Source organism: Pseudophryne corroboree, chromosome 1 (genome assembly GCF_028390025.1).
Source record: "Pseudophryne corroboree isolate aPseCor3 chromosome 1, aPseCor3.hap2, whole genome shotgun sequence".
In the NCBI taxonomy this organism is placed as follows: Eukaryota; Metazoa; Chordata; class Amphibia; order Anura; family Myobatrachidae; genus Pseudophryne; species Pseudophryne corroboree.
This window is the reverse complement of record NC_086444.1, coordinates 804209697-804678293: the sequence shown is the minus strand read 5'-3', so window position 1 is coordinate 804678293 and position 468597 is coordinate 804209697. Positions and strand designations below refer to the sequence as shown.

Sequence of the window (468597 nt, the reverse complement as noted above, 5' to 3'; positions counted from 1 at the left end):
TTGACTGCAATTTCTTGAAATTTTAAAACATATGCCGATGCATTGGTATTTTAGGACCAAATGGTAATAAATGTTTCCTTTGCATATAATTGATGTGCTGGCTACCCGTGTTTTCCTGTACCTACAGTGGCTCAAGCTGACATGGACTATACTATTAATCATTTATAACTGGCACCCTTGCTGAACTTTGGAAACGTGTTTAATTCAAGCAAGTTTTCTTTTATATATTTTGGATTTTTCTGTACTTTTGGACATTTTCATATGGATCTATTTAAGGTACATATCATTTATGAGGCTCCAGACACCGAAGAAGGCTTGTGGGCGCCGGATCTGCCACCCGCAGCACACTGGGGGTCCGTGTCGGGGTGGAGGAGAGTCTTGGAGACCTCACCCAGCAGCTGTAGGGATCCAAGATGGCAGTGAGTGCCGAGTGAAAACTGCAGAGGGACAAATTCCTGTACACTGGTATGGCACGAGATGAGCAGCGGACAGGTCATGAAAGGGAGCACAGCGGGGTCTGCAGGCAGTTAATATGTGAGGGTCTGTCTTGTGAACACTTGTGAGTACATCACATTACAGCAGTATCATGTCAAAGATTGTCATTGAAATATTTGGGTTTTGGAATATTTTGTTTCCCTTTTTTTTTTTAGAAGAATAAATAAATAAATATATATATATATATATATATATAGTTTTTTTAAGTACAGCAAACATGTTTGTGTTTACAGTAGTATTGCTGTTAAGGTATAAACAACTACATTGCCCATGAATGTGGCTTCCCCGGGCCAAATTATTATTAAAGTATTTTGCATGTTGGAGAGCGTAAGGTAAAAATGCATATATAATACACATTTAATAGTCATTGTATATTTGTTCAGAAGCCTTTGCAAACATACTTGTTCTGCATTTTTTAAACATGTATCTGTAATAACAGAAGTGATTATTTTGGTAAAGCCAAACACACATTGAAAATACACATACTGTAAAAACATTGAAAATAATGTAAGTGCCTAACTATACTGACACACTGAAAAAAGTCCCCAATAAACAGCTGGTTTTCACATAGTCGGCAGCGGAAACACATAGGTCCATGAACTTAATATGAATTCTATGTGTTTTCACCTAAAATATAATTTTATTTGGGCGGGAAAAAAATGGGGGCTAATTGAATAGCACGAAAAAATTTGTGAAAAGTGAAAAAAATCATGAAAAACTCCCATTTTCCACGCCCGAAAAAGTTGTGATACAGTACATGAATGCAGTGCTGAATTTATGACTCATTAAACTTTTCCACAATAACGAACAAATTTTTTGCTAAACCACTGTATACTGTAGTGTATATACCCAGGCCTTGCACAGTAGTGATAGCCTCACTCTGTGTCTTATACAATTCTAGCTTATTTCTTAGCCTTCACCAGCTTCCTCAAATCTTTAAAATCATTCTTTCATTACCTGCTTCCCTAAGAAAGCAATAAGAGGCTAGCTATTAAAATGTCTCACACTTTGATATAATATCTTCATCTAGCTCTAATTAGCTTGGTCTGCAGGCTTGCAGATATCATACATTAAATGAAATAATAAGTTTGCAAATCTAACCCAATGTTTTTGCCTTATTACATCAAGCGACTTCAGGTTCCCAATCAATGTTTTAAATTAGCTTCTCTGCGATACAAGCAGGGTGCTAGGGCTGCACAAAAAGCGCCAACAGATGTAGCTTTAATTCACTTTTGATATTGAATTTCTTTATTGTAAAGTTAATTCAGACTGCAGTAAATACGTTTCCTTTGTGGGGGGAAGAAAATCACCTTGCGCCACAAAATCACTTTTATGAGAGCTGGTGGACACATTTCCTTTTCTTTATAATAGTGTTACATATCAATACCACATTATTTAGCAGATGGGTTTATAAAAACATTTTATTCCCTACAATTGGCAGGTGCAGACCACAGCAGAACAAGTCCACATTAAATGTATAAGTAAAGGGTACTCATGTAGACATTATAAAAGAACATTGCAAGGTGAAGTCGCATGGAAAACAATTACCCTCCTGCCGGCTCCTGAAATATTGTCAGTCCCTAATTGTTTCCATAAGACTTCACCTTACAATGTCTTTTAATAAAATCTACGGACGTACCCTTTACTTACCGGCTAGACAGCACTCCCCAATTCAAATATATATACAGTAATTGTGTCAGCAAATCAATAAAACAGGAAGCTAGGGTCAATAGCACATTTAGGGGGATATTTATCAAAGCTCGGCAAGAGATAACCGCCTGCAAAATGCAAATTAGAAACATATTGGTTAGTACTTTATCTCTCACAATTGTATATCTCTCCAAGTTTTGATAAATACCCCCCTAAAAATGTAACTTTTCCATACTTATGTGGATAAAAAAGATAATAGTATCACATTTTGTTGCATTTTAGAACAGCAACAAAAGATAGAATAGGTAGCCCAAGGCTCTGCCCTTTTCCTAGAATGAAGATAAATGTACTGGATTGTGGTGATTAAAATGTATTAAAATGAAACACTAGATATTTTCTGGCTGTATTCAAACTCCAGGAATCTCTGGTTCTCTGGGGACTAGGGACTAACTGAAAGTAGCATTAATCCCCTTCTATATTTCAAGCCTGGAACTAGCATCAGGAGCCCAACAGAAGCTGAGCTAGAAGCCTACAACTGGAGCGTGAGCCCCGTTCTGACCCTGTTATAGTGCCCCAGAACCAAGCTGGTAGTGCTGTCCCGTAGGGCACGATCCAGGTTTTCAAACAAGTACCCCCTACGTCTTTCATTAGGGTTACGGGTCCGGCTGCAAAGTCATCCCAGAGATATGCTTTGTGTTACATGAATGATTAATGGATCTGTAACTTAATTTCTACAAAAGTAAGTGAAATGTTAAGTTTCAATTACCTTTGTAAAAATTAAAGGATGATGGACAGATTTCCATGTGCATTAAAATAGGAGTAGTTCTGAAGGAAAGGGAGGGGTGGGTCTAATGCAGAAATTAAGTATTAACGAGATAGTGGGCACCCTGGTGAGTTCTCCTGTTATATCGATTTTGTCTGATCTAACACCATTTACAAAATCGGTAGTAGTAGTGGAGGAATTCTAAAAGTATCTTCAAGTAGATCCCCTTATTATTATTATTATTATTATTATTATTATCTGTTTAATTGTCATTCTCTATATTTCCCCTATTTATTTATTTGTTTGTTTGATTATTTATTCATTATTCTACCAAATTCCATTTGCGATTATCTATGATTGTATAATCTGTATGTACTCTTCATACACTTGACCTGTTTTTGTACTGTATTGTGCTTCAATAAAATATTGTTTTACAAAAATGACCTTTAAAAGGCCAACTTTTTTTCTAAGTTCTGAAACTTTCACATCTGCAAGACATTGATATTCGTGGACTTCTATATCTGATTTCCTGAAAAGTCAAATACTGATTTACAATTTGACACCTAAACTATGTATAAGTGTGGAAAAATGTGCCCTCAAGGTCATTGGGAAAATACAGCTAAACAGGAGCAAGTTGGCTCTGATATACTGGAATTCACTAGAAGGTACTCTATATGCTGGAGACGTTTAACATGTAGTACTTGTTAGGGTCTCCTGCCCTGTGCTGCCACGTCGTCATGGCAACCGGGAGACAAGTGCTAGTGGAGTAACCTGAGCGCAGCTGATACTCCGGTTCGGGTCTTTTGCTGTGCAGTGGTTATAGGCTCTGTGCACGGCAGGGGATCCGGTGCTGGTTTTTGTGCTCACAGTCTGTGAGGTCTGAGTGGGGCGTGGACAGCACCTGCTTTATAAGGCCTCTTTTCAGGGTAAGCAGATGCTGCTGAATCTCTGTTGGTTAGTCAGTTCATGAAAGTTAGCCAGTACTGTGTAGCTTTGTATTTGTTTGTTGCTTACTGCAAATAGGCCTGGGGATTTGGTATTACACTCTGCCAATCCTGACCTAGCAGTAAGACTGGAGTCAGTCGTTTAGCTTGCTGGGGTTCTGTTATTACTCTGTGAACTTAGCAAGTTTGCGGCTGTATTCTAACACTTGCCTGTCTAATCCTGTCTCACTGTGCTAGGTGTCAGGGGTCAGTTTAGTGGCAGTAAGCTTAAACCTGTGCACTGCAAGTGAGAATCAGGATTGTGGAGGCTCTCCTTGTGTCTATCATTCCATCTCTGACCAAGGAGTTTACTGCCACACCCGTTGGTAACCCTTTAGGGTTTTGCTGTTGCCCTTAGCAACAGCATTTCGGGTTCTCTACGTATTAAAACACAACATCTTGCTTTTTACATCTGAGCAGTTCTAATACAAGGGAGATACCCAGTTCCTTAGCCTCTGGGCTTCTCTGTTCACTGTGTGTGTATTTTGTTACCCTATCACCTTCTGTGTACGTTATGTCATATTCCCCAGTTTGTCTGTGAGTCCATTTGTTTTGCATAACAGTTCAAACACCAGTACATTCCTGCAGACACTGGAGTGCATAACAGTTCTGACACTAGTACTTTCCTGCAGGCACTGGTGTGCATAACATATTCAGCAGCCAAATACTCCTGTTGAAATTTTGTGGGAATATGGAGCATACCCCTCAAAATACGTTGCAACAGGTGGTCGATCAGGTGCAGGTCCTGACTCGACAATTTAATGATTTGTCCATTAAGATGCACACCTCCCAGGCTGCTGGCGGAGCTCCCGCAGCAGCAGCACCTGCAGGGGTTAAGGAGCCGAAAGTAAATCTCCCGGATCGTTTTTCTGGAGATCGCTCGCAGTTCTTTTGTTTCAAGGAGAGCTGCAAGCTATACTTCCGGCTTAGGCCTCAGTCTTCTGGGTCGGAGATTCAGCGGGTGGGCATAGTGATTTCCTTGCTACAAGGAGACCCACAGGTCTGGGCATATGGGTTGCAGCCTGACTGTCCGTCGCTTAAAAGTGTTGATGCTTTTTTTACGGCACTGGGCATGTTGTATGATGACCCTGACAAGACGGCCTCAGCCGAGGCTCAGATTTCGATCCTTAAGCAAGGGCGAAGGCCAGTTGAGGTTTACTGTACGGAGTTTCGGAGGTTGGCCCATGATACCCAGTGGAATGACCCAGCCCTGAGACACCAGTACCGAAGAGGTCTTTCTAACCAGATAAAGGACCAACTGGTACAATATCCCTTACCTGATAGCTTGGATCAGCTCATGCAGTTATCCATCCGGGTGGATAGACGGCTGAGAGAGCGTAGGCTTGAAAGGGAGACTGAGATTTCCTTCCTTCCCAAGGGAACCTCAGACTCAGGGGAATTTTCTGAGGAGCCTATGCAGATTGGGGCTACCCGCCTCTCCTCGCGTGAGAAGACGCGGAGGAGACAGCAGGGGTTGTGTTTGTACTGTGGGAATAAAGGTCATGTGGTAGTATCATGCCCAGAAAAGCCGGAAAACTTCAGGGCCTGAGGGTGATGGGAAATATCCTGTCAGGCCAGAAGTCAGAATTTCCCAAGAAGACTTTTATCATTCCGGTGACCTTGAAGATCCTCGGTCAAACTGTCAAGACTGAGGCCTTTGTGGACAGTGGGGCCGACGGGGTTTTTATGGACCGCCAATTCGCCCTAAAACACTCTGTTCCCTTAGTACCCTTGGCATCGGAAATTGAGATTTGTGGGTTAAACGGGGAACCATTATCCCAAGGTAAAATTACCTCTTGCACTAGCCAGATTTCTTTGTTTATTGGAGCCACACACTCTGAAAAATTGTCCTTTTATGTGACTGTCTGTACTTTTGCCCCATTGGTGTTGGGGTTACCCTGGTTAAGGGCCCACAATCCTCAATTTGACTGGGTCTCTGGGGAGATTCTTAGTTGGGGTACTGATTGTTTCAGGAGTTGCTTGAGCCTTCCAGTCAGGCTCTCGCAGCTAAGTTTGCCAGGATTGCCAGGGTGTTATGCAGATTTTGCGGACGTGTTCTCCAAAAAAGTTGCAGAGGTACTACCTCCCCATCGCCCCTATGACTGTGCCATTGATTTGTTGCCAAATGCTAAGCTTCCCAAGAGCAGGTTGTACTCCCTGTCACGTCCTGAGACTCAGGCTATGGCAGAGTACATTCAGGAGAACTTGGCTAAGGGATTTATCAGACCTTCACAGTCTCCAGTTGGGTCGGGGTTCTTCTTCGTGGGTAAAAAGGACGGTTCGTTGCGACCCTGCATCGACTTCAGGGAATTGAACCGTATCACGATTAAAAACTCATACCCACTGCCTCTCATTTCGGTCTTGTTTGACCAGCTTCGTACTGCCACCATTTTTTCTAAGATTGACCTACGCGGTGCGTACAATCTAATCCGAATAAGAGAGGGGGATGAATGGAAGACTGCCTTTAATACCCACTCAGGGCATTATGAATATTTGGTGATGCCTTTTGGGCTCTGTAATGCCCCGGCAGTCTTCCAGGATTTCATGAATGATGTGCTCAGGGAATATTTGGATAGATTCTTAGTTGTATACTTAGATGACATCCTAATCTTCTCCCATTCCCTGGAGGAACATCGGAAGCATGTACGCTTAGTCCTCCAGAAACTCAGAGACCACCGGCTTGGGGCGAAGCTGGAGAAGTGCGAATTTGAAGTTCAGCAAATCGCATTTCTAGGATATATTATCTCCCCAGAAGGTTTCCAAATGGAGGGTTCCAAGGTACAGGCAGTCCTGGATTGGGTGCAGCCCACTAGTTTGAAGGCGCTTCAGCGTTTCCTGGGCTTTGCGAATTTTTATAGACGATTTATCGCTGGATTTTCGTCTATAGTGGCGCCCTTGGTGGCACTCACTAAGAAAGGGGCGGATGTTGCTCACTGGTCTTGTGAGGCTAAAGCGGCTTTTGCCCGTCTCAAAAGGGCATTTGTTTCGGCCAAGGTGCTGCGACACCCAGATCCAGAGCGTCCTTTTGTGGTGGAGGTGGATGCCTCTGAGATGGGTATTGGGGCAGTGCTTTCTCAGATGGGAGTGTCTGATAATCGCCTTCATCCCTGTGCTTACTTTTCCCGTAAATTTTCGCCTGCCGAGATGAATTATGACGTGGGTAACCGGGAATTGTTGGCTATTAAGGATGCACTCGAGGAGTGGAGACACTGGCTTGAGGGGGCTAAGTTTGTGGTCTCAATTCTCACTGACCATAAGAATCTGGCATATTTAGAGTCAGCGAAGCGTCTCAATGCCAGGCAGGCACGATGGGCTTTGTTTTTTGCTCGCTTTAATTTTTTGATAACATATCGCCCTGGGTCAAAAAACATCAAGGCTGATGCGCTCTCGCGGAGTTTTGCTCCAATCCAGGAGACCACCGAGGAGCCGTTGCCCATTGTTTCCCCATCATGTATTAAAGTGGGCATTACCCAGGACCTCTTATCATTAGTCCTTAGAGCACAGGAGCAGGCTCCTCCAGACCTTCCGGTAGGTCTTTTGTTTGTGCCTCCTAGGTTAAGACAGCGAGTGTTCCTGGAATTCCATGCCAAGAAGTCGGCAGGTCACCCGGGTATTGCCAGAACTCGGGAGTTGCTATCTAGGGCGGTGTGGTGGCCCTCGGTGGCTAAGGATGTGGATCAGTGGGTTCGGGCATGTGACATCTGTGCCCGAAATAAGACTCCTAGAGGGGTTCCTGTTGGCCCATTACATCCACTCTCTATCCCATCTAAGCCATGGACCCACATTTCAATGGATTTTGTGGTGGATTTGCCCAAATCCTCGGGGATGACAGCCATCTGGGTTGTCGTTGACAGGTTTTCGAAGATGGCGCACTTCGTTCCACTGGTTGGGCTGCCATCAGCCAGACGCCTGTCTGAATTATTTATGCTGCATGTTGTGCGTCTCCACGGGTTGCCACTTGATGTGGTCTCTGACCGCGGATCCCAGTTTGTGGCCAAATTCTGGAGGGCATTTTGTTCCGATCTCCAGATTTCTGTCAGCTTGTCGTCAGGCTACCATCCGCAGTCTAATGGGCAGACTGAAAGGGTGAACCAGTCCTTGGAGCAGTTCCTCAGGTGTTATGTCTCCTAGTGTCAGACTGACTGGGTTGCTCATCTGTCCATGGCGGAGTTTGCCTATAACAACGCGGCTCACTCTGCTACAGGGATCTCTCCCTTCCTTTGTGTGTATGGGCATCATCCTAAGGCCAATTCTTTTGACCCCCTGGACTCCACGCCTGGTGGTTCCTCTGTGGTTTCGGTCCTTAGAGGTATTTGGCGGAAAGTGAAGAAAGCCCTTGTGTCTGTGTCATTAGTGACCAAAAGGGTTTTTGATAAGCGGAAAAGACCCTGCAGCTTCAAATTAGGAGACTTCGTCTGGTTGTCTACCAAGAATTTGAAGTTGAGACAGCCATCTCATAAGTTAGGGCCCCGGTTCATCGGCCCTTATAAGATCACCAGGGTTATCAATCCGGTGGCATTTCAGTTAGATCTGCCCCGTTCTTTGGGTATCAATAAAACATTTCATTGTTCCCTTTTAAAACGGGCGATTAGTAATCCTTCTTCCAGTGGAAGACCTTCCCCTCTTCTGATACGTGGCCAGAGGGAGTTTGTTGTTGAAAGGATTCTTGACTCCAAGGTGGTTCGGGGTCGGCTGTCATTTTTGGTGCACTGGAAGGGGTATGGCCCGGAGGAGCGGTCGTGGGTGCGCAGTTGTGATCTTCATGCCCCCAGACTGATACGCTCTTTCTTCTCGCAGTTCCCCGATAAACCCGGTGGTAGGGGTTCTTTGACCCCTCGTCAGAGGGGGGGTACTGTTAGGGTCTCCTGCCCTGTGCTGCCACGTCGTCATGGCAACCGGGAGACAAGTGCTAGTGGAGTAACCTGAGCGCAGCTGATACTCCGGTTCGGGTCTTTTGCTGTGCAGTGGTTATAGGCTCTGTGCACGGCAGGGGATCCGGTGCTGGTTTTTGTGCTCACAGTCTGTGAGGTCTGAGTGGGGCGTGGACAGCACCTGCTTTATAAGGCCTCTTTTCAGGGTAAGCAGATGCTGCTGAATCTCTGTTGGTTAGTCAGTTCATGAAAGTTAGCCAGTACTGTGTAGCTTTGTATTTGTTTGTTGCTTACTGCAAATAGGCCTGGGGATTTGGTATTACACTCTGCCAATCCAGACCTAGCAGTAAGACTGGAGTCAGTCGTTTAGCTTGCTGGGGTTCTGTTATTACTCTGTGAACTTAGCAAGTTTGCGGCTGTATTCTAACACTTGCCTGTCTAATCCTGTCTCACTGTGCTAGGTGTCAGGGGTCAGTTTAGTGGCAGTAAGCTTAAACCTGTGCACTGCAAGTTAGAATCAGGATTGTGGAGGCTCTCCTTGTGTCTATCATTCCATCTCTGACCAAGGAGTTTACTGCCACACCCGTTGGTAACCCTTTAGGGTTTTGCTGTTGCCCTTAGCAACAGCATTTCGGGTTCTCTACGTATTAAAACACAACATCTTGCTTTTTACATCTGAGCAGTTCTAATACAAGGGAGATACCCAGTTCCTTAGCCTCTGGGCTTCTCTGTTCACTGTGTGTGTATTTTGTTACCCTATCACCTTCTGTGTACGTTATGTCATATTCCCCAGTTTGTCTGTGAGTCCATTTGTTTTGCATAACAGTTCAAACACCAGTACATTCCTGCAGACACTGGAGTGCATAACAGTTCTGACACTAGTACTTTCCTGCAGGCACTGGTGTGCATAACAGTACTCTGCCACTGTGCAGTGCTTAGAGTAGTTTTAAACTTCGGCGTCATTGTGCTCTAATATGTGCACCATTATCTATAAATCCCTCAAATAAAGAAAAAAATGTATTAGCATACTTATCTCTACTGGTGAAGTCTGAGCAAGGGTACAGTATCATAACTTTCACAAAACGTGTCTAACATTGGGGGTAATTCAGAGTTGATCGCAGCAGCAAATTTGTTAGCAGTTGGGCAAAACCATGTGCACTGCAGGGGGGGGGGAGATATAACATGTGCAGCGAGAGTTAGATTTAAGTGGGGTGTGTTCAAACTGAAATCTAAATTGCAGTCTAAAAATAAAGCACGTACATATTATATCTGCCCCACCTGCAGTGCACCTGGTTTTGCCCATCTGCTAACAAATTTGCAGCTACGATCAGGTCTGATTTAGGCACATTGTCTCTTGTCTTCTAATAGTAATATTTATCTTTCCTTACCAGCACACTTTAATGATAAAGCCCATGCCAGAGCTATCACATCAGCATGGGGGTACTGAATGCTTCAGCATCTTTCTAATGGTTCAGTCTCCTACAGGAGCTTGTAAAGTGTCCAGAGCAATGGCTAATCAGTATGCTTGACACACATCAAACTTGTTAATTGTGAGGAGTGCTGTACAGACAGTATGATACAATTTTGGAATATATATCATTTTATGGCAATATGAGAATCAACTATTACTATTTTTAGGCAAAACTGTTTTTAAGGTATACAAGCGAAAGGAGAAAAACAACAGGCAAATAATAAGACTAAAGACAGACGGTGGGAGTCTTGTTGAGTGGAACAACGTAATAGTAGAGATGAGCGGGTTCGGTTTCTCTGAAACCGAACCCGCACGAACTTCATGTTTTTTTCACGGGTCCGAGCAGACTCGGATCCTCCCGCCTTGCTCGGTTAACCCGAGCGCGCCCGAACGTCATCATGACGCTGTCGGATTCTCGCGAGACTCGGATTCTATATAAGGAGCCGCGCGTCGCCGCCATTTTCACACGTGCATTGAGATTGATAGGGAGAGGACGTGGCTGGCGTCCTCTCCATTAGAAATTAGATTAGAAGAGAGAGAGAGATTGTGCAGAGTCAGACAGAGTTTACCACAGTGACCAGTGCAGTTGTTGTTAGTTAACTTTTATTTATTTTAATATAATATATCCGTTCTCTGCTATATCCGTTCTCTGCCTGAAAAAAAACGATACACAGCAGCAGCCAGTCACACAGTGTGACTCAGTCTGTGTGCACTCAGCTCAGCCCAGTGTGCTGCACATCAATGTATAAAAGGCAAAGCTTATAATAATTGTGGGGGAGACTGGGGAGCACTGCAGGTTGTTATAGCAGGAGCCCCCAGGAGTACATAATATTATATTAATTTAAAATTAAACAGTGCACACTTTTGCTGCAGGAGTGCCACTGCCAGTGTGACTAGTGGTGACCAGTGCCTGACCACCAGTATAGTAGTATATTGTTGTATGTATTGTATACTATCTCTTTATCAACCAGTCTATATTAGCAGCAGACACAGTACAGTGCGGTAGTTCACGGCTGTGGCTACCTCTGTGTCGGCAGTCGGAACTCGGCAGGCAGTCCGTCCATCCATAATTGTATTACAATATATACCACCTAACCGTGGTATTTTTTTTTCTTTCTTTATACCGTCGTCATAGTGTCATACTAGTTGTTACGAGTATACTACTATCTCTTTATCAACCAGTGTACAGTGCGGTAGTTCACGGCTGTGGCTACCTCTGTGTCGGCAGTCGGCAGGCAGTCCGTCCATCCATAATTGTATTATTATTATAATATATACCACCTAACCGTGGTTTTTTTTTCATTCTTTATACCGTCATAGTGTCATACTAGTTGTTACGAGTATACTACTATCTCTTTATCAACCAGTGTACAGTGCGGTAGTTCACGGCTGTGGCTACCTCTGTGTCGGCAGTCGGCAGGCAGTCCGTCCATCCATAATTGTATTATTATTATAATATATACCACCTAACCGTGGTTTTTTTTTCATTCTTTATACCGTCGTCATAGTGTCATACTAGTTGTTACGAGTATACTACTATCTCTTTATCAACCAGTGTACAGTGCGGTAGTTCACGGCTGTGGCTACCTCTGTGTCGGCAGTCGGCAGGCAGTCCGTCCATCCATAATTGTATTATTATTATAATATATACCACCTAACCGTGGTTTTTTTTTCATTCTTTATACCGTCGTCATAGTGTCATACTAGTTGTTACGAGTATACTACTATCTCTTTATCAACCAGTGTACAGTGCGGTAGTTCACGGCTGTGGCTACCTCTGTGTCGGCAGTCGGCAGGCAGTCCGTCCATCCATAATTGTATTATTATTATAATATATACCACCTAACCGTGGTTTTTTTTTCATTCTTTATACCGTCGTCATAGTGTCATACTAGTTGTTACGAGTATACTACTATCTCTTTATCAACCAGTGTACAGTGCGGTAGTTCACGGCTGTGGCTACCTCTGTGTCGGCAGTCGGCAGGCAGTCCGTCCATCCATAATTGTATTATTATTATAATATATACCACCTAACTGTGGTATTTTTTTTTCTTTCTTTATACCGTCGTCATAGTGTCATACTAGTTGTTACGAGTATACTACTATCTCTTTATCAACCAGTGTACAGTGCGGTAGTTCACGGCTGTGGCTACCTCTGTGTCGGCAGTCGGCAGGCAGTCCGTCCATCCATAATTGTATTATTATTATAATATATACCACCTAACCGTGGTTTTTTTTTCATTCTTTATACCGTCGTCATAGTGTCATACTAGTTGTTACGAGTATACTACTATCTCTTTATCAACCAGTGTACAGTGCGGTAGTTCACGGCTGTGGCTACCTCTGTGTCGGCAGTCGGCAGGCAGTCCGTCCATCCATAATTGTATTATTATTATAATATATACCACCTAACTGTGGTATTTTTTTTTCTTTCTTTATACCGTCGTCATAGTGTCATACTAGTTGTTACGAGTATACTACTATCTCTTTATCAACCAGTGTACAGTGCGGTAGTTCACGGCTGTGGCTACCTCTGTGTCGGCAGTCGGCAGGCAGTCCGTCCATCCATAATTGTATTATTATTATAATATATACCACCTAACCGTGGTTTTTTTTTCATTCTTTATACCGTCGTCATAGTGTCATACTAGTTGTTACGAGTATACTACTATCTCTTTATCAACCAGTGTACAGTGCGGTAGTTCACGGCTGTGGCTACCTCTGTGTCGGCAGTCGGCAGGCAGTCCGTCCATCCATAATTGTATTATTATTATAATATATACCACCTAACCGTGGTTTTTTTTTCATTCTTTATACCGTCGTCATAGTGTCATACTAGTTGTTACGAGTATACTACTATCTCTTTATCAACCAGTGTACAGTGCGGTAGTTCACGGCTGTGGCTACCTCTGTGTCGGCAGTCGGCAGGCAGTCCGTCCATCCATAATTGTATTATTATTATAATATATACCACCTAACCGTGGTTTTTTTTTCATTCTTTATACCGTCGTCATAGTGTCATACTAGTTGTTACGAGTATACTACTATCTCTTTATCAACCAGTGTACAGTGCGGTAGTTCACGGCTGTGGCTACCTCTGTGTCGGCAGTCGGCAGGCAGTCCGTCCATCCATAATTGTATTATTATTATAATATATACCACCTAACCGTGGTTTTTTTATACCACCTAACCGTGGCAGTCCGTCCATAATTGTATACTAGTATCCAATCCATCCATCTCCATTGTTTACCTGAGGTGCCTTTTAGTTCTGCCTATAAAATATGGAGAACAAAAAAGTTGAGGTTCCAAAATTAGGGAAAGATCAAGATCCACTTCCACCTCGTGCTGAAGCTGCTGCCACTAGTCATGGCCGAGACGATGAAATGCCAGCAACGTCGTCTGCCAAGGCCGATGCCCAATGTCATAGTACAGAGCATGTCAAATCCAAAACACCAAATATCAGAAAAAAAAGGACTCCAAAACCTAAAATAAAATTGTCGGAGGAGAAGCGTAAACTTGCCAATATGCCATTTACCACACGGAGTGGCAAGGAACGGCTGAGGCCCTGGCCTATGTTCATGGCTAGTGGTTCAGCTTCACATGAGGATGGAAGCACTCAGCCTCTCGCTAGAAAACTGAAAAGACTCAAGCTGGCAAAAGCACCGCAAAGAACTGTGCGTTCTTTGAAATCCCAAATCCACAAGGAGAGTCCAATTGTGTCGTTTGCGATGCCTGACCTTCCCAACACTGGACGTGAAGAGCATGCGCCTTCCACTATTTGCATGCCCCCTGCAAGTGCTGGAAGGAGCACCCGCAGTCCAGTTCCTGATAGTCAGATTGAAGATGTCAGTGTTGAAGTACACCAGGATGAGGAGGATATGGGTGTTGCTGGCGCTGGGGAGGAAATTGACCAGGAGGATTCTGATGGTGAGGTGGTTTGTTTAAGTCAGGCACCCGGGGAGACACCTGTTGTCCGTGGGAGGAATATGGCCGTTGACATGCCAGGTGAAAATACCAAAAAAATCAGCTCTTCGGTGTGGAGGTATTTCACCAGAAATGCGGACAACAGGTGTCAAGCCGTGTGTTCCCTTTGTCAAGCTGTAATAAGTAGGGGTAAGGACGTTAACCACCTCGGAACATCCTCCCTTATACGTCACCTGCAGCGCATTCATAATAAGTCAGTGACAAGTTCAAAAACTTTGGGTGACAGCGGAAGCAGTCCACTGACCAGTAAATCCCTTCCTCTTGTAACCAAGCTCACGCAAACCACCCCACCAACTCCCTCAGTGTCAATTTCCTCCTTCCCCAGGAATGCCAATAGTCCTGCAGGCCATGTCACTGGCAAGTCTGACGAGTCCTCTCCTGCCTGGGATTCCTCCGATGCATCCTTGCGTGTAACGCCTACTGCTGCTGGCGCTGCTGTTGTTGCCGCTGGGAGTCGATGGTCATCCCAGAGGGGAAGTCGTAAGCCCACTTGTACTACTTCCAGTAAGCAATTGACTGTTCAACAGTCCTTTGCGAGGAAGATGAAATATCACAGCAGTCATCCTACTGCAAAGCGGATAACTGAGTCCTTGACAACTATGTTGGTGTTAGACGTGCGTCCGGTATCCGCCGTTAGTTCACAGGGAACTAGACAATTTATTGAGGCAGTGTGCCCCCGTTACCAAATACCATCTAGGTTCCACTTCTCTAGGCAGGCGATACCGAGAATGTACACGGACGTCAGAAAAAGACTCACCAGTGTCCTAAAAAATGCAGTTGTACCCAATGTCCACTTAACCACGGACATGTGGACAAGTGGAGCAGGGCAGGGTCAGGACTATATGACTGTGACAGCCCACTGGGTAGATGTATGGACTCCCGCCGCAAGAACAGCAGCGGCGGCACCAGTAGCAGCATCTCGCAAACGCCAACTCTTTCCTAGGCAGGCTACGCTTTGTATCACCGCTTTCCAGAATACGCACACAGCTGAAAACCTCTTACGGCAACTGAGGAAGATCATCGCGGAATGGCTTACCCCAATTGGACTCTCCTGTGGATTTGTGGCATCGGACAACGCCAGCAATATTGTGTGTGCATTAAATATGGGCAAATTCCAGCACGTCCCATGTTTTGCACATACCTTGAATTTGGTGGTGCAGAATTTTTTAAAAAACGACAGGGGCGTGCAAGAGATGCTGTCGGTGGCCAGAAAAATTGCGGGACACTTTCGGCGTACAGGCACCACGTACAGAAGACTGGAGCACCACCAAAAACTACTGAACCTGCCCTGCCATCATCTGAAGCAAGAAGTGGTAACGAGGTGGAATTCAACCCTCTATATGCTTCAGAGGTTGGAGGAGCAGCAAAAGGCCATTCAAGCCTATACAATTGAGCACGATATAGGAGATGGAATGCACCTGTCTCAAGTGCAGTGGAGAATGATTTCAACATTGTGCAAGGTTCTGATGCCCTTTGAACTTGCCACACGTGAAGTCAGTTCAGACACTGCCAGCCTGAGTCAGGTCATTCCCCTCATCAGGCTTTTGCAGAAGAAGCTGGAGGCATTGAAGAAGGAGCTAACACGGAGCGATTCCGCTAGGCATGTGGGACTTGTGGATGCAGCCCTTAATTCGCTTAACAAGGATTCACGGGTGGTCAATCTGTTGAAATCAGAGCACTACATTTTGGCCACCGTGCTCGATCCTAGATTTAAAGCCTACCTTGGATCTCTCTTTCCGGCAGACACAGGTCTGCTGGGGTTGAAAGACCTGCTGGTGACAAAATTGTAAAGTCAAGCGGAACGCGACCTGTCAACATCTCCTCCTTCACATTCTCCCGCAACTGGGGGTGCGAGGAAAAGGCTCAGAATTCCGAGCCCACCCGCTGGCGGTGATGCAGGGCAGTCTGGAGCGACTGCTGATGCTGACATCTGGTCCGGACTGAAGGACCTGACAACGATTACGGACATGTCGTCTACTGTCACTGCATATGATTCTCTCAACATTGATAGAATGGTGGAGGATTATATGAGTGACCGCATCCAAGTAGGCACGTCACACAGTCCGTACTTATACTGGCAGGAAAAAGAGGCAATTTGGAGGCCCTTGCACAAACTGGCTTTATTCTACCTAAGTTGCCCTCCCACAAGTGTGTACTCCGAAAGAGTGTTTAGTGCCGCCGCTCACCTTGTCAGCAATCGGCGTACGAGGTTACATCCAGAAAATGTGGAGAAGATGATGTTCATTAAAATGAATTATAATCAATTCCTCCGCGGAGACATTGACCAGCAGCAATTGCCTCCACAAAGTACACAGGGAGCTGAGATGGTGGATTCCAGTGGGGACGAATTGATAATCTGTGAGGAGGGGGATGTACACGGTGATATATCGGAGGGTGAAGATGAGGTGGACATCTTGCCTCTGTAGAGCCAGTTTGTGCAAGGAGAGATTAATTGCTTCTTTTTTGGGGGGGGTCCAAACCAACCCGTCATATCAGTCACAGTCGTGTGGCAGACCCTGTCACTGAAATGATGGGTTGGTTAAAGTGTGCATGTCCTGTTTTGTTTATACAACATAAGGGTGGGTGGGAGGGCCCAAGGATAATTACATCTTGCACCTCTTTTTTCTTTTCTTTTTCTTTGCATCATGTGCTGATTGGGGAGGGTTTTTTGGAAGGGACATCCTGCGTGACACTGCAGTGCCACTCCTAGATGGGCCCGGTGTTTGTGTCGGCCACTAGGGTCGCTAATCTTACTCACACAGCTACCTCATTGCGCCTCTTTTTTTCTTTGCGTCATGTGCTGTTTGGGGAGGGTTTTTTGGAAGGGACATCCTGCGTGACACTGCAGTGCCACTCCTAGATGTGCCCGGTGTTTGTGTCGGCCACTAGGGTCGCTAATCTTACTCACACAGTCAGCTACCTCATTGCGCCTCTTTTTTTCTTTGCGTCATGTGCTGTTTGGGGAGGGTTTTTTGGAAGGGCCATCCTGCGTGACACTGCAGTGCCACTCCTAGATGGGCCCAGTGTTTGTGTCGGCCACTAGGGTCGCTAATCTTACTCACACAGCTACCTCATTGCGCCTCTTTTTTTCTTTGCGTCATGTGCTGTTTGGGGAGGGTTTTTTGGAAGGGACATCCTGCGTGACACTGCAGTGCCACTCCTAGATGGGCCCGGTGTTTGTGTCGGCCACTAGGGTCGCTTATCTTTCTCACACAGCTACCTCATTGCGCCTCTTTTTTTCTTTGCGTCATGTGCTGTTTGGGGAGGGTTTTTTGGAAGGGACATCCTGCGTGACACTGCAGTGCCACTCCTAGATGGGCCCGGTGTTTGTGTCGGCCACTAGGGTCGCTTATCTTTCTCACACAGTCAGCTACCTCATTGCGCCTCTTTTTTTCTTTGCGTCATGTGCTGTTTGGGGAGGGTTTTTTGGAAGGGACATCCTGCGTGACACTGCAGTGCCACTCCTAGATGGGCCCGGTGTTTGTGTCGGCCACTAGGGTCGCTTATCTTTCTCACACAGTCAGCTACCTCATTGCGCCTCTTTTTTTCTTTGCGTCATGTGCTGTTTGGGGAGGGTTTTTTGGAAGGGACATCCTGCGTGACACTGCAGTGCCACTCCTAGATGGGCCCGGTGTTTGTGTCGGCCACTAGGGTCGCTTATCTTTCTCACACAGTCAGCTACCTCATTGCGCCTCTTTTTTTCTTTGCGTCATGTGCTGTTTGGGGAGGGTTTTTTGGAAGGGACATCCTGCGTGACACTGCAGTGCCACTCCTAGATGGGCCCGGTGTTTGTGTCGGCCACTAGGGTCGCTAATCTTACTCACACAGCTACCTCACTGCGCCTCTTTTTTTCTTTGCGTCATGTGCTGTTTGGGGAGGGTTTTTTGGAAGGGACATCCTGCGTGACACTGCAGTGCCACTCCTAGATGGGCCCGGTGTTTGTGTCGGCCACTAGGGTCGCTTATCTTACTCACACAGCGACCTCGGTGCAAATTTTAGGACTAAAAATAATATTGTGAGGTGTGATGTGTTCAGAATAGGCTGAAAATGAGTGTAAATTATGTTTTTTGAGGTTAATAATACTTTGGGATCAAAATTACCCCCAAATTCTATGATTTAAGCTGTTTTTTAGGGTTTTTTGAAAAAAACACCCGAATCCAAAACACACCCGAATCCGACAAAAAAAATTCGGTGAGGTTTTGCCAAAACGCGGTCGAACCCAAAACACGGCCGCGGAACCGAACCCAAAACCAAAACACAAAACCCGAAAAATTTCCGGCGCTCATCTCTACGTAATAGCAGATCATCTTAATACTGTAATTATTTTTGCACAGTATTCACTACTGAAAGTGAGGGGAAGGGGCCACTGCCAGGGCCGGATTAAGCCTTGGGGGTGCCTGGGGCACTTAAGACAGGGGGACCCCAATGGAAGGTGGGGGATGTATATTAAATAGTGTATACCTCCCATTCAAGGAGGGACAAAATGCTCTCTACCAGGACTTCACACTTAATATATGATTGGCGTCACCTGTGTTGAATTATTTAATTGATAAGAAAGATACTTCAACACAGGTGATTGCAATCATAAATTAAGAAGGAAGTCCAGGTAGAGAGCATTTTGTCCCTCCTGGAATGGGTGATGGTGGGAGGTATAAATTGTGTATATTAAATTAAAAGCAATGGTGTATATTAGTTTTAAATAATAGTTTAATAATGCCTGGGTACTGTTTATAGCTCCACCTAATTGAATGATAACTATTTTATAAACTTTTCTTGTAGTGGACAACTTAACCTTAAAATACACATAAAAAAATAAAATAATTTATCTTGTCACATGCAAGAATAGCAGCAGCCTCTGTTCTACTTACACACTGGGACAGGACTCAGGAGGACTCTCTGTGTGTCTCCGTCACTAGACCCAAATGGTTTAGTTGTATAACAGTTTACACAGGACTCAGACACCCAGGCGGGGAGGAGGATAAGCTGGGATTCCTGTTTCACTTACAGCTCTCTCCGCCCTCCTATCTCTCCTCTGGTCAGAATGCTCTGTCGGTAGCTCATGAAACATTATATTCCTGTGTCTATGCCTGCACTGCATACTGTCCTGCTCGCATTCTGGCTGCTGGTTCTGTTGCTGCTTAGGAGGGATAGCTAGTGATGCCAGTGTGCTCTGGCCGGGGGGCCCCCTGACAAAGGGGGGCCCGGGGTACAGTGTGCCCTGAATCCCCCCTTAATCTGGCTATGACCACAGCTAAGCTGCAGTTATATTCAGTCCTCACAGAACTCTCAAAACTGAATGTGGATTAACCAATGGGGCCAGATGGGATAAGCTAACCACCAGAGGCCACATCCCCTTTACAAAAGCGCATGAAGGTACCGCTTCCCAGTTCTTATCAATTGGGAACTATGCTAACCCTTGCACTATGCAGCCATTTCCCATGCTGTGTACTTCTTTATACTATACCGAGATGTCATGTAATGTTTCTCATGCTAATAAAGACTTTAGTGTGTCACAACATAAGCCTGCTTTGATGAACAACATTAGCATTTTCAGAGAAATACAGTGCATGTACAAATATATTTTATGATTCTGAGTTGGGAGCAAAGCAAAAACAGCAAGTAACTTTGCTCCTGGACAAATGCATGGGGTGCAAATACATTTATTTAATTATTTATTTATTGTTTTTACATGCATGGTAAATACCGGCAGCTTTTGCATGTACACCACAATGCTGGACAGCTTTATTTTTACACTGTAAATGACATTTGAGGTTGGACACTCCACTCTCAGTGCAGCATGGTTTTACCAAGATGCATATGTATTATGTACTTGCACTCAAAATCAACCCCTGTGTGTGCAACTGAATTAAATATTTCTGTTTTATTATACAGTATATAAAGGAAAACATCTCACCAGGTTCACCTCTTCTTCCTCTTTTGCCTCGTTGCCCTGGAGGGCCTGAAATGAAAACAGAAATACTTAATTAGAGTTGGCAATTATGTAAAAAAGAAAAAAAATCTAAACACTGTAACTGAGCATGTAGGATTGTTTGTTTGTTTTTTCAATTCAAAAACTTTACATGGAAGTTCTACATTAGCACAACTGATTTGTGGTCTTTTGTATATGTTGATCTGACCTTGTCAGTGCTTGAACCTCCGACCTCTCAGTCACAGCTATAGCAAGGACTGGAGCCTAAGAAATTCTATCTGAAGTAATTTCAGAACTTTCTTATTAGTGTTCACGACAAGCAATTATTCACTGGATTATTCATTATGAATGAAATTCAGATTGAAATACCAAGGGCAAACTATAAGAACCGTGAGGCTATGGATCCATGGCAAGCCTAAACTATCCTATCCGAAAACACACAATGCGTGTCAAGGTAACCACCAAACTGTGAAGGACATTTGTATGTAAATCTTTAAAAATAGAACATTGAATATTTACTGTTAATATAATACACACTAGTAAAGACCTTTACATTTCTGTGCAGATCATTTTAGAAACAGTGAGTTTTTATACCAGAAATTAACAACAATGACATGATTTTACATGTTCTGAATCCTCTCTACATAACGTATGGGGTGGTCTTTATAAATTGTGTTTTGCCATCGCTGACATTTTTACGTTTGGAATTGTACTTATGCAAAGGAAGGGATCAGTAGAATGTATGAAAAACTTTTCTTTACAAATTTAAAATACGACCATATCTTACACAAGACACTGCAAAAACTCTAATCTATGTTCCCATTATCTCCCGCATTGATTATTGCAATAGCCTCCTTACTGGTCTTATCAACAATAGACTCGCACCACTACAATCCAATTTAAATGCAGCTGCAAGGCTGATCTTTGCAATCTAATCTAGGTAGCACCTATTCCTTGTGTATCAATGCCTATTTTCCTATAGATTGTAAGCTTGCGAGCAGGGCCTCCCAACCTCTATGTCTGTCTGTTATTACCCTGTTTTGTTCTATTACTGTTGATCCAATTGTAAAACGCAAGGGAATAAGCTGTGCTATTTAAGAAACTGATAATAAATGTGCTTTTTGTGAGGGTAACAGTGTTGGTGGTGGCATAGAAATAGTGTTTGCAGATGAAGGGAGACGGTGTTGGGGGAAAGAGGGAGATGGTGTGGCAGATAGTGGTGGATAAAGGGAGATGTTGGTAGAGGAAGGGAGATGGTTTTGCGAAGGCAGGGAGACAGAGTTGGTAGCAGATGGGATATTGCATTGGTGGAAGCAAGGAGATTGTATTGGTGGAGGCAAGGCAATAGTATTGATAGAAGCCAATATATGGCTTTGGTGGGAGCAGGGAGATGGTGTTGGTAGAAGCAGGAAGTTTGTGTTAGAGGAAGGAACGGAGATAGTATTGGGGGAGACACAAAGATGGTGTTGGTAGCAGAAAGGAGATGGTGCTGGTGAAGACAGGGAGATGGTGTTTGCAAGGCAAAGCAATAGTATTGGTGGAAGCAAAGAAATGGTGTTGGTGGAAGTAGAGCAATGGCATTAGTAGAAGCAGGGAGATGGTGTTGGTGGAGGCAGGGAGATGGTGTTGGTAGAAGCAAAGTAATGGTATTGGTGGTGGCCAATAGGTGGTGTAGGTGGAAGTAGGGCAGTGGTGTTGGTGGAAGAAGGAAAATAGTGTTGGGGGATGAAGAAAGATAGTGTTGGGGTAGATAGGGAGATGGTGATAGTGAAGGCAGGGGGATAGAGTTGGTAGAAGATGAGAGATAACGTTGATGGAGGCAAGGCAATGGTGTTAGTGGAAGCTGGAAGATGGTGGTGCTGGTGCCAGGGAGATGGTGCTGGGGAAAGAAGGAAGATAGTGTTGGTAGACGATGGGAAGTGATGTTGGTGAGGGTAAGGTGATGGTACTAACAGAAGTGGAGATATACTGCTGGTGGAAGCAGGGAGATGGTATTGGGGAAGAAGGGAGATGGTGTTGGGGGAAGAATGGACATAGTATTGGGGAAAGCAAGGAGTTGGGGGAGGCAAGGTAATGGAGTTGGTGGATGCAAGGAGATATTTATAGTGAAAGCATGGAGATTTTGTTGGGGATAATGGAAAATAGTGTTGGTGGAGGCAGGTAGATAGTTTTGGTAGCAGAAGGGAGATAGTGTTATAGTGTTGACGGAGGCAAGGGGATGGTGTTGGTTTAAGCATTGAGATGGCATTGGCATTGGTGGAGGCAGGGAGATGGTGTTGGGGAGGAAAGCAGACAGTGCTGGTAGCAGATGGCAGCTATAAAAGGATATTTGTGTGTTCAGAAACTAAGGAAAAGTGGTAAGTGGCCTAGCTGTCCTCTGATTAAAGTGGTTTAACAAAATGAAGTAGTGAGATAGGGAAGCTAGGTGCTGTAATAGTTAGATAATAGTTACTGGCATCTAGGTAATAGTTACTCATACAGTATATTCAACATGTAATTTGTACCTACACACTGGAAAGTGACAAAAGGTTGCTGTATTTGAGCATAAACCGTTACGGGTGTGTATCGTGTTGCCGGTGCACGGGATGCCAGCGGTCAGCATCCCGATGCTGGGATCCCGGCTGCAGAATGCCGGCTGGGGGGATCATGCATAGCAAGCCCCTTGCGGGCTCCCACACGAGCTTTCCTAGTAATTAGAATTTCCCAGTAATGAGAAATTAATTGACAGGGCAAAGTATCAAAAAACATATGTAGAGACACAATAAGAGCCCGTCTTTGTGATATATAAATGTAAAGTGAAGGTTTATGCGATTACTTTACCTCCTGCTTCGGGCCCTCTATTCTTACCAGGCATGTTCAGTCAGCAGGCTGCGCATATGCAAGTGACAGTTAATGTATTGCCATAGTGGTAGGGCAGCACAGTTGGCATAATGGTAAGCATTAGTACATAAGTTGTGAGTTCAATACCTGTCCAAGTCACTATATATATATGCAGTAAGTGTGTTTTCCACTTATTTGTGTGGGTTTTCTCTGGGTGCTCCAAAACATACTGATAGGTTAATTGACTACTAACTAAAAAGTTAACCGTAGTGTGTTTATGTGGCTTTGTGGAATATAGATTGTAAGCTCCATTAGCAGTGACTGATGTGAATTAAATATTCTCTGTAAAGAACGGCATAATATGTGCACATTGTATAAATAACTGCTGTTAATAAAGAAGTCGAGCCACGTGGGGGAGTGTTTGATGGGTATATAAACTGCATGTGGACATTTGGAGAGAGTCTGATGGGCATCTTAATGAACATGCAAGCGAGTCTTGGAGCATGAGGGGTTCCGATGGATATATAAATGGCATGTGGCCATAGGATTGGTGTGAAAAAAAAATGGAGATACTCTAGGGTGCCGATATCCAGGTGCATTTTTAGAGAGGAGGGGGCCCGTGTGCTGACTCCGGGAGGGCCCCCTCCTCTCCACGGCGCCGTAGGCTCTGGCATTGTGCCGGAGTCTGCTACGCATGCGCAGGTCTTCAGGAAACATGGCACCCGCCATGGTCTGGAGACAAATTTCATACTGCGCATGAGCGGCAGCCATTTTGCGTGAGATTATTGCCATGGCTCCAGTGGCTACAGCGCCCATCGTGGGACCCCAGGAAGGTAAGTATTAAAACAACATGGGTGCAATGTGTTTCAAAATCACAACAATATGTAACCAGTTACATGAAACAGAAAAGCGGACTGTACTCAGGGTACAAATGAACATACTGTACAGAAGGACTTCATTGTGACAATACATTAGTGCACTGAGGTGTCCAAAATTGTACATATTCCTGCTGCAGAACTTGAAGACAATTACAGAGTTAGATGCACTGGTGAGATAAGTATCCGAGAAATGGTAGGGGTCCTGTAAACCAGATGTTCCCATTCCTACTAGTTAGCGGATGGTGGATTTCACCATGTTGCTTATTCTCAGGGTGAGGTTTGCAGGAAATAGTAAATGACTGTATGTGCTTGCTTTCATTCTTTCAGATTGTTATATAATATACTTGCACAGTATATTCTGCTGAACCAAAAATCTATATTTCTTTTGTACACTATACTGTATTTACAATTATTATTATGAACTATTCTCTGCAGTGCCGTTTTTGCAATCGCACAGGGCACCGGCCCGCGACTACGTTGTATAGTATTCTATGCGGTCTGGCTGGCCACATAGAATACTGTGAAAAGTCCCTCCCAAAAAGGTCCCCGCCTGAGAGAGGACAGTTTTGATGGATTTTTTTATTTTGAAGCCCGAGGTGCGTGGCTTCATCACCCAGTGTCTGTGACCAAACGTGCTGGGGGCGTGGGCTCTTGGACCCTCTCCGAACGGAGAAGGGCCCCGTTACTCCCCTACCCCTCAGAGCCAAAAGGCCTACTGAGGGGAAAAAGGGACTGTGGGTCCCCCCTTGCCGAAGCGCAGAGGGACCCTCGTGTATCCACAAGGTTGGCCAAAGCTTCCCCCTGGGGATCGGAAACAGCCTCTGGCCCTCCCCAAAAGGAGAGGGCCTCGGCAACTAGGGGAGAGGGTGGCCCATAAGGGTCTCACCTAAACCCCGAACAAAAAACCGTGACGTGACACACTACAAAACATTAATAAGTGCTGGTGTTGTGCAAAAGTGCAAAACAAGTGCGTGAATAAATAAATAAGTAAGCCCTAGCCAGAAGGCCGGGGGAGGGGGGGGGTTGTATAAAAAATTATCTTTGCCCTAGCCAAAAGGCCAGGGCAAGGGAAAGTGGGTGCAGACAGGAAGGGTTGAAGTGTTAAGTGCTAAAGTGCCTACGTGCATACTAGAGTAGAAGGCAGCCATTTTGGGAGGGACATTTAGACGGTGCACATGGGAGGAGGCAGGCAACGGCACAGCAGTTCCTATGAGAATAATGGAGATTACGGTCTGAATTGCTAATCAGCCTTTTGCAGGAAATTGCCGTGAAATCTCCTGCATTAGGCTATTGGTACATAGGTGGTCATTCCGAGTTGATCGCTAGCTGCATGAGGCAAAAAAAGGCACTTCTGCACATGCGTATGTGGCGCAATGCGCACGCGCGATGTACTATTACGACGAACGATGTAGTTTCACACAGGGTCTAGCTAAGCTTTTCAGTCGCACTGCTGGCCGCAGAGTGATTGACATGAAGTGGGTGTTTCCGGGTGTCAACTGACCGTGTTCAGGAAGTGTTCGGAAAAACGCAGGCGTGCCAGCAAAAACGCAGGCGTGGCTGGGCGAACAAAGGGCGTGTTTGTGACGTCAAAACAGGAACTGAACAGTCTGAAGTGATCGCAAGCGCTGAGTAGGTCTGAAGCTACTCTGAAACTGCACAAAATTATTTTGTAGCCGCTCTGCGATCCTTTCGTTTGCACTTCTGCTAAGCTATAATACACTCCCAGTGGGCGGCGGCATAGCGTTTGCACAACTGCTAAAAACTGCTAGCGAGCGAACAACTTGGAATGGCCACCATAGTGCTCCATGCATATATATATACATACATATATATATATATATATATATTTATTGATTTCCCCCCAGTATTTAATACATCAGAGGTATATACAGAACTGTAAAAGATGCCTGGAAAAGATGTAAATGTATTCTAGGTTATGACATCCGGTATGTAACCAACAAAAATGTCTTTTGATCATATTATATAGTCCTGTTAGGTTGCACTACAAGATACAGCAGTGTCAGGGCCGGCTCCAGGCATGTTCGACTGGAGCGGCCGCGCGGGGCGCCACTCTTTTAGGGCGCCGCACGCTGCGGCCGCCATATTCCTGCCTGGAGCCAGCCTTCAAACTGTGTGTGTGTGCGCGCAGCGCGCTGTGCGGCGCCGGCGTCTGACGTTAGACGCCGGCGCCGCGCAGCGCAGACGGAATCGTTCATCCGTCCAGCCGCCCGCCCGCCTGCCTGCCTGCCTGGGCCCACAGCAGTACTCCCCCTCCCGGCTCCCAGCACCGCAGTCCGCAGTGACAATGCCATGTAAGTTAAAATCTGCACTGTGGGGGCATTATATATCTGGCACTGTGGGGGCATTATGTTTATTCATGTGGGGGCATATCTGCACTGTGGGGGCATTATATATCTGGCACTGTGGGGGCATATCTGCACTGTGGGGGCATTATATATCTGGCACTGTGGGGGCATATCTGCACTGTGGGGGCATTATATATCTGGCACTGTGGGGGCATAGCTGCACTGTGGGGGCATTGATTCTTGCACTGTGGGGGCATATCTGCACTGTGGGGGCATTATATATCTGGCACTGTGGGGGCATATCTGCACTGTGGGGGCATTATATATCTGGCACTGTGGGGGCATAGCTGCACTGTGCGGGCATTGTTTCTTGCACTGTGGGGGCATATCTGCACTGTGGGGGCATTATATATCTGGCACTGTGGGGGCATATCTGCACTGTGGGGGCATTATATATCTGGCACTGTGGGGGCATATCTGCACTGTGGGGGCATTATATATCTGGCACTGTGGGGGCATAGCTGCACTGTGGGGGCATTATGTTTCTTGCACTGTGGGGGCATATCTGCACTGTGGGGGCATTATGTATCTGGCACTGTGGGGGCATATCTGCACTGTGGGGGCATTATATATCTGGCACTGTGGGGGCATAGCTGCACTGTGGGGGCATTATGTTTCTGGCACTGTGGGGGCATATCTGCACTGTGGGGGCATTATGTATCTGGCACTGTGGGGGCATATCTGCACTGTGGGGGCATTATATATCTGGCACTGTGGGGGCATATCTGCACTGTGGGGGCATTATATATCTGGCACTGTGGGGGCATAGCTGCACTGTGGGGGCATTATGTTTCTGGCACTGTGGGGGCATATCTGCACTGTGGGGGCATTATGTATATGGCACTGTGGGGGCATATCTGGCACTGGGGGCATTAATGTATCTGACACTGTGGGGGGCAATAATGCATCTGGCACTGTGTGGGCACTTATGCATCTGGCAATATGTGGGCATTTATGTATCTGGCACTGGGGGGATTTATGTATCTGGCCCTGTGGTGGCATATCTGGCACTGTGCGGGCATTTTTATATATGGCACAGTGGGGACATATCTGGCACTGTGTGGGCATTTTTATATCTGGCACTGTGTGGGCACTTATGTATCTGGCACTGCGGGGGCATCATGTATCTGGCACTGTGGGGGGCATATCTGCACTGTGGAGGCACTTATGTATCTGGCACTTTGGGGGCATTTATGTATCTGAACTGTGGGTGCATATCTGGCACTGTGTGGCCATTTATGTAGCTGGCACTGCTGGGGGGCATGTCACGTGTAGCTGGCACTGCTGGGGGGCATGTCATGTAGTGTTCCCGCTAGGCGTCTGTGGCTAGGCAATGTGTCTCAGTGCTGTGCCTGGCGCAAAGTGTATAGGAGGTTCTACCTGGTGCAGTGTGTATTAGCTGCACTACTGTGTGGTGTAATGCAAATTGCCACTATTATGTGGCCACGTACCTTCCCCACGAAGTAACTCCCATTAATTTTTGCTGCGCGCCTTCGGCGCGCACTGTCCATGCTTTGACATATAGGTGTGGGAACAACAAGCAGTATGTACATCATTTTGCCCTCCTAACTTAAAAATGTGCCCTCCCTGTGATCAGCACCATGCCCTAAAAAGTGAACACTATCCTGTGTAGCTGGCACTACTGGGGGGCATGTCATGTGTAGCTGGCACTGCTGCGGGGCATGTCATGTGTAACTGGCACTGCTGCGGGGCATGTCATGTGTAGCTGGCACTGCTGGGAGGCATGTCATGTCTATCTGGCACTGCTGGGAGGCATGTCATGTCTATCTGGCACTGCACATTATGTGTATCTGGCACTATACTGGAGACATTGTGTGTAAGGAACACTACTGTGGCTATGTGTAAGGCTGCTAATTGTGTGAAAATATTTTTACAGTTTGATGATATGAAGTTACGAGTCCACGCCCACTTTTCCAGAGGCCACACCCACTTTTCCGGGAGCGCGCACGCCTTCGGCGCGCGCATGGGGGGGGGGGGGGGGGGGGCGCTTTTACATTTTCTCGCTCAGGGTGCTAGTAGGCCTGGAGCCGGCCCTGAGCAGTGGTTCTCAATCTTTTTTGAATCAGCACCCTAGAGTATCAGAATTTTTTTAATGACCAAAAGTTTCTTATTGAGAAATTTTAGAAAGAAATATTAAATGAAGTAAACTGTGTTTATATATCATTCTTAGGATGAATTGTGTGGTGAGGGCCAAGATTTGCTTTTGTTCGTCAACATATTTTATGATTGACAGCTATCGGCACTGATTTTGCCTATTACATTGACCATAAATAATCTGAATTGGTCCTGGACCACCAATCCAAGGTACCCCTGAAAGTGCCCTGAGGCTCCCCAGGGTGCTACGGCACACAGTTTGAGTACCACTGAGATACAGTATCAGGTTTAAAAATAAAATAAAAATCAACCTAAAATGAATATACGCGATAATACAGACTGGGGATGTTTCCATGAAAATCACATCCCTTTATTTATATAAAAAGTGAAATACCTATTAAAAACTAATTTTCCCTACTTAGCTCCCAGTTGGCCCTTCCTAAATCCTCTTTCATTGTGACATTCATTTTATTTCGTCTGCAGGAAGCAATGTGTTGAAAGGAACAACGGGGCACCTCGCTGAAGGTGAAAACATGGAGTTTTGGCATTCGCTGCTGAAAAGATTAGACTACTTCTGTTTGCATCTGAGAACTGTGCAGATATTGCCATGCGCTCAGAAATATCCTGTCAAAGGTCCTAAAATGTCACTAAAGGGAAAAAAAAATCCTGCGGTTGTGTGTGGGCTAATGAAGTCTGTCTCTGGCAATCAAAGGATTAGTTCTCGAAGAAACGCAGCAACAAGCTGAAGAAAGGACAGCTGAATTGAGAATCTCTCTCATCAATGTTGACACTGTTTGGTAACGACCACATGCACCACTGTTTTTGAAAATGTCATATTTCTTGCAGAAACAGAACTGAAAGAAATGAAGTAGCTGGATACGCTGGCCTGGCATATTGCATTTTGCTCACAGGCAATTTCACTGCCCAGACAGTATATGTGAGTATATCACACGCAATTATTGCAAAGAGTTTGAAGATGCCATTCATTTCCTATTGTGGAAGAAGTGTAGATTCCATCAGCCCACAGAAGAAGCATGGAAAATAGAAGTTTAAGTGGCAGCATATTTGTAAAATAGACTAGCTTTGACAATGACTTATTGTAACATTGCCTTTGCTTGACAGAGTGCCAAGATTGTAAGTCACAGTGTCACTATGTCATCTGCACAGTGACATATTAGTCTCATGGGATTGTAAAACAAGTACTGTGCTACAAAATGTTCCCATATAATTAATGCAGTTGAAGGATAGGAGTTTTAATTACATGTATGGGTGGTAATAACGTTTTATCATTTTAAATGTTGGCAAACATAAAATATGTTTGTTTTATAACAATGTAAATATATTTCGTAGAAAGCAATAGATTCATTTAACAGATCATTTTGTGACTTTGGGTTTGAACTTTTATTAATCTAGAGACCCAGGCTAACTAAGAAGGTCCCTGGAAATGTCTAATCTTTTAATACTAGTCAACTGCGCAGCAATATAACTTATATCTGTTTCTTTGTGTTAATTAATTAAAAATACATGAGAAATTGATGCCAATTTATTAACTTTTCTGCTGAATCGGTAGCAAAGCAAGCATATATAAAAGCAGTTTGTAACATATTTATTTGTGAGCTAAAGAGTTAAACTGTCACATAAATATAGTAGATACAGCTCTCACATTCCCATTACTCCTTACGGGGGGGAGTAAGCAATGGTAAGAGTGGAGAAGTGAGCCAGTGGAGAAGTTGCCCATGGCAACCAATCAGCACTGATATAACATTTATAATTTGCATACTATAAAATTGCACAGAGCAGCTGATTGGTTGCCATGGGCAACTTCTCCGCTCTTTTCACTGCTTAGTACATCTCCCCCCAAATCACTAAACTGGAACTTGACAGACCCCTATTTTTCACACTGTAACAGCAACTGTACACATCTATTCAAATCATACCTGCCTACCTTATGGATCTCTTCTCAGGGAGATCCCAGAGAGGAGGTCCAAGCTATACATATGGTGGCCATGGCAACGTGATTCACATCATCGTGATCAGGCTGTGCAATGCCATACTTTGTGGCACTGCGCAGATCATAATGATGTAATATGTAGCAATTTACATCATCAATCGCAGCTTTATCCACTTCCTGTTATGAACCACAAGCAGTGGTTCATTCCTGTTCATGTATTTTATGTTATAGTTCTCTTGCAGGCCAGGATTTCCCTTTGCTCTGGTTTAGAAGACTCTTGTTTGCCGCCGGTGGTGAGTCTGTGTAATTGCAGCCTGTTTCCATGTGTTTAGCCTCACCTGTCTGTTAATTGCACCTGTCAGTTTGGAGTCGTGCAGCAGGGCAGCTGTACGACATAATTAATTAGGGTCCCTGCTGTGATTGGAAGAAATCCTTGTTATATTCTTTCTCAGTGCATTACACAGACGCCGGTGATAGTTTCTGTCTAGCTGCTTCCGATCTTGAAGCATTCCTGTCCAGGAGGCCTGTGTCTGATCCAGTATCTGATCCAGTGTCTGATCCAGTATCCTGCCTTGAAGCGTTCTTGTCCAGAAGTCCAGTGGCTTTGTCTGTTCCTGATCCTGATCCCGTATACTGTTCCTTGGTGTCCACTAGTCTGTCATTGGAACTCTGCCTGTCCTCCGGTCCTGAGAGCCTGTGTCAGCTACTTTGGGGGTTCCTGTCCGTTTGCCAGTATTTGTACCGGTTTCGTGAGTAGCGGCTTTGCCGCGTCCATTGGCTTAGGCCGTAGCTACTTGTTATTTTACTTTGGATTTATCTGCAGAGGGTTCTGCGTATGCTGTCACCGCCGGTACACAACAGTATTGTGTCGGCGTGTGGACAGCATTTCCTTTGTTGTTGTTTATCCTGGCGGCTGTGCCGCACATACTTTATTTAAGTTCTGTAGCACCCCTAACTGGGTACTTCCTTCTCTAGTTAGAGGTTTCTCTTGTCACTCAGTCTACGCCTTGTCTATAACTAAGACCGGGGGGCATCGGAGTTGGGCAGACATAATCCGTCCTTCAAACGCGGCTGCCGTGGGCCCAAGAAACCATAGTCACGCAGGCGTAGGCTGACAACGAGGGTGAGACAACGGAGTTAGGGATCCTTGGGGGTGCTGCCGAGCTCCGTATCTAATGCAGCTTTACGTTCCTGTACTTGGGGCTCATCCGCCCAGTTCCAGGAGTACCAAGTACAGTGAACGTAACACTTCCATGTGTAAATGATGGGATGGCGGACAACAAACTAGAAAGTCTGCGAGTACTCCCTGAAATTTGTGAGTCTCCCAGATATTCCGGATGAATATGTAATATAATATAACAAATAACATAACCAGCTTGTATTTACCTACAGTATATTGGCTCCTTTCTTTAGGTGCTGAAATGCTAATTAAAAGAACTTAATTGTTTGTTAAGAGTGGGATAGGATAGGTTAGGTTACAGATGTGTGAATCATACTTGCCTACTCTCCTGGAAGTTGCAAGAGACTCGAGTAGTCCCCCACACCACTGTAAGAGTAGGCAGATCTCCCGCATCCCACCGGCTTCCATGTAAAGTGGGCATGTCAGGTAGATAATCACTGGAATTGTAGCACCGTATGGAAGGAGCATAACTTAATGGTGCAAATTGCATCATTTTAGCCCTGCCAGTGGACCCTTGAATTGTGGCATTTTCCGATTACGGGGAGGTGGGATCTAATGACTTGAGAGGTCGGCCCTGCCCCCAAAGTGGTCAGCAGCGTCTGCTCTCTGGGCTTCTCCCGGAGAGGAGACACAAAAAGTCAGATACTGTAGGTCCCCTCACTTACATTATTTTTTAACTACATGTGTAAAACTGCACTTAACAGTCTTTAGATATCTGCATTAAACACTTAAACATAGGGCCAGATTAATAATGGAACAGATGGAGTTACAGCTCCAGGCCTTCACATAAAAACATTCTTATCATCATGGTAGCATGATGATAACCAGCTGCCAAACTGGTAACACAGTCGGCCATAATTGTTAAAATTGCTTTTCTAGTTTTCTCAGAAAATGGTGCAATTTTTTCTTTTCATACATAAAGGGATATATTCAATAAGAGTCGAAAACTGCCGTCTTGTCAGAAAGACGGCAGTTTCCGAGTGATTTAGGTCAGAAGGGGTTCCAATTTAAAAAAAGTCGGATTGAGGAGATTAGACGGGGGAGCGGGGCGAGGGAGGGAGAGAGAGTACTTACCAGTGGGGGCAGCTAGAGCCGCGGTTGGTGGAAGAGACTCTCTGATGGCCAGGCTCCTCTCTCCCGGGAGCGCTCCGCGGCTGGCAGGTGGCTCTCCCGGCAGTGCGCCCTCCAGCAGCTCCCTGTGATCTCATATACACGGGGAGCTGCTGACAGCAGCAGCAGGACAGGAGACCGGGAACGGGCAAACCCGACAACAGTCAGATTGGCTGCTCATTGAATAGGGCTGGTCGGATCCATTCCGACAAATGCATGTCGGAATGGATCCGACTCTTATTGATTAGACCCCTTAGAGAGACATTGGTGCTGATAGTGCAGCGATGTGCACACCCACGTGACTCTGGTCACACGCACGTGGCACTGGCCACACCCACACTGCTCTGGTTACAGCTCCTCGTTTTCTCATTATAGGCCCATTTTCAGCCCCATGTCCATGTGCTTCTTAATCTGTCCCTGCTTAAACAATAATATTTACCAATGATCTTACTTTTAATTTGAGGAAAATTGATGGACCTATTTTTAAGATTCCATAAAGGCGTTTTGAAATATGCTAAATAGGGACAAATCTTAGGTTTTATAAGCATAGTATGTGGATTCTGGCTATGCTAAGGTATGCCTTCAAGGTGGAGGAGCCAAATTTAACTGGCAGCAATAATTGTTTGCGATGATGTGCGCACCTGACCACTTAATACGGTAGCTCAGCATTGCAGATTCTACTGAGCACGTCTTTGTTGCACGAGTAAAAATCAGCTAAGTTGGTAGTTGCGATTTTCTGGAGAACTGTTTGAAATGCCGGCATCTCCCAGCCATTGAATAACCCAATAGAAATGCACATCTAAAATGCATGAATCTAAACTCAGAAAACCCTCATTTCTTATCCAGCATAAACATTAATCACAAAAGAACTCATAAATAATCTCAGGGCTTGTTTGTATGCAATGCTGATGTTCACACAACGGAGCGATTGTCGGCAGACTGCGCATGCTCTGTGATCACACTGCACATGTGCCAAGGTATCTTTGCAATGCTGCTCACAGTGAGATTTTTAATGCTGAACGAAGGACAGGAAGGACCGGTTGGGGTAGGTAATGGAGTGGCGGCAAAAACGCAGGCGTGTCACAGCCCTTTTTGGTGTGTGTGTATCTGCATTCAGCTGCAATCATGTTATTTATTATTATTTATTTAGTTATTACCAGTTATTTACATAGCACACATACATTCCGCAGCGCTTTACAGAGAATATTTGCCCGTTCACATCAGTCCCTGCCCCAGTGGAGCTCACAATCCAGATTCACATGTACACCACATATACACGTTAGGGTTAATCTTTGCTTGGGAGCCAATTAACCTACCAGTCTATTTTGTGGTATACAATCAGTATAGATTGTGGGAGGAAACCGGAGTACCTGGGGGAAACCCACACAAGCACCGGGAGAATATACAAACTCCACACAGTTAGGGCCACGGTGGGAATCTAACCCATGACCTCAGTGCTGTGAGGTAGTAATGCTAACCATTACATTACACCATCCATACTGTATATAGAGAAACATGGCACCAGTGTCGGTACTGCCTCGACCAGTCTGCGTGACCATAGACTCACTCGGGGAGTAAATGTTCCTCGGTATGTGTAGGCAATTGCAGAGAACTTTGCAATGACTCAGGTGGGCATCTATAGTATATTCTTTTTTGTGTGGCAGCTTCACTTTTGATGATTAACAATTCTGTAGCCTGGGAAATCTCAGCTGCATAGGCATATGTGTACAATCATGAATTATGGACTTAGGACCTCATTCAGTAAGTATTGCAAATTCTGTTTTATCGCAGCGGCTGCGTGTGACATAATGCAGCCGCCCCACACGCGCCCACACCACGCCCCCCATTGTGCCACAACGCCTCTGTTTCCCTGCCGTCGCCTCCACAATGCTCCGTCTCTGCCTTGGAAATGGAGTGTTGCTGCCCCCCTCGCTGATTGACAGGCAGAGGCATTCGCATTTACTGTGGGGCGCCCGCAGTAAATGCGGACACATGCGTAGGACTGGCCCGTGCCCGCACGGCCTTAGTCATTTTTTGCGGTTGGATCGCTCTCTGCGGGGGGGGGCCTTAGTATGCAATCATTGTTTCTGTACATTTAATAGCTGTGTCTTGGATCCACAGATGTTTGGATGGGACATTCAGCAGAGGCTGCAATTGTACAGTACAGTAACTTGTTCAGTACGGATATTTTGACAAAACAAAAGCGGAAACATTCATGTAGTTCTCCTTTAAAGGTATATTTGTTGAAAATATGTGTATACAGGTGCAATGGTATGGCAGAGTTATGTACACACCAGTGGAACACCGTATCACTACAGACAGCCCAGTTGCTTAACCAGTGGGATGGTTTATTGAAGATAGGCGTTGTACAGCTGTACTCACTGTGATACTATGGTTAGTAATGGAAAGGACCTTGAGAAGAATGGAGTCACCGCCAGCCAGTGACTGTACATCACAAGTGGGTAGCGGTTCAGGATGCTGGAACAGTGGTAATACAGGTAAGGAGTAAGGTCTCTATGGTACTAAGTAGGAGACATCCATCCCCCACAGTGGAAAGATGGTGCCGCACATGCACAGTATTAACCTTGGTGGCCATCTTGGTAATGGAATGAAACCTAAGCTCAGGAACCAACATGGAGTCTGCAGAGTTGCACACTTACCATTCCCAGTAGTAATATTTTAGTGACAGTCTCTTCCCACTCACTTAAAATTCTTCATTACTTTTTATTACCTTCAGTCATTACCTTCTCTTCATATCAAAGACATTCATATAATTCGCTTAGAAAACAGCAATTGTAATAGTATTTTTTCCACTCAGACACTTGCTGTTCTCAATAAGCATAGCCCATGAAGTCAGAATAAGCATACTATACAGTACAGAACTGAAACAGAATTATGTGATTTAGCACAAAGCAAATAAGTTCTGTATGGCATGTCATCTCTACTTTATTGTTAAACTTGCTATTTAAGGGAAGGATACAGGCTTTGGCGCCTTGTATTGTAATCTTAGTTTTCAGTATGAAATATTTTCTTCTTCAGGTGTCCACACCAATTTCCATGCTCTTGCGTCAAAGAAAAATTGTGTTCCAACGGGAATAAACCACTTCAATAAAGATTAATGGACACAAGTTATACTAGGGACATTGGGGGAATTACCTTATACTTTAGCCTCATATCTCAGTTGTGTGCCTAAAGAGATTGGCTAGCAGTGCTAAAATATGATAGAAACAATTTACAAATCTAACAAAAAATAAATGTTCTCTTAGGTGACCAATTCAAAAGTAAACCGGCAACTCTATTTAATAAAAACAAACTAGAAAAATGCACTTTATATTCTTGCAGGTATTTCAATTTCATCAAATAAATTTACAGGCCTCAAACCTCTGTAAGATCTGGTATTGTTTCCAGATGGCAAATGTAAGTATGTCAGGGTTTGAAATAAAATCCGACACATAGCTGTTGAACATATTCCTACAACTTGCTATCAGTCTACTGTTCCAGTAAAACTCTTGTAGATGCCTAACGATTGTTGTATCAATGGGGGTAATTCAGAGTTGATCGCAGCAAGAAATTTGTTAATAGTTGGGCAAAACCATGGCCCTCATTCCGAGTTGTTCGCTCGCTAGCTGCATTTAGCTGCCGTGCAAACGCTAAGCCGCCGCCCTCTGGGAGTGTATCTTAGCTTAGCAGAAGTGTGAACGAAAGGTTCGCAGTTCTGCTGTAAAATATTTTCATGCAGTTTCTGAGTAGCTGCAGACCTTCTCCTACCTTGCGATCACTTCAGACAGTTTAGTTCCTGTTTTGACGTCACAAACATGCCATGCGTTCGGCCAGCCACTCCCCCGTTTCTCCAGGCACGCCTGCGTTTGTATCTGACACGCCTGCGTTTTTTAGCACACTCCCGGAAAACGGTCAGTTACCTCTCAGAAACGCCCCATTCATGTTAATCACTCACCGATCAGCAGAGCGACTGAAAAGAGTCGGTCGACCTTGTGTGAAACTGCATAGTTTTTTGTGAATGTACGTCGCGCGTGCGCACTGCGGGCCATACACATGCGCAGAAATGCTGATTTTTAGCATGATCGCTGCGCAGCGAACAACGGCAGCTAGCGATCAACTCGGAATGACCCCCCATGTGCACTGCAGATGTAACATGTGCAGAGAGAGTTAGATTTGGGTGGGGTGTGTTCAAACTGAAATCTAAAGTGCAGTGTAAAAATAAAGCAGCCAGTATTTACCCTGCACAGAAACAAAATAACCCGCCCAAATGTAACTCTCTCTGCACATGTTATTTCGGGATCAGGACGAGATCCCGCAAGTCGGAATACCGACACCGGGATCCCGACCGGCACAATCCCGACAGGGGGGGGCGAGCGCAACGCAGCCCCTTGCAGGCTCGCTGCGTTCGCCACGCCGCAAGCCCGGTGCCCCACTACGCTCGGCACACTAATTTATTCTCCCTCTATGGGTGTCGTGGACATTCACAGAGGGAGAATATGTTGGGATTGTGCCGGTCGAGAACCTGGTGTCGGGATTCCTACCGCCGGGATCCCGTCCGGCGGGATCTTGACCGCATCCCGTTATATCTGCCCCCCCTGCAGTGCACATGGTTTTGCCCAACTGCTAACAAATTTGCTGCTACGATCAACTGAATTACCCCCCATTGTATAATGTTGTTTTATGAATTGTTTGTATTGTTTTGACTTTATTTTTCATCCTGGAGTAATTACCTGATTTAAACCAATTATATCATAATATACTGTATGCAGTAAACAATAATAAAGCAAGGCTGCAAAGGATTAGTCTTTATTTAGCTCCCGTGTCTGTTTGACTCACTATATTGCAATGTTGCTTAGGAAACCTCCCTCCTTTATTATACCAATATCCAATATCTAGAAGAAGAGCAATTTGGCCCCTAAGGTGCCTAGTGCTTCTTATATTCAGCAGTAGTACCCACCATGGCCGGACTGGCCATCTGGCACTTCTGGCACATGCCTTAGGGCCGATGGGCAGGAGGGCTGAACCGGTCACTCATAGAGCCGAGAAGGCCGCGGGATGCGTAGCCTCCGGCATTCTGGTTCCATGGTCTCCATGGAAATGGGGGGGTGCCATGAGTCCACGCCCCCGGACTCGTGGCGCGACCACGCCCCCTAGCAACCATCGCCATGGTAATGGGGGCATACCACGAGTCCACGCCCCCATGACTCACAGCACGCCCCCATATGTCGTGACGCACGCGCCCCTCCAGTGACACACACACACGCCTTTAGCGCACGCGCGCATTCACGAATGCCAGGGCTGAATTGAAGCCCCAGTCCATCGCTGGTACCCACTGTGACAGAAGAGAGCTCTCAGCATTTAAGCTCAGAAGTAGATGGGATACAGGGTTGTAGTAATCTGATGTACGTGATGGAACAAGTAATAGCTCAATAAATATTGGGGGCGGGACACTGAAAGCCCTCCTCTGTGACAGTGGAGAATCCTACTAAGGGTCTGATTCTGATTTGGGAATAAAGTAAGAGCAAGTAACTGTGCACCTTGATAAAACCATGTTGCACTGCAGATGGGGCAGACTTAAAATGTGCAGAGGGTTAGATTTGGAAAGGGCATGTACAAACAGAAATCTACATTGCAGTGTAAAATAAAGCTGTTCAGCATTTGTGGGCTACATGGTAAAGCAGCCAGTATTCATCCTGCATGCAATAAAATAATAATGTATGTTTCTGCAACCTTGCATTGCAACATGGTTTGTCCAGATGCACAGTTACTTGCTCTTTCTTACTTTGGGGGTCATTCCGAGTTGATCGCTAGCTGCCGTTGTTCACAGCGCAGTGATCAGGCTAAAAATTGGCACTTCTGCGCATGAGTATGGGCTGCAATGCGCACGCGCGGCATACTTTCACAACAAACGATGTTGTTTTACACAAGGTCTAGCGACGCTTTTCAGTCGCACTGCTGGTCGCTGAGTGATTGACAGGAAAGGGATGTTTCTGGGAGGTAACTGACCGTTTTCAGGGAGTGTGCTGAAAAACGCAGGCGTGTCAGATACAAACGTAGGCGTGCCTAGGAAAACGCGGGCGTGGCTGGGGAAACGGGGGGTGGCTGGCCGAACGCAGGGCATGTTTGTGACGTCAAAACAGGAACTAAATAGTCTGAAGTGATCGCAAGCTAGGAGTAGGTCTGAAGCTACTCAAAAACTGCTTGAAAATTTTTTTCGGTCGCACTTCTGCTAAGCTAAGATACACTCCCAGAGGGCGGTGGCTTAGCGTTTGCACAGCTGCTAAAACCAGCTAGCGAGCGATCAACTCGGAATGGGGGCCTTTATTCCTAAATCAGAATCAGGCTCAGAGAACATTAATGTACCATCGGGTAGGGAAAAAAAAAAAAAAAAACTCCCAAAACATGCAATAACATAGTGGTAAAAACAATATTTTTTCCTAAATAATGAGATAATGCAATATTATAATAGCAGAAGAATAGTGTTGCTGATTTGTACTAACTGTATGCTGCAATATTTGATACATTTAACCAACGAATAACCTTATGTCATTTTTTTTTTTGTGGGATGTGAGTGGTCAAAGATCAATTCCATGTTCTTTTCGCTTAGGGAAAAATGTAAATTCCAGGCATCTGACAGAAAACACCTTACTTTAATGTTAAAGCAATCCATTCCAGAAGCCGGTATAGTTTACTTAGATTGTCAGATCTCAGTGGGATTGTCAGTATCTGTCAATTGAACTAAGTCAATGTTTGTTACATGATAAAAGCACTGCCAACTAAAAGATAAATGCATATGTTAATTAACGGAAGGTATGTTAACGCTTAACGGTCATAGGGGGTAATTCCAAGTTGATCGCAGCAGGAATTTTTTTAGCAGTTGGCCAAAACCATGTGCACTGCAGGGGGGTGGGTGGGGGGGGGGGGGGCAGATATAACATGTGCAGAGCGTTAGATTTGGGTGGGTTATATTGTTTCTGTGCAGGGTAAATACTGGCTGCTTTATTTTTACACTGCAAATTAGATTGCAGATTGAACTCACCACACCCAAATCTAACTCTCTCTGCACATGTTATATCTGTCCCCCCTGCAGTGCACATGGTTTTGCCCAACTGCTAAAAAAATTCCTGCTGCGATCAACTTGGAATTACCCCCTATATAGGGCAGTTATTCTGCAATGTAAAAGCTATTCTTTTGTTACTTTGGGCTGCTCTCTACAAGATGCTTACAGTAAGTCTCTGTGTTTAGCCTCACTGAGTGAGTTGTATATAGGCCCTCATTCCGAGTTGTTCGCTCGGTAAAAATCTTCGCATCGCAGCGATTTTCCGCTTAATGCGCATGCGCAATGTCCGCACTGCGACTGCGCCAAGTAAATTTGCTATGCATTTAGGATTTTTACTCACGGCTTTTTCATCGTTCTGGCGATCGTAATGTGATTGACAGGAAATGGGTGTTACTGGGCGGAAACAGGCCGTTTTATGGGCGTGTGGGAAAAAACGCTACCGTTTCCGGAAAAAACGCAGGAGTGGCTGGAGGAACGGAGGAGTGTCTGGGCGAACGCTGGGTGTGTTTGTGACGTCAAACCAGGAACGACAAGCACTGAACTGATCGCAGATGCCGAGTAAGTCTGAAGCTACTCAGAAACTGCTACGAGGTGTGTAATCGCAATATTACGATTACTTCGTTCGCAATTTTAAGAGGCTAAGATTCACTCCCAGTAGGGGGCGGCTTAGCGTGAGCAACTCTGCTAAAATCGCCTTGCGAGCGAACAACTCGGAATGACCTCCTTAGTTCCCATATCATTTCCCAGTCAAAACCTCAGAGGTGTGTCCAGGTACCATTAATATGTGCCTACAAGCAATGTGAGAAGTAAGGTCTAAGTTAAACCAGTAAATTAATATGGTCTTGCTGAATTTCCTAATAGAATAAAGATGCTATTGAGTTACTATAACTGGATGAAGTCGTCAGAAGGGTGCCAATACTATGGACCTCGTATAGGAATGGCCATTGTAGCGGCAGTGCATGTAGTCATCACAAGGTAACCATTGATGCACAAAAGATGCTCTATTGTGGACACTGCTTTCAGATGTTAGCAACTGAACTAAAGATATGCACCCTCAGATGGAAAGAGGCTTGTGATGGATGTCATCCATTGGTTCAGATGTTCATCCTTAACTTCATGCTAAAGTCCAACATATTCATGGCACCTGTCAGCACATATTAGATGCTCAGAAATAATGTTTGAAGTATTCATGTCTAAGGTGGTGGAACATAAAACCTGATGGAGCCTCAGTTCATACACTGATATTTTAAGACTTCCCAACATTTTATAACTGCGAAACGAGACAAGGGAGGCAAGACCACGCTCACTGGTGGAATGTCTGCCCTCAACGCTCTCCACCCAGACTATGATTGGCAACCTGGGCCTCTGAACTTTGTGCACTTTCAGCCGCGCCTCTCCCCAGGCACTCCCCCTCTCCCAGGCAGAGCCTAATGATCAAATTATTTAAATAATAGCATCATAACCTTGATTCTATATAATTTGATGATTCAGTATAATTTTATCACCAAACCTGAATATTGATGGTAAAACTTTTCACTTTTGAGAACAATTTTGGCAAAAATAGTAGCCAGTTTAGTGGTAATAGTCTTCAACTAAACAAGCCCATTTATTAACAACCAGCGATACAGATTATTAATTTCAACTCTTCCTCAGCCCTATTATGTTTTATATACAGTACTTTGTTTAACATTATAATTTTATTCTGGGACAGACAGAAACTGTACTTGACTACTCTCCTAGAATTCAGAGTCCTGAACATGAGGGGCAACCCTCCTGTATCCCGCACATTTCACCAGTCAGGTGGGCAGAGTGGTGGGGAAAAAAACTGCCAGAACCTTAATTCACACACGTATACTTTATTCCATTATATCGCAATTCAATGTGAATAAAGTCCTCATGGCATTATATCATCAGAACAGGGCCATCATAACATCATTTCTAGAACCCTACATGCGCTGTAGCTTTCATCTAAACCCTCCCCTCCCAGAGGGCACCATTATAACATAGGGTATCCGGACTCCAGGTCGACACCAAAAATTGTCAACACACCTTAGGTCGACACACCTTATGTCGACACCTGCAATATGTCGACATGGACAAAAGGTCGACATGGAAAAAGGTCGACATGAGTTTTTCACAATTTTTTTCTTCATTTTTTTAACTTTTTCATACTTTACGATCCACGTGGACTACAATTGGGAACGGTTACCTGTGCCGAGCGCAGCGGTAGCGGTGTGAGGGGACACGGTGCACTAATTGGGGTTCCCGGTCACTCTACGAAGAAAACAACACAAAAAAAACATAAAAAAACTTATGGCGACCTTTTTCCATGTCGACCTTGTCCATGTCGACCTTTTGTCCATGTCGACCTATTTCAGGTGCCGACCTAAGGCGTGTCGACATTTTTGGTGTCGACCTGAAGTTCCAGACCCATAACATAGGTACAAGATATAAAAAGGAAAGCGCAACAGAATTTGCTGAGCTATATAAGAAACTGTTAAGAAATAAATGACGCACAAACACGCCCTTTAAAATGTATATACGGGCATTCATAACCAATTCATGCTTTATTGTTGTTAATATTTCCTTTGCAAATGATATGCAGAATATCAGCCCACAAAATAACTACATCTGCTATATGATGGTAATATGTATGTTTTACTATGTAACATACTTCCCAACATTCTATGGCTGAGAATAGGGACACCATCACGTCTTATAGAAACATAGAAAAATAGAATTTGACGGCAGATAAGAACCACTTGGCACATCTAGTCTGCCCCTTTTTTATCTTCTGGTAACCTAAAGTCTTGTACAACAACATTACGTTGTGTTCATGCTACTACCCCCAGAGGGGTACCCTGAGCTTCTGAAGCATTATGCAACTATTGGAGAGAAGCGCCCTCCAGTGCTGTGTCCTATCTCCTGTACTTGAGTGACGCTTGCCAGGCATCTTCTCTCAGGTGTCGGCTGGAGAGTCACTGCACATGTGTGACCCTATGCATGTCACTCTGTTTGAGTCTTACAGTCCAAGTAGCACCTAGCTCTTTACTTGTGGGAATGCCTACTACTGCTGTTACTACTGTTAGATGGTCATACCACCATTACCTGCATTACATAGGCATTTCTATAATAGGTGCAGTGTGTGCAGTGCACACGGGCCCCTGGGTCCAGGGGGGCCCCACACTGCACATACTACACCCATATATTATACTTAATACTCCGGAGTACCACAGCGGCAATTTCTGAGTGATTTGTGCATGCACACTAGAGGTGTCCCCGGGAACATGGAGCGGGCGACGCGTTCCCGGGTACCTGTGCATGCGCAGTAGACCCTGGCATTATGCTGCCGGAGAGGAGGGGGCCCATCATGGAGGCTGTACGCTCGGGTCCCCTCCTCTCTTAAAACGGCCCTGCTCCATTACCACTTTTACTGCTGCTTCCGCTCTTACTACTGTTATTGCTGTTTCAACAATAAGCCTGTGTGTGTGGCATATGCTACATTTCACAATTCCACTGGTGCGTATTGTTCTCCTCCTAGGCTTCATAACAATAGGACAAGTCACCACCAACCTCCCTTCCATCCTCTCATTGTTTCTGCTGTGCAGCTGTGTTGGAGTTGGGACTACCCCACATAAAATCAGGACTGTATGGAGGTATGATTTGTTATTGAAGATCAAATAAACTTTTACATTCTTTCACTTACAACATTTTTAGATATTATTGCAAGAAAAATAATCTCATATCATTCTTTCAGACAGTCTCTATATTTCCTCCTGACAGAGGACCATATCACTTGGCATTTATTTACAATACAAACTTTAGATTTGGAAATTGCTCAAAATGTGTGTGGGAGAGATGATTCTTGGCACAGTACCCGATATATATGCAAACAATGTCTACAAACATTGAGTCTGTTCCAGACTGTGCTTTACTGCATCCAAGATTTATTGGGTCGGATGCTGTGTATAACTGAAATATAAATGCCATTTGCATACAATTGTAAATCGAATGGATAAGTGGTGCCATACTGTATATCAGTCAGTGTCAGGAAAGTGTCAGCTGTACATAGGTGACTAGCGTTGTGCGTTGTGTGTACTAAATAGATCATAGGGCCTGACTCACAGGTGGACACAGTCCAGGATGCTATTGCGCCTTCAGTAGCAGCGGATTTAAGAATTTATGCAAATGCCACAGGAGCAAAAAAAAAAAAAAGATGCCCACCACTGCCTGTGTTCAAATATGCAGCACTGGATCAACACTGTGTCCAACGTGCCAGCCATCGGACATGTGAGCAACCCTATGGTTGCGTAGATTGTCCACCAAAACTAAGCTGCTGAGGGCAGTGGCTATGCATCAGAGAATGCAGTTGTTGGTATTAACATGCCCAAAAATGACGCAGACATGCCTCTGTTTCTAGAAATGCATACCATTACCACCCCTAAAGACCTGCAGCATGTCAACCATGCTGCGGCTAAACTCCACACTCCGGCTCTGCCGTATGGGCACAGAAGAAAACACTGGTCATTTGTGATAGAATTGGGACAGCATTCACTATGAATCAGGCCCACTGAATGCTTAGCCATTTGTTTGTTACTATTCTTGAGCAAGGCACAATAAAGCCTGACTGTGAAATATATGTGTACATTTTAATACAGGTTGAGTATCCCATATCCAAATATTCCGAAATACAGAATTTTTTGAGTGAGAGTGAGATAGTGAAACCTTTGTTTTCTGATGGCTAAATGTACACACACTTTGTTTAATACACAAAGTTATTAAAAATTGTATTAAAAGACCTTCAGGCTGTGTGTATAAGGTGTATATGAAACACAAATGAATTGTGTGAATGTACACAAACTTCATTTAATGTACAATGTTACTAAAAATATTGGCTAAAATTACCTCCAGGCTGTGTGTATAAGGTGTATATGTAACATAAATGCCTTCTGTGCTTAGACTTGGGTCCCATCACCATGATATCTCATTATGGTATGCAATTATTCCAAAATACGGAAAAATCCCATATCCAAAATACTTCCGGTCCCAAGCATTTTTGATATGGGATACTCAACCTGTATTACAATTTACCGAAGAGTTCTGTTAACATAAAGGACAGAGTCCAATGCCGGCATTACGGAATTGCATGAATGGGCCAGACAGTATTATCGCATTATCCAATTATAGCCCGTTTTTACCGTGAGGTAAATGATCCATTTACGGCCGATAACACATAGGATCCAGGATAAATTTGTGTAACCACCGGCTGCTTATCGCAGATTATGCTTGACACCCGAAGCTAAATCCCAGATTAATGCTGTGTATCAGGGCTAATTGGATAGCCCTGTCCGAATCCATTAGATGTGGTAAATTACTGCAGCTAATTGGATACCGGCCAAAAGGTGTATTTTACTCGCAAAATTTAAGCATCCTCAGGATGTACAATATAAAGGGGGTTTTGTAGCAGATATTGGATTACGATAGAAAACTGAAGCATTTCAAAACTTGGCCCCAGAAGCTAATGCAATCTTAAAATGGCGTTAGCCCATGGTAACCTACTGGCTACTACTCTGCATTTGTTTCCAAGGAGGGGTTCTGAAGGAGCCCTCTCTGGTGACCCATAGTGTCCATGTGCAGCTGCACATTTGTCTTGCTGGATCAGAGCCCATGTCTTGCTAAATTCAAATAAATATATTTATTTTCACTTTGAGAATTTAGACAAAATTATCTCATCACAACCACATTAAAAATGTAGATTGTGATAAATAGCTACCAATAGACAACAGGAGACAAATCAGTCACTAAAATCTATGGTGATATCTAAGATTCATAATTGTTTTGCAATAGTAGGTTCAAAATTCTTTTACTACAAAAGTTTTCCAAATGAACACAAAGCTAATGACATCAGAAGTCTCTGTATATAAGAGGCAACAAGCAAAACTCATCAGTTATACAGATATTATTTGTAGGCGTTGATTGACATATTAGCATTACATGCATACACACTTGCTGCTCTTTTAATGGGTGGTCTTCAGTATGCCGCCGGGTGGGATCTCGGCAACAAGCATACCGGCGCCGGGAACCTGACCGCCGGCATGCCGACACATATTTTCCCTCTTGGGGGTCCACGACCCCCCTGGAGGGAGAATAAATAGCGTGGCGCATGTAGCGCGCTACCTTGCCCGCAGCATGGTGACCGCAACGAGCCCGCAGGGGTTCATTAGCACTCGCCCAGCTGTCGGTATGCCGGCAGTCAGGATCCTGGCGCCGGTATGCTGGCCCCTGGGATCCCGGCCGCCGGACACTCATACCACACCCCTTTTAATGGCTCCCACTGGAGGTCCAAATAGGTGGTGTGGGAGTGTGGTAATTTAAATCATTTCAGTGTAGCCCTGCCACTCACGGTACAATGCCACAGTTCATGGTATTGTGTGGTGAGAGCATGGCCACGATGATGCAATTTGCCTCAAATTGCGTCATCAAGCCCCTAGGCTCCCCACTACATTGGCAAAATGGACAGGATCCAGTAACCTAACTCCTGGGAGTGCGGAAGAACTGCATACAAATGTGGGACATTCATGTATAACAGGTAAGCATGCATCTATGTTATATTGGGCATAAGGTGCCCCCTTTTGTAAATTTTAAGGATATTAAAAATTACAAAGGTGTGACCATACTATACCTCCGAACTTTCATGAATTGCAGAGAGGGATCTTTACTCTTCAAAAATGGGGCGTGGCCTTGAGACAAGGGGTGTGGCCTAGTGGGAAATGCCATTCCAGTGTTCTAAACTCCCCATTTTCGTTACACTAGGAGCATTCCCAGTGCTTCCAGAACTGCTGGGCATGCCAACTGCCCCTCTCCCCAGTGAATAGATGCCCTAAGCATGCGCACAGCATCTATTCACCACTTGGCAGCGGGCGCGAGCCTGCCTTCTAACCCAATCCCCAGTGTGGCCTGCAAGTGTGACGAAGGGACAGTGCTTGAAAAGCGGAACTGTCCCACCACAATCGAACGTACTTTGCGCTATGTGCTGCACCACCAACCACATCTGAATCAGTCCCCTTGTGCATGCAGACAAGGGGTCTAACTGTGCAGAGCAATAGGAAGCACTGTGCACATTCCCTTGCCTACTAACTGATTCAGAGGGAGTCGTATATGGGTTCCTTTCATATCTGCTACCACCAGGTCCACTACAAAATGTCAATTTTATAATAGTTCAAGAATCAAACATCAAGAAGACAAAAGAAGACAGTCTCCTTCACTAATTAATAACGGCAATTCAAAGTATGTTAAATTGCTTGATCGATTATTTAGAAATTAAGTCTCTGATTTGCCAGTGTTACATCTCAGAGAGGCTCTTTCAACATTAGCTTCCGATATCAGATTAAAATAACAATTTTTTCTTCAAGCCTAAAATGAATTTACAAAAATGTTGAGTGAGTTATGTGAAAAAAGAAGTAAAAGGGGGAAAGAAATCTGTTTCCCCAAAAGGATTGCTGTAGTCTCTGTTTTATACATTAGGCTGAGCACATCCTGAAAGATATGAAACAGTAGTTGGCTCTTTTCAAACTGTTCTATGTAAAAGTAGTAGCACCAACCCGGATATAAATCATCTATATTATAATTAAAGACAGCAGGAGAGTGTACTTCGTTTTCCTCTATTTTAAAGACACAGGCAAGCATATAAATGTACAGGTCTATTAGAGGGACACACATATTTTACTTTAACAATACTGTACCATACTGTATTAAAAACAAAAAAATATTTCAGTAAAGTGGATTATAAGGGCTGGCTGATCAAGCCTACTTCGCTATCAGCTTGCATTTACTCAAGCTCAATCCTTAATGCAAGAGATCTGTCTGATCTCAGAAGGGTCTCTGCATAGGCTTATACCTACCTCTAAATAGATTAAACCTGTAACACACTAGACTAGAACATGTGGGTCTGCAATGGCAGCTGTAGAACAGGTGACAGTCAATGGTAGCAGCTCTGTACACATATATTAGCAGGCAGTGTAGGAAGGCTATAGAATGCCACACTGTGGTTAGAGCACAGATAATACTGCAGGTAGCAGATAGAACTCTACTGTAAGATGAGAGCTGATTACAACAGGGAGAACGGATGATGATTCCTTGCTGCAGAATGTAGAGCGCTGGTCATAGAGCTGAATCGACAGCAGAAGTTGGGAGAATGCTAAATAAATCTGGAAAGGAAATGGAACAGATGCTGGAGCTCTGGAACTGAGAACAGCTTCTGACACAAAAGACCAGGATTGCCTAAACTAGTTGTACTAGCAATGAGCAGATGACAGAAAGCAGTTTAAATAGGGATCTCTTACATAGGATTGCACATTGAAGTCATGTGTTGCGTAGAGACTCTGTGAATGGCTGTGACAGTTGACCTCAGGCAATATGGTGGGAGTACTGAGACAACTGGTCAGCAGCAGCAGTGGCTCCTACTTACTTTTAGTGGATGGCTGATGCTTTCCCCGTGCCCGGAGAGGAGGGTCCCAGCACCTGCGCTATGGATCTAGCAGGTGCCCGGACTGGCACATGCGTAGATGCTGCGTCGTGACTGCATATGCGCAAACCCCCAGCTTTTACGGACTGCATCGGCTGCAGTTCATAGAAGCCGGATTAGGATGTGCAAAAGGCAGGGAGTGGCTTCCTACAGGAAGCTAGCTCTCTGCTTATCGTAGCCTGGTCTGGCTGTTCCAGAGGGAGGAAACAACTCCCAATAGAACTGCCTTGTGTGTCTGTGACTGACAGGTAAGACTTTCAATAGAAAGTCACTGCCAGTCACGGTGAAGCCAGTTCAGTCACGGACTGCATCTGGCTCACTGACACTGATTCACATGGCAGCCGCAGCCACACACCAATAAGCTTGTTGTGTATTGGAGACTTAGGATTTGCACCTTGCAATCATGGCAGTATAAATTCACACGATGCTGCATATCGGGATGCATGGCATGGTTCATATTGGTACACGGTTTCATGGTTTGTTTTTTAAATGACCAGATTTTTCACATTGCTATATGAATCTAATCTACTAGTGGTAGACAGGGTATACTACCTTGTGCTTTGTTAGCAATGCAAAAAAGATGCAAATTCCTTAAATTATTGGAAAACAAAATGCATGTTGCACCTATTCCGCATTTTCATGGCGCACTAAAAGGGATTAGTTGGCTATTAATACTAAAAATAATGTATGCCATTAAGCTGTCCTATCACTATGGCATACTTCCCAAAATTTGGGAGTGTAAATTCAGGACACCTCATGCACCTAAGGTGTGCACATTCATAAAGAGGTGTGGCCGCATGGCACCTCCCCCCATCCACCCCATTTTCATCACTCTGGGGACAATTTCGGAATTGCTGGGCTGCCCCCATGCCCTCTCCCACACTGTGAAGATGACATGGGTTGGATGGCTGAACAGTGCCTGATAAATGGGACTGTTCCGCTCTAAGTGAGACAGTTGGGGGGTACGCTATAGCATACAGTGGCATATGGTACCATCACACTGTACATAGTCTACAATATTTTACCAATCTTTTATTGCCTTTTAGACATACAGTACCATAATACAAACTGCTAAAACATCCCTGTCAGTTGCTTTAAATTGTATACATATTCTCTATTATATGTGTAAAATCATGAAGTCTGCTGTCCTATTGTCATCTCAAGATGGTGACAGTGGGCAGTGGGGAATTAAATATTACTTTCAAAGTTAAATACAAATAAAAAAAATCCTTCAGTAAAATAACTTAGATGTGTTTTTTTCCTACTGTTTAAATGTTTCTTTTCTATCTTTTTTTATTATTTAGACCAAGACCTACTAGACACAAATACAAAAAGTCTGTCTTCACTGGATAAAAATCAATGTATATTTCTCCCAACATGACATGCACACTGACATGATTCCTACATTTCCCCTGCATCATTATCTACTGGAATTATACCAAACCCCTCTCAACCTTTTGATCTCTTGTCTTACAGTAGTATGGGTTCAGTATGATTTACCGATGGACCCAATACCGACGGCCATAATCCCAACAGCCATTGACCTACAGTCAAAATAGCAACACGGTCAAAATACTGACATTCATTATGACGACATGTTCACAATGTCGATATAGTCAGAAAACTAATATTTGAAATGCCGACCTGTCAAAATACTGACATGAGTTTTTCTGTTTTTGTTTTTTTTTCAATATTGACATAGGTCGACATGGACACCGTCTAAGTGTACTGCGTCCACTCGCATTTTCAGCCACGGTGCCTTGCTGCGCTCGGCACACTATTATATTCCCCCTCCAGGTCCACTGGGATGGTGAAGTATGTCGGCATTTTATATGTCGGTAATCTGACTATGTTGGCATTTTAACATGTCAGCATAATGGATGTCGGTATTTTGACTGTCAGTATTTTGACTGTCGGTCAATGGCTGTCGGTATTATGACCATCAGTACTGTGTCCGTCGGTAAATCAACTGATACCCGTACACACAATACAATTATCTGTTCAATCTGGCTGGTTAGAATTAAAATCTGGTTTAACAAAAAAATCTGGTAATGTACATTATGTGATTAAATTACAATCTATCATTTGCTCCCAAACACTGGAAAATAAACAAAAATGGTTGTTCAGATAAATGGGTTACATCATTTGGATTTTACCAATTTGCCTGAAAGACTCTTTTTGTCCATTTTCCAGTGTTTGGGAACAATTTGTCGATAGTAATTTTACCAGATTTTCATTCCAACCAGCCAGATTGAACAGATAATTGTATGGTGTGTACCTATTTACTCCCTCAAACCTGGATTTCTCTTGAACTGTGCTTATTTTAATGAAGGAGAATGGAATAGTGGGCCTGAATGGTTGTAATCCCAAAGTTATCTTTTACAATTGCATAGACTTGGTCTATATATTTCTTACAGATAGGAAGATATCTGGTATTTGTTGTACTGTTAGAATTTATTGATTGTATTTATTGCACATTAATCATGAAAGGGAAATTCTACTAGAGGGTACACCTTTTACTTCCACCACAAGAGCTGCACACTTAGCTCATTCAACATGCCTTCATGAGAATGGTGACAGATGTATCTAAGAATTAAGCCTACGTCAAAGTTTTGCATTTCAGTGGTGACGACATTGAGTGAGCGACAAAGAAATACTATACTGAAGGATTAATAGTGGCACATTACAAGTGAGGACCGCTACTACCATGAATAATCTGCCTCTGAAACACATGCTGCTTGTCTCTTTATGCATAAAGCCCTTTCTTAGAACACTATACAGTAAATGCTTCAAAGTCTTGTCAGATGTCTCACTAAACAGCAAATATATCTTTTCAAGAGCACCCGTGTGACAGGTGCCTGCAGGATTTCAGCACAACATATGAACAATAGTAGGATGCTGAAATCATACTGTATTATAGTATACTGTATATGAGGCACATATTCAGCTGCTATAAATGCAATTCCTATCAGCAAACAGATAGATGAAGACGAAAGGCCTATATGTGGCTGTAATAGCTTTCTGATTTAGTATTATCCCATTAAAGTTGTTGTACCTGTGACAGAAATAAGGTAGATAAATGGTCTCATTGCAGAGACGTATGCAGATTCACTTTATACACGCTGCCATAACCGCCTGCTTTTCTCCCGGCTGTTGGTGTACTCTGTTATTTAAGAATATAAACAGTACAGTATAATGGAACATTCCCTACCACAGCCAATAGTCATGCCAACATACAGTAGAGTAATGATGTGCCAGAACTGAAAACGGTGCCTTATTTTCAACTATGTCATCATTTCAACAAAATTTTTATAAGGAGTACAAGCAGGAAGTTTGACTATCAGTTTCAAAGTGCCATGTAAATGTAGACGAGAAAGCATAACATCCTCTTCAGTCTTTTCTTGCTACAGCCCTGGCACTAGACTGCTAAGTGGATCTTCACCTTCACATGTTCCAAATTGTTGCTGCACAGATAAGTCTCCATAGATATTAGTTTACTGCCTGCACTGTGCATGGATTTAGGGAAATAAATTCAGGTGCTTACACCAGACTTGCCATCTCTCCTGGAATGTCCGGGAGGCTCCCTAATCTCGGGTGGCGGTCCCAGCCACCCCGGAAGACTATTTAAGTCAACCTGAGCTGTCCATGTCCGCCCAGTGCCACCCACTTCACCTGGGAATTTAGCAGACAAGATTTAGTTTACATATGGGAAAATGGAGTGCAAGAGAATTATAAATGCATAATGCAGAGGTTCTCAAACACGGTCCTCAAGGCATTCCAATGGTCCATAGTTATAAGTATATCCGTGCTTGGCCACAGGTGACTTAATCATCACCTCAGTTAATTTGATTTAACCATCTGTGCTGAGCCATGGATAAACCCAGAGGTGTAGCAAGGTGTCATGGTGCCTGGAGCAAGGTATGTTTCGGCAACCCCCTCCCCTGTACTGAATTGGTGGTGTGACCACTTGGGCCAGTTCTAGACTTTGTGGCACTCAGAGCGAAAGTTTCCTTTGGCGCCCCCTCCCCACACACACACACCCGCAGGCGAAACATAGTGAGCGCCGAAGGCGCGCGTCAAAAGGAGCATGGCTACATAGGAAAGGGGCATCACCACAGTTATGCCGCCTGTAGTTATGGACCCAGTAGTTGTGCCCCCTGTAGCTGTGCCTGGAGTAGTTGTGCCTGGAGTAGTTGTGCCCCCTGTAGCTGTGCCAGCTGTAGATTTGCCCCCTGTAGTTGTGCCCTCAGTAGATTTGCCACCTGTAGTTGTGCCACCTGTAGCTGTGCTCCTGTAGATTTGCAACCAGTAGTTGTGCCCCTGTAGCTGAGACCCCTGTAGATTTGCTCCCCGTAGATTTGCCCCCAGTAGTTGTGCCCCTTGTAGCTTTGCCCCCCATACTTGTGCCCCCTGTAGATTTGCCCCAGTAGTTGTACCCCTGTAGCTGTGCCCTCAGTAGTTGTGCCCTCAGTAGCTGTGCCTCCTGTAGATTTGCCCCAGTAGTTGTGCCCCTGTAGATTTGCCCCCAGTAGTTGTGCCCCCTGTAGTTGTGCCCCCCATACTTGTGCCCCCAGTAGCTATGCCCCCTGTAGATTTGCCCCAGTAGTTGTGCCCCTGTAGATTTGCCCTTTGTAGCTGTGCCCCCTGTAGATTTGCCCCAGTAGTTGTGCTCCCTGTAGCTGTGCCCCCTGTAAATTTGCCCCCAGTAGTTGTGCCCCCTGTAGATTTGCCCCCAGTAGTTGTGCCCCCTGTAGATTTGCCCACAGTAGTAGTGCCCCCTGTATATTTGCCCCCAGTAGTTGTGCCCCCTGTAGATTTGCCCACAGTAGTTGTGCCCCCTGTAGATTTGCCCACAGTAGTAGTGCCCCCTGTATATTTGCCCCCAGTAGTTGTGCCCCCTGGTAGCGCCGCTTATACACACAAAGAAAAACAACAACAAAAACAATACTCACCTGCCCCGCTCCTGCTGCTCCGTCTCTGCAGTCCTGTCCAGTCTGACTGCGGCGCGTCTCCACCCGTCTGGCGTCTGACGTCATGACGTCAGCCGCCCGTGCATCACGAAGCAAGGAGCAGGGGGGGGGGAGGTAGAGAGCTGAAGCTGCTCAGGCTCGCAGCTGTCAGTGACTGACAGCTGCGAGCTCCGTGCGGCCAGACTGAGGTCCCGGTGGAGTCGAGATGCGGCGCCCTGTACTGTTTTGCGCGCCTGGAGCTCGAGTTCCACCGAAACCACCCTCCCTACGCCCCTGGATATACCTAAAACCTAGACCGTTTGGGTCCCTTGAGGACCAAGTTTGAGAACCTTTGGCATAGTATAGTGTATGAATCTGTGTGATACCTGGTGACAAAGGATGCAGAGCAATTCTCATGTTTTTGTGAGTCAGTATAGGGATTGGCCAGAAGAGAAGACTCTGACTTGCCAGCAGAGTAGTATGACTCAGCAGCTCATGCGATAAATTATTATTAAATTGGGTTAAATTGGGCAATAAGAGATTTTCTACAGCTGCAGGAAATCTTCATTATTGCCACATAATAATAAATAGATGCCTTTGCCTCAACACAATGAGATACAATAAGGTGTAATAAGAAACTCAATAACACTTACTGTTATTTAGTGAAATAACAACCCTGGGAAACTCTACAGTTTTATCAGATCTTATTGACCTCTGCTTTCACCTACACTGATCAGATGAGACTGGAATGTGTTTCTATTTGCATTAAATTCTAGCCTGAACTAGACAGGTGATATTTGCTGAAATAATACAATTTTGTTTTAAATGTATTCATATTCTGCAAGTTATAGCTAAGAGGGGCTGGGGAATCTCAAGTTCACTTCCCAGACATCTAGACAAACAGTTATCCTTTATCACATCAAGAGTCCTTATCACAGCGTTTGAAAATTTAACTCCTATCAAATAATTCACTATTAACAGGAAGAAAAGAAAAAAACATTATGATAATTAAACATGAAAAATAAGATTTTAAACCTACCGGTAAATCTTTTTCTCCTAGTCCGTAGAGGATGCTGGGGACTCCGTAAGGGCCATGGGGAATAGACGGGCTCCGCAGGAGACATGGGCACTAAAAAGAACTTTAGATATGGGTGTGCACTCACTCCTCCCTTTATGCCCCTCCTCCAGACCTCAGTTAGAGAAACTGTGCCCAGAGGAGACGGACAGTACGAGGAAAGGATTTTTGGTAATCTAAGGGCAAGATTCATACCAGCCCACACCATCCACACCGTATAACATGGATATACGAACCAGTCAACAGTATGAAACAAAACAGCATCAGCCCAACACTGATCAAAACTGTAACATAACCCTTATGTAAGCAGAAGCTATATACAAGTCTTGTAGATTTAGTCCGCACAGGGACGGGCGCCCAGCATCCTCTACGGACTAGGAGAAAAAGATTTACCGGTAGGTTTAAAATCTTATTTTCTCTTACGTCCTAGAGGATGCTGGGGACTCCGTAAGGACCATGGGGATTATACCAAAGCTCCAAAACGGGTGGGAGAGTGCGGATGACTCTGCAGCACCGATTGAGCAAATAAGAGGTCCTCATCAGCCAGGCTATCAAACTTGTAGAACTTTGCAAAAGTGTTTGAACCCGACCAAGTCGCTGCTCGGCAAAGTTGTAATGCCGAGACACCTCGGGCAGCCGCCCAAGAAGAGCCCACCTTCCTAGTGGAATAGGCCTTTACAGAATTTGGTAACGGCAATCCTGCCGTAGAATGAGTCCGCTGAATCGTGTTACAGATCCAGCGAGCAATAGTCTGCTTAGAAGCAGGAGCGCCAACCTTGTTGGCTGCATACAGGACAAACAGTGCCTCTGTTTTCCTCACCCGAGCCGTTCTGGCCACATAAATTTTCAATGCCCTGACCACATCAAGGGACTCGGAATCCTAAAAGTCCCGCTTAGCCACAGGCACAACAATAGGTTGGTTCATATGAAAAGATGAAACCACCTTAGGCAAAAATTGAGGACAAGTCAGCAACTCTGCTCTATCCACATGGAAAACCAGATAGGGGCTTTTGTGAGATAAAGCCGCCTATTCCAACACTCGCCTTGCCGATGCCAAGGCCAACAACATGACCACTTTCCAAGTGAGATACTTTAATTCCACCATTTTAAGAGGTTCAAACCAGTGAGACTTAAGGAACCGCAACACCACGTTAAGGTCCCAGGGTGCCACTGGAGGTACAAAAGGAGGCTGGATATGCAGCATTCCCTTCACAAAAGTCTGTACTTCCAGAAGAGAAGCCAATTCCTTCTGAAAGAAAATGGATAGGGCCGAAATCTGAACCTTAATGGAGCCTAATTTTAGGCCCAAATTCACTCCAGTCTGTAGGAAGTGAAGGAAACGGCCCAGATGGAATTCTTCCGGAGGAGCATTCCTGGACTCACACCAAGAGACATACTTCCTCCAAATACGGTGATAATGTTTTTCTGTCACGTCCTTCCTAGCCTTTATCAGGGTAGGAATGACCTCATACGGAATGCCCTTTTCCGCTAGGATCCGGCGTTCAACCGCCATGCCGTCAAACGCAGCCGCGGTAAGTCTTGGAATAGACAGGGCCACTGTCGTAACAGGTCCTCTCTGAGAGGAAGAGGCCACGGATCTTGTGTGAGCATTTCCTGCAGATCCGGATACCAGGCTCTTCGAGGCCAATCTGGAACAATAAGAATTGTCTGTACTCCTCTTCGTCTTATGATTCTCAATATCTTGGAGATGAGAGGAAGAGGAGGAAACACATAGACCGACTGGAACATCCACGGTGTCACCAGGGCGTCCACTGCTACCGCCTGAGGGTCCCTTGACCTGACGCAATACCTTGGTAGCTTTTGTTGAGGCGTGACGCCATCATGTCTATCTGAGGCAGTCCCCACTGACTTGCAATCTCTGCGAAGACTTCCTGATGTAGTCCCCACTCTCCTGGATGTAGCTCGTGTCTGCTGAGGAAGTCTGCTTCCCAGTTGTCCACTCCCGGAATGAAGACTGCTGCCAGAGCGCTTACATGATTTTCCGCCTAGCAAAGAATCCTGGTGGCTTCTGCCATTGCCACTCTGTTCTTTGTTCCGCCTTGGTGGTTTACATGAGCCACTGCGGTGATGTTGTCTGACTGAATCAGAACCGGTAGGTCGCGAAGCAAAGTCTCCGCTTGACGAAGGTCGTTGTATATGGCCCTTAATTCCAGTACGTTGATGTGAAGACAAGCCTCCTGGATTGACCAGAGACCTTGGAAGTTTCTTCCCTGTGTGACTGCTCCCCAACCTCGGAGGCTCGCGTCCGTGGTTATCAGAACCCAGTCCTGAATGCCGAACCTGCGACCCTCTAGAAGGTGAGCACTTTTCAGCCACCACAGGAGAGATACCCTGGCCCTGAGGGACAGGCTGATCATCTGATGGATCTGTAGATGTGACCCGGACCACTTGTCCAGAAGGTCCCACTGAAAAGTCCTTGCATGGAACCTGCCGAACGGAATGGCCTCGTAAGACGCCACCATCTTTCCCAGAACTGGAGTGCAGTGATGCACCGACACCCTGTTTGGCTTCAAGAGGTCCCTGACCAAACTCGTGAGTTCTTGGGCCTTTTCCATCGGGAGATAAACCCTTTTCTGGTCCGTATCCAGAATCATGTCTAAGAAAGGCAAACGGGTCGTCGGAACCAACTGTGACTTCGGGATAGAGAATCCAGCCGTGCTGCTGCATCACGCTCAGGGAAAGCGATACGCTGTTCAGCAACTGCTCTCTTGATCTCGCTTTTATGAGGAGATCGTCCAAGTACGGGATAATTGTGACACCCTGCTTGCGCAGGAGCACCATCATTTCCGCCATTACCTTGGTGAAAATCCTCGGGGCCGTGGAAAGCCCAAACGCCAACGTCTGAAATTGGTAATGACAATCCTGTACAGCAAATCTCAGGAACGCCTGATGAGGCGGATATATGGGGACATGAAGGTATGTATCCTTTATGTCCAGGGACACCATATAATCCCCCCCTTTCAGGCTGGCTATGACCACCCTGAGCGATTCCATCTTGAACTTGAACCTTTTTAAGTATAGGTTTAAGGATTTTAAATTTAAAATGGGTCTGACCGAACCGTCCGGTTTCAGGACCACAAACAGGGTTGAGTAATACCCCATCCCCTGCTGAAGCAAGGGAACCTTGACCACCACTTGTTGAAGACACAATTTTTGAATTGCATTTAAAACTATCTCCCTCTCTGGGGAAGAAGCCGGTAGGGCCGATTTGAAAAACCGGCGAGGAGGCACCTCTTCGAATTCCAGCTTGTAACCCTGGGAAACAATTTCTATTGCCCAGGGATCTACCTGTGAGTGGACCCAGACGTGGCTGAAAAGTCGAAGACGTGCCCCCACTGGGGCGGTCTCCCTCAGCGGAGCCCCAGCGTCATGCGGTGGATTTTGTAGAGGCCGGGGAGGACTTCTGCTCCTGGAAACTAGCTGTAGTTGGCAGTTTTTTCCCCCCTGCCCTTACCTCTGGCAAGAAAGGAAGATCCCTGTACTCTCTTGGGTTTATGCGATCGAAAGGACTGCATCTGATAATGTGGCGTTTTCTTAGGTTGTGACGAAACATAAGGCAGAAAAGTTGATTTACCTGCAGTAGCTGTGGAAACCAGGTCCGTGAGACCTTCCCCAAACTATTCCTCACCTTTGTAAGGCAAAACCTCCATATGCCTCTTCGAGTCGGCATCACCCGTCCATTGTCGGGTCCATAGGGCTCGTCTAGCAGAAATCGCCATAGCGTTGGCTCTGGACCCTAGTAGGCCAACGTCTCTCTGAGCATCTCTCATATATAGGACAGCATCCTTAATATGACCCAGGGTCAATAAAATGGTTTCCTTATCCAGCATATCTATATCAGCAGATAAGGTATCTGTCCACGCTGTTACAGCGCTACAAACCCAAGCCGACGCTATCGCCGGTCTGAGTAATGTACCAGTATGTGTGCAAATTGACTTCAAGGTAGTCTCCTGCCTGCGATCAGCAGGATCCTTGAGGGTTGCGGTATCTTGAGATGGCAGCGCTACCTTTTTGGATAAACGTGTCAACGCTTTGTCCACCTTTGGGGAGGATTCCCACCGTATCCTGTCCTTAGCCGGGAAAGGATACGCCATAAGAATCCTTTTGGGAATCTGCAGTTTTTTGTTCGGAGATTCCTAAGCCTTTTCAAATAACTCGTTCAGCTCATGAGAAGGGGGAAAGGTTACCCCAGGTTTCTTTTCCTTATACATGCGCACCCTCGTGTCAGGGACAGAGGGGTCATCTGTGATATGCAACACCTCTTTTATTGCAATAATCATATAATGAATACTTTTAGCCAATTTTGGCTGTAACTTCGCATCATCATAGTCGACAATGGAGTCAGAATCCGTTTTGGTATCCGTGTCTACAACCTGGGATAGTGGGCGCTTTTGAGACCCAGAAGGCCCCTGCGACATAGTAAAAGTACATTCCCTGGACTCTGCTTTGTCCAACCTCTTGTGTAATAAATTCACATTTGCATTTAAAACATTCCACATATCCACCCAGTCAGGTGTTGGCGTTGCCGACGGAGACACCACACTCATTTGCTCTACCTCCTCCATAGAAGAGCCTTCCGCTTCAGACATGCCGACACACGCGTACCGACACCCCACACACACAGGGAATCTCTAATCTGGAGACAGCTCCCCCACAAGGCCCTTAGGAGAGACAGAGAGAGAGTATGCCAGCACACACCCAGCGCTAATAACTTTGGAAACCAAAATTCCCAGATAGCGCCTTTTATATATATATATCTTGATTGTGTCAAATTATTTGCCCCCCCTTCTTTAAACCCTTCTGTCACCGTGTTCAGCAGGGGAGAGTCCGGGGAGCCAGCTTCTCAGCGTGTGCTGTGGAGAAAAATGGTGCTGGTGAGTGCTGAGGATCAAGCTCCGCCCCCTCAGCAGCGGGCTTCGGTCCCGCTCGAATCCATTCAAAAACTGGCGGGGGATACCCATATACAGCCCACAGAGCTAATATATCTAGTTTTACCAGTACTAGAGGTGTAAATTGCTGCCCAGGGCAGCCCCCCTGCGCCCTGCAACCAGGGCTGGTTCTTGCCCTTGTGGCGCCCCGGGCAAAAGTTAGGGGCGTGGCTTAATGTGGGGGCGTGGTCAGTCACGCCCCCATTTGTAGCGCCGCTGAAAGGAAATTAAAAACAAACAAACAAAGTATACTTACTACACCCCGCTCCTGATTCCAGACCTGCAGACCTCCCCCCGGCGCCGCTCTTCTCCTCGGATCTATGGGAGAGACGTCAGTCATGACGTCTCCCCCATAGCACAGCATAGGCACTAGAGGTCAATTATGACCCCTAGCGTCTGTGCTACAATGCTGTGCGATGCGCGATGACGTCATCGCGCACCGCACAGCAATGGTCCTCGCCATGAAGGGAAACTAGATGCTTAGCGTCTGATTCCCTTCACAGCGGGGGGGGGCAGCGCCACGAAAGGGAAACTAGACGCGTAGCGTCTGGTTCCCTTCTCACAGCGGGGGGAGGCACAGCGCGGGGGCACTGCTGGGGGGCACTCTGCACAGTGGCGGATCTTGCCATAGTGCGGCGCCCTCCGGATGGCACCGGTGCCCTCCGGAAGGCGGCGCCCCGGGCAAAAGTACTGCTTGCCCGTGGCAAGATCCGCCACTGCCTGCACCCTTACGTTGCCTGCCGTGTGTGTGTTGTGTGGGAGCAATGGCACGCAGCGTTACCGCTGCGCGTTACCTCAGTGAAGATCTGAAGTTTTCTGCCGCCTCTGAAGTCTTCTATCTTCTTATACTCACCCGGCTTCTATCTTCCGGCTCTGTGAGTAGGACGGCGGCGCGGCTCCGGGACGAACAGCTAGGAGAGACCTGCGTTCTGACTCCCTCTGGAGCTAATGGTGTCCAGTAGCCTAAGAAGCAAAACCTAGCATTTAAGTAGGTTTGCTGCTCTCTCCTCAGTCCCTCGATGCAGGGAGCCTGTTGCCAGCAAGCTCCCTGAAAATAAAAAACCTAACAAAAATTCTTTCATGAAACTCAGGAGAGCTCCCTGTAATGCACCCAGTCTCCTCTGGGCACAGTATCAAACTGAGGTCTGGAGGAGGGGCATAGAGGGAGGAGCCAGTGCACACCCATATCTAAAGTTCTTTTTAGTGCCCATGTCTCCTGCGGAGCCCGTCTATTCCCCATGGTCCTTACGGAGTCCCCAGCATCCTCTAGGACGTAAGAGAAACATTATTATTACTACCAGTTTTTTATATAGCGCACACATATTACGCAGCGCTTTACAGTGGAGCTTACAATCTATATTCCCTACCACATGTACACGCATACATATTCACGCTAGGGTAAAAAAATAAATTGGGAGCCAATTAACATACCAGTACATTTTTGTATTGTGGTAGGGAACCAGAGTACCCAGCGCAAACCCATGTAAGTACGGGGAGAATATACAAACTCCACATCGTTAGGGCCATGGTTGGAATTGAACCCATGACCTTAGAGTTGCGAGGCAGTAATGCTAACCATTACACCATCCATACTGCACAAAACATGAGCTTAAACTATTCTCTGTTATTGGTCTATTTTACTCATTGGTTTGGTACAGGCAATGCTATTACAGGTGGTGATTCGGGAGCCGCTCTTATTGTGCCACGATTATGCATGTCTCAGTGTTGGGTTGTACATTCCAATGCAATAGGTTAAGCAGCCAGAGGATGTAGATAAAGACCTTTTCAGATTACATAAACCCTCTTAATAAGTGTAGCTTTTCCTTAATTAAACTGAATATGAGAACATCACTGCATTTTCTAGCTTGACAGTTAATCCATGAATTTAAAGGCAGAACTGCAAAATTACCACATTTCATCTATAGGTCAAGAATGGACAAAGATTATAAGTTCTATGTAGACATGAAGGTTACTAGGGCAATGAAGTGCTTCCAAATGAGCTCCCTGTGCTGTGGAAATTTATGTGGCAAAGAATGTGAAAAGTCTCTAGAGTTTAAATAGAGTCTCTCTTCAACTAATAAAGAGATTATTAAGTTTAAGATAGTGCTGTAATTGTCATTGTGGTCTGTACTTATCCGCAATGACAATTCCCACTGACATTACTAGCAGTTATACTTGTCATTCCATAACCAACTGAAATAGGAACTGAGTTTAAGTGTCTCGCCAGTGAGTCATAAAATAAAAACTGAATTTCTCAGCACAATAACCATGAATAAAAGTCTCCTGGTTTTAGATCAGAAATAAGCATTCATAGATTTCTCTCTCTCTCTCTCTGCATTTGTTATATCAGCATTGTAAGGTTGTTCTAATCTCTGAATAGGTCTGTAGAAGAAACACAAAGTAGTTCTTATGGCTCTCTACATACAGTATCTCTCAGCAATACAGCTTTTGAGGGACAATCCTAGGTACAGGTTGAGTATCCCTTATCCAAAATGCTTGGGACCAGAGGTATTTTGGATATCGGATTTTTCCGTATTTTGGAATAATTGCATACCATAATGAGATATCATGGTGATGGGACCTAAGTCTAAGCACAGAATGCATTTATGTTACATATACACCTTATACACACAGCCTGAAGGTCATTTAATACAATATTTTTTATAACTTTGTGCATTAAACAAAGTGTGTGTACATTCACACAATTCATTTATGTTTCATATACACCTTATATACACAGCCTGAAGGTCATTTAATACAGTATTTTTAATAACTTTGAGTATTAAACAAAGTTTGTGTACATTGAGCCATCAAAAAACAAAAGTTTTACTATCTCACTCTCACTCAAAAAAGTCCGTATTTCGGAATATTCCGTATTTTGGAATATTTGGATATGGGATACTCAACCTGTATCACATAAATAACACTGTCCTCTCTCCTAGGAAAACATTCGATAAAAGGTGTAACCAAAGTGCCATGTATTTACTAAGCAGCAATCTGTCTCTTGACTACAACCATGCTGTCTTTTGTGAGAGCTCTCACTGGTCTAGGGAGCTGATTAACAGCAGTAATAAACAACAGAAGTTAGAGCTCTGCCAAGCAAGACATCAGCATGCTGGCCACTAATTAGAATATTAGAATGCCCACAGGTGTCAAGAGGGAGCCAGTCTGTGGGCACAGGCCTACCAAAGAGAAGTAGTCATGCCCCCTCCAGTGGCGTAGCATCTACATATTCACAATGAGGAGTAACTACGCCAACCCACTCACACATTGTAGCTATGCCACCCCTAATATCGGGGCCAATATTATTCTTGGTGCTCCTGTGCATGCCAAGAACTATTTTTCTTATCATTAGACTGTTAAGAAGAATATCAACCTAACTAACAAACTTTTATCCCAATGTCCTGTGTTTGGCTAATGTTCTTAAGGGACATTAGCCAAACACATTACAGGCACAATTCTCTAGCAGTCCTGCCATATTAAGAAACCATTTATAGGATGTACCATAGGTGTAGGTGCAATATCTCCATCTGAGTATAACCTCCTGTGTGTGAGCGGTACACCTTCAATGGACACCCCAGTGACACACCCGCATTGGCTTCACCACCTCCATGTTACCTCCCAGGAACGGCAACAAAAAATACCATATCCTGCGCCTCTGACCGCTGATAATCGGTCACATGTTCTGTGGGACTCAGATGCACGCGCATCTTGAAACATTGGCCAACTGCGAGCATCATCAATGTTGCATCCAACTTAGAATCAGGCCCTGTACATTTTATTCTGTAGTGCCTTGGGGTTATATACTGTATAACAACTTATTGGACTAGTTGTTTACCTCACTTTTGCTATTGTTGTGTTTGATTATATAGATTATTGTCTTTGATTGTATGTTATATGTGACCCTGTACTTTATACTAAAAAATCATCACATCACAAAAAGTGGAGGGGGGGGGGAGGGGTGTCTCTCAATTTGGTCTGGTCTATATGCCACAATTTAATCATAGCTGACTCAACGAAGGAAAGTTACTTTGTTTCATCATTTAAATGTAAGAACAAGGGAGAAATATGTATAAATAATTGTTCACAGAAAGATCAAACAGTTCTTCATGTACTGCTAGAAGACTCACACTCAGAACTCTGTCAGAGATTTCTCAATATGAGATGGAAATTGGACACAAATTAATGGCCAAGTCCGTATCTGTTGCCCAGATGTATCTTTGATATATATATCCAAAACTTACTGTATGTTTTAACTCTCTAAAACAGTAGGGGAGCAGAGAACTTTTAGCTTAGACTCTAGATGAATTTCTTCTTATGTCTTGTTTGCCAGCGTCTTACACTAAATTCAAGGCTGAACACCAAGCCGCACACCAGGACTTTTATCGTAAAGTTGGCAGGATGCCCGGCGTGGTACACACACTGTGCATGTCAGTTTAAATCTCCTGGCACAAGCTGATGTTTTCTTCTATCTGACTGATTTATCTTTTTGGAGACAAAAGTGTTTGTTTCTGCAGAGCAAGTAAAACTGGAAACGGATGAAGAGCTCACCAATTTCACGTTGCAGTGCTGTATACAGATGTATAATAGAACAGGCCTAGACCAGGCACAATGTACGTTTGCTAAGAAGGCATTATTATTTTATACACTTAAGAGTAACAATGAACCTTTTTAGAACCCAAAGAGCTACTTATCTTCAAGACTTAACATAAGTTTCTTCCAATTCTGGAAGATGTGATGTCAAGCTTGCAAGATATGTTACTGTGTAAAGCTAGGTACACACCAGACAGATAAGAGGAACAATCCATCATTATTTTTCTCTGACAGCTGAAGCAATCCTCTAGACCTCTGAATTCTTGTATTATTATACCTTAAATGTCATTAAGCTGATGTTTTTAAATGTGCTTTGTAAGGCTGTATTTGTGGCACAATATTGGCTCATCAGGTATGATGCACATCGCACAGCACTCCTGATGTCAGGAGTAGATCCAAAAGACCCTGGGTGTTGTGTACACACAGTGCAATAATCTGACCGACCAGTCAGGTATTGGAGTGTGTAATGTGTATGCAGCACCAAGGTCCTAAGGTCAGTCAAAAACCAGTTGGATCAGCTCCAGATACAGTGTGCGCTGCACACACTACTGTATGTCGGTCCAGTCATTTTGGTATCATTTAGAAAGTGTAGTGTGTATAGACCTCAGCCCAATGTCTAGTGTATACTGTACAGAGACACGATATCAGTGAAATGATTTGGAATCGAAAGGATCATTTGGAACTAAATGATTATTGGGTAGTGTGTACGGGGTACATTGCCCATTTTCAGGATCATTTTGGTTTGTTTGAATCAGTTTAGTCACTAGCATCATTAAGCAAAATCTTATAGTGTGTACCTATAAGTCATAGTAGTACCACATTTAACTGACATGGGTCTTTTGAGACTCACAATTGATACATCGTTACCATATAAGACTGTTATCATAACTCAGAGACATTGTATGAGGTGTGTGCAATAAGTTTCTATGTGCACTGCATAGGCACGGTAGACACAATCTGTCTGGTTGTGAACTATAATTTCTGACAAGTTCTTGTGAAATGTCAAGGCACAGACCCATATATTGGGGGGTATTCAGGTTTGTTAGGAAACCCAAAAAGTTAGCAATTTGAAAAAACTATGTGCACTGCAGGTGCGGCAGATGTAACATGTGCAGAGAGAGTTTGAGTTGGGTGGGTTATATTGTTTCTGTGCAGGGTAAATACTGGCTGCTTAATGTTTACACTGCAATTTAGATTTCAGTTTGAACACACCCCACCCAAATCTAACTCTCTGCACATGTTACATCTGCCTCCCCTGCAGTGCACATGGTTTTGCCCAATTGCTAACTTTATTGGTTTGCTAACAAACCTGAATAAGGCCTATGAGCATCACCATTTGAAAAAAAATTATGTTTACTTTTGTTTGTAAATAAAATACTTTTTGTGCTTCTGGATACTTATTGCATACCCCTCGTATATTGGCTGTACTTGAAGAGTGTCACAACTTCCAAGACCGACACCAACATGAAATAATGCATAAGGCATGTTTGGCACAAGAAAGAGTGGCACAGCTTATTATCTAATTGGTCTTGAGAAAGATGTTAGTTATTGTACATTACATGCAGTATATACGTCTTAGATTGTTCAAATAGTATCATTCAATTCTAAAACTGTGTATCTGGAAGTCTGATGATGTGCATGCATGTGATGCCTATGATCACATAATAAAATGCATCTTTTAGTTTAGTTTTGAGTCCGTCTTGGGTCATTTATATTATTCAAAAGCATGTTGCACTGAAAAACACCACTGCTAAATGAACCGGGGTAACACATTTAAATAAACAGTATACATTTATGTGTTATTATCTGTAATTATACATAAGATATATCAGCTATTATGTAACCTTCTACAATCTCCTAGGAATTGACCAGGTTGCCCACCAATGACGTGGGTGCTAACAGTATTGTCCATTTGCAAGTACTTGATAAACTTTTGCCAAATGACATGTCCTCTTATAGTAACAGAGAAATCACATGCAATAACACATGTGATGAACAAAGCGGGGAATACTAAGGTAATACACATTCCTGTGGTGTCTATGTCCTGAGCGCTGGTAGATGGAGATGTGAGCAGGAAATGTAATAATGACTCCATCTGACAAAATCCCTCCAGGGACAACTGGGAATAGAGCATTGTGTCTCTTCAGCTGTTTCACTCCACTGCATTAAAGTAATGCAGCCAGCACAACTTCATCCAGAGCCAGTCTATACCCTCTCAGATGCAAGGGTTGGAAGTCTATAGTAGACATGGGGGGTTGTGTCTAACAGTGACAGCGGATCCTGATGCAGACTTCCATCTATCTCTATTGCTCGTTTGTGTGGGAAATACTGTACACACATAAGGCCACGTTATTATAGAGAACATTTTAGGGGTCCATGCTTTGAGATTGTATATGTATATATATATATATATATATAGTATTATTTGGTAATGGCGGCATTCAGCAGACTCATTCAAAGATACAAAAAGCCTTTTATTTTCGGTCCGAAAATAAAAGGCTTTTTGTATCTTTGAATGAGTCTGCTGAGTGCCGCCATTACCAAATACTGCTACAGGAGTGTTTATTCCCTGGATGGCACCGCAGCAAGTATCTGCTACCCACAAGTGAGTGCCGAGCCTTTCCAAATGCTATATATATATATATATATATATATGTTACATTCTCTAACCCTTTCACTAGATCTCATATCCTGGAAGATGTAAATACCTGATTGCAGTATCGTCATTCATTGGGTTCTAAGCTGCACTAGCCTACTTGCTGGTTAGTCCAGAACCAGATGTATAAGCTACCTATAGAATAACGACTGTGTAACCAGATGTGGATCATTAGGTTGACAGAAATTAGGTCAACAGTCACTAGGTCGACCCCATATGGTCGACACACACGTGGTCGACAGGGTCAAAAGGTCGACAGGGTCAGTTGGTCTACATGTAAAAGGTAGGCACCTGAAAAGGTCGATAGGTACAAAAGGTCGACACAGTGAAAAGGTTGACATGGAAATGGTTGTCACAAAAATATCTGACACAGGGTTTTCTTTATTTTTGGGTGTCGTTTTGTATGTTGAACCATGTGAAAGCCAAATGAGTGGAAACGTGTACCCTCGTAGGGCTCACTTTGCTCGCCGCATTTCATGCAAGGTTACTATCGAAGTCCACGTGGATGGTAAAGTATGAAAAAGTTGAAATAAATGCAAAAAATAAACATAAACATGTGCTGCCCATTGTCATGTTGGCCATTTGATCTTGTCAGCCGTAAGCACAGTCAAACTTTTACATGTCGACCTATTGATCATGTCGACCTTTCGTGCCTTTCAAACATATGGGCTCGACCTATTGACTGTTGACCTATTGACAGTCGACCTATCATCCGGATACCGTGTAGCCACAGGTGTACTTACAGCAACACAGCTTCTTAGCAATCTTCACCATATCTCACCTGCATAGAAGTAACAGCTGTAGATTATAGTTCTCTTTTATGCTGAAGCAGTAAGCCAGTCACTCTGATATTTTGCCATTTTCGCCCAAGATCTTTTTTACCTTTTCTTAAACTCAGTCCTGAATTAGAGATGTGCACTTGAAATTTTTCGGGTTTTGGGTTTTGGTTTTGGGTTCGGTTCCGCGGCCGTGTTTTGGGTTCGACCGCGTTTTGGCAAAACCTCACCGAATTTTTTTTGTCGGATTCGGGTGTGTTTTGGATTCGGGTGTTTTTTTCAAAAAACACTAAAAAACAGCTTAAATCATAGAATTTGGGGGTCATTTTGATCCCAAAGTATTATTAACCTCAAAAACCATAATTTCCACTCATTTTCAGTCTATTCTGAATACCTCACAATATTATTTTTAGTCCTAAAATTTGCACCGAGGTCGCTGGATGACTAAGCTAAGCGACCCTAGTGGCCGACACAAACACCTGGCCCATCTAGGAGTGGCACTGCAGTGTCACGCAGGATGGCCCTTCCAAAAAACACTCCCCAAACAGCACATGACGCAAAGAAAAATGAAAGAAAAAAGAGGTGCAAGATGGAATTGTCCTTGGGCCCTCCCACCCACCCTTATGTTGTATAAACAGGACATGCACACTTTAACCAACCCATCATTTCAGTGACAGGGTCTGCCACACGACTGTGACTGAAATGACGGGTTGGTTTGGACCCCCACCGAAAAAGAAGCAATTAATCTCTCCTTGCACAAACTGGCTCTACAGAGGCAAGATGTCCACCTCATCATCATCCTCCGATATATCACCGTGTACATCCCGCTCCTCACAGATTATCAATTCGTCCCCACTGGAATCCACCATCTCAGCTCCCTGTGTACTTTGTGGAGGCAATTTCTGCTGGTCAATGTCTCCACGGAGGAATTGATTATAATTCATTTTAATGAACATCATCTTCTCCACATTTTCTGGAAGTAACCTCGTACGCCGATTGCTGACAAGGTGAGCGGCGGCACTAAACACTCTTTCGGAGTACACACTTGTGGGAGGGCAACTTAGGTAGAATAAAGCCAGTTTGTGCAAGGGCCTCCAAATTGCCTCTTTTTCCTGCCAGTATAAGTACGGACTGTCTGACGTGCCTACTTGGATGCGGTCACTCATATAATCCTCCACCATTCTTTCAATGGTGACAGAATCATATGCAGTGACAGTAGACGACATGTCCGTAATCGTTGTCAGGTCCTTCAGTCCGGACCAGATGTCAGCATCAGCAGTCGCTCCAGACTGCCCTGCATCACCGCCAGCGGGTGGGCTCGGAATTCTGAGCCTTTTCCTCGCACCCCCAGTTGCGGGAGAATGTGAAGGAGGAGATGTTGACAGGTCGCGTTCCGCTTGACTTGACAATTTTGTCACCAGCAGGTCTTTGAACCCCAGTAGACTTGTGTCTGCCGGAAAGAGAGATCCAAGGTAGGTTTTAAATCTAGGATCGAGCACGGTGGCCATAATGTAGTGCTCTGATTTCAACAGATTGACCACCCGTGAATCCTTGTTAAGCGAATTAAGGGCTGCATCCACAAGTCCCACATGCCTAGCGAAATCGCTCCCTTTTAGCTCCTCCTTCAATGCCTCCAGCTTCTTCTGCAAAAGCCTGATGAGGGGAATGACCTGACTCAGGCTGGCAGTGTCTGAACTGACTTCACGTGTGGCAAGTTCAAAAGGTTGCAGAACCTTGCACAACGTTGAAATCATTCTCCACTGCGCTTGAGACAGGTACATTCCACCTCCTATATCGTGCTCAATTGTATAGGCTTGAATGGCCTTTTGCTGCTCCTCCAACCTCTGAAGCATATAGAGGGTTGAATTCCACCTCGTTACCACTTCTTGCTTCAGATGATGGCAGGGCAGGTTCAGGCGTTTTTGGTGGTGCTCCAGTCTTCTGTACGTGGTGCCTGTACGCCGAAAGTGTCCCGCAATTCTTCTGGCCACCGACAGCATCTCTTGCACGCCCCTCTCGTTTTTTAAAAAATTCTGCACCACCAAATTCAAGGTATGTGCAAAACATGGGACGTGCTGGAATTTGCCCATATTTAATGCACACACAATATTGCTGGCGTTGTCCGATGCCACAAATCCACAGGAGAGTCCAATTGGGGTAAGCCATTCTGCGATGATCTTCCTCAGTTGCCGTAAGAGGTTTTCAGCTGTGTGCGTATTCTGGAAACCGGTGATACAAAGCGTAGCCTGCCTAGGAAAGAGTTGGCGTTTGCGAGATGCTGCTACTGGTGCCGCCGCTGCTGTTCTTGCGGCGGGAGTCCATACATCTACCCAGTGGGCTGTCACAGTCATATAGTCCTGACCCTGCCCTGCTCCACTTGTCCACATGTCCGTGGTTAAGTGGACATTGGGTACAGCTGCATTTTTTAGGACACTGGTGACTCTTTTTCTGAGGTCTGTGTACATTTTCGGTATCGCCTGCCTAGAGAAATGGAACCTAGATGGTATTTGGTACCGGGGACACAGTACCTCCAACAAGTCTCTAGTTGGCTCTGCAGTAATGATGGATACCGGAACCACGTTTCTCACCACCCAGGATGCCAAGGCCTCAGTTATCCACTTTGCAGCAGGATGACTGCTGTGATATTTCACCTTCCTCGCAAAGGACTGTTGGACAGTCAATTGCTTGGTGGAAGTAGTAAAAGTGGGCTTACGACTTCCCCTCTGGGATGACCATCAACTCCCAGCAGCAACAACAGCAGCGCCAGCAGCAGTAGGCGTTACACGCAAGGATGCATCGGAGGAATCCCAGGCAGGAGAGGACTCGTCAGAATTGCCAGTGACATGGCCTGCAGGACTATTGGCATTCCTGGGGAAGGAGGAAATTGACACTGAGGGAGTTGGTGGGGTGGTTTGCGTGAGCTTGGTTACAAGAGGAAGGGATTTACTGGTCAGTGGACTGCTTCCGCTGTCGCCCAAAGTTTTTGAACTTGTCACTGACTTATTATGAATGCGCTGCAGGTGACGTATAAGGGAGGATGTTCCGAGGTGGTTAACGTCCTTACCCCTACTTATTACAGCTTGACAAAGGCAACACACGGCTTGACAAATGTTGTCCGCATTTCTGTTGAAATACTTCCACACCGAAGAGCTGATTTTTTTGGTATTTTCACCAGGCATGTCAACGGCCCTATTCCTCCCACGGACAACAGGTGTCTCCCCGGGTGCCTGACTTAAACAAACCACCTCACCATCAGAATCCTCCTTGTCAATTTCCTCCCCAGCGCCAGCAACACCCATATCCTCCTCATCCTGGTGTACTTCAACACTGACATCTTCAATCTGACTATCAGGAACTGGACTGCGGGTGCTCCTTCCAGCACTTGCAGGGGGCGTGCAAATGGTGGAAGGCGCATGCTCTTCACGTCCAGTGTTGGGAAGGTCAGGCATCGCAACCGACACAATTGGACTCTCCTTGTGGATTTGGGATTTCGAAGAACGCACAGTTCTTTGCGGTGCTTTTGCCAGCTTGAGTCTTTTCAGTTTTCTAGCGAGAGGCTGAGTGCTTCCATCCTCATGTGAAGCTGAACCACTAGCCATGAACATAGGCCAGGGCCTCAGCCATTCCTTGCCACTCCGTGTGGTAAATGGCATATTGGCAAGTTTACGCTTCTCCTCCGACAATTTTATTTTAGATTTTGGAGTCCTTTTTTTACTGATATTTGGTGTTTTGGATTTTACATGCTCTGTACTATGACATTGGGCATCGGCCTTGGCAGACGACGTTGCTGGCATTTCATCGTCTCGGCCATGACTAGTGGCAGCAGCTTCAGCACGAGGTGGAAGTGGATCTTGATCTTTCCCTAATTTTGGAACCTCAACATTTTTGTTCTCCATATTTTAATAGGCACAACTAAAAGACACAGAGGTAGCTACAGCCGTGGACTACCGTACTGTGTCTGCTGCTAATATAGACTGGATGATAATGAGATGAAATCAATATATATATATATAATATCACACTAGTACTGCAGCCGGACAGGTATATAATATATATTTATTATGTACTAATGACTGATGACGGACCTGCTGGACACTGTCAGCTCAGCAGCACCGCAGACTGCTACAGTAAGCTACTATAGTAGTATGTATAAAGAAGAAAGAAAAAAAAAAACCACGGGTAGGTGGTATACAATTATGGATGGACCAGCGACTGCCGACACAGAGGTAGCTACAGCCGTGGACTACCGTACTGTGTCTGCTGCTAATATAGACTGGATGATAATGAGATGAAATCAATATATATATATATATAATATCACACTAGTACTGCAGCCGGACAGGTATATAATATATATTTATTATGTACTAATGACTGATGACGGACCTGCTGGACACTGTCAGCTCAGCAGCACCGCAGACTGCTACAGTAAGCTACTATAGTAGTATTTATAAAGAAGAAAGAAAAAAAAAAAACCACGGGTAGGTGGTATACAATTATGGATGGACCAGCGACTGCCGACACAGAGGTAGCTACAGCCGTGGACTACCGTACTGTGTCTGCTGCTAATATAGACTGGATGATAATGAGATGAAATCAATATATATATATATAATATCACTAGTACTGCAGCCGGACAGGTATATAATATATATTTATTATGTAATGACTGATGACGGACCAGCTGGACACTGTCAGCTCAGCAGCACCGCAGACTGCTACAGTAAGCTACTATAGTAGTATGTATCAAGAAGAAAGAAAAAAAAAACCACGGGTAGGTGGTATACAATATTATATATATATTATATACAATTATATATATATATTATATATATTAAACTGGTGGTGATTATTAAACTGGTGGTCAGGTCACTGGTCACACTATCAGCAACTTGCAAGTAGTACTCCTAAGCAGACAATCACAATATATATTATACTGGTGGTCAGTGTGGTCACAATGGCAGTGTGGCACTCTGGCAGCAAAAGTGTGCACTGTACGTTATATGTACTCCTGAGTCCTGCTCTCAGACTCTAACTGCTCCCCACTGTCAGTGTCTCCCCCACAAGTCAGATATACATTATACAATCACACTATCTATCTATCTATCTATCTATCTATCACTTCAGCAAGTAGTAGTACTCCTCCTAAAGTACTCCTCCTAATGCTCCCCAAAATTACTACTGTGTCTCTCTCTACTCTAGTCTCACTCTCTATAAACGGAGAGGACGCCAGCCACGTCCTCTCCCTATCAATCTCAATGCACGTGTGAAAATGGCGGCGACGCGCGGCTCCTTATATAGAATCCGAGTCTCGCGATAGAATCCGAGCCTCGCGAGAATCCGACAGCGGGATGATGACGTTCGGGCGCGCTCGGGTTAACCGAGCAAGGCGGGAAGATCCGAGTCGCTCGGACCCGTGTAAAAAAACATGAAGTTCGGGCGGGTTCGGTTTCCGAGGAACCGAACCCGCTCATCTCTATCCTGAATATGACTAAAAATGGCAATTCCATGTGCACTGTCATGGCAGCATCTGGCTAGCATGCAGCAGAGAACTAGGAGCTGTGCATTGGATGCACTGTGTGATGTGTCACACCACAGGGGCTCACTACGTATAAAAACTAGTGATGTCTCTCAAGTCATGATCATTCTATTATTCCCTAATGTTACATAGGCGGATCTTGCCACGGGCAAGCAGGACTTTTGCCCGGGGCGGCACCTTGCGCAGGGCGCCGGCGCCATCCGGAGGGCGCCGCACCATGGCAAGATCCACTACTGCTGTGCCCTCCGCTGCCAGCTGTGTCCCCCGGCTGTGACCCCCTGTGAAGGGAACTAGACGCGTAGCGTCTAGTTTCCCTTCATGGAGAGGACCCTTGCTGTGCGGTGCGCGATGACGTCATCGCGCACTGCTCAGCATTTCAGCGGTGCTACTACTGTACAGGGGGCGTAACTGGCCACGCCCCCTGTACGAAGCCATGCCCTATACACTGCCCGGGGCACAAAAAGGGCTCGAAGCGGCCCTGAGTTTAAGTGATTAAATTCTAATTAGAGATGAGCGCCTGAAATTTTTCGGGTTTTGTGTTTTGGTTTTGGGTTCGGTTCCGCGGCCGTGTTTTGGGTTCGAACGCGTTTTGGCAAAACCTCACCGAATTTTTTTTGTCGGATTCGGGTGTGTTTTGGATTCGGGTGTTTTTTTCAAAAAACACTAAAAAACAGCTTAAATCATAGAATTTGGGGGTCATTTTGATCCCAAAGTATTATTAACCTCAAAAACCATAATTTACACTCATTTTCAGTCTATTCTGAATACCTCACACCTCACAATATTATTTTTAGTCCTAAAATTTGCACCGAGGTCGCTGTGTGAGTAAGATAAGCGACCCTAGTGGCCGACACAAACACCGGGCCCATCTAGGAGTGGCACTGCAGTGTCACGCAGGATGTCCCTTCCAAAAAACCCTCCCCAAACAGCACATGACGCAAAGAAAAAAAGAGGCGCAATGAGGTAGCTGTGTGAGTAAGATTAGCGACCCTAGTGGCCGACACAAACACCGGGCCCATCTAGGAGTGGCACTGCAGTGTCACGCAGGATGGCCCTTCCAAAAAACCCTCCCCAAACAGCACATGACGCAAAGAAAAAAAGAGGCGCAATGAGGTAGCTGTGTGAGTAAGATTAGCGACCCTAGTGGCCGACACAAACACCGGGCCCATCTAGAAGTGGCACTGCAGTGTCACGCAGGATGTCCCTTCCAAAAAACCCTCCCCAAACAGCACATGACGCAAAGAAAAAAAGAGGCGCAATGAGGTAGCTGTGTGAGTAAGATTAGCGACCCTAGTGGCCGACACAAACACCGGGCCCATCTAGGAGTGGCACTGCAGTGTCACGCAGGATGTCCCTTCCAAAAAACCCTCCCCAAACAGCACATGACGCAAAGAAAAAAAGAGGCGCAATGAGGTAGCTGACTGTGTGAGTAAGATTAGCGACCCTAGTGGCCGACACAAACACCGGGCCCATTTAGGAGTGGCACTGCAGTGTCACGCAGGATGTCCCTTCCAAAAAACCCTCCCCAATCAGCACATGATGCAAAGTAAAAGAAAAGAAAAAAGAGGTGCAAGATGGAATTGTCCTTGGGCCCTCCCACCCACCCTTATGTTGTATAAACAAAACAGGACATGCACACTTTAACCAACCCATCATTTCAGTGACAGGGTCTGCCACACGACTGTGACTGATATGACGGGTTGGTTTGGACCCCCCCCAAAAAAGAAGCAATTAATCTCTCCTTGCACAAACTGGCTCTACAGAGGCAAGATGTCCACCTCATCATCACCCTCCGATATATCACCGTGTACATCCCCCTCCTCACAGATTATCAATTCGTCCCCACTGGAATCCACCATCTCAGCTCCCTGTGTACTTTGTGGAGGCAATTGCTGCTGGTCAATGTCTCCGCGGAGGAATTGATTATAATTCATTTTAATGAACATCATCTTCTCCACATTTTCTGGATGTAACCTCGTACGCCGATTGCTGACAAGGTGAGCGGCGGCACTAAACACTCTTTCGGAGTACACACTTGTGGGAGGGCAACTTAGGTAGAATAAAGCCAGTTTGTGCAAGGGCCTCCAAATTGCCTCTTTTTCCTGCCAGTATAAGTACGGACTGTGTGACGTGCCTACTTGGATGCGGTCACTCATATAATCCTCCACCATTCTATCAATGTTGAGAGAATCATATGCAGTGACAGTAGACGACATGTCCGTAATCGTTGTCAGGTCCTTCAGTCCGGACCAGATGTCAGCATCAGCAGTCGCTCCAGACTGCCCTGCATCACCGCCAGCGGGTGGGCTCGGAATTCTGAGCCTTTTCCTCGCACCCCCAGTTGCGGGAGAATGTGAAGGAGGAGATGTTGACAGGTCGCGTTCCGCTTGACTTGACAATTTTGTCACCAGCAGGTCTTTCAACCCCAGCAGACTTGTGTCTGCCGGAAAGAGAGATCCAAGGTAGGCTTTAAATCTAGGATCGAGCACGGTGGCCAAAATGTAGTGCTCTGATTTCAACAGATTGACCACCCGTGAATCCTTGTTAAGCGAATTAAGGGCTCCATCCACAAGTCCCACATGCCTAGCGGAATCGCTCCGTGTTAGCTCCTCCTTCAATGTCTCCAGCTTCTTCTGCAAAAGCCTGATGAGGGGATTGACCTGACTCAGGCTGGCAGTGTCTGAACTGACTTCACGTGTGGCAAGTTCAAAGGGCATCAGAACCTTGCACAACGTTGAAATCATTCTCCACTGCGCTTGAGACAGGTGCATTCCACCTACTATATCGTGCTCAATTGTATAGGCTTGAATGGCCTTTTGCTGCTCCTCCAACCTCTGAAGCATATAGAGGGTTGAATTCCACCTCGTTACCACTTCTTGCTTCAGATGATGGCAGGGCAGGTTCAGTAGTTTTTGGTGGTGCTCCAGTCTTCTGTACGTGGTGCCTGTACGCCGAAAGTGTCCCGCAATTCTTCTGGCCACCGACAGCATCTCTTGCACGCCCCTGTCGTTTTTAAAAAAATTCTGCACCACCAAATTCAAGGTATGTGCAAAACATGGGACGTGCTGGAATTTGCCCATATTTAATGCACACACAATATTGCTGGCGTTGTCCGATGCCACAAATCCACAGGAGAGTCCAATTGGGGTAAGCCATTCCGCGATGATCTTCCTCAGTTGCCGTAAGAGGTTTTCAGCTGTGTGCGTATTCTGGAAAGCGGTGATACAAAGCGTAGCCTGCCTAGGAAAGAGTTGGCGTTTGCGAGATGCTGCTACTGGTGCCGCCGCTGCTGTTCTTGCGGCGGGAGTCCATACATCTACCCAGTGGGCTGTCACAGTCATATAGTCCTGACCCTGCCCTGCTCCACTTGTCCACATGTCCGTGGTTAAGTGGACATTGGGTACAACTGCATTTTTTAGGACACTGGTGAGTCTTTTTCTGACGTCCGTGTACATTCTCGGTATCGCCTGCCTAGAGAAGTGGAACCTAGATGGTATTTGGTAACGGGGGCACACTGCCTCAATAAATTGTCTAGTTCCCTGTGAACTAACGGCGGATACCGGACGCACGTCTAACACCAACATAGTTGTCAAGGCCTCAGTTATCCGCTTTGCAGCAGGATGACTGCTGTGATATTTCATCTTCCTCGCAAAGGACTGTTGAACAGTCAATTGCTTACTGGAAGTAGTACAAGTGGGCTTACGACTTCCCCTCTGGGATGACCATCGACTCCCAGCAGCAACAACAGCAGCGCCAGCAGCAGTAGGCGTTACACGCAAGGATGCATCGGAGGAATCCCAGGCAGGAGAGGAATCGTCAGAATTGCCAGTGACATGGCCTGCAGGACTATTGGCATTCCTGGGGAAGGAGGAAATTGACACTGAGGGAGTTGGTGGGGTGGTTTGCGTGAGCTTGGTTACAAGAGGAAGGGATTTACTGGTCAGTGGACTGCTTCCGCTGTCACCCAAAGTTTTTGAACTTGTCACTGACTTATTATGAATGCGCTGCAGGTGACGTATAAGGGAGGATGTTCCGAGGTGGTTAACGTCCTTACCCCTACTTATTACAGCTTGACAAAGGGAACACACGGCTTGACACCTGTTGTCCGCATTTCTGTTGAAATACCTCCACACCGAAGAGCTGATTTTTTTGGTATTTTCACCTGGCATGTCAACGGCCATATTCCTCCCACGGACAACAGGTGTCTCCCCGGGTGCCTGACTTAAACAAACCACCTCACCATCAGAATCCTCCTGGTCAATTTCCTCCCCAGCGCCAGCAACACCCATATCCTCCTCATCCTGGTGTACTTCAACACTGACATCTTCAATCTGACTATCAGGAACTGGACTGCGGGTGCTCCTTCCAGCACTTGCAGGGGGCGTGCAAATGGTGGAAGGCGCATGCTCTTCACGTCCAGTGTTGGGAAGGTCAGGCATCGCAACCGACACAATTGGACTCTCCTTGTGGATTTGGGATTTCGAAGAATGCACAGTTCTTTGCTGTGCTGCTTTTGCCAGCTTGAGTCTTTTCATTTTTCTAGCGAGAGGCTGAGTGCTTCCATCCTCATGTGAAGCTGAACCACTAGCCATGAACATAGGCCAGGGCCTCAGCCGTTCCTTGCCACTCCGTGTCGTAAATGGCATATTGGCAAGTTTACGCTTCTCCTCCGACAATTTTATTTTAGGTTTTGGAGTCCTTTTTTTTCTGATATTTGGTGTTTTGGATTTGACATGCTCTGTACTATGACATTGGGCATCGGCCTTGGCAGACGACGTTGCTGGCATTTCATCGTCTCGGCCATGACTAGTGGCAGCAGCTTCAGCACGAGGTGGAAGTGGATCTTGATCTTTCCCTAATTTTGGAACCTCAACATTTTTGTTCTCCATATTTTAATAGGCACAACTAAAAGGCACCTCAGGTAAACAATGGAGATGGATACTAGTATACAATTATGGACTGCCTGCCGAGTGCAGACACAGAGGTAGCCACAGCCGTGAACTACCGTACTGTACTGTGTCTGCTGCTAATATAGACTGGTTGATAAAGAGATGTCTATGTAACTATGTATGTATAAAGAAGAAAGAAAAAAAAACCACGGTTAGGTGGTATACAATTATGGACGGACTGCCTGCCGAGTGCAGACACAGAGGTAGCCACAGCCGTGAACTACCGTACTGTACTGTGTCTGCTGCTAATAATATAGACTGGTTGATAAAGAGATGTCGTAGTAGTATGTATGTATAAAGAAGAAAGAAAAAAAAACCACGGTTAGGTGGTATACAATTATGGACGGACTGCCTGCCGAGTGCAGACACAGAGGTAGCCACAGCCGTGAACTACCGTACTGTACTGTGTCTGCTGCTAATATAGACTGGTTGATAAAGAGATGTCTATGTAACTATGTATGTATAAAGAAGAAAGAAAAAAAAACCACGGTTAGGTGGTATACAATTATGGACGGACTGCCTGCCGAGTGCAGACACAGAGGTAGCCACAGCCGTGAACTACCGTACTGTACTGTGTCTGCTGCTAATATAGACTGGTTGATAAAGAGATGTCTATGTAACTATGTATGTATAAAGAAGAAAGAAAAAAAAACCACGGTTAGGTGGTATACAATTATGGACGGACTGCCTGCCGAGTGCAGACACAGAGGTAGCCACAGCCGTGAACTACCGTACTGTACTGTGTCTGCTGCTAATATAGACTGGTTGATAAAGAGATGTCTATGTAACTATGTATGTATAAAGAAGAAAGAAAAAAAAACCACGGTTAGGTGGTATACAATTATGGACGGACTGCCTGCCGAGTGCAGACACAGAGGTAGCCACAGCCGTGAACTACCGTACTGTACTGTGTCTGCTGCTAATATAGACTGGTTGATAAAGAGATGTCTATGTAACTATGTATGTATAAAGAAGAAAGAAAAAAAAACCACGGTTAGGTGGTATACAATTATGGATGGACTGCCTGCCGAGTGCAGACACAGAGGTAGCCACAGCCGTGAACTACCGTACTGTACTGTGTCTGCTGCTAATATAGACTGGTTGATAAAGAGATGTCTATGTAACTATGTATGTATAAAGAAGAAAGAAAAAAAAACCACGGTTAGGTGGTATACAATTATGGACGGACTGCCTGCCGAGTGCAGACACAGAGGTAGCCACAGCCGTGAACTACCGTACTGTGTCTGCTGCGACTGGATGATAAATGATATAAAAAATATATATATATCACTACTGCAGCCGGACAGGTATATATTATATATTATATAATGACGGACCTGCTGGACACTGTCTGTCAGCAGAATGAGTTTTATTTTTATAGAATAAAAAAAACAACAACACACAAGTGAAGTCACACGACGAGTGTTTAACTTTTTCAGGCAATCACAATATAAGTATACTACTAACTATACTGGTGGTCAGTGTGGTCAGGTCACTGGTCAGTCACACTGGCAGTGGCACTCCTGCAGCAAAAGTGTGCACTGTTTAATTTTAATATAATATTATGTACTCCTGGCTCCTGCTATAACCTATAACTGGCACTGCAGTGCTCCCCAGTCTCCCCCACAATTATAAGCTGTGTGAGCTGAGCAGTCAGACAGATATATAATATATATAGATGATGCAGCACACTGGGCTGAGCCTGAGCAGTGCACACAGATATGGTATGTGACTGAGTCACTGTGTGTATCGCTTTTTTCAGGCAGAGAACGGATATATTAAATAAACTGCACTGTCTGGTGTGGTGGTCACTCACTATATAATATTATGTACTCCTGGCTCCTGCTATAACCTATAACTGGCACTGCAGTGCTCCCCAGTCTCCCCCACAATTATAAGCTGTGTGAGCTGAGCAGTCAGACAGATATATAATATATATAGATGATGCAGCACACTGGGGTGAGCCTGAGCAGTGCACACAGATATGGTATGTGACTGAGTCACTGTGTGTATCGCTTTTTTCAGGCAGAGAACGGATATATTAAATAAACTGCACTGTCTGGTGGTCACTCACTAGTAAACTCTCTGCACTCTCTACACTTCTACAGTACTCCTCCTAGTCCTAAGCTCCAGTAAATCTCTCTCTCTCTTATAATCTAAATGGAGAGGACGCCAGCCACGTCCTCTCCCTATCAATCTCAATGCACGTGTGAAAATGGCGGCGACGCGCGGCTCCTTATATAGAATCCGAGTCTCGCGAGAATCCGACAGCGTCATGATGACGTTCGGGCGCGCTCGGGTTAACCGAGCAAGGCGGGAGGATCCGAGTCTGCTCGGACCCGTGAAAAAAACCATGAAGTTCGGGCGGGTTCGGATTCAGAGAAACCGAACCCGCTCATCTCTAATTCTAATATGCATCTATTTTAAAAAAACAATAGCTTTACTGTTAGGATGTGTCCAACAATATGTTATACACAAAACCTGTTATGGTATATTCTGTTTATAACTACAGTACACCCCAGTTCTAATAGGCATGGCACTGCTATCCTCACATTCTGAGAAAAGTCCCCAACATTAAAGGATCAGTAGACCCAATCTGCAAAGTGCTTTGTAACACATAAATCTGTAAATGTCTCAGGGCAATACGATATGTTAATTTGTAATAAGGTCATCATCCAACTCTTCATATCTGAGAATATGACAAAGCCACTGTCATTTGCATAAGACTGCCCATGGCATGCATAGGTTTATGTCACAACTCAGGAGTAGATTACAGAATGCTGGTGGGGGCACAGAGTGCAAACATAAATTCAGAATAAGCACTGCAGAATATGTATGTGATATATATATATATATATTGTTGATAAATATCTGTCTTTGGCCAATTTATAACTGTTATGCTTCTATATTCAGCCTATGACACACAGGCAGGTAATAGTAGTTCACTTTTCTCTCTGTCACATAAAATGCCTGGGATATTTTCCCTGGTATCCACACTGTCAGAATAAATAACTTGCAATGATAAAGTAGTGTGTTGACGAGGTTGGCATTGTTCAGGAATGAAACAAAGCAGAAAAATGTGTCATTTGCAGATGAGTAATGGGGTGACAGGATGCTAGCTATCACCTGCAGGCAGTTGGAAAACCATGCTGTGCCGTTTCACATTATTGACAGTGCCAGCATGTGGCTAATACTGGTGGACAAATATAGACATGTCTATCATCTGAAATCTACTTTTCCAACAGCAGGCAGTTAATGCTGAGTGGGGGCATTTTGGAGTTGCTCTTACATTTGTGGTGAACAGCATTTTCCTGCAATTGATTTTACTTGATGGAAAAACATGACATCCTGAAAGTCTTCAGAGAGCTTCCCAGTGATAACACACAATCCTAATAATTCACCTTACCAATGTACCTCACTGGTCCTCTCTTCTAGTAGCTTTAAGCATGCCCGAGTTTACAAGGAATTCTACAAAACAACTTAAATAGTATGAGATTTCTACCTATGGACATATTCCCTCAGGTAACGCATGCTTCTTATCCCCAAGGTAGGAGAATTGTGAAGAGCTCTAAACTTGGACCCCTGCTATGGCATTAATGTTAGAGCTGTAATTGCTGGCATAGCAGAGTCACTCAGCCAGATGCAGGACACTAGCTGTACCTTTCTGCTACCTGAAGGTGGCACTGCTGAAGAGGCAACTTTCCATTTCCATTCAAGATAGTGGAGTATATTTATCCACAGGTCAGGTTACTAGAGAAAATTAGAGTTTTGGGCAGAAATAGGGTTCATAATTATATCACCCCATAATATGAAAAGGGCCACTTTTGGTGATAGCAGTGGTAGTATGAACCCCATCTGTGTCACCCCTTTTTCTTACTTTAATAATCTTCAACTGCACCAAATCCATCAGTCTTCTGCCACCTGATACTTATTCCAGTGTCATCTGCTGATGTAGCTATGTGTATTTACCCTGTACTTGTCCTATATTGTCTTCAACTGTAAGTTGCTGTTTTCCTGTTTTGATTATTTGTTTATGTACTCTGTAATTGGGCACTGCGGAACCCTTGTGGGGCCATATAAATAAAGGATAATAATAATAATAATAATAATAATAATAGTACGATTTGCCAGCTTTCACTAGCAAACATTCCCCATTATAATGAGGCACACATCATACTGTAGACTGGTCTGGTGAAACAGTAAGTTAGCCCTTACCACTGTGTACCAGTATTGCTGTGGAAGATATAACCTCATCAATATCTGATTGTTTGCAATCAAATAATTAAATTTAGCTCTGCAATGAGTGCTTAAATTATAAAAAGAGTCCAACACTAGCAAATCAAGATGGCTCACTAAAACAATGGCATGACCAGTGGTGCTTTGCTCTGGAACACCACTGGGGGTCCCTTAACCACAGGCTGTGCATCTCTGGCCTAGACATCCAGTACAAGCACTAATTGCCACAGGGATACATATAAAATATTAACCATAGGGATTGTAAAAGAATCCTGTGTTTTTACTAGGAAAAAAACTCTGGAATTAGTAAATTTGAGAAATTCCTCTGATTCTTTTCATAAAGAATGTAGTTCATGGTCCAATTTAACAGTGTCCCTTGCTTTACTTTTGACCTAAGATTGTTTCCATTGTCACCTAACATTTGCTCTATGCTGATGCCGTTGCATCTCACTGCGGAGACTGCATATGGCCTTCAGTATGCGAACGCAACGTAGATGCGTTCAATACTGAATTAGGCCCTAAGACCCATCTATCTCCTATACTGTAGCTAACATCTGGCAGCAGAGGTCTTCTACTTATTGTAGGTTATTATTCTGTGTATTGTGGTCCTCTGTGTAGGAGTTCCTCATGTTTACATTGCTGCTTGCATTTACCCAAAGCTTTTAATAAACTGTTAAGAAAAAAAAATATGAATGTATTAAATCTTTAAACAGATAAAATCTAATAATAAAATATATAAAAATCCCATTTTCATATTACAGCAATAGAAAAGCTTAACACACTGCAGTCCCCAATAAGAATTATGGCGACTGAGGTATTTCGTATTACATAGTTTAACGTCAGAGATATCTCTGAAGTTGACCTTTTTTGTGAACAGTACCTTTACCTAAACTGTACTGTAATCGTGTGCTTCCAGATGATAAATAAGACCCTTCGTCAGGGGTGTAGACTCTGTCTCTGCAGCTGTTGTTAATTTTATGAACCATAGTAGTGCCTTAGTTCACACACAGTGACCCCATTTCACATTATGTGACACAGTGCCCCCAGTTTACATTATGTGACACAGTGCCCCCAGTTCACATTATGCCACACAGTGCCCACAGTACACATTATGCCAGTGACCTAATTTCACATTATGCCAGACACTGACCCAATTTCACATTATGCAACACTATGCCCCCAGTTCACATTATACCACACAGTGCCCCCAGTTCACAATGCACCTAGTACAGATGTAGCCAAGCTCATCTATGGGACACATCACAGCATGGCTGGTGCAGCTAGTGTGCCTGTTAATGAATGCGCAAGTGCGAATGCATGTGTCCCCACTCATTCCTACGTGCAAATACTGACTGTGACTAGTCTCAGCATGTCATATAATGCAGCTTGCCGTGATGCGTATGCCCGTGTGTACGCATCTGTACGTATGAGGCCACACAGTAGTGCCCCAGTTCATACTAGTAGACAATTTGGTAGATATCTATGGGCCTGATTCAGAGATGGACGCTTCTGCACAGCAGCTGTGTCTTTGTACACAGCTGCTGTAGGAAAATATGCCAATGCCTGCGGGAGGCTTCTGAAGAAAAAAAGACGCCTCCTGCCAGCATCTCAGATCTAAGTTCTGCATCCGAATAAGCAGCTTCAGATCACAATCATGAGCCTCAGTCACAATGGTGGCAACATTGACCATCTAAGTAAGCCTAAACTCACTCACAATGGCCACCTCCTTCCCACTTGCAAGGCCAGTAAATTTTCATTGAAAGACACAGGCAGTGGCGCCAAAAGGGGGTACACATGAAACGTCACACCATCCCTGCCCCCAAATGAGCTTGGAGGCACTGTGAGTGATCTCGTAGAATGAGACCTGCACATGTGCAGTGCAGCATCGTGCATGCACAGATCTCTAAACATCGGAAATGTAAACCTGATGGTTTATGTACATCTCTCAATAAGGCGCTATATGACTTGGATGCAAGTGAAACGGGCAGAGCCGGATTAAGTCTTGGAGGCCCGGGGCACTTATGACAGGGGGGGCGAGGGAAGGCGGGTGTATATTAGATTGTGTTTATCTCCTAACATGACCTATTCCAGGAGGGACAAAATGCTCTTTACCCGGTCTTCCCTCTTAATATATGATTAGCACCACCTGTGTTGAACTAACTAATTGATAAGAAGGTGTTTCAACAGAGGTGATTGCAATCATATATTAAGAGGGAAGTCCAGGTAGAAAGTATTTTGTCCCTCCTGGAATGGGTCATGTTGGGATGTATGGATTGTGTTATTAAATTGAAACCAATAGATTAATAATGCCGGAGTATTGTTTATAGCTCCACCTAATTGAGAGACAACCATTTTATCTATTTTATAAAGTTTTCTTGTAGTGGAACAAAGACAATTTAAACAACATTAAAATACACATAGAAAGATAAAAATCTATAATTTATCTTGCAAAATGCATTAGCAGCAACCTCTGTACTACGTACACACTGGGACAGGACTCAGGAGGACTCTGTGTGTGTCTCTCTCCCTAGACCCAAATGCTTTTATTAAATAACAGGTTACACAGGACCCAGACAGCAGACACCCAGTCAGGAAGGAGGAGAAGCTGGGAACCCTGGGTCACTTGCAGCTCTCTTCCTCTCCAGTCTCTCCACTGGTCGGGATGCTCCATTGGTATCTCATGGAACCTGAAATGCCTTTTGTCTCTGCCTCCACTGCATAATGTGCTGCTCATATTCTGGCTGCCTCGTTCTGCTGCTGCACAAGAGGGATAGCTAGTGATGTCAGTGTGCTGCAGCCAGGGGAAGTCCTAACAGAGGCTGGCTCTGGGTACAATATCCCCTGGACCCCCACCTTAACCACTTAACTGATGATTTATTTCGCCGAAAAACGCTCCAAAATTGTTGTTTTTTTATTATAAATGAATTAGGTGAAGAACATGAATTTAACGCTATCCCAAATGATTGTAGTTAAAAAAAAGGGATTTTTTGTTTCAAAAAATTTTCCCCGAAACATCGATTGCCAACATCGCGACGATCGGAACATTGTAAACATTGCGACCATTGCGGCTTTCATTTTTAAATCCGGGACAGCCTGCAGGTTCATTTACACTCCCCAGCAGCTGCCATTGTCTGTAGCCGCTGGAGGGAGGGGGGATCCTGCCTTGCTCACCAATCAGCAGTGATCGGCAGCACGGCAGGCACAGGGGGAGAGTGCAGGGAGGCAGAGGGACATTCCAGTCCCTCTGACAGCAGCAGCGGAGGGAAGTTTCTCTTCCTTGCCGCTGCTAACACTCTCTGACTGGTCGCATCCTGTGTGACCAGGTCAGATAGAGCACTTGCAGGCATGGTCGCATCTGTTGCGACCATGCCAGGCAAGTGGTTAATCTGGCTATGGAACCGGGCCCCCTAATCCTCTGGGCCCCATAGCAATGGCAGCCCTGCACCCACTATAGCTGTGATCATGCCCTTAGTTGTGCTTGCATTTTGTACAGTTAAAAGGGGTATGGTTCATTAGGTCAACAGTAATAATGTCGACGGTGTGTAGGTCAACCACAAAAGGTTGACTTGCACAAGGTCAACATGATAAAAAAAGGTCAACACAAGCAAAATGTTGACATCAAAATGGTTGAACACATGAAAAGGTCAACATGAGTTTTTTAGGTGTCAATCTTTAACTTTTAGCACATTGACTCCCAATTAGTGTACCACGTCCCCTTTGCGCGCCATGCTCTGGGCAAGGTGCCTCGCTCCTCTACTGCTGCACTTGCCACAGGTTACCATTTCCAATCATAGGCCACATGGATGGTAAAGTATGATGAATTTATAAAAAATAAAAAGACTGTGAAAAACTCATGTCAACCATATGATGTGTCGACTATTGTCATGTCGACTTTTTGACCACATCGAACTAATGCATGTCAACCAATAGTTGTCGCCCTATTGACTGTTTACCTTTTTACTGTCGACCTAAAGACCGGAAACTGTTAAAAGTTACTTTGGCAAATTTATCTGAAAAGTCTGAGATTAATTCTGAGAAAGAGAACTATATATATAAATTTGTTTTACTAAAAAATCATTGAAGGGTCTACAGTATGTACTTAGCCTTGAAGAGAGATAAAGTGGAGAGAGATATAGTACCAACCGATCTGCTACTGTTCGTTTACAGCCTTTTGTTTGAAAAGTAACAGGAACTGAATGGTTGGTACTTTGGGGTCTACGTACTAAACCTTGGAGAGAGATAGAGTGGACGGAGATAAAGTACCATCCAATCAGCACCGAACTGTCATGTTACAAGTTGAATTTGAAAAATGACAGTTACAGTAGCAGTTGCTTGGTACTTTAGCTCTGTACACTTTATCACTCTCCAAAGCTTAGTACCAGGGCCGGATTAAGGGCCACATGGGCCTGGAGCTGAACATTTTCAAGGAGCCTATACTGAGAACAGAAGGAGTTGTGACCAGTGCCCTGTTGGTGTGGCCAGACCCATGTGGGTGTGTACACCCTATACACTATGAGCCCCAATGTCTCCCTAAATACATAAACATAAACAAATTGCATAATTTTGTAAGAAAACTGCAAAAACAATTTTAATACTTATGATTTATGATTGATTGTTTGGCCAAAAGTGTATCTGCTGCCATCATGATGGGCCTATTTTTATTTTGAGGCCTGGAGCTGTAGCTCCATCCGCCCCATTGTTAATCTGGCACTGCTTAGTACATAGGCTCCTTAAGTCTTTTTAGCTATTGGAAATGTTGGGAGTTACATAGTAGTAGTAGTAGTAGTAGTAGTAGTAGTAGTAGTAGTAGTAGTAATAGTAATAGTAGTAGTACAGTGGTAGTAGTGGCAGCAGTAGTACTAGTACAGTTAGGTAACATTATTTCTCATAAATTCTACTACTGTTAGCTTATTAAAAGTCATTATAATGCAACTTTTGGTTACCATTAGTAAGATGAAACTAATGTACTATTAAAAAGCATTTTTCAATCCACTTGCAATAATATAATTTAATAGGACTGTACAGTAAAACAAACTTTGGACTTCTCTCGATATTCTGATTTAAATAAATTTGATTCACTGTCCAGTTAAAAAAAACCTCATTAAAATGTCATGACAATGGATAACTTTGTTATAATCGAATCTTATAATATGAAACACATGTAATGTTCTGTTAGAAACTGGTCATTATAAATACAGCAAAATAATGTATATATCTTATGTGCCAGGTATAGCATGAGAGATTGTGAAACAAGAAGAAAGTGATAGAATAGCTGTTTTCCCTTTTACATTCTTAGTTCTCCCTGCTTTTGGTTAGTCCCAAAATATAAAATCTTAGGCAACTTTTTTAGTTATGGCTGAAATGTATGAAACGGGGAAGTTAAAAAAAATCAATGATATGCCCAGCACACACTTTTATAAATCTACCTTCATAATGTAGTTAAGAGTTAAGGTGGGTAAACACTAGGAGATATATCTGCAGATCAATTGATCTGCAGATATATCTATGGACGGATCGGGCAGTGTGTTGAGCGTACACACTGCCCGATCCGTGGGGGACTGACGTCATGAACTGGGCGGACGTGTACCCACGCCCGCCCAGTTCAGCTGTCTATCACCGCCGGCCGCCGCAGCATGTGTACGGGGGTCGGCCGACCGCCGTAACACACACAGCGACGCGCCAATATATCGGTAGATGTATTGGCCGACGGCTGTGCTGTGGGGCCGACGCGATACGTCTGTGAGTGACGGAGTTCACAGACGTATCGGCCGTACACACTGGCCGAAGGACCCGCGATATATCGGTCGTTCAAGGGAACGGCCGATAAATCGGCCAGTGTGTACGGGCCTTTAGTGCTTAAAAACTTCCTCTTTTTTATGCTAATATCTCTACTCTTTGATATCTTCTACTCGGCTGTGTGGGTTTTAGTGCCATGCCCAGGTTGGAAATATGAATAATATGTTTTTGTCTTATGCTGATATCTCATGGATAGACTGATGACAAGCTTAAGCATTATATCATATGTGATATGTCAACAATTCATATGAGCAGTAGACAAAGCGGCATAGTGTCTTATTTGATTTAAGCACAAAGGTGTTTAAATAAAAAAAAAAAATAGGAATAGATATAGAATAATGCAATAAGACTCCAATGAGCTTCTAAAACCTTATGCGCTTGTAATCATTGCATTCCATAATCTAAGTCTAGTTATTATTTTTTATTAAAAAATAATAATAAAGTTGGAAGCAATTCCTTGAATTTGATCTTGCACAGATAGATCATTCTCTTTCTAATCAGATGTGGCATTTGTGCAAGTCTACCTAAGCTGCTATATAAAATGAGCAGTCTAAACTTCCTGCATATCATCTATGTATATAATTAATTTTGTCGTTCTAGGTTCACAATAAATCCATACATATTTTTGGAATAAAACTATTGTACAAAAGTAAAATATAAACATATGTGAGGATAAAAAAGGTATATATTTAGAGACCGCTGATAATAATACTGGTTTTCAGGGAAATATTTGACAAATGTAGGAAATATTACTGCCAGAAGGAAGCTGTTACTTTCCAGACTCTAGTGAATCATGTAAAGCAGAGTGAATCCTTTTATGATCCACACAATAATGTGGCTTCTTCTTCGGCAGTGAGTATGTTAGACTAGGAACGCTGAGCTAGGCAAAACGCCAGCAATGGTGAGGAACTTGAACATCACACAAACTTTGTATATAACAACACTAATAGGTTAGCAAGAAATGTAGTTAGTCAGCCGAGTTGAAGTTGAATCATTTCTGTAGTCTAAAAGATCATACTCATTATTTACCATACAGATAGTTTGTTCATGGACAAAATATTTTCCGCAAAAAAAATATTCCGCAGATGTCCTGACTGGTGGTACAATGAGTACAAGGTGGTACAATGAGTACGAGTTAATATGAGTGGAAAGGGGAAGTCAAGGAAATGCCTACCGGAACGTGACTTCCTCAGACCACAAGCTGTATAGTATTTAGGTAATAATTATGTAATGACAGAAGAAATGCAGGCAGGCTGCATAAATAGGTTTCAGGTATTAGGTAAAGAAATATCACAGCAAATCAGTTGGCACATTCATAATTTCTATGTGAATTTGCAACTGTGAAGATGATGTAAAGAGCATACTGTCCAATAACATCATAACATTATAAAAGCCTTTTCATTGTGTCCGTCAAAACAAAACAAAGATGCAGAATTGCTCTCCACTCCCCCCAAAAACTGTACAGAGTTCAACAGCCTTCTGTACATACAAGAGATTTCAACAAAAAGCATGAGCCATAGCACAGTATAGAGAACAAGTGACCTATATCCTGTGCAGGGCAATTGTAAGAGCCATGGCCAGGGCAAAGCTCATTTAATTGTCCCCATTTCCATTTGCAAAACACATGGAGTAACCTGGGACTATGCGCCTAATTCAGTAAGGATTTCAAATTCTGATAATTATCAGAATTTTCAATCCTTTGGATCGCATGCTGGGGGCCACCCATCGCTGGGCACGGCTACCCAGCCTGCTGACCGCCGCCTCCCACAGTTCAACAAGCAGAAATTGCAAACGCATCGCAATTTCTGCTAACAACTGAGGAAGCCTCCTGCCGGCGGAAGCTTAGCTGCGCCGGCAGGAGGTCTGCCGCCATGTTCTTGATCGCGGCAGCTGTGCGTGAAGTCACGCAGCCGCCATTATCATGCCCCCTTCACACCCCCGTTTTGCCACCTCGGCCCCCCCGTTCGCGCCACACCGCCCCCTGCAACGCTCCGTCTCCTCCCTGGAAATGGAGCTTTGCCCGCCCCGCAACCGCCTCTGCCTGATTGACAGGCAAAGGCGTTCGCATTTTCTGCATACCCTCGCAGAAAATGTGGGTAGATGCACATTATGGGCGCTGCGCACGCGCCTGCATCTTTTTCGGGAATTGTGCGGTTGGATTACACACTGCCATCCAACCTGAATTAGGCCCTTTATCCCATAAACTGTGTCCTAAAGTTTTACTTGTTAGGGCTGCGTTAGGGCTTCTTACATTTTGAGTACTTGGGTTGCCAGAATAGTTTTATAGCTTGAACAAATATCACAATATCCAGGAGAAAGGATTAAATTATAGTCAGCATTATGTGAGTTCTCACTGAGATAGAGCTGAATACTGAATATTATAACATCTTAAAGAGCTGGCAAGCAATATATATATATATATATATATATATTAGACACTAAATAAAGGGAACTCATATTATGAATTGTGTATACTGTGACATACGGTTTTACTGTTTTACTGACTGTATCTTGTGGTAGACGTTTAAATCTTCAGAAGAGCAGAGTTCTTGTAAGGGTGTACGGGAATAATTCGACCATCACAGGTGCCATATTCCATCCTGCTGGTACGGTATCCACATGTTACCACCACAGCTATGCATAGGTAACATAGACTTAGCAGTTGGGCTAATTTTGATCTAATACTGAAGCTCGGATAGGTTTAGCTTTATAACTTAAGGATAAGATTGGACTGATATTTTTGGTTTATACTTTACAGATTTTTGATCTCATGTGTAAATGTGCTTGAAAGATTATACTCACTTTTATTAAATATAGCGTTTCCAGTTCCAGTCAAGTTGGGCACTAGATGGCTGAGAGGGAGAAAGAACTGCCTTTATGGCTTCTAGGAATATTACTAGGAAGCCTACTGGCAGGCAGCATTGTGAATCTTATGCAGATGATTATAGCTCCCCTTTATTAAAATAGTCCTGATGCTATGTTGCTTATGCCCTGTGCCGTGACTATAGACAGTGCAGGGGTTGCAGCTGCTATCTGACCCGGCAGCTTGGAGAGGCCCAAAAGGCAATATCACTGCACCTTCTAAAAAATATTTTTATAATTTTTTTTATTTGTAATCATTGTTGCCCAGCAGTGTACTTACAGGGAGGGAGGTGGAGCCGCTTGTTCTGCAGCTTCCGGAAGCATGGCTGCGCCTGCTGAAGCGGCGCCGGCGGTGCGCAAACAGTGTGCAATCAGTGAGCATCCATCAGCTTCTGCAGGTGCAGCCGTGCTTCAGTATACTATAGAACAAGCGGCTTTGCCTCCTGCCTTTCTGTAAGTACACTATCGGGCTCCGAATTCGGCGCGGCAGCGGTAATTACAGATTAAAAAATGAAAAAAATAAACATATAATTAATACATTTTAGATGGTGCAGTGGGATTACCTTCGGGGCCCCCACAAGCCACCAAGCCCTATAACAGCTGCATCCCCTGCACCATGTATAGTTAGTGGGGTCGGCCATGTCTGTCCGTCTATGCCCCCTCTCATCTGTCCGTCTATGCCCCCTTCCGTTTGTCCGTCTATGCCCCTTCTTGTCAGCCTGCCTATCTGTTTATGACCCCATACGGTGCTTGGTCTGTCCACACATGCCCCTGTCCGCCCGTCCATATTGTGGGCAGTAAGGACGGTGTAATGGTTAGCATTATTGCCTCACAGCACTGAGGTCATGGGTTCGATTCCCACCATGGCCCTTAGTGTGTGGAGTTTGTATATTCTCTCCATGCTCACGCACTTCGGTTTCCCCCCACAATCCAAAAATATACTGGTATGGTAATTGGCCCCCAACAAAATGAACCCTAACGTGAATGTGTGTGTGTACATGTGGTAGAGAATATAGATTGTAAGCTCCACTGGGGCAGGGACTGATTTGAGTGACCAAATATTCTCTGTAAAGCGCTGCGGAATATGTGTGCACTATATAAATAACTGGTAATAAATAATAATAATAAAATATGGTGATATATCCATCCATTAGCCTGTCTATGCCCCATCCCGTCAATCCATCTATAACCCCATGTGGTACTCTGTCCGTGTGTCCGCCAATCCCGTCCCCGATCCCCCTCTGTCCATCTATGCCTCGACAACCCATCCTGTGCTGTAGTCAAGTAGTGTCTCTCCTGCTTGCTCCTTCTCCCTCTCGTTCCCCACTATCTCCTGCTCCTAAGGGACACTATAGTGACAAAGCCTGTGGGGTCAGGGGAGGGGGGGGGGGGACTTTCAAGATTTTGCCATGGGGCCCACAAAGTTCTAGTTACGCCCCTGCTTATGCCATACGGAGACTGGAGTGCACCCTATGGAAGGAATTCAGCATATGTACAAATAGATCCCAACATTTCAATAAGCCAAAGTGGAAACTTTTAAATGAGCATAAACAAATACATGTTTCCTGTTGTTTCAAGCTTAGTCAAAGAAACACAAGTAAAATAGATATCTAAACTGATATTGACAGCATAATAGACAAATTTTCCTATTATGAAAAGAAACAACATAAATCAAGTAATCATAAATTACAGCACATGTAAAGGAGGGATACGCAACCCATTTAGTTGACTGCCGTTGAACTGCTATCCGTCTCTGCTGTCTTTTCTCTAGGATTCCAGCCCCCAAGAGGCACAGCTCAGTGTCCTGCTGAGTATGACACTGCTGAGCGGCTCTTACCATAATGTTCAGCCACAGGCTAAGCATTATATGACAGATTTGAGAGATAAAGTGAAGGTCATTTGAAACATTTGAAAATATATCCATGCATTCAATAGACACTTATTACAGTTAAAATAAAAATAAAATATCCATCACTGTTGGGAGGCTCATAAAATTACATTCCTAACTCTGTAGTAATGTTTTGCTTAGTGAAATATATTTTGCAACTTTGTTTCTTAGAATAAAAAAGTACCTTTATATGAGATGCCAAGAGCATTTCAGATTTCAATAAGTTGACGTGAACTGGCTCCATAGCTCTGACTAATGATAAGCACACAAACGCCTGAAAGAAAGCTACCTATGTGTGTGGATGTTGGTCAGCCAGCCAGTTAAAATAAGTGGAAATGTAATCAGTTTTTCCTGTCTAGTATGCAACATTTTAAATCAATGTTGCTGAAATAAATACATGTTCCACTGCACACCTGTAATAGTCATTTTCGCACAAAGACAGGTTATCACAATATACAGTTAATATAGGTTGTGCTGAACGACATAGTTTTCACTGAATTACTGATGTAGGGATTAAAAACATTGAAAACATCTAGGGCTCTATTTCTTACAGCCAAAAAAAAAAAAAAAAAAACTGTCCTGATTTTGCAGGATTTATGGCTTCATACTATTTACTAAATCGCTCCTTTTGGTGATGGCTCTAACTAGTTATCGCAAGAGGTAGCTTCCAAAAGTGGACTCCTGCAACCTATTTATCATGGTTGGTGCTAGCCAAGGGTTACTCCAAGAAAAAAAAAGGTTTTATTATTATTATTATTATTATTATTATTATTATTATAGTAAAGCACTATATAGAAAAAAACAAACTAAAACTTGGAATCCCGATTTGGGCTTCCAGAGTCGGTAAGTGAACTTACTCACCTAGCAAGCTGCCAATAAGAGCTTTTGAAGCACTGCGGTGCATTAACCTGTATTATCTATGACCTGAGAGGAGTACGTCCTGGGATGTTTCACCCCCCACCCCCATCCTTGCATGTCATGTCATGTCACCAAAATGAGGCCTGGCACCAGGATGTTGAGCACTGGGTGCGTCATATAGACATGCATGGTCATTTTTCAAGTTAGTGTGCCTTTCAAGGCCCCAAAGGAGTAGCCCTGGCAAATGCACCACTTGTGCACCCCTAGTGGTAACTGAAATGGTTGTTCAGACAAATTGGTCATATCAGACTGATTTAACAAATGACTGTTTCATACTTACCGACAGTCTGGCTGCCCCCTCCGGGAGGAGGCAGCCAGGTCGGAGCAGCAAGGGCGTGGCGATGCGGCTGGATGACGTTTAAGGGCGGGGTTGGAAGCATGGCTGCATGATCACTTCATCGTGGCCCTACCCCCTGTCTAGCAATGCCGTTAATATTGGCATTGCAATGCAGGGGGCAGGGCCAGGATGCCGCAAATCGCACACTTTAAAATGCGCCGCCGGGGGTTTTGTAAGGGGTGCCGGGGGGCTTGCGGGTGGTGGGCGCTCGGCCGGGAGACTTGCCTACTCTTCCGGGGGGCCGGGAGTGCCACCCGATTTTCAGGAGCCTCCCGGCCATTCCAGGAGAGTAGGAAAGTATGCTGTTTTTGTATGTTTTCCAGTGTTTGGGCCCATACATTTTACCAGATTTTCATTCCAACCAACTAATTGGTTGGTTGGTTGGTTTGACAGATAATCTTAAGAAGTATGGCCAGTTTAAGGTAAGGAATAGTTTACTAGCAAACACATACAGTTAGGCAGTGATGTCTTCCCGACCAATGCACCTAGTATTATCCACTGCACATAAAATCTGCTGCTAATCGGTTCACAAACCTTGCATAGTAGATCACATTTTGATGCACACCCCCGTCCCCCATATCCAACCCAGTAATTTGAACTTTATTCTTCCCTAGCACAGGGAATTTGTCCTTCAACACAGAAAATGAAAGGAACATTGGAGTTTTTACATTGCATACTGTATTTTATGTACATTATACACAGGTTTTAAATGTATGTGCACCTAGTTATGTATACAAATTATATTTATTTCTACTAAACGTCTGTCCCTGACATGCTCAGTAGATGAACTCTCTGCAACTGACATAACTGACACTGGTGGGAAGGGTCATATTTCAAGCAAAATGTAATTAGGAGAGGTATCAGTGCATATTATGTGCATTGATTCTGCTCCCTCCTCCTATGTATTACTGTGCCGGTGTGTGCAAAGTAACAGGGGCACTAAGAGATAGCATGCCGATATGCAGAGCAATGTATGAATGGTCAGTAGCATTGACCGTTCCCACACCTGCAGCTATCAATTTCAACAGCTGCAGGTGTCATTGCCCATACACCACAGCAGGGACAGTTCTGTCCCTGGCTACCGGCTGCAGGCATGTGAGATCATGCAATAATAATGAGATCTCGCCAGCGCCACCATTAGGCATCTTTAGGCAACTGCCTATGGGCACCGGCCACTGAAGGACGGCACCGCATGCTGCCGATTACAGAATGCTTTCTTTATTACTCCCTAAGCTCAGCCGAGGCTAGCTCCTCCTCTTCCTTAAGAGAGTGAGAGGATCAGCCAGGGATGCCGTGGCCACCCAACTAATCAGCCGGCACTGTGACTGTGTTTAACGTACGTGTAACCCATGTGTTCTAAACACTGACTGTTCCTCTCTCTGCAATCCTGCCGCCCACCCCATCTTCCCGATACTATACCCCTTCCCGATGACCCTTGAATAGTCAGACAACCGCATGTCAACTGCCCTCATCCCCCACCCCCTGCGATTAGGCTCCCGCATGTTACCCGCTAGCACCCCCCCCACGATTAGACTCCTGCATGTTAACCCGCCCCCTACCCTCGCAATTGAGCTACCGCATGTTAACCGGCCCCTGTGTGTTTGTGCTCCCGCATGTTAATCGCCCCCCTTCCACGCGATTGAGCTCCTGCATGTTAGCGCCCCCCCGCAATTAGGCTCCCGCATGTTGCCCGCTAGAACACCCCCCACGATAAGAATACCGCATGTTAACCCACCCCTTACCCGTGCAATTGAGCTACAGCATGTTAACTGCCCCCCCATGTGTTTGTGCTCCTGCATGTTACCCGCCCCCCTCCTGCGTGATTGAGCTCCTGCGTGTTAGCCGCCCCCGCCCCCTGCGCACGTGATTGAGCTCACGCAAAACTGGCATAGCTAAGGAGTGTTACCATAAAATAAGAAAGTTAAGACCTGCAATAAGCACTTGATGATATCTTTCTACTAAGCTATAATTAGACAGTGAAAACCTATACACACCACTTGTTAGAATGCAATGTCTGTTTAGTATTCTGCAACAGCGGTTGAGCTGCATGCAAACTGGCTGTCAGAGCCAGATAAGGGAGGCACTGCACTCTGTGCTGTCTGTGCCTCATGAACCACTCTGTGTCATCTGCGCCTCATGAACACATGACATCATGATGTTACGCTGTGAGGGCAGGGGACCACCAGCACCAAGAAGTACAGCACTGCACAGGCGTTGGGGCTGGGAGACTGGCGCTCGGGATCCTGGTGGTAAGAATACCGACCCCGGGATCCCATTGGGGGGGGGGGGCACGAGAACGCAACAAAGCTCCTTACGGGCTCGCTGCGCTCGCCACATGTTCTATTACCACTCTATGGGTGTCGTGGTCGGAATTCTGTCTGTCGGTATTTCGTTTGCTCGGGATCTCTGCATCGGCATTGCATCCTCTGCCCAGAGTGTCCTCAGGACGCGTGGGATAGCTGTACAACAGCAGTGTGCATGCCTAAAGTGCATCCTGCTCCTTGGGTGACACCACCACTTGCACAGCCCTAGTTAAGACCCTGGCCTAATTTACTACCTTAAGCTAATGCAAGAATCAGGAGGTCTATTGCATGGGTTTGTATAACACTCAAAACATTGGCCCTCATTCCGAGTCGTTCGCTCGGTATTTTTCATCGCATCGCAGTGAAATTCCGCTTAGTGCGCATGCGCAATATTCGCACTGCGACTGCGCCAAGTATCTTTGCTATGAAGAAAGTATTTTTACTCACGGCTTTCTCATCGCTCCGGCGAACGTAATGTGATTGACAGGAAATGGGTGTTACTGGGCGGAAACACAGCGTTTTATGGGCGTGTGGCTGAAAACGCTACCGTTTCCGGAAAAAACGCAGGAGTGGCCGGAGAAACGGGGGAGTGGTTGGGCGAACGCTGGGTGTGTTTGTGACGTCAAACCAGGAACGACAAGCACTGAACTGATCGCACAGGCAGAGTAAGTCTGGAGCTACTCTAAAACTGCTAAGTAGTTTGTGATCGCAATATTGCGAATACATCGGTCGCAATTTTAAGATGCTAAGATACACTCCCAGTAGGCGGCGGCTTAGCGTGTGTAACTCTGCTAAATTCGCCTTGCGACCGATCAACTCGGAATGAGGGCCATTATACACACACAGTGGCAGATTTCCCACTAGACACGTGAGACATGTGCATCATACAGAACAAAGTTGTAACAGGACCAGGGCTGGCTCTGCCATTTGGCACAATCCTTGAGAAAGGGCATTCCTGCCTGAATCACATTGGGGAGCGCTGAGACACTGAGATGGAGTCCAGAGACCTTGAAGCGGGGACATCATCTGCCTAGCGCCGACGGGCACATGAGCAGACAGACGCCACAAGGGAACCAGTCGGAGGAAGACGGACAGCGGAGGAAATCATGGCAGGTAGGCAGAAGTAGGGATAGCTAGTTAGCATACGGAACTACCTCTTGCATTGTGCGGCTGTCACGGACGTCTATTATAGGATCCCATGCACTACTGTCACAGACTCCTTTGACATTATTCAAAATGGGCTGTAATCATTATTACTAACCCCCTCCCCCCTTTTACCCCACAGGTATTAGCGTTAATATTTTACTCATAAACACTTTTTCAAGTGCTCCCGTATACTTCTTCACATTATCTGATTTTAAACAGAGCTGATTTATACCATTAGCGCAGTGATTGTATTCATATTCTACCATTAGGCAGCTTTAGGCAGCTGCCTCAGGCACCAGCTTGTGTGGGATGAGCCCTGAGTCTGCTTATAACAAAATTAAGAATAACTCTGAGAGATACATCCTTGTTAAATTCAATGCAGACAGTGGCTGCTGAACTTATAAGATGCTACCTCCACACTTTCACCTGAGGGTCTGGAAAGTGGGTACTGGTGTGTGGTTTGGGGGCAGCAGGCTCAAATTTAGCCTAGGGTGTCAAGAAACCGGTATCCGGTTGATAGATAGACAGTGTCTAGTTAGACAGTCAATAGATAAACACCATATGTTAGACAGATATTAGGTCGACAGGGTCAAAAGGTAGACAGGATCAAAAGGTCGACATGAAAAAGGTAGACAGTACAAAAGGTCGACAGGGTCAAATGTCGACAGGGTCAAAAGGTCGACATGAAAATGTTCAACATAAAAAAGATAGACAAATGTTTTTTTTAAATTTAACATGTTTTTGGACTATTTCATACCTTATCTATCCATGTCGGCATAGAGTTGGTTATAAACCTTGTGGCGGGCGCAGCAAGCCACCGAGCCCGAAGCGTCTACAATTGGGGGTCCCAGATGACAAAACTATCCACACAAACCACAAAAATGTAAAAAGCATGGTGTCTACCTTTTAAATGTCGACGATTGTCATGTCGACCTTTTGACCCTATCGACCTTTTGTACTGTCTACCTTTTTCATGTCGATCTTTTGACCCTGTCGACCTAATGTCTGTCTAACATACGGTGTCTATCTATTGACTGTCTAACTAGATACTTATCTATCTTTTATACCACACCCCGAGAAACCTTGCACCAGCCCTGGATCTCATGCATACCCAGAAGAGCCGGCCAAGGGAGAGGCACAGTGCATCAGCACTAGGCTGATGTGCTGTGTGATGAGGCGGGGATTGCCAGCGGAAGGTATTTTCACTCCCCGGCTCCGGCAGACAAACATACATCTTGTAGATGTACAGGTAACTTCCTGCTTTGCCTCAGTATATACATCTACTCCCAAGCCCTGTAGTTGCATGACTTAACAGTAGGAGTATTAACTTTTGATTCTTTTATATTATAAACAAATGTCAAAAACTTTCTAGAACATAATAACAAATATACCATGTAAATGTAAGATTATACCTCGGCTTCATAAAACTATCCTGAATTATAATACAAAATTAACAATTAGAATGTTTTTATATGTCAGTACTTTGTTAATCATAAAAGGCATGCAAAACAAAAAAAGAGCAGATTACATGGGAAAAGAGGGGTACAAAAATGGCGTACAGGGAATGCCATAAATATTTTGATTTTTTTATGTCATAATGTTACTTTCAAAAATTAGGCAAGGCTGTTGCTTTAGAAACAAGTCTGTATAGTTGTCCAGCTCCAACTGCTGGTTTCAATTATAACCTACAGTATATATTAAATTCTACGTTTATTTAAAAAAGATATATATGTCATAGAGAAACCAGTACATTACAATAAAATATTATGGATTTCACAGAGAAAACATTGAACTCTTAGTTTAACAAAAATAATTTTCAGATTCCTTATCAATTTACAGTAACCTGAAGATAACATTTAATCCATCACCGTGGCGTGCCAAATTATATTTCTCTAGCAAATGAGTTCAGACAGATTTCTAGAAACTAGACTTGGAAATATGCAAATAATGTTAAGGTGAGTAAACACTTCATGACGGTAATGCAGACTGATGTTTAGAGCATTCCATGTGAAAGATATAACGTAAAAAAAAAGTATAAAAAAACCTTTCATACACTCTGATGACTGAACACTTCATGTCATAGACACATTTTTCTGAAAAACAGCTTGATTTAAATGTATCTTGATGTTTCTTGATAACATGGCTTCTGGTAACATTAAACCTTGAAAATCACTTATTTATTTAATATATAGCTAAGTCCTTCCTATAAAACATCACCACCCAGACAAGTTTAAGTGTTGCAGTTTAACATTAATGGTGATCAAAAGGAAATTCTACTGATAGTCCCATTAATATTAAACAAGGGAAGCCATCACACTGACATACATGGCAGAGACGATACATTATAAAACAAAGTCTGCATTGAGAACATGCCAGGGAAGGCCCAATCTACGAGATCAGCCCTTGAATTTAATTTTCATTACTTTTACATCAATCCCTCAATGTTACTTGGCAAACTATTGCAGCAGGAAAATATGTAACGGAATCATTATTTCTAACAAGACCGTGAGTTGAATTTTTGTGTGTTTTACTATTTTAACTTCCACCATAATATTATTCATTGGTGCCTGTAAATCCTTAATGTTGTTTATAATGTCTTCATATTTCTTTAACTCCTGTGACCCAAACCACAGGCTAATCAATTTTCCCGCCAGCATGCCTAATGTTTTATCACTTGATGTAAAATTGCCTCATCTAAATATGTGCATGTACCTAATGCAATTTACAAGACATAAAAATGGTCTCTACAGTATTTTACAGTTATAGTGCCAGCAATTGGAGAGTTTAACAAATCCTCTTGTAAATTATCATGTATGCTGCATACTGTAGTTTGGGATTAATCAATTGTAATAATTATTATATAATTGAATTATATATGAGATATCAACATTAGTGATAACATCTGAGCTTATTGAAATTTTGGTGAAACAAATATATTTTAGTCACTTTATTTTATATTAATACCACATCCAGCGACGGACTGGGGCCTCGATTCAGCCCTGGCATTTCGCGGCACAGGGGGCACGCCGCACAATGTATGGGGGCGTGCCGTAAGTCATGGGGACGTATGCCAGAAGTGCCAGTGGCCAGTCCTCTATACAACTGTCATATCCAAATATTCACACCTCCAGTCACAAAGCAGTGCAATCAGATCTCATCCCCTTTGTTATATGCAGATGACTCCTCCTGTATTTTATGCCTAACTTCTGCCTGCCAACTGGCATCTTAACTTTCTCAGACACCCACTATCACTGCTCAGTAATTAAATAGTCCTGTTGGGTCACAGAGTTGCTACCAACCTATTGGTTGACATAAGCTCCATTTCTTCTGTCCCATTTAACTCTGACAACTAAATTCAGTAAGGATTGTTAAAAGCCCACAATCTACTAATCCCCAGGGAATGGGCCCTGTATTGTATGCAAGGCTGCCAGACTATCATACCAGATATTGGGATCTATAGGGCATACAATAGGGAATATGACCACCAGGCATTGGGCAATATACTGTACACTGGGCCACCAAGGACAGGGAAAATTATTGTGCACTGGGCCACCAAAGCAATGGATATATAATGTATCATTTTCCTGTGCGGGGAGCTGGTAATTGTTAAATAAATCAACTGTGGTAAACACCTGATACAGTATTATCTATTTTCCTCTGTCCTCAAAAACCATGCCACACTTTTAAATGGACAGTCGCAAATATATGATGGAAGAAAAACAAATTAAAATATGTCCATGTACTGTAACAAAAAATAAATAAATCAACAAAACAATCCATCGTAGCCGAGTCCCTGTCAGATTTCCCAATGATTTATCTGCAACAAACCTTGTTACTGAATAAGCAACATTTAAACATAAGTTTCTCTAGTGCACTGGTTCTAAACTCCAATCCTCTAGTCTTGATACAGGTAATTTTTTTTCAAGATTACTGTCTCTGGAAACAGATGGGATAATTACTGACCTGGCAAAATAGGTAACATCACCTGTGCTATAGTAAAGAAATCAGTAAAACTTCACCAGTTGGGGTGGTGTGGGTTGGGGGATGGGGGGTAGTTAAGTTAAGTTGGCGTTGAGAACCACGGCTCAATAGCCCCAGTGAAGCTTCTTAATATAATATGCACTCTTTTTATGCATACTTGCATACTTACTTATTTATATTAATTGAAACCTGAAAGATAAATTTGGCACACAATGAGGAATATTCATTTCTCTGCAATTTGCAGTCACAATGTTAGATGTGATGCAGTCAGGATCCCAGCGGTTGAAATTCCAACAGTTAGAATGCCAACAGCGCCATCCCGACGTGTTCAGCTACATACCGACAATCAGAAACCTGACCTGACGGATCCCGTAAGTACTGGAGTTTGGGTTAGTTCAAGGGTTAGGCACTAAGAGGGTTAGGGTTAGGCTGCAGTGGGGGGTAGGTGTAGTGTTAGGCTGAGAGAAGGAATGGTTAGGATTAGGCTGCAGGAGGGGTAGGTTAGAGTTAGGGATAGGGTCAAAATACTCATCGGGATCCATCTGGATCCTGAACGTTGGGATACCATCCCTGTTAGACTGCTTACATAATTATGTATCACGGTAGTGATTTAGTGAAATTAGCGATTTTGGGAGGCACTTTGCAGGTATTGAATCTCTATGATCCCTTAGATAAGTTGTTTTTCTGTGGTTACACAGAAACTACATGAGTGACAGGAACATTTAGCTTTCTGGAACACTTAATAGTTTACATAGTTGTAAATTCATGATGATACACTGCTTAAAATATTGAATTGTGCTTTATGTAGCTCATCTAGCTTGTAAACATGTTACTGTGTGCTGGGCTGCTGCTGTGTACAGCAGTCTCCCCTGGCTTGATGGGGTCACAATCAGTGTGATTGCTCCCCCCCATCAAGCCAGGGGAGACTGCTGTACACAGCAGCAGCAACCTTCCTGGACCTACAGCAGCCCAGCACACAGTAACATGTGCTGGGCATGAGAAAGAGGCTGCGGCTGCCAAGTAAGGGAAAAGGAATGTGGGGGGGGGGGGGGGGGGGCATGGACATGGGCCCCCGCTGGGCCCCTTCAAGAAGCCTGGGCCTGGTTAATTAGTACCCACTTCTCCCCCTAGGAACCATTGTTCCTATGCTAATAATTAACTGATGTGTTATTTGGATATATTATTTAAATGTTTAGTGTTGTTGGTATTCTATACAATAAACATAAATCAATGTGATACAGAAAGTGTAATGTGATACAGGAAGTGTAATGTGATACAGGAAGTGTAATGTGATACAGGAAGTGTAATGTGATACAGGAAGTGTAATGTGATACAGAAAGTGTAATGTGATACAGGAAGTGTAATGTGATACAGGAAGTGTAATGTGATACAGAAAGTGTAATGTGATACAGGAAGTGTAATGTTTAGCATAATCTGGCACTAATTGCATAAGGAGTTGCATGTGGCACAAATGCGTAATATATGCTAAATTCACATAAACAATTTATGTGAGCAGGCCATGCCAATTTGAGCAGATAGATATAACCATACTGGCATGTGTCAGGTCACACTAGTGTTTAGATGAACAAAACATCTATATGCATGGTCTGAATAGGACTAATAAACGGTATATGCTTGTTCTCACAGTCTGTGTAGTGCCAATCCAGCTCCTATGATTTAACATGGATAACAATTAAACATGTTAATCAGCATGTTTATATCCATTTACTTCTGAAAAATAATGAAACAGATCAGAGTGTCTCATATACGAGTATATACAGGTCTAATGAAAATCCCGGATTTATCAATTCGTCTGAAATGTAATCCTGTGTGGTTGTACAATCCATGATAGCAACCCAAATGAATGTGTTGAAATATTCAAGGGATAACTTGAAAGATTATATTCCCAGCTCCTGCCAAAACCACAGTGCTACTCCAGCGTAGCCTTCTAGTGCAAGTACAGCATATTCCAAATGAGACAAAAAGCTCCCATTTCTGTTTCAGGAATAGGATCTGAAATGTAAGCTGGGCTAATTGTTCTAAATAAATAAGCCAGGGAATTTCTTAAAACAGAGAATGACGTTTATTTAAAATCATGAGGCACCAGCATCCGTTGCAAAGACAGATGTTCTTTCAATATCACTAAGACCCCATCTATACACAAGCAGTTCATCACCACCCAAAAGAATGCATGTGAGGTTCTCTAAGTCCAGACAATGCTCTGTGATGTCATGAGCTTCCTGAGGACCTCTCGATTTATGGCTCACTGCTTTATTCAACCAGGCAAGCTCATTTCACATGACTAAAGCTGATATTTGGAGTGTAGATTTTAAGCCACTGTACATGTTAGAACAGGGAAACTTATGTACCGCAAACTAGACTTCATTTAAAGAGTTAGATCAAGTACAATTTGCTGCAATATGCAAAGACAAATTGAAACACTCACAAATATCTATTCTGTTCCGGCAATGAGTATACTTGCCACTTGCTGATTGAATCTGTAAAATAATGAACTTCCAGGTTCTGAAATGGTGTTTTACTGTATGTGCTCTTATTAGGGAGGACATGCACCCACGGTCACACATAACACGTTAGTCAGAGAAAGGAGAGTGAACAGCACCCAGCCTCCACTCTGCAGTCCCATTCAAAATTATGTGGACTGCAGATTTCTGTATTAGTTTGCATAATGCAAGAGATATCTTAGGCCATTGTGCAATAGCCCAGTAACTTTGATTTGCATAAATCATGCAAATCAGTAATTTCACATGATTTAAGACTGAATACGCACAGAGACTTGCAAATATTTGAGAAAACAAAACTGTATGTCAATGACTTAACCCCTGAACTTTGGCCCTCATTCCGAGTTGATCGCTCGGTAATTTTCTTCGCATCGCAGTGAAATTCCGCTTAGTACGCATGCGCAATATTCGCACTGCGACTGCGCCAAGTAATTTTACAATGAAGATAGTATTTTTACTCACGGCTTTTTCTTCGCTCTGGCGAACGTAGTGTGATTGACAGGAAATGGGTGTTACTGGGCGGAAACACAGCGTTTTCGGGGCGTGTGGATAAAAACGCTACCGTTTCCGGAAAAAACGCAGGAGTGGCCGGAGAAACGGGGGAGTGTCTGGGCGAACACTGGGTGTGTTTATGACGTCAAACCAGGAACGACAAGCACTGAACTGAACGCAGATGCCGAGTAAGTCTGAAGCTACTCTGAAACTGCTAAGTAGTTTGTAATCGCAATATTGCGAATACATCGGTCGCAATTTTAAGAAGCTAAGATACACTCCCAGTAGGCGTAGGCTTAGCGTGAGCAACTCTGCTAAATTCGCCTTGCGAGCGATCAACTCGGAATGAGGGCCTTTGTATCACTTCTTATTACATGATATTTAGAAAGTGGTTTTACACTGACGGGACTGGGATTGAGGCCCCTGCTCTGAGCTTTGGCACAAGGCCCAACAATGGAATATTGCACCCCTGTACCACATGGTCTAGCAGCGTTCACTGTAATTCTTTATACTATGCTAAATGCAGACTTTCTCCTCACTACACTTGTACTGACATCTGCTGGTAGCATCTTTCCTTGGGTATCAATGCCCATTTCCCTATAAATTGTATGCTTGCGAGCAGGGCCTTCCTACCTCTATGTCTGTCTCTTTTTGCCCAGTTTTGTTCTATTACTGTTGTTCTAATTGTAAAGCAACGGAATATGCTGCGCTATATAAGAAACTGTTAATAAATAAAATAATTAATGTGCTACTACACAGATCTCTTTCAAATAATCAATAGCTATATCATGCCCTCAGTGGCAAGTTATGCTCTCCATGACCTAGACAGACCCTGAATGCGATTGGTTCTGTTTTTGGTCCATCCAGCGGCTATAGATGAAGCATTCCTTTTCAGTTCCAGTAATTACAGTGCAGGGCAATGCACCATGGTGGGCTGATGTATAACTGCCCGTGAGTACAATGCCTAACACTGACTGACTTTAAAGTATAGTTAAAAATACAGTAGTTACCGGCTTCCTTGGTGGTTCTCGAAGAATAGAGTAATTTTGATCCAGAAACGTAATTCCTTTTCTGTTCATTTTAATGCAGATACAAAGACCATTAAGTATATTTAGTGTTGTACTCATTCAGTAACTGACATACCTCATTGTAAGACCCTGTTTAAGTACTGTAGCAGATTGATGGAGTGTACCATTAGTCTGATATACTGAATGACACAAGGGATATATTGTGTACAGCCTTTCCTACTGTATTGTTGTGCAGAAAAAACCTTCCACAGCTTTAGTGATCTGGGAAACAATGGAATTTTAGAGCTTGGGAGAGAATTCTACAGATGTGCCTCATGTTTACAAAGACTGCCTTTCATTGTGAGCGTAACTCTAATCACAACCAGAGACCTCAGAAGCTGACATTGCTGGATGTGGAGAGGGTACAAAGGTTAAGGCAAATGCCTCAGAGTCAACACATTTTAATCTATTAGGCAATAGTTATGTTCAATTTCAGCAGTTACTGGAGTCAAATGCAGGTACTTCATCAATAGATACATCATTTGTATGTGCTAAAAAACACAGTTGGGTTAAAAGGTGAAAGTTGCTTTGTTTCTGGTCAATGTTCTTGTACTCCAATGGAATTCATAAGACAAGCTCCAAAAATTTTGAAATCAATTCAATTTTAAAAATATTTGTTTAACAAACACTGGATACGATTACAACTTGAATCTATTAAATGGTAATACCTTCCTTATTGATTTCCCTTAATATAAACTGCATAATATGCATATGCTTAGGTTTCATCACTTTAGATGTGAAATACATCACAATGATTAGAATCTATATTGGGTTAGTGCTCAGGCTAATGTTATGATTGATGCTTAGGAGATTAGCAGAGCGATTAGTTGAGGTTCTTGTTCCTTATTTTTTTTCATACATTCGATGGGATTTTAGGATAATCTGCCTCAATAAACTCCTATAACAGCTTGTTTTAAAGAGGAGACAATTATGTTTTAGGCAACAGGTCTCTTGTTTTCCTAGTCTATTGAGACTATTGGTGAGTTAATATAAATGCTCTATAGGAGACGTTCACATCTACATCTAAAATTCTAGTATCCTTCACCTAATGGGGATCAGCAAATGGCCCTTTCACTTATTTATTAAAAGAGCCCATATAAGGTTTCATTATACTGATGCTGTGTCCAGTTGATTGATAGCACGGAACTACCTTACTTGGACATTTCATAAACCATCCATCTCACCAACAAATGCTTGTATCTGTATTATTGTAATTTTGTTTTTAATGTACAGCTGCACCAATGCAATCTTACCTACAAACACTTAAAATCGTACAGAATTACCATTGCTTCTCAAACCTCACAATTCTTTTCATTTCTTACGGTCCAAATACATTTCAACACCCACTTTATCTACGCTTCTGATTCATTTCATACTAAATTAACACCCACTGAGCCAATACTGCTTTTCTCACCTGCATTTCTGAAATTCTTCGGCTCTGAATCCCTTACAGTCTCCTCTCCTACTTCCACTTTCCCACAACCTATTTACCTACTTAACACTATGTCAAGGCTTTCTTATACTCCCCACGTCACTCAGTGTCTACCTAATCATGTGTCTTTATCCTTCCCCCCTAGTCTCCTACACCTCCTCCTCCTCCCTCCCCTCCTCTGTCTCCCCTCCATCTCTTTGTATTCTTTCCCCTCCTTTCCTGTTACCCCACTTTCACTCACATCTACCCCATGGTCCTGCTACCCCACAACTCAGGCCTGCTCCATCCCTCCCTTCCCTGTCACCTCCCCACACCCCCATCCACATCACACTGACCTCCCTCCCTGCCCACCTCCTGCAGTTTCCCCTCCTAGCTCAGGCACCCGCACCATCACTACTCTCTCATCATCCCAGCCCTCAAAGTTAATCTCTCATCGCTACAGCAACCCTGATAATCTCATTCACATCTCTCCCACAAACTCATACCCCCTATCCTGTGCCCTCTGGAATGCCAGATCTGTTTGTAACAAACTGGTCCCAACTCATGACCTTTTCATTTCCAACTCCCTACACCTACTAGCCATTACTGAAACTTGGATTACGCCCTCTGACACTACCTCTCCTGCTGCTCTCTCTGCTGGAGGCCTCGCATTCACACACACACCCCGACCTGGGAGTCGCCATGGGGGTGGTATTGGGGTCCTTTTACCTTCTAGTTACTCCTACCAACTCATACCACCAGAACCATCCCTTACATTCTCTACATTTGAGGTCAATACTATACGCCTCTTCCAACCAGTCCATCTTAGAGTAGCTGTCATTTACCGCCCCCCTGGCGCTGCTTCCAAATTCATCGACAACTTTGCTTCCTGGCTTCCTCACTTCCTCTCTTCTGACATTCCCTCCATTATCCTAGGCGATTTTAACATCCCTAATGACATCCACACACAATCCCCTGCCTCTAAACTCCTTAACCTCACCTTTTCACTTGGTCTCTCCCAGTGGACCTCCTCACCCTCCCATGTGAATGGGAGCTCACTGGATCTGGTCTTCACTCACCGCTGTGATATTTCTGATTTTTCCAACTCCCCATTTCCCCTCTCTGACCACCACCTGCTTTCCTTTAACCTATCTCTCTCGACTTCCCCATCTCTACCTCCCAAGGCTACCATCACTAAGCGTAACATTGAGGCTATTGACACCACATTCCTTTCCTCCCTGTTTGACTCACTTCTCTCTCCTATTCTCTCTCGCTCATGCCCTGAACAAGCCACTTCAATATACAATGCATCCCTCACTTCTGCTCTTGACTCTGTTGCTCCACCAACCACTATTCAACCTCGCAAATTAACACCTCAACCCTGGCACACCAAATGCACCAGATATCTGCAAAAATGCTCACGTACTGCTGAGCGTCACTGGATGAAATCACGCTCTAAGGCAGACTTCCTCCATTACAAACTTATGCTTTCATCCTTCAGTGCTGTCCTTTCTCTTGATAAACAGTCATACTTCAAGAATCTCCTCCCAGTCTTCCAACCCCCGGCGCCTCTTTGCCACTCTCAACTCACTCCTCTGCTCACCCGCACCTCGTCTCCCTTCCTCACTCTCTGCTCTTGACTTTGCCACTTACTTCACATCCAAAATTGACTCCATACGTAAGGACATCACATCACACCAGACCATCAGTAACCAGCTTTCTCCCATCCCTTACCACCCCTCCCCATCCCTCCCACCAACTCTGACATCTTTCTCCCATGCATCTGGAGAGGAAGTCATGGCCCTCATTCATTCCTGTCCCCTCCCCACCTCCCCACTTGACCCTATCCCCTCCCGCCTCCTCCGCTACCTCTCTCCTTCTGCTTGTTCCCATCTTTCCCACCTTCTCAATCTCTCCCTCTCATCAGGCACTGTCCCCTATGCCTTCAAGCATGCACTCATCTCTCCTATTCTTAAAAAACCTACCCTTGATCCAAACACTCTCTCCAACTACCGACCCATCTTTCTCCTCCCTTTTGCCTCCAAACTCCTTGAGCGTATTGTCTACAACCGCCTTATTTCCTTTCTTTCCTCACACTCACTACTTGACCCATTCCAGTCTGGCTTCCGTCCTCTCCACTCCACTGAAACTGCCCTTACAAAAGTATGCAATGACCTCCATGCTGCTAAATCTAAGGGACACTACTCTATACTTATTCTACTTGATCTCTCTGCTGCTTCTGACACTGTGGACCATCCTCTCCTACTGCAAATCCTTCACTCCATTGGTCTGCGTGACACTGCCCTCTCTTGGCTGTCTTCCTACCTCTCTGACCGTTCATTCTCTGTCTCCTCTCATGACTCCACCTCACGTGCTGCACCACTTCTCTGGAATTCCCTCCCCCTCCCCCTCAGACTCTCCACCTCTCTACAAAACTTCAAACGGGCTCTCAAGACCCACTTCTTCACCAAACCCAGCCAAATCCCAAATCTCATCCTAAGCCTCTGTTCCACATTCTCTATGTACCCCATCTGTGTCACCCCTGTCTGTCTACCCCTCCCCTTTAGATTGTAAGCTCTCACGAGCAGGGCCCTCTTCCCTCATGTGCTTATCCTTTGTCTTACTTCAATAATCTTCAACTGTACCACATCCAGCAGTCTTCTGCCATCTGATACTTATTCCAGTGTCATCTGCTGATGTAACTTTGTTTATTTACCCTGTACTTGTCCTATACTGTCATCAACTGTAAGTTGCTGTTTTCCTGTTTGATTATTTATGCACTCTGCAATTGGGCGCTGCTGAACCCTTGTGGCGCCATATAAATAAAGGATAATAAATAAATAAAAAATGTACTTAAGTGATGATTTGCTATTGTGTTTTGTAGTATGTTACTTGCTTTTCTGTGTACACTATGTACAGAGCTGCATACATTTTGTAGCAAATAATAATTAAACTATAATATAAAATAATAATAATAGTATAATGAATGGAATATGTTTCAAGTGTGAAACCCAGATGTTCTTGTGAAGGAAATGATCCTTAGTGACACACTGTCATATGAGGCAGATAGCTGGGGCCTCAACCTATAGGCAGGTCATGTTCAGAGCATTACCCTTGGTGTTCGGGTTTTTGCTGTTTATTGAAAACATTTTTGGCCAAGGATATTGCTTTGTATTCTATTATAAAATTGAAATAACAAAGTGGGACTCGGGAAAATAATAAAAAATTAACATAAAATTGTGGATTTTTCCTTTAAGTACTACACCAGATCAAAGTATTTAAGTAGTTTCATATTCAACAAGGTGTTTGCTATTTTTCCCATTTATGTCTACTCTTCATAACAAGATTATATTATATGGGTTGAACAAAATAACAATTTATATATATATATATATATATATATATATATATATATATATATCCAATATGTGGACCGGCACTCCACTAAATAATGAACTTGCTGCTCCGGTACCCCCAATATCAGGTAGCTTGTAGACAATCAAGAAAAAACTGCGGCACTCGGAGACTTAAAGCAAAAAACGGTATTTAAATATAACACATGAACTCCCTTGGAGTTCATGTGTTAATTTTAAAACACCGTTTTTTGCTTTAAGTCTCCGAGTGCCGCAGTTTTTTCTTGATTGTCTATATATATATATATATATATATATATATAATTTAAAAATAGAGTGGTAAGTGAATCTGGTTCACCTATCATACACCTTTTGCTCTGGGGAAAAAACAGAGCCTTCATTTTTTCACTCCAGCCCATAGGCCTTAAACACTAGAGCCCATTCTTTGTATATCTGACAATCTGTCACCACTTACCCATGCATCACACAAACATAGCATAATAACAATGATTAAACTACAGAAACATGGAGACAGCTAAATGGTTCTCAGATACCTGACTCCTAGAAGCTGTGGAGTAAAACAGCAATACTATGGAAGTTTAATTAAAGTGGCAAATCACTCTCTAATTATACTCGTCTATAAAGTGGTTTAGATTTGACAAATTGAGGAGAAAATTGCAGACTGTATTGTAAAAGATAAACAACATATTTAATCTTTGATTCTCGAAACCAGGACTTTAAACTATAAACAGGAAACCAATGACTGAAATGTCATATCTCATACTTTGCTCATCAGTTCTAGAAGTTCACAAAATACAGTGCCTCTTAAAAATAGTTGTAAATATTGCTTCATGTGTAATATTATAGACTATGCTGTTAGACCAGTTTACAGTCTTTGGACCGTGTGAAGTGCTGTGAAGCATTTATCTTTCGTTTCATAGAACTGTGTTGGGTGGTAAGTGGTAACACGTATCACAAGTCATACTTTCCTTCTCTCCAAGAGAGTCTCCTGGATGACCAGGTGAGCAGGTCATCGTCCTACATCCCACTTATATCCTAGTGAAATGGGTGGAATGGCAGCCGTGATGATGTGAACTAGTTATTACGATCCCGGTTTCTCTGCGTGAGTCTGCGATAAACAGCATAGCACAGGGAAAGGTGAGGCCAGAATGTAACAATTCACCCCAATACCTGCAGTGGCCACTTGAATCCTCTCTTCAAAACTCAGAGACAAAGTGAAGAAAGATGAAGTATCAACCAATCAGCTCCTACAGTAACTATTTTACAGGCAGTGTTGGACTGGGGCACTACGGGCCCACCAGGGGTTAGGAGTCAAAGCTAAAGGGATGTTTTACCATGGGTTGAGGCCACCCCCCCACAGAGGCTTGGACAGCCATTATAGACCATTTAACTGACTCTCTAATTGAGTAACAATGTATAATTTTAGTGCACTGTTTGAAACCTGACATTAGAGAGAGAGGTGGAGGCCTCAGGGAGTATGGCTCCACCAGGGATTTCTCCTGTACCCCTGTGGGCGAGTCCAGCCCTGTTTACAGGCTGTGTTTGACACAACAATTAGAATTTGATTGGTTGGTACTGTACCTTATCTCTCTCCACTTTATTAATCTCCAGGGTGTTATACCTCTCCCCCCATACCAAATTTTCATAAAACTGAATGCTTGTCTTACTGTAAGTAAAACTTATGTGGATGTAAGTGAAATTGGACACGTTCAGTTGGATATATTTTTACTTGCCTTTTTAGGAGTTTTTACACTTGAAAAGATCATGAACAGTACACATGAAGTTTAATAAGGACATGATTGAAGCTATGTTATTGTTTTTCTACATCATACTTGCTTATATTCTAAAGAAACTCAGAAATGTATTATTAGCTCTTAATGGAATTGTTCTCTTCCTCCTCTAAAGAAATAAACATTATTAAATATGTTATAATAATGGTTTCAGGAAACAGCAACAGTAAGTTTTGTTTTTAGTTATTCTGTATCTGAAAATAATTGAAAGGCAAATACTAATTAGATGCTAGTGTGACCTTAGCTAACTAACAGCTTGAAATTTATGCAGCTTTATCACAATTAAATGAAACAATATAATCTCCCTGAGCACATACTAATTTGAAGAATAACAATTTGGAAAAGTGGAAATTTAGAGAATTGTCAACAACCTCTGGGCAACTGTTTAGCCTACGGTACAATATATTTTTGGGAATGGTTACAGATGTCATTTTAAGTGTTTTATTTCTACTTGATTACATTCTTAAACAATTTGATGCTATATGGGCAGGACAACAGCACCCCATCATTCATTACTAAAAGTGCATTTTTTATTATTTATTTTTATTAGTTTAAACTGAGTTATTATCATGTTGATAATATTGCCTATAGCCTGCACTTCATATATAGAACATGAACTACTTATGTGTCCTCATACATCTAGCCTTAATACAATATGCAGCGCAAAATGCCTAGTGTGAGTGAGCCTCCGTGAGTGAGCCTCCAAGTCCAGCGAGACTCTGCTAACATCGGATGTCTTTTTTCTTCTGATGAAAATACATCTTAGTCGCAACCAGGGCCGGATTAAGGGCCACATGGGCCTGGTGGGGGTGCCTTGGATTGGTGGTCCAGGGCAAATTCAAATTATGTTTGGTCAATGTAACAGGGAAACCGGTGCTGGTGGCTGCCAATCATAAAATATGTGGACAAACAGAAGCAAATCTTGTCCCTCACCACACAATTGACCCTAAGGATGACATATAAATACAATTTACTTAATTTAATATTTCTTTGTAAATTTCTCAGTAAGAGACTTTTGGCCTAGGGGTGCCATGAAAAAAATTCTGATACTCTAGGGCGCCGAGATTCAAAAAAGTTTGGGAACCACTGCCCTACACTACAGGGATGTGCGGTGAGGTCAATTTCTCAGGAGGCACTGGCTAACACCAGAGCCAGATTTACACACAATTTATGAGCCAAAGGGTTCATGTTGGCATTATACACAGGTGCAGCAGTATAAACTCCTGGAAATTTGGTGGGTTTTGATCTGAGATACGTGGAAAAGATAGACAGGGGCGTCACTGCCTCACCTGCCATAGACTTTTTACTCCAGAGTTTTGGCTATAAAATTATTTTAGATTCTTTGTATTTTTCATTTACTTTATACAGTCAAAACTCTGGCTCAAATGTTAGTACGACAGGAAAAGCTCTGCCTCACCTGCCTCACCCCACCGCATGTCACTGTTTCACTATTAGATCTCTCTCACCGAATACATATAAATTACATAACTTTGTACATACAATTTTAATACTTATGATTTACTGCTGACTCTGGTGAACTAGGCAGTTGGTCATTAACATGCTGATGATGAGCCTATTTTTATTTGGAGGCCTGGAGCTGCTGCTCCATCCGCCCAATTTTTAATCTGGCCCTGGGCGAAACGGATGAGACTGTGCTGATTAATTTGATATATGACACTTGTATGTTGTGTGAATGAGTCTATATACGGAGCAGAACAAAATGAGTATACATTGTAGCACTTTGTATTCAGAGACTCAGTTGCACACACATTCTTGTCACATTGCGTTGTGACTAAGATGCATTTTCAGTAAAAATTACAATTGTCACTACAAGATTCTGACACGACCTGGCTTGCCAAGAGGGGCTGTTTGTCGTGACTGCAGCAAAGATGTATGAGGACATATCTGTAAAAGCAAGAAATGTCTTGTAAACCCAGTCCACACATGCTTGAATAACCCGGTAATTTCACAGCACTGTGCAAACGACCCAGGTCTAATGGTAGTGTGGAATCTACCGAACTGGGTCGGGAGTCCCGGGTCTGCAACCCTACAATTTACCTGGGTTATTACCAGGTCTGCGCAGGGTAGACCTGAGTTTTCTGCAGTGTGTCCACACTGGACCTTCTTCTGTGTGAAAGTATCAAAGCGAGTTGCAATTCCCGGGTCTAAGTCCCGGGATTTTCAACCCAGGTTGACCCTTTCACACAGAAAAGGACCTGGGTTGACCCGGCAAATTGACGGGTCAAAAACTGCTTCAAGGGGTATTAGTAATACTTTGGTTATCACTAAGACCAGAGACCCTTTGCAGTTGTTGACCTGGGGAAGATAATGGAGGTCCCTGTATTGACCTCAATGGGCTTGTTTTACAGTTGGGAGCAAATTTGCACCTTGGCGAAACCATGTTGCAATGCAGAGGTGGCAGATTTAAAATAGGCAGAGATTAAAGTTAGGAAGGATGGGACCTAGCAGAACTCTCAATTGCAGTGTAAATATAAAATTGTTCAGCATTTGTATTTATCTTCCATGTAAAAAAATAAAGTTAAATAAATGTATTTGAAACCCTTGCACTGTAACATGGTTTGTCCAAGAGCAAGGTTGCTCCTTTTTATGCTTTCCCAACTCCAAACATCCACCAATCCATCCCTATTTTTCCTCCTGCCCACTTTCTATCACCCTCCTACACTCTCTCCCATCCCTAAAACCCTCCCTCCCACACTTCTTTCCTCCAATCTTAACTCTTCCTCCTACACTCCCACCCCTCCATCCAACCCACCCACCCTTCTTCCAACATTTTCTCACTCACACCCACTTTCCATCCCTAAACCCATCCTGTCCACTTTCCCACCCTTCCACCGTCCTTCCTTCTCTAAATCCCTCCAACCCTACCTACCACGGCACGCACCCTCCCCCCTCCCTCTCAACTGAAAGTTTTTTTTGTCATACAGCAACAGTTATATCAAAGATGACATCACAGTGGCTGTTTATGATGCAAGCCTGTCACATGATCAGCCTACTAGTCACTTACACAACACAGCTGTGACATCGCAATCGCAATGGTGGGAGGGCATGGCCCTGGATAGAGAGGGTGTGGCTTTATGCTTTGGCCGTGTATTCTACATTTTGGGGGCCTGCTGCTGGGCAGACCCTGGGGCTCATCTCCCAACTTTGTAAAGATTCTGCGCGCATGTGCATGGCATCTATTGCAGAGCAGAGTGTCAGCAAAGGCTCTCCCAAAATCCGCCCCCGTCCGTCCGTCCGTGGGACACTGTAGCCGTTGGGTGGAACAGCGGGACAGTGCCTGAATGGCGAGACTGCCCCACTGGAATCGGGAGAGTTTGTAAGTATGCTATGATGTAATGCTGATCGCAAATGGTTTCACATTTACTAAAGAATATTTAGGTTACTAACAGTGTACCTCTATCTACTCCCAAGAAGTTACTCAGATCTAAGAACTTATAGAATTGTGTATTATATGGCATGATGTATTGAATTAGGGATGGTGCAAAGAGCATATTTTACTAATAGGTTAATATTTATGAGTGCACAGTGTAATTCTCCCTCCAATTATTATCACATTCTACATTGATGGATTATACAGAAATTAAGCTGCTTTAACATGTTGGAGTCCAGTAAAGATTAGCGACTGTACTGTAATTAGAATGTTGTTTAGCTCAGGAATTCTAAACCTTGGCTTGGGCAAAAGCTGTAGTTTAAAACAGTGGTTCTCAAACTGTGTGCCATGGCACCCTGGGATGCCTCGGGGTACTTGCAAGGTGCCCTGGGTTGGTGGTCCAGGACCAATTCAATTTATTTACAGTCAATATAAAAGACAAAACCAGTGCTGGTGGCTGCCAATCATAAAATACTGTGAGCAGTTCAGTGTGCTGGGGCTATATATTTGTTATGTGCAGACTCTGCAATGAAGGATCCTGCCGCCACAGATGACGGATGTCATTAGCAGGTTAGCTGCCTTGTCTGGTCTTGAATGACAGGCTAATAATATATATATAATATGAGCAGCACTGTGGGGCAGAATGTGTAACTGGCACAGAGGGGGCATATGTGTATCTGTCACTGCACTACTCGGGGGTATGTGTATCTGTCACTGCACTACTGGGGGCATATCTGTATCTGGCACTGCACTACTGGGGGTTATGTGCATCTGGCACTGCTGGGGGCCCTAAGGATGACATATAAACAGTGGTGCAAGTAGAAAAAATGTCTTAGTGGTACTGTGTGCGCGTGCCAAAAAATGGGCGTGGCCACATGCCAAATGGGGTGTGGCCAATTAAAATGGGGGGGTGATACATATACGGGAAGCCAGATACACATATGACCCCAATAGTGCAGTGCCAGATACACATATGCCACCAATAGTGCAGTGCCAGATACACATATGCCACCAATAGTGCCAGAAACACATATGCCCCCAGTAGTGCAGTGCCAGATACGCATATACCCCCACAGTGCCAGATATATCCCCACAGTGCCAGATACAAATATACCCAGACAGTACTGCGCTCTCCTCCCCTGATACACAAACGTGCGCACTGCGCTCTCCTCCCCTGATACACAAACAGCAGCAGCTGCAAGTAAGGTGGACGGCCAGCGGTACTGCGTACCGGCTGTCAATTTCTTACCGGTACGAAGTACCACCACGTACAGTACCACCATACTTGCAGCACTGCATATAAAACACAATTTTGTTTATTTTTTTTTAAGAACTTCTCAATAAGAAACTTTTTGGACTAGGGGTGTCGGCAAAAAGGGTTCACTACGGCTGGCCGGCGGTCGGGCTCCCGGCGACCAGCATCCCGGCGCCGGGAGCCCGACCGCCGGCTTACCGACAGCTTGGCGAGCGCAAATGAGCCCCTTGCGGGCTCGCTGCGCTCGCCACGCTACGGGCACGGTGGCGCGCTACGCGCGCCACACTATTTTATTCTCCCTCTATGGGGGTCGTGGACCCCCACGAGGGAAAATAATTGTCGGTATGCCGGCTGTCGGGCTCCCGGCGCCGGTATACTGAGCGCCGGGAGCCCGACCGCCGGCAAACAGAAGACCACCCGGCAAAAATATTCTGATACTCTAGGGCGCCGTGACTCGTTAGGGAACCGCTGGTCTAAAACATCCTTTTCACCCAGTGAATGTTTTAAAGACCTGAAAGTGAAGCGATTCCTCTAAGCAGTGATATCACATGCTGAAAGCAGGAAGACTTCCAGCATGTGTAATACTGAAGCCCCTGGCCCACCATGACTGAGCCTTTACTTTCAGCATAGCACAGTGAAAGGATTACTGCACAGGATATGTCAGACCACTGATTTCTCTGCTTTCCTGTTTCCATGCAAACAGCCCAGTGTTTGTGAAAGAAGATCCCCTTCACTTACAAGAAAATGTTTATGTAGCTTGAATTTGTTAATCTTTTTTATGATTCACATGGTAACAGGTTTAAATAAAAAAAAAGGTTGGCTGGGTTTTGGGTTATTACAATTATATTAAAAAAGGAATTGAGGGGGGAAAAATATGATTTTTTGCTAATGTGATTAGTTTAAGGATATCAGTATTATGGTAGGAATTCAGGCAATTAGAAAATATTTAGGAACAATTGTGCTAATTAGCAGAGATCTTACTCAGTAGAGCATGGTGAGCACAAAGGTCACAGCAGCTTGGGTGCCGCAATATAGCATTATTATTATTACATACCTCCCAACATTTACACCCAGCACTTTGGGACTTCTGCGTGGCCAAAAAGGGGGCATGACCTCTGTAAAGGGGGCGTGACTTCATGGGATAAGCGCAATCACGAGCCACACCTCTAATTTTTTGTCATTGATGTGCATGTGCGCAGCGTCTATTCACCGCTGCTTTGCTAAGCAGAGCAGCGAGTTAGAGAGTGTCTCCCAACTGCCCGCCCCACCGCGGGACACTGTGACCCACGGGTGTGACAGCAGGACAGTCCCTGAAAAACAGAACTGTCCCGCCAAAATCGGGACAGTTGGGAGGTATGTAATATGAAGCCAAAACCTGAATCCCTTTTCTACCACGACATAATTACCCTGCTCATTCACATAACACTGCCCTAACAGTGCAAGAGATGCAAACAGTGTAAATATTAATATATCACATTGCCTGTATTGATTGTAAATTGGACCAAGATCGATCCCAAAATATCAAAATTCCCAATATATTTATATTCAGTGTCCATATTCAATTAATGTAAAAAAAAATAAAAAAAAATCTTAGCCTAGCTTTTGTAGGGCAAGCTACGCATTATACAGCATTGCAGCACGGTAAACAAAAGCAAAACATTTCATAGAACTGCATAAGTATCTTGGAGCTGCAAATAGTATATACAAGTTAGACTGGTAGCACTAACCAGACACCTGATTCATTTTCCTGAACTCCTAGGAATCAGTTATTCCCATAAACTGTAGAATAAAAATGCGGCTTCTACAACCATTAAATGACAGGAAAATTGAATTATATTCCAAGAGCTGAGACAATGTGCAAAACAGATTTTACGTTCTTGATATAACACAGACTTGTAAGCAAACGGTCCTTTTAGAAGAAATCTCAGGGCATCTGCTGATATGTGGTAGACAGCTTTCAATATCTTGTACTCCTATAAAGGAGACACACTGGAGGTACTATATGTTGTTACATTCTTCAAGAAATATGTAACTGATTGTTCTGCCAGATTTTGTTTCTAAAAGCACAATCCCACTGACTTGTTTCTCATCTCAGTAATATTGAAAATAAATGTTGAAAACTGCACCTATAGCGTTTTATATTTCCTGTGTCTGGTGATTCTCTACCAACTATGGAGATCAGGGGTGTAGTCATTAGGTCATTTTGGCAGAATGTTTACATTAGGGGTTAGGCTGTGGGACGGGAGGGTTAGGGTTAAGCACTAGCGCCACACCGCCAGTAGTGACGGTCATATAACCACTGGGACAAGGAAGCCACGCAGGAGCAGCTGCAGCCATCACCGCTGGGTCACCAGGGACGATATGTTGCCATTCTAACATATCAACATTTTATCAGTGTCTACATAATGAATGTTGACACGGTCCATGCTGACATTATGACCATTTAGACAATCTCATATCGTCATTATGAATGTCATCATTATGACTGTCAACATATTATACCACACCCAGTCAAATCAGTTACTTTTTTATGGATTTCTTTTAATATAGTAATTATTTTTAATTAGACGATCACTTCAAATTATGCATTATAGGAAACACTTTATAGAGAAAATGTCCCCTCCTTCTTCCTGTCACTTTTTTTCATTGATTATACAGTCAGCGGCATCAAGCCATAACTACAGTAGACTTGTAGTGCCCCATACCAAAATAATAATAATAATAATAATAATAAATCGGTATTGGCTATAATGAGCACTTGTATACCTAATTTATGACACTGACTTCACTATAGCAATACACTACTATATATCACTATTAAGCTTATTTTATGCTAAAGCAATACATGCTATTACTACACTAAAGCAATACATACCACTATTACACTACAGCAATGAATAATCTTACTGCATACTGCATTATAACAACATGTCATTACTACTGCAAAACAGCAATACACACTAGCAGTATAAACCATTAATACATCTATAAATACTACTACTACTACTACTACTACTACTACTACTACTACTACTACTACTACTACTACTACTTCATGTCATTAATATACTACAGCAATTCATAACATTACTACACTATAGCAATATATACCACTACTGCACTATAACTGTATAGCACCAGGGAGCAGGAGGCAGTAAGGCAGTTAGTAAAATAAAGTTAAAGGTCTTGAATGGAATGGACTGGATAACCCACTAAAGAATGCTCCATAAGATAGAGCCAGTACCTCTTTAAAAGCAATGGAAAGATGCCCATGTTGCACCACCATAAACTGTTCACCCTTCATCTCAACGAAATGCTGGAAGTAGGGAATGCCGTAGTCCCTTGTGTTTGGCTAGTTACATTATGCCCTTTTCTGTCATCACTAGATTAATTATGAATTTGAAGAAACAAGATTATTATGTGTTGAAGTACAAGTGCATTCCCCCAAACAGATGTAGGTTGAACATTACTGCCATCCATCTATGATTGTAAGGACCGTTATCCACTCCCAACCTCAGTGAATTCTGGAATGTATGTCTTGCTCACCATGGTAAGCACGTGTAATACATACCTACAACAGGTGCATGCAGCATGATTTGGGGTGATGTGATACCCATGGGTGATTTGGAATTAAGGTCACATGACCTAAAAATAGAGCTCATATGACCCATTAGCTCCCCAGTTAAGCCAAAACTTCCCTCAGACCCATCACAATCACCACTCACCCAAAATACTTCCATATGCCTTTTACAACCCTATTTTAGTCAAAATGCTTCTCCTGTCTCCACTTGTCAAGAATCACCACTGGGCTTGAAATTGCATAATGCAGAAAAAGGGTCCAAGGAGATATAATGCAGCTAAGACCATAGGTGAACATTCGGTGGAACCTTCATGAGTTCTAAGATTTTAAATAGGCCCCTCTGTCTCTATAGGACTGAGCCTCTCTTCCATTATGTTAGGTGAATCCTGAAAATTATATTGGTAATATTGTATTGCATCTCAGGGTTTTCACCTTTAGTGACAATTAATCTTGTATTGATTTCAAAGTTGCAGCTGCTTCACCAAAAAATAAATAATCTAGAATAAAACAGTTCAAATCAGGTTCAACGCTACCCAATAAATAACGTTGATAGCCCCTAAACACACCTCTTATATAACAACTAAAATGGATCTTTCTCAGATAGTTACTTTATGCCATGTTAACCTTCAGCACAAATCAAAAATTATTTTGGTGGTGAGTTAGTTAAAAGTCTATATGGAACTGACCGTTGGCTGCTAGCTAGTTCTCCCATATGTTTTACTTTATAAATAATCCTCCACAGGATATAGAGATTAATCATCTTTACATTATGGATAAAATGCCTATATAACCTCTGTACCTATTCCCTTCTTCAATCCAATAATATAATGTGACAACATTTTCCGTATGGGATGTAACAAAACAGGCCCTGAGGCAGAGGGTAAATTGCATTGTTTGTGTCTGGTTCACAAACAGTTCTAGTCATGTTTGAAATGGCAAATGTGTGGCTGATGTTTGCATAATGCTTCACTACTATAAAATGTCAGATGTGGATGAATCTTTGTACCGTAAATGCCTTTCTCTGTATATCTTCTACAAACAAAATCACAATTTATAGAACTGAATTGTTTGTACTGTGTATTATTCTGTTTGCATACTTATAGGTCTGTGTATTAAACCTTGGACAGAGATAAAGTGAACAGCTATAAAGCACCAGCTAACTCCCATGTTACAGGCTGTGTTTGAGAAATGACAGGAGCTGGTTGGCTGGTACTTTATCTCCATCCAATTTCTCTCTCTCACCAAGGCTTAGGGGCCGATTCAGACCTGATCGCTGCAGTGCGTTTTCTCACAGTCTGCGATCAGGTCTACAATGCGCAGGCACGATGGACTGCAGCAACGGGGATCGCCAGTCAGTGACAGGATGGTGCGAAAACTCAGAACGCACCGGTGATCGTAAGGAGATTGACAGGAAGAGGGCGTTTGTAGAGGGCGTTTCTAGGGAGTGTCCGGAAAAACGCAGGAGGGACCCGGCGTTTTGTGGGAGGATTTCTGATGTCAGCTCCGGCCCCGATCATCACAGCGGCAGAGTGAGTCCTGGGCTGTGTAGAGACTGCACAAACTGCTGTTTGTGAAGCTCTCCAGCACACGCGATCGCACAACTGCACACACACAATACCCTCCCCCTGTAGGCGGCGACTACCTGATAACAGGGATGCAAAAAACACACCCTAGCAATCAGGTATGAATTAGGTTCTTAGTACATAGGGGTCTAAAAGAGAAAGAGACATTAAACAAAAGATTCAACAAAAATGTCTTGAGCACCAATATCTGTTAAATAAGTTTGATATAGCCAAGAATCTTCATGACAATCTGGTGATTAGGTGCCACTGCTCTATTTAAATCAAGAGAAAAAAAGAAAACACACGACTAATTTTAATGTTTATTGTGAAAATAGCTATAACCCAAAGTGTTTAGACAAAAAAAAGTATCTTTTATGTCACATAAACATTTATTAAATTGCCATTTTTAGTAATGATTGATTTATTTATGTGAAAGAGTGGCTATTCCATTGGACTTTATTTTAGACTGGAACAAATTTACTGATCCAAAATGTGCTAAGAAAGATGAATTCTTTATACACAGGTCCCTTCCATACCATGCTTTCAGTGTGAATCCACTTGTTTCCGCACCTAGTGAAAGGCATCTGGTACAGTCGGGTTCGGTATGGGTGACCGGCGGTTGGAATACCATACCGACGGGGCGAGCGCAACGAGGCCCCTTGCAGGCTCGCTGCCTTTTCCACGCAGCAGGCTCGGTGGCACGCTGTGCTCACCACAGATTCTATTCCCACTCTATGGGTGTCGTGGACACCCATGAGTGGGAATAGTCCCTGTCAGTGGGCATGCCGGCTGTCGAGGTTTCCGCTGGGTGGGATTCCGGCGTCGGTATAGTGACCATCGGACTCCCGACCACCGGTCACATAACCACATCCCGGTACAGTCATATACTCTCTGACAAATACTTCTATTAGACACTAGTATCTGTGTAAATGACAAGTGCAGATTTACAGTTTACTTGTAAAGATCAATTACATAGTGATATATATTTTAAGAACACATACTGTAAGGCTCATTCAAATTACATTTCTTCCTATTTTTGTCAATTCCATATTGTGATTTTGTGGATGTGGATAAATGTATTTACCAAACCATTAAAGGTAAAATGCAAGTTATTCTAATTTATAAAATGGAGAGAAATTTGCACTAAAAGAGAAGAAATATACAGTACTAGATGTTGATATCAAGCAACGTTCTTCCCTTATCGTTCAAAAGTGGCAATGAATGGTTCCCTGATATTTTCAGCAACAGATAAGAAGTCTTGTGTGCACTGAATAATAGACCTCCCTTATAGAATAACACCGTATTACAGATGGGATAGGAGCAGGGCCGGTTCTAGCCCTTTTTGCGCCCCGGGCGAGAAATAGGGGCATAGCTTCATACAGGCGGCGTGGTCAGTTACGCCCCCTGTACAGTAGAGTAGCGTCGCTGAAATGCTGTGCGGTGCGCGATGACGTCATCGCGCACCGCACAGTAAAGGTCCTCTCCACGAAGGGAAACTAGACACTACGCGTCTAGTACCCGACACAGCGGGCAGCGGCAGCGGGACACAGCGTGAAGCGGGGGGCACAGCAGTAGCGGCTCTTGCCATGGTGCAGCGCCCCGGGCAAAAGTCCTGCTTGCCTGTGGCAAGATCCGCTACTGGATAGGAGCTAGACTTAGAAGTGGAAGCAGAAATATAGAGCCATAAACTGCAAATGCAGTGTGCTTGCATGAAACAATCCTTGTTTGGCAACCGACAAGTCTGTGCATCTCTGTACACAAAACTGCTCAAACAGAAATTCTTTGTACAACTGAGTTTAGAATACAGTGATATGGCTGGAAGACAAAGGGGGTCATTCCGAGTTGTTCGCTCGTTGCCGATTTTCGCAACGGAGCAATTAAGGCAAAAATGCGCATGCGCATGGTACGCAGTGCGCATGCGCTAAGTATTTTAGCACAAAACTTAGTAGATTTACTCACGTCCGAACAAAGAATTTTCATCGTTGAAGTGATCGGTGTGTGATTGACAGGAAGTGGGTGTTTCTAGGCGGAAACTGACCGTTTTCAGGGAGTGTGCGGAAAAACGCAGGTGTGCCAGGATAAAACGCGGGAGTGTCTGGAGAAACGGGGGAGTGGATGGCCGAACGCAGGTCGTGTTTGTGACGTCAAACCAGGAATGAAACGGGCTGAGCTGATCGCAGTGCAGGAGTAAGTCTCGAGCTACTCAGAAACTGCTAAGAATTTTCTATTCGCAATTCTGCTAATCTTTCGTTCACAATTCTGCTAAGCGAAGATACACTCCCAGAGGGCAGCGGCCTAGCATGTGCAATGCTGCTAAAATCTGCTAGCGAGCGAACAACTCGGAATGACCCCAAAAGTGACACAATCACTTCACTCACTGATACGTCTCCTTTTAAATATAGCAAGTGATGTTATGGTACTTGGTAGAAGGTAATACCTTGGAGAATGACCAAAAACAGGATTGACACATCCCAGTATATATGATGCATTCATTTTTTATTTTGTTTTGTGCAATATGCTCTTGGATTGCTCCATATATTTTTATTGCAAGCTATTTTTCATGCAAATTAAACAAAACACAATCAAATTTGATGTCATCCTCAAAATAAGATGCTCATCTAATAAACATTCACAAATATAACTAAATGGCATTTTAATACAAACAACTTTACAAATCTTTATTGTAATCACATTTATTTCAAAACTTGAATCAATTGAAATGAATTTGTTTCCTTTACAGACATGTGTTCTATCTGCAGAAAGATGTTTTGAATTGCAACAATCATCTGGAACTGTTTCAAGACTGTTCTGCATCAGTTCCTGGTACTTAATGTGCCAGCCTCAGTCATAGCAAACTTCTCCAAAGCACTTAATATTATATGCCCCATTCACATTCAGCTAAATATGGCTTTGTGGTCATTCTGTGCATCATGTTACGACAGAAAGATCAGTTTTTCACAATCTTGGTCTCAAGTCACAGCTTTATACGCCTTATATATCGCCTCTAGCCATAAGTTCAGTATGCATTACTAGACAAAAAGTCCTTTATGGATGAAATAAACCTTTAGTGCGCACAATAATTTTCACATTTTATAGTGCTTAACAAATGCACATTTTAAAATCCATCTCCATTTTTCAGTAGTTTAATGCTATTTATAAAGCACCCACACATTCCATTGTGGCATATGTAATTGGATATCCACCCACAGCAAAGTTAATTGTTTTATTCTTCTTGAATAAGACAAAAGTATTAATTAGCATACTCTAGTAATAGACGACTCATTTTAAACAGTGGATACCAGACGTGGCTGACCAAAATCAGGACAACCTCAAATAAAAGGAACATGTGATCTCCTTCCAAAGACAGTCATCTACCTCTTACTGCCTTTACTTCTCACCCATTACATTATTTATTCAATATTTAATTCAGCCTATTAATATATAACTTAAATTCATTTTTAGTGGAGATTGCCACTCCCCCAAACTAGCAGAACTGTCCGGTGCTAGTGACCCCCACATTTGGGAGAACACACCCACACATGTGCTACAAACATCTGTTAGAAATGAACATCGCATACTTTAAATGGATAGTGATTTTTATACTGATAACATGATTGTTGTGAACACTAATATGAGGAACGGTCCTACTAGTTTGACCTCTGTGTCAATTAATTTGGGCTTTCGTTTATTTCTGCTGATCTTCCTTTATGTCATAAATAATAAATGGCATTATGTGAACATTATAGTTTTTCATTTAAAAAGTGTCAACATATTATTCAGCACTGCACATTGGGGATCTTGATGCAAATAAATGGCATTAAATAGAAGGTAAAGATGACCCAATAAGCTTACAATCTAAAAAGAGTGGAAATCAAGATACTACATAGAGTTATAACATTTGTTATTACTAGGTGTGGCTACTTTAAGGCAAAAGAATTATCTGTCTTTAATATTAAAGCAGCCATATTTGTGCAGCTAACAAGTGAGACATGATGAAGTAGTTATTGTAGAAATGTTATCACTGCTACCTGCTAGTAAATATTACTGGTCATCATGTATCCTAACTGAATGTCATTCCTCTTTGTAGAAATTTGCCATGCTTTTGTGTTGAATGGGCAATTTTGCAGCTAATTACCCTTTTTAACCCCCCTTACAGTGGGACGCCAGTTAGGAATTAAACTGGTTTAACAATTGGCAACAGGGTGCCAGGGAAGTAACTAGAGCTTTGTGGACCCTACAGTAACATTCTGAAGGCACTGTCCAAATGCTTCTAGAGAGACAAATTTCTCCACAGAGGTTGTACATTTTATGCTTCATAGTAGCTCACCGGTTCCATTTATGTACCTTAGTAATGTCCTAATTAATGTTATAGTAGTGCACTAGTTGCCACTAGTATGTCTCTTTGTAGTGCCCCTCAATTCACATTATGCTACACAGTGTTCCTAGTTCAATTATACCACAATGTACCCAGTTCACAATCTGAAAGTGCCCCCAGTTCACATTATGCCACATTGTAGTACCCAAAGTTCATATTATGTTATACTGTATTGCTCCTGGGTCACATTAGGCCATGTAGTATCCCCAGTTTACATTATGCCACACAATGTCCCTATTTCATAGTAAGCCATGGATTTCACACCTAGAATGATCATGATCCATATTCAGAACACCTGCACAGAAATCGAGAATCAGTGATGGAGGACACAATGTGCAGTACACATTGGCAGCACTACCTCTCACTGACCGTTCTCTCCAGGGACCCCTCTCTGGTACACAAAATTGTGACGAGACATAGGTAGTGGCCTGGTTTACTGCAGTGAGTGGACAGTGAGTCAACCCAGTGTTATATCACAGAGGTGGGGCCATTGCAGGAGTCTAATGTTACTGAACTGGCATTGTATGGTCCCCCAATGAGAGGGAGTCCTTCAGTCCTGCTGATGTGAGTAGGGAGCAGAGGAGGCTCTGGTGGACCCATGGGATGGCCCCTTATGCCTCTGAGCTTCCTAACAATGGCACACCTGGAACCCACTATAATTACACCCCTGTACAGTACCCATCATTGTAAATTTGCAAATACGTGTAGCAGGCTTGCCACAGGTTATCTTCTTATAACATTACTAAAATATCTTGTCAGTTAACCAATCACCCCTACTATGTCCACATACTACTAGATAGATAGATAGATAGATAGATAGATAGATAGATAGATAGATAGATAGATAGATAGATAGATAGACCTGGGGTGGCGGAGGAACTCACACAGCACACCATTGGTGGACCTCACATATGCATTTAAGGATTTTTTATGTGTTTTAGTTGTTTTTTTACAGACACCTTTGAGCACCTATCGGTGAATTACCATCTGGGATTTCTTTATCACTATTTGGACTCCAATAAGTCATACATAAATATTGGAGTATCGATACATATCCGGAATAGAATCCATTAATTTCCATTTTGAACATAATTTTCTAATCCCATTATATGGAATTTTTGGTGATTGTTTACCTTTAAAACAAATTAACATCTGTTTATACAGATGGAGCCGGGCTAATCGTGGCTCCATCTGTGCTGCAGCATGCCCGCGAGGCGTGCCAATCACAGGCTCTGGGACGCGCGTGCGTGTGAGACGCACATGCGCCCCATTCACTACAATGGAAGCGTCTCCATGCACTCCTGTAGCATGGCTAGGCACCGGATCACCTAGTCGCGTTTGCAATGGAGTTGCATTAGATGAGCGCGGCTCCATCTGTAGTGATAACACTTACCCCTGAAAACGTCATATGGAAACTGGGAAAAGAGAGGAGTTCAGCCTTTTAAGAACTGTTAGAGGACTACATCCCTCTACAATTGAAAGCTAATTTATACCTAGTGCCCTCTGCTTGCGGGCATGTTTGAGACTTAGACTGTGCGGGCACCTGGTGAAAATGCCTCTATTCTACAGGGAGAGCTGAACCCTTTGGTATGATATATATATATATATATATATATATATTGTTGTCACTACTATAGTAGTACTGCAAATTTATCTAACAAATAACAGCATGGTGATTTTGTTCATATTGTGATCAATACATTTAGGGCATAATTCTGAGTTGCATGCAATGTCGATGTACAGATGTGTCCTCATACATTTAGCCTCAATACACCATGCAGCATTAGATGGTCCTGTGCAACAGGGCGTGCTGGGCGTCTTATTTTGCTGAAAATGTGTCTTAGCTGCAGCGCAGTGCAATTAGGATGCACCAGGAGACTGTGCTGATTAGTTTGATATTTGACACTTGTATATCTGTGTGTAACTGCTTACATCTTAGCTGTATTGTGTATTGAGAATTGTGGTGCTCTTTGTTACCTGTACTCCCTTTTTGTTATTTTTACTGTAACGTTAAGTTCTGTCTCCCTGTACTGTTCTATTGTATGCCCTTTGTCAGTGCTGCAAAACACTTGTGGCGCCTTATAAATAAAATGTAATAATAATAATAATAACAACTGAGTCTGTATAGGAAACACAACAGAACTTGGTGTGAAAAAAGCTGCGGTCACTGCATCGTAGCACTTTGTAAGTAGATTCAGAGACTTAGTCGCACACAGATATACAAGTGTCACATATCAAATTAATCACCATAGTCTCATGGTGCTTTTTAGCAGCATTACGTTGCGTCTAAGACATTTTCAGCAACAAAAGATGCCAGACGCTAGCAGACTCACTCACTGGGACCTGGAGAGGGGCTGTTTGGTGTGACTGCAGCAAAGATGTTTGAGTACACATCTATAGAACGCAGTGGAGCAATTACTTTCTACTGTGCATGCAGTTGCGTCTAGTGTCCTTGTATCAGAGACACAGTTGCAATTGACTCACACCATCTCAGAATTGCCTTCAAAATGTTTATAAAGGCCCATATAGATGGGCCGATGCAGGAGAGATGTGTGCTGAGCGAACCGCTCAGCACACATCTCTCTTGCCGCTCAGCACAGTGCGATCTGTGCTGAGCGTGCGGGGGGAGACGGGGGGGTCGCTCACTTCACCCAGTTGGTGAAGTGAGCGACCCGCTAGATTGGCCTGCACGGCAGGCCAATCTAGCAGCAGCGATAGCGATGCGCGGGGCTGCGCATCGCTATCGCTGTAAGGGGTACACACGGAGCGATCAGCCTTATATTCTAAGCAGTCTAGTCAGACTGCTTAGAATATCGCTCCGTGAGTACCCCCCCCCCCCCCCCCCCTTTAGACCAACTGTGCCTTATACAGCCTTGATTGAAAGCATCTACAACAACATTAGGCAAAAACAAGTAGCACTGACAACAAACGTCTTTCTGTTTTGTATAAATATGCTGTTATCTCCAGAGATGGCTTATCTTGCAGTTGTCATGTTAGAGTAGTAATCAAGATAGATACACATGGATACATTAGCTGGGGGTAAAATTGCTATGTGCCTTCAAACATTCCGTGTTTGATTAATGATACATATTGTAACTACACAAATTAGGTGTGACTGGTAAAAGTTACAATGATTTTACAATACAAATGCAGGTGAATTTCAGTCCTGACCCGATTTGAAGGGATCAGCCATTAGATGACAAAACATGGAAGTGTTGCTGACATAAGAATGTATAATAGCCCTGGCAAATAACTGTCATGTCCTACAATGCTTCCTATGCATGCTGTAGCATGCATGTTATTTAGCTCCTAATTTTGTTTTGCACATAAAACTCTTCTTTTTTTGTAAATCTGCAGTAAAATGTATTTACACATTTTCAAGTTTTGTAATGTCTGAAAATTTCCTTTAACTACAATTTAACAGTTAATAGCATAATAGCTAATATTTATATGTTGTATAAATGAATACTTGTACTGCTACTAATAAGAATACACATATACACTTACAAGTAGAATATATCACATATGGGTAAGTATAATCAAAAGCTAACTCATTCTACTGCATCATCCAGGGCTTAAAGTGGTCCTGGAGAGGTGGTGGAACTCATTTACCCGAACACATACCACCCACCCTGGAGGCGTAGGCAAGTTTGCCAGATCCTGCATCCACCATTCGCAACTCCCAGCAACCCCCTCCAGCCTCCACAAATGCGGTTGGTCAGGAGAAGCAGATGACACAATTTGCGCTGAGTCACATCATTTTAGTACACCTCACCCCCCCCCCCTCCCACACACACACACACACAGTCGATTACAATGCCGGTAATCTTGGCACTGTATAGCAGGGGGTGCGACTACGATGATGCAATCCCACAGCCATGCCCCCTGCACAACCCCCTTAACAGTGTCACATTCCTGCACTGCCCCTTTTATTAAGCCACACCTCACCAAACCGCTGCCCGATGTTCAGTCCTGGCTGCCCCATCCTGGAGGGGACAGCCTGAAAGTAGGTAAGTATGCACCTTTCCACGTACTCTGCTGGCAACGATGGACAAAACTGTGATATGACACCTCTGTACCTGAGAGGTGAGTCCATTTAACTGCAGTTTAATGGTGTGTTAGGTATATATATATATATATATATATATATATGCTAGTGCAGTGGCCTCCTCACTCTCTGCTCTTGACTTTGCCACTTATGTCACATTTAAAATTGACTCCATATGTCAGGAAATCACATCACACCAGAGCACCAGCAACCAGCCACCTTCTATCCCTTACCAACCCTCCTCATCCCTCTCACCAACTCTGACATTTTTCTCCCATGTATCTGGTTTGGAAGTCATTGCCCTCATCTTTTACCCCCAAGCACCACCTCCCCACTTGACCCTAACCCCTCCCGCCTCCATCGCTACCTCTCTCTACCTGTTCCCATCTTGACCACCTTTTCAATTTCTCCCTCTCATCAGGCACTGTCCCCTCTACCTTCAAGCATGCACTCATCTCTCCTATTTTTAAAAAAAAACTACCCTTGACCCAAACACTCTCGCCAACTACCGACCCATCTCTCTCCTCCCTTTTGCCTTCAAACTCCTTGAGTGTATTGTGTACAACCACCTAATACCCACCTTCCTTTCCTCATACTCACTGCTCGACCCATTCCAGTCTGGCTGCTGTCCTCTCCACTCCACTGAAACCAGGGCTGTAATGGGGGGGGGGGGGGGGGGGCGGGGGCTAAGAGGGCTTGCGTCTCAGGTGCAGGATTTGAGGGGGCATTGAGGAGCAGGGTTTTTTTTTTACTGGCAGTGCTGTGTTGCCCCAGTGAGGCAGCAGACGGCTCCTGGGGCAGTGTCTCTGACCCACCTGTCTGCCCGCAGCTGGCTCCGATGCTGTGCAGGTGAGCTTCAGTACCTAGGATCTCTCCTATGCCGGCTACTGTCTTAAACTCTCTCCTTTGCCACACAGTGCTGCGACTAGTATACGGTGCACCATACAAGCTACAGAAGTGAGCTGTTGGTGCAGTGTTTTTTAGCAGGCTATGATCCTGGCTGTCTGCCCAGCACCAACCAATAACAAGCTGCAGGCTACACCACATTGAGAGGACACACTGCCCCAGGCTTTTACTTGTTAACAGCTGCAGTAACCGATGTTACAGAAATCAAAGTTTCACGTTGCTAGCTAATTGCTGCCTTGCCCCTGATGACAAAAATCCTAGTTTCGGCCCTGCTGAAACTACCCTGACAAAAGTCTGCTATGACCTCCATACTGCCAAATCTAAGGGCCACTACTCTCTGCTTGTTCTTCTTGACCTTCCTGCTGTTTTTGACATTGTGCACCACCCTCTCCTTCTGCAAATCCTTAACTCCATTGTTCTGATACTGCCCTCTCTTGGCTGTCTTCCTACCTCTCTGACTGTTTCTTCTCTGTCTCCTCTCATGACTCCTCCCCACTTCCACTTACTGTAGGTGTTCCCCAAGTTTCTGTTCTTAGTTCTCTCTTTTTCTCTCTCTATACGTCATCTTTAGGTGAACTCATTAGCTCTTTTGACTTCCAATATCATCTCTATGCTGATGATACTCAAATCTACCTTTCCTCCCCAGACCTGTCCCCTGCTCTCCTCACTTGTATCTCCACCTGTCTCTCTGCTATCTCTTCTTGGATGTCTCAGTGCTTTCTTAAACTTAACATGTCTAAGACTGAGCTGATCATCTTCCCACCGCACCCACCTCCCCGCACAACCTCACCTCCCACAATTTAATTATCTATTCATGGCATAACTATCCCTTCTAGCCCCCAACTGCACTTTCTTGGAGTAATTCTTGACTCCCTCTCCTTTAAACCACACATTCAGCACCTCTCACAAACCTGACATTTTCATCTAAAAAATATTTCCAGGAACAGACCTTTTCTGACCCAGAATGCTAATAAGACTCTTATCCACTCATTGGTCATCTCCAGACTAGACTACTGTAATCTCCTCCTGACTGGCATCCCTGACAAATGCCTCTCTCCACTCCAATCAATCCTCAGTGGTGCATCCAGGCTCACCATCCACACCAACGCACTACATTCACCTCTCCTCTCCTACAAGCCCTTCACTGGCTTCCCTTCCCTTTCAGATTCCAATTCAAGCTTCTCACACTCGACTACAAAGCCCTCACCCACTCCTCTCCCATTTACATCTCTGACCTTATCTGCCTTTACACTCCCACCCGTCCTCTTCACTCTGCTAATGCACGCCGACTCTCCTGTCTACTGATGACTTGCTCCCACTCCCAATTTGTCTGTGCACAATAGGCCTGAAAAAGCATTAAGTTTTAGGGCTACTAAGCTTTAAATGGAAGAGGACACTAACTGTATGTACATAAATGCTCAAATCATAGAGAACACAAGAGCATTGCATTGCTGTTCTAAACAAGAGGGGAACTACAGGCACCACTGTGTTTGGGGGGAAAGCCCCTACATATAAGTACCTAAGTAACACATTCTTACACTCATAGCTATAGGAAAAATAAGGCATTGCATAACAAGCTTGCCAGTTTCTCAGAGCAATTCAGAATAATGTTATAAGTTAGAAATTATGCTCTAAATAACTAGAATCAGACAATTGGAAAAAAAAAATATTTTCTCAAAAACAAAAAAAAAGGTTGGGCAAGTAATAAATAAATAACATGAATTGTGAGTCTATCTTAAAGGCATATTTATCATTCAAAATTAGCATGAATTTTTTGCTGTTTTATGGGGTACCTGAAAATATTAATGATCCCCCAGATGTACCATGGGGGTATCGCAGTAGATATCTCCAATATCTGCCACAGTCCCTCCATTCCATTTCCAAGCTCCAGAAAGAAGTTAGCCTATAGGTTACTTTTTCACAAATTCTTCATCAACATCTGATGGTGCATGCGCTGGCCGATAGTCAAGCACTGGCTACGGGGAACCCGAACCAGGAAGCAGTTGGAGTAAATTTGTGTGAAAATATTCGTTTTCACATTGCAAATTTATGTGAAAAATATTTATCACATGCACAGTAAAAATACGGATTGTGAAAAATATGCCACTTAGAACCCTTTCACAAGCATGCTTTCTTAATGCAATACACAGAGAGGAAAACCAAATGTCTAGCGGTTGCCAATTGCTATGGAACGATACATATGTACATATTATACTTGTCTACTCAGAATATCGGCAAGTATGGTACATATACAGCAATAGAAACTGTGATATGTATTTGCTTATTTTCACTTGTACTAATAAAACTGCCATGGCCATACTACTCCAATGCCATACACTGTCTAAGTTGTTATTAATAGAGATTCTATTTTCTTTGATTCCGGATGAGCACACAAAGAATTTGTCTAAAGGTTCAATAAGAACAAACAGTGAAACAAAAGTGCATAAATATATTGTTGATTTAGTAGCAAATCAAAACAACTAAGACAGAAAGTGAAGCATTATGGGAAGATGGCAGCATATATCCACTATAACCTTTTTGTTGTTTTTGTTTTATCATCCTCCTGTATAGGCAGGCAAAAAAAAAACAAGGTTGCTTGTAAGAGTTCAGGACACTCATTTTAACAAAAATTAAAATATTTGCATTAAAAGGATTAATACAGGTCAGAAAACAAATGTGGAATGCTAGAACAAGCAGACAGGACTAACCGGAATAAGGTTGGCAAATGAGTGGTAACATTTAGTAATGTACATAGTACAGACTCATTATAAATGATACAAGATAAGATAATATTTTATTTCTAAAGCCAGGTACACACTAGGCGATTTCAGCCTAAAAAAAAAGAAATGGTAATGCCATACAGTAAATGTCGTTATAGTTTATTTTTAGGCTTATATTGTCCAGTGTGTATGGGGGTATTATTGGTGAACTATGAACGATGCGCACTCCCGCACTTCGTTCAGCGATCACCAATATTGAGCTGACATGCAGCTCAACCCATCAATGTCGGGCTGAGCTACATGTTTGGGAATGCCGGCGGTGACGTCACTGATCGTTATCATTGAACAATAATGTTCAGTGGGTACGCGTTATAGCGTTGAACGCTGTATCATTCAACTATATAGTCGTTCATCGCCGCCATTTCAGTATCGCCTGGTGTGTATCCGGCTTAACAAGTCATTCCAAACCATGTGCCCAAAATACATCCTATGGATGAGAAAGGAATATGCATGAAAAAAATTATTGACTATACGTGCTGCAACGCACAACAACAAAACACTTGTTTTCAGTAGTCTGTGCTTATTTATTAGTCACTACAGGACCTTATTGTGCATCTGGGGTTTTTTTTTTTTTTTGGGGGGGGGGAGGGGAGGTTCTACTGTGAATATAAGTTTGCACTGGGGCACAGAAAGCTGTAGTTACCTATAAATGCATTGCCATGTTTCATACATCTCTGAGAAATATTGAGTACCTTGATCTTATATAGGTGATGAAATGAATACACTGAGGAAGCGTATGAGACTAGTTAAGTCTACAGACATGCTATGTAAACAGCTCTGATTATTTATGCTGTCTGCGGGTCTTTCTTAAAATAAAAAACATCATGCTGTTCATTGCGCAAGCTTGTCCACATTACTAAAACATGCCTTTTTATTCTATGGGGTAAATTTACTATGTGTCGGTTTTTCAAGGATTGTGAAACCCCTGCAGATTGCCGGGAAATTGAAGTACCAAACCACTGTATTTACTACCCAGTGGTTTTCATGTGGTTTTGTAAACCACTATCCTTGTGCAACTTTTTATGTGTGGTTTGTGCGGGGTTTCTAATGGATTTTGACTAAACCATCATACAACTATGATAAAACCAATGTAAAACCTATGTACAGATGTGTTCTCATAGACCTAGCCTCAATACGCCCTGCGGTGCAAGAAACTTTTTGCGAGTGAGCTGCCATTTCTTCTGCAATTCAACTTGCGCAGAGCGATTTTTTGCTTCACAGTCACCTCTTCACTTCTCTTATAAGGGAAATAATATTTTAGTTATAAATTAGTGGGAAAATGTTTGTCCCATTTTATTGACTGCAATATTATTCATTCATTATATTAAATACACCGGATATACTCACACAGACAGAATTCGCTAGTGCTTACAGATTGGTCCGTCCATTCATGGAGCACACTATCTGTGACATGGCTGTTTCTGGGTGGTAACCAGGCAGTGACTATGCGAGCGTACAGAAATCTTCCGTTCATGGTAATGGCTCAATCATAGAGTGCGGACGGAAATTGGACTCCTGCTTCAGACGGATATTGTGCATCCAGTATACGGTGCCTGCAAGTCCAGATACTAATAATGATGACTTCGGCTGCTGATGTATAAATTTGTAGTAAGACAGAGACAGTTGTGCATTTCCACTTCCACTACTAGTGTCATGGATGTATATTTAGTGGCACAGTATTAATAATTAAGGAAGTTGAACTGTTAGTAACATTACATTGCGGCAATTGTACAACTTATAAGCACAAACACTAATTCTGTTCCCGAATGACCATTACCAAATGCATATATATAATACTCTAGCCATGTCTTCTCAATGGACAATTCAATGGAAGAAACGTCTCTCACTGCTTGAGTCAAACAGTAGGAAAATCAGAGAACAAGAGGATCCTTTCAGCTCCGTCTGGCAGCATATCGCTCACTAAGACATTTCTAAATATATAAGCATCCGAGGGGTGAGATTTAAACACCATTAAATTAAAATATTTGTGCAATAAAATATGATGGCTTAAATGCTACAATGTGTTCCTTGAATATCTTCACATTAAATAGTAATTTAACAAAAAGGCTCCCTCTTCCCTCAAGGGCATGTCCCACAAAGATCCTCATTATCATCATTTTCAACTTGGAAGCCAAACTAAATAACAAGGAGTAATTTGCCAATTAGGACTTCCTTTTCTTTTCCCTTTATTCCTTAAATGCCATTCAGAGGCTTTACCAGTCAAATGCATTTAGCTTCAAAGGAGCAAGAGAAAGAATGTGATTGGTGCCCCAGCATGATCAGGCTGACAAGTAGCTGTGTGGATGCACACTTCAGTCAGACACAGAAAGACGGTTGCATTCAATGGTGGCACCAGCCTCCGCTTTCATTTTCTCTTATTTGACTCCAAATAACTAGCTTTTTATACATAATTAGTCAATATACAATCACCCTAAGTGACATATTTGGAAGCAGGAAACCATAACGCATCTTCTGTAACCATGACACATCCTGTGATATTCTAATCAGCGTTCTCTTGTTTTGTATATATTGTAGAAATGATTATAGCTGTAACATAAGGGTTTACAGCATATACAAAACAGCAGTGCGCATATTGGAAGAATAGATCATTGGTGTGGAGGTGAACAGCTATTATATTGTGTTTATAAACAACTGCTCTTTGTAAAGCAGAATATAGTTTAGGAACCCTGCAATGCTTAAGATTCCAAAATTATTATTAACAGATAGCACCTGGCACCCAAGCGTGAACTCACCAGATTTACCAGAGTGAATATTTAAATGTAAGTGCTCTAGGCAACATGACCTGGCTTCCCATTTCTTTGCAGTCCTGTGAACTTTTCTTTCCTATTACCCCCAGCTGAAGAGAATTCAATCTGCAGTAAAGGCCTGCAAATAATTATCCAGATGGCTGGTAGATGATAGATTTCTCATTAATAAAGTGGATGGTGTAGGACTGGAGGGAGGTGCAGACACACAAGGCATTCATTGAAGGGCAGGCAAAGTAAAACTTTTCTTTTGATGAGTAATTAATACTAAATAATATTTTTGCAATTAACAATTTATGAGTATAACTTTCTGTATGAACTATGGTAGAATTTTTTACAAACTTTTTTATTTTTACCTTTTATTCATTATGAGGTTAGGCAACCAAAAATAGATCATTTCAAATAGCGCAAGTCATAAAAAAGATAAGAAAAGAATATGACAACAATGTAATAAAATAAAGCACTAAAGCAGCACAATGGGCCTGATTCAGGTTGGATTGCAATAGGCGATCCAACAGCAAAAATCCCCTAAAAGGATGCTGGCGCAGGCAGAGGCGTTCGTGGGGCCGGGGGGGCTCGGCAACACTCTGTTTCGGAGCATTGCGGGGGCAGAGACGGGAAAACAGAGGCGGCATCATTCAAACGGGGGGCGTGGCCTGGGCATAATCGCGGCAGCTGCGTAACATCACATGCAGCCGCCGCGATCAGAAAGATGTCGGTGGGCCTCCTGCAAGTGCAGCCAAGCTGCACTGGCAGGAGGCAATCCTAATTTCTGCAATCAAACAGAAATCGCAGTGCAATCGCAATTTCTGCTTGATCAAGGAAGGGGGGGGGAATGCTGTGTGGACTTGACCTACGATGAGAGGCCCCAGCATGCGATCACAAATCTTACTGAATCGGGCCCTATATCCTGATAAAAAAATCTGTCCTTCAATGAATTAAGATTTTTTTTTTTTTAAACAGATGGATGGGCAGAAAAATGAGAAAGGGAAGGACAGAGGATAAGGATGAGAGCCATACCCAGGGAGGAACTATAAGGAATTACAGGAGTGGGTAGCTACTGTACATAATAAGCTATAGGCAAGCATACAGTATGTCAGTGGTTCCCAAACTTTTTTCAATTATGGAACCGAACAGTATCAGGATTTTTTTCAGCACCCCTAGGCCAAAAGAATCTTATTGAGAAATTCAGGGAAAAAAAATATAGAATTAGGTAAATTGTGTTTATTTGTCAACCGTAGGTTGAGTTATATTGTGAGGGAGAGGATTCACATCTGTTTGTCCACATATTTATGACTGGAAGCCACAAGCATTGGTATTGCCTATAACATTGACCATAAGTAATTTGAATTGGCCCTGGACCACCAGCCCACACCATCCCATAATTGCCCCAATGCACCCCATAGTGCCACGGTTTCCAGTTTCTCCCATGGCTCACAAACATCAAATTAATTTAAACGTGTGCAATATCTGTTCTAGAATATGTTATGCGAAAATACTGTAGGTGACTATGTAGTGAAGCTACTGACAGCAACAAAAAAGATCATCTTACTTCTGTTACGATCATGAAAATGCTTCACTCGTATAGAACTAAGGGGACCCCCAGGATATTTTGTGTTACCTGAATTGGAGAGCAAGCTCTTGAACAGAACAATTATAGTGCTTCAATAGAACTCTGTGGATGCTCATCCATCTATCTATATGAAGTGCTATGGACAGCTTGTAGTGTGCTACAGTAGTTTTTGCTGCACGGAAATAGCTGACACTCTGGTATGGTTAAAGGAGATAATGCCTGAAGATTTCTCCTATTTGCCAATTAATTTAAAAAAAACCCAGACGATGTATTATCAGATGTGGTTTAAGAGAGGAGAGTTCCTGAGGGGAGGCTCCGTAAGGACCCTCTCCTCTCTGGCAGTGCATAGACTTTGGCTTTGCACAGGTCTCCAGGAAAATGGTGCATGTGCAATGTTACTGGAGAAAATGGCCACTGTAACATATTCCCAATGGATTCTGCTGTTCTGCACCACCGGCTAATGAAGGACTCCAGAGAGCTATGAATAATTATGGCTGCAGAGTGTGCTGTGCGGGGTCCCCTGGACCCAGGAGTCCATGTGCAACACACACTCTGCACCGATTATAGATACGCCAATGTGTATTATTCAACTGCCTTAAATTTACTGGAAATTATTATCAGTGCCGTAGCAATTGCTGGAGGAGCAGGAAATCTGCACCTTGCAACGTACTATTTAGTGGAGTGCCTCCCAATGCATGATGCAATCTAAAAACACATGTCGCGCCGGAGCAGCAAGTCACACAGCTCTCATTAGGGGTGGTATTCATGTGACCGGCGGTCTGCTGACCGACAGTCACATGACCTCCTCCACCATCCCGCCGGCTCAGTATCCCGATGGTCGGCATGCCGACCAACAGGGACTATTTCCACTCGTGGGTGTCCACGACACCCATAGAGTGGAAATAGAACCCGTGGCGACCGCAGGTCGCCACAAAGCCCGCAGCGTGGCGAGCGCAGCGAACCCGCAAGGAGCTTGCTGCACTCGCCCCTCCCCGCCGGGATCCCGGCGTCGGTATGCTGCCGGGATCCCGGCGTCGGTAAGCTGACCGGCGGTCAGGAGACCGCCGGTCAGCCATTCTACACCCCTCATTAGCGATGCACTCCTTTACTACTACCTCCGCTAACAAACTCTCAATATTCCCACTTATCTTCTTTTCCATCATGACACTGCCCTAGTCGGGTGGTCTTCTGTTTGCCGGTGGCCTGGCTCCCGACGACCAGCATACCGGTGCAGGAATCCCGACCGCCAGCATACCGACATCTTTTCTCCCTCTTGGGGGTCCACGACCCCCCTGGAGGGAGAATAGATAGCGTGCCACCATGCCCGCAGCGTAGCGAGCCCAGCTGTCGGTATGCCGGTGATCGGGATTCCGGCACTGGTATGTTGGTCGCCGGGAGCCCGGCCGCTGGCATACCCTTCTACACCTGCCCTTGTCACTTGCAGCTCAATCATACCAAAGACAATCACCTGAGTAGTTCCAATCAGAATGCTATTTGGAGGCAAGCACACTATATTGCATATGTAATCCTGTCTTGGCCTCACGCAAGTAAGGGAGAGATTCAGTTCCATCTGAACTTCAGTGGCTGGTACTATATAGGATATTGTGGCAGGTAAACCTCATGCGCATAGAGCTGCTATAAAAGAAAAAAAACAAGCAAGTTTTTCCAACCATTTAAAAAAACTGAAAATGTACTCAGGTACATATTGCATGAGGTTCCGATGGAAGACTATTCCACTGTAACTATTCGCCTTTTCTTTTCCTTCCACCCTCGCCCCTCTGACATCTCAGCAACACGCGTTTTAGAGTTGTGTGAGCCTGGATACAAGGAAATCACCATGACTCATGGTTGGCTTGGCCTTGTGCGTAAGCTATTATCTTTCTGAAATGAACCATTAGACGTGTAAGCTGTTTCCCTAATAAAAACAGTCTTATTTCAGTGATCTATAAATCTAACAAGTTCCTAAACTTTTGTATACATATTTCCAAATGATACCATATAACTAGAATATTAAGTAAAAAACACAAGTGCTTCCACAGTAGCACACATTAAACTTGTGCAAGTAAATATTGTGTCATTAAACACAACGCTGAGTGTAATGGAACCAAGAAAGAAAGAAATAATTATGGCAACATTTTTAATTAAAAAAATAAAATCAAGAAATTCATAATACAATAAATCTACTAGTAGTAGGAGTGCTGGGGTTACTCATGATCTACATATAGTAATGGTTGCAGGAACCAAGCAAGCAAGATGACTCTTGAGACTGTAGTTACATTATCAAGCATGTAATTTAAATATATATATATATATATATATATATATATATATATAATCTCCAAGCTCCGGCACTCACTGGAAATAATGGAGTGCTGTACCCGGTGCCTTTCTCAACAACAGTCCACAGACTGTGTGCAATATACTCTCCAATGGCGGCACTCGGTATAAATTAAGGAAATATACAGAAATACAGACAAACATACATAATCAATAAAAACAATCAATGAACAAGTTGCTATTGGATAGTCTGTCAACATTCAATAATCACTTATATCTACATTTTAGTCAATGCTAATAATCAAAAAAGGTAATATTTGTTAGAAATAACCTGCTGGTTCTATAAAGGATTTTCTAAATAGTCACAATAAGAGCATAATAATGAAACCTCATTTATTGATTATGTATGTTTGCCTGTATACTGTTTTTAACACTTTGTATATGTTGTATCTATGGTTACCGTTTGCCCTTCCTGCCTAGTCTTTTGATTGAACAGGAAATGGAGGTGTGACCTACACTGCTAATTAGGGTTGAGGGTATATAAAGTTTTTGTCTGTTTGTATTGTATTCATTTGGCTTGATAGAAGCGCTGAGAGGCGCTGAAACGTTGCCCACTAGCTGGAGTCTGAGTCTTTCTTTAATTTATACCCAGTGTCGCCATTGGAGAATATATATATATTGTACCATTGTCTCTTTTTGTTTACTCCCTATTGTCCAAAAGTGAGCTGACCAGACAGAGTGGCTCTCTGGCTGACGTAATCACCTTGATTAGAATATGTATTGTATTCCAATGCTGTAAGATCCTAAGACACAGAGGTCACACACAACCCTGCAATATGAAGCTTCTGGAGGTATAAGTAGAGCTACCCAGAGAGCTGAAGGGAGATTCTTTTTCCCTAGGCTAAGAAGTAATGTTCTGCCAGGGATCTGCTGTGGAATCCACTACATTGGATTTATCTGGGACTCTGTGTTGCTGGAAGAGATTCTATGTTCCCTGACTAAGAAGTAATGTTCTGTCAGGAGTTTGTGGTGGGAATTGTCGTGTGGAATTGGATTACAGAAGTGTGCTGATTTGTTTATTATAACCCATTCTGTTCAATAAACCATTGTTGGTTTTTCATCTACTACCGTGCCTGAGTGATTTAGAACCCGGTATCTTCACAGTCGACTTAGTGACTGCATACCTGACTCCTCCAGGGGGTGGGACCCACTCAAATACTTGCACATGGGCTCCCTCATTTGTTAAAAGACCAATGTATATACAGTATGCTCCTGATTAGTAGAGTCCCATAACTTTAACCGTTGTTGGAAACAGTCATGACACTTTACAATGTCCACATTATCGGCATTGTAAAGCTGGAGGCGGGGCTATGATGATGCAATTTAGCGTGAATTGCGTCATCCCCTCGGGGGTGAGTGGACGAAAGGTGGGGGGTGCGACCAGTGGGGAGGGGGATGTGGGAGACTTGCCCACTTCCCCGGGGGAGGCCGGGTGTGCCACACGATTTTCATGAGCCTCCCGGCCGTTCTGGGAGAGTAGGCAAGTATGAGTTAAGAAGCCTTGATACAGAAAATCATTTCATCCAATGTCATCAAGATAAGCTATTTACTGTTCAGAGTATACCTCATCACATCATCAGTATAACAGCCATTTTAGCGCTCAGATTAGTAAAGGTAAAGATTAACCAATGTTTCTGCAGTCTTCTATTAAGACATCAATTTGTAATTGTTCCTTTAAAATATTTCATTATTCCATACATGTATCCTGTACAATATTAAGCAATATGTTATCCACCTCAATTTAGCGTTGTACTATATTTTCATCATTAACAATCCGTAACCACTGCAGCAATCATCTAAATTTGTAAAATAGCATGTCAGTCTAATTGACCAGGGAAAACATTAATCCACACTTGTGTTTAGAATTCCTTTTCAAGCAGCCCTATCTAGTTATGTGGCAATGACCTTTAATTGAGAAGTAATCACAATAATGAACTAGAGGGAAGAATTCATGAGACTTGCTGTTTATTCAGAGTTCTTCCCACGCAAAATGTTCCATAGGGGTAATCATAATGGTAAACTTGCAGTCATTTCAGTAGTTATCAGAGCAATGAAAAGTACTGTACATCCAATATGGAAGATAATTAAAACAAGCAAATAAGTATCAAAAACGCTGCAATTTTTTTTTTACCTTTGTACAAACATAATTATATTTTTATGTGTTAAAGCACAAATGTAGCATAATTTAACACAGTTTATGAACAACATAAAATTAAGGAATATCTATCTATCTATCTATCTATCTATCTATCTATCTATCTATCTATCTATCTATCTATCTATTACACTCACTCACTCACTCACTTACTAAGGGATATATTTACTAAAGTGCAGGTTTTTAGAAGTGGGGTTATTGCCCATAGCAACCAATCAGATTTTACTGCTTAGGGGTATATTCAATAACTGTCGGAAGCTGCCGTCTTGTCGGAAAGACGGCAGTTTCCGACAGTTTTAGGTCGGAAGGGGTTCCAACCTATTCATTACGTCCCCATTTATTCCGACAAATCGGGAAACCTGACTTGTCGGAATTCTGTCGGAATGCACGTTGATCGGCGGCTTCAGCCACCGATCAGCGTGCATTGTCGGAAGCGGGGCCAAACCCGACAGGTTTTAGCCCCTTTTCCGACAATCTCAATCCGACTTTAAAAAAAGTCGGATTGAGATGAGTAAACTGAGAGCAGGAGACGGGGGAGCAGCGGGGAGAGCAGGAACTCAGTGGCGGTGTCCACCCGGCTCCATCAAGCGAGGTCCCGCTTGCTGGAGCCGGGTGGATGCTGCAGTGAGCCTCCTGTTGTTATGCTGCTGCAGCCGCTGCTCCCCCGTCTCCTCCTCTCCTCCCCCGTCCGCTCCGTCTCCTCCGCTGCTCCCCCCCCCCCCCCCCCGGCGCCGCAGACATCACCTCCTCCCGGCGCCACTGGCAGCTCCCTTCCCACGGCGCCGCTGATAGCTCCCCCCGCTGCTGACAGCAGCAGTAGGACAGGACACCGGGAGCGGCCAAATCCGACAGTCGGATTTGCCCGCTCTTTTGAATAGGGGTTGTTGAGTTCATTCCGACAACTGCATGTCGGAATGGAACCGACTCTTATTGAATATACCCCTTAGTCATCGAGCACCTTCTAGAGCAGGCATTCCCAACCTCGGTCCTTAAGGCACACTAACAGTCCTGGTTTTAGTGATCTCCAGGCTTGAAGACAGGTGACTGAATTAGTACCTCAGTTATTTTGATTTAACCATCTGTGCTGAAGCCTGGATATCACTAAAACCTGCACTGTTGGTGTGCCTTGAGGACCACGGTTGGGAATGCCTGTTCTAGAGGATAATAAATACAATCTGATTGGTTGTTATGGGCAACATCTCTACTTCTAAAAATCCACAATTTAGTAACTATACCCCTCAGTGACCAGGAATGTTATTGCCCCCAGAACAGCTAGAAACTGATAATCAGATGTATTAACCTGGATAAGGCAAAAGGAAGTGATAAACCAGTGATAAGTGCAAGGTGATAAACGCACCAGCCAATCAGCTCCAATATGTTAATTAACAGGAGCTGATTGGCTGGTCTCCAGACTTAATACAACGGCCCCTTTGTTTCATAAATGAATCATGGTACTCAGAATAGTCCTTAGTGATTCTGGCCCATGCTAACAGGATAGCATCACACAGCTGCTACTGCCAAATGACTTTGGAGGCACTGGCTAGCACCAGAGCCAGATTTGCATGCAATATATGATCCAAAGGCTGCATGTGGGCATTATACACAGGTGCAGTAGCAGGGCTGCCATCCAAAACTGTGGGGCCCGGTACAGAGGAATACGACAGCAGCACACTGTACATACACAAACTCTCATACAGCAGTACACTGTACACACTTTCATACAGCAGCACACTGTACACACACACTCTCCAACAGCAGAACACTGTACACACACACTCACACAGCAGCACACTGTACACTTTCACACAGCGGCACACTGTACACACACTCTCACACAGCACACAGATGTAGGAGAACATACAGTAGTGCCATTACCACAGTAGAGTACTGGCCTTCTGTTGGGGCAGTCAGTGAGTGGGGGCAAGGTGTCTCTGCACTCCGGACTCCTCCGTCTTTGCTAACCTGACCATGCTGTCTGTGCTGGCTGGAGCAGGGGGTGGATCGTGCTGCTGGAAGGACATAGCCGCTGGCTGCTCTCCTCACCTAGATGCAAGTACTCTACTGTCCAGGAGGGGGCCGCGGTGCTGTTCTCACCGGCCTGCTTTCAAACTATTGGCAATATCCCTCCCAAAATGGCCGCCGCCTCAGAGTAAACAGTTATTATAGATACTAGAGGCCTCCTCTAGTATCTGTAATAACTGACTCCTCTGAGGTGACGGCCATCTTGGGAGGGACATTTTCAATAGATCACTGCGGGTGGACAGTGCATGGCGGAGGACGGACGGTGCATGACGGTGGATGGGCGGGCAGAGGCGGTGGGCAGACAGCGGCATGAGCTGCCCGGGCCCTCCCGTCTCTGTTAGGGAGGCTGGGCCCGGGACAGCTGGGCTCCAAGTACCCCAGTGATGGCAGCCCTGTGCAGCAGTATAAACTCTTGGAAATTTAGTGGGTTTTGATCAGAGATGTGTGGAAAAGATAGATAGGGGAGGCACTGTCTCACCTGCCATAGACTTTTTACTCCAGAGTTTTGACTATAGCAATGATTAGAATAATGTAAAGAAGATATTTCAAACATTTTTTTTGTATTTTTCATATACTTTATACAGTCAAAACTCTGGCACAAACCTTAGTATGACAGGAAAGGCTCTGCCTCACCCCACCGCACGTCACTGTTTGATCCTCACAGTTAGTGTACACTTTACATAAAGGTACTATTTATTTATTTATTTATTTATTTATTTATACATAACCATAAGAAAACAGAATTTCATAGTGGTTTGCTTTAAACATTATATTTTTTATTTTATTTTGAAAATCTGTGTTTTCTAGACAAGATTTTTAGTTAAAATAATATTAGGACTCATATACAAACATCAATAAGTACTGAGGGTGCTATTAATGCGCTTTAACCTCTCAGAAAATGAAGGCTCATAGACCCTTTTAGTGAGCGCTCACTCTGTGGGCACTTCCTGTGAATACAGGACAATATTAAGGTCCATACACACTTAACGATATAATGAGCGACGTCGCTCATTTTCCCCCTCCTTGAGCGACGTCGCTCATTTTATCGTTAAGTGTGTATGCCGCCAGCGACGACCGATGCGCGGTCCCGCGGGTCGGCAACGAACGTCGCTGTCGGTAGGGCATGCATGAAGGATGTGGACTGTCGTCCACGACCTTCATGCAGGGCTGGCGGGGGCGTGATGTCACTGAGCGATATGAGCTGTCATATCGCTCAGTGCGTACAGGCGGCCCGGGAGGGGGAAACGTTAGACGATGTCGCTCACAGAGCGACATCGTCTAATGTGTATGGGCCTTTAAGCTACAAGTTTACATACCCCAGGATCACCAGTGAACGGTGTATAGGACGGCAGCCTGCTCAATTGGGACCAATATAATGTCCAGAGAAGGTATCTTTATACCGGGGATCTTACTACTGCACCTTTATACTATAAACATACAGTAAGGGAAAGAAAATAGGGGCAGATGAATTATTCTAATACATACATTTAAAGTAAATCCCCCCAAGTAAACATTTACATATAACAATCAAGACAAAGAAAAGAATTCTTCACAAAACACAATTTTCAGCCCACATTGAGGAGCAGGTGATCTATTTGCAGTATATGCAAGTTTATCAGTTGTTTTAACACAGTTTCAACACTCACATTTACTATTTGGTTAGATGTAAATATAATGCAGACAGGTGAATGCATACCTCCCAACTGTCCTGATTTTTGTGGGACAGTCCCATTATTCGGGAACTGTCCCGCTGTCCCACCCACAGGCCACAGTCGTGAGCAGGGTCGAACTGGCCCACAGGGGTACCAGGGAAACCACCGGTAGGCCCCACTGCCTGAGGGCCCTCGCCTTCCTCTAGGGATTAGGTTCCAGACTGTGCACTTGTATTATACATGGTAGATATGTTGCATTACACTGCACTGAACTATTATATATTTCAAGCCTCTGTGGAGCTGGCCACACCCTTTGTGTAGGCTGGACACACCCCTAAGTATGGTCCCCTATAACTGCATTCCCCCGGTGGGCCCTTCATGCCCCAGTCTGACACTGGTCGTGAGGCCCCCTGTCACTTACTGCTCTGCTTAGCAGAGCAGCAGTGAATAGATGTATTCACAGGAGAGAGGGACAGAAGGCATGGCAGCAGCTCCCGGAGAGCTGGGCGTGCCCCACAGTGACGGGAAACAGAGGTGTGGCTCGTGGCCCCATTTGCTGAGGCCACACCTCATTTTCAGACATGCATGCCTCAGGAGTCCTGAATTGAGCCATCACAATGTTGGAAGGTATGTGAATGTGCGATTCCTTGCGGATCAGCATCTGTTCACAGTTATGTAAAAATGTCCTTACTGTACATTGCATATGTAAAACTGTCTTTCTTTCCCCAAACCCGCCACTCCAGTCATCCACAAATTACAGATGCAAGCAGATTTGATATAAGAAATGCTCTTTGATGAACAGTCCAACTTTGTGGATTTAATGTTACACAAATGCAAGTATGTATGTTCAACACAACAATAGGCAACTAGTGTATAATACACATACTTTGAGGCTTTAATTAACCAAACAAACCCATATACAGTAACAGAGACATTGGGCTGCCCAATCAAGCAGGTCCCCTGGTGTCTATTGCAGTCTGGAGATGATGTAGTCTACAGGCTGTATGTTGTTTATCAGAAACACACTGGCCACCATGGCAGGAGTACGGACACAATCACAGCCCACATACATCGAGATACAGATAAGTAACACTGGGGCAGATGTATTAAGCTTGAAGAAGGCATAAAGAAGTGATAAAGCGGTGATAAGTGCAAGGTGATAACACACGAGTCAATCAGCTCCAATATGTAAATTTACAGTTATAAGCTGATTGGCTGGTGCGTTATCACCTTGCACTTATCACCGCTTTAACACTTCTTTATGCCTTCTCCAGGCTTAATACATCTTCCCCAATAGTCTGTGATAATATAAAACTAATGTAATGCTAGATAAAACTATATTTTCTATTTTGTCTGGAATTAGCCTTTAACCAAGTGGTTCTCAAACTGTGTGCCATAGCACCCTGGGGTGCCACAGGACACTTGCAGGGGTGCCTCAGGTTGGTGGTCCAGGACCAATTCAAACTATTTATGGTCAATGTAATAGGCAAACCCAGTGCTGGTGGCTTCCCATCATAAACATGTGGACAAACAGAAGCAAATCTTGCTCCTTACCATATAACTGAGCCTAAGGATTTCTAAATTTCTCAAAAAAAACTTTTGGTCTAGGGGCTGATACTCTAGGGCGCCGTGATTCTATACAGTTTGGGAACCACTGCTTAACCATTGTCAAATAGAAACACAAGAGTGCTGGAGCAATGAAAAATGGCAGCCGCACATTGGAAAACATGCTGGAATGCACTTAGAGGACACAAATTATATCTTACTTATAATGTCATCCCATAACAGTCATATGAAGCATTGAGAAAGTACCGGTACCTATCTAATATTGTTAAGCCAATAAATCTGCTTATGTGTTACAAAAAAAAAACACACACAGACAATAAGTGCTCAGTCTCGGCAAAGTATTTAATGTACCTCTCAATGATGAAAAGTGTCTGCTATCACTAAACACTCCTGGAAGATACATACAAGTAAAGATACGGGCCCTCATTCCGAGTTGATCGCTCGCAAGGCGAATGTAGCAGAGTTACACACGCTAAGCCGCCGCCTACTGGGAGTGAATCTTAGCTTCTTAAATGTGCGACCGATGTATGCGCAATATTGCGATTACAAACGAGTTAGCAGTTTTTGAGTAGCTTCAGACTTACTCTGCCTGTGCGATCAGTTCAGTGCTTTTCGGTCCTGGCTGACGTCATAAACACACCCAGCGTTCGCCCAGGCACACCCACCGTTTCCCCGGCCACTCCTGCGTTTTCTCCGGAAACGGTAGCGTTTCCAGCCACACGCCCCTAAAACGCCGTGCATCCGCCCAGTAACACCCATTTCCTGTCAATCACAATGCGAACGTCGGAGCGATGAAAAAGCCGTGAGTAAACTTACTTTCTTCATAGTAAAGTTACTTGGCGCAGTCGCAGTGCGAACATTGCGCATGCGCACTAAGAGAATTCTCACTGCGATGCGATGAAAATCTCCGAGCGAACAACTCGGAATGAGGGCCACGGAGTAGCCCTGTCTTCTCTACAGCCTGTAAGATTTTATTTGGATTAACATTGACAATGAAAACACATTAATAACACGGAATGTCAATTGAAATTCAGGGTAAACTTGTTACTGATCCCAAAATAAATGGCACACTTGGAGCATCAACACTGCATATTTGTCAGCTTACTACATTATGATTTATGTGTGTATTCAATTTGAGCTCTAGATTGTAAATCTGCACAGAAATAGGACAGCACTCCTGAATGCAGTAATATATTAGTTACACTCTGTAATTGTGTTATGAAGCTGATCCTGTGTTGACTTTTCTGATTACTGTATCTAACAGTACCTAAGTTTGTGGGTTTTGATAATATGCATTACTTGTGATCAAGCCACTGTTCTTTTAGTTAGCAATGACATTCATGTAATGGTTGATTTTACCTGGGATAGCCTCAATCATTTTGTCCATATAATTAAGCATAAATCTATCATTGGTTTACTAATTTATTTTGTAACATAAAAATGACACTAGATGACTTTTGCTTTTATAGAATCAATTTTCTGCACTCAAAATTTTTTTTTTTTGCAGCACAAAATAAATTCTGACATAAAATATTTTTTTGTACCAACATAAATAAAAAATAAATGTGATTTTTACAAAACTGTTGCAGAAATCATTTTCTATAACACCATAAAAAAACAACAACATTGTATTACTCATATGACAGAAAATAAAATCAGAATACATTGGGCAAGATTCAAATGTTATCGCCCCCGATCTCCCGTTTAAAGTGACGGGAGATCGCAGGGGAAAATATACAAATGTCCCCCGTTTTTGTGTTGATTGCACCCCTAGCAGCAGGGTTTAGCCTAAACTTTAGATTGTTTTGGGGTTTTTTTTCTTTTTTTTTTTCTTCAGAAAACACACATTGGAAATAATTTGGAAAAGAGAACTATGAAATATGAAATGAACTAGGCAAGTCAATATGTGCTAGCCACAAGTTAGCAGTATCACCTGAAATTTTAAATAATTTGTTATACCAAATATACATTTAATTTCGTAGAAGAAAACAAAATATTTAAAATATTTTGTTGGAAACTGGACTGAATTTGTAGAAAGGCCACATAGAGTATCCTAATTACATTGTTACTACATAGTCAAAGTGGGGGATGTGCTACTGTTTAAGTGGGGGTAGTTAAATGTGATGCAGGTGAAGGGGGGGGGGGGGGAATGCCAATACATGAGATGGTCACACCCGCACTAAGGATGCAATGCAACTTTATGTACACTTCTGTCCAGGGCCGGCTCCAGGCATGTTCGACTGGAGCGGCCGCGCGGGGCGCCACTCTTTTAGGGCGCCGCACGCTGCGGCCGCCATATTCCTGCCTGGAGCCAGCCTTCAAACTGTGTGTGTGTGCGCGCAGCGCGCTGTGCGGCGCCGGCGTCTGACGTTAGACGCCGGCGCCGCGCAGCGCAGACGGAATCGTTCATCCGTCCAGCCGCCCGCCCGCCTGCCTGCCTGCCTGGGCCCACAGCAGTACTCCCCCTCCCGGCTCCCAGCACCGCAGTCCGCAGTGACAATGCCATGTAAGTTAAAATCTGCACTGTGGGGGCATTATATATCTGGCACTGTGGGGGCATTATGTTTATTCATGTGGGGGCATATCTGCACTGTGGGGGCATTATATATCTGGCACTGTGGGGGCATATCTGCACTGTGGGGGCATTATATATCTGGCACTGTGGGGGCATATCTGCACTGTGGGGGCATTATATATCTGGCACTGTGGGGGCATAGCTGCACTGTGGGGGCATTGATTCTTGCACTGTGGGGGCATATCTGCACTGTGGGGGCATTATATATCTGGCACTGTGGGGGCATATCTGCACTGTGGGGGCATTATATATCTGGCACTGTGGGGGCATAGCTGCACTGTGGGGGCATTGTTTCTTGCACTGTGGGGGCATATCTGCACTGTGGGGGCATTATATATCTGGCACTGTGGGGGCATATCTGCACTGTGGGGGCATTATATATCTGGCACTGTGGGGGCATATCTGCACTGTGGGGGCATTATATATCTGGCACTGTGGGGGCATAGCTGCACTGTGGGGGCATTATGTTTCTTGCACTGTGGGGGCATATCTGCACTGTGGGGGCATTATGTATCTGGCACTGTGGGGGCATATCTGCACTGTGGGGCATTATATATCTGGCACTGTGGGGGCATAGCTGCACTGTGGGGGCATTATGTTTCTGGCACTGTGGGGGCATATCTGCACTGTGGGGGCATTATGTATCTGGCACTGTGGGGGCATATCTGCACTGTGGGGGCATTATATATCTGGCACTGTGGGGGCATATCTGCACTGTGGGGGCATTATATATCTGGCACTGTGGGGGCATAGCTGCACTGTGGGGGCATTATGTTTCTGGCACTGTGGGGGCATATCTGCACTGTGGGGGCATTATGTATATGGCACTGTGGGGGCATATCTGGCACTGGGGGCATTAATGTATCTGACACTGTGGGGGGCAATAATGCATCTGGCACTGTGTGGGCACTTATGCATCTGGCAATATGTGGGCATTTATGTATCTGGCACTGGGGGGATTTATGTATCTGGCCCTGTGGTGGCATATCTGGCACTGTGCGGGCATTTCTATATATGGCACAGTGGGGACATATCTGGCACTGTGTGGGCATTTTTATATCTGGCACTGTGTGGGCACTTATGTATCTGGCACTGCGGGGGCATCATGTATCTGGCACTGTGGGGGGCATATCTGCACTGTGGAGGCACTTATGTATCTGGCACTTTGGGGGCATTTATGTATCTGAACTGTGGGTGCATATCTGGCACTGTGTGGCCATTTATGTAGCTGGCACTGCTGGGGGGCATGTCACGTGTAGCTGGCACTGCTGGGGGGCATGTCATGTAGTGTTCCCGCTAGGCGTCTGTGGCTAGGCAATGTGTCTCAGTGCTGTGCCTGGCGCAAAGTGTATAGGAGGTTCTACCTGGTGCAGTGTGTATTAGCTGCACTACTGTGTGGTGTAATGCAAATTGCCACTATTATGTGGCCACGTACCTTCCCCACGAAGTAACTCCCATTAATTTTTGCTGCGCGCCTTCGGCGCGCACTGTCCATGCTTTGACATATAGGTGTGGGAACAACAAGCAGTATGTACATCATTTTGCCCTCCTAACTTAAAAATGTGCCCTCCCTGTGATCAGCACCATGCCCTAAAAAGTGAACACTATCCTGTGTAGCTGGCACTACTGGGGGGCATGTCATGTGTAGCTGGCACTGCTGCGGGGCATGTCATGTGTAGCTGGCACTGCTGCGGGGCATGTCATGTGTAGCTGGCACTGCTGGGAGGCATGTCATGTCTATCTGGCACTGCTGGGAGGCATGTCATGTCTATCTGGCACTGCACATTATGTGTATCTGGCACTATACTGGAGACATTGTGTGTAAGGAACACTACTGTGGCTATGTGTAAGGCTGCTAATTGTGTGAAAATATTTTTACAGTTTGATGATATGAAGTTACGAGTCCACGCCCACTTTTCCAGAGGCCACACCCACTTTTCCGGGAGCGCGCGCGCCTTCGGCGCGCGCATGGGGGGGGGGGCGCTTTTACATTTTCTCGCTCAGGGTGCTAGTAGGCCTGGAGCCGGCCCTGCTTCTGTCCTTATGGAGACATGTTAATATGAGTATGAATAAATGCACAGAGGTTCCTCTAGTGCAGTGGTTCTCAAACTTTGTTGAATCACGGTGCCCTATAGTATCAGAATTTTTTTCATGGCACCCCTAGGATAAGTTTCTTATTGAGAAATTTAGAAAAAAATATTAAATAAAGTAAATTGTGTTTATATGTCATCCTTAGATTCAATTATGTTCTGAGGGACAATATTTGCTTCTGTTTGTCCACATACTTTAGGATTGGCAGCCACCAGCACTGGTTTTGTCTATTACTTTTACCATAAATAATTTGAATTAGTCATGGATCATCAATGCAAGGTACCCTTGCAAGTGTTCTGAGGCACCTCAGGAAGCCTAGGCACACGGTTTTAGAACCACTGCTCTAGTGTATTATATTATATATTATAATATTATAATTTAATGGGGGGTACTTCTCAAAACTTGGATAAAGTTAACATTGTGAGCGATAAAGTACTGTACCAACCAATCAGCTTCTGTCATTTTTCAAACACAGCCTATGAAATGTAAGGTAGAAGCTGATTAGCTAGTACTTTATCTCTCACAATTTTAACTATTTCCGAGCTTTGATAAATACCCCCTAATGTATCATTACAAAAAATATAATATTGTACTGAACCTACTAGGTTTGTTCATAGTCCATGAAGTGTGAGTTCAGATAAGCCACATGGTGAAACTATTTTTTACCTTACTTGGAATAATGTTTATTAATTTCTATGGAAAAGTATGCAGTTTGTACATGTTACTGTATACTGAATGGAAAACGAATACAAGAAAATAGATAATACACAATTATGATCTGTCCTAAATGCAATGTCAAAAATGTATGTGTAAATCTCAAGGAGGAATTGATGGTTCCTTCACCAGGTGATGTTAAAGTTCTATTCACTAATCAGCCAAGTGCATATCAGGTTGGATAAACAACAGTTGCAAGGAGAGATAGTTAAGTTACGATGAAATTATATTTAAATTTAGGTTTGTGCCAGTACAGGTCATTTTGCAAAGTGCAACTGTGATACAATGATCAAGTTGCGCTCTTATTTTGACATTCTGTGGAATGCCACTCTGTGTTGGATTTGTAAATTAAAATTGTGCAGAATTGCTAAATTATGAATAGTGCAGGAATGAGGAAGGTCAATTGTCCTTCGTGATGTGATTCGGGAGGACTGGGGAGACTAAAGGACAAAACAAGCTGGTTAAAGTGCACAATTTTGCAGCCAATATCTGCAAAAAGATGTTTTCAAAATGTTGCTCCTCTCTAGATGTAATAAACCACTTGTGTGTACACACAGAACAATCTTTATTACACAGTATTGCATTGTCAGAGTACCAAATTGCATTCAAGACAACAATGTTGCCTCATTCACATTACGGTATGAATAATCTGCTTACAGAAAATGGATCCAAACAAGTATATGTCAAATATTCTCTATTTGGTATAGAAATTATTCATTTTCTGTTAAGAATTCATAAACAGAATCATTTTTAAAATTCCTGCCGAGAAAGTTATTGCCACATACGCACAATATAAAAACAAAACAAAGTAGTTTGCTTTGCTAAAAAAAAACACATACTACTTTATATCACTATAATGAAAAGCAGGACAAATGTGAGAATTACTGTCATATGTTTGTCTTAGGTTTTCAATGTTACAGTTAATCATCTGTATCACTTTTAAAGAATTCTGGATGATAAAAATGTTTTCTTTCAGTGGGGAGTATGTGATTTCTGTAACAAGCGTGTATACTTGTTCCACTTCATATGCATTCTATTATGTGTTTGTCTTCTGCCTTCACACTGTCCCTCGAGGTCTCACTCAGCAACCTCAAACAAAATTCACCTTCCGTGCAAAATGACTTGATAAACAGCATGAGACATGCATATATTTACTAATGGTTGGTTTCCATCAGGCCTGTAGATTGCCAGCTTAGCTGGAAGAACTGGGGCTCAATTCCAATGCTGTTATAATGCCAACAATATAAGAGAGATAGAAATGCTGTCATTTTTGTTCTTTCTAAAAAAAAATTAGGCAACCTTTAACCCTTTACTGCTGACTCTGGGTCTGTGAGATCCAGCCGTTCGGGTTGTTGTTCTATCTGGTCGCAATTAGGAGAAAGAGTGATATAAACTTTTCAGTACCTTCATATCGTGTCGTTTACTGTCCGTTGACTGATAGAGCATAAAGATGTGCTATTCGCAATTGCTGCAACAGCCCTTCTCTTGTCTGCTGAGTCTGAGAGACCCAGAGTCAGTACTGAAGTAACTTTTCCTGTAGTCACTGCTATACGGAAAAATTGCCACCCCCAGGAAAATGCCGCAAATGCATCAACAAGGATAGAAAAACACAATATTACTGGGAAAAATGTAATAATTTTCTTTGTATGTCGCATGAAAAACTTATGTGTGAGGAATGCTTAAAAAATACTGGACAGGAAATATAATAAATAACAATAATGTTTTCTGGGGGAATTAATAAATCAATGAATAGTTGGAGATTAACAAGGGGTTTCTATTTCCATTACTGATGTCATTCCTGATCAATATCCATAGAGTTCCTAAAACAACGCAGAAATTCAAATGAGTCTCACAGATCCAGCGTCAGTGTCACTACTAGAGCCTTAATACAATAATCATGGCTGCGCTTCCTGATTTTCAATGCTGCAAATACCTGATTGTATCATTAGAGAGAGAGAGAGAGAGAGAGATACGTAAAAATGGTGCGATTCACTGCCCCCGACTCATTCACTTCTATAGGTCTTCTCTATGAGGAGCCCTTGAGAGCTCCCTCAATTTAGGAGGCTTCCCGACACTCTAGGATTGTAAGCAAGTATGCTTTAATACATTGGCTACAATGATCACATGAAGTCAGTGTCACAAGAACTTCTGCCCATGTTAAAAGCTAATTTAAACATTATTTAAGGCACTTTCGACACGGAGATGGAATGACACTATTTTATAGCTGATTTCTTTCTCACTATGACATATAGCCCCAGAGTTACTTACTTGGGTTGTTATGGAGAACTGTGATAGGCTGGTATACTCATTTATGACGTGTCTGCTTCAGCCAGTCAGTTGTGAAGTTTACAAGCTAGTTTTATTAAAAATGCTGCTGTTTAGCATAACAAAACAGTGGGTAAGGATTATAAAGTAAGCCAAATAGACTAACTGGTACAGTCATATAGACATACCTCCCAACTTTGAATTTTAGAGATGTGGGACAGTTGTGCGCGGCAAAGCCTCGGTAAAAGGGGACATGGCTTCGCGGCAATGCTACAGCCGCCTTCTATGCCTCCCATTATCATCACAGTGGGGCAGAGCTAGCCTTAGGCATAGGCATTATAGGCAAATGCCTAGGACATCTAGATTGCCTAGGGGCATCCCAGATTCCCTGCCTAGTAAGGCCAGCCCGCCTCTCACCTATTAGCGCTTGTTGCTTGAAGTCCGTGTCTGATGCGCGAATGGGGAGCGCTGGGGGAAGGAGGGAGAGAGGAGGAGTAGAGTAGACGAGGGGAGAGATAGTGCAGCAGCAGCAGGGTGCACCATGCAGGGATGTGGGAGCATGGAGTGGGCAGAGCGGGACGGGAGCTGAGGGGGCAGGACCCTTGCCGGGAGAGCGCGCGCCTTCGGCGCACGCATGCTTTTCCTCTTTATTTCTATGGGGGGGACGCATTTTTTCTTATGTGAATTGGGGTGGGGGGGGCGCGCATTTTTAAATCTCGCACTGGGAGCCAAATTGGCTAGAAACAGCCCTGGTGTAGTGTAATAGGAATAAGGAGCATTATGGTGTAGTGTAATGGGAATAAGGAGCATTATGGTGTAGTGTAATAGGAATAAGGAGCATTATGGTGTAGTGTAATGGGAATAAGGAGCATTATGGTGTAGTGTAATAGGAATAAGGAGCATTATGGTGTAGTGTAATGGGAATAAGGAGCATTATGGTGTAGTGTAATAGGAATAAGGAGCATTATGGTGTAATGTAATGGGAATAAGGAGCATTATGGTGTAGTGTAATAGGAATAAGGAGCATTATGGTGTAGTGTAATGGGAATAAGGAGCATTATGGTGTAGTGTAATAGGAATAAGGAGCATTATGGTGTAGTGTAATGGGAATAAGGAGCATTATGGTGTAGTATAATAGGAATAAGGAGCATTATGGTGTAGTGTAATGGGAATAAGGAGCATTATGGTGTAGTATAATAGGAATAAGGAGCATTATGGTGTAGTGTAATGGGAATAAGGAGCATTATGGTGTGGTGTAATGGGAATAGGGAGCATTATGGCGTGGTGCGTGTACTGTGAACAAGGAGCAATGCGGGGTGGTATAAAGTGAATAAGAAACAATATGGGGTGGTGTAATGTGTGACATACTGTGTGACATAATGGGGAGGGGTACTGAGTCAGAGGCAGAACTCACACTGTTGCTAGGGGGCACCAGCCAAAATCTTGCCATGGGCATCAAATTGGTTAGGGCCGGCTCTGAAGTGGGAGCATGGCCAGTGCTCTGTGAGCTGCTAGCCATGACCCCAGTCCCTCTGTCTCCGGTGAATAGATGATGTGCGCATGTGCACAGCGTCTATTCACTGCTCCCAACTGCCCTCCCACCGCCACGGGACACTGCAGCCCGCTGGTGGGACAGCCGGCCAGTCCCAAAAAATGGGACAGTTGGGAGGTATGATATAATCTTTCAAAATAAGGGGAAAAGAGAACACTATATAAATATTATATCAATTAGCTGTGTTCCCTCCAACAAGCCTGGGCCAGAGTGATCAAACACGCTCCGCTCCCTCTCAGCGCCACTGGTGTTTATGAACATTTACATAAGGTTTCCAATACAAAATATTCCATATTGTTGCATACTGCGGTGGTTTGCAATGTGTTTTACAACCAGGGATGGACTGGAGCTTTCAAACAGCCCTGGCATATTATTGTGAAAAGGGGAGTGGCCAAGGCTCACAGCGGCATGCCACAAGTCACGGGGGGGCCTGGCCTCGCAGCACACCTCCGTAACACTTTATGCTGGGTATCCAAGCAAAGTGCCAGGAGGCAGAGCTGCTCGGCAAGCCATGATTGCTCTGTGTACCAGCTCATCAGGACATTGGCTCTTCTAGCATTTGCCAGAAGTGCCACATTACCAGTCAGGATCCTGTTTACAACTATTTATGAATCCACTACTATGAATCCTACTTAGTGCCGGTTTCCTTCTCCTTGGTTGCAGCCTAACACTGGTAAGGAGTTCAATAAATATGCATATGTGAGGACAGTGGCCATAACAGGTGCATTAAGACATGACCATGATGGGACCCTGAAAGCCCATGAAAGGTAAAAGACATTGCCATCTCAATGTAAACTGCAAATACATTGCAGTCTCAATAGAGCAAAGGGGGATGTGGAACGCCACAAAAAAAGAGGTAGTGCAGGTGATTTCTCTGCGGTGTGCCTCTAGATAAATAGGAGGAAGCAGCAATAACTCCTTTTTCTAGCCAAAGAAAGGAAAAAATAGCAGGGCAGAGTTATCAGCTTCATAAATAGACTCCTTAATAAAGATCTATGACTAATGTTAGATTTTTCAAAACTGCGTGACAGGTACAGTTTACGTAGAAAATATACCCTTGACTTAATTTTCCAATAATGTTTGATGAACTATAAGGGATTATACTACTCAGCATAAATACAGTATATTCATTAATATGTATTAATATGCATTACAGTTGCATATGCTGGCTCTGCGGAGTTAATAAATGGAAGAGTGCCTCCACTTATCATATTAATATTGGAAACAGATGAATGCTTGCAAAGTGCTACTAAGCAATAACAACAAACCTGTGCTGTGCCTTGTGTGAAAGAAGACGTATACAAGGCAAACAGGCTATTGCTCTGAAAAAGAAGTGAATGTTCAGTTATTGGGTTTCTTACATAATAGGTACATAATTGCTGAGCCCAGTGCACATAATGGCACAACATGCATCATAACACCCTGCCGACATCAGCAAGCAGGTGGCACAAGCGGGCAAAGCATGATGACAAAAATGCAATTAAGTCATGCTGGGTAGAACACGATGACTCCAGTAGACTCACTCCCAGACTCTCGGGGGCATACGTGTCTAATCCCCCACAATATCTTGTAGAGTGTGTTTCTAATCACATATTTTCCAAATAATATCGCATTTTTATTTGTAGATTGTTTTTTGTAATTGTAAAGTTCTATTCTTTATGTTCTTTTTCCCATGATTACTTTATTTTGTACTGAAAATAGCACATCACATGGATGGCAAAGAGGGCTCTCCATTACAGCTTAGCAAGAATTACTCTGACACTATGGGGGTAATTCCGAGTTGATCGCAGCATCAGTTTTGTTAGCAGTTGGGCAAAACCATGTGCACTGCAGGGAGGGCAGATATAATATGTGCAGAGAGAGTTAGATTTGGGTGGAATGTGTTCAAACTGAAATCTTAATTGCAGTGTAAAAATAAAGCAGCCAGTATTTACCCTGCACAGAAACAAAATAACCCACCCAAATCTAACTCTCTCTGCAAATGTTATATCTGCCCCCCCTGCAGTGCACATGGTTTTGCCCAATTGCTAACAAACTTGCTGCTGCGATCAACTCAGAATTACCCCCTATATTATCAATTTCGCTGAAGACACGCGATTGTCGCCTCGTAGTGTGAATATGCAAAATGAGGTTAGTACTTTTGTTGCATTGTGCGGCGCAATGTTGCAGAATCAGAGTAAAAAAAGGAATTTAGATTTAATAAAATTATGGGGAACTAATGCATGCAAATCATAGCTCATTCATCCATTATGCAACCTAGTTTCCACCTAGGGCCCAGTGAGCACCTGGATAATGGATTACCCCAACCGATTTCTAGATTTTGTTTTAGAATAAAAAGAGTTGGAAAAAGGGGGTCCAAATCAGTATTCATCCGACTCTTACAGGTTTAGTAAAATATGAATTGAAACTTAAGTTCTACTCTATAACAATATTTGTTTATACAATCATCTCATAATACTAATTTAGACATACAGATGGGTCCACGTTTATCTTGACCTTTAATAGGATTAACTGAAACTGGCCAGTCGGATTTAATCCGCTGCTGTATTGTTCTCTGTATTGTATTGCAGTTGAGAACAATAGATGAAGGGTTTATGCTAATAATTTATGTTGTGCCTACTAGGCGCAGAAAACTACTAAAGATAACCGTGGACCCATCTGTATACTCAGTGTAATACTTCCTTTAGTGTTTTTGCAGAAATGATCAACTTTGTTTTACATTTGTTTATCACTATATTGCAGGTGAAGAAGCAGCGACGTATCTAGAGAGGAGGGGACCCATGTGCAATCTCCGTGTGTGGGCCCCCTCCTCTCCCATAGCAGCTGTTAGCGCTCTGGGCACTGAGACTTTGGCACAGTGCCAAAGCCTACAGCGCATGCGCATGTCTCAGAAAAAATGTCCTCTCGGACACTGATGGATGCCAGAAAGGTAAGTATAGAAGAAATGGGCGCAGTCTGTGCGGTGTGGGCCCCCTCTGGACCTAGGGGCCCGTGTGCACCGCACACACTGCACTCATTATACATACGCCACTGTGAAGAAGATAATGAAGATCTAATCACAGTAGTAATAAAACAGCACATGGCTGTTAAAATCTGCTATATTCCAAAGACTTGTTTCAGACATTTAGAAATGTTACGTACGTATTGTGTGCACATCCATAGCCTCTCCATCTTCAGTAAAAGCTGTTATTTATTACATTGTGGGCTTTCAGTAATAAAGAGATTTTAGTTAAGCAATTGCAATGCATTAGAATCAATGATTACCACAACCCATACTTTCGCAAATGGATTTATTTTGCCACTGTTTTTTAGTTGTCTCTACAAACTTGTAAAAAATGAGTACCATAATCGATCTTCAATTTTAAGACCTGGGACTGCTTTCATACAAGATACAGTGCTAGTAACTTTATAATGGCAATTGTGTAAGCATTAGATGGTAATATAAATAACAAGTCATACATTTATAGTCAGTACAGAGTGCAGCAGTGGGTAATGTAATGAAATTTCACTATAACTAGATTACTATTACAGCAATCAAAATCCTGATTGCCACAAATCACATACTGCACATCTGGGACTGATTGCTGTAATTTCCCAATCCCTCAATAGATCAGCGATCATTGATAGCCGCTGATTGTTGGATCTGATCTTCGGATTGGGGAATCAGAGAAATGCAGCACTGCTCTGTTATAAGGTATGCTGTAAGAGCTAAAGCTATGTGCGGCAACTTTAATTTTGTAAAAGTCTTCATTATATCTGCCACTGTCTTTCCTCCATGGTAATTTAAGATGCACAGTTGTAAAACGGAAAGGATGCCACAAAATGTCTGTTATGGGCACCCACTTTGCTACTAGTGATTGTTCAAGCTAACCTGGAACACTGAGTTTAATGGCGAGAGTAAGGGGTAAATTGACTAAAGTGCTGGTTTTTAGAAGTTGAGTTGTTTCCCATAGCATCCAATCAGATTCTAGCTATTATCTTCTAGAACAGGGGTTCTCAAACTCGGTCCTCAGGACCCCACACAGTGCATGTTTTGCAGGTAACCCAGCAGGTGCACAGGTGTATTAATTACTCACTGACACATTTTAAAAGGTCCACAGGTGAAGCTCATTATTTCAATTGTGATTCTGTGAGGAGACCTGCAAAACATGCACTGTGTGGGGTCCTGAGGACCGAGTTTGAGAACCTGTGTTCTAGAAGGTGCTAGATAAACGATAAGTGGAATCTGATTGGTTGCTATGGGCAACATCTCCACTTCTAAAACACCCACACTTTAGTAAATATACGCCTAAAGCTGGGCACACACTAGACAATGTGTGTACCCAGTGACATTAGCAGTGACAGGACCCGGCATCAGCAAGTGCATACACACTTGCTGATGCCGGCAGCGATGGCGGCGGCCATGCTCCATTCGGCAGCATGGTCCTCTCCTGCATGTAGGACCAACAGAGGATGTCACTGACAACGTGCATGAATGCACACAGGGGATCATTCCGAGTTGATCGCTCGCTAGCTACTTTTAGCAGCAGTGCAAACGCATAGTCGCCGCTCACGGGGGAGTGTATTTTCGCGGGACGACAACGTTTTTTGCAGTTTCAGAGTAGCTCTGGACTTACTCAGCCCTTGCGATCACTTCAGTCTTTTTGGTCCAGGAATTGACGTCAGACACCCGTCCTGCAAACGCTTTTTCCAAACAATCCCAGAAAACGGTCAGTTGACACCCACAAACGCCCTCTTACGATCAATCTCCTTGCGAACGGCTGTGCGAAAGGATTCTTCGTTAAATCCATCGCCCAGCAGTTATCTGCTTTGTACCCGTATGACGTGCCTGCGCATTGCGGTGCATATACATGCGCAGTAGTGACCTGATCTCTGCGCTACAAAAACGGCAGCGAGCGATCAACTCGGAATGACCCCCACTGTCAGCAACATAGTGGGTACACACTAGACAATGTGCCCGATATGTCGGTCCAATCCATCGGATCGGACGACTTATTGTCTAGTGTACAGTATAACCAGCATAAGAGTCTTTGCTGCAGCTGTTGACAGACTATAGTATAGTCAGAGGCAGGCGGAGGTCAGGACAGTCAGCTCAAGTTCAAAGTTAGAATACTAGCCAAAGGTCAGCAGCAAGCAACAAAGATTCATAAAACGTATACCTAAGCCTTGGTCAGCGTAGCAACCAAACAAACATGGTTATACTTATAACAAGCATGTCCAATACAAAATCTTAATGTCATAAAAAATAAATGTTTTTTAGGTGCAAGTAAAGGTGCTGAGTGGATTAAATGGAGGAAAAACTGACCCTGTGGGCTTGCACAAAATTGGGAGTACAAAGGAAACAAGGTGAACAGGAGCAGTCACATTTTTTTCATACAATTATGATAAACTGCTTTGAATTCCCTGCTATGCAATAATAGCCAAATGCAGAATATTTCCCAGAAATCTCCTGCAAAAGGCTAATTATCGCTGCAGACTGCTGTACCCATTTTTATCAATGGGGACAACGGTCTGACCCCTATGACCCTTATGTCACTGCCACTATTAGTACATAGGCCCGTATTACTGCGTTCAACATTGACTTTTTATTTGCTTATTACATAGTATCTTGGAAATTATTTAATAAGAAAAAAATAATAATAATAATAGTTCAGTTATTTGGAAATAGCACAATAAAGTGCAATGTGAAACTAATGGCTCAACCTGATAACTAAGCTGGCTTGTAAACTTATGCTATGCTCTCCCGGCCAAGTGAGTTGCAGCTATACCTCCCTGCTCTCCTGCCGTGTGCACAAGGCACTCTGTAATAAGCAACAGAATAGCTTGTGTTGCTATCGAATGCTTGCATTGTTATATGGCAACCATAAAAATAAGATTTTACTCACCGGTAAATCTATTTCTCGTAGTCCGTAGTGGATGCTGGGAACTCCGAAAGGACCATGGGGAATAGCGGGCTCCGAAGGAGGCTGGGCACTCTAGAAAGATTTATGACAACCTGGTGTGCACTGGCTCCTCCCACTATGACCCTCCTCCAAGCCTCAGTTAGGACACTGTGCCCGGACGAGCTGACATAATAAGGAAGGATTTTGAATCCCGGGTAAGACTCATACCAGCCACACCAATCACACCGTACAACTCGTGATACTATATCCAGTTTGACAGTATGAAAACAACTGAGCCTCTCAACAGATGGCTCAACAATAACCCTTTAGTTAGCAATAACTATTTACAAGTATTGCAGACAATCCGCACTTGGGATGGGCGCCCAGCATCCACTACGGACTACGAGAAATAGATTTACCGGTGAGTAAAATCTTATTTTCTCTGACGTCCTAGTGGATGCTGGGAACTCCGAAAGGACCATGGGGATTATACCAAAGCTCCCAAACGGGCGGGAGAGTGCGGATGACTCTGCAGCACCGAATGAGAGAACTCAAGGTCCTCCTCAGCCAGGGTATCAAATTTGTAGAATTTTGCAAACGTGTTTGCCCCTGACCAAGTAACAGCTCGGCAAAGTTGTAAAGCCGAGACCTCTCGGCAGCCGCCCAAGATGAGCCCACCTTCCCTGTGGAATGGGCTTTCACTGATTTAGGATGCGGCAGTCCAGCCGCAGAATGCGCCTGCTGAATCGTGTCACAGATCCAGCGAGCGATAGTCTGCTTAGAAGCAGGAGCACCCAGCCTGTTGGGTGCATACAGGATAAATAGCGAGTCAATTTTCTTGACTCTAGCCGTCCTGGAAACATAATTTTTCAAGGCCCTGACTACGTCCAGTAACTTGGAATCCTCCAAGTCCCTAGTAGCCGCAGGCACCACAATAGGTTGGTTCAAGTGAAAAACTGATACCACCTTAGGGAGAAACTGGGGACGAGTCCTCAATTCTGCCCTATCCATATGGAAAATCAGATAAGGACTTTTATATGACAAAGCCGCCAATTCTGATACACGCCTGGCCGAAACCAAGGCCAATAACATGACCACTTTCCGCGTGAGATATTTCAGATCCACGGTTTTTAGTGGTTCAAACCAATGTGATTTTAAGAAACTCAACACCACGTTGAGATCCCAAGGTGCCACTGGAGGCACAACCGGGGGCTGAATATGCAGCACTCCTTTTACAATGTCTGAACTTCAGGTACTGAAGCTAATTCTTTCTGGAAGAAAATCGACAGAGCCGAGATCTGTATCTTAATGGAGCCTAATTTTTGGCCCATAGACACTCCTGCTTGTAGGAAATGCAGAAATCGACCTAGTTGAAATTCCTCTGTTGGGGCCTTTTGTGGCCTCACACCAAGCAACATATTTCCGCCATATGCGGTGATAATGTTTTGCAGTTACATCTTTCCTGGCTTGAATCAGCGTAGGAATGACTTCCTCCGGAAAGCCCTTTTCCTTTAGGATCCGGCGTTCAACCGCCATGCCATCAAAACGTAGCCGCGGTAAGTCTTGGAACAGACAGGGCCCCTGCTGCAGCAGGTCCTGTCTGAGCGGCAGAGGCCATGGGTCCTCTGATATAATTTCTTGAAGTTCTGGGTACCAGGCTCTTCTTGGCCAATCCGGAACCACGAGTATCGTTCTTACTCCTCGCCTTCTTATTATTCTCAGTACCTTTGGTATGAGAGGCAGAGGGGGGAACACATAAACCGACTGGTACACCCACGGTGTTACCAGAGCGTCCACAGCTATCGCCTGAAGGTCCCTTGACCTGGCGCAATATCTTTTATAGCTTTTTGTTGAGGCGGGACGCCTTCATGTCCACCTGTGGCCTTTCCCAATGGTGTACAATCCTTTGGAAGACTTCTGGATGAAGTCCCCACTCTCTCGGGTGGAAGTCGTGTCTGCTGAGAAGATCTGCTTCCCAGTTGTCCACTCCGGGAATGCACACTGCTGACAGTGCTAACACATGATTTTCCACCCATCGGAGAATCCTTGTGGCTTCTGCCATCGCCATCCTGCTTCTTGTGCCGCCCTGTTGGTTTACATGGGCGACTGCCGTAATGTTGTCTGATTGGATCAGGACCGGCCGGTTTTGAAGCAGAGGCCTTGGCTGACTCAGGGCATTGTAAATGGCCCTCAGTTCCAGAATATTTATGTAGGGAAGTCACCTGACTTGACCAAAGTCCCTGGAAGCTTCTTCCCTGTGTGACTGCCCCCCAGCCTCAAGGCTGGCATCCATGGTCACTAGGACCTAGTCCTGTATGTCGAACCTGCGGCCCTCTTGAAGATGGGCACTCTGCAGCCACTACAGTAGAGATACCCTGGTCCTTGGAGACAGGGTTATCAGCCGATGCATCTGAAGATGTGATCCGTACCAATTGTCTAACAGGTCCCCCTGAAAAGTTCTTGCATGGAACCTGCCGAATGGGATTGCTTCGTAGGAAGCTATCATTTTTCCCAGGACTCGCGTGCAATGATGCACCGATAACTGTTTTGGCTTCAGGAGGTCTCTGACTAGAGATGACAGCTCCTTGGCTTTCTCCTCCGGGAGAAACACTTATTTCTGGTCTGTGTCCAGAACCATCCCCAGGAACAGTAGACGTGTCGTAGGAAACAGCTGTGTCTTTGGACTGTTTAGAATCCAACCGTGCTGTTGTAGCACTTTCCAAAATAGTGCTACCCCGACTAGCAACTACTCCTTGGACCTCGCCCTTATAAGGAGATTGTCCAAGTACGGGATCATTAAAAACTCCCCTTTTTCGAAGGAGTATCATCATTCCGGCCATTACCTTGGTAACACCCTCGGTGCCATGTACAGTCCAAACGGCAGAGTCTGGACTTGGTAATGGTAATCCTGTACCACAAATCTGAGGTACTCCTGGCGAGGATAGTAAATGGGGACATGCAGGTAAGCATCCTTGATGTCCCGGGATACCATGTAATCCCCCTCGTCCAGGCTTGCAATAACCGCCCTGAGCGATTCCATCTTGAACTTGAATTTTTTTTTTTTTTTTATGTATGTGTTCAAGGATTTTAAATATAAAAAAGGGTCACACCGAACCATGCGGTTTCGGTACCCCAAACCGTGTGGAATAGTAACCCCGTCCTTGTTAAAGTAGGGGCACCTTAAGTATTACCTGATGGGAATACAGCTTATTAATTGCCTCTAGCACAGCCTCCCTGCCTGAGGGAGTTGTCGGCAAGGCATATTTGAGGAAACGGCGGGGGGAACATCTCGAATTCCAGCTTGTACCCCTGAAATACTACTTGAATGAAACAGGGATCCACCTGTGAGCGAGCCCACTGATCGCTGACATTTTTGAGACGGCCCCCCCCCGTACCTGGCTACATCTGTGGAGCCCCCGCGTCATGCTGTGGACTCAGAGGAAGCGAGAGAAGAATTATGATTCTGGGAACAGGCTGACTGGTGCAGCTTTTTCCCTCTTCCCTTGTCTCTGTACAGAAAGGAAGCGCCTTTGACCCGCTTGCTTTTCTGAAGCCGAAAGGACTGTACCTGATAATACAGTGCTTTCTTAGTCTGTGAGGAAAACTGAGGTAAAAATATTTCTTCCCAGCTGTTGCTGCGGATACGAGGTCCCAGAGACCATCCCCAAAAAATTCCTCACCCTTATAAGGCAGAATCTCTATGCGCCTTTTAAAGTCAGCATCACCTGTCCAGTGACAGGTCTCTAATACCCTCCTGACAGAATGGACATTTCATTCATTTTGGATGCCAGCCGGCAAAATATCCCTCTGCGCATCCCTCATATATAAGACGACGTCTTTAATATGTTCTCATGTTAGCAAACTAGTATGTTTGACAGGGTCACCGACCACGCTGCAGCAGCACGCTCTGCAGGTTTCAGTCTAGTACCTGAGTGTGTAAATACAGACTTCAGGATAGCCTCCTGCTTTTTATCAACAGGTACCTTCAAAGTGGCTGTTCCTAAAACGGCAGTGCCACCTATTTTGACAACCGTGTGAGCGCCTTATCCACCCTAGGGGATATCTCCCAGCGTAACTTATCCTCTGGCGGGAAAAGGTACGCCATCAGTAACTTTTTAGAAATTACCAGTTTCTTATCAGGGGGAACCCACGCTTTTCACACACTTCATTCATTCAGCTGATGGGGGAACAAAACACTGCCTGCTTTTTCTCCCCAAACATAAAAACCCATTTTTAGAGGTTAATGTCAGAAATGTGTAACACATTTTTTTATTGCCGGGATCAAGTCACGGATGTTCCTAGTGGATTGTGTATATGTCTCAACCTTGTCGACACTGGAGTCAGACTCCGTGTCGACATCTGTGTCTGCCATCTGAATGAGCGGGCGTTTTTGAGCCCCTGATGGCCTTTGAGACGCCTGGGCAGGCGCGGCTGAGAAGCCGGCTGTCCCACAGCTGTTACGTCATCCACCCTTTTATGTAAGGAGTTGACACTGTCAGTTAATACCTTTTACCTAACCATCCACTCTGGTGTCGGCCCCACAGGGGGCGACATCACATTTATCGGCATCTGCTCCGTCACTATATAAGCCTCCTCCTCAAACATGTATACACAGCCGTGCCGACACACCGCACACACACAGGGAATGCTCTGACTGAGGACAGGACCCCACAAAGCCCTTTGGGGAGACAGAGAGAGAGTATGCCAGCACACACCAGAGCGCTATATAATGTGGGCATTAACACTATAACTGAGTGAATTTTCCCCCATAGCTGCTTGTATATACAATATTGCGCCTAAATTTAGTGCCCCCCCTCTCTTTTTAACCCTTTGAGCCTGAAAACTACAGGGGAGAGCCTGGGGAGCTTTCTTCCAGCTGCACTGTGAAGAGAAAATGGCGCCAGTGTGTCTGAGGGAGATAGCTCCGCCCCTTTTCCGCGGCCTATTCTCCCGCTTTTTTCTGGATTCTGGCAGGGGTATTTACCACATATATAGCCTCTGGGGCTATATATTGTGGTATTTTTGCCAGCCAAGGTGTTTTTATTGCTGCTCAGGGCGCCCCCCCCAAGCGCCCTGCACCCTCAGTGACCTGAGTGTGAAGTGTGTATGAGGAGCAATGGCGCACAGCTGCAGTGCTGTGCGCTACCTTGGTGAAGACTGATGTCTTCTGCCGCCGATTTTCCGGACCTCTGGCTCTGTAAGGGGGACGGCGGCGCGGCTCCGGGACCGAACACCAAGGACTGGGCCTGCGGTCGATCCCTCTGGAGCTAATGGTGTCCAGTAGCCTAAGAAGCCCAATCCGGCTGCAAGCAGGCGAGTTCGCTTCTTCTCCCCTTAGTCCCTCGCTGCAGTGAGCCTGTTGCCAGCAGGTCTCACTGAAAATAAAAAACCTAATTCTATACTTTCTTTCTAGAGGCTCAGGAGAGCCCCTAGTGTGCATCCAACCTCGGCCGGGCACAAGATCTAACTGAGGCTTGGAGGAGGGTCATAGTGGGAGGAGCCAGTGCACACCAGGTAGTCATAAATCTTTCTAGAGTGCCCAGCCTCCTTCGGAGCCCGCTATTCCCCATGGTCCTTTCGGAGTTCCCAGCATCCACTAGGACGTTAGAGAAAAGTGGGATATAACTGAGCATTTTGTTTTTCAGCATGACAAAGAATATAAAACACATTTGGCTTTAAGATTCATACCATCTCTAGTCCTGTAGCAAGTATCAAAGGCAGGAGAATAGCTGGCATACCAATGCCTATGTCACTGAGGCTTTGAAATACTTCCATATGATGTTACGGATATGCTGACAAACCACCTGTTGAGCTAGAGTAAAACTCTATGACGATGTGTCCTTGTCTGTACATCTTTATACTTTAAGCTGTTACACTCATTGCTTGTCATACACAGTAGAAAAACACTTGCACTAGCGAAACACATTACAATAAACACAGAATTTCTACAGATGTATGGTTATGGTATATTTTGTTGACATTCATAATGCTTGGCATATCGACATTTATCACACCAACACTGATTAAATGTTGACATTAGGGAGGCCAATCCCGGGCCATTTTTTCAATCCTGGTTATCTGGATTGAAAAAACCTCAATCCCGTGAGTCTCGGGATTGAACTGTCCTCCTTCAATTTATGTATGTGGGGGAAGGGGTCTGGGGGGTTTCAAGTTTAAAATATTTAAAAAAAGAAATAAATAACCTACTCACTAATAGAGATGAGCGGGTTCGGTTTCTCTGAATCCGAACCCGCACGAACTTCATGTTTTTTTTCACGGGTCCGAGCGACTCGGATCTTCCCGCCTTGCTCGGTTAACCCGAGCGCGCCCGAACGTCATCATGACGCTGTCGGATTCTCGCGAGACTCGGATTCTATATAAGGAGCCGCGCGTCGCCGCCATTTTCACACGTGCATTGAGATTGATAGGGAGAGGACGTGGCTGGCGTCCTCTCCATTTAGATTAGGAGAGAGAGAGAGAGATTGACCTGAGGCTGATACTGTAGAAGAGAGTGCAGAGTTTAGTGACTGACCACAGTGACCACCAGCAGTGCAGTTGTTTTATTTAATATATCCGTTCTCTGCCTGAAAAAAACGGTACACACAGTGACTCAGTCACATACCATATCTGTGTGCACTGCTCAGCCCAGTGTGCTGCATGCCTGCATCATCTATGTATATATTATATATCTGACTGTGCTCAGCTCACACAGCTTATAATTGTGGGGGAGACTGGGGAGCACTGCAGTGCCAGTTATAGGTTATAGCAGGAGCCAGGAGTACAAGACAGTCACATACCATATCTGTGTGCACTGCTCAGCCCAGTGTGCTGCATCATCTATGTATATATTATATATCTGACTGTGCTCAGCTCACACAGCTTATAATTGTGGGGGAGACTGGGGAGCACTGCAGTGCCAGTTATAGGTTATAGCAGGAGCCAGGAGTACATATTATATTAAAATTAAACAGTGCACACTTTTGCTGCAGGAGTGCCACTGCCAGTGTGACTGACCAGTGACCTGACCACACTGACCACCAGTATAGTTAGTAGTATACTATATTGTGATTGCCTGAAAAAGTTAAACACTCGTCGTGTGACTTCACTTGTGTGGTGTTTTTTTTTTTATTCTATAAAAAACTCATTCTGCTGACAGACAGTGTCCAGCAGGTCCGTCATTATATAATATATATACCTGTCCGGCTGCAGTAGTGATATATATATATATTTTTTATATCATTATTTATCATCCAGTCGCAGCAGATACAGTACGGTAGTTCACGGCTGTAGCTACCTCTGTGTCGGCACTCGGCAGTCCATCCATAATTGTATACCACCTACCCGTGGTTTTTTTTTCTTTCTTCTTTATACATACATACTACTACATCTCTTTATCAACCAGTCTATATTAGCAGCAGACACAGTACAGTACGGTAGTTCACGGCTGTGGCTACCTCTGTGTCGGCACTCGGCAGTCCGTCCATAATTGTATACCACCTAACCGTGGTTTTTTTTTCTTTCTTCTTTATACATACATACTACGACATCTCTTTATCAACCAGTCTATATTAGCAGCAGACACAGTACAGTACGGTAGTTCACGGCTGTGGCTACCTCTGTGTCGGCACTCGGCAGTCCGTCCATAATTGTATACCACCTAACCGTGGTTTTTTTTTCTTTCTTCTTCATACATACATACTACGACATCTCTTTATCAACCAGTCTATATTAGCAGCAGACACAGTACAGTACGGTAGTTCACGGCTGTGGCTACCTCTGTGTCGGCACTCGGCAGTCCGTCCATAATTGTATACCACCTAACCGTGGTTTTTTTTTCTTTCTTCTTCATACATACATACTACGACATCTCTTTATCAACCAGTCTATATTAGCAGCAGACACAGTACAGTACGGTAGTTCACGGCTGTGGCTACCTCTGTGTCGGCACTCGGCAGTCCGTCCATAATTGTATACCACCTAACCGTGGTTTTTTTTTCTTTCTTTATACATACATACTACGACATCTCTTTATCAACCAGTCTATATTAGCAGCAGACACAGTACAGTACGGTAGTTCACGGCTGTGGCTACCTCTGTGTCGGCACTCGGCAGTCCGTCCATAATTGTATACCACCTAACCGTGGTTTTTTTTTCTTTCTTCTTCATACATACATACTACGACATCTCTTTATCAACCAGTCTATATTAGCAGCAGACACAGTACAGTACGGTAGTTCACGACTGTGGCTACCTCTGTGTCGGCACTCGGCAGTCCGTCCATAATTGTATACCACCTACCCGTGGTTTTTTTTTCTTTCTTCTTTATACATACATACTACTAGATCTCTTTATCAACCAGTCTATATTAGCAGCAGACACAGTACAGTACGGTAGTTCACGGCTGTGGCTACCTCTGTGTCGGCACTCGGCAGTCCGTCCATAATTGGATACCACCTACCCGTGTTTTTTTTTTCTTTCTTCTTCATACATACATACTACGACATCTCTTTATCAACCAGTCTATATTAGCAGCAGACACAGTACAGTACGGTAGTTCACGGTTGTGGCTACCTCTGTGTCGGCACTCGGCAGTCCGTCCATAATTGTATACCACCTAACCGTGGTTTTTTTTTCATTCTTCTTCATACATACATACTACGACATCTCTTTATCAACCAGTCTATATTAGCAGCAGACACAGTACGGTAGTTCACGGCTGTAGCTACCTCTGTGTCGGCACTCGGCAGTCCGTCCATAATTGTATACTAGTATCCATCTATCTCCATTGTTTACCTGAGGTGCCTTTTAGTTGTGCCTATTAAAATATGGAGAACAAAAATGTTGAGGTTCCAAAATTAGGGAAAGATCAAGATCCACTTCCACCTCGTGCTGAAGCTGCTGCCACTAGTCATGGCCGAGACGATGAAATGCCAGCAACGTCGTCTGCCAAGGCCGATGCCCAATGTCATAGTACAGAGCATGTCAAATCCAAAACACCAAATATCAGTAAAAAAAGGACTCCAAAACCTAAAATAAAATTGTCGGAGGAGAAGCGTAAACTTGCCAATATGCCATTTACCACACGGAGTGGCAAGGAACGGCTGAGGCCCTGGCCTATGTTCATGGCTAGTGGTTCAGCTTCACATGAGGATGGAGGCACTCAGCCTCTCGCTAGAAAAATGAAAAGACTCAAGCTGGCAAAAGCAGTAGCACCGCAAAGAACTGTGCGTTCTTCGAAATCCCAAATCCACAAGGAGAGTCCAATTGTGTCGGTTGCGATGCCTGACCTTCCCAACACTGGACGTGAAGAGCATGCGCCTTCCACCATTTGCACGCCCCCTGCAAGTGCTGGAAGGAGCACCCGCAGTCCAGTTCCTGATAGTCAGATTGAAGATGTCAGTGTTGAAGTACACCAGGATGAGGAGGATATGGGTGTTGCTGGCGCTGGGGAGGAAATTGACCAGGAGGATTCTGATGGTGAGGTGGTTTGTTTAAGTCAGGCACCCGGGGAGACACCTGTTGTCCGTGGGAGGAATATGGCCGTTGACATGCCTGGTGAAAATACCAAAAAAATCAGCTCTTCGGTGTGGAACTATTTCAACAGAAATGCGGACAACAGGTGTCAAGCCGTGTGTTCCCTTTGTCAAGCTGTAATAAGTAGGGGTAAGGACGTTAACCACCTCGGAACATCCTCCCTTATACGTCACCTGCAGCGCATTCATAATAAGTCAGTGACAAGTTCAAAAACTTTGGGTGACAGCGGAAGCAGTCCACTGACCAGTAAATCCCTTCCTCTTGTAACCAAGCTCACGCAAACCACCCCACCAACTCCCTCAGTGTCAATTTCCTCCTTCCCCAGGAATGCCAATAGTCCTGCAGGCAATGTCACTGGCAATTCTGACGAGTCCTCTCCTGCCTGGGATTCCTCCGATGCATCCTTGCGTGTAACGCCTACTGCTGCTGGCGCTGCTGTTGTTGCTGCTGGGAGTCGATGGTCATCCCAGAGGGGAAGTCGTAAGCCCACTTGTACTACTTCCAGTAAGCAATTGACTGTTCAACAGTCCTTTGCGAAGAAGATGAAATATCACAGCAGTCATCCTGCTGCAAAGCGGATAACTGAGGCCTTGACAACTATGTTGGTGTTAGACGTGCGTCCGGTATCCGCCGTTAGTTCACAGGGAACTAGACAATTTATTGAGGCAGTGTGCCCCCGTTACCAAATACCATCTAGGTTCCACTTCTCTAGGCAGGCGATACCGAGAATGTACACGGACGTCAGAAAAAGACTCACCAGTGTCCTAAAAAATGCAGTTGTACCCAATGTCCACTTAACCACGGACATGTGGACAAGTGGAGCAGGGCAGGGTCAGGACTATATGACTGTGACAGCCCACTGGGTAGATGTATGGACTCCCGCCGCAAGAACAGCAGCGGCGGCACCAGTAGCAGCATCTCGCAAACGCCAACTCTTTCCTAGGCAGGCTACGCTTTGTATCACCGGTTTCCAGAATACGCACACAGCTGAAAACCTCTTACGGCAACTGAGGAAGATCATCGCGGAATGGCTTACCCCAATTGGACTCTCCTGTGGATTTGTGGCATCGGACAACGCCAGCAATATTGTGTGTGCATTAAATATGGGCAAATTCCAGCACGTCCCATGTTTTGCACATACCTTGAATTTGGTGGTGCAGAATTATTTAAAAAACGACAGGGGCGTGCAAGAGATGCTGTCGGTGGCCAGAAAAATTGCGGGACACTTTCGGCGTACAGGCACCACGTACAGAAGACTGGAGCACCACCAAAAACTACTGAACCTGCCCTGCCATCATCTGAAGCAAGAAGTGGTAACGAGGTGGAATTCAACCCTCTATATGCTTCAGAGGTTGGAGGAGCAGCAAAAGGCTATTCAAGCCTATACAATTGAGCACGATATAGGAGGTGGAATGCACCTGTCTCAAGCGCAGTGGAGAATGATTTCAACGTTGTGCAAGGTTCTGATGCCCTTTGAACTTGCCACACGTGAAGTCAGTTCAGACACTGCCAGCCTGAGTCAGGTCATTCCCCTCATCAGGATTTTGCAGAAGAAGCTGGAGACATTGAAGGAGGAGCTAACACGGAGCGATTCCGCTAGGCATGTGGGACTTGTGGATGGAGCCCTTAATTCGCTTAACAAGGATTCACGGGTGGTCAATCTGTTGAAATCAGAGCACTACATTTTGGCCACCGTGCTCGATCCTAGATTTAAAGCCTACCTTGGATCTCTCTTTCCGGCAGACACAAGTCTGCTGGGGTTGAAAGACCTGCTGGTGAGAAAATTGTCAAGTCAAGCGGAACGCGACCTGTCAACATCTCCTCCTTCACATTCTCCCGCAACTGGGGGTGCGAGGAAAAGGCTCAGAATTCCGAGCCCACCCGCTGGCGGTGATGCAGGGCAGTCTGGAGCGACTGCTGATGCTGACATCTGGTCCGGACTGAAGGACCTGACAACGATTACGGACATGTCGTCTACTGTCACTGCATATGATTCTCTCACCATTGAAAGAATGGTGGAGGATTATATGAGTGACCGCATCCAAGTAGGCACGTCACACAGTCCATACTTATACTGGCAGGAAAAAGAGGCAATTTGGAGGCCATTGCACAAACTGGCTTTATTCTACCTAAGTTGCCCTCCCACAAGTGTGTACTCCGAAAGAGTGTTTAGTGCCGCCGCTCACCTTGTCAGCAATCGGCGTACGAGGTTACATCCAGAAAATGTGGAGAAGATGATGTTCATTAAAATGAACTATAATCAATTCCTCCGCGGAGACATTGACCAGCAGCAATTGCCTCAACAAAGTACACAGGGAGCTGAGATGGTGGATTCCAGTGGGGACGAATTGATAATCTGTGAGGAGGGGGATGTACACGGTGATATATCGGAGGGTGATGATGAGGTGGACATCTTGCCTCTGTAGAGCCAGTTTGTGCAAGGAGAGATTAATTGCTTCTTTTTTGGGGGGGGTCCAAACCAACCCGTCATATCAGTCACAGTCGTGTGGCAGACCCTGTCACTGAAATGATGGGTTGGTTAAAGTGTGCATGTCCTGTTTTGTTTATACAACATAAGGGTGGGTGGGAGGGCCCAAGGACAATTCCATCTTGCACCTCTTTTTTCTTTTCTTTTTCTTTGCGTCATGTGCTGTTTGGGGAGGGTTTTTTGGAAGGGACATCCTGCGTGACACTGCAGTGCCACTCCTAAATGGGCCCGGTGTTTGTGTCGGCCACTAGGGTCGCTAATCTTACTCACACAGTCAGCTACCTCATTGCGCCTCTTTTTTTCTTTGCGTCATGTGCTGATTGGGGAGGGTTTTTTGGAAGGGACATCCTGCGTGACACTGCAGTGCCACTCCTAAATGGGCCCGGTGTTTGTGTCGGCCACTAGGGTCGCTAATATTACTCACACAGTCAGCTACCTCATTGCGCCTCTTTTTTTCTTTGCGTCATGTGCTGATTGGGGAGGGTTTTTTGGAAGGGACATCCTGCGTGACACTGCAGTGCCACTCCTAAATGGGCCCGGTGTTTGTGTCGGCCACTAGGGTCGCTAATCTTACTCACACAGTCAGCTACCTCATTGCGCCTCTTTTTTTCTTTGCGTCATGTGCTGATTGGGGAGGGTTTTTTGGAAGGGACATCCTGCGTGACACTGCAGTGCCACTCCTAAATGGGCCCGGTGTTTGTGTCGGCCACTAGGGTCGCTAATCTTACTCACACAGTCAGCTACCTCATTGCGCCTCTTTTTTTCTTTGCGTCATGTGCTGATTGGGGAGGGTTTTTTGGAAGGGACATCCTGCGTGACACTGCAGTGCCACTCCTAAATGGGCCCGGTGTTTGTGTCGGCCACTAGGGTCGCTAATCTTACTCACACAGTCAGCTACCTCATTGCGCCTCTTTTTTTCTTTGCGTCATGTGCTGATTGGGGAGGGTTTTTTGGAAGGGACATCCTGCGTGACACTGCAGTGCCACTCCTAAATGGGCCCGGTGTTTGTGTCGGCCACTAGGGTCGCTAATCTTACTCACACAGTCAGCTACCTCATTGCGCCTCTTTTTTTCTTTGCGTCATGTGCTGATTGGGGAGGGTTTTTTGGAAGGGACATCCTGCGTGACACTGCAGTGCCACTCCTAAATGGGCCCGGTGTTTGTGTCGGCCACTAGGGTCGCTAATCTTACTCACACAGTCAGCTACCTCATTGCGCCTCTTTTTTTCTTTGCGTCATGTGCTGATTGGGGAGGGTTTTTTGGAAGGGACATCCTGCGTGACACTGCAGTGCCACTCCTAAATGGGCCCGGTGTTTGTGTCGGCCACTAGGGTCGCTAATCTTACTCACACAGTCAGCTACCTCATTGCGCCTCTTTTTTTCTTTGCGTCATGTGCTGATTGGGGAGGGTTTTTTGGAAGGGACATCCTGCGTGACACTGCAGTGCCACTCCTAAATGGGCCCGGTGTTTGTGTCGGCCACTAGGGTCGCTAATCTTACTCACACAGTCAGCTACCTCATTGCGCCTCTTTTTTTCTTTGCGTCATGTGCTGATTGGGGAGGGTTTTTTGGAAGGGACATCCTGCGTGACACTGCAGTGCCACTCCTAAATGGGCCCGGTGTTTGTGTCGGCCACTAGGGTCGCTAATCTTACTCACACAGTCAGCTACCTCATTGCGCCTCTTTTTTTCTTTGCGTCATGTGCTGATTGGGGAGGGTTTTTTGGAAGGGACATCCTGCGTGACACTGCAGTGCCACTCCTAAATGGGCCCGGTGTTTGTGTCGGCCACTAGGGTCGCTAATCTTACTCACACAGTCAGCTACCTCATTGCGCCTCTTTTTTTCTTTGCGTCATGTGCTGATTGGGGAGGGTTTTTTGGAAGGGACATCCTGCGTGACACTGCAGTGCCACTCCTAGATGGGCCAGGTGTTTGTGTCGGCCACTAGTGTCGCTTAGCTTAGTCATCCAGCGACCTTGGTGCAAATTTTAGGACTAAAAATAATATTGTGAGGTGTGAGGTATTCAGAATAGACTGAAAATGAGTGGAAATTATGGTTTTTGAGGTTAATAATAATATGGGATCAAAATGACCCCCACATTCTATGATTTAAGCTGTTTTTTAGTGTTTTTTTAAAAAAACACCCGAATCCAAAACACACCCGAATCCGACAAAAAAAATTCGGTGAGGTTTTGCCAAAACGCGGTCGAACCCAAAACACGGCCGCGGAACCGAACCCAAAACCAAAACACAAAACCCGAAAAATTTCAGGCGCTCATCTCTACTCACTAATGAATAGAGGGGTCCCCAAGGTCCAGAGGTAGCGTCAGGCAGTGAGAGTCTCTTATTGCCCGGCTTCAGAAGGCATCCTCTGAGCTGGGTGCTCAGCGCTGCCCGAGAAGAGAGGCTGCCGGTGAAAGAGAGTAAATTCCAGTGTTTTTGGGCCCGAATCCAGGGATCCCACCAATCCTGATCCCGGGGATTGGCCTCCCTAGTTGACATAATTAGAATGTGAACGAAACATTCCTGGTGGTCCTGTAGAGGCTCCAGCTGTGTCTGGGTCCAGCTGACAGTTAACAGTGACTTCTGGCTGATCATGCGGTGCTTTCAGCAGTGAGTATTGCCAACCCATGACCTTAATCCTGCCGCTATTGCCTAACTTCACCTCACTCAGCATAACCATAACCGTCCCTTAGTACCTAACCTACCCCTACTGTACCCTAAAGGTGGCCACATATGGTACGATGTGTTCTGATGATGCATCCGGGGTCGAAATATTGGGCGGTCCTTACACATAGGGTGATCCGGTGCCCGCCCGCTATGCTGACCCCCCTTTCCTCCCCGCATAATGCCGCATGGGATCATCAGCTGCATCACTGATCATTTGAACATGCAGAAAGATGAGGCAAAGCAATGGAAACCCCACAGGAGTGCGCAATGAACGATATCATGCAGACACGGAACAATATAGCTGTTTTATTGTTCCAGTCGTCAGCTATATTGTACCGTGTGTGGGCATCTTAACCCTCCAGTGCCGCACACTAGCTCTAAGGGGTACATTTACTAAGCAGTGATAAGAGCGGAGAAGTGAGCCAGTGGAGAAGTGGCCCCATCAACCAATCAGCAGCTCTGTATCATTTTATAGTATGCAAATTATAGATGTTACTTCAGTGCTGATTGGTTGCCATGAACCTCTGGTCCCGCATCTTAACCCTCCAGTGCCGCAGACTAGCTCTAAACCTCTGGTCCTGTGTCCTCAAGCTCAGCACTCAAATCTCGCAGATGCTGGCAGGAGGCATCTTTTTCCTACAGACTCCTCCACCAGCATTCGCAGTTTAGTTGTACGGAGGGAAGCGGCTGTGAAATACCGTGCAAAACGGAATCAGGCCCATGGATCATAGCTGATCACAGCTGGACAGGCAGTCCCAGAGAGATGCTGCAATTAGCAGAGAGAGCAATGGGGAGCCACTGCCCTGCTCTAATGTCAGACCTATCTGACCTGGGCCGCTTGTAAATTTGTGCAGAGGATTGTGATCCTATGCATACGCACATATCAGACCGACTCCACTGCCATGCCACCCTGAAGATAAAGGTAAGAGCCACCGCTGGTCCTAATAGTCAACTAAATCAATAAAGTAAGATGTGAGTCTACAGCAGGATATTTAGGAACAACATTTTTTTATTACATGTAGTGGTGGCACTTCACAGCATCCGACAAACTGAGACGAATGTGATGATCACTAGACATTCTCTGTATAGCAGAATTATCTGGCCAAAATCGAGAGAAGTTAGGAGATAATTTAGAGCTGATAATACATATTCAATTGGGTCGATAGAATCAAGTGGGAGGAGGGCGAACTGCCATTGCAATGGCACAAAAACACCAGTAATGGCACTTCATCTTGCCCCCATCCTACTTAGGGCTCACAGACATTAGTATATAGCCCTATGGAGGTGGGAACAAAAATTTGTGAGATAGGAGCTACCATAAGGCATCTGGTCACACTTATACCCCTTTTCCACTTACGAGCACGGGTCGCAGCCGGGAGCCTGACACGGGAGCTGCCCCCTGCTGCGACCCGTGCTCGGCCCCTTTCGCATCAGCAGTCACAACCCGGCATATGCCGGGTTGGTGACGCTTCTAGTGACGCGGCAGGGGCGGCGCAGGGAGATCACATGATCTCCCAGCGCCGCCCTTCCATACAGTGTAAATGGGAGCCGTGTCGCATCGACACGGCTCCCGTTTACACTACAACCCTACCCGGTTCAGTCCCGTGTCCTACCCAGGTAAATAGCCGGGTAGGATTCACGGGTCACTTGATCCGGGTTTACCCTTTTCCACTTGCAAAAAACACGGGTAAATGCGCGCCCCCGTGCATTTACCCGTGTTTTTTGAGCTAGTGGAAAAGGGGTATAACTCGAAGGGTGAGCTGCCTTGCACCTACAGTAATTAAATTGATTGCAATATGTTAAAAATGCTAGAGCTGGTGAAAGGACGTCAGTATACAGATAAGTACCAGCAAAAAGGTCCAGGTTCAAATTCATTTTTACAATACTCAATGATGAATGCAAAAGCTCACATGTTGTCCATCCAGAAGCCTAAAACACCATAAAGGACAATTAAAATGTGCAAAACAAATAGTATGGTGTTGCCCATAGCAACTAAGATCCATATTTGTATTTTTACTGTCTAAGAAAACAAAATCAAACATCAGTCCACACTTTTTCCTTTGTAGTTGTAATTAATGTCCCTTGTTACCTCAAGCTTAAATGCATGATGTTATTTGAATAATGGAAATATAACATAAAGAATAAAAGAATACATAGAATAAATTGCAGAATAGCTGGACCTTTTAGCATGCTGTGGCATGTCTAATATTACTACCCTCTTCCACAATCCAATGTTACAATGTTATGTACAGAAAAATCTAAGTGATCGGTAAGTGAAATTTCCATCTATCTAACCACCACTATGCCTATAATTTAAATGCTTTTTTCAGTAGTTGCAGATCATTTTACAGTATAAGATGTTAATATGTAGGCAGTTACAACTGAAACAGCATACTGAAATATGGTGTAAGGAGAATAAGTCAGAGCTTTCAGAAAAAAAGAAACTGTCTTGTTTCAAACATATTTCTAAAGATTTATGGCTGCTCATCTGACACTAAAATTTCAATGGTATTCACGTGTAATTGCCACTTCTATGTTGTTATCAGGCATAAACGGAGAAACTGTTCAATAGACTGGTGAATTTGGCCACATCTGCTTGCATAGCTCAGTGCACACAAATTTCCCCTATTTACAGCTCACTTTAAAGGACAAGGTCAGATAATTTTACTGCAGAACAGCTCCTGCTCAAACAACAGCATCACCAAGTGTCTAATCAAATAGAAAATTATTGTCTAGTACTGTATGTTTACACAGGCTGGGCACAGTTTTCAAGACACAGGCTTTCTTGTTAATAACTGCTTCATTTCTTGATGTCTTTGCTCATATTTACTTCAGTGATATTTTTCACAAGAAGCCAAATGACTTTCAAGTGAATCATTTTATATCCTGGCTGCAAATACTGGCTATGGGCATTAGAGCTGGGCACTGCTGCTATAATCCAAACATCAGCTAAACGGGTCCTAATACAATATCCTAATAACCTAATACAGGCCAAGATGGAAGAAGTTAAGTGTGGGGTTGAGGAAGGGCTCTTAATACGGGTGGTCTTCAGTATGCCGACTGACGGGATCCCGGCGCACAGTATACCGGCGCCGGCATCCCGACAGCCAGCATACCGACACTTATTCACCCTCGTGGGGGTCCACGACCCCCCTGGAGGGAGAATAAAATAGCGTGGCCACCGTGCCCGTAGCATGGCGAGCGCAGCGAGCCCGCAAGGGGCTCATTTGCGCTCGCCACACTGTCGGCAAGCCGGCGGTCGGGCTCCCGGCGCCGGTATGCTGGTCGCCGAAGCCCGACCGCCGGCATATCGTAGTGAACCCCTTAATACAATGTATGAGGATCCGTGGGCTACTCACAGAGCGCTGGCATGCCCCATAGTGAAGAAAACGGGGACATGGCTGGTGATTGCAACACTTCCCATGAGGCCAAACCCCCTAGTCCTAATTCCGGGCAGCTGTCCCTTCTAATGCCCAGAAAATATTCACAGGGCCTCTTGGAGCAATACACAAGGTATATTATCAACAGATCATGAATTGAAAAAAATATTGCAAGCTATATAACCTAGGGGGTAATTCAGACTGCATCGCTGCCGCAGTCTGAATTTGTTTGCAGAGTGCGCTCGCGCAGCGGGAGCCCAGTTAGATGCTAAAAGTATCTCTAGGCTGCGATCGCCTCTGCCTGAGGAGGGGACGTGCCAACGGCGTTAGAACGTTGTTGGAGGGGCGCGGTCTGGACAACGGAGGCATGTCCGGACCATTGGGGGGGCGAGCCGTGGCGGCTGCATGACATCACACACAGCAGCTGCGACTCGAGCCGCGGTGGGTAGCTCCTTGCCAGAGCACAGGAGCTGCACAGGCAGGGAGCTACTCGCCGGGTGCAAAAGCATTGCCACCGTACAATGCTTTTGCACAGTGAGGGGGGAGGGGGACAGAGCCAGACATGCGGGGCGGACTAGCCCTGTGCTTGGCGTCCCCCCGTATGTCTGAGAAAATTATCGGAGATGTGCTAAATTTAGCACATTTACGATTTGATCTGATTAGGCCCCAAGAACTGTCATTATATAGGTCTCTTGTAATGATTTTGGACCATTTGAGAGCTATGTCTCAGTGACAGGTACCCCTTCCGTGCTGCACTTTGGAGGCAAGTCAGCCAAAGTATTACTAATACACTGCCTGCTTAGCTAGAGAATCATCTTCTTCTGAACAGGGCAACATGAAATATTGGCATTACTTTCTCTTTGACATACTGTTTAGCAAGGAGGAGGGGGGGCAGACGTGCACCTTAATGTTAGGCATGCACCTTCCCCAGCACTGGGTGTAGTATGGTATGCCGGCGGCCGGGCTCCCGGCGGCCAGCATACCGGCCCCGGAATCCCGACCGCCGGAATACCGACAGCTGGGCAAGCGCAAATGAGCCCCTTGCAGGCTCGCTGCGAGCACGGTGGTGCGCTATGTGCACCACGCTATCTATTCTCCCTCCAGGGGGGGTCGTGGACCCCCAAGAGGGAGAAAAGATGGCGGTATGCCGGGTGTCTGGATTCCGGCGCCGGTAAACTGTACGCCAGGATCCCAACAGCCGGCAACCTACCACCCCCCAGCACTAGCCTACACACATCCATGGCTGTTTCATGTTGTTTCACATTGTCTTTGTATATTATCTGTAATATGGTTATCTAGGTATCTGTTTTTTTTTTATATCTCGAATTTTGTATCGGGTGTATGAAAGGAAGGAAGGAAGGAAAGAAAGAAAGAAAGAAAGAAAGAAAGAAAGAAAGAAAGAAAGAAAGAAAGAAAGAAAGAAAGAAAGAAAGAAAGAAAGAAAGAAAGAAAGAAAGAAAGAGAAAAATGTATATTTTCATTAGGTTATCTATACAGCTATGGCCTCTTTTGGTAGCATTTTAAAATCACTTATATTTTACATGTCAGGATTAGAATAATACAAATATTAAAAAGAGATAAGATGATAAAATGATGTAAAACATAAAATAACTCTCCACACTGAACATAAAATCTAATTAGTTGCTAGTTTTCTGTCTACAAACAAAAAGAGAAAAAAGACAAAAATTTTCTTTCAGCATGATTGATTCCCTAAAAAAACTAATTAAACTGATTCAATTCTTTTCAAAATTATTAAGTTTTTTTTTTGTGTGTGTGTGTCTGGTTATATAGGCAAGCAAATCTATTGATGTAGTTCTCAGAAATATCAATTAGTAAGGACAAAAGAACAAAAGGGTAGGAAAACACACAAAACAGAGGATATAGCAAAACAAAACTGCATCCGTACTTCAAACTTTCATGCAGGCAATTTGTTTTTAGATTGTTAGGGAGCACTTTAAAATACACTGACAACTGCAAAAAAGAAAAGCTTCCATTTAGTGTTTTGTTAAAGTGAATTACAGATAAAAATATGGCATTCACAGCTCTTGTATCTACAGGGGGTCAGTTTTGTGCATAACATTTCAAACTCTGATACAATGAGTGAAAACAGGTCTGAAAATGGACACCATTATTTCCAATGACATGAGGCACAGGGCTAGACCGCCCCGCATATCAGCCCCCCCCCCCCCCCCCGCACAAATACAAAAGCATCGCACAGCGGCAATGATTTTGTATTTGTGGAGTAACTCCCGGCCAGCGCAGCTCCTGCGGCTGGCCGGGAGTTGATCGACACTGCCACTGGCCGTAGCGGTTGCGTGAGACGTCACGCAGCCGCGTGGCCCGCCCCCCCCCCCCCAACGGTCCAGCCAGGCCTGCGTTTGCCGGACCGCGCCCCTTAAACTGTGGCTTAACGCCGCCGTCAAGCCCCCTCCCGCCCTGCGACCGCCTCTGCCTGTCAATCAGGCAGAGGCGATTGCTACTGAACAACAGCCATGTTCAATTCCGACCCGATCGCTGCGCTGCGATAAACTGCAATGAGCGATCGGGTCGGAATGACCCCCATTATACTCACTGATAATAATATCACTCTTGCAGCAGCGCTGCGGCTTTCCAAAACACTGAAATGCTCCATACACTCCAATAACCTGCAAGTCCTCCAATAACCTACAACACACATCTGACAAACACATGACATATTTGATATTTAGTTTCACTGACATAAGCACGCGTTAATTTTTTTTTAACACATAACTAATGTCATTGGGCATAATGTACAGTATTACAGGGATGCGGTTATGCGACCAGTGGTTGGGAGACAGCCAGTCACATTACCGATGCAGGGATCCCGAACGCTGAATAGCTCGCCGGTTGGCATGACGACTAACAGGGACTATTCCAAATCCTGGGTGTCCAAGACACCCACAGAGTTGGAATAGAACCTGGGTGGAAGCGCAACGAGCCCACATGGGGCTTCATTGTGCTTGCCCCCCCCCCCAGCTGGCCATCTAAAAGCCGAGATCCCAGCGCCGGAATAATGACCGGCGGTTGGGAGACCGAACCCAACCCGTATTACATATGTATACATTTTATTTATTGAGCAAAAGTGCTCTCAACCCCTGGGCTGCATTGCCAGACGTTACCCCATGTTTATTAAACATAACCATATTTTCAAAACGATATACTGTACAGTATACTTTCAAACAGTAATTCATTATTAATAATTTAATCGTTTTATTTTGTGTACAAAATAATAGTTATCTTGCACAGTAATATAAAACACACTTTTTCAACAAATGCTTTTCAAAAGTGTAAATTTAAAGTAAGGAGTGAGTATTTGAGCAAATAGGTATAAGGTGGGCAGATCTAAGCATGGATGGGTGTGGTTCATTAGGTTGACATGAATTAGGTTGACATACATTGGGTCGACCACATTTGGTTGACATGCATTAGGTCGACATGATCACTAGGTCGGCATGGTCATTAGGTCGACATGTGCTAGCTCGACATGGAAAAAGGTCGACATGAGGTTGTTGAAGTTGTTTTTTTGGTGTTGTTTTCTTCAAAAAGTGACGGGGAACCCCAATTAGTGCACCGTGTCCCCTTGCATGGCTCGCTTCTCACGGTTACCGTTCCCAATCATAGTCCACGTGGATTGTTAAGTATGAAAAAGGTCAAAAAATTAAAAAAATTGTGAAAAACTCATGTCGACCTTTTTCCATGTTGACCTATTACATGTTGACCTAATGACCATGTCGACCTAGTGATCATGTCGACCCAATGCATGTTGACGAAACGTGGTTGACCCAATGTATGTCGACCTAAGTCATGTCGACCTAAGTCATGTCGACCTAATGACCGCCATCCGCATGGATTATATCCAGGGTTGGGCTAGCCCACAGGAGAACAGGGGAAACCCCTGCTGGGTCCCACACCTTTGTCTAGGGATCAGATTCCAGATTGTGCACTTGAATTATACATGTGTATTCTCTACTAGCAGTATTTACTGTAGATATTTATTAAGGGGTTCAGACCATGCACTTGCTAATGGTTAGCCAAGCCTCTAAGTATGGGCCCCTACCGCTGCATGACCTCGGTGGGCCCTTCATGCCCCAGTCCGACACTGGTTATATCAGCAAAATATTAATGTTAGGTATACAACAGTGGTAATTCTTAGTAATAAACATATGTATTAACCACTTGCCTGGTCTGGTTGCATCACATGTAACCATGCCAAGCTGGGCTGGCCTTTCCCTGACATGGTTGCATTTGATGTGACCAGTCAGAAACACCCACTAGGCAGCTGCAGCAATATAACCTTCCAGCAGCTGCCAATCTCAGAGGGTCCTCCCGGCCCTTCTCCATCCTTGTTCCCTTCCCCCGTACCTGCCATGCAGCGAATTACTGCTAATCAGGCAGCCAGGCACAACTTCTACCTGGGGGCTGCAGAGAGGAGCAGCTGCCAAGAAAATGTAAAGCCGCAATGTCAGAACGGTCTCATCATCAATGTCCTGATATATGAAAAATCGATTTAAAAAAAATCTGTTTAAAAAAATGCATTTTATTTTAAAATAAAGCCATATTGGATAGTATTGTAATGGATAGAAGAAAAAAAATGGAAGCAAAAACCCCCACAATTTCTGAACGTTTTTTAGAAAAACATTAGCCATTACAGTGGTTAAGGAGAATTCATATTTGTGCTCTTCAGATATGTCTGAAATAATGTTTTCAAAAAGGCAAGATAAAGAATGTTCTTTTTCCTACACCGGATAAATAAGCCTGTTTGGCTATCATAAGTGTAAATCAATTTGCTTTCCAGTACAATACAGCTACACTGCTGGATTTGTCCATGTGCTAACACATTTCACACTACAGGACATCTCAGTTGGGAATTATTATATCGAGCACACTCCATGAGGAAAGTTACAGGCGGGTGATGTCGGTAATGAAGTGCATTTTAGAATTCTTCAGGCACTGCATTTTGTGTGCTATAGCCTTACATGCTACACGGTAGAAGAGAGAGGCTGAGGTAAGATGAGATTGCACTGACATTTTAAAATTGTCACATTGATGAATGCATTACCGAGTTCAAAGCGAGCTAGCACATACCTGCCCTGACCAAAATAAGGAACATAGAACGCCCCAATTTAGTCACCCAGGATTTAAAGGATTAATCTATGTTGACAACAATTATTTTTTTTATAAATAAAAGTGAAGTATCCTACCTGTAAATAGACTTAGTTTGGAGGCCAAACAAAATGTATTCCATATCACTCACCGAGACAGGCAACCAGCTCAGGGACATGTACTGTCTGACAGATTGGTGGATCCAAGTAAGACTCCATGCTGTTTGGCCAACCAGGTGTGGAAGAAAGACAATACATATATATTTTTTTAGTCACATTCAATTGGACATGGAGGTAAACTTGGCTTCACCGAGCTGCCAACAGTTACATGCTTTATTAAATTTAATTGTGAATTATTTATACTGAAACTGAAAACAGCATCAATAAATGTACTTATTTTAATCATTGTTCTTTCTTTTTCTTTCTTTCTATAATGCATTAAATGCTCTACTTTTTTAAACAAATCATCCAGAAAGTATTTAGTTTAAAAGAAAATGTCACTGATACACAGTATTCTGAAAGGTTTCCTCTTACCTTTAAAAATTAGACAGGTTTGTAGCAATTATAATTTTATACTTAAATGCAATGTTGTTTATAAGACCTAGATAATTAGACATTTTGATCTCCCCCTGCGGGTTTGTTGTTTTTTGTTCTTTGCTCATATACCTGAAACCTTCAGCTTTATGTTCACAATACATCACTTAAGGCATTGTACTTGCACAGTCACAAAGTTTAAGAACTGTACAACGGAATCCTGCCGCCAGGTTGCAAGTACAGGTACATTACAGCATGGAGTCATATGGCTGACTAGCTGTCCTACTGCAAGGGATTGTACTCTAAAGGGGGAGACTCCAAACTTTGGGGAAAGCAGGCATACTACTGCACTCCACCACTTCTCTAGCGAAGGGGAAGGGGGTGATCAGGCATGGTGACATAACATGTTAAGATTGCAGCCACGTCACAAGTGGCATCCTGCAGAAAATCACAGCAATCCATTGCAGTGGTCAGGCCATCAGTAGTTGTGAGACGTGGTCAGACGGACTCAGACCATCAGTAGTTGTGACACTGTGCCACCCTGCCTACTTGGGCCTCAATTTCCCTGGGCTATCCAGAGATCATCCTCACAAAAGTTAAGTACAATCTGACATATAAAACGTATGTAATTGAAATCTGTTAAAGCTTATCTAAAAGTCTGCATTTCATAATACTAGCAGAACCTTTTTCATTTTGGTGCCCAGCCAATCATTTAGTTAATGTAAACAGTACTGTAATATTGCAATTAATGGCACAGACCTTCCCAAGACTGTACAGAAAAGGTCTATTGTTTCTCTACATTCTTTAGTACCAATCAGGCTGCAGAGAAAAGAAAAGTCTCTGAGGGAAATATTTGTGAGTCTGAGAGGCTGAAAAAAGTTTGTGACCAGAGGAAGGGTCGAGATCTCCCATGTGTCAGGAAGCATAACAGATCAAACTTGGATATTGCGCTATAGCGGTCATTGCAAAGGAATCTGGAAAGAAGACGCCTAGCAGAAACTATAGAACCACACAGTGTTTTCCTTTATCCTTTTAAGTAAATGCTTGAGTGATATCAAGATCTTTCTGGAGTAGAGTAAAGAACATGCTGCAACCTCCAGCGATTCTACCATTACTTTAATGATAGAAATGCATCTAGCCACAGCAAGCAGGATGAAAAACAGGAAAGCCAGCAATAAGTGGAACACAATGTGGATGATCTCTGATTCTATATACAGGCAACATACTGTACATCCACATACATATTATCCCATCTTTTCTGTGGGGTTTTTTTATTTGGTGGCGGCATGATTCACAGTTTTATGTAGAGACAGTTCTAAATCTTGCATGTCGTAATGGATGTTGGCCTTAGGTATTCTCAGCCGATCGCATCAGAATGCATATACCCAACTCTGGGGCAGATTTATTAAGCCTGGTGAAGTGATAAAGTGGAAGGTGATAAAGGACCAGCCAATCAGATTCTAACTGCTATGTCACAGATTGGGTTTAAAAAATGATAGTTAGCAGATGACTGGCTGGTCCTTTATCACCTTCCACTTTATCACTTCTCCAGGTTTAATAAATCTGCCCCTCTATTCCTAAACTATAAATTCTGCACAATGTAAATTAACAAATACAGTGCGAGAAAGTTAAATCACAACAGGAAGCTTGCATCACATAACCACTGGAGTCAGCCTGTACCACTGCAATACTCAATGTGCACAACATTTGTAAATCACACTTATCTATTGCTCATTTTTAGTTCTATACATAGGACATGAACAATTGTCTTATTATGCAGATTAGGTATCTAAAGTGAAAAAGTTCTATACAATTATATATGACTAAAACTTTAAATTGATGTAGTCATTACATGTGTCATCAAAGAGTCAAAATCAAATAATTCTTACATCATACTGTAGTTGAATCTTACTGTACTTACTGTTTGCAGGTGACCATTGAAGGGGCTGGATGAATAATACCATTAGAGTCCCGCTATTTATTCAGTGCAAATCCAGAAAGTTATGGCATCGCCTGGAGTAGATAGTAGTCAAATTGCTGAGAATCACATAATTTCCCCTTCCCATCCCTGTCCTATCACCCCACCCCCAATACCACCAATTGCATTATGGAGTCTAGGGGGTATATTTACTAAGATGGGAGTTCTTTTTAAGATGGGCAGTTGCCTATAGCAACCAATCAGATTCCAGGTATTATCTTCTAGAGGGTGCTAGATAAATGAGAAGTAAAATCTGATTGGTTGCTATGGGCAACATCCCTTCTTAAATAGAACTCCCATCTTAGTAAATTTACCCCCTGGAGTGCCTCATAGAAATGTGTACGGAGGCAAATGTGAGTTGAATAGTTGAATAGTGTGTTCAGAACTAAACTGCTGCAATTTGCAATTTACAATTGTACAATTTTTTGTAACATGTTTGATATATTTTTTCCTGTCATTGAAATTTTACTAATTATCATTTTAATTTAAGATTAATCAGTCTTGCTAGGGGGTTTATTTATCAGGATGTAGTTAACTTTATCATGTCACATATCTTAAATTTAATAAGGTTGTTTTTATCTTTTACTGTTTTCATCTAAGAGTAACAATATTATTATTATTATTTATTACCAGTTATTTATATAGCGCACACATATTCCGCAGCGCTTTACAGATAATATTTACCCATTCACATCAGTCCCTGCCCCAGTGGAGCTTACAATCTATATTCCCTACCACACGTACACGCACACACATTCATGCTACGGTTAATTTTGGGAGCGAATTAACCTAGCAGTATATTTTTGGATTGTGGGAGGAAACCGGAGTACCCGGAGGAAACCCATGCAAGTTCAGGGAGAATATACAAACTCCACACAGTTATAGGCACAGTAGGGTCGAACCCATGACCTCAGTGCTGTGAGGCAGTAATGCTAACCATTACACCATCCGTACTGCCCATACACCATCTGTACTGCCCATAGTAACATTAGTGATTGCATCTAAAAGCAACATGGTCTTGAATAGCAGTAGAAAAATGGACTTATAATATGTGCCTATAAAAGCATTACAGGGATGACATTATTTCCATGCAACCTAGACTGGCTGCAGGACCTAATCCACACAGATTACAGGTTCAAACCACTACTGTGCTCTGAGTCAGGTCAGATAAGGGCAATGAAATGGTGCCCAAGGATTGCAGCATTAAAGATTAAATGGGGATAGCAGTAAAAGGCAAGTGTTGCACACAATTCCCACTGTGTACTCTGTAAACGCAATAACCAATGAAAGCAACTACAGTACACAATGTTATTTTAGACCTCTGCCTCGACAAGAAAAGCAGGAACCATCCATCATGGAGAGTGGAACAATTTGCTACAGTGAACAAACAAGTGCTTGGTTAAAGATACCATTATTCACATGCTGATGGTTTTGGCCCAAGCGGCCTTGATATTTCTTATAAAAAACACTCGCCGGCCAACAGGGAATGTTCAATTACAGGGCTCGTGCTCAAGTACTAAGTCAGATCCATAGATTTATTATATCTCTGATTTAATATAAAAAAAAATTTGCTGCTTAAATAACACAATAAACAGTTGATTAAAACAATGATTGGATGTATTGTCTAAGGCTGGGTACACATTAGAAATATATATTGTTTGAATGAAAGAAGAGAGATATATTGGTAGCTGGACACCAGGTGTGTACACCCAATATGTCTGTGAACATCATAGCCCCCAGAGCTGCGATAACACATTGGTCCAGGAGCTGATCTGATGTGATATAAACCAAAAATGGGAAAATATTTGGACCGATAAACACAGGCTATAATTGAATAGCCCCAAAAATTATCACCGGGCTAAAATAGCGATAATAGCACATTGAATTAGAAACCCCCCGTATTGTTTATATTATACGAAATTCATTAAAGTTGTTTACAAAGAGTCAGCTGGGTACACACCTACTGTATACAACTGTGTTGCTGATCATAAGATTCACAAGCTCTTTGTGAGATACAGTATTGTAAGAGTGTGTACACACAGTTTTAGCTCAAGTTTTACCTGCTGCTCTGGTTTTATGGAAGTCATACAATTTCAGAGACCGGATGGTACAAAAGGCGGGATGTACTAAAGGGAAAATGTGGTAAAACCCCCGCATTTTCATATGTACTAATCCCCAGCCGCCACGTTTTCCCCGCTGAGGGTATCGCCATCTTTTGATGGCGATACCCTATAGAAGCCTATGGGCTTCTTACCGCTGTCGCCGTATATCCTGCCGCCGCCCCGCACCGCTCACGGCAATCTCCTCACCCCGGCATACCTCCGTCCTGTAAGCTGGTGCGGCCCCCCTCCTCCTTCTCCCCCGCAGCACAGCCATTTGTCCTTCCGGCTGCAGGGGGGAGGAGGAGGATTCCGGGTCTGGGAGGTAACGTCCCCTGCAGACATCGCGGGGACCTCGTATACCGCATTGCGATGTTAATCGCATATGTTAGTACATATGCGATTAGAATCGCTGTGGTAGGTGGCGAGGGGTGGCTATGTATTTTAATACATCCCGCCCAAAATCTAGCAAACCCTGGAAGTGTGTATGTACTACCAGACATTCTGTCTAAAACTTCTGCTGATGATCCTCCAATCACAATCTTCTCAGCAGATGGTTTTGGGTAGGATGCACTAAGGGAAAAATGAAGTTAAAACCCAATTTTCAAAGTTGTTACTGCATTTTCATATATACTAACCTTGGGACCCCAGGTTTCCGATGCGGAGGGTAAAACCAATTTTTGCTGGCATTACCCTATAGAGGCCTATGGGCTACTTTTTGTAATGTTATCCCTCCTAGTACCCCCATGTAGGTGCCGTGTCCCGCCTCCTGTCCTTTGCGATACTAATCGCATATGTTAGTACATATGCAATTAGTATCATATCATTGCGATGTTTGGCGGAATATAGTCCACAGCCTTAATACATCCCGCCCCTTAAGAGATGAAGATCACTGATTACAAGGTTATTTGCTTCTCAAGTATGATTGTAAAAGTATGAAGCTAGGCACTGATGAGATGAAAGTTACCTCAGGACTGCAAGCAGCCCTCCAAGTTTTCACTTGCAGGCCCTAGGTCTTTCCTTCTTTATGTCACATTGTCCTTTCTCAACTTCATTCTCCATCATACTGAATTGACAGATTTGTTTGTAAAGGTTTATAGCACCCCACCCCCCACCCCCCACCCCGCATCCTTGTAAATTATTACAGAGTAGTATCAATTTTGTGGATTAATGTGCTGTTTCAACTTAATACTCAGGGGGTAATTCAATTGTTTGCTCACACCCTATCTCCCGTCTAAAGTGATGTGTGATCGCGTGGCGATATTCAATAGTCCCCCATTATCGCGCTGATCACATCCATATCAGTCAGATTTAGACGCGTAAAGCAGCAAAACCTGACTAAACAAATGGGCGCGACACGAAAAGTCCTATTTGGGCAGCCAAATGGGTCACTTTTTGGTCATTTCAACTCACCACCCCTGGGGTAACAAGCTGAAATGAAGTTCTCGTACCCGCCGGCAGAAACATTTGAATAGCTGCTGGCTGATTCCCCACTCAAAGTGTTGTCTCTTTCCTTCTTTAATGTATTGTTTTAAATTGTTACTGACATTAAGGGTAATTTGTGACCCAGTTTGCTCTGAATTTTGTTGAAGTGAGTCAATTAGCAGATCAGCATCGCGTAGAAGTACAGCTCTGGAACGCTACAATAGCAACATTACCAGCAACATCAAGTTGGGTCATGGTGAACTCACACTGAAAATTACATTTGCAACACAATTCCAAACTTGCATTTATTTATTAGACAAAATTTGCTGGTTTTTGTGCACACCTTCCTGAGCAGGTGGAAGGGTAGATAAAACCTTTATTTCATTATTCCAAGGTCGGTCTGGACACGTCTGCAGAACGTCTGGTGCACACCTCCTAGTGATTAATCATGCGCTTATAGGGGTCTAAATATCATATTTTGGGCAATAAAGACGTCAGTTTTCAGGTGAATTTCTCTAAAAAGCTCAGTAATGTGTTAAATGATGTGGGACAGGTATGGATGGGAGAGGGGTTTCTGAACTTGTAGATAAGAGGTAAAAGTGTTTATTCCATCTTTTTATAAAAACACTGAAAATTGACTTACAGTAAATGTTTAATCATTAATAAAAAGTGCAAATATCATCCATGTGACACCTATTATAACCACTTAACTGGCATGGTCAGATTTCATGCAACTGCGCCATCCCGCCCTGTCCCCCCATTTTTGACGAGGAGATCCGTTCTGCAGATGTGCATAATATAATGTTTAAATATTTTAAAAAATACTTTTTCAACTTTATTAAATAAAATAAATTTTAAAAAACAATGTTGTTAACGCTTTTGAAGGGAAAAATCGTCAGTTAAGTGGTTTTAAAAACCTCTAGAACTTTCCTGTTGGCCACTAACAGCCCTTTAGATGGTCCTGTTTTAGGGTCCAGAATGGTTCCCCCATTTGTTCAAGCAATTATCTCCGTCCGCATTTTGTAGAAAGGTTGTGCAACTACGCCACGACTACTGTGAACTGGCATATCTCATTGGATCTCGCATTTCTCAGGTGCGCAAGAGAGCTTCATAAAACAAACTCACTTTCACAAACTCTCACCTAACTGTACTGACCCCTAAATGTTTTAGGAATCTACTTACTGTAAATGACCCAATGTTTATTATTTGAGGTGAACATAACAGCACTGCAGCAATTTTGGACTTAATTTAGATTTAATTGCTTCTCAGAATGGAATACGTATATTTAGCTGTACTATTCGTTTGACAGGTTTGCTGCTAGATAGATCATATTATCAGAGATCCTCTGCTTTAGAATACATGCAATTTTTGTTTTTAATAGAATACTGCAGAATATGATATTATTTATAGAATGTAGCACAGGTGTAAATGTTAAAAGTAACTATGGGGTCTATTTACTAAGCCTTGGATGGAGCTAAAGACGCTGGAGATAAAATACCAGCCAATCAGCTCCTAACTGCTATGCCACATGCTGTGTTTCAAATTTGACAGTTAGGAGCCGATTGGCTGGTATTTTATCTCCAGTGACTTTATCTCCATCCAAGGCTTAGTAAATAGACCCCTAAGTCTCCCTAAATGGAAAGTAGTTATAATGTCAACACTACAAAGTCATAAGTCATGATTTCAAATTGTTGAAATGTCATCATTGAACATGTGAAATACAACATTCAGCATGGACTGACGGCGGAGGGGTAGGGTTAGGCTACTGGAGGGGAGGGTTAAGGTAGGCAATAGGTGGATGGTTAGGGGATTAGTCTTAGTCATACGTACCTCCAGAAGCAACACAGGATCCACCAGAAGTCATCCTGTTGTCACTGTCATACCCGATGTACCCGGTCGCCAGGGATGATTTGTTGACATTGTAATCATGTGTTGACATGATGACTGTTTATGTGGTCAATATACATATGCCAAATACATCGACATGTTGCATGCCAACATTCTCATGTCAACATTCTCCCGTCAACATGATGAATAGTGACAAAATGTACCACCCCTTCTTAATAGAAACACCCAATCTTTCTCAGCTGAGGTAATCTCTCTTCCTTTCCTTTACACTGTAATCTGACTCAGCCCTCAAACCCATCACATAATGAGAAATCATTTGCTATTCAGTGCTATAATCATATCCTGACACAATTGTAAATGAGAGATTTACGGGTCTTGATTAAGAGAATATTTTAACATATATAAGGATGCTTGTCACAGCTCTATGGAAAAGGATTACATAATCTTTAACTAAACTGAGGACTACTCATGTGAATACAATATTAGAAAAAGCCATAAAATACTATACACAAATGTCGCGTTCCACATTTTTTAGCGCTTTTTTTAATTCCATTTAGCAGATTTTATTAGCATTTTAGAAATTATATTTAAAATGTCAACAACAAAAAAAAGTATTTCTCTTACGTCCTAGAGGATGCTGGGGACTCCAAAAGGACCATGGGGTATAGACGGATCCACAGGAGCCTGGGCACATATAAAGACTTAAACTGGGTGTGAACTGGCTCCTCCCTCTATGCCCCTCCCCCAGACCCCAGTTAGACTTTGTGCCCAGGAGTGAAGGGACACACACTAGGGGAGCTCTACTGAGTTTCTCTAAAAGACTTTATGTTAGGTTTTTTATTTTCAGGGAGACCTGCTGGCTACAAGCTCCCTGCAGCGGGGGAGTGAGGAGAGAGAAGTCAGACCTACTTCTTCTTAGTTAAGGGCTCTGCTTCTTAGGCTACTGGACACCATTAGCTCCAGAGGGTTCAATCACTTGGTGCGCCTAGCTGCTTGTTCCCGGAGCCGCGCTGTCACCCCCCTCACAGAAGCCAGAAGAAAGAAGCCAGGTGAGTATGAGAAGAACAGAAGACATCAGACGGCAGAAGACTTCAGTAATGCTGCGCTCCATGCTCCCACACACCAACGGCACTCACAGGGTGCAGGGCGCTGCGGGGGGAGCGCCCTGGGCAGCAGGTTACTGTTTTCTTTAAAGGGCTGGCATTAAAAGTATTTTCGGTGCCTGGACACTGCATATCATACCCCCGCCAGCATGTTTCAGCGCGCTGTGCGCCATTGGTTCCCCGCTGCTGGCTTTCACGGGTGCGGGGCGCTGGGGGGGGAGCGCCCTGGGCAGCAAGTTATGGTTTGTGCAAAATGGGCTGTCATGTATTACATTGCGGTGCCGGGGGCTCCGTGTCCCAGACCCCCGCCTGCATGTATAGCGCGCTGTGCGCCATTTCTCCCGCGCCGGCTTCCATGGGTGCAGGGCGCGGGGCGCCCTGGGCAGTATATATATATATATATATATATATATATACAGTTAAGTGAGCCTTAATGTTATACAATAAATAGGCACTGTGAGGAACCCTACTGTCATTGTTTTCTGCCAGGCTTGAGCGCGCCGGGAAGGGGCGGAGCTTAAGCCCCGCAACTGATTCAGTGCCATTTTACACATGTCCCCGCCAAGGCTATGTATGAAACAGAAAACGAGGGGGGGCACAGTATTTAGTGCTATATGGAGAACAATATAGCACTAGTTTCCATAAAGGGCATATAATCATGTTGTGGTGCATGTATATCTGAGTTTTCCTGTCAGTTTACCCGCTATTGGTTTTAGTCGACATATGTCGACATGGGTGAGGGCTCTGTCACAAGCAGCTGTGGGGAAAACTATCGGCATCACCGACGCCTGTTGGTACGTGTCTCAGAAGATACAGTGTCAGCAGGTCGGTAGTTGTATACTTGTACATAGTAAACACGAGATGGGAGACACAGTCGTATGTGGGTGTCCTGTCGGCATCAACTGTGATTACTGGGTAAATATTAACATAACGGCCTTATACCTGTATATGTATTTATAGGTATATGTGGGGGGGGGTGTTATTGAATTTATATCTGTATGCTTCCCTCAGACCCCTCGGGGTTCCGAGACTGTTAATTTTTGCCTGCTTATTATTCCCTGCTGTCGACGGCTACTACATTTTCGGTCGACCTTAACTTTCCTGGTAGATCCACTATTGGGGCTTGTCGGTACATGGTCATACGCATTCAGAACACGTTACTGTCCCTAGGGACCTGGCGGGTCTGGACATCCCATGTATGTATATGTTATATATATATCTATATCTATATATACACATAGTTACGATATATCTATTATATTGTGTATAACATGAGGGGTATTCATGAATGCTGAAGTAATAGTATTTCTTCTCATGTGTTGGTCGCTCTGTTGATTAAGCTCCAGATCGGCAGTGACGAGTTGGTCTTCAATCCTCTCAAGGGGTCTGAATGTTTATTCTCTTTCCGACGCAGAGAGCGTACTGTGGCAGTCTACTCCTGGTCGATGCCAAGTGTTAATTTAATTTTATACTTTGGACTTATTTGCTTTGCATGCATATGAGGGAGTGTTATATTTGGATAGGTATCCGACAGATTTACCCTACAGAGAAGGGGTGAGGCTGTTTATGTTATTTCTATTTTATGACATTGCAGCAGGCTGCCGCGTGGTGGCAGGAGGTGTGGCCGGGGAAATGCTGAGGATGTCTCCGAGATATACGGTATACAGCTGTTTGGGGATGCCTCGGTTCAGTCACTCTCGGCGGATGCCACTGGTAAGTCTGACTTTGTGAGTTAAACTCCTTTATAGTGGTTGGTGACGCATTCTTTTGTGGGATGCAGTCGTTTTAACCGATTCGATGCCTCGCTTTGATGTTTCCTTTTCTGTGCAGCCAGTGGACGGTGAAAAGGTAAGTGTTCTGCAACCTTGTTAGGTTTGCAGAAGCGGATGTGGGTTTATGTTCTACCACATCCACCACTGGTCACTGAATCTATATGGCGGGACCCCGCGACGGTGAGGACTCAGTTACTAAGTTCAGTTAGTCCGGGACTGGACTAGGTCCGGTGAGTTGCTTATAGAATCCAAACGGGGACATTCTGGAGTTACATATGTTTCCCCTCACTGATATTCTAATGGATATTGCCGTTTCCCCTCTGGAAGGGGAGGTAATAAGTGACGCCATATAGAGGTGCACCAGGTTCAGGGCTTTGTCCTCCTGTCCCAAATAAAAAATGTAAAAAAAGTAGTTTACATACGTGTTCTGCGCATTCAGATTACCTGGAGGGATAGCCAGGATTGGCTTTACCATTTCACTGGAGTGATGGTAGTATGATGGGTTTCTGTCAATAGTAAGAGCCATTGGTAGTCTGTACTGAGATGTTCGCCTGATTGAGCCGAGGTCGGGACCAAGTGGTGCAAATCGTTGTTTGTTTCTGACTGTTCTTCAACACAGGGAAGGGCTGTTGTTCTCAATGACACAGATGTCGAAGGTTCTGTGTTTTCCTGTGGAAAGAGGTCTGAGGATCCTGGGTCGGATCAAATTTGCAGTGCCAATCCATCAATATGTTCCGTTGATGAAAAAGTTGGGTGCGGCCTACGAGGCCTTTTCGGTGAGCAGGTCAAATGCCAGAGTAGTTTTCACGGGACCTGTTGGGAATGTGGTCCGAGTCTCACTGGCGTATGCACCGGAATATAATTCTAATGGCCAGGATATCGCTCCTGTGGTGTCTGCTCAGTTCTCACCTACTAGAGGGACGAAGGTTCGGGATCCAGGATTAGATCCTGGTGTCCATGTATGCAGATCTCCGAGGCTGGGGAGCAGTCCTGGTATGGGAAGTATTTCCAGAGGAAAAGATCAAGCTGCGAAGCTGGTCTACAATAAGCTTTCTTGAAGTTAGAGCTATTTTCAACTACCATATTTTTGGGGATCTGCCAGTGTTAATTCTGTCGGACGACGTGACAGCAGTGGCGTAAGTAAGCCGCTAGGACGGAACAAGGAGCAAAGCGACAATGGCAGAAGCTGAAATGGTTTTCCGCTGGGTGGAAAGACTGGTAAACGTTATATTAGCAGTCTTAGTTCCGGACGTAAATGACGGAGAAATACATTTCCTCTGCAGACGCGCTCTCAATCTGGGTGAAATACTATTGTCATCGAAAAATTTTACAGAAGTGACAAGTCTTTGAGGAGTGCCTCAATTGGGCATGTTGGCGTCTCGCCTCAACGAGAGACCTCAGGAATATGGTTCCAGGTCAAGGGACACTCAAGCTATAGCAGTGGACGCACTCGTGACACCATGGGTGTTTTCGGTCGGTCTAGGTGTCCCCTCCGCTTTCACTCTGCTGAAGGTGATAAACGTAAGATGAACAGAGGTTCTGGCGATTCTCATTGTTCCGGTCTAGCCAAGGAGAGCTTGGTATCCAGTTCTTCTAGATTTATTCATAAGAAGATCCCTGGCCTCTTCCTCTACGGGAGGTACTGTTACAGCAAGTTCCGGGCGTGTATCAGGACTCACCGCGGCTGTGTTTGACGGTGTGGCGGTTGTACGCCATATCCTAGTCCGATTGGGTATTCCCAGTGAGGTCATTTCCACACTTCTTCCGGCTAAAAAAAGAAGTAACGGCGAAGCCTTAACACCGTATTTGGCGTACATATGTGTCTTGGTGTAAAGCTAAGAAGCTTCCTACGGAAGACTTTCAGTTGAGTCGTTCTTCTCCATTCTTTGCAAGCAGGTGTGGATGCAGGCCTACAGTTAGGCTCCGTTTCAGGACAGTTTTGGCCTTGTAAATTTTCTTTAAAATAAAAAAAAAAAGAATTGGCCATCTTTCCGGAACTTCAGACTTTCGTGTAAGAAGTACTGCACATCCAACCTCCGTTTGTGCCTATTGGCACAGGGGGCTCTTGACGTGGTGTTGCGTTTCTTGTGTCTCACTGATTGGAACCTTTATTAAAGGTTGTGTTAAAATTTCTCTCTTGGAGAGTGGTCATGCTTTTGCTTTTTGGGCGACCGCAAGGCGGTTGTCGGAAGTAGCGGCTTTGGCTCACAAGAGCCCCTGTTTGTTCTTCCAGGTGGATAGAATTGAGAATTCGGATAGTAGTTCTACCGAAAAGGATTTTCGGGGTTTATCAAAAACCTGCCTAGTTTGATGCCTGTGGTAACTTCAACATTGGCTGATTCAATGTTTCTCGATGCAGTCAGGGCTTTGAAGATTTTTGTCGCCAATTGGGCTCAGTTTGGGGAAACAGAGGCTCTGTTTCTCCGGTATGCTCCCAGCGTGCTTGGGGCACCTGCGTCTCTGCAGTCTGTTGCACGATGGATCTGTGATACGATTCGGGGTGCTAGTTCTACGGCTGGATTGCAGTTACTGAAGTCGGGGGAGACCCATTCTACTATTCTACTAGGAAGATGGGCTCTTCTTGGGCGGATGTCCGAGGTGTCTCGGCGGGTTAACTTTGCCGTGCGGCTAATTGGTCGGGTTTCAAACACCTTTGCTAAGAACTACAAGTTTGATACCCTGGATGATGGGGACCTCATGGTTGCTCAATCGGTGCTGCAGAGTCGTCCGCACTCTCCCGCCCGTTCTGGAGCTTTGGTATAGACCCCATGGTCCTTACGGAGTCCCCAGCATCCTCTAGGACGTAAGAGAAAATATGATTTTAGTACCTACCGGTAAATCCTTTTCTCCTAGTCCGTAGAGGATGCTGGGCGCCAGTCCCAGTGCGTACTGTGTCTGCAGTTGTTGATTTTCATTGCACCTTGTGGTGTTTCTTCTCTGTCAGACTATCGCTGACGTTGTTCATGCCATGGCATGTGGTTTCTTATGATTGGTTGAGTTGACACACGGGTTGTGTTACATATTCTATCAGCATATGGCTGTATGGTTTTCATACCGTACGCTAGTATTCTGTTGAAGGCCATGTCTTGCTTGCGGTATGTTCATGGTGTGAGCTGGTATAACACTCACTGTGTTTAACTTGTAAATTCTTTCCTCAAAATGTCCGTCTCTCCTGGGCACAGTTTTCTGGCTGGGGTCTGGGGGAGGGGCATAGAGGGAGGAGCCAGTTCACACCCAGTTTAAGTCTTTATAGTGTGCCCAGGCTCCTGCGGATCCGTCTATACCCCATGGTCTTTTTGGAGTCCCCAGCATCCTCTACGGACTAGGAGAAAAGGGTTTACCGGTAGGTACTAAAATCCTATTTTCTGTGTCAGATCCTTGTGACCTGGCCTGCAACCAGCTGCACTTATAGTCACACCTTCTGCTGTCACAGGCCGCAAGAGCCATGAGATGCAGGAGTTCTATAAGTGACAAAAACATAGAATTTGACGGCAGATAAGAACCACTTGGCCCACAAGAGCAGCTCCCATAGCTTTCCTATAGGCTATATATTTCCATTTCTGATCCAAAGATCAATTCATGGCAGCCTCTTGGAACACAAGAGGCTCAATGGGTTGGGTATGCGTGACCGGTGATCAGGAGACCGGCGGTTACCATACCGATGCCGGCTTGCAGATGGCTGGCAGGGGGGAGGGGGAGAGAAGCCCTTTTGCTCACCACAGGTTATATTCCCACTCTATGGGTGCTGTGGACACCCATGAGTGGGAATATTCCGTTAGTCGGCATGCCGACTGTCGGGACTGTAAGGGGGGTCTGGGACTCAGGGTCGACAACAAAAATGTCGACACACCTTAGTTCGACACCAATTGGTCGACACACCTTAGGTCGACATGGACAATAGGTTGACATGGACAAAAGGTCGACAGGAACAAGGTCGACATGGAAAAAGATCGACATGCGTTTTTTATGTTTTTTTGGTGTTGTTTTCTTCGTAGAGTGACCGGGAACCCCAATTAGTGCACCGCGTCCCCTCGCATGGTGCCTTCGCTTCGCTCGGCACAGATTACCGTTCCAATCGTAGTCCACGTGGATCGTTAAGTATGAAAAGGTTCAAAAAAAGAAAAAAAACATAAAAAACTCATGTCGAACTTTTTCCATGTCGACCTTGTTCCTGTCGACCTTTTGTCCATGTCGACCTTTTGACCATGTCGACCTAAGGTGTGTCGATCAATTGGTGTCGACCTAAGGTGTGTCGACCTTTTTGTTGTCGACCTGGAGTCCGGATACCGTAAGGGGGAGGGACTCCAGCATTGGTATTGTGACCGGCAGTCACGTAACTGTCTCCCGGCTCAATGACCATGCATGTGTGGAAGGCAAATCAAGTCTGAACTCGGCAGCACATTGATAGCATAAGTCATCACTTCATTATTTACTCTTTACTGGGATGGGCTCTTATAGGAGCCTGTGTCCCGGCAAGAGAATTTTAAATCTTGTCAAACAAACCGTTCTTATTGCCTTAATACACAGCGAAAGGAAATTACAATTTACAGTAAAAAATTTCAAGGCGTGATAAATAATATGCTCCTTTGTTAACTGTGTTCTCAGTAATCTTGCACTGCTCCCTGTGTCATACCTCCCAACATGACCCTCTCCAGGAGGGACACAATGCTCTGCACCTGGACTTCCCTCTTAATTTATAATTGCCATCACCTGTGCTGAAACACCTTTCTTATCCAGTAACCTGTACAACACAGGTGTCTGCAATCATAAAGAAAGAGAAAAGTCCAGAAGCAGAGCATTGTGTCCCTCCTGGAGAGGGTCATGTTGGGAGGTATGCTGTGTGCAATTAAAACTTTCAGGGTGGGGAACTTACTTAGAGAACTGACCATTAGTTGGCAGAGATTACAGTGGGAACTGTGGGGTCCTGGAAACAGGAACCTCTCAGTTACGCTAGATTGTGGAAGAGGATTGTTCTATTAAGGGAAACATATAAGTAATTTGACATTAGAGCCCATTAAGTAATATTTATAGGATCTCACCATTGATGCCACTAAAACCCTTATCCATGCTATTATAATTTCTAACCTTGATTACTGTAATCAACTCCCACCATGCCCCACTTTTCTTAATTCTGCTGCACACCTCTTTTTCCTCTCATGATGCTCCACCTCTGCTGCCTACCTGTCAATTGCTCCACTTGCCCCATGTCCATCTCAGAATTAAATTAAAGCTACTCTCGCTCACTGTTAACTCCCTCAACCATTCCTCCCCTCCATACCTGTGCATCAATGCCTATTTCCTTATAGACTGTAAGCTTGCGAGCAGGGCCTTCCTACTTTCCTACCAAGCCTAACATCTCTCTCCCTAACTCTCCAGCTTCTACAATAACTAACTGTGCTCCTAACTTTCCCTTTGTTAATACATTTAACTATGTATATTTGTAAGTTGTACTCTTGTATGTAACAACTCTGTTTGTAGACCCTTACACTTTTTAGAGCTATATTAATAAACTAATCCTATATAATAAAAGCCACGCATGCTCCTCACCTTTGTTATGTGTGCTGGCACCCACCAGAGGCCGCCACACACACCAAATGACTCATTTGTGTGCTGGAAGCTGACACAGCTCAAAGTGAAAGTGATACTACAGGGAGATGTTAGTCTCCTACCCTGCTGCTGCTGCTGCTGTTATTAATAATATTGATCTGTTTCACACTTGCTGCATACTGAGAGAAGGGACTGGGGAGAGAGAGAGTGGAGGTAGGGGAGATAGGAACTGGGAAAGAAAAAAGAGGGCGGGAGGGTTGGGGCAGATAGGGACTGGGGAGAGAGAGGGGGTGGGAGCAGATAGGGCGTGGAGGGGGAGGGATTGCGGTAGATAGGGATTGGGGAGAGAATGGAGTGGTAGGGGCAGATAGGGACAGTGGAGAAAGAGTGGGGAGGGGTAGAGGCAGATAAGGACTGGGGAGAGAGTGGAGTGGTAGGGGCAGATAGGGACAGTGGAGACAGAAATGCAGATTTTTTCAGTATAGTCACCTCTGTGGTGCCGGTGCAGGAGGGCGACCGACGGAATTTTGTTCGGTACATGGACACACACACACTCTCCCTATGTACACTGTACCCCCCCATATACTGCCCTATATACACTGCACCCCCATCCTCTTCCATATTCTGCAACCCTCACCCCTCACCATATACCGTATATATATATATATATATATACTGCACCCCCATACCCCTCCATATAGTGCCCTGTATATACAAGGCACCCCCTCCTCCATATACTGCTCCCACCATATACCCCTACTCCATATACTATGCTGCAATCCCAGTTTACATGCCATGCCGGGACTTGGCAACAAGTAGCAGCAGTAATCAGGAAACGGAAGCAGTAACCACCATACGGTCCCGCATCATTCAGAGTGGAGGCACCGGGCACACGTGTAGCCGCTTACCAGTAGTGGGAGGGGAATCAGTCTGACAGGTAGGGGTGAGACCCTGTGTGGGTTGAGCAGTATGGTGACCGGGAAGAAGAGGGGTCGGTACTGGGGCTGCAGATGATGCGGGTAAGGAGGAGGGAGATAACCATTTCAGCTGCTTTATATATTCTGTGCACTGACAGGGGGGCAGGGTCCTGTGCTCGCTCCTTTCACACCCTGCACTGGCCATGCCCAGACCCCCTATGGCCAGCTGGTGGTGGTTACTGGTGTCCTCTACCTCCAGACTGGCCAGGAGCTGTGCCAGGACTGGTGAGCTTACATATGCCGGTACTGGTGTATACAGTGCGGCATCATTATAGCCTGCCCATTACAGATATGCAGCATCTATATCTATAAAAGGCTAACGCTACACACAGATACTCACACATCCTCAGCATGACAGAGCCCTGGCTCCCAGCAGCAGGACTTCCAGAAACCCGACAGCTGCTGTGTAAGCAGCGATCGCCCCCATATAATCTGGCCCTGCTGTCCGTCATTTTGATGGGTTTATAACTAGTAATAATATAAACTCTAAACTATATTAATAAAATAATAATAGTAATAAAGAATACAAACAAAAGTGTAAGAAATATATATACAGAGGGAGAGCAGTGGTGCAGAGAGAGGGGGGAGAGGGTACAAATGACCTGGGCCCAGGTCTGATGGAGGGGCCCAGGTCCACACCCCCCTCTTACCTGGAAGTAGTAGCTGCAGCTCTTGTTCTCAGCCTAGCACACACTGCTGTATGCTGGGCTGCACTGTGGCCAGGGAAGTGCTTAAAATACAATTTTTGTTCTCTATTTTTTTTTTAACTAAGGGTGCATGGCCACGCCTTCTGTGATTAGTGGTCACACCACCTCCAGCGGTGGCGGGGGGCCCCAGGAAATTGTTGTACCGGGGCCCAGGATTTCTCTTGGCAGCCCTTAGGGAGAGAGAGAGAGAGAGAGAGGTGCAGTCACAGCCACAAATACTGTGAACATAGGGGGTCATTACGAGTTGTTCGCTTGTTGCCGATTTTCGCTATGCTGCGATTTGTTGCAAAATGCGCATGCGCAAGACACGCAAGGCGCATGCGCTTAGTTATTTAACTAAAAACGTAGTAGATTTGCTGTGGATCCTGCGGCGCTTTTCAGTCACTCTGCTGATCGGTGAGTGATTGACAGGAAAGGGGCGTTTCTGGGAGGTAACTGAGCGTTTTCCGGGAGTGTGCGAAAAAACGCAGGCGTGTCAGGGAAAAACGCGGGAGTGTCTGGAGAAACGGGGGAGTGTCTGGCCGAACGTAGGGCGTGTTTGTGGCATCAAAACAGTAACTAAACGGACTGAGCTGATCGCAATCTAGGAGTAGGTCTGGAGCTACTCAGAAACTGCAAAGAATTATTTGTTAGCAATTCTGCTAATCTTTCGTTCGCTATTCTGCTAAACTAAGATACACTCCCAGAGGGCGGCGGCCTAGTGTGTGCAATGCTGCTAAAAGCAGCTAGCGAGCGAACAACTCGGAATGAGGGCCATTATGTTGTCCATGTTTCATTGAGTTTTTAGGTTCGGAAGAAAAAAATGCAATCTGATATCTTTTCATTTAAAGTAATCTTTTTTACATGTCTTGTGAAATGCTGAATGAAAGCCAATCCAAAATGGTACTGCTCCTAGAAAAATGCTAACATGCTTAGTTTAGATTTAAATCTAACACTGCTGTGCTGTGGTTTATTTTACTAGGCTAAAGCTAATTGTTTATGTGGATTCTATTCCCATGCCAGCTGTGTGTAAATTTAGAAAAGTCCAACTCAAAGCCCCAGGACTCAGAAACGGAGTTATAATATCATTCTACATATGTGTATAATATACAGAAAGTTTGCTCTTATGACATACAGCATTTTTCAAGGTCAAAATAACCACCCTTCTAGAAAACAAATCACAGGTCAACAGCTGCTAATCAGCTAATAGGTGTATTGCAAAAAGATGACAGGTAGTGCTTAACTACCAATACCATACCTCCCAACATGCCCCTCTCCAGGAGGGACACAATGCTCTGCTTCTGGACTTTCCTCTTAAATAATATTGCTGGCACCTGTTTTGAACACATTACTAGACAAGGAAGGTGTTTCAGCACAGGTGCTGGCAATCATAAATTAAGAGGGAGGTTCAGGAGTAGAGCATTCTGTCCCTCCTGGAGAGGGTAATGTTGGGAGGTATGCAATACTAACCAGTTGGTGCCCTCTTGCAAAGTGGTTTATGCATCTTTTGCACATTGGTGAGCAACATTCTCCTGAAGGAACAATTTAGGGATAAAGCTAGGTTTTCTCTCACCTGGGGCAACAACTCATGCTGAGGAGGGCATTCGTAGGGACAGAGCTTTCTCGCAAGCTCTGTCCCTGCGTGCGATAATTGATACATCCATACAATGTACTCAATTATCGCATTGCGAGTTTGCCCAATATTCTAACAGCACATTCGCATCTGAGGATGCAGATGGTGATAAATTGACCCCTGAATCCCTGTAATGGACATGAGGAAGGTGTGGTATACCATCTTTATTGAACAAACATAAATAAAAAAAATTTTTATTAAAGAGTGTTTAGCTCCTGAAAGCTGATAAGGTCTTATGGTTATACTACATGGTGACTAGCTATAACTATTATTCATGTTATATTGTTTTCCTACTGTGCCAGCCCACCTGTCTCATAGGATTACTGCACTACATAGTGATTTTGTTATGTTGTTATTTTATGCAAGTAGGAAAGGTAACAGAAATTATCCTTTTCTCTAGAGCACCTCAGGACATGAGTGCGGATTTTCTAATTTGGAGCATTAAAGAGAACAATTGAATCTTTGAAGAGAAAATTATATAATTCCAAGTAGATGGGAACTATGGGCCTACTTCAGCATGGATCATAGAGGTGCAAAAAATCGTACACTTACAATCCATTACACTGACAAGTCCACCCCGCATGCCGGGCCCTGTTCCCCCGCCCTCGCAAACATGCAAAAGTATTGCACGACAGCGATGCGTTCACATGTTTAGGGCTGCCCTCTGCCTACGCAGCCTTGCTGCTAAAATGGATACCAACCGACATCTTTTGTGTCACAGTGGCTGCGTGTGACATCACGCAGCCGCCACGGCCTGCCTCGCAAATGGACTGGACAAGTCTGCGTTGTCCGTACTGCGCCCCTTAAACAGAACATCAACGCCCCCTTACTACATCCTTCCAGGTTTTAGACTGCAATCGCCTGCGATCGCAGTTTAGGGCCTTGTACATGTGTGCAACGACATGCGCAGAAGTGCTGAAATTGCCAAATAGCGATTTCAGCACTTTTGCGTCTGAAGCTGAATCGGGCCCATATCTGTTAATTAATTATACTAATTACTTTCAATTTACTCATTTAACCAGACATTTGAATATTTATACTTTTATATATTACTCATTTACCAAGACATTTAGGGAGGGATTCAAATCTTCTGTCCACCCCCCCCTCCCGCCCCCATCGCGTCTGCTGGCAGTATTCAAATGTTGCTGCCGATGGGTGCGATATCAGCGTTTCAGCTCAGCACCCCCAGGGGTGGTGAGCTGAAATGCACGAAAAGTGACACGTTTGGATGCCCAAACGGGAGTTTTCACGATCGCACCCATGTCTTTAGTTGGGTTTAGCTGCTCTGCGCGGCTAAACCCGTCTCTTATGGGCGCGATCAGTGCGATAACGGGGGGTCATTAGAATATAGCCCCGCGATCTCCCGTCACTTTAAACGGGAGATCGGGGGCAATAAAACATTTGAATCCCGCCCTTAGAATATATATTCTATTTAGTTTTCTTTTCATCCCAAAAATTGCTGTGCAAATTTCTCACCATAGAAAAATGTCTAGCTATGTGTTTTTTGTTTGCTGTTTATGATAGAATAAGTCTAAATAATTTCAGAAAACATCTTTAGCAATACTAAATGGATTCAGTAGCATGCCCTCCGGAGCTTGTATAAGTCTGTATTTTACTTGGCACCAGAATGTTATTAATTATCACAATCTTCAATTATGTATGTTGAAAAAAATATGTTCTGCGGAGTTTTAAATCACAAAATACTTAATGCTAACATGTCTGTGGTTTTTTGGTTTGTTTTTTTCTAATACATTTTTTATTTTCAGTTTTCGCAAACAAATAGAACGATACAAACAATACAGTATATATATATATATATATATATATATATATACACAGTATAAACAATATAAAACGTGTATGATATACTAGTACAAAAGAGCTTATCACAGAACAAATTCGAAAGCACAACGAAAGCATTTCCAGACATGGTCATGTTCAAGGGTCAATGAAAGCTTATTTAATCTAAAGAATATAAAATAGACATCGAGATAGGGAACATCTGTTGTGCTGATGTATCAATTGAAAATAAAGGATAGAAACAAGTGAGAGAATAGAAGAAGAGAAAGAAAGAAGAAGAGAGGAGAAGAGTAAGTATCCGTCTGACAAAAGTTCAACAGTATCAGATAGAACTTTTCAATGAAAGAAGGAAGGAAGTTTCTGTACTTGGACTAGGTATTCTAACATAGACCATATCCATATCCAAATCGAATAATATAAATAAAATAAGTTCGTTCAAGAATGTAGCTCAGGTGCCAAGGCTTTATAGGGGGAGATAGCTTAAACTCCATCCAGCTATGCCATTGTCATATAAAAGTCTGTTCTGAGGTTTTTAACCTATAAATATTGCAATGTGTTCCAATGTAGTAGAATCCCCTTTTTAACAAACATGGAAGCAAAGTATTGACTTAAAATATAATTAGTATTGGCTTGGGTATCTAAAATAATAGAACAAATGAATGTACTGACATAATTGAGTGTATATGTATTTAGGTTAAGCATACCACAACTTTCACATTAATACCAACATATATTATATGTATTGCCTTGTAAATGCTGGACGTGCATTTTCTGTGCAGGATCTTCTAACTTCAATCCCATTAACATGTATACATGCCATGAAGATAGGTTGATGAAATATATAGATTGATAAATAAATTGTGAAAAACATTTCATCTTCCATCAGAACAACACACCAGCCTACACAGCTCTTTGTGAGGCAATTTTTGGCTGAGAAACAGATTGCAGTGCTAGAACACCCTCCATACTCGCCAGACCTAGCACCATGTGACTTTTCTTTTCCGTAAGGTCAAATCTGTACTTAAGGGAACCCATTTTGCATCAGTTACGAAGAAAACAACAGATCTGCTGAGACAGCTGACCGATAATGAGCTACAGCATGCCTTGACCAATGGAAAATAAGAATGCAGTAGTGCGTGAATACATAAGGGGAATACATAGAAGAGGAATGGAGTTAAAATGTACTTAATATAAATAAATATAGATGATAGTATCAGTCTAGTTATTTAATAGCCACATCTCATACATACTGTAGCCTCTACAGAGAGGCCTCAATCTTGTTAACTGCCCAGTTCTCAACAAGCCCAGAGGTGCTATGATGAGGCATAGTCACCAGTGCAGCTAATCTCTGGAAATTATTTTGTTCTCCATGTGAAGGGATAAACTCTACACTGAACAGTTTAGGACTAGTTATCACAATTTAGGGGGAACCACACGCTCATGGTCCCCCATTGTAGAAGAAACTAACTTAGGCAATCTAGCTCTTGGGCTGCTTGAGGACTTGGGTTCAGAGGCTAGCTGCCCATTCTAATAACTTATAGAATTTTATAGAAGACTCTCTGCCTGTTCTGGGTTAGACCCAGATTGGGGTAATGGAGGTGTGAGGTGTGGTGCCTCTGGACTGGCTGAGCTGGATGGCTTTAGTATGGCATACCTTTACATTCTATTAACACTTTTCACTTATTAATTTTCTAACACTATTTCTCTATTTTAATTACATTTCATGTTTGTATCACCCTCTCTATAGCTTCGGCTTCCTAAATACTAATTTATTAACACTATAGTTTTTTACACTGGTATGCCATGCTGGGCTTTCTGGCTCATTCTGGTGTTTTGGGGTGCCACACCCTGCACCTAGATATAGCGCTAGGGACCCCAAATATACAGAGAGGCCTTGATGCGGCTTTGGGGCTTAACCACACATTTGCGCAAATATGTGTAACGAAGATCTCTGAATTCTATTATCATGTGGGATTTATATCTGGTTACTGTTATCATTCAGGGTGCTGGGGAAACCAATTGCTTTTTTTCTTGCTCAGAAATACCCCTTCCTTTCGAGCACCTGAATGATATCACTAAGCTAATTGAGCATCTACCATTATATATGTCTGTTCTGGGTTGGTCATGGATTCACTTTCTTATGTGGAGGCAGAATGGCCATGCTGCATGGAATGCCCATGAGAATGGGCCCTCTACACCGCTGTATCTCGCACAATAATCTTACTTTGTAAAATGAAATCTAGTTTATGTATTGCTTTGCAAATGAGGTGCAGTGATACAGCTATACCGAACGGAAGACCATCACCTCCACTCTGTTGCTCCTTACAAATGCCGCCATCTTAAACTGCAAACCTATGTGCCCCAAGAGTCCAATGCTGAATTTGCACTGGGGATCAGCTGTTTGTGATTTAATGACACATTACAACCAAAAGTCAGGAACAGCGAATCAGGCAAAAGTAATCAAGAATCATGAAGACAGTGAAAAAAAACAAACAGATAACAGCATTGCTAAGCATTACATTGCTAAACAAAAGTATGGAAGTCAGATACTGTAGGTATAAAAGCAAAGTTTAAAGATGTATACAATTCTGGATATTGGTTGTTGCTTATAAAATCACAGATGCCCTTGATTCCCACCTTTTTAGATAGAGCATGGCAGCCTTTCAGTATTGTACTATTAACACTTAATATTAATGCAGTGGCTCCAATAGTGAGGTGTTAGGTGATGTCTGAGTCTGAACTCTAGGATGATCCCTCACTGGATTTTTTTATTCATTTGTTTCTGGAAGTATACAAAGTGTGCAAATGTGTCCAAAAACTAAAAAGCAGACAGTGAAACAATAAACTGCTTTAATAATAAAGTGTTTAACGAATGCACTTTTTTTTGTGGAATGATTGCGATAACGTTTATATATAACAATATCCATATGCCTAATATGTCCAAATCTCATTCACCTAGAAGAAATTCCTTTAACACTTAATACTTGTATTTCATAAAAAGATAGGTGTGTGAGATTAGCTTTTCACATAAAATGTGAACTGTGTATGTTCCAAGCCTAACACCTCTATAAACACTTCCAGCTAAGGCACAGGGGTTACAAAATGATAGCCAGTCTATCTTATTTTAATTACTTGTACATTTATTTCAGGCCTTACAACTGTAAATTAAATGCATATGTTAAATGTGTTAAATCTAGCAAATGAGGAAACGTGGTTAGTTTACACAAGCGTACCTTTTGGTTTGTAAGGAAACGTAGAATGTCAACAATTAAACTTCAGGAGCATAACTTTGTTCCAGAGGACCCACAGAGACAACACTTCATAATTTTTCAGAGGAGGAATGCAGGTGAGGAGGAAATTAAACAAGTATTCTATATACATTTTCCTTATGTTTTATTCATTACAGAAAAACAAAATTACATTTGCTCCCCTGCTAGTAAGGAACTGAATTAAACTGACAGACAAAATTTAGATGGAGTTTTAAAATCATACACTGCTGCGTAGGAACCACGGTTCACAGCCAGCACATTCAGCTCCTCATTCTCCCCGCCTGGGCTAAGATAACAGAACACAGACACTCCAAGTCAAAGGATCATCGTACTTGAAGGTTGAACACAACTTGATGCATTGCTATTAATTTAATTAAAACACGTCTATCTCCTTAGAATCTCAAACATACGAATATAAAGATAAAATAATTTCGGCCCACAGACAAGTGGATATGCGGACAGTCTTGTGGATATCTGCAAATTGTGCATATGTGAAGAATGTAATCTGTTCATTGAAGGGCCACTCTTTTCATGAATTAGGTGTATCTGGGCAGCAGCCCTGCAGAACTGATCCTTCTCATGGGAGTGCTATGGGTATGTCCAGTAAGCTGACGTCCGCGCTCATTCATGGGGTGCAGATGGAGACTGGACACCTGTTTCAGATGGATATTTTGCATCCAGTTTGGAGTAGGTCCTGTTACTGATGATGATGTCTGTGGCAGCAGTCAGAACAGAGAGGTGTGGACTGGTCTTCCACATACAGAAGTATGGAAGCTTGGCATACACGTGTGGATACATGCATTAGCATAACGTAATAAGCAGGTTGCTGTGGCCAGGTTGAACAGCAGCGGCATATGAATTGCCACTACAGTATGTCTCTAAGACTCTTAGGTTGAAAAGCCAAATCTGACTGGTGCGTCATTGGTTTGATTGGACAATGACGATCAGATGTGGTCATCATCCAATCAGATGTACTGTTTGTTCTAACAAACATCTGATATTTCCTCACTAGATGTTCATAGAAACTGACAGCCTTTTTGCACCCATAGGTTCTGCGGCTTGCAGACAATTAGGTCTAATGTAGCTTTTAGGCTTTGAAATGATAATCATAAGAAAAGAAAATCATATACAAAGAAAACGTCAAGATGAAAGTCCCAATTGTCATTTTTTTTTTCCATTACATTTTAATACAGAAGAGGAAAAAATCCTAGAAATGATAGATTTGTCTTCCAAGGTTCATACTTTCAATTAGAAAGAACACTACGGTGTCTTAATATTTGCATAAGGCTTAGATTAAAGCACATTCGCTATTGTTAAAACCTGAGCTGGACACAGAAAGTAGAATTAAGGAGTCCAAATTGGTATTTGGTCAAAATGTCGACATTTATAATGTAGACATCAGAATGTCAGGCTATGATGTCAACATTGTTAAATTGTGGAAAGATTAAGGTTAGGCACTGGGGGGAGGCTTAGGGATACTCACTACCGGAAGCACCACTGGAAGTACTCATCAGCTGACTGACGGGCAAAAAAGACATTGCTGGAGACACCAAACCCGCTGTACCATGTAAGTCACCATTATATCATCAGGGATATTTTGATGACATTCAAACACATTGACATTGCATCACTGATGTTGATGTGGCCAATGTCAACATTGTCAACATGCCAACATTATGATCATGTCAACATGACAAATGTCAACAAGATATATTAAATATACCACACCTGTCCAAACTAGGGAACGGTGGTGTGTATGTGTGTAGGGGTGGGGGTCCTGATGCAAACATACATTTTAGGACCCTCCTGCTCACATTTTCCTCCCACCCCAAACAATTATTTACTGGATCTGGTGTATAATTACTCACTCTTTTCTATGTCAATGGACCACGTCTCCTTAGATCTTTTAATAGACTGGCTCAAGCTTCCATATGCTTACAAGGGGCTTCAGAGAGTTACTGGCGCTGCAAGCGCCTCCCCTTCTGTGAATTCCAGCAACCAATTTTGTTAATTTGACTTTCACACTATGTATATCATTGAGCTCTGAAGCCCCTTATAGGCAGATTTGTACTCGGTCTATTGTAACTGTATTGGCTGTAGCAAGGGGGAGGCCTGCACAAGAAAAATAGAATGTCGGACAGCTCAGCAACTGAGTCATCAAGGGCCCTGATGCTTTATCTGCTGCACAGTTTGTAGTCCGCCATGATAACTAGTCCGCATAAGATAGAATTTTTATTTCAATGAGTACTGTGTATTCCATCATGGCATACTTTAAAAATTAATCATGAACCACAATTGGTTAGGTTTTATGAACATAAATATATAAATAAAAGACAGATGTAAAAGCAAGAGTAATAGTGAACAGCAGACACAGCGTCTGATGTAGGCATGGGTACTGTAGTGGTGAAGTGGTTCCCTGTAAAAACTCCTAAAACTGTAAGTACCTCTGATCATCTGACATTATGGATTTGGCTAAAAGGCTTTCACACTTCAGCTGTTGAATTAAAATTTTTATGGCCCCTATAACTGAACAATTGCAAAAACAAGCAGTTCACAGATTCTATGATTTAACCCCCCCCCCCCCCTCCCAAATTTAAAGATTCCCAATCCACCAATGCGTGCCCATACATTACAGACATTTTCCAGTGGTTTGCAGAACATTTTCCTCAAATACAGGTCTGTCAATCTTGAAAGACTCATCAGTTTACTAGAAATGGTCTGCAAATCTGCTGTTTGTTCCCATACACTAGCAATCTACAGCCATAAATTGATCTGTAAAATTAAACATGTTGAAAACCCTGATTTAACAATCACAATCAATTTTTGGTCGGAACCTGCGATCTGTGAACCCATACATTGCAGATTTATTTACACAATCATCTACAAAATGCCAAATTGCCCCAATTGATTGCTGATGTATGGGGTTCTTAAGTCTTCCTAGTTCCCCAATCACACTACATGGAATGGATTGGCCATTGTCTCATGCATATTAATAGACTATACTTTTTCTTTTTTTTTTTATGCGATTTTGCAAATATAATGCGGAATCCTGTGGGATGACTAAGCAAAAGCAGTACTAAGAAATGGGCAATAAATTTCACTAATCTCTGCTGCAAAGGAGTAGCAGAAATTGAGAGAGCGAGAATGTAAAAACACTTCTGATTGTATCCCACATATATTATAGAGAACATTTTTCTACAATATTTCTTCGAAACGCATGTACAAATTAAATCCAGGTTAACGAAGATTAAGTTAATGTCTATATAATAAAAGGGCATGACAAAAATGCATTATGCTAACTTGACATAAAGCTTTACCTAAAGGCAAAAACTGAACAGTTATCACCTTATAGGCGCTATTATTGCGCTACAGTATTGTGTGTTGCTGGACAGGTACATGCGAAGGGACATAGGTAAAAATATATCAACAATTACTTTTAAAAGCTAGAAACGCATTAATATTATATGATTTTATTGCAATGCTAGTGTTAAAGACATCTGTATGCAGTTGATCCTTTTCACAAATGTTTTAATACAGATGATCTCCCAGGAGACCTCAGTACAGAAAGGACATATCATACATAAAGTTCCTTCTGAGAAATTTGCCTCTGTCTGGGTATGCTGCAGGCCAAACCTAGCGGGCACCATCTGCTTTCAATACTATCCACACGCTTCACAGTCAAGAAACGTTTGAGGCCAGGTTTTTATCTGGTGAGCTAACAGAAGATGACAAGTCTAGCAGTTCATGATTTTTCCTCACATGATCGATTCATTGTGGCTGACCAGATCCATGCTAATGAGATGGTGCCACAACTCACAACAAAAACATTTTCTGAATACTTTCAAACTTCAGAGTCTAATGCTCCAAATAAACTCCTTGTTTAGTAATGATACCAGCAGATTATGCTTTCTCATGAGTTTGTATGACAAATTATTTTCAATATCTGCCTACCATGAGATGAGAATTATCATAAAATATCTCATTATCATAGGGGGTAATTCAGACCTGATTGCTAGGGTGCATTTTTTGCCTAGTCGCTGCCTACAGGGGGAGTGGGGATTCGCTGTGCAGGTGTGCGATCAGGTGTGCAGGAGAGTTGCACAAATAGTAGTTTGTGCAGTCTCTGTACAGCCCAGGACTTTCTCAGCCGCTGCGAAGATCAGTGCCGGAGCTGACTTCACGAATCCTCCCACAAAATGCCGGGTCCCTCCTGCGTTTTTCCGGATACTCCCTACAAACGGTCAGTTGCCATCCACAAACGCCCCCCTTCCTGTCAATCTTCTTGCGATCGCCGATGCGATCGTATTTTTCACACCATTCCATCGCTGCCAGCGCTGCGGACTGTCGTGCCTGCGAATTGCGGTGCATACGCATTCGCAGTTCAGACCTGATCACCTGCTGTGTGAAAACACAGCAGCGATCAGGTCTGAATTAGTCCCATAGTATCTTGTAGGATAAAAAATTCTGAGTTATTAGAAAATATACAAGTCTTAGTTTTACGCTCATTCTAAGAAATGTGTAATTCCAGAGTTATTAGGAATTATTATTGGGGCCTAATTCATGTGTGCATGCATATGCAATTTCAATTGTGATTTTCTAGGCTATGGAGCTGCTAATGGGCCTAATTCAGACCTGATCGCAGCAGCAAAATCTTACTCTAATGGGCAAAACCATGTGCACTGCAGGTGGGGCAGATATAACATGTGCAGAGAGAGTTAGATTTCAGTGGATTATATTGTTTCTGTGCAGGGTAAATACTGTCTGCTTTATTTTTACACTGCAATTTAGATTTCAGTTTGAACACACCCCACCCAAATCTAACTGTCACTGCACGTTACATCTGCCCCACCTGCAGTGCACATGGTTTTGTCCATTAGAGAAAAATGTTGCTGTTGTGAACAGGTCTGAATTAGGCCCAATGCTAGCAAGTGAAGCTGCTGCCCAAAAATGGAAAGAGTCGCCTACCGAAGCCATCACAAACTCATTCGCAGCTGCGTTCACATTTGCAGCCTAAATGTAAAAATGAGGAACATCAGGGTTGGCCTGTGGCTACGCAGACTGGACACAGCAGCAGTGATACAGGTGCCATGTTTTTGCTCATGCGGGCTCACATCTGACGGCAGATACATACCCCAAAAATGGGCATGACACACCTGTGTTTTCCCTATAACACCTCCAAATGTTAACATCCTCTCAATCACGTCTCCATTAAATCCTCATTGCGAGCGAGATCGCAGCAGTACCTTGATGCAAGCGCATTGTCTAGTGTGTACCCAGCTTTAGTATGGACTTTAAAATGTAAACATATTATATTTGTATCTTGTTTGATTTTCTTTCAACAAACTCCATGCAAATTTACATGTATGAACCGTGTACTGTGTTTTTGTTCATGTCCTTTGCAGGGGGATCAATCCGCATTTTATACCTACTGTATGCATGTCACAATCCTGACTGTAGGTTTTATATTTGGTGACTTACCCCTGCCATCTGTCCTGGATCCTGTGTCTTTTCACTCACGGAGTTAAACAGCTTGTCAGTTTTCCTGAGTTCTCTGCCTGAGAGGTAATAGTTAATTAGCTCCACCTGTGGTGATCTCCTGTGTGAGGCTGAATTCAGTAATCTGAAGTTCAGGCTTCAGTGTTCTCTCGGCCTGCTAGGCCTCGCTGCACTTCACAGCCTCCTCTAGAGTAGTCACATGACAGTGACTTCACCTGACCCAGAGTTGTCCAATCCTCTGCCAGCCTGAGACTCTCTACATCACCTAATCCTGCCCACCAATCATCAGGGACCAGGAAGTATAAATCAGGAGGCTGAGTTGGAATCTGGGCCAGTTCCTCATGTCACATACAGCCTTGTGTGAGTCTTATGCTGAGCTCCCTTAAGGTAACCTTTGTACCTAAGTTCCTGTGGGAACTCTGTTCCCTTGTTACCGTTTGGTTTACTTGTGTGTTGCCATTTGATTTCATCATTTTCCCTGAGTCTCAAAGTAAAGGCACAGCTGCAATGTTTCGTCTTAAAGGCACAGTACTGAATTCCGTGTTCTCCACTGAAAACCACAGAAGTCGTGTTTCAGTTTTACTACTGTTGTAGTTGGGATCTCCAGAGCTCAGTACCTCGTGCCTCAGTACCTCCGTGCTTCCAGCACCTCCGTGCCTCAGTACCTCCGTGCCTCAGTACCTCCGTGCCTCAGTACCTCCATGCTTCCAGCACCTCCGTGCCTCAGTACCTCCGTGCCTCAGTACCTCCGTGCCTCAGTACCTCCATGCTTCCAGCACCTCCGTGCCTCAGCATCTCCGTGCCTCAGTACCTCCGTTCTTCCAGCACCTCCGTGCCTCAGTACCTCCGTGCTTCCAGCACCTCCGTGCCTCAGTACCTCCGTGCTTCCAGCACCTCCGTGCCTCAGTACCTCCGTGCTTCCAGCACCTCCGTGCCTTAGTACCTCCGTGCTTCCAGCACCTCCGTGCCTCAGTACCTCCGTGCCTCAGCACCTCCGTGCCTTAGTACCTCCGTGCCTCCACGCATCCCAGTGCCTCTACGCACCTCAGTGTCCCCAAGCACCTCAGTGTCCCCAAGCACCTCAGTGTCCCCAAGCACCTCGGTGTCCCCAAGCACCTCGGTGTCCTCAAGCACCTCGGTGTCCTCAAGCACCTCAGTGTCCTCAAGCACCTCAGTGTCCTCAAGCACCTCAGTGTCCTCAAGCACCTCAGTGTCTCCAAGCACCTCAGTGTCTCCAAGTACCCCGTGCCCTTTAGCACAGTTGAACCTGGTATTCTTCACTGATTCATCAGCGCCTTTCCAGTTCTGTCTTTCAGGAGACCTTCAGCGCCCCCACGTGCTTCCTGTCTGCCGACCTAATCCTGTATGAGGAGAGCCTAGATTCGGCCATCTCTGCCGCGGTTCCTCTTCCCAGTCATCGGAAGAATACTCGAGTCCACAACATTTCCAAACCAGGTCAGTGGTAGTATTCACATAATCCTCCAGTCGCCCGCACAGACTTCACTACACCGGGTTCACAAAAACCTCAGCCATGACAGTAGGAACAGGCCACATGGACCCGGCCGAAAGTGTTTGTCTGACGCATGACCTCCTAAGCAATATTGCAGGACGCTTGGGAGGTCTGGAGTCGACTCAGCATCGATTGGCACAGTGTCTGCAGCGGAATTCGTCCTCCAGAGATTCTATGACCTTCTGCTCTAAGACTCCTGACCAACTGCAGATTTTCTACCAGATGTTACTACAGTTACAAGAACTTTTGCCTAGTATTCTCTCTGTGATGCCTGATCTCCTCAGGAATACTACCAACGTTGTTGATCCTGTTTTGTCCCATTCAGTTAATAGAGTCTCTTCCTCTGCGCAAGGGAAAGTTTTTCATCAGAGCTATCCACGGCCCAAGCTCTCTGAAGCTGAACGTCAGCGGCGTAAGGAGCTACATCTCTGTCTTTACTGTGGAAATTCTGGTCATTTTGTTAAAGACTGTATTCTTCGCAAGCCAGGTAATAGTGACAAATCTCAGTATCATAGTGCTCATGTCTACAAGTCATCCACAGTATCCGATCCATCTGCTGCTGACGGGGGTATCAAGAAGGCTACTCTTCTGGGAGAGACTCAAATTTATGACTGGGGTCCGGTGGTTAAAAGACCTTATCCCAAGTTGGGTGTCCAGAGAAGAATGTTCAAGCCATTTACAGTCACAGAGGAGTCCGTGTCCACAGCCCCAGGAGGGGCATCTTCAGAGCGTCCAGCCCCAGGAGGGGCGTCTTCAGAGCATCCAGCCCCAGGAGGGGCGTCTTCAGAGCGTCCAGCCCCAGGAGGGGCGTCTTCAGAGCGTCCAGCCCCAGTGAGGGGTTCAGAGCGCCCAGCCCCAGAGAGTCTACAGGGTGCTGCCCAGCCAGAGATTCTACAGAGTGCTGCCCAGCCAGAGATTCTACAGAGTGCTGCCCAGCCAGAGATTCTACAGAGTGCTGCCCAGCCAGAGATTCTACAGAGTGCTGCCCAGCCAGAGATTCTACAGAGTGCTGCCCAGCCAGAGATTCTACAGAGTGCTGCCCAGCCAGAGATTCTACAGAGTGCTGCCCAGCCAGAGAGTCTACAGAGTGCTGCCCAGCCAGAGAGTCTACAGAGTGCTGCCCAGCCAGAGAGTCTACAGAGTGCTGCCCAGCCAGAGAGTCTACAGAGTGCTGCCCAGCCAGAGAGTCTACAGAGTGCTGCCCAGCCAGAGAGTCTACAGAGTGCTGCCCAGCCAGAGAGTCTACAGAGTGCTGCCCAGCCCCGTGAAGAGGGGGCTCTTGCCTCAGCCCAGCCCCGTGAAGAGGGGGCTCTTGCCTCAGCCCAGCCCCGTGAAGAGGGGGCTCTTGCCTCAGCCCAGCCCCGTGAAGTGGGGGCTCTTGCCTCAGCCCAGCCCTGTGAAGAAAGGGCTCAGCCCGTCCCGGTTCCAGCCGGTCCAGCAATACTCCAGGCCCTGCCTTGTCAGTCCGTCCCGGTTCCAGCCGGTCCAGCAATACTCCAGGCCCAGCCTGGTCAGTCCGTCCCGGTTCCAGCCGGTCCAGCAATACTCCAGGCTCCGCCTGGTCAGTCCGTCCCGGTTCCAGCCGGTCCAGCAATACTCCAGGCCCAGCTTGGCCAGTCCGTTCCGGTTCCAGCCGGTCCATCAATACTCCAGGCTCCGCCTGGTCAGTCCGTCCCGGTTCCAGCCGGTCCAGCAATACTCCAGGACCAGCCTGGTCCGTCTCCTTTGGCTCCAGCCAATCCAAGTATCCTCGGATCCAATCCAGTCCTACTCGTCCAGCCAAAGCTTTCTTCAGTTTCATCCTCTAAGCTTTCGTCTGATGGTTTTCCACCTATTTACTTTGATGGAGATTTATTGCAATATGCCGCTCTGGTTGAACAATTTCTCTCTCGGATGGAGTCTGATCCTTCAGGTGCAGTAACTCTTTCCAACGTTACTCGATATCTGTTCCTGGCATTCAGAGGAAGAGCTTTGGAGTGGGCCAACATGCTCTTTGAGAGTAATGATCCTGTGTTCCATGACTTACAGACTTTCAGTAACGCTGTAGTTAAAGAATTTAGTCCTAAACCTTTGGAATCTGCATCAACGAAGGTCCTAAATTCTTCTGTATGAATTTCTCAAGTTCCTCTAAGATTCAAGATGGGTGTCCGGAGTCCACCCTTGAAGAGCGGGATACTGTCACAATCCTGACTGTAGGTTTTATATTTGGTGACTTACCCCTGCCATCTGTCCTGGATCCTGTGTCTTTTCACTCACGGAGTTAAACAGCTTGTCAGTTTTCCTGAGTTCTCTGCCTGAGAGGTAATAGTTAATTAGCTCCACCTGTGGTGATCTCCTGTGTGAGGCTGAATTCAGTAATCTGAAGTTCAGGCTTCAGTGTTCTCTCGGCCTGCTAGGCCTCGCTGCACTTCACAGCCTCCTCTAGAGTAGTCACATGACAGTGACTTCACCTGACCCCGAGTTGTCCAATCCTCTGCCAGCCTGAGACTCTCTACATCACCTAATCCTGCCCACCAATCATCAGGGACCAGGAAGTATAAATCAGGAGGCTGAGTTGGAATCTGGGCCAGTTCCTCATGTCACATACAGCCTTGTGTGAGTCTTATGCTGAGCTCCCTTAAGGTAACCTTTGTACCTAAGTTCCTGTGGGAACTCTGTTCCCTTGTTACCGTTTGGTTTACTTGTGTGTTGCCATTTGATTTCATCATTTTCCCTGAGTCTCAAAGTAAAGGCACAGCTGCAATGTTTCGTCTTAAAGGCACAGTACTGAATTCCGTGTTCTCCACTGAAAACCACAGAAGTCGTGTTTCAGTTTTACTACTGTTGTAGTTGGGATCTCCAGAGCTCAGTACCTCGTGCCTCAGTACCTCCGTGCTTCCAGCACCTCCGTGCCTCAGTACCTCCGTGCCTCAGTACCTCCATGCTTCCAGCACCTCCGTGCCTCAGTACCTCCGTGCCTCAGTACCTCCATGCTTCCAGCACCTCCGTGCCTCAGTACCTCCGTGCCTCAGCATCTCCGTGCCTCAGTACCTCCATTCTTCCAGCACCTCCGTGCCTCAGTACCTCCGTGCTTCCAGCACCTCCGTGCCTCAGTACCTCCGTGCTTCCAGCACCTCCGTGCCTCAGTACCTCCGTGCTTCCAGCACCTCCGTGCCTTAGTACCTCCGTGCTTCCAGCACCTCCGTGCCTCAGTACCTCCGTGCCTCAGCACCTCCGTGCCTTAGTACCTCCGTGCCTCCACGCATCCCAGTGCCTCTACGCACCTCAGTGTCCCCAAGCACCTCAGTGTCCCCAAGCACCTCAGTGTCCCCAAGCACCTCGGTGTCCTCAAGCACCTCGGTGTCCTCAAGCACCTCGGTGTCCTCAAGCACCTCAGTGTCCTCAAGCACCTCAGTGTCCTCAAGCACCTCAGTGTCCTCAAGCACCTCAGTGTCCTCAAGCACCTCAGTGTCTCCAAGCACCTCAGTGTCTCCAAGTACCCCGTGCCCTTTAGCACAGTTGAACCTGGTATTCTTCACTGATTCATCAGCGCCTTTCCAGTTCTGTCTTTCAGGAGACCTTCAGCGCCCCCACGTGCTTCCTGTCTGCCGACCTAATCCTGTATGAGGAGAGCCTAGATTCGGCCATCTCTGCCGCGGTTCCTCTTCCCAGTCATCGGAAGAATACTCGAGTCCACAACATTTCCAAACCAGGTCAGTGGTAGTATTCACATAATCCTCCAGTCGCCCGCACAGACTTCACTACACCGGGTTCACAAAAACCTCAGCCATGACAATGCAGAGTTGATGACAAATTGCATCTTACTCTGAATGAGGTCTACAACATGTAGCAACCATTTTAGAAGACATTTATGAAGGACAATTTAAATATGAGAGGGTGAAACAGTAGTATAAATATTCTAATGTTATAATCATTGTGGTCAATTTCTGATTATTCTACTGCATCTAATTTCCTCTGTTGATAACATAATTATTCATTTTAAAAGTGAAAGCAATGCTTGGCATCTTCAGGAGGTTTTCTGTCACACACGTAGAAGAATGCAACATGTCACAGCCTTGTTAGCATATATTAGTTGATAAGTTTTCCATCCCATGGAGTAAAACCACTAAAAGGTGACCGTCTACATCTGTGCCTTGCTAAACTAATGTGCTGGGTTGATGATTTTGGCGTTCTTCCAAGCCAGCAGGAATGACGTCCTCCAGAATGTTAGTAGATGGCCTTCCAAACAACCTGTCTTCTATGGCCCCAACTGCACCTGACACGACAACTGTTTGGACAGCGACGATCACTGGTGATACTGTCAAAGCCCTCTACGGGTAAACTATGTAGCTTAGTCTCATCCTCATTCTACCATGGTCATTCGAGACCTCTGATATGCTATTACGATCCTAAACATTTGCTTCAACTCATTGGGACTTCAGATACTGAATCCATCATCAAACTCATGCATAAATGTATTTTCAAATCAGGATAAAATACTTCTACCCTCTCGGTTTCATATGAACCATTCAAGACTTAAACACATCTCTGACTAAATAGGAAGTTATTTCTACCCAACCGATTTAAATTGTATTCTACTAATGGTTCAGTGGTAAACACTTTTTTTCCAGCTCATTTTTAAATATGGATAATTTGACAAAAAATGGGTTTTTAATCCTTTCACTTATGTTATAAAAAAGATATGCTTTTTTTGTTCCACATATTTTACTCCTGCACAAATGGAGCTTTTAAAACCATCTAATATGATACAACAATTATAAATCACTTTATTTTTGTTAATGTTAGCTTTTTTATTATATTATTCCTATTATTTTTTTATGTTTAAGTTACTTTTTTTCTTTCTCATGTTTTTTTTTTTAGGGCAAACAACTATCTGAGTTGCTCTCATATGTATGACAGGGAATTAGTGAGAATTTATTTCTTGTTGCCACTACATACTGAAGCAATAAGAAATTATTTACCCAAGATATTTATGAAGATTTTCTTGCAGGGACACAGGTTTCATCCTGGTGAAGTCTAATAAGTGATAACTTTACTTCCGAGTTCAGACCTGGCAGAGCTTAAGCACATGGCAGTGAATATTCAAGTAGTAATTGCCAGAGTGAGATCCAAAGGATCAAAAGATGGCGTTAGCTACCGGAAGCCACATTCCAAAAATCTAATATTTTCGGGGAGTGATACATTTGTCCATATCACAGTCCCCATTGAAACCTATGGGGATTGCATTTGTGAATGACAATAGAGGGACCATAGAAGATATTACTGACACCTGCTACGATATCGTCTTAGTACAATAAAGGGTCTTTGAATGCACAAAAAAGTACATCATTCACTTAAAGAGAAAGATAATCTATTGCAGACAGCATATATTATCAGTGTTGCACAATTTAAATCAAATGATTAAATCAACGATTTTAATCAAATGATTAAATCATGATTAAAATCAAAACGTTAAAAAACGACAACTTTTGCTTAGAAAGAGATAGATGTGTAGGTGGGGGCAGTCCTTTTTTTAAGCTCAGTTGGGGAGAATAATGGATGGTGTATAGGAGATTCTGTCAAGTATATACTACCAAGTGACGTACGCTGGAATACTATGGCAGACTGTTTGGAGTCCTTACTGAAAAACTGTCCCATTCTTGTTAGAGTATGTGATGAAAACAAAGATGATATCCCACAAGACATTATTAATAAAGTTAATAACTTTGGTATTAAGCAGAGTGCTGAAGATTATTTGGCTCGACTGAATCCTGAAGCTTGTAGCCCTGGATGGTGAACAAAGAAGCAACTGCACAATCAGTGAGGTCGTACAAGTATGGCAGAAGCTGTTAGATGATCTTGAAGAGACTGGACACCACATCATTGTAATAAAGATGGCAAGAGCTAAAATTGCACTCACAGATGCCCACTTCCTGGCTAACCTACGTGATCCTAGGTATAGGGGGGAAAAAGCTTAGTCCTTCTGAAATTGAGACTGCTACAGAGTTTGCTCATGTCAATAATCATCAAATTAGGCTGGTCATCATCAACTTTCATGCATCCATGAAACCATTTGCACCATACATGTTTGAAGTGGACACTTTATGCCAAGTATCTCCTCTAGCCTGGTGGATGTCCTATGCAGCTCAACTTCAGTTAGACACTTCTGTAGTAAATCTTCTGAAGCAGATGTTCACAGCAGTTTCATCAAGTGCAGGAATTGAAAGGATTTTTTCAACGTACAGTTTTGTACAATCCAAAACACGGAACAGATTGGGAAATGAAAAAGCAGCTAAGCTGGTTGCATGCTACAGAGCCTTTTCTGTTGAGGACAAATGTGAGGACATGGACAAAGACATGTATATGTTTGACTCAGACTCAAACAACTGATTGAGTGAAAATCAGAGCCTAATTATACATCTTGATACAACTGTTTAGTGTGTATTTATTTTATTACTGTGTTCATTTTGTTACTGTTCTCACTTCAAAAATTGTTCATGTATTACTAAAACAAGGTGTAAACATCTAAAATTAAACAGTTTACTATGCAACCCTGTATATTATAGGGCAATTATGTTGTGCAAGAGACCCACATCATGAAATAGGTTCCTGGATGATAGATCGACAATGTCAAGACAGACAGTCGTTAGATTGACACCATATGGTCAAAATTCATTAGGTCAATAGGTACAAAAGGTCTACAGGTAAAAAAGTCCATCAGATTGAAAAGGTTGACATGAAAATAGTCAATACAAATGGTCGACACATTTTTATTTTAGTTTTTTTAGATTTTGTACCAAATGTAGGATTTGCTTCATTACTATTCACGTGAAAATCTATTGTGAATAATAACCTTTGGTGAGCAAGCGTAGCGAGCGAAGCATGGCTAGCAAAATGAAATGCAAGGGTACAAGTTTCTACTGATAGTGATCAGATAACAGGTAAGATACTACATTTGGGATAAATTAACCTCCAAAAATGTGTCAACCATTTGTGTGTCGACCATTTCCATGACGACTTTTTTAACCTGTCGACCTTAAGCACTGTTGGCCTGTTTCTACCTGTAGACCTTTTGTACTTGTCTACCAAATGCATGTTCATCATATGGTGTCAACCTAATGACTGTTGATCTATTAATCCACACCCATGGAATAAACCAGTATGCGATAGATCCATATTATTTAGATTTAGTAGATCTTCACATAAAATGAAAACCAATAAAAAGAATAATAAAACATATATCTTTATTAGAATTGCATCCAGTGCTCATATATATATATTACTGATGATAAACTCTTATTCATTTACAAGGCAGCTATTAATCTCACACAAATCTGAACTCTCAGCTTCTTTAAGGAAAATTTATGTAAAACAACCAAATCTGCATCACAGCTATCCTGAAAACCAGTAGGGTGTTATAGATGTGAAAGGAGAACCCATCTGACATACAAATTAATCTCACATGCAATGAATTTAGATCAAATGTCACCGAGAACACATTTATCAACTGCTCGACAGGCAATACAGTATATTTTCTTTAATATAAGTGCAATTTCCAAACTGTAGGAGATTACACATCCTTTTTAGAACAAGCTACCATGAACAAAGGAGGAATAATTGTAACCGAATTCAATCACACAGTAGTTGTAGAAATTTTCACCAGTGTCATCAAACAAGGGGGCCTATTTGCGGCTGTGTTTGGGGGGGTTTCCCGCAAATATTAAGTATTCCCCAGATGTACTATGGAGGAATCACAGCAAAATAAATACCTCCTATATTTGCATCGGTCCCTTCATTCCCGTGCACAAATGCAGCCCTCATATGTTTCAATGGGGGCTGCAGTGCATCTCCAGATGGTGTTACCCTATAGTAACTTACAGTATATACTACTTTTTCATAAAAGCTACCGGGTGAGGCTGCCGCACATGCATAATCAATAGACTGCACATGTGCAGAACACGATATATAAGTGGAACGATTGGTTTTGCGATAATTTCACTTCTTTTCACATCACAATGACAAGATCCTTTAGGAGCCCCTGTTTCTGCATGTGACTGTTAATACATTCCCGTGAATGTTAATTTCTTTAAACCACCCATGACTTTATTCCGACGAACTTAACATTTATAACTAGCTAGCTTATCACTAAGAAATAAAGACACGGACACCAACTGCTAGATTTAAAAGGTCAAACAGATATTTATTGTTTGGTGACCTGTCGTTTAAACTAAGAATATTGGAGGATGGCAAGAAAAAGGCGCTACCAACTCACCAGCACCAGTCAACTATAATAAACCATAAAATAGGAGGGGCCTCACAACCGCCTCCTTAACATAACCCGCACTGCGCAGGCTCACCCCCCTTACTTTAGCAGAGCCGTGGACGAACCCGCACGGGAACATCCGTAGTCCACCCGCAAGGGGAGGGCATACTCGCTGTTCAATCAAAAGGGGGTGCCCCACAGTGACCACTTATGTAACTATTTGACCGCTGGCTGGTAGCGACTTTCCGCCACAACAAGGATTTTAACAAAAAACCGCAGACCGCCATCCAACCAACAACAGGAGAAGAGATTCAACCAGATAGCACTCTAAAAATACTTTCCAAGAATACACCAATACCCGCAGGGGAAAGGTGAACACCGTCTTCCCTATAAAACTGCACATTGTGCAGCACCAAAAGCGGATGCCTAACCACTAAACCTCCTATCGCCCGCACGTATACTGACACCGCGGAATTAACTTTCTTCCTCGCTTTCTCGATAGCAGAAAAGCGAACGGCACCCCGCCAATGGAAACGGGGCACCATGTCAGACCACACAACTATCACCCGGGGCCAGGATGCCCGCAAGGCCACTAAATCCGCTTTGATACTCAAGATGAGATCAATGCCTTTGACCCGCCCCATATCATTCCCCCCGAGGTGAATGACAACCCAGCCGGGCCGCCCCCACCTCCGTTCATGGCGAAACAGCAAGCGAAGTAAACCCATCCAACGCAAACCTCTAACTCCTAACCATCTAACTACCTTGTCCCCAAATAATTCGCCCGTTCGTCCTGCCATTGGATGCCTCTCCGCCCAAAAAATAAAGGAATGGCCAATGAGCCAAATCTGATCCGAGATGTCCAAAGTAGCTGCAAAAGAAAATTCCTTACCGTCAGACACTATACAAATAGAAACAAATAACTTAAACATGCAATTAAGAACCCGAGTGAAGGAGAAAACTAAAAAAACCTCCCGTGAACCGTGTGTGATGCCAATTGTAATTCGGTCCCCATCGGAGGAAAATTTAAAAATTCACTTCACACCCTCCATTTCTGAATGCTAGCCGTTCAAAAACCGACGAGTAAAACACGTTTCCGGGTTCGCGCAACAGGCGCAATAACAACAATACTTAACATATTCCTTAGACAAGGCGCAAGCCTAGCCAACTGATACCGGGTCGCCATACCCCAAACGGTATCCTGCCCGCAGAGGCAAGTCCCACTCACCGGGGAGGGCCTTAGTCAACGATTCTCCACAGGAAGGGCGGCACCAATAGACCCCCCATCGCCGCATCAGGCACCAGCTCCCTAAACTTATCAAACTCAAAACGCGACAGTGCGTCAGCAATTCTATTGTCAACCCCTGGGACATGCGCAGCCGTGAAATGAATGTTATGCCTCAAGCACTTGAGCACAAGATAACGCAACAAGCGCAGAGCCTCAGGAGAGGACGAGCGCTGGTTATTAACGGCGTGCACGACGCCCAGATTGTCGCAGCGAAATACAATACTCCGATCCGACAAGCTGGGTGCCCATAGCTCGACCGCCACTATCAAGGGGAATAACTCTAGAAGGAGCAAGTTCCTTGTAAAACCTCGGGTCACCCATGCTGCGGGCCAAGGCGCAGCGCACCACTCTGTTCTGAAAAAAGCCCCAAAGCCCGAACCCCCAGCGGCATCGGTAAAAAGTTGTAACGCGGCGTTGGAACAGCGCTTCGCTGGCCACAACACCTCCCGGTTAAAAGAAACCAAAAAAGTGGACCAGGTTCTCAAGTCCTCCCTGACCTCGCGCGAAATGTAAACAGTATGGTGAGGTTTTCGCACCCCCGCCATGGATCTCTCAAGCTTACGGCAGAAAACCCGGCCCATGGGTATGATCCTGCACACAAAATTAAAAGACCCGAGCAATGACTGAACCCGTTGTAGTCTGACCCTGCGCGTGAGGAGGCACTGCTCTATGAGACCCAGCAACTTGAGCACCTTATCGGCCGGAAGCCGGCAGCAACCGGCTTCCGAATCGATTTCAATGCCCAAATAACTGAGGCACGTCGTGGGCCCCTTGGTCTTATCCGAGGCCACGGGCACGCCCAGGCGACCGAACAAACTCTGGGCTAAACCCAGTACATCCCCGCAAACAGACCCCTCCCTTGGACCCACAAAGAGTAAATCGTCTAGGTAGTGGGCAACCCCCGGGTGGCCGGAGGCTGACACTACGCACCAATGTAAAAACGAACTGAATTTCTCAAAGTAGGCACAAGAAATGGAACACCCCATAGGCAAGCACCTGTCTACATAATACCCACCCCCTAACCTGAAACCAAGGAAACGCAGGGAGTCGGGGTGGATGGGCAGGAGGCGGAAAGCGGACTCAATGTTCAGCTTGGCCATGAGGGCGCCGGGACCCGCCCTTTGGACTAACCGCAGAGCCTCATCAAACGATTGATATCGCACGCTGCAAGCTTCCTCCGGGATGGCGTCGTTGACCGAGCCGCCACGGGGGTGTGACAAATGCTGAATGAGGCGGAATTGACCCTGGGTTTTCTTGGGGACCACCCCTAACGGTGAAACGCACAGCCGGGGCAGTGGTGGGGACGGGAAAGGGCCGCACATGCGCCCCAAATCGATTTCCGCCTGGACCTTACGGGCGACCACGGAGGGGAAATCGCGTGCAGATTTTAAATTGCGCCTGGAGACCACGAGGACCGAATCCGGGATGGGAAGCCTGAAACCGCTACGAAAACCTTCCAACAAAAACAATCCCGAAGTGACGTCGGGGTAACTGCCCAACCATTCGGGGATGTTGATGGGGGAAAACGCCTTACTTTCCACTTCCGGGCACCTCGGCAGCATCAGAAGGCCTGGACCCGGAAGAGGACTGGCAATCTTTGGACGGGTGACCCCCGCCGCACACCTTGCAGGAGTGGCGAAAACGGCAGTTAGCCCCCCGGGAACACTTGCCCTCGTTGAAAGCAAAGCATTTCCCTTTATTCCCCATAGGCGGGCTCGGCCGGACACTTAAACCCGGCTTGCCGCCCTGGGCTTCATAAAGGGGCTTATTCTGATGAGTGACCTCTAACCAAACTTCCACGTCCTTGAACCCCAAGGGTAGTGTCGGGTTACCGTCTTGGTTACGACGGAATTTCTCATCGTAATCCTGCCACGCGTAACCCTTGGAGGTCAAGTACATTTCGTGTACCAGGTACAAATACTTGACCGTGTTGTGATATTCCGTAGGCCTCGTCTCAGCGTAGCACGCTGTGAACACTAAAAACCCCCGGAGCCACTGGTGGAAATTGCGAAATGCATTCTCGCCAATGCCCCCGACCTTCTTGGCCTTATCGAACGCCTTGCGCATGTCATCCGTAAGGGTGAACATGTCGACGTATTTACCCTTCTTGATCTTTTCCCTCATCCGTTTACGTAACCCCCTGGTGACCGCAGTGTTTGCGCAGTGTACCATTTCCGTAAAACGCGGAGGGTCCTGTGTGACTGTCGTAACTGCGCCTTTGGTCTTCCTATCTTTCTTGTGCAAACGATGCGCAATGAGCCTGGCTAATTTACGCGGGCGCCTGGGGGACCCGGAAGACCTAGTATCTGAAGAGGAGCTGGAAGAAGAACTATCAGAAGAAGGATTAACCGTCTCACCCGTTCCAGAAGGACCGCCCGCTTCTTCTGCCGCGGTGGCGGGGCCGGATGGAACCTCTTCAGGGACCCGAGGTCCCCCCGCTCCCACTTGCTCCGCCTGCTTCTCGGCTCCTGGCTGTGCTTCGCCGGATGTTGCTGCTGCTGTGGCTCCCGACGATCCACCCGGGGGAGAGACCCCCCTCAACACACCTGCACCTGATGGGGAAACAGAAGGGGGGGGGGAGGGGAGGCACAAAAGCGGCCGCCTCCGGCGGGGGAACCGGAGGTAGCGGAGGGGGGGAAACAGCAAGAGGGGGCCGTGAACCGAGGGCGGGCATGCCCACTGACGAAGCGCCAGCCAGTTCGACGGCCGCGCCGGAAGCTGGAGGCCATGTGGCCGGGGAGGTAAAACCGGCGTGCCAATTGGGCGGAGCCTGAGAAAATGGCGCCGCCCAGTAAGGCATCTGCGCGAGGGCCCCGGGGGTAAAGCCGCCGGCGTAGGAACCCCCCCATGGAGCAAACCCCGGACCAATCGGCGTGGGCCATGAGGTCACTGATCCCTGCGCTTGCGTTAATGCTGCTGGCAAATAAGGGGACGAAAAGGGGGCCTGACCCCCTCCCAAATCGGGTGCCGCCCCGGAAGTCATGACCGGGATTTGCAGTGCCCCCGACCAGGCCACCGACACGGAAGCCGCCGGTAGGAAACCCGCGGGCGGACCTTGATATGTGCCGCCTTGGTACGCTAATGACGCGGCCACGGAAGTGTGTCCCGGCCCCATCCGCTGCACCAGGAGCTGGCCAGCAGACGGCGTCGGTCCACTTGGCCACGGGCCACTCACCGGCGGCAGAAGGATCTGGGATACCGGGAGCGCCCCCGGGTAAATCCCAGATGCCTGCCCGCCGACACCCGACACCCCACCGCCCCTAACCGGATTGGACACTTTGGGAACCGCGGGGGCAAACATGGATTGCGACTGTGCCACTGAAGGCCCCGCCCCCCGAACTGTCCCTGCGAGAGATGGCAGGGATACTATGTCCTGCACAAGCCAGGCACCCGCAGGGGAGCTGGCTGGTGATAGACCCATCACCCCATTCCCCTGTGCGCCGCCGCAGGACCCGTCCGATGGGTCACCTGACCCGCCAACTGGGGCCGTGGGGAAGAGAACGCGACTTCCCATGGAGGCCGGGGCCCGGGCGCACGCGGCTCTACCGCTGCGCCGGGCTCCCAGAGCGGCCGTCACGGGAGAGACACCGCCGCCCGAGGAGAGCAGGACACTGTCTCCGACGGGCGGCGAAGCGGAGAGGGGGACCGCGCGCACCCGCGGCCGGCGATAGCACGCTGCTGCGAGCGGTCGGGAGGCCTCAGCCAGGCGGCGGGGGGGGGGGGGGCGCTGATCTCTTGGGACGGGGCATGCTGCTGCAGAAAAATGCAATGACACCTAAAGCGCACACTGACAGTAGTATAAAGAGAGGGAGCAGTAATATATGCAGTATCCAAAGGAGGGGGAATAACTTGACAAAATGCTGACAGTATGTCCTTACCCTGATCCAAGAAAAAACTGGCAAGAGGAAGATGGCTGCCAAAACCCAGTACTATATACCCCTGTGTATACTCCTCCTACATATCCCTAATAGGCACCCATCTGTCACCTGACCACAACTGTCAATCACTAAGGCTAGCCCTGCCTATCCTCAACACATGTCAGAAAAATTCAGGGTGTTTATGTGGCTTCGAGCCTATGCGGATCTCTGCCTGCTAAAACATTTATACATTTTCTTAAGAAGTTGTAATTATCGGGTCTAAAACTTGTTAATTAGTAAATATACCCCTAATCCACAGTATGTTAAGGGTACTGGCAAGTTTCTGGAGAACTGGTAAAAATGCTGACAACTTACGGCCATCTTTATCAATTGAATACCCCCTTTTGTACATACACAGTTAAATCAGAAAAAGAAACCTTTGTCTAGATCAAAAAAACTATTCCCCTATTGTATCTGCAGCTCACAATTTCTTTTGCTAGAGCAGTTACGTTGCATTTCAGTCAATCTGGGAGACACCGTAGCACAAGATCAAACTGCAAATAGAAATGTCCTCCATTCAGAACAACATAAGAAAAATGTCATTTCTTAACTAAAAAGGAGCATAATTTATTGTACTATAATACACTGAATTATTATTGTTTATTTTATATAGTATCACCCATTAAACAGGGATGCACAGAGAATATTCATCATTCACATCAGTCCTTGACCTTGGTGCTTACAATCTAAATTCCCTACACACACCCACTAGGGTACATTTAGTCTGCAACCAATGAACCTGCCAGAAAGACTCCATATAATAAAGATCCACAGTAGGAGAAACATGCACAAATCACTCGGAAATGGCGGCCATATTCCGAGTGATTTGTACCCGCACAGCAGGGCTACCGTTGAGAGACTCTGGAGGGGTAAGTCTATTATATGGGCATGGTGTGAGGCCCCCTGGACCCAGGGGCCCATGTGCAACGCACACACTGCACCCATTATAGCAACGGATATGGGTACATTGTATTTAAGCATCCAACCACTATCACATTTATTAAATGCTAAATTATTTAGTTATTTAAACCAGAAACAAAAAAATTGCTTATGGCAGAATGTATCATGCATCACATTTTATACCGCCACTTACCGCATGCATATTGGTGTTCAGTGATGCCGTATGCATGTAGATTTACAAATATAGATGCAAAGGACAGCTCTTTCATAAGAGCTGTCTTTTTTTGGTGTGAGGACTTTCGGGTTTATGATCCAGGAGTTATTCTGAAGATGTGCGGCCATTGGCCATCAAATGTGCGAGCCGCGAGGGACACTGGGAGGAATCGTAATAGAATAATGTCATGGAATTATGTGAAAAAAAGCTCATAGGCTTCTATAGACAACGCAATCTATACCCAATGTTACCTTTCGGGTATAGCTCCAAAAGTTTGGACCATATTTTGCCATTAGTACATCCAGCCCTTCAGCATAATCTAAACTCAAACGGCTGAGAAAGCGCCACTGTCAGTGTAATGACAGGCAGTCATATAGGGAAAATGACGTAAAACTGCATGGCCACATATATGTACAAAATGTATTCTACTGTATGTATGAGTAGTACAAATGTATGAAAGATGTGCCACACCAACTCATGCAGAATTCACTCTCCATCACCCCCTATATTGAAGAAGTTATGGGAACTATGAAAGGCTCTTCATGTTAAATCAATATTTTAGTTGTAGTTGTCCTTTAGTTTTACCAAACCAAATATTTCTGTCATACATTGTGTACATGAGAGAGCACAGTGTTATACAACAGCATAACATTGCAGTATTAATTGTATTCATAGGTACTATAACTAGGTCAGAGTAACAGGTACCATCTCCCGGGCTAGATGGCAGAGCGCAGCAGCTCAGAGATCACACAAGTCCGTTGCTTTGGTGCAACTTGCTTTTACCAATTTAATTGTGTAGCAAAACATCAAAAACAAAATACATTGCCGACTGGTTTTCAATAGCACGTTTCTCTCTCAAAGAGATTCCAGTCTCTCCTCTTTCCTCCTTCTCCAGGCAATAAGAGAGAGCAATGATCAGGCCAGAGGTTCCCAAACGCGGTCCTCAAGGCACCCCAACAGTCCAGGATTTCGGTATATCCATGGCTCAGCACAGATATTAATTAAAATTGACTAAGGTGCTAATTAAGTCACCTGTGGCCAAGCATGGATACATTTAAAACCTGGAACGTTGGGGTGCCTTGAGGACTGCGTTTGGGAACCTTTGGATCAGGCTGACAGCCATTTTGGCACACCCATACAGCTGAAAACCCCAATTAGCCTTCTGTGAGGCTAAAAGCTCAAAGACCTGAACTGGGCCTAAATGAATGGAGACTCACCTTCACTTCTCACATCCAATCCCAGGAACCCTTATCCGGTTCTAACCAAAAGCTCTCAGCAAAACCAACACAATATTCCTAGGGTTTTAAAACAGATAGGCAAGAAACATGGGGCAAATATACCTGCCTTCCACCACTACCAGTGATCTTGTCACAGTACCGTACGTAGAAAATTTTACTGAATATCTGTCAAGCATTCCTCCAATGCTACATTATACAGTATAGTATACTGCATCAAATGCATTTTGTTATGCTACTTTGCTCAATAGAGAAAAATCATTTCACTTTTTATCTTGCTAAAAGGTTTGTAGTCTAAAAAAGCCTTTTATCCACTCATGTGCGATTTACAAATGAATGATAATGCAGATAAAGCTGCATGTTTTCCTCAGTCTAGCTTGTCATGTACCTTCCATTTATTCATTCTGACAATGAGGTGTAGAGCAATCTACTCATTAAAGGCAATGTTCTAATGGTTTTCTTTCAGTGCTGTATGTGTCTTTGGATTGCTGAAAGCAGCCTCTTATGGTGTCTGTTACGAAATATGTTATATTTGTTTTCAATTACCTTCATTTGTTCCATATTAGTTATAATAAAGTAGATTTAAAGAAGCAAGCATTGATCAACTATGAACAAACGAGCAAAGAAGCCAAAAGCCCACTTAGATAAAATACTGTCCATTAGTCCATTATTTCAATATTTTAAAATAAATACATTAAAGGTATATTATAATATTAGTATTTTAGACCTGTCATTTGCTGGGTTGCAGGGACGTGCGGTGAGGTAAATGGCCCAGGAGGCACTGGCTAGTATCAGTGCCAGATTTACACACTATATATGAGCCAAAGGGAACATCTGGGCATTATACACAGGTGCAGCAGTATCTCATGCTGGAAATTTGGTGAGTATTGATTAGTGATGTGCGGGAAAGGTAGGCAGGGGAGGCACTGCATCACCTGTCACAGACTTTTACTCCAGAGTTTTGACTATAAAAATTATTTGAATAATACAAAGAAGATATTTCTAATATATTATTTGTATTTTTCATATACTTTATATAATTAAACCTCTGGCATATATATTAGTATGATAGGAAAGGCTCTGCCTCAGCACACCGCACGTCACTGGTTGCTAGCTATTGTGACTGGTCTTTCAGGAGCCTCTCCCCTCCACAGTCCTCCCTCTCTCTCTCTCTCTGGGAGGAGCACTTTAGCATATGCAGCAATGGTTTCTTTTTGATAGGCACAGTATTTTGATACAATAATTGAAGATGGCTGTGTGATGGTGTGCATCCACAATTATTACTGTATATAGATAATGGAAAACACTGATATTCTTAAAGGGTTTGAAATTTATTTTAACTGTGGAAGACTTGTAAGAGTCACTGGACTAGTCCTGTGTTGAACTGGATCAGCCCTGGTGGATTCTAATGTGTAAGGATGCACTTCCCACCCATTCTAGTACAGGACCATACCGTGCACTGCAAATACTGAGATGCCTGGTTCACTACTCTCTGTAGTGCTCTCTTTTATTTTATTTATTATTAACAGTTTCTTATATAGCGCAGCAAATTCCATTGTGCTTTACAATTGGAAATAACAATGATATAACAAAACTGGGTAATAATAAACAGTCATAGAGGTAGGAAGGCCCTGCTTGCAAGCTTACAATCTATAGGGAAATAGACATAGGTTGCATAAGGATAGGTGCTATCTATTGCATAGTTGTCCACCAGATTGCAAAGGTTCTTGATGGGCTGTATGATATGGTCACACAGCAATGATGAACCGGGGTCAGGAGAAAGGGAAAGTGCGGAATGAGAAGACATGTGAGGATATGTGTGGAATGTGCAGAGTGGGTGAAATTTGATAGGAAAGTTTATGATAGTTATGTGGGTGGTTCTGAAATTTGATACGCTTGCCTGAAGAGGTGAGTTTTCAGGGAACGCTTGAAGGTTTGGAGACTAGAGGAGAGTCTTATTGTGCATGGTAGGGCATTCCACAGATTGGGTGCAGCCCGAAGAAAGTCCTGCAAACATGAGTGGAAGCAAGTAATGAGTGTGGATAACAAACGCAGATCTTGTGAAGAGCGGAGAGGTCGGGTTGGGAGATATTTTGAGATAAGCGAAGTGATGTATGTTGGTGTAATTTGGTTAATGGCCTTGTGTGTGAGTAAAAGTATTTTATATTGAATACGGTAGAATACAGGTAACCAAAGGAGGGACTGACAGAGTCTGACAGAGTGGATCTGCAGACGATGAATGTCTAACAGGGAAGACTAGCCTTGCAACTGCATTCAGAATGGATTGTAGTGGTGAGAGTCTCGTTTTGGGAAGACCAGTTAGGAGACTATTGCAATAATCAATGCGGGAGATAATGAGAGTATGGATTAGAGTTTTAGCAGTGTCTTGCGTAAGGTATGGTCTCTTAATCCTTGTGCATGCCAACTAATGATATTACGCTGTGAATGGTAAGGATCCAGTAGGAGCCATGCAAAAGAAGAAAAAGCTGAGCGCAGAAGACGAACAGAGGCAGGAGGGAAGTCAAATAAAACAGGGGGTGTAGTCAGGTGTTGAAAGCATGAGGCAACCAATGGTGTTATCAACAATGATCCTCCTTAGAAGGTGCCAGTTCATAATAAACTCAAGTCTTAATGAAAATATCAGTATTATTAATATTCACGGCAGCTGTCAAATAGAGTTTATTATTTTCAAAATCATATTTTACATTCCCCACACCAATGTCTATTTTGTACAATAAGCAGGTGGGGAAAAAGCTAAATATATAAAAAGAAACTGTTTGATATATGTTTACTTTGTCATATCCCTGACAGTGTACAGAGAAATAATCCTGCCATGTACTTTCTCACTCAGCAGACAATATACCTTATTTCAAACATTTAGAACTGTGCATGTTTTATGAAGGATTTACAGGGTAAATACACGTTTTTTATGGTGGGAGCTATACTGTACATTCAGTTTTCTACAAAGCGTTTACATTCTTTCTATATGTATAGTCTACAATTTTGCATTTGGAGGAGTGAAATGAACATTTTCGCAGAATGCCACATGCACTATATTTGACCAACTGAGGTGCTTATAGTGTTATTGTGGGTAAGAAAGAATGAGCAATATAAAGTGAAAGCAAGGAAGGAAGTATGAATAAATGTTTTATGGAACATCACGCGCAAGGCTATTAAAATGTATGTCTTTACATTTGTATTTGACTAAACAGATTTTAGGATTTAATAAGGAGATTCCTTTTTTGCAGAGGGATCACTAGGGCGGTGCAGACCGCACCCGGGTGTCACCCTTGGAGGTGGTGACACTGATATGCTCTGATATGCCGGCTCCTCAGTTTAGTAAAAGCCGCGTGCTGTACGGTGACATTATAATGCAGTGCCCTTCCCCAGTCATTGAGGAGGAACCAATAGTGCAGGCAAAGTCTCCGGGGCAGCCCAGCATCTGCAGGAATGCTGGACATGCCCCCCCTAGGGGGGAAGGGGGGGAGGGGGGAGGGGGGAATGCTGTGAGGCCACGTCCCTTCCCACGAGGTCACAATCCATTATGCATACCTCCCAACTGTCCCAATTTTTGCGGGACAATCTCATTTTTGGGACTGTCCCACCTGTGGGCTGCAGTCTCCCGTGGAGGGGGGGGGGGGTTGGGAGGCTCCTGTCACTGCTGCTCTGAGAGAGCTGGGCATGCCCCGTCAGTGACAAAAACGGGGGCGTGGTTCGCAATCGCGGGATCTCCGCACAGCTATGCCCCCTTTCCATAGGCCACGTCCCCTTTTTGGGCATGCGCGCGCACAGATTTCCCGCTCCATGGATCTGTAATGTTGGGAGGTATGCATTATGGTCATGCAAATTTGCACCATCAAGATGTATTTAAAACTGACTCATTAGTGCATATGCCACTTTAAGAATAAATTAAATCATTTTTCAAATTATTACACAGAAAGCATACAGCTGTGATGAATATATAAACCTATGCCAAATATATGGTCTTGAGAGGTAGCAAAGGTGTATCTATAATGGGTGCATGGTGTGTGGGTGCACATGGGCCCCTGGGTCCAAGGGGGCCCACACTACACTCCTTGCACCCATATTATACCCCTCTGGAGCCCCAATGCAGCAGATAGCGCTGCAGACATAACTAAGAAAATGTCCGGTACGATTTTGCGCATACACAACAGAGATGTCCCCGGGAAGAAGGCCCGGGCACCATGTTTCCAGAGACCTGCGCATGCACAGTAGACACTAGCTTTATTCCAGAGTGTACTGCACATGTGCAGGTCTTTGGAAACTCGCTGCTAAAGGGGAGGGGGACCGCACGGAACCTGCACATGAGCCCTCTCCATTCTTAAATAGGCCCTTACTAAAGGGATGTATCCAGGAATAACTGTTGTGTTGTCATGACTTACTATAAAATAACTAACAAATATTAATGCTAATTGTAAGGAAATGTATGTGATATGAATGTGTAATACTAGTTTTTTGGGAAAAAGTGCTGTCATTTTGCTCCATCAAGGCTTTGAATCTTACTAGAAACACCACACGCTGTTGAGAGATTGTCCACACAGACCTTACTAAAAGAAAACTTTCATTATGTAACTTAAAACTCCTCTGCTGAATGTCTGTCTCCACACAGCTTTTTGCTGTCAGTCATCGTATCAGTTTAATTCGTGCTCCTTCTATTATGTCACTGGTATTAAAAGTGCAAACAGCAGTTGCAATACTGATACTTGTACCACTTGACTGTTAACTTCCCTTCTGTTCCCATCTGATTTCCCTTCACAAGTGTCTTGTGTGGTACACTTGATACCTCAGCCAGTTGTTTGTTCAGTCATGTAGTTTATGCCTCCTGTCCATATTTACTATTGCGGCACTGACACAAGTTATAGTAAGCCCTGCCTTCTTTGATGCTGCCGATACCATAAATACCATGGAAGCTTTCAAGGCCACCCAATTTGTCCTGTTTGTTTACTTATTTGTGAAAGTCACATTTCTCTGGAAATTCTTCGCCGTTATATTCTCACGCTTGTTATATAGCTTCCTCTTCTCAAATTTCATTTAAATATAAACATTAACATTAGGAAACGCCCTTAGTAAATGGAGGTGTTTTATGAGACCTAAGCTATTTTATAAATTTTCAGAAATATAAGAAAACAGTTTTGTTTATGCCTTTCTTGTGTGGAATTATAAATTTGGATGTCATGTGCATCTGCTAAAGACACACCAAATCAAAATTAAATTGTTGGAAAACAACTTTTTTTTTAAATAAGCCAAATATATGTACTTTACACAATCTTGAATGTGGGCTGGAATACAGAAATAATAGCATAGATTTTACCTTTTCTTTAGTTTTCCTTTAGTTGGGGATCACAATTAGGCAAAGAAGACTTGGTTGGTCCTCTCCTAGTTGTCAGTCCTAATAGAAACATACTGTAATTTAGAAGCAGCTGTAATGCCAGCTACCATTGTAGATACATCTGAGAGATGAAGTGATCCTGAGAACATCTGGTTTCCAGTGTACACACTGCTCAATAATCTCTCTAATAGGAAGGAATATCTGTCCCAAGATCTTCAAAACGGATGTTTTTAATGAAGTATCAGGCGGAAATGTCAGACCTATCATGCACACACTATATACATGTTAACTGTTCATCACTGTTGACAAATGCATAAGACCAGATCAGGTGAGCAGATCAGACAGGTATTTAATATAACTGGCCCTGGGTGCTGTGTACACAATGTGATTATTGGGCCAAGTTTGCTGAAAATCAGTGTGTGCCTATCTTAAGTGCAGGGAAAACCTGGTCCAGGTGATTCCTGCACTGTCACAGGGTTCCCTTTACCTTAGGGTAAACATCATAGCCCAAGGTCCCGCAATTCAAGGGGCTTCCAAGCAGGGGCGGATGGTGGTCTCTCCATCAGAGCGGCCAGGCAGTTTTTTCATCTACCTTCAAGCCTGCAGCCGACAGTGAATGGCTGTCAGCATACTGATTGGTGGATGACTGAAGCTATCCACCAATCAGAGTGCTGACAGCCATTGACTGTATGGGAGCATGTGAAGAGATGGCACAGAACTGCCGTAGGGTAATGTTATGACTTTTTTTTCATTGGTTCCTGTGAATGGGTGTAGGCCCCCCAGCGCATTGCTTTGCCCAGTGTCTACAATGCTGTTAAGATGGCCCTAACCATAGTGCATTTTAGTCATATGACAAAAAGCCTGGGGTCAATGGTCCTGATTCAGACTTGGACGCAGGAGCGATGTCGGACACAGTGGAGGTATTTTGTTCTTCTGCAAATGTGCTTGTCGCACTGTGCATGTATCCAGATAGACTTAGAGTTGTGATTAAGGTGCACGGTCTTATGAATATGATTAAATAATTAAAATGGAATGGGTGTGCCAGTGCGGTGAAGGAGAGGTAACTTATTGTGTGGCGTGTTATGGGAGGACTGTGGGCGTGTCACAAATAGTGGGTGAGTATAGAGATGCAGAATTGTTCACATAGGAGACCATTTGCAGATGGGGAATCTGCACCTGCCATAGCATAGGTGGAGGATTCGATAGTGCAAACAATGGTATGTCTTTAAATGCAGGAAGCTACTGTATATTTTACGCTGAAACTATGTATCTCAGTCTTTGCACATTCGGACACCAGTGAAGGGAATTGTAGCTTACGTGTGACAGCCAAAAAACGTAGACACGGGTGTGGCTGCCTCTGTCTCAGACCCAATGTCTGATGCCAACCACATGAACCACAACAAAATAGTGCAAAGTACCATCTGCTAAGTATTCCCAATAGGCTGGTGTCAGGGTGCTAAGAACAGTACTCACAACCATTTCTATTCTTTAGGCACACAGCTGCTCTTAGATGTTCAGTGAATATTATAAGTAATAGCCTACCCTCCTTTTCATGTACCTGAATTGTATTTCCTAATTGATTTGAGCAACTTACATTTTGTTTTGTTAGCTATTTAATGCTGTTTTGTTTTTATAGCAGAATTTAAATTAATTATCTTCATATGCACCAAATGTATTTCTGGAATGTAAAACTATAATAAAGTAATATTATATTCAATGGAATGGAATTAAATATATTTCAGAGGACAAAACACACAATTTTGGCTCTAATAATCAAGTGATCTTCTCCCCTTTAGTAACAAAGGTGTAAATACATGCCGCCTGCCGACTTCTCTCACCCACTGTTGTGTCCGAGGACCCAGCATCGGCTCATCTGCCAGAACATCAGTCATCTGAGTAACCTTCAGGTTACTTTGGATGCTTGGGGAATTCCACTGCTGAAGCTGCGTCCAAAGGATGCAACCACTGGTCTCAGCATGCCCAGGAAACAGGGAAGAGGCACCCCAATTTTCAGGGATACTGCCTGTGACTGGCTCCTTTCTGCCTTTCAGTTATGCTGTGGTGTCCAGGGCACTGCACGCAATCTGGCAGAACAAGAGCTGCACAGACGTTGTGCGGTAACCACACAGGTGCTGATTTTACACCATGGAGATGTATGTAAGCCATCGGGTTTGCATACATTTCAGAATTAGTCCCTCAATAAACAGCAAAAGTATCATAGGAAACAATGTCACCACCCTAAAATCAGTGGCATCACTAGGGGGATAAAGAGGGTGCGGGCCACTCCACAGCGCCAGGGGCTGGGTGCTGCACTATGACATTACGTGTAGCACTCGACTCCTGTCACAGTTTCGGAGCCGGCATTACAGTCCGACAAGTCTCTAGGTCAGCACAGCGTCTCCGGGGATACTGGGCATGCCCCCGAAGTGAAGAAATGAGGGTCGGGTTGTGAGGCCATGCCCCTTCCCGCGAGTCCATGGCCCAGTTTTTTGACAGCGCAGCCATATTTTCACCACACTAGGTGTCATACACTTCAGTGATATTACTTTGGGGGTAATTCGGACCTGATCAATAGGCTGCGTTTTCTCACAGCCTGCGATCAGGTCTGAACTGCGCATGCACATGCACCGCAATGCGCAGGCGCAACGGACCGCAGCAACGGGGATCGATGCATAGCGACGGGATGGTGCGAAAAAAGCGATCACACGGGCGATCGCAAGGTGACTGACAGGAAGAGGGCATTTGTGGGTGGCAACTGACCGTTTTCAGGGAGTGTCTGGAAAAATGCAGGCGTGTCCAAGCGTTGGAAGGGAGGGTGTCTGATGTCAATTCCGGTCCTGGACAGGCTGATGTGATCGCAGCGGCTGAGTAAGTCCTGGGCTGCACAGAGACTGCACAATATCAGTTTGTGCAGCTCTGCTACACATGCATTCGCACAGCTAAAATACCCTCCCCCAGTGGGCAGCGGCTATCTGATCGCAGGGCTGCAATAATCGCTGCCCAGTGATCAGGTCTGAATTACCCCCTTTGTTCTCACCCATTATCCAGCTTTTCAGTCTATCATACAGATGTCAATGAATATACATTATCGCAAACTATTGAAAGACATTCTTGGTTTCTCTACTTTTCCATAATCAGAATCACTCAGTGTGTGTGCGTTTATGTATTTTGGTACTTTGTGGCATGAATTGCTTTGCATATGGAGCTAGTTTTAATTTTCATTTACAAACAGTGACTGTACATGGTCTGTAGGCACATCTGTGTATATTCCTGGAACACAAGAAAAGTAAACTTGTGTGTGTTTACAGTAATGTTGTGTCCTTCTTTGTCCAATCTAAGCGGAATGCAGAGCAGACTGCGCCAACTTCTGACATCACAAAATGGCCTCTAATATAATATTATAAAAGCAGTAAATACTAAATACACGCTGTAACATTGATGAAATATCGCTTGTTCGCACTTGTGCACCTATTAGTCCGTAGCGAATGTCTGTATAAGGTTATTACTCTATGGAAGAAGTAAAACAGACTCCATCTGGCTGTTTTCACCTGGTAACTCCCAACGCTGTCAGTAGAATCTATCTGAGGAAAGAATCCAGACCTGCTTTACTGCTCACATAGAATAAGAGCTTAAGTCCATTACACAGGGATGTGTCACATGCTTCTCTGGACAGCACTTTATGAGTACACATTGCTTTTACAGGCACTTGCATTTGGAATTTTGGATGAAAATATACTTCATCTTGTTAAGTGACCTTGTAATTAAAGAACGTAGTTTAAAATAACTTGACACTGCATTAATCAGTGACCCTTATATCATGTCCAAACAGCTATTAGAAATTAGAAATTTATTCCTAGGACTCAAAAATAACAATTAAGAAACATATAGTGGTAGATTTAATAAGATTATGAACTTGCAATTTAAAATGGCAATAATATTAAAGGCAAAATAGTTCTGGTTTTGCATTTAATATTATTGCCGTTTTAAATTTCAGGTTCCAAAGAGCTGAGTATAGCGGTTTGCAGAGCCAAAACTTAGTAAAACTGCCCCATAAGTTATGAAGGTGCTAAACAACGTAAGCACCTTGATAACAATGTGTATTTTAATTTCCACTTTAGTGTTCTTATTAGGCTTATTAGGGCTGCAGCTGGCAGTGGCCATTATTATGAAAGCAATATTGCGATTATGAAGACATAGGTCCCGTAGCATAAATTCACAAAAATCACAACAACAATTCAAGGTGTCTGACATTAGACTGGCGTGCATTCTTTTTAGTTTAAAAACGAAACTCACTTCTTTTAGTTCTGCAGCTGCAAAGCTGTATAGTGCATACAGACGCAGTGCAGGGTGAGCCAGAACAGCACACGACTTGCTTGGCTGTGCTAGGCTCAGAGCTGGTCAGGGCAGAGTTGGAATCAGGATGGCTACTCTCATCTGGCTATTTAGGCAGAAAACGGTTACCAGATCGTGATATCAGATGCCTGGCAAACAGCAGTGCTCTGAGACTCAGATGAGGTGAGAGGAGGGATGTGGTGGGAAGGATGGGGCAGGTGAGATGGGCCCCCTCCTCTCCTCTGGCTGGACCACCTCCTCCTCCTTAGCTACAGCCCACAGCCACTGCCACGTACTATAATGAGTTATTCTGACTTATTACAGTACTGCTGATAATGCAGCGTCTGCAGGGCCTTCATTTCGGCGGGCACCAGCTGTGCCGATGGTAGTTCTGCCCCTGTCTGTATATGATACATGTGTTTGGTCCTCAAATGACTACATTGGGCACCATGCTATTCACCTTTAGGACCAAAGTGCCTAGGGACTGGATAGTTTCCCATAATGACAATCAAGCCCAGCCACAGTCATTCAGTGGTCAAACCGAATGTTTGGATCTTAATGTGTATGGTTATCTTTAATCTTCGGTAAATATCATGCAGATCTCCTCTTTCCTCAGTTAATGATTGAGCCCCACTAGGTGAAGTATTGTATAAACATGATTTTTGCTTTTTAATTTTATGTCAGAAGAATGAAACTGCATTTTCTTAAACATTTGCCCAACAGCTGCATCTTGTATAACTTATTCAGTTTTATTTACATTGTATCAACATTGTGATTCAGATCTGGACTGCCCATCTGCGCCAGTGACATTAAGGGGCAGGTCCAGTCTAAATACAAATACTGACATTTATCCCTGAAGAAGCCCAGTACCAATAGCCGGGTGAAACGCGTTGGCCCATCCCTCTCAGTTCCCAGAAGCATTGCTGGGCAACACATGGAAGACCAGGCACCCGTTAGCTACCTGCATCGCTGCAATATCAAGAGGTCTGCCAATTCAGCTGGAGGAGTGACGCAGCTACAGCCAAACCAGCAGCAGAGGTTCCGAAGCACCCTAAAGGAGAGTGAGCTGAGGGCACACACACCTTTAAGAGGCATATTTATATCCCGGCTCACACAGCAACAACCCCATAGGGATTCCCAATGATATCCCAATGGATGGGATGCCGGCGGTCAGAATCCCGACAGCGTCATTTTCGACCATCAGAATCCCGACAGCCCCTCCAAAAGTACCCTAACCCTCCCCTGCCCCTACCCTAACCCGCCTTTATGGGTGCCTAACCCTAGCCCTCCCCGGTGGTGCCTAACCCTAACTCTGCCTGGTGGTGCCTATCCCTAAGCCTCCCTTCCCTGCTGCCTAAATCTAACCCTCCCCGCTTGATGCCTAACCCTAATCTCCCTCCCAAGTACCTAACCATAACCTTTCTGTCCCATAACCACCCTAACCCTAATCCCCCTTCTAATGCCTAAACCAACCCGACACCCCCTTCCTCCCGGGGCAGGACATGAGCGCATCCCACTTCAAGAACGATCGGAATTCCAGGTGTTGGTATTTTGATGCAGAGACCCTGAGCTCCGTCAGGCTTTTGACCCCGGTCTAATACTGTCATTCTGGATTATGGCGTCTGTATTTCAACTGCCGGGATCCCGTCCAGCGGCATTTTAACTACATCTACCCCATAGGATTTGCCATCTGCAAGCACAGTGTAAGGGGCGAATAGATGGACACAATCAAATAAGCCCCTCAACCCCAAAGGATTTGGTGTGTGCACTGGGCCTTCCTAACACCGCCACTGCTATAGGTACCACTTACACCTTTGCATTAGAGGCACGCCCCTCATGGGATGCCCCATCATTTCCTTCTTGCAAGTGCCAGAGCTGATTTAGATCTCCAGTGCATCCCTGTTGTGACTGAAATGTATGTTTTACTGCACCAAAACACTATAGTCAAAAAAAGGTCGAAGCAAGCCTAATGTGTTTGTCGCTGAAATGTGGATAGTTACTACCAAGGTCAGATTATGGACGGTACTGTGTTTAGGTCACCGATCCATTACCAGATACTGCCATGCTTGGAGTATGAAGTAAGTAGCTACAATTTCAACCTGGATTATTTTATTTGGAAAGTATGCATACATTTTCCACCTTACGTGTTCCATTATGGCCTCTCCCTCTATATAGCACCCCAACAGCGTTCTAAAAAGAACATGTAGAATGCCACACATTTGAAATGAGACAGAATAACTAATATCCTTATCATTACAATGATAACTGTACTGATATTAAGCTATAAATCTACTCTTAGTTTTTGATGTGCAGGATAAGTAAACTATTGCTTATAGACTTGACCTTGCTCTTCAGTCAGAAGGGCACCACTGTGGGAATCTCCAGAGCCTTGAGAGAATGAAGGCAAAAAATCTAAGGTATCTGACCTGGGTGACAATTGTGAACAGCTGAGTTGATTACTCTGTGGTATCTCTCCTATGAACTCTCTCTCCTTCCTTACATCTAGCAACAGATACAAAGCTCTGAAAGATGAGACCATGTTTAAAGAGAATGCATTCAAGTAACAATTACAAAGGAAAAGCCTTGGAACATCTTTAAATGACATATACAGTATAATACAGAATCTCAAGGACAGTAATCAACAATTAGAGAAGCTCCTAGCTATTGCACAAGCAGTAAAGGTTGATTTGCAGAGAGGACATGGTACACAAACAGATAAACACAAGGCTAAGCATAAAAAGAAGCATACACATAAAGTAAACATAAATAAATTCTGTATACATTATGTAAGTAAATGGCTGCTTTTGTATGTAGCCCACAAACGTTCAACAGCTTTATTTTTACTCAGCAATGTAGATTTCGGTTTGAACACACCCCACCCAAACTCAATCTCTCTGCACATGTTACATCTGTCCCACCTACAGTGCAGCATGGTTTTGCCCCATTGCTTGCTATTTTGCTTTGCTAACAAACATGAATCAGCCCTGTATCACATGATAAACTAAACAATTCAGTTACCGTGCAGACCGTACATGCACAGAATATTGCTTCACTTCTAATAAGCTATAGAGACACATTCCTTTCATGAAAATAGAAATTATGATTATTAAGTCTAGAACCTGATATTTGCTAAATGGGTCCCTAAATGACAAGAAATTGGGTGATCTTGGATCATTTTCAGTAATTAATTCACAAACCAAACTATACTAAGAAACATATCTGAGACTGAGGAAAATCAAAATCGAGGGGCAGATTTATCATAAAGTGAAGAGAATTTACATACAATAAAATGTATAGATTTTCAACAGAAATAGTAATTATTAACAAACATCCATAATACTTATATTGCTATAGTCATAGATAGAGATAAGAAGGAAATTAATGAAACTGCGGAACATCATCATCCGATCAAACATCATATTTTTTTAATATTAAGGTGGGGGGTTTATATATTTTACATCACTGTAATTGATACGATCCGTAAATCTGAAACATCAGTTGGACTTTTGATTAGTATATTATACTTTAATAGACTCTGTCTATAGACTTTTATTATAATTTCATTTTGTAATTGTAATATAGAGAAGACACCGTTATTTAGATTTTTCTGTGAGTAAAGTCAGTACAATATAAAATGTAAAATTAATATATTTTATCTAATAACTAGTATTATAAAACATATGATTCATTCCATTTTTTAAAAATTGCATTTACTTTTGTTCCCCCGTATGTTGGCCACAACTCCCACCCTTTACCTTTCCAAATAAAATTAAACCATTCAGACTTGTTTTCTTTCCACAGTAAGATGAACAAGTCATGCTGTGAGGGGAACCCATTTTTATTTACATTTTCCCACAAGCTGTCATCTTGAAAACATCATAGCCTACAGAAGCCAAAGGAAACAAACAGAAAGAAAGCATGTTTTACTGGGTCCCACATGCGGTGATGTTCCATCTCTAGAAAACAACCACATCGGAACATTCTAAAAACTCAGTTTCAGAAACAAATCTGCATTCAGTGCATGCAGGAACTCGGCGCAACAAGTGAGTCCACATGTTTCCAATATACATAAACCCTTTTAATAAGTTATATGAAGCACACAATTTCCACCGTAGCTATTCACATTCCATGTCCCAAACTCCAGGATCTTCCACCCAAGTAATTGGTTGAACAGAGATGCTGGAAATAGTAATGTATGGGAGCTGCAGACTGCAACCTCTCATAAACATGGTCAACCGCTTTTTCGGTTTGTTTCTTCTCAGTGATCAAGTGTGTGCACCAAACAGACCCACATGCTTATTCATAAATTACTTTTATGTCATTTTGCTGCACACTTAATCATATGTACGCTCAATGCTGAGCATTTACATGTGAAATAAATACCCCTTAAAGAATTGGGACCTGGATGAAAGGGTTCCTGAGGAACTTCCACATACTAAATAAGGACTTCATTTTTGGTATGGGTCTCACTGGCACAGTATCCTGTTATGAAATAGTAGTCTACATCTAGATTAATTTAACTTTCAGGCAGCTGAGAAGGGCGCAACTTCAAAGAAATTGATGCTTTGAAGACCAGCTGAAGAGAAAGCATACTATTATATATTTCTCACAGGATTAAAGGAAGAACATATCTTATATGCCTTTTGAACTGATCTTTGATAAGGACTGAAATCGTTTAACAATATCTTTATCTGAGAAATACTGAAGCATGCTTAATAGAAGAACTAGGCACATTTTGATTATTTGAATGTACATATAACATACTTCTGATAGATTGCTCTAAATTAATAGGATCTGTGTTGTAAAAAATTTTTTACAAAAATAAAGGACTTTTTAGATTCGCAATCAGACTAAATAAAAGAAACTTGGATGACTCCATTGTCCACTCTTTAACGGAAGAATTTCAGAGATTTAAACAGTAACAAATAGAATTTCAGAAGTACTCCTCATACCGTAAAGATGCGGAATGCAATATCTGAGCTGAAAATTCTATCCATTATGCATACTTGCCTACTATCTCAGATTGACCAGGAGGCTCCCGAAAACCAGCCCCTCGGAAGGGTAGGCAAGTCTCACGGAGCCGGCATCACCCCCCTCAGCATCCTGCACCCGCTGCAGCCTACCCGTAGCTGTTCTTTAAAGTAGGCGAGTTGGGTAGGCCAATGACACGATTCGTGCGGAATCACATCATCATAGCCCCCTTTGCTTTTCAATGCTAGTAATATGGGCACTGAATAGTGGGGGCAGGGCCATTATGACGAGACTGCGTGTCCACGCCACCGCTCTGCCCACTGATGCTGAGGCCATGCCCCCTGCTGTACCGACCTGTCTTCCCCCTACCACATGAGGCAGCCAGAAATTTGCTAAGTATGCATAACTATGTGTTAAAAAAGGGCAATTCAGTTAAAATGCAGTCAAAGGTATAATCCAACTGACAAGTCCTAATTAGCAGAATGCACTCTATTTGTGTCTCAACACAATTGTGTACAGTTGTGGACAGTTCTAATGTGAACAGGCCTTACTTTCAAAAGCAAGGGTGACAATGTGTCAGAGGCGTAACTCTGGGAGGCAACAGAGTCATCTGCCGCCGGGCTCCTGCTCTGAAGGGGGCACCTCTCCTCCCATTCTGTGACACCATTGAATTAAGTTAATTGATAGCTGCCACTATCTTTTCTGTGGCCGACTTCCTCACTGGTCTCTGTACCTTACAAATCACACCCTTCTTATTATACTGTAGATACACATTTTACAAGTGTCATACCCAGGATTAGAACCCACGACCTAGTACACTGGAAGCAGACACCTTACTGATGAAGCTGTTTACTCCTGTATAGGAAATATGAGAATTCTAACTATATGAAGTTACCGTATATACTCGAGTATAAGTCGACCCGAATATAAGCCGAGGCACCTAATTCTACCACAAAAACCTGGGAAAACTTATTGACTCGAGTATAAGCCTAGGGTGGGAAATGCAGCTCTAGCCGTACACAGCCCTCAGTGCCAGATATGCCCTCATAGTGCCAGATATGCCCCCACAGTGCTGCCAGATATGCCCCCACAGTGCTGCCAGATATGCCCCCACAGTGCTGCCAGATATGCCCCCACAGTGCTGCCAGATATGCCCCCACAGTGCTGCCAGTTATGCCCCCACAGTGCTGCCAGATATGCCCCCACAGTGCTGCCAGTGCTGCCAGATATGCCCCCACAGTGCTGCCAGATATGCCCCCACAGTGCTGCCAGATATGCCCCCACAGTGCTGCCAGTTATGCCCCCACAGTGCTGCCAGATATGCCCCCACAGTGCTGCCAGATATGCCCCCACAGTGCTGCCAGATATGCCCCCACAGTGCTGCCAGTTATGCCCCCACAGTGCTGCCAGATATGCCCCCACAGTGCTGCCAGATATGCCCCCACAGTGCTGCCAGATATGCCCCCACAGTGCTGCCAGATACGCCCCCTCATGATGCCAGATACGTTCCCTCCCCAAGTGCCAGGTATGCCCCACAGTGTTGTTACTTACCCCTCCGTCGATCCCGCGCTGTCTTCTGGAGGGACACGAAGCGCACAGCACGCGCCTCTCCTGTGTCCCTCCTGCATCTTCGGCGGCCGCGGCGGGTCTATTAAAGAAAGTGCCGGTTCGTGATCAGAGGTCACGAACGGGTACTTCCTGTAATAGAACCGCCGCTGCTGCCGCCGGAGATGCAGGAGGGACACAGGAGAGCCGCGCGCTGTGCGCTCCGTGTCCCTCCTTCACACTGCTCTGCCTCTGCCTGTCACTGACTCGAGTATAAGCCGAGGTGGCTTTTTCAGCACAAAAAAAAGTGCTGAAAAAGTCGGCTTATACTCGAGTATATACGGTACTTCTCTGACAATTACACGTACCTTCATATAGTTATAATTCTCATGTTTCCTGTACAGGAGCAACTAGCTCCATCAGTAAAGTGTTTGCTGTCAGTGTAACAGGTCATGGCTTCTAATCCTGGGTATGACTGCTAAGAAATGTGTGATTTAAAATAAAAGACAATGAAATGTATACAGTTTATAAATTTATTTTCCAGGACACTCCACACACACACACACACACACACACACACACACACACACACTTATCTAAATATGGGGGGGCAGAAATATTTATCTTGCCTCTGGGCAACTGGGACGAACTTACGCCACTGCAATGTGTTATTACTGAAGATCAGGTTTCCCAAGAGGTTATTTATTTAAACATGAAATGGATTTTTTTGTGATTGTTCAAGCTAAGTTAATTGTCTGCAATGAATTGTTAGCATGAAACATACTGTATACTATACTTGCCTACTTTTGAAAAAGCATTTCAGGGACATTGTGACAGTAAAGGTACATACACACGGAGAGATTTTAACTATGAGAGATTTTGACTGAGTGATTTCCCTTGAACTGGCAGTAGGAGATTTTGACTAACTTTTACAGCGATTTTGGCTATGGGCGATTTTGGCTAACTCATTCAAGCAAAGAAATGCTTTTTCTTTTCCAGCGACATAGCCAAAATTGACTTGCCTGCACAGTCTATTTTTAGCAGTGATAGCGACCTGGAGGGGACGCGCATCGCTATCGCTGGCTGTGTACACATGGAGAGATATGCACTAACTTTCTTGAGCGATTTTGACTATATAGTCAAAATCGCTCAGTTATATCTCTCCGTGTGTATGCACCTTAACACCTATCAGTGCTTTCGTGTACTGCTACATCTGAGAGGCTTGTCAAAAAAATGACTTACATCCAAATGTAAATGAGCCCCAAAGTTAGTAAGATCTACTTGTTGAAGAAAAGACACTGATATTTAGCAGGATCTGATTGTGTATTGTGTTTTACAAGAGGTTCCATATACTGTAAGTGGCCACGAGAAGCTTTATTTAAAATGCATGTAGCCATAGGGATCATTGTGACTTATAACCAATGCAGGGAAATGGTACTTATGTTCCCACTTGAATGTATGTATCTGTGATTATTTCCACTATCCCCCTCCCTCCCCCCCAAGAATGTAACAGCTACATAATGGGGGTAAGGTGTAATCAGGGAGATTGCTGGACTATTCAGGAAGTCAGCGAGATTGCTGCTATGTCAGGGAGTCTCCTGCAGAATGAGGGAGGGTAGGCAAGTATGCTGTATACTAAGGTTGCCAACCGGAACTCTCCTTCAAATAGGTGTTCATATACTGTAGTTGCTCTGCATACGGACAGAAATACGCTATTTTGTGTGCACTTCCTTTTTGGGTAATTTACGACCATTTGGTGACAAACTCTATTTCAGCCCCTGTCAACCTGTGGCTCTCCAGCTGCTGTGAAACTACACATAACAGCATGCCTTGCCACAGTTTTGCTATTAGGGAATGCTAAAACTGTAGCATGTTGGGATGTGCAGTTTTACAACAGCTGGAGGGCCACAGGTTGGCCAGATCTGCCCCAGATATTTCACACATATTCAAGGTGAGGTAAACACATGCAAATGAATAAAAGAGAATAACTTTTTTGTGTGAATAAGGTTTCTTTTCACTAAATATTTCTGTTCATGTTAAGAAAACTATACAAACATTATTTATTTCTGTTTGAATTAATAGGCATGTTATATAAAATATGAACATTAAATGTAATTTTCCTGCTAGCACAACAAAAAAACTGGTTTTATTTACTAAAGCGTTTTATAGAACTACTACAGAATATATTTAGGGGGGTATTCAATTATCTTCGGCATTTCCGGAGCTATCGAATTTACCCCCCCCCCCCCCCCCCCCCCCGCTTATTCAATTGCAGGCCGTTTTCGCAAATTTTTAAGGATTTTCGCCAATGCCTTTTCACTTCTTTTTTATAGTGAAAAGGGTTTTGTGAAAAATGCCAAAATCGGTTTATGTTCCGTCAATGCTGGAAAGTACTGTAAGTGGGCACTCAACCAAGTTTTCCTTAAAAAAAAAAACCTATGAATAATAAATATCATATTTAGAGTTCTTTATACTCTGGGACATTTCTCAAGCATTTATTAATAAATATGAGGTAGCACATGTTTTAAACTTTTATTATTTTATTATACTTTACTTTTATTAATAAATTACCAACCAGCAGCGGCTGCTGCTCCTGGGTATGCATGGGGGGAGCTATCCAGGACATATGTACATACATGTGACATTGTATGTAACATGTTCTGGCTTCCATTCCCGGGAATCAGCAGCAGCTGTCGCAGCATGGAAAAACACTGCTCAGCCTGTCAAGCGACGGCGCTGGTGTCAACACAGTACTCAGCACTGTACTTTGGGCATAATTCATGTTTGTATGCAGGGCCGGCTCCAGGCATGTTCGACTGGAGCGGCCGCGCGGGGCGCCACTCTTTTAGGGCGCCGCACGCTGCGGCCGCCATATTCCTGCCTGGAGCCAGCCTTCAAACTGTGTGTGTGTGCGCGCAGCGCGCTGTGCGGCGCCTGTGTCTGACGTTAGACGCCGGCGCCGCGCAGCGCAGACGGAATCGTTCATCCGTCCAGCCGCCCGCCCGCCTGCCTGCCTGCCTGGGCCCACAGCAGTACTCCCCCTCCCGGCTCCCAGCACCGCAGTCCGCAGTGACAATGCCATGTAAGTTAAAATCTGCACTGTGGGGGCATTATATATCTGGCACTGTGGGGGCATTATGTTTATTCATGTGGGGGCATATCTGCACTGTGGGGGCATTATATATCTGGCACTGTGGGGGCATATCTGCACTGTGGGGGCATTATATATCTGGCACTGTGGGGGCATATCTGCACTGTGGGGGCATTATATATCTGGCACTGTGGGGGCATAGCTGCACTGTGGGGGCATTGATTCTTGCACTGTGGGGGCATATCTGCACTGTGGGGGCATTATATATCTGGCACTGTGGGGGCATATCTGCACTGTGGGGGCATTATATATCTGGCACTGTGGGGGCATAGCTGCACTGTGGGGGCATTGTTTCTTGCACTGTGGGGGCATATCTGCACTGTGGGGGCATTATATATCTGGCACTGTGGGGGCATATCTGCACTGTGGGGGCATTATATATCTGGCACTGTGGGGGCATATCTGCACTGTGGGGGCATTATATATCTGGCACTGTGGGGGCATAGCTGCACTGTGGGGGCATTATGTTTCTTGCACTGTGGGGGCATATCTGCACTGTGGGGGCATTATGTATCTGGCACTGTGGGGGCATATCTGCACTGTGGGGGCATTATATATCTGGCACTGTGGGGGCATAGCTGCACTGTGGGGGCATTATGTTTCTGGCACTGTGGGGGCATATCTGCACTGTGGGGGCATTATGTATCTGGCACTGTGGGGGCATATCTGCACTGTGGGGGCATTATATATCTGGCACTGTGGGGGCATATCTGCACTGTGGGGGCATTATATATCTGGCACTGTGGGGGCATAGCTGCACTGTGGGGGCATTATGTATATGGCACTGTGGGGGCATATCTGGCACTGGGGGCATTAATGTATCTGACACTGTGGGGGGCAATAATGCATCTGGCACTGTGTGGGCACTTATGCATCTGGCAATATGTGGGCATTTATGTATCTGGCACTGGGGGGATTTATGTATCTGGCCCTGTGGTGGCATATCTGGCACTGTGCGGGCATTTTTATATATGGCACAGTGGGGACATATCTGGCACTGTGTGGGCATTTTTATATCTGGCACTGTGTGGGCACTTATGTATCTGGCACTGCGGGGGCATCATGTATCTGGCACTGTGGGGGGCATATCTGCACTGTGGAGGCACTTATGTATCTGGCACTTTGGGGGCATTTATGTATCTGAACTGTGGGTGCATATCTGGCACTGTGTGGCCATTTATGTAGCTGGCACTGCTGGGGGGCATGTCACGTGTAGCTGGCACTGCTGGGGGGCATGTCATGTAGTGTTCCCGCTAGGCGTCTGTGGCTAGGCAATGTGTCTCAGTGCTGTGCCTGGCGCAAAGTGTATAGGAGGTTCTACCTGGTGCAGTGTGTATTAGCTGCACTACTGTGTGGTGTAATGCAAATTGCCACTATTATGTGGCCACGTACCTTCCCCACGAAGTAACTCCCATTAATTTTTGCTGCGCGCCTTCGGCGCGCACTGTCCATGCTTTGACATATAGGTGTGGGAACAACAAGCAGTATGTACATCATTTTGCCCTCCTAACTTAAAAATGTGCCCTCCCTGTGATCAGCACCATGCCCTAAAAAGTGAACACTATCCTGTGTAGCTGGCACTACTGGGGGGCATGTCATGTGTAGCTGGCACTGCTGCGGGGCATGTCATGTGTAGCTGGCACTGCTGCGGGGCATGTCATGTGTAGCTGGCACTGCTGGGAGGCATGTCATGTCTATCTGGCACTGCTGGGAGGCATGTCATGTCTATCTGGCACTGCACATTATGTGTATCTGGCACTATACTGGAGACATTGTGTGTAAGGAACACTACTGTGGCTATGTGTAAGGCTGCTAATTGTGTGAAAATATTTTTACAGTTTGATGATATGAAGTTACGAGTCCACGCCCACTTTTCCAGAGGCCACACCCACTTTTCCGGGAGCGCGCGCCTTCGGCGCGCGCATGGGGGGGGGGGGGGGCGCTTTTACATTTTCTCGCTCAGGGTGCTAGTAGGCCTGGAGCCGGCCCTGTTTGTATGCAACATCCGATTGTCACACAATGGGACGATTATCGGCAGACTGCGCGTGTGCTGCGTTCACAATGCGCATGTGTGAAGGTGCCACTGCAATCTCTCTCGCAATGTTGATTTAATGGATCAGTAATTGACAAGAAGTGACGGTGTGGAGTGGTTGGGAAAACACAGGAGTGTCATGGCTATTTTGAAACATGTATCTGCTGATGGCTGAGAGCTTGTACGTGCGAAAACTTGATGCCTGCATCTCAACTGCTGTGTCCAGTCTGTGTAGCCATAGGCCTATCCTTAGCCTTGATGTTCCCCATATTTGCGTATAGGCTGCAAATGTGTACGCAGATGAGTATGAGTTTGTGATGGCTCCGGTGGGCGTCTCTTTTCATTTCTGGGGGCGGCAGCTTCACTTGCTAACGTTAGCATTTCCATAGCCTAGAAAATTGCAATTGCGTTTGCATACAAACATGAATTAGGCCCTTTGAGGGGATTGTAATAGAAGCAAATAATATATAATGACAGAGCCAGTACAGGAAGTAAAGATGGCCATACCTAAATGAGTTCACAATCTAAGAGGTGGGGAAACACTAAACAGTAATTGCTTTATTGGTTGTTCTGGTAGCTTGTGAAAGGGCACATAGCTGTATGAAACCGTGCTGTCTGTACCCTGATGCTTGAATAAACACTTTGGTGCTTGAGTTTACCATGAAGTCCATTCTCAGTTGTATATTTACACTGAAGTTCCAAAAGTCACGGGATAGTTGCTTAGTTTTGATTAGGATCCCCTCAATCCCAGCAATGTACAGTAACTCAATGTGGCACCTCTGGAGAGATGTTGACTCATGCCATCTGGATAGCTTCCCACAGCTCCCTGATATTTGCAGGTATAGGATCTTGTATGCAAATAGATCTCTTCCCAACATCCTATAAATGCTCTATTGTGTTCATGTCGGGCAAATGTGGTGGCCACACCATTTGACGGAACTCTCCAGAATGCTCCTCGAAAGAATTGTGGACAGCTTGGACTGATGACACAATGCATTATCCTGCTGGAATATTCCATCATTGTGGGGGTACAAGAAGTCCATGAATAGCTTTAAATGGTCACCAAGCAATGCAATGAATTGGTTACCGGTCAATGATGTATTCAGGTGGACCAGCGGACCCAACCCATGCCACATGAACACACCCTGCACGATTATGGAACCACCATCAGCCTGCACGGTACCTTGTTCATAACTTGGGTACATGGCGTCTGCACCACATCTGAACTCCAGCCTGAAACAACTGGACTCATCACTCATTGGACCACGCCACATGTTGCCAGTCCTCCAGGGTCCAATTAGCGAATGCCACATGCCCAAGTCAGATGCTGTGTCCGATGTTGTAGTGTTAATAGGGGCACTCTGGTGCATTTTCTGGTCAAACATCCCATGGAACCTAAAGAATGCTGCACTCACTGACCTGCTGGATATGCATCTGGTACCTCCTGCATTGAATGTAGATGTGATTTGAGCCAGTATCGCTTGTCTGCCACCATGGACAATTCTGGCCAGACGCCGATGGTCACAATCAGTAAGCACCTGTGGTCAGACATTGCGCTGGCCACAGTGGGTGGTAATGACTTCCATGAGGTATTCCCAGTACACATGCGACACCGTAGATTCAGGAATGTTGAATATTTGCACAATTTAGAAGCCCTATTTTAATTGCTATAATTCATGTTGCCTTGCCATGGGCAGCCTAGCCAGTGTTCAAAGTTGCTCAAAAGACGTCAGATTACATATGATGCAGGTCAGGGTATTTACAAGACATTACAGAACAGTGCTGTCACCTACCACTACCTTTACATACTGCTATCCTGTGACTTTTGGCACTTCAGTGTATGTATGTAGATGGGCACCTCCAAACACACAGCAGCCAGGAAAACAGCACACCAGTCCAGGGCTTTTGTGCAATCTAGCCATTAATGTGCAGTACAGATAAAAACAATAAAACAAAAATAGTACAAGGTGTACTGGGTGCACAATGATAGCATACCCATTTGAGGTTAGGAACATATAGCATGCAATTGACAGCCTTTTTGTCCCACTTGTTGTCACATACAGTAATTGGCCACCTGTTATTGCCTCTTGTTGCTAATAAATATGCATGCCTCTCACTGCCTTTCCACAGCTCACTTACCTCTTGAGGTATTAACTGCCAGTGCCAGATTAACAATGGGGCGGATGGAGCTCCAGCTCCAGGCCTCCACATACAAATAGGCCCATGATGGCAGCAGATACACATTTGTCCAAACAATCAATCATAAATCATAAGTATTAAAATTGTTTTTATAGTTTTCTCACAACATTATGCAATTTGTTTATGTTTATGTATTTAGGGAGACATTGCGGCTCATAGTGTATAGGGTGTACACACCCAAATGGCTCTGGCCACATCAACAGGGCACTGGTCACAACTCCTTCCGTTCTCAGTATAGGCTCCTTGAAAATGTTCAGCTCCAGGCCCATGTGGCCCTTAATCCGTCCCTGTTAACTGCCAACACTTAGATATACATAATCAGGACAAAATAAGCAAACCCCCGATCTTACCCAAAACCACAGAGATCCTCTAGAAACTCTGACCATCTTCACCTAAGCCCCATCCCTTTTGTCAAAAGTCAGACAACTGCAAGGTACTGTATGGTGAAGATTTGTATGTGTTCCACACATATGGGTTGGGTTCTGTAAAACTGGAACGCCTTCTTAATTGATCACCTAGTTGGTGGTGGGTATACATTTTTGTAAATATACAATAGTTTTTGTGGTAACTCTTGGATATGGCAGATGGTGGATATAGATTTTGTGCTAGTTCCTGACCCTCGTCAATTCATAGCCATAGGTACAGTATAGTGACAAATTCCCAACAATTGGTAATTACAGGTATAGTGCTGGTTTTTGGTTCCTTGCAATTGGTAGTCCTTTCAATTTAAATACTTCACAAGCTTCGGAGATGATTTAGATACGACCAGAACTAAACGAGAACACCATAAAAACTTTATTTTTTTGAGTACTGACACTCTTTTCTTAATTTTCTTAAACTTAATCCCTAATCTTACAGTAATTAGCATCACTACCATTGTTGGATGGTGTTTAGTGAATGAGCCTTGAATCAGTTATAACATTCTAACATTTGCTGAATTTTGCAAATTTTAGATTAAAAAAAGTATCTAAATTTGAGAAAACTGATCATAACCATGTTCAAGCCTGCACTAATTTTGAACTGGTTTGAAATTTCAGCAATATCACTAATTATCAACCTGGTCTGAATTTTACATTACAATTATAACACAAGCCCTCGTGTAAGTATGCAAATATATAAACTCACAAGTATTGTATATTGCTATAAAAATAAAAGCACTTGACCAATGAAAAGTATATATTGAAATAAAAAAAACTTTCTATACCTATCAGTTATACCTGCTGTTTTCTTCCTAACAGATAACAGATATTGTGACTTCTGAAAGCTTTTGCAATATAAATGTCTATTAGAAAAAGTTGTATTGTATTTATTGTAGCTAATAAATACCACTAACAGATTAGTAAGCAGATAAGTAAGAGCTCAACTTGGTATGGGCTATAAAGACAAATAAATACCAGAACCATTTGTGTTTGTGTAGATGTGAATGGTGTCCTTCCTGGCCAGTCGGCATAGTGCTCCCCCTAAAAAGGCCTTGATGGTTTGAGATGTAAAGCTGTATGGCAGTGATGTGAAGTCTGAGAGCTGGGAGCAAGAAGTTTGCCAAGGGAACATACCGCATCGAGGACCACATACTACTGTAATTTGGAAATTATGCTCCCAGCTCTCAGCCTAAACAGTGCTATCATAACAATTGGCAGCTCACATCTGGTTGATGTTTATTTCTGACTCTAGTGAGCCAATCGTGACATACTACATCATGCCCTCTAGTGCTGACTCATATTAATGAGTCCAAGCAGCGCATACACAGTTCAACGGTGGAACCGAGAAGAGTCTTGTCGGGTTTTGGAAAATACTGTAAGATACAGAGATCAACTTGGTAAATGCCAAAGTCCAGAAGAAGCTAAAATATGTCAGTCAAGGCAAAGATGGTGAAATCAATACGCCAGTACTGGTAAGAGTCATGGTACGAACAGGGACCAACTAGCAGAGAGGAACAGCAGCATTGTGAGGCAAAATAACTTACTGAAGCCTCCTACTGCTGCATCTCACTTCCCAAGAACGGGCCCTGCCCTTATTACTTATTAGCAAATTCCACTACACCACCAATGAAAAGCTTTAGGCCCTAGGCCTCTCAGTAAGCACCCCACTAATAGACACCACTGACCACTGCATTAATACTGGTACTAAACACTGTAGCACCTGGTAGACTCCAAGTGTTGACCACACATTTTGGTACTAGGACCAGAGGACCACGTTCGGTCGTTGCCGTAGTGAGGGCAAGCTTTAGGCCTAATTTCACTTTGCTGTGTCTCCACTAACTTTAGGCCTTACACCAACCTTGCCCTGAGGGAAGCCTGCAATAATACTACCTGTGAGGTACACACAGGGGCGGATCCAGAAGAAAATGATAGAGGGGGCACCATGGAAGGGGCAAGTACATTTGCGTGCGGCTTCGGTGCATGTGAGGTGGCGCTTCTTATACAATGCCCACAGCTCATTATGCAATGTCCACTGTACTGGTAGTGCCCCTTATATAGACCCCATAGTAGTGGTGCCCCTTATGCAATGCTCGTATTGCCCCCAGTAGTAATTTTGCCTGTAGTAATGCCCCCAGTCATTTAGCGCCCTAGTAGTTAAGCCCCCAGTGGTAATGCCCCTGCAGTTAAGACCCCAGTAGTTTACCCCCGCCACCTTTAGTTTAGCCTCCCAGTGGTAATGCCCCCCGTAGTTTGCCTGCTTGTAGTTTAGCCACCAGTAGGAATGCCCCCCTGTAGTTTGCCCCATTGTAGTTTAGCCCCTGTAGTTATGCCCCCCTTGTAGTTTAGCCCCCAGTAGTAATGCCCCCAGTAGTTTGGCCCCTGTAGTTATCCCCCAGTAGTTTGGCCCCTGTAGTTATGCCCCCAGTAGTTTGGCCCCCCTGTAGTTTAGCCCCCAAGTAGTAATGCCCCTGTAGTTAAGCTGCCATTAGTAATGCCCCTGTAGTTACGCCGCCAGTAGTAATGCCCTCCTGTAGTATGCCCCCAGTAGTCAGCCCCTTTGTAGTTGACCCTCGGTAATAATGTCCCCCAGTAGTTTGCCCCCAGTAGATGCCCCCCAGTATAATGTACCCCAGTAGTTTGCCCCCAGTAGATGCCCCCCAGTAATAATGTCGTCCAGTAGTTTGTTCCCAGTAGTAATGCCCCCTAGGAATTTGCCCCCAATAGATGAACCCCCAGTAGTAATGCCCCCAGTAGATGCCCCCCAGTAATAATGCCCCCAGTAGATGGCCCCCAGTAAAAATGTCCCCCAGTAGCTGCCCCCAGTAGTAATGCCCCCAATAGATGACCCCCCAGTAGTAATGCCCCCAGTAGATGCCCCCCAGTAATAATGCCCCTCAGTAGTTTGCCCCCAGTAGTAATGCCCCCCCAGTAGTAATGCCCCTTGTTGATGCCCCCCAGTAGTAATGTGCCCCCATAGTTTGCCCCCAGTAAATGCCCCCGCTGCATTAAGGAAGAAAAAACCATCATACTTACCGAGCTCCGTTCCCGCTTCCAGACCACTGCAGTCCTCCTCTTGGCGTCCGCTCCTCAGCACTATGAGAGAGATGTCATGACTGACGTCTCTCCCATAGCGCACACCGCACAGTGACAGCGCCGGAAGCCAGAGCTCAGTACTGAGCTCCTGCCTCCGGCTGCCGCTGTGCAGGGAGACGGGCGCCCGCTGGTAACACAATCTCAGCGGGCGCCCGTCATCTCCCTGTGCCGGGGGGGGGGGGGGGGGACGGAGGCCACAAATGACAGGGGGGGCACGGGCCCGAGTGCCCCCCTCCTGGATCTTCCACTGGGTACACACAGGAAATAGGCAGGACCCACCACTGTACATCTCTAAGGAATTTAGGCCAAGGCACAGAGACGGGAGATGTGTAGTAAAAGTTTATGTGGACTGGGCTCTAGACCCTACACCAAGCCTCAGCATTAATGAGCGCACTTCTTGTACATACTATGCCCATACTTTCTGTCCCTCCAAAAAGGCAGTCGTTTTCCCACCCAAAAACACAGTTCCCAAACAATTATTTTTTTATTCACAAAAATGGGACTTTTGGGCACAAACACTACTCCCTGTGACTTTGCAGTCAGGGATCACTGTTTAGGCATCAGTAGACATATGCTATAGTGACCGTTTCCTCACCTGTGCTATGTATTGCTGCCTGCTTTGAGTTGTGCTGTTCTTTCAGTATACTGTGTCTGCAGTACTGTTTGTTTTCTTGTAGGGGTGTTACAGCAACTTGCAGACTTTACAGAAGTCCCTTCTAACAGAGTCCCAGAGGGGGTAACTCACTCCAATAGGGGTTGCCGCATTTTCATCATTGTGTTCCCGCCCCTTACTTATTAAAGCCACAATTCACAGTATTTTACAGGGATCAAGGCTAAGATGCTGGCAAGCAATTTACATACCTCAGCGTCAGCTAGTGTCTGCAGCCGATGGGTGGGGGGTCCTGCCATACTGACTGATCAGCAGCATGGCAGACACTGGAGGGGAGGTTGCAGGAAAGCAGGACTGGGTGGTCCCTCTGAGAGCCACCCACAATGTGTATCTGACTGGTCGCATTGTTTGCAACCAGATCAGATATCACACTGCATGGTGTGGAAGCAAATGATGCTACGATGCCAGGCAAGTAGTTAAAGGTGAAGACAGCAAGCCAATCACTGCACCAGTGTACTTCTCCATTAAAAACCTGGCAGTAAAAGTTCCTCTCTACAAGTGTGACAGTGAAACAAACAATTGCAGAGTGGGAGCCGTCATAGGTGAAACAGGTTTTCTGAGGCTCCTATCATCACAAGGGTGCAACAACCCCGTGGTTCCCCACTATAGTGCTCCCAAAGCGGCCTGCACTTCAGGACTGACAGCAACAGGCTATCGGTTATGAAAGTAAGTACACCATTTAACTTTACATCATTATATGTTATATTATAAGTAGCAGATAGTTATACTTTGATGACTATGGGCCAGATTCAAAGGTGAGTGCTAATACAGTACGGCTGCGAATTTATGCTAATGCCACAGCCTATGGGCTGTCTATTGAGGCACCCATTGGCTATTGCTGTAATCTGCTGCGGTGCACAAATAGGGCTTGATTCAGAAATGGACGCTAATGCATTTACACCTGCGAATTTGTACACCATGTGAATATGCTGATGCTGCAGTCACCTGGAAACAGGGCCGGTTCTTGCCCTTGTGGCGCCCCGGGCAAAAAAAACACAACAAAAAACCCTGTTAGGGGCGTGGCTTAAAACGGGGGTGTGGTCAGATACGCCCCCATTTGTAGCGCCGCTGAAAGAAGAAGAAAAAAAGTATACTTACATCCCCGCTCCTGATTCCAGACCGCTGCAGACCTCCTCCGGCGCCGCTCCTCTCCTCTCCTCGGATGCATAGACACTAGAGGTCATTATGACCCCTAGCGTCTGTGCCACAATGCTGTGCGGTGCGCGATGACGTCATTGTGCACCGCACAGCAAAGGTCCTCTCCACGAAGGGAAACCAGACGCGTAGCGTCTGGTTCCCTTCACAGCGGGGGACCAGCGGGGGGCACTGCGGCGCCCTCCGGAAAGGCTGCGCCCCGGGCAAAAGTCCTGCTTGCCAGTGGCAAGATCCGCTTCTGCCTGGAAATGTAGTGAGACACCCAGCGGAATCTTCGCAGATCCAAGCAACTGCTACAAACATGCACTGGTGGTTGCAGATCTTTTAATAAGCAGCCATCTGAGTACCCTATAGTCGCATAGAATGGGCGTGGGTTCTGAGATGCTAGTGCCATGTTACTGTATCTGCATACCAGATCACAGATGTAGGCTGAGAAACACCCCAAAAACGGTTGCAATGCGCCTGAGTTTTGCCACCACCTCGTTACCTCTCCAAAATGATCCCTTACTGTCAATCACTTTGAGTAGAAATCCTCACTGCAAGCGCCATCACTAAGGTGCATGCACAGTTGGCCGATAATCGTTCAACTCCGGAAATATCGGCATTGCGTACATCTCTGAATCAGGTCCATAGCTGCACATCAGCCACACCATCAGACATTAGAGCAACCCTATGGCTGCTCAGAATGTCCTGTGGTAAATGGGCACCGGTGCCAATAGAACTGTGTCTTTCAACGCAGTCCGTGACTCAGAGAGGCCCACCAACACGTCAGCAGATGAAAGCCACCCCTCAGTCACAGCGCAGGACTGCCTATCAGAATAGCATGTAACCCTCGGGACGCATGCGCAGTGATGATCTCAAACACATGTGCAGTTTAAAAAAACTCGAACATCCACCTCTGAATCAGGCCACATGTTTTGATGTTCTTACCATTTCCACAGCACCCACTGACCAGCAAAAATCGTCATATGGTCTGGGAGTGGACAGTGTGGCTTCTGAACTGCCAGAGGTATACAATATACTACAAATTAAAGTGCAGTATAAAAAGATGAGATATGACATATTGGCAGCTTCAATTTCACTTACTTTCTCTAACGTCCTAGTGGATGCTGGGGACTCCGTAAGGACCATGGGGAATAGACGGGCTCCGCAGGAGACAGGGCACTTTTAGAAAGAATTTGGATACTGGTGTGCTCTGGCTCCTCCCTCTATGTCCCTCCTCCAGACCTCAGTTTGAATCTGTGCCCGGACGAGCTGGGTGCTACTTAGTGAGCTCTCCTGAGCTTGCTATAAGAAAGTATTTTGTTAGTTTTTTTTTATTTTCAGAGAGATCTGCTGGCAACAGACTCTCTGCTACGTGGGACTGAGGGGAGAGAAGCAGCCCTACTCACTGAAGATAGGTCCTGCTTCTTAGGCTACTGGACACCATTAGCTCCAGAGGGATCGTACACAGGATCGCACCCTTGGTCGTCCGATCCCGGAGCCGCGCCGCCGTCCCCCTCGCAGAGCCGGAAGACAGAAGCCGGTGACAGAAGCAAGAAGACTTCGAAATAGGCGGCAGAAGACTCCAGTCTTCATATGAGGTAGCGCACAGCACTGCAGCTGTGCGCCATTGCTCCCACACTAAACCCACATACTCCGGTCACTGTAGGGTGCAGAGCGCAGGGGGGGGTGGGCGCCCTGGACAGCAATTAGAGAACCTCTTGGCAAAAGTTTGCATAATATACAGTTGGGCATGAAAGCGGGACAGAAGCCCGCCGTCGAGGGAGCGGGGCTTCTTCCTCAGCACTCACCAGCGCCATGTTTTTTCTCCACAGCACCGCTGAGAGGAAGCTCCCCAGTCTCTCCCCTGCAGTTACACGGTAGAAGAGGGTAAAAAGAGAGGGGGGGCACATAATTAGGCGCAAAAATCAATATAAACAGCAGCTACTGGGTTAACATTAAGTTACTGTGTTATTCCTGGGTTAATAGCGCTGGGGTGTGTGCTGGCATACTCTCTCTCTGTCTCTCCAAAGGGCCTTATGGGGGAATTGTCTTCAGATGAGCATTCCCTGAGTGTGTGGTGTGTCTCGGTACGTGTGTGTCGACATGTCTGAGGTAAAAGGCTCCCCTAAGGAGGAGATAGAGCAAATATGTGTGTGTGAGGGTGTCCCCGTCGACAACGCCGACACCTGTTTGGATATGTGTAATTAAGTGCTAAGGTGAATTTATTGCACAAAAGAGTAGAAAACAGACAGGAAATCTACCCATGTCTGTCCCTATGTCGCAGAGACCTTCAGAGTCTCTCAATGCTCACTATCCAAAATAATAGACACTGATATCGACACGGAGTTTGACTCCAGTGTCGACTACGATAATGCAAAGTTACAGCCAAATGGCAGAAAAGTATGCAATATATGATTATTGTAATAAAAGATGATTTGCATATCACTGATGACTCATCTGTCCCTGACACAAGGGTACACATGTTTAAGGGGAAGAAAGCTGAGGTAAATTTCCCTCCTCTCATGATGAAAAAGAGCGGGAATCTCCAGACAAGAGACTGCAGTTTCCCACAAAGAATTCTCAGGCAGTATCCTTTCCCCACTAGGGCCAGGATAGGATGGGAATCTTCCCCTAGGGTGTCACGTTTGCCCAAAAGGTAGCCCTGACGTAACAGCTATTCTCAGGGATCCTGCAGATAGCGTGCACATTCTGGTACACTACTCAGACCGGCGATTGTGTCGGCATGGGTTTATAGCGCTGTGGCAGCGTGGACAGGTACCTTATCAGCAGAGATTGAGACCCTAGTATGTAGATATATATATATATATATATATGTATATATAGAGATATATATATTTTAAAGATGCTGTCTTAAGAGATATATATATATATATATATATATATATATATATATATATATATATATATATAAACATGCCCAAAGAGACATGAGTCTACTGGGTCCTAGAGTCAAAGCTATGTCGATTTCTGCTTGACGTGTCCTGTAGAATATACAATGGACAGATGATGCCGACTTAAGAGGCATATGGAAGGCTGAGGATTGTGTGGAGAAGGGATCTCGTACCTGGTCTCCACAGCTATAGCTGGTAATTCTGATATTTTGCCTTATATTCCTGCACAGCCTAGGAAATCACGACATTATCAAATGCAGCCTTTCGAACAAAGAAACAAGAAAGTCCGAGGCGAGGCCAGAGGCGAGGGCAGAGGAAAGAAGCTGCACAACACAGCTAGTTCCCAGGAACAGAAGTCCTCCCCGGCCTCTACAAAAATCCACCGCATGTCGCTGGGGCTCCACAGGCGGAGCTAGGCCCGGTGGGGGCACGCCTTCGTAAGTTCAGCCACAAGTGGGTTCACTCCCTGTTAGATCCCTGGGCAATAGATATTGTGTCTCAGGGATACAAGCTGGACTTTGGGAAGATGCCCCCTCACCGACGGCCCTGCCGGCTTCCCCCCACAGAGAGGGAAACAGTGTTAACTGCAATTCACAAATTGTATCTTCAACAGGTGGTGGTCAAGGTTCCCCTCCTTCAACAAGGAGGGGGTTATTATTCGACCATGTGGTAGTCCCGAAACCGGACGGTTCGGTCAGACCCATATTGAATTTAAAATCCCTGAACATATACCTGAAAAGGTTCAAGTTCAAGATGGAATCGCTAAGAGCGGTCATTGCAAGCCTGAAAATGGGAGATTTTATGGTGACTCGGGATATAAAGGATGCATACCTTCATGTCCCCATTTATCCACCTCATCAGGCGTACCTCAGGATTGCGGTACGGGATTGTCATTACCAATTTCAGACGTTGCCGTTTGGTCTCTCCACGGCCCCGAGAATGTTCACCAAGGTAATGGCGGAAATGATGGTGCTGCTGCGGAAGCAAGGTGTCACTATTATCACGTACTTGGACGATCTCCTCATAAAAGCGAGATCAAGAGAGCAGTGGCTGAACAGCGTATCACTTTCTCTGGAAGTGTAACGGCAACAAGGCTGGATTCTATATATTCCAAAGTCGCAGTTGGATCCTACAGCTCATCTGCCTCTCCTAGGCATGATCCTAGACACAGACCAGAAAAGGGTTTATCTCCCGATAGAGAGAGCTCAGGAGCTCGTGACACTGGTCACGAATCTATTAAAAACAAAACAGGTATCAGTGCATCACTGCACTCGAGTCCTGGGAAGGATGGTGGCATCATACAAGGCCATTCCCTTCAGCAGGTTCCATGCGAGCACCTTCCAATGGGACTTACTGGACAAGTGGTCCGGATCACAACTTCAGATGCATCGGTTAATCACCCTATCCCCCAGGGCCAGGGTGTCTCTCCTGTGGTGGCTGCAGAGTGTTCACCTTCTTGAAGGTCGCAGATTCGGCATTCAGGACTGGGTCCTGGTGACCACGGATGCAAGCCTCCGAGGGTGGGGGGCAGTCACAGAGGGAAGAAATTTCCAAGGGCTGTGGTCAAGTCAGGAGACTTGCCTTCACATCAACATCCTGGAACTAAGGGCCATATACAACGCCCTACGTCAAGCGGAGTCCCTGCTTCACGACCAACCGGTTCTGATTCAGTCAGACAATATCACCGCAGTGGCTCATGTAAACCGCCAAGGTGGCACAAGGAGCAGGGTGGCGATGGTAGAAGCCACCAGAATTCTTCGCTGGGCGGAGAATCACGTAAGAGCACTGTCAGCAGTGTTCATTCCGGGAGTGGACAACTGGGAAACAGACTTCCTCAGCAGGCACGACCTCCACCCGGGAGAGTGGGGACTTCATCAAGAAGTCTTCACGCAGATTGCAAGGCGGTGGGAACTGCCACAGGTGGACATGATGGCATCCCGCCTCAACAAAAAGCTACAGAGATATTGCGCCAGGTCAAGAGACCCTCAGGCGATAGCTGTAGACGCACTAGTGACACCGTGGGTGTTCCAGTCGGTTTATGTATTTCCTCCTCTTCCTCTCATACCAAAGGTGCTGAGAATCATAAGAAAAAGAATAGTGAGAACAATACTCATTGTTCCGGATTGGCCAAGAAGAACTTGGTATCCGGATCTGCAAGAAATGCTCACAGAGGACCCATGGCCTCTGCCTCTAAGACAGGACTTGTTGCAACAGGGGCCCTGTCTGTTCCAAGACTTACTGTGGCTGCGTTTGACGGCATGGAGGTTGAACGCTGGATCCTAGCAGAAAAAGGCATTCCGGATGAGGTTATTCCTATGCTAATAAAGGCTAGGAAGGACGTGACGGCTAAACATTATCACCGTATATGGCGAAAATATGTTGCTTGGTGTGAGGCCAGGAATGCCCCTACGGAGGAATTCCAGCTGGGCCGTTTCCTTCACTTCCTACAGTCGGGAGTGACTTTGGGACTGAAATTGGGTTCCATTAAGGTCCAGATTTCGGCTCTATCCATTTTCTTTCAAAAAGAACTGGCTTCTCTTCCTGAAGTCCAGATGTTTGTAAAGGGAGTGCTGCATATTCAGCCCCCTTTTGTGCCCCCAGTGGCACCTTGGGATCTTAACGTGGTGTTGAGTTTCCTGAAGTAAAACAGGTTTGAGCCACTCAAAACCGTGGAGTTAAAATTTCTCACGTGGAAGGTGGTCATGCTATTAGCCTTGGCTTCAGCTAGGCGTGTGTCAGAATTGGCGGCTTTGTCACATAAAAGCCCCTATCTGGTTTTCCATATGGACAAGGCAGAATTGCGGACCGGTCCACAATTTCTGAAAAAAGTGGTGTCATCCTTTCATATGAACCAACCTATTGCGGTGCCTGTGGCTACTCGTGACTTGGAGGATTCCGAGTTACTAGATGTGGTCAGGGCTTTGAAGGTTTATGTAGCCAGAACGGCTAGGGTCAGGAAAACAGAATCTTTGTTTATCCTGTATGCTTCCAACAAGCTTGGGGCGCCTGCTTCAAAGCAAACTATTGCTCGCTGGATCTGTAACACAATTCAGCAGGCTCATTCTGCGGCTGGGTTGCCGCTGTCTAAATAAGTTAAGGCCCATTCCATAGGGAAGGTGGGCTCTTCTTGGGCGGCTGCCCGAGGGGTCTCGGCATTACAGCTTTACCGAGCGGCTACTTGGTCAGGTTCAAACACCTTTGCAAAGTTCTACAGGTTTGATACCCTGGCTGAGGAGGACCTTGTGTTTGCTCATTCGGTGCTGCAGAGTCATCCGCACTCTCCCGCCCGTTTGGGAGCTTTGGTATAATCTCCATGGTCCTTACGGAGTCCCCAGCATCCACTAGGACGTTACAGAAAATAAGATTTTATTTACCGGTAAATCTATTTCTCGTAGTCCGTAGTGGATGCTGGGCGCCCGTCCCAAGTGCGGACTTCTTCTGCAATACTTGTATATAGTTATTGCTTAAATAAGGGTTATGTTGGTTGCATCAGGGTTGATCTGATGCTCCGTTGTTATTCATACTGTTAACTGGGTAAGTTGATCACGAGTTATACGGTGTGATTGGTGTGACTGGTATGAGTCTTGCCCTGGATTCCAAAATCCTTTCCTTGTACTGTCAGCTCTTCCGGGCACATTTTCTCTAACTGAGGTCTGGAGGAGGGACATAGAGGGAGGAGCCAGAGCACACCAGTATCCAAATTCTTTCTTAAAGTGCTGTATTGGATGATACAAGCAGTTCATAGATAATTAGAAAAGGTATAATTACTGAGGTACTAAAATGAGGTTAGACTGGACTTTTGTACCTTTGCGTTGTGAACCTGGGAAATTAAGGAAGCAATGGTGGGTTTAAATATGTCAGCCACAAAGAACATTAAGGGTTAAATTAAATTAAACTTCTAAAATTAAGGTGTCGCCCAAAGCAGTCAATCAGATTCTACAGTAGCTATCATTGATCTAGTAAATGACAGCTAGATTCTGTTATTGTTTGCTATGGACAACATCTTCCGTTTTCCATTTTAGAAGTTTTAGTAAATCTACCCCTAAACTGTAACGTACAGTACTATACCAATGAAACTTATCTCCACAATGTTGACAGCCCTAGGAAATGATTATTCATTTACATTGCAAAACTAAAATATACATGATCTTATGAAATTATAAAAAAAAAGAGACAGTAATGTGAATTAACTTGAAGGACACTTGGCCAGTATGTCCTCTGTATAGTGTCATTTTGACATTAAGACACTTTTATTGTTTGCACAAATAACACAGTTGAGTAGTGTAACCATCTTTTCTTTAGACATTATTGTGCGGTCACTACTGTTTTTGGTCAACATAATATGCACCTGGCAGTACATGGTTAGACACACAGATAAGTGTGCCCGCTTGTAAACTCACTGAAACCTTATAGCTCTATTTTATGTTTGCTTGTTTTGTGAGCAAGAGATATGAGCCTGGTAACGGACACTGGAAGATTAAAGTGGATTCCTGTACCATGTGAGAATAATCTCATGCCATCCTCTCTCGGAATTGCTTGAATCTACTCAAAATAAAGCTGACAACACCTAGTTATCATGCCATAAATATACAGGAAATCAGTGTTCACAAAATCTTGTCCTTGTAAATATATATATATAATATACTAGAAAGTTTGCAAAGTGAATGTCCGTTGTTAGAGGCAGACTGCAGTGAATGTCCATTGTTAGTGCAGACTGCAAATGTTTGCTGGCATTTGTGGGTCTGCATGTAAACTGTCATTCTATGTATATCTATACACACACACACACACACACACACACACGTATTTAATATACAGGGAAACACATGTATTCACTGGCACTGTACCAGAGTCTTTGCTCTCTAGTGCACATGTGCCATCTTCCCAAATATCACCGGGAAGATGGCGCCGGCCGAGGAGGAGGGACCTTTCTTCCCGCAAGCAGGGTAGGAATAGGGTTGCCACCTCATGCATTATTGATTCCCGGAGATCCACCACCCCAATCCCAACTGCCCCCCCAACCCCCCCCCCCCCCCCCTCCCCCGCGGCACCAAGCAACGTTCACATAAATAAAATGATGTACCATATTTATTAAATATTTTACGTACAATCTAAATGAAACAGTGTATCTATTATAAATAGGAATATAACAGTCACCACTCGGATAAATTACAGGCATTTGGTGCCTTAAAACTAGATTGAAGGGAAGAACCATGGAAGTGTATGCTTCAACTGGTTAAACAAACAAATGCACTACTAAAAGGTGTCTGTTGATATACATATATCTGTATATAACTTGAGCCTCTATTTGTTTCATGCATACTCATTATATTATAAATATATGTGTGACATGCCTGTCAGCTCTAATTGCTCTTCTCACATGAGCCGGGTAGCATTACTCACTACCGCAGCCCAGGGAAATGCTGAAGAAAAGCTGCCGATGGCAGCGTCACGTCAGCTTTGGCTCAGTCTGGGCGGAACACAGTCTTGCGAGATTTGATGCCATCATCTCGTGAGACAGTCACTGTAGTTCACTGGAGTTCCTCGGCTGCCAAGGAGCACTGCTCCCAGGGTCCCCTTATTACTGGAGAATCCAGGAATCCTGGAGAAGGAAAAAGCCTCCTGGAGGGCTGCCACCAAATCCTGGAGAATCCAGGAAATCAGGGAGAGGTGGCAACCCTAGGTAGGAACCAGGTGCCCCCCCCCCCCCCCCCGTGCACCCCTCCTCACATGCATTAGATTGGCAGCCCCCTTTCCTGTTCCAAGAGATCATTGATTTCTCCCTTTTCTGAGCTATCTCCATCAATATAGCCTGGTACGGGAACTGCAAAGAGCTTGTGGCAGTTTTTGGTAAAAAAAAAACAAAACAAAACATAAACCATCCCAGGATGGCATTATACATAATTACATTCCCTGTAGTTCTGCGCTGGGCATGCATGACCTTTTTGTATCACGAATGTGCACTATGTCAGTGAATAATTGCCCACTGTTTCTGTTGAACATTGCTCAAACTTTTTGACTTGCACAATCACAATATGGAACAACCTTAGAAAGCTGCAATCTGGATTTTACATTCAGAGTTAGACATCCTCAGGTAAATCTGCACTGTTGGAAAGGTTGTTTTTCACACCATCGCTCCCAGTGGCACAACATTCTTTTTCACTGTGTTAACCAGCAACACAGAATGTTAAGTGTCACAATCGTCATCAAGGTATGAATAATAAAGGGCATCTTAACCAGCCAAACTACATGTTTACATAACAGAAATACATATGCAAAACTCAAAATATCCAGGCTATTGAACAGACTTCTCTGGGAAAAAAAAGTTTATCTGCTATTGGATGAAATTGTTTACCATAAAACCAGGGATGAACGAACGTCCTTCCCATGTTTTTTTGTGTGAATTAATTAAAGCCACTGGCACAGTCATTCTATTTTTGTCGAATCTCTTGCTCACATCAAACATTGATTTCTGACTAATCTTTTGACATTATTTTCTTTTTCAAGCTATGTTCAGACACACTTCACCCTGTGTTTGACAAAAAAGAAGCTACATAAACAGCAATGGTTATCACTGCAACCCTTTCAAAAACATTGATGATTGATCTAAGCCAACCCTTGTTGTTTAACTACGGTAATTCAAATGATATCACCATGATTCATATAATCAAATGTCAAGCAGTAGGTGTCCTGTTGTTCTGAGCTGGGACACCTATTTTTTGTCAGGACCAGCCAGAAGGCTAGAATGTATTATGCCATTCACTGCCACACGGCATAGCACTAGCCAGGGTGTGCTCAGCATGCAAAATGGTGGATTTAGTGGAGGGAAAAAGGTAACAAGCAGTGAGAACGCCACATGATGGGCAATCACACCCTCCTTATGTGCATTCCACTGCGAAGCACGCTTCATCCTGATTCCCAAAACTTGTGAGGTATGCTTATACTCAGATGGTATAAAATGTGTTACAAAAACTTGCTTATCTGAAACAACAAACCAAAAAATATATACTGATTACTGCAATTATGTCATAGGATATGGGATAACACACAGCACCTTTAGTGTGAAACTGAGACCCAAACGACGCCAGCTAACATCCTGTTCACCTCCTACTACCCACTCACTGGCTACATCTCCTGGGTGGCGTGCAAAGCTTTTGAATATACCCTGTGCAGGTTTCGGAAGTTGCCAGACAGAACATTTAGAAACCAGCTTGCCAGCTGCCCTTGTATCTCACAGTATGCACATTTGATATCGTCAAGTCAAAGATCCCATCTCAGATATTCAATTAGCCTGAGAAAAAAAACAAGAGCTTGGAAATCTTGGCAGGACCTTTACAGCGTACTAGTGATATGAATGTAAATAATACTATACACTGCATTATGAGAGCGGCTTTCAGGAGCACTCAGGATCTTAGTACAGTCACGAGGTCAGGTCAGAGGTCATTCTTAAATACTATGCCAGTATTCATCAGGGTCAGTACTGTTCAGTTATTTTGTCAGACATCCCCCCCCCCTTCCTATTATAAATACAGCACTGCTTATTTCTAGAAAGCATGTTCAAGTTAATTTTAAATAGTCAGTAAAATATGCAAAAGTTACGTAAAACAAATTATATTATTAACTACATATGTGGTAGGTACAAAACTCAGCATTATCTGGTGGGAGGAGTTGTGCAGATTGGGGCATTCCTATTGTTCTAACTTGTAAGGCCGGGTACACATCAGAGTGTTGTGCTCCCAGCCGATGCCGAATCATACACACTGCACAATGTAGTACTACGGCTATGCTGCATTCGGCATGGTTGTTAGGCCCTCTGTCACTTGTTGCTCTGTGCAGCGCCCAGGGTCTATTCCATGGAGAGAGGGATTGAGGCATGGGCATCAGCTCCCAGATCGCTGGGCATTCCCCCATATTGTCGGAAAATGGGGGCGTGACTTGTAGGTGGCATTTCACATGAGGCCATGCCCCCTAGCCATGAGTCCAGGCCTCCTCTTTACCTCAACGGGAAGTTGGGACGTATGTGTAATTTGGGACTGAGGGCCTTATTCAGAGATGGGCGCAGATCGCTGTATACGCAGCCAGATCTGCGTCCATCTCCTCACATGCTGGGGGCCACCCTGCACAGGGCAAAGTCGACCAACATGTGTGAGGCCGCCTCCCGATGCGTCTGCAATTAGATTGCGGACACATCGGAACTAAGGTTAACCCCTGGCTGCACTGTTAGGCGGTCGGGCACCATTTTTTTTAATCAGTGGGGTTCATGTCACGTGACGTCCTGTAGCTGCCCCGAAAACGGTCCCGGCCTGCCCCTATTCAGCCTACCCCGCCCCTCCCCCCAATGCCGCGTCACTGCCCGACAAACAACCACATTGTGGTCGCATGCATCGGCATGGATGCGCAGTTTGACTCCATCGCCAAAAGACGCTGCGGGCAGCATCAGAGGCCGAGTCTGAATGACCCGCTGAGTATGGAATGTATGGGGTGTTCCCGGGTGGTGGCAAGAGCTAGCTATGCAATCACACAAAGATGTATGACTAACAGAGGTCAAAGCCACGGAATACTGTATATTATTATTATTAATTTTATTAATACTACTACTATTGTATCTCTCCCATTCCCATATAATAGAAAATCCAGTATGTTTTATAAATAAACGCACCATCACAGAGATGTGGAGATTATGATGGAAAACACCCCACGTGTATTAATGGGTTAAGGATATTGCACCACTTTCAAGACATACCAGTGCTGTCAATGACAGTTTCCTTTTCAGGCTCAGACTGCACAGTTTTCATGTGTTTTGGATTTCACATCCACACAAGCCATGATCTGAAAAGCAGACAGGGCAGGTGAAAACTGCTAAAAAAAACACTGAAGTGGAAAGCTGAGCCCATTTCTTAAGCTCACTGAGTAACCTTGAAAAACATGTTGGTAAGACTGTGTTATTCAGCAATGTCAGGTTTGGTTCAATAGAGTTAAAAATGGAAAGAAGGTGTGATCTTATTTATTCTTAGTTCCACTTTACAATAGTGTAACACTGTAGGGGTGCAAGGTGCCTTTTCCTGGGGAATATGGCAGCACGCAGCAGCTGAGGAACAACACAAGTCCAGTTTCTGGTACAACTGACCCCGGCCAGTTTTATTGAAACAGAAAATAAAACAAACCCCAAAATAAAAATACCTTGCCTGTCCGGCACTAACTAAACATAAGATGTTCCTAACTGTCACTAAACAAAACACAGAGTTCTTCAGTACATACTGTATAGCTTACTTGCATCAGAAAGCGTGTCTCTCACACACAGATCCTGCAGCCTTCCCAGGCAGTCTGCCCATACTAATCAGGTTAGAAGCACTATATCACTCTTACACAGCTGAAACCCTGATTAGCCCTCTGTGAGGCCAAAGACCCGAACTGGGCCCAATGTCTAGAACTCGCCTTATCTCTCTCTCAGAGCCTTTACCCAGCTTTTACAGCAAACTGAAAAGGTTCAGACAAAACAAAAAGCATTTTTCCTAGAAGTTAACATTTTCTAAAACATGTAAGACAAGAACCTGGGACAAATATACCTGCCCTCAAACACTATCCCAGTGTTCTTGTCACATATCCCCCTCCCCTGTTTCGACCTAGGGGCCGGAACACTTGTAGCCCCCAAACAGAAGATGCGAGACAATGCATCTGCGTTGGCCAATTGTGTTCCCGGTCTATGTTCGACAGTAAACTTAAAGTCCTGCAACGCTAGAAACCATCTAGTTACACGAGCATTCTTGCCTCTATTTACATACATCCATTTTAAAGGGGCATGGTCTGTCACTAGTCTGAATTGTCTACCCAAGAGGTAATATCTCAAGGTATCTAGTGCCCACTTAATGGCCAAAGCCTCCTTTTCCACAATGGCATACCTTTTTTCATGCTCATTGAGTTTCCTACTCAAATAAATGATAGGGTGTTCGTCCCCATCTCTGGTTTGGGACAGCACAGCACCTATCCCTACCTCTGAGGCATCTGTCTGTACCACAAATTCTTTTGAAAAATCTGGTGTTATCAACACCGGTTGTGAACACAAAGCCACTTTTAACGCTTGGAACGCCTTTTCTGCATCAGGGTTCCATTTCACCACATTTGACTGCTTCCCTTTGGTAAGGTCTGACAACGGCACCGCTGTGGTCGCAAAATTAGGAATAAACCGTCTATAGTACCCAGTAATTCCCAAAAAAGCCCTTACCTGTTTTTTATTCACTGGACGAGGCCAGTTTTGAATAGCATCAACTTTATTCAATTGGGGCCTAATCAGACCTCTGCCTATGGTGAAGCCCAAGTATTTGACCTCCTCCATTGCGAGGCAGCACTTCTTTGGGTTAGCAGTTAACCCTGCCTCTCTGATTGAGTCCAGTACTGCTTGTACTTTAACCAAATGTGACCCCCAGTCTGTACTGTGAATTACCACATCATCCAAATAGGCAGCTGCATATTTTCTATGGGGCCTCAAAATTTTATCCATCGCCCGTTGAAAGGTTGCTGGAGCCCCATGCAACCCAAAGGGTAACATCTTATACTGGTACAGCCCCTCCGGAAACCGAAAAGGCTGTTTTTTCTTTGGCGCTATCAGATAAAGGTATTTGCCAGTAACCTTTGGTCAGGTCCAATGTGGTGAGAAACCTGGCTGTTCCCAGCCTTTCTACAAGCTCATCCACACGGGGCATGGGGTATGCGTCAAACTTGGACACCTCATTTAACTTACGAAAGTCATTACAGAAGCGTATGCTACCGTCGGGCTTCGGGATGAGCACTATGGGACTGGACCACTCACTGTTAGACTCCTCTATGACTCCAAGTTCTAACATGGTTTTAACTTCCTTAGAAATAGCTTCTCGCTGAGCTTCAGGAATCCTATATGGCTTTAAATGAACCCTGACCCCTGGTTCTGTGACAATGTCATGTTTTATTATGGTCGTTCGGCCAGGCAGCTCTGAAAATACCTCCCTATTTTGGATGAGAAATTCTTTAACCTGATTGTTCTGATCAGCTGATAATGTCTCTGACACCTTCACTGCGGGAAGCAACCGGGGTGAAGACACCGAAGGGCAAGGCTCCGCTGACAGAGACAACCTATCTTTCCAGGGTTTGATTAAGTTAACATGGTAGATCTGTTCGGGTTTTCTCTTTCCCGGCTGGTATACTTTGTAATTAACCTCATTCACTTTTTCCCTAATCTCAAATGGACCCTGCCATTTAGCTAGGAATTTGCTTTCCACAGTGGGTACCAAAACAAGAACTCTATCTCCAGGAGCAAATTCCCGTATCTTGGCACTCCGGTTATAGACCCTCTGTTGAGCACTTTGGGCCTGTTCCATGTGCTCTCTGACAACAGGTACCACGGCTGCAATCCTATCCTGCATTTGTGTTACATGCTCAATAACGCTTCTATAAGGAGTGGGCTGTCCTTCCCACGTCTCTTTGGCAACATCCAACAGCCCTCTGGGGTGTCTACCATACAACAAATCAAATGGAGAAAACCCCGTAGAGGACTGAGGAACTTCTCTGATGGCCATTAACAAGTAGGGCAACAAACAATCCCAGTTTTTCCCATCTCTCTCAACAACCTTTTTTAACATACTTTTTAATGTTTTATTAAACCTTTCCACCAACCCGTCAGTTTGGGGATGGTAGATGGACGTCCTGAGGTGAGTGACCTTAAATAACTTGCACAATTCTTTCATGATCCTTGACATAAATGGAGTACCTTGGTCAGTCAAAATTTCTTTTGGTATTCCCACTCTACTAAATACCTGCACCAGCTCCCTAGCTATCGCCTTGGTTGTGATAGTGCGTAAAGGGACAGCCTCAGGATATCGAGTGGCATAGTCCATAATTACCAGGATATACTGATGGCCCCGAGCAGACTTTAACAAGGGCCCCACGAGATCCATGGCTATTCTGTCAAACGGGACCTCTATAATAGGCATGGGAACTAGTGGGCTCCTGAAATGGGGTCTAGGGGCATGATACTGGCATTCAGGACAGGAAGAACAATATTCAGACACTTCTTTATAAACCCCTGGCCAAAAGAACCTTTGTAAAACTCTTTCAGTGGTTTTTTCTGCCCCTAAATGTCCTGCGGTAACGTGACTATGAGCTAAATCTAGTACCGTTCTCCGATAAGGCTGGGGAACTACCAGCTGTTCCACCACATCCTCACCCCTTTTGACAATGTGGTACAAGAGCTCATTACAGATGGCCATGTGGGGATACGTAACCCTGTCACCTGGTACCACAGGTTCCCCATTAACAATCTTAACATTCTCTCTAGCCTTTATTAAGGTAGGATCCTTTAACTGTTCAGACGCAAACAGATCCTTCTTTACCTCCAGGTCAGGCACGCTTTCAGTTCTAACTACTATGTCTCTGTTCCCGGCAAGAGGGTCCTCACTGGACTCCCCATCTGTCACTTCCCCAGCCAAACTAGCAAAAGGCAAAGGGCCAGAAAGTTCCGAAGACCCACGTACATCCAAAAAATCACCGGTATTATCAACTGGCTTTTTACTTCTCACATCTGTTGATAACCGTGATTCCCACAGTTTCCAAAAATGAGGAAAATCCCTCCCTATTATGGCCTCATGCACCAAGGTAGGGACCAGTCCCACTTTAACCATTGCTGACCCACAACAAGTTTCTATATTCACCTCAGCAGTGGCATAATATTGGGTATCCCCATGTATGTAAGTTACCCCAATAGGTATTTGCTGGACCTTTAAGGGGTTCACTAACCCAGCTTTCACGAGGGTAACTAAACTTCCTGAATCTAGCAAGGCCTCTACCCGGTTACCTTCTAAGAACACATCACACATTTGTTTTTCCAGCTCAGGTGAAGGTACCACAGTACAGGCTAACCTAGCAAAGAAAGACATTCTGCGACATTCAAAGGCAGCATCACATTGCATGGGTTCTTGCGTGACTGGGCAATTGGCAATAACATGACCTGGCATACCACACCTAAAACATTTAACCACACGATTATCAACCCATTTGGGCAGCATAGACCGTTCTAGCCCCATTGGCCTGTTTCCAGGGCCAGTGTTTACAGTCTCTCCAGCCTTGCGTTCTCTTAACCGCCCAGCAACGTTTTCCCACGGAACAGTCTTACCAGTCTTTACTGAAGGGCGCTGTCGAGGATCTATGGGTTGCTGGGTGGTCATCAGTAGTTCCTCTGCTGCCAAATACCTCTCTACCATGTCCACTAATTGGTCAGCAGTACCCGGGTTTCCATGGCTCACCCACTTGCGCAGGACCAGGGGCAAATATCTCAAGTAGCGGTCCATGACGACTCTTTCCACCATCTGGGGACCAGTTAATGTCTCTGGCTGCAGCCATTTTTTTGTTAGCTGAATAAGGTCGTGCATCTGGGAGCGCGGAGGCTTCTCCATGGCGTACAGCCAACGGTGCACCCGTTGTGCTCGTACTGACAGCGTGACTCCCAGGCGGGTCAGGATCTCAGTCTTTAGTTTATCATAGTCCCGAGCCTCAGCAGGGCTTAAATCAAAGTAAGCTTTTTGGGGCTCACCTGACAGGAAAGGTGCCAGCAGACTGGCCCACTGTGCTTTCGGCCAGTTCTCACGCTCGGCAGTCCTTTCAAACGTGGTCAGATAGGCCTCCACATCATCAGCCTCTGTCATTTTCTGCAGGAAGTGACTGGCTCGTATAGAACTAGAGCTGGTTGGAGCACTGACGGCCACATCTCCAAACCGAGCTGCAAGTCTCTGCACCACTTCTGCTAAGGCCTCTCTATCCTGACGCTGTAGTCTCCAATTTTCCTCCATTGCCACCTGCTGCTGTCGGTTGGCCTCCTGCTGAGCCGCTGTAGCTTGCAGCAAGGCTTTAAGCAGATCCTCCATGTCAACAGATTTTTCAGGCGGCTTTGCAGCTGCTTTCACCCAGGACATATATCAAACCCTCAGGGGTGAGTCTCAGTAACTTCACACTGGGCTGTATCTGCATAAACCACCGTTTTCTGCAGGCCTCACAAAGCTGCTGCTTTCACTTATGCGCAGAACGGCCTGCTCGCATTCTCCACCAAGTTGTAACACTGTAGGGGTGCAAGGTGCCTTTTCCTGGGGAATATGGCAGCACGCAGCAGCTGAGGAACAACACAAGTCCAGTTTCTGGTACAACTGACCCCGGCCAGTTTTATTGAAACAGAAAATAAAACAAACCCCAAAATAAAAATACCTTGCCTGTCCGGCACTAACTAAACATAAGATGTTCCTAACTGTCACTAAACAAAACACAGAGTTCTTCAGTACATACTGTATAGCTTACTTGCATCAGAAAGCGTGTCTCTCACACACAGATCCTGCAGCCTTCCCAGGCAGTCTGCCCATACTAATCAGGTTAGAAGCACTATATCACTCTTACACAGCTGAAACCCTGATTAGCCCTCTGTGAGGCCAAAGACCCGAACTGGGCCCAATGTCTAGAACTCGCCTTATCTCTCTCTCAGAGCCTTTACCCAGCTTTTACAGCAAACTGAAAAGGTTCAGACAAAACAAAAAGCATTTTTCCTAGAAGTTAACATTTTCTAAAACATGTAAGACAAGAACCTGGGACAAATATACCTGCCCTCAAACACTATCCCAGTGTTCTTGTCACAATAGGTATGAAAAGTGTATGGGAAATTAGAGGTCAGTTCAATTTGCATGCATATCCGTTTAGCACTGCGTATGCGTTGAAGCTGAGCGCATGCAACTACTATTGATTCAGAGTAGGCATCTCAGTTGCAACTATACTTGCATTTGAATGGGTGCAACTGGGTGATAATAGGGGGTTCATATAAAGGCTAAGAGCCTGATTCAGAGATGGTTTGTATACATCTCCAATGGTGGGTGGACTGCGCATGAGCAGGACCCCTTCTGCGAATGTGCGGGACAGGTACTGCGTAGTCATACACAGTGCCATCTAAGAAACAGCCTGTCCGTTCCGGGCGAAAAGGGATGGGCATGTAGGTACATGACTCCCATTTTCTTGGAGTGCTAAGGTCAAAGTCTGCATCTTCCAATGCATATTTCCTGGCCCCGGCTGAGCAGTTCCAGCAGTCATTCTGAGTAAGCGTCGGCTGCGGTGATCCGATGCTGATCTCGAATCACAAATGCTGGCAGGAGGCGTTTTTTCCTAGAAGTGCACTCTGATAATGATGACAGTGGATTTATATGGGCTGTACTGTCGAACCAGGTGGAACCAGATTATTTGGATACACAGAGGTTAATAAGAAACACAAGGAGAAACAATCTTAAATCAATCAGATATAAATGGAAAAGACTGATACTCAGCTACAATGATGTAATGGGACCTACACATTGGCCGATCCGCCGCCGAGCTGCCCGGCCCGGCGGCGGGGGGGAGATGACGGGGGAGTGAAGTTACTTCACTCCCCCCGTTACACGGCTCCATAGAACTGCAGGCAAATATGGACGAGATCGTCCATATTGGCCTGCATGCACAGCCGACGGGGCACCAGCGATGAAAGAGCGCGGGGCCGCGCATCGTTCATCGCTGGTGCCTCCACACTGCACGATATGAACGTTATCTCGTTCATTAATGAACGAGATCGTTCATATCGTGCAGTGATGCCGACTAGTGTGTAGGGCCTATTAGTGTGAATGTTCAAGTGAAATGCTCCAGGACCCCATTGTCACTGTATTAGTGACTGGAAAGTTTGGATATGGACACTATTGGAATCAGTCCCACGACGATGCCAAGGCTGTGTTGCAATTTTTAGAAACTCTTATACTAAATACAGGACATTGTCACCCCGATGCATTGTACATAAATGGTATAAACATTAATAGCTATATATAATTGGATATACAGTATCTGCATTAAACTGCGTACATATATTACAAGCTTAGAAAGTCCTCACTTCCTCACAGACATCCTGCCATGTCTGATACTTTCCACTATGATGTACCAAAAACTAATATAAGCCTAATTGGTCTTTAACCCGTCATGTACCATAAAAGACCCTTTTCTTGCATCCCTATGTCAGGCGGATATCCACATTTAGTTCTGTACGTGCTGTGATCACATGTGTGCAACTCTGAACAGGACCCTTGGTCATCTATTGATGAAACAGCAAAAAGCCCTCTCTCTGGTGAAAACATTGCTGGGGGTGTTGCTGGAGATAGTGTGAATTACTGATCTGGCATGTTTTGAACCTAGAACCTCCTTCTACCTCCTTCAACAAGTCTCCAACATTTTTCGCCATTCTTCTTCTGCCCTAGCAGAGAGCTTATGCAGCCCTGTACAAATATAACCCTAACGCATACACGGTAGGGAAGCCTATCATGTATAAGTGCAGGCACTAATGATACTAATGATGACAGTTGCAGCGGCTGACATAAAATCAATGTATGGCACAGGATTCTGCTTACACATGCATGAAGCCCTTGTAGGTTGAACAGATTCTCTAATTACCATAGGTAGTAAATCAGGCTTCCACGCAGTGACATTTTTATAATGGGTGCAGTGTATGTGGTCCCCGGGTTGAGGGGGGCCCACACCGCACCCATTTTTTAAATACTCATCTCTCCGGAGGCCCCAGCCGGCGGCAGCATCTCTCAACAAATCTCCGGTAAATGGCGCGGCGGCCATTTTTCAAGAGATTTGTGCATGTGTAGTAAGGAAATCTCTGGGAAAATGGCCACCGCATCATTTCCCTGGAGATTTACACATGCGCAATAGAGTCTGTGCCCCTCTAGTTCTCAGACTCTATTGCATTGATGGGCGCAGGTTGCAGAGGAGGAGGAAGATGGACACTGCTCATCTCGTATATGAAAGAAATAGTCTCATAGTGAAACATGTACGATAAATGAATTCGGTGTTGCATGCTGGTGCCAACCTCAGCATCATAGTGTCAGTCATTAATCACACTATCAAGAAAATAATACTGAGGCACAGTTGTGCATGCTGTGTGCTTAATAACAATAAAGGTTGCAAGGAGAGTATTGCCGGATAATTAACATAAATATTATTATTTCTCTTCACTGTCTAAACACCTTTAATCTATGCTGGTGGTCCCTGGGCAAGGACCTATTTTGCCATTGTAATGAGACGGTTATTCTAGCTGTAAGAAACCCTACTGAGAAGTACTAAAATATGTAAAAGTTATAACATATCTATGTGTATATATATATATGTTATATAGCACCTGGAATTATTATCTAACAATTATGAGTTACATCTGTTAAAGTATGTGCTCAGGACAGAGTTACAGAACACACTTGTAAAACTCCTGAGAAACCCTGTCTAGGTAGTAATGGTAACATGAGTCTTGGACCCTTACAGCAAAGATTCCCAGTACAGGAAACAGAGAGAAATATGCATGTTGTCCTTTTCCTGGAATTTCAGATTTGGTATCGGACCGCTTCTTATTTCTAACAAAGCAGTGCAGAACATCACTTTATATTACTTACATGGTCAGCCGAAATCTACGCTCTGTGCACCAAAAGTATCAGGTTCACAAGCCACAATACCAAAATCCCACTAGAAAATAAACTGAAATGTGAATTAAATGCCAAGAAATGAAAACACTTTGTGGGTAATTCAGAGCTGATCGTAGATGTGCTAAAATTATCACATCTATGATCAGATTCTCTGACATGCGGTGGGACGCCCAGCACAGGGCTAGTCCGCCCCGCATGTCAAGCCCTGCTCCCCCCCCCCCCCCGCACTTTCGCACCTGCCAAGTAGCTCCTTGCCTTTGCAGCCTAGCTGCATGTTTTGGGTCACAGCGGCTGTATGTGACGTCACGCAGCTGCCATGGCCCACCCCAGCAACAGTCCTGACACGCCTACGTTGTCCAGACCGCGCCCACCCAACAGCGCTCTAATGCTGTTGGCACACCCCCTCCCACCCCGCGACCACCTCTGCCTGTCAATCAGGCAGAGGCAATCGCATCCCTGAGATGCGATCACAGGACCCGTGCTGCGATCCTAAAGGTGGGTACACACTAGGCAAAGTTCTCGATGAGCGACATCGCCTAGATTTTCCCCTCCTGGCGGCTGCCAAACACACTGTGCGATATCACTAGTGATATCGCACAGTGACGTCATTCCGCGGCTGGCTGGAGCATGCAGTTTTGTACGATGAATCCAAATTGAGCTGCATGCATGGCCAATACGAGGGTCATTAACGACCCGCGGGGCTGCTCATCGCTTATCAGTGGTGGCATACACACTTAACGATAAAAAAACAACATCACTCAGGAAGGGTCAAAATGAGAGATGTTGGGGGTCATTCCGAGTTGTTCGCTCGTTGCCGATTTTCGCAACGGAGCGATTAATGCAAAAATGTGCATGCGCATGGTTCGCAGTGCACATGCGGTTAGTATTTTAACACAAAACTTAGTAGATTTACTCACGCCCGAACGAAGATTTTTCATCGTTGAAGTGATCGTAGTGTGATTGACAGGAAGTGGGTGTTTCTGGGAGTGTGCGGAAAAACGCAGGCGTGTCAGGGAAAAACGCGGGAGTGTCTGGAGAAACGGGGGAGTGGCTGGCCGAACGCTGGGTGTGTTTGTGACGTCAAACCAGGAACGAAACTGACTGAACTGATCGCTATTTGTGAGTAAGTCTCGAGCTACTCAGAAACTGCTAAGAAATTTCTATTCGCAATTCTTCTAATCTTTTGTTCGCAATTCTGCTAAGCTAAGATACACTCCCAGAGGGCGGCCGCTTAGCGTGTGCAATGCTGCTAAAAGCAGCTAGCGAGCGAACAACTTGGAATCACCCCCGTTGTTTACTTTATCACTAAGTGTGTACCTACCTTTACTGAATCACTCCCAGAGTCACTAACTCAGAGTTTGGGGTGGTTTTTCACAAAACTATGGCAACAATTCTTAAATAAATGTCTGATTTACCAAAGCTGTTCAGACAAGAAGACACTAAACAATATTGTTTATCCTTTTCTACACCATATCAAAATATTTTCTTTTCAGATTTATATCAACAATTTTGCTGGAATCCCATAATTTGCTATTTACTTTGAAATTAAAAAGAAAAAGTGTAAGAATGCATACATTTTAAATAAAAAGCTGACTTTACTTTCTATCCGTTTTAGTAGCAGCTTCACTACAACAAACTGTCTCATATCGTTTTACCTTTCCTGATCACACCCTTTTCACATTATTTTAGTATCACCTGAATGTATTAAAGGGCATTTGGAGCAGTTTTAATGAAAAACTGCTCCAAACCCTTTTTTCACTTTTTTTTTAGTAACCCACATCATATTCCCTATACTTATAATGGGAAATGTGATGTGGCCAAATTTACTAAAAAACAAATGTGAAAAAATACCGCAGTGTGCTTTGTGATAATCTCGCCAGCTCAGGCTGGCGAGTTCACAGGGCAGCACTGCGATAATGTGGCATTTGCCCAGCATTCTCTGCCCCTGGGGCACCCGGCAGAGTGATCAGCTATGTGTGTCCGATGGACACACAAGCTGATCACAGTGTAAAAAGTAAAAAAAAAAAAAGTAAAAAACCCCCCAAAACCATAATCATCTGTCCAGGGAGCAGATGTCCGCTGCTCCGGTAAGCACTGCCGGGCGCCGGGTCCCACATGTGCTGCAATGTGACCCCGGTGCAGGCAGCGCACTTTACAGCAACGGGGGTCACCGCAGCGCACAGGATCCGGCGCCGGGCAGCCCAGCTGAAGCAGCGTGGACCGGCTCCATGAACTGGTGAGTATATTGATCGTCTTGGGGGGGTTCACGGCACGCGTGGGTAGTCGCGATGGGGGGTTCAACCGGGCGGCGGCGGTAGCGGCAATGTCGGAGGGGGCGTCACATGCGCAGCAGGACATCGGGGTATTTTTTCCAAAAAATACCCTGATGATGCTGCGGAGTGTCATCGCAGGGACAGAGCTTGACCGCAAGCTCTATCCCTGCACTCGATAATTGATACATCCCTGCGATGTAATCAATTATCGCAGTTTGAGTTTGGGAGAATTTATCACCTGTCATCCGCATCCTGGATGCGGATGGTGATAAATAGGCCCCTAAGTAATTTATAAATTCAAGTTATTATGTTTTTACCCCACATTGCAGTAAAAAGTCCTTATCCAGAAAACCCAAATATCCAGGCATTCAAGAGGTCCCAAAGCTGTATTATTACTAGTGATGTGATATACAGTATGTGCAAACACGCATACTAAGACACTTAAAAAACAGGGATGCGCTAGCCCTGGGTGGGGGTGTCCAGGGGAGTTCTGCCCCCCGGGCACTACAATTTATGTATTTTGGGTCCGCAAACATATGGCAACCACCTGAGAATCAGGCAGAGGATGCGTAAGTGCCTCTCCGACTGTGATCAGATCAGTCAGACAGTATCTCCTTCAATATTCTTGGCGGCCTCTCACAAGTCACACTGTTAGTGTCACCTCACTGGTACTGCAGCAGTGTCTGATCTTTCTGTTAGCGCTATTTTATAGACAACGGATTTGGCCATCCAGCAAAATTCCAGAACTTTTTTTTCCATTGTTTAACTTCAGTAGAAGCGATAAATACATTAGGGCTTTCACATGGCACGAATATGGCACGGTCGCCGTGTTACAGCCGTGATAACTGACTTTGTTTGCATGAAGCATCTTAAGTAAAAAGATGTTCACTGCCGGGCTTCTCTGATCCACTGCTGCGTCTGAATACGCAGCATGAGATCACCATCAAACATGGCATTGAACATCTGAGTAACCTTAACGTTATTCAGAATGGCCACCATAACTACAGTGCAGACACGCCGCTGTTTTCTGAAACACACCCCTACTGGTCGTAGCCTGTCAATCAGGCGGTGGTAACTAGGGCACTGTGACCGGAGCCTTAGTACCATCTCAACATACGCACACTACTGCACTGGCACATACCCACATCCCGTAACATCGGCAAAACTGCAGAAACACTGAAATACCGCCCACCTCTGAATCATCCCCTAAACACATATTTTTGTAACACCCATATTTTTGTTGCAGTTTTCTGGCAGAAAAGACAGGGTCATTTGCTTGTTTTTGCTCCCTTACTGAAAGGTGCCAGCCCCTGCTTACAAACAGTCTTGACGTAGGTTAATGATATTGGTAGTATGGATATTTCTCTGTATTCAGCATCTCTGGGAATACAGGTAGCTCAAGACTAATGTAAATGGTTATTGCTAGAAGGCGATGAAGCATTCCTGGCTTTGTAACTGCTTCTGGGACAGAACATGTCTCAAGAGCAATCAAGCTCTTTTACTAGAACACTGGTCCAAGTCTTTATTTGCTAACAATGATTTGTCGCTTCAGTTGATTTTAGAAGTCATCCCATAAAATACAGTGCAGAAGCATATGATGGGTCAGGATCCGGCTTGTTTATTTAGGTGTTCCTGAACTAGAGAGAAAATCGTTTGATAGATGCTTTTCCGCGCTCCCTGGAGAAGGTAAAAATCTTTTATTTTCTATCCTTGATGCTTCTTTTGTCTCATGAAGCCATTATACATTTGACAAAATGAAATAACTCATTTAAACATTAACTAGAAAACTCAGGAGTGGATGTTCTCAATTTCCTAATATAAAAAAACCCAAAACAAACATGTTTATCTCTTTTTACTAATTTAAAAACAAATCCAATGTGAAACAAACAAAAAGATATGTTATATTATTTATAGGCGGCATTTTTAGAATGAGTCCTTTGACCTGAAAATTATGTTTAATATTAATCTACACTATTGTAAACCCTAAAATAATTATCATGGGGCCTGATTTGGATTTGTCGCAAATCTGATGGTTTACATACAAATCTGATGTTTGAGGAAGTGCGCATGTGAAGAACAGGCCCTGTGTGATTGGTCGCAGACTGACTGACATACTGCTGAGTTTACGAGGTGGAGAGCCCCATTTTGGAGATGTGACGAGCCTAGGGTCTTTGTCGTTGTATGAAGATGTCCTGGACCCAGCAGAGGAGTTCCAACAGACAGCCAATCTTAGTAAGCTTGGTGATCAGATGCTGCGTCTTCGGACACAGTACTCAGGTCGCAGATGCTGGCAGGAGGCGTCTATTTCCTACAGATGCCTCTTGCAGCATTAGAATATTTGTTGCACAGTATTGGACATCCGTTTCCTTGCAACTATGCAATACTAGCCATATCAGAATCAGGCCCAGTGTTAGATATAATGGGCCTTAGGCCTATGTATAGTTGCACATGAGTAAATTTAAAAAATAAATAAAGCACTCATTACCATGCTGCTCATGCGCATTAAAAATGCAACATTGTCAGTCCCTACGTAAGGTGAGAAGTTCTGTTTCAGGTACTGATGCACCATATCATCCAGATCATTTGGCGCACATCAAGCGCTCCCAGCAGTAACGCTCATAGCCTAGGCTGGTGGCAGCAACTGCGGATTGAACAATGTCAGGTTTTCCCCAAAATGCTAATCAAGTTGAAGATGATACAAAATGATAAAGAAGCCACTGCGCACTCTGAAGCAGCAACAATAGGAATGATAAAAAAAGTGTCACCCAACAAAATAACATCAACCATCAATAAAAAAGAGAAAACCTTTGTTGCACTTACTTCTTAGAGGGTCCTCGTTGAATGGGATAAAAACAGAGAAACTAATGTTTCATTAAAAGATGCTTACAAAAAAACAGTCCACTTTGTGTGACTTCAAGAACCATGCATCAGAACAACATTTCTGTGGACAAACAGTGCTATTTTATAGGTGCAACACCACCAAAAAGAATGGTTCTATTTAAATATATAAATATAATAAAAACACATAGCATAATACTATACAGAATAAAGAGTTGTTATTTATATATATATATATATATATATATATATATATATATATATATTACACTCACCCTTTAGAAGGGATAAACAGACCCTAATGTGTCTTTTTCCTTTTGGACATCCCATCTGGCTGGAATATGTTTTCCAATTTTATGGACCACTTAAGACATCAGATGTAGGAACATTGAATATTTATTGATACACACACAATGACCAATAATACTGGGCAAATATGTAGAATGGCAATTTCTCCGATTTTGGAAAGCTCCAATCTCAAAAGTCTCAATAGCATAAAGTCCAGGAAAGCAATGGTCCCTGCCCTATTCACCAACTCATTTCAACGTTTATAGTTTTTATCAAGGTGTGGGGATGAGGCTAGCCCTCTGCCCTTATATACTCATTGTCCAATTACCCATCCTGTTCTGGAGGCTGGGTATGCAATTATGGAAAATAAATGTTTTAGACCTGTAATAAATGGCTTATCCTTTCATAGTGCAATATACTGGCATTCATTAATACCCATGCCACAAAAAAAACTAATAAAATCAATATAAAGGCTATAAAATAGTGAAAAAAGCATCTTGCATTCCACCACCGAAATGCAAGGTGCTTCCACCGGAAATGACATTTGGTGTATGCTTCTTTCAGGACATCTCTTCTCGCCGGTACATTATTGTTTTCCACTGGGTGATAACCCTGACTGCATGCACACTGCTACCTAAAATGGTGGCGTGTTCCATTGCCACTATAACATTGCATTCCACCCCCGCTGTGATGCACCCCATTGGGCATCTCTCCTTTTTGCATGTGCAGTCCAATCCAATGTGGCGGTGCATCCTACCTCTGTGGAAACTAACATTGGGGTGCGTTCCACTGTGAAAATCTGCGCAAAGATGCATACACTAACTGTGTTAATCAAAAATAGCAGCACCATTGTGCATTAAAAACATGATAATAAACTATATATGTCTGCACAAAAATATATATAAAGTACACTGCTCAAAAAAATAAAGGGAACACTAAATAACACATCCTAGATCTGAATGAATGAAATATTCTTATTAAATACTTTGTTCTTTGCATAGTTGAATGTGCTGACAACAAAATCACATAAAAATTATCAATGGAAATCAAATTTATTAACCCATGGAGGTCTGGATTTGGAGTCACACTCAAAATGAAAGTGGAAAAACACACTACAGGCTGATCCAACTTTGATGTAATGTCCTTAAAACAAGTCAAAATGAGGCTCAGTAGTGTGTGTGGCCTCCACGTGCCTGTATGACCTCCCTACAATGCCTGGGCATGCTCCTGATGAGGTGGCGGATGGTCTCCTGAGGGATCTCCTCCCAGACCTGGACTAAAGCATCCGCCAACTCCTGGACAGTCTGTGGTGCAACGTGGCGTTGGTGGATGGAGCGAGACATGGTGTCCCAGATGTGCTCAATTGGATTCAGGTCTGGGGAATGGGCGGGCCAGTCTAAAGCATCAATGCCTTCGTCTTGCAGGAACTCCAGCCACATGAGGTCTAGCATTGTCTTGCATTATGAGGAACCCAGGGCCAACCACACCAGCATATGGTCTCACAAGGGGTCTGAAGATCTCATCTCGGTACCTAATGGCAGTCAGGCTACCTCTGGCGAGCACATGGAGGGCTGTGCGGCCCCCCAAAGAAATGCCACCCCACACCATTACTGACCCACTGCCAAACCGGTCATGCTGGAGGATGCTGCAGGCAGCAGAACATTCTCCTTGGCGTCTCCAGACTCTGTCACGTCTGTCACATGTGCTCAGTGAGAACCTGCTTTCATTTGTGAAGAGCACAGGGCGCCAGTGACAAATTTGCCAATCTTGGTGTTCTCTGGCAAATGACAAATGTCCTGCACGGTGTTGGGCTGTAAGTACAACCCCCACCTGTGGATGTCGGGCCCTCATACCACCCTCATAGAGTCTGTTTCTGATCGTTTCAGTAGACACATGCACATTTGTGGCTTGCTGGAGGTCATTTTGCAGGGCTCTGGCAGTGCTCCTCCTGTTCCTCCTTGCACAAAGGCGGAGGTAGCGGTCCTGCTGCTGGGTTGTTGCCCTCCTACGGCCTCCTCCACGTCTCCTGATGTACTGGCCTGTCTCCTGGTAGCGCCTCCATGCTCTGGACACTACGCTGACAGACACAGTAAACCTTCTTGCCACAGCTCGCATTGATGTGCCATCCTGGATGAGCTGCACTACCTGAGCCACTTGTGTGGGTTGTAGACTCCGTCTCATGCTACCACTAGAGTGAATGCACCGCCAGCTTTCAAAAGTGACCAAAACATTAGCCAGAAAGCATAGGAGCTGAGAAGTGGTCTGTGGTCACCACCTGCAGAACAACTCTCTTGCTAATTGCCTATAATTTCCACCTGTTGTCTATTCCATTTGCACAACAGCATGTGAAATTGATTGTCAGTCAGCGTTGCTTCCTAAGTGGACAGTTTGATTTCACAGAAGTGTGATTGACTTGGAGTTACATTGTGTTGTTTAAGTGTTCCCTTTATTTTTTTGAGCAGTGTATATAGAAAATTCCCGCATTGAATTTTATTGTATATGATGACTGGTGACTCTCTCCTAAATAATACACTTAAGCATATGATAAGCTTAAAGCATACGGGCTCTTCCTTGACTTACGTATTTTATACAATATGCAGCGTTGCACATACCTTAAGATACGTGGAACTCAGCATATTAAGTAACGCGTGTCTTTTTTTAAAATTAAATTTACGACACAAACTGTGTCCAGCTCTAAATGAGGCCCAATGTGTATAGTGCGTGTATACCCTACTCCTCTGTGTGTTTATGGTAAAGTAAAACTCTACCTGCTGCTTGTATTAAAAATTCATTTGTCTAGTATGCTTGCATCTTGACTGTCAAATGCATCGCTGAAACACATTACTAACATGGGGGCTACTTCAGACGTGGTTGGAGTGGCTATGGCTGCAGTCATAGCGATGTATGGTAATGCAGAAGGGGGTGTCTGTTACATGCAGATGCCTCCTGCTGCAGTAGTGATCCGACCTGTGTTCTAGGATGCAGGATCGGATCACTCACTTGTGATATGTGGGGCGGGGGTGGCTATAAGGTATGTTAACTTTTGTACTGTTATTTACCTGATGATAATGGAATAAAGTACATTGAAATGTTGTAATACACCTGCTGTGTGTCAGCTACATTTCCTGAGTTCTGCATTACCTGCAGTTGTGTTGGACTCCATGCTACAGTCGGAGTGCCTATTGAGGGCACCAGGGACTGAGGAACTGGTAAAGGGAGGGCCGCCTGACTTCAATACTTTGGAAGTAAAACTCTTCATTTGAACCTAATCCTCTAGTGATGTGCCGTGATTCACTATGAGTGGGATATCACATTTGCTGATTCCAGCGAGGGCACATCATATATATATATATATATATATATATAAAATGCTGTTCTGAGGGCGCTAGTCTCATTTGTCTAGACAATACAGTCTTGACATTTACAACATGGTAACCATTGTAGAAATAATAAGATGTAAATCGATTAAAATTTATTCACAGTTCCATTAAAAAAGTAGGAAAGTACAAACATATACAGATTGTCGTAAAAATAGAAGGCAAATCCTCCCAGTTAGATATAGCAATTTTCTTGGCTGGAATATTGCTCAGATCGTAGCACTGAAATCAAAAGAACATTGAACCCAAAGGACTTCATCAGGGGTACATTATCAGTAAATTTGAAAAACACATGATAAACAAAGATGTATCATTAGAAGTGTCGGCTTGAAGTGATCTGGAAACAAATCACAGGCTGAGTATCCCTTATCCATAATGCTCGGGACCAGGGGTATTTTGGATATCGGATTTTTCCGTAATTTGGCATAATTGCATACCATAATGAGATATCATGGTGATGGGACCCAAGTCAGAGCACAGAATGCATTTATGTTTCATATACACCTTATACACACAGCCTGAAGGTAATTTTAGCCAATATTTTTTATAACTTTGTGCATTAAACAAAGTGTGTCTACATTCACACAATTAATTTATGTTTCATATACACTTTATACACACAGCCTGAGGGTCATTTAATACAATATTTTTAATAACTTTGTGTATTAAACAAAGTTTGTGTACATTGAGCCGTCAAAAAACAAAGGTTTCACTATCTCACTCTCACTCAAAAAAGTCCGTATTTCGGAATATTCCGTATTTCGGAATATTTGGATATGGGATACTCAACCTGTAGTATATTGCACATATACAATCAATATGGATTACAAATAGGATTCTTCAACTGAAAATAATCCTCAAAGGGAACTGTAGTATAAAAAGGCCAACACTATCGTTGGACCAACGGTGCATAGGTGTAGAGAATACTACTAAACTGTTATTGGTTCCAGGCTGGTAGACTGACTTCACCGAACCAGCAATAGAGGATAATAATAGCCTGATGTGTATCTGTCAGAGTTCTGTACTCATGTCATGAGCACCCTACCAAAGCCTACCAATTGCCAAAGTATTGGTTGTACAGCTTATTAATATAGAATGGCTTGGGTTATATAACTACATTGAAGTCTATTTACTAAGCCTTCAAGAGAGATAAAGTGGAAAGAGATAAAATACCAGCCAACCAGTTCCTGACAATTTTCAAACAAAGCCTGCAGGGTGGAATGGCCCACCAAGAAGCCAGGATGGTTTGCAGCTGGGCCGGGCCCCCTTGCACTCCTTAGCGGCCGTGCTCCCCCCAAAGCTGGGCCGATTTAAATACAGTAACTACCACTGCTGCAACTCAAGCTAGAGCCAAGGCGATGTAGATGCTGTGTGCCACCCACTATGCAAATTATCCAGTGGCAGCCAGGGCAGTAAGAGTCCGGGCATCACACATATTCGGGCCGGCCTCCCTGAGATTACTATACAGTTGCAGGTCCCTCCACAGGGACCAGCCCACCTACCACAGAGCTGATATGGAGCTTTCTGTGTGTGCATCATTGCAGGGGAATCTGTGACTTGCAACTGTCGCCAGGCAGAGGCATATTTAGACCTCATGAGGCCCCAAGCAAGATACCGATTTGGGACCCCCTTCCTCAAACAATCAGTATATCCTGCCATCACCACCCCTGGCTGTGACTGCTGTGTTTGTTCCTCCTTCCCCGCAGGTCCATGAGTTGGCAGTAGTAGTGCAAACCCTACATGCACTTCTGCAGTGCGGGCAGATTCCACAGCCTACTCTCGGGCAGCGTGGAGACCGATTCTGCTCCTCTCCAGCCTCCGCCACCACCACCATCTCCAAGTAGCCATGTTGCTGGGAGACATGGAGATGAGCAAAATCGTCCATCTGAATACACCTGTATCGCCCAGACATTACTAACTTAGAGGCTTTTTTAATATCATTATACAGCTAGCACAGATGTACTGCCAGCCATGGCGTCCAGTCAGATAAGAGCTGCAGTATGCTTAGTGGAAAATGGCATGATGAGACGTAATATCTGATAAGCTGCTACAGATGGCAGCATGTCATGATGTTATAAAATAACCATTTTTAGCTTGTGATTATCTTAATTTGCACAACTCAAGTTTCTTACAAATAAAAATCAATAAATAAAATGGAACAAAAAGACGAGAATAATGTCTTCATAATTACAATGTACAAAAATGTTACATGTTACACTACAGATATAAAAAATACCAAACTAGTCTTGAGAATATCTTATTTTTACTTAAATATTACTATGTGACATTATAGTACTACATAACATTACTACACTGTGTCAATACATGCTCCTTACTATACCTCTACTACACTACAATGATACATATCACTATAACATGCCAATACTACACCACAGCAACACATACCACTACTACATATCATGAAACACTATAGTAATACATACCTCTACTACATGCAATAATACCCTCCAACATTTTACACATAAAAATCGGTACAAATGAGGAAAGGGGGCGTGGTCATGGGTAAAGGGGCGTGGTCACACCCCTTTTCCTATACTTTCAATGGATGTTTGGAGAGCCAAAAATTGGTACAGACCATAAAAAAAGGGTACTGTACCTATTAAAAAGGTACAGTTGGAGGGTATGCGCTATTACTACACTACAGCAATATATACTACCACACCATACCATTACTACACTACAGCAATACATATCACAACTACTGTAGATATACTTAAAACACTATAGTAATAAATACCTCTACTCCAATGTCTGCCATTTAAACTGAATATCATCTATAACTGAGTATCCTTTATTCTCTGGAACTTTCCATCATTGTGTGTGAAACTTGATTAAGCGCCAAGACTTGTTTATATTTCTTTTCAGTACTGTATTTGTAGAGGATTTGGTGGTCCTCAACACACAGGTAGCTGTTAAGTGACAGCTGGGCCTTGGGTCTCATATATTGTTTTTGATATACACTATGCTATGCAAGATAATTAGCGAGCAAGCTGCTCTCTTTGTTAGAGTCTCTCCAAGCTTAATGAAGGGAGGTGAATAAGTCCTCTAGGACTATCCAATTAATTTAGCAATAATAAAAGATAAAAGGTCTTTTTTATTCTGAATTATTTTCTACAGATAATATAGAGATAAACCCAATATATACCATAAGTTCAGAATCATTGAAATACAGCATTTTGCTCTATTTCTATATTAGCAATTCATTGCACATTTTTCTATGCAAATTAAGTTGATTTTTTTCAAATACACAGTTCATAATTGTCTTTGTTTGGGGACTGTAACAGACAATCCTATGAGAGATGCAGAAAATCACAATTCAATTATGAAGAGATATGAATTCCTCAGCAGATGTACTCAATACGTTTTGAAAGCATTAAATGTTTTACATTTCCCTTAATAGGATGCAATGAGTTAGAACATCAGCTTTAGCAGATTTCTAATATTTGTAGCGAAACCCATCTCACAGAACTCTCATTTGAATGATGCTAGTTTTGCCAAGTGGATGAGTGAAATGTTTACTATTTTCCCTAAAAATAGATTATAATACTGTAGTACCATAGTATATATAGTAAAACAAATATAATGATACAAAATGGCAGGTTAGATAGAGAGGGAAGCGGTTAAAATACTACCAGCTGGGATCCCGCCGGTCACAATACCAATGTCGGAATCCCGACGGGGTGAAATGCCGCCGCCGGAATACCGGCGACACAGGCTATTCTACCTGCAAAACAAGCTATACTTTGGGTTTCCATGACACCCATAGAGGAAGAATATAACCTGTAACAAGCGCAGCGAGCCACCGTGCCCGCAGCGTGGCGAGCGCATTGAGCACGCAAGGGGCTTTCTAGCGCTCGCCCCACTGCTGGCATTCTGGCGGATTGGATCCCGCTGTTGGGATCATGACTGCTGACATCCCATCCTCTGGGGAATCGTATGTATTCTTCTCTGACATACAGTTAGGACCATATATATTTGAACGCTGACACAATTTTCCTAAGTTTGGCTCTGTACGCCACCACCATTGATTTGAAAGTAAACAATGGAGATGCATTTTCCAGAGCAGGGGTTCAACAAAAATATTGTATGAAACATTTAGGAATTGTAACCATTTTTATACATAATACCCTGTTTTCAGGGGCTCAAATGTAATTGGAGAAATGAACATAATCATAAATAAAATGTTCATTTTTTAATACTTTGTCGAGAATCCTTTGCAGGTAATAACTGTCTAAAGTCTGGAATCCATGGACATCCCCAAATACTGGGTTTCCTCCTCTTTTATGCTTTTCCGGGCCTTTACTGCCGTTATCTTCAGTTGTTGATGGGTATTTCTGACTTTAGTATTACAGGTTGAGTATCCCTTATCCAAAATTCAAAATGACAAAAAAATGTATCTCCTACTGTGATAATGACATATGTATTATATATATTTTCTATAAATATATATATTTATAAATAATATTTATAATATATATAATATTTATGTCATTATCTCAGTAGGGGACCCACAAATTTGGGATTTTGAATTTTGGATAAGGGATACTCATCCTGTATCTTCAGCAAGTGAAATGCATGTTCAATCGGATTGAGGTCAGGTGACTGACTTGGCCGATTCAACTGCTTAGGTTAACCTAATAGTGATGACAATGAGTATAGGAGCAAGGCAAGCTACTGTAAGTACATGAGTAATTGGTATAATACATGTGTTTCCACCACAATTATTGTTCCCCTTTACCACTAGTAGCAGTGCAGAAAGTGTTCTTATTCTCAGCTATCTAACATCATCCGACGATGACTTACCTCAAGATAGGTCACCAGCTACTTGATAAATTAATATCTTTAATAAACTACAGTAGGTGTAACTCTGGAAAATCCTTACCTATGCATATTTGTTACGTATACATATACAGGTTGAGTATCCCTTATCCAAAATGCTTGGGACCAGAGGTATTTTGGATATGGGATTTTTCCGTATTTTGGAATAATTGCATACCATAATGAGATATCATGGTGTTGGGACCTAAATCTAAGCACAGAATGTATTTATGTTACATATACACCTTATACACACAGCCTGAAGGTCATTGTAGCCAATATTTTTTGTAACTTTGTGCATTAAACAAAGTGTGTGTACATTCACACAATTCATTTATGTTACATATACACCTTATACACACAGCCTGAAGGTCATTGTAGCCAATATTTTTTGTAACTTTGTGCATTAAACAAAGTGTGTGTACATTCACACAATTCATTTATGTTTCTTATACACACAGCCTGAAGGTCATTGTAGCCAATATTTTTTGTAACTTTGTGCATTAAACAAAGTGTGTGTACATTCACACAATTCATTTATGTTACATATACACCTTATACACACAGCCTGAAGGTCATTGTAGCCAATATTTTTTGTAACTTTGTGCATTAAACAAAGTGTGTGTACATACACACAATTCATGTATGTTTCAAATACACCTTATACACACAGCCTGAAGGTCATTTAATACAATATTTTTAATAACTTTGTGTATTAAACAAAGTTTGTATACATTGAGCCATCAAAAAACAAAGGTTTCACTGTCTCACTCTCACTAAAAAATGTCCGTATTTCGGAATATTCCGTATTTCGGAATATTTGGATATGGGATACTCAACCTGTATATGGATAATAGGCCAGCACTCCACTGAATGACTTTCGGCACTCCAGTGCCTTCCAAGGTGGGTGTGTGTAGAGGAACAAACGGGAAGTGGCACTCAGAGTCTGATGAAAAACACTTCAAGTGTATTAGACACACATAGTAATGACACCAACATTTGAGGTCCTACCTTGCCCCATTACTCACCTTGACAAAGGGGCACGGTTGAGGCGTTTTTCATCAGATCCTGAGTTCCGCCTCCTTTTGTTCCTCTCTTTCTCTCTCTCTCTCTCTCTCTCTCTCTCTATGCATATATATCTTATCCAATCATTCCAGGATGGGGGCTCTTTCCCTAATTAGTACCATAGAAAGGTATATTGGTATTCTAATTCAAGAAATACAACATACCAGATCTACCATGTCACCAAAGAGTATAGTGTAATTGGTCAAACCATCTTAACCAGAAATTACTAGATACATGATATACTGTACACGGTCCTAGCGGTGGCTTGGGGCTCTGGGCTTGGGGGTGCCAGTACTGTTTATGCAGATTCCCATGTGGACTAGCCATCTGCATGTACCTCTACTTAAGATGTCCCTCCAAAAATGCTCAAATGCCTCAGAGGAGACAGATGTTAGATCACCTCAAGTGTCTGACAGGGAGCACAGCGCTTTGCAGAGAGCTGCATCTTCTCCCATGACACCCCTAACAATGAGCATGACACCCCTGGAAAACGAGCATGAAACCCCTGGCAACAAACATGGAGCCCAGAGCATGAAACCCCTGGCAACGAGAATGGAATCCCGAGCATGAAACCCCTGGCAACAAGCAAAGAACCCAGAGCATGAAACTCACTGCAACGAGCATGGCATCCAGAGCATGAAATACCTGACTAAGAACATGGAGCCCAGAGCATGAAACCCCTGGCAATAAGCAGATAATTTAAAAGTAATTAGAAGCATTACTGTGGGGCATAATGTGTAATGGGCATTATGGTGTGTGGCATAATGTATCACGGGCATTGCAGTGTGTGGCATAATGTGTCACAGGCATTATGGTGTGTGGAATAATGTGTCAGAGGCATTTCAGTTGTGGCATAATGTGTAAGGGGTATTTTGTTGTGTAGTATAATGTGTCACGGGCATTATGGTGCAAGGCCGGTTCCAGGCCTACTAGCAAACTGAGCGAGAATTTTTGAAGCGCCGAAGGGGAAAGTGGACATGGCTTCGCAGTCCTGGGAAAGTGGGTATGGCCTCGCAATTTTATATTATGTTATCAAACTATAAATATATCAAACACCCCTCTACACACACACACACACACACACACACACACACACACACACACACACACACACACACACACACAATTAGCAGTCTTACCCATAATGACCACAGTAGTGCCAAATATACATAATGTCCACAGTATAGTGCCAGTTACACATACTGCCACAGTATAGTGCCAGATGTACATAATGACCCCAGTATAGTGCCAGTTGCACATACTGCCCCATTATAGTGCCAGATACACAATGCCCATAGTATAGTACCAGATTTACATAATGCCCCAGTATAGTGCCAGACACATAATGCCCCCAGTATAGTGCCAGATACCCATAACGCCCCCGTTATAGTGCCAGCTACACATAATGCACCCAGTATTGTGAGTTACACATAATGCACCCTGTAGTGCCAGGTACACATAATGCCCCCAGTATAGTGCCAGATACACATACTGCTTCCAATAGTGCCAGATACATATAATACCCCCAGTAATGCATTAATTCATGAAGATAGAGCGAATCAGCGGGAGGATCAACTTTCAGAACAAACTGGGATTTCAAGTTTTTTATCAAAAGATCTTTAAGAAATGCGTTTAGGACAAAAGCAACTAACATTCTGTTCCAAAATGCTAAGATTACATGAATTGCTTAACAGTCCAGTAAACATATGTACCAGAACAGTACATTGCCATGGGCACACTAATCACCACAAACTACCTGTGATCATTAGCAATGGAAGGTAGGATGACCACAGTCATATCTGTACTTACTGTATGTCTGGGCTTTTGGACCTCATTATTATGCGTAGGACCTGACTCTTGAGGGACCCTAAAACTACTTGTGCATACCCCCCCCCCAGCATTGGGAGAAGTGCAGGAAAGGGGGTGTGGCCTGTAGAAAAGGGGTGTGTTCTATAGAAAAGAGGCTGTGCCTTCATGGGAGTGCATCGATCGCGCACCACGCCCCCTTTTTCATCACTATGGGGGCATGGCCAGCGCTCTGTGAGCTGCAGGCATGCCCCCTGTCCCTCTGTATCTAGTGAAGAGACGTTGTGCGCATGCGCACAGCGTCTATTCACCGCTGCTCTGCTAGGCAGAGCAGTGAGTGCAGGAGCCTCCGAACTGCCCTCCTACACCGCAGAACACTGCTGCCCACGGATGGGACAGCGGGACAGTCCTAAAAAAATGGGACTGTCCCGCGAAAATCGGGACAGTTGAGAGGCATGCTTGTCGTTTTAACTGAATTGTCTGGGGAAAAAATGAAACCTACTTAGTATACACAGGGATGTAGAGAGCTGTGGCGGGCCCAGGTACTTTTCGGGGGCATGGCCTAATAACCCTCTTATGCAAACTTGTGAAAACAAAGGACTTTATGTGACGCTGAATGCAGAACAAAGGGGAGCCATTGTGCCCCTCATCTAGAGGCAAATCCAGGGGTTGCAGGATCGGGCAGAAGAGACAGTCAGGGAGTCTCACTGCACAGCCTTACCTGTCAGCAGCTTCTTTCCCCAGCCAGCACTCACTGCTGTGTGCTGGCTGTGGAAAGAAGCTGCCACTGACAGGTAAGGAGGGTGGGTAATTAGTACCTGCTTTACCCCACCTCTCAGCAGCAGCGAGTATAAATTATTGGTGTGACTGTAAAAAAAAATATATATTGCAGCCTATCAATCTGTTTATTATGTCAATCATAACTGTAATATTGTGGATCTTTCTATTAAACTTTCTTGGCTGGATCTCATTCTACTGATCTGAATACTGATAATGTATGACTTTGGATTTGGATTTGTTACTTTAATAGTTCAATCATGCTTTGCATCTTCGCACTCTTACCTGTACTGCGCGTAACATTAGCCCTGATCAGAGATGGACGCAATGATGATTTTGTACGCAGTGGAGCGTTTCTGTTTACACTGCACATGCGCATAAGTAACAGCGCATGACTTCTGATGCGGTCGCAATGAGGATTTATTTGCAAAGCAACTGACAGTAAGAGACCGTTTAAGGGAGGAAACAGGGAAGAGACAAGTCAGATGCAGGTGTCTCACAACCATTATGGGGGGGACACAGTGGCTCTGGTGTCTTAATTCCAATCAAACAGCCATGCTGTGCAACCATAGGGTCACTCATGTCAATACTTAACTGATGTGCTTCCGATGGTTGCATATTTGTACGCAAGCGGCTGGTCAGAGATGCCACTAGTGTGCTTCTCAATACAAATCCCACTGGCTGCCATATTTGCATATAACCACACAGCTACAGCTAACTAATCTGCAGCTATGTGGCATTAGCTTATATCTCTGAATCAGGACCATTATATTATTAAGATTTGAAAGTGCTTTTCCTTTCTCATATTACCATTGCTGTTAATTATTGTATTGCTTATATTTTATATCTGGTATTTTTCTTAATAAATGCATAGCTTGTATTTATTACTCGTATTCATTATTGGTTTCTCTATATTGGTAGTCTAGATGAATTATCCTACTCAAGTCACACAATTATGTTTTAAATTCAATAAAAATAAGTCTGTATAGAGAAAAAAAATTATATGAGTCTACTGTATTTTATTGTCTGGAATAATATATATCTAGTATTAGGTACATCTGTTATGTGAGCCCAAAGACTTTGTGGCAAACTCTACCTAAATATCCTTTTCAAGTGGTCCTGTGCTGAAAATAGTCCACACATGGTCCTGGTTAATGTAACAGGGTAGCTCCAATTTACATGACAGGAAACTCAACATTTGTTGCAGGAGTACAGTTTGTGAAACCTCGCTAACCCCAACTGCAGCCTAATCTAATTGAAAAAATACATTTGATCTTTTACATTTTATTTTTTGTCTACAGTACAGAATGTCCTTTAAGTCGAAAATGTATTCCTTAAGCACATACACCAAGGATCAATAGAAAAAAGACTGCTTGTAATACAGGGATACGAAGTGACAATCGTGTTTTGTCCACTTTACCTCATCTAAAAGTGATTTTGAATGGTACATCATTTTATATAACAATATATGTCACTTTAAGACCAAGTTTTTAGTTTACTGAAAGCAGCCTCATAACAGTCAGAGCTATACTAGCACCAAACCATAGGATAAAATACTGAATGTGCAGTGCTACAGTCCTGGGGGAACTGAAAAACACTGGAATAAAGGTGAGTAGCACTTTGTAATTTATGCTACTGTACCTTAGTCATCTCCAACAAAACTGGATTCAGTTAGCTGTTGTGCTTACACTTATGGCCTTGTCCTTTAATGGCCGGAGATATTCAATTATAAGTCCATTTCCTCTCGTGGTATGCCCATGACTAATGCATGTTAACCCATAGATTTTGGATTAAATGCCCTGAGCTATGGATTAATACACTCTCACTGGCCACAGTAATGGCAGAAAGCCCTGATAATATTATAGCAAATCTGCGGTAAGTGAAGCCTGTGGACATACAGGGCTGCAGTTGAATAGCCCCGGGCATTGCTACAAGCCAGTAGTAATTGAATGTGTCCATTTCTGTAACTTGTCTGATTTTTAACTTGTCTGGTTAAAAAAATATGGAATACATATCACAGAAATGTGTAGAATAATAGTTTATTAGTTGTTGAAATCATTACCTCTCTGTTACCTTAATTCACAAAGCCATCAAAGAAGGAACCACATTGACCCAGGAACATAAAGCATCTAGTAAAAGCCACAGAAATAATCTTGAGCAGTCAGGTCAGAGTGGTAGGTTTGAGCCAGTCATCTCATTACTTGCAGTCCTAATGTAAGACCTCTAATTTAGTGCCACTGCCTGGCTTGGAGCAATATTTGGCCTGTCAATTGTTATAAACTACAGTAAGTACTGCTTGTCTCCAGCCTCAGAGATGCTACTCCTGGTATAAAATTGCTGCCACCACTGTGGGTACACCAATGGATACACTGAAAGCCTATTGAAAATATTATTGTATATTGTTACGTTAAATTTGCAGTGTTAAAATGGTGCACACTATGTTGTATTTATTTTCTATTTGCAGTGTTAAAATGGTACACACTATGTTGTATTTATTTTCTATTTGCAGTGTTAAAATGGTACACACTATGTTGTATTTCTACTCTATAGCTTATAGCCTGATTTTAGTGATCACATGACCAAAGATACCAAACTGGGTATTTTATATCATATTATTTATTTATACACTGTTATGCACTTAATATTCTTTTGAAGATTATCACTAGTTTAATTAAACATCTAAACTTCTGTGGTATTTTATCTTTATAGGGTTCACTTATGACTTGTTTCAGCCAAGTGCAGTTTTGTATGAAATTCATTTAGTGAAAGCAAACAATCCAGACATCTGTGATATATAATAGGAAACTTAGCAGTTGTTTTCTGTTAAATCAATATTTTTTCATGATGTATGATATAAGCAGTAGAAAGCTTGAGCTTCCACATGATTTATTTTATTTATTTTTCTTTACTTTGATCTGTTCCATTATAGAGAACACAACAGAATCAAATGAAGTCCTTCTTTACAATAGTGAACTAGGTTCTTATATACATAGAATGAAATGTTTTCTGATTTGTACTGTATCACATCACAACACAGATTCAGGCTCAGTTGCAAACAGATGTACAAATCTCACACACCAAATTGATCAGTGTAAGATAGTAAAGCAGTTTTGTTGCTGCTATGTGTTTTAATTGTGCAAATAAGATGCACATTTTGAAAGAAAAAGACACTGCCTGGCCGAGACTGATTATTTGCCGCTACTGAAGCAACAGTAAGAAAGGACACATCTATACCTAGTGCAAACTCACATGGCCATAGCCCAAAATGGATATATTCTTAAATATAACGTAATCATCTTCATACTTTTCATGTATTGCTGTGACTTTTTTGACTAGCGGTATTTGCGATGTTGATTAGTAAAAGTTGCTTACATTAATACTCCTTTCATAATGAAATCTTGGGTGTGATCCAGGTTTTTGAACACGGTTTAATGTAAGGCCATGTTACACCCCGCAGCTTGGACCTGAGTTATTCTCGAGTTGACCCCTTTCACACTGGAACCATGTAAGCCGTCTTCTGCACTGCCGCTTCCTCCTTCTACAACCATATGAGTCAACAACTATTACAGTGTAAATGCAAAAAAACTCAGGCAGCGCCTTTCACACTACAGCTTATCGATCCTGGGTTCAAGAGCTGGATCTATATTACAAAAGGACCAAAATGTTGATTATCTTCACTGTGCAAAGATCTGTCAGTGACGCTTCATTTTCTGTGATGGATAAAGTAGATATTGCTGTATGTAAATCATTGTAATTTTACTAGATGCAAATATCAACATATTGGATAAATAAAAAAACATTAAACCAAGTATCTAACAGTTGTGTTCATTATTATTTTTTTTTAACTATTCAACATTCATTCAATGAAAAGACCCAAATAAACTTATGCAGGTATCTGGTCCTTGGGTCCGCAGTACTAAAGTCGACAGTCATTAGGTCGACCACTATTGGTCGACATGCATTAGGTCAACATGGGCTATAGGTCGACATGGTCACTAGGTCAACATGAACAAGGTCAATATGGAAAAAGGTTGACATGAGTTTTTCACATTTTTTAAAAAATTTTGAGCTTTTTCATACTTTACGATCCACGTGACTACAATTGGGAACAGTAACCTGTGCCAAGCGCAGTGGTAGTGGAGCGAGGCACCTTGCCCGAAGCCTGGTGAGCAAAGCGAGAGCCATGCGAGGGGACACATTGCACTAATTGGGGTTCCTGGTCACTTTACGAAGAAAACGACACCCAAAAAACTTTAAAGACTCATGTCGACATTTTTCCATGTTGACCTTGTTTATGTCGACCTAGTGACCATGTCGACCTATTTCTGGTGCCGACCTAGTCACTGTTGACCAATAGTGGTCGATCTAGTGACTGTCGACCTAGTTACTGTCTATGCTATGATCCATACCCCCTTATGCAGTGTGCACCAATAAGCAGCTCAGTGTAGCATGTTTGTATGGAAATTGCAGTTACAAAAGTCTTTGGGGTATATTCAATTGCAGTCGAAAACTGCCGTCTGTCGAAAAGACGTCAGTTTTCGACTTTTTAAGGTTGAAACGTGATTCGACCTATTCAATGCTTTTCGACAAGTCGAGGCATTCGACTTGTCGAAAAGCACGTGGATCGGTGGAATAGCTGCCGATCCACGTGTTTATGTCGAAGACGGGGCCAAATCCGACAGGTTTTGGCCCCCTTTTTGACCATCTCAGTCCGACATCAAAATGATGTTGGAATGAGATGCGACCCAGAGGAGGCGAGGGAGAGGGAGCCGCAGGGAGACAGCCGGCGGGCTTACAGGGAAGATCAGCGCTACAGTAGCGCTGCAGCTGGATGTCACTCAGCTGCCCGGCCTCACGGCAGCTTCCACCCGGCTCCAGCAGCGGAAGCTGCCGTGAGGTCGGGCGGCAGAGTGACATCCTGCTGCAGCGCTACGGTAGCGCTGATCATAGCGCTGATCTTCCTGTATGCACGCCGGCTGTCCCCCCGCGGCTCGCCCCCCTTCTCCGCCTCTGCGTTCCATCTTAATTTGACTTGAAAAAGTCGAATTAAGATGGGGATTGAATAGGGGTTGTCGGATCCATTCCGACAAATACATGTCGGAATGGATCCGACTTTAATTGAATATACCCCTTTGTGTCAGTATGTTTTATCAGAGCTACCAACAGCTTTGCAAATGTGATCTGTATTCCTTAGCGTTTATTTTAATCAGCCACAAAGTAACATGCCTGTTTGCACACTGTACAAAGATGATCAATTCCTTCAGAAAAACATTCCATGAAAAAAACAGGTGAAATTCATAATATTTCAGTACCATTTTATTACTGATTACTAATACCCATTGCTAATAAGGCATATTTATGTGTTTTCTCTTTCCATCATTAGCAAATCTTTTTATACTAGTTTAAAAAGGCTGCTGGGAAACGTCCAACTTAAAAACAAAAACAAAGAAATTCTATTTCGATATCTCCATAAATCAGGGAGTGAAACTGACATGCAACAGAATTTTTATGATCAGTCTTCAATTAATTACAAATGATGCAAACATTCCGATACAGGAATTGTGAAACTGGTAAGAAGTGACTTCCAGAAAAGTGCCATAGATGACATATTGCAAAACATACATCTATAATTTGACCGTCAGTTTTACAGAACGATTATTTTTAGTCAATACATTCGCTGGGGAATTGTGTCTTGCATTTTGATTTCTCAGTGCTACCTTAATGGAGACAATGTGTTGATGTACAAGACAAAAAGTTGAACAGTTTTGCTCCAGGCAGTTATACATATACATGAACTAAGCCCCATCTGTGTGTTTTATGGAGAAAAAAATAAAGCACACAAACCCAGATTACCAAACTCATACCTAGCAGAGTGGCTTTGGGATAGAGCAGTGATTTTCAACCTTATTCAATTCGCGGCACACCAAACATGATTTGAAAAACAAACAAACAACACACACACACACACACACACACACACACACACACACACACACACACGGGGATATAAAACAAACAGATATTGGCCCCTAAGGGGGAAAAACAAAAATGCACTGGCCCCCACAGCAATTCCACACATTGCCCCCATAGTAATGCCACCACACATTGCCCCCATAGTAATGCCACCACACATTGCCCCCATATGAATGCCACCACACATTGCCCCCATAGGAATGCCACCACACATTGCCCCCATAGTAATGCCACCACACATTGCCCCCATAGGAATGCCACCACACATTGCCCCCATAGGAATGCCACCACACATTGCTCCCACAGGAATGCCACCACACATTGCCCCCATAGGAATGCCACCACACATTGTCCCCATAGGAATGCCACCACACATTTCCCCCATAGGAATGCCACCGCACATTGCCCCCATAGGAATGCCACCACACATTGCCCCCATAGTAATGCCACCACACATTGCCCCCATAGGAATGCCACCACACATTGCCCCCATTAGAATGCCACACTAACCTGTGACTGTTAAATCTTTCACTGTCAGTGGTGGGAGCAGTGAGGAGCGCCGAGAACGAATGGAGGTAGCAGTGGGCGGGCACTCCAGGCGGGAATGCGATGTGGTGTTTGCGTGACCTGTGAGTCACGGCTCATCAGCATAGGTCGCAGGCTGGGCTGCAGAAGTGCCCAGCGCTGGCCGATCTTCATAATCATGACTGCGGCAGTCAGGTAGCGGCATCTCTGGCGGCTGTGCGGCACACTTGAGAACCGCTGGCGGCACACTAGTGTGCCGCGGCACAGCGGTTGGGAATCACTGGGATAGAGGATAGAAAATGTTCATTCAAATTTTTTAACTTGTGAAATTGTGTGTCAACTATATAATAATAATAATAATAATAATAATAACAACAACAATAATAATAGTAATAATAATAATAATATTATTATTATTATTATTATTATTATAATTATTATTATATATGTTTTTGTATATTAACGAAGTATATTACATAGTCAAATCTACAGTTGCAAGTAAATTCACTGCTAACTATATAACATTGAGTTGGGAGCATATAATCGGACAGATATATTATACTCCAGTAACTTAAATGGGCTACAATAGATAAGGTTGGCCATCTGAGTTTTACAACTAAGGAGGGAAATCAATACGGTACGATAAAATTTAAGCTGCGGGGGAAAAAAACAGGACTTTTTTTACACAATTTTTTTTTTTAGTGCTTTCATTAGTTCCTGTTGTCTGTGCCCGAAACATTATTTATTTTCTTGTGAAAATACATTAGAAGTTCACCTACAGTATGTGTTCTCGCTGGCGTGACAGCCAAAACAGGCTCTTTTTCAAGTTTTTTTCTGTTCCTGATGAGGTCTTGAAAAAAAATCCTCAATAAAAGCTGTGGCAGAGCTGACTTCAGGGCTAACTGGACAGCCCCAGGGGATAGATTGATTAATTAATTAATTAATTAATTACTTAAACTAATTGAATCCCCCCCCCTCCTTTATGCAGCTGTATAAAAATGGGACTGTCTACACTCTACATACATATTGGATCTATGAAGGTATACAGCATTTTCACCTAGCATTTTTGTACAATATGGTGCAAGAAACTTTGCCCAATCACAGGTAATGATTCATACTTTTTCCTGAATTTTGTGCATTATTCGATTTGGAGCAATATACAAAGCCACTCACAGTATACCAGGGACACTAGATTAGTACTTTTGTTGCAAAAGAATTGACATAAAGTCACAGAGTATCATAGTTATAAGTGGCGGAAGGAATGGAGCAGTGGCTCGTATTAGACCATTTGTGCACTTTTTACTCAGATTAGCGATTTATATAAACATAGAACTACATCTAATCCTAACACCAGCTGTCATGGTTCCCTTGCATTGTACTTTTGTAACTCATATAGCGTTGCTATGTTGCAAAGTCTGGCAAGCCAAATGGGAATATATGGCGCAATATGATCAAGGGGGTGATTCTCTGTGATGCACGGGACAGCTAAACAAATTCAAACGACATACTTCTCCAAAATACCAAGATTTTACTGGGTCTAAAGTGATAAGGTAAGGCATTGCTACTAAGCAATTAAGTTTTCATATATGAACAATTTCTTCACAGACCAACTTAAAAGGAGAAAAAATTAAAAGCGTTTAATGCACGGGACTTTATGTTCACTTTCTGGAGAATCACTCAAAGGTGTATGTGGCAAATACACTGAAGGGGGGAGGAAGGTGCACAAAGCAGAGTGTAGTAAAAGTATTATTAAAATGGTGTAGCTAAATAAAACTATAAAAAAAACAAAATACACATAAAGTACCAGACACTGAGTTTGCCTTGAAAGTGAAGTTACCAGTGTTTGCACAGAAATATAGCATATGCATGAGTATATACTGAGTTGCCTGAATCTTAAGGTCAGCATATAGTATATGCAGATATGTGTGTGTATGCATAAAGCATGATGATATACAGTTAAATACATCATCACCCTATTGATATTTTAGTCCGATTGCACACCCTAAGCACTTGGCCCATGCCCTGGACTCCAGCCTCAGAATGTTAGGGACCCACCTGATGAGGTCACCTGGATGCGGTGGGTGGGCCTATACTTCTTGATCAAAAATTATGCTAAGCACCTCACTTTTGCTCTATGTTAAATTGCAGAGTTTATTATAATTATGTTTATCAGTGCTTAAGTTGTGCATCTGCAATTTATCTTCTTTCGGTGTGGAATTACAAGTCTCAGCATGGTAACACCTCTTATTATGTTTAAAATAAGGGTGTGCAGTGTATCCCCTCCCTCCTCAATATTCTATTTTGTGTACATGTGTACACTTGAAGGTCGGGACTCGTTCAACTTGACTAGCAACCCTCCCACCTGCCCTGGGTTTTTTTTTATTAGGACTGTTCCACTTGCATTTGCAGACTGCATATTGAAATGGGCACTATGAATGGTAAGACCTTAATAAATAGGGCATGGGTCCCCCTGGGCTGATGTGGCTTTGCTGCTTTGGAACATTATATTATACCACTTTTATCTAGCACTTTTTTTTTTTTTACCAATTAAACACTTATTAACACCCCACTTATTTCCTTTTACCTATGTAACACTCTCACCACATACCTGCAACATTTTACTAATTTAACACGTTTATTGCTACTTTTCACTAATGTGATGCCTTGGGGCATTTGGCCTGTTTTGTCCTGGGGTTCCCATGCCCTGAACTCTAGCCTCAGAATGTTAGGGACCCACCTGATTATGAGGTCACTTGGACGCGGTGGGTGGGCCCATATTTTTTACCCAAACACCTAATTTCTGCTCTATGTTAAATTGCATAGTTATTATGATAAGCAGTGCTTAGTGCTTAGGGTGTTTCTCTTCTTTTGATATGTTAGTCATTAACATCATCTTGTTGATAAAAGAAAAATTGGTTTTAAATGTTGTTCAAAATAATAATTACACAAGTGATAAAAATAAGGGTATGCCCCCTCCGGCAACCACAAAGTGTTCCTCCCTACACCTGTAGGGCCAAATCTGCAGAATAAAAAGTATGAGGACTTCCCAAAAAAAAGCAGCTGTAATCACTAGGCTATGTCAAACTGGGTTGCAATGTCATTTACACCCCCTGTTTCTGCAGCATATTCTACTTCCGTTAGAAGTGCATACTTCATTGCAGGTTGCTGTGCCTTTGCCCTAAAACAGAGGCCTACTGAGTTCTATTTTATGTGGGTGGTCATTTAACTGAAGAGTCGATCTTACTTTTTATAACTACATGCCATGAAAGCCTTGAGGCAGCTGTAAATAGAAAGCCATACATCAATCAGCAAGCAATCTTATTGTTCTCTCCTTTATTATTGCTATTTATCATACTTTCATCACTCGCTGCCATGGCACAATATCACTGTGTTGTATTACTGGCCATCACAAATCCTTTCCCACTGTCACTGCCATCAAGCAGTCTGTGATTCATTATGCTGCAGGTCTGTATTTCACTCCGTCCTCCACCACTCTAGCTTTATTCCTCCAAAGTTTAATGACAACTTGGTAAACAACAAATTGTTCTTCAGAAGTTGATGAAAGAATATATTGCACCTTATATAGAGTATATTTTTATAGAAGCATGCACCAAGCCATATAGGCATGGAGTAATATTCTTAGTCATCTAGCAACTTGCAGCATATTGTATTGGCTTCACCAATGATGAAAGTCAATTAAAGCATTTCTGAGACATTGTAATATTGTATTATTATGCAAAACAAAGCATTATACTTTCCTTATAAGAAATACTTCCATCTAATGTAAACTATTCCCTACATACAAAATGTTGCCGAAACAGAAAAAATAAAGACATAAAAGCAAAACTTAAATTAAAATGAAAAGATCATTATCAAATTAGTTAGATTTTACTGACTCGTGTTCCTATGACACTCATAACGAGAGGGGCATACCTTTATGGAATCCAGTCACATGGTTTACATTAACCATGCTGACACCAAAATGTCAACTTTAGAATGTTGACATGATTCAAACTGTTGAAATGTATCATGTTGACATCCTAAGAAAGTTGACATGTTCACAACGTAAACATCTGAACTGTCACCATATGAAATGTGAAAGGTTGGAGAATAACGGTTATGGTTTGGCACTGCCAAAAGGATTAGGGTTAGGCTGTGGGGGAGGTTAGAGCTTTCAGTGGGGAGAGGTTAGGTTTAGATACTAGGGGAATAGTTGGAGTTATGGATAGGTATCAGGAATAGAGACAGTGGGGAAAATACTCATTGGAGTGCCACTGCTGAATCACCGCCACCGGAAGTAATACTCACGTGACCGCAGGGACCCAATTGAAGATGCTGGATCCACTGCAGCCAATGGGACAAGGTAAGACACCACTAGACCACCAGGAACATTTGTCGACAGTTCATCATGTCATCATATCAACATGGTGAATGTCGACAAAGCCACTGTTGACATGCTGAGCATGTCAACTCTTTCCCATATCGACGCAACTGTCAACCAATCGTACCTATACCATAACCTATACAGTCTGCAATTGGTCAATGAGATAAACTAAACAAGGGGGTGGATGCCCTTGTATTTCAAAATGTAACATTCAACTACACAGGACTGTTAGCAGAGACCATGGCAGACACAGTTTGTAGTGTGGAAAGTCAAATACTTTTTTTTCTGATTTAACTAGTTTGAAGCAGTTTAGCTGGAATCCTAGTTAAATTAGCACCTTCCGTCTTCATACAGTGGGTGTATCCTTTTTTTGAAGGGGCTGAGCCAGTATTGGTCATGTTGAGCTTTGGCAATGTCACTGGCACCTAATGAATCGCTTATTGGCACTGGCATGAAAAATGCTGCGGTCACTAAAAGGGCCGGCTGTACCATGAGTAGGTAACAGGGGCTCTACATATAGGAATGTATTTTTTGCAGTTACTGTATCTAGTGACTGCTGTCCCAGAAGCTATAGTTAAATGGATTCCCTTTGCTATTATATTACCTTGAGTCCTGCTGTACTTGTCTCCTGTTTTATTTTCTTAATGCTGAAAGTAGAAGACTACGACCCATAAAGGGAATGCTAGATAAAGAACAAAAACAATATAAAACAAAATAATAAAGTAAAAATGATAGCAGTTGTGGGACAATTCCTTTGTGTGAAATATGTGTACCCTTTCATGTGCTATTAACTCATCAATAATGTTTAATTACAGTATAGGTATATTAACATTTGCTCTTTTCTAGTCCCTGTATAAGTAATTTACCTCTATCTGTCTTTCTCTGGTGAAAATGTAATCCTCCAACTCGTGATACTCTGAGGTGTCCTAATGCATAAGGCTTAAAAACAGAGGTCTCTCTTCAACAAATGAGACTTGACATCTGGTGAAAGCTTCTCATCAGCCCTCCAAATCCCACGCACCTTTAGGACTGATTGCTGCATTAAGCAGCAGTACATCCTACAAAGAACATAAATGACTCTTTGTAAGACTACAACAAATACCCTTTAATGGATCTGGATACTAATCGCCTCTCTAAGTTAGCCTGCAAGAAGATTCTAACAACGTTTCCTCCGCAGACAGAGGTGTCGCCGGTTGTCCCTAGAGATATGACCGCGCAGAATCTAATATTAATAAATACTGTACATATTTATTGCAGCAGTGTCTCCAATGTAGCCTTCTATTAATCACACAAATACTAAATAATAGCAGCATCTCTGCATTATATCTGCTATTTGAAAAGGTTCATTTAATATGTTGTATAATTGCTTTTGTTTAAAGATTAATATGTTGCATATTATTTTCTTCATTTGGAGTTTTTAATCAAAATATATCAATGATGTGATTGAAGCATTTCCTATCAGAAAGCGATCCTTCAGATTCCTCTTATATAGTAAGAAGCTATAGGCTTCTTTCTATAGGCAGCGCCATGTATAGCTGATGTTGCCTATCAGGCACAAGCTCTGTAATGTTTTGCTTTCTGGAACTTGGTGCATAAAGGCATTCTATGGGGACTGCAGCTCCGGCGGGCTGCAGTGCACCACTTTAATGCATAAGGGGACTGTTGTCGATAGGTAAGGACTTGTTTGAAAAAAAAACAAAAACATTTTTTGTTCTGTGACTCTTCTGTAGGTCCATGAAAGTAAAAAGAGTGGGATCATTATTGGACACAGCAGAGACTGATATATAAACTTTTGCACTGCTGCATATTTCAAATTGCAACTGGGGTACAAATGACACACCGGATCACACATAAGGCAAGTATCACAATATTTACCCAGGTACTGTAAATGTAAAAAATATACTTGAGCTGCACAATACAGTATGTAACTGTCACACCACAAGATGTGTCTGGTCTACATCTGCCTAGCTGATGCTCCGCAGTTTTAGCTTTTACTTTTGGCATTGCATTTGAATTGACATAATTTAGCAGGTAAGGAACCAGCATATAAAACCCATTTCTAGGCACTTTGAAACTTACATAGAAGCTATTAACGTCTAAGATTCATATAACTACCTGTCAGTACCATGGACAGGGAAGCAGGTTAAAAGGTATTTTAGTAAATAAAAGAATTTGTAGTACAAAAAAAAAAATAGAAACCCAAATGCTCAGTTTTCTGTTAAGCTTATTTTGTATTTTGCAAAAATGTAAAGCACTTTGTATCCTATTGCAAGAAGAAAAGTGCAATATAAGTAGCATTATTATTGTTATTATTATTATTATTATTATTATTATTATTTTGAATTAATGTGAAAAAGTTAAACTCAGGGAACCAGCGGAAAAATTTAAATACATTCTAGATAGAACCACAGGCATTTTAGTTGTTAGATTAAGCCACTAAGCAACAGATGCCTCCGAATGGGGAAAGTTTTATGATTTTATGAGCACCCTGTGAATATATATATATATATATATATATATATATATATATATAGCATATGAAGAAGACTGCGGCACTCGAGGTCTTAAATGAAGTTCAATTGTATTTAAACCATCAGGAAAAATCCATCAACGTTTCGGGGACTTTAACCCCTTTGTCAAGATGTGAGCAACGGAGATCAAGTTTTTGGATGTAAAAATTTGTTTGGCAAATGGTGAGATTAATGCTACCTTATTTACTAAGGAAACAGACAGAAACACCTTATTACATTTCCAAAGTTGTCATCCCTTTAGCCTCAAAATGGGGTTGCCCTTTTCACAAATGGTTAGAATTAGAAGGATTAATACCGATAACAGTACAGCATCATCACAAATTGATTGGCTAATCAGTAAATTTTTGCAGAGAGGTTACCATCTAAATAATCTACTTAGTGCTAAAGCCAAGGCGATGGCCCTGTGTAGACAAGATCTGTTACAAAAGGAAACCCCTAGGCCACAGAAACAAAGATTGCATTGGGTCAATCAATATAACAGATATACACTAGCTCATCAGATATCAACCGATTGTCAAAGAAATTTTGGCCCATTATCTCCTCAGACAAAGAGTTAGGGCTCTCCCAGACTTCTCTTATGTCGTGCTAAATTTAAGGGACGTACTTGTTAAAGCTGATGTTTCTAATTATCAAATTGACACTACCAAGAATTTTTTGGCCAAAAAAAGAAACGGCTGTTTCAGGTGTCCGTGCACTACGTGTAATTTTCTTTTAACAGGGGACACATTCTGTCACCCGCATCTGGGATTTAAATACAAGATTCTCCATCATCTTACGTGTGACAGCACACATGTGGTATACCAGTTGGTGTGCCAGTGTAGGCTGTCCTACGTTGGAAAAACCCAGAGGAAATTCAAGGAGAGAATGAGCGCACACCGCTCCTCCATCCGACTAGCATTGTCTAAAGGGTCAAGTGATCAACCGGTGGCTCGCCACTTTTTAGTGGCAAAACACCCTTTACATAGCCTTAGGTATAGAATGATTGACCACATTCCGCCGCTGCGGAGAGGTGGTGACCGTAACTCTCTATTGTTAAAGAGGGAGGCAGAATGGATACATAGGCTAAATGTTATTGCCCCAAAAGGGCTTAATTACTCCATTTCTTTTGCTAGTTTTATTTAAATCTCGGAATCCCTTTTTGTTGAAAAATGCTGTAGAATGGATATATATATATATATATATATATATATATATATAGGTGGTGCTTTACTTTTTGCTCTAGATCTGTGATTGGTATATGGTACAGTATACAATGTATTATATAGTGCAGCATTATGGGGGTACAGATTTCGTGCTGATTACGGATCATTAGTATGGTTTCTTATTGTCTAAATGTGCATTGGATCTTTGGTATCCATGTGGCCATCCCCGCAGCGCTATTAGGTATAGTGTAGCTATAATGTATAATTGCGCTATGTATTATGTAATCCTTGTTTTACACTGCTGTGATAATGGTGTCTATGATTATAAGTATTTGGTCCTGACATTTGCTGTATTTGTATGTATATGCACTGTTTTTTGGTATTTTAATGTGCCTGCGTTTCCCGTGTTTTGTTTAGATGCTGCCATGGTAACAGCTGTGAGACGTGCGGTGTGCTAGTGCGCACTGACGTCATGTTCCCGCGCCAGTGTTCGGGACGGACTCCCGGGCTGGAGAACGCGGCCAATCCATACATTTCCACATGTATTCGGGGGGTATAAAGTAAGCTTGTTTTTGGATAATCTGTATTCTTGACAAAAATCCTGTGGGGATTGAAACGTTGAATCCAGTGACCACTGTGTCCGTGAGTTTTATTTTCTGATGGAAAAATGTCTCTGAGTGCCGCACCATTGCCATCCTATATATATATATATATATATATATATATATGTGTACATATATATATATATATATATATGTGTACACATATATATATATATATATATATATATATATATATATATATATAGGATGGCAATATATTTCAAAGAAAATTGTCCAAATCTAAAAATTTCAAATTGGAAGTCCCAAATTGAAAATTTTAAGCACAAAATAAATAAATGTTAAATGAAAAAGAAAGGGATCAAAACCATACTGTGTGTGTGTGTGTGTGTGTGTGTGTATATATATATACACACACACACACACACACACACACACACACACACACACACAAAGAAATATGTTGCGCAGAGTCCACTCAGGTCCTTATTATAGTTTCCAAAGCAAGTTCTTTGTCCCTAATATAAATGTTTAGTGCTGCCTCCTCTGGTTTGAACCTTACCACAGGTTCATCGGACACATGTAAAAGACAGAATGTGGGGGGCGCACCAGGTGAGTATAAAAGTATCAATGATTTAATGACAAAGTAAAAGGTTCACATACATCTAAGAAAGAAATCATCAGCCTCACGCTCTTCCTGCGATGCCTCCGGATGGCTCACAGTGTAAATGCTGTACGGCTGGTAGCAGTGGCAGCTCCGGCTCCAGGTCTCTCGCTGGCAGAACGCTTGTCTGTAGTGTGTTAAAGCATTTCCCGGCCTCAGATCTCCGCTCTCCTCGGACAAAGACTATAACGTCTGTCAGCTTCAGTCCACAGGCCACGCCCAACCGGTTTCGTTGTTAGACTTCATCAGGGGTGTGGCCTGTGGGCTGAAGCAAGCATCTGGAGGTATCGCAGGAGGAGCGTGAGGCTGATGGTTTCTTTATACTCAACTGGTGCGCCCCTCACTTTCTGTCTTTTATATATATATATATATATATATATATATATATACGTTCAAAGAAAATTGTCCAAATCTAAAAATTTCTTATTGGGAAGTCCCAAGTTGAACATTCAAAGCACAAAATTAACATTGTTAAATAAAACAAATTCAAAAAAATCTTAAACAAATAAAGTGCTGACCTGATTACACTACCTTTGATATTCAGGTGGCTGCTGAATACCTCAAACGTGATTCTATTCCAAAGACTCACCAGTAACATAGACCAAATGGGTAGGAATTTGCGCCTTCAGTGTGATATAAAATCTTTTAACATAAAATGTGAGACCTTTTAAGTTACGTGCTTTCAAAATGATATCCCTTCCTTAAACCTCTGGACCGTCAATGGCTGATGTTTGGTCAAGGACTATAAGGGAGGGAAAAAAATATATACAGTGTAGTTCTGATAAATTATCAGTAAAAGGTGCTCTTGTTCATACTGTAACACAGTTTTTAGAGTGAATAAAGCGACTGAGTCAAAAAAAGTTTTTTTTTTACATATAGTAAATACACTCAATATGTGAATGAAACACTCCAAAAGAATAAACCGTGCTAAAATAGGTAAAATGCCATATGGTCCCAAGGTACTTGTTATTACGTATCAGTGTTTTGCTAACATGAGCAGTCTGGGTATGATTTGTTAATACTGTCTGCCAGCACTACACAGATTTGCTGCGCATTAAAAATAAATGATGGTGACAAGGGTCACAGTTTCTGCTAGAATTGGTCTAACTAGTCATTTATAAGTAAAATCCAGTGGATCTTGACCATTTTACCTCACTATAAAAAGCACATTCCAATGAGAACCATGCATACATAAAGGTAAAAAGTGCAAAACAACATGAGATCTATACAAAAGCAATATTTTAGGCTCCTTTAACAACACGATTTAACATGTCACAAGATCGAGCTGCAGATATATATTAAATGTACTCTATCCTCTGATAATTATACCAGTCCGGCCTTCTACCATGATCGGTTGTCCAGATTCTGCTTCATGAAAAATAATAATATATAAAAACTTAAATGAAAATGAAATAGTAGAATTATATTGACAGACACAAATGAATTACATCAGTCATGAGGAATCCACATCTAATACTTAATGATCTAGGGTACATCTGTTCCCCCTACTACCTCATCAAAACCACTTTGTGTCTACAATAACAAATAATGTGGCTATAAGTGTTCTGTATAACTTTATAACATCTGCTAGATGCTGCACAGGCATGTATAGGTTCCACTTTAAATATGATTTTATATATAGACATGTACACAATCACATACACATACACACATAGTCAGGACTAGCTTCAACTCACAAAGCTCAGCTCTACAAATGCAGGGCTGTCTATAGAGGCAAAGGGCCCAGGAACGTAAACGAGCTTGGGTTACTAAATTCAGCTCGAACATAATGCAAGTTATTAATAAATCCGTGGAATAGTGGGATGGACTTGTCGCAGATCTATTGTGTTCTGCAACCTGGTCAAACAGGGATAGGAACCAGCGCAAATGAAGTGGTGAAAAGATGAAAATATATGCTAGGTGACTGGTATATGTATTTTACATTGTAATTAGTTTAAGAATATATTGAATAATATAAGGTGAAAAAATGTATTAATAATATAGAAACTGTAAAACTAACATTGGATACACTAAAGTCATCAATGTCTTCATATTAAAAATGTTTACTAATATGTAATAAAAATAAATGTAAAAATCATTGTAACATCTTCAATTTATGAAAAACAGTTCTAAATATGAGACATGTAATACAGAATCAGGACAACTCTTGATTCTCAGGGAGCTTAAACACCCAACTATGATGATGTAGATCTTAGCACAGAATTAGATTATGGTGGGCAACCAAATAACATTGGTGTTTGTAACATATCACTATGCAAACAGCAATAATGCACTGTGACACAAAGCATCCAATAAGATATCAGCTGTTAGCAACCTAGTAAAGCCAGACAAATGAAAGCTAGAATCTGATAGGTAGCTATAGGATTTGCGTGTACTATAACATTAAACATAGACTATTATCTTATTTGTCTGTAAAACTTGGACTTAAAAATTAAACCTTACATTTGACTCAACAATTTTTTTACAGCACTATGGGCTTCAGTCAACACAGAGAGCAATTGAACGCAATTGCGAGAGCTCTAGCCAAACCCACAATCTCATCTGTGATTATACAACCCCATCACAACTTTAGCCCACTCCCATTGCATGCATAGCTACAAATGCAATATTGCATACATTCACTCAAAATTACAAGAATAAACACAGCTCTTATACATCGATGTCAGCACAAAACTAGGATAGTTTGTTTCTTGTTCTATTCTATCAGAATAATGTTGGGCAGGAATTAATGGTCATGGTGTAAACACAATACATACATGTAAAATGTTTAAGCAACTGTTGCTTACAATAGTAATAGGTTATGCACAACACTGGGCTAAAATGACAACATACATACAGTACCAAAAGAAAAGTGGTATTTTGTAGTTTAAAAAATAATCATTTATTTTATTAGGCATGTAGCACACTAAACGGCATTCCCTGCATCACTGTGAATACCATCAGCTGGCAGTGATTTTGGAGATATTAGCTTGACCACTGGAACTTTAGCTGCTTCCATCAGTATTTCCAGAGTCTGCGTAGCTCTCTAGCTACTCAGCAAGTGCTGTTGATGCATTTGTAATTTCTGCAATCTGTTTCAAATATATTGCGAATGCAATGCCAATGACACACCCACCCCGCATCGCAGAAATTGTGTACCCTTCCCACGGACACACCGCCTCCACTACTTTTCATCTTTGCTAAATGCAATCGCTATTGTGTACGCAGATACTTATGTACGATCACGAAAACCAGACTTGGAGTGTGCACACTGTCTTCTGTTTGGTTGTGTATACATGCGCAGTGTGCCGTTAATCGTTCCTTGTGTGATTATTTGCATTTGCAACTGACGCTGGATCAGTCCCTATGTACTTTAGAGAACATTTAAGGTTTAAGACTACAAAAAAAGCAAAACCTTAGAGGTGGTGTGTACTTTGCATGTCTCTGAGAAAACGCTAAACTGTGCTCTGTTTTTTCCTTCCAAAAAGCTTGCTCAAAATGGCTGTATATGAAACAGAAATGATAAATGACAATGCCTATCTTTGCCTGTTGTTTGTACATTTAATGGGTACAAACGTTTGTTTTTCCTCCTACACTTTCCATATGGGTCCTGTTTTGTTTTTACTGGAAACTAGGCATTGAGAATGAGACATACACCATGGCTGGGATGTAATAAAGTCTGAGTTCTGCAGCCGTGCGGGATGCTGGCCGAACTCAGACTTTTTATTTTAAAGTGGCAATCATGTACAAGGCATGGTTTAGACTTGTACATGATTGCCCCTTTAAAAAAAACCTGTTCAGTCAGCATCCCGCGCGGCCGCTGAACTCGGACTTCATTACATCCCAGCCCATATGTGTGTTAACTGCCATTGCTCCAATTGAGATTATAAAAAAAGGTTTGTCTATCTATCAGCAAAATTAATTTATTGTCAGGAAAAAAGTCACATACATTATGACTAACAGCCTTTGCATCATTAAAACAGTTTTATTTTAGTGAGTTTTCTGACGTCTTTATTGGCCCGATAACATTCCATATCTATTACATCTGTATTCTGACTGATCTATTTCGACTGACCCTATTTCCCTGTGCGGATTTTTTTCTGCCTCGTTGCTATGCCATGTCTGTACCTATGTCTTTGTGTCATTCATTTTCCTGTACTGTTTGCATTTTCTCAATAAATATATTATATATAAAAAAAAAGTTTTATTTTTGATTAATTTTAAACCTTTTATGAAAAATTGTCAACTGTTGACTCATACAATATTCCTATTGTTACTAAAGCTTTGGACACTGTGGATATTGTTATACTTTTAGGGGTCTATTTATGAAGCAGTGAAAAGTGTGGAGAAGTGAACCAGTGGAGAAGTTGTCCATGGCAACCAATCAGCATTGAAGTAACATTTATAATTTGCATACTTTACAATTTTACGGAGCTGCTGATTGGTTGCAGGGGCAACTTCTCCACAGGCTCATGTCTCCACACTTTTCCCTGCTTCATGAATAGACCCCTTAATCACTTAAATTCTACAATCACATTGGGTCTTACTGACACAGTGGGGTTGACAGCGAGTTTTCTATATCCTCAGACCCATTATGATCAAGAAAGACATGTTTTATATATATGTTATGTAATTTAAAGTTTTGTTCTTAATAAATGTTATTATCTGCGAAAAGTGAAATACAGTCTATGGGTGCCCTATGTTATGAGGGATCCATCTTTAAGAACAATACCTAATGTCGATCTCTACCTTGAAAGACTTCAAATAACTTGTTTTGAAGAAATCTGCGTTATCTAGCAGGACACAATCTTGGGCGCTCCCCAATATTATATTATATGTTCCTAGTGTTTTGCTCCTTGGGGTGATACATTTACAAAAAAAAGTTAAAGTGAATCCAGTGTTTACATTGCAGATAGAACAGATAAACACTGAGCGCAAGAAAGCATCTGACAGCACTACCCTAAGAATTAAAAATAAAAATACGTTTTACATATTCTTCTCCAATTCAGGCATTGCTAGTCTTGTATCAAGCCGTTTCTTGTTTTCCTCTGTGTAGCTGTATTCATTATGGGGCCTATTCATGAAGCAGTGAAAAGAGTGGAGAAGTGAGCCTATGGAGAAGTTGCCCATGGCAACCAATCAGCATTGAAGTAACAATTATAATTTGCATACTATAAAATCATACTGAGAAGCTGATTGGGCAACTTCCCCACAGGCTCCTTTCTCCACTCTTTTCACTGCTTCATAAATAGACCCCTATATCTGTAATACCCCTTTCACACCGCAAAAATAACCCGGTATCGACCCAATATATTGCCGGGTTGACACGGGTCGCTGTGTGGTGTGAAAGGGGCCATGGACGAATTCCCGGGTCGCTATCTTATCAGATTGTCTTTTTCAGAAAACAGATAAGAGAAGGATTTTAACTCAATGATGAGCAACATGATAAACTCTAAGGGGCTAATCTGCTGCCCAGATGACCCATTCTAAACCTTTTTTATTATTCATTACATTGAGCTTTATTTGCTCCGTTCTGCCGTGTCTGCGATTCTTGACATTCAGAGGGAGGAAATGGAGCATCACGCAGGGAGGTCGTGCTTTGTTATAGATGATGGAAGTGACATCGGCACTCAACATTAGGAGTAAGGAGCCCACAAATTGCTACAGTATCTTGGAACTCATCAGCACTAGAACTGAACAGTGGACACCAGAAGCTGCGCCCTGTCACCACAGTGCCGGTGAACGTCCTTACTGACCTTTTTGCACTATTATTGTTAGTATAGAGCAAGCTCATATCCAGTGGAAGCTGGATATGAGCTTCCACTGGACTGAAAAACACATGTACTGTATGTTTATATGTGATGACCAGCTGCCCCTGGGCTGCAGCTCTGACCACACACTGCAGGGGGAAGCTGGTCATCACATATAAACATACATGTGTTCTTGTATGTAATATATGTGCTGGCTTGCCTTACCCAGGAATCAGCATATATTACATACAACATCACATGTGTATGTGATGACTGGCTCCCCCCTGCAATGTGTGGTCTGAGCTGCAGCACAGCAGGCTATACAGAACAATGTACAGTGGGGAGTGTAAAATGGCATGTTTTTCTAGATGGAGGGGACACCTCCAAGTCATGGATGGATGTCACTAGTGCATTAGAAAATCCTATCCCCCTTCAAAGTAATACTGTGCATATGACTGCTTGGTGCGGGACTGCCTTAGTGCTGTTTGGAGCTACAAGCTAATGCACCCTCTTTTTTTCTGCTTCAGGTTGTGCTCCCTATCTAAACTCTGACTCAGTCATGCCCTCCTTGCATTTTCTTTATTTTGCCCCATGTTTGCATATATCCTACAAGACCTCCCATCTTAACCTTCAGTCCTTCCCTTTCTACCCCCCTATCCTGCTACACCTCTACTGCCCCACTCTTTGCCATCAATCCTGCCCAATAACCCTACCCTCCAGTATTGTTACTGCACAGTCTCATCCACCTCAGTTTGCCCTTAGGACCACTAAGTTGTCCCACCTTCCTCTAATGTTACTTACCCTTTCTGTTATATTTTACATTTTTAAGGATGGGATCTTAAATAATATGTGCTATATAGTAAAGGTGGCTAAGTTCTAAGCAAATTAATAATAATAATAAATTTATGGTTGATGGTGAGAGGTGCCAAGTTCTTCACTTTGGCAGGGATGCCCAGACCCCTAGGCAGGTCCCTGTCACTAGGACAAGGCACACTGTCGATTCACCACTGTTTAGAACTAGGACAACTAAATAACTAACAATTTAGAGATGTGTGACACCACAAAAATTCAATGCAAAATGATTTGACTGAAAACAGATGTCAATTTAGGATCGCAGAGACATAGTTTGGTCATATGAGCTAGAGGGGGGCATATTCACGCCTACTTTTCTATTCCTCCTCCTTCTTGCCTACTCCCGCACCTTCCATCAGGGCCTTCTCCTCCGACAACTGTCAGGAGGCCTGAGCAAAAAGTTTTTTTTTGTTGCTGTGCAACTTTTAGTAATTTCCCTTGCACATAAATTATTTATTATATGAAGGATTATTTTTTAAATGCAGCACAATATGCTCTTTAGTGATAACACTAGTCTGGATTTGCTCTGGTGCACCTACTTTGCCATCGGCTTATGACTAATTTTGCAGCCCCCTTACAAAAATTAGATTTCATTTTGGAGAGCACTTTCCAACTTTAATAATACACCCTGCAAATTAAATCTCCTTTTTGCAAGGTGTATTCAAAATGAATCATAAGCCAATAGGAAACTAAGAGCACCAGAGCAATTTGAGTCTAGTAATATCATCAGGGAGTATATTGTGCTGTGCTTCAACAAATACTTCATACTATAAACCACTGGGGTCAAAGCACAATGGAAATTGCAGGTGCTATATAAAAATTTTTTTAATAAATGTTAATATACATCAAATAAATTTGTTTATAGTGTTTAGACTGTGGTATTGGACTTTCCCCCATTTTACACTTCTGAGGACATTACTCCAAATTCTCCTGCACTTTATATGTTTATCTGTTTTATGTTTCATGAAGGATTGGAGAGCAGTCAGTCTATTCAAAGTGTGAAAGGACCTGCTCATTTTGACATTAGAAGATATCTTTTTGACCTTACTGTAGAGCACAGGTTCTCAAACTCGGTCCTCAGGACCCCACACAGTGCATGTTTTGCAGGTCTCCTCACAGAATCACAAGTGAAATCATTTGCTCCATATGTGGACCTTTTAAAATGTGTCAGTGAATAATGAATACACCTGTGCACCTGCTGGGATACCTGCAAAACATGCACTGTGTGGGGTCCTGAGGACCGAGTTTGAGAACCACTGCTGTAGAGTGTTGTTCCTATGCCTCTTCTCCATGTGTTAATCATATCAGACCTCCACCCTGCCACCCACGTGGCTGCATACATCAATAAACAGTGCAGTACATTTGTTGAATAAGCAAATGTAGTGTTATCACATGTGGAATCCCAAACATTCTACAGCGGTATACAGACTCAAAAAGACACATGCAAAATTATCATTATAGCATAGTCATGAAATCCAAATATTTACAAACCGTGTACAAGTGTAGTATGATAAAATGGGATGACATACAGCTAAGCTGCCAAACTAACGTCATACTGTATATTAACAGTATATAGACACATTAAATATATAATCTTAACTTTGTATATCTTTGAGGTACATTAAATATATGGTATTCTTCCAGACACTTAGGGGTACATTTATTAAGCAGTGATAATAGGAGAAGTGAGCCAGTGGAGAAGTTGCCCATGGCAACCAATCAGCACTGAAGTAACATCTATAATTTGCATACTATAGAATGATACAGAACTGCTGATTGGTTGATGGGGAAATTTCTCCACTGGCTCACTTTTCCGCTCTTATCACTGCTTAGTAAATGTACCCCTTAGTCACAATAAAGAGATAAGTTCTAGGTGGAAATTGTTCTAAATTGATGTTGTTTTGGGGGCTAAACACACATTTACTAACAGACAATTTTTTAATATAACTATTTCAATTTTAGTAAATGTTGGTTTCAGTCCCTGAGAAGCAACATCGATTTAGAGTGATTTCAAAATCGATTATAAATCGTTGGAAATTTACCTTATACCCCCTAGAATCCAGTTTACTACTGATAATGGATATTTTATATGGCTCCTTAAGATCGTGCACACTCCTTAATGTGACTGACTGGGGCCTGCATTCTATATTAATTTGTTGACTAGTGGAAATAACAGAGTAGATTAGAAAACAAACAAAGAAAAAGTTAGATGCCAACGGCCCTTTATTTTTTCAAATTATTTTTACTAAAATAATGTGAAAAAGGGTGTTTTCACACTCTTTTCACATGTTTAGTATCACCTGAATTGATTAAAGGGCGTTTGGAGCTGTTTTCGTAAAAAAAACTACTCCAAAGCCCTTAATTAACATCTCGCATTTTAAGCAGATTGCATATACCATTCTTGTAGTGGGAAATGTGACCTGCTTGAAATGTACTAAGGGGAATTGTGAAAAAATACTCTGTGTGTGTGTGGGGGAGGGGGGGAAATTGTTTAAGAAAAACAAAAAAAACTACATCCAGGGGTGCGGTTATTGGTGATCGCTGAGTCTCTCCTCCGGTTAGCTGGTTGCCAGACTCCTGCTATGTGACACCGGTCAGCTGCTCTATGCTGTAAACTGATATACCAGTGCTGCAATCCGGCATCCCAGTCTAGATAGACATAGAGCAGCTGGTCACTGGGCTGGTGAGTGTAAGCGGGCAGAGGATGGGGGAGGGGGGATTAGGGGGTAGCGCTAGCCAGCGGCAGAACATGCGCAGACACCTTCTGACATAATTTTTTGTGATTCGCAGGGACAGAGATTTCTAGCAAGCTCTGTCCCTGCATGCAATAATTGATACATCTTTGCGATGTATTCAATTATCGGAATGCGACTTTGGTCGTATTTATCAATGCCCAACTGCATCCGAGATGTGGATTGTGATAAATATGTCTGTAAATATATATATATTATTATTATTATTTTTTTTATTTAAACCCAATACCCCAATCTCTACTCCTTTGGGTGTGTAGCACTTACTGCTATATATGTACAGCTGAACATGAGAGCAGACTCATACCCCTTTGAGGCCACCAGCAATAACCCGGGTTATTGCATGTGAACACACAGCAACCCAGGTTGTGGCACAGTCTGAAAGTGGCCAGTTGAAATAATCCCGGGTAGCGAGCAGGGTTGAATACAGGTTCTGCCCAGCTTGCACTGCAGTGTGAATGGGGAAGCGCACCCGTTCACTGAATAAGAAGAGACGGCACTTAGAGATCATCTGATCTCCAATATACAGTATTTACAGCACCCAGGTCACAAACTGTTTGAACCGCTTCCATCAGGAAGACGCTACAGGTCCATTCCCGCAAAGTCGGCCAGATCCATTAAAAGCTTTTTCCCACTAGCTGTCCACCAGCTGAACAATATATAAAAAGTCTAACATGTATAATATGTCTAATATCTACACAACATTTGTACAAATAGGACACACCCCTTTTGCATCATGTGGTGGAAGATGCCTGGCGCATACTTTATCCTCAATTTCCCAACTTTGCTACTTTTTCCTTCAATGTGGTGTTTTTTCCTCAATTTTGCATCTTTATTCGCAAATAGTGTAATAGTTATATTTTTTTGTTACAAAGGAATTGGTATAAAGTTGCAGATGAAGTATAACGATGGATGCCACCGGTCACACCTATAGGACCTGTCTTTTGCCATCCTACACAGACTGCATTCTTTCATCAATTTTGCGTCTTAGTTTTCTTACAGTGTACTAGGTACTCAGGATCAGTGATTTAGTGTGGCTAAGTAGCAAAGTCTGTGGCACGCTAAATGTGGCTATTTAACGTGATTTTAGGGAAGGTGTAAGTGAACATATTTGTAAGTCCATATGTTTGCACAACATGTGCTACATAAATCAGACAAATGCTACTGCTGCCCCCCGGAAGGCAACTTGAGAGCTGTATTTGTAAATATGGAAATATGGATATATGCTTTTTTTTTTATTTACTCCCATTTTGCTACCAACTCTGCCCCAATCCCACAGTATCAACACTTGTGGTGATCACTAGTATATTTGTCAGGGGTCTTACCTTTACAGACAATCATAAGATTACATTATTGTATATGCTTACACAGGGTATCCGGATGATAGGTCAACAGTTAGTAGGTCGATCACTAATGGTCGTCATGCATTAGGTCAACATGGACAAAAAGGTTAACATGTTCATTAGGTTGACATGTAAAAGGTCGACAGTGCTTTTGGTTGGCAGGTACAAAAGGATGATAGATGCAAATGGTCGACACACATATGGTCGACACAGCTTGGGGAGGTGGGCATTTTTTTCAACTTTTTCATACTTAACCATCCACATGGACTACAATTGGGAATAGTAACCTGTGCCCAAAGCATGAGTCATGCGAGGGGACGCAGTACACTAATTGGGGTTCCATGTGCTGTAACGGTGAAAACAACACGAAAAAAAGAAAGAATGTTGTGTCGACCATTTGCCATGTTGAAATTTTCAAGTGTCAACATTTTGTCCCTATTAACCTTTTCCAGTGTCGACCTATTGACCATGTTGACCCTTTTATCATGTCGACCTTTGCCATGTTGACCAATAGTGGTTGAACTAATGACTGTTGACCTAATGAGGGTCGACCCTGTGATCTATACCCCTTACACAGACCAAAGGGTAGGTTACTCTATGGCTAGGCAGTTTAGCTGGTGAGAAGACACCACTATTAAATCACAAACTAACCCAATTTAACCCCTGACAGCGCTGGCAACCACGGAAGATTTCCGGGCATACTACTGACTGATTCCCCGGGGACAGCCGTGTAGCGTGCACGGTGCCCAGGAATCAGCATACTCCATTATGGAGTTCAGCCCGCCCCCCCGGAATCCAATTGCCCGCGGGCGATTGCCAGGCGATTACCTCGCCCTGCCCCATCACTCGCCCCCCTGCACCGGGATATGGTCGTTAGGTCGACAGCACTTAGGTTGACAGTCATTAGGTCGACATGGGCAATAGGTCGACATGTACTAGGTCGACATGGAAAAAGGTCAACATGAGTTTTTCACATTTTGTTTTCATTTGTTTTTAACTTTTTCATACTTTACGACCCACATGGACTACAATTGGGACCAGTAACCTGTGCCGAGTGCAGTGGTAGTGGAGCGAGTCACCTTGCCCGAAGCATGGCGAGCAAAGCGAACTATGCGAGTGGACACGGTGCACTACTTGGGGTTCCCCGTCACTTTACGAAGAAAACAACACCAAAAACAGTCAAAAAAACTCATGCCGACCTTTTTCCATGTCGGCCTAGTGACCATGTCGACCTACTGCATGTCGACCAATAGTGGTCGACCTAATGACTGTCGACCCAAGTGTGGTCGACCTAATGACCCATACCCCCTGCGCCAACCCCACACTCTCACTTAAATTTAACACCCCCCCCCCAGGATGTGTTTTTAAATTAAAATCCCATCACTGAAGCGGTTAAAGAAACTGAACTACTAAATAACTGTTCCCCCTGCTGACCTTAAAAGTATACCACTTCAGTATCTAATACCTTATACTGTATATGTCTTTTCCACTCTGTATCTTACCATAAATAGATATATTACAGCAAATAAAAATAGGAAAAAAATCATGTACTGTATGTGTTTAAACTGTTAGGGAATGGATAGTGGTATTGACTCTTTCAGTACTGGTTTTGTTACAAGAACTCATTAACTTATTAACATTATAAACTATTCTTAAAATATAAAAGAGGCAATATTACAAAAATAATAAAAATGAAGAACATAAATTCTACTACACATAAGCTCTTTTATATATTATGTTGTTAAATGAATGCATGTATATGGTGTATGTGGAAGTAATTTATAGATACAGTATACAGTATTTTCACTCCATGCACTCACTTAATAATTTACCTCTGTACTGTATGTTTAAACCCACAATATCATATGATATAATATTTACACTGTGCCAGTGTAGTGATATAGGGCTAGGAGTGCAACCTGAACAACAGAATAAGGAAACAAGGTACAACCGCAGAATAAGGGAACAACATACAACCGCAGGCAATGCAGTTTTCTTTCCTTGTACTGAATGTGTTAAACCCAGTTTCGCAGTGCCAGTGCACCTGGATTTTATAATCCAGACCACTGTGGTATCATGCACACAATCTAAAGTGGTTTTACTCACTAAAATGTCCTTCTCTGCTAAACATCATCATTTTCCTACCAAAACATAAAACACCAGTCACTTGGTATGCATCCTGCTTTTTATTTATTACATCCGGAATCTTTCAATTAGTTTTAGGAGGGGGAACATACGATCACAATGGTATCTTTGACAGGGCTGATGTCTTAATAGAATCTCCAGTGCATTTTACAAAAAGCCAGTCTTAACCTCCCACCATTACAAATGATGAAAGGAAAAGTGGCAAAGAGTCAGTGACTCTCCTGCTGTGACACTGAATAAAAGTGTGTGTTCCCATCATGTAGCTACATTGCCCACAGAGAACAAGATGTAGGGATTGGTCCTATTGTATATCTCCTATGAGCTCCAGTGAAGAGAGTGCTGTCTGACCATTTGCCCTGAGAAGGACCTCCTGCAAGCTCTTCCTCCCAGTCCACTTTGGTTTTCTATAAGCCCTTAACAGACTTTGAACTGAGGGTTGTCTGTCACAAACAAGTCCTTCTCGTCACTTCTTCATAGAGGTTTCCACAGAGGTGACCAACTATGAGCCAACAAAAAGATTAGTGTGTCTGAACACAATGCAACACAGAGACATGAGTAAGCCTTTTGTGGATTCGTCTAACCCAGTTAAGAGAACACTGCAGTGCTGTCAGAGAAGGAATATGCATGGGCACTAGGGAAAAAAGAATTGATTTGCAGGGATCTCTGCCATCCAACAGAAACAAGTGTCCTTTAATAAAGTTGTGAATATTCCCAAAGAGTGAATAACTGCGGGCTGATTACTCTCCATGTAAAGTCTATTATTAGCAAATGCCAGTGCCACATCTGGTGATTAACATTTAACATACGAGTGTGTGAAAGGCAGCATCATATATCTACTAAGTGTCCTGCATGGCTGATAAGATGATAATGCTAAGTCACACTTCCAGCAGGCACTTGACATACATCTCCGATGTATGCTCAGGAAAAATGGTTATAAAATCAAGAAAGCTTTTCCAAAGGGATCACTTTCTTTATACAGAGAAAACAACATATAAATCATCACATTTTGGGACCTATTTATCATAGGAAATTTTTGGCATATCCCCAGGGGGATACCTACAAATATTGAGATTCCCCGAAAGTATGAACGGAAGACAGCAGCAGATATCTCCATACTAAATTTGCCACAGTCCCTCCATCTCCGACAGCAGATGAAGCCCCCTAGGGGGCTGTCAGATTTACCAAGCTCTTGAGTTTAGCCTCAGCAGCTAACATTAGCCATTGTAGCCTCCACTGTAGCCTATGTGCTACATTTCGCAAAACTTACCAGGAGAGGGTTCCTCCAGAATCCTCCCCGGCAATGGTTGCAGCACACAGGGAAGGGTTCTTTTTCGGAGACCCTGTCCCTGCATTTGGAGAACAGTATATCTGGGCAATGTATAGTTTCTTATGTTCACAAATAAAAAATGTAAAATTATAGCTATCAGGTCTGAAATTCGATAACTAGCAAATATGCATACCTCCCAATTTTGCAGTCATGTAATTCCCACGCTTCCAGAATGGGGTGGGGCATCTGGAAAAGGGGTGGTCATCAGATAGGGGGCAGGGCCTTACGCAAACCCCTGATCGCATAACTCTGGGGGCGTGCCCAGCACTCTCCAAAATGCTGGGCTGCCCCCAGTCTCCTCCAGGCACTGTGAATAGACAGGATCTATTTTACTCATCTCCTGCTGCTCTTCCATGCAGAGCAGTGATGTGTGTGCTCCCCCCAACTCTCCCCCAGGGGTGTATCTACCCATTGGCCAGGATGGCACTCACCAGGGGCGCCAGGTAAGGAGGGGGCGCCGTCTGGCTGTGCCACCCGCGGCCAAAGGGTAGAAAAGCAGTACTGTCAGACTGTACCTGGTGAGAGTCTGTTACTGCTGGAGTGGCACCGGTGTCCAGCAGCACCGCACTTGTAATCAGACTCAAAATAAACTACAGCTCCCAGCAGCCCTTGTTGCTGGGAGCTCCTGGCAGCAAGGGCTGCTGGGAACTGTAGTTTATTGTGAGTCTGATTACAAGTGTGGTGCTGCTGGACACTAGTCTTATCACTAGTGCAGTGCGGTGCTGATGGACACCAGCGCCGCGCCGGCAGTAACAGACTGTCACCAGGTACACAGCAATTGTTATATAGCACAGTGCTATAGATCTATTTGTTGTTGAAGATAATAAAAAAGTGTCAGTGTTTGGGAGAAGGGACTGTAGTACCTGGAAAACTACACGATTTTCATGCATGTTAGATGTAAGTAAGTAGTAAGCGAAAACTTTAACTTGTTGTGTGTAATAAAGAAAATACATATCTTACCTATTTGAAGGCCAGGTTCAAGGAAATGTATATCAGTTAACTGTATAATTGATCATTTTATCTTGGAAGTGATGGCACCCTGATGTTTTTTCTAACAGGAAGCACTTCTACCATCCAACAAATGGTGTTTGGTTAATGGCTGGGTCCATTTGTGGCTCATCTCACTGCAGCTCATTAGCATTTCATTCAGGATGCAGTCAAGATGCCGGCGTTTGGCATCCCGGTGGTCGGAAAGCTGACGCCAGCATCCCGAAACTGCTCGGAATGCTGATGCTGGCATCCCAACATAGATAGCGATGCAGAATGCCAAAATATGGATCGAGTTGGTGCCAGGTCTCCACTGGCAAGCCACGTGGGAGGGTTAGGTTTAGACTGCGAGGGTGGGAGGGTTAGATTTAGGCTGCGAGGGCGGGAGGGCTAGGGTTAGGCTGCAGGGAGGGAGATTAGGAAGGGTAGGTTAGACATCATTGAAAAGGCTTTTGGGGGGGCAGGTTAAGGTCAGGCTGTGGGAAAGGTGGGTTAGGGGGAGGGATGGTGAAACGTGAATACAAGAAACTACTGTGCGGTGTAATGCGAATAAGGGACACTACTGTGTGGCATAATTTGAATTGGAAGTACTATTGTGTCCACGCCCTTCCCCCACAAGACCATGTCCCATTTCCAATACTCACACCTTATTCCAAATGTGTGTAGGGGGGAGCGCCAGCCCCTTACTTTGCCAGGGGCTCTCGGACCCCTAGATACAGCCCTGCTCTCCCCCACCCCGGCCGCGGGATTGTCCCGCTAAATGCGGGCCCTTTGGGAGGTATGAATATTCCCCTTATTCTTTTCCTAAACTTTTCTCAATGGTTTCAGAAGTTACAAGTTGAAAGTGACAGCAGCTTTGTTCAGGCACAACTGTTACCCCGAAAATATGTTTAAAAGTAGAAGTACTGTATCCATGCTTCCTAATGCTTCAATCAACTGTCTACAGCAGAGGGGTATTAAAAGCAGGCACTGAGGGTGTGCACCTTTTGCAAGGAAGGGGTCGCTATGCCCTCACAATGGCATCAGGACCTGATGGATATCCTGACAGGCCTGCCAAAGCACAGACAAAGAATTATTCCTTACTGCTAGGATTAGATTTATATTCTAATATTTCCTCTGCTGAAAGAGAAAAAACAAAAAAACATAAAAAACATTTATATGTATACCTGTTGCCACTGTGACTCTTCATTCTAAAGTAGAAGATAAGTGGATGCTACTTTTTCCCTGTAATGCAGCTACTCACAGTGGTGGAGGACATTTTTTTAAATGGAATAAAAAATGTGGTCTATTGATTTATACATTCACTTCAGACACACTCTGGATACAAACTGTGGGACAGAGTAGAACTTACAGCCCTCTGCAAATCTTGCCTATTTTTGCACTGTGCAAGCTCCGTAACTGAGGTATGTAAGTACGGGGGATACAGCGTTGTACGCATTTCATTTGCATCTACACTTAAGACAGTATGGGCATAAATGGCCTGTAACGGGGCAAACGTCAGAGAAGTGTATCAGTGGACATATCTTTTGCACCTAGTAAAGGGCTGATGCAACTGAACACTGAAGAGGGTGATGATGGAATTAAACACAGCGTGCAGATAGGGATATTCTGCATGTTTGGTAAATATACACATATAGAGATGCAGGTGCATCTGCGGCTGAGTTGCATTCAAATCTACGTCAAGCCGTGTAAAATCACTGTGCATTTCCAGTCTTGGGAAATGTCTTTACAAACTAGAAATGCACCTAGGTTTGCTGGAAGGCAGGAAAAGTCGCACTGTGTGAAACTGTAAACATCACAAGAAAATGCAATCTCTCAAGTGCCCTCCTTTCACTGAATGAAAACCTTTTCTCTGAAAATCATACTTGCCTACACTCCCAGAATGGGTGGGTTGCTCTCGAAAATCAGTTGGTGCTCTTGGCCCCCTGGAAGAGAGGGCAAGTCTCTTCCAGTGTTTGGAGGGCATGCTGGTTCTTGCAGTGCCATATGGAGATCCTAGGGGTGGCTCCAGGTAAGTTAGCTCTCAATTTGGATATATCTGTTAGGTGCCATTATCATGTGGCATTATATTATATGACCCGGAAGAGCTGTTATTATTATTATTATTATTATTAGTAGTAGTAGTAGTAGTAGTAGTAGTAGTAGTAGTAGTAGTAGTAGTAGTAGTGCTGAGTATGGGTCTGGGGTGCAGTTTCCCCTGGATTGGAGTGGCTGGACTGTTGTGGGGTAGCACACTATATTATTTATTTAGCACCCCCTTTAACACTTTTATTAATCCTTCAGGTCTTTTAATTACACCGTCACTTTTTCTATATAGATTTTGCATACTAACACTTTACCCTCTCACATGTGTGCTGCCCTGGGGTGGTTGGCCTGTGCCGGTTTGTGGGGTTCTGCACCCCAGGCCCATATATAGTATTAGGAATAGGACCACCAGAATCAGAGGAACCTTGTCGAGGCCTGGTGGCTTTGCCATATTTCTGCAGATATATGTAACCAAGACCTCTGTATTTCTATTATATACAGGTTTTCAAGTCATGTTACCAGTATAGTTTGGTGTGCTGGGGGGCACCGGGGGTTAATCCCCATCCTGTCTCTTGCTTTTAATGGCAAATTCAGGCAGCATTAACTGCTGCTGTTTGTGGGTTGCAGTTTCATTGGACAGTAATCTTCGGATCCCTCCCCAGCAGTCTGAACTGTACTCATGTTCAGCTTCATGAACGCGGATGCTTAGTAGAGATATCAGGTCAGAACACAGAAGTTCCTTCATTGACCGTGCGTTTGTTGCTTCACACTTCAATGGTAAATTGATCCATTAATTCATCTGTTTTTGCTGCAAACAACAGTGATAATAGATGGTAATTAATGTGACAAAAATGTGGTCCATTTCTAAATGGGCCTCTAAGTGTGTTTTAGAGGGAAAGTGGCTTTGTTCCCTTTACAGCAAGAAAACGCCCTAAAAATACACCCTAGGGGTTTGCTCTGCAAACTGGGTCCTGTTGCCTGCCTAATCCATGCAACCTTCCACTCCTCCGCAAACATGGCCATGTACAGTATCTCCATAAACTCGTAAGCAGAAATCTAGGCACGCCTGAGCAAATGGAGGGGTACAGCATTGCTAAAGAGGGGTTTTCTTTCATTTGTAGATGGTCTTCTAGGTTATTCGTGTGTATCGTTTTTTTTCCTTTGCATTTACACTTAGTAATGCAGTGGTACTACAACGTCAACATGTACCAAACTGACTGCATATATGTAGAGAAAGCACAATAACAACACAATATATATAATTATTAGGAGAAACAATGTTCTGTAAATAAGGCACTACAGTAAGAACATAGGACAATTAGAAGATGAACTCAGTTCCTCAGTGCACGTGCAATCCAGCTGCTCTTCACCATGACGTAAGGCACGGGGAGCTGTTTTACTTCAGTGTGATGAGTCACTGAACTTCAAACAACTTTTCACTACACATCAGAGGGTTCACTTACCTTAACAATTTAAGGAGAAAATAAACAAATCTAAGATTGTATGGATAACAAAGGATGAAAAAAAAAAATCTCATGATAGAAGTTATACGGATTGCTCTTATTATCATGCAGATCTAAATTACCCCTTGTTTTCAAAACTTAAATGGTTTAGCAATTTCATATTAAAAAGGAAATGGTTTGGAGACCATATATAATCCTGGCACTGTAAGAAAAGGTGCGTAGATGAAAATAGTGCCAATGTATTATCATAGCAATAAATCCTGACCATAGAATAAGGGTAATCCTCTACAAAAGTCAGCAAGCTGTTCACCTGAGAATGTGGAGATGCACACAGACTAATGCATAAACTGTCTCGGCTTTTCCTTGCTTTGGATTATGGCCCTCATTCCGAGTTGTTCGCTTGCTAGCCGCTTTTCGCAGCAGTGCACACGCTAAGCCGCCGCCCTCTGGGAGTGAATCTTAGCTTAGCAGAATTGCGAACGAAGTATTCGCAATATAGCGAAAAGATTTTTCTTTGCAGTTTCTGAGTAGCTCCAGACTTACTCTTCCAGTGCGATCAGTTCAGTGCTTGTCGTTCCTGGTTTGACGTCACAAACACACCCAGCGTTCGCCCAGACACTCCCCCGTTTCTCCAGCCACTCCCGCGTTTTTCCCAGAAACGGTAGCGTTTTTTCACACACTCCCATAAAACGGCCAGTTTCCGCCCAGAAACACCCACTTCCTGTCAATCACACTCCGATCACCAGAACGAAGAAAAAACCTCGTAATGCCGTGAGTAAAATACCAAACTTCTTAGCAAATTTACTTGGCGCAGCCGCAGTGCGAACATTGTGCATGCGCAGTTAGCGGAAAATCCCACCGATGCGAAGGAAAATAACGAGCGATCAACTCGGAATGAGGGCCTATGCCCATTGCTAACTCCATGCAATAACTGTTCATAACTATTAACACTTCCATCCCCAATCAATGGCCCATTTAAACAATAATCCTTATCAGTGGCGGCTCCAGTGGTGGCGCCAGAGGTACGCACTTGCATTTGCCCGCTAAACTTTTTTTTAAACAATTTTGATTACATACATTGTATAGGTTCATTCACACCCTGGAGTTAGCCTGGATGATAAGGATCAGTCGCGGCTCCAGAGGTGGGGCTGCAGCTTAGTCCAAAATTCAAACAGGGGAGCCACAAAATGACCAGATGGGCCGATCCAGCCAAGCAGCAGATACATAGAGCACCTGTTGTACACTGTCCCTAAAGAAGACCGATTCGATTGGCCAGTTGATTGGTCTCTGCCTCCTCTCCACTGCTCCCAGAAGTCGCACCTGTTGTCCAACAGCTCAGCAGGAAGCGTGACCGAACAAAGGGGATCCTGTTCCCTTTTACAGCAGTACTGGCAAGTCCATATGTCACATTGACTCGGGATACTCGTTCACCATGCACCGCAACCCGAGTAGAACCCGTATTCCACCCTGCTGCTACCTGGGTTGAAATGCTGTGTCGCTCGACCAGGGTAATTTCAACAGGATGCTTTCACATAGCAAAATATCATGGGTTGTCGCACATTCACGTTTATGGAAAATAACAATTTAAAATTATATATAATTATAAGTATATAATACAGTTTAGTAAACATGTCATGAGTGGGTATTATAGTGTTTCAGGCAGTGGCGTAGCAGGAACTTTGTGGTCCATATAGCAACATTTTGAAGGGGCCATTTCTCCCTTCTAGAAAGACAAATCTCTCCACAGCAGTTAGTACTTATATGCGCTGTAGTGGTGCCCTAAGTAATTTATGCCCCATAGTAGTACCTTGTTCACATTATGCCACATAGCGCTCTTGATTCGCACGCAGTGTCGATACCGGATGCAGTTAGCCAATGTTTTAATTGTGATCATGAGTCCCAGTCTCACAGCACAGTACAGAATTGGAAGCTTGGTCTGTGGAATTTCTGTATTATTTCTTGGGGGGATAACAGGGGGATGGCTAAACAGATGCGGGTGTGTCGCTGTACGCAGGGCCAGACTGGCCTTCTGGCACACAATGCCAGAAGGGCCAATGACCTGATGGGCCGGTACGGCCACACAGACAGCCCGGGGTTGGCCAAGCATCCTGACACAGGTGCCTGGCTCACGGAGTCAGGGGCTGACTGAGCAATTTCGCTCAAACAGAACGCCGTATTCAGACGACAATACTGTACCTGCCATAGGGCTGGTGCAAGTTTCAATGGTGCGTCTAATGGAACTGCACCACTGCAAGATGCCACAAGTTCGAGTCACAATATTAACAAAATCGGCAGCAGCATTAGCATGGTGCAGACGCAACTGCAGCATAAGAAACAGTCTGGCCGCATCTGTGTGCGACTCAGAATCAGCCACATTATGTCACATTGAAGTGAACTAAGTTAACAATATACCACAGTGTACTGGGGGGAAACTTATTAAAGGTCGATCTTGATCTATTTTGATAGATTTAAAATAAATGAAAAATCGTTCAAAATCGATGTTGTACTTCCAGGGCCAAAACCCAGATTTATTAATATTTAAAAATGAATGGGGAAGGTGCCATGATGCTCCTAGGGAGTCTGTGATCCCTCTTGAGGCTAGTTTTATAGTAACGACTGTGCTTTGCATGGTGTTATACTTGCACTTCATATCTTGTTCCTCTATTGTCACTGTGAATTGTTACCTGTTAATATTATTGAAGACGTATGCTTCCCTCTGTTTCCCTTCCCCTTTTTTTCTTTTTGTACCCCTCCCCTCCTATGTTTTATAAAAAACGTAATAAAAAATGTAATTATATATATATTTAAAAATTAATATAAAAAAAATATGTTAGCAAATGTGTGTTTCAGCCCCTGAAAACCAAGATCAATTGAGATTTGAGACACAATTGACATCAATTGAGATTTGAGACACAATGCCACACAGTGCCCTTTCTTCCCATTATGCTACACAGTGCTTTCTGGGCAATTCCGTGAACCTGGCAGACAACTTTATGACCTGGGTGCAGTTGAGTAAGGTCCCACAAGTGAGCCCCCTAAGCCTTTGGGCCCCATAGCATTGGCACCCCGTTGCATCCACTATGCCCATGGCTCCACGTTGTGCTCACACTGTGTGTGACAAGCTAAAGCCAGGTACACACTAGAGCGATATCAGCCCAAAATGACATTTCCATCAGAATTGAAACAACATATCGGACAAATTTTTCAGTGTGTATAGGCAATCTGCGCGCTCCCGCTGTTGTTGGCGATATCTTCTGGTCAGCCATGCTGCACGGCCAACCAGACGATATCTCATATGGCGCCGTGCAGTGTAATGAAGGACGGAATGAGGGATTGTTCTGATGTGTATCGATGATACGATATGTCGGCATATTGGCCGCCATATCGTCCAGTAAACATTGCTCTAGTGTGTACCCAGCCTTAGCCACACCTTCCTAGCCAGGGCCGGATTAAGCATGGTGGGGGCCCCAGGCAATGAAGTTGTGGGGGCCCTTACTACAGTAGGTGACAGACCCCTGAGCCCCCCTTACACACACACACACACACACACACACACACACACACACATACACCCATGCTGCACACAACACATACACATACACCCATGCTGCACACAACACACACACACAACAAACATGCAGACATAGACACACACACACACACACACACACACATATATGCGTGCACGCTACCTGTCCGTCCGGTGGTGCAGCGGATGCCGGAGTCAGGGCCCCCACACCCAGGAACGTAGTAGCAGAGGCGTCACTAGGGTTGGTGTCACCCGGTATGGTAACTCATGGTGTCACCCCCATGGACCTCCTTCTGTATCACACCACACAGAACCCTTAGTAATGTTTTTGTACTAGTTTTACTTGTAAATCATAATTCCCGTGTATATATTCCGTGCTCTAACTGGCGCAACATTTATAACGTGCTCTACCTGGCGCAATGTGTATAACGTGCTCTACCTGGCGCAACATTTATAACGTGCTCTACCTGGCGCAATGTGTATAACGTGCTCTACCTGGCGCATTGTGTATAACGTGCTCTACCTGGCGCATTGTGTATAACGTGCTCTACCTGGCGCATTGTGTATAACGTGCTCTATCTGGCGCAATGTGTATAACGTGCTCTACCTGGTGCAATGTGTATAACATGCTCTACTTGGCTCAATGTGTTTAATGGGCTCTACCTGGCGCATTGTGTATAACGTGCTCTATCTGGCGCAATGTGTATAACGTGCTCTACCTGGTGCAATGTGTATAACATGCTCTACTTGGCTCAATGTGTTTAATGGGCTCTACCTGGCGCATTGTGTATAACGTGCTCTATCTGGCGCAATGTGTATAACGTGCTCTACCTGGTGCATTGTGTATAACATGCTCTACTTGGCTCAATGTGTTTAATGTGCTCTACCTGGTGCATTGTGTATAACGTGCTCTATCTGGCGCAATGTGTATAACGTGCTCTACCTGGTGCAATGTGTATAACGTGCTCTACCTGGTGCAATGTGTATAACGTGCTCTACCTGGTGCAATGTGTATAACATGCTCTACTTGGCTCAATGTGTATAATGTGCTCTACCTGGTACATTGTGTATAACGTGCTCTATCTGGCTCAATGTGTATAACGTGCTCTGCCTGGTGCATTGTGTATAACGTGCTCTATCTGGCGCAATGTGTATAACGTGCTCTACCTGGTGCATTGTGTATAACATGCTCTACTTGGCTCAATGTGTTTAATGTGCTCTACCTGGTGCATTGTGTATAACGTGCTCTATCTGGCGCAATGTGTATAACGTGCTCTACCTGGTGCAATGTGTATAACGTGCTCTACCTGGTGCAATGTGTATAACGTGCTCTACCTGGTGCAATGTGTATAACATGCTCTACTTGGCTCAATGTGTATAATGTGCTCTACCTGGTACATTGTGTATAACGTGCTCTATCTGGCTCAATGTGTATAACGTGCTCTGCCTGGTGCATTGTGTATAACATGCTCTACTTGGCTCAATGTGTTTAATGTGCTCTACCTGGTGCATTGTGTATAACATGCTCTACCTGCTGCATTGTATATAATGTGCTCTACCTGGCGCAATGTGTATAACGTGCTCTATCTGGCGCAATGTGTATAACGTGCTCTACCTGGTGCAATGTGTATAACATGCTCTACTTGGCTCAATGTGTATAATGTGCTCTACCTGGTGCATTGTATATAATGTGCTCTATCTGGCGCAGTGTGTATAACGTGATCTACCTGTCGCATGTGTAAAAAATAATAATGTGTAATATTATATATATATATATATATATATATACATACACACACTTTAAAAAAAATAATAATACAGGATTATATTGAAATTAACCATTTGTTTGTACAAACAAATGGTACTAATTTCAATAAAATCCATGTTTACTTCAGGAAAAAAATTTAATTAATTGACTATATAATATTTTTTTTTACTGTAAATACTAACTTATTATTGAAGTTTCCACAAACGAATTGCAGCCAGCCAGGGAGTGACAGCAGGAGGTTGAGAATGAGCCTGAGGTGCGCAACCAACTTCAAGGCAGTCCCTACGACCCTAGGCTCCCTGTAGTAACCGCAGCACTAACCTCCTCCCACTTCTCCCTCCCAGCAGTGCAAGCGGGCGAGCGGCGGCGTGATGACGTCACGGGACTTGCATGATGAAGACGTGATCGTGTGTATGGACCCGGCCGCGGCGGAGTCTCCCAGCCGGGAGGAAGGTATGCAATCATAATTGTGCCGTAGTGGAGTCTTCTTGTTGCAGGCGGGGGTGTAGGATTTTGAGTTGATGGGGGCGCGATCGTAACTGTTGTGCTTGGTGCCAGACGGCAAACAGAGCACTACAGTTACGATCGTACCCCCGTCGACTCAAAATCCTACACCCCCGCCTGCAACAAGAAGACTCCACTACGGCACAGTTTTAATCGCATACCATCCACCCCCTCCCGGCTGGAAGACTCCGCAGCGGCACAGTTACAATTGCTCCCCCAATGCCTCCCCCGCCCCGCTGACTGAAAGTCACACACCCCGCCTGGAAGACTCCGCCGGGTCCGTGCTGTGTGACAGTGTCATGAAGCAGGGGATGCAGCAGGTGTGAGTGTGCAGCTTAATTTGGTGTCACCCCATTGAAGGGTGACACCCGGGTGCGGGCCGCACCCCCCGCACCCGCCTCATGACGCCACTGCGTAGTAGTCTCCCCCCTCCCGGTGGCTCAGCGGTTTATTAACAGCGCCGTAGAGGAGGTGTTCCTTGCACAGCATTTAATAGTCTCACGGGATGCTGCATTGAAATCCCGCGAGACTATGAAATGCTGTGCAAGGAACACCTCCCTGGGGCGCTGTTAATGAACAGCTGAGCTGAGCCGCCAGGAGGGGGTAGACTACCACGCTCCTGGGTGTCTGGGCCCCAAATGTGTGCCTTAATCCGGCCCTGTTCCTAGCAGCTAAAGAGTCACAAAATAGATACACTGACTGGGTAAGAAAGAGTTTGCAAGTAAGAAGAACTGAGCAACGTCCTTCTTTAACATACAATGTCTTCTTCGATATAACTCATTTTACTGACTACAAAATGAATCTACGTGAATTTAATATTGAATATAATTCTATTTTCCTCTTTATCATCTCTATGGCTGTTATTGTTTCAGTAGTGGAGGTGGCGGTTGTAGACTTGGCTAATAAAGTGTGTTTTTTCCGTGCTGGGAAGTCTAATGAGTTATAGAAGTGTATTGATGAATATACAGTAAGTAGAAGATAAGTGAAAGTGTTGCTGTCTTTGTATTACTCTGAGGTCTGTAATTAATTCAGTATCTATTTGGCAATTTTTCTTTTGAAGTCATTGGGGGTCATTCCGAGTTGTTTGCTCGGTATTTTTTTCTCGCAACGGAGCGATTAGTCGCTAATGCGCATGCGCAATGTCCGCAGTGCGACTGCGGCAAGTAAATTTGCTATGCAGTTAGGAATTTTACTCACGGCATTACAAGGTTTTTTCTTCGTTCTGGTGATCGGAGTTTGATTGACAGGAAGTGGGTGTTTCTGAGGCTGTTGAAGAGGTCAGTTTTAAAAGTATATTGCAAAAATGTATACTTGCATTAAATCATAGGGAAATAGGGGTGACAGCTGGAATCAGTCTTTGAAGTTCTCAATGAGGCCATAGTAAACCAATGAAGACAAGAAGAAATAAACCAGTTTGAGAAACATATTTATAAAAGTCAAATCAACAGCCAGGAATGACTCAGGCTTCCGTGATGGATAATAGTACAATGTAAAAGATGAAAGGATTCAACAATGCATAGAAATCTTTGGAAATATAAAAGTAGAAGCGATGCTGAGAGTGTTAGAGAGAGCACTCAGTGATGGCTCTCTGTTCCCTCTGGGAACTAGGACCCTGAGCAGCAGCCAGAGTTGCGACCTCCGACCTGGCTACTGCACATGCGCAGCTCCTGTGCGTCTTTCTCTCGCATTGTAACAGACTTGCCCTTGAGTGTTCTCTGCACCACAGAGACGGTATATAGCACTATTAAGACCCCAAACTACATTTTATTACAAATATCCTGCTACCAACTGCCTCCACTGCAGTATGTTATTTATTATTTAGTTATTACCAGTTATTTATATAGTGCGCACGTATTCCGCAGCGCTTTACAGACAGAATATTTGGCTCCCTGCTCCTGTGGAGCTTTCAATCTATATTCCCTACCTCATCCCTACTATGGTTAATTTTGTTGGGACCTAATTAACCTACCAGTATATTTGTGGCTTGTGGGAGGAAACCAGAGTACCTGAAGGAACCCACACAAGCACAGGGAGAATATAAATACTCTGCACAGTTAGGGCCTTGGTGGGTATTGAACCCATGACCTCAGTGCTGTGAGGCACTAATGCTAACTATTACACCATCCGTATATATGCATAGTGTGTACTAACAGTGCACTACAACACCCAGAATACCCTGTATGCTCCTAGTTGCAACTGAAATATACTTACAACCTGAACCTGCTGTATACTGTTAACCATGCGTTATCCTGTACCTGCTTCTACTGGGTAAAAAACCATTCCATGGTTGCATTTATCTGTCACGTTGACTGACCTCCATCGCACGCTGCTTCCACCTACCGCCATCGTATGATCTGCCAAAAGAGAGGGCTGTTTCTCTACACCTGAAATAACCTACAGTACAGTTGATTTGGTTCTGTTGGCATGGTACTTCTGCACCAGTCTAAACATGATACACACTTTTATATCCTACAAAACAGGAGTGTGCAATGGACGGTTTGGGTATGAGTTACCGGCGGCCCAAATGCCAATGGACACATAAATTCCAGTCAAACCATGCAAATCAATATATGCTGTTGTCATTTAACAAAATACCCCGGCAATTTAAGGGTAAACTTGTGCAGGTTGATGTGGTGGATTTTTTTTTTCTTCTTAAATATCCACTTTTATCAATGTGCTAAAGTACCCCCCTCTCCCCAGTGGTTTATCACATCACAAAACTATATAACAAGTACAACCAGTAATCTGTAAAAAAAAAAAATCTTCAGGCTTACTTTTTTTTTTAACAATTATAGGATTATAAAGGATACATACTGAAAACATGAAATATTGCTTCACAATGGCCCACTAAAATAAAATGGAATTTATTTGGTTAATTGTACATGTGGCCATTGTCTAGCAGGCCCCTAATGAAAATAGCATATGCAGTGACATCTGATAGTCACCAGGATCACAAACCATGACATCAATAATGCTGTGCAGCTCCTGGCATTCCATTACGTGTCCAGAGGATTCTACGTGTACCTTATCTATGGAAGACTGATGGCCTCATCCATAAACCAGGGCTTTGCCTGGAATTGGGTTTGCAGGTATACCATATGCAATATGTATTGGAAAATTGACAAACAATCATCTATTGTACACAAATCTAGTTAACAGGTGTTTTTGAATGGCTCCCCAGCTCCTGCACTTCCTTTACTTTAGTAGAGAATTCAACTTTCACATACTTTGCTTTCATTTCTGAGGCAACAGAGACACATGGAAACTCCAGACCAAGTCTTGCAGACATTACCTGAGCCTATCAGCGCTTTCACTATGCTCACATTTATAAGCTGTTGTGACTGAAGAGGCAGAGAGTGGGAGACGGTCTGAATTTACTGTGTTTTTAGTTAAATCCTGCAACTGCTGGAAAATATTGTGAATGTAGTGAAACGTTAACGATATTAACTGTAATTACATATGGTTAACCCTTATGCAAATCTGACTTTCAAACACTTCCACAGATGTTTAAAAAAAAAAAAAAAAGGTTTTGTGACTGAGGACAGATCCGGGTGCTGGTGATGATACCTGGTAGTGGTAGCAACTACCATACTACTAATGCAACACCAACTGGTACACAGCTGATGCTTACACTGTTGGTGCTGTTAGAAGTGGAGAGCGCTACTGCGCAGTCTCCAATATGGCTGCTTTGGAGATGATGCTTCATTCCCTTACCAAGAAGACCACCACTACAACTACTGCACATGTGACATTGACCGCTGTTCCAGCACCTGCACCACTACAACATGCTAGAGACAGTCACTAACTAGGTGATATGAACCATACAAGCTCTGCTTCATGCTCCTCTACCAGTGTAACAGTGAGTACAGCGGCACTGCCACTTGCACAATAAACCACACTGGACTTGTCCTTGGTCAAATCACATTCCACTGGTGTGTACATTTACTCTGCCAAACCACCACCTACACACACATCTCCAACAGATTATGGGCCCAGGCACACAAGACTGATAAGTACCCAGACACATGTACAGAGTTTCCAAAATGCCAGGCTCACAGCAGGGCACCCAAGACTCTGGGGTATCCCAACATACAACTAAGAAGAAGGCACCCAAAGCGCGCACAGCATACACAGAAGTGCACCAGACATATTGTGAAGTTTGGTACAGATGCCAAAGCAGCTCTGGCCTTAGGAATGGAGGAGTGGGGGGGGCGCCTCTTTGCAGCCCTGGCCAGCGGCAGCAGTAGACAGCCGGCGGAGCCAGCAGTACTCAGCCTCGGAGTGGAGGAATGCTGCTCTCACTTTCCGGCTGTGCCAGACCTCCCAGTCCCTTGCACACACAGCCGGACTTAATGGCATCGGCGGCGGCGGGAAGGTGTGTGCTGCCAGATGGCAGCTACGTCAGGGCTCAGTGGCCGGGACACAAGAGGTGGGACACAAGTAGTGGCGGAAGGACTTGAAGTAGTGACGAAAACGGCCATACGGGGGGGTGATGCCAGATGATGCACCTTCACTGCAGTAGCGCTGTGGGCAATGCACCATCAGCACACACCTAGTTACGGTGCTGCTGGATATACACATGTGATGAGGGTCATTAAATTAAAGGTACAGAAAATTACACAATATAGGAACTTGTTATGGAAATGCAACTGAAGCAGGAAAGACTGTTGAAAATGACAGTAGATCCTGGTGAGTCCAAGACCAAATAATGTAGAGAAAACAATGGGAACCATATTCTTGAGTGTAGAACAATAATAATTCTACACTCAAGAATTAATAGTTCCGTGCTCCATAATTCATGGGAAAATAGAGGCATGTGGACTGCATTTCAAGAGATAAATCAGGATGGAGGTCTCAAGAGGAGAATACATTTAAGCATGCATTGAATAATACAAAGTTACATGTATACAGAAGCATGAGTGATTAAATAGACAAGCTGATGTCTGTCTCAGCAGTTAACATGTATTGGTGTACAAATACATGACAAAGAAATAGCAATGGACATGCTTCAAACTTTAACACCAGAATTTGACTCTTTGGTTGTGGCGTTAGAGGTAAACATTGTGAAGTTGACCCAGTAATAGCAAAGCTATTACAGTTTCAGAAACTTGTACCTTGTAAATAGTGAGTGTAAGAAATTCAGAAAATTGTAGTTAAAATGTTATAGTTGTCACAATATAGATCACAAAGCAATTAACTGCAAACAGAGAAAAATGGATCATGTGCAGAGCCAGAAATGTGATGAGAAAAATCAGTCTGTGCTGAGTGTTACAGAAAATTACAGAAATGATTGTTGGTAAATCGATTCAGTTGCAACAAAACATTTCAGCTGCAATGAGGAGTGGTTCACCAAGCTGAGTTTGAGCCTATAACAAACAATGAAATTGGCAATCAAAGCATCTGTGCGTGAATTCCTTTCACTACTCATAAGGACCCTTATCCAACACAAGTTTGGTGAATATGACTTTGGTAGACAATAGATTATGTTTATTATTTACCAGGATGCAATAAAAATATGATAGCTAGAATCTGATTGGCTGCTATGGGCAGTTTTCATTTTTAGAAGCTTTAGTATATCTACCTCCTAATCTCAATTATGCTGTATTCCACAGTCCCCCTATTTTCAATGGGGTCTGTGGTCTCATCCTATTCACCAAGATCCAAGGGCTAAACTTTTTAGAGATGGACCAGTCAGCTAACACTGTCTGTATATGGCATTAGCCATTGTACTCTACTACACAATACAATTTAAAAAAAAATTGTACTGCAAGAACTTAGCGCTGGCAGCCCGCAAGACTGTGAAAACTACAGCTTGATAAATGGGTGTGAAAAAAACAATTGCCACAATATAGAGCGATATCAGAGGCGTCACTTACATGTTTGACACCCGGTGCGGCTCCTAGTCAAAAAGGGGCGTGGTTTTGCGGGTGCCATCAGAAGGGGCGTGGCTTTGCGATATGGGTGTGTGGCTGCGCTGCACATGGGCGTGGCTTCGCTTCCCGACCCCCGTTTCCGTGACTAAGGGGGTGCGGGAGGTGCTGGCTGACCCCGGAGACTGCAGTGTCGGCTTCTTCACAGTGACAGAAGTCGGGCACTGCACATAATGTTACAGTGCAGTAACCGGCTCCTGTCACTGAGCAGGAGCCGACACTTTGGTGACACCCCTCGGTGGTTGACACCCGGGTGCGGGCCGCACCCCCCGCACCCCGGTTGTGACGCCACTGAGCGATATGGTATGTTAAATCAATGATTAATAAATATATGCTTTCGGGGCAGATGTACTAAGCTTTGGAGAGTGATATGGTAGAGAGAGATAAAGTACTAACCAATCAGCTCATAACTGTCATTTTTCAAACACAGCCCACAACATGTCAGTTAGGAGATGATTGGTTGGTATTTTATCTCCGTCCACTTTATCTCTCACCAAGGCTTAGTTCATCTGCCCCTATGTCTTTTGTTATCCTAAGGCTGTTTGTACTTATAAATCATTCCAGATCCATTCTCTGGAAGAAAAATATTGCAGAGCTCACAGATGCAGCAAGAGGAGCTACTAACTCAATCTAATTTATTTTTGAGTGCTGTCACCGATTTAAACATCCTCACTAATCTCAGAATTCCAGAAGATGCTTTTAGTTAATCTTCCAATGATGTCAGTAACCTATAAGTCCATAACACCAGTGAACACTCAAGGGGATAGAGTTTGCCTGACCCTGCACCTCCGGAAGACTCAGAACATTTCCACTCTGAAGGTCAGCTTCCAATCACAGACTTGGTGTCAGCTCTGAGATGCATGCTCTTACCACATGCAGGTCTCCCACAATAACATTTGAAATGTTCCATGTCCATGGACAGGATATTTTACAGGGTAAACTTTTTTTTTTTTTTACTTCACTGAACTTACCAGGAGCCTAACAGCTACCTCAACTTTTGGGAATGATCCCTTGTGAATTTATTTGTATTACATTACACAGTGTGATGTGGAAGGGGTTTCAAGCAATCTGTAAGGGCTTCTCTATAAACTTTGATGTGATTTAAATCAGCACAGCATGTTTAAATATTACCATTTCTTTTGTTCCTGGTTTTTTACACATACATTAAAGAAAACGCTTTCAACACGTGCCCTATTTTTTGCCGCTTATATTAGCTGTAATCCTATTTAAGGCCAGTGTTCCAGACAGATCTTCAGTCCACAGGCTCACATCAGGATGACCCATACAAGTGTTTGGCTCAAACCCAGTGGTCCTGACATGACGCGTGATGTATCCTGTGTGTGGGGGGTGGGGGGATGAGATATGCATGCTTGCATGTAGTGAAGGGGAATGAGAAACTTGTGTATTAAAAGTCACAGAGGGTGGGCACAAGTTCCTCCTTTAGGCTATCCTGGAGATAATGTAAAAAGCAGGCTTACAACTCAGCAGAATATAATGATTTCAATATAACCAGAAATGTCAAAATGGTTTGTACTGTCCATATGTTAACCCTTAACAACTAGAAAAAAAAAAGTTTTATAAGTGAAACACACAAGTTTTTGGAAATACCTGTAATATAACTCTGTCAGTGTCAAAGATGTGTGGTGCTTTTTTAATTTTCTATCCACCTCCCGAAAACAAGACTCACTCTTCCTAGTACTTGGTAATGGCAAGGGAACAAAATACTTATGTGAAAGAAATATACCTTAGTGGTGTCATTGTAAAGCAAGTGTGCATGTCAAGTGAGACACAAAGCAAGTATAGATACATATATTTATATATATATATATATATATATATATATCTTGAAGACATAACTGCGGCACTCAGGGTCTTGTAGCTAAGCAAAATGTATTGTCAGTTCACAGCATAAAACGTCAGCATTTCGGGGTGTCTAGCCTCTTTGTCAAGATGTGTCACATCTTGACAAAGGGGCTAGACACCCCGAAACGTTGATGTTTTATGCTGTGAACTGACAATACATTTTGCTTAGCCACAAGACCCTGAGTGCCGCAGTTATTTCTTCAAGCTAATTATTACTTCCACTGAGGGCACCGGGGCACATCAGCCATCGAAGGAGTGCCGGGCTTTGTACATTAGATATAAATATATATATATATATATATATATATATTCATATATATATACAAAACTGATGAGGTCGGCACTCACTTATGTCGGCATCCGCCTGGGTGCCGTCCTAAGGTCCAATGGATATCAAATGTCGTTCTAATAGAGAGTGGTATGCATCCATCCACTCATCATATATATAGAACAGGCGGCACTCTCAGGTCTTTGTAAAAAAGTGTATTCTCAAAAAAAATCAATGAAGTGATTGGCACATTATGCCAACGTTTCAGCGCCGCGCAGGGCGCTTTTTTTCAAGGCTGTGTGCAGACAGCCTTGAAAAAAGCGCCCTGCGCGGCGCTGAAACGTTGGCATAATGTGCCAATCACTTCATTGATTTTTTTTGAGAATACACTTTTTTACAAAGACCTGAGAGTGCCGCCTGTTCTATATATATGATGAGTGGATGGATGCATACCCCTCTCTATTAGAACGACATTTGATATATATATATATATATATATATATATATATCAGTGGCATCATAACGGGGGTGCGAGGGGTGTGGGCCATGCCCGGGTGTCACCCGTCAAGGGGTTACACCAAAATGCCGGCTCCTGCTCAGTGACAGGAGCCGGGTGCTGCACTTTAACATTACGTGCAGCACCTGGCTCTTGTCACCTTGTAGGAGCCGGTACTGCAGCCATAGCTCTCTATGGGGGCAGTTTGCACCTCCCGAATCCCTGGAAAACAGGAGTTTGGCCCACGAGTCCGCGAACCCTCTGCTAAACCATGACCCTCCCATGAGGCCACCCCCCCCCCATTTCGCGGCTGCATGCAACAGTTGTCATAATGGGCAGAGACACCCCTGATATATATATATATTCATATAAAAAAATAGTCAAGTGTATACATTGTAGATAAGACACATATACTGTAATGTGCATTTTCCTCTCATCAGTCTTCATGATGGTCATCGGCTGCTATGTGACTACTTACCACACCTGAGGTAGCTAGTTGAAAGCAATTTTGTGTCTTTCTGTCCCTGTCTCAAAGATATTTGTATTTTATATGTAATGTAGTTGTAAATCCATGTTTTGTTGTAATTGTATAATGTTTTTATATTACATTTAAGTCTCTACATTATAAACATTTTAACAAATTTCCTCATTATGATCCTAGAACTCTGCACTATTTACAGGGTTTATATTTAAGCTTCTCAATGGAGCTACCAATGCTACGTACAGATAGGGAACCATTAGAAAGATACAATCTAGTTTATATCCTTTTGTACATATTACTATTTTACTAAGTGGCAGGTTTGACGTTTCTTCAAAACCACTGGAAGCCACTGGTGGGTTTTATTCTAAAAGTCGTTTTGTCTTTCTGAACAGAACCTGTCAATTCCTGACAGTTTCTTATAGGCTATCCTGCCAAGCTCCTGCCGCAAAAGCCCTGCAAACCCGCTGTGGCTTACAAATCTATACACCTAAGATCTAAGATCTGTGCAGGCATGTATATTGCAACAATGTAAAACAAAGTAATCAGTACACATTAGCAAAAATACAAACAAATAAAACCCCCCTGGTAGGAGCATTCCCCAGCTCCTGCCAACCAGTGGTGCAAGTAGAAATATTTTCTTATGGGTACTGAGTGATGAAAAATGGGCGTGGTCATGTGTTGAGATGGGGTGTGACCACATGCTGCTAGTGGGAGTGGCTACATGACACTAGCGGCATGGCCACATGACACAGCCCCTTTTTTGGGGGGATTATGGAGGCAAGGCTAAAAATATATAGTAATGCCTCCAGTATAACAGAAATATATAGTAATGCCTCCTGTATAATAGAAATATATAGTAATGCCTACAATTTAATAACAATATATAGTAATGCCTCCATTATAACAGGAAAATACAGCCACTGTCACACTCCCAGTAACCCTGACAAAGTGGGAGGAGCAGTCATGCTGCCAAGCACCATGGTCTTGTTGCTTTGTGGCACATTATAATTGTGGCAATGGCAAAGTGTTTGGCAGGTGGTACTGCGTACCCACTGCCAAATTCTTAAGGGTACTCCGTACCCGAGCGTACCCGCATACTTGCACCACTGCTACCAACACAGCGCGGTTACTGCAGAGGAGGCAGAGTACCCCCACATCCGTATGACACTGCGGTCTGTGGGTTGGACAACAGGACAATGCCCAAAAAGCAGGACTGTCCTACTGATATCGGGACAGTTGGGAGGTATGGTGTGTGTGTGTCTTCTCATTATTTTAATATGTTGTTTTTAGGTGGAGTACACAGTAGGTGCCAGCCTGCCCATGATGTTCATGCATGTTGGCACTTGTGTTATCCAATTGCCAGTATGCCCTGGCAGCCTTGCTGGGACCTGTAGTCCACCTGTAAATAATAATATTAATTACAATTTCTATAATCTATTACTTCCATTCCCACTACCACCATGGGTACAGAAAAGAGTCTTGGGCTAAGTAATCCACAGGGAGGGGTACCCCTTTCTGCTATAGTGTCACTAGTACTGGATGTACTACCAGCCTATGCTGAATAACCCAGCGCTGGTTACAAAATTGAGGGATGTCTAAGCTACTCTCCAAGTATAAGCGTTGGCATCACAAATCACCTAACACTCATATATATAATTTTCCAGGATATTTTACAAATATTTATGTAACTTTTATTAATAAGAAAATGCATTTGTGTTGTTCATCCTTATTTACTTATATTAAGCAAAATAAAAAAAATGTAATGTAAAAATGCTTTATTAGGGGCCACAAGTTAGGTTGGCCATAATCATTTTTTGGTAGAAATACAGGCACATGTAATTTTACTCCTGTGCTTGCCTAGTAAACAACACCACTGTCTATGGTGGCAACTAATACAGTGCTCATCTCATACCTAACTCAAAGCAACATACAGTACAAACACTTTATGTACAATAAAACACACACAGCCTCACTTTATTATTATTAATACCTCACCCACTAAACATGAAGGCAGCACTAGGTTTGGATATGCAGCAAGTACATTTTCATTTTAAAGCAATTTCCCCACATTTCATTGATTTACCCCCCCCCCCCCCCCCCCCCCCTTCCCCAACATCCCATCCCCTCCACCCCCACACCCTCCAAAAAGAAAGGAAACACAGCCTCCAGACTATGGGGGACATGTACTAAGCAGTGATAAAAGTGGAGAGGTGAGCCAGTTGAGAAGTGCCCATTGCAACCAATCAGCATTGACGTAACATTTAGAATTTGCATACTATAAATGTATACAGAGCAGCTGATTGGTTGCTAAGGGCAACTTCTCCACTGGCTCACTTCTCCACTTTTATCACCGCTTAGTACATGTCCCCCTATGTTCTGTAACGACAATAATACTGTACATCAGCCAGTAGGGCTACAGATCAGCTTGGTTCAATGCTTGCAGGCACAGATATCCTCCTTCTGCATAACTCTATAAAATGATGTAATGTTAAGCTCTAGTGGCAGTGAGGCAGAAAAGCAGTACTGTATTACATGTTAGCAATACAGTATACTGTACAAACTCACAGGCATATGTGTTTTATTCAGTTGTAGCGTTATAAACTACATCTTGATCTTAGAGCACCTAAAAGTATTACATAATAATATTAGACTCACCAATGACACAGGTACACTGTATGCTATGGCGTACACTAGCCGCTAATTTTAAAATAAAGATATTGCAGTGTTCTGCCTGCCATAGAGAATAAATTAATCCCATTACATACACAGTGGAAAAGAAACTATAGCTCAATAGCTTAGTACTCTAGAATTACTTTAGGCATTCAATACCCCGTTAGATATATACATCTAATACATGCATAATGCATTGTTTATTAAAATATTATAAATACCACAGCCCATTTCAGTTACCTTATATCCACAAAGCTGATGCTGTATTAATCCAGCCCCAGCTAATATAATGTACGAAATTTGCAAGGCAGCATGGGAAAGCTATGCCAGGGGTACTGAACAGTGAGAGACAACTGTCACAGGCTGTTTCATTCCTTGGGGTCAGTACTCTGTCATGCAGGCGGCGTTTGTCACATGGACATAAGGGAAAAGAGACCCCCAGCCTGAATTCCAGCCCTAAACATAGCCTTTTATCTTACACATGAACCCTGGACTGTCATTCATCAATCCTTTCTACACAATGCTGCTGTGTGAGCCTGTGGCTGCCGCTGTCAAAGGTGATCTTTGCTATATTACTGTAGTGTAGATTCAGTGTACATATTCAGACTATACTTTATCACCTAGGTCAGCAAATTTATCGAACAAGAACAACTTTTGCTCAAGGCTGAGAAATGAATCAAAGGGAAATAAAACACAATAGACAGTGGAATTCTGATAGATACAGGTTATAGCTTCATCACACTTGCTGCATTCAGCATTTCACAAATCCACGAATGGATAATTGATATCAGCTCACCCAAGCGTAGTGTATAATTCAAACTGATCATGTAAACACGGCCGGTAAATGATTTCTGGGCCAGAAATAAAGGCGAAATGGGATTTTAACACCCAATTGTCAATAACTGTAATGGATGAATAGAATCATTTAAATGTTTTCTCAGATTTTCCTACTCATTTTCCTACAATTGCTACAATGAAAATATATAGACCATAAAACCGCTAACACAACACACCAAACAAAAGCCTGCTAGGGTGTCATTATTTGTACCTCCTGTCTGTGCCCTAACATGTGGTTCCGTGCCTATAATTGCTTAGGCCTCCAATGGCACAGAGTTGTCAATCATCTGATAACATTTACCTGCTGGGCAGTTACAATCTGCTGGGGCTTCTCTTGAGATTCGTATTTTTGCCATGTTTTCATATGACCTCTGTAGAAAAAAAAAACATAAACAAAAGGAATTAATACTTAAAATGAATGTATGATGGAATTCAGACTGAGCATGTTAGTGTACAGAAAAATATTTTGGATTATAGTTTATTAAACTAATACACATGCATATGAGAAATATGTCATGTGCATTACACACACACACACACACACACACACACACACACACACACACACACACACATCAAGTTAACACTGTATGCAAAATTAGTATTTACAAGTATAACTTGTGACAGTAGTACTAATTAATATAACAGTAAATTTTAACTAAAGTACTTAGGGGCAGATCATGGGTGCCACAATGCTCCTAGGCTGGGGGGCAACACATAATTTCATTTTGGTGCCCCTAAATTGCTAAATGACTTATCTGCCACATCATCCACCTGACAGAAAATATAGATATATATCTATTTTTATATTGCTATCTCTAACTATTTATATAGGGGGGGGGGGGGGGGGGGCTGACATGTAAGAGGGGAGGAACATATGAAGTAGGAGGTGAGAAGGGTGCAGGGCTGGTCCCAGAGAAGGGGCCAGCCCATGGTAATTAGTCACACACAGTAGGGGCTGGAGCTGGGAGTAGGGGGAAGGAGGGCCATGGAGGTGGGTGGAGGAAGACTTGTGCGGAGGGAGGAAGTGGAGCAGCCGAAAAGGGGATTATCTCCATCCTGACACTGCCCTATGGTAAGCCTAGATGGTGCCCTGCGGCCCAGTACCAGTGGAGTAAAAAGGGGGGTGTGAGTGAGGCACATGCCACGGACAGCATGACAGGGTCAGCAATTTTTTTTAAATAAAAGGACAGCACGGGGGAGAGTAGCAGCTCAATGAATGGGGCCGAGGAGTAGAAGCAGTAGGAGACGGTCCAGCTGATCCAGCCCCTCCCCTTTCCTCCCCCTCCCTGACCCTGCTGTTGCAGGGGGTCGACATCAAGATTGGCCCTGGTGCAAAAATGAGAAGATAGGACCTGGCCTGCTGCTGGCACTGGTGAGAGGGGGACCCAATGCTGCCGCTGAAAGGGGGCCCGATGCTGCCGGTGCTGGTGAGAGAGAGAACCCAATGCTGCTGGCACTGAAAGGGGACCTGATCTTGCTGGCATTGGTGAGAGGGGGATCCCAATACTCCTGGCACTGAAAGAGCACCTGCTGCTGCTTGAAGGGGAGGGGAAGGAGGACCACAGTCTTGCTTGCACTGAGGGTATGGTGACAGAGCGAGGTACACAGTTCCACCTGTACTGAGGGGGGATTAGATGGTGCACAGTGATGCCTGGCTCAACCCTTTCACACTTCCCTCTCTCTTTCTCTCCCTCCCCTGCTCTCTCTCTGAACCCCCCTCTCTGTATCACCTCTCGCTCTCTTTCTCTCTTGCCCTGGTCTCTCTCTCCTACTCTTGCCTCTACCCCCCCTCTCTTTCCTACTGCCTCCCCCCTCACTCTCTTTTTTCTTGACTTTCCCCTCTCTTTTTCCTCTGTACCCATGTTTTTCCTCCCCATGCCTATCTATCTCATACAGTTACTCACCAAAAGGTGAAGCCATGCCCCTCCCAAGTCGACTACACCCCTTTTTCAGGAGGGGTACTGATTTGTAGTTTTTGTGGGTTTTAATTTTTGTTGGGTAGGGGGCACCCTATTTAAGCCTCACCAACCGCCCCCTGCCCCCCCTTTCTGACACCTATGGGGCAGATGTATTAAGCCTCGGGTCATATGTAACAACTCTTTTTTCCCATAAAATGATGTCGAAACCGAAGTTTCGACATAATTTTATGGTTTCTGGCATATTGTGACAATTTTGTGGTTTGTTGCAATTTTATGGTTTGTAGCATAATGCAGGAAATTTCAGAGGAATCTCCTGCAGAATGCTAATTAGCACTACAGATCGCAGTCCCCATTATTATCAATGGGGACTACCACCTGACTCCTATGCATTAAACCCTGAAATGCGAAAATTTTCAGAGTTTGACCACGTTAGTTTGTACCATCTTCAGATGGTATAAACCCCTGTAAGCCTATGGAGACATAGTAGCAGGAGAGAGATCTTTCGATCCCTCTCCTGCAGCCAGTGTCCGGTGCAGGCTGTGATTCCGGAAACTGACACTGTGCGCATGTGCAATATCAGATTCCCCCGGAGGAGTTTTTCACAAATGAGATAAACCAAAATGCTGGGGAAAACTTGCAGGGACAACAGTTATCACTACCGATGTTCCTGTGGGTTTCCCTATGTACAAATATGCCCCCTCCCCTCCCATCTTTGCTGCGAATGCATCCCGATTGCGATTATTCACGCCCGCTCTTGTAAGTTTATGTATCCATGTGAACCCATGGATTCTAGGTGTGTGCGCTGTGCACGTGCTCATCTGCGGGAATGCTAATCATGGCAAACGACCCACACTTGCTGTGATCATGCAGCAAAATGAGCTAGTACTCATCTGTACATAGCAGAGATATTTTCATTAAAATGAAAAATTGCATCAGTTCTGCGATTATTAATACATACTGTATGCCCATCGGAGTACGATAAGGTGGAGAGAGATAATCTACCATCACACCATCTCCTAGTGTACCAGTCATTTTTCAAACTATAGTCTGTAAAACGGCAGCTAGATACTTTATCCATACCTCCCAACTGTCCCGATTTTTGCGGGACAGTCCCATTTTTTTGAGACTGTTCCGCTGTCCCACCCGCAGGTCGCAGTGTCCTGCGGTGGGGGAGGGGGGGGGGGGGGGGCAGTTTGGAAGCTCCTGTCATTGCTGCCCTGCGTAGCAGAGCAGTGGTGAATAGACGCTGTGCGCATGCGCACAGCTTCTATTCACTGGAGACAGAGGGAGAGGGAGCGCACACCAGCAGCTCACAGTAACTAAAACAGGGGGCGTGGCTCGCGATTGCGGCACTCCCGCGCTTTGCCGAGCGATTGTCCCTCCTCACCGTTCCAAAATATTGGGTGGTATGCTCTATCTCTCTCCACTTTATCACTCTTGAAGGCTTAGTACATCTCCCTCGTAAACACTGGAGGTTTTTTTTACTCCCTTTAACAAACAACATTTTATGTTTTCAGACTTCAACACAAATAACTTTTAGTCTATTCAAGGAATGGAATACAGTTGTCTTGGGAAAGACTTTATTTTGCAAGAAAGAGGGAGAGAAATATTGAAGGAATGATCAATCACACTTTCTGATGCTTGCCTATTTTTTTCTGTGTGCACTTCAACTCATTATGTATGTGTTATAAAACAGTGCCAACATAATTTGAGTATAATAATGGATTTTTCCCACATAAAAGCTAGTTTAAAAACTAGTCAGAAAAAGGAGTTCCTGTTTACAGTGGAGGCAATGTCAAGTGTTCAGTTTACCCAGTCTTTTCCCTTTCAGGCAAGTTAAATATACTGTAAGATCCGCACTTCTGCCAGGCTGCTGTTTCCAGTGTTCAGCATCATTCGTAAACCAGGGGCAAATCAAGGGGGTGTTTCAGATCTGATCGCTGCTGTGCGTTTTCGCACAGCAGGCGTTCAGCGATAGATTGTGCATGCGTATGCGCCGCAATGCGCACGCGCGTAGGCAAACAGCAATCGCACAGCCATTCGCAAGCTGATTGACAGGGAGAGGCCGTTTGGGGGTGGTAACTGACCCTATCAGGGAAAACGCAGGCGTTCCCAAGCATTTTCAGGGCGGGTGTGTGACGTCAGCTCCAGCCCCGATCAGCCTGTTCTCATTGCACTGTAGGAGTAAGCCCTGGGCTGCGCACAGACTGCACAGAGTGGAAAAATCTCTCAATGATGAGTGAGGTGCAAACGGATTTGCAGCTGTCCACTTGTAGCGAGGGCCAGTGTACTCGTGCGGTCACTGGTCCTGCTACTAGCATGTGCGTCCCTCCTCACCTGGGACGGCCCTGCGCCGTCCCATGGGGCCGGAGGTAGCGCTGGCTTCGGGCGGCACTGGGGACCGGACCTGGTCCGGTCTCCACCTGCCCAGCGGAATGCAGAGTTCGGCAGCGGGCGTGGGGGCGGCGGTGCGTATCCACCGCCGCTCCACGCGGGTGATGGCGGCGGGCCTGCATCCTCCAGGACTCAGGCCCCGCCAATCACCGTGCAGCTTTTTGAATTTGGCGCCAGCCGCAAGCCAATCGCAGCTCGTGAGCTGGCAGCCAATCAGGAGTGGCGGCGGCGAGCCAATTCCGGCTCGCCGCATCATAGCCCCGCCCCCTGGCTTGTATTAGCCAGCGCCGGGCGCGAGGGCTCAGTTCGTCGGCCGGGAGGGAGCAGAGAAGAGCTCCTGAAGACTGCAGCAAGAAGACGGCGCCGGAAGTCCTGGAGGGCGGCGGCGGTTGCGAAAGAGCTGTTACACGCCGCCGCCCGCCGGGTGAAGTACAAAGAGCCGACACCCGTCGGGGAAGACGTCGGAAGCCCTGGGCCAGCGGTGTGCAACGCAAAAGAGCTTGCACGGGCCACCGCTGCCCAGGTGAAGCCTCCAGGAAGCTCGGAGGTGGTGGGAGCCATCCCGCCTCCGGTGAAGACAACGCGGTGGGCGCGGCTTGACCAGGCTTGGTCCAGCCATGGCCCTTTGGACGGGTAAGAACAGGTGGTGCCCCCTCCCCCCCCCCTTCCCCTAGACCACCAGGTATTCGGGCACTAGGCCCGTGGGGCAAAGCAGGCACTAGGCCTGAGGCAACATAGGCAGGCCCACGGCCTGAGCAGCAGAGGGCGCTAGGCTCCCCCATTACCCCCCACAGTTAGGCAGGCCCATGGCCTGAGCAGCAGAGGGCGCAAGGCCCCCATTATCCCCCAGATAGGCCGCCATAGGTAGGGGGCATCCAGGGCAAGGAAGCCCAACGCAATTGTGTGTATGGGAAGTCGGCGATACGCCGCAGGTGGCTGAAGTCGGCGCTAGGCCGCAGGTCGCTGAAGTCGGTGCTATGCTGCAGGTGTGGTAAGTCGGCGCTAGGCCGTGGTATCTCTTGACCCGGCGCTAGGCCGCAGGGTGTGTAAGTCGGCGATACGCCGCAGGTGGCTGAAGTCGGCGCTAGGCCGCTGAAGTCGGCGCTACGCCGCAGGTGTGGTAAGTCGGCGCTAGGCCGTGGTATCTCTAGAACCGCCGCTAGGCCGCAGGGTGTGTAAGTCGGCGATACGCCGCAGGTGGCTGAAGTCGGCGCTACGCCGCAGGTTGCTGAAGTCGGCGCTACGCCGCAGGTTGCTTAAGTCGGCGCTACGCCGCAGGTGGCTGAAGTCGGTGCTACGCCGCAGGTTGCTGAAGTCGGCGCTACGCCGCAGGTTGCTTAAGTCGGCAATATGCCGCAGGTTGCTAAAGTCGGCGCGAGGCCGCGGTTCGCAGAAGTTGGTGCTACGCCGCATGTGTGATGAGTTCTCAGTTTTCCCCACAGCCAGGCCCCCATGAAAGGTAGGCTGTCGGAAGTACGCGTTGGTGAGTACCACAAGGTTGAAACAGTATTACGGTGTCATGCTATAACCTCTGTATAAGTGTCTCTCCGTCATAAAGCGTAAGCAGCGCCACGTCCCGTGGGCTGTGTTGTGTGTTCTCTTACAGGAGCAAAGAAGAAGAAGGGCCAGTCGTCTGGCGGAAGCCAAGTATATAGCTGGTGAGCATAAAGGTGTTTCGTGTGTGTTCGTGGTGTATGTTGCCCCTCCCCCACCTCCCCTGTGGGCGTTTTCGTTCAGGGTCGCCCCTGGTGCTTCGCACCACTACGGGGGCACCCAGTCTGAGGCCACAAGTGCCAATGATGACCCTTCACTGAGCCCAGTGTAGGCCACCCCTGCGTAGTGTGTCCCCCATTCTTTTCAGGTCACCCCAGGAAGTTCTTCAGTGTGTCTGGACGTGTGCCAGTATCGTCTGAGCTACCTCGACGGACTGAAGGTGGAGGACGGGAAGCGTGAAGTACGTAGGCCTGGTAAGTGAGCGCGCCGTATTCCTTCCCCAGGTCCCCACCCCCGTGCCTCTTACACACTGACTAAGGTTTTTTTTTGCAGCTCGGCGGACACATGCGATCGCACACTTGCCCGGCGAATAAACACTCTCTTTGGGCGGCGACTATCTGAACACAGCACAGCAATTTTAGCAACCCAGCGATCAGGTCTGAATCATCCTCCAACTTACAGTACTTCAAGGAACTTGAAGTTACAATTGTACAGCCTACTTCTGCGTGTATTTGTAAGCTTAGCTATTACAGTATCTTTGCTTAAATGAACAGCATCTTGGTTATATATAGGCCTCACATACATATATGTAGGCAAGGTGTTGTCAAGTCTGGGAAACACAACCTGGTTGTGTAATATCTGCCCTTTTCAAGTGATCCTAAATTCATGCCACATTAACAGCAGTCCCGTTATTAGTCTAGAGCAGAGGTCTACAGCAGATGTCTTCAATTTACAATGTAAATGCCAGGTCTCCCTTTTATTTTAAGTCCAATTCTGTACTTCTGACAAACCCAACTTACATCATTACTGTAATAATGTCTTTTGCTGAGGCATTTCTGCTCACACAACATGAAATACCCAATGCTGTAGTTAGAGAGTAGTATTAAAAAGTATAGAGAAATGAACTATTGGCCCACTGCAATTCAAATACTTGTCAAGTTCAACCTCATCCAGACGTGCACTCCCTCCCAGTTCAAATAGCAGATCACTCCACGGTTAATATTTTGTAAGATAGGGGTTACATGATCACTTAGATTTAACAAGCAAATAAATCAAGCGTGAGATAGTGAGGGCAGTAATTCTAGCACTCTTAGGTCATCAAAACATTCACTTTATATCATGCAGTGTTAACTTTACTGATAGCCTTTCTGCTGTGCTTCTTAAGGTGAGACATGCCAAACAGCAAGTGTCGATTATAACAAGTAGAACGTCACATGTAAAAGCAAGCACAGCACAGTGCCCACTGACAGATGCCTGTTCGCTCGTGTCAAGACAGGTTCTGATTCCAGAATATATAACGACCTTTAACACTGCAATTGAGGAACCGAATAGGTAAAACCGAGCTAAAATTATCATTCACATTTCTTGCTGAATCATATGACCAAATTCACAAAACAAATTGATAAAATCACTGGCTAGATGAACTCAATGAAGAATTCAAAGCGAATGAGTGTGAAATTCTAATAGCAGCCATTCATGCACCTCCGCATAGTGACAAGCAAAGCATATCACATTATCATGTATAGATTGTTCTATGCTATCTGATTATGCTTCTAGGAGATATATACCTACATAGAGATTGCTAGTAAAGCTTGCAAGAAATCGGCCAACAACATCAAACACATAAAGAAAATGCATACTATACAGTTTGGTAATACATTGCAGTATTTGAGTGAGAGGATCTGTAAGCAGTATGGCACAGCATGCATAAAAGCAAATCATTGAGATCCAACTGTTTAGGTGTCTTGTAGATCAATTAGATAACTATGTATAATAAATAATAATCGCTAGCCTAAACTCATTGATTACCCCATATACAACAATGGGGATTACTAGCCAACTTGATTTTCATTTGGACAGATCAAACTATGATCCTTTTTTTCAGAACTATCATCATACTGTACATACTGTAGTGCAATATTTTGGGAGTTTATTAAAAGATTGGCCTGCAAGAGCTTACAATGTGGCTAGGATTAAAGCCCAATGAAATTGTATGTCAGGTGCATGTTTATAGGCAGATACAGATTTAGGTCTGATCAGGCTGCATTAATGTGTGCCCAAATCAAACAGAGTTGACAGGGCAGTGCTTAAGCGGTGACGCAGCCTGCATCTGAACATGTTTTCCATGAGTTCCTGAAGGATTCCATCCAAATGGAGTTTGAGTCAGCGTTCTTTTGGTGACCTTTTATGTTTTTGATTTGTGTCCATTTTGATCGGAAACAACCCGTTTGGCAGGAAGAATGATACAGTGCTGATTATTCTGTGAAATACACTTGATTAAGGGTATTTCTCTGGTGAAGGAGTAACAGAATGTTGAGGAGGAAAAAACTTTGAAAATACATTGTAGAAAATCTACGACTTGCACAGGTCTAGCCCAGGGGAAAAAAAACTAATATGCTGTTTGTCATTTCATTTGTTTATGATTACTAGACCTTCTTTGTGCACATTTTACCTATTAAAAAAACACACTTCAGTAGACAATGTAGCAAATGTTTCATGTGCCAAATATTTAACCCAATAAGGTGTGTTATTGGACAGCTGCTGTATTAAATATTAATGTATGAGTGATGAATATTTTTCTAACTTTATAGTTTCATTTACAAGGCAAACCTTGTTCTTAAGGTGTCGCAGTTGCTTTTCCAACTATTAATATTTCTTAATACTTTACACTTTGTACACTAATAAACATGGCTTGGATAAGAAACTATTATAGTGTAATTGATGACTAATGTATGTAACACATTTATTTTGTGAATAAATATTAGCAGTATTTTTTTTTTACCATGGACTAATATATGCATGTGGAATGTATATTATACTCTATCATGTATATACTGTAAAGTGGACTGGATCATTATCCTAAACTGTTTGGGTAGCAATCTAATGTACTGTAGTGGATGCTTGGATCAAGTACCATAACAACGTCTATAAATGAAAGAATATAGAAAAATATTGACAAATAAATAAATAATTGTAGTAGGAATGAATGGTGTGTTCTTCAGATTCAGGTACACCAGCAGGCTGTTTGGGCTATTTGGTTTTTTATTTATGGGCTTATACCTTGCATTATTATTATTAATATTTCACGTTTTTCCACAGTGAGACGAGTAACTGTGCAGATAACATTGACAGAGTATCCCTCATACAATTACAGCGTGGTAATTATTGTTTTGGGGTTTTCTAATGAAAACAAAATTAAAATAATATCTCTAAAACATTAATTTAAACGTGGCTATAAATGAGCATGCTATAATACAGATTACACAACTTTTTTTCTCCAAAGAACTTTGCTCAATAGGGATATTAGCCCCCAAAGTGCTGATCGTGTACTGTAAGAGCAATATAAAGCATCCACACCTGGGACAGAAGCCGGTCCACCTTCTCTTGGACTATGGAGTTGAGCTGATCCACAGATAATCCCGGCACATGGAAGACCTCTCCAGATTGCCCATGCTCTAGTGCCCACATCCTGCCCTGCAGGTCGATGCTCTTCACGTTCAGGTACAGACAGGATGCCAAGGAAAGAAGAGACAGCACAAGAGCCAATACACTGGGCACAGTCTTTCTCCAGCTGCCGGCTTCATCCTCCGATTTGCCCCCATTACATACCGAGTAGTTGTGCATTTTATGCCCAGCTTCTCCCTTTACCAACATCTCGCCTAGTCCCAGAGTCTCCGCTCGGTGTAGCAATGAGAATAGATGCCGGCGAGTTTCTCAGCAGGACACTATCATGTGAGAGATCCAGCAGAGGTGGGAGAGAAGCAGGTACTGTACTGCAGGAGGCTGGAGGAGACTACGGTAAGTCTGCAGAGTGGCACTGGCCACTCTCCGGTCCTCCTGACTAGCCAAGCAAGTGGTCACTGTATACTGCTGGCCACAGGCTCTGCCTCTGCACACTGCTGGTCAGTGTACGCTGTGCTGTGCACAGAGGTGGTCACTAGTGGGCAGTGCAGAGGGGTGGCCACTGAACTTGGTTCCCTGGTTGTCACTTGGGATGGATGCAGTCTGTGGTGCCGGCTGCAGGTCACTGGTCTGGATACTGCAGTCTATAGGGACTTGTTGCTTTCTCTCCCCTTCTCCCGTATTGCACTCACTGCCTTGTATGTGTATTGCAGCCCCCCGCTGGATGGAGTTGCAGACAGAGAAATGAAAGATTGGAGAGAGGTGGGAAACGTGTTTTACCAGCAGCTCCGAGAAGTGTGTGTGTTTTCCTGCCCCCTTGTGTGCTTTAAATATCCGAGCTGTCAGTAGTAGCAGCAGCAGCAGCACGCAATGCCCAGTCTATTCACTGTGTGCCGGCAGCACCTCCCCGCCCGGGGCACTCGCACACTGCCGGCCTCATTAGCATATATTATCCACCTACCATAAGTGATGCTGCTTTATCACTGTGTTCCCACTCACATGGAAGGTTTCCCCCGGGAGCACAATCATTGGAAGGCTGGCTGTTGCTTATTACACTAGCAGGCTGCTGCCATAGCTGGCATAAGAGTAGAAATATTGGTGGGTGAGACTGGCACCAGTCAGTGTAAGCTGCTCTAGTGCTATGTTCATTTGGATTCCTTTTTGTGCCTTTTTGCTGATGATAACAGGGCAGCTAACATTTGCAGAGTTAATGACGCACAGACCTTGTTCTCTCTCTAGACATATATTTACAGTGTTGCAGTGAATTGTGCAGCCTTTATCGTTCCACAAAGGAATATGTTAACATTAGCTTTCTAGAGGACTTTACATGCAAACAGCAGTTACTATATTCTTATATACTGGCAATCCGTGCTTCCTTAAGTGTTAATAGTTGATCATTTCCTATATATATATATTTATTTATTTTTTAGTGTTGGATGACTATAAGTGACCTATTTATCACTCAGTATTTGTGGCATAACTCCCGAATACCCCCTAATTCTCTAACGTCCTTGAGGATGCTGGGACTCCGTAAGGACCATGGGGAATAGACGGGCTCCGCAGGAGATAGGGCACTTTAAGAAAGCTTTGGACTCTGGTTGTGCACTGGCTCCTCCCTCTATGCCCCTCCTCCAGACCTCAGTTTTACACTGTGCCCAGAGCAAGATGGGTGCACTGCAGAGAGCTCTCCAGAGTTCTCTGCCTAGAAGCATTTTTGTTTGGATTTTTTTTTTCTACCTTTTACTGCTTTTTCACAGGGAGCACTGCTGGCAACAGGCTCCCTGCATCGAGGGACTGAGGAGAGAGGAGCAGACCTTCTTGTCAAAGATAGGCTCTGCTTCCTCGGCTACTGGACACCATTAGCTCCAGAGGGGGTGAACGCAGGTTCTTACTGGGCGTCCACCCCCGGAGCCGCGCCGCCGTTCTCCTCACAGAGCTAGAAGTACAGAAGACAGAAGTCGTCAGGCGGCAGAAGCCTTCAGCTTCACTGAGGTAACGCACAGCACTGCAGCTGTGCGTCATTGCTCCCATACACCTCACATACTCCGGTCACTGTAAGGGTGCAGGGCGCAGGGGGCGCCCTGGGCAGCAATATAAACCTCTGCATGGCAAAAAGACTATGTACATGTACAGGTGGGCTCTGTACATGTATATAAAAGAGCCCCCGCCATATTTTCCTAAGTTTGAGCGGGACAGAAGCCCGCCACCGAGGGGGCGGGGCTTCTCCCTCAGCACTCACCAGCGCCATTTTCTCTCCACAGCACTGCTGAGAGGAAGCTCCCCGGACTCTCCCCTGCTTACACACGGTGAAAGGGTGCTTAAAAGATAGGGGGGGGGGGGCACATAATTGGCGGTTTACATATTATACAGCGCTGCTGGGGAAAAACATTTTGTGTTGGTCTCCAGGGTTATTGCGCTGGGGTGTGTGCTGGCATACTCTCTCTCTGTCTCTCCAAAGGGCCTTGACAGGGATACTGTCTTCAGGAAAGGGGTTCCCTGTGTGTGTGTGTGAAGTGTGTCGGTACGCGTGTGTCGACATGTATGACGAGGAAGGCTCGCTTAATGTGGAGGGGGAGTGCTTGAATGTCAGGTCGCCGTCGGCAACACCGGCACCGGAATGGGTGGATATGCTGAATGTCTTGAATGCAAATGTCAATCTATTGCATAAAAGATTAGACAAGGCAGAAGCTAGGGATCAGTCAGGTAGCCAGTCCATGCCTGTCCCTGGGGCGCCAGGTCCTTCGGAGTCTCAGAAGCGCACCATATCTCAGGTCGATGACACAGATTCCGACACAGATACTGACTCTAGTGTCGACTATGAAGATGCAAAATTACAGCCGAAGGTGGCTAAGGGTATACGGTACACGATTATTGCCATTAAAGAGGTTTTGCATATTACTGAGGAACCCCCTGTCCCTGACACGAGGGTACACATGTATAAAGGGAAAAAGCCTGAAGTCACTTTTTCATCCTCATTTGAATTAAGTGACTTGTGCGAAAAGGCTTGGGAATCTCCGGATAGTAGACCACAAGTTCCCAAAAGGATTCTCATGGCGTATCCTTTTCCACAAACTGATAGGATACGCTGGGAATCTTCGCCAAAAGTTAACAAGGCGCTGACACGTTTGTCCAAAAAGGTGGCACTGCCTTCTCAGGATACGGCTTCCCTCAAGGAACCTGCTGATCGCAGGCAAGAAATTACCTTAAAGCACATTTACAATCATTCCAGTACTATTGCTCGACCGGCTATGGCGTCGGCCTGGGTTTGTAGTGCGGTTGTGGCATGGGCAGATCCTTATCTACGGAAATTGACACCTTAGATAGGGACGCCATTCAAATGACCATAGAGCATATCAGAGATGCTGCCTTGTATATGAGGGATGCTCAGAGAGACATTTGTTTATTAAGCTCCAGAATAAATGCTATGTCTATTTCTGCTAGGCGGCTCTTGTGGACCCGACAGTGGACGGGAGATGCCGATTCAAAGCGGCATATGGAGTCCTTGCCTTACAAAGGGGTGGAGTTGTTTGGAGACGGCCTCTCGGATCTTGTCTCTACGGCTACGGCTGGTAAGTCAAATTTCTTACCTTATGTCCCCCCGCAGCATACAAAAAAGGCACCTCATTATCAAATGCAGTCCTTTCGTTCCAATAAAAACAAGAAGGTACGTGGATCATCCTTTGTTGCCAGAGGGAAAGGCGGGGGAAAAAAGCTGCACACAGCTAGTTCCCAAGAGCAGAAGTCCTCCCCTGCGTCTGCAAAGTCCACCGCATGACGCTGGGGCTTTCCGAGGGGAGGCAGATCTGGTGGGGGCTCGTCTTCGTTTTTTCAGCCACGTCTGGGTTCACTCGCAGGTGGATCCCTGGGCATTAGAGATTGTTTCTCAGGGATACAGGCTGGAATTCGAAGACTTGCCTCCTCGCCGATTTTTCAAATCGGCTCTGCCGGCTTCCCCGTCAGAGAGGGAGCTAGTGTTGGCAGCAATCCAAAAATTGTATATTCAACAGGTGATTGTCACAGTTCCTCATCTCCAGCAAGGAGAGGGATATTACTCAACCCTGTTTGTGGTCCCGAAACCGGACGGTTCGGTCAGACCCATTTTAAACCTGAAATCTCTGAACCTGTACTTGAAGAGGTTCAAGTTCAAAATGGAATCACTCAGGGCGGTCATCGCCAGCCTGGAGGGGGGGATTAAATGGTGTCCCTGGACATAAAGGATGCTTACCTTCATGTTCCGATATTCCCCCCGCATCAGGTGTTCCTGAGATTTGCAGTGCAGGACTGTCACTACCAATTTCAGACGTTGCCGTTTGGGCTTTCCACGGCCCCGAGAATTTTCACCAAGGTAATGTCGGAAATGATGGTGCTCCTGCTCAGGCAGGGGGTCACAATTATCCCATACTTGGATGATCTCCTCATAAAGGCGAGATCTCGGGAGAGGTTGCTGGACAGCGTGTCTCTGTCCATGAAGACGTTGCAGATACACGGCTGGATTCTTAATATACCGAAGTCCCAGCTAGTCCCTACAACGCGTCTGACCTTTTTGGAGCTGATTCTAGACACAGACCAGAAAAAGGTTTTTCTTCCGATCGAAAAGGTTCAGGAACTCATAGCCATGGTCAGGAACCTATTAAACCAAAAAAAGGTTTCAGTGCATCATTGCACGCGGGTCCTGGGTAAGATGGTGGCTTCCTACGAGGCCATCCCTTTCGGCAGGTTCCATGCCAGGACTTTTCAATGGGACCTCTTGGACAAGTGGTCCGGGTCCCATTTACAAATGCATCAAAGGATCACCCTGTCTCCCAGGACCAGGGTATCTCTCCTGTGGTGGCTGAACAGTGCTCACCTACTAGAAGGTCGCAGGTTCGGCATTCAGGACTGGGTCTTGGTGACCACGGACGCAAGCCTCCGAGGCTGGGGAGCAGTGACACTGGGAAGAAATTTCCAAGGTCTCTGGTCAAGCCTAGAGTCTTGTCTCCACATCAACGTCCTGGAGTGGAGGGCCATATACAACGCCCTGCATCAAGCGGAGGAATTGCTTCGGAGAAAACCCGGTTCTGATTCAGTCAGACAATGTGACGGCAGTGGCTCATATAAACCGCCAAGGCGGAACAAGGAGCAGAATGGCCATGGCAGAAGCGACCAGGATTCTACGCTGGGCTGAAGGCCATGTAAGCGCGCTGTCAGCGGTGTTCATCCTGGGGGTGGACAACTGGGAGGCGCACTTCCTCAGCAGGCACGACCTGCATCCAGGAGAGTGGGGACTTCATCAAGAAGTCTTCGCACAGATCACGGATCGTTGGGGACTGCCTCAAATCGACATGATGGCATGCCGTCTCAACAAAAAGCTAAAGCGGTATTGCGCCAGGTCAAGGGACCCTCAGGCGGTAGCGGTAGACGCTCTGGTGACACCTTGGGTATTCAGATCGGTCTATGTGTTTCCTCCTCTTCCTCTCATACCCAAGGTGTTGAGAATAATACGAAGAAGCAGGGTCAGAACAATACTCATTGTTCCGGATTGGCCACGGAGGACTTGGTATTCGGAGCTGCAAGAGTTGCTCGCAGGGGATCCGTGGCCTCTTCCTCTAAGGCAGGACCTGCTGCGGCAGGGGCCCTGTCTGTTCCAAGACTTACCGCGGCTGGGTTTGACGGCATGGCGGTTGAACGCCGGATCCTAGCGGAAAAAGGGATTCCGGAGGAAGTCATTCCTACCCTGATCAAGGCTAGGAAAGATGTGACGTTAAAACATTATCACCGTATATGGCGGAAATATGTTTCTTGGTGTGAGGCCAGAGCTGCTCCTACGGAGGAGTTCCATTTGGGCCGTCTACTTCACTTCCTTCAAACAGAGTGACTTTGGGCCTAAAATTAGGGTCCATAAAGGTCCAGATTTCGGCCTTATCCATTTTCTTTCAAAGAGAATTGGCCTCTATTCCTGAAGTACAGACCTTTGTGAAGGGAGTGCTGCATATTCAGCCTCCCTTTGTGCCTCCGGTGGCGCCTTGGGATCTTAACGTGGTGTTACGTTTCCTCAAGTCACCTTGGTTTGAACCACTCAAAACTGTGGAGTTGAAATACCTCACGTGGAAAGTGGTCATGTTGTTGGCGTTAGCTTCGGCAAGACGTGTTTCCGAATTGGCGGCTTTATCACATAAAAGCCCATACTTGGTTTTTCACGTGGATACGGCAGAGTTGAGGACTCGCCCTCACTTTCTGCCAAAAGTGGTCTCATCTTTTCATGTGAACCAACCTATTGTCGTGCCTGTGGCTACACGGGACTTGGAGGATTCCGAGTCCCTGGATGTAGTCAGGGCTTTGAAGATTTATGTGACCAGAACGGCTAGAATCAGGAAGACTGAAGCTTTGTTCGTTCTGTATGCGGCCAACAAGGTTGGCGCTCCTGCTTCAAAGCAGACTATTGCTCACTGGATCTGTAACACGATTCAGCAGGCGCATTCTACGGCAGGATTGCCGTTACCGAAATCGGTTAAGGCCCACTCCACTAGGAAAGTGGGCTCTTCTTGGGCGGCTGCCCGAGGGGTCTCGGCATTACAGTTGTGCCGAGCAGCTACTTGGTCGGGGACAAACACCTTTGCAAAGTTCTATAAGTTTGATACCCTGGCTGAGGAGGACCTCCTGTTTGCTCAATCGGTGCTGCAGAGTCATCCGCACTCTCCCGCCGGTTTGGGAGCTTTGGTATAATCCCCATGGTCCTTACGGAGTCCCAGCATCCTCAAGGACGTTAGAGAAAATAAGATTTTACTTACCGGTAAATCTATTTCTCGTAGTCCGTAGAGGATGCTGGGCGCCCGTCCCAAGTGCGGACTTCTTCTGCAAGACTTGTATATAGTTATTGCTTACATAAGGGTTATGTTATAGTTTTTCGGTGGAACCGTGGCTATGTTGTTGTTCATACTGTTAACTGGGTAAATTTATCACAAGTTATACGGTGTGATTGGTGTGGCTGGTATGGATCTCGCCCTTAGATTTACAAAAATCCTTCCTCGTACTGTCCATCTCCTCTGGGCACAGTTTTCCTAACTGAGGTCTGGAGGAGGGGCATAGAGGGAGGAGCCAGTGCACACCCAGAGTCCAAAGCTTTCTTAAAGTACCCTATCTCCTGCGGAGCCCGTCTATTCCCCATGGTCCTTACGGAGTCCCAGCATCCTCTACGGACTACGAGAAATAGATTTACTGGTAAGTAAAATCTTATTTTCAGTGGATACCTGGAAATGGGTTGAGTATGGGTGACTGGCGTTTGGGATCCTTCCGGTCACCATACTGACGCCGGGTATGGTGTTGTGGCCATTTTCCCCACTTTTTTTGTACATGCATAGAAGGAATATCACTGAAAAAATTGCAGCCGCACCGTTTTCCCAGAGACTTGCGCACGTGTACTAAACTCTGGGACTGAGCTAGGGTCTCCTAGTGACCTAGTGCCAAGAGTCTATTGATCTGCTGGCTAGAGAGAAGTGGGCCCAGGCGCAGACTACACACAGGCCTTCTCCTTTCTCGATGTGCCCTTGTCTGTGGTCCCTCCATTTCCATCAGTAGTCCCCATTCCTAGCGCACGCAGGGGGGGTTTCTGAGTACCTAGAAACCCCCCCTGATAACCCTATCTACTGCTGCAGCGCACTGATTCCCCCCCTCTGTGACAGGCGGAGTTGGCCAGGCACATGAGCTCGGTTGGCTGGTGAGTGAGGAGCCGGCTGTGAGTCACCGAGCAGCCGTCAGAGCGGAGGAGTGCGGCGCTGAAAGAGTGGCTCCCCCCTCTCCTCAACATGCAGCCTATTAACACCAGCTGCCAAGCTCCCGAAGGAGAAGGGGAGGTGCAGTTTAGCAGGCCGAGTCTCCCCGGCGGCAGCTTTCGTCCCCGCTACAGCTTACTGTAGATCGGGCGCAGGAGTGAAGTATGAAGCGGTGGCATGGAAGGGGCTTCTGTATGTCTCCGGATGATGTCCAGGGCCAGGGCCGGCTCTAGGCACGTTCGACTAGAGCGGCCGCGCGGGGCGCCACCCTTAATGGGCGCCGCGCGCTGGCGCCGCCATAGTCTTACCTGGAGCCGGCCCTGTACACTGCAGGCAGCTCTCCCCGCCGTCCCCGGCCTTTCAAAACTGTGCGCTGCGCGGCGCGGCGCCGGCGTCTGACGTCAGACGCCGCGCAGCGCGCACCAAGCGGCCGGGAACAGTCGGTGGCCCTCAGGCTCAACAGCAGCACGTCCCCTCCCAGCGTCGCCGCAGGTATGTTGGGATCGTCGGGGCCGGGCACTGTGTGTGGGGGCACTGGCACTGTGTGGGGGCACTGGCACTGTGGGGGCACTGGCACTATGTGGGGGCATTGGCACTGTGTGGGGGCATATCTGCACTGTGGGGGCACTGGCACTGTGTGGGGGCATATCTGCACTGTGGGGGCACTGGCACAGTGTGGGGGCATATCTGTCGCTGTGGGGTCATATCTGCACTGTGGGGGCATTTATGAATCTTGCACTGTGGGGGCACTGGCACTATGTGGGGGCATTGGCACTGTGTGGGGGCATATCTGCACTGTGGGGGCACTGGCACTGTGTGGGGGCATATCTGCACTGTGGGGGCACTGGCACAGTGTGGGGGCATATCTGTCGCTGTGGGGTCATATCTGCACTGTGGGGGCATTTATGAATCTTGCACTGTGGGGGCATTTATGTATCTGGCACTGTGGGGGCATTTATCTGGCACTGTGTGGGGCATTCATTTATCTGGCACTGCGGGGGGGGGCATTTATCTGTGCACTGTGAGGGGGCATTAATGTATCTGGCACTGTGGGGGCATTTATGTATCTGCACTGTGGGGGCATGTATGTATCTGGCACTGTGGGGGCATGTATGTATCTGGCACTGTGGGGGCATGTATGTATCTGGCACTGTGGGGGCATGTATGTATCTGGCACTGTGGGGGCATGTATGTATCTGGCACTGTGGGGGCATTTCTGTATCTGGCACTGTGGGGGTATTTATGTATCTGGCACTGTGGGGGTATATCTGCACTGTGGGGGCACTTATTTATCTGGCACTGTGGGGGGCATTTATTTATCTGGCACTGGGGCATATCTGGCACTGTGGGGGCATATCTGGCACTGGGGCATATCTGGCACTGGGGCATATCTGGCACTGTGGGGGCATATCTGGCACTGTGGGGGCATATCTGGCACTGGGGGCATTAATGTATCTGACACTGTGGGGGGCAATAATGCATCTGGCACTGGGGGCATTTATGCATCTGGCAATGTGTGGGCATTTATGTATCTGGCACTGGGGGCATTTATGTATCTGGCCCTGTGGGGGCATATCTGGCACTGTGGGGGCAATTTTATATATGGCACTGTGGGGACATATCTGGCACTGTGTGGGCATTTTTATATCTGGCACTGTGGGGGCACTTATGTATCTGGCACTGTGTGGGCACTTATGTATCTGGCACTCTGTGGCCATTTATGTAGCTGGCACTGCTGGGGGGCATGTCGCGTGTAGCTGGCACTGCTGGGGAGCATGTCGCGTGTAGCTGGCACTGCTGGGGGGCATGTCGCGTGTAGCTGGCACTGCTGGGGGGCATGTCGCGTGTAGCTGGCACTGCTGGGGGGCATGTCGCGTGTAGCTGGCACTGCTGGGGGGCTTGTCGCGTGTAGCTGGCACTGCTGGGGGGCATGTCGCGTGTAGCTGGCACTGCTGGGGGGCATGTCGCGTGTAGCTGGCACTGCTGGGGGGCATGTCGCGTGTAGCTGGCACTGCTGGGGGGCATGTCGCGTGTAGCTGGCACTGCTGGGGGGCATGTCGCGTGTAGCTGGCACTGCTGGGGGGCATGTCGCGTGTAGCTGGCACTGCTGGGGGGCTTGTCGCGTGTAGCTGGCACTGCTGGGGGGCATGTCACGTGTAGCTGGCACTGCTGGGGGGCGTGTCATGTAGTGTTCCCGCTAGGCGTCTGTGGCTAGGCAATGTGTCTCAGTGCTGTGCCTGGCGCAAAGTGTATAGGAGGTTCTACCTGGTGCAGTGTGTATTAGCTGCACTACTGTGTGGTGTAATGCAAATTGCCACTATTATGTGGCCACGTACCTTCCCCACGAAGTAACTCCCCTTAATTTTTGCTGCGCGCCTTCGGCGCGCACTGTCCATTCTTTTACATATAGGTATGGGAACAACAAGCAGTATGTACATCATTTTGCCCTCCTAACTTAAAAATGTGCCCTCCCTGTGATCAGCACCATGCCCTAAAAAGTGAACACTATCATGTGTAGCTGGCACTGCTGCGGGGCATGTCATGTGTAGCTGGCACTGCTGCGGGGCATGTCATGTGTAGCTGGCACTGCTGCGGGGCATGTCATGTGTAGCTGGCACTGCTGCGGGGCATGTCATGTGTATCTGGCACTATACTGGAGACATTGTGTGTAAGGAACACTACTGTGGCTATGTGTAAGGCTGCTAATTGTGTGAAAATATGTTTATAGTTTGATGATATGAAGTTATGAGGCCACGCCCACTTTTCCAGAGGCCACACCCACTTTTCCGGGGACGCGCGCGCCTTCGGCGCGCGCATGGGGGGGGGGGGGCGCTTTTACATTTTCTCGCTCAGGGTGCTAGTAGGCCTGGAGCCGGCCCTGTCCAGGGCGGCAGGTAATACTAGCCCCTCCATTGCTACAGGTGCCTTCCTGGGTGTGGGAGGAGATAATCTGCAGTCAGTGTGTATTCTGCAGTAGGAGTATGAGTGTGGGGGGTATGGGACAGTGTTAGTCTGTGTGTGTTAGTCTGTCTGCAGTCTACTGTAAGTGTGAAAGTGTGAGTGTGTGAGAGGGGCCAGTCTGTGTGTGTAATCTACAGTCTGAGTGGGTGTGTGAGGGGGCGCTGTTGGTGGGTGTAAATTTACAGTTCGACTGTGAGTGTGTTTCATATTGTGTGTGTGTGTGTGTGTGTGTGTGTGTGTGTGTGTGTGTGTGTGTGTGTGCATATATATATATATGAAAAAATAGCCCGGCACTTGTTGGGATACCTTATTTACTTGCTGCGGTGCCTTCCTATAGCATGCGTTGCCAAATACAATGTTGGAGATAAGGCTGCACTCAGCAGGCTTGTTATTTTGCGGACCGCAATAAAGGACGTTTTATAAAGATAACAAGCCTGCTGATGAGTGCCACCTTATTTCCAACATTATATACACACACACACACACACACACACACACACACACACACGCACACACGCGCACACACACACACACACGTGCGTGGAAACCCCCCCTCACAAATCCTGCGTTTGCCCCTGCCATTGGTTTCTTTGGGGGCTGTCAGATTTGCCAAGCTCCAGAATGAAAGCATTCCAGAGTTTGGCCCCAGCAGTTAATGCCTCCATTCTAGCCTATGAACTACATTCCACAAAAGTTACTAGGAGCGGAACCCTCCTTGGCAATGGCCACCGCTCATGTGTGGTTAGTAGACAGCGGCAGACTGGGCCAGGAGGCAGAGCGCCAGGTTCCCCTCAGGCCACTCTGTCACTGAGGGTCCTAGACCTCCTCTGCAGGTTGCAGAGCCCTGGTAGTTCAGTGTTTTATGTGGCTGCAGCCGTGGCTGCGATCCGACTGTCACTATCGGGCCGGCAGCATGCCCTCCAACATTTTAAACATAAAAATCAGTACAAATTAGGAAAGGAGGCGTTGCCAGTGCCACAGGTAAAGGGGGTTTCCTATACTTTCAATGGAAGTTTGGAGAGCCAAAAATCGGTACAGACCATAAAAAAAAGGTACTGTACCTGCCCGAAAGGTACAATTGGAGGGTATGCGTCTACCTCACTCTTTTACAGAGTCCTACAGGGCTATGGAAGCCTTGTAGGGCCACAGTCAGTAACAAAGCATACTTTCTGTGATACGACTGTACTGCCCTGCATAGGCAGCTGTATCATGCTGTGGATGGAGACTGCAGTGTGTCACAGCTTAGCAGATAGTCTGCATAGCAAGCAGGGGGGCAGCAGCAGTGACTAGGAGTATATCAGTGACACGGCCACCCTGCTGCTAGTGGGCGTGTCTCCTAGGATGCCCTTACAATCGGTCAGAGCCGGCCCTAGGCATAGGCAAACTAGGCAATTGCCTAGGGCATCTGGTAAGCCTAGGGGCACCAGCAGCTTCTGCTGATTAAAATGATATGCGGCATGCCTATATTCTGTGTGTAGCATTTCGTATGCAGATACAGCCACAGTCGCACACAGTATATAGGCATGCTGCATATCATTTTAATCAGCAGAAGCTGCTTGTGTGTCCTAGCCACATAGCAATGCAAATAAGATGCATTTTCAAAAAAAATAGGCACCCAACATTAGCAGAGCTGCCAGTTGTTTCACGCCAGGAACTTTATGTGTCATTATGTGTATAAGGGCATTAATAATGTGTGGCATATGTGTAAGGGACATTACATGTATAAGGGCATTAATAAAGGTTGGCATAATGTGTAAGGCGCATTATGTTTATAAGGACATTAATAATGTGTATCATATGTTTAAGGGGCATTACTGTGTGGTATTATGTATATAAATGCATTACCAATGTGTGGCATTATGTGTATAAGGTGCTCTACTGTGTGGCCACGGCGTAACATATAGAAAGGGCACTACTGTGTGGTCTAATGTGAATAAAGAGCAATATGGTGAGGTGTAATGTGAATAAGGAGCAATATGGTGTGGTGTAATGAGAATAAAGAGCAATATGGTGTGGTGTAATGTGAATAAGGAGCAATTCAGTATGATGTTATGTGAATTAGGGGCACCACTGTGAGGAGTAAGGTATATAAGGTAAAGTGGAACTACTGTGTGATGTAATGTGAATAAGGGACACTATCGCATAATAAATTGTGAATAAAGTTGCACTACTGTGAGGCATAATTTGAATTGGGGGTACTATTGTGTGGCCATGCCCCTTGCCAGCAAAAACACATACCTTTTTGGGCTGTGCGCCGAATGTGCACACTGTTCTTATTTAAATTACAGGGGGTAGGAAAACAAAAAAAAAAGGACTGCTTTGGGTGGGGGGTGATGGTGCTGGGAAAGGGGTGCAGGGTCAGAGGCGGAACTAGCGGTGGTGCTAGGGGGCACCAGTCAAAATCTTGCCTAGGGCATCATATTGGTTAGGGCCGGCTCTGCAATCGGTGGTATAAATATCTCATAACAGGAGGCTCACATGGCTATTATTTTAAAAATAATTGACTATAGTCTATGTAAGGTGGGCATTAAGTGGCTCCCAAGCTGTGGAACTACACATCCCAGCAGTGATAGATTTACCACAAAGCAACCAAAGTGGCTGCTTAGGGCCCAGAGGAACCCATGTGCCCACCAACTGGGCTGAATATTTATGCTTGGGTGGCTGATAGATTTATTTTCTATGTGTGGCCCCTGTCCAAGATATACTCTGCGCTGTCTCTTAAACTTACCATCCTGACAGTAGATGGTGGGCCCTAGGATCCAGAGCGGCTCTGCAGGAAACCACAACCTCTGACCGGATGCTCTTCAGCGTCCTGCGGACCTCCCCAATGTGTGCGCTGGGGTAATGAGACGATGCTGAGGAGCAACATCCAGCTATCTCCAGGGGCTTGACTGCGGGAAAGGATGTGCTGCCAGCCTGCCAGGACTCGGGTAAGACTCTGGAGATCTGGGTGTCCACGGTGCGCCTGTAGCACATTTATGTTGACTTGGCACAGTGCATATTTTACTGTCAATTGGGCACCCTGTACTGAGTAGCCCATTATGTAGGTCTTGTGTATCTGTATAATTATTTAGTGTAGTGTACTGCAATGATAACTGCAGCATATGGGGGGTAATGACTTAGTGCAGCATATACAGCAGGGGTGATGTAATGCAGTATATGGGGGGTGTAATGACACTGCAGCATATAGGGGGATGAAGTGTAGCGTATGAGGGGGGCTGTAAAAACTTAGGCCCTCATTCCGAGTTGTTCGCTCGCAAGCTGCTTTTAGCAGCTTTGCACACGCTAAGCCGCCGCCTACTGGGAGTGAATCTTAGCATAGTAAAATTGCGAACGAAAGATTCTCAAAATTGCGACTACACACCTCTTAGCAGTTTCTGAGTAGCTCCAGACTTACTCGGCATCTGCGATCAGTTCAGTGCTTGTCGTTCCTGGTTTGACGTCACAAACACACCCAGCGTTCGCCCAGACACTCCTCCGTTTCTTCAGCCACTCCCGCGTTTTTCCCAGAAACGGTAGCATTTTTCCGTACACACCCATAAAACGGCCTGTTTCCGCCCAGAAACACCCACTTCCTGTCAATCACACTCCGATCACCAGAACGAAGAAAAAACCTTGTAATGCCGTGAGTAAAATACCTAACTGCATAGCAAATTTACTTGGCGCAGTCGCAGTGCGGACATTGCGCATGCGCACTAAGCGGAAAATCGCTGCGATGCGAAGAAATTTACAGAGCGAACAACTCAGAATGACCACGCTAAGGGCCTAATTCAGATCTGATCACAGCAGCAAATTTGTTAGCTAATGGGCAAATCCATGTGCATTGCAGGGGGCAGTTATAACGTGCAGAGAGAGTTAGATTTGGGTGGGTTATATTGTTTCTGTGCAGAGTAAATAATGGTTGCTTTATTTTTACACTGCAATTTAGATTTCAGTTTGAACACTTTCCACCCAAATCTAACTCTCTCTGCACATGTTACATCTGCCCTCCCTGCAGTGCACATGGTTTGCCCCTTAGCTAACAAATTTGTGACTGTGATCAGGTCTGAATTAGGCCCTTAGTGCAGTATATAGGGGGATGTAGAGCAGCGTACAGTATAGGGTGGGTGTATTCACACAGCAGGTGATCAGGTCATAACTGAACATGCGTATGAACCGCAATGCTCATACGCGTCGGAAAACAACAACGGGCTTCACCGGTTAGCCACGGAATGGTGTGAAAAATCAGAATGCACGGGCGTTCGCAAGGTGATTGACAGGAAGAGGCCGTTTGTGGGTGGCAACTGAGCGTTTACAGGGAGTGTCCTGAAAAATGCAGGCATGCCCAAGTGTTTTCAGGAAGGGTGTCTGACGTCAGATCCGGCCCCGATCAGCCCGTTCTCATCGCACTGGAGGAGTAAGTCCTGGGTTGCAGACTGCGCAAAGTGGATTTTCGCAGCTCAGTGTACACATGCGATCGCACACTTGCACAGCGAATTTACACTCCCCTTTGAGGCGGCGACTATCTGATCGCAGGACAGCAAAATTAGCAGCTCAGCAATCAGATCTGAATTTCCACCTTAGTGCAGTGTATTGGAGGATGGTAGTGCAGCGTATTGTAGTGTAGTGATGTAGTGCAGCATATTGGGTGTAGTGTTGTGATGTAGTGCAGCATATTGGGTGTAGTGTTGTGATGTAGTGAAGTGTATTGGGGGTATAGTGTAGTGATGTAGTGCAGCATATAGGAAATGCTGCACTACAATGGTGAGGTGTAGTTTAGTGATGTAATGCAGCGCAGCATTGTAGCATATGGGGTGGTGTAGTAATGTTGTGTAGTGGTGAACACGTTGCTGTGGAGTGGGCATGCCAGTGAGACACTGGGCGCACACACTGAGGATTGTTTGAGGAAAGGTCACACAAGCACACTTTTATGGCTTATTGTTTTTCACATATCGATAGGCTTACCTGCCGGTACGTGTACTGTGCAGCGGCGGTGGCTGCGCCGGTCTGTCTGCAATCGATGTAAGTATTAGCCATTTCTTATGGACCAGTCCTCTGGACTTGCAACCCAGGCTAAAAGTTGACAACCAGCCCCTGTTAGAAGACCACGCATGCGCAGTAGTGCTGTGGGAGTCCTTATAGAGGAGTGTAGTGACTGCTAAACTGATCAGTCCTAACACATCACAATGACAGCTCCTTTTCAGAACTTCTGTAATGCAACAAAGCAAGGGCTGTCGGGAGCTGTAGTTTATTTTAAGTTGAACACTCTGTAGTGCGAAGCCCCCTGCCCACTCCCAGTCCCGGCACCTCCTTCATGATCCTGGGGCCTCCTGCCCGCTCTCGGTCCTGGCACCTCCTGCACACTCCTGGCACTGGTAACGGGCACGATCACGGGGGGGCATTATGTGCATAAGCAGCATAACCACAGGGGGCATTATGTGTATAAGCAGCATAACTACAGGAGGCATGTTGTGTGTAAGCATAAATACAGGGGCATTGTGTGTGTAAGCAGCACTACTATGGGCATTATGTGTATAAGCGACACAACTTCAAGGGGTATTGTGTGTGTAAGCGGCACAACTACAGTAGGCATTATGTGTATAAGTGGCACAACTACAGTGGGCATTGTGAATGTAAGGCACATAACTGTTGTGGGCATTATGTGCATAAGAGGCACAACTACAGTAGGCATTATGTGTGTAAGGGGAATGACTACTGTGGGTGTTATGGGGGTGATTCAGACCTGATTGTAGATGTGCTAAATGTAGCACATCTATGATCAGTTCCTCTGACATACAATGGAACGTCCAGCACATGGCTAGTCCGCCCCGCATGTCAGGCCCCCTGCACAAGTGCGAAAGCATCGCACGGCGGTGATGCTTTCGCACCCGCCAAGCAGCTCCCGGGCTGTGCAGCATAGCTGTGCTATCAGGCGGATACCCACCATGTTCTGGGTTGCATCGGCTGCACGGTACATCAAGGGGCATTACTACTGTGGGCATTGTGTATAAGGGAAACTACTGTGTGGTGTAATGTGAATAGGGGATGCTACATGTGGTGTAATGTGAATAGGTTTGTGCTGACCAGGATCAGGTAAAAACCGTCCTGTAGTCTGCAGCTGAGCAGCTGTTTAAGGAGGGGGTTGTCACTCACTGGGTCCAAGGGCAAAGGGGGGGGGGGGGGGTTCTGTGCAAGCTATCAGCTGGGAGGAGGGGAGGTGATGGTGGTGGTGGGGTGGTCTGTTCAATTTGTCACCTGTTCTGCGGTGGTAGTGTCTGTGCAAGCTGTCACGGGGGGGATTGCTTGAGAAAGGGGGGCCCAAATCGGTGCCTTGCTAAGGGCCCCATGAGGTCTAAATCCGCCTCTGCCCTGGAGCCAGAGCAGACAGCCTGGTGTACCTGCAGCGGGTCCTCCAAGTGAAGATACTGGCTGCATCAACATCTTCCATACAATATATTTGTAAAGATGGCACCAGCAAAGGTTATATTAAAGACTTGGTCACTTTGCCAAAGCCTTTTCTTTCTTGTGCGCATGTGCCAGCTTCCAAAAATATCACACAGATGATAGTGACTTGAGCAGAAGGTGTGTGTGTTGGGAGGTTGAACGTAGGGGCTGGGGCACCTCTGGTTTACTCTACATGCTGTTTGTTGTTGAATGCCTGTCATACAGGGCCGGCTCTACCATTAGGCAGCTTTAGGCAGCGCCAGCCACTGGAGGGCGCCACTGCATTCCTCTAGCAAAAAACTGAAGAATATCTCTTTATGTGGGTCAGTAACAAACTTACAGATGGGGGGATGGAACACAATAAGGAGCATACAAATGTATTTATGTCTGTGTGTGTGTGTATATATGTATGTATATACATACAATTAAAGGGGTGTCGTTCCGGTGGAGGGAATGCCGACTCAGAATGCTGATGCCGGAAACCATACAGCAAGCATCATGAAAATTAGTATGCCTGGGAAGGATAGTAATAGGCTGCGGGGAGGGAGGATAAGGGGAAGGGATAAGGTTAATTAATTGAATTTAAAATGTTGGTATGGTGGTCAGTATCCCGCTGTCAGCAACCTGTCACGATCCGGGTATCTGGACGCCATTTCTTACCTATCAGATGCCTCCTAAGGCTGGCTCAGCGCTCCAGGACCGGATCCCATCTGTTATCCTGATGTGCACATTCCCGCATCCTCTCCTGTCTCTCTGGACGCAGTCACAGTAACGCCTTATACATCTGGCATGGCGTCTCCTGCGGCCTCCGCCGCCGTCCCTGAGCTTCTGCATTCAGAGTGGCGATTACGTCAGCCGCGGCCTCCGCTGTGTCCGCGTTGTCGGATGTGCATCTGTCAGCCTGGCGTCTCCTGTCTCCGGTGGCCGGCGCCGCCATTACTGTTTTGCAGACCACATGGATTACAATCCAAACTTCCCTCCAAGTGTCTGCATGGGCGCAGCCATCTTGGATTCTGTCAGCTGATCATTCCTACCAATCCGTTGTCAGTATTATTAATTTGCATAATTGCCTAGCCAATGCCTTCCTTGCTGCAGGTATAAATAGGTTGTGCCTGAGCAAGGAAGGCGTCAGTGCTTTGGTTGTCAAACCTAGTTCCAGTTTGTCTCTCTTCTGTGAATGTCTTTCAGGTTCCAGCTCCTGTCTCCAGACTTCTGCTATAGAGACCCGCACCAGCATTCCATCTGCGGTGTAGCCTGACTCTCCGATCCATTCTGGACTCACCTGTTTCCAGCTACAACATCACCTGCTTCCAGTTCAGCTTCCAGCAGTGTACAGCTTCTCTTAAAGGGCCGGTGTCCTTTCTGCAGTTTACCACTCTCCACCGGTATTATTATTTCTCCGCTCTCAAATTCTACATTTCATCTACATTGCATCGCTCTCAAGCTTTATTTATTATTTAACTGGTTCCAGCCAGTATCCACTCCGTGCCAACACCTGTCTGGTTCTAACCAGTACCCACAGCAGCATTTTATCTACAGCAGTCCAGCTTTCCCTGGAACACCAGCTGGTACGACCCTGGGCTTTCCTCATTGCTACAGTTGAGTCTGGTAAGGACTTTCCAACTTGCAGATAATAAGAACTGTCTCATACCACCAGAGCCCTGTGGCCCCTGCCACCCTGTAGTACCCAGGAACTGTATTATTATTTCTCTGCTGATTATTATGTTACTTTTTACTGCTACTGTGATGCATGGAGTTTGTCATAAATAAATATCATTGACTTTTACTCAAGTTGTCGTGGTCACGCCTTCGGGCGGTTTCTCTTCATGTTACTTACATGTCCAGGGGTCTGATACAACCTCCCAGGTTCCGGTACATCTCAGCCCCTACAACTGAGGCTGCCTTCCGTCAGCTCAGGCCCTCAGTTGTGACAGTAAGCACTGACCAAATGAATCCAGCCGGAGACCAGGATCAAGCGGCCAGGCCGATGCAAGAACTGGCAGCCCGACTTGAACATCAGGAGGCTGCACAGGGCCACATCATCCGCTGTCTCCAGGATTTCTCTACTCGGCTGGATGGGATTCAGACAACTCTCCGTGGATCAGACGCGTCCGGTGCGTCAACCACAGTGACTCCAGCTATAACCCCACCCACCTTACCCATTTCTGCTCCACGTCTTCATCTTCCAACGCCAGCAAAATTTGACGGATCTCCAAGATTCTGCAGGGGATTTCTCAACCAGTGTGAGATTCAGTTTGAGCTACAACCTGGCAATTTTCCCAGTGACCGTACAAAAATTGCCTACATTATCTCTCTTCTCAGTGGCTCAGCCCTTGATTGGGCATCACCGTTATGGGAGAGGTCCGACACCCTGCTATCTTCTTACACTGCATTCGTGTCAACATTCAGGCGCATCTTCGACGAGCCAGGCCGGGTAACTTCAGCTTCGTCTGAGATTCTCCGTTTACGCCAGGGATCACATACTGTAGGACAATATCTTATACAGTTCCAGATCCTGGCATCTGAACTGGCATGGAACGACGAGGCCCTATATGCTGCATTCTGGCATGGTTTATCCGAGCGTATTAAAGATGAGTTAGCTACCAGAGACTTACCCTCCAAGTTAGATGAGCTAATCTCACTTTGTACAAAAGTTGACTTACGTTTCAGAGAGAGAGCAACTGAGCGTGGAAGATCATCTGCTCCAAAATCTTCTGCTCCTCCTCCTCGCCAACTGTCACCAACTAAAGATGAACCCATGCAAATTGGCCGTTCCCGTTTAACTCCTGCTGAGCGCCGAAGACGTCTCTCTGAGTCTCTCTGTCTGTATTGTGCAGCCCCGTCTCACACTATTCATGCCTGTCCCAAACGTCCGGGAAAACTCCAAACCCTAGCTCGCCCAGGAGAGGGCCGGCTAGGAGTAATGATCTCCTCTCCATCTCCTCATGATTGTAATCTCCCAGTGTCGCTCCAAATTGCTCAACGTTATCGGAACGTCATTGCCCTCCTTGATTCCGGAGCAGCTGGGAACTTTATTACCGAAGCCTATGTTAAACGGTGGTCCCTACCCACCGAGAGACTTCCTTCCTCCTTTTCCTTAACTGCCGTGGATGGCAGTAAAATTTTTGATACAGTTATTGCTCTAAGGACTCTACCAGTTCGTCTGAGAGTGGGAGTTCTTCATTCCGAACTTATTTCACTTTTAGTGATTCCAAGAGCCACACATCCTGTGGTCCTGGGCCTTCCATGGCTCCGTCTTCACAATCCTACAATTGATTGGACGACTACGCAAATCCTGGCATGGGGTCCCTCCTGTGCTGAGACATGTTTGTTTAAAGTGTTGCCTGTCTGTTCTTCCTCCCCCAGGTCGTCTGATGTTCCACCTCCTCCATATCAAGATTTCACGGATGTGTTCAGTAAAGCTTCTGCTGATATCCTTCCTCCTCATAGAGAATGGGACTGCCCGATTGATCTCGTTCCAGGGAAGGTTCCACCTCGAGGCTGAACTTATCCGTTGTCTCTGCCCGAGACGCATTCTATGGAGGAATACATTAAAGAGAACCTAGCAAAGGGGTTCATTCGACCTTCTTCTTCTCCAGCCGGCGCAGGCTTCTTTTTTGTAAAAAAGAAAGATGGTGGTCTGCGGCCGTGCATCGACTACAGAGGTTTGAACGACATTACCATCAAGAACCGCTATCCTTTACCCCTGATTACTGAGCTCTTTGACAGAGTTAGCGGAGCTACCATCTTTACAAAGCTGGACTTGAGAGGTGCATACAATCTCATCCGGATCCGTGAGGGTGACGAGTGGAAGACCGCATTTAACACCCGTGACGGACATTATGAGTACCTCGTCATGCCCTTCGGATTGAGCAATGCTCCAGCTGTCTTCCAGCATTTCGTCAATGAGATCTTCAGAGACATTCTATACCGTCATGTCGTGGTCTATCTAGATGATATCCTCATTTTTGCCAACAATTTAGAGGAACATCATTTTTGGGTAAAGGAGGTTCTGTCCCGTCTCCGTGTCAATCATCTCTATTGCAAATTAGAGAAATGCGTCTTTGAAGTCAAGTCCATTCCGTTTCTAGGGTACATTGTGTCCGGTTCCGGACTAGAGATGGATCCTGAGAAACTACAAGCAATCCAGAATTGGCCGGTACCCTTAACCCTCAAAGGGGTCCAGAGGTTCTTAGGGTTCGCCAATTATTACCGAAAGTTTATACGAGACTTTTCCACCATTGTGGCGCCTATTACTGCTTTCACCAAGAAGGGTGCTAACCCGTCCAAGTGGTCTGAAGAAGCCATGCAAGCTTTTCATCTTTTAAAACAGAGGTTCATCTCTGCGCCTGTCCTGAAACAGCCTGACATCGACTCTCCTTTCATCCTAGAGGTGGATGCCTCCTCCGTTGGAGTAGGAGCGGTGTTATCTCAGAGGGCTAAAGATGGCCATTTACATCCTTGCAGTTTCTTCTCACGGAAGTTCTCCCCAGCGGAGCGCAACTATGCCATTGGCGACCAGGAGTTGCTAGCCATCAAGCTCGCTCTAGAGGAGTGGAGATATCTGTTGGAGGGAGCTTCTCATTCAATCACCATCCTTACAGACCACAAGAACCTTCTATATCTGAAAGGCGCACAATGTCTCAACCCTCGTCAGGCCAGATGGGCACTTTTCTTTTCCAGGTTCGACTTTAAACTCCAGTTCTGTCCGGGCTCTCAGAATCGCAAGGCCGATGCCCTTTCCCGCTCATGGGAGCAAGAAAATGAGTCAGAGTCTTCAGACAAGCATCCTATTATAAGTCCGTTGGCATTCTCCACGGTAGGGATGGACTCTACGCCCCCATCAGGGAAAAGTTTTGTGAAGCCGACACTAAGGAAGAAGCTCATGCATTGGGCCCATGCTTCCCGCTTTGCCGGACATACAGGTATCCAAAAAACCCTGGAGTTTATCTCTAGGTCCTATTGGTGGCCAACTCTGAAAAAGGACGTTTTGGAGTTTATTGCATCTTGCCCAAAGTGTGCTCAACATAAAGTATCCCGCCAGTCGCCTGCGGGGCAACTGGTTCCACTATCTGTTCCCCGTCGACCATGGACCCATTTGTCGATGGATTTTATTACAGATTTGCCCATGTGCAACAAGTTTAATACCATCTGGGTGGTAGTTGACCGGTTCACCAAGATGGCACACTTCATTCCTCTCACCGGTCTTCCGTCAGCTTCCAAGTTGGCTCAAGTATTCATACAAGAGATCTTTCGACTCCACGGTCTTCCAGAAGAAATTATCTCAGATCGAGGAGTTCAATTCACAGCCAAATTCTGGCGAAGTTTATGTCAAGCCCTCCAAGTCAAGCTAAAGTTTTCCACGGCTTACCATCCTCAGACCAATGGTCAAACTGAGAGGGTGAATCAGGACTTGGAGTCCTTCCTCCGCATCTATGTGTCCTCCTCTCAAGATGACTGGGTTCAATTACTTCCTTGGGCCGAGTTCTGTCATAACAACCAGTATCATTCTTCATCTTCTTCAACACCATTCTTCACCAACTTTGGATTCCACCCTAAAGTCCCTGAGTTCCAACCGCTTCCAGCAACTTCTGTTCCCGCAGTGGATATCACCTTGCATCAGTTTGCCAATATCTGGAAGAGCGTACGATCAGCTCTGCTCAAGGCATCGTTCAGGTACAAGAAGTTTGCGGATAAGAAGCGTCGAGCAGTTCCTGCTCTCAAGGTGGGTGATCGGGTATGGTTATCCACGAAGAATTTGAGGTTAAGAGTTCCCAGTATGAAGTTTGCACCTCGCTACATCGGTCCTTTTAAAATTGATCAAGTCATCAATCCTGTTGCTTACAGACTCCAGTTGCCTCCCTTCTTAAAGATACCCAGGACATTCCATGTTTCCCTGTTGAAACCGCTAATCTTGAATCGGTTTCATTCCTCACTTCCTCCAACTCCGAAAGTCCAAACTCAACGAGGCGTTGAGTATGAAGTGGCCAAGATCCTGGACTCACGTCACCGTTACGGTCAACTTCAGTATCTTATTGACTGGAAGGGTTATGGCCCTGAGGAACGTTCATGGACCAATGCTTCTGATGTCCATGCTCCTGCCTTGGTCCGGAGATTCCATTCCAAGTTTCCTCAAAAGCCAAAGAAGTGTCCTGGTGCCACTCCTAAAGGGGGAGGGGTGCTGTCACGATCCGGGTATCTAGACGCCATTTCTTACCTATCAGATGCCTCCTAAGGCTGGCTCAGCGCTCCAGGACCGGATCCCATCTGTTATCCTGATGTGCACATTCCCGCATCCTCTCCTGTCTCTCTGGACGCAGTCACAGTAACGCCTTATACATCTGGCATGGCGTCTCCTGCGGCCTCCGCCGCCGTCCCTGAGCTTCTGCATTCAGAGTGGCGATTACGTCAGCCGCGGCCTCCGCTGTGTCCGCGTTGTCGGATGTGCATCTGTCAGCCTGGCGTCTCCTGTCTCCGGTGGCCGGCGCCGCCATTACTGTTTTCCAGACCACATGGATTACAATCCAAACTTCCCTCCAAGTGTCTGCATGGGCGCAGCCATCTTGGATTCTGTCAGCTGATCATTCCTACCAATCCGTTGTCAGTATTATTAATTTGCATAATTGCCTAGCCAATGCCTTCCTTGCTGCAGGTATAAATAGGTTGTGCCTGAGCAAGGAAGGCGTCAGTGCTTTGGTTGTCAAACCTAGTTCCAGTTTGTCTCTCTTCTGTGAATGTCTTTCAGGTTCCAGCTCCTGTCTCCAGACTTCTGCTATAGAGACCCGCACCAGCATTCCATCTGCGGTGTAGCCTGACTCTCCGATCCATTCTGGACTCACCTGTTTCCAGCTACAACATCACCTGCTTCCAGTTCAGCTTCCAGCAGTGTACAGCTTCTCTTAAAGGGCCGGTGTCCTTTCTGCAGTTTACCACTCTCCACCGGTATTATTATTTCTCCGCTCTCAAATTCTACATTTCATCTACATTGCATCGCTCTCAAGCTTTATTTATTATTTAACTGGTTCCAGCCAGTATCCACTCCGTGCCAACACCTGTCTGGTTCTAACCAGTACCCACAGCAGCATTTTATCTACAGCAGTCCAGCTTTCCCTGGAACACCAGCTGGTACGACCCTGGGCTTTCCTCATTGCTACAGTTGAGTCTGGTAAGGACTTTCCAACTTGCAGATAATAAGAACTGTCTCATACCACCAGAGCCCTGTGGCCCCTGCCACCCTGTAGTACCCAGGAACTGTATTATTATTTCTCTGCTGATTATTATGTTACTTTTTACTGCTACTGTGATGCATGGAGTTTGTCATAAATAAATATCATTGACTTTTACTCAAGTTGTCGTGGTCACGCCTTCGGGCGGTTTCTCTTCATGTTACTTACATGTCCAGGGGTCTGATACAACCTCCCAGGTTCCGGTACATCTCAGCCCCTACAACTGAGGCTGCCTTCCGTCAGCTCAGGCCCTCAGTTGTGACACAACCCAAATTAAATATCCCCAGCAGACCCCATATACAGTATTATACAGCATATAAAGAATAGTGATGAGCGGGTTCGGATCCTCGGGATCCGAACCCGCCCGTACTTCACCTCTTTTTTCACGGGTCCGAGCGACTCGGATCCTCCCGCCTTGCTCGGTTAACCCGAGCGCGCCCGAACGTCATCATCCCGCTGTCGGATTCTCGCGAGATTCGGATTCTATATAAGGAGCCGCGCGTCGCCGCCATTTTCACACGTGCATTGAGATTGATAGGGAGAGGACGTGGCTGGCGTCCTCTCCGTTATAGTAGAAAAAGACTGAGTATAAAGACTGAGTGACTTACTTATAATTGTGGGGAGGATTGGGGACGGGGAGCAGCTGTTAGGGAGTACAGTGCAGGGTTTTGATTATACCACCAGTGAGTTTAATCCTTTGTTTGTTTCTCTGCCTGAAAAAAAACGCTCCACCATATCTGTGCTCACTCAGTGTGCTGCACTGCTGCATGATATATCTGTGCTGAGTGCACTGCTCACACTGCCTAATTGTGGGGACTGGGGAGCAGTTATAGCAGGAGTACAGTGCACAGTTTTGCTGACAGTGACCACCAGTCCAGTATACGTTTGTCTGCCTGAAAAACACTCCTGTGGTGGCTTTTTTTTCCTTCATACTAGTTTAGCAGTCTGCTGACAGTGTCCACCAGGTCCGTTATTATACAGTATATTATATTTATTTTATATATATCTAGCAGTACGGTAGGCCACGGCTTTACCTACCTCTGTGTCGTCAGTGCACTCGTCGTCCATAAGTAATATAATACTATACTATCCATCCATCTACATTGTATACCTGTGGTGGCTTTTTTTTTCTTCATACTAGTTTAGCAGTCTGCTGACAGTGTCCACCAGGTCCGTTATTATATTATACAGTATATTATATATATATATATAAGCAGTACGGTAGGCCACGGCTGTACCTGCCTCTGTGTTGTCAGTGCACTCGTCGTCCATAAGTAATATAATATTATACTATCCATCCATCTACATTGTATACCTGTGGTGGCTTTTTTTTTCTTCATACTAGTTTAGCAGTCTGCTGACAGTGTCCACCAGGTCCGTTATACAGTATATTATATATATAAGCAGTACAGTAGGCCACGGCTGTACCTACCTCTGTGTCGTCAGTGCACTCGTCGTCCATAAGTAATATAATACTGTCCTATCCATTCATCTACATTGTATACCTGTGGTGGCTTTTTTTTCCTTCATACTAGTTTAGCAGTCTGCTGACAGTGTCCACCAGGTCCGTTATACAGTATATTATATATATAAGCAGTACGGTAGGCCACGGCTGTACCTACCTCTGTGTCGTCAGTGCACTCGTCGTCCATAAGTAATATAATACTATCCTATCCATCCATCTACATTGTATACCTGTGGTGGCTTTTTTTTTCTTAATACTAGTTTAGCAGTCTGCTGACAGTGTCCACCAGGTCCGTTATACAGTATATTATATATATAAGCAGTACGGTAGGCCACGGCTGTACCTACCTCTGTGTCATCAGTGCACTCGTCGTCCATAAGTAATATAATACTATACTATCCATCCATCTACATTGTATACCTGTGGTGGCTTTTTTTTTCTTCATACTAGTTTAGCAGTCTGCTGACAGTGTCCACCAGGTCCGTAATCCAGGTCCGTTATACAGTATATTATATATATAAGCAGTACGGTAGGCCACGGCTGTACCTACCTCTGTGTCGTCAGTGCACTCGTCGTCCATAAGTAATATAATACTATACTATCCATCCATCTACATTGTATACCTGTGGTGGCTTTTTTTTCCTTCATACTAGTTTAGCAGTCTGCTGACAGTGTCCACCAGGTCCGTTATACAGTATATTATATATATAAGCAGTACGGTAGGCCACGGCTGTACCTACCTCTGTGTCGTCAGTGCACTCGTCGTCCATAAGTAATATAATACAGGTTGAGTATCCCATATCCACATATTCCGAAATACGGAATATTCCGAATTACGGACTTTTTTGAGTGAGAGTGAGATAGTGAAACCTTTGTTTTTTGATGGCTCAATGTACACAAACTTTGTTTAATACACAAAGTTATTAAAAATATTGTATTAAATGTCCTTCAGGCTGTGTGTATAAGGTGTATATGAAACATAAATGAATTGTGTGAATGTACAAACACTTTGTTTAATGCACAAAGTTATAAAAAATATTGGCTAAAATGACCTTCAGGCTGTGTGTATAAGGTGTATATGAAACATAAATGCATTCTGTGCTTAGATTTAGGTCCCATCACCATGATATCTCATTATGGTATGCAATTATTCCAAAATACGGAAAAATCCCATATCCAAAATATCTCTGGTCCCAAGCATTTTGGATAAGGGAGACTCAACCTGTACTATACTATCCATCCATCTACATTGTATACCTGTGGTGGCTTTTTTTTTCTTCATACTAGTTTAGCAGTCTGCTGACAGTGTCCACCAGGTCCGTTATACAGTATATTATATATATAAGCAGTACGGTAGTACCTTCCATCCATCTACATTGTATACCTGTGGTGGCTTTTAGTTGTGCACATTAAAATATGGAGAACAAAAATGTGGAGGTTAAAAAAATAGGGAAAGATCAAGATCCACTTCCACCTCGTGCTGAAGCTGCTGCCACTAGTCATGGCCGAGACGATGAAATGCCATCAACGTCGTCTGCCAAGGCTGATGCCCGATGTACAGAGCATGTAAAATCCAAAACACAAAAGATCAGTAAAATGACCCAAAAATCAAAATTAAAAGCGTCTGAGGAGAAGCGTAAACTTGCCAATATGCCATTTACGACACGGAGTGGCAAGGAACGGCTGAGGCCCTGGCCTATGTTCATGGCTAGTGGTTCAGCTTCACATGAGGATGGAAGCACTCATCCTCTCGCTAGAAAAAAGAAAATACTTAAGCTGGCAAAAGCACAGCAAAGAACTGTGCGTTCTTCGAAATCACAAATCCCCAAGGAGAGTCCAATTGTGTCGGTTGCGATGCCTGACCTTCCTAACACTGGACGGGAAGAGCTTGCGCCTTCCACCATTTGCACGCCCCCTGCAAGTGCGCCTCTTTTTTTCTTTGCGTCATGTGCTGTTTGGGGAGTATTTTTTTGAAGGGCCATCCTGCCTGACACTGCAGTGCCACTCCTAGATGGGCCAGGTGTTTGTGTCGGCCACTTGGGTCGCTTAGCTTAGTCACACAGCTACCTCATTGCGCCTCTTTTTTTCTTTGCGTCATGTGCTGTTTGGGGAGTATTTTTTTGAAGGGCCATCCTGCGTGACACTGCAGTGCCACTCCTAGATGGGCCAGGTGTTTGTGTCGGCCACTAGGGTCACTTAGCTTAGCCATCCAGCGACCTCGGTGCAAATTTTAGGACTAAAAATAATATTGTGAGGTGTGAGGTGTTCAGAATAGACTGGAAATGAGTGTAAATTATGGTTATTGAGGTTAATAATACTATGGGATCAAAATGACCCCCAAATTCTATGATTTAAGCTGTTTTTTAGGGTTTTTTGAAAAAAACACCCGAATCCAAAACACAACCGAATCCGACAAAAAAATTCGGTGAGGTTTTGCCAAAACGCGTTCGAACCCAAAACACGGCCGCGGAACCAAACCCAAAACCAAAACACAAAACCCGAAAAATTTACGGTGCACATCACTAATAAAGAATAGATGGCACTCAAGCACTTTTAAAGTGAAAGTATATTGTGAACAAAGTAACAACATTTTGTGACGTTGTTTACAATATACTTTATCACTTTAAAAGTCCTTGAGTGTTGTCCCTTTTCTCTGTATACGTATAATGTTGAAATTCACTCCAGCCCACCAAGTGGCCACCTGCATCTCCCCTCTGTGAGATGGTGGGTGAGGGTGGGGAGTGGGGGATGCTGGTTAGGGAGCGCTAGGCTGAAGCTTTTTCTAGGGTGCAGACAGACCTTGCACTGGCCCTGCTGTCATGCTCAGCATTGTCCATGCAGACCATGTAGGTGTCAAAAGATCAGCAAACTTAAAAAATTGTATTTAAGCCTTTCACATAGAGAAAAAAGGGCAAGTAAAGCCTCTGTCTGACATTGGTTTGCATATATTTAGTGGTACATTGGTTAGCAGTGTTGCCTCAAAGCACTGAGCATGAGTTCAATTCCTGACCAGGGCCCTATCTGTGTGCAGTTTTTATGCACTCTCTGTGCTTCCATTGGTTTCCTCTGGGTGCTCTGGTTTCATTCCACACTCCAATAACCCTAGAGTGTGTTTGTGTGATACTGTAGGTTATTAGACTGTAAGCTCCAATGGCTGATGTAAATAGCAAATACTTTCTGTACAGCACTACATAAAAATAGCGTCGTTATAAAAGTGAATGATAATAATTGTATTACTGAGATGAATAAAATAAATGAAGTGTGTATGTTTGACTAATGTGTCTTCCTTGCTGTAATACATAGGTTCTCAAACTCGGTCCTCAGGACCCCACACAGTGCATGTTTTGCAGGTCTCCTCACAGAATCACAATTGAAATAATTAGCTGCTCCTGTGGGCCTTTTAAAATGTGTCAGTGAGTAATTAATACACCTGTGCACTTGCTGGGTTACCTGCAAAACATGCACTGTGTGGGGTCCTGAGGACCGAGTTTGAGAACCTCTGCTGTAATAGTCTTTTTCTTTTGTGTCTGGTTGGCATATTAGGAGTCTAACTAAACAGACAAAACTTCAGGGTATGTTTACGAAATGGACAATTTTTTATTTTTAGTTGATTTTCAGTCGATTTACAGTAGATTTAGTAAAGGCAAAACCGACTGAAAATCAATCAATAAAAACAACTTAAGAATAAATTAGACCATGAAAGCAACAATCTGTACTTTTTAATAGATGCCAATGGGGTCTGAAAATTTTTGGGTTGGGGGGCCAAGATACAATCTTATTTTGTGATCCCTAAATCACTAAATATTGCTAGAAATCTCTCCCCATGCACCTGTCACTTCCTACTTCCATCTCATTTTCTGCACTTCTCACTCAGGGGCAGATTTATTAAGCTTGGTAAAGTGATAAAGTGGAAGGTGCTAAGTTAACGCACCAGCCAATCAGCTCCTAACTTCCATGTTACAGGCTGGGTTTGAAAAATGACAGTTAGGAGCTGACTGGCTGGTGCGTTATCACCTTCCACTTTATCACTTCACCAGGCTTAATAAATCTGCCCCTCAGTCTCACTCAGTGCTTCCCTCTCTCATCCCCTGAACACACTTTCTGCACATAACTCCTGTCTGAGCTTGGTGCTGTAGCTGCCACATACTGTACAGCCTCCTTGTGTCGCTCTGGCTCCCCAGTGTCTCGCCAGCAGCTCCAGCATCCTTCTGTCTCTCCAGTTCCCCAGCATCTCTCCAGCCTCTTTCTGGCTCTCCAGCACCCCTGTGTCTCTCATCGATGATACTATAGCATTAGTTTTTTTTCTGCATATAAGACATTTCTAGATATGCCAGGAAAATTCAATCCTGACAAGAGCCAGGGAGAAGAACACAAGGTACAGTCAGAGAAGTGACCATTATATATGCAGCCTGAGACCTAAATGCTGCGACTCTCTCGTCAGCCATTTTACAGAGATTAACACAGACAGTGGGGGTAATTCCAAGTTGATCGCAGCAGGATTTTTGTTAGCATTTGGGCAAAACCATGGCCCTCATTCCGAGTTGATCGCTCGCAAGGCGAATTTAGCAGAGTTGCTCACGCTAAGCCTACGCCTACTGGGAGTGTATCTTAGCTTCTTAAAATTGCGACCGATGTATTCGCAATATTGCGATTACAAACTACTTAGCAGTTTCAGAGTAGCTTCAGACTTACTCGGCATCTGCGTTCAGTTCAGTGCTTGTCGTTCCTGGTTTGACGTCATAAACACACCCAGCGTTCGCCCAGACACTCCCCCGTTTCTCCGGCCACTCCTGCGTTTTTTCCGGAAACGGTAGCGTTTTTATCCACACGCCCATAAAACGGCCTGTTTCCGCCCAGTAACACCCATTTCCTGTCAATCACACTACGTTCGCCAGAGCGAAGAAAAAGCCGTGAGTAAAAATACTATCTTCATTGTAAAATTACTTGGCGCAGTCGCAGTGCGAATATTGCGCATGCGTACTAAGCGGAATTTCACTGCGATGCGAAGAAAATTACCGAGCGAACGACTCGGAATGAGGGCCCATGTGCACTGCAGGGGAGGCAGATATAACATGTGCAGAGAGAGTTAGATTTGGGTGGGGTGTGTTCAATCTGCAATCTAATTTGCAGTGTAAAAATTAAGCAGCCAGTATTTACCCTGCACAGAAACAAAATAATCCACCCAAATCTTATTCTCTCTACACATGTTATATCTGCCTCCCCTGCAGTGCACATGGTTTTGCCCAATTGCTATCAAAAATCCTGCTGCGATCAACTTGGAATTACCTCCAGTGTCTCTGATATCACAAACAGCTTCCACCATTTTATTCCACTCTTTCCCTATTTAAATGGCACAAACAAAATCAGCCAGATGGCTATGGCATAAAACCATGAGCTGCTGCCCCATGATACAGTGACCTTGGAGTGGGGCTACTATACTGTGTGGTGGTGCTCAAGTAAAAAGTCACCCAGAAGGAGGAGAGTGACCAAAAATGCAGATGCCCCAGAAGGAAGCATTATTGGTAATACTAGGGGCATACAGGGGTGTAGCATACCAGGCAGGTTGCATGCAGAGGAGGGGACACTGCAGGAGCTTGGGCACGGAATGTGGGGCATGTGCAAAATGACTCTCATAACAAAACAAACAACCAGACAGAGGGCATTGTGCGCTTAGGGCCTAATTCAGAGTTGATCACAGCAGTAAATTTGTTAGCAGTTGGCCAAAACCATGTACAGTGCAGGTGGGGCAGATATAACATGTGCAGAGAGAGTTAGATTTGGGTGGGGTGTGTTCTAACTGAAATCTAAATTGTAGTGTCAAAAAAAATCAGCCAGTATTCACCCTGGACAGAAACAAAATAACCCATCCTATTCCCTTTGCCTGCAGAAACAATACCTCTGTGTTGGAGGAGCAGATTTCTTTATTCCTGTTTGGTTCACTGCCCCCCCCCCCCCCCCCTCTGTTAGTTTAAATAGTTCTTGATGAAGCATCCAAACTGTTCAGTTAGTATTCTCGTTCCCCTTGAAGATGGGTGCAAGCCGTCACTTTTGTATAAGCTCCTATCTTGCCAAATGGTGTGACTATGGTCTATAAATCCAAATCTCTCCTCATTGCACCATGGTGGTGATTCCGAGTTGTTCGCTCACTGCCGTTTTTAGCAGAATTGAGATCAGGCTAAAAAACGGCAGTTCTGCGCATGCGTATGGGCCGCAGGGCGCAAGCGCTAAGTATTTTCACACAAAACTATGCAATTTTACACAGGTCCAAGCGACGCTTTTCAGTCGATCTGCTGATCGGTGAGTGATTGACAGGAAAGGGGCGTTTCTGGGTGGTAACTGAGCGTTTTCTGGGAGTGTGCTAAAAAACGCAGGCGTGCCAGGCAAAAACGCAGGCGGGTCTGGAGAAAAGGGGGAGTGGCTGGCCGAACGCAGGGCGTGTTTGTGATGTCAAACCAGGAACTAAACTGACTGCAGTGATCACAAGATAGGAGTAGGTCTGGAGCTACTCAGAAACGGCATGACATTTTTTAGTAGCAATTCTGCTAATCTTTCGTTTGCACTTCTGCTAAGCTAAGATACACTCCCAGAGGGCGGCGGCTTAGCGTGTGCAATGCTGCTGAAAGCAGCTAGCGAGCGAACAACTCGGAATGAGGGCCCATGTCCTTAGCCAAACATTGGAGTTACTGATGTGATGAGTTCTGTCTTCCCTTCTGTGTACTGGCAATACTTCTGCAAAAGATACAGTGGTTGCCACCTGCTTCAGAGCAGTCCCTAACTTCCTAAATTCATCTTTTACGGCCATGAGCTCAGCATTAGCCAGGTCATTTGTCCCTAGGTGGACAATGACATCCACCTCCCCATCTTTTCTTGCTGCCTTCACAATTCTTAGCATGCACTCTTTATCCCTTGGAGCTGTGGCTCCAGGTAAACACCTTACTTGTTTCTCTACTTCATTTGTATTTCCCAGATGTATTCCTCTAATATTGGAATCTCCCAAGAGAAGTGCAGTCCTTTTTGGAGATGCAATTTTCCTGTTCCATTTCCTGTTCCTATAGTTGGTAGAAGTCCCTATATCCTCCTGTTCTGTAGTAACTCTATTAGTTGTATCTTCCAGCCCTGCAAGAGTAGCATATGAGTTTTGCAGTGTCACAGCTTGCGGGAGGTGTGTGTGTCCCTCTGGAAATCTCTGCCCTTGAGAGCCCACAGTAGTCCAGGCAGAATGTCTTCTGGTGGCTCTCTGAGGCAGTGGAGGCCTCAAAGACACAGACATCCTACAAATCTCAGCATCTGAGATGCTCCTGAGGAAGCTGGCAGCCACCAGACCAGCGAAACGCGTTGAGCCAAGGACACTGACCACCACCATTGGATCCACTTTTCACCCCTGGTACTTATTGGACTCTTTCACCTCTATTTGGACATTTCCAGACCTGGAACTTGAAACAACCCCTGCTGCTAATTGGATCCCTAACTGCCAAACTGAGATCCACGGGGATAATTTCCATAAGGACTGGGTAACTACCAAAATTTAAATATTGAGGAGCGTGTCCTAACCAGAGACTGCACATATAATCATCACATAAGTGAGATCCTAGTGGTCCTAATCCCCTCAATTGGGAATATACAAAGTCATTTTGTTTACTTCTGTGACATTTTTAATTAATTATTTTTTGATTTCTTAATGTTTATTAAAATTATATGATATTTCATTGCAAATATCTTTTTCGTCCCTTATTGGCATTTCAGCCGGCGCCAGTATATTCCTATACTATTGTTCCATTATTTTAAGGGGCTGACCCCCCCTTATACTGGCTGCCGCTGACTGCGCACTCATATCTTTCTTCTTTTTGAGAACCATTGTGCACGCCAGATATCTTCAGAGATTGTGGAGTCAGGGTTGTCAGGGGCTCCATCAACAGTTTTCAGTCATTGTCAAGGCCCTGAAAAATAAAGGCTGCAAGAGCTACAGTAGCTCCCTATACAGTATGTACCCAGAATCCTCAAGTTTTAAAACAAGAGCCAGAGAAATCGATGCACCTGGAGACCAGGGGGGTGACCTAAGTGATTTTACCATAGGAATCATGAAGCTGGATGTCAGTACTGGTGATGGATTGAATAAGAAAGAGAGATTGTGTCACAGGACTGTTGTTGTAGGGCCGTCAATCTTCTTCCTTCATCCTCATCTGCTGTGTGCCTGCTGAAAGCTAGGTGACAGTAAGGTGGGACCGCTGCTGTGCTGGCAGCAACATGAGTGGAGTATCACTATAAAGGACAAGCCTGAAGTAGATACTGCACAGTTGGATATACTGAGACTAATATCTCTGCTGGTTGGTGTAGGCTTATAAGCTGTGGGTGCTCCATTACTGTGACATTTCTTATGCAACATTTGAAATTTTAAGAAAGTATTTTGGAATGAAGCAGTAAGACAATCTATAATAGAAAATGACAGCGAGAAAATAAGCATTTTAGATAGAGTGATATTAGGGACTATTTATTAAATAACGCCTTTGGGATATTCCCCATAAACACCCAATACATGCTGTGATTCTTCCATTTCGGACAGCAGCTGAAGCAGCCACAGGTTTCTATGGGGGCTGCAAACGCTGTCAGACTTAAGGGCCCCACACACTCATGTGACATGTCACAGTTGGTCACCCCGGCAGTGTATCTTGGGCGATCCTGGGCGATCCCAGCCATGCCTGCGGGGTAGGACATGATCCGATGCTCACGGGAACGCGCATCGGATCGGATCAGAAACACCTCCAAAATGCCCGATTTCATCCGATATATCGGGCCGAATGCCCGAAATCGGATGAAACCGGGCATTATCATCCTAATGTGTGGGGCCCTTTACCCCCGGAACCCTCCCTGGCAAAGGCCACCTCACATACGTGGTTTACTGATCATGCACGTGTAAGAGTGGCGGCGATGTGGTGTAGTGTCTGCTGCCGTGCAGAGGTAGACTCACTACTTACCAGGCACCGCACCCTCTCACCTTCAGGTCGTGGAAACTCCGACAGACCTGGAACTCCAAATGGACCCAGACACGATGACCTAGGGGGAAGGATATTGCTGAGTGCCGTTCCTCCTAACTACAGACCGAAATGCCCTCCGACAAGAGAAAAACAATTATCGGGCTAGGTGAAGGTCATCCTCGGCACACGGCCTCAGAGCCCAAATTTCACCTATCGGTACTCTCACACCAGGTGTAAATTCAACCTTTCACCTGCATGCAAGGTTCACTGTTTGCCCTGGAGGAAGGGAGACAGATAGGGTCAAACAGACATCGAAAGGTACACACGGACAGAGATGTTCCTCACCTTCACAAATTTTGATCTGATCTTCTCCACTTACAGGTCCCTGTAAGGAGGCAAAGAGAAAATAACAGCCGTGCAGGGCCAAGAACTACCCTAGTGTGCGTCCGCTGCTCTAGCTACATAAACAGAGTCCTCAAACTAGCTCAGGTGTGGGTGGTGCAACTCAAACTCTATGCACAAACTTTAGAACAAACGCTTTGCCCTGCACGGTAACAATACACATCACAATATCACAGTACAAAGTTAAACGGTGCTGTCCCTTTAAATCCCTACCTGCCTTAGATTACTGGGGAGTGGGCGCTGTACAGCCTGCCCACTTCCTTTTTCTGCTTAATTGGGCCTATTGCCCCCTATCTGCACACAGGCCAGAGGTCTGACTTTACCCTCGGGCCTAGCGCCTGCCTAACTTGGGGACTGTTGGGTGACCTGGGCCTAATGCCCAGGGTCACCTTATATCCCTAGCGGCCGCAACTGAACTAGGGCCTAATGCCCTCTAATGTGTCCACAGGCCTAACGCCTGACTTTACCCCATGGGCCTAGTGCACGCCTGCTGTGCCACAGGCCTGTGGCCTGGCTGTCCCCCATGGGCATAGTGCCCGGTCCCTGATGGTCTAGGGAGGAGGGGTGGTTGACAGGCGCCCTCACCAAGGGTCTGCCTGTTCCGATGGGAGAGGCACCAGGGGGGAGCTTCGTTAGCTCTTTTGCTTCCCACCTCTCCGGCACTCCTCTTCACTCTTCTGCTGCTGGTCTGTCCTGGCCAGTGCCACCGCCATAGCCTCTCCACGTCCAGCCGCCACTGGACATCTTCTTCCTCAACCGCAGTGTCTTCTGGCCTCTTCCGCGGCCACCGTAGCTCTTCCCGCGGTGTCTTGCTCTGCTCGGCGCCGCCCGGCTCTTCACTGCTCTTCGAAGCGGCATCCCATCTTCTTCTGCTCCCGGAGGCATCTGACGTCACTCGCCGGGGGCGGGGCCCGTGACGCAGAGAGCGCCGATTGGCTCTCCGCGCCCGGCCATGATTGGCCGGCACCCCGCGAGCCGTGATTGGCTCACGGACACCGCCGGATTCAAAATCCCATCGCCGGCACTTCAGACTGGCTGCCAAAAAGGCGCCAAGTTTGCAGTGGCGCTATCCATTGCCGTACCTTGACCGATGCTGAGTACAGACACGCCGACCACCGCCTCTCCTTGCAGGGGATGCAGATCCCCTGCACTCCGCCGCTGCACTGATGTGCCCTGTGATACAGGGCACATCTCCACACACGCACAGAACAGCCCAGACAATTAGTAAATATGCCCCATTATCTTTTAAGTAACTACTGTGTAGTGTTGATAGCAGAAAATGTGTTCTTGATAAAATTTTGATTTCGACACAACAGTCCTGATTTACAGGGCTCTGACCCGCTGTCATGATTGGGGACAGCGTTGTCTTGATCTGTCGGACAGTTAGGAGGTATGTTCCTTAGAAGAACGGCCATGAATTCCTGCCGTACTCACTTTCCTTGGGTGCATGCCACATGGAAAATGTTATTGCAGGAAAGGGAGTGGGCTATGGAGTAAACTGGCAGACCCTATGGGCAGATTTTTCCTACTGCCAACAGTTGTTTGTAGTGGAGCGCTGGATCTTTTACCTCTCCTTCAACTTTCAAGATGATGTCCAGCAAATATTTCCAGTCATAGTGAATTCCTCATATATAGAGCAAATGATAGATGGCAATGGGAGAATGATGTTCTCCCTGAGAACATCATATACCCTTTAATAAAGTGGAAACCTCCTTTAAATAAAAATGGTTACCTACATTTGTGTCCAGCCCCATCTTACCTGCAAACGAGTCAATGTGCGTATGCATCGTGCTTTAGACTAGCCGCATCGTTCCCGGGAGCATATACGGAGTGAAATCCTATGGGTTACAGGTGTGTACGCAGCAAACATATACGTTTGCATGCACACTAGTCGCAGCAAACAACCCGCAATTGCGAATAATTGAGGGTAAGATGAGACTGGACACATCTGTAACACTGTCCTAGATTCCAGTGGAACGTATGGAGAGGAATTTCTTAGTTCTTAAATCTGTATGACCTACTGTAGTACTTAAGGCAAGTTGCCTGTTCTGCATACTGTATGTAACCAGTGTAAAACAAAACTTTTGAATGCATACCTCAGTTTGCATTTATATTGCATTTGTGTTGGAATGTTTATTAAGGAACAATGATTTTCGTTAGCACTAATAGGCTACTCTCTACCCTTCTAAAAGCAAACTTCTTTATCTTAAGCTTAGTGCAAGCTGTCTCTAATCAGTCTACATAAGGATAACATCTATGGAGATATTAAAGCTAAAGTAAAAAGATAGATGAATTGTTAATAATTGCTTTACCATTTTGGATCCTTTTTCTATTACTTAATTGTTTTTCCTATTCAATGTACATGTTTAAATTTTCAGTCTAATCCTATTTTACAAGTTAATGAACCTTTCTGCTGCCGGATTACAGAAAGTTCTATATATAATGTTCCCCTGGAGGTATTTAGAAAGAAGAAAACCATTGTTTTTTACAGGAAAAAAACCCTCCCAAACAGTAGCCCATTTTGCAGAAAGCAGAAACAAGTGAGACATGTTCTATTTGCTGTATTAAAATCATTATTTCTATACAAAGCAATCTTCAGTTATATGAAGCCTTTAGCCTGCAAAAGCAGGATGTTTCTTCATCCATACGGCTGCTCTGCTTAACCCATTTATTTCAGAAAGCTGGAAGTACCTTTCATACTTACACTTCTCCTTGTGATTTTTGTAATAGACTTATCCCAACTAGGATCTGAGAAGTATGTGAAACATATCTTTTGAGAATAACTAGGCTTATATTTCTGTTACTAAATCAAATTGCATGGATTTTATATAACCAAGGTAATAATGGTTATATTCATAGTCCTTCTCTCTGAATATTCAATTAAACTGAGCAGAGTTTTAAGTTTCAAGTGCAGATTAAAAAAGTCTAGAACAAAAACTATCAGGCTGTCAGTTAAACAGTCAGCAGTTGTCAAAGAAATTACATGGTGTTGAATGCATAGATGCCTCCACGGTCCAAGTAGAAATATTTTTAAAATCTAGAAAATGGAACCAATATACTGATTTATAATCATCTAGAATGTCTTAGCTACACCTTTGTATTCAGTGCCTTATTTTGCAGTAATCTTTTACAGATGATTAATTTCTTGACCACTCTTCAGTATTGCCCTTTCTGATGAGTTATACCCCTTTCACACATCACATTAACCTGGGTTATTGCTGGGTCAACATGGGTCATGGCTCGGTGTGAAAGGGTCCCCGAAAAATAACCTGGGTCCAGTGACCCGGGATCCACCGGGTAGTGAGCAGAGTTGGTCCTGGATTAAGGGGCTGTGTGAATGGGTAACCCGGGTCATCAGTTAACACCCTATCGCCGGCAGATGAGAAGCCCCAGCTATAGCCCAGGTCCAGCCTGCGGTGTAAAGGGGTTGCAAGCCACTGTGACACAGCATGAAACCCATGTTTAGTGAACCGGGCTGGACTCGGGATTTCAGTGTGATAGGGGTACTTTTGAAAGTCACATATATGATACCACACTGGGAGTTGTGTACTCTGAGATGTACAGTACAAATGTATAAATTGTGAGATCTGGGATATCCTATGTATACTGTGGTGCATATGTATATTTAGGGAGAGATGTACTAAGCCTTGGAGAGTGATAAGTGGAAAAGAAGACGATTTGGAGCTGATTGGTAGTTTATTTCTCTACACTTTATCCCTCTTCAAGTCTTAGTACATCTGCCTCAAATTGACATATTAGTTGATAAAGACTGCTATGTAGCTACAGTATATATGCTAAACTTATTTTGAAGTTTCTCTTGTGGGTCTAATACTGACAGTGGGGTTCTTGCTAGTATGAAGACAGCACCACTACCGGAGTAGTAGTGCAGGGTTAACGGTCAGGGGCCATGGATTGCATGCGGAGAGGAGTATAAGAGTAAAAAGAGGAGGAAAGTAAAACTAATTCTGGAAAGAAGGAAGCTACATGGTCTGTGTTGCATGAATCAGAATTGTAACTCTCCTGATAATGGGGTAGATGTATGAAGCAGTGAAAAGAGTGGAGTAGTGTGCCAGTATTGCCAATAATTTTCTAGAATTAAACCAAAAAACCACAGGCGCCTTTATTCCACAGAAGAAATTGCTGCTTTCCCAGGGGTAATTGGTTTAAAAACCCCTCAAAACAATAGAACAAGAGGAAGCCGCCGAGGTCTAAAGGGGCGGGGAAACGTGTCTGTATTGTCTCCCACACATACGGGATAGCGGAGTTGTATTTACCAGCCGGCTGGTTAACAAGTTACCCCTGTGCAAAGAAGGGGCATAAGGCGGAGAAGTGACCACTACCCCCGAGAAAGCTGTTAGTGAGCAAGGAGCCGGGAGGAACATCGCTGCTATAGAGGTGATATACGGACTCCAGATAAGGCTGAATAAAAGAGCTGCAGCCGGGAGGGTAATCATCCAACTGCGGTGAAAAAGGTTTGCTGACTGATCCATAAAAGAATGCTAAGATATCTTATCTGCTAATAACAGCTTTGGATTTAGCACAGATATATTCTTTGCATGGCCATGCATGACTGCTTTTTATCAAATGAATACTGCAGTCAAAATTAACAAAAAGTGACTAATTGCATTACTAAAGTAACTGGCACTTAACAACTGCAAAGAAAAAAACTATCAGGTGCATGCGTATATTGCTACATTGGATATGTGGACTGAACAGTAAACTTGTAGCCAAAATAGAAAGTATCAATTAAGGACTTTCAAACAGAGATTTGGTGCACGTTTATAATAATACAGTTTTTTGCAGGTCACTGTTTATATGTATTGGTGTAATGTACATGTGTTTTACTAAAATATGAGTCAATTTTATTGATACTGGCCGGTATTATTTTTAGTTTTAAAATTAATCATTTAATAATAAAATCTACTACAGATTAGCGCTCTCCCATTGTTTTTCTAATTTTCTAGAATGCATTTAATAAATGTTATTACAAAGCTGGTTGGTTGCTATGGGCAACTTCTCTACTGGCACACTTCTCCACTCTTTTTACTGCTTTGTACATCTCCCCCAGTCTCTGGAGCTGCAGCAAGTGGACTGGTGAAGCAGTAACAGGACCTGGCTGGCTGGGTGAAGCAGGAGCCACAGTTGTGGAGTGAGTCAGGACAATACTGTCTGGGCAAGGCAAAGACTTCCAAAGGAGCTGTCCATTTAACGCCAACATGGATTGGAGTGATGGCTGTGGAGTCAAAAGGAACGGGGCTGTGCTCAGCCTCCAAAGGTAGACGTCACCTGTCCTAGGATGTGACCCTTGGACAGCTCCAACTCATGGCTGGGGAGAGCCACTAGTCAAAATGTGAGGAGGCATCGGAAGGATCCGCTCGGATCACTCTTTGTATCCTCGGAACTCTTTCCCATAATAAAAAGTGGGGTTGCAAAAACAATCACCATCTGAAGGTTGCTAAATATCAGGTGGTCCTATTAGACCCCTGATGATGAATGGCCATTTAAGGATGATGAATAGACCCCAGAGTGAGAAACCGAGGTGACCCAAGTTAAAGAACTGTTCCTATAACAAGAGGTGCATACAGTTTTGCCTAATTGGTGATGATAAGGTGGGTCAGTGCATACATCATCTCTGCTCCAGACTTTCATATTTAACTTAGTGCAGCAATACTATTTCCTCCACAGTTTCATCTTTCCCTAGAGGAACATTTGATAAAAGTAAGGTAAAATTCAATCTAGTCCCAAAGTTACTTTTGGGACTATTCAAAGCCAATGACTTTCTCCACCGGAGCATTATACCACCAGCACCTGCTAAAGTTGAATTTTCTGAAATATTCAAAATACTGTTAGCTCTAGACCAGCGGTGGCCAACCCATGGCTCTCATCATGCCGCATGCAGCTCTTTCTTTAATCAGATGCACTCCCGACACTAAAGATGCGCCTCCTGACATTGACAGCCTCCTCTGACAGGTGTGCCGCTGCTCCAAGGAGGCTTGTACTTTGTATGCACTGCTCTGCTCCATGGGCGACATGACTTTACGTTGCATAATGAGAGGCGGAGCTCAAGCCACATTGACCAGCAGCTACAAGGAGGATGCAGATAGCAGACGATTAAGCAGGGTACATACTAGACGATGTGTGCACCCAGTCGACGGGATGACCGATGTAACGATACATCGAGCATCCCATACAAACAAGTTGATGTTATAAGCAACGGAATGATTCTTCATTCCGCCCTTCATTACACTATGCATGGCGCTGCAAATTATATCTTCAGATCTACTGCAGGCAGGAAGGGGTGTGTGTGTGACCTGTTGCCTGTAGGAGAGGGACATGCTAACTGGGAGCTCCCGCAGTATACCCCCAAAATACTCTATTTCTTGCTACTGGGGGACGGTGGACCCATTTTATGGAGCTACAGCCCCTGTCTACCTTCTAGTCCCCTCTGGGATCGGATTGAGAAGCACAGCGCAGCCTGAGAGTGACTGGGTCTTGCGGGCTGTGGCCTTCATGTCTGCCGGGAGCCAGGACCTGGATTTCGGAGAGTAGCGGGTGTGGCCAGCTGTGAGTGCCATTGTGCACCACTTGCCTCTGTCTGCCCGGCGGGGGAGATTGCTGGCTCCCGTAGAGCTACCAGCATCCCCCTGTAAGCATGACCACCAGGGGGGAGAGCGGCCAGCTGAGAGCCCAGTGAAAACCTGCTGCATACTGGCTGGGAAGCAACTGAGATACCTCCTCCAGTGGTGCCCATCTTGGCTTTTTCCTTCCACCCTTACCGCTGCCAGCCACAGATTACCAGTGACTGGACCCTGGCTCCCGCTGTCTGTGTCCTGCCTCAGCGGCCCCTGCAAACTAGTTCACCTTCAAGTGGTTCTGGAGCGCTCAGACAGTGGCCATGTAGCAAGGTGAGGTGCTATATACAGTATGCGAATCACTGGCTGTGAGACTTGGTCTATGACTTGTATGCCATTGGTTCCCCTCATCCCAAGTGGCTGTTTTTCCATGTAAAATTATTGTGTGCCTTAACATCGGCCATCTACTTTGAGCCTCTTCTCGCCTCCCCTTCTGTAATTGTCCACATCTTTCTTCCTTTCACTGTATACTGCCTCCACTGGGTAATTTAAGTGGAGGCCCCACTAGCTGTGTTTAACTCTAGGGGTATCCCCATGACTCACCCTGTGATTTCTTCTTCCACTAGTGGACAGGCTTGTTACTATACATGTTTGGATACCAGTAACGATATCCTTTAATGTTGACATGTTGTACTGTGATAAATTTAGCTATCTAAGCAAGGTTACTCTAATCTTCACAATAGTGAATAGTCTATAGTGTATAGTTCCCTATATGTTGCCCGCTCGTCTCCTTCCTTACCCCCCCTTTTTTCTCCTCTTTCTCCCCTCTCTCTCTTCCTTTACAGGTTCGACGATGATAATCTCCTCCTAGTGTTGAGGACTTGTTTAAATGTTTATGCCTAGGCCGCAATCTATAGATTCAGGTTCAAACGGCCGTGTTGTATGTTTCTGCCACTACCCCCCATGCTCCCTTTTTTTATTATTAATGCGGAAAGTGTATGATTTTTGTGGCAGTTCTTTTGCAGGATCTATCGTTACAGGGTTTTTGCCCCTATGGGCTCCTCTTTTCTTACGATTCTTCTTATTCTCTTTTTTCTTAACAGTTTTCTTCCTCTTCTCTTTCATATTTTTTCTTTCTTCTTTCCTCCCTCCCTTGAGGCGGTCCTCTGCGATTTATGAGGACTGGCTTTCCTTTATGTGTGAAAAACCGACAGAGACAAGTCGTAATCTTTCCTTATAATACGCTATGGCACCTAAGCTTCTTTCTATTAATGTGAATGGACTTAACTCCCCTAAAAAGTGCACAATTGTCTTGAGTGCCTGCAGGAGGGAGAAGGCTGATCTAGGGGTATATTCAGTTAAAGTCGGATCCATTCCGACATGTATTTGTCGGAATGAATCCGACAACCCCTATTCAATCCCCATCTTAATTCGACTTTTTCAAGACGAATTAAGATGGGACGCAGAGGAGGAGAAGGGGGGGGGGGGGGGCGAGCCGAGGGGGGAAAGTCGGCGGGCATACAGGAAGATCAGCGATACGATCAGCGCTACCGTAGCGCTGCAGCAGGATGTCAGTCAGCCGCCCGACCTCACGGCAGCTTCCACCCGGCTCCAGCAGCGTGCTGGAGCCGGGTGGAAGCTGCCATGAGGTCAGGCGGGTGAGTGACATCCAGCTGCAGCGCTACTGTAGCACTGATCTCCGGCTGTCCCCCCGTCTCCCTGCAGCTCCCCCCCCCTCGCCTCTTCTGGGCCCATCTCATTCCGACATCATTTTGATGTCGGATTGATATGGTCGAAAACGGGGCCAAACCTTTCAGATTTGGTCCCATTTTCGACATCAACACGTGGATCGCCAGCTATTTCGCCGATCCACGTGCTTTTCGACAAGTCGAATGCCTCGACTTGTCGAAAAGCTTTGAATTAGTGATGAGCGGGTTCGGTTCCTCGGAAACCGAACCCCCCCGAACTTCACCCATTTTACATGGGTCCGAGGCATACTCGGATTCTCCCGTATGGCTCGGTTAACCCGAGCGCGCCCGAACGTCATCATCCCGCTGTCGGATTCTCGCAAGATTCGGATTCTATATAAGGAGCCGCACGTCGCCGCCATTTTCACTCGTGCATTGGAAATGTTAGGGAGAGGACGTGGCTGGCGTCCTCTCCGTTTATTAATGTTGCTGCAAATATTTGTGCTTATTGCTTAATTGTGGGGACTGGGGAGAAGCTGTATTATATAGGAGGAGTACAGTGCAGAGTTTTGCTGATCAGTGACCACCAGTTTTATCCGCTCTCTGCCTGAAAACGCTCCATATCTGTGCTAAGTGTGCTGCATATATCTGTGCTCACACTGCTTTATTGTGGGGACTGGGGACCAGCAGTATTATATAGGAGGAGTACAGTGCAGAGTTTTGCTGACAGTGACCACCAGTATTATACGTTGTCTGCCTGAAAAACGCTCCATATCTGTGCTCAGTTTGCTGCATATATCTGTGCTCACACTGCTTTATTGTGGGGACTGGGGACCAGCAGTATTATATAGGAGGAGTACAGTGCAGAGTTTTGCTGACAGTGACCACCAGTATATATAGCAGTATGGTACGGAAGGCCACTGCTCTACCTACCTCTGTGTCATCAAGTATACTATCCATCTAGATTCTATACCTGTTGTGCATTTTAGTTTTGCAGTTTGCTGACAGTGACCACCAGTATATATAGCAGTACGGTACGGAAGGCCACTGCTCTACCTACCTCTGTGTCGTCAAGTATACTATCCATCTAGATTCTATACCTGTGGTGCATTTTAGTTTTGCAGTTTGCTGACAGTGACCACCAGTATATATAGCAGTACGGTACGGAAGGCCACTGCTGTACCTACCTCTGTGTCGTCAAGTATTCTATCCATCTAGATTCTATACCTGTGGTGCATTTTAGTTTTGCAGTTTGCTGACAGTGACCACCAGTATATATAGCAGTACGGTACGGAAGGACACTGCTCTACCTACCTCTGTGTCGTCAAGTATACTATCCATCTAAATTCTATACCTGTGGTGCATTTTAGTTTTGCAGTTTGCTGACAGTGACCACCAGTATATATAGCAGTACGGTACGGAAGGCCACTGCTCTACCTACCTCTGTGTCGTCAAGTATACTATCCATCTAGATTCTATACCTGTGGTGCATTTTAGTTTTGCAGTTTGCTGACAGTGACCACCAGTATATATAGCAGTACGGTACGGAAGGCCACTGATCTACCTACCTCTGTGTCGTCGTTAAGTATACTATCCATCTAGATTCTATACCTGTGCTGCATTTTAGTTTTGCAGTTTGCTGATAGTGACCACCAGTACATATATAGCAGTACGGTACGGAAGGCCACTGCTCTACCTACCTCTGTGTCGTCAAGTATTCTATCCATCTAGATTCTATACCTGTGGTGCATTTTAGTTTTGCAGTTTGCTGACAGTGACCACCAGTATATATAGCAGTACGGTACGGAAGGCCACTGCTCTACCTACCTCTGTGTCGTCAAGTATACTATCCATCTAAATTCTATACCTGTGGTGCATTTTAGTTTTGCAGTTTGCTGACAGTGACCACCAGTATATATAGCAGTACGGTACGGAAGGCCACTGCTCTACCTACCTCTGTGTCGTCAAGTATACTATCCATCTAGATTCTATACCTGTGGTGCATTTTAGTTTTGCAGTTTGCTGACAGTGACCACCAGTATATATAGCAGTACGGTACGGAAGGCCACTGCTCTACCTACCTCTGTGTCGTCAAGTATACTATCCATCTAGATTCTATACCTGTGGTGCATTTTAGTTTTGCAGTTTGCTGACAGTGACCACCAGTATATATAGCAGTACGGTACGGAAGGCCACTGCTCTACCTACCTCTGTGTCGTCAAGTATACTATCCATCCATACCTGTGGTGCATTTCAGTTGTGCGCAGTATATATAGTAGTAGGCCATTGCTATTGATACTGGCATATAATTCCACACATTAAAAAATGGAGAACAAAAATGAGGAGGTTAAAATAGGGAAAGATCAAGATCCACTCCCACCTCGTGCTGAAGCTGCTGCCACTAGTCATGGCCGAGACGATGAAATGCCATCAACGTCGTCTGCCAAGGCCGATGCCCAATGTCATAGTAGAGAGCATGTAAAATCCAAAAAACAAAAGTTCAGTAAAATGACCCAAAAATCAAAATTTGAAAGCGTCTTATGAGAAGCGTAAACTTGCCAATATGCCATTTACGACACGGAGTGGCAAGGAACGGCTGAGGCCCTGGCCTATGTTCATGGCTAGTGGTTCAGATTCACATGAGGATGGAAGCACTCATCCTCTCTCTAAAAAAATGAAAAGACTTAAGCTGGCAAAAGCACAGCAAAGAACTGTGCGTTCTTCTAAATCACAAATCCCCAAGGAGAGTCCAATTGTGTTGGTTGCGATGCCTGACCTTCCCAACACTGGACGGGAAGAGCTTGCGCCTTCCACCATTTGCACGCCCCCTGCAAGTGCTGGAAGGAGCACCCGCAGTCCAGTTCCTGATAGTCAAATTGAAGATGTCACTGTTGAAGTACACCAGGATGAGGATATGGGTGTTGCTGGCGCTGCAGAGGAAATTGACAAGGCGGATTCTGATGGTGAGGTGGTTTGTTTAAGTCAGGCACCCGGGGAGACACCTGTTGTCCGTGGGACGAATATGGACATTGACATGCCTGGTCAAAATACAAAAAAAATCACCTCTTTGGTGTGGAATTATTTCAACACAAATGCGGACAACAGGTGTCAAGCTGTGTGTTGCCTTTGTCAAGCTGTAATAAGTAGGGGTAAGGACGTTAACCACCTAGGAACATCCTCCCTTATACGTCACCTAGACCGCATTCATCAGAAGTCAGTGACAAGTTCAAAAACTTTGGATGACAGCGGAAGCAGTCCACTGACCACTAAATCCCTTCCTCTTGTAACCAAGCTCCTGCAAACCACACCACCAACTCCCTCAGTGTCAATTTCCACCTTACACAGGAAAGCCAATAGTCCTGCAGGCCATGTCACTGGCAAGTCTGATGAGTCCTCTCCTGCCTGGGATTTCTACGATGCATCCTTGAGTGTAACGCCTACTGCTGCTGGCGCTGCTGTTGTTGCTGCTGGGAGTCGAACGTCATCCCAGAGGGGAAGTCGGAAGACCACTTGTACTACTTCCAGTAAGCAATTGACTGTCCAACAGTTCTTTGCGAGGAAGATGAAATATCACAGCAGTCATCCTGCTGCCAAACGGATAACTCAGGTCTTGTCAGCCTGAGTGGTGAGAAACGTGTGTCCGGTATCCACCGTTAATTCACAGGCAACTAGAGACTTGATTGAGGTACTGTGTCCCCGGTACCAAATACCATCTAGGTTCCATTTCTCTAGGCAGGCGGTACCGAAAATGTACACAGACGTCAGAAAAAGAGTCACCAGTGTCCTAAAAAATGCAGTTGTACCCAATGTCCACTTAACCAAGGACATGTGGACAAGTGGAGCAGGGCAGACTCAGGACTATATGACTGTGACAGCCCACTGGGTAGATGTATTGCCTTTTGCAGCAAGAACAGCAGCGGCGGCACCAGTAGCAGCATCTCACAAACGCCAACTCGTTCCTAGGCAGGCTACGCTTTGCATCACCGCTTTTCATAAGAGGCACACAGCTGACAACCTCTTACGGAAACTGAGGAACATCATCGCAGAATGGCTTACCCCAATTGGACTCTCCTGGGGATTTGTGACAACGGACAACGCCACCAATATTGTGCGTGCCTTACATCTGGGCAAATTCCAGCACGTCCCATGTTTTGCACATACATTGAATTTGGTGGTGCAGAATTATTTAAAAAACGACAGGGGCGTGCAAGAGATGCTGTCGGTGGCCCGAAGAATTGCGGGCCACTTTCGGCATTCAGTCACCGCGTGCCGAAGACTGGAGCACCAGCAAACAGTCCTGAACCTGCCCTGCCATCATCTGAAGCAAGAGGTGGTAACAAGGTGGAATTCAACCCTCTATATGCTTCAGAGGATGGAGGAGCAGCAAAAGGCCATTCAAGCCTATACATCTGCCCATGATATAGGCAAAGGAGGGGGAATGCACCTGACTCAAGCGCAGTGGAGAATGATTTCAACGTTGTGCAAGGTTCTGCAACCCTTTGAACTTGCCACACGTGAAGTCAGTTCAGACACTGCCAGCCTGAGTCAGGTCATTCCCCTCATCAGGCTTTTGCAGAAGAAGCTGGAGACATTGAAGGAGGAGCTAAAACAGAGCGATTCCGCTAGGCATGTGGGACTTGTGGATGGAGCCCTTAATTCGCTTAACCAGGATTCACGGGTGGTCAATCTGTTGAAATCAGAGCACTACATTTTGGCCACCGTGCTCCATCCTAGATTTAAAACCTACGTTGCATCTCTCTTTCCAGCAGACAAAGGTCTGCAGAGGTTCAAAGACCTGCTGGTGAGAAAATTGTCAAGTCAAGCGGAACAAGACCCGTCAACAGCTCCTCCTTCACATTCTCCCGCAACTGGGAGTCCGAGGAAAAGGCTAAGAATTCCAAGCCCACCCGCTGGCGGTGATGCAGAGCAGTCTGGAGCGAGTGCTGACATCTGGTCCGGACTGAAGGACCTGCCAACGATTACTGACATGTCGTCTACTGTCACTGCATATGATTCTGTCACCATTGAAAGAATGGTGGAGGATTATATGAGTGACCGCATCCAAGTAGGCATGTCAGACAGTCCGTACGTATACTGGCAGGAAAAAGAGGCAATTTGGAGGCCCTTGCACAAACTGGCTTTATTCTACCTAAGTTGCCCTCCCTCCAGTGTGTACTCCGAAAGAGTGTTTAGTGCAGCCGCTCACCTTGTCAGCAATCGGCGTACGAGGTTACTTCCAGAAAATGTGGAGAAGTTGATGTTCATAAAAATGAATTATAATCAATTCCTCCGTGGAGCAATTGCCTCCAGAAAGTACACAGGGATCTGAGATGGTGGATTCCAGTGGGGACGAATTAATAATCTGTGAGGAGGGGGATGTACACAGTGAAAGGGGTGAGGAATCGGAGGATGATGATGAGGTGGACATCTTGCCTCTGTAGAGCCAGTTTGTGCAAGGAGAGATTGATTGCTTCTTTTTTGGTGGGGGCCCAAACCAACCAGTCATTTCAGTCACAGTCGTGTGGCAGACCCTGTCGCTGAAATGATGGGTTCGTTAAAGTGTGCATGTCCTGTTTATACAACACAAGGGTGGGTGGGAGAGCCCAAGGACAATTCCATCTTGCACCTCTTTTTTCTTTCATTTTTCTTTGCGTCATGTGCTGTTTGGGATATATTTTTTTAAGTGCCATCCTGTCTGACACTGCAGTGCCACTCCTAGATGGGCCAGGTGTTTGTGTCGGCCACTTGTGTCGCTTAGCTTAGTCACACAGCGACCTTGGTGCGCCTCTTTTTTTCTTTGCATCATGTGCTGTTTGGGGACAATTTTTTTGAAGTGCCATCCTGTCTGACACTGCAGTGCCACTCCTAGATGGGCCAGGTGTTTGTGTCGGCCACTTGTGTCGCTTAGCTTAGTCACACAGCGACCTTGGTGCGCCTCTTTTTTTCTTTGCATCATGTGCTGTTTGGGGACAATTTTTTTGAAGTGCCATCCTGCCTGACACTGCAGTGCCACTCCTAGACGGGCCAGGTGTTTGTGTCGGCCACTTGTGTCGCTTAGCTTAGCCATCCAGCGACCTCGGTGCAAATTTTAGGACTAAAAATAATATTGTGAGGTGTGAGGTGTTCAGAATAGACTGAAAATGAGTGTAAATTATGGTTATTGAGGTTAATAATACTATGGGATCAAAATGACCCCCAAATTCTATGATTTAAGCTGTTTTTGAAGGGTTTTTGTAAAAAACACTAGAATCCAAAACACACCCGAATCCGACAAAAATTTTCAGGGAGGTTTTGCCAAAACGCGTCCGAATCCAAAACACGGCCGCAGAACCGAATCCAAAACCAAAACACAAAACCCGAAAAATGTCCGGTGCACATCACTACTTTGAATAGGTCGAATCTTTTCGACAGATTGCAGTTTTCGACTGCAATTGAATATACCCCTATTAGTCTTTCTTCAGGAGACTCACCTCACTGGCCGTCATTCACAACTTCAGGGTAAACAATTCTCTCAGACTTTCTTTGCATCCACTAACTATAAGAAGCGAGGACTTGCTATTTTAATTCATCGCAACATCCCATTTGTACACACCAAGTCAATAGCAGACCCGGAAGGATGCTATCTAATTGTATCGGGCACTATTAGGTCTGAGACCCTGACTTTGATCTCAATATATGCCCCCCGTCAGGACCAGTCCCAGTTTTTTCACTCGCTACTTAGACATATTGGTAGAGTGGCACAGGGACACATAATTTTTGGAGGAGACTTTAATACGATAATTGATCCCCTTATTGATAGACCAGTCCATACCGCGTCTCCCGTAACTGATTGGCTGAATAGGATGCACCAAAATCTCCAAATTGTGCTCGAGGTGCAGGTTGGACATGGTTACATTTCTGCATAAAGGGTGGAATTTGATCAGTACCCTTGCTAATACCATTTTAGGCTTATCTATTCCCTTTAGACATAAATATTTTCACCTAGTCATCAATACAAATTGTTTCACCATTTAGCCCTAGCAGCTACATGTCAAATGGCAGCTGATGGTAAAAAATAGAGGTTACCACCGTGGGATATATCATAACTTAAGTCTTGCATATTTACTTTATGGAATACATGACCAGCATTCTGCGAGACACTTCTAAAAACCAAGACCTGGGAGTTATGGACTCCCATTTTCACGTCACACCAGCATTTAACTGATATCTACCGTATTTACCTGCAGGCTGCAACTCCCCCTTGCCTAATCCCAGGAATGGACCGATTAGCCCTATGTCCGGCTTGTTACATAACACCTGTACTGAGGTATCCAGCCAAGTCCCCCTCTCTTCCTTTCCTCTTTTTTATTAACTTTTATTTTCCTCCTTTCCCCTCTCTCACTGTTCTGTTTCTTCGTGGGTTGCCACCCAACTCCCTTTTTTCTCTCCCATTACTTTTATGTGTTTTACTCTATCATATACTAATAATTTGGATTAGAAAGTTCACTTAAGTACACGTGAATTGTCAAAGGGGGTAATTCCAAGTTGATCGCAGCAGGAATTTAGTTAGCAATTGGGCAAAACCATGTGCACTGCAGGGGAGGCAGATTTAACATGTGCAGAGAGAGTTAGATTTGGGTGGGGTGTGTTCAATCTGCAATCTAAATTGCAGTGTAAAAATAAAGCAGCCAGTATTTACCCTGCACAGAAACAAAATAACCCACCCAAATCTAACTCTCTCTGCAAATGTTATATCTGCCCCCCCTGCAGTGCACATGGTTTTGCCCAATTGCTAACTAAATTCCTGCTGCGATCAACTTGAAATTACCCCCAATGATCCTTAAATGTTTGTGGTATTGGCTTTTTATTGCTGTACCAATTGTTTGGTCTTTTTTTCGGGACCTCTGGGCAGGTCATATGATTATTGTTTCTCATTTTCTCATTAAAATGTTCTTTAAAAAACAAACAAAAAACATTATCTAAAACAATTGCAAGAACGCAACGTTTAATTTTACCTAATTAGTGAGCATTACTGCTGGTTAAGATGTAAGATTGGATTCTGTGAGAAGCTTACTGAGTTACTGATGTAAGATCTCTGCATTGTTTGGGTTAACTTAAACTGACTTAGAAAGTAAACATAAGATGTGTTTAGTATTTGTTAGAGTCTAATTTCTTGTATGCTGCAGTAAATGTAAATTCCTTTGCTTTCGTACTGGTTTCTTCTAAGACGAGTGTGACCTGTAGAATAAAATCATTTTGAAGTTTGAAATTAAGAGTGAATTTCTTGTAAATAATTGGGATCCTTGGAAGAGAAGAATTTGATTAAAGCACATAAGAATATGACACATCAATCCAACCAAGGTACCTGCTGGGGAATTACACATATATACTGCAATATTTTGTAGAGAATCTCATACTTGGGGGCTTGTAAATAAATTTACTGGAAATTCCCCCAAAACAGCCATATCAGGGATACCGACAAAATTAAGTATATGCAGGAAGTAATTAATTGGAGCCCGCAGCAGATGTTTTGGGATTTCATTTGCAAAAGGAGCCCCCATAGGTTGTACCTCCTCAACCTCTCCGCCTACATCATTGGTGCCGAGATCAGATCCCACCTAATTTTATGATTAATGTGCGGCCTGCTATCAGCAGAAAGCGTTAACTAAGGGGTACATTTACTAAGCAGTAATAAGAACGGAGAAGTGAGCCAGTGGAGAAATTTCCCCATCAACCAATCAGCAGCTCTATATCATTTTATAGTATGCAAATTATAGATGTTACTTCAGTGCTGATTGGTTGCCATGGGCAACTTCTCCACTGGCTCACTTCTCCGCTCTTATCACTGCTTAGTAAATGTACCCCATAGTTCAGACACAGATTCAAAAACAGAGAATCAAACAGATAACGACATCTGGAGACAGAAATGAGTGCTAGACCCTATTAACACCATATAAACAGACAGCTAGATGTAAGAAGGTTTAGACACAGCCAATGGGGTACAGTAGAAGGAAAGAGCTGAACCTCTGTTATTGATGGTTTCAGATATGGTCATGTGCAGGGCCGGAGCTTCCACTAGGCAGCTTTAGGCAGTTGCCTAGGGGCACCGGGACCTGAGGGGGTGGCCTGCTACAGCTACCTGAAAAAGGTAGCGTGGTCCTACGTCTTACAGCCGCCGCAATCCCCCCAGCACTCTTATCTTACTGTAGCTACGACTGCCAAGCTCTCGTATTGCAGCTTCCAGCTCCACCTCCACCCGGCACAGGCAGTAACTCTGACATTTCCTGAAGTCCTGGCCAGGGCTGACATGCGGCTGACATGAGGCTCTTTCACAGACTACTTAGTCCCAACTCAGCCTGCAGGTAAGGTGGCTGCACAGTGCACTCTCTGCATTTGATAAGAAAGGGGGTGAGCAGCAGTCTGGGGGAGGGGATGGGGGGTGGGCGATGGACAGCAGGCATGCACACAGTCTTAGGGGGATGAGCAGCATCATGCACACAGATGGTGGGGGGGATAGAACAGCAGACATTTAAAAGGGGGGGGGGGGGCACCAGACACCCACACAGACTGGGGAGATGGGTAGAAGAAAGCAGCCATGCAACAGACTAGGGGTGGGGGAGAGCAGCAGCATGCCTTTCACTTGAAGGGTGGGTAGGGGGAAGGGGCAGTAGGCAGAAGTTTTGCCTAGGGTGCCAAGAAACCTTGCACCGGCCCTGGTCATGTGACCACTAGTATACATACTCTGGTTGCACAGAGATATTATAACAATTGGACAGCAAAGCAAAGATTACAAGGGAATGTGTTTCCTAACAAACGCATCTTTATTGCATCAATTTGGATGCAGAGAAGTGGTATTTGAATAGGTGTTTCTGGGTGGTAACAGGGGGGTGGCTACTAAGACATGGGCAGTGATTATGAATTTTTTGAAAGATGCCGTAATTTCGGCGGCCATGTTCAGACATTCTCAGCAACTGTAGGGTTGCTCTAATGTCCAATGATGCGACAGATGAGCGACCTATAGTGCTGATGGTGTGACTTTTATGCATAGCAATGGATTAGAGATGCATCGCTGTACGCATTCTATCGACTGCAGCATTAGCATAAATTTACAGTAAAAAGAAGTAGTCATGCAAGGATTACCATCCACCTCTGAAACATGACCACTATTACAGTTAACCCGACTCATCTAAGAGTTTAGGGGTCTATTTACTAAGCCTTGGATTGAGATAAAGTGGATGGAGATAAAGTAGCAGCCAACCAGCTTCTAACTGCCATGTTACAGGCTGTGTTTGAAAAATGGCAGTTAGGAGCTGATTGGCTGGTACTTTATCTCCGTCCACTTTATCTCCATCCAAGGCTTAGTAAATAGACCTCTAAATCCCATAACATATACTTCTCTAGTCACCTTGATCCCTTTCATCCAACTCCAGATAAGAATAATGGGGGTAACATAGTAACATAGTAATTGAGGTTGAATAGAGGCAAATCGCCCATCATGTTCAACCTGTATTAAGTTGTGATGATTCTACATACCCGCTGAATAACGTTTTATGTCTAGTTAGCTACTATAACTCATGTTACCACTGGATTAACCACGTTGATATTTTAAATATTATAACCTTGGATCTCATTTTCATTCAGAAATGTATCCATTCCTTTTTTAAATCCAATTACAGAGTCCGCCATTACCACCTTCCTGGCAGGGAATTCCACATCCTGATTGCCCTAACAGTGAAGAACCCTTTCCTCCGTTGCGTTCAGAACTTTCTCTCCTCCAGCCGCAGCGAGTGCCCACGTGTCCTAAACTGTGTTCTTTTAATAAATAATTGGGGCAAATGTGCTCTTTCTCAGGAACCCATCAATCCAAATACAGCTGCCCAAAGAAGTTTTTATTATGTATTTTAATATAGAAAAACAAGTGCACCTATGGGATGTTTAACCTGTATATGACCAGCATGAATGATACTTTTATGAGATACATGTTTCATAGAGTTAGTTTTTTAGACTCTCTACCCTAAAGCCCATACCTTAATTCAGCACTTCATCTGTGTGTCATGACACTTTAGTGTGCCACACGTTTGTCCCTGCTGCCTCATTCTCAATGACAGTGGGGTGACAAAAAAAAGGACAAGTTTCACAGGACACACTCTGGCCAATCAGCAGACCAGGGAGAGGAGAGTATGCTTTGCTGCTCTTCTTCCTCCAGCGTCACTGGATATTGTATGGGTTTGTCAAACCAAAGTCCCATCCACCACCTGGCTTCAGCTTCCTGCAGCATCGGGAAGGAGCTGGGAGCAGGCAGGCAGCCACAGCAGTGCAGATGTCTCATCATGACGTCTGCCACAGAGAGGAGCCGGGAGCAGGCAGTTGCACACTCAGTAGGATGACAGACTAAGAGGAAACGAAGAGGTGAGGAATTCTCAGGTAAGTAAACTACAATGGTTAAAGAGAACGCGGGAGCAAAGTGGTGTATGGTATGTAAAGGACAGTAGGGAGTGTATACTTTCGTGACTACATTAAGGTTCATTTACATTTAATTTATATCTTTAATATGTTGTGTCACATGTGTATGTCACTCTTCAGTGTGTCATGGCAGAACAAAGTTTGAGAACCACTGCCTTAGCCTATCTACTGTATAGCATTAATTATTATTACTGTATTACATACATTATCCCATATATAACGCGGCCATTGTGCACTTATATGTCCAGGGATGGTGCTAGGTTTTTTTAGCCACACAGTGAGACTCCAGTGTTCTGCAGAGTAGGGGACTATGATTATGGAATGGGGAAACACAGTCAGCTTAGGCGTGCTGGCCCTACTGCTGCATCTAATGGCTTACTGTGATCACTGGCCCTGTATATATCTGATGTAATACATACACTGCACTATGTATGGCTGTCCGTACTGCTGCATATAACGGGTTACATATTATGTACCGGTGGGCGGGATGCCGGCTGTCAAAATCCTTACAGAGGCATCCTGCCCAACAGAATGCCGGCAGTGGGGCGAGCGCTTAGAGTCCGCTTACGGACTTGCTGCGCTTGCCACGCTGTGGGCTCGGTAGCTTGCTGCGCACGCCACAGGATCTATTCTCACTCTATGAGTGTCGTGGACACCCACGAGTGGGAATATCCCCTGTGCGCAGGAATTCTGGGTGTCGGCATTGTCGGCATCAATATGCTGACCGCCGAGATCCTGACAGCCGGCAAATTGATTGCATCCCCATATAACAGCTTATTGTGAGCGCTGGCCCTGTATATGTCTGATGTAATACATACACTGCACTTTGTAAGATGTAGACAATCGCTTGTTAAGTGCTATTTATGCCCTCTACATGGGCTGGCCAAACTCACTCTTAACCAAACATTTGGGTACCCTCCTCTAGAAATCCTACATTTGTCCATGCGTAATTTGACATGTACTGCAAGTTCATGCTCAAGGCAGACCGGTACACATTCACCATGTGTGATGTGTTGCTGGAGGAGCTGCAAATGAAGGATCCAAACAACTTTTCTTGGGCTCTTTTCCTGTTTGTGGACAAAATGACTTCTGTTGGTAAGTAGAAGGAAAGCTCCTAGGCCACTGGAGCAGGATCCTGGTGTCACATCCTGGGTCCCTGTAAACTCAGCTGAGGGTTGCAAGAGGAATGCCACAATACTCGAGGGGGATGAATATAGGACTTCCTCATGTACCGCTAGTACCGGATGTTGATGAGACCTGACCAGAGGCAGGAGTCTAACCCACCGGGAGGTTTTCCCCAGTGACCCCCTCCTATGGGGATTTGGGTTTTGCGGCACCCGATGAGCAGGTTGCGGGCCTCTGTACAGGTACCAGGTAAAAGCTGGGTAATCAGAGGATAGATAGCTAGAGGTAGTCCGTAAGATATGATTTAATCTCTGGTGGTACAGTCAGAAACCAGATGCTAGGCACTGATTGCCTGAAGAACCTGAGAACCAGGAGAAAAAACAAATTACAATATATAGAATGACTGGTGATGCTTGAAGCACTGGAGAGAAGAAGTTACTTGAAGAAGCAATCAATAGTAACTGATGGCACACAGTGCTTGAGACACTGGAGAACTAGAAGATACTTGAAGAAGCAATCGATGGTGACCGATGGCACACGGTACTTGAGACACTGGAGAACTAGAAAACATTTGAAGAAGCAATCGATGATAACCGATGGCACTCGGTACTTGAGACATTGAAGAACTGGGAAACACTTGAAGCAGCAATCGAAGGTAGCCGATGGCACTCGGTACTTGAAGAAGCAATCCATAGTAACTGGAGACCACATAGAACTATCCGATGGTAATAAGCCCTGGAGAACACAGAGATATCCGATGATCGCTGACACTTTTAGAACTAGGACAGGATCGTTTACATTTTTTGTGCAGTGTTCAAACTGTGCAAGTTAAAAATGCAAGATACTGGTATAGATGCTCAATGGTTCTTAGCAAGATGTTCCCAGGCTTGCCTGACTCATGTTGGTGTCGTGGACAGATCCCGGGATCTCCACTCCATATTTGGTGGGACTGCACCATGGTTTGTGAGTTCTGAGTTCTGGGGTACAATTATCCAGATCACTAAGACAGTGGTGGGGGAGGAAACGTCCTCTGAATCTGATTCTTGGCTGTTTAACTTGTTGGATATCCCTATCTCTAAGTATACAAAGTTTCTACTTAAGTATTTTATTAATGCTGAAAATGCAGTAATCCCAGTTTTCTAGAAGGCCCCACACTCTCCTCCTATATCTGCTTGGCTTCAGAGGCTTGATATGTATCTGGATATGGAAGATCGCACCCTCTCTAACCATGACAGAAATAAGGAGTGAATCCAGGTTTGTCCTCTTCCATCATTTTTGTGGCCCTGAATACCACTGGACACAATTCTAGATTGCTTTACTTACTGTACATATATCCTACCATTTCACCTTATTATAAGCCTGCCTTTTCCCCTGACATTCACTTGGTCCTTCTCCTGTTTTCTTTCCCCTTTTCTTTATGTTCCTTTAAGATGCTTCCTCTGGTTTCTTCCTTCTACAGTATTTTGCTGTTTTGTGATATGTTAAAATTGCATTAATAATGTGCTTGTGTGGCAGATGTCTTTATTGCGGCCCTCATTCCGAGTTGTTCGCTTGCAAGCGGATTTTAGCAGATTTGCTCACGCTAAGCCGCCGCCTACTGGGAGTGAATCTTAGCATCTTAAAATTGCGAACGATATATTCGCAATATTGCGATTACACACCTCGTAGCAGTTTCTGAGTAGCTTCAGACTTACTCGGCATCTGCGATCAGTTCAGTGCTTGTCGTTCCTGGTTTGACGTCACAAACACACCCAGCGTTCGCCCAGACACTCCTCCGTTTCTCCGGCCACTCCTGCGTTTTTTCCGGAAACGGTAGCGTTTTTTCACACACGCCCATAAAACGGCCTGTTTCCGCCCAGTAACACCCATTTCCTGTCAATCACATTACGATCGCCAGAACGATGAAAAGCCGTGAGTAAAATTCCTAAGTGCATGGCAAATTTACTTGGCGCAGTCGCAGTGCGAACATTGCGCATGCGCATTAAGCGGAAAATCGCTGCGATGCGAAGATTTTTACCGAGCGAACAACTCGGAATGAGGGCCTGCTTTTGTATAATTGTGATTACTAATAAACATTTATTTTAATCAGCTGATCGCAAACACAGTGGCAATTTTACAATCTGAGATCCAAACAAGAGAGAAAAGGGTGTCTGTTGTTGATGTACTATGAAAAGAATTGCTTAAAATATTGTCCCTTATATCATTCAATCTTAAAGGTTAAGAAAACAGCAAAATAAATCAGGGAATAAAAATGTGACGGGGAATGAAAATGTGTATTAAAAACTTGTTTACTTGTGTGAATTACAGTGTGTTGATAATAAAGGAATGAAAAACCAAAATTGTCACTTTAATTAACTTTTATATAGCTTATCATATAGCGTTGCTGTAGATATAGAGGAGGAATTCAATTGCCAGGAAATTCTTCGCCGTACTTTACGACAGCGTGATCTCGCAGAAAAGTGTTCGGTGCCCCATAGGATAGCAAAGGCTTGTGTGTAAATCTGCCATTTGGCCAGCAGGGAGAAGGGTGCAAGATGGGATGCCGTTGCCGGTATTTAAACCCCACAGCAATGCCAATTCGCACCCTACGCCTGCAATTAAATGCCCCTATAATCCTTCCTCATACCAATAATGTAGTAGATTGGAGATCACTGTTAGTTAGAGGTAGAGGGCTAAGGGGCTCATTCTGACCTGATTGCACGCTGCTGTTCATCGCAGCGATCAGGTTAGAAGTGCGCATGCGCCGGTGCCGCAGTGCACCGGTACATGGCTGACAGCCAATGGCTGTCGTTGCCTAGCGATCGCCTCTGCCTGATTGACAGGCAGAGGCGGTCGCTGGCCGGGAGGGGACGGCACAGCGGCTTTTGGTAGCTGTTTTGTGGGCACGGTCCGGCCAACGCAGGCGTGGCTGGACCATGCGAGGGGCGGGCCACAGCAGTAGCATGATGTCACACGCAGCCGCTGCGACCAGGGCAGCGACGAGTAGCTCACGGCCAGTTACTCCTGAAGTGCAAAAGCATCGCCGCTGTGCGATGCTTTTGTACTTCTGCGGGGGAGGAGCGGGCCTGACATTTGGGGCGGACTAGCCCTGTGCTGGGCGTCCCCCCGCATATTAGCGGGCCTCATCGTAGCCCTGCAAAATTATGCAGTGCTACGATCAGGTCTGAATTAGGCCCTATGTACAGTTGAAGAGCAGATGGTCAAAACCATGTGAGTAATGCAGAGTTGATCGCAGCAGCAAATTTGTTAGCAGTTGAACAAAACCATGGGGGTCATTCCGAGTTGTTCGCTCGCAAGCTGCTTTTAGCAGCTTTGCACACGCTAAGCTGCCGCCTACTGGGAGTGAATCTTAGCCTATCAAAATTGCGAACGAAAGATTAGCAGAATTGCGAATAGACACTTCTTAGCAGTTTCTGAGTAGCTCCAGACTTACTCGGCATCTGCGATCAGTTCAGTCAGTTTCGTTCCTGGTTTGACGTCACAAACACACCCAGCGTTCGCCCAGACACTCCTCCGTTTCTCTAGCCACTCCCGCGTTTTTCCCAGAAACGGTAGCATTTTTTCGCACACACCCATAAAACGGCCAGTTTCCGCCCAGAAACACCCACTTCCTGTCAATCACATTACGATCACCAGAACGAAGAAAAAACCTTGTAATGCCGTGAGTAAAATTCCTAACTGCATAGCAAATTTACTTGGCGCAGTCGCACTGCGGACATTGCGCATGCGCATTAGCGACTAATCGCTCCGTTGCGAGAAAAAAATAACGAGCAAACAACTCGGAATGACCCCCAATGTACACTGCAGGTGGGGCAGATATAACATGTGTAAAGAGAGTTAGATTTGGGTGGGTTATTTTGTTAATGTGCAGGATAAATACTGGCTGCTTTATTTTTACACTGCAATGTAGATTTCAGTTTGAACACACCCCACCCAAATCTGCACATGTTATATCTGCCCCCCTGCAGTGCACATGGGGCCTAATTCAGACCTGGTCGCATGCAGGCTATTTTTTACTAGAGATGAGCGGGTTCGGTTTCTCTGAATCCGAACCCGCCAGAACTTCATGTTTTTTTTCACGGGTCCGAGCGACTCGGATCTTCCCGCCTTGCTCGGTTAACCCGAGCGCGCCCGAACGTCATCATGACGCTGTCGGATTCTCGCGAGGCTCGGATTCTATCGCGAGACTCGGATTCTATATAAGGAGCCGCGCGTCGCCGCCATTTTCACACGTGCATTGAGATTGATAGGGAGAGGACGTGGCTGGCGTCCTCTCCGTTTAGACACTTGATTTACTAATTTTGGGCAGCATTAGGAGTACTCAGTAGTGTACAGTGCAGAGTTTTGCTGATAGTGACCAGTGACCACCACTTTTATTTATAATCCGTTCTCTGCCTGAAAAAAGCGATACACAGCACACAGTGACTCAGTCACATACATACCATATCTGTGTGCACTGCTCAGGCTCAGGCCAGTGTGCTGCATCATCTATATATATTATATATCTGTCTGACTGCTCAGCTCACACAGCTTATAATTGTGGGGGAGACTGGGGAGCACTACTGCAGTGCCAGTTATAGGTTATAGCAGGAGCCAGGAGTACATAATATTATATTAAAATTAAACAGTGCACACTTTTGCTGCAGGAGTGCCACTGCCAGTGTGACTAGTGACCAGTGACCTGACCACCAGTATATAATATTAGTAGTATACTATCTCTTTATCAACCAGTCTATATTAGCAGCAGACACAGTACAGTGCGGTAGTTCACGGCTGTGGCTACCTCTGTGTCGGCACTCGGCAGCCCGTCCATAATTGTATATACCAGTGACCTAACCGTGGTTTTTTTTTCTTTCTTTATACATACATACTAGTTACGAGTATACTATCTCTTTATCAACCAGTCTATATATTAGCAGCAGACACAGTACAGTGCGGTAGTTCACGGCTGTGGCTACCTCTGTGTCGGCACTCGGCAGCCCGTCCATAATTGTATATACCAGTGACCTAACCGTGGTTTTTTTTTCTTTCTTTATACATACATACTAGTTACGAGTATACTATCTCTTTATCAACCAGTCTATATATTAGCAGCAGACACAGTACAGTGCGGTAGTTCACGGCTGTGGCTACCTCTGTGTCGGCACTCGGCAGCCCGTCCATAATTGTATATACCAGTGACCTAACCGTGGTTTTTTTTTCTTTCTTTATACATACATACTAGTTACGAGTATACTATCTCTTTATCAACCAGTCTATATATTAGCAGCAGACACAGTACAGTGCGGTAGTTCACGGCTGTGGCTACCTCTGTGTCGGCACTCGGCAGCCCGTCCATAATTGTATATACCAGTGACCTAACAGTGGTTTTTTTTTCTTTCTTTATACATACATACTAGTTACGAGTATACTATCTCTTTATCAACCAGTCTATATATTAGCAGCAGACACAGTACAGTGCGGTAGTTCACGGCTGTGGCTACCTCTGTGTCGGCACTCGGCAGCCCGTCCATAATTGTATATACCAGTGACCTAACCGTGGTTTTTTTTTCTTTCTTTATACATACATACTAGTTACGAGTATACTATCTCTTTATCAACCAGTCTATATATTAGCAGCAGACACAGTACAGTGCGGTAGTTCACGGCTGTGGCTACCTCTGTGTCGGCACTCGGCAGCCCGTCCATAATTGTATATACCAGTGACCTAACCGTGGTTTTTTTTTCTTTCTTTATACATACATACTAGTTACGAGTATACTATCTCTTTATCAACCAGTCTATATATTAGCAGCAGACACAGTACAGTGCGGTAGTTCACGGCTGTGGCTACCTCTGTGTCGGCACTCGGCAGCCCGTCCATAATTGTATATACCAGTGACCTAACCGTGGTTTTTTTTTCTTTCTTTATACATACATACTAGTTACGAGTATACTATCTCTTTATCAACCAGTCTATATATTAGCAGCAGACACAGTACAGTGCGGTAGTTCACGGCTGTGGCTACCTCTGTGTCGGCACTCGGCAGCCCGTCCATAATTGTATATACCAGTGACCTAACCGTGGTTTTTTTTTCTTTCTTTATACATACATACTAGTTACGAGTATACTATCTCTTTATCAACCAGTCTATATATTAGCAGCAGACACAGTACAGTGCGGTAGTTCACGGCTGTGGCTACCTCTGTGTCGGCACTCGGCAGCCCGTCCATAATTGTATATACCAGTGACCTAACCGTGGTTTTTTTTTCTTTCTTTATACATACATACTAGTTACGAGTATACTATCTCTTTATCAACCAGTCTATATATTAGCAGCAGACACAGTACAGTGCGGTAGTTCACGGCTGTGGCTACCTCTGTGTCGGCACTCGGCAGCCCGTCCATAATTGTATATACCAGTGACCTAACCGTGGTTTTTTTTTCTTTCTTTATACATACATACTAGTTACGAGTATACTATCTCTTTATCAACCAGTCTATATATTAGCAGCAGACACAGTACAGTGCGGTAGTTCACGGCTGTGGCTACCTCTGTGTCGGCACTCGGCAGCCCGTCCATAATTGTATATACCAGTGACCTAACCGTGGTTTTTTTTTCTTTCTTTATACATACATACTAGTTACGAGTATACTATCTCTTTATCAACCAGTCTATATATTAGCAGCAGACACAGTACAGTGCGGTAGTTCACGGCTGTGGCTACCTCTGTGTCGGCACTCGGCAGCCCGTCCATAATTGTATATACCACCTAACCGTGGTTTTTTTTTCTTTCTTTATACATACATACTAGTTACGAGTATACTATCTCTTTATCAACCAGTCTATATATTAGCAGCAGACACAGTACAGTGCGGTAGTTCACGGCTGTGGCTACCTCTGTGTCGGCACTCGGCAGCCCGTCCATAATTGTATACTAGTATCCAATCCATCCATCTCCATTGTTTACCTGAGGTGCCTTTTAGTTGTGCCTATTAAAATATGGAGAACAAAAATGTTGAGGTTCCAAAATTAGGGAAAGATCAAGATCCACTTCCACCTCGTGCTGAAGCTGCTGCCACTAGTCATGGCCGAGACGATGAAATGCCAGCAACGTCGTCTGCCAAGGCCGATGCCCAATGGCATAGTACAGAGCATGTCAAAACCAAAACACCAAATATCAGTAAAAAAAGGACTCCAAAACCTAAAATAAAATTGTCGGAGGAGAAGCGTAAACTTGCCAATATGCCATTTACCACACGGAGTGGCAAGGAACGGCTGAGGCCCTGGCCTATGTTCATGGCTAGTGGTTCAGCTTCACATGAGGATGGAAGCACTCAGCCTCTCGCTAGAAAACTGAAAAGACTCAAGCTGGCAAAAGCACCGCAAAGAACTGTGCGTTCTTTGAAATCCCAAATCCACAAGGAGAGTCCAATTGTGTCGGTTGCGATGCCTGACCTTCCCAACACTGGACGTGAAGAGCATGCGCCTTCCACCATTTGCACGCCCCCTGCAAGTGCTGGAAGGAGCACCCGCAGTCCAGTTCCTGATAGTCAGATTGAAGATGTCAGTGTTGAAGTACACCAGGATGAGGAGGATATGGGTGTTGCTGGCGCTGGGGAGGAAATTGACCAGGAGGATTCTGATGGTGAGGTGGTTTGTTTAAGTCAGGCACCCGGGGAGACACCTGTTGTCCGTGGGAGGAATATGGCCGTTGACATGCCAGGTGAAAATACCAAAAAAATCAGCTCTTCGGTGTGGAGGTATTTCACCAGAAATGCGGACAACAGGTGTCAAGCCGTGTGTTCCCTTTGTCAAGCTGTAATAAGTAGGGGTAAGGACGTTAACCACCTCGGAACATCCTCCCTTATACGTCACCTGCAGCGCATTCATAATAAGTCAGTGACAAGTTCAAAAACTTTGGGTGACAGCGGAAGCAGTCCACTGACCAGTAAATCCCTTCCTCTTGTAACCAAGCTCACGCAAACCACCCCACCAACTCCCTCAGTGTCAATTTCCTCCTTCCCCAGGAATGCCAATAGTCCTGCAGGCCATGTCACTGGCAAGTCTGACGAGTCCTCTCCTGCCTGGGATTCCTCCGATGCATCCTTGCGTGTAACGCCTACTGCTGCTGGCGCTGCTGTTGTTGCCGCTGGGAGTCGATGGTCATCCCAGAGGGGAAGTCGTAAGCCCACTTGTACTACTTCCAGTAAGCAATTGACTGTTCAACAGTCCTTTGCGAGGAAGATGAAATATCACAGCAGTCATCCTACTGCAAAGCGGATAACTGAGTCCTTGACAACTATGTTGGTGTTAGACGTGCGTCCGGTATCCGCCGTTAGTTCACAGGGAACTAGACAATTTATTGAGGCAGTGTGCCCCCGTTACCAAATACCATCTAGGTTCCACTTCTCTAGGCAGGCGATACCGAGAATGTACACGGACGTCAGAAAAAGACTCACCAGTCTCCTAAAAAATGCAGTTGTACCCAATGTCCACTTAACCACGGACATGTGGACAAGTGGAGCAGGGCAGGGTCAGGACTATATGACTGTGACAGCCCACTGGGTAGATGTATGGACTCCCGCCGCAAGAACATCAGCGGCGGCACCAGTAGCAGCATCTCGCAAATGCCAACTCTTTCCTAGGCAGGCTACGCTTTGTATCACCGCTTTCCAGAATACGCACACAGCTGAAAACCTCTTACGGCAACTGAGGAAGATCATCGCGGAATGGCTTACCCCAATTGGACTCTCCTGTGGATTTGTGGCATCGGACAACGCCAGCAATATTGTGTGTGCATTAAATATGGGCAAATTCCAGCACGTCCCATGTTTTGCACATACCTTGAATTTGGTGGTGCAGAATTTTTTAAAAAACGACAGGGGCGTGCAAGAGATGCTGTCGGTGGCCAGAAAAATTGCGGGACACTTTCGGCGTACAGGCACCACGTACAGAAGACTGGAGCACCACCAAAAACTACTGAACCTGCCCTGCCATCATCTGAAGCAAGAAGTGGTAACGAGGTGGAATTCAACCCTCTATATGCTTCAGAGGTTGGAGGAGCAGCAAAAGGCCATTCAAGCCTATACAATTGAGCACGATATAGGAGATGGAATGCACCTGTCTCAAGTGCAGTGGAGAATGATTTCAACGTTGTGCAAGGTTCTGATGCCCTTTGAACTTGCCACACGTGAAGTCAGTTCAGACACTGCCAGCCTGAGTCAGGTCATTCCCCTCATCAGGCTTTTGCAGAAGAAGCTGGAGGCATTGAAGAAGGAGCTAAAAGGGAGCGATTCCGCTAGGCATGTGGGACTTGTGGATGCAGCCCTTAATTCGCTTAACAAGGATTCACGGGTGGTCAATCTGTTGAAATCAGAGCACTACATTTTGGCCACCGTGCTCGATCCTAGATTTAAAGCCTACCTTGGATCTCTCTTTCCGGCAGACACAGGTCTGCTGGGGTTGAAAGACCTGCTGGTGACAAAATTGTCAAGTCAAGCGGAACGCGACCTGTCAACATCTCCTCCTTCACATTCTCCCGCAACTGGGGGTGCGAGGAAAAGGCTCAGAATTCCGAGCCCACCCGCTGGCGGTGATGCAGGGCAGTCTGGAGCGACTGCTGATGCTGACATCTGGTCCGGACTGAAGGACCTGACAACGATTACGGACATGTCGTCTACTGTCACTGCATATGATTCTCTCAACATTGATAGAATGGTGGAGGATTATATGAGTGACCGCATCCAAGTAGGCACGTCACACAGTCCGTACTTATACTGGCAGGAAAAAGAGGCAATTTGGAGGCCCTTGCACAAACTGGCTTTATTCTACCTAAGTTGCCCTCCCACAAGTGTGTACTCCGAAAGAGTGTTTAGTGCCGCCGCTCACCTTGTCAGCAATCGGCGTACGAGGTTACATCCAGAAAATGTGGAGAAGATGATGTTCATTAAAATGAATTATAATCAATTCCTCCGCGGAGACATTGACCAGCAGCAATTGCCTCCACAAAGTACACAGGGAGCTGAGATGGTGGATTCCAGTGGGGACGAATTGATAATCTGTGAGGAGGGGGATGTACACGGTGATATATCGGAGGGTGAAGATGAGGTGGACATCTTGCCTCTGTAGAGCCAGTTTGTGCAAGGAGAGATTAATTGCTTCTTTTTTGGGGGGGGTCCAAACCAACCCGTCATATCAGTCACAGTCGTGTGGCAGACCCTGTCACTGAAATGATGGGTTGGTTAAAGTGTGCATGTCCTGTTTTGTTTATACAACATAAGGGTGGGTGGGAGGGCCCAAGGACAATTCCATCTTGCACCTCTTTTTTCTTTTCTTTTTCTTTGCATCATGTGCTGATTGGGGAGGGTTTTTTGGAAGGGACATCCTGCGTGACACTGCAGTGCCACTCCTAGATGGGCCCGGTGTTTGTGTCGGCCACTAGGGTCGCTAATCTTACTCACACAGCTACCTCATTGCGCCTCTTTTTTTCTTTGCGTCATGTGCTGTTTGGGGAGGGTTTTTTGGAAGGGACATCCTGCGTGACACTGCAGTGCCACTCCTAGATGTGCCCGGTGTTTGTGTCGGCCACTAGGGTCGCTAATCTTACTCACACAGCTACCTCATTGCGCCTCTTTTTTTCTTTGCGTCATGTGCTGTTTGGGGAGGGTTTTTTGGAAGGGACATCCTGCGTGACACTGCAGTGCCACTCCTAGATGGGCCCGGTGTTTGTGTCGGCCACTAGGGTCGCTAATCTTACTCACACAGCTACCTCATTGCGCCTCTTTTTTTCTTTGCGTCATGTGCTGTTTGGGGAGGGTTTTTTGGAAGGGACATCCTGCGTGACACTGCAGTGCCACTCCTAGATGGGCCCGGTGTTTGTGTCGGCCACTAGGGTCGCTAATCTTACTCACACAGTCAGCTACCTCATTGCGCCTCTTTTTTTCTTTGCGTCATGTGCTGTTTGGGGAGGGTTTTTTGGAAGGGCCATCCTGCGTGACACTGCAGTGCCACTCCTATATGGGCCCGGTGTTTGTGTCGGCCACTAGGGTCGCTAATCTTACTCACACAGCTACCTCATTGCGCCTCTTTTTTTCTTTGCGTCATGTGCTGTTTGGGGAGGGTTTTTTGGAAGGGACATCCTGCGTGACACTGCAGTGCCACTCCTAGATGGGCCCGGTGTTTGTGTCGGCCACTAGGGTCGCTAATCTTACTCACACAGCTACCTCATTGCGCCTCTTTTTTTCTTTGCGTCATGTGCTGTTTGGGGAGGGTTTTTTGGAAGGGACATCCTGCGTGACACTGCAGTGCCACTCCTAGATGGGCCCGGTGTTTGTGTCGGCCACTAGGGTCGCTAATCTTACTCACACAGTCAGCTACCTCATTGCGCCTCTTTTTTTCTTTGCGTCATGTGCTGTTTGGGGAGGGTTTTTTGGAAGGGCCATCCTGCGTGACACTGCAGTGCCACTCCTAGATGGGCCCGGTGTTTGTGTCGGCCACTAGGGTCGCTAATCTTACTCACACAGCTACCTCATTGCGCCTCTTTTTTTCTTTGCGTCATGTGCTGTTTGGGGAGGGTTTTTTGGAAGGGCCATCCTGCGTGACACTGCAGTGCCACTCCTAGATGGGCCCGGTGTTTGTGTCGGCCACTAGGGTCGCTAATCTTACTCACACAGCTACCTCATTGCGCCTCTTTTTTTCTTTGCGTCATGTGCTGTTTGGGGAGGGTTTTTTGGAAGGGACATCCTGCGTGACACTGCAGTGCCACTCCTAGATGGGCCCGGTGTTTGTGTCGGCCACTAGGGTCGCTTATCTTACTCACACAGCGACCTCGGTGCAAATTTTAGGACTAAAAATAATATTGTGAGGTGTGAGGTATTCAGAATAGACTGAAAATGAGTGTAAATTATGGTTTTTGAGGTTAATAATACTTTGGGATCAAAATGACCCCCAAATTCTATGATTTAAGCTGTTTTTTAGTGTTTTTGGAAAAAAACACCCGAATCCGACAAAAATAATTCGGTGAGGTTTTGCCAAAACGCGTTCGAACCCAAAACACGGCCGCGGAACCGAACCCAAAACCAAAACACAAAACCCGAAAAATTTCAGGCGCTCATCTCTATTTTTTACACGGCTGCGACCAGGTAATCGCCGCCTACAGGGGAGGAGGTAAGCACCGTGCAGTGAGCTGCACTACACAAAAGTTTGTGCAGTTTATGCACAGCCCTGGACTTACTCAGCCGCTGCGACGATCCGGACAGGTGGTGACGTCAGGAATCCGCCTCCAGAATGGCTGGGCACGTCTGCGTATTTCCGGACACTCCCAGAAAACGGTGAGTTGCCGCCCACGAACGCCTTCTGCCTGTCAATCTTCTTGCGATCGCCTGTGCGATCACTTTCTTCGTTATATTTGTCGCTGCCTGTTGACGGCCTTAGGCCACACGCATGCGCTGTTCAGACCCGATCGCACGGCTGCGAAAAATGCAGCGTACGATCGGGTCTGAATGACCCCCATGGTTTTGCCCAACTGCTAATAAACTTGCTGCTGCGATCAACTCTGAATTACCCACCCTGTGCACTGCAGGGTGGGCAGATATAACATGTGCTGAGAGAGTTAAATTTGGGTGGGGTGTGTTCAAACTGAAATCTAAATTGCAGTGTAAATTGCAGAAATAAAGCAGGAGTATTTACTATGGGGGTCATTCCGAGTTGTTAGCTCGCAAGCTGTTTTTAGCAGCTTTACACACGCTAAGCCGCCGCCTACTGGGAGTGAATCTTAGCATCTTAAAATTGCGAACGAAAGATTCTCAAAATTGCGATTACACACCTCTTAGCAGTTTCTGAGTAGCTTCAAACTTACTCGGCATCTGCGATCAGTTCAGTGCTTGTCGTTCCTGGTTTGACGTCACAAACACACCCAGCGTTCGCTCAGACACTCCTCCGTTTCTCCAGCCACTCCCGCGTTTTTCCAAGAAACGGTAACGTTTTTTCACACACACCCATAAAACGGCCAGTTTCCGCCCAGAAACACCCACTTCCTGTCAATCACATTACGATCGCCTGAACGATGAAAAAGCCGTGAGTAAAATTCCTAACTTCATAGCAAATTTACTTGGTGCAGTCGCAGTGCGAACATTGCGCATGCGCACTAAGCGGAAAATCGCTGCGATGCGAATAAATTTACCGAGCGAACAACTCGGAATGACCCCCATTGCACAGAAACAGAATAACCCACCCAAATCTAAATCTCTCTGCAAATGTTATCTGCCACACATTGCAGTGCACATGGGCCCTCATTCCGAGTTGATCGCTCGCTGACGTTTTTCGCAGCATAGCGATCAGGCTAAAAATCGGCTGTTCTGCGCATGCGTATGGGCCACAGGGCGCACGCGCCAAGTACTTTCACACAAAACTAAGCAATTTTACACAGGGGCGAGCGACGCTTTTCAGACGCTCTGCTGATCGGTGTGTGATTGACAGAAAGTGGGTGTTTCTGGGCGGAAACAGAACGTTTTCTGTGAGTGTGCTAAAAAACGCAGGCGTGTCAGGCTAAAACGCAGGAGTGGCTGAGGAAACGGGGGAGTGGCTGGCCGAACGCAGGGCGTGTTTGTGACGTCAAATCAGGAACCAAACAGTCTGCAGTGATCGCAATCTAGGAGTAGGTCTGGAGCTACTCAGAGACTGCAGGAAAAGATTTTCAAGCAATTCTGCTAATCTTTCGTTCGCACTTCTGCTAAGCTAAGATACACTCCCAGAGGGAGGCTGCCTTGTGTTTGCACTGCTGCTAAAAGCAGCTAGCGAGCAATCAACTCGGAATGAGGGCCACGGTTTTGCCCAACTGCTACCAAATTTGCTGCTATGATCAGGTTTGAATTAGGCTCCATATCCATACAAATACTGCAATGTTAGCAAAACCAACATTTAAAAAAAGAAAAGAAAAATAGCAAGGAAAATGGCAATCTTTCCAATGGGAACTTTGTGGTCAGCGGTTGACCGAAAGTAACCTCACCGCTGACCACAAAGTTCCCACCATTGGTTACAATGGAGCGCATAGGCGCTACATTGTAACAATGCCGTGTGCCGCCTGTCATACAGTACAGGAGCACACAGCCAATCAGGAGGGTGCCACAATGTGGCGCTCCCTGATTGGCTGATGGAACCCTCTTAGACATAAGTCAGAGGGGGTTTCTGGCATTCGGGGAAAGGGGTCCCATGTGAAAACATGGGGCCCCTTTCAGTGCGAGGTCGGGAGTCCGTTTTTTTATTTTGACAAGTACCTGGATTACAAATGGATTACAAGAGGAGCCTTCTACACTGGATTTTGTGAGTATAATTTTTTCAACAGGTACACCATGGATTCTACATGGAGAAGAGGACCGACCCTCGTGTGAACATAAGGTAAGTATGTGTATATGGAGGTGTGTATGTATGCATTAAAGTTATACTTTCAAGGTGTGTGTCTTATGTTTTTATTGGGGTATTTTTTTAGTAGTAGTACTACAGGTACCAGCGGGCCCGGTTTTCCTCCGCATGCTGGTACTTGTGGTTCTCCAAGTACCAGCTTGCGGGGGAGGCTTGCTGGGCCTTGTAGTACTGCTACTAAAAACAATATTCATTTTTTTACACAACGGCTATCAGCCTCCCATCCGCAGCCCTTGGATGGGGGGGACAGCCTCGGGCTTCACCCCTGGTCCTTGGGTGGCTGGAGGGGGGGGAACCCTTGATTGAAGGGGTCCCCACTCCTCCAGGGTACCCCGGCCAGGGGTGACTAGTTGGTTATGTAATGCCAGGGCCGCCGGGACCTATATAAAAGTGTCCCCTGGCTGTGGCATTATGTATCTGGCTAGTGGAGCCCGGTGCTGGTTTCAGAAATACGGGGGACCCCTACGCTTTTTGTCCCCCGTATTTTTGGAACCAGGACCAGGCGCAGAGCCCGGTGCTGGTTGTTTAAATATGGGGGAACCCCTATCATTTTTCCCCCCATATTTTTTCAACCAGGGCCGGCTCAAAGAGCCCGACGCTGGTTTTGCTTAGGAGGGGGGACCCCACGCATTTTTTTTTCATAAAAATAACACTTTCCCATCCCCTTCCCACTGATAAACATGCACGGATCTCATGGATCCGTGCATGCCTATCCAAACACGGGATAAAAAAGCAGGTCTGTTTTTTTTTTAGCACTTTTTCACGAATTGTATTTCTGCACGGCAGTGTTTGGCTATTGTCGGCAGTGTTTGTGATTTGCACTTTTTTGTAAATTACCGATTTCTACCAAATTGCAGGCGTATTTGATCGATGGTGTATTGATTCGTGATTTTTTCCTAGGAATTCCAATATATTACGAATGCCCTCATCACTGCCGAGATTTTTGCTTAGTAAATTACCGAAATGACACTTTGAAGAAAAAACGGCATCTCGGACAAAATCGGGACCATAGTAAATATACCCCATTAATTCAGCTTTACTGAGACCTCATTCATACACAACGACTAGAAGATAAATCTGAGTGAATTCTGAAAGACGAAATGTTCGTAACTTGTAAACGATGCTGAAGAATACTGAATGAAGAGATGACTACTTGTGATTTGTAAACGATGCTGAAGAACACTGAATGAAGAGACAACTTGAAGAACGATGTTGAAGAGAGGATCGCTGTGAGCACCATCAGCAAACGGATACCCTCTACTAGATAGAGGACCCAGCGGTTAAACCGCAAGAGCAGGTGGACTGGGAGCGAAGGACTGCAATAACAGACCTGACCACCGAGTGGCCACAACAGAACCAGGATACCAGGGGTTAACCTGGGAGCACAGAACTTGAGCACCTTACAGCAGCAAGTAACTTGAAGCACTGGCACCATGACTAAGCATCAACCCCTTTTTATAAGGGAAGACTGCACCGGATAGGCTGTATGTGAACTGGGATACCTATTGTCTTTGCTTGGTCTCCAACATGGCGGCTCCATGCACAGAGGACACATGTGGAACCATCACACAGCCACTACCTCAGGCCTCAGACTCCCAGATGCCACACTCCAGCAACAGAACACTTGGAAACAGACACCTCCAGCTGCCATGCTCCGCTCCCCAGGACCCGGACCCCGGCCTCCAGACACCTGGCAGCCGCACCGGAGGACCTCACTGCCGCAGCTCCTATCCACGGCAGCCACACCAGCCAGCTAACAGGAAGTCCGCAGGGACCAGAACCGGAGTTAAAACTCTGGATGCTAACAGTACTCCCCCCTTTTAAGGGTGGTCTTCGAACACCCACACTGCTTAGTGATATTCTTGGTATGAAAGGCACGAATCAGTCTTGGAGCATGAACATCCTCTGCAGCCACCGAAGATCTTTCCTCCAGACCATATCCTTTCCAATCTATGAGATACTGGAGACGACCATACCTCTTGAGTCAAGAATCTTATGAACCTTGAATTCCTCATTTTGAGCAGCTTGAACCTTGGAAGGTTTAGGGAAAGCTACCAGAAATTGATTTAGTACAAGAGGCTTTAGCAGAGAAATGTGAAAGGCATTGGGAATTTTCAGATAGGGATGCAGTTTCACCTTCTAAGAAACAGGATTCAACACTCTTTCAATAGGATACGGACCGATGAATCTTGGAGTGTACTTTTTGGTAGGAACTTTGAGTCTGAGGTTTCTGGTGGATATTCAAACATGATCTCCCACTTTGAGACTAGGAACTGCCCTCCGTTTCCGATCGGCGTAGTTCTTATATTTCTGGAAAGTCTTAAGTGCGCCTTATGAATTTGCGCCCAAATCTTAGTGAACTGACGAAAAGCGGATTCAGCAGCAGGAACCTCGAGAGCTGGGAGAGATTCGAAGGAAGGAACTCGTGGATGAAAACCGTAGTTAATGAAGAAAGGAGAGGAATTGGTAGAAGAATGATATAGGTTATTGTGTGTGAACTCAGCAAATGGGAGGTAATCTATCCAGTTATTCTGAGCAGGGGACATGAACATCCATAAGAAAGTTTCCAGATCTTGGTTGACTCTTTCAGTCTGTCCATCAGTCTGGGGATGAGAGGCTGAAGAGAAGTTCAACTTGATTCCTAGGAAAGAGCTAAGAGCTTTCCAGAACTTGGCCAGGAATTGAGGACCCCAGTCAAAAACTATTTCCTGTGGGAGACCATGCAAACGGAAAATCTCTGAGAAAAACAATTTGGATAGTTGAGGAGCAGAGGGAAGACCGGCGAGGGGTATGAAGTGAGCCATCTTCGAAAATCGGTCCACAATGACCCAAATGGTGTTGTGCCCTCTGGAGACTGGCATATCGGTTTTGAAATCCACAGAGATATGAGTCCAAGGCTTTTGAGGTATTGGAAGTGGATGAAGAAGACCTGAGAGAGATTTTCGTGGACTTTTATTTTGATTACACTTGGAACAGGCTGCTACAAATTCAAAGACATCCGTTTTACGATGAGGCCACCAGCAGAATCACTGAATGAACTTGAGAGTCTCAAGACCACCAGCATGACCTATGAAAGACGAAGAATGAGCCCACATAAGCAATTTCCTGTGAAGTTTTGGTGCCACAAAAGTTCTCCCTGGAGGAGGAATAGGAACAGTATGAGTTAAAGGAAATGAAGCCAGATTCAGAATAAACTGAATCGAGTAGAGTAAATCATCCATTTGAAGAGATCGAGAAAGTGCATCTGCTATTCGATTTAAGGTTCCTGGGTGGTAAGAGAGTTTGAAGGAGAACTGAGAGAAGAAGAGAGCCCACCTGGCTTGCCGTGGGTGTACACAACGAGCTGTCTGGAGGTACAGAAGATTCTTGTGATCCGTGATAACAGAGATAGGGTGTTGAGTTCCCTCTAATAAATATCACCACTCTTCAAAAGCTAATTTTATGTCCAACAGGTCTTGTTCAGCAATAGGATAATTTTGCTCTGCTTGGGAAAATCTTCGAGAAAAATATGCACAAGGATGACTTTTCTAATCTTCAAAGAGCTGAGAAAGAACTGCCCCGACTCCCACCGAAGAAGCATCTACTTCCACCTGAAAGGGGTGATTGAGATCAGATTGGCGAAGAATTGGAGCAGACAGGAAGGTCTCTTTTAAGAACGTGAAGGCTTTCAGAGTTTCAGGTGGCTAAATTGAAGGATTGGCTCCTTTCCTGGTTAACATGGTAATTGGGGTGATGATAGTGGAGTAGTCCTTGATAAATTTTCTGTAAAAGTTGGCAAAGCCAAGAAATCATTGGATCCCTTTTAGAGTGGTAGGAAGAGTCCAATCACAATTCGCTTGGACCTTGGTTGAATCCATCTGTAGCTCCTGTCCGGAGATGGCATTAGTGAGAAAGGAGATGGAGGGTACCTCAAAGGTGCACTTTTCTAACTTGCAAAAAAGATGACTCTTCCTAAAACGATTTAAGACCTCTTTGACTTGCTCATGGTGGACCTTCAAATCTTTAGAAAAAAATGAGAATATCATCCAAGTATACCACTAGACAACTGTAAAGAAGCGGAGAGCCAGAATAATTACCAGCAGGTCTGAGAACCGAAAAACAGCTCTCAAACAAGTTCTTAAATAGTCACCAAGCGTCTCTCCGGAAAAGTGCCTTGGAGTCAATTTCTGGTAAAGTTCAGCAGTCCAGATGTTGGTAGCCAGGAGGCTGTGGAGTCTGCTGTATGTCCCTCAGTACCAACGTGTTTCTACCCGAAATGCTATGGGTCTTTCTCAAGGTGCAAAAGGCACTTTTCCGGAGAGACGCTTGGTGACTATTTAAGAACTTGTTTGAGAGCTGTTTTTTGGTTCTCAGACCTGCTGGCAATTATTCTGGCTCTCCACTATAACAGGACTGTGGCAGCCCTAGCTACATGTTTTATGTTTATATTTTCCATGTGTGTCAATACGAGTAATTAAATTGTGAATTTACTACACATGCTGCTCATTTCTCCTTTGCATGTTAACCTGCTTATGGAAGTACATTGATTGAGGACGGACCTATGTGGATGTCCATATAAGGATAAGTGGTTGTATTTTTCCTCTTATTATTTTTTTGTGTTCTGTGGTACTGTGGCTATTGTACAGTAGTGGGCGCTCAAAGGAACATATCCCCATTATCTTGTATTTGTGCTGTTAACTTTGGAGTGCTTTGGAGAGGCACCCCCAGGGGATTGTATACCTAGAAGCTGCCCTGTGATTTCTCTGCGCAATCTAGAGGCTGTCCAAAGGAATCAATTTTTTCATCAACTGTAAAGAAGATCTCTGACTATCTTGTTCACAAAGTTCTGGAAGACCGCTGGAGCATTGCAGAGACCGAAGGACATCACTAGATACTCGTAATGCCCGCCCCGGGTATTAAAAGCAGTCATCCATTCGTCTCCAGAATGAATACGTATCACGTTATAAGCCCCTCAAAGGTCCAACTTAGTGAAAACAGTGGCCCCTTTCGCTCGATCGAATAACTCAGTAATTAGGGGTAGAAGATATCTGTTCTTCACAGTGATCTCATTCAAACCCTGGTAGTCTATGCATGGCTGCAAACCTTCACAAAAAAAGACCTGCACCTGCCGGGGAGGAAGAGGGACGAATAAAACCCTAACTGAGATTTTCCGAAATGTAGTCTGACATGGCCTGGGTCTCTGGAAGGGATAAAGGGTATATTCGATCTCTTGGAGGAATCTTGCCAGGTATCAAATCAATGGGACAGTCCCAACTAAGATGAGGAGGCAAAGTGTCAGCTCTCTGTTTGCTAAAGACATCTTGAAAGTCCCGAGAGACTACCAGGAGTTCAGAAGGATTCAAATTGCAAAGAGGTTTCACAGACGCCAAGCACTCATGGAAGCAAGATTCTCCCCAAGTGAGCACATCCACAATTTTCCAATCGATGCGGGGATTATGTCTTTGTAACCAAGGGAATCTGAGATTTAATTCTTAAGAGGCTTTAGGAATTACTAGGAAAGAGATGTTTTCTGAATGAAGAGCTCCAATCTTTAATTTGAGAGTAACAGTGCGGTAATGGTTGCTTTGGGGATGTAACTTTCATCAACTGCAGTGATTGAAATAGGACGATCGCTTGACTAGTGCCAAGGTGATAAAACTCTCAGCTGCTCCAGAGTCGAGTAGTGCAGAAACAAAAAGAGAAGAGGAGGAGAACTCTAGAAAAATGGTAAGCACAGATTCTTTCCTAAAAGGTAAATCCAAGGAGACTCCTAACCTAACCTCTCCTGTGTAAGTTAGGAGTGGGAGTTTTCTGGCCAATGATGGCAGGACTTAACAATGTGATCAGCTGTTCCGCAATACATACAGAGATTTCCTCGTCTCCGCCTCTGTCGTTCTTCATCAGTGAGACGGGACCGGTTAACCTGCATGGGTTCCTCTGTGGATGGAGAAGATGGTCTAGGAAGAAGAACAACCTGAGGTCTCGGTTGTTCCGACTTTGATCTTTCCAAGCAACACTCTCTATACCTCAGATCCAACTTATTGCATAAAGAGTTTAGTTTGTCCAACTTGTTTGGAATTTCTAGGGTTGCTAGATCGTCCTTAATCTTGTCTGAAAGACCATTCCAGAAAGCTGCTATGAGAGCCTCTTCGTTCCAACCAAGTTTGGAAGAGAGGGTATAAAACTGGATAACGTATTGACTGACGGTTCGAGTTCCCCGTCGCAAACGCAGAATCTCCAAAGAAGCTGAAGAAGTCCTGCCCGGTTCATCGAAAATCTTTCGGAAAGTTGATACAAATTCAGAGTAATTAGAAAGAATGGGATCCGCTCTCTCCCACAGAGTAGATGCCCATTCCAGTGCCTGACCGCTCAGCAGAGAAATAATATAAGCTATCCTGGTCCGGGCAGTTGGGAAATTCACTGACTGTAACGCAAACTGAATCTCACATTGTTTGAGGAATCCACGGCATTGCTTTGGAGTACCGTCAAATTTACTGGGTGAAGCTAATTGCAACTGTGGAAGTGGAACTGGCACAGGAGATGTTAGAACTGGACTGGCAGGAACAGAAGCTGGCACTTGAGGTATGGATATGACTGCATGGAGAGAGTCAAGACGGGCTGACATACTTTGCATAAACTGCATGATTTGAGTTTGCGTAGCTTCCTGTTTATTTAAACGTGACAGGATGTCTGAGGCTGCGTCACCACCAGAAGCCTGACTCATCGGATCCATGGGGCCAGTGCTTACTGTCACGCTTGGCTTGAGTTGGGGATCTGACGACTGATAATTGACTGAGGGAGCAGCTATCAGCAAAGGAAGGAAACGAGATAGTTGAATGTAGTTCTTACTCATGGATTGAAGACTTAGGCCCGAAGATGTAGAGGGGTAGGCAATGAGGACAATGGCCCTCATTCCAGGTTGACCGCTCACTAGCTACTTTTAGCAGCCGTGCAAACGCATAGTCGCCGCCCACCGGGGAGTGTATTTTCGCTTTGCAGAAGTGCGAACGCCTGTGCAGCCGCGCGGCAGAAAACACATTTTGTGCAGAACAAGACCAGCCCTGTAGTTACTTATTCTGTGCGATGATTGCTGCAATGAGTGACACGGTAATGACGTCAGATACCCGCCCAGCAAACACCCAGCCACGCCTGCTTTTTCCAAACACTCCCAGAAAACGGTCAGTTGCCACCCAAAAACTCCCACTTCCTGTCAATCTCCTTGCGTTCGGCTGTGCGATTGGAATTGTCGATAGAACCAGTGCAAAACCACAATGGACTTTGTACCCGTACAACGCGCGTGCGCATTGTGGTGCATGCGCATTGCGGTGCATACGCATACGCAGATTATCCTTTTTTTCACTGATCGCTACATACCAAACAACGGCAGCTAGCGATCAACTCGGAATGACCCCCCATGAACGAGAATGATACACTAAAGAAAGATTAATTCAGCTTTACTGAGACCTTAATCACACACAAAGACTAGGAGATAAGTCTGAGTGAATTCTGAAAGAAAAAATGTTTGTGACTTGTAAATGTTGCTGAAGAATACTGAATGAAGAAGTGACTTGTGATTTGTAAACGATGTTGAAGAACTCTGAATGAAGAGATGACTACTTGTGATTTGTAAACAATGCTGAAGAACACTGAATGAAGAAATGACTTGTGATTTGTAAACGATTCTGAAAAACACTGAATGAACAGATGACTTATGATTTGTAAACGATGTTGAAGAACACTGAATAAACAGATGACTTGAAGAACGATGTTGAAGAGAGGATCGCTGTGAGCACCGTCAGCAAATGGAGACCCTCTACTAGATAGAGGACCCAGCAGTTAAACCACTAGAGGAGGTGGACTGGGAGCAAAGGACTTGGAAATAGACACCTCCGGTTGCCATGCTCCGCTCCCCAGGACCCGGACCCAGGTCTCCAGACACCAGGCAGCCGCACCGGAGGACCTCGCTGACGCAGCTCCTATCTGCCACAGCCACACCAGCCAGCTAACATGAAGGCCGCAGGGACCAGAACCGGAGGTAAGGCTCCGGATGCTGACAATATTGCTCTAATTTCATGTATTTTAAATATGGTGACTGGTTTGTTTAAAGTAAAGTAAAACTTAAAATTGCCCAAAGTATAAGTAAAAATTTGTCTGGTCATGCATGTTAACATACCTGTAAGACAAAACATATAACAGGGAATGAACCACTCATAGTAGGTGATGAAAAGTCTCTAGGAATGAAAGAGATGGATTACTGTCCAATAGAGTTTCTTCAAAAGTCTCTTATGGGAACACCAGATAGGGAAAGTTATACCTTGAAAGGATGAATAGCCTCAGGTCTCCATACGGATACATTGTATATGTAAATAATATAAATATATCATGTTTAATATCTTCTGAATAAGTAAATAAATAAAAAATAAAAGTAATAAGACAATTGTGGTGAACTGGGAGCTGACACTTTGCCTCCTGGATAGCGACCTTCCCAGTGAAGGGACGAGACACACATATCTGCTCCTGCTGACGCGTTTCAACCCTTTGAGGGTCTCTGTTAAGGCTCACTGTTTTCTTGGTGTTATCCCAGGACCAGGACTTTATACCTGATTTATAATTATGCTCTGGTAGTACTTTTGTTTGCCCAGTTGGGGACTGTAGCAGTTTTACATTTTAATATGTTTACATGTGTATGTGAATACAGTTTGACCAAAGATAATGCACTAAAAGTCGCTGTTTGTCATTTTCATCCCCTATATGAATGACATTGTTACCATTAAGATAGGGGAGAGAGGAAGTGTATAATGTGTATCACTTGTTTAGTTGGATGTGCCTACCTACACAAAGAATCTTGCAAGTAAGCCATTATTCGGAGAGACCCCATCTGTGTTATCCCTCCTCCCTGAGTTCTTGTTACTGTGGGGCAGATGTATTAACCTGGAGAAGGCATTAGTAGGTAATAAACCAGTGATATGTGCAAGGTGATAAAGGCAACAGCCAATCAGATCCTAACTGTTAATTTACATATTGGAGCTGATTGGCTGGTGCCTTTATCACCTTGCACATATCACTGGTTTATCACTTCCTTATGCCTTCTCCAGGTTAATACATCTGCCCCTTTGTTCTTTATGCATTTATATCAGGCTTTTTCAACCAGTGTGCCGTGGCACACTAGTGTGCCGCGACCAGTTGTAAGGTGTGCCGCGGAGCCAGAGCAGCTTCCTGCACCTTCAGAGTGAACTGTTGGCCCAGGCTCTTCTTAGAGGATCAGTCGTGCTTCGGCTGTGACGTATGCCTTGAAGACGCGGCGGTGTGATATCACAGGTCACAGCCGCCGCGTCTCACCACCCAGCCAGCCCATACACATCTTCCAGTTCCTGCCTGCATACACAGCTTTCCTTGCCCACCCACATCCACACCTGCCCGACCGCCCACTGCTCAGGATTCGCAGCTGACCGGTAGGGGGCTAATATTTGTTATTTTTTTATCCTGTGGGGAGCAATAGGATTTATGTAGGGAGCAATATGATTGTTTTTTCTGTGTAGGCCAATGTGTGAATTTTTTTTTACTATGAGGGCCAATGTGTGTTTTTTTTTTTTTTTCTTTGGGAAACGGATGGTGTGCCTTGGCAATTTTAAAATATTGTTCGGTGTGCCGCGAGTAAAAAAAGGTTGAAAATTACTGATTTATATAGAAGAACTTTTCCTATCTGGTCTTCCTATAAGAGACATTTGAAGAACTTCTATTGGACATTGATTCATTTAATTCCCAGAGACCTTTCATTACCTACTTTGAGTGATTCATTCTCTATAGTATATTTTGTATGTATTCACTAGTGCTCACTACTATCTCAATTTTCTCTTTACGAATTTTTGCTGGATTGTGGTATTATCTAGAAAAGTGGTTCCCACACTTTCTTGACCATCATTTTTTCACAGCACCCCTAGACCAAAAGTTTCTTATTGAGGAATTCAGTTTTTTTTTTTTTTTTAATTAAGCAAATTGTGGTTACCTGTAATACTTAGGTTCAGTTAAGTGGTGGTGGACAGAGCTGGGCTTCTGTTTGGGCACATATTTTAGAAAGGATGCCCACAGTAAATAGCCACACACTGTAGGGGCTGGAATTGGGTGTAGGTCGGCAGGACTTTGCATGAGAGTGGGTTTAAAGACCAGCAGGTTACTCTAAGCCACATACAGATTACGATAAATCACACACACTGGTCCTGATTTTACATAAGCAACAATTTCATAAACAATGCAATTTTGTTTAATTATGTATCAGACTGAAAGAGGTGTAACAGCTGTACACAAAAGGTGAATTTGAAATAATCTCTGATCAATTGTGATAAATTGATGCATAATTGGATATGTGTAAAGTTTGTCAAAGTCAGAAAAATATCCCTATACACGCTGCCATATTTGCACCTCATGCTGGTCCGTGCTGCGCATGCGTGCGCTTTCCCGTGATAGCGCATACCCGCTGATGCGTGCACCCGCTCGCATCGGTATGCGTATTTACGGTAAAGAGTATGTAGTCGTAGCGTGCGACCCAATCGTTACATATTTTCACAATTAATGTAGTTTGTAGATCATGGTCCCTTTGATAGTTTCTGAAAGTTTAGTTAATATAGAATGTCCCTGAGCTGAGGAATCCCTCTTTGTATTGTGGGAAGGGTCTAACAAGAGTCATGCAGCAGTGTTTGGTACCCATCGGAAGAGTATTTAATTAGCAATATTCCGGTGTTGGTTTGGAGCGTATTAATCGCTCGTGCGAATAGTTATGGACATAAGAAGTTTATGTCCATTTCTATTATTTACTCATACTCAGGTATGCGGCGGGAAACCTAGTTTCCCACCCACCTGAGCTGTTTGAAATCGTCACAGCCCACCTGTATGAATCAACCTATGACCTTTTGTTATGATACAGGGCCGAATTCCGACGTCCAATGGACAATGGGATTGTAGGGACTATGAGATTGCATTGTGTGAGGGGCATAAATAGGCAGGCCGACCATATCCAACTTCACTCTCTCATCAACGGTTTTCTGCTGATAACCGGGAGCTGGATATCGAGGCGCATGCGATCATACCCTTTGTGCGTAAGTTTCTCTCCGTAATCATTGTCTTACTGTGAGCCAATTTCTCTCATCTCTCTCCATTTCTCTCTCTCTCTCTCCTTTCTCTTTTCTCTCACATCTCCCCTAGACTAGTATTGAATTGTATTAGATAGTATTGTATATTGGTTAGGAAGTCTCTGTTATATTGTAGTGTATCATTTGTACTGTTATCCCCTTTTACAAGTATATTAGATATAATACAGTTAATAGGCTTTGGACCCTAAACCAGTATCTGTGTATTTCCTATAGTGTTAAGTGTTCACTTGAGCGTCGGTGACGCTCAAGCAGCTTTGTAGTTAGTCAGGTTACACAAGGTTGCACTTACACCCTGTATTCACATTAAGGTATTCTGTGTATTTCATTGGTATAAGGTTTAGACATAAAGGTATAGCGTTGTGAGCGTCAGCGCCGCTGGTGATCTCCTCGTGGTCTCGAGCGTCCGCTACGCCATAGCGAATCATTACTCTAGTCATAACCAATAATGTGCTATCCTGTGATCTCTGGGCCGTGAGCGAACGTGACGCTTGAGCGTCTCGCCTACGGCTGAGCGATCGTTACGCAACAAGCGTACCCTTACGGTACTTCTTAAGTAAACAGCGTACTGTGTTCTTAGACTTCATTAAGGGTTGTTTATACGACAAAGGAATTTAGCATTGTCAATTGGGGACTCGTCCTATCCTTCTCATATCTGCACTAGGTAGATCAGCAGACATTATCCCCCCAGCAAAGGGTGGGAGGTTGTCTCGCAGTGCTGTGCTGACGGGATAAGCGTCTGCTTCGCTTAGACAAAGAGTGCTGAAGGAATCCGGGAACCGGAAGTAAGAACAAAACGCTTGTGTCTTTTAAAACTGTTTATTTCTCTTCTGTCTTGCGTATACACGCACGCATACATATATATCTGCATTTCGTTTTTCAAATTTCGTATATCACTATTCCTGTTTGCCAATTTTTATAGTTGATAGAAAGTGCTAAAAGAGATTTGCTGTTATTTCATAGTAGAGGTAATAGTTAAAGTATAGACCAACACACGGCTTGTCTGGGAGATAAGGCAGTCAGTGTGGTGTGCGGTAGATGATCAGGGATCATCTACATTGATAAAAGTAGAAATTGTGTTACGGTGGATCTTTGTTTTGCGTACACGTGTCACTAACAAAGACTAGCGTACGCAATCCAAAGGCAGACGCATGCAGCGTTCATTACGCAACGTAGCGTCCGGTTACGCCCACGTAGCTCAAGTCACGAAAAGTTGGATTTTAGCGCAAAGCGATAATTAACGCAAAGGCGATAAGTAATGCACAGCGGTAGATAACGCGACGCGGTAAATAACGCAAATCTATTTTTGGAAAAATCTGAAATTTAGTTTAACAGATCCTGCTCCTAATTGGTAACACAGCTGGGCTGAAGAAAATTTCTGCGCAGAAATAGATATAGAAACAAAGTGTACATGTGTTGAGTGAGTGTGTTTTTATCACATAAGTTTATATAACTTAGAGGTTGAACCAAAAGGAAAGTCGGGTACTCGTCAAAGGACATACGTGTAAGTGACATATACGGTGGCTAGGGAGGCATCCCTGGTTAAATAATATTTGAGCATTAGAGTATAGCGGACCATAAGATAACAGACCAGGAGGTCATAAGGTAACAGACCAGGAGGTCATAAGGTAACAGGTAAAATAGACAAAGAGGTCCGCTATAAAGGTACAAGAGGCACAACGCCTGGGGTGTTGGTGTAGAACCCATATAGGCCATACAAGCTCTTGCTGAAGGAATCGCGGCCGGAAACATCGATTCCATTGATCTTTCAGTACATGACAAGTAGTGCTTATGTACTGAACGATTGTACCGCACGTAATTGTGTGCAGTAGTTAGTAATCTGACCTAATACCATTAGAGTAAAGTGGTCACAAACGCTATTTGTACATTCTGACGTGATTTGTGTAATTTTTTATTTTTGGAAGGGAAGTTCGCTGGTCACTCAGGAACTATCTAACAACCCCACCTTTACTGGAAAGAGTAAGTGTCCTGCGGGTAACCCTCATATGTTCCAGTAAACAGAAGGTTCCATAGGGGCCCTGTATCGAGTACGCCAGCACCATATCGGTGTGATCAGGTCGTATTGGTCGAGGTGGGCGAGTGAGTGGGGTACTCGGTAAACCGCCACCGCCGGCCTATTTTTGGACAATTTGGTTTGCTGTAAGGGTTCGCTGAAGACCGTGATATAAAGATCACAGGAGTAGTAAGCAACACCTGCAGATTATGGGGGCCAATTGTTCAGGTAGGGGGCGATCAACCTTGGTTCGGGTTGATTCAGAGAACCGACCCGTCGGGTCGGCAAGGTACATCATGTGTGAAAAATACGGAAGTCACACAGAATCTTTATGTGATGAATGGGAGAGAATGACTGTACAAGACAGGGACAAATTCCCAAGAATAGGTAGCTTCAGTCCAGAAGTGTTACAAAATTTAAGGAGGAGGATATGTCTCCTAAAATCAACAAAGAGACGAATTCAGCATCATGATTATTTACAGTTATGGCACCAGGAAGGTGAGATACAGAGAGGTTTGGCTCTGGCGGCAGGATCTGGGGCAGTCAGGAAGCTGATAGCCACAGCCCCTCCTCCACCATACATTGCAGGAGAGAAGTTGATTGCAGAGAGAAACGCACTGGGTTGTAAAACACAAACTCTTAGTAACCCCGTAAATGTTAATGATGTTAACCAAGTAACTCATGCAATTATTAACCCGTGCAAGATGTACCCTGTTTTGAACCTTCCTCAGGAGTGTGATCAAGAAGACGATTCAACAACAATTTCAGCTCTCTCTCTCGCGGCCACCATAGCAGAGACCACAGTAGGCACAACAACACCCACGAGATTAGCGAAAGCCCCTAGCGGAGGGATAGGTGAGGTCGTGTCAACGGGTAAGTACGGCACCATGCACTACACTGAAACAATTTCACCACAAGTTGTAGAATCTACACAGAATGAGGTTGTTAGACTTGCTCCTGTAAGGGTAATAGCAGTTCCCAATGGAAAAACAGATGTGTCTGGAGCCACTCCCATAAGGAACATTGCCATGTACACTCCATTTTCCCGAATGGAATTAAGAACAATAGTGTCCGAATTTCCTGACCCCAGGAAGGACTTAGTTGCTAGCCAAAAATACATCAGGGATCTAGGCAACACTGTAGAACCCAACAACAAGGATTGGCAGATACTGCTAAGAGCTTGTTTACCTTCCAATGTCGACGCAACTCAATTTTTAGCTGACTGTGCATTGGATAAAGATGTACCGCTTACAGACGTGTACAACAAGGATAATGTAAAAAGGATAAATTTACAGCTAAAGGAGTATTTCCCAGCCGTTGTTAAATGGAACAAGATATTCTCCATTAGACAAAAAGAGTCCGAGACGGCATCAGAATATTTTCACCGGGCACTATTAGAAATGGCAAAGTACACTGGAATAGAAGACATTAAGACCAACCCAAACCATCAAGACGTAGCAGTATCTGTACTGATGGATGGTTTAAAGGAAACATTAAAGACTAGGGTACAGACCACGCAACCATGTTGGCGAGGTCTGTCGGTGTCCACTTTGAGAGAGGCTGCTATTGATCACGACAGAAACATCACTAGACACAGGGAGTCGCAAAGTGATAAGTTGATGTCAGTAAGTATACAGGCGCTGACCACAAGGCAGCCTGCGTATGTACCATCGAATCCTGTAAGTAAATCAACTGTAATAACTTGTTATTCCTGTAACAGACCAGGACACTATGCACGAGAATGTAGAACAAAGAGTGTACAAAGATCTTTTCAACCCCCTAGACAACGACACGACACACGACATTGGGAGCAGGGTCCACAGAGGCGGAGTTTTGAGCCACATACAGGGGAAACAAAAAGATATCCCCCGAACAGAGACTGGCATGCCTCTGGTAGTTCCCAGCTAACTCCCTCACAAGTAGTCGCTGCCAGCGGGGTACAGGCAGGTCACCATACCCAATAGGGGTGTGGCCATACCTGTAATCTGCAGCCAGTTAAGTTGATTGCCAGTCTTGGAAGCGAACCAGAGATTGCAATCAATGTAGCTGGTAAAACTTTAAACTTTCTTGTAGACACAGGGGCGGCCAAGTCAGTGATAAATTCGACAGTGGGCATGAGAACCACTGGTAGGACAATTCCAGCCATGGGAGTAACAGGAGTAGTCCAGCACTACCCTGTTAGCAAACCAGCCGAGATTACAATAGGGCCTTTGCATACCAAGCATTCCTTTTTGCTGGCTGCATCGGCACCAACTAATCTCCTGGGTAGAGACTTACTATGTAAAATGGGTTGCGTCATTTATTGTACTCCTGAAGGTGTATTCTTGGACATTCCTGAGAATCACGCTCAGGAGGTACGAGACATGTTAGACTCCCCATCAAAATTAATGTCACATTCCATTATGACAAATAGGAATCCATCCCAAGTAGAAGAGATGACATCTCAGATACCAGAGTCACTTTGGACAAAAGATGGACAGGACACTGGATTAATGGCAAACGTAGCTCCAGTAGTTGTACAAGTAAAAGATGGTAGGATAGCTCCAAAAATCCCACAGTATCCTCTGAAGCCAGAGGTGGAGTTAGGAGTTTTCCCAGTAATAGAACGCTTGCTGCAACAGGGCATTCTAGTAAGAACGTCCAGCACAGCCAATAGTCCCATCTTCCCTGTTAAAAAGAGTGGGGGGAGGGGTTACAGACTAGTGCAGGATTTAAGGGGGATTAACAAAATAGTTGAGAGTCAGTTCCCCGTAGTGCCTAATCCAGCTGTCATCCTAATGCAAATTCCTCCCACTGCCAAATTTTTCACTGTTATTGACCTCTGCTCCGCATTCTTTTCGGTACCTCTGCACCCTGACAGCCAATATTTGTTTGCTTTTACATACAGAGGAGTCCAATACACGTGGACTCGGTTACCCCAAGGTTTCATAGATAGTCCAAGTATATTTTCTCAGGCTTTGCATGATTGTTTACAGTCTTTCCAACCGGAGAGTGGATCAGTATTGATACAGTACGTGGACGATTTACTGCTGTGTTCAGATTCACTGGAAGCCTCTCTGAAGGATACGAAACAGCTCCTGTTTCATCTTTCAGACACAGGTCACAAGGTTTCCAAAGACAAGTTACAATTATGCCAGACTAAGGTAAAATATTTGGGACACTGTCTAACACAAGGACTGAGACACCTGACCGCTGATAGAATCCAAGCCATTAGAGACATGACACTGCCACAAACCCAGCAACAGATCAGGACGTTTTTAGGAATGTGTGGGTATTGCCGTAATTGGATCCCAGGGTTTTCCATATTGGCGCTACCTTTGCAGGAAATGGTCTCTTCAAACAAACCTGATCGGATTTCACATACAGACGAATCCGAAGCAGCATTTGAGAGACTTAAGCAATGCCTAACGCAGGCACCAGCACTAGGTATGCCAGACTATGGGAAACCCTTTGAACTATACGGAACAGAAAGTGCTGGGTGCGCAGCAGGTGTACTAACCCAAAAACACGGTGACGCCAGCAGGCCAGTCGCATACTACAGCGCCCAGCTAGACACGGTAGCGCGATCTCTCCCCACATGCTTGCGTAGCGTTGCGGCGATAGCATTGCTAGTGACAAAAAGCGAAGATGTCGTGCTAGGCCACAACCTCACAATCCATACACCACATGCGGTATCTGCCTTATTGAATTCTGCCCAAACCAGACACGTCTCATCAGCAAGGTTTACAAGATGGGAATTGGCATTAATGGCCCCAGTAAACATCACCATAAGGAGATGCAGCGCATTAAATCCTGCAACATTTCTACCAGGTGTGCCTGGTCAGACACAAAGGGTGGAAGGTGAGAGTGATGGGGAAGGAGGATTTAATGCAAAGGAAGATACACATGATTGTATGGAATATTTGACCCAAAATTTTACCGCAAGGCCTGACATCAGTGACAATCCACTGGAAGATGCAGAACTCACGTTCTACACTGACGGTAGTTGTCATAGACAGTCAGACTCGGGAGACTTGTGTACTGGATACGCAGTCGTAGATGACCAAGACACCATAGAAGCGGAACCGTTAGGCCCACCTCACTCAGCCCAGGTTGCTGAACTGGTCGCCCTAACCAGAGCATGTGAATTGGCTAAGGGCAAGTCAGCCAATATCTACACCGATTCTAGATACGCCTTCGGGGTAGTACATGATTTCGGAGCCCTATGGCGCCTCAGAAATTTCATGACGGCAGCTGGTACACCGATAGCGCATGCAGCTTATATAAAAAGGCTTCTAACAGCGATACAGGAACCCGACAGAGTGGCTGTTATCAAATGTAAAGCACATACATATAGTCAAGACCCAGTGTCACTTGGTAACAGCCGAGCAGACGAAGCCGCAAAGCTTGCAGCTGCTACCCCCATACAGACAGACACCACACAACTGATGGTATTTCATACCATCAACACACAAAAGTTGTGTGAGATGCAGAATTTGTGTTCCACACAGGAAAGAGCAATCTGGAAGGCAAAGGGATATGGCCAGGAGTCCTCAGGGCTCTGGACGGATGGACATGGTAAACCAGTGGCCCCCAGAGCATATCTTCCATGTCTGGCTGAAGCAGCTCACGGGCTGACTCATCTAGGCAAGGAGGGAATGTGCAAATTGGTAAGAGCATACTGGTGCGCCCCAGGATTCTCCTCTCATGCGAGTAAAAGAGCAATGTCATGCCTTACCTGTCTGAGAAAGAATATTGGAAAGGCAATACCTACAGAACCATCCCATATCCCACCTGCCGGCGGCCCTTTCCAGGTAATACAAATTGACTTCATTCAATTACCCCCATGTCGAAATTTGAAATATGTACTTGTTTGTATAGATGTTTTCTCGAATTGGGTCGAAGCATTTCCAGCAGCTACAAATACCGCTATGTTTACAGCTAAGAAAATTGTGCAGGAATTTGTATGTAGATATGGTATCCCTAGAATCATTGAAAGTGATAGGGGTACCCATTTTACAGGTGATGTCTTTCAAGGAATGTGTAAATTAATGGGTATTGATAGCAAGCTGCACACTCCGTACCGTCCACAGGCGAGTGCGAAGGTCGAAAGAGTGAACAGCACTATTAAAAATAAATTGAGTAAAGTAATGGCAGAGACAGGATTGACGTGGCCAGAAGCTTTACCCATTGTTTTGTATAGCATCAGAACCACTCCCAGGTCCCCTCTTAATCTGTCTCCTTTTGAAATCTTGTTTGGTCGACAACCGCATGTCATGATTAACCCTCAGGATGATTTGAAATGTAACAATGAAGTAACTGTAAAGTACTTAATTAACACGAGTAAACAGTTAAGGAATCAAAATGATAATCTGAAGTTGGTGATTCCTGATTTACCAGATAGTAATTGTCATGACATTGAACCTGGGGATTATGTAATGATACGAAATTTTCTACGCTCAGGTTGTCTTATTGATAGATGGGAAGGACCATACCAGGTCTTATTGACTAGCACCACAGCATTGAAGGTTGCTGAGAGAGAGACTTGGGTCCATTCATCCCACTGCAAAAAGGTTGCTGATCCAGAAAAGTCCCGTGATAAGGAACAGATGGTAGAGGTTGTATCACTGGAGTGTCTGTTCCAGGAGGACTGAGGCGGCACCTGAGCCTTGAAGACCGAAAGCAGTTGTCGACTCCCCTCTCCCTTTTATTGTTTTCCTCCACTTCCCATCCCCTCTCCCTTAAAATTTCTTTTTCCCCCTTCTCATTCTTCTCCATTTCCTCCTCAAAGATGGACTTGCCCCAAGAGACTGTGATCCGGATTATGATGTTGACCATGATGTTGACCAGAGCAGTCTGTTCCGGCGAGAGTACCATAGAGGTCGAGAGAGGTTCTGGAATGGGTTCCGATTATGATGATGGAGGCGTAGTTTTCCAAGATCAACCAAACCAACAAGCAAAGGCGAGTATCAGAAAACGATCCGATAGCATTGATCATAGAAGAAATTGTGACGGATTGTTAGCTGAAGAAAACTGTATCTGTAGGCTCTGTGATAATCTGGTTGAAGATGGATGCATAAAGAAATGCCAATCCAGTTTTAATATCCATATGGACCGGCATCCATTGAGTGACTATCACTCCTTAGTGGGTAACGTATTAAACCAAACAGATTGTTGGGTATGCTCTCAAGTACCTCAGGGTCATAGCAAATCAGGGCTAGTACCATTTCCTTTAACGTTAGGGGAGGTACTTGAGCTAAGTGGTGGGAGACCGGTGGACCGGAGGTTTAATATCTCCAGCCCTCCTAGTTTGAAGCTCCACCAATACCATGTGGATAGGTCCCTCTTATGTTTCAATATCTCCAATCCCCGTAAGCCGGGAAATTGGGAAGTGTCATGGAGCAACCTTACCATGACCTTTTCACACAGAGCAGATAGAATGCCTACAGATACAGAGCTTGTACGCCACATAGCCAGTAGAGGAAAATCTTTCCGGTATCGATATACCTTAGGAAATAGGATTACTAGAGTTGGAGAGGTATCACCAGGATACTGTGCACATATCGTACAAACTGATACGTGCATTAAGCAGATGGAAGAATTAGGGTCAGGAGATTTCACCTGGAAGGTTTGTAACATGGTAATGTCCTTCTCCGTCCCATATGTTCTCCCCGATGATGCATATTTCATATGCGGGAGAAAGGCGTACAAGTGGCTTGCCCCAAACTCTGAAGGATTGTGTTATATTGGAAAAGTATTGCCTGAAGTGATGACTGTTACACATGACAAAATGAAGGACATACACCGTGGTGCCCAAGCTCCTTATACTCACACTCATTACGAGCACCGAGTTAAAAGACAACTGTCAGAAAGGTTAGAGCATCCGGCCTCTGATCTTATCCATGAATCCACCGGGATTCAGGTTCTGGTAGCGTTAGATTTCACTCGCACCGCTCGAGGAGTGATGAACTATAAATACATTTCCGCACTCGCCAATTTGTTAGATAATATCACTGAAATGTATGATGACACGTTTAGATACACTGGAAGAGAACTTCAAGCTTATAAAACAGAACTAGTTCAGCATAGGATGGTTCTTAATTATCTTACAGCAGTAACAGGCGGATATTGTGTTACATTGGCAACACAGTACGGCATAAAGTGTTGCACGTATATCACAAATAGCACCGAGGATCCGGTAGAGGTCATAGACCAAAAGATGGACGATATTCTGCAATTAAAGTGGGAATTTCGTCGAAAACACAATCTCACCCTTGCTGCTGTAGGTAATGAGCTGACTGGTTGGGTGTCATGGTTGAACCCGCGAAATTGGTTCTCCGGTTTGGGAGACTGGGCTCAAGGAGTCATAATGGATGTTGGAAAGTTTCTACTATGTATCTTGGGTGTCGTTATATCGATTGGATTGATATTTAGATGCGGGCAGGCTTTAATGAGGTGCAAACAAAGTACAAAAGTGATGAGCTTGAGGAGTGAGGAAACTGTAATTAACCTGGATTTGATTTATGACCCAATGATAGAAACCAGAATGTGATGAAAATGCGATTATACGGTCCGTTTCTTTCACCTGTTTTTCTGCTTTTCTCCAAGATACAAAGACCCCCTTGGACGAGGAAGTTGACGAGACGCTATACAGACAACAGACAAGCACCAAAGATGAAGTTTTGACAACCTATGATATGGACACTTGATGAACTTTGCCATGGATCCCCAGTTTCCCTAGTATTTTTAAACTCACGCTAGCCCAACATTTTTTGTAAATCTGATGGCACTGACAAAGCTATTTGCTCATGCCCAAGGAGCAATACAGCGCAAAGAAGACGACTCTCAACAGATACCGAACACAACTTCAACGACAGATGTACATTTCCCTGACATAGAATATCATTGCATTTTCCATAAGTGTTCTTTATCTTCATCTCTACAACCCTCAGGTAATGACACACATAGACGATAGGGAATACAGGCACAGATATCAGCAACCACATACCTCCCCCATTCATGTATCATCAACTAAAATGTGCATCCCCATTTTGTTACAACTGAAAGCCGAAATGAGCTCGGTAAAGTTTGACAGCCCATCCACAGACCCGTACCACGGGATAAGAAGGAATTCAAATGTATACTTCGCAATACCTCGAAGCTTGATTTACAACACGTACGGCACGATGATACATGACCCTCCAAACATGGACTCATAAACACATGCTTCTGCTATCACACTAGGTCATACCCTCTTCACACCTACTCCTCTCTCCTCCCTCACCCAACCATGGAAATGAATTAACCCCTGACATATATTTTTCTCCTTTTGAAATGTTTTAGAAGGTGGCAGTTATTATTGACTGCCAAAGGGTGGACTGTCAAAGTCAGAAAAATATCCCTATACACGCTGCCATATTTGCACCTCATGCTGGTCCGTGCTGCGCATGCGTGCGCTTTCCCGTGATAGCGCATACCCGCTGATGCGTGCACCCGCTCGCATCGGTATGCGTATTTACGGTAAAGAGTATGTAGTCGTAGCGTGCGACCCAATCGTTACATATTTTCACAATTAATGTAGTTTGTAGATCATGGTCCCTTTGATAGTTTCTGAATGTTTAGTTAATATAGAATGTCCCTGAGCTGAGGAATCCCTCTTTGTATTGTGGGAAGGGTCTAACAAGAGTCATGCAGCAGTGTTTGGTACCCATCGGAAGAGTATTTAATTAGCAATATTCCGGTGTTGGTTTGGAGCGTATTAATCGCTCGTGCGAATAGTTATGGACATAAGAAGTTTATGTCCATTTCTATTATTTACTCATACTCAGGTATGCGGCGGGAAACCTAGTTTCCCACCCACCTGAGCTGTTTGAAATCGTCACAGCCCACCTGTATGAATCAACCTATGACCTTTTGTTATGATACAGGGCCGAATTCCGACGTCCAATGGACAATGGGATTGTAGGGACTATGAGATTGCATTGTGTGAGGGGCATAAATAGGCAGGCCGACCATATCCAACTTCACTCTCTCATCAACGGTTTTCTGCTGATAACCGGGAGCTGGATATCGAGGCGCATGCGATCATACCCTTTGTGCGTAAGTTTCTCTCCGTAATCATTGTCTTACTGTGAGCCAATTTCTCTCATCTCTCTCCATTTCTCTCTCTCTCTCTCCTTTCTCTTTTCTCTCACATCTCCCCTAGACTAGTATTGAATTGTATTAGATAGTATTGTATTTTGGTTAGGAAGTCTCTGTTATATTGTAGTGTATCATTTGTACTGTTATCCCCTTTTACAAGTATATTGGATATAATACAGTTAATAGGCTTTGGACCCTAAACCAGTATCTGTGTATTTCCTATAGTGTTAAGTGTTCACTTGAGCGTCGGTGACGCTCAAGCAGCTTTGTAGTTAGTCAGGTTACACAAGGTTGCACTTACACCCTGTATTCACATTAAGGTATTCTGTGTATTTCATTGGTATAAGGTTTAGACATAAAGGTATAGCGTTGTGAGCGTCAGCGCCGCTGGTGATCTCCTCGTGGTCTCGAGCGTCCGCTACGCCATAGCGAATCATTACTCTAGTCATAACCAATAACGTGCTATCCTGTGATCTCTGGGCCGTGAGCGAACGTGACGCTTGAGCGTCTCGCCTACGGCTGAGCGATCGTTACGCAACAAGCGTACCCTTACGGTACTTCTTAAGTAAACAGCGTACTGTGTTCTTAGACTTCATTAAGGGTTGTTTATACGACAAAGGAATTTAGCATTGTCAAGTTTTTGACTGCAGGAGCTCCATCTGCTGGCTGTCAATAAAACAACATCATCATTTATTTTTAATTTTTCTAACAGGTCATTTCAATCAATAACAGGTTGGAAGTATTTATTTTATTTCATAAAGGTGTGCGCTTAACACCACCAATGTATTACTTCAGTATGACAGAGGCTCCCATCACTGTACTGCTGGAGAATTCCACATGCAATAACATTTCCCTCCATACAACTTCCACCTCCAACATGCAGACCTTTCACAAATTTACTCACGCAAGTGGCTGAACTATGGGGGTCATTCCGAGTTGATCGTAGCTGTGCTAAATTTAGCACAGCTACGATCGTAAACTCAGACATGCTGGGGGACGCCCAGCACAGGGCTAGTCCGCCCCGCATGTCAGTGCCGGCCTCCCCGCACAAATACAAAAGCATCGCACAGCGGCGATGCCTTTGTATTTGAGGAGTAACTCCTGGCCAGCGCAGCTCCTGCAGCTGGCCGGGAGTTGCTCGTTGCTCCCGCTGGCCGCAGCCTGCGTTGGCCGGACTGCTCCCCCTAAATGGCGGTTTAACGCCGCCGTTCAGCTCCCTCCCGCCTAGCGACCGCCTCTGTCTCAGAGGTGATCGCTAGGTAACGAAAGCTGCCATGCGCAGTTCTGACCCGATTGCTATGCTGCGACAAACTGCAGGGAGCGATCGGGTCGGAATGACTCCCTATATATCCCTAGCATAACCACACAGTGCTAACTGCCTGAAATATGTACAGGCTTGAGAATGTATTAGTTTCTGTACACAACAACAGATGCCTTACAACCAGAGGCGGATTAAGATCTCATGAGGCCCCGAGCAAGACACTGGGGGTGGCTTGGGAGGGTTCATTTACACTCCCCAGCGGCTGCCATTGCCTGCAGCTGCTGGAAGGGGGGGGGGGGATCCTGCCGTGCTGACCAATCAGCAGTGATCAGCAGCACGGCAGACACAGGGGGGAGAGTGCAGGGAGGCCGAGGGACCTTCCGGTCCCTCTGACAGCAGCAGCGGAGGGAAGTTTCTCTTCCCTGCCGCTGCTCACGCAGTTTATCTGACTGGTCGCATCCTGTGCGACCAGGTCAGATAGAGCACTTGCAGGCATGGTCGCATCTGATACGACCATGCCAGGCAAGTGGCTAAGTACAGACTGTAACTGCTATATTAAAGACTTCTTAACCTATAGTGATATATAATGTGTGTATGGACCCCTGTATCGTGTCAGTGTGTGTGTGTGTGTGTGTGTGTGTGTGTATGGACCCCTGTATAGTGTTATTGTGTGTGTGTGTGTGTGTGTGTGTGTGTGTGTGTATGGACCCCTGTATCGTGTCAGTGTGTATGGACCCCTGTATAGTGTTATTGTGTTTGTGTGTGTGTATGGACCCCTGTATAGTGTGTGTATGTGTATGGACCCCTGTATAGTGTGTGTGTGTGTGTGTGTGTGTGTACCCCTGTATAGTGTGTGTGTGTGTGTGTGTGTGTGTGTGTGTGTGTGTGGACCCCTGTATAGTGTGTGTGTGTGTGTGTGTGTGTGTGTGTGTGTGTGTGTGAATGGACCCCTTTATAGTGTCAGTGTGTGTGTGTGTGTGTGTGTGTGTATGTATATGGACCCCTGTATAGTGTCATTGTGTGTGTGTGTGTGTGTGTGTGTGTGTGTATGGACCCCTGTATAGTGTCTGTGTGTGGACCCCTGTATAGTGTCAGTGTGTGTGTATGGACCCCTGCATAGTGTCAGTGCATGTAAGGACCCATGTATAGTGTCAGTGTGTGTGTGTGTGAGTATGTATGGACCACTGTATAGTGTCAGTGTGTGTGTGTATGGACTCCTGTATAGTGTCAGTGTGTGTGTGCGTATGGACCCCTGTATAGTGTGTGTGTGTATATGGACCCCTGTATAGTGTTATTGTGTGTTATTGTGTGTGTGTGTGGACCCCTGTATAGTGTCAGTGTGTGTATGGACCCCTGTATAGTGTGTGTGTGTGTGTGTGTGTGTGTGTGTGTGTGTGTGTATGGACCCCTGTATAGTGTCAGTGTGTGTGTGTGTGTGTGTGTGTGTGTGTGTGTGTGTGTGTGTATGGACCCCTGTATAGTGTCATTGTGTGTGTATGGACCCCTGTATAGTGTCATTGTGTGTGTGTGTGTGTGTGTGTGTGTGTGTGTGTGTGTGTGTGTGTGTGTGTGTGTATGGACCCCTGTATAGTGTTATTGTGTGTGTATGGACCCCTGCATAGTGTTATTGTGTGTGTATGGACCCCTGCATAGTGTCAGTGTGTGTGTGCGTATGGACCCCTGTATAGTGTGAGTGTATGGACCCCTGTATAGTGTGTGTGTATGGACCCTGTATAGTGTCAGTGTGTGTGTGTATGGACCCCTGTATAGTGTTATTGTGTGTGTATGGACCCCTGCATAGTGTCAGTGTGTGTGCGTATGGACCCCTGTATAGTGTCTGCGTATGGACCCCTGTATAGTGTCAGTGTGTGTGTGCCCCTGTATAGTGTCAGTGTGTGTGTGTGTGTGTGTGTGTGTATGGACCCCTGTATAGTGTCAGTGTGTGTGTGTGTGTGTGTGTGTGTGTGTGTGTGTGTGTATGGACCCCTGTATAGTGTCATTGTGTGTGTATGGACCCCTGTATAGTGTCAGTGTGTGTGTGTGTGTGTGTGTGTGTGTGTGTGTGTGTGTGTGTGTATGGACCCCTGTATAGTGTTATTGTTTGTATGGACCCCTGCATAGTGTTATTGTGTGTGTATGGACCCCTGCATAGTGTCAGTGTGTGTGTGCGTATGGACCCCTGTATAGTGTGAGTGTATGGACCCCTGTATAGTGTGTGTGTATGGACCCTGTATAGTGTCAGTGTGTGTGTGTATGGACCCCTGTATAGTGTTATTGTGTGTGTATGGACCCCTGCATAGTGTCAGTGTGTGTGCGTATGGACCCCTGTATAGTGTGTGTGTATGGACCCCTGTATAGTGTCAGTGTGTGTGTGCCCCTGTATAGTGTCAGTGTGTGTGTGTGTGTGTGTGTGTGTGTGTGTGTGTGTGTGTGTGTGTATGGACCCCTGTATAGTGTCAGTGTGTGTGTGTGTGTGTGTGCGTGTGTGTGTGTGTTTGGACCCCTGTATAGTGTCAGTGTGTGTGTATGGACCACTGTATAGTGTCAGTGTGTGTGTGTGTGTGTGTGTGTGTGTGTGTGTGTGCCCCTGTATAGTGTCAGTGTGTGTGTGTGTGTGTGTGTGTGTGTGTGTGTGTGTGTGTATGGACCCCTGTATAGTGTCAGTGTGTGTGTATGGACCACTGTATAGTGTCAGTGTGTGTGTGTGTGTGTGTGTGTGTGTGTGTGTGTGTGTGTGTGTGTGTGTGTGCCCCTGTATAGTGTCAGTGTGTGTGTGTGTGTGTGTGTGTGTGTGTGTGTGTGTGTGTGTGTATGGACCCCTGTATAGTGTCAGTGTGTGTGTGTGTGTGTGTGTGCCCCTGTATAGTGTCAGTGTGTGTGTGTGTGTGTGTGTGTGTGTGTGTGTGTGTGTGTGTGTGTGTGTGTGTGTGTGTGTGTGTGGACCCCTGTATAGTGTCAGTGTGTGTGTGTGTGTGTGTGTGTGTGTGCCCCTGTATAGTGTCAGTGTGTGTGTGTATATATAAGAATTCAGCCAGAATTTTAAATTACAATTTAAGGGGCACCATTTTTTTTATTTGCCCTGGGCGCCTTTAACCCTAGTTACGCCTCTGCCCTCTTCCTGTTATCCAGTGTCTCCCTGTCACCCACTATCTACCTGTTACCCTCTATCACAGCATCACACACTATCTCCCTGTCTCCTATGCTTCCCCAGTCACCCACTATCTCCCAGTCACTCACTATCTCTGTCACACTCTATCTCCCTGTCACCCTCTCACCATGTCACCCACTATCTCCCTGTCACCCCTGCATCTCCAGCCACCCACCATCTCCCTGTCACCCACTCCCGGTCACCTCTATTATCTCCACAGGGGGTGGGGGGTTTAGGGGCAAAATATTGCCTAGGGAATCAAAATAGTTAGGGCCAGAGGTTCAATCCAAATTTTTATGTTATTGTCTGTTTGGGCGTTATCATTCACACAACGCAAGCCACGCAAGTGACCCAAGCATTCCTTGCCGCCACTCACCCCTGCTCAGTGCCGGCTCCCTGTTGCTGCCCACTCAGTGTCTGCCAGGACGGGTTATACGCCGGCACCCGTCCCTGCTGTTACTCCTCCATAGTGCTGCCACCTCTGCTGCTCCTCTCCTTGCTGCGGTGGGCTGCTACCCACCGATGGCTGCTTGAATGTGTGCCGCCTGTGACCCACTTGCCCCTGATGCTGCCTTACCGTCGACGCTGGTGTTCCTGCTCCTGTTCTGGCTGCTTCTCCAGCTTTGAGAACCCACAGGATCTCTTGGCCGGGTGAGTGCCTATATTAGGGTAAAGGTGAAAAAATAACCTGGGGCACAGCAAGATTTGGATAAGGGTAATGGTATAATATTTAGTTTGTTTAAACGAAGTGTCTGTTAGTACAGGTAACAGATATGGCGTAGAAATAGTACATTTAAAAGAAATAAAAATCAAAGTCAAAATAAAATAAAAACGGTAAAAACAGTTTTTGGTAACACAGTCTCAAATAAATAATGTACAATGTAAAAGTACAGTATACAAGCAGTTTTGCAGTCCATAAAGATTAGTTTTCAAATGGAGAGAGCAGCATAGGTAGGTAGTGGTGACTGATGGTCCTGCTCCTAATATGTTAATGCAGAGTAATACTAATATGGGTACTTACCTGTACATCTACCCGGCGGGGGTTAGCAGCTCAAGTTCATAATGCAATAGTTCAGTGGATCCTTTTGTCTGCTATCACAGTGTAGCAATAGCGTCTGCAAGACGCTATCGCTACACTGCAGGAGTCGCCTGTGTAACAACATCATTGCCTCTGGGAAGAGACGCCACTTAAACCAAATCCACACAGATGGATAGACAAAAGTATCCAGTGAACTATTGCATTATGAACTTGGGCTGCTAACCCCCGCCGGGTAGATGTACAGGTAAGTGCCCATATTAGTATTACTCTGCATTAACATATTAGGAGCAGGACCATCAGTCACCACTACCTACCTATGCTGCTCTCTCCATTTGAAAACTAATCTTTATGGACTGCAAAACTGCTTGTATACTGTACTTTTACATTGTACATTATTTATTTGAGACTGTGTTACCAAAAACTGTTTTTATTTTATTTAGACTTTGATTTTTATTTCTTTTTTATATGTACTTACATGTTACACTTTTAAATGTACTATTTCTACGCCATATCTGTTACCTGTACTAAAAGACACTTCATTTAAACAAACTATAAATATTATACCATTTTTTTTCTTTATATACTATGCTGGGTAGCTCTTATAACGGCTGGCCACTTCTCTCTGGTCAGGTGTCCACACCCCTTCCAGCATATGGCAACGCCCCTTAGTGGGCCCATATGATTGCATTTCCTTGGTGAGCCCTTCATGCCCCAGTCCGACACTGTCTGAGTCCTATCTATGGAGAATTTGTATGTTCTTCCCATGTTTGAATTGTTCTATAACTTATGATGATCACTAGATGAATCCCTAGAATCAGACATATTGGTGACACCTTTGCCATAGAGGTTTATACGCTCACAGGTACCTGGATATGCACAGGAAAAATTGAAGTGCCAGTTAGTGCAGGAGTATGGAGAGTGTAAACATAGCCAGAGATCAGGACAGATAGCAATCTGCAGATAGACAGTAATGCGGCCACGATCAGGACAGGTGGAAGATTCAGATGTGTCCTCATACATTATTGATACAGTTGCGTTAAACAGCACATCTTGGCTTGCCAGGTCCCAAGCAACTCTGCTAGCACCGGACATCTTTTTTGTGTCTTTCACTTGAGAATGCGTCACAAAGCAATAGTATCCTATAGAGTCAGAACAGAAAGCAGACAGCACAAAAATAGTCTGGGAGCAATACACAGTGTGCAGAAAACAGTGCAACAAAGATACTATCATCAGCATTGAGACACATAGCCATTTAAATCCAAATGGATCAATCAGAGGAGTGAACATGCATGATACTAAAATGGACTTGTGGTCATGTAAGAAATGCGAATGGACGCCCAAAGGCCATACGTGCCTACTCTCCTGGAAGCTGCGGGAGGCTCCCGTTTTTTGGGGTAGCCCCCCACACCCCCAGAAGAATAGGCAAGTCTCCCGCATCCTGCTCGCATTCTAGTGCGGGCAGGATGGAGAGATACTCTCCTCAGTTCGCGGGTCCGTGGAGTGGGGAAGGGGTAAAAATGACATGAATCACATCATTTTAGCCCTGCCACCTTCCTATGGAACCGCGAATTGCGGCATTTTCCGGATGTGGGACGGGGCTTGATGATGTCACAGCCCGGCCCTGCCCCCTGAAGTCTCCTGCAGCATCTCCTCTCCGGGCTTCTCCCGGAGAGGAGACATTAAAAGTAGGTACTGTAAGTATGCCAAAGGCAGTACTCAAAACCTTCACCTGTAGTGTTGGCTTTGTAGTACTTGACCCGGTGACGGGGACCAGACAGTTGGAGGGCAATGAATGATGGAACTAAATGACAGTAAACAAAGGATTACCATGTGTGGGACTCGCCATGGGGGCCAGACAACCTTCCACGCTTAGAAGGGTTTTCCAAAATGAGGGGAACTGGACTGCTTCTCGTCACTGAAACCCAAACTATGGATACCACCTGGGCCCAACACCCAGAGATATACTACGGCCATTCCCAGGGGCGGATCCAGAAGAAAATGATAGGGGGGGGCACCATGGAAGGGGCAAGTACATTTGCGTGCAGCTTCGGTGCATGTGAGGTGGCGCTTCTTATACAATGCCCACAGTTGTAGCGCTCATTATGCAATGTCCACTGTACTGGTAGTGCCCCTTATATAGACCCATAGTAGTGGTGCCCCTTTTGCAATGCCTGTATTGCCCCCAGTAGTAATGTTGCCTGTAGTAATGCCCCCAGTCATTTAGCGCCCTAGTAGTTATGCCCCCAGTGGTAATGCCCGTGCAGTTATGACCCCAGTAGTTTACCCCCACCCCCTTTAGTTTAGCCTCCCAGTGGTAATGCCCCCAGTAGTTTGAGTGCTTGTAGTTTAGCCACCAGTAGTAATGCCCCCCTGTAGTTTGGCCCATTGTAGTTTAGCCCCTGTAGTTATGCCCCCCTTGTAGTTTAGCCCCCCAGTAGTAATGCCCCCAGTAGTTTGGCCCCTGTAGTTATCCCCCAGTAGTTTGGCCCCTGTAGTTATGCCCCCCGTAGTTTGGCCCCCCTATAGTTTAGCCCCCAAGTAGTAATGCCCCTGTAGTTAAGCCGCCGGTAGTAATGCTCCTGTAGTTACACCGCCAGTAGTAATGCCCTCCTGTAGTATGCCCCCAGTAGTTAGCCCCTTTGTAGTTGGCCCCCAGTAATAATGTCCCCAGTAGTTTGCCCCCAGTAGATGCCCCCCAGTAATAATGTCCCCCAGTAGTTTGCCCCCAGTAGATGCCCCCCAGTAATAATGTCCTCCGGTAGTTTGCCCCCAGTAGTAATGCCCCCTAGGTGTTTGCCCCCAATATATGACCCCCAGTAGTAATGCCCCCAGTAGATGCCCCCCAGTAAAATGTCCCCCAGTAGCTGCCCCCAGTAGTAATGCCCCCAATAGATGACCCCCCCAGTAGTAATGCCCCCAGTAGATGTCCCCCAGTAATAATACCCCCAGTAGTTTGCCCCCAGTAGTAATGACGCCCCCAGTAGTAATGCCCCTTGTTGATGCCCCCCCAGTAGTAATGTCCCCCCGTAGTTTGCCCCCAGTAGATGCCCGCGCTGCACTAAGGAAGATAAAACCATCATACTTACCGAGCCCCGTTCCCGCTTCTAGACCGCTGCAGTCCTCCTCTTGGCGTCCGCTCCTCAGCACTATGAGAGAGACGTCATGACTGACGTCTCTCCCATAGCGCACGCCGCACAGTGACAGCGCCGGAAGCCGGAGCTCAGTACTGAGCTCTTGCCTCCGGCTGCCGCTGTGCAGGGAGACGGGCGCCCGCTGGTAACTCAATCTCAGCGGGCGCCCATCATCTCCCTGTGCCGGGAGGGGTCGGGGGACAGAGGCCACAAATGACAGGAGGGGCACGGGCCCGAGTGCCCCACCCCTGGATCCGCCACTGGCCATTCCCAAGCCTGCTTATGGGGGCTTGGTAATCAGACCTTGGCACTTCAGTGATCTGGGCCTATCAACCAGAGCACCTCTGATATACAGCTAAGGCCCCTGGGCTTGCCTATTTCAGGTCACACTAGTGATCTGGGCCTAATACCAAGACCATTGTTACTAATGAGGCTCAGGCCTATGGACCTACCTAGATGAAGTCAGTTAAAAGTGACATGCTCCTAGTGCCCAATCACCATATTCACCTATTGGGGGCATGCTTTAATCGGTACCAGTGCCCTCTAGTTAGCTCACGGGCCTAGTGTCCACCTACTACGCCACATGCCTAGTGCCTGAATATCCCCCAGGGGCCTAGTGCCCATTCCCTTGTGGTCTAGGGGGTTATAAGTTGTGGTGGCCCACTGCCGTCTAGCCTGGTAAGTGGGAGACCCTGCAGAGGGGAACTTCGTTAGGCGCTTTTGCTTTCCACCTCTGCAGAGCCCTCCGGTCCTTAACTTTGGCACTGAATTGTGTCCTCAGCCACCATCCTCCACGAAACTGCTGCTGCCACTTCTTCCACTGCCACTGTCTTCTTGCTTGATTCTACAGGCTTCTAGCCTATTCTTCAAGAGCTCTTCTCCGCTCCCTCTTCGATTGGCTCAACGCAGCTATCTCTGATCCGTGAGCTCATGGGCAGCGCCAACTCCAAATGCCCGCCACTTTTCATTGGCTGCTGGGCAAGCACAAAGCGAACAGTACCGCTCCCACGACACTACCTGCCGCCACGAGTCCAACACCGGGGACAGTGATTCCGGCCAGGGACATCTTTTCGTATGAGCTCAATGGGCACTTGCCCAAGGGCCCCAGTAGAATAAGGGCCCTATGCTGATAGCTGAGCGTCCGCTCTTTCCAGGGGTACCAGATTTTTGAAAATCGGCCCTGGGGAACCAGAGATATCCAACTTCAAAGCAGTGGTCCCCATCCGAGCCTGTTAATTGCTCTTCCCCCCAAGATATCTCGGGCTCTGTCTGACTTAGAGTAGTTCTGAGGGTATACTCCAAACGCTGGGACTCTCCCCTTTCACTGGACACTGGCAGCTTGTCTCTACTATGCCCAGAACCAGAGATATCAGCCTTCCAGCAGCTGGTCCCTGCTCCAGCTCCACATGCCTGGTATGCAGTTTTATAATTTCGTTGGTGGATTGCTCTGGCTCCTGATCTCTGATCCCTAAGTTCCCAGTACTTCCTGAAAAGTGGGACTCTCTACTTTTATATCCCATTGAAAGCTAAGAATTTTTTTTCTAGGAATTTGAGATATCTGCAATCAAGCAAGCTGCCCTCTCAACAGAAAATATTAAGCCCACTCCACTATCTACCCCTCCCCTGCGTATTAAACACCCTCTACCGCCCTGGAAGTCAAGTACTGGGGCCCTTTCATTCAGCGCAATGCCCCCTTCTACAGTTTAGTGTTCTCCCTCTCACCGCATCTCCCACCATCTGTGCAGTAATGGAGTAATTAGCAGAAATTACTGCTCAAGATCCTACATGCTGAGTGGAAGATAGAACACCCACTACCGCCTGCGGGTCATCAAAGCTGCCGCTGATAGCACCCCCACTCCTACTGCTGGAGGATGGGTAGGGGCCACAGTGCATTGCTGTGCCCAGGGGCCTACACTGCTGTTAAGATGGCCCTGATTCTGGCGCTGGCAAGCTGACTCGCTATCCCGGTGCTGACCACTGCCCAGGAAGCGGGGCATTATCTCCACAGTCATGTGACAATAAGTTAACTGGCAGCAGTGCTCCAGTTACTAGACAACCACTAATTAGAGCTGCATCACCTAACACATTGGTTTTCTCCTGGTGCTTATATTTCCTCCCAGAGTAAACAATTCAAACTTGTAAGTTAACTGGCTGCTGAAAAAAAGTGAATCCTAGTGTATGTGTGATAGGGGATAAATTATAACAATAACTAGACTTTTTTTTTTTTATTAAGAAATTCCATAGACTCTTCTTTTCTGAATCATTCCACTCATTAAATTTAAAAAAGGTTGTAAAATGAATCTTAAGTAGAACAATGTCCCAACTATGCAAATAAACTTTAACTATAAGAGTATCAGATGTATTGTTGTGTTGTCACAGTATCTGAAATAGTGATGTCAGCTAAGAAGGTTCTGTTGCCTGGTGGGAACATTACACACGGCCGCCCAGTTCAGCTTGTGTACGGGCGGGCGGCTGACCGTCCGTGCACACACACACCGACGTACCAATATATCTAATGATATATTTGCCGTCGGCTGTGCAGCAGGGCCGATGCGATATGTCTGTGAATGACGGAGTTCACAGACATATTGCTTGTACACACTGGCCGATGGACCCGCGATATATCATCCATTCAAGAGAGCAGGCGATATATCGGCCAGTGTGTACGCACCTTAAGTAGTGATTTGTTATCAATGTCAAATCCTGAAAAGTACTTTTTTTTTTTCCCCTTACTGTCTATTGAAAGATTGTTATAGAACAATAAACAACTGGAGCGAGAGAGGGAAAACAGAAGGAAAAAGGGGAAGAGGTAGGAGGGAGGGAAATACAGCAGTTCACACGGTTAATACATGACATTGCGTAACGTCTGTCTGATAACAACATAGACATATCAGTTAAAAGAAGCACTGTTGTAAGCGGAAAAGGCAGTAATTACAATATATAACCTGTAAAGGATGCACTAGTAACCGAAAGTCAAAGGGGGAGGGGCATTATAATGTGTCAACCAGGGGGACCATGTAGCAGAGAAAGATATGGCATATAGTTTGGTTCTTTAGAAATCTGAACCTACCCGAATTTTTCAGACCCAAACCAAACCAAGTACCGGTTCGGATCTTCTGAGGAGATCCGAAGCAAACCTAGTCCCAGTTTGGATCTAGCCATGGTTTGGAATAAATATATGAAATCCGAATTTCAGTTTTTGAATTGCAAATATTACTTAGCTGTTTTTATAAATTTTCAAGAATTCCCAAACCCAAGATTCGAATTTTATATCCAAATTCCAAACCAAAACACTTGAGGGTGGTTTTGCAAAACCAAAACAGGATGATGAAATTGGAACCCAAACCAAAACATAAGACTCTGCACACATCTCTTGTCAAAGCAGAAGTGAGGTATAGGAGAATTCGATGTGAGTAATGGCCTTTAGTTTAGCAGTGGTTAAATTGTTGGCCATCTTAGCCAGTGCAGTCTCTGTGAAGTGTTGGTTACAGAAGCCTTACTGAAGAGGGTCCAATAGGTTGTACAACAAAAAAAGTGAGTGTAGGCAAGTCTTTCCAGAAGCTTTGATGGGCATGGTGGTCAATAAATTGTACTGTAATCTATGAGAATGTTTGGGTCAGATTTCTTTTTCAGAATAGCAGTAAACAGTGACAGCTCCTACCCTTTTATGTGAGGAGTGGGGCTGCTTGTGCTGCAGTCCAATCAGCGGTCATTCTCTTTAGCACCTGCCAGGAGCATTGCACATGCACAATGCATTTGGCAGGACCCATGACCTACACAAACACTGGCTTCTAGGGCCTTCATCAGCTGCAACCCCTAGAAGCAGGGTAGAGCTGACGGAGGGAGTGGCTTCCCATTGTAAGAGGTCTCTCTGTTAATCACGGTCCAGACTGGCAGTCTTAGGGGGTTTAAACACCTCCGCTTGGGACTACCTGTCAGGCGTTTGATTAGTAGATAGTACTTGTACAGTAACAGGAAGCCGCTGCCAGTGCCAAGGAATACTCTTGTCTCACTGCTGATGGCAGATTTTACTGGAGAGGCTGCACCACTTCCGACTGCCGGTCACATAACTACATCCAGTAATAACCACATTGTTTAATAATGGTGGAAAGACACAAGTTGAAAGCTAGATTACATAGTTTAGTTACGTCTGGGATGAGAACATGAGACAGCAATCAACTGATTTGTGAGGGTAAAGTGAACAGGTAGCAGAGTATTGTGAGAACTGTAGAGTAGATATTGTAAAATCATACAAAGAGGGGGATGTAAGAGCACAGCAAAGGAATCGAGCAGGTTGTTGGTTGTGTAAGAGGTTATCATTTCATGTGGGATCTCAGTAATCTTAGGGGTCTATTTACTAAGCCTTGGGCAGAGATAAAGTCCTAGCCAATCAGCTCCTAACTACCAGGATGTGTTTAAAAAATGGCAGTAAGGGGCTGATTGGCTGGTACTTTATTTCCAGCCACTTTGTCTCCAGCCAAGGTTTAGTAAATAGACCTCTTAGATCTCTAAGGCATTGATGGCAGTCAGGCGGGTTGGTTTGTGATGGCTCAGGACAAATTCAACTGTATAAAAAGGCATTAGATGCAAAATGTTTGTTTGGTATTGTTCAGAGCATTTCAGTAGTAGTGGTACATACAAATATATTTGGAGAAGGTATAAAATACTTTTTCCAATATTGTTTTTCTTTCCGACAAAGGGGCAGATGTATTAACCTGGAGAAGTAATAAAGCAGTGATAAGTGCAAGGTGAATAACGCACCAGCCAATCATTACAGAATTAAAAAATGACAGGAGCTGACTGGCTGGTGCGTTATCACCTAGCACTTATCACTGCTTTATCACTTCTTTATCCCTTCTCTAGGCTTAATACATTTGCCCTAAAGTTTTTGAAGGCATTGTGATTTTTTTAGTGTGCCATTGCAGTGTCCATCACGATGAGTAGTGTCAATCCACTGGGAGAGGCAGAGCTTGGAGTTTCAATAGAGATGTTGAAATTATCGAAGATAATTGTGGTAATGTCAGAGGATAACAAATGAGGGGACCAAGCAGAGAAATGTTAAAATTATAAGGATTTTCATGAAAAGGCTTTTGTACAAAGC

At 44.6% G+C, this 468597-nt stretch overlaps 1 protein-coding gene across 1 annotated transcript; it reads right to left on the bottom strand.

Annotated features, from left to right (window-relative positions):
- Positions 1-19799: 19799 nt before the first annotated feature.
- On the bottom strand, positions 19800-363195 carry LOC135049872 (collagen alpha-1(XXV) chain-like). Its single transcript, XM_063955824.1, has 4 exons — positions 362190-363195; positions 353105-353174; positions 20132-20176; positions 19800-19807 (listed from the first exon to the last, which is right to left on the bottom strand). The coding sequence occupies exons 1-4, from the start codon at positions 362484-362486 to the stop codon at positions 19800-19802; spliced, it is 420 nt and encodes a 139-aa protein (XP_063811894.1). The 5' UTR covers positions 362487-363195.
- Between the last annotated feature and the right edge of the window lie 105402 nt (positions 363196-468597).

Excerpts from the sequence above, each read along its gene's own strand:
- LOC135049872 (XM_063955824.1), bottom strand. The coding sequence starts at position 362,486 with ATGTTGGTAAAGGGAGAAGCTGGGCATAAAATGCACAACTACTCGGTA. Across the intron at positions 353,175-362,189 it reads TGGACCGGCTTCTGTCCCAG|AGGTCATATGAAAACATGGC; the intron begins GTGTGGATGCTT and ends TTTTTTCTACAG. Across the intron at positions 20,177-353,104 it reads AGATTGTAACTGCCCAGCAG|GCCCTCCAGGGCAACGAGGC; the intron begins GTAAATGTTATC and ends TTTTCATTTCAG.